General features: G+C 45.9%; 10 protein-coding genes and 1 long non-coding RNA gene across 23 annotated transcripts; 5 read left to right on the forward strand and 6 right to left on the reverse strand.

The window, feature by feature from the left end:
• Positions 1 to 38826: 38826 nt before the first annotated feature.
• On the forward strand, positions 38827 to 54303 carry LOC135385888 (G patch domain-containing protein 4-like). 2 transcript variants are annotated; one of them, XM_064615486.1, is made up of 8 exons: positions 38827 to 39243; positions 39396 to 39469; positions 41038 to 41124; positions 50329 to 50415; positions 50607 to 50701; positions 50875 to 50925; positions 51987 to 52061; positions 54066 to 54153. In XM_064615486.1, exons 1-7 carry the CDS (start codon positions 39177 to 39179, stop codon positions 52042 to 52044), a joined length of 519 nt encoding a protein of 172 aa, XP_064471556.1. In that variant the 5' UTR covers positions 38827 to 39176; the 3' UTR covers positions 52045 to 52061; positions 54066 to 54153. The 2 variants fall into 2 exon arrangements, with proteins under 2 accessions (XP_064471556.1, XP_064471555.1); XM_064615485.1 differs by lacking the exon at positions 51987 to 52061 and having other exon boundaries at positions 38829 to 39243; positions 54066 to 54303.
• Positions 54304 to 58148: 3845 nt separating this feature from the next.
• Positions 58149 to 133948, forward strand: LOC135385890 (atos homolog protein A-like). 4 transcript variants are annotated; one of them, XM_064615488.1, is made up of 14 exons: positions 58149 to 58333; positions 80937 to 81181; positions 82396 to 82470; positions 115220 to 115401; positions 119176 to 119369; positions 119584 to 119709; positions 120570 to 121728; positions 127006 to 127134; positions 127285 to 127355; positions 127614 to 127725; positions 128476 to 128637; positions 128772 to 128831; positions 129705 to 129880; positions 133553 to 133948. In XM_064615488.1, exons 3-14 carry the CDS (start codon positions 82449 to 82451, stop codon positions 133716 to 133718), a joined length of 2559 nt encoding a protein of 852 aa, XP_064471558.1. In that variant the 5' UTR covers positions 58149 to 58333; positions 80937 to 81181; positions 82396 to 82448; the 3' UTR covers positions 133719 to 133948. The 4 variants fall into 4 exon arrangements, with proteins under 4 accessions (XP_064471558.1, XP_064471559.1, XP_064471557.1 ...); XM_064615489.1 differs by lacking the exons at positions 58149 to 58333; positions 80937 to 81181; positions 82396 to 82470 and adding an exon at positions 83424 to 83655; XM_064615487.1 differs by lacking the exons at positions 58149 to 58333; positions 80937 to 81181; positions 82396 to 82470 and adding an exon at positions 112860 to 113038.
• Positions 133949 to 148482: 14534 nt separating this feature from the next.
• LOC135385892 (WD repeat-containing protein 37-like) lies at positions 148483 to 290620 on the forward strand. Of its 2 annotated transcripts, none has more exons than XM_064615496.1 (12): positions 148483 to 148627; positions 148820 to 148968; positions 192609 to 192679; positions 270809 to 270976; positions 277441 to 277629; positions 277697 to 277881; positions 280961 to 281009; positions 281097 to 281279; positions 285831 to 285969; positions 286957 to 287091; positions 287241 to 287352; positions 289379 to 290620. In XM_064615496.1, the coding sequence occupies exons 2-12, from the start codon at positions 148826 to 148828 to the stop codon at positions 289538 to 289540; spliced, it is 1536 nt and encodes a 511-aa protein (XP_064471566.1). In that variant the 5' UTR covers positions 148483 to 148627; positions 148820 to 148825; the 3' UTR covers positions 289541 to 290620. The 2 variants fall into 2 exon arrangements, with proteins under 2 accessions (XP_064471566.1, XP_064471567.1); XM_064615497.1 differs by lacking the exon at positions 148483 to 148627 and adding an exon at positions 148652 to 148734.
• On the reverse strand, positions 159483 to 161942 carry LOC135383918 (uncharacterized). Its single transcript, XM_064613203.1, has 2 exons — positions 161252 to 161942; positions 159483 to 160060 (listed from the first exon to the last, which is right to left on the reverse strand). Exons 1-2 carry the CDS (start codon positions 161631 to 161633, stop codon positions 159828 to 159830), a joined length of 615 nt encoding a protein of 204 aa, XP_064469273.1. The 5' UTR covers positions 161634 to 161942; the 3' UTR covers positions 159483 to 159827.
• A 42-nt stretch (positions 290621 to 290662) lies between the features above and the next one.
• LOC135385891 (tyrosine-protein kinase Fer-like) lies at positions 290663 to 316184 on the reverse strand. Of its 4 annotated transcripts, none has more exons than XM_064615492.1 (18): positions 315958 to 316184; positions 307902 to 308124; positions 301050 to 301223; positions 300878 to 300974; positions 300515 to 300707; positions 299641 to 299778; positions 299460 to 299582; positions 299145 to 299267; positions 297974 to 298145; positions 297750 to 297851; positions 297326 to 297424; positions 296782 to 296982; positions 296516 to 296692; positions 296119 to 296332; positions 293296 to 293419; positions 291921 to 292072; positions 291726 to 291848; positions 290663 to 291115 (listed from the first exon to the last, which is right to left on the reverse strand). In XM_064615492.1, the coding sequence occupies exons 2-18, from the start codon at positions 308112 to 308114 to the stop codon at positions 290976 to 290978; spliced, it is 2565 nt and encodes an 854-aa protein (XP_064471562.1). In that variant the 5' UTR covers positions 308115 to 308124; positions 315958 to 316184; the 3' UTR covers positions 290663 to 290975. The 4 variants fall into 4 exon arrangements, with proteins under 4 accessions (XP_064471562.1, XP_064471563.1, XP_064471565.1 ...); XM_064615493.1 differs by having other exon boundaries at positions 296782 to 296979; positions 315958 to 316183; XM_064615495.1 differs by lacking the exon at positions 297750 to 297851.
• A 4668-nt stretch (positions 316185 to 320852) lies between these two features.
• Positions 320853 to 428706, reverse strand: LOC135383920 (ras-related protein Rab-8A-like). 2 transcript variants are annotated; one of them, XM_064613204.1, is made up of 7 exons: positions 428576 to 428706; positions 405883 to 405943; positions 358975 to 359035; positions 341292 to 341369; positions 337153 to 337242; positions 334304 to 334417; positions 320853 to 322305 (listed from the first exon to the last, which is right to left on the reverse strand). In XM_064613204.1, exons 1-7 carry the CDS (start codon positions 428697 to 428699, stop codon positions 322207 to 322209), a joined length of 627 nt encoding a protein of 208 aa, XP_064469274.1. In that variant the 5' UTR covers positions 428700 to 428706; the 3' UTR covers positions 320853 to 322206. The 2 variants fall into 2 exon arrangements, with proteins under 2 accessions (XP_064469274.1, XP_064469275.1); XM_064613205.1 differs by lacking the exon at positions 334304 to 334417.
• On the forward strand, positions 388747 to 390156 carry LOC135383919 (uncharacterized). Of its 2 annotated transcripts, XR_010420148.1 has the most exons (4): positions 388747 to 388961; positions 389035 to 389121; positions 389903 to 389991; positions 390049 to 390156. It is a non-coding gene; the product is annotated as an uncharacterized LOC135383919 (long non-coding RNA). The 2 variants fall into 2 exon arrangements; XR_010420147.1 differs by having other exon boundaries at positions 389035 to 389991.
• A 9292-nt stretch (positions 428707 to 437998) lies between the features above and the next one.
• On the forward strand, positions 437999 to 443764 carry LOC135383921 (uncharacterized). 3 transcript variants are annotated; one of them, XR_010420150.1, is made up of 4 exons: positions 437999 to 438486; positions 442496 to 442832; positions 442932 to 443097; positions 443690 to 443764. XR_010420150.1 is itself a non-coding variant. In XM_064613206.1 (2 exons), the coding sequence occupies exons 1-2, from the start codon at positions 438112 to 438114 to the stop codon at positions 442778 to 442780; spliced, it is 660 nt and encodes a 219-aa protein (XP_064469276.1). In that variant the 5' UTR covers positions 437999 to 438111; the 3' UTR covers positions 442781 to 442925. The 3 variants fall into 3 exon arrangements, 1 of the variants encoding a protein (XP_064469276.1); XR_010420149.1 differs by lacking the exon at positions 443690 to 443764 and having other exon boundaries at positions 442932 to 443123; XM_064613206.1 differs by lacking the exons at positions 442932 to 443097; positions 443690 to 443764 and having other exon boundaries at positions 442496 to 442925.
• A 1185-nt stretch (positions 443765 to 444949) lies between these two features.
• Positions 444950 to 452798, reverse strand: LOC135385893 (adenosine 5'-monophosphoramidase HINT1-like). Its single transcript, XM_064615498.1, has 3 exons — positions 452580 to 452798; positions 452200 to 452304; positions 444950 to 445196 (listed from the first exon to the last, which is right to left on the reverse strand). The coding sequence occupies exons 1-3, from the start codon at positions 452688 to 452690 to the stop codon at positions 445032 to 445034; spliced, it is 381 nt and encodes a 126-aa protein (XP_064471568.1). The 5' UTR covers positions 452691 to 452798; the 3' UTR covers positions 444950 to 445031.
• A 3759-nt stretch (positions 452799 to 456557) lies between these two features.
• LOC135385894 (uncharacterized) lies at positions 456558 to 472400 on the reverse strand. Its single transcript, XM_064615499.1, has 6 exons — positions 472151 to 472400; positions 470699 to 470795; positions 468681 to 468750; positions 468515 to 468608; positions 465788 to 465943; positions 456558 to 459765 (listed from the first exon to the last, which is right to left on the reverse strand). The coding sequence occupies exons 1-6, from the start codon at positions 472239 to 472241 to the stop codon at positions 459560 to 459562; spliced, it is 714 nt and encodes a 237-aa protein (XP_064471569.1). The 5' UTR covers positions 472242 to 472400; the 3' UTR covers positions 456558 to 459559.
• Positions 472401 to 484764: 12364 nt separating this feature from the next.
• On the reverse strand, positions 484765 to 486582 carry LOC135384927 (uncharacterized). The gene has a single exon (XM_064614109.1). It carries the CDS (start codon positions 486580 to 486582, stop codon positions 484765 to 484767), a length of 1818 nt encoding a protein of 605 aa, XP_064470179.1.
• Positions 486583 to 510018: the final 23436 nt, after the last annotated feature.

Raw genomic sequence — 510018 nt, forward strand, 5'->3', positions numbered from 1 at the left:
ACTCAACTGCGAGCTTTGCGAGCCGTTACACAGTTTTTAAGGGACACCAAGCTGTTAGATGGGCTATGACCCTGTCTGTGGCGTTCGTCGCCGCTTCGCGACATCTCCAGTGGGTGTGGGTGGATGTGTCTGGCATTCCTTTCCTTAGGTGATCTGGGGTAGCCGGCCCTCGTGATGAGAGCTACAATCTTCATTTTTTTTCTTTCTCTCAATCATCATTATCGTTATGATACAATATTCAGTCAGCAGGAGCAAAAAAGTCAACCGAGGAAGCAGAAATACAAAAGTGTGATGCTGGTTCAGGTTCCAGAACGTTCCAGAAAGCTGCATAAGTTCCAGCCTGTCGCCTCCAGCAATCAATTCTTTTTTCTTTTCTTTTTCTTTTGTATTTTTTTTTTCAGGGGAAGAGCCAGGTCTTGTCCCTTCTGTCTCTTTTATATTTTTACTCTTAGAGAAGAATGTGATGCAGTATGAGCTGACATCAAGAAAAAAACATACAATTTATCCGAGCCTACCTGTTTATTGAAGCGATACGATTAAATTAGCTAAAAATATTATATGAAGGAACATTTCTGTTCATCGGTCTATCTTTCAAAGCCAAAATGAAATTAACGTAAATTTCTTTTAAATTCCCAAATTTTTTTCTTTATCACATCACCATCTTTTAAATTGCCTATTTAAATGTGGTGAATGACAACGAACAATGATAATACTTACACGTATTCTCAAGAGCACGTGATTGAGATTACATGTATATGCACGTACTGCGAGTGTATAATTTTTTGTAAAGACGTTTCCACGTGGTAAACGCAGAAACGGTCAAAACCTACTCCACTTCACAACAAAAAAGAAACAACAAGAAGAATAAAGCAGGGAACTTCCCTGCTTACAAGCACATAAGAGAAAAATAATGTTCCCAAAACAAATACTGGTGCTCTTGTCGCATTTAGTGAGCCACAAACACACTAAAATTTTAACCCCTCGGAGGTTCTGTTCTTGTTGCCGCTCTCGAGCATAAACGTACGAAGGAACCCTTCACAAAGAGAGGCTACCAAGACCACGATGTTCGGATGTGCGCAGTAAAAAATTAGCGGTTTCCCTGCTGATAAAGGTCTCCGTGCTGAGTAAAGTGATAGCAACGGTTGAACTGATAAAAAATATTTTTAAATAATAAAATTTTAAATTTTAATTTAAAGAAGAATTTTTCTTCTTTTCTAAAGAAGAAAATTTTAAATTCCGCGTAATGGTTTTCAGGTATCGGTAAAATGTAGGATGGGAACTGCACTGAGTTATGACGTAATGCTAGAGAGGATAACGCGCTGTGGGGTTTCGCGTTAATAAAAACTTTTTTGGCCGCACCATGAACACGTTAAGTAGCACACATAACCATCTTGCAACGTAGTTGCCGGATGTGAAAATGAAGGAACCGCGAGCCCGCAGTTGGACTCTCTATGAGTTTGTAGGTCACACAGCACGGCAAGCGCCCACCTCCCGTCTTCGTGTCCTTTTTGTATTGCCAACTGTAGGATAGGACAAGCGTAAGCTTGCCCACATCACGGTTCAAATATAGTACTGGCCTCGCCCTAAAAACGAAGAGCAGGCATGCACTACATTGTCTCCCTCCACGGTGATCATCAGAACGCCGATCTGAAGGGAGACGGCCGTTTCGAGCTAGTTGGCTCTCATCGGCACAGCCCGTGTCCTTTTAAGGGAACATAAACGAGCTTCCTGCGCGGAACCCGTGGACGCCATGTGACTACTGAAGTTTCGTTCTTTTCATCTTTTTTCTTACAGCGGCCTTGAGGACCTGTGCTCGTACCAGAGTAATATTATTGCATAAAAATAAGATGCTGATATGCTTTGCAGAATCGGTACGTTTTCGGCGTGTCAAGCTCACAATCAACACATAGACGGTGAGTTTTGACGGTGAGACGGTGAGTCCCCCACCCCACCCCACCCCACCCCTCCATTTCACACACAGAGGTCGGGCAGGGTGTCGGGGATCCCGTGTTGTGACGTTGTGACGCAAATTTTTACAGGATTTTCATGTTCACTCGCATGAAACACGCGATTCTTAGGATATCCCTCGAAACGTTCATCTTGAGTGTCAGCTGGATAGACTTACCGGATGGGGCCTGGGCCCCATGGGAAAGTTCCGGGGGTGGGAAGGCTCAGACCCCAAAACCACGCAGCGGCGCCTATATGCACCAACATATGAAGTCCGAGAGCAACCGTTTGTTCATGTCGGCATGTCCACAACACGACGAAGGAAGACGTCGCTCTCCCGCCTTAGCACTCTGCCATAAACGCTGCTGCACCCACGGTTCCCCGGGCGCCATCTATCGTCCGAGCTCAGTTTTCGACGCAGACCACAGGAATTTTTTTTAGGGTTCCGTGTTAGTGCCGCGAAGCATCTGTAGCTATGAGCGGCGTACAGATGTGGACAGATGGGGAGAGGACAGCGGGAAGGAGTGGGAGACAGGGGGTGTTAGTGTGCGTCCTGGGCCGATTTCAGGGAGAACTGCGCCGACATTCGTCTGGAAAGTCTTCGGAAAACCCAGGGAAAACCTCAGACAGCACAGCCGATGGTAGGATTCGAACCCACCACCTCCCAGTCTTCAGCACGACCTTAGCTACCACCAATGAGCGGGACGCCTTAACGCGCTCGGCCATGCCGCTGGTCAGGAATTTCCGAGGAGAGAGTAATTGAGACTGGGGAATTCCAGGGAGAAGTTGAGGCTGGCGCACGAACGGACAAACACGAACGCACAGCCCTTAACACGTGCAAGCATTGAAAGATTGAAAGCAGCCTCAGCTTAGTTAATTTTCATGACATTCACTACATGTCGCCAGCCTAGCTCTACGCATGTATGTGTGCGCGTTTGAGAAAAACATGTAGGAGGAAATGTGACTGGGCGGGTCCTGTCCGTTCGAAAGAGGGCCCCTCGGCAAATCGTGCCACTGTGGCGATATCGGTATCGCACTTCAGCGGCAATCAAGAGGTGTGGGCTCTAGTACCGCCACTGCCTACTTTTGCCTTTCGATATGTCGCGATTGATGTTCGATATTGACGGTTGCCTTTCGATATGAAAGTTCCATACTTGTGCAAAGCGTTACCGTAGTTTAATCTCCTTTAAAGCGTGCTTTGCCTGCCTCACCGTCTTGAAGCAGGAGAAGCCAACTTTACTGGGCACGTGTCCGAAAGGCAGCGTCCGTCAATATACCGGTTGCTATCTGACATCTAAAGCAACGACAGGAAATAAAGCGGTTTTTAGGGCATATGTCCCTGAAAGAGCAAAGGCATGCAAGTATCAGGCCGAACACATCTGTCCCACATGTACGAGAACTGTCGTGTGCGCATGCGATGTAACGGTCTTGTTCTCTACTTTGTGCTTCGTTCACTAGAACTTTTCCTCGAATACCGCATTGACTAAGATTCCTAGATGTCGACTGTCGACGACAAAAGAGACAAATGTCGTCAATAATGATCTCTACACAATCTGGGGCGTGCGAATATTTCTGCCCGATATTTAGCATCTTCCCGAGTTCCGCGGAGCCTCATTATTAGGGTACGGAAATTTCATGTAAAATGCATATTTTTAGAATGTGTTCTAATGAGTATCCTACGTTTCTTCACATTGCCAATCATGACGACACAAATCTACGGTGTTTCATATAGTTGCATATTTCGGCATATTTCTTTCTGATCGTCATGTTGCCGCTCTTTTTTTCTCTCTTTTTTTTTTCCTCTGCGTACAGGGCCGAGCAGAGTGGCCAGAGAAATGGCTTAGCGTCCATTCGTGTTAATTTCAAATTTCTTCCTACTTGCATCAAAGGTTGGAGTCTGGAAACTAGTGCCTTGGAGATGATCGAGGTTGTGCTTGACCAAAATAAGGAACTCAAAAGATCGCAGTTTCTGAGCGACCGTTCTCGAAGGCAATGAACGCCATAACGAAGAGCTGTCTGCACATAGCGCAGATCAGCTAAGTAGCTAGCTAACGAATTTGGCAGAATAATATCCAGAGACAAAGAGCCAACATTTTCGTGGTACATGCCTTTCTTAACTGGCAAAACAGGAAGTTTTCAATCATCCCATGCAGCAATGCGTATGCATGTGTGTGCGTGCGCTTTTTTGAAAACCTGAGTATGACTACGGTGGCATGCTGCAATGACCAATGAGGAATAGCTTAGTGTGCACGCGTTCCAACTTCCAATAAGGAACGCGCAGTTTCATTTGAAGAACGTTGGTTTGGTTTGGTTTTAAGAAAAAAATAAAATGGAGATTTTGGCTTCACTAATGTGAGGTCCGCAACTCCACATCACTTGCACCGGGTACTTAGGTGGAAAACTCCTGGAATGATGATGCCAATGAAGGTGAGCAGGATGATGACGATGATGATGCTGATGACTAGTGGTGGTGGTGATTCCGACAAAAAGCAAGTACACACACATTGAGATGTCACAGAACGCGCAAACACGCAACACGCAAACAGAAGAACGCATTTTAGATAACTTACGTATTTATACAGTTGTAGACTACGCAAACGCTTCTGGAGCAACATTACCGGCATCACAATATTTCTGCAAATTTTGTGCGTATTTAGACGTTTCGCGCCACATGTTTGCACGTATATTTCGTAAATAAAGTTGTGCCCCCCGTTACAGCAAACTTAGCCTTATCAGCATAAATTGACATACAAAGGTTTACATAAGACCGAGGCAGACGCCTTCTAACTGGACGTCGATCTAATGTACTTCGGGAAAGTCACATTCTCTCTGAACTACCGAACCCTAAACAAAGAACTCGGCGACTCGATTCCCGCATCTCCGAGAGCACGCTATCTGACCTCGAGGAAAAGTAAGGAGCTAGAGGTTTTCGTAAGCAAATTCGCGGCATGCAAATGTCGAAGTGCATCCAGACGAGCTTCTTTTCCGAGGCCGTGGCTGCTTTGATCCTGAGCAAGAAGCGTGCGATCCTCTCCACGCACCGAAGAATCTGCCGAAATGACTCGACCAACAACACTACCCGGTTCACTGCAGGAGGAAATGAGTGCGTCCCTCACGAGGTTTCAGTGATGTTGCCGTTGAAGCAGACCTTTGTCTATAGGCACCGATGCGACGAAAATAGACACATCTAGTAGATGTTCCAATGGAACGCAGTTCCTGAGCCAAGTGAGAAAGATGTAAGAATGTTGATCGATTCGTGCCCTTTGGTGTTTTGACATCTGTAGCTGAGCAACACAGAAAAGTAAGATCGGGGAATGGGTAACAACGCCACAGCTACATAACAGGTTGCAATCCGTCGAAGCCAAGGCTTCCTTTATCTGTTTAAGCGATACTTTTATAGGGCAAGCTATCACACTCTAAAAACAGAACTCCACCGAATAGCACGCTGTGTGCCGATCATTGCCACAACTGATAGGGTTATCGCTTTTTATTCGAACAGAGAGAGGGGCGTACGCCTTTTTGTGTGAATTTGGATATATGATAATTCACACAAAAAGGCGTACCCCTTCTCTGTCTTCGAATCAGAAGCCATAACCCCATTAATCGTGGCAATGGTTGGCGCACAGCGTGCTATGCGGTGAAGTTCTGTTTTTAGTGTGCATGTCACGTGGTAGGTCACATGGTGGCACTGTCACGTGACGCCACGTGACAGGGCCTCTACCACCTGATCGCAAGGTCGTTTCAAAACTAGTTCCCCAAAAAAATTTCCGCCAACGATGGTCCTCCAAATGTAACACATTTCAACGCCCTTGGCACCATCCCCATAGCGGCATCCGGCTTTCTTTCTTTTTTTTTTTCCGTAAATATTCATCCAGTATAATCACACTTCTGGTGGCTGCGCGAATCTGCGAGGAATGGGAAACGTTATATGACATGTCACGAAAAAAATAGAATGCATCCATTCTGTGTATGAATATAAATAGGCAAACGGGTCGGACAATTTTCGGGAGGAGCCCCTAGGGAGTCGCGAGGGAAGCCAGAGGCTATTTGCACGGCTACGCCGAGTATATTGAGTATATTGCGTTTCGCTGGACGTTCATATGCGGGGTCGTGTCGTTGGTCATTCATTCATGAACGTTTCCGGGTGTCGAGTAAACGGCGTCTGGGATCGTACGAGGCAGAGCTGAGCAATATGCTGAGCGAATAAAGTTACATTCCCGTGTACTCAACGGCGTAAAACCCGGTAAGTTCTCAATAAAGAGTGTTATTGGACAGTTGGTCGAAGTACTGTACCTGCCGCACTCAAATCAACCAATAACATCCCGAGTCACGTACCCTGCCATTGGTTCCGGTGTGTACGATACATTCACGGTGATGTTACTAATGTCTACCAAAACTGCCTAATACGGACGATATGAGGCGAGGGATACAGTACGCGGCAGTAATGTTGTAAGAAGGGCACCCACTGGCACGAACCATGTCACTACACTCTTAAAACAGAACTTCACCGCATAGCGCACTGTGCACCAATGATTGCAACGAATGATAGGATTCTCCCTTCTGATTCGAGAAGAGAGGAGGGCGTACGCCTTTTTCTGGCAATTATCATATATCCAAATTGCCACAAAGGGGGGGGGGGGGGGTCGAGGTAGCTTGCCGTTGTTGGCCGCACTCAAGTGGGCATCGTCACGACTATAGCCAAAAAAAAGGAAAGTGGGAGAGGGGAGTTGAGGACTTCAAAGTGATGCATAGGCAGGATAACCGATACTGATGGGACGGAGGCCAAGTTGCCACAAAGAGGCGTACGCCCCCATCTCTCCTCGAATCAGGAGCGATAACACCATCATTCGTGGGAATGGTTGGCGCACAGCGTGCTATGCGGTGAAGTTCCGTTTTTAGAGTGTATACAAGGTATATCTAAACTGGTAGCGAAAACTAGCGAAAATACCAAATCAGACCCATCGGCAAGGCCACCAGCAAGAGGCGCGAGCGATCCTGGGTGTTGACAGTAGAGGTACGGTTGTAAACAGAAAAACTTTGCAACATGGGCGTCGCTTGTGTGTGTACTAATAGGTTATTCAGAATTTCAATGTAGAAAAAACTTTCTGTTGCCCCGCTCGTGCACATATACGAGATCATCTACCACTCAGTACATTTCCGTATCCTGCTCCTTTGCGCATGTGTCACAGTTAGAGGTGTTTATCCGTGCGTCTCTGTATCCGTACCGTGTGTCCGTGCATTGTAATACGGAGTTCGTACACTCTTTGGATCAAACAGGAAGCGACGTTCACATCTCCGTGCTGTAGACCAAGATTAACACGTGTGAACAGGTGAATACAATGCATCCCCTGTTGCTGGGCCCGCGAAAAAAAAAAAATTTCGTCATGGGACGAGCGGCCATGATAGTGTGAGTGTTAGCAGGAACCAACTGTGCACCAACGATGTCGTGTTTTGTTGCAATGGACCTATAACGGCCACTCATTGAATAAATGCAAATGTTAGGTGTACGTATAGCTCTGGGTGAGAAATGGGCCTTATGTGAGCCTTCCTAATTTCTGTATGGTCATCACGATGCCTTTTGATTGGAGTTGTCAAAATCTGTGATAACCGTATGTATTTGGAATTGATATGATTCATTAAACCTGATATGCTTTATTTTTCTGTGTTCTTGTCTGGTATTGTTGACTGGGCGCGGAAAAGGGAATACAGAGCAAGTGAAGTGGGCCAATGTAAACGTGCATGGCTAATTATGCACTAATTATTATTCATACTAGTGACGTCATCTCTGACGTCATTTATTTACAATCGTAGTAGTCCGCGCAACGGATGGATGGCGCTGACTGTCTCAATCATGGCGTCATTCTCAAGACACAGGGGTCTATGGGAGTTGCGCTACCTGTTTAAATATACCTTGGTATATACGCTATCGTGGTGGCAGTAACAGGCAAAATTCATCGCCAAAATGGATTTCATGCTGCCGGCAGTAAAAAGAACTACACTCTTAAGAACGAACTTCACCGCATAGCACGCTCCTAGCCAGCCACCTACTCGAATGATATCGCTGTATGCCCTGATTTGTCCAAAACGGTAGGCGTACGCCTTTTTTGTGACACTTATGCTCTTCATAATTGTCACAAAAATGGCGTACACCTCCCGTTTTCAGCAAATCAGGGCAGATAACGATATCATTCGAGATGATGGTTCTCTAGGAGCGTGCTATGCGGTGAAGTTCATTTCTAAGAGTGTAGGCGCGGGTACACTCCAAGTCAAAGAGGATTACATTGGGGAGTAATTACAAGTTCTAGTTCTCTAGATTGCGATTCCTACCCATTCTGCTCCCCTGACCCCGGGATTTACTCACCGACGCTGTAAATAGTCCGTAAACTTAGCGAATACTCTGTCAATGTGGCAGTCTATACGTTAATATGTGCTGTGCGGGAATTTCGTGGGACAATGCAATATAGTTCGGCAAATTTCTGCCTACAGCGTGAGAAACAGTGGTTCTTACTTGACAAATTGTGCCCTAATCTTGTCATGAGATTTTTTGACTTGACGTATAAGTTTAGTTCAAAGTCAGAGTATTGAACTGAATCGAACTGGAAAAAGAAAAATATGGAAAGGTAGGCTCCGTCAGCGTGGGTGCCGGATACTTCATTTGCGCCGCGAAGCAACTGTGGCTATTGGCAGCGTACGGACGTGGTCAGATGGAGAGAGGACAGCAGGAAGGAGTTGGAGACAAGAGGGTTAGTATGCGTCCTGGTCCGACTTCAGGGGGAGCTGTGCCGACATTCGTCTGGTCCGCTGGAAAACCCAGGGAAAACCTCAGACAGGACAGCCGGTGGTATAGGATTCGAACCAGCAATCTCCCAGCAATCTTCCGTACGTCCTTACGTTCATTTATGCACATAGGTCAGGGATTTTCTCAGCACCTCCGCAACCCCTAATGCCCCTAAAAAAACCTTGTATCACCTCCAAAACACCTGCCAGGAAGCCCAAGAATGCTAGAAAAACTGGATGAAGGAAGGGAGTTGCCTCAGAACAGAAACCGCCGATATTTCAAACAGAGAGTGTTCTTCTTCTGGGCACCGTCCTCATCATGTTATTCCGTCCTCATCATGGATGTTACACACACCGTATGGGATCCCACTCCGCCCAAGATGAGGATCCTGCGAAGGTCCCTGGCATAGATTATGTGCTTAGAGGTGCGAGGACACAGCGTGAAATGCAGTTTCCACTGTGCGACACCCATTTAGCCCCGGAATGAACAAGGCTAACATTCCCTACCCCTTAAAACAAGAACAAGAACTAAGGGTTGTGGCAAAAATATGCATCTAGTCCCAAAAAGGATTTTTTAAAATCACACTTCTTTCACTTTCACTTTTAGAATTCACTTTATTTATTTATTTTTATTTTTTATTTTTCTATTTCTTACTTTCTTATTTTTTTGCTGATGATATTGCTATCGACCTAACTGTATCTGAGCGTCGAACACTTTCTGATCTGTTCTCTGTTGCTATTTTTAGAACGCATTTATAGCCCCGTAGAATTCGGGCAAAGAAAACGTGATCTCGCAATGATGCTTCGAGAATTACGATTACTCCCCCGTTTTCTTACATTACACAGTTGATGACCCTTCTCGAAAGGAAGTAACATTTGGAACCTAAGTGCGTTCCACAATAGCAACGGCCGACGTACAGCAATCGATAACGTTATAAATATATGAGAACACGAGAGCTACCCTACCTTCCGCAACGTAAGAGAAACACTTTTTGGCGAGGAAACGAATAAGCTAGTAATAACTAAAACGTGCAGCGGTGCATGATCGATCGCCGTCCAATACACAGAAACGATTGTAAAAGCTTGTTAATGAAGTGAGTGATGGATCTGGCCCGAGCTAATGGAATCCCTAGCGATAATAATGACCGCGTGAGCGAAGATAGTGAATCGAAGGAGTCGCTGGAACGGGCCCGCGCTCCAGAGCAGAGCGGGACAAATGATATACCACCACATGTGCCTGTGTCAGGCGAACGACCGCTGTACTGGCATGACAACAACACTGGTGTATTCTCTCTTTCTTCTGTTTTGGTACATTCACAGTATGAATAGGTAAGGAGGGTTCATTAGCTTGGTATAACGAAAGCCGTTGACACCACCTGCACTGTCATCATTCTTTCTGGTCGTGAACGACGAAAAGTGTGATGTTCATCGATGGCGGTAAAAGTATATTGAAGTAGAATCCCACTCTACTGGGCTTTCTGGTCGTGAGTGTCTCATAGATGAAAACCAGCGTTAGTTTTAACCGAAAAACCAATAAACCTAAGAGATAAACTGATGTTCTGAGGCTGGAACAGTGACAGCTTTTCAGTGACTTTCATCTTTCATCTTTCATCAATAAACCTACGCAATTCTTTTTCCTGCCACTCGACTTTAAGCAAAAGATGCACGTAGGAATGATTATAGATTTACAACAGGTTTTCCCGCTCATTTTAATCCAGTGGTCACACAATTTAATCCAAGCGCTACCCAATTTAATCCAGTGGTCAACCACTGTAATCCATTGGTGACTCAATTTAATCCAAGCTCTACCCAATTTAATCCAACCGCCATCGAATTTAATCCAAACGCTATCCAAATTAATCCACGTGCCCATAGCTGTGCAATGCAGTTTGTCATTGACCGAAATATTCATGCAAATATCAGTATCCAGTCATTACTGGCCTTTTTACGACTATAGGTGATTTAAATGTTGTAAAATGGTCATCCATGACTACTGTCGCTTGATATGGCTTCATGACTATTTCCGTGATTCGTGTCGTATGTCGCCATTCAGTGACAACCCCTGGTTCAAGCAGTGCCATACAGTGCATTATGACTACTGCTCGTCATTAAGACATTTTATTACTCTCTTCATGGTACTTTTCATTCCTCGCCTTTCTGTGACTACCGCTGCTTCAAACACTGTCACGCACTCTATTATGGCTACCGTTGGTCATTATGACATTGCATGACTATTTTTATGATACGTGTGATGGGTCGACTTTATGCGACTACTAGAGAGAGCTTGGCCATTGGGAGGAGCCCAACTTGAAGCGCGCCATGCAACGTCACGTCTGAACGACCTCCCCCGCCTGGCTCTATTGTACCCCCATCGTCACCCAGCCATTTTCATGCTGAGCTTTTGTTTATGATGCAGGGAAGGAAGACACGTGCGTATTTCGTCCTTCGAAAGCCCTTAGTCCTTGAACTCTTTCCATTTGGCAACAAAACCCCCATATCACAAGAGGCTGAGCGTCATAAGCCGGCGATCTCTGTAGCGCCACAAAGCACCTGTCAACCAGGAGGAGGACTGCATCAAAATGGCGCGCACTAGATGGCTGATAAGCGGATTCTGGACGGATTACGCTTGGATAAAGCATTTTTGGGCGGCGCAACGACGGCTCTGACGTCAAAATAGGCTCTACCCACAAGGCGGCAAAAAATCAGAGAATGGCCAAGCTCTCTCTATGAACGGCCCTGATGCACCCCGTTAATCGAAGATGTCCGGTGCGCACCGGTGCAGTATATCGAAGATGCTACGTCGTACACCAATGCCAATCAGCGAAAGATCGCCATCGTAATTTTCGTATCGTACTCCACGTGTTTATGCATTTTCTGTGCAAGTATTGCTAGCTTGCGCAAAGTGGTTCGTGCGCGGGACAAAGCGTTGAAATATTATATTGTGTGCGAATCGTCCACTTCAGGCAAAAGGCCAGTAGTCTGTAAATACTGTGGCACCGTGTACTCCATGTCATAGACAGAATTTATTTGTTCTCGTCGTCGTACCGTATGTTGTGTTTTCCCATTTTTCTGGGGTAAAAAAAATGTGAAAAGGCAGATTTCTCTTTTCCTTTTTTTCTTCGTCATTCATAATGTTCAGAAGGTTTTCGTCTCTGGTCCGTGGCGGTCCTGCGGATATTTTGCTTGTGACTTTCTTCGATTAAGTCTATCTTCCGAAAAGATACCCCAGTTGATGAAATAGCATGTTTCCGTTCGTACTGCTAACTCATATTTCAAACGATGTGTATACTCCTTTTGTTCTTCGTCCTGCATGCCACACAGTTGCTTTTACTCTCGCAATATGTCTTTCGCGATGCTCTCCTTAACCATTCCTGCGCCGAGTGTAACTGTTGAGAAGACATTTGAGGTATGATGCTGCTACGATGGTCGTTGCTACGATAGAATGATCTCATGATTTCAAACAATTGCGTGTTTCACCATTCAAATTCGCGCATTTCCAGCGGCTTCATGAAATAGACGCTGCAAAATTACCTGTAGAGCATTAACCTCTAGAGTAAACTAAATATGAAAATGCAAGCCGCTTACGCAATATAGGCATCCTCCCTTTTCATTGTTCCAGAAACGCGGAAACTTATGCACAAGTGAACCGCGCTCGGGGGTTTCGGGTTCCGAGTTTGCCCTATTGATGAGCGTTGAATACGCCTCTCTACATTGCTGGAATGCTGTCTGCAAGCGTCGCTTTCAGAACGAATTATATCTTTGTTCGATTTATCACTGCAGTGATCCGGTGGCCCAGGATGTTCTTGTCCTGCTGAATTTTACGCCGTATGGGAGCTCGGGAAATAAGCGATGCTAATGACCCTATAGCGTAGATGCAGGCAAGCTGGTGGTCAAACTCCATGGGGTAAAAGCCTGGCTCTGGGCACAAACAGAAGGAAGACACCAACACAAGACTTAATAGGCTGTTGTATTAGTGTCGTCTTTCTCTTTCTGCCCAGATTTAGGCTCTCGCACTAATGACCAAGTTTTGGGGCCTGGCCTTCATTACCACACACAGAATCACAGAATTATTCGAAAGAATGCCTTCCCTGTATACATACATAATGCTTCTTGAAGAAAAAAAGAAGAAGAAGAAAAGGCAGCACGGCGAGTTCGAAAACTGTCCTTGGCTCGCTTCGAGTTGCGCCGGTAAATGTTAGATCGACCCATCGGCTCTGAACCAGGATAACGCATACCAACTTGATGCTCCTCAAAAGGGGCACGCCAAAACCTTCTTGCGGACTGCAAGAGTGATACCCTGCACGTCATTGCACACCCCAGCACATCGCTTTCCGACAGACGCATAAGGGCGCAGAATTTTGGACGCATTCTTTGCGTAATGAGAATGCCTTGGAGGCCTCTATATTGACTTAGGTCCAACTCCGACAGCCACCGATCCTCGTACTACAGTGAAGTACACCTGTTATATGGTGAGCTAGAAGGACTCACCATACCTGTTACTTCAATGCACTCGTCTTCTTTTCTCATCGTCACCTCGTGGCCATCTCTGCTATTGTCATTATGATGACCACAGCTGTGAGGCCAACAACGCGGCAAGCCGCCTCCAACGTCGCCACCACCACCAGTTCGACTCAATAGCTGTATGCATCTGTATCTTGTTAAAGGTCATGGACTCCGCGTACAGCTAAAGGTGCAGCCGCGTACATATGCAAGAAGCGACCAGAGTGTCGCCTTAAAGGGACGGTCGCATCCGGAAACCCGTCTATGAAAACGATATCAATATGTTCGGCATCGGTCAACAGTCTACCTGGCAAATTTTTTCGTTCCAAAAGTGCTTCGATATTAACTGCGAATTTTAAAGATCAGCGCTGCCTCCGCGGCTGCAGAAGCTCCAGTGGCGTGACGTCACTCCGTAAGCGAAAGAGAGAGAGGGCGCCGCACAGAAGAGGAAAGGCGCCGTCCCTACGCCCCCTACCTCCATGAGACACCCGCACAGCCGCGGCATTCCTTTTCTCAAAGGCGTGCCATTCTTGGCCGGTTACAGAATGAAGTCTTCCCTTTTTTCCATAGGGAGAATTCCTGTATACCCTCAATATCTGTCGTCTGCTCCCTTCATTCTGTCGAATAACAGTGAAACTACACCAGTATTTCGGGTGGGATTTGTGATACCGTGGTGGAACGGATGTGACCGTACCTTTATGGTATGGGTACATATGTGCAATTTAACTACAGATAAGCTTCTTTCTGCCCCGCTTAGTGTGGACGTAAGGTTTGCTTTCTGCACGTGGCCTTGGGGGTGAGTTCACCCACTTGTTCTGGCAGCCGCACGACGCCCGAACTCCTGGTTAACGGCGTAAGAAGCACAATGTACTCAAAGTTCATGCGCGTGGGAGTGGTTGGCAGGTGCCTATTAGTGGGAGGTTTCATTTCGCAGAGTGCACCTACATACACAAAATAAAATTTAACTACCCGGTAACCCCGAAGCACTCGTACTTCCAGTATACAGGGCGCTTCTTTTTTTATCCTTTACAGAATTTTTATAAAAAACAATGAGAGCAGCACAGATGTCGTTTTTCCATCGCTAGCGACTCAACGCCCCGTTCGCAGCAGCGTTCCTTCATAAGATATGTGTCGTGGGATCACCGAACGGTTCAACTTGCGGAACTGTGGAGAACACGGAGCACGTGCTGCATGGTCACCTGCCGACGCTTCGACTCTAGTCGGCGAGCACTGAAGAACGCCCTTGCTGAACTTGACAACTGGGGAGCTGGCCAAAGCAGCACCAATAACATGCGCTGTGTGCCCTCCCGAACTACATCAAGGACACTCGTGCAGAAATAATATTTTAAATCATTCAGTGCTCTCACACATCAAGCGTCATGGAACAGCTTGGTCGCACCAGTGCGACCTACGTTTCCATTTTTTTTTTTTTTCTGCTTTTATCCTGTTTTATTCGTTTTTGCTGTGAAGTTTTTGGGCGAGGCGGACATGCTGTCGAAGTGAGTAGGTCTAACACGATGACTAATTACTTAAAATTCATTACTTAACTCATTAATCGACGAATTTTGGGCAAAAGCGAGATAGCATAATAGGAGACAGTCCTCGTTGAAAGCCATTCTATATATTAAAAATCCTGAAACGAGCGCGTGCCGTGATATATCCATCGCTTAAGTACGCTATGCAAATGAGCCGAAACCAGAACAGCGCGCCTCACGATTGCATCACCATCGCCGACGGAGGCCTACCTGGGACGGAAAGCGGTGGTCGTGGTGGTGGTGCCAGTGAAAGGGCTCGCCGTTGTCGGCCTCACAGAGGAGGGCAATGTCACAACAGACACCCTGGGTTAATGTGCGTCCTGGGCCGACTTCTAAGGGAACTGTGCCGACGTATGTCTGAAAGCGTCTGAGGAAAACCCAGGAAAAACCCCAGACAACACAGCCTGCACCAGGATTCGTACCCGGGTACCTCCTAGTCTCGAGTTCGAGACTGGGAGAGGATTGGTTGATCTGACCAGCAGTCAGCACCTACTCCAATCACCTCCATCGCTTCAAAGCACGTGGCCCTCTGACGCGGAATGTGCGCCGTGCTCCCTGCGCTCCTGGTCGACGCAGATTCGGTTTCGACTCATTTGCATATCAAAATTCGGCGATTAATATTTCAACGTACGTGCGCGTTTCAAGATTTTAATGGCCTTCAGCAAGGATTGTCTCCCATTCTGGTATCTCGCTTTTGTATAAAAATCCTCTAATGAAAGAGTTAATTAATGAATTTTAGGTAATTAGTCATCTAGTAGCTACATACTCTCTTCGAGAGGATGTCCCTGGCCATGTAACTGAACTGCAAAAACGACATCTATGCTGCTCTCTTAGCTTTTTTTTATATAAAAAAATGATTTTAAAAAACGCTCTGTAGATTGTGTGTTGCCACGGTAGAGTCGAAAGAACACGCTCATATCCCAGTGATGGCGCAACACTGCTACTTAAAAATCTCCTCGCACTGAGAATTACCTACAAAAAACAAATCAACGGAAGGATCACCGTCTGCGCCTCACCTTTTCCCCCCATCGGAAACAAGAGGCGTAAATTACGCAGGAGCCAAAATATGACCCACTCTATAGGTGTGAGCTGGTCACTTGATGCCCACATCTAATGGCCCCATACCTCCAATTGCCACCCATGACCGGTTCATCCATTTTAGATGTTCCTCGTCTAAGAGCGTCGTTCCCTACGGTGGACCAAACTTTTTGCCAACTCGTCTACGTGTACTGAGCCCGTACCGGCACAAAAGCACGACGGCCTCCTACCGTCTTTTCTTCTTTTCTCTCTCTCTCTCTCTCTCTCTCTCTCTCTCCTCTCTCTCATGGTTTGGCGTGCAGCTGCTCCAACGCCCCATACATGTTGGGATCATCTATAATTCAGCTCTGATCCAGGTACGGGCTCTGTATAGAAAGGACCGGAATTATTATTATTTGATAGCTGATCGTGACGAAGCCGCTTTTTATGAAGGATTCATCGATCCTTCGGGAAGTGTACGAGGGTTGGTCGAGAGGAAAAGAAACTGAGTAGTGCTATGCAAGCGAGCAAACATGTCATTGGGAGCACACGTCTGTTCTCGAGCATCGCAAATAAGAAAGGCCAAAACGGAAAAAGTTTCCGCTTGGCAGGAGCAGAAAAGAAGAGAGTAGATGGAATCGGAATTGACGATGTCTGCTTCAACATGCAAGGTGGCTGTTCAGCTGCATGGGAGAGGTGTGTGTGTGTGTGGGGGGGGGGGGGGGATTCAAGAGCGTAAGATGCAGAAGAATGTTGGATTCCGTGGGCGAGGGAAACAAGGACGCGAATTGATGCGCGTAAGCCATGACCTTGTAGAAATCTTGTTACCTTTTTCGAACACTTCTTCCAGGCATTGACGTGATATTGGCGAGTGATGTGTATTGTGTTGCTAAAAAGAGTAACGTTGTAGTGTATAACGCGACAGTAAAGCTTGGATAGTCTTCGAATAATTTACGCTTGTCTGAGATACTGCAAACAGAAAAAAAAAAAGCACGAGACGGTACGGAGACAAGGGGAAAGGGAGGTACACGGCTTCGCGGCGGAGTAGCTTCATCTGTAAATAAACCTGTAGTAAAATAAGCGAGAAACGTGTGCTACCTATCCTCACCTGCATATTCAGACTTTCCTATATCAAATTTCTCCTTTATACTTTTTTTTCAACCCCAACAATGCCTGCATGGCCGTTTGCGCTAGTATTTACGAGATTTGTTCCATCTCCTCCTGTAGCTATTCTTTGCGCAACCACGGCACACAACTCCATGCCTACTTGTGTCCAGAGCGCTGAGATGTTGACATTAGTGGGCTCGTGTTCATTCTGAAGGCAGATATTTGAAACTTGCTACTCTTCTAAAATACCCACGGCAGTGTTTGACGGATGAATTTACAGGATTTCAATAGGACTCGTACTGCGCCTACAATTGAGAGTACGATTGTGTTGAAAATTTCAGGCGCCCAAAAGGCACTCTGCTTATAAAACCTTTGTTAAAGAGAGACTCCTGGACAATTCGGAATTCTAAAGGTGACTGTGTAAATAAGTTCGATACAGTCTTCAGAAATGAGAAACACAGTTGGTTTGGCGGTCGGGGAAGTTGCCAAAAGAGCTGGGATCGAAACCGAGACTCCTGAAGGCTCCTCCTCTCTCCAGCCTCATGAACCCTGCGTGACGTCATAGGTAGTCTCGTGCGGTGCGGGACGTCGGGTGTATCCGTTTATTAAACTCGCGCGACCCGAGAGTCAGAGTCGTGACGTATGAGAGTCATCGTACGCAATCGACTCTAGCGGCCCACCTCGAAAGAAGAGCCGGTGCGAGTCGGCTCTCGAGCACCGCTAGTGTTGAAGCCTCGAATTTTAGAACGGGAGCTACTGTCACGTGGGCGACGTCATGAGGACGTGCCGCGGCATTTTCGCCCACAAGAGTCGACTCTCTCTACTCTGAAGCTGCTCGAGTCCAATAAACGAACGCAACCCTGGTTTCCGGCGCGCGCTTGGTAACTTCTTCGTGCAACATGAATGACGACTCATCTGCTTCCTCGATTTTGTTGAAAAGTATATACTCCTCAATGGTAGAACAGAACCTACGGAAAGGCGCATGTGAAGAATAACGGTGAGATGAAGCCCAGTGTTGCTGGATCGCTTTTCCGTGGAGGTGCGCCAAATCACACGAAGGAAAATATTCGTTTTCTAATTATCTATGCCGCATAGGGATGAGAAATTGTGTCTACTGAAACATCATACGATATGGATTAATGTCGCACTGTTACTTCAACACGTCTTTGGTGCGGAGTCTCCCGTTAAGGTTAAAGCTAACCGCAATCTTTTGTCAGAACTGCGTGCTCTAGACAGGCCTAATACAGATGGGACTTTGGCGATGACTTCACCAGGCTTAATCGTATATTAATTAATTGCTTATCTTCCAGCCCGCGCACGCGCAACCGAACAATTCAAGTTCGCCTACGATGATTAGTAGTTTGTCACATAAAATGTGAAGTCTCACTGAGGGTTAGATCTGACAACGGAAGGTTCCATACGTAGATGATAACTGATTCGAAAATGTGTCAGTTGTTTCCGGCACTTCGCCAGCATTTTCTCTTCAGTCCGATGCATTTACGCGATGATAATGAAATCGCAGCAAATTCTCCGTTCAATTATAAATTCAAAAGGAAGTAGCTGAAGCGTAAGCTGCGCATAATTCCCGTTGGTAGTTGGTGACTCAAATTCAATATCCAGTCCTGACAGCTATGGGACAACTGCCATTTCCTATGAAATTACCATCTCTCCGTGCGTTAATGTTCGATGGGTAAGGAAATTCGCGGCAGAAGAAAATAGCTGTCTAAAGAAGGAATAAATTGCTCATCACTAAAATGACTTTCGAAATTACATAACGGCGTCGCTGGTGGCGTTGCATGTGACAGGGGAAGAAGGCTTTGTCACTGATTGCAAGGGACATGCCCGAAAGGCCCATTCGGGTACCGAATCACCGTTTGAGCAGATTAGTTTCAGCTTACTCCTGTTCACCTTCTGGATGGCGCAACGGCAGGCAATTGTTCTGAAGAATAGTGACGACTACTTTAACGACTGGAATCGAGCTCCAAAATCGAGTACTGTGAACAGGCCAATCGAAACTATCGAGAGAAATCACTCGACTTTCGAAACAGGAAAGAAAAGAACGTTCCTGGAAGGCGGCTTTATTTCTCACTTGGTGCGTCACTGTCAAGAACATTGCACGTAGAACACGATCCTAAGTTGGTTTAGAAATTAAATTTCTCAATGTACGCTCAAACTGGGTATTGCTGGGCAGTCTGGGTATGTTCCGCAAAGCTGAGCACGAGTTTTCTTCTGTGGATAGGCTCCATTTGTGCTTGGTTACAGGTCGAGTGGTGTATGAGATTCGGCCATACTTTTGACAAATAGCAATAACAACTTTATTTTGTGATTATAATTGAGAAGTTTCATCGCAAGGGGGCGATACTCGACCCCATTGCTGGTGGTAATGTGGCGAAATGGAATAATGAGTCGCCTCACAGTGAGGACCGAGGTCCTATACGGTGTCCGAAAAGGTCAGAAGTGCTTTGAGGGCAGAGCATTGGTGTGCTGGATGTGGCCATCTACCAAGCAACCCTGACAATGTGAGGCGGCTAGAGTCCAGCTGATTAAGAGACCCTGAAAGTGTGGCTCGGTAAGATTTTTAGTGTGTGCAATGGAGAAGGATGTGCTCTAGATCTTCCAGGTCACCGCAGTGACTGAGCAGTGAGAGCAGTGGTTTTCCCAGAAATCAACCTGTGGGGGTACCGAACTTCGAGTAGGGAGGGGGGGTGTATGGTTATGGACACACATTATGGGTACTATGCATCAGTAGCCGAGTTGTAGGCAATATCAGGCTATGTAGGCTATTGGGCAATATCAGAAATTTCAGGGGGTGCTGCAAAAACAGGGGAGTGTACACATCCTAGGGGAGGGGGAGGGAAATCATTGTCTGGGAGGGTTGACTTGTCTCAGGCGGTAACGCCACTTTTTAACGCCACAGTTTTAAAGTCATGAGTCACATCGATGAATTAATGCAGCGTCTTTACGAGAGCTGTTTCGTGGCATCCGGAAAGCGAGCGTTGGATCCCCATGCTTTTGACCTTACGCCTTGCACTTCGGCAAAGACGCAGTCATTTCACAAGCCCATGTTACTTTGGACTTCCGTGGAGACGTTTTCTGACTTGTAGGCATCTCACCAGTTCTTGACGTCCACCAGTCTGCTTGAGCTCCTCTAGCCTGAGTGACTTTATAGCATGAGTGCAGAGATGTGATCTATGGGACGTCATTGCACTACATCGCGTGTGGCCGACTGGATGAACTGCTATCCCCGGCAGTTACGGAGCCCCCGCACGTGTAGTACCTCACTTGCTCTGTGTTCTGTTATGTGTGTGTGTGTGTGTTTCTCATCTCCTTCATCTCCATCGCACTCATATATTAGCCCACATGCATTGAGGTAGGGTATCGCAGTTTATGCAGTGAAGCACCTCATCCCCTCGTCATATATGTAGATGTTGTTGTTGTTGTTTCTGACCTGTATCCATAGTCATGCATGTGTTTCGCTCTTGTGCTGCTTTGATCACGCACACACAGCTGCCCGTTCAAAACTCTGGGGTAGGGCGTAACTCGGGAACAGAACGTCAGACCTACTTATAATGCATCATTAGTACTATACTATAGTGGTTCTTAGAAAGCTCTACATACATTCCCTACAAAACCTATACTTGCGTGTCGCAGGTGCGTCCTGGGGCCCGTCCTGCCGCGACCTCTACTGAGTCGATACTGCTCTCCTTTTGGGCATGCTACCATAAAACCTCCCTATCCTCCATGGTATCAGCTCTACCCAAGACCGAGAACTTGTCAACCTCCAAGCAGCAGTCTCCGTGTCTGTCTGTGGGTCCCTCGAATAACGGAGGCCTACTGCGTCCTCGCAGAAGCTAGGGAACACCCCATTCTCATTCTACGGGACTCAGCCACCTTTCGCGTATACGCCCGCTGTCTGACCCACCGTTCTCATCCTCTTCGTCAGATTGCAGTAAGCAGCCCTACATCCACCTTTGGTACTGCCATTGCCCACCTAACAGAATACAGTATCTCCTTCCCACGTCATCTACTCGTTCCTTTGCTCCAGCAATGTGGACCCTTGAGTGTCCCCTCATTCACCCTATACCATCCCGAGCCTTCTGCGAAAACACGCAGTTAAGGGTGACCCGCATACGACGTTTTCTCGGCGCAAGAACGCCGAGCGCTCGGCATTTTTACGTTCAGCTCCACGAACAATAGCCGTCGAGCGGGCACGCTGACATCTGAGGTGAACAGATCGGAGCGGCGAGCGCAGGAAGCGACGTGTCCGTCTTGACCAATCGCATGCTTGGCCGGAAACGACCGTCTCCACAGCCGCTCAGCTGTGTGGGCATAGACGGTGTGGTCGCGAAGTACGCGCAAGTGGAAGACAGAATGAAGTGGACCAGGCAGAATTGGCTGGAAATGAAAATGAATGCGGACACGGGAGCGACAAAACGCATACCATCCCACTTGCTAGCCATTGTTCGATTGTCGTTTCCCTCTCGCCTAGATATCGCTGCACCCAGTAGAGTGTTCTGGACGGCCTTCTTCAATCCTTCTACCGCAACAGCTGTCGCTTTTAGAGAAGAAGCAGCGATTTTCGCCTTTGGTCCATACTGGGAGACGCGGGAGAACAGCGGACGGAAGCGGAAGTACAAGTAAGAGATTTCCACGTGGTCGGCGCGCCTTGGGGGTTATTGCTTTTGGTTACCAGATATTGTATTTATACCAAGTTATACGGCATGTTTTTCAAGTGATATCTGTCGTGTATGTTATGCCAGCCTATGGGCACCGTGCACTAGCGAGAGGACGCTGCGGTCGCTTGATCGACAGCGCCACCCGTGGCGACTTCGCGCGTAACGGTCTGGTACTGACGCCGTATCGGCGCCTTCGCGTATGTAGCTTTGGTGCGTACGGGTGTTTTCCCGAATTTTATATATCGGCTTTGGGGCTTTGGACTCATTAACCCGTGAGACTACTTGTGTGGAAGTGGTTTGTCACGTAAAATGTATGCGATGGGGAAGCCTTTCGGACGTGGAACATTATGTGTCTATGCACAATGTGTGACACAGTGTGTAGCGCAGACAAGCGTGTAGTATTCGTGGCCCGTATTTACGTGAAGTTAAGTGGATATTTATCCGCAAGGGACTACCAATTATAGACTACACATCAGAGACTAGCTACGTCCAGTACCTGCGCTATGAGGACGGAAATCTCGCACTGAAGAATTCACAATAATACCGTCAACAACAAATTGGAATATACATTACGAAGATAGCGGAAAAAACGTTCTCGTTTCGTTCTTATGCATAATCCGTTAACGTGATGATGCACTGTGAGGATAAGTTCCTTAGTCAAATTATTCCCAATCTTGCATCGCTCAAGTCGGGGGATTCCCTTTTAGCCCTTTGTGCCTGCATTTGATGCACAGTCATAGTAATAAAAATCAATCAGTCAATCAAGATTCAGTTTCATATTCATTTCAGTTCATTCAGTCATTCAAGAATCAAGTTTCAGGATATAAATAAGGCGTGTTTTTGCTTGAAACTGGATATGTAATGATAATTATGTTTTATTAGTGCTAAACAACGACCACAGCGGCCTTTGTATAGGTGAACATAGCACATCAGACACATCGTCGCAAATTGCAACATAGAAGAAGCCAGAAATATCACGCAAAAGAAACACAAAACATAAACTATGCTAAAAAAATAAAAAAAATGTCAATAATTAAGAAGAGACAGTGAAGTTGCTGTTCGACAAACGCATGATTACTTTTGTGTTTGCGTGTGTGTGCGCGGACGAATAGGAAGGAGCAAAGAACCACTTGTAAACCGAGATCACAAGATTTGGCAACGATAATAAGATCATAGGGACAGAATGCACCTACATAAAATGATGACGGCTTGCGAAACGCAGCTCGGGGAGGACAAATAACTCCCTGTGTTCGCATGCAAGCTTTATATTGAAGGAAGACGAGGTCCAAATCCAGTCTTCGCCGACACGCCGCAAAATTAGGATCTGAGTAAAAGAGATAAATACTGTACGACATATGGCAGACACTAATTTTAGCCAAGCTCCACGATGTTCATTGGTCATTCATTGGTGTATTTCGCAACTTTTTCACGTCAGTTGCTGTGCTATAAGTCCGCATCGTGATGCTCAACTGGTCATTGACAAATATACTAAATGCAAGGAATGAGTTCTAAGTTTGAAACAACGGATTTGAGCGGCACGTTCGGTGGATTGCAGTGAAAGAATCTCTCTAATACGTGATCGGCGGGACGATACAGCGAGAAGGACGAAAACTTTACGGCAAGTTGCCTCTCTTTCACAGTAACTTGGTTGTCGTGGCAGATTACCACATAGAATTAGTTTCCATTTTGTCTTCTCCTTTGACTTTCTATGCAGGCAGCTTCAAATCGCTCTTTTCGAACGGCGAAACTAGCACAGCACTGCTAGGCGCTGCTGGCTGGTACCAGGGCATTACGCTGCGTTTCCCCTAGAGGGGCCGCTGCCGTCGATAGAAAACTCTAGCGCACGGTGCCCATAATAGCTCTTACTTATGACGAGAAATGCCGCCAGGGGCCTCGAGTACAAACTTTGCGCCGGCTCCTAGGCTGCGCCGAGAAAACGCCATTTGCGGGTGGGCCCGACGTTTCTCCATCAGGAGTGACGTCACGACCTCAAAGCTCGGCGTACCTGCGTCGAGAAAACGTCGTTGCGGTTCCCGCTTTACTCCTCTTCTAGTCCATCAGCTCGCCATGGCACACATAAACTCTACCTACCCTCACTGTCGGCAAATCTTCACCGATGCCTCTGTGATGCAGGACACGTCGGGGGCAGACTTTTACATCACAGATACAGATCACGAACAAGCCTACACGTTGCCCTACCCCGTGTCTTCTAAAGAGACAGAACTGTATGTCATCCTCGCAGACTTATGGCGAATTCGGGAGGTCATTTCATGGCTACACAGCCCAAAGCTCGGAAATTGCCCGTGCTGGATCACGTGACCGTTGCCACCCGAACATGAGTGCCCGAAATCTAGCGGTTTCTTTTTACCTTGGAACTTCATATTCCCCCATACAATTTCAGAGGCAGGTACCACATGCAAACTATTCAAACTTTAAGCATTTATTTAAGAAATAATTTCTTGATAACCGATTACAAGTGACCATTGTAGAACACTGCTTACAGCAGCTTGTCCGATATTGTGTAAAAAACCTGGCCATTTTATAAATTGGAGCCTGATCAGACCACCTTTCATCACCTCTTGCCACTGGCATTCAAGACGAATGTTGACTTCTGAGAAACAGTTCATGACTAGAGAGAGTCGGTCCCTCGGGTCTAAAAATAGGAAGACATACACAGGTTCTCCCTCATTTTGTATGTTTGCATGCAATTATACATAGCAAACACCTCTTACTCAGATAACAGCATTTCGCAACCAACAAAAACTAGTTGTGCACGACACAACAATACGACAGGATGCGTACGACACAACAAAGCACACACAGACGACAGAACGACACACGACAAACATCTACAACAGACAAGGTTCCGATATACGACAGCCGTGTTGTTTTGTCATATATTTCTGTCGCTTTTTCGGCTTGGATATGTCCAGAGTATATCCATGATAGGCAAGCCTGAGCGATGTGCAAGACACGTAAACAACACAACACGGAGGCTCAGAAACGTGTCTCGTCCATCGTTCAGGCTTGCCTATCATGGAGCTTATCTACCAGCTATAGCCTGCATCTATGTTATTCTATCCATAGTATATCCAGGGAATGTTGTATGAGGGACGAATGTGATGTAAATTTTTGGAGGACAGTAAACGTCTGCAGGACTTGTGTGACATCCACGACGTTTGAGACCAATTTGGTACTTCTCCTGGATATTAGTTGTTTACTGGGTGATATGCACCAGTGCATCCTACACTACCGGCATCACCTTCTCCACCATGACGCCCTTTGCCGTCGTGTATTCCAACTTGCCCACAGCACTCCACATTGGCTACCCTACTGGGTCCCGTTCCCCGGCCTAACCACAGTGTGCGGTCACCACTGCCCTCCTCCGCTTTCTCCAAGCTTCGGACCTTATGAACACCCTGTGATTGCCTGTCAACCATGAGATTGTGTGAAATTGTCTGTGATTGCCTGAATGCCCTGTGGACATTTTGGGTTAGGCCCTATATCCTCCAAATACCCATTTCCACCGACGTCCCAAATCAACCAAAAGCTCATTTCACCCGAAAAAATGTTCGGAGGTTTTGGGCTTTCGGTTGATCTGGGCTCGCGGGTGGCAGTGACCCATATCCCCCAAATGTTCTTTTCATCCGAGCGCCCAGAACCACCGAAAGCGGGATACTTGAAAGCACACGATTCCTCTGTTAGCCAGGCAGTGGAGGAAGGGTGAGCGATTCTTGGGTATGCAAGAATCGAATCCTGCAACTGACTCAGAAGTGAAGTTTGCCAAGGAAAGGTATTATTGGTGTCGATCGCGTTCAAGAAGTGATCCGATCTGAACAGAGAGATATTTTCCATGCGAGTGACTGGGGTCCAGGCACTGTGTAGGTCATCATAGTGGAAAGCGCCCACAGCACAGGTCTCGAAAAAGGTTGCAAAAAGGACCTCCTCCTTTACCGTTCTTTTATGCTTTCTGCTAATACAGTTCAGACGTTCAGAAAACACGCTATTAACCGGCTGAAACAACCCATAGAAAACGCTTGCAAACAGTATGAATGCATGAGAGCAACATATCATCTGAACTGTCAATCTCCTCAGAAGGCGCTTGAGGTTAGGGTGTTTTCCACCGCCCCGCTATATGTTCTAGCCACTGAACATAGCACTCCCACCATGCTCTTTTTCCGTGACTCATGACGCGGACCTCCATGACCTTCCGAAGGCAGTGCTTCTCCCGTCAGCAACATGCATACCAATGAAATTCGTTTTCGGAATATCTCTCCGTTCAGATCACTTCTTGAACGCGATCTCATTTGTACACAACGTGTGACGTGTCGTCTCTATCCACCCAAGCTCAAGCTTCTTTAATATAGATTTCGTGCATCAGCTCTCATTTTTATATCAGTCATCTATGTTACATCTCTAAGAGGAATTATTAGTAAGTAGGGGAACAAAGGAAGCTGTGTAAGTCAACAGGCAGCATACGTCACGCTATAGAACATTTCGAGCACCGGATGAGCAGCAGCCAGGGACCCACAGGACCCCCTCAGGTAAGTTGCAGGAAGTACAGCTCTAAGCAGAGTTATCTGGTACGCCATTCGACTGCCGAATCGGGAAGAGAGACACCCCAGCGGCGCTTAGGAGAAATAAAAGGAAATAATGTTTCCACTGTCCTACTTGTGGCGAATTCGGGTGGTCGTTTTATGGCAACACGGCCTACCGCTCGGAGATTGCTAGGTCGGCTCCGGAGCTGTGTCACGTGACAGTTGCCACCGGAAGACGAGTGCCAGGGATATCAGGATCAGGCTCGCCTCATCCCTTTGAGTCAGGGCAGAGTTCGTACACTTGGATCACGCTAGGGACATCGTGGTCGCCCGTCTTCGTGTTCCATCGTCTTTATAAATCACGTGAACTTCGACGTGCGGGCCAATCAGAGCACTCGCTACCGTTGCAGAGCGGATTGGACGACACCGGATATAGTTGGGCAACCCGCTGCTCGATCGTTTCGGGACCGGACGAAAAAAGTGCTAGCTGGCAAATTCCGGGCGCTCGGAAAGTGCCATACGAACATGCAAGATTGCTTGACTGCTCGGGATCTGGCAAAAAAAAAAGTTGCCACGAAATGACCACCGGATTCGCCATTGTCAGTCGGCCCAGGACGCACACTAACCCCCCTGTCCCCCACTCTTTCCTGCTGTCCTCTCTCCATCTGTCCACGTCTGTACTCCGCTCACAGCCACAGTTGCTTCGCGGCGCTAACACGGAGTCAAAACAAAAAAAAATCGCCATTGTGCTGCGAGGGCATCGCGAGGGTGTCCTTCGCGTGTATCAGTGAGATAAACGAATCGCATCCGTGCGATATCAGCCGGCATACGCTTTCACATAATCGCCGCAAACACAAACAACCACCGCGATGATAACCATAGCTAAGGGCAATGCCGAGTCAAGAGCTCATGGCAAAGCGGATACCCCCACAGCAACAGTGGGACAGTCAGAACACTATTCGCCTTTATTTCTGGTAAGAGCCACTGGGGTTGCTCTCTTCCCGACTTTAGCTTGTTGTGGCGAAGTGGCGTTCCAGTTAACTCTGCTTCGAGCTGTACAGTGGATTCCCGCATAGTCGGGAACCGCAAGCGCGTCCTTTGAAGTATCCCGCTTTCGGTGGTTCTGGGCGCTCGGATGAAAAGAGCATTTGGGGGATATGGGTCACTGCCACCCGCGTGCCCAAATCAACCGAAAGCCGAGAACCTCCGAATATTTTTTCGGAGGAAATGAGCCTTTGGTTGATTTGGGACGTCGGTGGAAATGGGCGTTTGGAGGATATGAGCTGCTACCGACATTTTGGACTGTGTATCATTATCTGTTTTCCTTTATTTCATTTCTTTTATTTTTTTTTTTTGAATAGCAATCCGACCTTTGTCTGGCTGAGCTTTCCTTCCTTCGTTTAATAACCTTTCATATCCCGCCTTATACAGATACTTGGCAAAAATTGGGTTATTTTTATGAAATCAATATGTGTGGTGCATTCTACGTCGCATTCTGCAGGGAAGTACATCAGGAACATTAACAGGAAATATTAACTACACTCGTTACACTGCGCATTTTTAAAGTGCACTTTTTGATTACTGGCTCCACTCGCTTCAAAGTAATAAATGCAATTTAGTTTTATAATGTTTTACTGGCATTGGTCAGAGCAGCAACATGAATATGCGAAAGCTTCCGTTATGCTCTGCTTCTACTTCGGGTACCGCAACGGTATGTTTTTTTATCGTTGTCGCGACGAAGTTTCGGCGCTTGTAGTGTTTCACAATGACATTAGAAATATCTGTTTCGTTCTCACGTGATCTCATTCCCCGTTCCCTTCAGCTACAGGTTCTGCTTCCGCTTCCGATCATCATTTACAGAGAAGCAAGAACGAACACTCGACTCAATCATTTCTCAGTTGCACTAAGAAAATCCTACAGAGAGAGTGAAAGAAGTATAAATAATACAGATCGATAGAACGGTCATTTCAAGATAGAGCCTTGCTGGTTTTATCTCCACTGCCGTACTTCCCAGACGTTGTTCCTTGAACAAATAAACCACGCGGCTAGGTTACACCTGCTCATTTATGTCTTGTTGATCTTGTCGACTGCTGATCTTGGAAACTGCTTTTTTTTTTTTCTGTTGGAGAATGGGTTTCGCTTTAAGTGGAAAGTTTCTCAAACTTCAAAGTGATACTATGGCGGGCCAGCGATACATACGATTCCTTCGTCCACAAATTTACCAGCTTCTTCTTCCGCCAGCCACTAAGGCCCATTGCACACTGCCGTATTTGTCGTCCGTTAAAGAAGCGCAAAGGTACCCCCCCCCCCCTACCAACTTCTTCAAACCGCGCCTTATAAATTCCGTGTCCGAAGGGGCAGTGAGGTCTAAGGATATGGCAGAGGAAGAGGCGTGGAGTAATGCAATATGCCTAATGCTGCGCTTTTCTACGATTCTTTGCAGGGAGGAATGTGTTGCGTCCCGAGTAAAAGTCACGCTTTGCCGCAGCAACGGACCGTTTGAAGATAGCCTAATAATATTGGAAGTTCTTCCAGTTTCCATTCTTGGCAAGCACTTGTTTCCACGCAGCCTTGAGGTGTGTGTACGCTTTTGCACAGTCGTGATTCCACCAAGACGCACAAGGCGAGGTAGTACGTACGCTTCACAACGCAGAAAGGGGGACTGCTCCTGGAGGGTCCTTGCGACGGAGAACAGGGTAAAGAATGTCCAGTCCATCGAAGAAAGGTCATCACAGCTAAGAGAGACTGCAGCTTCTGATCCTGCAGGCAGCGGTTATTGAGGACCTGAAAGGAAGTGTTACGCAAGGCAGAGAAAGGAACCACAAAGTATATGGGAAGGTGGTCGCTGTTGGTAGAGGAATCAATGGCCTTCCATGAAGACAACTTGGACCGGGAAGGGCACAATGAAAGATCAATCGCAAGAGCAGGCCACGGAGAGATGTCGGAGAACCATCGTTAGCCATGTACAAATTCCGCTTACAAACCCCACTCCACAAGTCACGACCACCCGCATCGGTCTTACTACCCCACATAACCTGATGGAAGTTCCAGTCCCCCCCCCCATACACACACACAATCAGATGCCTGTGTGACGACGGAATCAAGAGAGCAATCTGAAAAGAAACCCCCAAGGATGCTAATGTTAAAGAGCACGAGGGCATCACTCAACAAAGGCAAATGTACTCAAGACTTCACACTCTGGCGCCGTGTGTGTGAAGAAAACTGAAGAAGAGTGTAACAACACGGTAGAAACGAGGGCCAACAGACCGCCACCTTTACCAGGCGGCCTGTATAACCGGTAAGAATGAAAGCCATGAAAAGAAGAAGGGCGGTCAGGGGTTAGTAAACCTTGTTGCAGAGGAATCACATCGGGAGAATAAGAAACTAAAGGAGTAAGGTCAGGAAGGGCCGTGAAAACGGAGTAACGATTCCACTGATATTATGCATCACAGAGTGTGGAGTTGACCACGGCATCAACAAGGATGTCGGTGCCCGCATTCGGCAGGGAGAAGCACCGCGCGTAGAAAGAGAAAGAGAGGGGGTTGAAATAATTTCAGAATCTATGTCAGGTGTTGGGCAAATAGAGATAGGCGTACATCCTAAAGGGGATGGAGGCACTGTCGAAGGTGGTGGGAGAACCTGCTCGCCTTCTATATCGGGAGGGCCGTAGCACGAGCAGCGGGAGCAACGCGCGCCACAGTCCTGACCCCGCCCTGCAAAAAAAGCAGACAATGAGGTAAGCAGAGATAGACTAAAGAAATTATATCTCTCAATTTGGCAATAGCATTATCCCCGGCAAAACTAATCATCCGTTCAAGCCTGTCGGAAGCAGGTCAGCATCCTGAGACTTGGCAGCGAAAGAAGTGCCACGACCCTTCAAAACCGAATTGGCGTCGCTACAACAGCAGTGGCAGGAGTCCATAACCTCCAACACATAAACCTCGTGGTCGCTGGAAAAACAGCCTTAACCAGGTGCGCTTCACCACACAAACGTGTTTCAACGGCGAGTCAAGAGGGCAATCGGACTCGTCATGGGGGTCACCGCACCGACGGCAACGCACCCCAAGCCTGCAGTGTTTAGTAACATGCCCGAAGCTGAATGTCTACATTGAAGTGGTCTACGCATAAATGAATCAACGCGAAATATTAGTGACCAGTACTTGATTTCAGAAGGCTGGTTATGGCCAGCAAAAGCAGCAATGACGGTGCCCGTGGGAACACGGTCACCGTTTTCGGATCTGCTGCAGTGATAAGCTTCCACCGCATCGATATGCGAGAAAAGATCAAGGGTCCCTTTGGAAGATAGCAAAATAACTGAATCCCACAGAGCTCTATCGCGGCCTAAGTCGCCAGTCATGTAAACCGTCGCCATTCGATTTCAACGGTCAGTCGACTGGGGCCTTCAGTCTACATATCCGTCTATTTACTCTCAGCTACTCTATCAGCTACTCTCTCTCTCTCTATCAGCTTCTCTCAGCTCTAAGCGCTGTCTTCTTCTTGTTCTTCTTCTTGGTGTGGCACACAACCAGGATAGGCCAAGGATCAATGGGTGGATGTAAGGATGGGATTAGATCAAAGATCAGCTATGGTGAACTATAGTTCAGCTCACTTTGCGCTCCATGCAGATGATTCTTCTTCATCATCTCGAGAGAGAGAGATGGCCGTGAGCCACTGCTTCCAGCAGGCTGATATTTTTTACCATGCACCCGAAAATTCCTGACGATACCTTTTACAAAGCAGTAACCGGCAAAGAATGTAAGGGCATTGAGCAAACAGTGTGGATTACTACGGATAGATCTAGTAGTACCCCTGTCACAGGGCAGATTGAATGGCAATCCCAGCGAATGACATTCCCACCGATATAAATCGTTTGTCTTGCATCGAGCTACACGAAAAAGAGAGAGAGAAAAAAAACAATGTCATTCGCAAATGACGTCAACCTTCTGCAATCAGGTTTGACCTTCAAGGGCTTTTGCCGCTCGACATTGTGAAGGGGCTGGGTTCTTCGCCTGTTTAGCGCTGGAACTGCCATTGCTCATGCAGCGATATTTTTTTAGGACGCATTTTTTTTAATCTTGATGTGACTCATCATGTTCAAATCTTGCTAACATGAATTACCAGTGTTGTCTTCCCTGCTGGTCTGTCTGGTCTGTCTTGCACGTCCTATCCATTCCTATTCAAATGAATTACTCATTTTCTCTTGTGACGAGTTCCATCAGTGACATATGCAGGGTGTTTCACCTAAAGTGACAAAAAAAATCTAACTGGCGACGTACTCGAGGGAGGATTGTGGGACCTTCAGAATTACCTTCTGGGAACTTTTCCCGCCATTTAGGAAGGCTTTGGACAATATTCAATTGAGGGAAATTTATTTTTGTCAATTATATTTTTAAGATTAAAATTTTTATCACTTTATGTGAAACACCCTGTATACTTTACTTCAGGACGACGTTCACCGTGTCTGTCCTCGTTGTTTCTCCGTCGTCATGTCTTCAGTTTCCTTGGGGAGTTGGCCTCGGAAGTGGGTAGCCTTTTGAGGGTACTCACAGTTCTAGCTAAATTCGTTGAAACGTTCTCTAAGCAGTAACAAATAACAAAAACTTTATTTTGAATACAATAAATGCAAGTCCATCACATGGGCGAGTAGCATGGACTATCCACGCTGCTCACGCACGAAGAGGAAGAAATTTCTCCTCGTTGTTTTCTTACAAACAAACCAACACAGAGGAAGAAGTATATACTCCTTTTCCGTGGATCATTTACCGGCTGTACTTTTGCATCGATCCCAAAGCGCACGGATGGATGTAGGTTTAGCAGGAGTACGCTACGGTCATTGTTGCCAGACGATACGTGTGAATACGGAGATTCAATGCAATATCTTCTTTTCAAATTGAAAGGTAGAGCAGGGTTATTAGAATAGTTAGAGCTCCTAGGGCCAACTGTGATGTAAAACAGAAAACTGCATGCGTGCTTTGTTTGTAGATGTCTGGAATACAGCATTTAATATTGAAATGTATTGAATATAATATTGAAATTTATTATTGAACGTTATTAGCAGCATTTAATATTGAAATGTATTGAAAGTTTAATATTGAAAGTTATTAGCAGAGGCACAAATGAATCAGAGGAAATGGGTGTGGCTGAGGTTAGGTTAGGTCTGGTGAACACGTATTCCATGTGTCGAGAGGGCCCATGTAGACTGTGATCCGGCGTGACTGAGGTTAGGTTAGGTCTGGTGAACACGTATTCCATGTGTCGAGAGGGCCCATGTAGACTGTGATCCGGCGTGACTGAGGTTAGGTTAGGTCTGGTGAACACGTATTCCATGTGTCGAGAGGGCCCATGTAGACTGTGATCCGGCGTGACTGAGGTTAGGTTAGGTTAGGTCTGGTGAACACGTATTCCATGTGTCGAGAAGGCCCATGTAGACTGCGATCCGGCGTGACTGAGGTTAGGTTAGGTCTGGTGAACACGTATTCCATGTGTCGAGAGGGCCCATGGAGACTGCGATCCGGCGTGACTGAGGTTAGGTTAGGTCTGGTGAACACGTATTCCATGTGTCGAGAGGGCCCATGGAGACTGCGGTCCGGCGTGACTGAGGTTAGGTTAGGTCTGGTGAACACGTATTCCATGTGTCGAGAGGGCCCATGTAGACTGCGGTCCGGCGTGACTGAGGTTAGGTTAGGTCTGGTGAACACGTATTCCATGTGTCGAGAGGGCCCATGTAGACTGCGGTCCGGCGTGACTGAGGTTAGGTTAGGTCTGGTGAACACGTATTCCATGTGTCGAGAGGGCCCATGTAGACTGCGGTCCGGCGTGACTGAGGTTAGGTTAGGTCTGGTGAACACGTATTCCATGTGTCGAGAGGGCCCATGTAGACTGCGGTCCGGCGTGACTGAGGTTAGGTTAGGTCTGGTGAACACGTATTCCATGTGTCGAGAGGGCCCATGTAGACTGCGATCCGGCGTGACTGAGGTTAGGTTAGGTCTGGTGAACACGTATTCCATGTGTCGAGAGGGCCCATGTAGACTGCGATCCGGCGTGACTGAGGTTAGGTTAGGTCTGGTGAACACGTATTCCATGTGTCGAGAGGGCCCATGTAGACTGCGATCCGGCGTGACTGAGGTTAGGTTAGGTCTGGTGAACACGTATTCCATGTGTCGAGAGGGCCCATGTAGACTGCGATCCGGCGTGACTGAGGTTAGGTTAGGTCTGGTGAACACGTATTCCATGTGTCGAGAGGGCCCATGTAGACTGCGATCCGGCGTGACTGAGGTTAGGTTAGGTCTGGTGAACACGTATTCCATGTGTCGAGAGGGCCCATGTAGACTGCGATCCGGCGTGACTGAGGTTAGGTTAGGTCTGGTGAACACGTATTCCATGTGTCGAGAGGGCCCATGTAGACTGCGATCCGGCGTGACTGAGGTTAGGTTAGGTCTGGTGAACACGTATTCCATGTGTCGAGAGGGCCCATGTAGACTGCGATCCGGCGTGACTGAGGTTAGGTTAGGTCTGGTGAACACGTATTCCATGTGTCGAGAGCGCCAATCGAATGTTCTCAAACCAGGTCCCGATAGTGGTGGACTGGCAAAATTCCGGGTGGTTGCGGCGGCACCGAAAGCGACCGAAAGTGCGCTGGCACGGCTTTGACACTCGTTGGTGGCCACAACGGGGGCACATCATGGTGGTAGGGACCAATCCTTTGTCGTGAATCCATGTCACTGTTTTTTCAGTGCCCGTAAGTATTCGTCCGAGAGTGAAGAGGTTCATTGGGGAACATTTGCGGAGCTTCTCGAGATGTGTCGTCTGCTTTACTGTCGCTATGGTTAGAAATGTTATAAAAGTGTGATTTTCTGTGAAATATTGCTGTTGTTTTGTGTAATATATGTTGATTTAGTGGTTACGATGTAAAATACGTCCCCAAAATACGAAGTTTTTAGATAATAAACTCGAAAATTTGTATACTTTTCCTTTTTTCCCCGATAGTGGCGCTCAAGTAGTGAGGAAGGGGTGAGAAATAGATGCCTGGATTACTGTTGTTTGGTCTGCAACGTCTGCAACGTTGAAGGTTAATTTCGTAGAATAAATTTTAAAAATCCACTTTTTTAAAAGTAATTTTGCCTTGAAAAATATAAGGATTTTACCATCAGCCTCCACGCATGGTGTTTTTGTGGTTTTGTTGCTATTTTTTCTCTCTAGAAGCCGTGGTATCGATGCAAAAGCTTTTCCCATTTACCTGATCATTCCACATATCCCAGCATGCGATACATCAATCTAACATAGGTCTGTATAGCACTGATGGCCTCCCGTGGCCTCCCAAATCTCCCTCCGGTCACGGCCATTTTTGTGTGAGAAAGAAGAAGAAGAGTTCCGGCACAAGCTCACTCGAGGGACGTCGAAGAAGCTGACTCGCCACTTCGAAGAACTGCCGTTGAACTAGTCTGCATTCAACAACCGGTTGTCTCACTGCTTATCAACATGACTGACACCCGAAATGATATCTTAACTTGGCTGGAAAAGTCGCGTATTCTGCAAGAACCTTCCGTATCTGTAGCTGAAGAAACGCTGCCGCGGCCGGTGGACGACATCGCCGCAATTCACACGACAGGGAAACCTAAAGACGTCGCTGCAACGACACTGCCTCTCCCGCCGCCTAAAGAGAAAGAATGGGACAGTTTCGTAACGGATAACAACCGCGACCTCTCCTCAATGGTCAGTTCTGGAACCTGGAGTAACTCCTGCTTGAAAAATCATGCTGCAAAAGAGGTAAACCAAAGCATTTCCTCGAGTGAGGAATCTTTTGTTCGCCTTCGAAGAGGCCCTCGTCTTCCGCCGATAGAGGAAGTGTCAAATCAGGGTCAAGGGTTTTCGAAGAGGGAGACTGCCAAGGCAAATGAACCCCGTGATAAGGCGCGCCATCACGTTGCTGACGGTAGTACCACCGGAGCCAAGCGTGCCAGCAGAATGTCCGATGACATTGCTGCCGTTTCCAATGCAAAGAGGCTGTCAACGACATCAGTCGGTAAGCCACCAGCAGTCCGCAACAAATCGATGTCAACAAATGTCACTACCGAAGATTTGCGGAATATGGACCGGCCGTCGCATGGTCCACGTCCTGCATCCGGAAGTGAGCCTCATACCCAGTCTTCGGATAATCGTTATGCTGTCGCTCCAAAATCTGGTGAGATGGTAGTAACGTACAAGAATCTAGTAAATGATGATCACGAAGCAACATTGAGCGACGTGGCCAACGTAGAGGAGCCAAGTATCGATGTAACCCCTCATGATCGGGAACAAGTAGAAACTGAATTGAAGGACCCAGATAGCAAGCCGGAGGAGTCGAGTTTGAAACCTATTTACGATAAGCCTGAACTGGAACTTCCAAATATCGATAGGAAAATTAAAGATATAATTTACCAAGGAAGATACGATGACGTTTCCGTTCCACCTGCACCGCCCGACATGACTGAAAAGGCAAACACGAAACGGGATCTTGATGAAGCTCAAGTAAACGTTCTAGAAGTCGCGACAACCGACAAGGGACGCGCAGAAATCTTTCAAGTGAGTGAGGCTGTTGCTGCTCCTGTTGGTACTTCCAGTGAAGAAGACTTCGTCAGAAACGCCGAGATGAACAGAAATCAATGGGATGAACACCTCAGAAATGACGTCTTCTTCAGACATGAATTTTATCTCTACCCAGTTGGCCTTCTTCTCTCCGTTGCAATCATGGTTATTATTCTCGTAGCCCTTTTCCCTTCGGGTTCATCATCAGGCGGGCGCCAATTCCTTGAACTAATGGCGAACGCTAGCGAGCGTGCAGCGAGACAATCTGATGCCTGCTCCGCTTCTGCTTGCTCAGCGAACGCAGCATTCCTGGAGGGTTTGCTCTCGTGGGAGTATGGTCCTTGCGATGATTTTTACAAGTTCGTTTGCAGTCGTTGGACGAATCAGTACGCCACGATCAACCAGTCAACAACTGGAACTGTTACATTTGACGACGACTATCACGCTATGATCGAGGATAAAATGCACGCGCTGCTCCTAGATGAGAATAAAAGGCGGACGCTTCTACGTCCTCTTCGCGGTCTCTTCGGAGTTTGCGTTGACGACAAGCATCTGGAAGCGTCGGGCTTGGAGCCACTTTTGCAATTACTTGCCTCTGCATCGCTCGAATGCTTTCCATACACGCCACCTGTACGAAAAGGTGTATCGGTTTGGAAAATATCAGCGAAAGTGCTGAAACTTGTAGGCGCCGCTACGTTTGCCAAAGTTGAGATCACGGAACATCCTGTGACCAAGAGCAAAGATGTCATTAGCTTGAACGTCCCCGACACGTTATCCGCTTCCTACGGAGGTAACATCAACAAGACCATCCTCGCATACTACGACATGATCTACACCGCGGTGAAAATATTAAAGAAAGACTTCGTTCCTCCATCGTACACGATGGATGTCGTCAACTTCGCCTACGAGTTCGAGCGACTGTTCGCGCAAAGTGCTGGAAAACGCAAGTCAACGTTGCATAAACCTTCCGACTACCCAGAGTTTGCAATGTTTCTATCTGAAATTTTCTCCGATAGCTATTCGACACTGTTCCAGAATGGGGGTTCCAACTTCATCTTGCAGCGTCCAGACGACATGTCCAGCTTGTTGGCCTTGGTGAATATGACTGAACTGCACACTGTGATGAACTTCTTGGGGATACGTCTAATTCTGCAAGCGTCTCCGTTCATGCCTCGTACTGATCTGGTTGACATCTACGCGACACTTCTGTACGGAAAGCCGATGGCGTCAGTTCCGCGATGGAAACTTTGCGTCCGAGTTGTGGAGAAAACATTTCAACCAATCTTCCTGATTGCGACTCTGCTATCCTTTCGCGTCCAGAATTTTACGGATGAGATGTTCGACTTTGTAAAGACCATCGTGGATGACGTCATCGTGGAACTACCCCGCGCTGTCCTGTTCAGCAGTAAAGCGGAAACGGCCGTGAGGTATATGATTTTGAATACGCAGTACAGACTTGTGGGACCTCCGTGGGTAGGAAGAAAAGATGCTGTTCTGAGATACCTCCGAAGAATTCCAAAAGTGGTAAAAGAAAGTGGCCTGGTAACCTACATGCTACTCCACGAGCACGCTTTATCTGCCATCTTAGATCAAGGTTCCAAAGGCCGTTGGGCACCGTCGTTTTTCGCTCCAGACTGCTGGATCGATGGCAACCCAAGAACGGTGTACGTTCCAGCTTTGCTTTTCAACCTGTCGATGTCAACAACCGCGTTTGAATTTATCGCTTTCCACCTTCCGCGAGCTGGAGTGAGACTTGGACGTTGCATTACTCGTATGGTACTAGAGGAATTCGAATCCGTGGGAATTTCGAATGAAGGCTCACGAAACGAGACCAATGATTCGTTAGAATGTCTAAGCCGTCAGCTTGGGTCTGAAGTGCCAGTAACCAGGCTCGAAGACTCCATAATGACTCAGGTCATGTACAAGAGGTTCGTCAAAATGATACAGGGCATTGAATATGCGCTTACCCTCCGCCTACCGCGAGGGGATGACCTTAGCCCTGGTAAACAGTTCTTTATATATTCCATGCTGCAGTCCTGCGAGAAACATTCCAGGAGTACAACATCGTTTGAAGGCAGAGTTCATCCTGCAAATGTTCCGTTTCAGAACCATCCAGAATTCCATAAAACGTTCCAGTGCGTGCCTTCTACACCGATGAACCCACCGATGAAGTGTCATCTGTGGAAGAGTTGACATGCAGTGCACATCACGTGACCGCTGATCTATTCAGTTATGTAGCTAATGTGTTGCATGAATACATATTCTTTAGAATATCGCACAACGTAGTGAATGAATTGGACTTTTGCGAGGCAGTGACTGTGGTAGAAAGGGTAAGCTTTAGGTCCAACGATTGGCACCTACAGGATGCACTAGGGAAGAGGTTGGCTGGTCTTGGTGACAACTGCGTAGGAGCGGGCTGCTTAGGGAGATTCAGCCTTCCTCTCGCCCTCGAAGTGTAGTCTGCCAGTAGCAAGCGTGGTACTATCTTGGGAATTCATCAAAGTGCTCAACAGATGACCATTGGCTAGGGACCGATGCATATTCGTCCCAACGCCCTTCCTATCGCTGTTGTACCAGCTCCCTTCGAAGAAAATTCCTGGCTACACTATTGGATTAAAGTTTACTAGATACAGCCAGCAGAAGGAAGGGCCACTTCATTGGCCTACCGAGAGGGGGGGCCGGTATCCTCCTCCCCTGGAGGTCCAAGGTCGCTCGTGAAATTGTCTGCTCTGTAGTCGTAGATCGTCATGATGATTCTCAGATATAATATGAACACCCGGAGCGTCTGTCTCCAGGAAGAGTGTTGGGGTTTGAACGCTTTGGCCCCCCCCCCCCCCCCCGGAATAAATCCTGGGAACTGGGAATTAAGGCACTGTGAAAAGAATACGTATGTGGGCCAATCGATCGAAGTGCACATTATTACATAACTACGCCTTTGTGACCACTCATGAATCTTGCATGTTTTACAAAAGCCGCGCGTCAAACACAAGAGCGGCCGGGCAGGGATGAACTGCCATCTTCGGGCGACGAGCAACGTTATGCGCCTGCCGTCTATGAGCTGCTAGAGCAACCATATATAGTTCATAGTGTTCATGTGTTCATGTGACAGATATGCTGCGGATATGCGGATATTTGAGATTATAGAGACGTCGAGTTTTGATGTTTGACACGCAGGCCACTAGCTTTTGCGGTACGCTGACGTTGCTTTCGCTGTTGACACCGAAACCAAATACAGTCGCGACCAGGATAGTCGCAGCAGTGCTGGTGGTAACGTTATTAAACGTTAATCTCTTCGATTTGAGGATTCGCAATGCAGGAATATAACTCTTCTGTCCTTGCTGGCGCTAGCTGTGCTAGGTCGGGGTACCAGGGCTGTTTTTCGCAGAGCAAACAATGGTCGTCTGTCAACAATGCTTGTTTTCATCACGTGGCGTTACGTCTGAAGACGTCATATTAAGCACGTTTTTCGCTCTTCGGCTGCTTTGCTATTTGCTATCTGCATTGGAAAGTGTGCAATGAGTACTGGATCTACTGGGTACAGCTTTGCTCGAGGGATACTAGAAAAACACGGTTGGAAAGAAGGTGCGCCATACTACTGTTGTTGCATAGAAGCACGCGTTGCCCGTACTGTTTGTGGCTTTCGATGTCTTCTTTTCGTTCCGGCTTCCCGAACTCTTGTGCTGTGTGCTGTGAGTGTTTCTACAAACCTAATATTCTACTGCCATCTTTTCCAGGGCAAGGTCTCGGGAAGGATGAAGATGGCATTGTGGCCCCTATCAGACCAAGTCTAAAGTTCGATACCAGTGGCGTAAGTAATCATCCAGGACATTCGTACAAGTGCAGTTTTCTGACTTTAGACTTTGCTACTTAAAAAAAAAAAAGAAAGAAATGCATCAGTCACACTGCTGTAGTATATCCATAATTGCTGGCATGTATTTCAGTGTATTTGTTTTCTCTGTACAACTTTCGTGCGGTAAGCGTACTGCAGAATCTATCAGTTTCTGGACGTTCCAAATAACAAGCAACTAACCTACAGGTGCAATGAGAACCAACTGCGCGTTATAACGACGTTTCCTACGATTTAGACATGAGACTATCAAGAGCGCTGCACAGGAGAAACTCAAAAGAGGAGCTGCAGGAAAATGAGCATGAAGTCTGTTAGAAAAGGTGGTCGGGAGAATCAGTTGAGGACGATGAAATTCGTTGTTTGGAACATAATTTTGTGTACTATGATTGTGCGTTTTATTTTTATTTTTAAATGCAAAATAACAATAACTTCTGCAATGTGTTCCCATTCAACCTCTCTCTGGGTCTCCCAAAGTTCTGGCACTTCTGATATGCATGAAACATCCTTTGTGTGCATAAGTACATTGCCCCAACAATCTTCTTTATGCAACCCCGCTCTGGTACCCTGAATGGTTTCCTCACCACAATGCTTTTGCATTCAACGCCGAGTCCACGTTTCCATGGCCAAGCTTCGACCCAGTCCACCACACACACATACCTGTCAACACTTGGGTCTTCAACCTGCAGGACTGTGCATTCACATGCATGTGTGTCAAGACATCACACCCAGACTTCTTGATCCACGAGGCTCTCTTAAAATCATGCAACACAACTCCAAGAACGTCATTCGTCGTTTCATCATGTCCGTCCACGTCGAGGCACTCGAGATCTGCTGCAGGACTTGACTGACTTTCTGCGCTGAAGGACCTTCCTTCCTCTACAGCTTTAAATGACTGGACAGATCATCAGCCCCACATGGGTACATTGGGAAAGGGAGAAATCCTTGAAGCAGAGTGTAGAGTAGATCACTCTACCTTCAACACTGTCGCCTCCGCTGGAGAAAATGTAGATCGCACACTGATTCTGACCAAAGACCGGATAGGTGAAGCAGGTTGTTGGGTACTTTCCTGTGTGGTTCCTGGAAGTTCTTGTTGGAATCAGGAAGCTGAAGCATGGATAAGCATGGAAGCACATGAAGCTAAAATGCATGGACTGAAATCTGTCCCCACGATTTTGGTCCAGATAGAGCGGGATCCAGATATGTGAAGCGCGGATAAATGGGGGTCGAGTGTACTTGGTTTAAAGCTTTACTATTCTCGGCAATCAGTCCTGCAGCTCAGGGGTCTCCATATTGTGCGCACTAAGTTCACTACGTACTGTTCCATCCGTAATGCTTCACCACAGAGGAAGGGAACATGGTCTCTCTTATTTTATAATCCGTGTAATAATGTGTGCTTTGGACGCCTGAACGTGATACTTCCAGTATTTTTAAAAAAGCTGTAGAAACTGATGAAAAGATGAGAACTTGAAGTATGGTTCAATAGAATAGTTATACTTTTCCAATCATTTTTTGCGTCTTGTGTATTTCAGCTAGGACACAGAATTGACTTGACGTCGGATTGGTGGTGCAAGGCCTTCAACAATGCTGCCAAGAGCATTGAAGTCCAAGTTTCAGAGGTATTTATGCACAGTTGTAAAGGCACATTAGAGCTGGGAATAGCGGGACAAAAAATTACTAAAAGTGAGACGGGAAGTGCTGAAACATCGGGACACTTTCTGGAACAGCATACCCACCTCTGAATATCTCCAAACTGTTTTTATTACCTTTAAATTATTTAAACTTGTTTCGCATCACCGAAACTGACAGTGTATACTCGTGCGTTGAAGGATATGTTCAGGAATATTTCAAGCGTTTTGCTCAGGCTGTGCCTTTTCTCCATTGACAAAGTATTCAAGTCAGAGAACGATTGCTTCCACTCTGCAGAGACAAGAGGCAAAAATCTGAGTGCTCGTTTTGCATCCAAGTCATAATTACCATTTATGTTCGAGCTTGTGAAAGGGAATGTTGGCATTCACAAGGTGTTTCTGGGAGGTCGTCGTTCGATGCCCACTGGCAAACCGGGAGACTTTGTTCCCTTCGAAAAGCGTCCCGAAGGTCTACCTGTTGCCCCGACTCGCTTACCATATTTACTCGCATAATTTGCGCTTACTGTACTTCTACGGTACTTACTCTACTTACTTTCTCTAGTACTTAAGGTACCTCTTGTTTTTTACTGTTTGCGAAGTTGTGAAGCCACATCCTCTTGAATCTTGTTTCGATCATACCGTCCCTCGTTTAGGTTATTCAGGAACTTCATACGATATCCAGCATCTCACAGATTTCCTGTCTTTTGTTCCGATGCCTTCGTTTTCCCACTCTTTCTAGCGAGTTTTAAGAGACGTCATACTGCCTGTTGTCCTCTGTTAGCACACATGCTTCCTATCATCTTTTTTTTTTTTTTTTTCAACTTTTCCTTGCAGTAGTGGTTTTTGAAGCCAACTGTGCACCGGTGAGACGAAGTGGAGATTTTTTTCGGGCATAGTGTCGTCTTCCTGCGACAAAGCTTTTTTGGAAGTGCGCAATGCTTACACCTCTGTATCTTGAAAATTAAAGCTAATTAGCAATTTTTTAGGATAATTTTTGTTTTCAGTGCCCCAAAATTGTTCAGCTCAGCTGTTTTTATATCCAAACCAACTGGGCTGTAGAGCTATGATATCAACTGGCCCAGATTCATGTTTCAGGTACACATAGTCACTGAATTTGTTGCTGCAATGCCTTACATGTCTAAAGATGACTATCTGTTCTGGTGTATGAAAGTCTGTTCTCTTTTGTCTACTTTTTAATTTGATATGTACTATACATACGTAAGTCTTTAGTTTGTTTGCTATTCCATATGGAACATAGAGGCACATGCGATACATGAAAGAAACTCAGCTGTGCCATTCTAGGCTCTAATGGCAGATAGGTGACATGTGGTACCACTCTTGTAATTATGCTATGCGACAGTCTGACTAGTCAGTAGATGCTACTGGTTTGTAGCTCTTTCCTTACCGCAGGAAAAAAACAACCATTTTTGTGTAGTTCAACAAATTTAGTTTTTGTATAGTTTTGTATCAAATATAGTATCACTTGAAAATACATTGCTGTATGGGAAAATGTAGCTAAATGAATGTCTTTTCAAATGTTATAGGTTTTAGAAAAGAAGCTGTTCATGTATATTTCCAAAATTAATTTCAGAACACACACATAAAAAAAAAAATCTGTGACACCAACAGGAAACTACGCTTTAAGATACGCCCGTATCTCAAACCAAAATATCAATCTAGAAATTCCAAAATATGCAAAATGTAGCAAATTTTCTCAAAAATAGTCTGCAAATATCAACACTCTTGGTCAAGTGGTATGTGAGCTGTAGAAAATATTGTCGACACTCATGCCATACATGCCATTGAGTAATGGAGTTCCTTGAAGGAGTAAAACAGAAATGAATACCATAATTTCTGTAGAAAACATTAGTTTCATGCTCAGCTTTCTCGTCCTCATACCACATTTTGCCATTTCACAGCTTTTCCATTTCTTCCGGTTGGTTCTGAGGCAGGAAGAACGGCAACAGGGCAAATTTTACGTATCCTTATATTCAGGACAAGAATCGCATCATCCAACATGTTCAGAGTCATTATTTGTGTTCTAGTAAAGTAAATCAACCCCAAATATGCTTCAAATGCGAGTATTGCACACTTGCGAAAGAGGTGAGTCGCGTGAACACAACGCCCCGACCAAGGTAAAATCTCCACACTGCCTCCTTGGCGCAGAGCCAGTTTCATAAATCGCCATCGTGAGGAGGAGCAAAACGCAAAACCAAAACTGAATCTGTTGTGTCTATAGTGTCCAGCAGATGTAGCCACTTCGCCATATGTGCTCTAGAGGCTGCGAAGCGCGGCTCGCAAATCATCGATCACCGGTGATCGGCGCTTTACGGGCGTGGTAAAGAAAAAGTTAAACCCACATGTGGGGCTGCTAAACATCAGAGCACCATTGCAACAGTTATCATCCCCATCTCCACTTACACACAGTCTCTGCGACAACTTGGTGCAGAAGCCCAAGATGTGTATGACGGGGAATGGTGACAGTTACAAGGCATTGCTGTAGCCATGTCGTGTAGTATGCACTCTGTTTGGGGGATTCTCCTCTAGGCTTCCTTACAGGCTAACACATTAGGGTGTTCATTGTGTTGATGGGAACTTGTGATGAAATTAACAGGCAAAAATGGGAGAAGTCTAGAAGTCTTTCGGACGGAGTCCGTCCTTCATCTGGTGCGATGCATTGAACACTTGGTAGAGATATTTTTACTCATGTACATCAGAGAAAGGGGACAACGAAGGTGGTGAGGAGGAAATACAAATTCTTATTAGAGAGGACTGAGGGCGCGAAAAAGAAAATACAAAAGAAAGCAATGTACAGTAGGAGCGTTACAGGAGACAAAAAACCGTTGAGAGATCTCAGGTGAGCGAACATCGTAAAGAAGACCCCTGGAAGAAATATTACACTGCTGGGGTTTGAGAAAAGATAAACAATGGCAGCACTCGTGTTTAGCCTGCATTCTAACGTACAGAAGCTGAGAAAAGGCTATCGGTTATTAGGAGTTTTGCAAAAGTGGTACATTCTTAAAATGGGTAAAAAAAAAAAAAGGAAAGGAAAAGTAATAAGCAAAGAAAAATAAAATCTGGAGAAATTGTGACATGGCTGTTGAGAACACAAGGTATATGTACCACCGTTTAAAGACAGAGGGCCCTGGAGATGGTGAAAAAGGGGGGATGCATTATACAATACTAAACGGGATTGCTTCAGGTGGTCAAGTGACCAATACACATGTGGTCTCCTGCAGTAGGTGAAAAACGGGTCAAGAGTTTTTATGTTTAGCAGACAGGGAATGTTTTGGGACCTTCGGGAAAATCGGGGAAACAAGATGATAAAGTGGGCCAGAAAAAACATTGAGACCATGGGGAGTCAAGGAGTGGAATTTAGCAATTAAAAATGACTCTCGTTTTTTGCGTTTGTTGTTGTCAGGAAAGCCCGATTCTAAGATGACGATCTATAAGTGTGTGTTAGTCGTGCTCAGGAAGGTTGAGATGCAAGGAAACAGGGGTTGGTCGCTGATGAACAATGTCTCCTTTGTGTCCGTAAAACCGTTCCCGCATGGAATCAGACGTTTCTCCGACATACTGAACGTGACATTTGGTGCAGAAGATTATGTAGCATACATTATATGAATTACAGTTAAGAGAGTGTTTTATTTTAAAAGTGAAGTTGTTTTTGTAGCTATCAATCTGTGTACATGGAACAATAAATTTGCAGGTCTGGCATCGTGTTTTGCCACATGGAGCACAACTTGGGGGTTGATGGTGAATCTTTGACGATACCAGTAGGTTACGCAAGTTCGTCTGTCGCTTGAAAGCGACCGTGGGTGCCTGCGGGAAAACTTCCTTCAATTTCCTGTCAGCGTGAAGGATATTTAAATGGCAGTTTAGGATTGTTTTACAGTTATTGAGAGATTTATGGAACTGAGTGGTGAAAACTAAGTTTGGGCTTTCTATTCTAGTTTTAGGTGCTAGCAGGACATCTCTTTCCTGTAAGTATGATTTGTCGAGGGCATCACTGACTAGAGGGGAAGGATAACCACGGTTTAGGAAGTCTTTAGTCATGTCGCGTGCATGTGTAGAAAAATCTTCCTGGTCTGAGGCATATACGTTTTAAGCGCAAAAACTGTCCATAAGGTATGTTACTTTTCTGTTTCTGGGGGTGGTAACTGTCAAAATGGAAATACTGGCGTCGATCTGTGGTTTTTTTAAAAAGCTTGGTAACAAGTGAGCCCGATCTAATTGAGACGGCTACGTCTAAGAAGTTAACAGATTGGTGTGAACAGAAGTGACATGAAAATTTACTTGAATGATGCAGCAAGTTAAAATGCTCAAAAAATCATTTTAGAGACGTTTCATCATCAGGCCAGATGATGAATATGTCATCAATGTATCTATAGTATGCTAGGGGACGCATATAAAATGATTCTAGTGCTCTATGTTCAAATTGGCCCATAAAAAGGTTAGCATAATTTGTGGAAACTCGCGAACCCATCGCTGCTCCGTGGATCTGTACATAATGGGTCATACACTTGTGATCTCAGCATTCACGCAAAACCAGCAGTAGGGACGAAAGCAGTGAGAATTACGTCCTCACAATCCAAGTTGAGCTATTTAAAGGAGCATTAAACTGGTATGTAACATGGCCAACAACTGCCGTCATCTTGCAAAGCAGTCCGTGAAAAGCATTCCCACAAAATATTTTTCTCCAAAGTTGGTTCTCCGTGGCGCAATTAATTTGCAAAATCACCCACCCACTCTCTCAAATCACCCCCTCTAGTGTGACGTTTGCGGTAGAGAGCCCTCTCATTCGTTGGTAGGAAAAACCATCTGCTACGAACATTACGAGCTGTTTCTTGTTGATATATGATTGATATCACATTTTCTATAACGAACACTAAGCATATATGCAGCCTGACAAAATAAGGTTGCAATCACAAGAGTAATATATCCGTGGCTTCGTGCAAGCTCAGAACTCACAGTAGCAGAAAGCAAGCGATCACGGCAGTATTGTGGCGCCACCTGTTAGCCACTGAACCAACTAACTAACTGTGCGGTGAAAACTGTCGGAGAGGCTGCACACTGTCGGGAAGCGCTGGGGTATCACTGTACAACGCACAGTTAATTTCGGGCTGCACCACTCGTTCTTCTCGTGGTGTCAGCGGTCCCAAAAAATCGTGGTCATGTCGTTGACAGCCTTCAAATCCTCCGTTTCGGACATCACGCAGCCGGAGAACGTATGGTGTCTCCGAAGCGGTAGCAGACGCTTCGGCCTGCGCAGTGTTGCTCACCTCAATCATGTGATCCAAGGTCCAATGAGGAGCATCCCTACCACTTGCGTCACATAGTGACGCGCGTGGCGGCGCTGATCACATGTCTATTGTGAAGGCGAAGGAGGGTGTTTCGCGCAGTGGAGGTTCAGGGGGCTATTGCAGGCGTTCAAATTTTGCTACGGTTGCACTAATTGTGTGAATTCGGCCACCAAACATTCCATACCGACCAAAAACAGAAACAAAGTTGTGTGCCTCTAGACTGCTCCTCTAAGGGGTTGTCCATTCTATGCAGAGTAGTCATAGGAAAATTGTCAAGCATCTCCTGAGCATTGTGGAGGAGAAATTTATTTAAAGGGGTACAGGGGTAAATTTTCAGACTGAGACGTCTGATGAAAGTGTGTGTGTCAATTTACCGAGCAACACGAAAGGTTTTGGTGCATGCAATTTGTTTCCCTGAAAAAACTTGCATAAACATAGCTCCGCCCCTTCACCCTTAACTCGCCACTCCCGGTGTAACAAGAAGGGGAAGCACGATTCCTGTCACCGATGACGTTACAGAGTCTGCACGTTCTAGTTCGCTGGTCAGTGGATATTAGCGCCCTGTCCCTTTACCGCCGTAAACCAGTTTTGCCAGTTCCCTTGGAGAATTGGGGGTAGAAGGAGCAGCCGAATCATGACTGAGCCAGGAGTGATGCTTTCTCCGAGCCCCGAACAGCCGAGTAGCAGACGACATTTCTCTGAACCAATCGGCGAATGTGGACTCTGTAGAGTCAGCGCGAGGTCAGAGGCAGATCACAGGTTGGCACTGCTCTCCACCACCATTGCCCACGGTCGCTTTTTGTGGCCTACTTTAAATTCAATTTCTGCAATAATTATGACTCTATGGGATGAAGTACTTCTCATGGTGCATCTTACTGGCCTGCTTAACTGCTTTATAGAAAGAAAACAGGGTGTTAAAAGTGACTTTTGTGCTACTTTAAGTCAAACAACAACTTTATTGAAGATGATGAACGGGGAGTTTCATAGCCAGAGGGGATACTCTGCCCCATGGCTGGTGGTGATGTGGGGAATGAAGTAATGAGCCCTTTCACAATAAGGATCAAAGTCTGATTATGTCCAGAAAAGTCAAAAGAGCTTTGAGTGCAGAGCGTTGGTGGGCTGGGTGGTTGGTGGGCTGGGTTGGTGGGTCGGCCAGGGACGAAGCAATTTCGATAGGGAGAAGGCACTTGAGTCTTTTATTTTAGTCGAAAGCTTTTGTTTACTTGTCCATTACTTTAAGTCTGAATGGCATTCAGCAATTGTTTTTGCTTTTTCTAACATATTATTAAAGGGGCACTAAAATGCAAAAACAACTTGCTCTGAAATGAAACTCTGTTTGTTTCCGTTAGTATAATGCAAGTAAAATTAGTGCACACAGCGCTACCGTTTAGAAGAAAAACGCACTGAAAACAGAGCCGTCTTGGCGTTAAGGAATGGGATCCCCAGGAGGCAAAGATTGGTGGCATCCAATGAGACAGCAGGAGAAGCGCGCGCATACCTATTGTGGCCGTGTGGATTTGGAATGGGTCCGATCGTAGTGTTCCGAATACGCGCGGCATGATGCGCACTGCTGCATTTTTCAATAACGATTCACTGAATTGTAGCCCACAACAGTTCTCGCGAATGTTCCACCGGCAACATTTATCTTCACGTTTTTCGGACAGCGACGCTAGTCTGCTTTGCAATGCGCACTATGTTTTTAACCAGGACTGTTCCATGACGTAGCACGTGCGTGCACGCGCAGCATGTGCTAAAAACACAGATGCACGAGCTGAAGCGTCGTTCACTGCTTAGTGCGGAAGCAAGAAAGAGTCTGGTATAATTCCAATTGTAGCTTCGTAACAGAATCAAAGTTTTGAGTTATGATCACAAGGCCATAATTAACATAGCGTGTAACGTAATTTGAAGTGAACATTTTAAATTTTAGTGCCCTTTTAAGATTGCATACAAAAATGAACAGCATCAGCGGCATGGAAGGAATGCTGGGAAGTTTGTCAGATATTGTGTCCAACCCTGTGCTTATCTTGCTTGTAACTCGCCTTCTCATCGTTAGAGGAAGCTGCAACTGAATGGTGGCCACCTTGTGCTGTGTTTGCCTGATGAGGCTTCTGCTAAGGCAGCGTGTCTATAACATAAATGTAGATTGGGCATTGTATTGGAGGATGTGATTTGATGACTCGTATATTTGTGAGTACAACACAAACCCAAAATGTTGGTAGTGTAGTCTGACGCATCTGACAGCCTGAAAATTTTATTGACACGAATATACATATACTGTCACTGCCCATATGAGAGGCCACGTCATCATAATTACCGTAATTTTCATGCGTATTAGCCTCGGCTTATGCACTTTTTTTTTTTCTTCTGACGGGCGCTCTGCGGCTTATCCACCAATGTGGCTTGACTGGTGACTATTTTTCCCTGGTATTATGTCTCTGGAACAGCACCGGCCTCCCAATGCATGAACAATGCGTAACAGGGTTACGTCCACATTCGAGTAGACTGACCCTCCTGGTGCATTCCCCCAAGCAGCTTTAACCAAAGTGATGACAGTGATTTGTGTCTTCTGGAAGTCCACTGACCCGTCGATCCATGAAAAACACACAACAAGGGTGCAATCCGATCTTGGAACTGACCTTCTTTGTTGTACACCATGCCGACCCCGGAGTATGGACCACAGGGTTTATGGTCTTCTCTGTGGTCCTCTAATCTGGTCGCACAAATCAGTCGTGTTGTATTGCCCGCGGCTTATCTTCTAGTTCGGCTTATCTGCCCGAAAATTTTCAAAATGTTCTTAAAACAGGTCCTGCGGATTATAGGCATGAAATTACGGCGTGACATGGGCATTTGTCGGCTTTCCTGCAGCTCAGACGCATGCGTGTCCAGTACTCAGCCCAGAATCCCTTTGAAAAAAAAATAATAATAATAATATAGAAGGTATGCAATACGGTAAAACTATTTAATTTCACGGCCCCAATTTTTTGCGAATTGGACAGAGGGCACACATTTGCAGCTACTAAATTGGGAGGATGCGAAAATTAGCAAGTTGATTGGCCGACATCATGATAAGCTCGAGATTACCCGTAATGCATTTGATAAAAATGATGTTGCACATGCTTGTGCAGCTCAAATGCTTCCTGTTACCAGATACCAACTATGAAGATTTTGTGAGTTCATCATAGTTTTTGAAGTCTCAGATCTTGCTACAAATTTTTGCATGCCCTTAAAATCTGCGGATTGTTCAGTTCTCAAAATTCACGAAAATTAGGAGCTCACGAACATTAGAGGGGTTGAGACACTTTCATAGATGTTACAACATGGACGCATTGTACACAGAGCCAGAGGGGGAAAGAATTATTCCTCTATGTGTCGTACTTAACTAGATACAAGCCCTCAAACGCACTTCCGAGCAAAGCACAGACGTCACAGACCTCAGAGTTGCGTCCATTCCCATTGGAAGACGTAACCACGTGACTTCTAGCATGCTGCCTCACTGGCAGCGGTGAGGTCTGTGATGTCAGAGCCACATGAGTTTCGGTATCCGCGGTGCCCATTTTCTCCGTTTCTACTTTACAGGTCCACATCGGTGCAAAGCACCATTTTTTACGTTTATCTGGGAAAACCTCGGATGACCTGTTGCAACCCCTTTTAAGGGTTGGGTTTTAGAGTATGTGTGCTCTATATTGTATATTAAATGACCCAGTCTGTGTGCTGGTTGTTTAGCCTCTTTATTGTGGCATGAAAATTATACCAGCGACAACATGTGCAGTACCATGAAGCAGTTGCGTATTGAACGTAGCTCTCATGCCGTGAAGCGAATACGAATTGAACAAAGTACTATATACATATCATGCCCGGAGGCAAATTAACTGAAGATTCACATGTTTCATAGGACTGTGTGAAGGTGAAGAAAAATAAGAAAGAACTGAAGAAGGAAAAGAAAACCCCTGCTGTAGGAACATACAATGCATTTGTCAAAGTAGGTACTTTTTGTTGGTACCCTATGAGCCAATGCATGACCTGTGTGCCCATACTTTTGTATGACATTATTGCACTTTACTTGCACAGAAGGGGGCATCTGTCTAGGGACACTTGTATATATTCAGCTCTACAAAGGAAACAAGTGATACCAGGTTGCTTATGAACTGTTTCATACTTTGCTTTGAATAGGCTGGGACACAAACTAGCAGTGGAACATTTGAACCAGAACATATTGGAGAAACACAATCTGATCACGATGAAGATGGAACAACCATGGTGCCAAAGTAAGATTACAGCTTGCTTTTTCCAGTAAGCAGGAGGATGACGATACTAATCTGTGGCATTACACCACGAGACAACTATAGGCATTAGCGACACAACAATAAAGAGGGGGTACACTTGTACTATAATGTGTGACGTGGAATACAATCCTGGCTTTCTCTTTCTGCTTGTGCAGGTTGTCCGATGACGAACTTTTCAAAGCATGCGGAGGGCTGACTGCGCACAGGTTAGTTTGTGGTCACTATGCTGCAGGCTTAGAGCCATGCGTTTTGTGGCAAAACCCATTTTTACCCCTTGATTTTCATCTTTGTCACTTAGGGTGAAACCTGAGAAAACCTGAAAATGAGCTCACCAAAGTGCAAATTAAGCTGCCAATACAGGCACTGCTGTGTTTTATTTTCCACCGGAAAGACTGTTTTCCCACCCAATATCACTGGAACAAAACCCAGCTCCTGCAACAAAGCTCGATTTTTGCCTGTGGTTTCAGAAACCACAAGACCCGAAAACACCGAGGGTCTATTGATAACTCCCTCAAGGTTTGCAGCAGCACGAGACATGTTTGGTTCTTATTCAGAATATGAATCATTGCTAATACCCCTGTCAGATGGGCGCACTTACGGCATTAAATTCTTGCCAGACGGTCAGTCATACGGCCTTTGCGACAAAACTGAGCTGCAAGGGCAACGGAGCTTCTGCACGGAGTTTACAGCGTTCCCCAGAAACTGTCAAAGTCTCATTACCAAACGCCATAAACGAGACGGCACATATTTCCTTCAGTTCGAAATAAAATGTTTTTACGAGACGTAATGTTCTGTGAACTTTTTCGTGCTCAACGCCCTGAGTTTTTCAGGTGAATATCTGCACTTTGCTTCCCATTATATCTCATCAATTCATAGTGATACCCTCGAACCACTGCACTCCATGTCATCTGCATCCAAAACTGTGCGTGCATAGCAAAGCATTGAAATTGCTTCAAAACAAACGTCGTTTGCTGTTTTCCGATTTGGCTAAGTGCGAACCAAATGTTGTTTCCGAGTACTCACAGTGAGAACACGTGTGATTTAACTATGCAACTATGCATTCAACATTCGCAGATGTGTTTATCGGTGTAGACATCATCGGCAAAACACCTTCATGGATACCGTCCTGCAGCCTCCCAGGATTTAAGGCCATATTTCAGTTACGGCCTTTTCTTAATGCCGTTGCCTTAAAGGCCGTTTGTGTGCCTGTCTGACAGAGGTATAAGTTTACCATGATTGTTCATGATGCCCCTTTTTGTCTGTGCAGTGTTGAACAGCTCAAGGACACAACGATTAAAACAGATACTATCATTAGTGGAGAATAGAATCGTGTGCATTCTGGGTAGGTCATGTTCTACGAGACCGTCCCTTTAAATAATTCTGGTGTGCAGTAGAGATTAGTGGCTCATGGCCGCTTTTGAGGAAGTGACATGTTCCTTTATCACAACACACTGCATATTTAGTGGTTTTTGACAAAAAGCAAAATGTTACGGCAGTCAAGACCTTTGCTGTAGGATGAATGGGACAGGATTTTGCGACCTGTTATCTCGAGGGGGGCGATGGTTTTCTTTGACATTTGCACTATTATGTTGTCGTGATGAAACCAGATGCCCAATACTCCTGTTTTTGGCCTTCAATGGCTTCTGTTGTCCACTCTAGCAACTGTTTTATGCTCCTCTCAGGCCCAGTTTCACCAATGTCAATTAATATTTGAACCGAAATTAACGGCCCCTTAACTTGAATTTAACTCTGAACTCTGCTTCATCAAAGGCAATTATTGTCACTGAAGCATTCATCATGTCACCAGCTAACGTTTTTAAGAGAGAATTGAGTGTTGACTTCAAGTTTTAGCAACCCTTGATCTCGGTTTAAAGTTAACCAGCATTGGTGAAACCGGGCCTCAGTTGAGCATTGAGCTCCATAAGTTGACATATGGCAACAGAAACGATAATGGACGCCATTTTCTTGCAAGCACTTTGTGGTCACTTCACTTTCCCATTTGAACCGTCATCTGAGGAAAATATAAACTGTCGAAGGACACTTAGTTTCTAAGCAGAGTTGATAAATCTGGGTTTACTAACCTCGGGTTACGGAATAGCTGCCAAGAGTTCCAACCTCAGTGTTTCGAGATGCCAATTAGTTAGGTGAATTAATAATTGTTTCACTCTATGCAATCATTTCTTCTGTGACCACAGTTGAGACGGAGCCCACTTCTTTCCTCTTACCCTCTACGATGTTCAGCCTCAGAGGTCTCAGTAAATAATTAGAAACTGTAGCATGTGAAGGAGCACCGTCTGGAAAATATAAACTGTTGAAGGGTGCTTGGTGGCTAGTTACTAAATACCTACGAATCTGAATGTCATGCACCATCAATGAGCATGTCATCAGCACCGTCTGTGAAGTTCACTCGTGGATGTTCTCACTTAGGTAACATGACCAGACGTCCCGATTTAGGCAGGACATTGTGATCATGCTCCCGCTGTCCCATCAGCCTACTTGGAGAAACCACCAGCTTTTGGCTGGAACGATCCCCGAATGAAAAAAGAAAAAAAGAGACATGGCAAAACGAGGGTTTTCCTCTTTCACATTGCCCTCTTGTGGCTCACATCTTTCCATGATCTAGCCAAAGGAATATTATGATATGTTCACTAATAAGCCATCCCTATGACAGTATTTCGTGAAAAACAAAAAAAAGAAGATCGTCTGCACGCACTTTGCTCATCAAACTGCCTCCATGGGAGGCGAATGGTCTTGACATATTGATCAATCATTGCGACGCTGACGACAATGCCGAAATGGAAGTTAGTCAATTCGGCAAGTTCTGGTCGAGATTTTCCGTTCCAATCCATACAAGTATGAGAACACAGTAAACTGAATACATTCTGGTAAAAGTGTTTAATATCTAGGCTCAGCAGAAAATTGCAAACTGTATTGACAGTTAACCTCTTCAAATGTACTTCATTTGCTGAGCCTCCCCCCCCCCATGGCCCGCTTTGAGGTTGGAGGAATATGGTCACATTACACTTAGGTCATGTTGAGAGGTGCACGAGAATTGTACCTTAACAGTTTTCTATCCTCAGCTCCATAGTTATGAAGATGTGGGTACACATCGATGCAGATTACCATCTGTTACGTTTATCTGGGATAACTTGGGACAGCCCCCTTAACATGTGAAACAGCTCTACTGCATGGTGAATTTTACTAAAGTTCGTAGGCATCCAGTTCCTTGTGTCTCAAAGCTTTTCTTGTGGCCCTGATATTTGGGCAGCAACAAGTAGGAGTCTTTCGAGTGCTTCGTGAAGTAACTACAAATCTCTGCTCATAGGGTTTCCTTTATTCTGTTTAGGGCTGCCAGACATGGGCTGAAGATGAGTGGAAAACTGAGACGTTTGCAAGAGCAGGACAAAGGAATGCTCCAGCAGTGTGACAATAGCAATGGAGCTGTGACTGGTGTTGGTCAGCTTGAAGTACATAATGAGGAGCAGACAAAATGTAAACGGAAAAGGCACAAAAGGAAAAGAAAGATGTAGTAGTATAGTTCTCTATTTATAGTGCTTTTAAATATATGCTGCAATTTTATTGGCTTTTGGTGTCCTGTATTTTTGTTTTTCGTTTTTTTTTTCACTATCGTTATGCCGAGTGTTTCACGAAGGTCCCCCAGCTGAACAATTTGTAAACAGGTGGTGCTGTCGAAAAGCATTCTTTTCAGTGAGCATCTCTGAGGTATCGGCCAAGAACAGAGCAGTGAGCGGCTCATTTGCATACGCTTATAATTAAATAAAACTCCTAACTGTTGTTGAATGGATGGATCATTTGATCAATGGATGGCGTGCTGGAGTGGTGTAGCGGTTAGCATATCTGAATGGAGATCCAAAGACCCAGGTTCGATTCACAGCGTCAGCACCTCTTTTCCCTGTGCTGGTTGAATTTGTTTAATTTCATTTGGAATGACAGTCAAAGCATTGCAAGTATCAGATGGCAAAGATTCATGACAAAGGACCCCACAAAATCTTGCTTGTGTATGTGTTTTCATATTCCCTGGCCAAAGTGTTTTTCATCATGAATCCTGATCTTCTGAAATCTTAAAATTGTGCAGGGTGTCCCAAAGGGTGTGTTACAGACCAGTGGCATGGCCCAAACGGCACGGTCAATGACTCTTGAATATTTGAATGAATGAGTTTATTGTGCCCAAGAACGGCCGCAAGAGCCTTGGTGTTGGCGCACTATCGAATTACAGTAATGTACATATATACAGCAACACGCATTAATGATATAAAGGAAATGGCAGCAAGGCAATAATCCAAGGCACTAGGAGGTCAAAAGAACATATATACATACAGATGAAAAAACCAGGCAAGGGTAATAGTAATGGTAACGATAACGGAAACGAATTTATTGTCCGGTATTGAATTTGGGTAATGGCTATTCCTGTTGTGCCGTGACATTTGAGTGACTTTGCATTTTTTGTTTTTGTATCTTGATGACTCCTTTCCCTGTAATGCTTTAAATACTACACGAGAGCATCGAAAGAAAGCGCAAATTGGATCTCGAGGGTGCGTCCCTCACTTACCTCGCCCCAGTCCTCATAACTCCATGACATCAACACATGACTATACTCTACCATATAGGATGCCAGCCTATGATTTTTAGTTACTTGTTTTGTACTTTTTTCTTTTCACTGTGGCCATGGCAGTATTATTTACTGTTGAGAACGTCCGCTTACGAATGCGACACTGGATGAAAGTTACGCCCGTCTTGAGTTGCTGGACTCCGAGTGACTGAAGACTGAAAACATGTTCCTACATATATATATATATATATTGTTTTGTTTTTTTTATCTTGCAAGATGTGTGCATCCCACCGATGTGCTGCTTCAATGTGTGTGACACCGAAGCAGCACTTGAGCAAAACAGAGTGCTGATAGAGCCGGACGGGCTGTCCTCCCTCAGCTCTGTAACAGCCGTTCCATTACTGGAAACAGTTACGGAAACGAAGTTGAAAGGCCGGTATCACAAACGGATAACAGAAACGAAAATATAGCAATAACGAAAATGGAAACTGTAACCAAAATATGGCCGTTATCCTTCCCTGGAAAAAACATATGGGGGACATAATAACAAAATGATAAGGAAGAGGCTCCAAAAGCGCAATATTTCAGGCAATATTTGAAAGAGGACAATGAAGAAGAGAAAACAAGGTAACCAGACAACAAGAATGAAGACAGCAGAAACAAATCAGTCGGGTGAGGATGACTGAATTTAAGACAAGCAATGTGTAATGCTGCTTTTAAAGGCAGTATATGAGGAAAAAATATCACATGAGGACGAAAAAGAGTTCACCCAAATTTGACAAAGTGCGAGTGGGTCATAAGGGCAGGTTTTACTTACATAGAAGAACGGTGGATTGCGAAGGGTACCACAAGAATAGCGAAAATTTATGCAGCTTAGCAAGAGTGGGGAATCGACAGTGGAATGTACACATTTGTACAGAAATGTGGCATCAATAATTTGACGCCGCAATGTAAAGTGGAGGAGTTTAAGGTATTTTAACATCTTGAGTTTTCCTTTGATAGCGTTTCAGAATGAGAATTTCGGAAATCAGTGGTACATTTTTCATCAAAATGTGACTAACTGCTGACCTTATGCACCATCTTGTGATTTAGTCCATAGCTCTTACTAGATTGACAAAAAAAGGACATGAGCCCCATGTATAATGGACCATGTCTATCATGACCTGGTTCGAGGAAAAACAAAAACAAAAGGAAGTGGACAAGCTATGCTAAACTGCATTTGGGTTGCTCGTTCATTCTTATCTCCTTGTAATTTTTTTCTGCTTTGGTGGTGAAGTTCTCCATCCTTCTAGTCATGCACAATGACAGAAAAAACATGTCTCTTCTTCACCAGCTCAGCCAAAGCAGTCAGCTTTTTCGACAATTTCCTTGCTGAATAGTTCCATAAAACTGTAAGAAGCTGAAGTAAAAATGCTAGTGTCAGTTGCTACTGACTAGGACATTTCTTACAGGGACAATTTTCCTGTGGCAGTTTATTAATTAGCTTTTTGGGACACCTTATCGATCGTCTACGAAAAGGGACGTGCCAACAACATTATCATGCGTGTGTCATACTGTGCCCCACTCATGACCAGTGATTTATCCAAACCCCCGCTACACCCCCCAATGTTTGGCGACAACCTCACCCCCCCAAACTTCTTTACCTGTGCACTCCATACAAGGTGGACCTTGCTATTTTCCCAATCTTTTGGGGAAAATAGCAAGGTCCCCCATCGTAAAATAGCAACACCCCCTTCTGTGCTTGGGGTTCTGGATAAACCATACTGATTGTAACCAACGTTAGGTGCCAAGCTGCCAACTATTCTGTGTCGCTGTTAACGGGCTACGTTGCTTATCAGACAAGGTAAATATGGCGACAGTTTCTCACAATACCTGTGTCCTAATGTGTTGTACAGATACTTGTAATATGCAGGCATTGCAATAAATGCAGATATGCTGTTTGATACAGGTAAGTCTGTTAAGACTGGGTCTGAGTTAAACTGTCGGTGCACCCTACACTTCCAATGAGATAGTGACAAAAGCAGCACAGCTTGTCCCTATATTTTCTGTCGGCTTCGAATTTCGCGCTGGTTTGAAATGGTTTTGAAATTAATAACCTAAGCTTCTCGCGAAAAGTGCAAGCCAGTTCACTCAGGCCCAGTTTCACAGACGCTGGTTAACTTTGAACCAAGATCAAGGGTCGCTTAGCACTTTCATGCTTTTTGGCAACGTTTATGTAGTTGACGTACTGAATGTTTTAGTGACAATAACTACCCTCGGTGAAGCAGAGTTAGGGTTAGATTCAAGTTGAGGGACCGCATCTCTCTGTTCAAATGTTAATCGGGGTCGGTGAAACCGGGCCTTTTTCCCGCTGGTGAAAAGAAAGCGAATAAAGCAACGGTCAGATCGAGATACCAACATTGAAATCACCGTCCGTTGTCGATACGGTTTCGAAATTGTTCCCGTTTTTATTATTATTGTTATTGGTGAGTCCTACTCGTGTATCATTTGTCCTACGATGCACTTTGATTTCCCCATACTAGTATATACATATATCTTCTCTCTTAAGTTGTTAGACTGCACGACCTAGCAGCTGTCCTCACGACGAGATAGCAAGCGCATAGCATATCCGCTGCATGTTTCGTTGCGTCATCTGAATTCGTTTCGCTTTTGCAAAAATCACGTTGCCGAGTCTTACACGATTTTGTGCTCCCACTTAGTTTACCTTGATAACACAGGTACGCGGTACGCGTGAAACAGCTGATTTCTAGCGCACATGACACATGACGTTGTTGCTACGCGTTGTCGGAGTGGTTGATGCTATTCGCCTCCCATTGGACAGCAGGGCGATATAGTGGCGGCACCTAACGGGGGACGGGGTGTTTTCCGATCAGCTGTCCGCTCAGTTGCAGACAGCTATGTGTTGGTGTAGTTGGATGTGTCGTCTGGTTTTGCGTGACTTACCTGCTCAGGCGTCCTAGATGTTATGAATGATCGTTCCAAGTGTTTGATACGCTTCGACAAGCCTCTTGGACGTTGCTAGTGGAGCATGCAAGTTTCTGATGGTAAGCAAACATCAAATGTAAACGTCGTGCAGGGTCGCCCAGTAAGCCTAAATGTTCAGATACTGGTAGCATCTGCCTAGAATTTTATCTGCTGTAGTGTACACCAGTCCGAATATAATATACGCGTAGCATAGTGCGAACTGTGTAAAGTCGACTGGACTGATGTCATTCTTGGCGTCTTTTGACTGCGTTGTACACGACGATCCACACTGATCGCACCTTTGTTTTGGGAGTGACCCCGTCACACGTCGTGTTTCCTCTAGGTTATTTAACTCATTCTTGGAATAATCTCATGTATGTTCACTTATCCAAACTGGCATAATACATTACGTGCAGAACAGCTCAGTTCACAGGACAGCATACGCATGCATTGTTCCGTACTGCGGCATGAAAAAAACCAAAAGGGGTGCGTTTTTCACTTTCTTCGTCTTTCACAATGTAGTCAGCTGTGAGGGCATTTGGTGTCATCGCATGAGACTTGCTTGGGATGTGACTCATTGTTCGCCGGATATTACGCATATGGTGATCGAGCGCATTGCGGAGTTCACTACCATGTAAATGTTTGGTCAAGTCTCACGAAAGCATTGTTCACGCTTTTTCGTTGTATAACCGTGTAGGGATCTGTGGACCTCAGCACTTCTTTGGTATGCTATTTCTGTTTCACATCTCGCTTCACGACACGCGACTTCAAGGGCGCGTACTGTCGACACCGGCGTGTGAGGTCGTTCTACCAGATTGTAGTTTTTCTTTTCTTGATGCGACGTCAACAGTAGTAGTTAGCGGTCAAGGGTCCTTTCTGTTAGCGCGCGTCAATGGACATTGTTTTCTTGTTTCCTGTTCTTGAAGCCCGAACTTTCTTACCTCTTCAAACGTCTTGTGACACGTGTGCATTGCGTACATGAATGTATGTCAGAAAGTCCTTCATGATGAGATGCAAGTGCAAAAGGAGTTTGGAAACGTTTAGTTGACGCTTTGGACACGTACCGAAACTGTGACCACTCTGTATGCACCTCTCCTACCTGGTATCCCCTCTCACCTGGAAGCATCCGAGCACGCAATATCTGCCAGGGAGAACGCCCATCGTCGCAACTTTATATGGTTGCTTGTGATCCCCAAGCGCCGTTTTCTTTTTATGCGCAGGGGCGTTTTGAGGAGTACCCTGCAGCTAAAGCTTTACAGTGTTTAGAGGGCTCGGCAGGTCGGTGGAGCGTTCGAGGTCGGAAGTAGAACAGCATCAGTGTTTGCGTCCTCAATATGACTAGGACCCTGCGAGAGAAATTACGGGCCTCCGGGGTAGACCTGTCTGGGCCCCACTCCTCACGTTTCGATAACAGATAGTAAGATAGACTGGCGGAGAGCGCTGCTACAGACTTATCCACCAAGTCACAGTAAACAGCATACATCGGCCTAGACTCTGGTGTAGCAACCATCGGGACTTCGGCCGGGTGGGCCCCCGAAGTGGCCCGGGGCTCTCTTCGCTGGCACCGGGTATGGCACCAGATAACCCAAACTTAATTTAATCCCTTAAACCGCCCCCCCCCCCCCCCCGTCACACACTCACGATACACGCTCGTTATGTCTCCCCCCCCCCCCCTTTTTTTATGTCAAAATAAAAAATCGTTTTGCCGAAGTTCCTCTTTTTTGTGTGGTTGCTCCTTACTCCTGGCATTGAGGACAAATTTTGTATTTCGATAATTCTAATTTCAGTTAATTTACACGGGGGATTATGACATTTCCGACGACCGAGGCTAATTTTTAATCATGCCCTGAAACTTTGAAGTGATCGCGACGCTAAAGTGGTATTCTTACGTAGCATGCGTTGCGCTTTTGTCACGTGCATCGACCGGTGCGACGTGGCATCACCGTTTACCCCCTTTTCGTTTCTTTGGGCTCTCCCGAAAAGGTAGCGAGATCGAGCCCGTTATCGAACCAGCTAGTTGGTTCAGGAAGCACGAAATTACCTGCACTGGAGTTATTAGGTTGTTGCAGCATAGTTAACAGGCCGTTTCTCTACTTTGCGGCAACCGTGTCTATCACTGACACACAACACAGGAACGAACGCCATTTCAATGGGCACTAAGGCGGAAACATTTCTCCTCGCTCGATGAAAGATGGCGTTTACCAACAATACAAAAGGAACGGTAGTCATTGGGTGCATCCGGAAAGAACTTGTCCAATCATCGCGGGAGATCGTCTGAGGAGACCAATCAGTCCTCTCCGCACTGCCACGCCTCTTGCAAAGAGGGAAATAGTTTTGAGTAACCCTCTTATGACCGTTAAAGGTACTGTAAAGCAGTAGAGCTGCAATCTCGGAAAATTTATCTACTCGATAGCCTCAGCCCTCAGTACTCTTGCGTCACAATTTTCGTCCCGGTTGCGCTCATAGTTTTTTTTTAGAAAATTAAAATTGAAAATTATTGGCAACACTGTGTCGAAACCGCCACCATCTGCTCATTGCTCGTCAAGTGCGGCGGCAGAACTGCAATGCATGCTGATAACACTGTGTCTAACACAAAAGAATTCAGCTACGTAGTCATCACGAGCAGCAAGCCAGTTGGAAACATATAGATCACTGTTGCTTGACAAATTGGGAATTATTTCCCGCCAGACATCACCCCGAGCAGTTTTACCGCGATTTTGCTGGCAAATAAAAAATATTTAGCGTTCCCTGTCATATGTATAATTTGTCGTGCCGGGTTTACAAGTGTTTACAAGCGACAAACAAATAGATACATTTTTGGATGCAAAAGTATCGCGAATAAATCATATATAATGCGGTTATCCGGTTGTCTAAAATGTTGAGTCAAATTAAGCGTAATCTGGAAGAAAGCAAGAGAGGGATATGCGGCAATCAATTACGTTCGTGGAGTTCTCGCAAGCCTAAGAAATATGCAAGAAAATGCAACGTACAAGTAGTCCTTCAAAAAGGGGCGTGTTAGGGTCATTACCGGGTAGAATAAATAGGGGATGCTAAGGAAACAAGCGATGTGGAATGCAAATTTCTTTGAGAAAGTACATACGGGAGAATACTGCACGCTGCATAAATACCAGATTGACGTGAGCATGACAATAGGAGAAACAGTGAATATGGTAACCTGGACGAGCACATAAAAACGTGTCTGGGATGCATGTTGCCCAAGCTATAGAGAATACCAAGGTTTTAAAAAAAAAGTCTGATAAATGCGATTGAAGCGCATCATATCGAGTTATCGCACCTCCTTGCACATATTCCGTCCAATGGATTAGTTGACGTGGCAAAGTCGGAGAGGAATTGATGAGATTTGTTGTGGATCTGTTGCAAATGCGTCGGTGTACACGCTACTAAAAAGAGTACTTCCTGTTCTTTGGGGAGTAAATGCATTGCCACGAACATTAGTCCCTTTCGGGAGTAAATGCACGAGAGTAAATGAATGTCAGAGGGCGGTCACTGCATTTCACGCTCTATTCTAAAAGTTCCAGGTACATAATTCGTGTTCATGAATGAAAATACTTTCGGTTAAACTGTCAACCGAGATATGTCGAGCGATATAAAATCTTGCGACACCCATAGCACAATTTCGGAAGAAAGAACCTCAATTTTTCCTGTGTGTGGGTGGAAAATTGCTAAGTTAGCTAAGATAGTATATGGCTTATTCCATCAAGTTCGCGAAGAACACACATCTACGTAGACTGTTGCATTCAGGAGACCATTTGCGAACACGCCGTGATTATTTGCAGTCCTAGGGAGTAAATTTAAGGGTTAGGGAACTGTAATAGGGACTGTAATTGGAGTCTAGTGGACGACAAGCTCCAATTACTCTCCGTTTACTACTTTTTTTTCCTTTGAGTCCTACATCAGTCTTTTTCAGATGAGATACACGAGTTTAGACATTAGAGTAGTTCAGATATTTTGACACCGACTTTGTCGGCACATTGTAGTTGGGATCTTAAGGGCACCTCTGATGACCCTATCTTCGTCACAGGGTGTGTACGTGTGTGTTGTTTCGCCTTGTTATATTCTTGCCGCCCAGTGATGGAGCTGCAGTTTAGGTTGCATGCCAACAATGCACGTCATCTACAGCTCCTGGCTCTCATAGCTTTCTGGGCTGCTGGTTTTTTCGTTTCTCCGATAAGCTTGGTATACACTTTGTCTCGACTAACATGCATCAATATCTTTTTTTTAAAGAGACATTGAGCGCTCTACGCCAACGAAACCAACTGAATGTCGTTAGCAGCGCATATCGTGCCAGTATTTTTTGGTTGCGCCTGGAATAGTTAGATAAGACTAATTAATGATTATAATAAAATTTGCTAATCAATAATTAATGTTTGCCGATTAATGATAATTAATTGACTATCTATTAAGATGTCGGTTAAAGGGTTGCGGCGTTAATTGGAAAGCTGTACAGCGCCTTGAGAGGTATCCAAAAGAAGGTGCTTCCATCAAGGTAGGCTCTGTCTGTGCAGTCCGCCTCCATTGCGCTCTTTCACTTGCAGGTGGAACGTCTGAGACAGTTGGCTTACGCGTGTCAACCTAATCCATCTCGGTTTTTCATGGTCTGTGTCGTTTCTGGCAAGCTCTGCCCTTCAAACTTCTTCCTGTTCCTTTGTCTTTGGGATACTTATCTGTTTTTTTTTATGACATCCGTCGTTGTTGCGTCGTTAGACAGCGAATCATCGCTTTTTTTTTCTCTCTCGACCATTCGTTGCCTTCTTCAGTAAACGTGTCATTAGAGCCAGCTCGTGTGGTATATGTTTTACGAAATAATTTCACCAGATCTCGTTCTTTACCATTTTACATGGCCGCATATAGCCGCGATTGGAGAAATCCCGTACAATGAGCATCGCATTGTTCTTACCACCACCAGAACTCTTGAAAGGTTTCTGCTATTAGGAGCTAATCCACGATGAACACATATTAGTACACGCCACAGTAACGAATAAAAATACAATCATTCTTGTACATGAGGTGATGGGGTACCCCATATTTAGCTCCGTGAAGCTCGTTCCAACCCGAAGCGATGTCACATCCATCATAGCACGTGAGATATACGGAAGCTGCGGTCGCTTTCGGTGCTCGCGAGGCGAATTTTCTTCGTAACTACTAAATCATTTGCCCACAGAAATCACATCGTAGGTTCACACCTATGCACCTTATCCCGGTCTTATACGCATACCCCACATAACTCGTGTTAGCTATCACAAACTCATTCGTACAGTGCGTCTTGGGTAATGTTTTCGTGATACCGACGTGACGTCGAAGACTACACGCAGTATACTACAAAGGAAAGTCTGTTTTTGATCTCATTAGAATAATTGAATCCGATGTCTAATTACAGCAAAGACGCAGTGAAGCGCTCCGTGACAAACTTTGCGTTTACGTTAATATAGGTGGTCAGCAGTGTCAAACTCTACTGCATGTCTCCATATGCTACATAATCTTCACGACTGATCTCTGTAATCCCGAAACGTAGGGACATCGTCGCAATCTTTTTCCTTTTACCTCTTCGAAAGATGCGTGGCGTAGGCCTTGTTCACCTCACTTAATCATTATGTCCTTCCTCCTCATGAATATTGTAATTTCCTAATATCTTATGGCCCGTTCGCACGGTGCATCGACGCCATCGGGTATGAGATTTGTAGTCTCGTTGACAAGAATGTAGGCTACGAACAGCGTCTGTGCATCCAATGCAGTCGCTTTGTAGTGGACCACACGAGTGCACGCTAAGTAGACGACGGAAAGATTGTTGCTTGCCGTGTCGTCTTTGGCAGTGCTCCCAATGGAAGAACACGAGACCTTGGAGGGCATCGCTGTATGAAGGATTACCCCCCGCGCCATGGATTGCATATTATAAGTGATGTACTACATGTCATGGCCATGGGTCCTCGTTACTTTCCCCCAAGGTTCGTGCGTTTTGCACTGGTCCCCGATAGGCTGTTCATCACATAAGGATGCCTGTTGGCCCACGCACGCTCACCTTTTTGGTCGAACATTCCAGTACTTTTTTGTACTCCTTGCGAGTGTTAAATGTCCCGTCGTAGGGCACACGTAAATGGTGTGTATGCTACGAAAACGAGGATTCTATCCCTTTCTGTTATTACTCCATTATTCTGTTAGTAATTAGTCGTCTATTGGTTATACTCTCTCTTAGAGGATGCCACCTGGCCGTGTAACGCTAGCTTTTGTTACGAACATCTGTTGGTAATAAGAAACACCTTTTAATAAAATACCCCTATAGTACAGACAGTGTTCTCACACGTCTAACGCGACTTTTCGTTCCACTGGTGTCGCTGGTTCGGAGGCGCATGATGTATCAAACAAGGGAAGCTACCTCTGTTAGAGCGGAGCTGCTGTTTATGCATACAAGATGCTGTTTATGCTTTCTGGATACCATAGGACTTCGATCATATTGTGAAGGGGGCTCATTATGTCATTCCCGCGTCACCACTAGCAATGGGTAGAGCATCGCCCCTGGCGATGAACTCCCATTCATCATCTTGCAATAAAGTTGTTGTTGCTAGCGCACTACCAGCGCTACGCACATAGTTCTTGCAACACTGCAGCAACGTTTTGCTCTGCAATCATTAAGGGAGCACTAAGGTGACTCCCACAATTTTTTTTCTTGGTTTTTGAAAGCGGCGTGTTCTGCAAGGAATAAAATGAGCTCCGGCGAAAATACACACACACCACACACACACAATGTGGCGCACGTGACCTGCTGCGCGCCCCCGCGCGCGAGGGCATGTGTTCCTTACATATTCAAATTTCCTCCACGCTTGGAAAGAGCGAATCGAAGAATAAGGGAAAGGGTAGGGTAACGCGTGACGTAGCCAATTCCCCTGTCACGTGACTCGTGACGTAGTCCAGCGCAGCTCAAGCCGATATGAGCAGCGTGTGAACTGAGAATCAACAAAGAAGAAAGGCGCGGCGAAATACTTCATGGGACGACGTCATGCCAGGAACGTGTCGGCCCTCTTGTGGCGCTGCATTCTACAACGTGTTTTGAAAAATTTGATTTGCGCAGTGACAATACGCCGCACAGCAAAAAATATTTTTTTGCATGGTGAATCCTGATCAGGGGCGGATCCAGAAGGAGGGGGGGGGGGGGGGGGGGGGGGGTCCTGATGCCTCCTTAATTTCTGTGTCACATAGTGTTTGATTGGCCTAGTCTTGTATATCTTGCAGCTGGACAAGCTGGACCTCCCGCTCAGAAAAATCATTGGATCCGCCCCTGCTCCTGATGGACAGCCTGATGAAAGTGTCAAGGTTGCCATTCATGTTAAATCTCTCCTCGTTGCTCCTTTAAGGTCGAAATTGGCGAATTTATTACCAGATCAACGACAACTCCTTCTATGCTATCGTACTGTCGTTGAAAAACCTCCGATTTTGAGTGCTGCATGTCGTCGTGTATCCTTACTGTTATCTGCTGTTTCTCATATATAGCCTGAAAGCACCTTTGATACTCTCGTAATATCCTACTCTATAGTGCAGATAATATTGTGGAATGCAATCCATCTCCCTATACGTCCAAGTTAATGCGGCTTCTGAGCTAGAACGAAAATCTTCCGAAATTTCCATAGTAACTTCTTATCTTCTATAGACTTCGCGCTGGTGCATATGCACAAAATCCATACTTCGGTTCCGGGCCTTGCGCGATTACGTACGTTAATAGCATGCTGTATCTGATCCCTGCATAATACAGACCCTTCCGAACTGGAATGGACCATGATCATCTTCTCTTTCTTTATTTGTGGGCCGTCTCCTTTGAATTGCAAATCGGTTTCCACGCAGCTGGGCAAGGAAGCAAATTGGGCCGCGCATTTATCTATGCACGGCAGAGAAATACGTACGGGTTATGCTAATTCAGTGTTACCGATGTTACTTTGTCTGATTTGCATACCAAACAAAACGTGCGGTGCCGTCATTTCAATTTGCAACTATATGAAAATGGAGCGACGATGCAGGTTGAAAACAAACATTTAAGGTTTAAAAAAATACGTTGTCACTGGCTCTCTCATAATGCTCGGGCCTTCCGTGCAAAATATCTCAATTAAATTCGCAGCCAAGTATTTCTAGTTTCGTCTTATGTTCGCTGCAGTGACGTCACTATCAGCAGCTTCCGGTTCCTGTTCTCCCAATCCAGCCAGCGACTCCAGACGAAATTGTCGTTCCATTTCCCGCGGGATGCGGCCACTCCGTGCACGAACGTAAACATTATTTACGCACGTTTTGTGCATGTCGAGCCAGCAAATGCGAACTCTTAGTACATGGGAAAGTATACGCCATGCAGAAAAGAGACTTTCTCGACAATATTGCTGTACACTTTTCTCACACATGAAAGCAGGGACGTCGGGATGTGTTTCTTCCCTCTCTCTCTCTCTCTCTCTCTCTTTCATGCTTAGGGATTAGGTAGGGAGTGTTGCATTCTTCCTAGTAAGGCAGATATTTTAGGAGATTTGCATGTTCTTTCCAAGTGAGGAAGATCTTGGCATGAGCGTATTCGCTGGCATGAGCGTATTCGCCCCCCCCCCCCTCCCAATTTAAGTACTGCACGTCTCTATCTGATACTGAAACAGAGAAAGGCTGGCCATTGCCTAATCAACCGAGTGCTGTGTGGAGAAGCTGTTTCTGCGTATTTGTAGTCATTCTGCGCTACTTAACTTGGGTTTTGATTTTCTTTAATGCACACACAGAATTAAATAAACATTTTTCACGCATTTTTCTTTAATAACACAAAGTCGGTAATGTACCAATCCTTCAAACTTCAGCTCGTCCCTCCCCTACCTCTTTTCTCTCTCCCTCTTACTCTCGTGAGGGACTTGCGACGCACGTCTATGAAATTACCTGTACAGCTCCGGACGCTTATACTATACGCCGGCATGCGACGAAACGCGCAGTATAGCGTTGTTGGTGCTGCTGATCGACCCATGGAGAGCAGCGTTGGCAACGCGGGAGGCGATACCGCTATGCAGCATAGGGATGGGCATTGTGTGCGCTGGTTTGTCTCGCGGAAGGGTTACACGCCCGTTGCCTTTCACGACGTGATCGCCTGGTCAGATAGGCACGGCGTGGGAGCATCACGATCCGTGGAGGTTGATCGTCTTCATTATCCCCGTCTCCTGGTACGCATAGAGACCTCCCCTGCCGAAATAGCAGTGACGTTGAGACTTATGAAGAAAAAGTGATTATACGTTTGCACTTGTGAGGAAATCCGCAGCCGTTGCACGCGGTGAAGAACCCTACCACTTCCGTTACGTGCCACTTCCGTCGCTATAGTGGAGTTCAGTCTCGTCGTGTTCACGTAGGCTTTCCTGACTGCTCGGAGGCGGATTTCTCATGACACTTCTTCCAAAGTAGCTGTCGGCAGTAATAGTATATATTACTTTATATTGAATACTACTTCCGTAATACTTTTGAGTATATGTATCATAAATACTCATTCTCTGCGTGTATTTGTATTTGAACTATTATGCGCAAAATTCAAGTATTGCATGTACTATGTGGTCAGAAAGGACAGGAAGCGCCATTGGTCGGCTTTGTTTTTTCGTCTTTCTTTTGGCAGTTGTGGACTTCCTTGTACGCGATTTTTGTCGTCCAGCAACCCCAAGTTTTCATTTTAGGCTGTGAATATAACGACCAGTCCCTGAGCAGGATGTAACAGGGTGTATACGATCAGTGAACATAGAGAGGATATGATACCGTAACGGTTGCACCTGAAATGCAGATATGTAACACGCAGTGTTGCTGTGAACCACTGCTGTGTCAGCAACAACAACAACAACAACAAAGTACTACGTATCATACACTAGCGTGCCAAATCAGATAGATCGGCGAGTCACCTTGCGTGCAAATCTACTCCCGTTTATTATTATGCACGTTTGTACCCACATCGCTGTTATAAAAATTATTTACTTATTTTTTTTAATGTTTGTATATCAACTGATGTTGTGGGTGCAATGGATGCTTTGTCCCAGTAGGTTATCACTCAATTACCAGTGTATGAGGCAACAGAGTGGTTGATGTCACACGGTGAATAAGGCGGCACTAAAATAAGGCGTCCTAGCCCGCTGTGGATGAGATGCCCACAACCGTTTGATGACTCGCATCACCATACCTCCGGCACAAAAGCGCGAGATACGAGCATCCGTTGCCAGGCAATCTATGTAATTTGGAGCCGCCATCACAAATGATTACACAACATTATTTCGTCCGAGCGTCAAAAAGGAAATTGCTATAGCCGCATCCTTGGCCATGCTTCCAGACTGCCTACAAAGAAATAGGAAGAAACATAGTGCCAAAAGTCTGTCCTGTTTTCCATTGAGAGAGATGGAGCATCCAAGGGCTTTAACGGTAGAGAGGCGCCGTAGTCTGCCAATCGATGGCTCTCGCTGCAAGTGTAGGAAAAGGACATAATGCTTGCTTCAGACAAGGAACCCGTTCAATATCGTGATTGCAATTAGGGGTGGCGCGAATAATCTCGAACTAAATAGGAGTAATTACGCAGAGCTGTGCATGGATCCGTGCTGCATTGGCAATGTTTATTTCGTACGAACAATACTTTCTCCAATGCTATATAATAGGGTTTATTTGGCGCTTCTAGCGTTTCTGATACGCTCGAGGGAAGAAATGTACGAGGGAAGATATTAGGGGAAGTGGTGTGATGCTAGGCAGAATATTATGCCGCCCCAAAACTTGCAAATACCACACAAAGGCAGGCATGATCGAGGTATAGATAGCTGCTCCATGGACGTGCCTCTTTCAAATAAGGATTAAAAAGCAAGCGAGCTGGTGACATAGGTTCACAACGAAAAAACTAGAAACTCGAGACTTTTTTTTTGTTTTTTTTTTTAGACGAACCGCTGTTTACTCTTATTTGTTTAGAAATGCCAGTATTTTCTGGCGGCGTTGAGAACGAGATGGCACAGACAAGAAAAAAGATCCCTGCACAATAACTGAACTCACTGTGGTTCGTTCTTTGACACGCAGCGGCGCCTACTGCTCTGCGTGGGCCACGAGCTGGCCGCATGCTTTCTGCATTCTGGCGAGACGTTTAAAACGCCTCCGTCAGGGAAATACTACACCAATGACCGAATATTTCTTTTTCCTCCTCCGCGATGACAGAGGCATGAGAGACCAGCGGTAAAAGTGTCCGCTCGTCCGTGTTAGCTCAAGGTCGTGCTGTAGACTAGGAGATGGTTGTGTAGAGGACGGTGGTATTCCTCTGCATGAGCCCTGACCGGCGATGATGGAATGTCCCAGCGGGCAGATGGTCGTGGCCTCACGCTAGGACGGTGCCGGTAGAACTGGCTGGCAAGCGCAGTGGCGCGCGCCAGCAGAGGCAGGTCTTCTTCGTCTTCCACGGGCCGCCACAGTTGGTTCGGATTCTACCACAGGTTGTATGCGGTCTGATGTTTTCTGTGGGTTTTCCGATAGTCTTCCCAGCCGGATGTCTGCACAGTTCCTCCTGCGGTCTGCCCAGGACGCATACTAAGCCCCCACTTCTCCCACTCCTTCCTGTTGTCCTCTCTCGATCTGCCCACGTCTGTACGTTGCGCATAGCCACAGTTGCTTCGCGGCGCTCACAACAGCATAACAAAGCATAAGCCATTCGCATCAGAGACGTTTACGGTGGCAACTGGCAACGTTCGTACGATGTGAATATCATTTGCAATGTTTTCATTCTCGCGATTTGTTCTGACGACGTTGGCGACAACAATAATTGTTGTTGCGGGTGCAACAGAAGTATAGTAATAATAATACTAATAAGAAGAACCACGGAACCGCCATTCCGAACACGGATTTGACGCGTCCCCGACTAAATCAACGATCGGCATTAGTGAGTTCTAGTGCATCGTACGCTATCGTCTTTGCGTACGTAAGGGATAGCGTTGGTGGTTCTGCGCACGCGCAAGACACAGAACTTCGCCCATTGCCCAGAACCACCACGCTATCCCTTACGTACGCAATGGCGACAGCGTACGACGCACTAAAGCTCTCTGTTCTCAGATTTAGCACGTATAGTAGGTGCGAGGCTTCGAAGGACAACCACGAAACAATGCAGCTAGCCAATTTGTGTTGCGCTTTTCACGCGGTCATATATGACAATAACCATCGCGCAATAAATGTTGCTGGATACTTTGTCTGTTCAAGCTGTCATACCGATATGTCTTATCACTCTCTCTACCAAAGAGTTCCGTTGTCATACCCACGGTATACCCCATAAGAATTGCTTTGCACGTACAAATCCCTCTTATTCTGGGCAGTATCTTCTCACGGAGAAAACTTTTCTGAATGAAATACTTTGTCTTTTTAATGAATGTTTCGAATAACCGCATTTGTTCACCAAAATAGCTCGATATTAAAGGAGCATGGAAGGATATGAAAAAAAAATGTCAGGAGGAGTAGACATTCGAACTAGAAGCCCTGGGACACATATTAGTATGCGTCCTGGGCCGACTTCGGGGGGTACTGAGCAGACGTCCGTCTGGAAAGTCTGCCAGAAAACCAAGGGGAAACCTCAGACAGTACAGCCGATTGTTAGGATTCGAGCCCACGACCTCCCCGTCTACAGCACATCCTTGGAGCTACCACCACCAAGTGGGTGCTTTTATCCACGCCGCTGGGGTTTGTGCAGGGTGTCGTAAGGTAATCCAGCTATCTAGCTGCCGTCCTGTAATACAAACTGCCTTCGAATTTCACCTTTTTCGACCTTTTTGGAACGTTTTCTTTCCCCTGTAATATTTCTGCGTGTAATAGAAAATATAGTCCCGCGCAGCTTGATCTTCCTTATCCTTGCGCCAGTCAATTTCAAATCGGGCCAAACCAAGCGGAAGATACAGGTACTTCTAGCAAAAAGTTCTTTTCGGGGAAGGATATGTCCCGCAAAAAACGGTCTTCCTTCGTTTTCACGGTGTACCTGGTCTGGAAGATGGCTCGTTATCCCGAAAGCGAAAGCATGCGTTGATCGTTTTACGAGGCAGAGAAGTATTTCAGTCGATGATGGTAGAAGGTGCGATAGGACACACGGAAGTTAAAGGAGAACAAAGCGAACGCTGTCGGAAGCGGAAGCAGAGATGACGGCTGTCATGTAGAGCAGCGGACGAAGGGCAAGATCAGGGAGGCCTGCTGACCCACATTTTGAATAGAGTCACCGCTGGCTGTTGCTAGGCGGCTGTTTTACGAACCCTCGTAATCGATTCGCCAGAGAGATTGGCCGGCTGATGTAGGGATTGCGGCCAAGGGAGTTCGGAGAGAGTGATGGTTACGCTTCATAAAGTAGGCAAAATGACGTTGGACGCAGCCTGATGACGTAACAGAAACTGGTGGACTAGGAAGGGGATGGAGGGGCCTAGATGCTGAGGAAACGTAGTTACTTTTTTGTTTTACGATATTGTTTTGTGATACTTGTTTGTAGAGTTGGGGGGGGGGGGGGTTGTAGAGGACAGTGAGCATTGTCCTCACTGGGCGAGACCAGGAGGTGTTGATACTCTCTGTCCTTGAAACAATTCTGAAGCTCTGTATTCTTTCTTTCAGGTTCAGACGGCTTTTGTAGGCGTGTTTACACCTTGTCGATTAACAGTGTACTAATAAAGTCCTCCTTTATTTGTCGTTTACAGACTCGCAAAGGTTCCACACGAGATAGATTGTTACGAAAACGATATTTCATAACCTGATGCTCGATCTTTTGTAGATACTCCCCTCTTCCTAGTACCTCACCTAGTACACATGGCATGCTGCTGCGTTACCTGCTTCAGACAGCAACGTTTTGCTATATCAGTCCAAAACAATAATCACTTTTGTTTTAATTTGCGTATCGATTTTTTGCGTCCGGTTTCCGAAGGGTCTTCTGTAATCGTAAAACATCCCCCGTGTTATCCCTTTTTGTCTTCCATTTTATGTGCGCGCAGCTGCAAGGATTCGGGGATGCCGTGCTATTGGCTTTGTTGAACCGTCGAATGCCGCCTGTGGGGTGACCTCAGTGAACTCCTCCCAGCCGTGAAGTTGGTGGAAGCCGTGTGCTTTGTGTCGTTCTCAGTCACCTCTCACATTATGCGGGTCGTAATGAATGGTACGCATGTGAGATTACGGGGAAGTACAAACAATGCGCCGATAATTGCAGCTCCGTTAGCTAGAGTTCTTGCATAGCGGACGCGCTGTAGTTTGCTCCTCTGCTCCAAGTATGTTCCTCGTTTCACTTCCATGGCTCAATTCTCACAGGATGGGCACAAAGCTCAAACCAGTCAGCGATTGAGAAACACGCTTTGAAACCAGAGTTTCCGAAAAACGTCGTTCTCATTGCAATGAAAATATCTTATGAAAGACCTGAGGTATGCATTAGATGATAGCCTTCGACGCCGAGACTGGGAGGTGCCCGGGTTCGAATCCTGGCACCTGTTGTGCTGTCGTTGTGTTTTCCCTGTTTTCCGCAGACGTTGCAGGGCAAATGTCGTCAAAGTTCATCTGCCAGTTGGACGAACACGTCATTCGTCTCTCTTAAACGTTCATCCGACAAGCCGCGCGCAATCTTTCGCTGTCGGCTTTCTTTCCCGCCCCTGACACATAAAATTTTAAGTGTCGATCGCGCGCAGCCACCGTTTATTCGCCGTTCTCTTTTGTGAAGATATTCGACGATATTAGGATCTATTTACTTGCGCTGTTTTTGCTTATGAAATAAAGTTTGAAGGACGCGTTGCGTATTGTGTTAAACACCGGAACAATGGCGCTCCCGACCTCACTTCCTGTCTTCTTATATGTGCTGTGTGATATGCATGTTGGCCTACATGAAATAAAACGATGTCGAAATGCGAGCATTGTTATTCTTCTCTAATATACACGTATTATCTTTTAGATTTTTATTGCTTGAAGCATTTGAAAAAGGCCACGTGTGCTACTTGGAATGACAATGCTGTCGCACTATTCTTTTATTCATTGTAGACATCGCGAAGCAAGTGTGGCTATGAACAGCACGCTGCCAGGAAAGTGTGTCGGAAAGCCCAGGGAAAACCTGAGACAGTATACACCGAATGAAATGATTCGAACCGAGCACCTCCCAGTCTTCAGTTGGCACCAACGAACGAAGGCTGTATTCACTCGACCATGCCGCTGGTTGCCGCACTTGTTAGCACAATCTTAGAACAAAAGAAGAAGAAGAAACAGTCTTTTGGGGGAGTGAACGCAGTCTAGAGGACTAGGGCCCGCTTGCACGAAACAAACTTAGTGTAATACTTAACGAGTTCCCCACTTAGTGTAGTGCCGGAGCCGTAAGTGGCTTGCACGAAACTTTTACAACACTAAAGTGGTGGCGCTCGCTCAGCGCAGTTTAGGACGCTGGCCAAGGGTCCTAGGAGCACCCTAAACTACCGCACTAAAGCTTAGGACTAACATGTCGGCCGCTATGAACCGTGTATCGAAGATTCGTCGTTGGCCCCAACTGTATCTCGCAATACAGTACGCATTTTCCTCGCAATACTAACAACGTCTCATTTTTTTATGCTGTGGGTGCCGTACGTGTTGTGCTTTTCGTTATAGCAACATCTCTCAAAATGATCGCCGCACGCGAAGTGCCTCTCACCGGCAGTGCCGTTGGCGATAAGTTCCCAATCATCGAGCAATTCGAGACATACTTTGGGCCACAGGCTTTATTTTATTTAACGAAAGTACGCAACAAGTGACCTAACGCGTTCTTGCAGCTACAATGATATTACAATACCTTATTTTGGTTGTACAAACTGTTTACGTGCGACGGCAGAAGCAGACGACTTCCCAGAATCCAAACATGCCGTGACGCACGACTTCCTGGGATGAACTCCGGAAGTTCTCTTTCTACCAATGAGTCTCCGAAAACTGCTACTGCTCGTAGCCACGATCCACTTTAGAATACTTGACTTAGGGCGGTCGTCGAAGTGTTCGTGCAAGCCACTTAACCGCAACCCTAAACTTAGAGCACTAACGCGTTAGTGCAACACTTGCCAAGTGTTACACGTAGGATTGTTTCGTGCAAGCGGGCCTAGAACATGCAATTTCTCGACATTTACTCCGTTTCTTAGAGTGCAATGCAGATTAACAGACCGTCGCAAACCCTCCCATTCGCCCTGTCAAAAATTCGAGAGAAACGGGAATTTCCTTTCTCTATTTTCGTCTTTTTTGCGCCTCATGCTCGTCTCACACGGGAAATTGAATGTCATTTCCAGCGAATCGCATTCCCTTACCGAATGAATCGTTTTTGCTCTGGCGCGGACTGCGTAGTTTCGAAGGCCGGGCAGCAGTAAAAGACAACAACATCAAATTTCAAGTAATAAGGAAACGAAGGCTATCGGCCGGTATGTGTTTTACGTGTTCATTTCGAGTAACTACCCTTGTTCCCAGTCTGCTTCTGCGTCCGAGCTTCGTGTCGGCCATATTTATTTGTCGAAAGCTCTTTGCGCCTCTGTATCTGCAGTAATGGCTGAATGCCTATAAACACATTTTTAAAAAAGAAAAAAGCAGACAATGGAAACACGCTTGTACTCCAGTTTGATGCGTTCCTACTTTACGGAGCATCATTGCCATCATTTGCGATTATGTATTCTTTTTTCCCTCTGTGTAGCTCTCTACGCTGCACGAAAGAATGGCACGTGTAACAGTGAATGTCGTCCGCTGGGAATGACATTCAATGTCTCTTGCGTCGGGATTATTAATGTGTCTGTCTCCTTTTTGCTTTTAGATATTCTTTAGGACTGTCTCGTATGTATGAGAGAACACCCTCTTCGCTCCCAGTCACTTTACTGCTGAATTTGTTGCACATTATTACAGACCACTCATTTTAGTGGTTTTTTGTGTTCGTGGTGTTTCGTTTTGTGTTGAAGAAAGGATGACAAAAGGCAACTTCGTCCAATTTTGAGAGTAACGGCTCTACGGCATTTCCTTTGACTTCTTGCACAAATGTATTAACGTGTGCATGTGAGGCGACTCATTACTATTCCATTTCCCCTCAATCCGGCAGTATTGGGGTATAGAGTGTATTGCGCCCGGCGATGAAACTCCCCACTCATCATCATTCAAATAAAGTCGTTGTTTGATTAACGTGCATTTGCCGTAACTACGCTGTGTGCATACATATCATATAGATCAGCCTTGTATCCCGCGATCAGAAGCGATGTGCTGTCGAGCGAAGGGATTAAACGTATATACACAGGGCAGCTTCATTGCGAACACCTGCGGTATTTTCCGCATGTGTTACGCGAAGCTATCGAATCCGTGCTTGCTTGCAGTATAGCATGGGGGCTGTATTTCCGGATTTCATTTTGTGGCCTAGAAAGCCACTGGTAAAACGTGTGTTCCTTTTTAAAACGCGTATGCACCATGACAAATGCGAAAATAGTTTTTGAGAGTTCAAAATAACTTTTCAATGCACAACTATTTTTTGGCTCATTTGATGGATATGTGTCAACACGTGAGCTTCATTCATTCGTAGACGTTTAACCGTCGGTATTGTTTGCGAAAAAAACGCTATGGGGTGAAAACTACAGAAACGTCACCGATTTTAATAAATTGCGTGCCAAATGCTCCCTATTTCATCGAGCGCTTGAAACCCTTTATGAAGCAAGGTATTGTTGCGCCTTGTCTGCCACATACAAGCAGCGCGGTATCCTCGTGAGGCTAGAAACTCAGCATCGACATCATCGGCACGTGATATCTTGTTCTTCGTTCTTCTGAGGACAGGCAGCCGCCAATGTTCATTCCTCTTCCAAAGTTGAAACTCATGCTCTACGTCTCAACCGTGACAATAATGAATCGCGCTCCACTGAGTCTGAAACTCGCTCAACACCCGCCAGCAGCAGCATTTTAATGCAGTTTTACTAAATAGAGACGATTCTATACACAGGAGGTGCCTATAGCTGCAGTTTTATGCACTCCTTACGCCTATAGCTTCGAAGCAACGACAGGCGGAGAAAGCGTGGTTTATGTTCGTCTTGTTGCGAATGAATATAGGAAAGAATTAAAGGTTTAGAAACTACATTGGCAGTAAAGCAACATACGGATTACGAGGGTCGCGCAATATATCTTAGCACCAATTACCGTTTACAAGTATGTCATACGCTGGGCCACCTAGCAAAGTCTATATAAAATGTGTACCTGTACAATTATGGGTATTTACGGAGGTAGTATGTTAGATAATAAAAATACGTCACGAATAAAAACAAACTTTAAAAAAATATTTTCTGCGTAGAATCGTGAATAGTTCTCATAACTGTTTTGTGTTCGTTTCTTCCTGTTTGTTTGATAGTGAAAAATGTAATGCACTTAATCTCTGAAGGTGGCGTATTCCATAACGTATGTGATCTCTGTTATCCGTGCGCCAGTAAAGTGAAGTCAAAGCAAATCAAATCATAGCGTAGGCTGTCAAGAACATTTAGTGGTTTCAAACTTGGGCAGAAATGCTCTAAGAACTGTCACAGTAATATCACGGTCCTTTGATACTCTCATCACTGTGGTAATATTTATTCGCCCTTCAGCGTATGAAGGCACAGTTTTGTGAATAACAAGACGCCCCATTTGCAAAACACCCTTCTGTATGGTGTGAGACTTACACCACTAAAGTGTAAAAAAAAAAAAGTGTATCGCAGAACTGTGCGCTCTTGTTGGTATAAGTCGTAGCGTATCCGTCACAATTGAATCTTTCATGTAGGACCTTGAAATATATTCGTAAAAATCATTACGCAGCATAATTGTTCCGGCACTTAACCCCTTGTATGTGAATTAAAAGGGTGGTTATCAATCAATTAATCCAGGCCACCCTTAGCCTCCACTTGACCTACTACCAAAAAGAAGAAAGGAAACTTCCTTTTCGACCCGCTTTCTCGCTGGCTCATTGCTTCGATCGCTGCGGTATCGTCATGACGTCATTCCGTTCCTCTCTTCTCATTCGCTGCTGCAGACGCGGTGGTCTCGTTCTCTTTTTTGCAGGCTCGATTTCCTCTAGCATCGGACAATTATTTTGTCTTTCCTCAAAGCTGGCACCGAACGAACGTGCAAAGCATGCAGGGGCGGGGAGAGACCTCGCGAACTTCAAATTGGAACAGGGGTATGAGGCGTGTGTGTTTCAGCAATGGGATGTGAAATGGTCGCTATCGCACGGAGTACAACAGACGAGACGTGGTTAGGATTGGTGAAATGACTGCGATGCGTTTAAACGGGTTACCTGGCTGATTACATGGGCCGCCACCGAAATGACGTGTATTACAGTTACGGTTGCATCCGCATTGTGACGTAATAGATCTCTACCCGAGAAACGTTATCATGACGTTAGTAGACAGACTGAAACCGAAACAAATCGGAAGGGGAGGGCTGGGTTCCACGAATGGGCACTTGTTCGCTGCCTCCTATTGAAACGAAAGTAGGACAGAAGGTCGCGTCCCTTTCAGAGCCCATCGTAATCCTCCCAAGACCGTGGTTTTCGGGCGCGACCTTGTTTGCCCTTAGCTTTGAGCGTAGTTCAACTCTACCAAATAGACGAGTTCAGAAAATCCCAGTGCTCTTTGCGCACGCATTGCATCCTGGGCGCTTGCTGAGCGGGGGAACGAAGAATAATCCTTCGCATTTCGCTTTCGCTGACCTTGACACGTCGTGGACAATGGACCGGTAGGGGAGAAATCGGAACAGTTTGGAGGCCACCCGTTTCTTTCGTATTAGTAAACTCCCACAGTTCATAGCGGCGCTAAGCACCCTGGGATTTTCTGAACTCGTCTATTGGTGGCGCTGACGAACACTATGACGTCATTTGTTTACAAACTGGGAGAGGTCTATAGCCGAATCACGCCCGAAGCATTTGGCCACGTCAAAGGGTGCTAAGCAGGAACACGCGTAGTATTTGAGATCTATTTGTATTCATTTTCATTTGAAAGGCCATGTACTCGCACACATATGCACATAAATACCAAACTACAAGTAACAAAATAGAGCAGGGGATGGAGAGGGGGGAAACGCTGTCAAAATCGTTGCACGTTTTTTTACGTTACAGTGCGCGAGTCCTACTACAACAAGTGTCTGTTATGTTTGGTATACATAGAAGACAACTGTACGGTACACGGTAGGCTCGTTCGTGAATGCATACAGACTTGTAGACACGCGTACATCACGATACGACGACCTTATAGAAATAACTGGCGAGTTATGGTTAAGGAATATGGTAGTCGTTGAAAAAGCCAGACCGTGCGGCGGGAATCGAACCGCGCATCTCTCGTTTGCCGTTGATTTCCATTGTGTTCACCATCCTTTATAGTAACCGTATTTTCTCGACTCTTGTTCAACACCAGAACATGTCAACTGCTGAGAACAAAACAAAATTTGAGTAGAGGGCGACTCTTACAATTCAGAGAACGGAAGCAAAATTATATTTTTCAGCATAAACTTTTGTTTTAAAGCATACTTCATTATTTTTACACTTCGATACCAAAAGCTACACTCATCGTCCAAACTACCACAGAGACTATAGTCGTCGTCTCAGTTCTCGTGGTGACTTTGCTGCGTGCTTTGTTCACGATTATAAATCGACCACAACTATGTGTTTTCTGGAGATTTCTGGATTTTTTTTTTTCTGAATATTCCTGAAAAATATGTTCGACATTCGAATAAATGCAGTTTTTACAACAACGTACATGGTTGGACGCAGGTCTCCACGACAGAGACACACCCTGCCTTTGAAGATGTAATAGACTCACCACCGGGTGAGCGAGCGCGCTACAACTATCATGTAATCGGTGTAGTTTTAGCAAATCGTTGGTAAGGTTATCGTTCCTATTGGAACCAGTCGCAGCCGAGTGTGACTCAGAATCTTATCCACTGATTGGTTCCGGTTGATACGGTTCCACGCAAGCCACGTTATCAACGGTTTCCTAAACCTCTCTCTTGCACTATCGCCTTTGCGTACGTAAGGGTAGCTCACTATAGTAAGGGATAGCGTTGGTGGTTCTGCGCACGCGCAAAACATAGAGCTTCGCGCAGAGCGTGGAGACACCACGCTTACGCGCTCCATACGTGCGCAAAGACGATAGCGTACGATGCGCTAAAACTCTCGACTGTGTGAGGTCTTGCGAGAGATACGTCTAGGAGCGGGGCTGCTGGCGAGATATATATATATATCTCGCATGACGCTTCTCATGATGTTGCGCTCTTTTGCCGGAGAAGTCTGTCATAGAAACGAGTTCCCTGTACAAAGGAGGAAGGCAGCTAATGTACGTCAGCTTCTTACAACGTGAGCCATTTGTGTATCAAAATTTTCCTCAGAAGTAATTACAAACGCGTACGGTGACAGATCATTCCTCACTAAAGAAACAAGGAAACTTGACCTGTTCGACATACTGAAAATCATTTGATTTCGCGACTCCAAGTTTTCGTGAATTCGAGCACAGGGCCCATATTCGCGGCCACTAAATTTCGCGAAATCTGGATGCTAGAGTTCGTGGCTTGATTGCTTCTCTTTGTGATACGCCTTACATTGCCTTTAGTATATTTTATTAAAGCAGGGGTTCTCAACCGGTGGGAAATTCCCCCATGAGGGGGGGGGGGGGGGTATCTTGGATTGTCAAGGGGGGAACACCAGATCACATTCGCCTCCAATCGGCTCTTGCGCGCACCCTGCGCACTCGTCAACGGTATGTCATGATGGCTCGCCTGGGTGCGCACAGTACTGGAATGGCTATCTAGCGGTAATGTCGTTCGCGAGAAGCAATACTTTCAAGAAACTCGGAAAGTACCTCGAATTTTTACGCATTTGATAAGTATATAACTCTAGCATTCGTATTCCTCTTGATATGGGTCGAGCTAGATGTTAATGCTGGAGGCAGGTCAAGTATACACCCGCGCAGGGCGAGTTCCAGAGTCCTCAGAGAACAGGGGAGGACTCACTCGGCCTTGAGCTCCACCTTGGAATCCCACGGGGTGATTCCCTACGCCTGTGGGCATCCCCGAAGTATTTTCAAGACAGAAGAAAAATTGGCGACTCCCTGGCCTGGGGTTGCCCGGAAGCCCTGCCTCACCACTAAGTCAAGCTCCGAATTATCTTCCCTGTTTGGCCAAGAGAAAAGGGAAACGCATACTTTGCAGTGGACCACTTGAGTATATCGCTAAAACGTTGCTCCGCTTTCTCTTGCGCGACCATAATATCTTGAGCACTGAATTCACGTTACAAACACAAAAGAAAAATCACCGTCTCCACGTTTTGTCATTGTCATCACGCAGTATGACCTCCGCCGTTGTCACGCCATTAAACATCAAATCAAATTCAACTTTTATGCGTGTATTGCTGGGGAGTTAATATGGGGAGAAGGGGGGGGGGGACGATTTGATGAATGACAAAAGAAGCGCATTGAGCAAAAAAAAAAAAAAAGTTGAGAACTACGCAGTTCAAAACTTCAAATACTTATTAGCCAGTAAGTGTGAAAATAAAGTATGCGATTGTACCATTGTTTCCGAAGTGTGAATTCTTGGTCGAAAATTAGGGCCGCACGAACAATCACGGTTTTGCATGTGTGGACAAACTTGAACGTAACTTGATATCCCCGCTCGCTTGGCGACCACGCACTCTTCAGCTCATCTCTCGTACGTTTCTTCGAAGAACTACATAAGCCATCATTTTGTTTTCAGACGGTTCGGATCAGAGATACACCATGGCGAAGCGATGGAACTGCGAAGAGCAACTGCAGGTGGGGCGAGATCCGGGGCCTTCGGCACCGCTCCTAGCACCTTGATAGGAAGCGTCCTCACTGCTCCTTCAGCGTTCAGCCGCCGAGACGAAGAAAAGAGCATATCTGGGCGCAAGCGCGGGGTGCTGGCTCTGATGTAGAGACAATCTGCTGTCGAAGCCTCCGGAAACAGTTTCGCCGTGACGAGTGAGTGTACACTGTTACGTGAGTCATTTCCTCCTACAGCGTCCATTCTACATATATAGATAGGCGGCTTGGACAAGTTTACGCTATCCATAAAATTTCGCCCGGCGCCCCGCAGTATTCTAGCCGCAGTACCGCCCAAGTCGTCCATTGTAAGATACGCAATAAAGCGTGATGGGTACTGGTCTCCAACGGGGCGCAAGTTACTGCTTTGAGCACTCCGAAATCCCGATCAAATAGCTACCCTTGCCTCTAATGCCCTGGGTGACGTTCGCGCTGTTCAAAGTGCAGGCGGCTGTCTGCTAACTTGGCTAGCACAACCCGCCAGGCTGATGCTATGTGACGGCATTTAAATATTTTATCGCGTGCATCAAATGCGCTTGAATGGGTTGGTTCCAAGAGGAAATCGAAGGCTAAGGCTGGCTCTTAAATTCTTAATATCTCTTCATTGCATAGCAAAAGAAGACAAAAGTATAGAGTGACTCTTTTACTTTTTACTTTCAGTTGCAGTTTGAGGATTGCCACTGATTTCCACTACTCGTGCTCTTCTTTTTTAAAACGAGTGTTTAAAAAATAATAATCAGCAAGCACGTCTAAACGCGGTTGTTCAACGACGTATGATAATATGCAGAATGTGCTAGGGTATAAATTAGGCTTGTTCTCTCTCAGTTCTCTATGGCGAAACAATTTTTGAAACTTATTTTGCGGAGCTAGACCATGTAACTTCCCATTGCTTTCTCGGAAAGCATACGCTAGGCGAAGAAGGGTACTTAATGTAGCGTGCAACAACATGACTAGCATGACTGTGCAAAAAGAAAGGAGGGGAAATCCCCCGCGTGACGTGTCTGCTGTCTCTCGTCTGTTGACCCGGGCCTCGACCGCTCGAATTCCCTCCGCTGTGTCTCCCTCGCCTACAGTGCTTCCCTCTCCGAGGCTCCCTTTGTCCGTGCGCACAACCTTGTTCAACTCCCACGGAGAGAGCAGCATCAGCTGACCGCTTGTCTGCTGTCCACTGTTTGAGGATCAAGACTGACAAGCTCGGCGGTGATATTGCTATGGAGTGCAGCAGGCTGTGCCCAGGGGGTGATGCTGATACCCTTGGTAGATCAAAACGTGTGAAAGTGTTTGGAATGACGTGGTTGTAGAGAAGTTAGATGGCTCTGCGCATCTTGCAGCGAAGAGGAAGTCATTAGAGTGTCTTGCAATCTTGATTGCAGGCTCGTGTGTGCCTGACGACGGTTTGACTTGCGGTGTGGACTGTTAGGAGATCATGCGGCCTACGGTTGACCACGGTAAGTTTCACTGTTTTTATACTTTCGGCTGAGAGCATCTTGTGGTTGAGTGTTTTAATCCTCTGTCAAACATCTCGTAATGTGTGGTGCCAGTGTGGCGTAGTGGTTAGCGCACTGACCGATAGTCCTATAAAGGGTTACATAGATAATTTTCCCGAGTTTGACAATGACGGGCACGACAGGAGCAGAGACTCATGTTCGAAAACCCCACTAAATGACATTTCTGTAAACCTGGCTGGACTGAAGGGGAGATTGTGGAACGCGAAGTTCGTCCGATCTACTGCACGGCGACGTTGAAATACTGTAAACGTAATTTTTATTCGCGATGGTGTTAGTTTTCGCGAATTTCGCGACCGCTCAAAAATCGCGAAAAATTTTAGTCGCGAACACAGCTTGACGTTTATCCCGCTGAAGGAAAGAGCCCCGGAATCGCGAAATTAAATACTCGCGAATACTTCACAAATGACAGATTGCGCGATTCGCGAAAATTAATACATCGCGAATCAAAATAAGTTTACAGTAGTTGTCTACTGAACTAAGCTAGGGCTTGCTACACTGCAGAGTGCTGCATCACCGCACCTACTGCAGTCACTTTGCGCGAATACCTGCACATGTGCAGATGGATTGTGCAACCGAATAGCATCAGTGAAGTGGATGGGCCACCAGCACATCTCACCGCGTAATGTGGCACGATAGCGTCAAAGCAAAGGACCCAAGCAGCACAATGTACAGAAAGTCGAGTGCAATAGGGGTGGACGGTATGTGTCTTATCGATGTTCCTTAGTTTCACGAGTCTGTTCAAGGCCTTCCACCTACCCGTCCACCCCTATTGCACCCGACTTTCAGTACATTTTGCTGCTTGGGGAAATTCCCCATTATCATGACCCTCGTTTCCTCTGACAAGATACTTTCACTCCCCGTGTGCTACGTTTACTAAACCGAGCAAAAAGCGGACACCCACTTTACTGTGTAGAATCGAGCAGCGTGAGCACGCGTCTTTGGCGTCGCCTATCTGTCTGGCGTGAGACGACGTGTTGCAAGTCCTTGAGGAAGCCCGTTGTTGGGGCTGCTCGAGGTCGTCATCGTCATCCTTGCCAGCTGACTGCTGTAGGCTGGCTCCCCGCCAGGTCTCCCCCAAACATGTCCCTGGTCGACCAATCTGGCTTCCCCCGTCCAGCCAAGAAGGTATTTCGCTGCTGTTGCCTAGCAGGAGAGACCCCCCCACGGAACGTAGGTGGGGGACTTTTTTTTTTTTTTTTTTGCCGCTCTTCTCGTGTTTTCCTGCTGTCCGCAAGGATGGGAGCGTTGTATTGGAAGATCGTGTGGGTAGTATTGTCGACCATACATGATGTCCGCTGAGATACATTATCTGTCAAGTGGGATGAAACGTAACCATCACGCAAGTCTATATACGCTATCTAGTTCGTCGAGGCCCTCAAACGATGCACTACCTAGCCATTTCATTAACGGGGTCACAAAGGGTAATGTTCGGCGGGTTTAATGTGGTGGCGTATAACTCGTTCAATCTTGTCCCACTTATCACAGGTGGCCCACGATTATATTTGCTCGTTGCTGGAAAGCAAAGTACGGATTTGCGTTCGCCGATTCTCGACATAACGAATGTTTATACGAAACGGCAAGTAGATGAAACGCATGTGTTTCTCCCTGGACGTGGACACGCTAAGAAACTGCACTTGACGGGACACTGTGCACTCGGTAATACTCCAGCGGAAGATGCACAAAACGCCGTACATTTCTGCTGCCACGTGAGCGCCGATTGTGTCGCGTGCTATTTGTGCGGCACGACACGCCCGATATTCTGGTGCCACGCGATTGCTCAACATAAGACGCAGGGTAACTTCCACCCCGATAACTATTTTTTCTTCTTTTTCTTCCACTAGAATATTCTGTGGTAATGTCGTCGTGTGAATGCACGAAATGCACGCACTTCAATTCCATGTGATGTTGCCGAATAAAAACAATCCTCTGAAGACTGCAATATCCTGCATAAGTATCTCGCGGGAATAACGCCCGGAGCATTTCTCATTGCTTTTTCTCAGCTTCTGCAACCAGTACAAATTTCATTCGCGACAAGCCAGGAAACTCATCTTGCCCGGCTTCCTCCGGTTGATCGATTATACTCAGCCGCATGTGCCCAATGGTAGCGAACGGACCCAAACTCATATACTCGACGCCCACCACCATATCTCGGACAAAAAGCTGCGCATTTACTTTTTTCTTGCTGGAACACGGCAAGCAGAAATAATAGAACGAAGGTTAGGCCACCTTTCCAATATACAGCAATCTCGCAATCGATTGAACGGCTGTTGTATACGGGCTGCAACTTGACTCGAAAGCTTCCAACGTGACATTTACTTGATGTTTCGAAACAGCTCCCTTTTGTGTGCGTGTGTCTCGTTTGGTTTGTCGCTGCGAGATCGAATGACCAATTGTGAGAGAACTCGAAATCATCTGTTCCGTTATATTATCTTTAACGGGAACACGTCGGGGTTAGGTCGGCTGGATGCGATGGAGGTGAACATGACTGTGACGTCACGCTGGCGTACTCCAAGGTTGTGTACACCGCAGCAGTTTAGCAAGGATAGCCTCGCGTCCTGCTTCTTCCGAGGATGCTTCGTCAGCCTTATGTTAAGGAACATAGGCTTCATGATGGGGAGAGCGAGGAAAACAACACGCAACCACACAACATCTTTTGCCTGTTTCTGTTTGCATTTCTTGCTGTTTTGCTTCCACTCCCCATCATGAACCTGTACCAACCAGCCCGTCTTGATACGCTTGGTAATATAACTAAACCTCTTAAGCGTAGGTCGGCACTTTTCTAGAAACTCACTCAACATCACATAATGGTAGGCCACACTCACAGCCCCTCGCATCACAACCCACCGACGTCATAATCCATCATTGGACATCGTCACAACCCATCATTGAACTTCAAATTCCGATCTGGTCACTTGACTTCCAGATCAAGTCACAGCCCATCAAGTCACCATCGCATCGTTCTCCATGATGTGATGGTGAATGATGTCCATGATGGCTATCATGAGTCAAGATACCTAAATCGCTACTTTCGCAGTTTCCTTTCCTTTTGTCATTTTTGGGTAGAGGATATAGCGGCAAGGTGGGTATTTCGACTTTAGACTTTTGCCTTTTCCCATTAGAAGCAAAGTGCAGCGTCTACCCCAACAAAGTACACCTGCCGTGTAAACGTTGGTCCACTTGGAGGTCATCCCGTGGGGAGCCGCCATCCAGTCAGCTGACTGTGTCTACGTCCGTTACCGTGTGGACGGGGCTTGTGTGTTCGTTTCGCTTGAAAGGACCCTGTCTCTAACTTGCCGAGAAGCACTGAAAAGCGGCATCAGTCAAAGACCGTTTTCAAAAGGATGGGGAAATGCTCCCCCTGCTCCTTGTTCGGATGTTCTCCGGCAGTTACCGCTGCATGAGAGGTCCCTGATTTTTCTTGCTTTCCCTTCTTTTTATTTCTTTTTTCCTTCCAGTGGTGTATCGCGGTCATGCGCGCATCGACTGCGGGATTTCAATCTCCAGATCACTCCTATGGTTACGTTGTTTCGCACACGCAGCGTTCGATGTCGCACGCTCGTTGTATTCGCTCGCGTTAAATCCCGGTTCAGATCCTCCTTCACCAAAGCGCGACAGGACTTGGCTGGGACGTTGATATATGTGCCTAGAATTATCGATATCCACCGTCTTTCTTGCGTGCTGCTTTTCGACATTAGTGAGTTTTAGTGCACCGTACGCTATCACTTTTTTCGCGCAGTGCGCAGATCCACGACGCATCCCTTACGCGCTATCCCACGCTATCCCTTCAACTGCGCGTAAGCGGTGGAGGGAGGAAAAGGGTAGCCGGCCCTTCATATACTGGAGAAGGGCCCCTTGATAACGCGGTTCGCCCCGGGGTGGGCCGTGTCTTTGACATGTGCGGGCGATAAAAATGTCGTCGGGGCAGTGTCGCTTGCAGTGCTGTTCGCCTGTTCTGGAAAGATTTTTCTTAAATCCCTTACGTTACGTACGCAAAGTCGATAGCCTCTGATGCACTAGGACTCACTAATAATGCAACATTCGCGCGTTGGTGGCATCTTCAAGGTCATTCTGGAAACTGGGAGGTAGTTGGTTCGAATTCTACCTCCGACTGTGCTGTCTCAGGTTTTCCCTGGGTTGGTCGGCAGACATTTCCAGAGAGGTGTCGTACTTTTTTTCCTGAAATCGACCCAGGACGCATACTAACCCCCTCGGTCTCCCATTTCTTCTTTCTGTCCCCCTCCCCGTGTGTCTGTGCCTGTAACGCTGCTCACAGTTAAAACTGCTTCGCAGTGCTAAGTCTGAATAAAAGGATCGATGTTGTTGCAGAAGGTGAGCTACGGTCCAAAAACATGTTTTTATTGAATTTCATATTATAAACCAGCCTCGCTGAGACTCTGTATAAATGAGGTCAGTGAACATTAAGCGCTTCCAGGAATTTTAAAAAGAACCCGTAAAACTATACATAGATTCGGATACTCCAACAGTACCTGACGTCATTGAGGGTATCTCTGCTAGCAACACCGCGAGCGTCTCCGCTCTTCGCTCAACGTTGGAGCTCTGCCAGCAGCTGTGGAGAAGCAGACGGAAATCTACCTGAAAAGTAACGCTGCCAGAAGCATCGCAGATTGCGCAGTCTACGATGTCGTGCTTCTCAACACTAGAAATTAATTTTATCATACTTCCGCTAGAGGAAAATATTTTTGGAGAATACAGTGGCGAGACAGGTGGACTGCAGCGGTACAAACTCGTTAAGAATCTGAAGACACGAGATCGAGTCCGTGGCACTACTACGGCTATACAAAGCACTCATGGTATTGTTACTAACCACAAAACGATGTAGAGTTTGAACACGTAACGCTATGATGTGGCGACAACTGCGATTTCCTTTGGATCCAACTATTCCACTCGGCGTGACAGTGCAGCGCGAGGCGTACGAGATGGGTCCATTTTGCTGGACGACCCGACCGTAACCCGTTCGGTGCATGTTCAGGCAGCATGAGTGGCTGCCCTCGTCTCTTCTCCACGAATAGAGTTGATTGACCGGTGAAGTACAGGATGAAAGATCACTGTAAATCTCTCTCCTCCTTTGTTTCTTTCAATTCTGCATGCACGGCAAGTTGATATACCTGTTAACAAAGGCTCTGTCATACCTATACTGACCACACCCTTCCGTCTGTTCCATCGGGACTCCTTTCTTCTTTTTTTTCTTCTCGCTGTTTGGCCCCTCAAGTAAGACGTCGAGGATGTCAGGTGGTGGGTAGTGGGGGAATAGAGTTCGGGGTAATGAGACGGATAATGAACTTTATTTGTACGCGTGAGAAACCCTTTGAATGACTCGCCGGTCTCTTGGTTCAGTGGAGCAGCTCGTTTCGTGGAAGAGGCTAGTTTCAGAGCGCCTGTATGAGATAGCCACGGGGTGATTGTTTTTACATAGTTTTTTTTAAATAAATATTTATTCTTTTTAACTGTTACGGGAAGCAGTGACCACATGACTCGTCTTTTTGTGTTTTACATGTGTGTAATAATAGCAAACCCACATGTAAAGTTGACACACACGAACGTCGTGCTACATTTATTTGGTTGTGCCAAATGTTGGCTATATATAGTTATCAAACGTCCCTTCGCATCTTCATACTGATACGTATGACTATGGCCGATCGAGTGATAAATGATAACCGAGGAAAGTTTCCGTGGGCCAGAGTGTGCGTACTATCCCTATCATATGTGTATATTCCGTTCCAGCTGTTTGCGTGTGGTCCAATTCGGCCTTGACTCTGATTCGGCAACAGGATATTACGAGGCATAAGTGCGATAAGTATTCCTCGTTTGCGGCTCTCGTACGATGTGGAACCGAAACATGCTGTGTGCTGACTGTTAAATATGCAATAAGGAAAGACAGAGGGAAATACCATTCGGCTGTGATGGCCACCATTGGCCGGCATTAGATCGTTGCAAGATAGCTTGTCCCGTATGTATTATACGAACGTAAGCGCATATACAGGGTGTTTGCTCTAACGTGTCCACAAATTTTATTTAAAGCGAGCGATAAAAGAGAAACGAGCTATTGAAAAACGAGCTACTTGACTAAGAAACAGGTGCTACTAGTGAAGCAGTACCTGTTTCTTACTCAAGTAGCAGAAAAGCACCACTTGCTTTTCTTTTATCGCTCGCTTTAAATATAATTTCTGGACACGTTAGAGTAAACACCCTGTATAAATATACACTTTCGAGTTGTGTCACGGTGAGCCACTTTGTTCGACGCCAACAGAAATAATACACTGCAGCACACTGTATTCAAAAACATACACTGCACTCCGTAGTTTTGAGTTTGCCGACAACGTTATTCGAATAGGGCGCGTTACGGTCAACTTAGTTGTGTTCTGATTCGGGAGGCACACATAGCTATCTTTAGGGCCGCTAAAACAAGAACAGTTTTCTGCGTAACACCGCCCCCGAAGTCATGTGTTCTCAAGGATGGTCATAAAAAGCTATCGTACTCGTCTTGAGTCGCGCAACTGGCTCTGAGGATGAATGCTTGCGAAACGTGAATTCCGAGAGGTCTCCTGCATCGTTGCGTCATTTTTAGAAGTTTCGCTTTGCGTCGCTAGACGTCATCAGGACTTTCATTTGAGGCCACAGTCGGAAATACACTGATCCCTTTCGAGTTCAGGAGGTGAACATTGCAAACGGTGTCGGAGCAGAAAAAATCCCACGCAGAGGCTTCGCGAAACCACGCCGCAATGAAATGCGGCAGTCGACAACCATCGATTTTGCTGAGCTGGAGTTCCGAGAACGTCGTCGAACTTGTATCGTTCGATCCGTTTCGGCAGTACAGGTGTGTTACGATTGTTTTGTCCCTGATTACGTCAGTGGCGGAGATGCACCGCTGACGCACTCAGTCTCCTTGAGATGCCTGGAGGCCCGAAAATACTCGAGCTCAGATCCCGACTCAGAAACCGTGTTTTGGAGGTGAGCCCGGTTGCCTTTCGAAGAGGGACGTGTGGCACGTGTGCACAACGTGACGTTGTTGCATCATGCGTTCCCAAATCAGGGGTGTCTCATCGAAGAACAATGAGTTAACAATCTAATCAGTTATCGCTGTTTTCTGACGACATGGTGGTAGAAAATTGTATGTTGCTGGGACATTGTTGAACCAAGTTGAGACTTTTGTTTGCTGCGTTAGCTGATTTCCTAACAATTGACTGATCAATACCCTCCCTCTATTGTTGATAATTCCTGGCTTTACGTTGCAAGATAACTATGATCATGACCGACGCCACAGTGGTCAGTCTGCAGCTCCCGGCACATCGTATTTAACGTCCCTCGTGGAAGACGGCGTGTCTGAGCAACTTGTACCACCAAGTTGCTGGAGTCGTTAGCGGGGCTCAAATTCGCAACCGTGGGATCAGTAGGGGGACACGCTGCCAACTGATTTACCGATGCCGGTGGTAACCCATTGTGTCTTTCAGCATATCTACATTGCGTCTTCCAGTGCATTTCAATAAATTCTAGGTAGCCGCACGAAAAATTCACTCTAACTGTGATCCCTTTGAGGTGACTATGGTTGAAAACAGTCATACAAAAATACCTACGCTCGCTTTTGATTGAAAAAGATAAATATATAGTATTTTATTCGACACTAAAATATTCGACAAAATGTTTCCTTATATGACCCCACACGAAACACGTATGCATTCGGTCACGTGCGTTTTGCGTTTCAGTCTAATTTTGAATACTGTCTTACAAATATGCATAACTGGCGCAACGCGTCACACAGGCGAGCCGATGGAGGAACCACACCCGTATCAGCATCACTGACTGTAAACTCTGAGTAAGCCCTTTGTTTTTCGTTCTGCCTCGATTCTTTCAAACGCAATGTCGTTTGACGCAACAGCGACCCTAAATAAAAGCGGGGGAAAACGCGCTGTCTCGCGTCCTCCCACTGGCGTTATGTGGCGTTACATGAGGAGGGGTCGTCGGTGAACGTCGGTCGTTGACGTGGTGGAGCGCCATATTACGGGCCACATGTCGAAAGAGAGAAATGGGTCGAATTCGCAGAAGGGCCTTTTAGTAACGCAGCTGAGTAAAGGGTTGCTGCTGCGGTAATGATGGCGATCGTGTGGGTCGATTCTTACCTGGAACACCTGCGGGCACGGAATAAAGAGAACTACGGCAGTTGCACGGTTGGAGCAGCACTGGCAGTTAATTTAGTCCTTATTTTTCCTTCCTCTCTCGTCGCGCTGTACATGTCGATTAGGATTGCATCGAAAAGAGAACCGAGCGAGGCTTTCTTTTTTGACGTTGGCTTTCACTGCACGCGAGTGTCGGGCGGTAAATGTCGTCTGATCATTCTCCGCCCCCCCCCCCAACACACACACATCGCACTGTACTGTTCGTTGCATGTAGCCTGCTTCAGGAATAATCGTTCAAATTCATGGCATGTGGTCAGGCTGCGTGATGGTGTTTGCAATAAAGGGGCAATATAATTTTTTAATTTATTTTTGCAGTTGCCACTGAAGGACCCTGGGGGAAAAAATTTATGTAGCGTGACGAGGTCCCGGAGCTCTGTCGCACTACAATTCAGATGTAGAGTACTACTTGGACACGTGCTATACGGAAATGATAACGTTGACAAAATATACAATATATACATATAGTACACACATTCATAATACACACGTTCCGAACAGAACATTTGTAAGAACCGAACGAGATAAATAAGTCATTTATACTTGCATCTTAATAAGGATGCAAGTGTTTTGCGGCTGTCGACTATATGTGCAGAATACTGTAGATGTTTCACGACGTAAAACCACAAATTATCATTATCAACATTAACATATATGGTATCCATTACATCATGCACGTCGGCACAGGAGGGAAGCATTCTGACCCCCCCCCCGTACCCCACACCTTCCTGCTGTCCTCTGTCCACGTCTGTACGCCGCTCATAGCCACAGCTGCTTCGCGGCGCTAACACGCAACAAAAAAACTTGTTTTTCTACGTGTCGTACTTGTTGAGAGATAAAAACCCATGAATACCCGCACGCGTCACTCTGACGTCAGAGGAGCGAGAGCTACGACCATTCCCATTGGTTCTCGTAAACACGTGACCTCTCCCGCACTGCCTTACTTTCGGAGACTTCAGCAGTGATGTCGGAGCCACATGAGTTTCGGAATTCGCGGTGCAGATTTTCCACGAGTCTATTACGCCCTTTGCTGCAAAAATTGGAATGCAGGTCCTGCACAGCCGAAAGTAACCGATGGACAAATCGTTACATATATACGGGTAGGGAAGTCTCATATCAATCTCAATCATCTCAATCTTTCGTAGCTCCGTATATCATTCAGAAGCGGTGATTATTGGGCTTTTCTTCTGTGTACGGACCCTTTGCACATGGTGAAATGACTAATCCATATGTTGTCTTCAGTAACTTGGAAGCACAGCGCGCTTCTATATTGAGAGAAACGTAGTAAGGGCACATAAGATCGACATAAGGCAGTCGTCGACTCCTGACTTATGGTAGTCCATCTGTCCAGCCTGAAATACAAGGCTGCTGCCAAATGCATGCTATCTAGGATATAATCACGGCAGCCGTTGTCCTTACTTTGTAAACGGGCAACTTCGCTAATATTCTGCGTTAATAACGGCACTGCGCGTAAGGAACGGATAGGTGATTTAGTACTGTAGGATATAACTGAATCCGATGTAAATCGAGGCTTCTGAAAGGGGTTTATAAAGGGGCAGCTTCTTCACGACAAAATTAACTGGTGTCGCAACGGTACATAAAGTTCACCCTCTCTTCCTGTTATTTCGTCCATCTGTGCAGAACCAGCAATCAAGCGAGCGTGGAACTAAGCATTTGCGTGTAGACGAGAACACGCTTTAATATCCACGATATGTAAAATTTTAAATCGCTGTTGCGCTGATGCTTCAGGTAGGTTTCTAAGCTCCCACAGTCTCGTTTCACGAACCTTCGTAATTACTATACGGTTAACGTGTACTCGGTGGTCTTCAAGACCACCTTACAGCAGCATTGGCTGTGGGTGAAATAACAAATAAGAAAAGGCAAGGCAAGCATTGTTTTTGCTTCAGCAGTTATGAAACTTACAGCCGTACACTGATTCTAGAAGGCAATGATCGTTTCGCCTGTGCCTCACCAATGAGCGGAAATTACAACTTCCGTAATAGTAGTAGATTCGGCTAAATGGCCTGTGACCGCATAGTAAAGGGTATAAGACTGAAGAAGGGTTGTAACTACAACAAACGTTTATGCGGTCTGTTTCCTTAATGAAGAAACAATCTCACTGAAGGTATCGGTGCATTCCCAAGCCGCACGATGTATATACTGCGAGATGGGAGCGCGCATTATATAGTGGTGGGCGGTTAGTTCCTTTACTCTGCTGCGAATTGATGCCCCGCAAATATGAAGCACCGGACAACCTGCTTTATGCCTTTGATTTTCCGGTGGATCGTGCTAGTTGGGCCAGGGTGGGTACTTGCACCTTATCTTTTCGCCACGTGAGCTGCTAATGGTAGTTCTTATGATGATAAGAAGCACCTACCAGCTGCTCCAGTTTATCGACAATTTCCGCGCACTGTACCGTCGATGACATACCCAGCAACGAAACATCCAGAGCCCATTTTGTCGCTGATGGGCCAACGAACGATACGACGTGTCCCTTCCCTCATCTCCCATGTTGGTTTCCCGTTATTGTCGTCGACGAATCGAGTGGGCTCGACGTGTCGTCGTTGTCTGTTTGTAAACACGGCTCACTTAAGAGCGTCAGCTTTAAGCTGATAAGAGATTGCCGGATGGACGCGATAAGTTGGATGGAGAGTCAGCCGAGGTTCTGTTGTTGCTCGCTGTTAGTGATGATGTCCACGTTCTCTCTCGGCACTCTTCCCAAAGATAATCTCAACACGGCGTGGTAACAGTGGCAGCGTTAGAGCATATCTGTTGCCGAGGTATCAATGTCGCCATAGTTACGAACACGATTCAAGTTGTATTCAGAGTCCAACCATGGAGGAGTCTAAACAAAAAGACGCTGAACCTTCCTGTTCTGAAAGCGATAAAAAAAAAAAACAGTGCGAGGGGACAACGAAATGGACAAAGGACGGACAAACACAGCACTGTACTGCCAACCAAAGACTTTTATTCGTGAAACATTCCCCTTTTATAATACAGCAGCCCTCTCCCCTTCCTTCTCCTTCCTTCCTTTGCTGCTCTGGTACAGGCGTAGTTTCTAGCGATTTCATTTAGGGCGATTACTATTCACGGCGTGATTATGCGGAACACGTGTACGGACTTGCAAGTCTGCTTGAATGCCGTAACAAAAGTGTTATTCTTATTACATGTACTTTCTGGTTGAAGGTAGTCGAGCGCCATTGTGGAGCTTATACTATGGGGAGGTACATTCCAGAACGGAGGTATGAAAAACCATATAGGGCCATCTTGTGAATTATACGACGACCTCACTTGTATGTGAGATTGAACACCTGTCACTATCTATAAGCTGCTTAGCTAATCCAGAAAAGGACGTTCAAATTCATTCTGTTTGCCATTTTACATGCAGGTTTCCCGACATTCGTTGGACTTTCCCTACTGCATTTATTGGCCAATTTAAGCCTGTCGTATTTGCATTGAATGACACACGTTTTAACTGTAGCCTGGACCAAAAACTGTGCCCCTTCACCGATTCCCAACTCCCCAACTGCGTAAGAGAGAAAAATAAAAGCACAGTCAAGTCCACGAATGAAGTAGTCAGAACGTGTAACCGCTCGAATTGTATTCTGGCTACTTCCCAGTAACCCCTCAATACCTAACACTAGTACTGATAATCCAGCGCTCAGAAATTGCTTGTCACGACCTTTCCTGAAAGGCAAGTGTCTGGAACCATCGACTGTTACGCGTTTATGTCATGTGCAAACCTTTATCTGGCAGGGTGCCGTATAGTGTTTTTTTTAGATAAAGAACTAACGGCATGTCCAGCCCCGGTCTCTGTTAATGATGTTCGCTTGAGCCACCGCACCTTGGCAAGTGTGTGCGACGGAGATAAAATCGAATGGAGCGGGTTTTGGGAAACGTAATCCGCAAGTTTTGTCTCAATTCAGTTACTCTCACTGTATTGACCCACTTCTATTTGCAAACAAGAGCAGATGTCGCTGCTGTGCAAACGGAATGGGAAACCGCATGGTGTGTACGGCGTATTTGACCTTTCTGTACCGCGTAGCACATCCAAATAGCTGCATCCCTTTGCGGCATGCCTTTAATAGCCACCGAAAAGACCCAGTGACTCGATGATCGCGCGATTTTTGCCCACCAAGCAGGACACCATCGCTGCCGCATCGCTACGACGTCACGCAGTGAAGTGAGTCTGTAGCAGAACAAGACCCGTAAGCTACTGGTGGGGACGTCACAACAACGAAGGCGATGGCTAAGAAATTCAGTTATAAATAATTTGCTGCGAATTCAATTAAAATATATATGCGTTGATTGTGAGCATTGGGTCCGGGCTTCCGTTTGCAACTGACTACTGCAAAAGGTGCCTCACATCGAAATAACTTTCCCCAGAAGTTCAGCCTTACATTTTTGCGCTTATGACTGCAGGATGTGTGAGCGCTACCAGCACGCGTCCATAAAGGTACCTCTGGTCTGTAATTGAAGTTCAGAGCAAGACACACTTCGTTGAGCAGCGGTAACGGAAACCATTACGTTGTCAATAAAACAAAGAATCGTTTCTCTAAAGGTACTCCAGGAAGCCTGCTACAGCATATACTGTACCTCGAGCATATCCCTTTCTGTTTCTCCTTCAAGTATAGTGGTATTCCATGTTCCGCACAATCCACTTCGCGGTTGATCGGTAGCACGGAAGCGCACACTACGTGATGAAGGAAATGAGCAAGTCACGTACCACGTATACTGGACATCATTTCAGTGAAAAGTACGTGAAACAGGAAAAGACGTGTCCTGTTGACAGTGAGCGCACGCGATTAATTCGTCGTGGTTACAGGGGCACCTCCGTGTACGTTTGTTCATTGGAACTGGATTGGTATCACTGTCGTAGCAGAATGAATTCGATATCTTTGGGTATAAACATACATGGAAGCGGGTGGTTGAATAACGCGGATATCCTTGGAAGGGGGCGTGACGTAATAAGGCCTTGAGGGCTCTCTTGAGCGTGTCTTCGGGGTCTTGCGCTATTTATATTTATATACGGGTGTTGTTATTTTCGCTTTCTGTCACTGCACTATTTTCCGTTACTTTGATTTCGAAGACTCAGCCACTGAGTATTGCGACATGCGATAGCACCGCCTTTTTGTTTGTGGCAATTATTTCAAGTACTTTCCGGTGTCTTCTCCCAGCTCAGTCAGCCTCGATACGTTTAGCTCAGGAATTGCGTTTTTACCACTCCGTTTCTTCCGAATTTCGTCTGCGTTCCTATTGTCACATGCCTTGTACACCGTATTAATGCGCAGTTCATTTGTGATGCATTAACCCTACTACGACCCTCATAGTAAATAAAGGACGTATATACCCTGCCTTCTGTGATAAAAATACGTGTTTCGTAAAGTTATTGCATGGCTTACTTCGGTACTCTCCTCTTTGCTAACATTTTTATCTCCTCGTGAACATTACGCGACTTTCCGGGTAATCCCGCCGTTGTTTGCCGCAGTTGAGTCGCGGCAATCTCTTACGTTTCCGAGCAATTTTCAAAGGTGCTCCATCATTTCTCAGACGTAGAAGGGTACGTACAGCGCTGTGACGCTTACTTCCTGGAGAAACGCGTGAAGTGAAGGTGACGGGTGGTGCTGGTGCAATTCACTTCACTTCTCGAAATAGCCTATATCATGCGCGGATTTCAGGTGCGGGTGGATGCTATAATGTCTTGCATCCCTTGGATTTTCATATCCATTGAAGCCAAAATCTCAAAATCGATTGTGGACGTTAGAACCAAGATTTGGTGCCCCTGGGAGGCTAAGTTCCTTCAGTATAGAGATAACTTGATGCGTCGAGATAAGTGATGCGGGTATGGTGCAGCCCGCGCGCTGTCCAATAGATGCGTTCCGATTAGTTTTCTCGAAGCATCAAGTTATCTCTACACTGAACGAACTTAGGCTCCCTGGTCATTGAGGTGCTCCCAACATGGAGACGTCTGCGTTCATTACACGGTTAATGCACTACATCTGCAATCACCCGAAATGCGAGTGCCAAATTTTTAAACATAAACTCTGGTTTTCGTTTTTTGAGGTCCAGAAGTATTGTAAACGTACTTTTATTCGCTTTGTATTAATTTTCGCGAATTTCGCGACTGCTAAACATCGCGAAAAATTGTGCGCGTGAACACAGCTTGATGTTTATGCAGCGAAAGGAAACAGTCCTGGATTCGCGAACATTAATACCTCGCGAATAAGAATACGTTTACAGTATATAGTCGGTAGGAAACAGCAGGCTTGACCGGTAGCCTCTCTGACATTCAAGTCGTCAGTGTTCGTAACCTTTTCGTTGACTCATGAAACGTTTCATACATAATTCGGGGGTTTTATAATTGAATATACCCAAGGCGCTTTGGGTCCTCATAAGGGGTCGTCATCGCGTATGCCCAGCAGCTAAATTGTGTTTTGCGCAATGTGCAGGTTCGTCTCCTTGTTTCTTTAGGGCCCCCAGACTCCTTGAGGATCCTATTCTAAAACTGTTTTAACATCTCTTCACGAATGCCAATCCGTGACGTATAGGTGCGTCGGCTGCTTTTTCTTGCTTGTCTATACAGGGTGTTTCACCTAACGTGATAAAAAATTCTAACTGGCGACGTACTCGCCGTAGGATTGTGGAACTTCTGGCAATTACCTTCTGGGAACTTTTGCCGCCATTTAGGAAGGCTTTGGAAAATTTTAAGTTGAGGGCTTTTTTTTTTTTTTTTTTTTTTTCAATCGAGCCTTGAAAGTTGCCAAGCGGACCTCACTTTCTTTAGAGAAATATGAAGGTGTGGGTTAAAGCGGAATTTTTACTAATTTTTTTCTACTATTTCTGTTGCGATACTGTGCATAGTTTTTGTTGGGTCTGCGGTTATCCGTGGAGGACATCGTATTTCTGTAAAAAAAAAAGTGAGGTTCGCTTGGCAATTTTCAAAGTTCAATTTTAAAAAATAAACTTCCCGCAATTAAAAATTGTCCAAAGCCTTCCTCAATGGTTGCAAAAGTATCCAGAAGGAAATTGCTAAACTTCCTACAATCCTCCGGCGAGTACGTCACCAGTTAGAATTTTTTATCACTTTAGGTGAAACACCCTGTATAGCGTTTCTGTGTTCCTTGTTTCATGAATTCCTGGAATATTCGCGTACAAATTCAATAGTTCCACGCAGTCGACATAACGTGCCTGCCTGTCTTACGAAAGCACATCTGTCTTGCACTGCTGTGATAACAGATCGGGCCAATAACAGTCGCAACCGCCTTCTTATGTAACGTCCTTCCCTACCAAAGTAGACAGCTTGCACGCAGCCATAGGAGAAGGAACCTTATATACTCGTATTATAAAAACACGACGCTGGCCGTTCCTAAAGCGGAGTGGACTGACCGGATTTCGGCAGTGGGCAGGAAAAGGCCCGCCCGTTCCCTTTCTTCTTTTTCGTCTATATTTTCCTGTCCACCGCAATTATTAAGCGTTCCCTCGTCCCACTTTTGCGGTGCTTCCGTGTTCTTTTGTGTACTATTTACGTCACTGTGCACCATGTGACGTCACACATGGATGATGCGTATAGGAACATTGAGAGTAGGTACCCCTAGGAGGTCCGAAACAGTGTTGCACATCTGACAATGGAGAAATGGATCGTTTACCCTTGCCTCGTTCGCGCTTGACCGAGTGTCTTTTCCGGTACTGTAATTTTTAAAGCAATTTCCTTGCTAAGGGGGCGTCCAGTGCAAGGGTGTCCCTTCTCTTCGTCTTATTACTCCATTGTTCCGTTTCTTCCTGGTGGTGTTTCATATTGTAGAACGCGGGGTGGAAACATCAAGTCGACATTATAACGAGAGCAAAAAAAAAAAAAAAATATATACAATGTACCAGGCCAGCAGTCGTGCGGCGATTTTTATTGTGTATCTAAGTGTTTTTGCGCTCTAACTTGTTCGCCTCACCGTCGATCACGAAGTTTTCGTTTGTTTTTTACTTATTCGTGATATCATTGCCTGAGTTGACTTTCGAGCAAGTGTAAACGTTTGCTTTGCTTGATGCGGTGCAACTTTGCACACGTCAGTCGTCGAGCTATGCCATCATTAGGTACGTGCACCTGGAAACAGTGCGCGTTACATGTCCCATTATCTAGGCATTGGACGTTCTATTGTGGTGGTGGTTTAACAATTGTTGGAGTTCGCTCCCTGCTGTGTTATATATTTATCTCGTAGCTCGGAGCACGGTGTCGATGTTGCTTTTGGGCAATCTCCCACGGCGGCGGAAATTTCGTTGCTGCTTTTGTTTTTCGAGAATGAAACTACTCTCGGTTGTCTGTATGCGTACGGGCTTTGTTCTGCCCCGAACTGTCGTTCATTCTGCTGGATTCCGATTCGTCTACGAAAAGTAATGGTTTACGGGAGGATCAGGCTTGGATTTGGAGTCGTTCTTCAACTTCTAAAATTACCGTTGAGTTGTCTCATGTTCGCTTTCGGTACGAAGGTGTCCTGGAAGAATCAACGATATTGATGCGCACGCGGACACTCTCTGCCGCACAAGTAAAGTTCGAGCAAAATAGAAACCCTCGGACAAACATATACAGAGAAGTTGCGCAACGGCGTGTACGCTACAAATAGCAACAGCTTGGCGTAGTAGTGCAGCAGCCATCCCCGGGAAGCAAGCACCCGTCCCCCTAAAAAGGCTCACTTCCGCGGCCCCCGGGGAAGGTTTGTGTAACTGCAGCGTAGTGGAACACACACGAATGCTGCGGTCCAATATTTTGTTCGTGATTGGGGTCACATCGCTGACATCTTCCTCCCGCCTGTTAAAATGGATTGCGTCATTTGTATGTAGTAAGTATGCCTGTACTTCCTTTTTTTAGTAGCTTCAGCTTCAGTAACCGACAAGCCCTGAGGATTGTGTAAGCGCAGTACCGGAACAGAAAATGACATATGTATTACTTTCAAGATATATTATTTTGTTATCGTGGAACTAAGCATATTGCGAAATATAGTGGGAGATTTATGGTGTTCGAGGACCAGCGACAATTCCTGTTTCTGTCATTCCTGGCGATATTGTTTTAGGCTGTTGCTCACCTTCCAAGCGTCGAGCCAAACGAGAATAGCGAAATGCTTGAACAAAACACGAAAATGACATCGAATTCCCTTTGTGGCATATTATGAGCAACAGGTAGGAGGGGAATTCGTGTAGGAGGGGCAGCGTGTATGAAAAATGTAAAATATAATCTATAAATTATCCACAAAAAGCACCTAGAGGTCTCATCCTGTGGGAAAGTCGTTCAATCGCTGCTCGCACAAACCAGTTTTTATACGAAACCCATCGAGTTGTTCTTGCGATGCCCACGTAACATACGTTGGTTTCGCGCGTAATATTTTTTTTGCGATTTGATGTTGTGGTACTTGTTCTATTCTCACGTCGGAATCATTATTAGTGGAAGGAGAAAAGAAAGGCAGCACAGACACACGTTGGCCGTTCGTTTGTCACCTTGTTGTGTGAGCCCATCTCCTTTGGCAGAGACGAGATGACATCTTCATTGAAAACGGCAACAAAGAACAGATCAATTTCGTACCAGAGGACAAGGAGCCCGTTGTTTCGATAAGGGTCTCTCGGCTCTGAACTTTGACGGTATAGACTCGGTGAGCCAGAATAACGTTCCCTCGCTGGATTCAGTTAGACTGCTGTACGCGACCGACTTTTGTCTTAGTGCTTGCGACGCACTTGTCCGAAATCTTCATTTAAAGGTGCAGCAGCCCGTATTAGCTTGGCTGCCCCAGAAGGAGGTGTGCCGTTATTGTCTTTGAGGTTGGGCAGTATGCTGTACGAGGAGTCACCGAAACGGGTGCTGGTGCTCGAAAGTCAGGATCTGAAGCTGGATCTACAAGCTACCGGCGTTTAGCAGGATACCCAAAAAAAAAATTTTGTTGTTGTTGTTGGTATTCGAATTATTAAAAATGCTACGATTCGCTTTCTTTTATGCGAATCCACTATTCGCTATATGACTTCTTTGCAATCAAGAGCACCCGTGTCGAAATGGGAGCAAGCATATATGTATGTGCTGGCGTGTCCCCAAGAGTTGATGTGAAGCGCCTCGATGCACTCGCAGTGTAAGAGTACATCTACGACGCCCGATCGACAACCCCCTTTCTACTAATTTCGTGACGTCCCGGACGATTATTTATTTATTTATTGCGCCCGCGAAGGCTTGGTATGGTTCTTGTTCTGTCCATTCTTGAGCTGCAGTTGACGAAATGCTCCTTTCAGAAGACACTTAGACAAATTAGCACGTAAATAAGTGCGGTAACTTGGCTACTAACTGGTCACTTGTACGCAGGTCATGTTGCGAAAACACACGCCGGAAACGGCGTACTTCGAGCACATTTGCACGTCTGAAATACATATTCGCGTTAACCAAACATGTCAATCGACTGCCCCATCTTTCCCACCTTCTCGTATGACCCCCACTCTGAATGTGCGAACTACATTCTTCGCTGGCGGAGGTAAACCTCCGTGACTGCAGCTCTTCAGTTGTCTCGTGGTGTAGGTATATTTATATTGTGTACACGAGAAAAAGAAAGGAAAAGTATTTATTTAATATATAGACCTTTCTCTAAATATAGTAGCTACAATCTAGATGCGATCGAGCGCGTCCCGAGAACCAGGCCTTATGCCCATCGTCACCTCCACACTCGCGTACACCGATATTGGGTCTCGGTCCCGTTTCCATGCCAAGGTTTCCGGTTAACGGGTCGCGTCGTCGCAGCTACACGCTGTGCCGTTGCGACACTCCTTTTCTCCGCACTATACCTGCAATACAGCGTACGTACGCGCTTGTTCTTCATAGTCGACTTGACTGAGCGTCCTACTTCGTCGTAAGCGTGACGAACGCACGTGCATCCCACCCCTTCTCTGTGTAAAGCGTGACGCGGAAAGGCACACAGTGAGAAAGAGTCATTTGGGAGAACTCTCTCTACCAGTGAGAACTATGGAGAGAGTGTGATGAGGAGCACTTTTCCTTCCGCTACTTATTTTCCCCCTTTGTTACTAAGCTGTTATTGTCAGCGTCATGCTTTGTTTACCTTGCGTGGTAGTTAGGGCGGCATAGTTGAGTGAGAGGTTGGCATTTTCGTGATTGCGGCCCTTTCCCTTTTTTTTTTTTTTTTTTTTTTCAAGACTGAGAGAAGGCCACGGAGATAGCTAAAGTCAGGTTCAACGTAAGAACGACGTCTCGGATGCTAATATATTATTGAAAATAACTCTCGTCAAACGTAAGCATGACCCGAAGGAATGATATGTATAGCGTTTTAAACACTATATTATCTTCCAGCGGTTAAACATGGGGAGAAAAAAACGCACCCGCAATGCCGTTCTTCGCTATAGAGATGTGCGCGAGTGCGGTTATATCCATGGATCCGTGTGACGTCCTCGTTTGCGATAGAAATGTAACGTTTTTAACATTGCAATAGGTAATAGAGCGGATATTGTCGGATACATGGAAATATAACGCATAAAACTGCACGAATACCGCAGTTTATCCGCGAATAAGCAGTACTGTCACTGCCGACGTACCCTAGGTGGAGCCATATAAGTGAGAGCACACAGTGAGTACAAAATGGCATTGAAGTGTGCTGTCCCTTACGTTGCCTTTAGCTGCTACTATTTGACAACCGTGGATGACATGACGTCCACGAGAAAGTCTGTATGCTGAAAAACGTTTCGGTAACGTAACATCTTCGTGATGTAGGTTCCTTTCAACCAAGTGCAATGACCGCAGATGTGCGGATATCGCAGGTATCCGCGCGGACACAATGCACCTATGTCAACTAGTGCGGTTGCAGTCGCAACCGTGGATATCTGCGGATGCAGACGCTATCAGTATTACCCGCGCTCACCTCTAAAGGTAGCATATACCTGGATTAAAAATAATGTAAGATCATACCGTTCCTTGATATCTCTTCAAATAAAGCTCGCCGTGTTGCATATTACCAGCAAAAGAACGGCCTTGCCTGTCAACGTACCAGTAACGCCTCCAGTATTGCAGCTCGGTCTTGAGAGAATCAGCTGTGCGTGTGTAAGCAATGAGGAAGGTCGATTTCCTGTGCTTGGAAGGTCGCACCGTGCAGCCCCGGCACTCAACAACTTCGCCACGTTGAAGGGTGGCATTACGTTAGCGAGCCGCACGCGCGAGTTTTTCGAGGTCGCTCAGCACTTGACTGCGTCCACTTTGTACTGTGCATAGGAAATAGCTGGCCAAGGGCGGGCTAAGAACACGAGGTGTCCGTTCAAGTAAATCGCAATAGCGGGTGTGACGTTTGCAGCAGAAAGGCATTAAAGTGGAAGAACAGAAGAAAAGCCAGCTAAATGTGTTTGAGTGGTAAATTAGTATTGGTGTTATCGCTTTTGAACCGTTCATGAGCAAGTTTTAGTTATTCGGAAGGAGTTCATGTTAACAGTTCAGTTTCTTTCAAGGGGCTGACATCACATTGCAAAGCTTGGATTTGATAACTTCCTCCGTCGTATCGTTTTCGTATGTATTGGCATCCGAGCGGAAGAGCAGTCACACAGACTGGCTCCCTTTAACGTTTCACACGGACTACGCTAGGACTACGTAGATGCCAACTCCTGAGCACGTGATCACTGCATGCAAAGGTATTTATGCTGGACGTCACCATGCAACGATCGAAGACTCGCGGAAGGTTGCGTACGTGACAACGGCACAATCTACATGGCCACCTAGCAGAGAAGCACATACCTACCATCGGTATCTTCAAAGAGGGCCGTCGACGTCTGCCACCGCCTGGCGAAGTGCACAGCTCCCAGCACTGCTTTCCTGCTCGAACGAGCTCTAGCACTACACTACGGATGCGGCCACCCTTGCATTGCTGCGAGCAATGCAATGCAGCGAGCTATCCACACGTGGTATAATAAACCTCGACTGCCAAAAGAAGAAACTGTTTTCTATTGCGATGCGGGACGGTAAGCTGGAAGAGCAACTGGATGGCACTCAACCAAACCCGAGAGACGCCGAACAGGACCACGACTCTGTGCCACACCGTATCTGGCAGAAGGCACTAATGAAAGGCATGTTCCGCAGTGTCATGGCAAGCGCAGAAGGAACAGAAAGGAGAAGCAACTCCGAACCGAGAAAGACGTACGGTCCCGAAGCGGCAAAACATCGTCTGCAAGGCCCATTGTAGCCTAGCTTTGATCCCCGACCAATGTCATTTTAACCGCCATTTTGTCACCATACGGTATCGATCGTGCGTGTTTATTCCTTAAGTTTTAATGCACTCGATTTTCAACGTGGATGAGCTGAGTTAGGGCTGCAAACTTTCGAAGGAGCGATGGTAGCATGCTGGAGTACCGTGCACTCTGGTATGGAGATAGTTCCAACTCTTGTGTATACGCCGCTCGTGTTACGTTATTCATTTTATAATAGCTTCATATTTGTTGTTTCCCTTCTCAAAGTGACATTCGTGCACTTTCTATTAACATTTCTCGGCTATCGTTATCTGATAGTGATTAAACGGCTATAGCGCCAGGTGCGCGATGAAGATCACAGAGCGTGTTAAAGGGAGGGGTAAGTGAGGCTATATGTCAAGACATGTCTACATTGTCTTCCTTTCTGGTTGATAGGTGGAGCACGTACGGTAAGGCTCATCTTACCAGTTGCTGAATGTTTGCTGAATCGTGTAGCATTGAAGGACTTTTCGTTTTGGGTATGGCCGTGCTCCATACAGAGTGACACCTGTTCGCAGTTGCGCTGTGATGTCGTATGTCATCGCACAGTAAATAATATGTTGTAAGAGAACACACCCAGAAGCGCTAATTTTTCACATTTTTTTATCTAATCCACCTGAACTGTTACAACGCAAAACGTTTCGGATTTCCAACTGGCACGATAAATGACATTCTCGAAACGCATTTACAATACCGTCATTCGCGAAATCGCGCTTCAGGTGCAATCGCGATGCTCGCGATATCGATCTGGAACCTAGTTTATGCATTACACATTGCTTTAGACGATACGAGCCATACATGATGCGATAGTCTGCGAACATCTCTAGAAAGGCGAATCGATTATCTCGAGACAACGGACTATACGCTTCTCGTGTCGCCGGGCATCTTGAATATTTGATTGAAGCACATGCCACTTGCATACTAGAAGGTACTGGCACCTGTCTCAAGCTATACACATTTCGATTCCATCGGAAGTACATTGGATTATGTATTATCCGTCTCGGTTCGTACAACTCATTTCCATGCAGTTCCTTCTTCATTTTCCATTCCTTGTCGTCAGGAAACTATTTCGCAAAAATGCCGTCAAGAATCATTCCGTCTCTCCAGACCGCAGATCCTTCTCTCGTGCGTCGTGGGTTGCCCGGTAGTACGACACGGATCACGATACGGGAAGCTGTATGGACTATTAAAGGGGTTGAAACAGGTCATCCAACGTTATCCCAGATAAACGTAAAAGACGGTGCACCAATGTGAACCTGCATTGAAAGTTTAACATTGAAAAGAGTAATAGAAGGGGAGAAAATGAAGATACGCTGAAGAAAGAAACGCTGTCACGTGGTTTGTTTATGACACTTGCCGTGCAAAATATTTGTTAAATTCGCAGCCAGTTATCTATAATAGGACATAGGGGCTCCGGTCGTCTATAATCAGGCCGCTGATTCCACATAAAACTTGATGATTACGTTCTATCATATATTAAAGCGGCTGCGACAGGTCATCTGAGCTTATCTCAGATAAACGTAAAAGACGGCACTTTGCACCGATATGAACCTGCACGTAAAGTTTCACAGCGAAGGAGGTAATAGAAGCGGAGAAAATGGGCTCCGCGAATACCGAAACTCATGCGGCTCTGACATCACATCACAGCGGATGCCGCTGCCAGTGAGGCAGCGCACGAGGAGTCACGTGCTTGCGGCTGCTAATGGGAATGGGCGCACACGTAGAAGAATAATTCTTTTATCTTCAGGATTCTGGCGTGCAGCACAAAGTGTCCATGATGTAATGAACCACAACTATGAAAGTGTCCTAACCCCTTTGACTATAACATAAGCCATGTTGAAAATTGTGTTTTCTTATGCATGTCGTTCGCGGCATGGATTGCGATTGGATGCTTCGTAGCCGCGTGGTAGCTTGCGCCATCTATAGCATAACCTGGTGGTGTTACAAAATGCTGTCACTGTACACGCATGCGGCATAATTGACCACGTGTTGCGTTCTTATGCCACTAGTCATTTACACGGTCATAAGACGTCTTTACTAATTTTGTCTACCTACTGCCTGTGGTAGGCGGCGCCACCCTTTGCCTGTGAAATGGATATAAGATAGACACAAGAGAGATCGGTAACACTTGGTTGAACGAGGCCGTTCATTTGACAGGAGTGCTAATGACAGTTGTTTTTGTTTGGCTTTCTCTCGCGATACTGTCTTAAAATATACTGTCTGTATAATGATACTGTCTGTATAGAACTTGTGGGCAAAAGGATTAAAGCTTCTAGTACAAGGTTCGGATCCAGTAAGACGTACGCGATATCCCGTAATCTTGCGTCTTTCTGATGCTATATCGAAATAGGTATCGTTCGATTTAATCATCTTGAAGTAATGTGGAGCACGACTCGTCTAAGTGCTTGTGAAAATGTATGAGGTGTTCAACGTTGAAAATGAGTCGGCGGGAACTTAGCATAGTAATCGGTGATATAGGTCTGTCACATGGGAGGTGGAGAGTGACATACATAGAAATTATAAGGAGATATTTGTGTAGTGACAACAACAACAACTTTATTGCGAGATGATGAATGGGGAGTTTCATCGCCAGGGACGATACTCTACCCCATTGCTGGTGGTGATGCGGGGAATGAAATAATGAGCCCCTTCACAATAAGGATCGGAGTCCTATGGTATCCAGTGTATGGTGACAACTTCTAATAGTTCGATATACTGCAATTTTAGGTAGTTATTTTTTTGCGCTGGTGTTGTGTATGTCATGATTTTAGCTCTTATGAAATGTCCCACCGTATCCACAATTCTCAATAGTGGAATAGCCTCATGTAGCGACTCGCTGCACATAACGTTGTTTATTATCATTTATTTACTTTTAAAATTAAGATAAATTTGGCACTGAAAACACAACTCGCCAGAGAAGAGCGTTCTATGTTCGATCGTTGACGGATGTATGACAATGCATGGTTTTATTGTGTATGCCCACAATATCCCAGCGTTAAAAATCCCAGATCTCAAAATCCCAAATTGCAAAATTCAAGCTTATAGCTGCGAGGTCTGAGGATGACCGTGTTTCAAAGTAGAATATGGCTGTGCAACGTGCAGGCTTCAATGGCAGAAGGGCAAGGGCGAGCTGGTACATAATTACAACAGCAGGCTTCGCGTGTTTTCGATGTTTATCCGAGTCTTTTTAGCGACGGGTAGGCTTAGCAATGCGGACGTGCTGGAGCAACACGAAACGAAGCGACGTTGCGGAGTTTATGGTCACGTGAGACCCATAGACCTTTCTATAGCCTACCCTCGAACTGTGTTTCCGTACCCTCGGCAACAGGTGGGCTTTTTGTTCTGGGCTGCTACGAACCGTGGTTGCTGCCGTGTTTGGCAGGGGTCGTCGGTTTAAACTCTGCAGTTTTCGATTACGTGAAGTACGGAGTGTAATACGCGTTCAAAACCGTCCGCAACGCATAGTGTTCTCCGTGAGAAGCAGCGTGCGGCAGCCCAGCGGGGGCAAGATGGCGGATACGATTGTAGCAGAGACCCGGGCAGGTTGGTACATAGTTCTATAGGAGACGCGACGCAAAACACTAAAACAACACAGACAAACAGGAAGCAACAGACAAAAAAAAAAGACCTGTGAGATAAAGGCACACAGTTTGGATGAAGGGGAGAGGAGGCAACCAGGCGGGGTGTAGTCCCGTTCTCCAGTTATCTTGATGTAGTTCATTTCATACGTATACTTCATGCAGTAAACAGTGGTTGAAAGTTGCGACATCGTCTGTGTTGCGTCTCCTAGAGGATGGCGGATACCATGGTTTTAGGAAAAGTTTCGTCTATATAGGGTGTTCAAAATTATGCTTTCACTAGCACTTCATACGAGGGTGGTTCCATAAGTTTCCGGCCCGACCAACTTTTAATAGTCATAGAGACGAAACAAGTGTATCACTTTTTGACATAGTCACCCTTAACTTCGATGCACTTTTGACACCTTTCAACCAGCATTCTTATACCCTTGAAAAAATAGTCCGAAGTTTTGTCCGCAAAATGCTGGAAAACTGTCTCTTGCACCTCACTATCGTTTCGAAATCTCCGTCCTCTGACATCCCTCTTCAAGTTTGAGAACAGGAAGTAGTCACTCGGTGCCAAGTCTGGACTGTAGGGTGGGTGGTGGATTTCGTCGAAGCCGCACTCCTTCAGTGCAGCCTTGGCAACAGAAGCCGTGTGGACAGGGGCATTGTCCTGGGGCAACCGGACACCTCGACTCAACCTGCCGCGCCTCTTTTCCTTGATGGCGTCTTGCCGTCGGTGCAGGAGTGAAGCATAATAAGTCGCATTCACTGTGGTGCTCCTCTCTTTGAAGTCGATGAGGATGATCCCGTGACAATCCCAAAATATTGTTGCCATGATCTTCTTTGTGGATTGTGTGACCTTGGCTTTTCTTGGGGGTGCTTCTCCTGGTTAGCGCCATTTCATCGACTCCTTTTTCGAAGGGGGATCATAGTAGAGCACCATAGTCTCATCCCCTGTGACAACTGACTTCAATATTTCTTCTTCGTTCTCTTGACAGAGCTCCAAAAACTCTTTGGCACAGACGACGCGCTGTTGCTTTTGAGCTGACGAGAGAAGTCGTGGCACCCATCTCGCACTGACCTTTTTCATGTGAAGGCCCTCGCCGATGATGCGAAAAACGGTTGTTCTGGAAAGCCCCAGCCTTTCTGAGATTTCCTTCACCTTTAGACGCCTGTCGCTCAGCACTTCCTCCTCGACAAGAGACAAATTTTCTTGTGTCACCACTTCCACTGGACGACCATCGCGTGGATCATCTTCAATGGACTCTCGCCCCAGTCGAAACTGCTTAGCCCAGTTTTTACCGTTGTGTACGACGGAGAGGCTTCCCTGTACACGTTGTCCAGTCGCGCTTTAATTTCTTTAGGCGGAAGTCCCACTTTTATCAAGAATTTTATCACAGCGCGGTACTTGATTTTTTTCATTTTAACTGAAGAGTGCACCCTGGCTGTTTGAAATGCCGCTCTCCAATCGACAAAAGCATGGAGAGGGTTGAGGGTGGTGCTCCGGCCCTCCAACAGATGGCGCCACGCATCCTTAATCGCATTTTCAAATTCGCGCGCATTTTCTACCTCGGGCCGGAAACTTATGGAACCACCCTCGTAAATAGGCGAGCAAAAGAAAATTGGCTGCTACTTTTCTGTTCCTTGAGTAAGAAACAGGTGCTACATAATTAGCAGCATCTATTTCTTACACAAGTAGCGTAAAGTTATCATTCGGCTTCCTGTCATCGCTGTGTTTGCGTAGCGCTCGTGAAAGCTTAATTTTGAACACCCTGTATACCGCTGTTGTGAGACCTTTGACTACAGGTCCCCCGCGCGTGTTCTATAGGCTGCGCCAGCATTAGACTGCTGTGCCTGCCGATTGGGGATTTTGAACGTCTGGGATTTTGAATCTGTGGATTCTTAACAGTGGAATTTCGGAATACCCCCCGTTTTCTTCCCTGCTACCTTCCATCGCTGTCCTCTCTGTAGTCACGCGGCTCCTCGCGCGCGAAGCTTCCTAATTATAGCGCAACGTGGTTCCTGTCAATGGCCACGCCAGCCTGGCTGAGCAGAGTATCTGTTCCGTAATAGATTGCAGCCTCGCAGAAGCATCTCCTTGTGGTCATGCCATCCGCAGTAGCGTGTCTGTATGCTTGTGGGCGTTGTGCTCCCGACCAAATTGAAAATATCCCGTTATGGAAACCGAGCCGTGTTGTGCTCAAGGTGGGAAGCGCTATATTAAGAACTTTTTGTTTACCATGCGCGTTCTTTTACTGGGGTTAGATAAGCACTCCATGCAAATTGAACTGATCCGCGTAAACAGCATGGAGAGGCCGTTTTTTTTTAATTCCGTGTTAGCGCCGCGAAGCAACTGTGGCTATGAGCGGCGTACAGATGTGGACAGATGGAGAGAGGCAGCAGGAAGGAGTGGGGGACAAGGGGTTGGTATGCGTCCTGGGCCGAGGACTTCACGGGGTACTGTGCTGACATTCGTCCTGAAAGTCTTCGGAAAACCCAGGGAAAACCTCAGACAGCGCAGTCGGCAGTAGGATTGGAGCCCACCACCTCCCAGTCTTCAGCACGACCTTCGCTAGCATCAACGGACTAAACCCACTCTGCCATGCCGCTGGTAGAGTCCGTTGTTAGTTCTTGCGAGTCTAAATAAGAACATGCAAGTGCGCGTTGATAGAGGGCGTTTGTAAGTTCTGTAAAAGATTGTACGCGAGAAAAAGTGGCTGGCTGTAATTTGATGGGACGTGTCCGGCTGTTTTGTAAAGCGTTCAATTAACTAATTGCCCAACTGTCTAAATTACCCGTTTTAACCTCAATAATTTGCCTTTTGACTAATTGTGGAGTCTCAGGTGCTGTGCCCCTCACTTTCAGCATTCATGACACGGAGGGGATATCTGGGTCATCACTCGGTGCCCCATTTGTTCTACTGGTCATGGTTCTTGGGATATAGTACGTGTAGGGCAGCGTTCCCCCGTGGAAAAGTAAAGGCTGTCCGCGTGTGATGATGTGTACATTTTCACTTAATCAAGATGAAAACAATCTTTCGGCTCTTCAAATTTGGCATTATTGTTATTTTTTAAAATTCTTTATTTCGAGCGACGTTTCCTAATGAATACTCTTGGGCCCTGCCTTTACCAGGGAAACGCAAGAAAAGCTCACTACAGTTCTCTAGTGACACACCACCGACGTCGCCGCGTTGTGTGTGTGTGTGTGTGTTTTTTTTTTTTGTAACTCATTGGTGCTGTAAGAACACCAGGAAGCACGCACGACCTGGTTGCGCTCATGCTCTATTCTCTCCAAAGAGAGTTGTCTGCTGGACAGTTATAACGAACGAGCAGTTACGATGAATAGTGCCTGTTTAACAGCCACGCATGCACAAAAAAATTAAGAGGAAGTTGCGCTCCCCTAATCAGGGCACATGTGGCCGTATCTTACCCGCACTTAGTTGGTACATGCGGACCTTGGCCGCATGGGGATCCCAAGACGAGGTCAGCCCAGTGACGTAACATGTGAGGAAGAGGTGAGTGAGAAGGGTGTATGACCCACATCGCCTTCTCTTCTCTTCCTGGTTTCCATGGAGCGGTCGATCCAACCCCGCTGATGTTCGGTTTCCCCGCACCGTCTCTGGGCAGGGTTTCCTATATGCGTCACGAGGGGATCATACACCTGCGGGGCTTTGAACTCTTAGTGGGGTTTTTGCTGGGACTTCTTCAGGCACAGGGTTTGCATGTACATACTGAGTGGTGGAGCTCAGGAGTGATTGGATTGTTCTTGCCAGGTTCCATATTTCCAATATTTGCTCGGTCAGTCCAGCATATTAAGGGGTCGAGGTCGTCTTTGCACACTATAATTAGCTATGTACCCTGCATTTTATCTCATCCTATCGACAATCAAATTAGAGACGAGGTTGACCAGGGGCCTTTACAAATATGAAGAGCGCAAGCGCCCGCTTGCGAGTACTTCGAGGAACATTGCGTCTACTCTTCGATGTTTCAAATTCACGAAAATTGATTCGAAACCTTGCTGACCCATCTGTATATACATACGGTGTAATATTTTTTTCTATTATTTCTTTTTTCTGCTGTCTTCCCTTTCTCTCATGCTGCCTTGACGCTCTGCGCGTCACACCTATACCACGAGCGCCTGCCTCACTGAGAAGGCGAGTGGCCTTGATTATCTCGCAGCCAGTGCACTGATGTAGGGCAGCGAGCTGTCAGTCCACCCATCAATATGCGGCACCGCACAAAAGGGATGTCTTTTCCTCTACCCTTCAGCTATTATGTCAAAGAAGCACTGGCCTCTGTCAGCTGTTTGTCCACCTGACGTTGCAAACTTGACTTTATCGAATGCGGATGCCTGTGCGGCGTTTTCCTAGCTGCTGACGGAAGATCTGCCGTGTGTCTCACATGCGTCGTTGCGGGCTTGCTCACGCTGAGCTATATGAACTTGGGCCGACGCTCCGTTCTGATAACTTCTACCTCCGACAGCGTTCCCTGTTATCCGTTCTAAGCTTCTGTATTCACTTTGGCTCGATACTTCTCTCGATCTAAGTCTCCGAGATGCCGTCATTTCGGATACTTGAAATATCTGCCGTCCCGCACGTTGGTGGTAGCCAAGGTCGTGCTGAAGGCTGGGAGGTGGTGGGTTCGAATCCTACCATCCGTTGTGCTGTCTGAGGTTTTCCCTGGGTTTTCCGAAGGCTTTCCAGGCGAATGTCGGCACAGTTCCCCCTGAATTCGGCCCAGGACGCTTCCTAACCCCCCCTTCTGTCCCCCACTCCTTCCTGCTGTCCTCTCTCCATCTGTCCACATCTGTACGCCGCTCATAGCGACAGTTGCTTCGCGGCGCTAACACGGAATCAAAAAAAAAAAGTCTGGAACACAGCCTTCTCCATTGTTCGCACTGCCAGCCTCTAAGGACTATACACTCACAGTGTCTGTAAATCAGCTAGATTCTCGCCCTCTCAGTATGACAAAATTACTTGGTCCATGGTCAAATCCAGCCCAACGCTCTGTCCTGCAAGCACTGCTAACCTTCCCGGGCAGTGTAAGGCTTTATGTCCCATGTGGGGCGTAGATAACTTGTAAGCTACAGAAGTGCGGATGTGAAGAACGTTGCAGAAGGAGGTCTCACGTATACCTTGTACATTTCCGCATGTCTGCATGAGGCACCGCCGCTCTTGGCGCACGGCGAAACAAAGGCGTGGGCTTGCCAGCTGTAGAAGCACGCGCGCGGCTCGTGGTTCTCGTGCTGTGTTCGCGACGAGAGAGGGCGAAAAGCAAATGTGTCAAGAGACGCGCTCGCTCTATCTTCTGCTGCTCAGTAAAACGCACGAGTTAGTTGCGTTGCATCGCTGACGAGCCCTCTTGTTGGAGATACCGCTGATGAAAGCACGCACTCGACTGCCTCTCGTTTATCCTGCGTCATCACTGGATCACCAAGAACCGCTAACGACTGTATTTGTCAAGCAAGCAGCAGTGACCGTACACAGCGTTCAAGCAGATGTCACTCGGCAGCATGCTTCATACCGTGAGTGTGGTGCAAAGCAAGAGCGGGCATTTTGTCTGACATTTATGTCGGTTAGTTAGTTTGTTTATTTGTTTATTTATTATCGCATGTTTCATTTTTCGTCTCCCGACGTTTTACGGCTTCTTTTGCTCTCAGCAACATGTCGTTTCGGAGCTTGCAGTGCGGAGATTTCCCAGCGTACCCTGAGCAAATGCAGAGCATCCGTGTGTACCGTTTGATGATTATTACCGTGTGATAATTACTTTGGCAAAAAACAAGCGAAAAAAACTTTATTTGAATGATGATGATTGGGGAGTTGCCGTTAATGTGGTAAAATGGAATAATGAGTCGCATCATAGTGAAGACGGAAGTCCTACGGTCTACTGGCATAGAAAACAAGCATTCGGCCATTTGTGTTCTTAAAAGCTGGCTGAGCGAAAGCTGTCCTACCCGTGTCTGCTGTCTGACAGGTTTATGAATGGTGAGTGCCTGAAGGATGATAAAAGAGCCCTTCGCACTTTATATACCCAAACCGGGAAAATATAATTTATCTTTCATTGTTTGGAAGGAGTTGGAGAAAGTTCGTATCACCGAAACCTTCAAAAGTTCGGCGACGGAAGTCTGATCGACGCACACATATCGCGTGCAGTCATGTTCTTTTTTGTATACACAAAAATTTGATCACGCATCTATTTGATATACACAAAAAGTACTAGCTAAATAGATGCTCTCAGCCCTCTTGTTTTTTATTTTAAAGGTATAATAACGCAATCTACATAACGCTCGTTCAAGCCACAAGAGGAGTCCTCTGTCGCTGTGATACAAGTTCGAGGAAAAATGCAATTCAACTACGCGTACAGTTTCTCAACACTAATTAAATACGTTAAAAGTAACCGATCTAGTCATAATTGTTCACAGTTCTGGTCGCAGGTGGTAACTAATCACAGCAATCGTGCAGTAGGCTGCACTTAGGTTTACATCGCTTTCGTCGACAACTTGACATTTCTCTTCATAAGTTTTGCATTACAGTATATCTTTTCAGAGGCTGAGGGATTTCTACTGGCAGATGTGGATTATTAACTCCTGATATATTTCTAACGATCTATTTCAGTAATTACGAGACGCGAAGTTAATCTCACTACCTTTGTAGCCGTAACTAAATTAAATTTTTCGAATAATTTATGGAGCTCTGTCCGCTACTCATGAGTGTGGGAGGCAGAGGAATCATATTAACCTAGCCGTGATGCGCACCGGGGACCATCTGGCAGTTGGTCGATATTTCCTTCTTGAATTGTGCCGCGGGTGTCTTTGAGCACGGCGAGGCTCGTAGTCTTCTTTGGGAAGCTCTCATTTATATTGCGCACGGTTCGTGGACATTTGTCGTGACGGGTCGTACACATGTACCGCTGTTATCCCTCAAGAACTGTCGCTCGATGTCCGATAAGGCATATCAGTCGCCCGACTACTTCCGCCTGCGACAGTTCCGTCCCCGTATGAGATGATGAACTTAGAAAGGCACGAGTTAATCGCAGTAGTACAATAGTAATACATGTACTTATTCCGCGTGTGCTTCGGATATTAGTTCCTCGCCTTCGAAAGGAAACGAAGTGCCTCGAACGCCTCGGAACATTGTACAGCTTGGGACAAACGTTTATGGAACACGGCACTCGTGTATTCCTTTATCGGATCGTCCCCGTGGTAGCGAAAAGGAGTGGACAAACTTAAAAACAGTTGTCTCGGTAGCCCTGTCACCTGTATGTAATTTCGTCCTCTCCTGTTCGCGCTACCAAAGGCACACCGACGAAGAAATATGCGAGTGCTGTGTTCCGTGAACTTTTGTCCCAAGCTGTACCACGTACGTGTTTGATTCATAGCAGTTACTTCAATCTTACGCGTAATGCCTTTTCAGCTAGAAGTAGTTTCTAACCATCTATAGGTCCTGTCTTTGTCACATATTACACCTGTGCATTTCCATTGTGTATCGGGTAGCTGTTCTTGTGAAGGTGCCGATAACAGTATTAGGAAGAAGGAAGAATATGAAGGTGATGAAGTTTTGTTTTAATTTGACATGAACGATTGTTCTCTGCGACGCAGAACCGCGTTCATCTAACCGATGATGTCAGCTGCGTGTTCCAGCTGCTATAGACCAATAAGAAACAGCTACACAAGTGCTGCTAGCAGTCATCACAATTATTCTTTCAGGTTTGCATTCGTCTGTGGAAGAGGTTGAGATGGAGCCGTTTGACTTTTTCATCGACTTGGGGAGCCTTGTCCTGGAAGGCCGTGTTCCAGGACTCTCTGGAAAGGGTTACGGAGAGGGTGTCCACTGTCCACCTGCTCTTGTGGGCCAGGCGAGGCATCAGTGCAATCCCGCGCTCCAAGAGGTAAGCTCGTATGCATTTATGTACGCTACTCGTATGCATGCAGTTGCCATGATAAGTGTAGGACGGCTCGACGGTATTACAGCTATAGTTGTTCTGTCTTCTTCACTTTACAATCGGCGGACCAAGCAACTATAAGCCGTCCTTTGACACTCGAATCACTAGGTAGCTACTTTTAGCGACAAGGCTCCAGCAGCTGTAGCTGCGTTACTTCTCTGCAGTGTCAATACAAGAGGTCAGGATGTGCGGCGGTTACACGATGTACCTCGTGCTTCGTTCCGAAATGTTTCCCGATGAAATTGAATCACCTTCCACGAACGGGGTCAGGGAGGAAAACTTTTGAAAAAGAAGCGCTGCTCTTCTCCTTGTGGATTCAACATGAGAAAAGAAGTGGTAATAGCGAGGGAAAATGAAGCGAAAGTAGCGGAGGGAATGGTCGCGTCGAGAACGAGAGATAGAAAGGGAGATAAACTTGCGATCAAAGGAGGTGCTGCTGTAATATCGGTAGGAAAAAATAGAAGATAAGAGAGAATATAAGTGGAAGCGAATATAGTCTTTCTCTACAAAGAAAGGTTGACGCCCGGAGTACTTGTTACCTGCGCGGGTATGTATTTCTCGACCCGCAGACACGGACTTCCAGTTCGCGCCCACACGAGTTTTGGTAGAGCTACCTGGACACGCGGGTCTGCAGCGGAAAGAAGAAAAACACGAAAGCGTTTGAGCACCACTTTACATTTAGCACATGACATGCAGGATGCATTATTGTTGAAAGAGCGGTCATCAGATATCTTTGCGCCAGAAAATCGCAAATCAAACTCAAACTCAAAGAGCGGTCATCGAATTATCATAGAACGCACTGGAAGTTCGGTTCTTTGCGCGTTTATTTCTAAAGATGAGTTCGGGTGCGGGTATACCCGCGGGTACCCGCGCAAGTTTGTTCTTCGCGGGTATACATTTCCATGTCATCGCGGGTTGCGGGTAAGGTGCGTGTAGACCCGCACTGCCTTCGCGGATTACGCGGGTATACCCGCAATACCCGCAGGCGCAAAACCGGCCGCCGGATTTTGGTGCATCACCCGATTTATTGCGAACATTTGGCCCAAAATACTTTCCAAGACGTTCCATATCCAGACCTTCCGTGGTGCGTGAGATGACAGCTTTGTCATTTACTGGCACCGCGTTCTATGTTTACTCTTTGAGAAAGAGCGAGAAGGATGTCACAATTTTTACCAAAATTAATTACTGGCAATTTTTCGGTGGCATTTCTGTCCTTCTCAATGTCTAACTTTGTTGTATGTCACTGCCTCTCTGCCGTCCAGGGTACGCAGTTCGTGCGAGGGGAATAGCACGAAGAGTTCCTCGAACCCTGTCTCATGTACTGCTCGCGACACGGTTGATGAGATCGCCTGTCAGTAATTCTGCAGCCCATATCTCCTTGATTGCCTGTTGTTCCAATATTCTCTTTAAAGGTGGACCATATGCTGCACGTGTTTCTTACTCAAAATCAACGATCTTGCAACACCTGGAGATTTGAGATGCTTTAAATCACGGGGCGCTGATTTCAGGCAACCGTGTCGCAAGCAGTATGTCTCAGTCGCATGTGATGTCGTTCTGCGTACTCGTGTAGCACTGAACAAATGGAATTCATATGAATGTCATTTGTTGGGAATGGCATTCAGTTTCCCCGTGTGACAGGGGTATAAGAGACTCGGAAAGTATGGTTTAGGAAGGTTGGTAGTGTGGGCAATGAAGAATGTGGTAGAGTGTCGTCCCTGGCGATGAAACTCACCATTCATAATATCAAAATAAAGTTGTTGTTGTCACTCTTTGATTATGTTTGCCGCATGGGGCTAATTTTGGCTATCTTCCCACACCACGACTGGTACTCCTCGTTAGTGAGCTGACAACCACGTCAGCAGTCGCCACAGCGTCTGACGCGTTGGAAAAGCGGCTCGCTAACGGGCGGTGTCCCCAGCATCACAGCGGATACGTTTGCGGGTATGCGGGAACGCGTTGGGATGTGCGGATGCGGGTTGCACCAGTGACATTGCTACGGATGCGGGTCGTGCTTCCGCGGGTGCGGTGCGGTTGCGGGTACGAATTTTCCTACCCGCACTCATTTCTATTCATTTCGCGAAAAAGCATGAACGCGGGTATAGCGCGGTAAACGTACGATCCGCAGCGGCAACGCGGGCGCATCCGCCCTTTACTCGCGTCAAGTCACATTTTCTACCCGTAAATCCGAGATTAGTGCGGGTATCCTTGCGAATCTGCGGGTACACACGCACCCGCGCAGACCTTTACTTATAAGTAGAGATGAGTGCGGGTATGAAAATTCGTACCCGCAACCGCACCGCACTTGCGGGAGCACGACCCACATCCGCACACGCAGCAATGTCATTGGTGCAGCCGTAACCGCACATCCTGACGCGTACCCGCATTCCCGCAGACTTACCCGCAGCCCAATGCGTACGCAGGTTTCAGTTATGCCACATGACTGTCACAGCACGAAATGATTGATTGATGCTGGTGACACTGTTTGTTATCGAGCCATTTTTCCAACCGCATCAGACGCTGGCAGCTGCTGACATGGTTGCCAGCTTACTAATGCGAAGCGTATCAATCGTAGTGTCGAAAGATAGCCAAAATTAACCCCATGTGGAAAACATTGGGAAAGAGTGACAACAACAACTGTATTTTGAGATGATGAACGGGGAGTTTCATCGCCAAATGCGAAACCCTACCCCATTCTTCATTGCCCAGACTACCAACCTTTCCCCCCTCCCTCTCACGCACATAGAGTAAGCATTAGAACACGGTGCCGGTAGATGATGAAGGTGTCATCATCTCACACACCACGGAAGGTCTGGATATAGAATAACTTGGAAAGTATTTTGGGCCAAATGTTCGCAATGAATCGGGTCATGCACCAAAAGCTGATGGGCTGGCTTTGCAAGTGCGGGTATTGCGGGTACACCCGCGTAATCCGTGGAAGCAGTGCTGGTCTACCCGCACCTTACCCGCAACCCGCGATGACACGGAAATGTGTACCCGCAGAGAACAAACTTGCGCGGGTACCCGCGGGTATCCGTGGGTATACCCACACCCGTCTTTACCCATAAGGGCAGGTGCTTTACGTGAGATCAGGTTTCGGTTCATTCCAGCGAAAGTGTGACAGCGAAATGGGAGACAATCCTCATTGAAAGCTATCCCATTTTTTTTAAATCCTGAAATGAGCACGCATGATAAAATGTCCATCGCCAAATTTTGTTCTGCAGATGAGCTGAAACGAAACAATGCAGATAAGGAGTGCAGGGAGGACAGCGTGCGTTCCATGTTAGAGGGCCATGTGATTTGGTGTGATGGAGACGATTGTAGTAGTTGCTGGTCTGCTGACCAGATCAACCGCTTTGCGGCCCAGATAAGCATCCGACGGCGAAGGTCAGGTGCTCCTGATGCGCGCAGTTTTGGCTCATTTGCATAACAAAATTCGGATATGGGTATTTCAACGTACATGCTCATTTCAAGATTTTTAACAAATAAGTGGCTTTCAACAAGGATTGTCTCCCATTCTGCTATCTCACTTTTGCCCAAAAGGGTCTAATTAGAGTTAATGATTGAATTTGAGGTAACTAGTCATGTGGCAGTTACATACTCTATTCGAATGGATGTCTGCCTGGCCAGCTCAACTGCAAAAACTGCGTGTAATTTACACTATTCGCTTGTTTTTGCACAAAGGTTTGACGTATGCTCATCTGTTATTCACTTAATTTGCAGTGCCAGAGGTTTGATGCTGTTGTGAAGCACATGACACTCCTTTGGAAGAATGGCATCCCTATGTCTGTGGAAGTGCTACTGTTTCCTGAGTGCTGCAGGGACAACCCTGTGGGAACAGCTGTGGACATGTCATCAGCACCAGACACATCAAACATATTACTAGAGCAGTGGTTTATCCACATGATCCCGAGAAGGTAATTTCTCATTACGATTTGCAGCGTTAGATATGTATTGTGTCCCAGAGTATTGCACCTTGTCTTTTTATGTGCAAATAGTGTAATTTGGTCATGTACTTGCCGGTCAAGCATTTTCACTGTTACAAAATTAGGGCTTATATGTGTTCACCCAAGTAATTTAGTGTTCGAAATTTTCTGCTAATATTTCCTCTTCCATTTCCTGCTTTGCCAGGGTTCCAGATGCCACGATAGCACCCAGGAGTTTGATTCAGGCTGTACGTTCATACCTGCATTTTTCACAAATAAGTGCCTGGTACAGCCAAACAGGAGGAAGAGCACCAAGAAATGTCTACTACAGGTAGGCTGAATTCTGAAGTGCAGGCATGCCTGGCCATAGACCATACTTGCACAGCACTATTAAACCTGTAAACAGAACTGCAAAAGACAGTTCTGCTAAAGGGCAGATCTAAGAGGGATGTCTGGATGTCCTGTCTTCCCCTAATTCCTGTCAACATAGTTCTTCATCTGGTGCTAGGCAGTGTATGTAACATGATGCTCTTGCCTTTCCCCCCTCCCCCCCAGGAAAAAAAGAAAAATCCTGGATCTGCCTCCTGGTTCTGCAGTATGTTGTCGTGTACCATTATTGGCACAACAGAATGTTTCAATTTGAGTAGAAGCATAGATTCCTAAGATATTGCAGTTGACTCGTTACATAGTATTTGAGTCTGGAAACTTAGCTGCTACAATGTACTGCAGGATGCAGCATGCCTTTGGTGCCAAGGCAGGCACGTGTCAAAATGTGCACTTTACGAACCAGTCTTTTGGGTTGACAGATCATCTCAATGCTACAAACTGAATTCCCCAATCATCGTCATAAAATAAAGTTGTTGTTGTTGTTGCTATGGGCTGTAAAAGGAAACAATGAAACTAGCCTCGTACTCTGAAACACACAGTTCATCGATATGGACAGCTGAAACGGCAGGAGACAACACACTAGTTTCACTCCAATAAGAGAGTGGTATGTTAGTGTAGCTTTCTTTTTTTATCTAACAGATGAGCCTAGTCTTTCTGCTCTTATCTTTTAGTGTCAAAAATCAAATTTTTTTTTCAAAGAAGTAAAGCATGTGTGCAAGCAAGTGCCAGTGCATGTCAGGAATAGCAGACACACAGCCATTTTGTCAGATAAAATAACAACTGAACCATTCAAAAAAATTTCAGAATCTCTGTGCCAGGAGAGGCTTTCTCAAGCAAGTTCCACTGCAACCCTCACTTGCACACATTCCCAGTGGCCAGCCTGGGCCGTAATACCTCGATCAAGGTGTCTGTGAAGTCTGCTCCGCGCTGCCCAGGAATACTGCCCATTCTCTCCTGCCCACGGCACTTTGGTGCAGGCGCCCCACACCCCTTTTTCTCCTTTGCGACACAGCAAAGTGTGACAAACATAAAAAAGCTGCCTCCTCCAAAGAGCAATATAGTCAAAGAAGTACAAGATGAGAGACCCGTGTCTCCTCGACAAGCTGGAGACACGAAAAAGAGAGCCAGGAGCGATTCAGGTAGTGACTCTCTGCTCGGCGAGAGCCTTCTCGATCCACCTCAGTCACTGCAGATGTACCCAAAGCGCTACCAGAGTCCATCACGTTGTGGAAGTCCAAGCGTTGAGGCTCCGGAACACCTGATGCTCAGCGTTAAAGGGAAGTCCAGCAGGGAGCCAGAGTTGATGTCATCTGTTAGTCACCAAAGTCGTCCACAGCGGCGACCAGTTGTTGAGCGTTTCTTGAGGAAAAACTGGGAAGGCTCTGAAGTTGGGGGCGCTTCTAAGCAAATTGAAGGGAAGCAGCAGCAGCAGGGTGAAGGCTCCAGAGTGCCTCAACCAGTGTCAAAACCAGTTAGGACTACTTTACCAAGTGTAGAATCTTCAAAAATAGAGCCCATCAAAGAACCTACAAGTGCCTCTGCTCAGGAGAGCAACAATATAGGCCTGAAAAAGTTCAAGGACCTGAGCTTGTTTGACCCAGCAGTCGTTTGTTGCTCCAGACCCTGTGTGAAGCCACAGCAGTGCAAGGATAGAGATGTGCAGAATGGTAATACAGTGTGCAGGGGAAAGGACATTTGTGATTCAAAGAACTTACCTTGTTTGGAAGCATTGAAAGCTGGGTCCTATAGGGCATTTAAGAAACAGTTAGCAGCTACCACAGACGATGTGTCAAGGACAAAAGTTGAAAATGTGAGCAGTGCAACTGAGAAAAGCCATACGAAGCCTCTCAGTCATAGTAAGACCTGGCATGAAGGGCTGTGCAACCTGAGGCTGAAGGATGGAGTTGTGGGCAAGGGCAGTCAGATATTCAACAACCTTATCCACAAGCACAGAGTCAGGCAGGTGGGTAACATGATGGCATTTTTGTTTCTTGACTTTCTTTCATTCTGTATTATCACATGTAATTCGTGCCACATCCGCTGAATACATTTGCATCAATACATTAACTGTTGAAACTGGATAATTGGCTCAAAGATGTCTCTGGGAGAAACATTCATACGACTACATTTTCAACAATGGGATATGCAGGTATTTCATGTGTTGTAAATGGCAAATATCATAAAGCAGTTTGCTCTTCCTTGTTTATATTGCAAACTTTACGCTATAACACCAGAGATATGCTGCAGTAGTAGTTGCAGATTCTACAACATTACATTGTTGTTTTGCATTAAAAACACAAATTTGTCACCTGCACCTCTGAGCTGCACTGACTGACTTTCCAAATGTTTCGTTCAGAGTCCTGTGAACAACTTAATTGTGCTTCAACATGTGGTGCAAACTCGCTTTCTTTCTTTAGCGCGCGTAAATATTGAGCATTATACAGGGTGTTTGACCTAACGTAAAAAAAAATTGTATTAAAAAATCTACTTGTCTGAACACTATGGGTTCAACGATATTTATCTCGGGGGAGATTTTGCCATGACTTATGCGCACTTTTATCAAATTTAATTCATGAGAAATTGAATTTTTCCAACTAAACTTCAAACTTCACTTTTTTTTTTACGGCAACAGAAAGTACACGCCGGATTTACCGCATTCTATTGCAAAATACATTCACTACTACAACGGTAATAGCTGTAGAAAAATTGCAAAAACCGTCATTTCGAGGTGCGCGAATTGCCGGTCGCGGCTCAGATCCCTGAAAGAAGCGATGTGAGGTGGCCATGCACCAGCTGTTTCACTTTCCCTTTTCCAAGCTTCTGCTGATAACCGCAGTATGGTTGCAAGGCAGAGTTATCTGAAAGAAGAGTGAGAAGGAAACAAGAACGGACGGGTGACTGTTTCTTTTTTTTTTCAGCTGCATCTTGCATTAATTTGACGAAGAACTGAGCTCAGTCAACAATTTGTGCACCTTAAAATGATGTCTTTAAAAAAAAATTTCCAGCTATTACCAAAGCGATAGGGACGGTATTTTACAACGCAATGGGGTAGATCTGATATGCGCTTTCTGTTTAAGTAAAAAAATGTGAAGTAGTCTTTCAAATTTCAAATTTTGGAGATCAATTGGGATCAATTGATTAGAATGCTCAGAAGTAATGGCAGAGTCCCCCCCGAAAAAAAAATAGCATTGACCCCATAACGTTCAGACAAGTAGATTTTTTTAATACGATTTTTGATCACGTTAAGTGAAACACCCTGTATGCATTTTATATAGAGCTGTGCGAATAGCAAAATTTCCGTTGCAGATAGTTTACGAGTATTTCACTTGCAACGCAAATCGAATCCAAGTAATTTCTTCAGATGGCAAATCGAATTAGAATAATCAGAAAAGGCCCAATTCGAATAATTTTGAATACCTCATGGTGAAATATTTTGTGGTGTTGTGCTCATTCGATGATGTTCTGCTCCAAACTTGTGAGGCTTTACACCCAGCATAACATATCGTGAGAGAACGGTCCCCCTGTGTTGTGTGTGGTAGACTGCATTAGTGGGATGAACTGCATTGAGAGTTAAGCCTGATTCACACTGCTGCGTTTAGGGTTGTGCTTGTGTGTTACATCCGCTGACAGCGAATCATTGCAATGGAACATCCTTCAGGATGGAACGAAAGTAAACATAAGACGCTGTACGCAGCCGTAAACTCTCTAATGTGAATCAGCCTTTAGTCAACGTGTTCCATGCAGCCTACTTTCTGTGCATCTCCTCATTTCTGTGTTTACATTGTGAATTTCCTGTACTTTTTTTAGAAACTGCACATATTTCCATCTGTTACTGAACATCACTCTGGAAGTTGGGAGTATATTTACTGGAACATGCAGTGCCCAGAGTACAGTGCTGACCATAAGCTCACAGAAGTTGTAGACTATAGACAGAATATTGTAAACAGTGTAAAGCGGGCTTCACCTAACACTGGAGTGTAATGAGGCGAAGCCGACGTGCAGAATGGAGTGGTACACCAAAAGAACAATAGCGGTGACGTGAAGTGGGCTTCACCTAACTCTTGGATGTAATGGATGTATGTGTGCTTGGATGTAGGCGAAGCTCGTTTGCAGAATGGCGATAGCGATATCTTGCTTCAGTACTATTCGAAAAATATTCGAAAATTTCAAATACTGAAAATAGGTTGCGAATAGCATTCGAATAGCATCAGATATTCGTTACACATTCAAAATTTCGAATATTCGCACAGCTGTAATTTTATGTAATCTGCAACCAAGGATCCTCTTTTTGTGTATTTGGTTTTCTCCAGCCTAGCTAGCCCACACAAATTCCAAATTATAATTTTTACCATGTGAGTTTCATTCATGATGCATACATATAGAACCCTTTGCCTGCATAAACCTTTTGCGTATGTCTTTTGTGAAAATGTCCATAGTCATGCACCTATACACATAAAATACAAAAATACGTACAAATGTATACAAAAATAAAATTTAATGTGATTTTTTGGTTCCCTGTTGAACCTAACATAACATTCCTTCCCCTACAGAACATCTTTAAATGTGTGCTGTTGGTGAAGAACGTGGACTTTTTGAACTTCGTTGTCACCTTTATGCAGGGAAATAGTCTATTATACGTCACAAGAGTAGCTTTACCTAAACTGGGGCTGCTTGCTCACTTTTGTAAGTCATACATAAACATTTCTTCTCATACATTGATGATTTGCATATGTCTATACAAACAGCATAGTTTTGGAACAACCTTTTGGTGAATTTTGTTGCCATTGATGGCAAATAATTTGTATCGCACCACTGACAGTAGCACCGAAAGCTGCTTGGCAGCACACGAAGAGCAATAGAATTTGTGCACATCATTTTCTGCAGAAAGATTGGTAATATCAGGTGTTACAGGAATAAACGCAGAATAAAATATGCTGCATTGACATTTTAATTTAATTTAATTGTTATCAGAAAACTGTACAAAATTATTTAGAAATCACCAATTATGGCAACACCAGCTACTAATACTGTTTCGTAATTCTTTTCTTGCTGTTCCACATGACAAGGCCTTTTTGAGCAGCTGAAATATATATATATATATATATATTGTTTTATTTTTCAGTCTTTTACTAGAGAAATTGCTAAGATGCCTCTATTGATATCAACCAGCCATTCCTTTCACCTATGCTTGTAGAAACATAACTTATGGCTATAACATAAGATGTGGCTAAAAATCATTTTCAGCATAAGAATTACTAATTTTCAATATTCAATATCAGAATTTTATTTAGTTTTTGTATATAATGTCATCTCCAGACATATTTATTTCTACATAGTTTTCAGTTTGATTTTAATTTGGCAGGGTGGAGGCAATGATAGCACTTCTTCTGAAACACATCACAGGAGATGAGAAACACAACTCCTAGCTTGTTCTGAGATTGTATCATGCTCCGGGTTTCTTCCATGTTTGTGCGGAACCACGACATTTCCAGTGAAGTGCCATGATCATTCAGATTACAAGCTCTTATATCTGTCACAACTAAGAAGTGATGAGCTTGGTTCAGCTGTTGAATTACGCACTTTAATGGGCAGCACGTTAGAGATGTTTCCATATCTAACGTTTTATTGAACACTACACAGGGATCTCGCAGCCATTCCGTGTTGTTGGTGTCCTCTATATATATATATATATATATATATATATATATATATATATATATATATATACAGGGTGTCCCAGCTAACCGTGAACATATTTTTAAAAAATATATATAACGCTTTTTCCAAGATGAAATCAATTGCAATACAGCATATGCTGAAGGGCACTCCCTAGGAGGGCATTAGCAAAGTCCAAGGACAATGTCTTAATTAACTTTCATTAATTAACGTTTTAATTATAAAAGCTACAAAGTTGTCCCAATGAGAACATCTGTTGCATTTTCTGTTTCCTTTTAATATTTTTCCAGGACGCGAGAGGCGATAGTGTGCTCTTTCTCCCTCTCACATTAGGGGTGAAGGAAAGATGCGTCTTCTAAGAAGTGCAATGAACAAAATAAAGAAAAAAATGGCGTTCCTTCACGAATTTTTTGCGAGCGATCTATCAAACGGATTTTTGTTCTGAAAACGGCTACGATATCAGGTGACCGAAAGGAACAGATGTTCTCATTGGGACAACTTTGTAGCTTTTATAATTAAAAAGTTCATTAATGAAAGTTAATTAAGACATTGCCTTTGGACTTTGCTAATGCCCTCCTAGGGAGTGCCCTTCAGCATATGCTATATTGCAATTGATTTCATCTTGGAAAAAGTGTTATACTATATATTTTTAAAAAATATGTTCACAGTTAGCTGGGACACCCTGTATATATATATATTTTCATTATGCTACTTCTGCAGTGTGAATGCAGGTTTGCTGCAGTATTACAATCTTTAGTTCTTGTGCTGTGTCACCATACTTTCCTTCCCCTTTTTTACAGTACTTTTTCTTCAGTGCGATGCTGGTAGTGGCACATCACAGCAGTTTTCATTCAAGCGATCATGCAGTGCTGAAACTTCCGCGGTGTGTCACTATCAGTGCACCCGTTTACCGTTCTGAACGAGTGAACGAGCCCGCCTTCTCCCGCCGCACACGTGCTAAAAAGAAAGTACACTGCTCACGCATTCCGTAAACTTTTGTCGGGACCAAAACATGCGGGGGTCAAGCATGGGTCTAGTTCACATAAACATGTCGCACACATACGTTATGTGCGAATGAAAATTATAGGGTATCTTTGTTTAAAAGTTTGCCTCTTTTCTTGTAAAATGTGATACAGAAATTATACAGTGATAACAGTGATACAGAAAAAGACAAGATGTGTTACTTATTTGTTGATGGGAGAGGAGTTCAGAAGCACCCTATCGTCGTCCTATTGTGTGTGCTTCCTGGTTTCTGAATCTAAAAGAATTTTGACATATTTCCTAACATCATGTAATACTGCTGTTTGTACTCAATTCATATTACACAATTTCTCTATTTGTGTGGCTTCCTGGTTTCTGAATCTAAAAAAATTTTGCCATATTTCCTAACATCATGTAATACTGCTGTTTGTACTCAATTCATATTACACAATTTCTCTATTTGTGTGGCCACATTTGTTGCATAGCATTGTCTGTCAGTTATGTTTGCCAACTATAATATTAAACTGTATTTTAAGCTTTTGGCAGACTTCAAATTAAAATGCTTATCCTCTGATCCCCGCAGTTGATGTGTCAGACGTGCAGTCATTCCGTGCCAACAGCAGCGGAGCGGGCACAGTTTCGGCGCTCCCTGGACAGTGCTACGAGCATGGTTTTCCACCAGAAAACCGGACTGCCACTTACCTCCAGCCCAGTAAGTGTTTAGAAGATAAGAAATGGCACTCATTGTCTGTGGCATCTCCATGTTCTGACCCGCATCACTGTTTTATTACTATTATTATTATTATTTGCATACGAGCTCACATCTTAGACCTTCCCTGAAAAAATGGGTGTTTACTTGCAGGCTCCACTACGGAAGTCGGGTGCAAGCTTTGACTTTGACAGCACGCTAACGTCAGTGTCGGCTATAAAGAAGTAAATAGGCCTTCCTGTTTTGCTTTTTAGTTAGGATTTGAGAAAGCTCAACATTGTGTCACTGTTGGCATTGTCCACTAGTCCATTTTGCCAGAGGGAACAATGATGACAAATTACATGTCGTGCATAAGTTTTCACACCTTAGGATGGGAAGTGTGTAATGTTAGTTTGTCAACAGGTTATTGGATCAGGAACACATTATTCTGCAGAAAAAGCATAGAGCATGCGTTAGGTATCCGTTCTGCTTCTTTACTGCAGAGCACTGTTTGAGAAAGAGCCAGATGGTATAGAATACCAAAATGCAGAAGATCTCATCAGTTCGAGTGCCCCAGCCTCAATTACAACAAGTAGCCTCGTTGTGAATTTCGAGGTGAGTAATGAGCTGCCACTTTGGGAAAGAAATTATCAAAATACCATTTCCTAAATTTAGTGCAACGATTTAGAATTATACACACATAAGTGCAGTCATGTAAATTTGATCAAAAAGAATATATATATTGTGGGTAATGAATGTTGGCAAGCAAAGCTCATCTATGGTGACTATGATAATATTGACTTATCGACTGAGATGCAAGGAGTTACAGGCATGTTAGAAAAGACAATTTCTGAAGCTGACGTATTCAGATTGTTGTCCAAATGCTGTGTTTGGGAGGGGTGATAGAGTAGAGGTGGTGCATGGATGGGCTTTATGCTGCCCTGCAAACTTTCAAAATGCTAACTAAATTATGACACAATTGTGACTTCAGCTAGTTGCTTCAAGAAGTTGTCTTGTCAGCCATAATATACATTTAGCATGCAGTGGGCATTTGCATTAGTTTGAGTTTCAATTAGATCAGGGCCTGCTTGCAGGAACATTGAGGGGTTACCTCAGTGGTGTCCTCATTAGCTTCGGTAGTGCTTCGGGCACCCTCTGCAGTGCTCAACGCTGCTCTTGCGTAGAGCCCTGCCATAGCCACTGAGGACTGCACTGAGGAATTTCCTCAGCATTGGTGCAAGCGGGCTCTGCTCAACTGATGCCTTGCCCTAACGCAATCAGCCACCTGTTCCTCACACTGACACCCAATTTTGATCCTAACATGACAAGCCAGACCTGACATTTGGCATTCATCTATGTTTGCAGGAATCAGTTTTAAATGGCCGGTTGGAACCGGTCAGCACCGTTCAGGGATTTGTGGCTGAAATCGGAGCCAGTGGCTCCTTCTGTCCTCGACACATCACTCTTCCAGTCACTGTCTTCTTCTATTCACTTCACGACATGGACAAGGTGGTTTCTCCATATCTGGTAAGTTTGATAGGTCAGCATGCATTGTGCAGCAATTTTCTGTCTATCACTACACATTAATTCTCCCTCTGCTGTTCTTTTTCTCTAGTCTTTGCTTTTTATAGTCGCCTTCAAACTCGTATGTTGCATTTCAGGGCCATATCAACCTTGGTATGAAAGGCTACCACGTTCCAAAAGCAGGGACAATCCAAGTGGTAGGTCTCATAAAGTAACATTGCCAATCACAGATGATTTATGAGGGATTGATTTTCTCCAGTTATATTCCCCAAAGCCTGAAGCACAAATGTAGCATTTAGTATTATTTGTGAGTATTACTAGTGATATAAACTTCGATTATATAATTTCTTGTGCTACAAAATTTTTGTGCTGGTGTGGCCCCACCAGAGACAGCGTGTTTCTTTTTTTTCCTTTTGGTTGATGCAGCTTGTGAATTTGTACCTTCCCGTACGTACAATTCAGTGAATTCAAGTGAATCTACATTCCCAAATATCAGATTTTATGCTTACACTTGAATGGCAGGATAAGATCTTAACCTAGATTAGTAATGTGTTCTCCATAACATCTGCACATTAATCACTTCTGTCGAGCATTCAGATAGAACAGATTCACAATAACGTGGAGCAGTAATTTAGTAGTGGATGTTTATTTGTGTTTTTTGCCTTACTACAATTGTGTACTACTTCAAGCTTCAAATATCGCTAGAAGCAACTTTATGGAGAAATCAACTTTATGTTCGTCATTGTCAATGGATATCAAACTTGTAACGTGTGGCATAGACCTAGGGGAAGGGGTCTGGAACCTGACTACCCTCAATTTCTGTTGTCGCATACCCGTACTTCACTTGACCATGGGTAGTGTATGTAGCATGCCGTTCAAAGCTTGGAACCTCCCCCTTCAGTAAAACCCTGGATTCACCTCTGGTAACATCAGGCACTATAAGGTGTTATGCACAAAAATGTCAAGCCCTGTAATACAGTATTTGACCACATATGCTATAACATCCTACCTGTCTGGTGCAGTAGCATGCGTGGTGTAGCCTCAAAGAATGCGCACACATTTTTTTTCAGACACTTTTCAACCCTCATAATACCGTTGTGAAGATGTTCGTGGTGCGATATGACCTGTCAGACATGCCTCCAAACTGCCAGACATTTCTTCGACAACGTACATTGTACATGCCAACAGATGCTTCAGAGCAAAACGTGGAAGCTAGCAAATGGTTGAGGTACCTTATTCACCTCAGGTAAGTTTCGGATTACATTTACCAGCAGAACTTTATGCATGAATGAGTTTATTGTGCCCAAGAACGGCCGCAAGAGCGTTGGTGTTGGCGCACTATCAAATTACAGTAATGTACATATATACAGCAACACACGTTAATGATATAAAGGAAATGGCAGGAAGGCAATAATCCAAGGCACTAGGAGGTTAAAAGAACATACATACAGATGATTAACATATGGGGAACGTAATATAACAAAATGACAATAGGCAAGTGGCACCAAAAGTGCATATTTCAGGCAAGGTCCTGTGGCGATGAGACCATTATTGTCTTAAAGCATGTTCACGATGACCGTTCTACATGTCTGCGAATCATGTTGAAAATCCTTAAAAAGATTGTTCAGCAAATTCAGCATGATTAAGGCCCTCAGTTTTCCGCGATTCCGCGAAATTTTGCGTAATTCCGAATTAATTGCGGAATCCTTCGTTTGGCACAGAATTTCACGGATCCCCTTATTTTTAGGGGTGTGCGGATATTCGAGTTCTCGAATTCGAATCGAATATCAATCAATCGAAGTATTCCATTCACGAATCGAATACCCAATATTCCGGTTTCCGGATATTCGACTATTCGCCGAATACGAACGACACCTCTCGAAAGTGGGCTTCTCCTGACGCTTCCCTGCATGAGGTGAAGCCTGCTCTACAAAATTGAAGTATGCTTTACGAAATTGTCCATGTTGCAGGACAAACACAGACAGATTGTAGTTTAACGTTAGCCCAAGTTTATGGTACATACTTCGCCTGAAGAAGGGGCGGCGTCCCTCACATGTGCAGTTTAGCGGTGGCAGTATGGGATTTTGATTTGGTGTCTGGGAGGTTGCCTTCAAAAAGATAAGACTCTTAAATAATGCCTACAGCCCAGCAACAAAAAAGGGTGCCCTAAAGATGTAACTTCCCCAGGGCATGTATTGCAGACTCCTTCCTATAAAGTCCCTATAAACTCTGCAGATGCTGAAGGATCTTTCAGCAGGTATAAAATGATTGCAGGCGATAGACCGCATCAGAGGAGAGCACAAGATATCATGTATGTAATGCTGAGCCACAACAGTGCTTTGAATCTATAATTTCATAAAATATTTTTTATTCCCACATTATCCAAGAAAATAAAGTGTTTCCCGTTTCAAGCAGCCTTTGACTGCTCGCCACGGAAAATTGCGGAATTTACAAGTCGGTGCCGCGGAATTTTGAATTTGCCGCAGCAGAAAACCGAGGGCCTTAAGCATGATCAATACCAGAGTAACCAGACACGCAAGAAATATTATCTCATGCTCCCTCTTAATTCATGGGGACCGGCCTTGACTGAAATGCCCATGGCATTTGGTTTAGCCATAGGCCATGCAGTGTCTGGCCTTCTCACATGCAAACTTTTGTCGTGAAAACGATTGTGAGGATTGGCTAGTACAGTCGCCGACCGATTTTTGGGACGCGTTCGCGGAACGGCCACGGGCCCCATAGAGTTAATATATAACAACGTCCAAAATTTCGGACGCTGTGCAGCCCCGTCGCTATTTCGGTCTCTGTCCAGCCAGCAAGCGTCCCGAACGGTCGCCAGCTCACCACGTGCATATGACAAACTGCGTATTACTCATTTTTTCCTTACGACCCACTTTAACTGGACCTGGAATAAGGAGTGAAGCTGGTCAAAAGGGAACCATGCCCCCTTTCCACATCGGGAAATGGGCAACCGCTGCACCAATAGCGATCGTGCAAGTTTTGCTGTTTCGCCAAGTGCCCACGTTTCGCTCGTGTGGTTTGTTTGTTTGTTTCTTTAATATGGTTATGAGTGAGGTCTTCGCTCGTGTGGTCCGTTCACTTCATCCCAGATGAAGGAACTGTCATGACGTCGAATCGTCGTCGTCAGTAGAATCTCAATCATACGAATCTCTCCGGACGCCGGAAAATATTCGTATTATCCGAAATTCGCATGACAAGAACTAAACCAACCAAATATAAAAATTTGTGCAAGAAAATGGGCAGTGACTGTACATTTTCCATCACTCTGAGTGAAGGAGGCCTGTGGAAACGCCGAAACGCAGCCGAAATTCGCGAAGGCGCAGCACGTACTGTCCACCCGCGAGTCGCGCGACAGTGCCGTGAAGCGAGCTTCACCTAAAGCACGCAGGCGTTAGGTGATACCGACTTGCGGAATGGTGACGTCTAATGTTGCCAGAAGTTGTTCTGAAATGTTCCCTCCACGTGTTCGGTTAATCGACGTCTTGCCGTCTCCCAGCGCAGCCGTCAAACTCGGAATTAATGAAGGCGATTGCGGTGCTTTCGTCCGTATACAGTGACGGAATATCGCTTTGGGTAAAAGAAGCCGATATAATCAGCCAGAGATGGAAGACTGTCCATCAATGGAGCATCGACAACTTTTTCTGACGTACAATAAAGTTACTGCTTAATAAAGGGGACTATTTAATAAAGTTGACTTTTGAAGCGAAATTCGTTTTTTCGGAGTGCTCGACTTTTGCACCATCCCCGCTCACTCCGAAAAATCAGACGGCGACTGTATTGCGCTTTATGATTGGTTTCTGTCACTGCTCAGTGGAGCTTCAGGTCGCTGTAAGTTGAGTGAGAGAATGAATGCTAGTTTTTCTTGTCCCTTTTACAAGAACACTTAAGTGCCAAAAATCACCACAGATTTCCATGCTTGTTAAGCTACCTAGAAGCAACTGGCCTTACTAAGTTAATATAGCTCAGCATCTCATCAGGGCGTCTGCTGGTTGTGGGTGTGACGGAACCAGGAGAATAAACAACCACCCGTCTGGACATACCTCGAAGTCCTGTGGACAGAGGAGTAATGGCGACTCCCTCGCCTGGGGATGCCCAGAATCCCAACATGGGTAGGGTGGTCCGGGTGAGCTCCTCGCCCCGGAAATGTCTCGAAGTCTTTTTCGACAGAGGAAAATAGGCGACTCCCTCACCAGAGACTTTTTCCCAAAGCTTGTGGACCCTCGCAGTGCGGTGGGCGCCATGGATGCGACAGTTACAGAAGGGAGGCCGGAGAGTATCAGTGGCAGTATATTGCCGTGGCTAAATCCCACATACTTCTCCGTGCCTTGCTTCAAACTTAACAACACACCTATTTTTTCTTAGCACTGTAGTCAAAACAAAAACAGTCACAGCTCCTTTTAAATCAATGACACGTAATATCCTTCTTATTTCAAACCAGCATAGAACATGCAAAACACAGCACAGAGATAAATCATGTGTCTTGGCACTATTTGGCCTTAGTCGCTCTTGTGCCATAAAGCACCAAAACACCAAAGCACCAAAACACCACAGATTTCCATCTCCAAACTTTCCCAGCCTAAATTACTGGAGCAGCCACCACCAACCGGGGCCACCGGGACCAACATCTCTATATTTTTTATTTTCTTTTTAATCTAGCCTAATCTAACCCTATCCATCTCCAAGGACCTTGTAAAGATATGAAAGTTAAAATATTTTTATTGTCATTATCATTATGGTTGTGTCTTTCTTCCTTGGGGTAGAGACTGCTCAACACAGGACTGTGATAATCATGTGATGGGTTAATCATAGGACTAGTTAACAGCACTAACTGGAACACAGGAACAAAATTTATCTCAGTGGCCATCTTTTACCAGTGTTCTGTTTTTGTATTTTGCAGGTTTGCAAGCTCAAAGTCTGGTCGCATTTACTTGCACACGGATATTCGGATCATTGTGTTCAGGAAAAGTGACCTGGACGCCGCAACCATCCATGGTGCACAGCCCTATGAGTTGCGATCTTTCACGCAGTGCCCAGTAAATCCTAAATTTTCTCCATACGAATGAGAGGCTACGAAAAACTGGATGGTGACTCTGTCTGTAATGTAGGAATGTCAGTATATTACAATATTACTGTGCGAAGGCCTTCATTTGCCATCCCAACCAGTTGTTGCAATGACTTGTTCATACATACATAAATATATGATGAGATATATATATATATATATCTATATATACATGTTGTTAATTTATTGCATAGATACCTTCGAATAAACACAAAAAATGTGTAGAAGGAAGTTGCGTCAGACTCTAATTTCATTGCATGGTGCTGGATATCAGAAGGGAAAGGTACAGAGTTCTTGTTGTTCCCAACGAACTTTTGCTAATGTGGATTTCGTAAAAATATACTCGCACGTTAGCCATGGAATAACTGTGCTGTTGTACAAGAGGTTGACCAACGCAAGTGCTTGTGTGCTTTCTAAAAACTCTGTTGGCAGAGTACACCATAACCAATGCGTGGCTTGGCCAACGCATATTTTCGAAAAATGGATGGTGTTGTCACTGATGTGAACATACACCACATGAAATACCTCTTTCCTGAAACCGGATAGAATGGCCAACAGGTGGCTCTGCCAGGGCAAAAAGCAGGATGCACTGGAGAGGGCATGGGACGAGTACAGCTTTACAAGCATGCAAATTCAAACAGGACTGCGTTGAGAAAGGTTAACACCATATCTGTCAGCGTCCGACACCTACCCTGAGCAGAGAATTGAAACCTATTCCTTGAGGGAACGTAGGCACGACATGTGTGAAGTTTACCATTTTTTTCCCCCAAGCCACAACACATATAGACATCCTGTACTATATCAGTTCAGAAGGACCGAAATATAGCATTAAAAAAGTGTAGTCCTGGGTTAGAAATACTAGTTGATTTTTTTGTTTAATTTGGAAGTCAAAGGGACTATCGCAACACATGGGTAGGAAACAGGAGACTGCATGGCACCATTGGATATTCCATTTCGCCAATTTTTGCTGCTGAGCAATGCTCGGGTATCAAATAAACGAGTTTTTTCAATCAGCACAACCTCTGGGAAAACAAACGATGCGTCATCGTGACGCATGATTTAATTCTAGCAATGCGAGGGCTTCGCGGCGCCGCGCTCCCTCATTTTCTCTCTGAGATATGGAGATATCGTCTGCTTCGTGCATGGCGTCTGCTTCGTGCATGGCGTCGTGCGTGGCTTCGTATGTGAAAGAACCTATTTCCTCGAAATTGTTGTGAGCCTCGCTTAATAGTGAAACTGCGACATGAGGCGGAATATGGAAATGCAGCCTGACTCTTATGTTATATCCACGATATGAAATTGATGGGTAGAGATCCCTGATTGTGGGCACAGCACAATCTGGTACCTGCCTTCGGTTACATAAGGTAGCCATAAACCAGGCTTATCCAGGAACTAGGAAAGACAGACGCCTGTGTGAAACAATAATAAAGAAAATAAAGTATTTATTTATTTACTAAGAGCGGTATACGTAAGCCATGTATCAGAAAAACTTTTCTTTTCAGTACAGCAGTTGCGCTCCAAATGAAACAGGCGTGTTCGTATAGAATCACCGGTAAACGTACGTACCAGACGTCTTTGTCACTCTACCTATTCTCAAGTGGTTCAAGAAGACGCATGCTGCGGCCACCGCGACAAAAGATGGGTTCGTAGCGTAAACGAGCAGGAGCTCCGTCCGCAGACACACATCAAATACAGCCGACACCTAGGTGTTCGTCAGGTTCCACTGGGGCACAGAGTCATCTTTCACTTACAAGTGGACAACGGTAAAAACACTTGGCTGAACTGTGCATAATGAGCGATCAGATGTGAAGCTGATCACCGCCTGCACCTTCGCCCGCTACAGGATGGAGTGGCAAAGGGTGTATGGAGTAAGGGTCATCATATAGCACAATTTCATGACTGGTGTACTCCTCAGAATCGCTTGGAAGCGAAGCGACGTCGCCTTCCGATTCCGACATAACCGGCGCTAGCCGGCTAGCTCGCCTTTCCGACGCCCGCTGATCAGCTGTGCGAGAAGACTTGCTCTCATTGGTGCAATTACGCGTGTTCGGGGTTTTTGTGGAGAGGGACTTCCGCAATCCGTCGCCTGCTCTTGCCATGGGCGGAGAGTTTTCAATCCGCCGGAGGGGCTGGGGCACAACGCCCCCCGCGCCCCTTCCTGGCCCAAACGCTTCAGGCAATGGGGTACTTCGGCCCCGCTTAATGCAATGAGGTCGAGCATGAAGTGCGGGCAAGAGTGGAGAATTGGAGGTCGAGAATGAAGCACCATGATTGTTCGGATATCCCTCGTAACGTTCATCTTGAGTGTCAGCTGTGAAGATTTCTCGGAGGGAGCCTGCGCCCCCCTGGAAAAGCTCCGGGGGCTCTGGCCCCCAAGCCCCCCATCCCCACGCCGTCGGCGCATGTGGCCTCTTACGATGTGTTTCATCGGACTGCTCGGTACATACGCAGCCTATTCACTTGCGGCTTTCCCTGCCCTTGTAAGAGATCACCGAGGAATATCATGGTACTGAAGTTTCGGAATCTACCAGGATGGATGCCGTAGTCCCTGTAAGCAACATTGTTGATCGAAAGACGGCGTTGATGGAAGAGTTATGGCGCGAACCTACCACAACATTATGGTCGAGTGGCACACATTCATACGCGCGACCTGGCACCACTGTAAGTTAGCCCTCGAATCCTGGTATGGGGGCAGTTTGAGACGATTCCGTGAGGATTAGCAACAATTCATTTGTTCAAGCAAGTGCGTGCTTGGCGCGAGAAAACTGGTAACAACTTTCAATTCATCTACGCTTGCAGATCTCGAAAGCATTTGGATGTTTAATCACATTATTTGCATGCTCCCGAAGACCGTCACTCTGTCAAACCTTTTAGTCCAATTCTTGGCCTTCAAGGAACTCTTTCACACAGCCAGTGGCCTGAAGCTTATTTGCTCTGGTGCAGTGAGGTGCTGCGGCTATGTGTACATGAGAGAACTGATGTTCTGAGGCTGGAACAACATAGAGAGGACAAATACATACAGCTGGTTAACCTTTTCAGTGACTTCTATCTTTCATCGTTACACTGTGTGTGTGTGCGGAATTGTCTCAAATTGCCCCCATACCAGGATGCGAGACCCAACATACCTACTCGACTGACGCAGGGTCTATCCCCAAACAACACCGAATATCAACTGGATGTACGTATAATGTCCTAACGTTCGTGGTCGGATTCGTCTGTCTGATGGATATCCCTCCGATATCCAGCGTGGATGAAGAAAATAAAGCGCGGAATTGATATCCTCAGGATATCCAGAAACGGACATATGCGGTGATCTATGCCCCAACAACATGTGACAGTCCTAAGGATATCCGATGTACGTCTGAAGCTGGATGTTGGAATATCCCGGGGATAACAAGTTTCGTCCGACATATGTGTACGCTCACAGGTCCAAGTGGAGAAAGGACTCCTCAGGGACCTCCGACAGACATCCAGTATTCTGCGCTGCTTGCCCGTGACATTTTTTTTTCTGTGAGATTCAAGCGTTTGATGTGACATATTTAGTGATGAGAAAAAGGAAGTCACTGAAAAGGTTAGCCAGCTGTAGGACTCGAACCCACATCCTCTGGATTACCGGTCCAGGGCTCTACCAATTGGGCTAAGCTAACACACCTCCACAGCGACTTCCAAGGCTGCGTCATCTGAAGGGACAAACCAAACACTCTCTCACTCGTACACACATTCATACGACGGGATCGACGCATCATTAATTTCTTAGGAACTTGAGGCTTTGTATGTATTTGTCCCTTCTATGTGTTCCAGCCTCAGAACATCAGTTGCCATCATATTTTGTGAAACTATACTTTTTTGCACCGTTAATGTGGATAGACAGTTACTAAGAATTAAGGGACAACATGCCATGACTGAAATCGGATTCAGGAATTTCATCATTTTCGCGACATAACTGACAAGGAAAAGTGACGGTAGCTGTGCGAGTATAATTCCGCTCCCCTGCAGTTATTGTAAGCTACAAGAGCGCCTTTCTTTTTTCGGAAACATCAAAGAACCAGCATAGTGGTGGTTCTTGGAATGTTCGAACTTGGCAAGTGCGCACAACACGTCAGCGAACCGACACAAAGCGAAAAACGAAGGACGAGAGTCGAGAAATTGAGGGGCTCTCCCATTGGAGAAGTCCGCGAAGTGCTGGGCGTAGTATTTACTGTGTTAGCCATTAATTTAATGTAGTCCAACAATGACGTTAGATTAATTAAATTATTCGCATTAGTAATAGAGCATGTATGCTTTAAAATTCAGAATATATTATGCCTGCTTTTTTAGGAGCATTAGCTGGAAGATATGTCCATAAAATGTCCCTCCCTCGTTCGCATAACGTCCCTATCGATATCTTTCGGACGTCTCAGAGGACGTCTTCTTTCTCTCCCTTGAACATGTGTTCGTACATATATTGGACGAAACTCGTTATCTTCAGGATATCCCAACATCCAGCTTCAGACGTACATCGGGTATCCCTAAGACTGCGGTGCGTTGTTGGGTTGGATGTCTGTCGGACGTCAAAGAGGACTCCTTCTTTCTCTCATTTGAACCTGTGAGCGTACATATATCGGACGAAACTTGTTATCCCCAGGATATACCAACATCCAACTTTTGACGTACATCGGATATCCATAGGACAGCCTTATGTTGTTGGGGTCTGATCTGCTTAGCTAAAAACATATCTCCTTTAGCAGTGTTTTTTGCACTTGTTTATACTGCTCGATGAGACCTCGTCTTCCCTGCAACGTACCATCTGTTACTGTATAACATCGCTGCTTCACTTTATGCAGTACTAATCCTATTCTATCCATACAACCGGTTACTTAATTGCGTCTGCACCACTCTGCAGTTTGCAACACTAATCTACCCTAACGTACGCAGACTACGTCCTCGCGTCCTCGTCAGTCAGTTGTATACAGTACTAATCTAACCTGAACCTTTCTCTACTGCTGGCTACACCGTCGCATCTGCACAGTGGCCCGTCTGCAGTGCTAATCTACCCTAACCTATCCCTATCGCAGGCTCCTTCCTCCCGCTCGCGTCGGTCGGTATACAGTACTAATCTAACCCTAACCTCTCCGTACCGCAGGCAACTGCCTCGCGGCTGCGTCAGTCGGTCTTGTACATATTATGTATAGTCTAGCCCTAACCTATACCTACCGCAGGCTTCTTCCTCTCGCGCCCGCGTCAGTCGACGGTATTAGTACTAATCCAGCCATAACGTATCCCTACAGCAGGCTACTTCAGTGCGCCTGCCCCAGTCGTTCGTATGCAGGTGATCTAACACTAACATATCCCTAATGCGGCTACATCCTCGCGTCTTCATTACTTCTGCGTATGGATTACTAATCTAGCCCTCACCTACCCCTACCTCAGGTTAATTCCTCGCGCTCGCGTCTGTCGGTCGCATGTAGTACTAATGTACCCCTAACCAATCCCTACTGTAGGCTATTTCCTCGCGTCAGTCGGTCGTATGCAGCACTAATCTAGCGCTAGCCTATCCTCACTGAAGGGTACTTCCTCGCACCCGAGTCAGTCAGTCCTATGCAATACTAAACTAACCCTAACCTATCCCTGATCCCTGCTACGGCTACATCCTCGCGTCTGCATCAGTCGGCCACATGTAGTACTAATCTAGCCCAAACCTATCCCTGCCGTATCCCATTTTCTCCCGCCTCCGTCAGTCGGTCGTACGCAGTATAACCTAGCCCTAACCTATTTTGCTTGCAGACTACTTCCTGGCGTGGGCATCAGTCGGCAATATGAAGTACTACTCTAACCCTAACGTATCCCTACAGCAGGCAACTTGCTCGCAACCGCATCAATCGGTCCTATGCAGTGCTAATTTAGCCATAACCTATCTTTACCGCAGGCCATTTACTCGCTGCCGCGTCACTCGGTCGTAAGCAGTAATAATCTAACCCTAAACTATCCCTGCCGCAATCTCCTCACACCCGTGTCAGCCGGTCGTATGCAGTATTATTCTAGCCCTACCCTAGCCCTACTGCAGGGTACTTCATCGCACCCGAGTCAGTCGGTCTTCAGCAATACTGATATAACCTTAACCTATCGCTGCTGCGACTACATCCTCGCGTCGGCATCATTCGGTAGCATGGAGTACTAATCTTGCCCTAACCTTGCTCTAACCTATCCCTACCGCATGCTATTTCCTCCCGCCCGCGTCAGTCGGTCGCATTCAACGCTATCCTAGCCCGAACCTATTCTGATTGTAGGCTACTTCCTCAGTCGGCCATATGAACTACTAATATATCCCTACCGCTGGCTACTTCCTCGCGGCCGCGTCAGTCAGTCGTATGCAGCACTAATCTAGCCCTAACGTATCCCTACCGCAGGTTACTTCCTAGCGCCCGCGCCAGTCGGTTGTATGCAGTACAACTCTATCCCTAACGTATCCCTACCGCAGGATACTTCATTGCGCCCGCGGCAGGGTTTAACTGATCTGCTTCGCTAAAAACAGACCTCATTTAGCAGTGTTTTTGCCCTTATTTATACTGCTCGATGAGAGCTCGTCTACCCTGCAACTTACCATCTGTTGTTGTATAATATCACAGCTTCACTTTGTGCCGTACTAATCCTATCCTATCCCTACTACTGGTTACTTCATCACGTCTGCATCAGTCTGCTGTTTGCAGTACTAACCTACCCTAACGAACGCAGGTTACTTCCCCGCACCCGCGTCAGTCGGTCGTATGCAGTAGTAATCTAACCCGATCCCGTTCTGTACTGCCGGCTACACCCTCGCGTCTCCATCAGCCAGTCGTGTGCAGTGCTAATCTATTCCTAACCTATGCCTACCACAAGCTACTTCCTCGTACGCGCGTCAGTCGGTCGTATATGCAGTGCTAATCTATTCCTAACCTATCCCAACCGCAAGCTACTTCCTCGTACCGGCGTCAGTCGGTCGTATATGCAGTACTAATCTAGTCCTAACCTATCCTGACCGCAAGCTACTTCCTCGTACCCGCGTCAGTCGGCCCTATGCAGTACTAATTTATTCCAGATCTATTCCTACCGCAGGCTACTTCTTCGAACGTGCGTCAGTCGGCCGTATGCAGTACTAATCTATTCCTAACCGATCCCTACCGCAAGCTACTTCCTCGCGCCCGTGTTAGCTTGTCGTATGCAGTACTAATCTAGCCCTAGCCTATCCCTACTGAAGGTTACTTCCTCATACCCGCGTCAGTCGGTCTTATGCAGTACTAATCTAGCCCAGAGCAGTAGCGATGGGGGGGGGGGGAGGCGAGAGGGGCAGTCGCCCCGGGCGCACTCGCCAGAGATTGCTCCGAACGGCAGGCCCTGGCAGGTTGGTTGAGTGGGCCAAGCTGCGACATCAACATGCAGTCATCTAATCCACTGATCTTCTGTGTACAGGTTTTATCGCTGCTTGCTGCGCAAGATGCCCTAGCGTTTTTCCCGAAACTCGGGGCCGTACCTGGCTAGCTCGGAGGTTAGTGCTCTGGATGAGCACCCCTAATCAGTGCCTCGTATGCGCTTCAGAGCGTTCTGGAAGGACCCGATGGATGACTTGATGACTGCAACGTGAGGACTCCAGCTGAGCTTCTCGTCCACGGCGATCCCCAGGAAGTGTTGTGTCTTGACTAGAGGAATGTTGTGCCCTCGAAGCTTGATTCCCACCGTCCGGCGATGCTTTCTGTTGAGGATCATGACGCTGGAGTTTTCGGTCCAGATGGAAAGGCCTACGCCCTCGAGATAGTCGGTTACGGCTTCTAATGTTTCTTCCATACTTTTCTTCACCATGCCCATCTTGCAGCCGGTGCACCACAGGGCTATGTCGTCGGCGTAGATGGAAATGGAGACTGGTGGCCTAGCCTTCGGGAGAGATCTCGGCAGGGCTGCCATTGCAATGTTGAAAAGTGTAGGGCTCAAGACGCTGCACTGAGGTAAGCCCCCAACCTCGCAAGGAGCACTAAGGACGCCTCCCAGACGAACTTGCGCCGTTCTGCCAGTGAGTAGATTTGCCACGAAGCGGAGTGTCCTCCCAGTGACACCAGTGCTGTGTAGACAGCTAACAGCGATCGCCGAGCTGACATTATCAAACGCCTGCCTCACGTCCAAAAAGACACTGAACATTGTTAGCCTCCGCTTCTTTGCACTGTCCGCTGCAGATGAGAATTCCAGCACGCTGTCAGCGGCGCTGAGGCCCCTTCTGAAGCCTATCATGTTGCTCGGCAGCAAATTGTTCAGATTCGAGGAACCACTGTACCCTGGCTTGCACTAGACGTTCCATCAATTTAGCCACAGTGGACGTGAGGGAAACAAGGCGGTACGAGGATACTTGAAGCCTTGGTTTCCCATGCTTTAGGATGGGTACGACAACCGCCTGTTTCCAGGAGGTGGGAATGATGCCGGGTTCCCATATGTCATTTAAGTAGCTGAAGAGCCGGGACCTAGCACCATCTGCCATGTTTTTGAGTGCTTGATAGGAAATCCCATCCATTCCTGGAGCGCTGCGACGCCGACACGATTGTAGAGCACATGCGAGTTCCGCCACGGCGAATGGTTGGTCCAAGATGTGTGGATCTTCGGTGATGTAAAGGATATCCTTGGACCGTGGTGGCCTTTTTTATGAGACAGTGCGCAAAGGCTTCAGCCGTTTCTTGTAATGGCATCCCAATCAGCGTTGCTAAGGTTGGGAAGAGAAGCTTCTCTCTGGCCTTTCCAGTCAGAGCGTTGATCGTTTTCCACACCAAAGACCGAGGGGTACGTGGGTTTTGCAGGCGCAGTGGCGCGCGGTAACAGAGTCGCGTCGTCGTCTCCTATGGGCCGCCTCACTTCTTCATGACAATGCAGGGCCTCACACGGCGAATTTCACGGTAGCAACCCTGACCGAAATGCGCTGGGAGGTTTCGCCCCATGCTATACCCCATGCACCTTACAGTCCAGATTTAGCCCCAAGTTGTTTGGGCCCCTTAAAGAGCTCCTTGGAGGAAAGACGCTCCACAGATGAAGCCCCCCAGAAAGACGTCCTGCAGTGGCTACGACAGCAGCCCACGTCTTTCTACGGCCGACAACGGCGAGCCCTTTCACCAGCACCACCAGAGTTGCCACACCGATGGCAGCGGTATCTAGATGCGCACGGTGAATGCTTTGAAAAACTGATGTAGTTTAGTGCTTCCCGAATTTACCATTGTATTTAAAGTAATAAAAGTCTCGGTGAACCTTGACAGGATGGCGTAAATGCAAGCTAGCTGGTGGATAAATTCCATGTCGGTCAACCTTGAACGACCATTGTATTTACTTGCCAACGGCCCTTTCCTGACCAACCCTTGACTTTTCCCAGAACAGTGTTTCCGCTGTTTGCTAAGTTTGTCTCGTCCGATGCTGATATCAGTACGTTAGTGTCGTCTGCATAATGAACCGCGCATTTCTGTCGATTTTTAATGTATAATATAAACAGCAGTGGACCGAATGCTCCCCCGTGGGGCACCCGCACGTATATGCGGTTCACTTGATACCCCCGTTTTTAGATAAATAAATCGTTCAAAAAATTCACATAGAAGCACCTCCTCCCAGTGAACCTTCTCGGTTCAGCAAGAAAGAAGAAAGATTCTAATTAGGCGAAAGAAAGAAAACATTCTCAGATCGGTATCACGCGTCATTAATCATGATTACATCAATTTCCAGTCCTAAAAGATCCATCAGTAGCAACAGATCATACTTTGATTCCATTGATCTAGCATTTAAGTGAAAAAATATTAGTGCAGGTACAGGCCGTACAGCATTATTGAACAAGGAACACTTGATTGACGGCACGTCCTCATACCTTTTCAATGTACAAGGGGGACAAGGGTCGTTCAGGGTTGACCGAGACTTTATTTCTTCCAATACAATGAAAAATTCGAGAAGCACCAAACTACGTTAGTTTTTCAAAGTATTCACCGTGCACATCTAGTCTGGCAACTCTTCGATGCCTTTGGCGTAGAAAGAAGTGGGCTGCTGTCGTAGCCACTGCAGGACATCTTTCTGGAGGGCTTCATCTGTGTGGAAACTCTTTCCTCCAAGGTGCTCTCTAAGGGGCCCAAACAAATCGTAATCGCTTGGGGCTAAGCCTGCTATGTAAGAGGCATGGGGCAAAACCTCACAGCGCATTTCGGCCAGGGTCGCTACAGTCAAATTCGCCGTGTGAGGCTGAGCATTGTCATGAAGAAGAATTATGCTTTCCTCGCGAATTCCGTTTCGCACGGCACCCTTTATCAACGTGAAGCAGTACTGGGCATTAATCGTGACCCCTTGCTCCAAGAAGTCCACATGGATGGCTCCCTGCATGTCTCAGAAGACAGTTCCCATGGACTTCCCAGCAGACGGCTACATCTTGCTTTTCTTTGGCGGAGGGGAAGCCTTATGTCGCCATTCCACGCTGCTGCTTTTTGTCTCTGGGGTTAAATGATGCATCTAGGTTTCATCACATGTGATGATTGACTGCAAAAGTTCGTTCCCCTCGTACTGAAACCGGTTCAGGCAGCTGCTCAGAGACTGCCGTGTGCGCTCCTTACTGGTTACAAGTGCGGTGTCGTGGAACCCATCTTGCCACAGACTTTGCGGGACAGTAATTACACGTGAATGATTGTCATCCACACTGCCGACACCAATATTACGCTGAACTTGCAATGTCCCAAACTGTTACTCGCCGGTTCTCGAGAATGGCTTGCTCAACGCTTGCTGTTCACTCGCATGACTGCAGTCGGACGAACGTGTCATGTGGTTCATTCGTCACAATGTCCCGTCCTTCGCCAAACTGTCTGCCAAACCATTCGCACACCCTTCCCCTTGACATCGTTTGTTCCCCATACTGTGCCCGTAATCTCTACAAAATCTCAGCTGGTTTGATGTTCTCCTTCATAAGGAACTTGATTATGCATCACTGTTCCACAGCTAGACACACAACTCGCCGCCATGATGGCTGCATTTGACCCGAGAAGGATTGCACTTCATACTCCGAAAGTTTTATTCAATTACATTTACTCACTGATTTTTCTCGAGCAAAAGTCTCGGTTAACCTTGGACGACCCTTGTATTTATGATACTGTTAGCAGCAGAAAACACGGAAGCAAAAGCATTTAAATCATCTGCCGTATGCTAAGTACCAGGAGGAATATAGCATCCGTACCCTTCTTAGATGGTGAGATATAGTGCCAGAATGTACGCGGTGAGTCCGCAAACTTTTTCAGCGTTTGGTTGTTTAAAAAACGGTTTCGACGAATGTTATCTGTTAACTGTAGCTGAATTTCACCGATATGCACCGATTGGGGTGGGGGAGCGCCCTTTCGTTAGTCGATTCAGCTGACGTTTCAAGTGAATAACTCTGCGCGTGATCCAAGGATTAATATTGCCAAAGTGCTTTTTCCTCGTGGGAACGTACGACCGCATGCTATGCTTCACGATATCGTTAAATATCATCCACAACCTTACTGTCACATGATGAAGAAACAAAATTAAATCGATCATATATACAACACAAATGATCTATGATACTGACATCATCGGCATTCTCCAACTCATAAGCAGTGGTGAACTCGCTTTTATGGTTGCAGTTTGGAAGCGTATCACACTTAAATAACACAGTACTGTGATTAGAAGATACCCTGGTGGGGCATGCATGCATTGTGCTGCACGCCAGAACATAGATTGAGAAGTTACCCGTCAAAAAGAACTCGTCAGAAGTTAAGTTACCGTGTGAAAAATGTAACTAAGTTAATAACGAAGTTCTTCAGCCTGAAACGTAACTCGCAGTTACTGAGTTACTTAAAAAAAGTACGAGTTACTTCCAAGTTACTTCGGACACAAAATAGCATTACGCAGGTGCAGCGCGCATGAGCAGTTGAGTTAGACCTTGAGTTGCCTGCGGAAGAATGCAACACGCTTAGATCGTTTTCGTTTACGTCCAACAATAGACCTCTCCCTGTTTGTAAACAAATGACGTCATAGTGTTCAACGGCGCCAGAATTGAACTACGCTCGAAGCTACAGGTAAACAAGGTCGCGCACGAAAGCCACGGTCTTGAGGGGATTACGATATGGTTCAGGGACGCGACCCTTGGTCCTGCTTTTCTTTCAATCCCCAACAACACCGAACGTCCTCTGGATGTACGAAGAATGTCCTAACGGATTCGTACGTCCTATGGATATCTGAGGGACATCCGTCGGACGTACGAACTCGTTAGGGCATCATTCGTACATCCAGAGGATATCCGGTGTTGTTGGGGATGGGAGGCAGAGAACAAGTGCCCGTTCGTGGAACCCAGCCCTCTCCTTCCGATTTGTTTCGGTTTCAGTCTGTCTACCAATGTCATGCGTTTCTCTAGTAGAGGTCTGCTCGAACGCTTTGCATCTTACCCCCTGTAGGTGCACAATGGTTCAGCTTCATTTCAATGGCAGCGGTTCTTATTTCCTGAATAAAATACTGTCACTGATTGAATATCACGTTTCATGGCAAAAAAATGTCATGAAGGAACCGGAGAGAAAGCAAGAAAATATGTGGACGTGAGTGAAAAGCGAGTTCAAAGTAACTTCGAACTTAAGTTACGTTGGCAACGTTACCTGAAAAAGGAACGAGTTCCTCTGAAAGTTACCACGGCGCAAAAGTACCGAGTTAAGTTACAAGTTACCAAAAAAAAGGAACTTAGTTACAGTAACGAGTTACTTGTAACGAGTTACCTCGAACTTTGCGCCAGAATATAGAGGAGAAAAAGTTATTCTTCTGCGTGTCGTACTTAGCGAGATACAGGCCATCGAACGCACTCCCGAGCAAAGCGCAGACGTCACAAACCTCAGAGTTGCGTCCATTCCCATAGGCAGCCGTAAGCACGCGACTTCTCCGGGGCTGCCTCACTGGCGGCGGAGAGGTCTGTGACGTCAAAGCCGCATGAGTTTCGGTATCCGCGGTGCCCATTTTCTCCTCGCTGTGAAACTTTCAATGCAGGTTCACACCGGTAAAAAGCACCGTTTTATACGTTTATCTGGGATAACCTGGAGTGACCTATCGCGACCCCTTTAAGCATCATATCAAATACCAATTCCGCGTTAACACAGTATCTGGGTACTAAACAACTTAAACTGTTCCAATCAATTACCATCGAGACACCACATAAGACTACTTCGTGATTTTCTTTGACATGGTGATTCATAAAATCAGCTAGGATTTGCAATACTACTAGCTCAGCACCTGGGGGCCAATAAAGGACTCAAAGAATTACAGAGCCTTTATTTGTGAAAAGCTTACACTGCTTACACCACGCATCTTCACAGTCTACGAGCAGCAAAGGAGAAAAGTGAAGACGCTGCCTTGTTACTATATTGCAACACCTCGTGTAAGCCCATCTTTCCCTGTTACATTGTGCCCATGTGGAAAAATTAATTTTTTTTCAATTAATCAGAGCATTTAGAGACCTCCTTTTCCTACTGTATTACTACCTTCATTGTTTCCTTCATAACATAATTGTAACCAACACTACAGTCTCCTTCGATGACAGTGCGGTATATAAACTCACTGCAAGCATTTTACCAGCTGGCATGTAAAGACTGCAACGTCTTTCTCGCATTGTGAGGAAATGACACTATGCACGGTCCAAATCAACTAGTCCAACTTTCTACGCTAAAGTCCTTCTCGCAACACGAAATGGTGATGAAACATGCATTTTGATTATGTCCTCTAGAGAGCGCAATGGGAGGCTTGGAACGAAAGGAGACTTTATTTTTCAAAACTGACCGGTAACAAAGAGAAAAGCAAATTTCACCCATACTGTTACTGTCGTCACGCAGGGATGGGCATAAATACATTTTTTGAGTATTTAAATATAAATACAAAATACTTTGTTGACAGGGGTATTTAAATACTCTGCATAAATAGTTTTCAACATCAGTATTTAAATACAAAATATAATACTGTATTTAAATACCGTAACTACTACCATAAATACTGTGAGGAAGATGTCATCTGGAATTATAGAAATAATTATGATCATAAGGACAAATCAGCAAGAAAGAATAGCATTTATTTGTTAGATTATCATGGCGATTTTAATATTAGAAATTTCTCGAAGACTGCTTCTTTTAGGCATCTTCTGTTCGGCCGTACAATCAGATTCGCAAAAGAGAACAGCATCTCCACAGGTGCCGATGAACAAATGCTTGTATTAAATTTGACGAAGATTCTTCGTAGAACAATGTAATCGGGTAGTCACGACCGTTGTCCGCAACAACAGCGAAAAACTCGCCATCTAAAATGGTTTGTCGCATGCGCATGCTAGCGCAAACCCGGCATAATTGCGCCCCAAACTCGCCCTTCTTCCCGAAAGGTCAAATGCAGGGCGACGTTAAGATATGAGTCAGTATATTCTGTATTTAAGAGTATTTATAAAGTATTTACAAGAATAAATACCCGAAAATTGGTATTTAAATATAATTATAAATACGTTTTTCAAGTCTGTATTTAAATATAAAATATAAATACATGTATTTATATTTTAAATAGTATTTTAATTACAATGTATTTAAATACTGCCCATCCCTGCTGTCGTGCCAGACACCCGGCTGCATGGCTGCCACTACAGTCACTGTAGCTGCCACTGTGCACAAATACGCAGCGGCGAAGCGCAAGAGCAGACGACGCGCAGACGACGCGATGCATGTGGAGCCACCTGTGCTCCTGAAGTCAAAACAGTATGCAAAACAATTTCTAGCAGCGCCTTCTAGCGGCGCATTTGTTTTGGAGTTTCTATTAACCAACTTGCCTGAATTATCGTTTCGTTGCTGTCTGGCTTCCATGCGCTAAATGAATTATTTGTGAGCACTTTTCAAGCATTCCACAGTTGTCAGTTGCCGGAATTCTTCGATTACGGTAGGTGTGTTGCACAACCAACCATTTGTGGTTTCTCGGCTGCTTGGTGGTTTACACGGTTTACTGTAGACTTTGGGATTATTAACGCAAACAGCTCCTGTGTAAACGTACGTTTTCACTGAAGTGATTGCACGCATGATCTGAAAATTTCGTCGTTCACGTTTGCTTATCGTCATTGCTCCAATTTTGCAGTTAGAAATGCCTCAAGATGCATCAGGCAAGCCGCAGAAGACCAAGGGATTGAGGAATTTTGCTCGTGTTCTGAGCGATAAAGAATCCGATTTACCTTCACCATTCTCAAGAACAGACGATGGAGAGCAGTTACTTCCTTCAGCCTTCAGGTACGTGATGTTTAGCATCTTCAGGTGCATCGAAAGATCGACTGCTATGATTCCAAGACGTTGACCCTCTGACAGTAGTTCACCCAGAATTTCGACCTTCGAGGGTGTTAGGCTCCACAAGGGAGTGTATTTACATGCTTTTGACAAAATATTGTGCAATCCCACAAAATTTTAGTGTGGTCTTCTCCAGATATATATATTCTTTTTTTTTTTTTAGGTGGTCTGGATAAATCACTGCCTTCTAATATGAATGCGTTGAATGCAGGGGTGTTATTTCTGGGAAGGTTCTGTCTGTTCTGTTTCTGGTATGGCGGTAGTAATGGATGCTGTGTGGTGTGTAAAGTCTTCACCCAGTTCTTATTCATTATTTTATCGAATGTTTCTGAGGAATACAATATCACGGAGCATTGCATAAATAGAATGTTAGGTGTTCGTTGACACCATGCCCCTGGTTCCCCTGTAATACGTGGATGTTGGAGTGTGACATTGATCAGGTTTGACACCCTGTTCTATAGTGTGAGCCCACATGAGTCAATTTGAACTAATGTTGAACTGCTGGTACTAGTTGCAGAATTTAGGTGGTAAATACTGATGTCAGATGAAAAGCGCTCAAGAGAAAGACTGCCTGTCACATAATAATCTTAACCGCCTTCCAGTTGAGGAAACGTATTTGACGTAACTAACCAAAACATTAAAATTTGAGTGGGGTGTGCATTAAACTGACCAACATACAAAGTTCTGAGACACACTCTCCGAAATCCAAGCTGCATTATGCAAAGATCAATAAAGAGTACAATAATTTTGTAAGCACAACTTTTTGAAATAGACTTCATACTCTGTATGAGATACAATAAATGATACCTCTAACATGGAATTATCCCTGGTCTGGTTTCACCAACGCGCTTAACATTTTCAACAGAGACCAACGGTCTCTTAACTTGAATTTAACGCTTAACTCTTCTTCACTAGAGGGATTTATTGTCACTAAAACATTCATCACATCATCAAGTAACATTTGTGAAAAAAGAATTGAGCGTTAACGTAAACTTTTAGCAACCCTTCATCTCGGTTCAAAGTAAACCAGCGTTGGTGAAACCAAACCAAAGGCAAAAGTTGAGAGACATGGCACAGGGCGGCCCTATGCTTGTGTAACGTGACATAGGATGGATAATTTCAAATAATTTTATATCACACATAGGGCGAGGCAGTTTCGGAAAGAGTCCAGTTTACCCCGACACCTAACCACACTTCGCCACTTTTGTCTTGGTAGTTGCTTCAAGATGTGACACGTAACCTCAGAACCTTCAAAGTAAAGTTGTACCTCCCTGCAACGCAACGACAGTGCATGTTATCCTTCTTGCACTGCCAGTTACAAAGAGTGTACCTAATCTTCAAATACATGCTGGTTAAGTTAAGAGAACAATGGCATCAGCGAAACATCTGTTATGACAAGTGGGTTCAGAAAATCTGGGGCAATCTTTACAATTGGGGCAAGTGTCGTCCTCTGAAAATCCTGAAGGGAACCATATGTGTTGCCTCATAAATTGGACTTCGACATACGTACAGTTTCTTGTGAGAAAATTCCAGTGCTCAGTGCATGTTTGATATTAGGGAGGCATGAAACTCTTTCTGGTTGTCGTGTACTTTTTGTTTGTCGCACTGCTCCCGCTCTAACAAAGCAAAAACCCTCAATTCCAGCTTCAGAGCAGTTGCAGTCCGCTGGGATGAGAGATAGCGATAATGCTTGACATGTCCAATGGCCTGATACCGTAGCCTCATGTTACTGCACCAGCGATGGTGCTTCAACTAAAAAGGAATATCAGTGAGGCGGGATATCTTTCATGTATTCCTGCATTGGCACAGCATCAATGTGCTTGTTCCTTTCTGAAGATGATATGCAAGAAACTAGCACAATTCAGACCATGCAGAACAATACTTTATGTGCTTTGTAGTATTTTTATTGTGGGTCCAGAATGAGGTTGCCAGTTATTAGTACACATGGGTGTTCTAGGAAGGGAGTTGCCTCAGGACAGAAGCCGCCGATATTTCGAACAGAGACTGTTCTTCTACTGGGCACCGTCCTCATCATTGGCATGGTATTTAAAGGGTTAGGTGTGACGTGTTTAAAGGTTCATGCGAATTGTGGGTCAACAGCCCGGAGGGAAGAAAGGTTCCGTACGGGCTTTTACGGCCGGAGTGAATGGCTGCTTTGTTAGAGTGCGGAGGGGATTATGTGAACGTAGTGATCTAGGCTACAGAGCGGTTACAGAAAAATGGAAGGTTCACGAACACGTGGACGAAACGGGACAACAGGCAAGAATTGGCAAGCATAGCGAAAGATAAGGAGGTTAGTGGTTACGTGGGGAAAATTCCAGAACCAGCAAAGGTTTTTTTTTTTTTGTCGTTTTTTTTTTTTTTTAAGTATTTGTAATGCAAAGTTGTGGCATGCAATAAAGAAAGTAGAAAGCAGTGGCCATGCAGAACATAACAGATGATAATGGAGGTAGAAGGGAAAAGCATATTTTATTTGTGAAGTGTTTCTAGGGTGCCTTGTGATTTGTTGATACCTGACGGGTGAAGAGCGTTGAACTTGTATATGAGATAAGACTCCCTATCACGTCTGTCACGTGTGGATCTAAACCCGGTTTCTAGAATATATAGTTTAATGTTGTCAAAATTGTGACCAGGAACGTTAAAGTGTTCGGCGACTGCTTTGGGGAGTTTATTGGACGTGTCGGTTCTGTGTCCGGTAAGGCGGTTGTTCATTTGTTGGCCGGTTTCACCAATGTATTGCATAGAGCAGTCGCCGCGTTCAATGCAGTATATGACATTGGAGCTTGTGCATGTGAATGCGTGGTTAACGGGGTGGGTGTAATTGCTCGCAGTGCTTTTGATGGAGTTAGCGTGTTGAACGTGCTTGCATGTTTTGCAGCGCGGGAGGTTGCAGGGTCGTGTTCCCGTGTACGGGGTGCTTGTTTTGCTGATTTTGGCATTGACCAAGGAGTCTGCCAGGTTTTTTGCGCGTCGGTATGTCACCTGTATGGGATTTGTGAATATATTGCTAAGTCGGTCACTGCTTTGGAGGAGGGGCTCGTGCTTCTGTAGAATGGCTTTGATGTTTGGAAGTGCGTTGGAATATCTTGTGATGAAGCTTATTTGGCACGCGTCAGGATTTTTTCGGTTTTCCAGAACCTCGTCTCGATCGAGTGTGAGTGCCTTGCGACGGAATTCGGTTAGGAGGGAGTCTGGATAGTCCCTTTGGGCAAGTGTACTGCAGAGTTCGTCAAGCTTCTCAGCGTAATCTGTGTCGTTTGAACAAATTCTGCGTAGTCTTACACTCTGCCCATTAGGAATTCCAACCTTACAGTGACGCGGGTGATGACTCTTGAAGTGAAGGTATTGTTGTTTGTCAGTTGGCTTTTTGTACAGGGTTGTGATGAGGTTGCCGTTGTCTAGTGATATTGTGGTGTCGAGGAAGTTAATTAAGTGAGTTGACTGTTGTGAAGTGAACTTTATGTTGCTATGCGCGGTGTTCAGTAGATCTATGAACTTTTGAAATTCATGTTCCCCGTGTTCCCATATTATCAGTATATCATCGATGTATCGAAGGTACACCGTGGGTTTCAATGAGAGGGCGCTGGGAACTTTGTTTTCTAAGAACCCCATAAAGATATTTGCGTACGTGGGTGCAACAGGTGTGCCCATACTTGTACCGTGTACTTGTAGGTAGTGTTCGCCATTGAACTCGAAGTAGTTCAGTTTAAGGACCAAGTCCATTAGAGCGAGTATGGTTTCCGTGTCTTTTCCGGTGTTTGTTGTAGAAAGGGTATTGCAGAGGGCTGTGATTCCGTCGTTGTGTGGGATGTTGGTATACAGTGATGTCACATCCAGCGTGGCTAGTATTGTGTCCCTACCAAACGTACGAGTGTTGTTTATATCTCTGATTATTCTGAGGAGGTGTGGTGTGTGTTGTACATGCGATGGCAGTGTTGTCGGAATATGGGTAAACCATATTCCGACAACACTGCCATCGCATGTACAAGACACACCCCACCTCCTCAGAATAATCAGAGATATAAACAACACTCGTACGTTTGGTAGGGACACAATACTAGCCACGCTGGATGTGACATCACTGTATACCAACATCCCACACAACGACGGAATCACAGCCCTCTGCAATACCCTTTCTACAACAAACACCAGAAAAGACACGGAAACCATACTCGCTCTAATGGACTTGGTCCTTAAACTGAACTACTTCGAGTTCAATGGCGAACACTACCTACAAGTACACGGTACAAGTATGGGCACACCTGTTGCACCCACGTACGCAAGTATCTTTATGGGGTTCTTAGAAAACAAAGTTCTCAGCGCCCTCTCATTGAAACCCACGGTGTACCTTCGATACATCGATGATATACTGATAATATGGGAACACGGGGAACATGAATTTCAAAAGTTCATAGATCTACTGAACACCGCGCATAGCAACATAAAGTTCACTTCACAACAGTCAACTCACTTAATTAACTTCCTCGACACCACAATATCACTAGACAACGGCAACCTCATCACAACCCTGTACAAAAAGCCAACTGACAAACAACAATACCTTCACTTCAAGAGTCATCACCCGCGTCACTGTAAGGTTGGAATTCCTAATGGGCAGAGTGTAAGACTACGCAGAATTTGTTCAAACGACACAGATTACGCTGAGAAGCTTGACGAACTCTGCAGTACACTTGCCCAAAGGGACTATCCAGACTCCCTCCTAACCGAATTCCGTCGCAAGGCACTCACACTCGATCGAGACGAGGTTCTGGAAAACCGAAAAAATCCTGACGCGTGCCAAATAAGCTTCATCACAAGATATTCCAACGCACTTCCAAACATCAAAGCCATTCTACAGAAGCACGAGCCCCTCCTCCAAAGCAGTGACTGACTTAGCAATATATTCACAAATCCCATACAGGTGACATACCGACGCGCAAAAAACCTGGCAGACTCCTTGGTCAATGCCAAAATCAGCAAAACAAGCACCCCGTACACGGGAACACGACCCTGCAACCTCCCGCGCTGCAAAACATGCAAGCACGTTCAACACGCTAACTCCATCAAAAGCACTGCGAGCAATTACACCCACCCCGTTAACCACGCATTCACATGCACAAGCTCCAATGTCATATACTGCATTGAATGCGGCGACTGCTCTATGCAATACATTGGTGAAACCGGCCAACAAATGAACAACCGCCTTACCGGACACAGAACCGACACGTCCAATAAACTCCCCAAAGCAGTCGCCGAACACTTTAACGTTCCTGGTCACAATTTTGACAACATTAAACTATATATTCTAGAAACCGGGTTTAGATCCACACGTGACAGACGTGATAGGGAGTCTTATCTCATATACAAGTTCAACGCTCTTCACCCGTCAGGTATCAACAAATCACAAGGCACCCTAGAAACACTTCACAAATAAAATATGCTTTTCCCTTCTACCTCCATTATCATCTGTTATGTTCTGCATGGCCACTGCTTTCTACTTTCTTTATTGCATGCCACAACTTTGCATTACAAATACTAAAAAAAAAAACGACAAAAAAAAAAAAAAACCTTTGCTGGTTCTGGAATTTTCCCCACGTAACCACTAACCTCCTTATCTTTCGCTATGCTTGCCAATTCTTGCCTGTTGTCCCGTTTCGTCCACGTGTTCGTGAACCTTCCATTTTTCTGTAACCGCTCTGTAGCCTAGATCACTACGTTCACATAATCCCCTCCGCACTCTAACAAAGCAGCCATTCACAACGGCCGTAAAAGCCCGTACGGAACCTTTCTTCCCTCCGGGCTGTTGACCCACAATTCGCATGAACCTTTAAACACGTCACACCTAACCCTTTAAATACCATGCCAATGATGAGGACGGTGCCCAGTAGAAGAACAGTCTCTGTTCGAAATATCGGCGGCTTCTGTCCTGAGGCAACTCCCTTCCTACATTCTACCGGTTCGCTGGATTTCTACCCATCTACATGGGTGTTCTAGTATTTCAGCTCCACCCTCTTTCTATCCTAAACCTGCACAAACCTTACAATATGACACTTCCTCATCTTCCAATGCAGTAGGCCTGTTCAGGAAAATGAGGTGACTTGTATAGGAACACATTCAACGACTGTCGATGGGTGTACGGTTCGCCGTTAACATTAGAAAAGTTGGGCTGTCACAGCCAGTGACTGATCAAGGAACTGTCCCTCCTATCTAGACAGATGTTCGTGGAGATGAGGATATGTGAAAGCAATATGCATGATTCTCGCTGATGTTCAAAAAGTTGAACCCAATGCTGCTTTGCAGCGTGGGTGTTTGGGCAGCTTGCTCTGTAGAGTTGGTGAAAACTGTCGTGCTAAAGCTGTAAAGCTGTCTTGGTATGAAGCATATTGCTGAAAATAGCTCTCAGACATGACGGAGATCTTAGTCATAGTAGCCACGAAGGTATGCAGAACGGCCCAGGACAAAGTTCAGGAAAATTTTGGCATTCAATTGTCCTGTGGTCTTAGGGGAGCTAAAGCATGTGCAACAAAAATGGCCTACACCATTCCTACAGAGCTGAAGCCTGGGAAAATAGGTCGGTGGCCTCATGTTGCTAATACCGTATTGTGCCTCTGCTGCTCACATGGTGCAACAAAGCGTACTATTTATTGGCACACGCTGCTTTTTCTCATCTTAAATTTTTTAGTGTCAGAGACCATGTGCCAGTGCGAGCACCTTTTCTCTGTTATTGGCTGGTATGAGAGGAACACAACATATGTGCTTCTCAGCAGCATGTGCTTCTCAACAGCATGTGCTTCTCAACAGCATGTGCTTCTCTATCCCATCTTATGCACAGTCTGCGTATTGTGTACTCAGATAGGCCTTCCTGCCAGGTACGACGTATTGGATGGAGCGCGTCTCTCCACTGTCGCTCGCCTTGTGATCTCCTGTCTCAATACAAATATTCACACATCCGAAGTCACTGGCAGCTACAGCAGGTTATTTATTGAACAAAGAGGAGCGTAACAGCCAGGAAGCGGAGCCGGATGTTTGTGTATGTATCCCTTTTTGTTTTTCTTGGTATGCCACGGCTGCAAATACTTCCTGATCCCTCCACCGACCTTCGTTCAGTAAAATGCTTGGTATGTCCAAATCTACCCTGTACCCCGTGCTCCACACGTATTCACATACTTCTAATTGCTTATCCCCACCCTTACTGATATCACGTATCGTATGTGTTCCTTCATCCTCGTAGAAAGCTTTCTCCCATCTTCCGAGATACGACATTTGTGCAAATCTGTGCAATCATGACATGAAACCGCCCCCCCTGGGGGTGACTCAAAAGAGTTTTCAAGGTTCTCTGTGGCTTGCAAGCTGTTCTGATGTTTACCTTAGAGTCACTACTTTACCTCTGCCAGGGTTCGGCTTATCGATATATTTATGGCATTCACATACTCGGGGCATCCCGAGGGCATTCCCTGGTGATGGAGCCGGTATGGGTTCCGAAACGTCGGTTTTAGATTGGTTTTAACCTGTTGTTGCTGCCAGTGTGCATTTTAGTGTGAATAAACACGGACAGCCTTTGCATTTGGACCATCATTAACCAATTGGATGTTGGGAAAAAGAGGCTTTTGTTGTTGTGTGCGTTTTAGCGTGCTTTCATTTTATGACGCAGAGAATAGCCAAACAAAGCATACCTTGTTGTTAACACCTCGATTCTGTGTTTCTCAAGGCGCTCTACAAGTATCTAATTGACGCCTCGGCCCGTAAACCTCTATTTTAGAATAGTTAGCAAAGTAGCATAACCTGATTAATTAGGTACAATGAAAACAATTCTGGCGACTACGAGACATGGCTGCTGACCGCATTCACTTGGTTTCGTTTGCTCAGAGCGGTCTGGCTACTTCAAAATCTTGTCCGTATTAGTCGGGACACCCTGTGCAACTTGGATAGTTTGTCTTGTTATCGTTTGTCACTATCTGCTACCTGTGGAAAGGATCGGTTAATATTCACTGTCCAAGATAGGACAACTTTTCTTTTTTATGAGCTCAGCCAGAAAGTGTATTTTAAAAACAACATCTTTATCATCGTATCAGTGGCGTAATGGAGATCAAGGCAATACACATGGCTACACACGCGTGAATCGCCAATCGCGGGAATCAGTCCGCAATGTGTTTCTGTGGGGGACGTGATTACCTGTACGCGTGATTCCGTCAAAGTGTTCTGGGTGGGTTTACATAAAGACGCCATAGAGGTTATTTTCGGAACCCTTTGATCACCTTTCCAAGAAACCCCTTGGGACCGCTCCGCCCATGACGCGGTGCGTCAAGGACGTCATAATAGCTTTCGTCGCACAAATGCGGGAGGAATGCAGAGAAATATGGGAACGGTGTTGCAGGGACAGCTCCAGTGCATCGTAATGTCAGAATGAGGGGCTATGCTTATTACATATTTGCGCCATTCAACTGCTGCTGTAATCCATTTTTTTTCCCCTAAACTTCAGAAACTCCAGTCAAGGCGGAAGCGTGTGAAGAGAATGAAATGCTATTTCTTTGAACAGGGTCATGTGTGTATAGCTTCGCGGGGGACCGCGAGCTTTCTATGCAAGGCGGAATCAGAAACGATAAACCCTTGCCACTACAGATGAAATGAATTATTTTTACTTTATTTCTTATTAATGCGTAAGCATTAGAAGCCCCATTTCGAAGAGAAGCCGGCGTCGTAGCGGGGTGACCGAGGTGTCCGTCTACAGCGCGGCACGTGACGGAGAGGAGAATAGCGAATCAGGCTGCGCTCCGCAAGGTGATTCGCTGTTCTCCGTCACGTGGAAGCGCGGAGCAACGGCAGCTCGGAGCTTGAGCCGTCGTCAGTTGCGCCTCGTCTCTGTTATAGATCAACCTCACTCAGGGATTTCCCTACACACCCCCCAGGGGGGGTGTACACCCCTGCATTTTTGCAACACCCCCCCCCCCCTGAAACCCCCCTGCATTTTCTCAGGTGACCTCACCCAACTCGGCCACCAACACGTTCTGGTAGAGAGTCCGGCGCAGCGAATTACATCCTGTACTGTCAAACTTGGGCCGTAGGACCACAGTCATGCAGATGATCGTACCATGCATTTGTCCAATCTGTGTGCTAGGTATTCATTGAGCTTCGTTAGACAAGGTGCTAGTCTTTTTTCTTTGTCGGTCGTGTCATTATGCATCTTAATGTATGAATCTGTATTCAATGTACTTTGTTCTAACGTAATAACTAACGTAACGTCACCATTGTGCCACGATTCTTTCCGTGTCTAAGAAAAAGCAGTGAATTTCTGGGGAAATCACGGACCTCACTCAAAGATCTAGCACGCAAAATATAAACGCCATCAGTGAGCATGCGCGCTTCCACGATTTTTTCGAAATATTTCGTATAGTTCCGGATTCTCCACATGGGGCCCGGTGTCTGCTCTCCGTCCTACGTTGGAAGACTGCCACCAGCTGTGGTGGGGAGACGGATATCGACGAGCAATGTTGCCAGGCGCGTGGCAGTTTGCGCTCCGTGTGACGTCATGCTTCTCTCGCGAGTAGGATTTAGTTTTATGAGTACCCCCGTATTACGTGGAGAAACAGTATTTTGGGAGAATATACAATGGGAGACGCGCGGATTGTAAAGACGCGATAGTTGGGTCATTGTCGCACTTGAAAAATGCGCCTCAGAGCAGGCTTGCATACCCACGTTATATCTTGAATACTTAAATATATATCTTAAATACTATATATATATAAATCTTATAATATAATATAATAATATATATAATATAATATAATATATATCTTAAATACTTTTTAGGGTAACATGGTACTGTCTTACAAATATTTTTAAAAGTCAGTATTTAATATCAGTATAATATTTTATGTATATGGAATTATTGTGGTGTGTCGAAGCCAGGGGAGGGGGCCTTGTGTGTACGTGTCTCTCTGTTTGTCCAGTTTTCGCGCGTTTTTTCCTCATTCGTGATGTACCAACTTGCCCACACTATTGCCTTATCTCAGGGGAGGGAAGCGGTGTTTCGTTGTGTCTTAGCGAGCCAGGACGGCTACAAATGTTAATAATTGAAATACACCGTTGATTAAAACACTAGATGTAGTTTCAGGTGGCTTACTCACTTCCGTTGGCTCTTCTTCTGAGCAGAGCATCTGTATCCGCGGAGGAGAGCGAGGAGGAGGGCATGCAACAAGAATATATAGTGGGAAAAGAAGTATACTCAAACGAGAATCGATTTTTATCTACGCTTTGTTTGTATGTATTTGACAAAAAATTCACATATTGTATATTGATAGTATCTTGAAAGGGTCGAGTGGCGTTTTTTGTACGTAGTATTCTGCTCAGATACTTCTTAACGTTGAGTATTCTACTCAGTTAAGTCTTTGCCTGCTACTCAGTAGCTTTCGAATTCCACAGTTTCCATCGACTGGAGAAGAATTTTCACGTTTACTTACGCATCACGTGTAATCACGTTTAATCACGTGTACTCTCCGTTTGTCAGTGAGACAATCGTGTGGTGAAGCGGTAAATTCGGGTGCATAGGACGATAGCACGAAAAAGCGCTTACAGAAAGTCGGCACTATAAACGCTGGCACACTGATAACCGTTCAGTACGCAGCATATTAGTAGAAGGTAGCAGAAACACGTACATAATTTTGACAGCACCACTGGGCGTTACTCTTGCACTCCTCCATACGCTGCATCCGTAACCTCTCGACTCATAACATTTTGACACATGGAGTCTCCCCGTCTTACCAGATGACATGAGCGATAAACTGAAACTGGTCCGATTATTCGCACGGTCATGTCCTCGTAGATGGTGGCACGTCTTCTGGTCGAAGTTTCAGCTTGGAGCAGCGCACGTACTTGCGAAGAACGATGAAGAAAATGATGTGGACCGCGATGGAACAGGCGTGGATGACGTTCACTTGCAGGATACGGAAAGTCGTCGACATGGGGTTGGCGACACTGATCACGGGCACGTTGTCAACCGGTGTTGTGTGGGGCGCTTGATGGGCGAAGTACAGGCCAGCACCTACGCACATAGGAATGTTCTGGTCAGATTTGCAGAACAGTGGTAGCCCTTCCATAATTCTTATGTGTACGGCAACACTTCGAGACAGGTCAACTCGAACAGTTGAGATCTACACAGTCTACAAATCTAAACGCGTCCGTGTCTGGCTTAGGCGATCGCATGACTCCTCTGAGGTAGGGATGGAACGATATCGATATTCTTATCGATTTTATCGATACTTTTAAAATATCGATATTTATCGATAAAAATACCGATATTACACATATATTGATATCTATATATTACACCGATATAGGTATCGGTACACGTGCTGATAAAAATATCAGTAATTCGGCAGCTTGTGCGCGCGAACAGGATGTGACAAAAGGAGCGGATCAATGAGTTTATTAACCAAACTTGTCGGCTTTTTCCCCCTCTCTCCATTTTGATTTGGTTTTGCTTTGGCGGTGAGGAAGAGTTGGGGAGACAATAAAAAAAAAAAAAAAATAGAACGCGATGCCGATATTTCCTGAAAGATATGATGCACGTTAGGGGAAACGTGTGTCTATAGCTTCTAAAAGGTTGTAGATCGTCCGGGGCTGCATTTCGTGTCGGACAACGCGTCCGAATGTGCAGAACAAGTTCACCGAGTGCGCGACGCATGCGGCAGCCGAAACCGAGAATTTCCTGTTGCTGGCGTGACATCACTGAGGTCACAGAGTAGTGCGCCCGCATGCTTCAAACTGTTGCTTGAACGGTGATCATATTGCAAAACACTCGTCGGAGACTGTGTATACTTAGATTATATTTGCATTCTTTTAAAGCAAACACGTAAAAGATTCGCGTCTACAAAACATGAGAATCGATTTCCCCGTCCGTCACCTTTTCATATGCACCACTCTCAATGTGCGGACTACTAACTACCTGAGATACACCTCTGACTGCAGTTCTCAAGGCGCCTCCGAGTGTAGTTTCCTTTTCGGTGGAAGTTGACAGAGGATAAGTTGTGGTTAAAACTTCAAACGAGGGGCCGACATTGTGGTGCAAATTCACATCAAACCGTGTACTTTCACGAGGACATCATTGCCAACAGTCCTTGACAAAGCTTTGTCAAGAACTGTGCACGTGGTTCGGTTGTCTCAGTGGCGTTATCATAATCCAATATGTGTTACGCAGTGTATACGCGAGCGGGCAAGCACAGCGTTCGCTTACCTGTAGGAGTCATAGACGCGGTCGATGCTGTTATCGTTGCGGTGATGTCTTCTTGCACAACCACAAGGGCGCCCTCAACCATAAACATACAACGGAATATTACCGAGACAGCGAATATTACCGCAGCTATCAGTAAAAATCGACGGTCATCCTTAGCAGCTCCGTAGAAGACGAGCACGTAACCCACCATACTGGCGACTACGATGACTATCTTGGTGGCCAATGACCAGGGTCCCAACGCTGCCAAGAATACGTAGCCACGGTTGGGCTGAAGGCGGACAAGCGTCGTTATGGCCAGTGCCAGTTTGCACGCGTCCACTGCGGCACTGGTCACCGACAGGGCTTTGAGGTTGACCACAACATTGCGCAGGTCTAGTGCCATGACAAGGCCGTAGGACTGTCACTTCCTTCGAAGGAATATCGCGGAGGTTCCCAGACAAGTGTCATGAATCATCAGTCTTATCCAGCCCATAAACGGCTTTACCGGAGATCTGCGTCACTGGCAGTTTGACGATCCCACAGTCTTGAGCATGACGACGCCAGATGTCTTCACAGTCGTGGTATTAGACGGAGCTTCGGATGTTTGCATTCGTGCCGTCGGTCAACACAACGCGAAGCTGACGCCGTCCACAAAACTGGAACGCGCTTCAGCCGCTGGTCGTTCAACTTTGTCGTTTTCAGTCTCTTGCTCGAGCGATGTGCCTCGAATAAATAAAGCAGCCGGCACTGATTTGACCATTCGTGGCTTTGAGCGCATTGCTTAAAGAGCGGCGTGGCTCAGTGGTTAGCGTGCTGGCCATGTCACGTCGAGACTGGGAGGTACCCGGGTTTGAATCCCGGTGCCCGCTGTGCTGTCTGGGGTTTTTCCTGGGTTTTCCTCAGACGCTTTCAGACATGTGTCGGCACATTTCCCTTAGAAGTCGGCCCAGGACGCATATTCCCCCAGGGCCGACAACAGTCGCCGCCCTTTCACCAACACCACCCACCGCTTGAGGAACGCTTTCAGACATCTGTTGACCAGCTCGCGTAGTGGTTAGCGTGCTGGCCATGTCATGTCGAGACTGGGAAGTACCCAAGTTCGAATCCCGGTGCCGGCTGTGCTGTATGTGGTTTTTCCCGGGTTTTCCTCAGACGCTGTCAGACATATCTCTGCACAGTTCCCTTACAAGGAAGGACGCACATTCTCCCAGAGCCGTTGACAACGGCCAGACCTTTCACCACCATCATGACTACCACGTTGTGGAATACCGACTCGGTATTCCGGATATTCCGGACCCAGCCTAAGGGTCGGGCTCACTGTTCGGTCCGCCTTGTGACGGGTATCTTGCTCACATCACGTATTAGATGTGAGAGTAGCAAGGTTGTCATCAGATGGAGAGAGGTTCTTCATAAAATAGAGTATAGATATATGGAATTCAAGTGTGGCAAGATGGAGCTGCATTGCCCGCTGTGTTTCTATTTGTGTCATGTGGTGGAGGAGCCGCAAACAAGGCCTTGCTTATGAAACCGTATGCAGCTGATTATGTATTTCCGGGAGTCGCCCTAAACGGTAACATTGCATCTCACAATGGATCTTTTTCACAACGGCCTATGCGCATGGCCTTGAGGCGCCGGACAGGGTTATCTCGGTCTTCACTAGATGGCGCAGTATGGGACGACAGAAGTGGGGACCAGTGGGGAGACAGCACGAACGGCGCGGGCTCCTCGGTCCCACTCCGGACCGGTTTCGGTCCATTGTGCTACCCACGTGGATTTGTTTTTTTTTGGCGCCCGCCGAGCGTGGTTCGCTGGGGAGCCGCTAGGATGTGACGCGTATGTGAAAAAGATCCATTACTCACTTGTTTCTTCACGAGCACATAGTTAAGGAAACAGTTATGTAAGAACGCGCGTCTAGTACCATTACGACTAATAATTTATTAAAATTTTTTGATAGGAGAAATAGGATAGCATATAATGTCACCCTTACGAAAGCAGTCTGGGCGTTCGTGATATGGTACTGATTTTCCCATTAAATACGAAACGTGACCAGGTACTATTTATTTATTTATTTATTTATTTCCATACACCTCAAGGGCCCAGAGGGCATTACAGGTACTAAAGCACTTAAAGGGAGACTCCCCTTCCAAAACGTGTTGAGATAACAGTGTGTCAATCTGTACCGTATGGTATTTCAGTGGATACAATTTATCATCCCCAAGTGGCACAGATAATTAGAAAAAGTAGAAATCCCATGAGTGATTAGGCGCTCCTCCACGGAAAAGCAGTCCAGCAACACTGGGTTTCACCTCACCGGTATTCCTCGTGTACGGCTTTCTGTAGGTTTTGCCTTTACCGCTGGCGAATATTTTAGAGCAAAATTGAGGAAGCAGATGACTGGTGATCCATGTAACACGAAGAAGTTACAAAGCGCGTTCCCGAAAAACAGCCGCTGGCTCGCACGAGTCGACACTACCGGTGACGTCACGGGCGGTACAGGATGTAGGAGAAGGAACCTTCAGAAGTTTCGGTTTCGTTTTGAGCTAACCAGCTCTTTTGGCAACTAACGAGTTCCCGACTGCCAAACCAACGTTATTTCTCATTTCGGAAGAATGTATCGAACTTATTTACACAGCCATTATAATAATTTCGGATTGTCCCGGACTCTCACTGTCATGTGGGCAAGAATTGCGCTTGTCCCACCCTACAATTTGCAGTACAAACATACGCCATTCACTTAAAGAAAAAGAGACTCCGTTCTGTGCATATTGAAAACAGTACCGAGTGAACGTAGGCTATAAAATGGGACGAAGTAAATATAGGAGAGGGAAGAAAGGAGTGAAAGAGTGTTCCATCACCTGCACCACATCTTCCTCCTCTCTTTCAAATTAAGATCCATTGTAATTTGATATTCTCCGGCTTATGGGTGACGATGGGCTCGATATTGTTTCAAACTCTGGGGCTCAAACAACAGATGGCAGACAGAGTTCTTCCCGCAACGCCGACATGAAATTCTGCCCTGGGTTATCGATTGCTCCCTAATATACGTGTTTCACTTTCGTTCTTTGTGTGCCAGGATGTCAGTCGCGAAAGGCAAGCACTCTTCACGTGAAATTCCGTGAATTACTTAATTACGTCCTTGGCTGCAGCGTTAAAAGCTTGGATTTGTTTGCTCAGGGTCCTTTCAACATTAACGAGAACCTGGGCAAAGATATGTGCAAACAACACACGCGCCGTGTCGTACTTGAGAGCAGGCCATTTATGGTTGGTTTTGAGCACACAAACGGCGCGGCTTATCATGTTTGCAAGCAATTTGTTAGCCGCCCACTAACCTAAACATACAAAAATAATTTATTTTGGCATGTTGAGACGCAGTTGTGACTATAGTTGCAGCACAGGAGATCGTGGTATTCTTACTATTGCTCAGTATAATAAACATTAGCTGCATCTTTTTGACATTCTGCCATATCGCTGGTCAGTGCCGGCGACTACGCCCCCCCCCCCCCCTTCCCCCTGGCGAGGTCGCATGAAGGTGCTCCACAGCGACAGAGAAAGAAAATAAAAAATACAAGGGCAGGCGCAAATTTCCCAGTTGTCTCCCGTAAGGTGAACAGTAGACGCCGACCCTGACCCCGGTTTATAGCGCCGCGTTTATTCGATGGCCTCTGGCCATAGGCGGGGAAGTTGCCTTTATTTTGTAGTGCACTACCGTTACTCGCTACTTTTTCAAAAAAGTAACGCGTTACGTTATTCGTTACTGTTGCAGTAGTAGGTAACGCGTTAACGCCGATACTTCTCAGAAGTAATGCCGTTACTTTTGCATTACTTCACCAGTTGTCCTTATAATATGTACCATTTTCAGTTGAATCACATAAGTGCATCCCGCAAATCAATACAAGCAATGTTGGGCACAAACAAGGGTCACGCATGAACACAACTTACATGTACGATTTATTGCAACGAAGAAGTAGTTGATGTTCAAAATTTTCATCTGTGAGCTTCGCCCTTTTGGCTGAGAGGACGCTTAATGACCAGTGAGTGATCCTTGTCAAGATTGATAGAGACGGTGACCTTTTACCTCGCACAGTACAAATCCAAACAGTCGATCCCTTGGTACTTTGTTACTTGCTCAGTGGGTAGGGGCTATTTTTCTGTCGCTTTGGCTCCATTCGTCCGAAAAATAGAAGTGTTAAACAAAGAACCACGCATCTGAACCACGGTAGGTCAATAATCTTCTTTTGCGTTATTCGTGGGTCAAGTTTAGACAGCGAAGCAATGTTCCCGAATACGCAGTAACGCATAACGCCGTTATGCGTTAGTTAGTAAAAATGTAATGACGTTACGTTACTCATTACGTTTCTCCCAAGTGTAATGCGTTACCATATTTCACTACTCGAATGTAACGCGTTACCGGTAACGCACTACTTTGTAACGCGTTACTCCCCACCTATGCCTCTGGCATGGTGCCGACGACGGCGGAGCAAACGCCAACTTGAGTGTCTACGAAGTGTCGAGGAACGCGCCCCTTGGCCTGCTTCCACAAACGCGGAGAAGATTCCTCAGCCATGTTCTCTTGCTTCGGTGGTGCTTCGAGCACGCGACCCTGCTCCTCAACCCTGCTCGTGAAAGCACTGAGGACGCCGCTAAGGAATTTCCTCTACGTTCGTGCTGGCGGGCTCTGATCTTCTGGCGTACTCCTCATCTTGTTCTCCAAGCAAGTCAGCAAAGAGGCTTTCGTGCAAAAGTGAGATGACAGGATGGGACACAGTCCTCGTTGAGAGCCTTGATTTTTTTTTTTTTTAAGTTCTGAAAAGAGCACATTCGTTGAATTATCCATTGCGGAATGGACCTTTTTCACAACGACTTATGCGCATGACCTTGAAGCGCCGGAGAGGGTTATCTCCGTCTACACTAGATGGCGCGGTGTGGGGGTATGGGGACGACATAAATGGGGTCCAGTGGGGAGACCGCACGAAGGGCGCGAGCTCGTCGGTCCCACTCCAGTCCGGTTTTGGTCCTTTGTGCTACTCACGTGGATATGTTTTGGCCCGTTGTGACGTCCCTCGTTTCCGGTGCCCAAGGGGACGGAGCACAAAATTCAAGAATGTAGCGCTATATGTGGGAACGGGTCCTAAGGGCCTGTCGGTCTTGGGCACAAAGCGGTGAAACAAAGGTAATTGGACTAGCAAAGTAGCGCAAAGCGGTTGATCTGGCCAACAGATCAGCACCTATACTCCAATCATCTTCATTGCTCCAAACTCCAAAGCACGCGGTCCTGTGACGTGGAATGAGCGCTGCCCTCCCTGCGCTCCCGATCCACGCGCTTTCGGTTTCGACTCGTTTGATAGCAAAATTCGGCGATGAATATTTCGACGTACGTGCTGGTTTCGGGTTTTTTTTAAGTAAAAGTACTTTTAACGAGGGTTGCCTGCCATTCTGCCATCTTTTCCACGAAACGCCATAATTAAAGGGTTAATTAATGAATTTTATCTAACTATATAGTCATCTACTAGTCGTCATCACATGTTTAGGAAGTTTTCCGTTATGCACTCATTCGGTTCGTTCGGAACATTTTAACCACACGTAGATTTTTTTCCCAGCATTTCAAACATATTTTAATTTAGGTTTTGATGTATGGTACGTACGTATGCACAAGTTCTGTTTAGCGCATCGACGAAGGAACGACTCCTTCCGAAAGCTTGTTTTTTAGTAAAATAAATCATTTGAATGTTTCAGTCTCTTTAAATACTCATCTTATTCGATGGACAAAGTAGGATGTGGCATTGGTGTACACGCGAAAAACGCGTGACTTCCTCGAGTTCGAAGCATCATTTCCTTAAAGATGATGTCCGCGAGGAATCGGAAATTCTAAAGTTAATGTGCTATCCACTTGGAGATGCCTTCCAAGAAGAAAACGCCAACAAAGTTTCCAAAATTCGTTCGTGTTTTTTTTTTTTTTTCATAAAACATCGAATTCGAAGCCAACTGTTGGCTTCCGGTTGAAACGGCCCTTCCTGCATCGCCTCTTCCGGTGACGTCCCTGTCATTACCGGCGAGATTCCCAATCGCTCAGCTGACGGCGTCGCCAGGCTGGTTGCAATCCGATACTTCCGAAAACATGAACGCAGATGCTTCTAGCGACTGTTCGGCAGCAGATTGCGAGTTGGAAGACCGCATTTTGTGACGAACAGCCGGCCTTCATAACCGACTCCGTTCACGTCGGTCCGCACACTGTTGCCTGAATTCAGCCGGGTGCGCGCAGCCGGCTGCAAAATCCGATTGAATTCATTTGCTAATGTTTGCGACTGTTTCTAAACTAAACATTCGGGTTACATGTATTTCAGACACCCACTATTCCGACAAATCCGTTTTTTTGTCCGGGTAGCACCTGAGTTTCTGAAGGGAATGTTTGCCTTTTTGACGACAGTATTCGTATAATGTTACCCCTCTGTTCATAGCCTTATATCGTAGCTTATGCGGTGCCTTTCTTCAACCCAGTGTGCTTCAGGTGCTCATGATGGAGGAAGAGGAAAGGGCTTTGTCGTTCCTTTGTCCTTCAAAGGCTGTTTCGCCGCTGATCCTATTTGTCTGGCGGAAGATCACTGGCGGTCTATGTAGGCGCCAGTGTCTCAAAAGAACAATCGATATCGACTATGGGAGTCGGTGAAGTCCCCAGAAACTGCACGAACGTAGTAGAAAGTTGGTTCAATGGGATTCATAAATTTCTGCTTCAGTGTGCTCTCTTTAAACTCGGAGTATGGGCCGAGCTTTCTATAGTCGCATGCTTCAGTCTTCGAAGTTTTGTCAGGAATACTCAATATCTGCATGCTGTGCTGCTTTTATGTCTGGAATTCGGGGTGAAATCGAGACCTATTGGTGCATTCGGGGGTTATCTGGTTATTATCTCTTTTTCTGTCCCGCAAGCGGCCCGCATTTAAAGGTGCATATATTAGTCAAACATGCATTACTCGCGAATTATAGCCAAGCACTGCATGCTGCAACATTAAATGTGCTCGCCTCACATAGTTTATATTTGCACTCGACGAATATTAACATCAGACGTCCGGGTATCGACTGATACTAAATACGTGATAAGTGACACAACATGGTACGTGACTGGAATTGGGGGAGAAATCGGGTTTAATCCGAAAAAGTCACATCCTACAGTCACACGTAAACATTATCCTCATGTCAGGCATCGGACGTTCCCTGCCGTTGTAAAATAATTCTGGGCATGCAAGCGCACACCTTTGGCGCATAGCGGCATCACGAAGAAAGGAATCTGCTGGTCATGCATAGTAATCTCACACGCGCATGAGATATTCCACTCATTTCACTTTTCCAGATGTTCATTATTAACACCACCAACTAATTGTCTTCTGTAAACGTTCGACAGTCAACCTAACGTCAAGCATAACCAGTCATCAAGTTAAACATTCAACTGTAAACGCTTTGTGTTGCCGGCTCCACATTCGTGGAACCACAATCTTCATATATATATATATATTTTTTTTTCTTTTAAAATCTAATTAATTCATATTTAAAGACAAGCGCTGTGCCCTGTCAGCTTCTTCCTCGATCCTTGTTCTGTTTGCGTTTTTGTTTAGATATGAAATAGCGATAGACGCTTTCGAGCGAAAGCGTCACAATGACTGGGTTGCGCCGTGAAAACGCGTTGCTATCCCTGCATTGCTCGGGCTTATAACGACGCGAGAGCCGTCGTAAAGGCAGGGAGCCACGTAATTACCTCACAACTTACAAGGTTGTAACCTTGATGTGCACCCGGAGTGATCGCCTTTTATGTTTGTCTGAAGCAGAGCAATAAAAGTACCACTGGAGGTGGCCGTGTTTGGCGTTTTAGCGTCCTATATAAATTGCTTCCATTTCGGTGTAAGCGTTTAAGGTGTGGCCTATTGCGGTTTACGGACTGCTTGCTTTGGAGCCAGAACATAGAACACTTAGACATTTGTAGTTAGCAGTTTGTAGATAACACTTTGTAGCTTTTATGATAATTAGCTTTCAAGGGGTACACAGAAAGCCTGCACGCGGAAACTGTGGTCGGGATATATCTCCGTCCACTTGTTGCACGCATTTTGCCTGATAGTTTTGGGGCGCGGACAATTGCTCACCTCATTACAAAATACCGTGGAGCCCACCGTGAGATTTTCATTTCCTCGTGAGGGCCCCATGCAGTTTCTGCTCCTTTGGAACTTACACTGCCATCGAATCCAGTCATTTTTAGCTACCTTTTGTATTCATATCCGATAGTTTTTTTCTGATATCGTTTATTTATATGAAGACTACTTTTATTAAATTCAAGTAAGAACTATGCGTATTAGCCTAATCGTCTTGCAAGAGAACGATATGCTGCCGTTATGACATTTGTGTGTAATACTGTTCCTATCCCTGTGTACCGTGTCCCTGTCCCCTCCTTTCCATCTAAACCAAATTATTGTGTTCCTGTAGCAGTAGGGAGTCATACCGTGATCAGGAAGCACTCTACGCATTTTTTTTCTTCTTCTATCACATCACAAGCACTCTACGAAAACGATACGGTAAAGGTAGCTGTCAAATGAAAGAAGCGTGATGCCGTCCACTTCAAAGGAAGCATGCGATTGGCTTGCCATGATTCCCATCTCTCTCACATAACAACCTACATGTAACTGGGTATGGTGTCGCAACAGCTCGTGTCATCACCATCGCATATCTGTTACTGTTGTTGTTGTATGGTTGAACTGCAAGCGTGAGTTGCTTAAAGGAGCAATTAAGTGACATCTGACGTCGCTCGAAATCCTGCTTCATCTGTCAAGCTGTCCACCAGGAGTCACCATGCAAAATATTTTCGCTCTGCGGTGCCTTATAGCTGTGCAATCGAATTTACAAAAAACAGTCAAAGAAAGCAGCCGCAGATGGCAGACACGATTCTCGCGTGACGTATTGAAACTGTGCCGCTGTACGTCACTGGTCACGTGAGTGGACTAGCATACGTCACGACGCTCTTTTCACGAGGAGAACAGTTTTTCAAAAGTGAGCGGAACAGAGCCCGCGCGCTCGATCTGTGGGTCACCTACGTGCATCGTTCTTTCGCAGGAACTCATTTTATTCGTTGGAGAAAAGTCTGCACCGAAAAACGAAAAAAAAAAAAAATGTGTGTTCCTGTTCTGTTCCACCCCCCAACGTAATGCCTTTTGGCGAGCCGAATCATTTCAGTTTCCTCGGTCTTGTACACAGGCTATGTCGAGTTCCTCGCAAATTGGACAAAATGCAATCTCTGCCTATGGGCGGTAGCGGAGGAGACGGAGCATATCCTGCTGCGTTAGCCACGCTGACAGTGGTCCTGTTCTTACGTCGTTCGGAAATGGTTTGTGATGCAGACGAGTGGAGCAGCAGGTTTAGGGAATACGCGTTCTCGTATACTTTCTCACATACGGAATAGACGACCACACGTGACACTTGTGTGCGTGTCAAAATGACATGACAGATTAAGTGGCACGGTTTTGGCTTCGTTAGGATCAGCGTACCGCAGCACCATTTGTGATGTAATGAATGTGGGTTGTTGTGTGTGGAAGTAACAGGTCTTGTCAGCAGGGTCCAGTCTCTCCTCTGGTTTTCTTGGTCATTCATTCGTCCGTCCATTGAGGTTCTTAATCGTCCATTTGCGCTTCTGTCTGGAGGGAATTTATTTTTGGGCGCCTACTTTATCCAAACAGTCATTCGTCAGAATGAATTACGGATCCTCGTAACGGCATTGCTCCCTCGAGGAGAGAGACTCCCACCTCTCGCGGTTCCTCTCGTACCACTCATATCAACGTAGAGTGAAGGATGGTGGTCTTCGGCCCCGGCGGACTGGAACGGACTTAGTTCCAGGTCGTTGGCCTTTCGAGACGACGTGCTGGAAGCACTCTCTACCTTTATCTTTCTCGAAGAGCCTTTTTCAGAATAAAGCTGCGAGGAGGAAAAAGTTCACGGATCATTGGCATCTATAGGCGAATGATTCGTTACTTTTGCTGTGGTTCACGTTGGTAGTCCCTGTTTCAAGAACGTATAAGTACGCGAAGTGCAGTTTGAGCAAAATCGTCTGAGTTACCGTGGGCTGGCTGCATGAATAATGAGGTTGACGACCAAGTGACCGATGCTGTGACTCCAGTGGTTTTGGGGTTCGGTTCAAGTTCCCGTTCAAGGTTATCGGTTCGGGTTCGGGTTCAGCGCAAGCAAAATAACGGTTTGAACCGATATTAATCGGTTCGAACCGATTTACGTCTGCTACCAAGTTAGAGGTAACCCGTTACTGTGACTAAGTTCCTTTTGTTAGTAACTTGTACTAGGGTTCCGGGTTGTCGGATTATCCCAAAAAATCCGAAAAACATACACTGGTAACATTTTATGCAATTCGGATTAGTCCGAAAACTCCGCTTGGCAGAGGTTTTTTCTGATAACCGTGTTATTGTTCTTGGCCTGCTTTTGTGTCCTGGGTTTCTCCTGACCACGGATACCGGCCCCGCCGCAACATGATAATGGTTTCCGCGACCTAGCGTTTTCGTCGGCGGTCATCGCAACCACTTAAAGATTCACAGCCTGGGTTTTTCTCCAGTCTGTTTCCTTGTCCTACCCGTAACTTAAGCACTAAAATAAGCATCGAACCGAGGTCACACGGAGTGATCTTTTTGGAAGGGCAACTAGTTGCAGTGCTGACGAGAAGATGGGACGCACACGAAAGCTGCCCTGCGACTACGTCAAGGAGTACTCTGATTTCGAGGAGTTCATATCGTCCGGCGATCTCGATGCAGAGGTTGTCGTATCTAAGCACTGCTATAGACCGTTTACAGCAGCCAGTTGCTTCGGGCGCTAATAGATGGCGCCACAGTAGCCGCGCCATTGCTTGCCTTCTGGGAGTGCCTGTGTGCCTTTGCCTATGTGAGTGTTTCCGATCTTTTTTGCCGCTGTGCTACAGTTCTGTACAAAATCTGAAAAAACAGAGGGAAGACTTGTTCCGTGATTGAGTGTACAAACTGTGACAGAGATCTGATCGTGTGGGGCGAAGCTGTTTGTTAAATTTACGAGCCGTCGCTATACAAAGACTGCCCGCGTTCGATGCCTTTTGCAATGAACGGGTTTCCAAAAAGAGAGAAAAACAAGCTGATTCGACAACAGTAGTAGTCGAATCTTTAGAGGAAGGATTTCAAACCGGGAGAGTCAGCGAGGGTAAGTAATGCAGCCCTCAAAGTGGCGCAGCATTTCTGTGTGAGCCCCAAACGCCGCTGCAGGCGTTGGCTGCTGCTTGTGAGAATAAGCTTTCCCCGTAGTAGCAGGGGTCACGTTCCTTGCAGTTGAAGGGTTCCGTGTACATGCCTTGTCAGTGCACGAAGGATTCGTGAGCCCCTTGTTTGTCGCCTCTACAACCTTGATGAGCGGTGTACAAATATGACTGCACCTGCTGCTCAAACCCGCTTTACATGTGCATGTTGCCGCCAAAGTGGGCCCGAAGCGACTCTCTGTACTACACGGTCTTCGCACTGTTTGTGTCGACCTGATGTCGGCCTTTAAAATTCATACATCATCGTTGCACTGGCACAGTACTACACCGATATGGCAGCTGTCAAACAGCTTCGTTCCCTTTGCAAATTCTCTGTAGTTCAGCGTAGGCTTTCCGTATCCCTCTAGCTCGTTGATCATGTGGTTGTATACATCTGAAATCAACACTAAAAGTATGCTACTTCATAAGGACAACATTACAGCCCTTACATGCATATCTTTCTCAGGTCGCTGTACCGTAACTCTTGCGATAAAAAGCAAGAAATCACGATCTCACAATATTGCATTATGAAATTGCCCACAACAAAAGAAGAGGGAAAAAAACCCGCCGAAATATGTAGTAACTCAAGCATAGTGGGGTCGATCGTCTGGGTCGCACGAGGACAGAAATATCACTCTAAATCAAGAAAATGCACTCATCTGACCGTTGAAGCTTGGGCCAAAGCCTCGTGCCATCCTTCCATCCGGAATTCGTTGCAAAAAATTTAAAATCGGAGAAAGCGTCTCTGGGTTGCACCGCCGTACTACGTGCGCCGTGCCAACAGGCAGCCGAAAGAGAAGGCAAGCAGTGGCGCGCAAGGTCACGTGCGCTAAGATGGCGGCGCCCACATAACTCTGCTGTAAACGGTCTATAGCAGTGAGCACAGCACACGCAAAGGGTGCATTTGGAATTGCGGAACACTTCAGTGTGCGTCGCACGAAATGTATTTTTAAGCTTGTGACTCTTTAGTGTCGCGTTTTCGTTGCACAACCGTGCGTGCGTCGTCAAGTTTTCTCAAAATCTCGGATATTAACTGGGCTGTAAGTCATACACTCCGAAAAACTCCGTTCTTCGAAAAACCAATAAACTCCGAAAGACATGCTCCGGTAAAACCACAGGGGTGACACAAACCCGCCATTGTTGTAACTACCCTCAAGCGGGTGCTTTTGGCAAAACTGCCATCTTGTCCTGGTCGCACGTCATAGAAAACGTGATTTTGAGGTCATGTGACTTTGTTTACATATCGTTTTGCCGCTTACCGACATATTTTCGCCGTCATAACACCAAAAGATGAACGTGTTTTGCCAGCGTAAACTATGCGGTGCTTCTTCCGCAACATAGTAGCCCGTTTCAACTTAGTACATCGCATCGGCTCGGTAAGTCTTAACGCGCGGTCGTCATCACATCTTTGGAAGTTGTCAACAATACGAGGCTTTATGTGTAAAACTCCGCGTTTTATTGCGAGATTATCGGATAAAAATAATTACCGTGATCGAAAAACATCCAAAACGTCGTCCAGAAACAATAACCGCATTGTTTACAAACGGTTTGGCCACCGATCACGGGCGCCGCCATCTTTAAGGTCACGTGTACCTTGACGTTTGCTGTGACGTGCGACCAGGACCTGTCCAGGATGCATTGCGTTCGCAAAGCACGCTTTCGTCTACGGAGCAATACATTGGATGCCACCCCTGTGTGGGTAAAGCGCAGAAATATACTCCGAAAACCCGGAACACTACTTGTAACTTAACTCGGTACTTTTACGTCGTGGTAACTTTCAGAGGGACTCGTTTTTTATTTTTTTATTTTTTTTCAGTTTCAGGCAAACTAAGTTACAAGTTAAATTTAATTTTTTTTTTCACTCACGTACACTTATTTTCTTGCTTTCTCTCCGGTTCTTTCATGACATTTTATGCCATAAAACGTGATATTCAATCAATGACAGTATTCTAGTCAGGAAGTAAGAACCGCTGCGGTTGATATGAAGCTGAACCATTGTACGCCCACAGGGACTAAGATGCAAACCGTTCGAATTCTTCGGCATAAACGAAAACGATCTGAGTGTGTTGCACTCCTCCGGAGGCAGCTGAAGGTTGAACTCAACTACTGACGCGCCCAGCACCTGTGTAGTGCTGTTTTGTGTCCGAAGTAACTTAGAAGTAACTCGTTCTTTTTTCTAAGTGGCTCCGTAACTCGAGTTGCATTTCAGGCTGAAGAACTTGGTTATTAACTTAGTTACATTTTTCGTACGGTAACTTAACTCGTAACGAGTTCTTTGTGACGGGTAACTTCTCTATCTATGCTAATCGGTGTACAACATGCGAGAGGTAATATCAGGTTCCGGCGACGGCTTGCTCCTCTTTCCTACATCTTACTACCTCGGCAGAGAACCAGGCAGTTCACAGCGGGTCATCCTTTACTGTACTGAAAAGTGCTGGGAAATGGCGTACAGCATACCATTGAACTCCATTACATAGGCTATTGCCAATTTGCAAAGAAAAAAAAGAAAAAGCGGTCACGTAGTATAGGCAGAAGTATCCCAGTATCCCAGAGTCCCATGCGCAGGCCAGCACGCTGCTACCCGTTGAAAAGAGGGTGAGAGGTCGCTCCTCTGTTTCCTTCCTCCATGCTCTGGACCACACGCCAACCTTTCCCGTGGTCACTAGAGGTCTGCGTTGCTTGTGGATGTCACTGTGAACTATTAAAATTTACGCCGCCTTCACACTGGGATGCTGAATGAAAGGAAGCAGCCGAGGCAACAATACGAAGTGTAGTTGTCGTGTAGTACATCTTTTCTTACACCTCGAGTCACAAAAATGTACAGGGATATCGCGAACCTTTTGGAGGTGAAGCTGTAGGAGGTGTATGGACTCACCAATTAATTTGTCTGCTGTATGAATTCAGCAAGATTCCAAGCGATGCAGGGACTTTATGCGCGGCAGTCGAGTTGGAAGGTATAGGCGTTTTTACCGTCTGGCGAACCGGTTACCGCATCATATTTCTTTTTTTGTTCAGTTCCGGTTCGCTCAAGGGGAGAGGAAAAATGTTTACGGTTCGGTTCGGATACGGTTCGGCAAAAAATAACGGTTTTTTGCGGTTTTCGGTTACGGTTCAGTTCCGGTTTCGACCCCTGATTTAAAGTACGCCGCAAAAACCGACCGTGCGCAACGGTGGCGGAGAGCATGCCGTGCCAGCTTGTGATCTGCCCGCGACCTCGCGCTGACGCTACAGAGTCCGCGTTCGCTCATTGGTTCAGAGAAATGTTGTCTGCTACTCGGCTGTTCGGGGCTCTGAAAAAGGATTGCTCCTGGCTCGGTCAGATTCGGCCGCTCCTTCGATCCCCAATTCTCCGGGGGAACTGGCAAAACTGGTTTACGGCGGCAAAAGGACAGGGCGCTGACCCCCACTGACCAGCGAACCAGAACGCGTGGACCCTGTAACGTCATCGTTGTTTGGCATCATGCTTCTCCTCCTCATTATACCCAGAGTGGCGAGTTAAGGGTGAACGCGCGGAGCTATGTTTATGTGAGTTTCTTTTCTGGGAAAGAAATTGCATACATCAAAACCTTTCGTGCTATTCGGTAAATTGACACACACACTTTCATCAGACGTCTTAACCTAACTTTTTTTTTATGTCCATCTGTAAGCTTGCGGCGAAGCAACATGGGAATGGTGGAAGTTACATCCCTCGTCGACCATGTCTTATCCTGCCTTTGTGTCGACCTGCCATGCACTGACGCTGATGCGCATAGTACAGAGCGAGACCACGCTGCCTGCGCAAACTAACGGCTCAAGCCACATCACTTTGACCCCTCCCTCTACCCTTTCGACCAATCGAAGACAACTCATTGAGTTAAATACATCGTTTCAGTGAATTTGATTAGTTTTGTTTCTTAATCGTCTGTCCCCACATATAACATGTTCTTTTCCTTGTAGAGGCCAGGACGTTGACTCTTGGTCTGCGAACTTTGTAAGAGAACGGATGTCGCAAATCGCGAGTCTTGCACCCTCTATAGTCCAAACATTCGTGCATTTTGAATGCGAATAGTGTCGACTCATCGGTTGAAGGAAGTCAAAAAAGAGGCCTGTCTCGTCTATATGCACGGAAAAGGACAAAACAGCTCCGTGTGCTGCGAGTCCGATGCACAAAGGAGCACCGACGTACTCTGTCTAGACCCATTTCGACTTTTCGAGAAAAAAATAAAATAAGACTCCGGAAGGCTTTACAATGTACAGGCTGTAAAAGATGTGGTCGTGTTTGCGTGCTTTATCAAATCTCTAAGAGGATGGCCCGTCTGTAGTCGGATTATTGTACCGGGATTAGAGCAGGGGAGAAATTATAGCGCCGAGAGATAAGGCATGCCTATAGGAGAAGACTTTACTTCCGATCCTGAAAAGGAAGCGCTCCGAGGAAAAAAAGACTGGCAACATTGTGATTGTGTGACGGGGGGAATAAAAGACAGCGATAAGCCGAAATGGCTGTGAGATGAAACCACAGGGTTGTGTCATCAAAGTGCCAGGAGCTTACTTCTTGGGAGGGAAATATATATATATATATATATATATATATATATATATATATATCGACATTTATTTCTGCAGTGCGTAAAGGGCGTAAAGGCTATTGCATGGAGAACTGGAATGATGTCAACAATTTTCTCGCGGACATCGATAAAATATCGACATTTTTATTGGACGCGTTAGGCGATGCCCATTGTTATTAAAAATCTCAATATTTTTTGCATCTCTGTATACTAGCGTGACGTGTATTGGTGCACGGGAACTCCAATAGGATGTAAAATCTAATCGTAGTACCAAAAGAAAGGGTGTAAAATAGAACCGGTATTTTCGTTTAATAATCGGGGCCATCATCTATACAGGGTGTGGAAAGTCATTACCAAGACGGAATTTTGCTTCGCTATTACTCAAAAAACGCTATGGACCAAATAGCGTATGAGTACATAAGTAACATAAAGTAAGCTTAGTCAGCCTTTACATGTGTGGCGTCATGCAAAGCAAATTACCAAGCTGAATCGTTGGCCACTGTTCCCACTTGCTGATGAGTCCCATGTCAGCGAATGAAATCCTGTAGCGCAATCGTAACGCCACTGTGGTTAGGGCCAAGTAAGATTTGTATGGAAAGGTCTGTGTGTCACAGAGGAGCTAGGCGATTTTAGATATTTATTTATTACTTATTTTTTATATAGCGTGCTCTGGATAGAAAAGAGTCTATCGGTTTATGAGAATCTGTTGTATCGACCTTCGACTTGGGCTACACTGTGTATGTTCTATATTGTGTTTGTGCCACCTGAAGTCCCTGTCATCAAAAACCGCACGGACGGTGTGTGGCTCTACATGGTGATCGTGCATGCGATTTTACACTAATTTGTGAACTGTCTGTAATTCGAAGAATGAAGAAACTGGAATCCGTGTCAAGTACTGCCGACAAACAAACAAAAAGAGACAAACACACACACACACACCTGAAGCTATTTATATTTATTAAGACACAAGCTTTCACTCATCACACTGCATTTCTTCAGATGTGAAGAAATGCAGTCTGCTACATGAAAGCTTGTGTCTTAATAAATGTAAATAGCTTCTGTTGTGTTTTTTGTTGTTGTTATTTTCGTAAACTGCCTGTAACAAATAATTGAGAAGCCTCGTAAACCGTCCTTTGTGATTCAGTCCCCCGTTCATTTTGATGTATTGACGCAGTCTGGTATGAGCCGGCACAGGCAGTCTGATAGGCTGATTACGGTGCACTTCTGTGGTGTGTAGTTTGGTTACATCTTTGGCAAGCGTAAATGGCTCACGTAACACAAGAGATGAAGACGTACGCGAGGCGAGTTTACAGTGAAATCAGGGTAAAAATGAATGGAGACTCGCAAAATGTTTTCCAGACATCGCACCACGGAGGTTGAGGTGGCTTTACCACAGACACATTTTTTGAATGACAATATAAAAAGCGATTCATTTGAAGTGTCGTAGTCGAACGGTTTGCAGCTCAGCCGGCAGAGGAGAGGCGGCGGCCTCGTGGAATGCCCACAAGTGACAAACACACACAAAAAAAAGAAAAGAAAAAGAAAGACAAGATAGCACATGCTTCATTTGCCATCCGAACGTCCTCCGCGTCGTTATCTTACATGAAGGATTTCGAAGTGTGTTTCAGATAGAGTTAGTTGTAGTATAGAATAGTTAGACACAGATACGAGGCAAAGTGAAAACGAAACCGCAGTTTAGCCATAGCAATAATGTGTTGTACGCGGGGTGACTGTTTTGAAAAGTGATAAAGCGCTTTTTATGATGTCTATAATATTATGCATGTAAAAAACAAATTGCGGTTACCTTTTGACTCTGCCTCGTGGTTAGTAGCCCAGAGAGAGAGAGAGAGAACTCCCAGAAAGAAGAGGTAAGAAAGATCGACGGCTGAGAGAAAAATCTGCGACATATTCCGCAAATGCAGCATAGCTGTCTCGCAGTTATCACCTTTTCACGTAGCGCCTGCTCCTCCGCAACTTTTACTCACGTGTACACTCCAGGTACAAGTGTTTCAAGTCGCATATAGGGCTAATCTAGCGCAACACGGTGCCTTCTTTCTCTCGCTTCTTTTCGAGGGCTTCTGTCTTGTTCAGTTTTTCAACCTCTTAGATTCGCTGTCCCCATTTGATCGGCTTAATATCTTCCGATTCCATGACGCTCGAGTGTGCGATAAATTTCACGTTACTCCTCTTTTTAAACTCCTCAAGGACACGGAATCTTCAGACCCATTTCAAAGGCTGAGCAAAAAAAGACTGGGTGGGGAGTGAAACGGCAAAGTTTGATAGAAGCACAGTGTTATAGAGGCTCATTTCGGGCATCTTAAACGGCGGACGAAAATAGCGTGGCTTTGATTACGGTCTTCCTCTATTACAGAGGGTCAAGGACGAGGAGAAATGGGAGATCTTTTCTGCGGGGTCGAAGTAAAATAGCTCGTGAAGAGCGAGATGCTCTCTGCACGACGATGACTCCCGCAGTGCTTTCGGAGAGCAAGAAGAAAGGGAAAATCAATGGTGCTGGTGATGCGCTTTGCAGGGAGGGGACGTGAGGCACTGGATACTTATTTTGCGAGGTGCAGTTTCGAGGAAGGCAGTTCGGATTCATTATCTCATCTGATACATGTACATTGTTAAGAGGATGTAGAGTCAGTCTGACGAAGGCTTTAATAATGACGATCATCGAGAGGGCGTTGACCATGATTCTTCCTCTCGTATATGAGGGCAGAGAGGAGATATCTCATTTATGGTCGTCATCACGGAGAAATTGATCTAAGGTTTATAACGACGGAACGCTTCTTTTCGTGATGTAATTCCAGTTCAGTCTATCTGTATTAGGGTTGTCGCGCCGCGCCGTATTGTGGCGACTATATAGTGACTGTACGATGAGTGTCTTTGATCTGCACGATCCTGTAGAGACGAGTGATGCCCTCGAACCCAACCTGGCATCGTGGGAAACGGCACGCAAACCTCGGACCAAAGAACGTCCTGCTAACCCATCAAAGAAGGAACTGCGTGCTATCAAATTCCTGTACAACGGTCACCACACAGGGATAAGTTAGAGAGCTTGCGGAGATGGCTCGTGTCGTGTAGCATACCGTGACCTCTGTACTTCCCTTGGCCATCAACAGAAATATCATCAGATGTTGCCTGGTGGGTCGCCCATCCGTTTTGCGTCTGCGAACCATGCGTGGTCGTGTCTGAACACTATACCGTACGTTACTGTCGCGCAGTTGCTGGATTGTCTGTACCTTATTTCTCGACCGAGTAAAACTATACTGATATACTGATATGGGGAAAACGCTTGTCCTATATACGCAAGTGTTCGTTGAGCATGTGCGATCATGTATAAATTGTGAACATATCAGATTGGATATTACGCAAGAACCCTATCTGAATGCAGAGTAGCGGGACCAACCTTTTTTGTGACAAGGCTCTCTGCATAATCTTTTTTACGTGTTTCCCTCCACCTATCTGCAGAAGAAAATTGCTGTGTGACCGATACGTTTGACTAGCTAAAACTCGGTTAAACTTTTCATCTGCGGGTCGTTGTTATATCGCGTGAATGACTTGCCTCTTCAGTGCATAATTCCTGTTAATAGCATTGTAGTGTCCCAAACGAGAAATGAGACACAGGCCTGTTCCATTCCAGAACGTTCTAATGATGCACTACAGTGTTCTACCTTACAATGTCCTATACCTTATTCCTTCTCGTTTAAGAGCATCGTATGCACAGGAACAGTCTGCTGCCAGTTGACGTTCCCTGACTATTACCTGTCGTACACGGGTGACAGAGCTCCTTCCCGGCTCCAGTAACGGCAAAAATGAGAGAAAATATTCGACGCGTTGCCATCCCAAGTACATGTCTTGGAAAGGATGTGCTGAGCTGTCGCCATGACGATTGACGAGTATACGTTTCTACTGTTTACGGGGTAAGCGCCGCACTGCCCTGTCTCGAAAGGCTTTATTTGACCAATTAGTGTTGAAGCCCGGGAACACTACAACTTTTCATTTCGTACGTACCAAACCACTGAGTGAGAAAGCTGAACTTACAGGTCCCTAGTTGTCACTAACGGGAAGAGGTGCTCTATCCTGGCGTCTTAAAGTAAGTTACGAGGAGTACCATATAGGAGGAGGATGAGCACTAGACCCTTTAAGTTTCGTATGTGAATAAAAACGAAGTAACATTCGTCGTAGCTCAAGCACATATCGTTACCCGCAACACCACGGATGGCACCAAAATGTCGCAGAATACGAGACTGTCATTGTTGTGTGCTGTCACTGCTTCCGGCTTTAAATACTAAAGTGACCGCAAATTGAGCATACCGAGTGTCACACTAACAACCAAATTATAATTTGGGAGATGTTAAAGGGCACTAAAGTGCGAAAACTTCACCTCGCGGCACAAAAGATGCTGTTACCTTGACAACAACACAGAAGGAACGGGATTGGTCAATTGCAATTTCCGCTCTCCCTCTCCTTCTGAAAAAGGTCGGTAATGCGGAGCATAGCCAACAGTTAGGTAGAGCACGACCTACTAGATTATAACGACCACGTCACAATCAGAAAACCCTATGAGGAGCCTGTCCGCACGACCCGCCAGGGGCGCTACCGATCGGCACAACACGATTGGACGATGGAAATTTGAATTCTGAACGCGCAGAAGCGTGTGTACGACTGCCGTAGCAGACGACAGCGATATCCCCTATGAAAACGCGTAGAATGATGATGATAATTAACCTCAGAATGAAACATCTGTGGAACGTCCACCGCTTGTACAGAAATACTAAGGTAAGCTGAAGTACAAAGTATTGTAGAAGTTGAGGAAGCAATAACTGGGACGATCAGAAGCGCCACCGCTACCTTCCAAAAATGCGGCGCATAGAAGGGGTGCGCCTGACATGGTCGTTATAATCTAGTAGGTCGTGGGGTAGAGTAACCGCGTATATATAATTCACACGAGCAACATTCTCACGGAAGATTCTAGTGGAAGAAAAAGCGAAAACACTGTTCTCAGAGCCGAAGTTCCGTCTCGTGTTACGTTGAGCATTCACACAGTGTCGGAGTATCGGGAATGGCGTGCTGCGCACTTAGCAGACGACACTTAGCAGACGACACCGTCTGCGTCTTTTCCTGTCGTCTGCTACAGAATATCTTGTGGTTGTGTCGCAGGATATCTCCCCACGGTTAGCAGTGTACGTGAAGACACGACGTTGAGCGCTCGCGCTCACGTGACAGCAGAAACCTATGACGTTTTTTGCATCTTCCGCTGCAGTATTCTGGGGAATATGTCTCTCGTGTGAATGGGCGGAAACGCCCCTGGCGACGAAACTCTCTACTCATCATCATTCAAATAAAGTTGCTGTTTCGACAGCATCAAATTCCTATCGTTTACCTTGCGCATCGAATTCCTCCCATTTCGACGCCAGTCTCATCTCGACAATGTACGGGTAGTCACATTGCAGTTGCGAATTCCAATACTACTTTCGCTAATGTGCAGTTCGGTTCTCCGAATGTCCGCAGGCCTGGATAGATTTACTCGGTTGTCGCACCCTCCCCGTGGATTTAGGCCTGGCCTTGGTGTCTTCCGTGGGATTGGATTTGGGAGTGGGAATTATGCGCGCACTGCTAATGGCGTTTCAGCTGTATACGCGTGCCCGCGAGAACCGATTGGGTCAACGCTTGTGGCGTTGATTGCAGTGCTCTTTCATTAGTGGGGAGAGTCAGCCGATGCACACAGGAAGTGTCGCCAAGGTTGTCCAAGTGACTGACGTCGTGGTAATTTGCTGTCAACGAACTGCTGGATGGCTTGGCTTCGAGGTGGAGAGAAACGAGAGAGAGCGTCTCAGTAGAACATCGTTATATCTGGACTCATCGGGTATGCTAGAATGCTGTATTGAGATGTCTCGCGCTTTCTTCCATTCATTTTTTTTTTTTTTTGAAATGACGCATTGCTGTACACAGAACCTGCTTATTGAAATTGCTACACAAAATTTACGAGTAAGTTTGCGTTTTCCATGTCCGAGATGCACATACGAACTTTGAAAATAGAAGAATGGGTGTTACTTTTTCGAAAACTAAAATTGCGTTAAATAGTCGAGCATAATTAATGAATGTTGAGACAACAACGCAGCAGTAAGAGCTTTTGACCAAGGTGCAGTCAGCAGTTGCTGTTGGCTAGAATTGTACGTACTTCCTTATCAACGGTGCTCATATTTTTGTGCTATCGAATTAATCATGTACGGTAATATTCGTAATCCCCGAAAGGGAGACTCCGCACCAAAAACGTGTGGACGTAACAGTGCGACATCAATCCATACCATATGATGTTTCATTGGACAAATTTTCTCATCCCCAGGTGGCAGAAATTTAGAAAACGAATATTTTCCTTTGAGTGATTCAGCGCTCTTCCACGGAAGAGCGGTACAACAACACTGGGCACCACCTGACCGGTATTCTTCACATCCGACTTTCTGTAGGTTCTGTTCCAGCGGTGGAGGGTATACTTTACAACGAAATCGAGGAAGCAAATCACTCGTCATCTATGTCGCTCGAAGAAGTTACCAAGATCGTGCCCGAAACCAAGTAAACAGTCGACGGCCCGCACGAGGCTACCTGTGACGTCACGCAGTGTCCAGGACGCTGGAGAGAGGAGCCTTCAGGAGTTTCGGTTTCGATATAAGCTTCCCAGCTCTTTTGACAACTAACAAGTCCCCGACCGCCAAACCAATTTTCTCATTTCTGAAGAATGTACCGAACTTATTTACACAGTCACTATAAGAATTACGAATTGTCCCGGAGTTTCCCTTTAATAGCCGTTTTCTGACTGGTGCTTCAGTTCTACTGAACCTTGGTGAACGAAAACATTCATGATTGAACCGACGGGAGAGTCAGACGCATTCCGCCTTTAAAGGCGACTTCTCGGCACTACGAGTCATACTGCGGCAGAACCGTCTTTCGAGGACTCCGCTCCGCGTAACTGGGTCAAGAGCGCTTGCCTTGTCACTCAAAAGTGCGCGTTGCAGATGAATGGAAAGTGCCGAGAAGAAGTAAGCAAAAGAAAAAGCATCAGGGCAGAACAGTCAATGACAGCTAAGATTAAAGTTACCGGGGAAAACTCTTCCTTTCTTTCTTTCTGATAGCGAACCAATGGCACGTAGAACGTAATGTAGCGGGAAATTAAGCACCGTTTTAACTATATCCACTAGTCTTTGAACGTTACGTATTGCACATTCCTGGTTAGCTATGCAGCTACTCGGTTACCGATCTTGAAATCATAAAGCACGAACTTGTACTTAGTGGGCACTGACGATCACCAAAATAAGGGCGGGAGTAATGTACCTGGAATTCTTCTAATACTGCGCAAGTTGGCAATTAACGGAATGCCGCCATCAGAAGTCTGCGCTCTTGTTTTCTCGCTTACCAGATATTTTCGTGTTTAGTACCGCAGCGTTAAGAAATCAAGTTGCGCTTACCCTCCCACACACACGAAAAGGAGATTGGGATAGAGAAGAAATCTTACTGGATAAACGCTCTGCATTCCGCACGCATCGGAAACTTTGCATGCCCTTGCATCGCAGACTATCATTTTCGAACGTGTTGATAAGTTTTCGTTGGCACGGGCGCGTTTGAAGCAGCAATACAAGCGAGCGACTTGTTCACTTTCAATATCTTCCTTCCGTTTTCGTCTTTCCCCAAATTACACAAAACGTAATTATTCTGCAGCATTCTTCACTCCCGACATTTTCATCAATCGCAAGTTCATCGCCACGAAATCACACAGCACCTATTAGTACTACTCGCAGAGGTTCCTTCAATGTCTCTAGTACATTTTCTGCCAGGTGTCGTAGACTCTGCCGTAGATCTCGAACGACATTAACCAGCACAGGCGAAAGCTGTTTACATAAATAATATCTTACGTACGGACGGATGATGCATCTAGACCGTGAAGTGTTAGAATGCTTACATAACTTAGTGCCTCGCTGTGCTAGGCCAAGCCTGCATGAAGTTGACCGATTGCTACGACACTGGACGAAATGTTCAGCATATTCGCTATGAAGTTTACGATTCACGATTAGGCCTCAGAATGGCTGAAGGGAAGACCTGAAATTCCCGCGCACATTTATGAATACTTAAACGCTATTATGAAGATGTCGCACGAACGCCGCATGCGTCTCCCACATAGTCAAGCACTCGGAGCTCGCTCGCTCTTTAGCCGACAGTATGACACTTTTTTGACGGGAACGCCGCTCTGGCGGCTTGTAGGTACCTTACGCGTTTCTTCGTGTCCAACTGAATTATTGATCGGAATGGCATCTTGTTCAGCATCAGAGCTTTTACAGCTCATTAGAGGAACAGCGAAATCCTTGGTGCAGATTGTCGCATCGCCCTTTTATCGTATGAGCACTGCAAAGGACGACGGTTAATCCTCAAGCGGGGATCGCAGCCTTCGAGTTTCGATGGTCTTAATGTTCTGCCTGCTATAGCCGTTGCTTGTGGTGCTATGCTTCAAATGGGCATAAGACACATTTTCTTGTTTGTTTCTTCCTGTTCGGCGCGTCAAATGCCGGCGGAAGTCACATGCTCACCCATTGTTGTCAGCAGCAGCAACAACAACAACTTTATTTTCAAGCATTTGTCATTTGTAAGGTTTAAGCTTCATTTGTCCGCATAACAAAATATCGCACCCAAATGTGGGTCGCACTAGGACTTCCCTGAAGTTGGCTCATAACGGATTGTAATGTGCTACGAATCCAATCCAAGTCCAGTCTGCCAGGGCGTTTCACGATCCGTTTAAACCGTTTACACGTTCCACCAGAACAGTAAAAAGCACTCCACACGACTCAACGCCGCCTTCAATCGCTCTATACACTGGGTTTTCGTTCACTTACTCAGATGAATGAGTTTCATCTGAGGAGTTCCATCGCCCCTGGCGATGAAACTCTCACTCAACATTCAAATCAAGTTGTTGTAGTTGCAATATTTGTGATAAACACTAGAGAACTCTGGTGGCAACTGTGGGTCCAATATGGCGACGTCAGTCATTGACCATTTGACGGGTGTTCGCAGATAAGCTTCGGTCGCCTGATATAGCTTATCTCTTTATCCCCCGAATTCTTTCCGCAAAAGCCCACAGAAAAAATCTGAATTTTTTGTTGCTACCTGAGTTATGCCTTAATTAGGCTTCACATCTGCATAGACACCGGGGTTAGAGATGCTCCATGCGGACAAATGCCCCACCGACATTCCGTTTAGTGTTCCAAGTTTCAGCAAAGCACGCTAATACTGCCTTCAACGTAAATGGGATGATGACGTCGTATTCGCGAAGGACATGATACCGTGCGGATGGTAAAGTGCAGTAAGAGAGGAAGGTAAACACAACGATGATCTGGAGGTAGTACGGAATACCAGTTCTCGGCAAGCCTGGCGCTACTAGTTACATACTTCTTCATATTTGCCTTCCCTTTGCCATTCATTCATTCTTTCTGCGATCCAAGCAACGATTCACACGAGGAAAGCCTTTCGTACACAAAGGAAATCCCCGCGTTCACACAACGTCCACGGCTGAAAAGAACGCGAACGCCACCATGTACATACGTAGATATAAGGTACGTTCAATTAGGCCTGCACTGCCTGAACCAGTTCCGGTGCTGCTGCACTCGCTCGTTCGTTTCGCCAGTGCAGCCGAGCGCCCCCTGCACCGTCTCGTTCATTTCAAACCAGTGCACGCCAAGTGTATAGCCGTAGTGTAAGGAAACTCTGCACTCCCGCAGGGGTCAGTTCAACGGTAGTTCAGAGTAATGGCGGCAATGGCAGCAGACGACGCAAGGCAAATAATAGTTGATGTAAGTGCCGGAAGAGACGTTTGAATGCGAAGTCGAAATAACGATTCACTACAGTTTCGGTGTACATTGGTACACGGTTCCTGTCAGTTCGCAGAAGATTCAACGCCATTACGGTTACCAGGTCGTCGAATTCTTTGTCCTCGCTGTCAGAATCCACAAGTTCTATGGCTGTTTGCACAATTGTTGAACAGTTAATTGTGTTCGAAATTAAAACGCAGCAATGCACATGTGATTGAAATGCCACACGCGTTCTTACAATCCGTAGCGGTGTTAAGACTCGCGGAGAGCAGAAGGCCTGCACTAGCGCTGCAGTTCTATATCCGTTTCGCGGCGGCACTATTGTTGCACCGTTGAACTGGAGCTGGCCTAGTGCTGCGCTAGTTCAGAACTGGCCCTGCACCGCCCGGAACTGGTTCACGGAGTGCAAGTCTAATCGAACAGACCTATAGTACAGCAACAGTGTGAGAGGTATGACGCAGTACAGGAAAGTACAAACAAACCAACCGCCACGTCTGCAAAAAGCAACGACAAAGTAACCTAACAAGCCATTACGAAAAAGAAGGAAAGAAATAAAGCTGCGAAGGAAGAGCAAAAGTATCTCCTTTGTTTGTTTTCCCTTCCTCTCTTTCGCAGTTACGGGATTATTCACGCTGGAAGAGCACAGCCTTGACCAAAGTCGTACGTTGGGCTTTCCCTTTACACAACGAGGGCACCGTCACGAGCAATAAAGGGAAGTTCCATTGTGCAAGCGGTTGACGAGATTCTCACTCAGTGCGGAGAGTGTCTCATTCTGGAGATACAACGCATTCCTTTCCTATTTTCTTGAGCTTGCGATGCAAATTTTTCGTAAATCAATAGAAGTGCAGGTGGCAGAGTGAAAGGGCGAGATGGTGGATTAAAAGTGAGTGCTGTGCTGGAAAAATCCTTAATTGAAGCGCACCTAAAATACCAATAATTGGGCGATACATTATGTGTCGATTTCGCCCGCATGATACTTCGCCAAAGTGAGATTTTTGCAACCATATTTCGGCTCCTTCTTTCTATCATATCATATTTCCATATTTCTTCGAAAACAGGATATTTGTGCGCGTTAGTGGGGACAAAGGGAACGACGTGCGTTACAACGAAGCAATAAGAACACGTTACCTATAGGTTACCTAGCCTATGGTTACCTATGGTAGCTGAACTGTGGTTACCTAAGGCCGCTGCGTTATAAGTTTAGTCGTCCTTAGCGCTTCGACAGTATACATAAGGGGCAGACAAAGTGTGTGAAAACGACAACCATTAAATGATGAATTATGATGTCATGGAGGCGTTCCCACGCTTTGGCTGCCGGGCCTTAGTTAACACACGTCATGTGGATTGAATTATTTGATGAGTTAGCGTGCCACGTACATGAAGGTAGCGGGACAAAGACTTGGAGCTCGTCCAGTCTGCTTGTGTCTGCTAAAAAGGTCACAGGTCATCGAAGAGCCAAATACTATTGTGTGGAATTGCACCAAGGTCCGAGAGATTGCATAGAAGCATTGGATATACTGAACGGTACGATGTCGATGGCTTCTATAGTTGACCAGGGTGTCTTCCAACCTGGAAAACCGGGAACCATCAGGGAATCTTGATGCCACTGGAAAAGCCAGGGGATTGTCAGGGAATTTGCCAGAAAGCAGCTGAAGTCGGGGAAAATTGCAGACAAGTGCCATAACGATGCGGAGCGAATCGCGAGCGCAGATCATGGTTGAGCGGCCACGCCGCAGCAACATTTCCACGAGTAGCAGTTCACCAATACGACAAGCTCAGAGGCAGAAAAGTAGGGCAGCCTCACTAATACTCAATAAATGATCTGTTTTATGAGGGACCTGGTATCAAAAGGTAGCAACAGGCACCGAGTTTCCTTTTGCTTTGGCCAGGGAATTCGCGTGAAACAGTCAGTGAAAACATTGAAAAGTAAGGGGATCTTGGAGGTTGCAATTTGGTAGACACCCTGTTGACGCATAAAGATGTGTCGTTACCTCGTGTCGCGTTGGCAGGTCGTGGGGATGTGTTCAGTGGATAGCTGAGACAGTGCAGGTTGCGCACAGCATTGTGTTCCTAGTCTATAAAACTACTCCTTAAAACATACTTTCCGAAACGTAAATCTCATAGTAACGGTGTCATAGTGCACACACTACCGTGCCATGTATGCTGTATGATATATCTAATGGCACTCATGTTCACGCGTACGACATTATCGCGCGCGAGCCATGATGTCAATGCGCATTTCAATGAAATGGTGCGCTAACGTGGGCCATATATTCATAAGGGGGATATATTTATGAAGAAAACAGAAATGAAAGGTTAGCCATGCAAAGAGCCGGCTTGCTATTCCACAGAAAAAAGGAAAAAAAGAATGGAAAAGAAGAATAAGAAAAAGTCTAAAATTAGCAGCTGATAGGAAAGTAGGGCTTCGGGTCGGCAAGTAGGACCATATGGGGGAGTTCAATGCGCCGTGGAGCTTCTTAAAGGGACGGTCTCGTACAGCCGGGACGATTCCGCAACTTAGCCAAAACTAGCTTCACGAGTACCGTACACATACAACCGTCAAAGTTTCATTCGGAATAACCAAGTCGTTTTCGAGGAATTTGTCGAAACGTGCTGTAATAGCAGACGACGAAACGTGCGCTTCTCTCATGCATACGTCACGTATGACGTCGGCCTGCGGGTACGTCGTCGTTGTCATGGTAATTGTAACTTGAACGATTTCTGTGCCCTATCACGGACTTTCCCGCAGGGCGACGTGGCCGTTCTTATTGTTGCCAACACAGATCGCGGCATGCTCTGCAATCTTTATCAATTTAACTCGGTTATTTAATAACTGTTGCGTGTTTTGTCGGGTAAATTCGCAGTATTCCATTTTCAACAAAGGGCAATCGAATTGTACACCTTATGAGAGGGGCAGGGGGTACGAGTTCGTCCCTTTAAAGCACGCACACTTCATTTCTTTTCTGTTTTCATTACATACAGGGTGATCCACCAACCATGATAGAAATTCATAGTAAATAACGTAGGCAACGGAGAGACATGCGGGGAAGGGATTTTTTTTTTTTTTTCTGCCAGGAACATTTGCCACATATTGGTACCGTTTTTATTTCATTTCAGTTGATGGGTATTTAATTTCTTGAATTGAACTTCGAAATTTCCCAAGTCAACCTAACATTTTCTTTGCGGAAAAGTGGTTCCTCGTGGTCATTTTGCTCAGTATAGCACCTGATCAAACACGTAATGCAACGACAGTTGCTGAAATAAATTCGCCGAAAATCCGCGGAGATGAGTCCTTGGCTCCGCCTCTTTTCTGTCGGCTCTAGTTTGAGCGCCAAAGTGCGACGGAAGGAGGTTACATTGACACGCCATACGAGGGGGAGAGGATTGGGATTTATTTCAGCAATTGTCGTCGGCGTTACGGGTCTTATCAGGTGCTATACTGAGTAAAATGACCACGAGGAGCCCATCTCTGCAAAGAAAACGTTAGGTTGACTTGGGAAATTTCGAAGTTCAATTCAAGAAATTAAATTTTCAGCAATTGAAATGAAATAAAAATGGTACCAATGGCAAATGTTCCTGGCAGAAAAAAAAAATTCGTGAGCGCATGTCCCTCCGTTGCCTACGTTATATACAATTAATTTCTATCACGGTTGGTGGACCGCCCTGTATAAGAGCAAGCTTGGCGGGTAAACATCGGGTCCGCTCTAGTAATCCCCGCAAAGGATGACCTGATTCACATAGTAACGTTGACATCGCAAACATTCTCGCTAAGCGGAAGGTGTGTCAAGCCACGCTTAAATTGGGCTCCTCGGCAGTTTCTTACATATGCGTATCTTCCACTCGCCTTAAAACCGTGTCATAAAGGAGGATGGCTAGGGTTTCCTATTTACGATGTCAAACATTTCTTAAATTCGGAGTGAAAAATCGATAGTTATCTCGCTCACCACGAATCTGAGGATTGAGGATTTCGGTGGTTGTATTTTAAACGTGAAAACACTCGGTGAAAACCGCCGAGGAACGAAACTGGCCTGTGTATACAGTGAGCGCAACACTTTATTTGCAATTTTCGTTACAGTACCAACTGCTAAAACCTGAACTTGTCGCACTGATACGTTACGGATAGCGTATGAAGTAAATAAAAATTCGAAATCACGGAGTGGGATGAAATATAGTCTGTCGTACCACCAATCAATCAGTGCAAGTACTACCCTGCTGAACGCAATACGTTTGACCGAGGAACCGTCTAATGCAGGAGGTGTCATTTTTCTTTCTCAGCTAGGCACCCATGTGTCATGATGTTGAATTCGACAGAGTCTGTTGCAGTTGGTATTGGGGGCACGTGTATACCTTGAACTTGGGACTCTTGCGGTTTGTGGCGGAAAAGTGTGTGTGTGTGCGTGTGTTTCACTTTGTTCACTGGACACAGTCGAGCAGAACTATCGCAGCTGTAAACGGAGATAAACGAAGAAACTGGAAGACATGGGAGGATAAGATAACAGATGTATCTTTCTACCCCAGAGCTTTGCTGCCTTCCGGTTTTCTTCGCACGTATGATAGTTGTCACGTTACATGCCGTAAGCTAGTGGCAAATTCCGCTGGTCGTTTTCGTGCAGCGCAATGTAGTGTAGTGCGGCGGTGGAAGTTGAGTGCGGAAACGAAGGGAACGAACCAATAAAACGTGACGCACGTTTCACTGAAGCGACCAGTGCAACATGCGCTCTCAAGCCGGTGTCAAGATTTTCGACGACCTGTATAATTCGCCATTTCTCGGAATGTGTTGGTGCGTGTATTGAAGGTATTGAAGGTCTATACGCTTAACGGTTCTATATGATACTTGGATCGTCCTCAGACAGCTTCAACGTCAGTACGATACAATTCCGAACACTTCTGAAGTGGAATTGACTTTCATTTCGCAGGAATCAATAAATTAATAATGTTGTCGAGCGTAAAGCGGTAAAAGAATCACGACAACAGGCTGTCATACCCCCCCATGCGGCAAAAATCGTTCACGTTCTCAAGACACAGCGATGCTGTCGTCAAGTCAAACGTTACATCCCCTTTCCAGGGTCGCTTCCATGCATCAGTTATTGCCGTCGTTCGTCCCCGGGAGGTTCACTGCGAGCCTCGGGTGTTTACTTTTCCTACTTACGCCTACTCCTTTCCAGGAAGGAAAAAGTGTCTAGCTGCATTCATTAATTCTGCGTCTTTGATCGAGCGAGACTAAAATCCACGGGCGATGAGAGAGGGAGAGAGAGTGAATGGGAACAAAAGTGTACACAGAAAGAGGAGCGAGATTTGATTGGACGACACTCGAGCAGGTACAAGAATCGCGCGCTCCGAATTTTTTTTTTATCGTTGTGGCCTTGAGCGAGCCGTCGGGCCTCCAAGCGGCATGCAGACGGTAGACTCGCCGCCGTGCGGATAGGCTGACTGCGCTGCTCCGCATTCGCTTCCGGGACGCACGCGCGCGCTGCACGCAGTGTCTGTCGTCTGCTTTTGAATGTTTGTGTTCGCGCGTGTGTTGGATTTATTGTGTGACACAGGGTCGTTATGTCGCATACAGTTGATCACCAGCGCAAAATGAGTGGTGGTAACAACGTGGAGTTTTGTGCAAAAAGTGACGCTGCTGGGCGTAAAAGTTTGGTGAATTCTGAGCAACTTGCGTTTGTTTTGACTTTCTTGAATGGCAGGGGACGACTGTACGAGCTGTTTGGACAGATCGAGAAGGAGTTCGAGTCTCTCTACGCGGAGAACCTTTCATGTGAGTACTGCCTGTTTGGTCAACAGCTACTTTATTTTCCTGGAGATTTTTGGGGTGTTCTATTTCGCTGTAGATAGTGTATCAGAATGTCTGATTTGTTGGCAGGCGAATTCGAGGTGTGCGGCCAAAGGTACTCTGCATGAATACGCGGAAAACACCTCGAATGAATAACTCTTTGGGTCTGAGAAAGAGTAATCAAAAGGAACCACGTGTAAAATGTAACTAAGCGACCGCATAGAACGAACCGGGCGTTTTTGCAAACAAACTGACCCTTTGATCAGTTTCGTGGCGTGTGTTGTTCTGTGATGCTCTCTATCTGACATCGATGAGACGGTAACCTTGCACTTCGCGATGAATTGCCGAAGCTGCAATCTTCTCATCGTAATCCCATTAAGACGGCGACGTGATTTTTTTCTTTTTTCCGTCCGGCGCAAAAATATTGGATCATGTTCGTTTCTCTCTCGTCGCTTCGCAGATGTTTTGCTGTTTTTCTTTCTCGCTTCTTGTTTTTCTGTGCCTTTTTTCTGTCCTTGTTTCTGCCGTAATTGATTGTCTACACGGATACGATGTGTAAGATATTAATGAAACCGACGGTTCCTGCAAAATCTGTGATAACGAAAAAAAAAAAAAAAAAGGCGTACGCAAGAGGAGCTTTCTAAGATTTACAGCGAACAGTAACAAGGCCCGAAATTGACCGAATATATACATAAATATTTTGAAATAAATGACTACGGAATAAATTCAAATTTCATCACCAGGGCCGCGTTACTCGCAGTGTAACGCCGTTACATTGCAGTCGTATGCGGAAACACCCGACTCAAATCAAGCCGTATAGGCTATCAGCGTCAGAGAGACGCTAGGCAGTGACGCGTGCGGAGTTATGCTACACTGTGCAACACGTAGAAGCCCGGGAGAAAATTGCGCGAAAATCTCGTAATAGCCGTTGTTCACCGGACAGCCTTGAGGCGTCGATACGTCTTTTCTGTTCTAGTGGAATGATCGATCGATTGATGATGCGTGTTAGCCGACGCGCGTGTGATGCGACACGCTATAAAACGACTATAGTACACTGCCCCGCTACATAAATGAAGTGTTCCGTGTCACGATATTCCCACAGGCCGTGGTGTTATGAACTCCTGATTCGATGTATGAAATGTTGTTGCATTAATTTGATTCGTACTAGACGTTGTGTTTCGATTTCCCCAGGATTGCTGCATGCGCGAAGTGTTTCCCTTCTTGTTCGATTGCACTTTTCATGCGCGTTCGCTATGTGCAACAACAACCGCTTTATTTTCTATACGAAGAACCTGGAGCTGTTAAGGACAAAGGACATAAAGAACACGGGACCGGTTGCGACATTCTGTCCGTTGTCCTTACAGCTCTAGGTTCTTCGTATAGCTATGTACCAACAGGCCCACTCAGCCATCCTAATTGCTTCATTTTCGTCATGGTAATGCGTGTGTTTCATCGCCGGAGGCGATACTCCAACCCCGTGGTCCCCAACCGGGGTTCTGCGAACCTCAGGATTCCGAGCCGCCACCAGTGAAACTTCATGGCGTACCGAGGCCGTCTTCGGCTGGCTGTGGCTTTCCTTCGGTTTCCCACCCTGTCCGACTTCTCGTCGTTGGCTACGGGACTGGCACCGAGGTCGCCGGACGCGGTCGCGGCTGATACTAGTCGTAGAGAGCCAGCAGATGTCATCACCGCTTAACCGACAAACCAACCTCAAAATAATTAGATACTATCATAACAAGTAAATAATAATCAACAGTTCGATATGTTGACGACATCTAGCTTGTCTGCCGCACTTTTCGACAGTTGCGTGTGTACTATTGTGTAGCAGAGGAGGTTCCTCATCTTGGCAAAATCACGGTCTTTCTGGAATACCGAAAGTTGAGAACCCTGGTTTAATCCATTTTTTAATGCGTGTTCTCCAAAGTTTAGAATGTAAAGCGACGTTTTATTTTTTTTTTTTTTTTTTTTTTCCCCTGTGATTTCAGACATGCCTATCGCACATGAGACAATTGATGTTCTGAGGCTGGAACATATAGAAAGGACAAATACATACAAAGCCTCAAGTGCCTAAGAAATTAAAGATGGAAGTCACTGAAGCCTATCGCTATCTGTCACCGATATGCGGAGTTCGGGCATGTAAAATTATCACGTTAAATGTTGCTCGTCAAGTTTTAGCCTCGCGGTGTATTACTTATAGATGGCCGCTGTGGAGAGCATCTCCATAAGGTTTCCAGGATAACCGTGTCCGCAACCGAATAACTTGATTTCCAGCAATGCACATTTGTCACGGTTTTCCGCCTAAGCATGGACGACCAATTCGTCGGGGCATTAATGTCGAATGTCGACGAATTCCAATTTCCACAGCAATAATTATTGAAGATCGTATACATACGCAGTTACATAGCGTGAACGCGGGCAAGCTGGTGCGCAGGGTTCAGGTTTTACTTTTTGCGTCACGTATTATGCAAGAACTACATATCGGATACAGAGCCGTAGCGATAAGGGGGGGGGGGGTCGAACTGCAGGCCCGGTTGGTCGGAAAGTATAAAGCGGGAATGAAGGGAAATTGAATTTACGATCTCGGCACTGCCAATAAGCGTTTTCTTTTCTTTGTTTACAGCTCTTCTGACGGCAGTGAGGGAGGAGAGGTGGCTTTTCACGTTTCCCCTGTCCTGGGCGCAAACTCGCCTCGCTACGGCTCTGCGGATACACCCTATACGCATTTCATTCATTCATTCATTCACACGTTATTTCGCTGCGAAACCTGTACGTACGACACGGGCTAAAATATCGCCGGTTGAGACATCTCCAAGCGAACTGCGCATGTTGTGGTTACCACACGCGCGTGTATTAAACCTCCAAATTTATGGGCAGAACTTCGAACGGAAGCGTCGCCTGTAAAGCTGTTTCTTCCCCATGAATAAGACGAATGAGGCGCAGTGCGCTCTACAGGGCCTACTCTGTAGGAACTCGAAAGGTCTGCGAGCCTGCAGCTCGTTTAACTTGTCTGACTCGAGGAATTTTGAAAGGGGATTTCGTCTGCGTGCGTTCCACCTTACGCGATACGCACAGCAGCCGCATTATGTCGGGAACGCGATTCGTTACGGTCAGGCTGGAGACCGCATTCGCCAACCACGTCCCTCATCCCTGCAGCCACGGCCCGTATTCTTATTCTTCGTTGGCGTTCTTCCACGCAATGCCCCATGGAGTTCATTCTCTGGGCGTAGTGAGTGGGTAACCGACTTATTGACCTTTCAGAATCATCCACGGAATCTAAATACCAGTATTTATAGCTGCTCAACAAACTTTATTTCGATGGAGTGTCTATCAATCCAACAGCACTGGCACGACTCGTATATTTTCAATATTTCGTATTGCAATTGTGGTAGTACATTACTACACACGTTTCTGAGTATCTCTTCTTCCTCGCTCATTTGTAGAGGTGGGCGCGTTTACCCGCAGATATATTCGCGCAGTGTTGCGATTTGTGGGTAAAACCTTTGTTGCTGCAGGTTGCGATTAAAATGCTGGTGTACCCGCAACTGCATCCGTGGGTAGTGCGGATATATCAGCGTCACGCGTCGTTGTTGCGGGTGGCGCATCTGCAAGTATGCTGCGGGCATGCTGGGTGGGTACTTACTTTTTTAACTTACTGTTACTTAGTTTACATACTGACGCTCTATATGAATATGCACTCCCTCCACCTCCAGCAGTCGCCTCACCAAATGCCCAGATGAGATTTTCTCGTTGTTGTGTTTTTAGATTTATAGCGTTACTGGAAGCAGAAGTTAAATGTTCCAGATGTCGAATGAAGTAACTAACATATGGCTGCGATTACATATACGAAACAATTAAAACAATTGAGTAAAATATACATTATGCGTTTCCAGTGCCGTGCGTCTCGGCGCTACCCCACACTGCTGACAGTTCAAATACAAACTCAAAGATACTGATTATTGATTAAGTTCCCGTTTTTTTTTTACTGGATTTAAATTTTACTGAAAATATACGTTTGCGCTGTTTCTGATGTGGGTCTGTGAGGTCAAGGCCCCAAAGCAGTCCCATATACAGGGTGTCCCACCGAAAAAGGGCCAGGGGCTAAAAAAAAGACGGAGTGCTGGACACAAATGGAACCAATTGTACGTGTTTAGCAGTTGTGTGGTCTATCCAAAAATATTTCATCGCCTTTTTCAATTATAAAAGCTACGAAGTTGTCTCAATGAGAACATCTGATCTCTTCGGTCGCCTGATACCAAAGCCGTTTTCAGAACAAAAATACGTTCGATAGATCGTTCACAAAAAATTCGTGAAGGAACACCATTTTTTCTTTATTTTGTTGGTTGCGCATCTCTAGAGGCGCGTCTTTCCTTCACCCCCAAAACGAGACGACGAAAGAGCACACTATCGCCTCTTGCGTCCTGGAAAAAGATTAAAAGAAAACAGAAATAGCAACCCAAGATAAGGGCAGTTGCGATAGTCACCCCATACATTTCTTTTTGTTTTGTCAAGTTAAAACTCATCTTCGACGCATGAGGCGGCACTGTGCTCTTTCACTCTCTCACATTGGGAATGAAGGAAATACGCGTCTTCGAGGATGCGCAATGAACAAAATAAAGAAAAAAATGGTGTTCCTTCACAAATTTTTTGTGAACGATCTATCGGACGGATTTTTGTTCTGAAAACCGCTTTGGTATCAGGCGACCGAAGAGATCAGATGTTCTCATTGAGACAACTTCGTAGCTTTTATAATTGAAAAGTTAGAAAATTAATTACCGCTAATTAATTAACAAGGGGCGATTAAAAAATATTTTTGGATAGACCACACAACTGCTAAACACGTACAATTGGTTCCATTTGTGTCCAGCACTCCGTCATTTTTTTTAGCCCCTGGCCCTTTTTCGGTGGGACACCCTGTATATGCTATAAATAGGGTTCCGCGTTTTCGGTTCTTATTTGTGGGCGGATTCGGCGCACTGTTTTTCATTGTTTATTGATTTTCAATGTTTATTTATTTTAAATGAGTTGGTGTTTTTCGATGTTTTTCCTGGCGAGTACATGGTTTACCCGACAGTTATCGGCGAATAGAAATCATAATGTAATTTCCGCACGTCCCTGATTGAGCATGGCGTTGTTAGTTGCGGTGGCGTTTACGGCCAACGAAAACGTAAACGGACATTTTTCACTACCGTCGAATTTGTGTATGGTTTTCGGATCTGCATCAACAACTTGCTCGGCATGTGCAGCAATTTATTTCTATCACCGTTCCTGGAATGTCCCTATGTATCCGATGTTTTTCGGTTACAACCGAATGAAGGAAAATTTACCCGGCGTATGTTCTCGGTGTTTTTCGATTAAAACCGAAAACGCGGAACCCTAGCTATAAAGTAACATTGATACTGTCGTTGTACGATAAATTTCTCTGTACTACCGTGCCGGTACTATACAGGGTAAACAACGAGAATTGGCCGAGGCAGACCACAATTAGGGACGACACAAACACATAAGCCTCAAACGCCCAGAAATTAACGAATTCAAACGACTCAGGGAAAAGAATGAGAGAGTGAGTGAGTGAGAATGTAAGAGAGAATGGGAATAGCGTGGTTCGTTGTCCACCACCCCTGGTACTTGAGGCAAGAGAAACGGCGTGTTGGTGTGCTGTAGCGGTTAGAATCCTGGTGTCAGCACCTCTTTTCCCTGAGTTGTTTGAATTCGTACTATACAGTGTGTGTGTGTGTTTTTTTTTGTTCTTTTTCTTTCTCGTTCGTTCTTTTTCTTTTTCTTTCGTTCTTTTTCTTTTTCTTTCGTTCTTTTTCTTTTTACATAGACATGAAAAGCTGCGAGGAGAAATCTCTACCCTTTGGGTGCCAGCACGTTAAGTTATGCCCAGTATGTCATGTAATGGGCTTAAACAGAAACGTTGCGAAAGCTGTTGTTGTGATGCACTGTCATGGCGTGCATGATCGGTTGGCCTCGGAAGAAGTCACGTCCATTTAGTCCGTGCCATTTCATGCGCAAACTATAAGCACGTGGTTGAACTCTATGCCGCTCCTGGAATTTACACGAGGCGAACGAGGCCCGTCGCCATGTCATCTTGAGTTAGGAGTCGACCCACCTATGTGGGAAAAAAACGCGGACTTTCTGTGAAATTGCGTTAGGTAGCACTGTGCAAATATTTTGATGTTTGCGAATACCGAATATCGAATAAATGTTTATTCAATTCGAATTTGGAATCGAAGTGATGTCTCTTCCGTATTCAAACGGTTCCGAAACTGCACTCGTAAGTTCGAAAGCTCTAGAAGAGAGGAAGGTATGAAACGAGATGAGTGCTGCTTCAAACGAACGTCCGTATGCATATGTATTAGGTACGTGTGTTGTATAACTATTTCCGGTTCGGTAACGTAACTACCCGATTGGTGCACATAACTGTTGCCTTCCGTTTGACTAGAGACGGCGTGAACAAAAAGTCGGCTGATTGTGCGAATATCCCCATAGAAACAGCGAACGAGTTTTACTTTCACTGCTTCATCATAAGTGTGCCTCCCCCCTCCCCCCCCCAAAAAAAAAGGGGGGGGTATCAGTCTTGCGGTATTCCTTCGAGAACTCAGCCGTGTCGAGGCACCTTCCCGCGGCAAGCTAATGGAGGAGTACTGAGCTTGGTAACAGGAAGGGCGCACATAAACGCGTTCCTCGTTCACACGACCTTGTTGTGTGCTCACCTTCCTGTATCTTGATTTGATTCTCATTTGTCGGAACTAGGTGTTTCGCATTAGGTACATTCCCAGAGGTGCCGCTGGCGGTAAAGGAAGTAAGACGATGTGGCTCCCACATCTAAGGCCCAGCTTGCTTAAAATAGTGTGCAACAGTCGGTATGTGCCTGGTATATGAACCAGTTAATTTTCCTCTTTGATTCCGTGTTAGCACCGCGAAGCAGCTGCGGCTATGAGCGGCGTATAGACGCGTTCAGCTGGAGAGAGGGAGACAGGGTGCTTAGTGTGTCCTGGACCGACTTCCGGGCTACTTTGCAAACATCCGTCTTTAAAGTCTGCCGGAGAACTCAGGGAAAACCGAAGACAGCACTGCCAGTGGTAGGATTCGAACCACCCACCTCTCAGTCTGCAGCACAACCTTCGACTAAGTACCAACAAGCGGATGTTGTGAGCCAGTTAGTGGGCATTAATCTATGCATCGGGACAAGGTAACTCTTACAAGTCAACTTCGCCCACAAATTTAAAGGCGTCCGTGATTGGCCTAGTGGGGGGCCTAGTAGTGCGCCCTCAAGTTTGAAACAGCTGCTCGTACACTGACCGCGCTGCGAAAAACAGTCGTCCAAGACGTACTTCGAGCATATGTGCTTACTTTTAAAGCAAACTTGTAAGATATTCGCGTTAACAACACGTGAATCGGTTTCTCCGTCCGTCTGCCTGCCGTACGCCATCTTCTCCGGTGGCGGAGATACCTGGTGACTGTAGCTAGCATGCTGTCCCTTAGTACAGCAAGACTGATAGAAGGCAGCTTTGCCCTACTGGTACACACCGTCACCGATGACCTTGAAACACGCAATGTCTTCCTGCTTTTCTTTGTTTTTTTATTTTTTTTTTATTTGCGCCTCTAAACGTCGACGCATTCCCAGTGATCACATATTGCTCAGACGTTTATAATTCTTTTTGTGAAGCTCATACTCGTACATTGGTTGTTAGAAGGACCGATTCCGCGGGACATGTGCAAGGCGCTGAGAAATTGCTGGGAAACTGACGCCAAGCTTCAAGCGACCCTCAAAGCAACCAGTGACGCGCGAGAGCGCCTCAATGTATTGGGAGTGTAGTGCACAGTATGCCTCCCGCGCATGCACTGCTGCACACGCGTTTGCACAAACTGAAGATGACAACGTCGCCAAAAGGAAGGAACATGTTTTGTAACACACGTTGTTAACATTGACTGAGGCACTTAGTGTCCCCTTTCCAGTATATGTAGCCTCCTTCCCCAACGCGGCGTGCAACGTACGATCTCTGAGCCCAAGAACTCATTGTTTGCGGAAAAAATAAATAAAAGAAAAACGCTTAGAACGCCATTTGTCTACAACTGTGCGGAAAATTACAAAACAATGGTGTTTCCCATGTTCTTCTTGCTTTTTCCCGACATGCCGCAAAATACATTGCCTTGTCAGGCATGAACGCGATGATTACGTAACCCCACTGGTCGCTGATGCCCGGTGATGGTAAAAACGGTGGCCCAGACGACGTACTCGTTTAGCCAGACGTGATGTTGAAATAAAGGATCGAATCAGCAGGTTTAGGGCTTTAAGGTGGTAAAGGGCCGAATTAGGAGTTCATGGAACATGTCTAGCCGTCGACGATGCCCGATGAACTCCAGGGCTTGCGTGGCTCTCGTTGCTTTTTGCCCGTTGCTCCCACGATGTTGATGATGATGGGTCTGCGGAGGTGATGGGAATGTTGCTGCCGCTCACAGCCAGATACACGGGATCTGCTGTCAGCTACATTAAGAATGTTTGTGACTGCCGCACAACTCGCGTGCTATATATACGTGTGGAGAGATATTGCGTACAAGCGTAAGTTTGTGAAATTAAAACGTAGCCCTTTCTTAGATTGCTTCTCTTCTTTTCCGTTTCGAGCAGTGACAGCTACTGTGAGGTGCCGTGTAATACAGAAGAGGCAATACACTTTTCGCGTCAGGGGAAAGAAGCCATTCGGAGCCAAGGTTTCAGGAATTCTCTACACATTGTTACCTTTTATTCTTTTTGTAGCCAGAAATGCTTTGTTCTCGAAACATATTTCGTTTCTGCTTGGTAGCACCGGATTAGTGCCTTCAGAAAAGAGAGAGAGACGCTTTTTGCGTCGTCTCTCACGTAATTCAATTCAAGGTGCAATAAATGGTGGGCGAGTAATCCGTGACAAAGGTCTTTCCTCACTTTTTGTCACGCCTTTACGTTTCCTTTGAAGTTTTTAAGCTTTATATACCGACCGTCGGAAAGGAACGATACAAACAGCGCGATGGAAGCTGTGTAGGGGTGGCTAGTAAGGACTTATGACGCAGCACCCTTTTTTTCCACACATTTTCAGTGTAAATGTCTTGTTCTACGCACATACATATGTGGTGTAAGTGTCACACTATATAGGAGGATGTTTTGTAAAACGCCCTTCTAGTTTATTAGTTTCTTTCTGGTTTATTTTATTGAGTTCGTTTTGGTTACTTTATGTTCAACTTATATTCCTGCGGAAGAGCAAGTCGACGCACCGTTTGGCTGACCTTTCCGGTTTTCTTCCCTTTCTTTTTCTCTTCTAATAAATATATTACCCCTTTCTCAATGATGTATTCTGCAAACAAACAAAAAAAAAGAAGAAGAAAAAGCGCCTTTTCGTCCCCAATATGCGAAGAAGTGACAGCGATAGCTGTATCGCCTTGGCTCATTGGGGCGCAATGTTTTGGCGTTGTGTTCACCATACACACGTAGACAACTGTTTTAACACTTGCTTGACTCAGAGAGCGACAACAGACCTGATCAGTGAAGTGTGTCGGGAAGGCGAGGCCCTGCAACTCCATGGAAATGTTCTCCCCTTCTATTCGCGGAACGTCAGACTTCTCGTTGTGCTTCACTTTGCGTACGACGACGCTCACGAGCATCAGCGACGCGCTGCGCTTTCCGCTCCCGTTCTTCAGATGGCACTTTGCATGACTGCTCCATGGTGAGGACCATTGGGGTGGCATCCATCTGTATTGCTCCACAGACGAAAAGGTGCTGGGCGAACGCAATGCATTCAGGACAGGTCATGGTCACATGTCACAGCAAACGTAACCGCACACGTGACCTTAATTAAAGATGGCCGCGCCCGTGATGGGCGGCAAAACCGTTTGCAAACAAAGCGTTTGCACTTTCTGTGCGCCGTTTTGACCTTTTTCGATCCCGGTAATTATTTTTACCGATAATCTCGCAGTAAAACGCGCTGTTTTTTATATGGGGGCTCGTACTGTTGACCACTTCCCAAGATGTGATGACGACCTCGCGTTAAGACACATTGAGCCGGCGTGATGTACTTAAACTAAGGAGAAATGGGATACCATGTCGCGGAAGAAGTACCGTATAGCTTACGCTGGCAAAATACGTTCATCTCGACTTTATGCCAACGGGAATATGTCTGCAAGCGCTAAGACGACATGTAAACAAAGTCACAAGACCTCAAAATTACGTTGCCTGTGACGTGTGACCACGACAAGATGGCGGTTTTGCACCCGCATGAGGGTAGTTACAACCATGGCTGGTTTGTTTCACCCCTTTACCAATGGCGACATGCGCACAACGACCGATTTATTTCCCTCTTCCTGCTCCGCGATTGGTGCTGCAGGTGGCGTGATGTGAGCGCTTCAACTGTGCGAGCACACTGCGCTTTGAGATTTTCAGGACTCTGATTCCTGGTCATTCTTGAAATTTAACCTGCGCCCTAGCTGTCGGTAGCCGTTGGTTGTGCGCTGCTTTAGTGACTGTGCTCTTTAGTCTGTTGCTTTAGTAACGGATGACTCATTGATGATGATATAGGATTCGAGACAGCAGACGACTGCAAGACGTCGCGCATTTCTCCCAGTGGCAACGCATATTGGATCTTTGCAGCACTAAATAAAGGGGATGAGCTTTCTCCAACTACTTGGAAGCAGGCACTAAACCTACAAATGTAATAGGCATGTAATGGCGCCTAAAACAGCTTTGCAGAGCTCTGTATTGTCCTCCACGTGTACGTGACATTGCAGGTGCAACTGCAGAAGCAACAACTTGCTGAACCGTTAGCACTAAACTCGAAGTAGTGAGCAATGTGAATTGTGGCTCAGTAGACGCAAAAAAATTCTGCTGGCTTACAAGTTTCGTACTTCTGTATATGGTGCTACTTTGAAATATTATTTAGAACAGAATTTTTTTTTTTTCGAATTATATTCTACGTGTCTGTCGTTGTATTTTCAAGAAAGAGGTTAGACGTTCGGAAGGATCTGCATTTATTAATAACGAGCTGTCGGTGACAGAAATGATGTTATCATTGTTCGATGGTCAAGTCATTTCTTTCACCTCAACTGAGAAGTGCAACTTCCATGCAGGAAAGCTTGTTCCTGAACAACTGAGATACTCCTAAGTGTTTAATCTCTTTAATTATTCAACTTCATGTACTCATGCTTTTTTTATACTAAAAACAACTTTATTTGAATGATTATGCGTTGGGAGTTTCATCGCGTCTTTGTACAGTTTGTCTTTCTGCGTAATATATTTTGATATATTTATGCCTACATATTTGACATATGTATGTATCAGTACCATTTTACATGTTTCGATAAGTGGCGAGTCCTGTTTTTTTTTTTTTTTTCCTTCGGTGGATAGTACAATTACTTTTATTTTTGTTCTTCTTCACTCCATTACGCTTCCGCTTTTACTATATGAACAGTGAGAGCGACGACATAGCACTGCCATCAATCTTTCATGTCACGTAGCCTTAACACAAATGACGTCTGCACCGCACAATCGGGGATAACAAAAACACGTTTCTGTTGTGTTGGCGGACTTCTATTGAAATTCAGCAGCGGCAGACGCATATATCGAAAGTGTCTCGCCCATTCCCGTTTCCGTGCATTAGCGTCGACCTTTTAGCTTTATTTGCATGGATCCCTCACGCCGACGTATACCTGTACGTGTGTGGGCTCGGTGCCCTTCGGAAGCATTCAGTTAAGTTAGCGTCACAAAGTTATAATGTGTGCATGACGACAGGTAGCAGTATCTTTTGTCAGGAATCGCGGCTCGATCATTATGAGGGTTCAGTTCGGGGATCGTGACGACAGGGTGTTTGTGCTATAGGTAGAGGATCCAGCGACTAGCTCACTGCCTCAGGACGAGAACCGCAGATATTTCGAACACAGGTTGGTATTCGATCTGGGTCGAAGTTTAGTTAGGCCCTTGGATCCTTCGGGTTAACATGTTTCTTGTAACGTAAGTGGGACAGCCGGTGCAAGTACGCCGCTCGCGCGTAGCGACAGTAGCGGGAGTAAAAGCATTCACCAAAGGTTGGTAGCCAAGGTCGTGCTGAAGACTGCGAGATGGTGGGTTCGAATCCTACCACCGGCTGCGCTGTGTGAGGTTTTGCCCGGGTTTTTTTCGGCAGACTTTCCAGATAAATGTCGGCAGAGTTCCCCCGGAAGTCGGCCCAGGACGCATACTAATCCCCTTGGCCCCCACTCCTTCCTGATGTCCCCTCTCCATCTCTCCGCGTCTGTACGCCGTTCACAGTCACAGTTGCTTCGCGGCGCTAAGACGGACTCAAGTAAAAAAAAAAAGCCTATTCATCTTCCTTCTTCAATGCCAGTCAATCACAACAGCTAGCACGCACAGTGCCTATTCCTTCCGAAAGGATACTCCAGAGCCGAAATGGTGATTCTCTTCGCCTCACGTAAAAATTCCAGCCTGGAAGTCTTCCTCGCTGTCGATAACTCTAACGTCGAAACAGCAACACAGCCCAAAACTTACGCGGTTGCCTCCATATCCAAGTTCGCCGACCTTGAGGAAAAATCTCATTTGAATACGCTGAGGAACAAAGGGAAATCAGATTAAGTCGGTGATTGGTCACTAGAATGCGAAAGCACGTCCGATCTGTAAAATAGCAGCATGAAGGCCTTTTTCTCAACGACCAGAAGTCGTGCACGAATGCTTTCTTAAGATGGCCAGTTCTTTGGGACGACCTTTTCTCGGCAGCGCATCGTACACCATGGCTAACGACGGTGCCTGCATTTAAGCTAACTACACGGAGGCATTTGCGGCGCTCAGCAGTTTGGGCCCTTGTTTGCGTACGCAGGCTTCATTGGCGTTGGCAAATGGCGCGTCCGCTGCAGCCCCCCGTTGTTTTTGCCGCCGCCGCTGCACGCGCTTTTCTGCCATTTGAATCACACACGTGCTGCTGACGTGCTGGATGTACGTTGCAACGAGCAGCGCCTGCATGTGCATTTTTTTATACGGAATCGACCGTCCCTAGATAAGAAAGTCAAGAAGTTGTCATTCCTCTACAATGGAGTTTCATTCCGCAATGAAACCCCATATCGGCCTGCCCATGCTCTTGATAACAATAATATTCTTTGTCCGATTAATATAAAATCTCAATATTACGCAATAGGCTACCTCATGTTTTGCAGTCGGTCTCTCACTCAAGAAAGCAGTAAAGGCTATAGCACTGTACCATCCGCGTACGTGCAGGTTGCACAAGGTTGTCTGCCGCGCTTATCACCTCAGTCGTGTCTTAAGTCTGATTCTCTTTCGGGGAACTCACACTTTTATCGTGTCGTATCTATAAGTGCCAGGCGATGAAGGGTTTTACCATGTGGCATCTATAAGGGTATTGAGAGCAAATAACCTCACGCGAGCACTCGCGTGGCTTTTTTTTTTTTTTTGCCTTCCTTCGGGGAAACTTCAAACGTCTGGCACACCTGAACTGTGTTGCATCCCAAGCGTTACGTCATTATCTGATATAGCATATATCACACGTGTACAAGCATAATGTATGAACTTCGACAACTTCCGTCTAATGACGAACCGGACTCCGTCAGCCAATCACCTTCCTGGCACGAACAGACCAGATTGGCAGAGAAACCCAGTTACAAAATATCTGGGTTCCAACATTCCTCCCTGCATCGGGCGCTGAACTGAACGCGATAATCATCTCCAACTGCAGCGCGTAGTCCCGCAATCGCGCAAAAAACTGTGCCGCTTTCTCGGCGCTAGCTTTTCAATCACGCCTCGATTTCTAGTTCGCGATCTTTACTCTCGATTTTTACTTCAGCTTTCTTCCTGTATTTGTTTAGCGCAGTGGAGCGACGGAAGGATTGCCCGTTTCGTGATATATGTGTTCGAAAGCATTTTTACAATGTGTGCCGCATTCCTCCGTCGCGCGCTGCTTCGGGTGGAACGGGTGGCTGTTTTCGATTGATGCGTGCGGGATTGTGGTTACGTGCGAAGCGCTCCATTCTTTGCCAGAGAGCGTTGAGTTCCTTTTTTGTTCGTCGAATGATACGTCATTTCTTCTGAGATTCTGGTGCGTGTGAATGGATGTTGCGAGAATGTCCCTTTTATACGCCAGGAATGTTGTTGAATGCGGCTCATGCTTTTGTGCGTCCGGGACAAACGTATTTGTCACTCGCGTTATGAGCGTTTGGTTATGATAACGCGGTGGACTTGCGAACGGTAGGAGAGGACGTCGTCAGAAGCGGGTTTCGAAAACGGAACACTCCATACTGAGGCCTGCAGGAGTAACTTTTTCACGAAAAGTAAGTTGCAGGCTCAGTCCCGCATTGATATGCATAGAAAACAGTGCACGACTTTTTTGTGCTTTCAGCTTCCTGAAACACACTGTAAGACAACTTATAACCATACACAGTATTTTCATGCATTTTATGCGCGTTTCAGTCACAGTCGGGATGCATACTACCTAGTATTGTACTGATAGAAGGACTCGCCTTCTTCACAAGTTCGTGAGGAATGATTTTAAATATTGCACGCATGAACGTCGTAACATGCCTTTCCAGAAAGCAAACATTTGCAACATTCCAAAAGTCAGCGTGATGTGGTAGATAGCGTACATGGCCGAAGCGATAATTAGGAAGTACGGGGGTCGGGTCCTGCCACAGCCTGGCATTTTCGGCGACGCCATGGGCGATGGTGGCTTCAGTGTTGTGCTCGTCGAGTTTTCCTTATTTTTTCTTTTTTTTCTTTCTTTTTTAACTGTAGTCGTTCCGGTTACTTTCCGAAACGTACGTATTCAGAATAACGTACCCGCGGCTTGGCCGAGCGGATAAAAAGCATCCGCTCGTTAGCGTTAGCCAAGGTCGTGGAAGAAGACTGGGAGGTAGTGGGTTCGAATCCTACCATCGGCTGTGCTGTCTGACGTTTTCCCTGAGCTTTCCGGCAGACTTTCCAGACCCCCCTTCTCAGTCCCCCCTCCATCTGTCCACATCTGTACGCCGCTCATAGCCGCAGTTGCTTCGCGGCGCTAACACGGAATTTAAAAAGCAAAAACGTACTCCCCCTCCCCGGTATGGTGTGCGGTGAGTTACATGACTGCTGCCGACGGATTTTGTAGGGGCATAACGGCAAGCTGGAACGTTGCTGAGGTCAGATGATAGAGGCGGTAATAGAAGGTCCCGCGTGGCCGTGGCTGCGATGGCAAGTTGGCAGTGACCAGCTCGCGTGGCGCAGTGGTTAGCACGCTGGCCATGTCACGTCGAGACTGGGAGGTACCCGGGTTCGAATCCCGGTGCCGCCTGTGCTATCTGCGGTTTTACCTGGGTTTTCCTCAGACCTACGCTACGCTACCACTGTTTGCCGTGCGAGAGAGTACACCTTTGCTTTGAAGAAAGATTTCCTCTTGCCTGAGCTACGCAGTTTCTTTGGAGGAGTTCCACCCTCTGTCGGCCATAGAAGACGGGTGTCCAGAATCGCCAGGGCAGAGATGTGGCGTCAGGCTAGGTTTTTTGAGAATTGTCTACGTGCTTCTTGCATGCATCCCGAGGAGCCAATCCCCCGGTCATGTTCACGGTCTAGCACCTGTCCTGTCGTCTCCTCTTTCTGTCCCGTTCCCAGTGCTAGTTCGTCATGCAAGATCAACACCAACACGCCCGGTTTTTCATCTTGATGTTTTTCCTTAGACGCTGTCAGACATATGTCGGCACAGTTCCATTAGAAGTCGGCCCAGGACGCATATTCCCCCAGAGCGTTAGTCATGACGTTGCCGACAACGGCCGACAACGGCAAGCTCTTTGAGCAGTACCACCACCACCACCAAGTTGGCAGTGGTACAAGCCGAAGACGGCTGGCTTGCATGCTTCACTGACCACTTCGTCTTCGTAGTGGTCAGTGGTAGTCACCACAGATTTCTCCTCGGAGTAAGTAGAAATATTTGCGTGCTTGTCCTCGATGTAGATGCATTGTGTGCACCCCACCGAACTCGGTGGCTTTGTTTCCGCTCTCATTTCGAATGTTGCCTTTCTTTTGTTTTACGGGCTGCTCTCACACAAAGGATGGAAAATGGGTGACCCTCGGTGAGCATCCGTTGACACTGGCCCCTTTACGTCGGCACCAACCGTGCTTCCCGTGTATACCTGTGGTTTCCTTATAGCTTTTCGGCCATCAACCTTTGCTGGGACGTTGCACGTTCTATGCAGCTATTCTGGTGCAAGCTTTTGTCGGCACGTGTTGTTTAGAAGATACGTGCATACGTACATTTAAAGAAAATAAAAATGTCCGCGTGATGCCAATACACCTTCAGTCTTCCACGCGTTTAATTTGTGGCATGTTTTCATACGGAGCGCGTTACATCCACACTAATGAAAACCTCAGCGTGGAATCACAGAGATCGCGGCGCGGTAGTGTAGAAGCTATTCTCCTTTTTAGAAATTCTGCCAGGATGGCTTTACGTTACGCTGAATGTCACTTTGGTGCGGAGTGCAAGAGCAGCAAAAGTAGTGACCATGGGCAAAACGTATGTATCGGTGTCTTCACATCGATAACATACATTTTTCATAACTTTGACATTTTCCATGTATATGTTGGATGCTAATCATACTATCCGTCTCTAATGTCTAAATGTCTCTGTAATGTTACTTATTCATTGTGGTCCATCAGGTGCACCCTAACCAAGACGTTCTGTTGTTCGTGGCAGATCATTAAACCGATTTTTTTTTTGTCGGTTCGGTTCTGGTCTAGGCATAATGGTTTGGTTCCGGTTCAGCTCCAGGAAGACACACACATTGGTTCCGAACCGGTTCAAGATGCTCTAAACCGGTTCCGAACCGGTTCATTGCACGAGGTGTATGCCCTAAAATAAACGGTAGGCCTAAAATAAACTTTATTTCACTTCGCATGTCCTAGCAGGCCGCAGGCTAGTCGCAAAGCTGTGGCAAGAAGGCTTAGAAAAACGAAACGATAGAGCGCGGTTGTCCGACGTTGTCTCCATCGATGGCGGGCGTCCAGCTGTGCATTTGTTCTTGTATATGAGACTCGGGTTGTACAAAATGTCGCGTGAACCGGTCACTTTTGGAACAGGTTGGAGTACTTAAGGTTGGTGAGATGAAAAACGGTCAGTCTCGAAATCCAGATGTTTTCAAACCGGTTTTGAATGGGTAATAATTTTTTTTAAAAATCGGTTCGGTTCCTGTTCAGCTCCAAGATGGCAGCGTTTTCGTTTCGGTTCCGGCAAAAAATAACGGTTCTTTCCGGTTTTCTGTTCGAATTCAGTTCGATGCTCTGGTTCGTGAGCACCAGAAAAAAAGAAAAAAAAAAAAAAGAGGAAGAAAACTTCCTCAAACGCATAGAGCAGTAGGGAAGCAGTGTACATTCGAAGTGATTCACGTGGCAGAAAAGAGTTACGTGACATCTGTGAGCTTGCTTAACCGTAGCAGTACTTCTTGGCTCGAGCGACCCACTGCACTACTCGTACGGGCTTTCAATTTATGCCTCGTTGCCGTAATTTCTGAAACAGTTCCGAGGTTCTGCCTAGAGTCACTAAATAAGCTACGCTTCAGAGTATCGACACTGAGCTCCAAGGGCGAGCATGCGCCATCTTGTTTCGGCACCACGCTACCCACACGCACGCGCAATGCGCACTTTAGCGCACGATGCCATCTGTCGTGCGTGGGTGAAATGTTCCTTTCGTTTGCAAGCATGAGTTCGCGGCCTTGAGCTCACCTTGACATCCTCGGGACGCTCTGGTTGACAATACATGGATTATCGCACAACAATCACACACGCTTCTGTATCCCACAGGGAGCATTATGTTAGCCGTCTTTGATCCTCAACTGGGGATGGTACCGGTGTGGTGCGGAAACAAGATGGCGCTCCTGCTCTCCCTTGAACCTCAGTGTCGATACTCTGAAGCGAAGCTTATTCAGTGACTCTAGTTCTGCCCGTTCAACGGCCTTTTACACGTCTTCCATATACGTCATGCAGATTCATCTTCCTATACTAGAGCAGTGTTAACTCTACTACCCTGTCTTACTGTTCAGTTATCGCTGTTCTGTTAGACGTGTCTGTAACACGTTCTGTTAGACGTGTGCACAGTGTAAGAAATGTGATCTCTTGTCTGTGTGCCTCGATCACAGGCTTGTACAAGATAACCAGAAAAATATTTACGTTACTGAGTATACCAAGCAAAAAGTAACTGAGTAGAGTACTAAATACTAAGGCTTGAAGAGTATTTGAGTAGAATACTAAACACAAGTGTAACTCGTTTCTTTCAACATATTATCAAGTTGCACTTTGTGAAATTTACTGTGGAACAAATACAAGAGAAGCGAAGATAAAAGCGGATATCGTTTGGATAATCTCGGTTTCCCGCGATACCTTTTTTGCACATCCTACAATGTATCCTATGTATGTATCCGATAATGGCATACAGCGCCCAACCAAAACAGACGAGGTTAAATATTTTTCTCGATCTTCCTGTCTGTCCAAAAAATAAGTAAAGACTGTATCTTAAAAGAAGCTTACGAAATGTGTACAGGTTACTGTCAAAAAGTATTTCAGTTAACGTACTAAGCACTGCCTTTTAAAAGTATTCGTAACCAACTCACTGCCATAAAGTGTTTAAGTTAAGGCACTACATACTGCGTTTTAAGAGTATTCCTAAGATACCAAGTTACTCCGAAAAGTATTTAAGCTGGAATAACTTGAACAGAGATATTGGTTGCAATCAAACTCGCTACGTCGATGTATCACGCACTATTGTGTGGTATCAAATGCGTTTTCGGGTTAATGACGTATTACTGGAGAGAATCCGTAATGAGCAGCCAGTTAAAACGCGGCATCATATAGAATGGCTTGTATGTATACCTGGTGCTGAAGAGTAACACTGTAGTTACATAGTCATACCGACGCGAGAAATGGAGTTTTATGTGACTTTTATACTTTTACCATAATACCTGGCCCTGTCCCCTGAGAAAGAGCTTTCTTTTACTGTCATACGAGTCACGATCCATACTGCTGTATGGATATTACGACCGTAAATGCCGCCCCAGTATACGATGTATCAGCGGAAAGGGCGATTTCACAAGCGCTCGCTTTCTGTTGGGATGATTGACGGTTGCATGAAGAATCTGCATGTGTCTTTCGCTCGTTAGCGGAAAATTAATTTTGACGTGGTGTTAACATGCACTCAAGACATGCATACATTCCAGGCATACATGTGTGTTTCGCTTCACATAAGAGTATGGACTGATTAGGGTGGTGAGCTTGAAAGCGACATTTGATTAGGTTTGCGTAGGCGACCGTGTAAGTAGTTGGAGCAAGTTTTGTGTAAGGTGCACACTGAATAGCATGCGCCCTGGGCGATGAATACCTCACGTACCCCGACGCCATAGTACCCACGGAGCTTAATATAGCTCTTGTGAAACGAATCCCCACGCATGCCTCAGGGCATCCGTTTGTTTACGGGCTCGTTTGGTTGCCTGGTCACGGATGGCTATTTTTCGGGTGGTCGTAATTAAAGCGGAAGTTTCTAGTCGAGACACGATATTAGATGGCGTTCGTCTACTATGGGCTGAGCTCGTGTCCGTTCCGCAACACAGAGAGGGCTTCCGGCAGTCGACAACCCTGTCAGCTGCGTATTTCCCATCACGTTCATTATGACCAGTGTTCCGGTTTCACTGAACCCAGTAAAGGTACGGGCGCGTGGGAGGGGATGGGAGGAACTCTGACCGCTCGGGGAGAACAACGACCACCAAATTAGAGTGGCGGGACATTGTGGTTGTTGTAAGGGTGGGATTTGATGAGTGCGCGTGTATACATGTACTGCACGGGACAAGTGAGCGGCTTCCCAGCTTTCCGGGATGCTTGACCGAGTGCCGCGTGTTGCTTGCTTTGCCATGAACGTAGAAGGATAACCACCTACATTCATTTTCGTGAAGCCCTTTTAATGGTGGACAAATAGGCGGGGCTAGAAATATCTTGCGGCATGGGTCGAGGAGTTGTTGCCTTATCGTGCTTGTGCACTCGGAGCGCGGATTTCATTGAACACCATTTTCAGGGCCCCAGAAAAATCTTTTTGGGGCATCGGAACGGTGGAATGAACGGAACAGCAATCATGTGGTGACACAGCGGGATAACATCGCCTTACTTTAATGATGGTGACCGGGGTGTTTCATTGCCGCAGGTATTACTCTGCGCCATCGCTCGTGGTAGTTTGGTGAAATATATCGGTGAGCTTTCACAGTGATAATCGGAGTCCTGTACATTGATCACAAAGGGGAGCAGTGACTTGAAGGCAGCTGGTTTATGAGCTGGCATTGGCAAGGGACCAAGCGCTTCTGTTATAGCGAGAGTCTCAGCTGATATAAAGGCTCTGTAAGTGTTGTTCAAAAAGGCTGCTGGTGCGGGCAATGGAGAACGATGCGTTCCAAGTGACCACAGTAACGCCGCTGACACAGCGTGAAAAGAAAGGAAAAGACGGGAATCTTGGAACTGTTGGTCTCCAAGTGGTTCCTGTGGCGAACTCGTCGATACGATGTATTAACTTAGCAAATCAATTATTTCGCAGTTTATTATCCACCAACTTATCTCTCTCGCGTCTTAATTGTGCGCATTTTGCGATACAGTCAGTTGGTATGGGTGAAAAAGTATACCTGTATATAGTTATTCTTCCATTCGTAACCCATCCGGTAATGGCTTTGTCTCAGCCCCGTGTAATGCGATTTCTGGTTTCTCTTCAAAATGCATATTTCTAACAGTGCCTTAGTGAATGCATAGACCCGCTCAATTATACCAGCAACCTCCTGGTATTTATCACTTGCGAGCAGTAGATTTCGTGGCCAATCGTGGCGAATTCAATCTCTCCCTATTTTTTTTTTTTCGCCGATATCGACATCGAGGCCGTGCGCGAGCCTTTGCGGTACCTTTGAAATGCTTTTATTTCGCGGCACTATTCAGTTTATTGTTCACTGGAAGGACACACAGGTCACGAAAGCGCCCTTACTACTTTTCAAGAGCTTGTCAGTAGAAAGCCACACATTTTGGGGACCATGGTGTCGCTAGCGAATTTGAATTTATTTATTTGTTAATAGCCTTATCCCTTTCATGTAGCGGCTCTCTCATAACGCACACACCACACGAACACCACAGCATCTGCACATCCGAACTGCATTGCTACCTGTCATCTTCATGAAACAGTTCATGCAACCTTTTTCAGAACGAAATAGGGGAGGAGATGGCCATACTAGGCTTACAAACCATTCCATAGTTCAGTCGCCTGAACAATAAAACTATGTGAAAGAATCCGCGCGCAGCTGCTATTCCTGCAATACGCTACGACAGTACGTCTCTTCACATGAGAGAACGCAAAGGTTTGAGAAAGCACGTGACAAAGCGTCTGTCCACTCAGAAAGGAGCAACGAAAGCAACAAAAAGGTGGCATTCGCAGACGGGGAGCAACACTAGCTATGGCGAAAAAGATGAAGCAACGTGGTCCTCACGTGTAGTTGTTGCCGTACAGTGCTGGACAAAAGTTTACGGAACACGCTCCGGCGCATTCCTTTGTCAGAGTGGCACGCTGGCAGCGAATGGTAACGTACGGACTTGCAAACATGTGACTGGGTTTCCAGGCGCATGTCTCAATCCGCACGGTCCCATTCGCTGCTAGCGTGTCACTCCGACGAAGGAATGCGCCGGAGTGTCTTCCGTAAACTTTTGTCCAGCGCTGTACCGTGTTTGAGAGCGATCCAATGAGACCATTCTACGTGCACGAGGGGAAAAGGAAAAGCTGAGGGGCTGCGCGAAAGGCTGACCTACTTGCATAGCGTATCGCTCGTTAGGTGATTTGCAGAGGGCACGCTTTTGTGTTAATTGAACAGTATTTATAGAAATAAACAATATCACGCGACAATATCACGTAAAGAGAAGTTATGCGGGCAATTTTCCTTCTGGTAGCAATAGCGACATACTAGAATGGCATACCAGTTTTGGCTCATGAACTTCCATTAGCCGAAAGGCATGCGTCAAAAAGGCATGCTGATGTTCAAGTGGCTTCACGGTATCTACAGATGTCCGTTGGTATTTGCAGAACAGTTTGGTGAAGTTGGCACAATTGCCTGTCATCGTGCAGATTGCGAAGTAGAGTTCATTTGAGTAATACCCCTGTCAAACGGACTGATTTAGTGACACTTTCAACGAGTGACACTTGCGCCCAAACTTCACCTCACCTCACCTCACCTCACCTCACTTCACTTCGGCGTGTTGAGTGCGCATAGTATCGGCAGCAGGATTTGAGGTACAGGTAAAAGGAAAAGGCCCTTGGCAATTACAAGTATTTTCAACAGCGTGCTTATTTGATTTAGGTACGGTGTAACGTTGTGCCGAAAGAAAACGTTATTACTCTCCTTAACAACCTGTGAAAACCTCGCATAAGGCTGGCGATCTGACCACTGCCACATTTGTTGTGGCACATATTTGAGGCCAAATTGTTTAGCATTGGAAGAAGGTTTGCGTTTCTGAATCAAAGGAAACATCGCAGGATTGGGGCGCACGCCTGGAAATCTTGCCACCCCGTTTATTCTCATCTACCGTCATTTCCGTCATAATTTAGTGACGCTTACTTAAGCCGTGCGGCAAGCATGTAGTGAAGTGACATCCGCTTGGGACGAGTGCACTTGACGAAGATGCACTAAATTAGGGTACAAATAAGGATGACAGGGGTATAAGCTTATGTATACTGCTTCTCGTTCATTAGTCAGTAAGTAGGTCAAAACACATATTTTCGATAGTGAGTCGAGTACACCGGTCTGAGGGTACGGTGCGGATGTGTACTCGGAAAGCTGCGCTTACGTCAATGCCTTCGCGTGGTTTTTCCGAGCAGCCCCGACTCGTTTGTGGATACCGATAAGGAACCCGGCAGATGCGTTTAGAGTGCAGAGCGATATACGTAAATGGCTTGTTTATCTGGAAAGCGGAAGCTATGGTTATACATCGGATGGAGGCAGTAGCGGTACCCCGCATCTGTGCAACACTCTGTGGATATGGTGTCGACATTTACCATATAGCGTCCGTAAAAATTAAAGAACGACGAACACAGCCGGTGGCACGATCTTTCACGGCGAGTGATGAATGTATCGCTTTCCCCTGATTCGCTACGGGTCCTTCCAGTCGTCCAACAGTCGCACGCATCCCAGGGCGTCAGTCGTGACGTTGCCCACATCTGTGAGGCCGACAACGGCGAGCCCTTTCACCAGCACCACCACCACCGCCGCACGCACCCTGACTTAATAATAATCATTATTATTATTCTTTTACCGAGGGTTTAGCAGGAAGTACAGACAAAAACTGCTACGATTTTTTCTGTATATGCGCTAAATATACGCTAAGCTATTTCATGTATATGCTGAGGGGCTGGAAAAGAACACCTTGGACACTGCAGGAATTGTACACTGGGTGATTTCCTATAGAGCCAGTAGTTATTTCACTGCAAGATACAGCAAAACTCGCAGCCTATAGTCTGCTTCCTCAGGAAAACGGGATCACCCAAAGACTCTGCTTCGGAGTTTATTTGCTCACTGGACTTTTCACCAATCCTAGCAGTGACCGGTCTGCAACTTATAACTTTAGATAGTCATCATTTCAACATATCATATTACATATCATCTCATCCTGACTGCAACCGGCTCCGTTTGTTTACATTGTTGTTGTTGTAGGAATAATTTATTAAACACCATGACGACACTCATACAGACACACTCGTACAACAGGCGTTCATATAGTATTCACTTCCCCCCACAGATTATGTACAATCTACTACAGTCATTTCGGAGAGTATTTAAAGATGAAAGATGAGATGGGGATGCAATTCATGGAGGTGAACCAATTATTCCTACAGTTCCACGCCTCACAACAAGGGAAGGATAAGATTGCCACCTGTGTAAGAACTCGTCCTCTCCGAAGACGAACAGCTCATGTGGGAGTTCGTTGATGAGAAGGACGCTCACGTTCCTGATTATTGGCATACAAAATGACACTAGCAGACTCTTGCCTCTAAAAGGCTGCAGTACTATAGCGCTTCAAAAATGGGATTGGTATACTAATCTCACGAACGTTGATGTGTGTCGATGCAGACACACATATTGCGGAATCTTCCCATGTGAGTCTTACATTATCTCCATCCGTACGGCTACCGCCTGTGAAAGTAGTTGAGTTCGCTAATCGTCACATCCAAGGATCCCACATACAACCCCCCTGCTCAAGTGTTTGGCAACACTCCATCTTTTCTGTGCTTTCCCTACACTGCCGCTTTCGTTACTTACACGTTAGACGCAGTGACCCCGACACCCCATGCTTGCGACTCTGGATAAACCTATAATAATACTGTTAGAATAAAACTGTGGATAAAACCGTACGCTTCACGTTTCGTTCACGCCAACTCCAAAGCCAGTCATATCGTGCGTTATCCCCATCTTCAAAATAGACCTCTCCCTGTTCACAAACAAATGACGGCAGATGGTACAACAGCGCCACCAACTTGGTAGACTGGAACTATATAGGAAAAAATCTATGTCACGAGAAAGCCACGTTGAAACATAGCTTTTCATACTGTAAGGTTTTTATGCGATTCCTTACATATTATTAGTTGTGTATGGCCTCGTTCTCTTCCATTCTGGCGGTAGCCCTATCTCTTCAGTAGCCCTTTTTAAAGATGGCTACCGGGCTCTACCATGTTCAGCATATTCAGAAGCCTGAAGGGCACGGGTTCCTATCGGAGTGCACGTGGTGTCTCTATACAAAGCAGGCGCGAACTAAAAAGTCGTAATAACAAACCACATTCGGCACAGGATTACAACATTGTCTTTCAGGAAGACGCAACCCTTGGGTGGAGCCTTCTTTTCTTTCCGCAGTGGACTGCGAACGCTAATGCAGACACCAAAGCGACAAAAAACGTGACCTCATTTGTGTGTACCATTAATACAAAGCAGCGGCTCTTGACCTTCGTGAAGCAATACAGCTTTGTGAAACGTCGGTGCTATCTCCGTCCGCGTTGTTTCGGTTTCGCTTTTTTCTACCAACGTCATGATTACGTCACGATGACGTTTCTACAGTAGAGGTCAATTCGGTCCCTGTTGTATACATTGGGATATGTGGATGGCTTTTTCTTGGGATTTTCCTGCGCATTGTTTCCCATTCATAGCGATGAGACGCTCCATCAGTGCTATTTTGAAGTCACCGCGTACATGCTTGGCCTTGAACCAAGTAAACACACCCCGTACCTTGTTTGTACAGTGCGCACCGCACAAGGTCTTCCCATTTGCACGGCTCCAGCGACCGTATCTTCGCGTAGATGCGAGCGCTCACTTGTTTGAGCGCCCGCGCGCGGAGACATTGTAGGGGCGTCATATTTAGATACCGCGCACTCCTTCCCTTGTCCTGCCGCATGCATCATGCAGGGAGCGCTAGGATATGAAATTCCCTCGGGCGAGATGCCGCCCCTGCGAGATAAGCGGACTAACTGCCGTCATTCCACGATCCACCGATCGAGAAAATTACTTTGAGCAAGTTTCACTTCCTCAGACCTCCCCGAAGGCCGTGCGACGGAGAGAGAGTGTCGTGCATGACATCTTCGTGCGGAACTTTCCTTTTTGCCCGCTGTGTTACCGATTTTCGTTCGTGGCGTCTTTCTCTTGCAATGCTTTTACGATGTTAGAGAATATTGTTGGTTGTATTCCTGGGCGAATGAATCGCGTTTATCTCTGCGACACGTTTTCTCGCAAAGCGAAATCATTTCGTCTCGCAGTTTGTGCGGAATGGAATATATTTGATGGGAAATGCTAGCGTTGTTCCGTGATCATATTAGATTCTATTCTAAGTGAAAAATATGGAGATGTTAGTCCCGACGCGATCCGGGCTTGCTACTTGCTTGGCTAAAGTGTCACTGCGGACTAAAAAAAACAAAAAAAAACATATATCTGTTTCGTTTCGTATTTTTCATCAGACTCACTCAAAGACGCAGTACGCGAAATGTGAAAACCGTCGGTGAACATTAGAGGCGCACTGCGAATTTTCCGAAGAACCCGCAAAACTTCATAGTTTCGGATTCTCGAAGAGTAGGTGACGTCACGCGATCTTTAGCGTCTACCTCCTAGCAACAGCGCGCGTCTCCGTTCACGTTCCACGTTGGAAGCCCTGCCTGCCAGCAAGGAGGCTGGAGGCTCTGGTGAGGAGACGGAAGGAAACCGACCTTCGAGGAGCAATGTGGCCAGACACCTGGGCGGATTGGGCTCCTCATGACGTCATACTTCTCAAAACTAGAAATTAATTTTATGTTGTTTCCGCGCCCCCATGGAGAACAGTGTCAGACACGTAGATTGCATCTATCGGCATATAACTTCGGTAGGATTCGGAAGAAATTTAGTCCTGCGTTCAAATTGCTCCCATGGTTATATTATTCAAGATTATTACTTATTGGTAATTTAAATGGAACACGCGCACGCGCAGAAACAAAAGCCTAAGGGACACAACAAGAACGAAAGAAAAGACATACAGGAGCCAAGTGACACAATACCAAGTAAGGAAATGCAAGAAGTATATAGGAGAAGAACGCTATATGCCCCGCTCAGCAACACCTATCTAAAGCCAGCATTCGAACCATGGACCTTGTTCCGTTAATTGCCATCTGTTGCAACGCCTATTGTGTTGGTCGGTGTTTCGCCCCGGTGGAGTGATTGCGTCGAGAGAAAACCGCAGCGCTGGAGGGTAATCCGGGTATCGGTACCAGTAAACACCCTGGGCTATTCAGAGAAAACAACATTTGAGACTTATTTGGCGTCGGGATTTACTTCGGGTTAGTCGACGGCTCCGGTTGACCTTCCTATTCCGATGAACCGAAAGAGTGCTACGAAAATAGACGGGCGAGCGAAATAACCTGCCACTTTCTGTATTCATTCGTCACCTCTGACGCCCGGGCGTTTCGGTTGTTGACTATCGTTCAGTTTGGCTCCTCCCACCTACTTACTTGACGTTATGATTCCGACTGAACCATAAGCGCAACATATGAGAAGCCATCGGGAACGAGGTTGTAACAGAAAGTGACGCCATACCTAGCCGTGAGGCAAGCCGCGCGAACCTAACCTGGACTGAGCCATGTGATCTAACCAGGGGCCCGATCTTCAACTTGTCGTTATCCGATAACGCGCGTTAAATGTATCACTTCAGTCCGTGATTCGCCACCAACTCTGCGCGAGCCCACCAAAGCGGTTTTGGGAGCGCGCGGACTTTTTTATTATAACGACAACGACCGCCGTGTGAAAGTTCAGGATCGGGGTCCAGAAAACCAGAGAGCTGCATTCGATAGCTGACGTGGAAGATAGTCGTCAGGATATACCACCTTCCGCTTGCCTCGCCACTAATCTCGTTTCCGATGGCTACACTGTTGAACTTATGCAATTCCCTACGAATCCTGCGCCTGATGTGCACCGCAGACGTCTAGGGGTGAAAGGTGGCGCTCACGCACAGACGTGCAGAATCACGTGGAAAGTTTTGTTATTTTTATTTTTAAGCGAACGGCGCTATAGGCTTGTGGTGGTCAAGTTTAAGGCGGTGGGATTGAAGCGTTAATTTGATGGCGTTGCTATCTGTATCTTCTTGCAAAATGCAAACAGAATATCCGAAGCACAAGTCCAGCACAAATTGTGCTCTAATTCCACCCATGAACAAAATAATTATACTCTTTGGTGCCCCGATACTTCGAATTAAAAAAACGCCCGACTGGGCTTTCGGTCACCGACAATACTTCCGCTCTCCGTGTTTCGCAATAGAACAGACCCTTGCAGTGCATGCTTTCATTATCGTTACAAGGCATAGTCAAATGTTTTCGCAGGAATGAAGACGATTTTCATCATCCTCGTGTTTAACAACGAGTAACAACTTTATTTAACTGATGATGATTAGGGGAGTTTCATTGTCAGCGGCGGTACCCTGCCCTTATTGCTGGCGGTAATGTTTTGAAACGGAGCACTGAGTCGCCTCACAATGAGGATGAGACAGTAGCGCAAAATTAAAAATTGATTTTTTTTTTTTACTGATTAGATGGGGGGATATCTTTAATGAAGAGAGAGAGAAAAAAAAGGGAAAGGTTGGCCACACTACAGGCTTGTTATTCCCAAAAACAAAGTCGAACAAGAAGAAGAAACACAGAAAACAATAGAAACAACAACTTTTGATATGATGAATGGGAAGTTTCATCGCCAGGTGCGATACCCTGCCCCATTGCTGGTGGTGGTGTGGGGAGTGAAACAGTGACCTCCTTCACAATAAGGGTCGAAGTCCTGTGATGTCCAAAAAGGTGAAAGAGCTTTGAGGGCAGACCATTGGGGGGTTGGGCCATGGACCAAGCAATTTTGATAGAGAGAGGGGTCGAGAGTCCAGCTGATTAAGAGACCAGGAGAGTGCGACTCGGGAAGGTTGGTAGTGCGTGCAATGAAGAGTGTGCTCTAAATCTTCTAGAGCACCGCAGTGACAGCATCTGGGAGGGTCAACTTGTCTCAAGCGGTAACGCCACTAAGCTGTAAAAGCAAAAAAAAAAAAAAAAAAAAAATAGAGAGAAATACAGATGAGTCACGAGAAACTATCATTACGCTTGGAGACAATAGCCAGAGTTTGCTTTTCCTTTCTTGCTTTGCGTTTGCTTTCAGATTCTTGGAGTCTTGGCATATTCGCAAAGATAAGACTGCTTCAAATGTCAATCGGGGTCCACTTCCCGAGGTCTACGAGACGACTGGTTAGGCATTCTTCTTCTTGTTTGCTTGTTTTTACTCATATACATAGATTTCAAGGGACGCACAGCAGTACATCTGTACATAAAAGTTTTCTCAGTTGTCAGATGTGGCCGTTTTCTTTGGTGCTATACTGCGGTTTGCAAATTCTAGGTTGGCAATTTGAACGGAAGAAGTGCAAAGGCGCAGGCGAGCTGGTACATGATAATACGAAGGGAACCCAGAGACAGGGGAAAGAAAACACGAAACACACACGATCTCACGATCTCTGAGATCGTGTGTGTTTCGTGTTTTCTTTCCCCTGTCTCTGGGTTCCCTTCGTATTATGGCAATTTGAGTTAGGTTCGTTTTGCTGCCTGTTGTGACAAGCCTATGAAAGAAATCGATACGCATGATCAACATGCAACGACGTTGCGATTCATGGTTGAGCACCGTAATTTGTTCGCGGGCTTTCTGCGTCCTGCATATACGCCAACTCTTTCTTCCTGGGACAGGAAGAAAGAGTTGGCAATTCGAGCGGAAGAGCGGTAACACACAGTTGAGAAGTGGAGAGAAATGATGGGTCCATTTGTTTCAGCCAAACCTGTGTGTCGCACATGAATGATGCTGATGAAGCAGCTGTGTATCCGGGTCGGACGCTGTGGTCAGGTAAACGCGAAACATCTCATACAATTCCCATGCTGCTGCATTGGAGAGATGGGGTAGTTCCACGAAATACGTCTCATTGAATTCACCGAACGCACCAAGCAGGACTAGCGCAACCGGAGACATGGGTAGGAAATGGTCACGAGAATGCTTGGCATCATTCGACAATCGATTTCACCAATTTTCTCTGCTGAGAAATGTTGGGGTATCAAATAAACGAGTTTTTTTTTTTTTTTTTTCCATCAGCGAAACCTCTGATCACATCATCGTGACGCAGTGAGCTAACAGGACCAATGCGAGGGCGGTGCGCCACTGGCGCCGCTCTTCCATTTTCTCTCGGAGATATCGTCTGCTTTGTACACGGTGTCGGGCATGGCTAGGTGTATGAAAGAAGCTATTTATTTGAAAGTGCTGCGAGTTTCGCTCAGTTGTGTAATTGCAACATGTCGTTGAGTTCGGGAACGCGTTCTATAGTGTTCCTGTCTGCAAAAAAATCGTCTGGGGAGAACCCAGAATTGAAATTTCACGGGCCCAAGGACAGGGACACCAAACGAAAGTGAGAAGCAGCAATCGCCGGCAGGCTTCTTGTCGTGGCAGAAGAATTGCACGTTCGGCAGGTTTGTTCCTCGCATTTTGCCAACGAAGCGTACGTGGAGGCGGACTTATTGCAATTCCGTATGGGTCTGTCAGCGGAAGGACAGGCTAATGCCCGATGCTGTGCCCACATTGTTCTGTGGAGTTCCATGAGCAAATGGACATCACCGACGTGCGGATGAGTAGGTAAGCGAAGTTGCCTGCAGCCATTTTGCACTGGCTTTCTCCGCTAACGACAGCCTGAATGAAACCACCCTTCACTGGCAACCCGGTGTGAGCGGAGGGAATACTACATGCTCCCCGATAGCGTTGGTTATCTCAGATATGTCCGTTCCCGAACGACACATTGCCGCTACGGACACGCATGGCAATAGTGCCCGAGGTTAGACTCACATCACACGTAGAATACCTTCAAGGATGCCCAGCCCCGGACTACTATACTTGAACCATTATTCGCCGCTTCTGGTTTAACGTTCCTCTTGATCACACGTTCCTGTACACCGTGTGATCGGGAAAGCCTCCACACCGAGCTCCACCCCACGTAGATGTGCTATAGTCGCGAAGTATTGGACAGATACGTCGACGGACCTCTTGACCTCAAGGAAGTATTCTCGGTGACTGTCAGGCCGTCTGTCGGCAAGCTGCGTTCCGCAGCTCCTGGGACACGCATCCTTCTAGAAGTCTGGTAGCGAAATCTACTAAGCGTACTGGAGTAGCCTAGAGTCAGAGTAGCCGAACCAATGCAGATGGAGATATATTTTTCCTATATATATATATATATATATATATTTTTTTTTTTTCAAGTCAAACCGATAGAAAAAGTATAGGAGCTGCTCCTGATCCAAAACGTTGCTAATTGTTTTTCCAACCAAAGGCATATCTATCCGACGTGAGCGTTTGGACCACCAGCGAACTTTAGTACTGAATATGGCAGCTAAATACGGTAACTATTGGTTACTTACTATTTACGGATGTTCTTATGACAGCCGGCTGCCAAAGGTCGAAGGACAGTTTGTTTCCGAGGCGTTTGTGTCTTTACGGTTGAGAAGCTGGGCGTTGCGCGATTTCGAACCAATATAGAGGGAAAACAGCTTCGAGTGTCTGCGGTGAGTTTTATGGGTTTGCTGCTCCTGTGGAGGAGTTGATATCTTCGCAGTCTCCGTATACTCCTACACAAACATCGCCGTTATTGTTGGTGCAGCCGGTAATTTCCGCTGGAGACGCCATTTCCTCTTGAGACATGAGATAGCCAGCGCACATTTTACTGTCCGCCTGTCGTTATAGTGCGACTGAAATGAACGTCGTACTTTTTTCAATGGGGTCTTGGAGAACGTTTGGAAAGTCGCGTCGTTTGTTTTTCTAAGAAGGTTGTAAAGCGGTAGAAGCGTGCTTAGCGAGAGCCATACACGGAGAACAAATCGCAATGCATTGTGGGACAGCAGAACGACGAAATCGTGCTATTTGTTGAACTGACGCAGTCTTTTAATTTTACCCCCCCCCCCCCTCCCTGTTCTCTCATAATTAAGAGGCGTGTCTGTATAAATTTCAGTTACAACGCTGTCAAAATTCATAGCGATACCAATACTGATACCAATTAGCGCTACCATATTGGGGGAAAATATACATTTGCAATGAGATCCGCGAATGTAAGATGCATTCTACTGTTTGCCTTTGTCTCTCTAATTTCTCTCTCCTCTTCCTTCATATCATCACACCCTTTTCTAGCTTTGCAACAGGGCCTCCAGGGCCCCCATTTTTGTGATAAGACAGCAGAAACAACTCGATTACAACAGCACGGAGACATTTCATCTGTTCGCCAGAGAACCATAGAGGGACTGGAGCAAGCGCATTGCGGCCATCGAAAGAACAAGTGGAGGGAGAGACCGAAACGAGCCCGTAACGTGATATCGCAACGGACACACGTATTGTGTGACATCTCTCCCTATTTGTAAAATGCGCACACCCCTAGTTCTGGAACGCACTTTGCATTAAAAAAGGTAAAGAAACGGAGCCTAAACAACTTCCCCGTATGCTCTCAATGGCCATGTACTGTAGTCGCAAATTGCAGTGAAGAGTTTGATCTCCTCGAAGACATCCCGTTCTGTCTGCTCGTTACGGTCTTGAGTGACGTCGTTTACTTTGGAAGCGGTTTCTCTCAAGTTTTCGACTTGCAGATTGAAATTGACACATTTTCTTGACGCACCTAATCAGTCAACCACAAAAAAAATAAAAAATAAAAAAAAAATAACGTCGCGTCCCAGTCGAGCAGTGGTCGTTGTCAGGTCTTCTAACAGATACGTGTCAAGTGCGCGGTACTTGCAGCAATACATCATGAATGCCATTTACGGGACGCGAGCAAACTCGATAAAATTCGAGGAGACGAGGATGGCAACAAGAAAAAATGGGGACCTAAGTCGCGGCAGGGTCGGACTGACTACTCCGGTAAACCTAACCTATAGATAGCTAATTACAAGAAAATAAGGTGCAATAAAATAATGAGAAAGAAGGAGAGCGCAGGCGGGAGCTCACGGTTGGCGGGAATCATCAGGGGAAAGCACGTGCGACGCACTTGCATCGTTGCATTGCATCAGTGCATCGCGTACAGTTCAAGAAACGAAAGGGTAATGTTAGTCCTATGGGGTAATTAGATGCATTGCCTTAAACATTGCTCCTTTTCGGGACTACATACGCGGAATTTTTGCGAGACTTTGGGGTTGTTTGCGATGCTGGGGAGTAAATCAGTTGCGTTTTATAGGACTAGAAGCTGCACTTACTCTCCCATTTACTCCTTCTTTACTCCTTTTCTACAGTGGTACGTTTTGGGAACGTTCCGTTGTGGGAATCGTCATACTTTCAACCACACTTACTGAGCATTCGGAGGGCGTTTCTTAACAATTGGACTGCGTAATCTATCCGTATAGATAATTGCCAAAGAAAAAGATTCATTTCCTTTATTGCTTCTTTTGTGCCTCGCGATCGGAAGCGCTGTCCTTCGTTTGTTGTATTTCCGAGGAAACCCATCGGCGTGAGAAGTGCGGGGTGTAAGCACTATCGTATTAGCAATTAACCCCGGAGCCTCGCCTGGAAACGTGAGATTTCTTACAGAAAGCCAAACAAAAGAAATAAAGAGGAAAAAAGGACGTGAGGCGAATGTGCGCTGCGGGTTTCCGTCTTCGTACGTCGTTTCTCGAGGGTGCTTTCATTCTCATTCCTCCTTTCTTCCCTTAATTACCGATTTAAATAGATGCGGCCCACACGTGCTTGGCTGTTGTGCGGCACAACGTCGAAAGTTTAAGGCTTAGCTTGTGGATTATGTGTACAGGGTATATAGTGCTTGTTCCTTCCTAGTGATGTAGGTCTTTCGATCGAAAACCCGTTTTACGACTCGTTACTTCCGTTTCTCTTGATATCGGACTCTAATATTACTACCAGCACGACGGTGCCGTGTTGAGTTCACGTGATTCTGAGTCGTGATTTTCGCACATAGAGCCTAAATGGGATTAGTTGGGAAGCACGGAATATTTGCGGCATCAAAATGTGAAAATGCAGAAGTCAATGATTACAATCATTTTCTGCGCCATCCTTATAAAAATTCGGCAATGATATTGCGTCAAACAGCTCAAAAGCAATTAAGCGACTATAGAAATTACAGACAGTGATTGTAGAGTAACTAGAAAAACTAGTTGCAAAATAAAGTAATACTTTTGCAATGGTAGTACACATTATTTTCTTGCAACCACAAAGACACACATACATTGATCGTCCGCAGCTTCGTTCCGCCAGAAAATTGGAAATTCTATACGTGAAGCAATTCCAGCCTGCTGTCTGTTCCTATGTGAGCTTCTTTTTTTTTTTTTTTCGCACTAGCAAGGTAGGCACTGCAGCCAAGACGCGAGCACAGGCTGACGTGAAAGTTTGTCGAGCGCAACGGGCGTCCCACAATGTCCTCTGACGTCGTAATTGGGTGATTCCATCTCAACTCAGGCAGGGTGGTCCGGACACCATCACCGATTTCCCTTGAAAAAATATATATTGTACCGCAACACGCATACACACAGGAGCAACAAATATTTTGGCTCTGTGTGTTGTGGTCCGCCCGAAAAAAAAAAAAAAAAAACCAAAGAAATTGACTCGGCGACGGAGCTTTCTGACGGAACGACTTTGACATTTTATTCCTCGCCATCGGACGGTCTCAAACTATAGATGTTTTTTTGCACAATATGTCAGGTACAACGACTTTCAGCGTGCGCAAACAGCACCGGTCAATTCTATTTTGATCTTTAATTAAAAATCGCCAAAGTTGCAACAAAGTTCATATTTTGCTCATATTTGTCTTTACGCTGTACTCCTGCTATATACGCCATTGAGGTAGATCAGGTACCGCTGTGTAGGTCGAAGTATGCTCTATAAATTGATGTGAAATTTACATGTCTGTACCTTGCCCACTTTCGTCAAGGCGGTGTAGAGTACAGCAAGGTTTTCAAAAAGTGGGTTTTTTTAACTCTCGTTTCTCAAAAACCCCACCTCCGATTTCCTTCATATTTTGTAGTTATATAGCCCAGGCTATGGCCTACATGTGTTCGCAAAACGGAAGGTTCATTCTCAGCATAACTCTGGATAGCCCGCTACAAACGTGGAGTGCGGAGCAGACGGATGTACACCGCGACCGGGAGAACCACGCTAGATAATGAATAATGTAAAAACCACGAGACTAGGGAACACGAAGGGACAGACACAACATGAACTCGTGTAGCTTCGTGTTCCCTAGTCTCGGGGTTTTTACATTATGCATCATCTTCACCAGCTCGCTTGCTTCCTAGGCATTTTTTCATTGTCACGACAGATAGTTAACAGGATTACTTGCGTCTGCTACTGCCGACGTCTCCGGCTTTGAATGACAGAGTTCAGGATGCAGACCTACCGCAAACCTCATCCTAGCAATATATTTTGAGTCTATCTGACTCGTTTTCCCCACAGTCGGATCTCAATGCCGTTCCCCATGAAGTTCAGCGACGATCTGAGTCGGTGGCTTGTGTTTTCGATATCAACTCCAAGTACAGTATGGATTGCGAGTAACTGTGCTGACTGTGCGGTTCTATGGTATCCATCTTAAGCCAAAATATCAATAGAACGACGCTTTTGCTATTAGAAACAAGTTCCCTAGAAACATACCGGGTCTCAAAGAATGAAGAATGGAAGACAGCGCGAACAGCTGTTGGAATCCAGTCATTCCACGTGTGGACGAAAAACGTGGAAGGAGATGGACGCGTCACTGTCAAGATGTCCAGATTTTCCAAGGAACAACAAGAGAACCTTGCCAGCTTCGTAATCTGTATTATCGTTTTTCTGAACAAAAAAAAAAATATATATATATATATAGATATATAAATAAACCATTTCTTGACGACTAGATGCTTAAAAAGTGTACAGTTCTGTTTTATTGCACGCGATTATTACATTTTGATGATATCACGGTTCGAGGCATCATTCTGCCCGGCATTCCAAACTTATTTCTGATAACAAAGGCGTAGTTCTTTCGATTTTTTTGGCTTGAGAAGGCTACCATAGCACCGTACAGTCAGCACAGTACACGCAATCCATACTGTACTTGGAATTCATGTCGGAAACACAAGACACCGACTCAGAACGTCGCTGAACTTCACGTGAACAGCATTGAGATTCGAATGTGGGAAAAACGAGTCGGAAAGACTCAAAATATATTGCTAGGATGGGATTTGCGGTAGGTCTGCATCCTGAGCTCTGTCACTCCGCACTCCATGTTTGTTGCGGGCTATCCCGAGTTGTGCTGAGAGGGAACCTTCCGATTTGCGAACACGTGTAGGTCATAGCATGGGCTATATAACTACAAAATATGAAGGAAATCGGAGGTGGGTGGGGTTTTTGAGAAACGAGAGTCCAAAAAACCCCATTTTTGAAAAGATAGCTGTACTATACACCGCCTTGACCAAAGTGGGCAAGGTACAGACATGTAAATTTGACATCAATTTAAAGAGCACACTTCGACCTTCACAGCGGTACCTCTATATCTCGATGGCGTACATAGCAGGAGTACAGCGTAAGGACAAATACGAGGAAAATGTGAATTTTGTTGCAACTTTGGCGATTTTTAATTAAAGATAAAAATAGAATTGACCGGTGCTGTTTACACACGCTGAAAGTCGTTGTACTGATATGTTGTGCAAAAAAATTCTATAGTTTGGGACTGTCCGATGGCGAGGAATAAAATGTCAGTCGTTCCGTCAGAAAGCTCCGTCGCCGAGTCAATTTCTTTGGGATTTTTTTTTTTTTTCGGGTCGGCATGTGTGTGCTGCCGAGAATTGTCTCCACGCATAATCCCACGTGGTTTTATTTAAAATAACAATTGCCGCTCAGCGGTTACCTAAGCGGGGCCTATTAGCGCATAGGCCCCTCTGGAAGGGAAATGGTGACGATTCAACAACAACTTTATTGTGAGATAATGAGTGGGGAGTTTCAGTAAATTCGGAACGCTCTTCATGTTGGTGGGGTAAAAAGGTGACCTTTACATGGCAAATTTCCGAGTTCAGTTCGCAAATATTTACATAATTAAGCCAACGTTACGTGACATTCACATCAGGAGGTGGCAAAAACCTAGTAAGAACAAATGCCGTTAACCGCATGATTTTAGGTGGCGAATTTTTTAAAATTAGAATTCAATGATACGTTTTCTGGGACACCCTGTATAACAGAAGTCATTAGCAGCGTAACATCGAGAGGCTTCAGGGTGCGGGATATGCTATGCGGGAGCGCTACGACGTTAATTAACCGTACCGTCTCCTTCCACGGTGTACTAAAACGTCAACAGCGTCATTCTCGCGTATCGTGATATCGTTCCTGATTATCGTACCGGGACGTTGCAAAGTGGTTTACTAGAGAGAGAGAGAAATAGATGATGACGATGGTATGGGGATGACTTCCGCTCATTGAGCAGAATGCTACTAGAACTCACTATTATGGTGCTTCAAAGTGCTAAAAAAATCGCTCCGCTAACTATATTTTTGGAGTAGCATCACTCTGAAGTTCAACCCTATATTCCATGGTTTCCACTGGTCCTTGAAACCCTTGATTACCCTGGAAGTTAAATATGTTGTTTCCAGAGTACGGAAAACCCTGGAATTTTCCACAGACCTTAGAAACCCTTGATTTGCACCTTTTTCTTATTCTCGCAGTGCAAACTCTGATTATCCGCAGTCACAACTGTAGTAATTAATAGCGGAAGCCAGAAGTATACAAGAAATGAACTGTGCCCTTCATTGTATTCATGAGCCTTGACTTCTATTTGGGAGAGCTCAGTCATGTACGTGAACGGAACACTATTGCGTGCCCGCCATGTATTCTGTGTACCATGTGATACATGTATGTATTTCTGTGAAATATTGAAGTCACTGCGATAAACCATGTTTTCCTACCTTGGGCAAGATGACGACCGATCCTTGAAAGACCCTTGAATTCGTGTTCCGAAATTGAGTGGCAACCATGGTATTCGTCAACCCGCCCACAGTCTAATGAGAGAGAGAGAGAGGAAAACAGCAGAAAAATTCCAGCATTCGTCTCCTAGAATGCAATTACTCCACATTTTAGAACCCTAACCCTGATACGTACCCCCTATAGTCGTATTCAACTTAAAGGGGCACTAAAATGCACAAGCAAGTTCACTTCAAATTACCTTGTTAATTTTGATTGTGACAACGCTTCGGCGCTAAGCAGGGAACGTCGTTTCAGCTCGTGTATCGGTGTTTTTAGTCCACGCTGCGCGTGCGCGCGCGTGTCACGCCACACAGCAGTCCCGGCAAAAAACAGTGCGCGTTGCGAAGCGCACTGGCGTCGTTGTCCGAAGGACGTGGAGGTCAATGTTGTTAGTAGAACATTTGCGAGAACTGTTGCGCGATACTATTCAGTGAATCGGCATTGGAAAATGTAGCAGCGCGTATCATGCCGCGCATATACGGAACACTACGATCGGACCCGTTCCAAATCCACGCGCCATACACACCAAACTTTTTTACACCCGTTTGAGTGTAAGGTGGGTGTACCATAACTCACACGCCTTTGAGTGTAAAAGTTTCTAGGTGTAATGAAATACACCTACATCTCGGGGTGTATTTCGCAACACACACACACCTCTGCAAGGGTGTAACATCTACTTAGCGGGTGTGCGGCTTGTTGGTCTGCACTGGTAATTGGACGATACCCTATAACTGAAACTGACTCAATTTTTGCTGTGGCGTAACGTGTGCAGCTTTGGTTCCATAGTGAGTGTATCATGCATATCAGCCAAAGTAAATGCATAACATGAATATGTAAAGCATTGTGTTCTCCCAATATAGCAATTACGAACTGGTGCCATATTGGAACAATATACGGTCTGATATACGGATAAGGTTATACGCGCTTAAATTTAGAGATAAATTTGAAACATCACATAAATGGGATGACGAACCAAAAGCTCACTTAGAAAGTCATTTCCTTTCTAAGAGCAAAACAGATACTATATACATTGCCTGTCTTGCGAGCGTCTGCAAATTCGATGCCCTGCTCGCATTCCAGTCAAAACCAAGGGTGAGATGTCTAAGTTTAATTTGATTATACACATACAAAAAAAAAAAAAAAACACTGAGGGGAGGAATTGCTTGGTGTATCGACTCACCATCAAGACAAGGTTTGTGTTTCTTACTTGTTTTTGTATGAGGGAAAATTAAGAATCAGTGTACACGCCTACACGCCATTCATATTCCATGACAATGTTAAACATTTTACAATGAGGCGAAACACCCTTAAGCCATTGCACCCTTATTACGCCCTTAGTACACTCTTAACACACCAATGTACGAGGGTGGTTCCATAAGTTTCCGGCCCGACCAACTTTTAATAGTCATAGAGACGAAACAACTGTATCACTTTTCGACATAGTCACCCTTAAAGGGGCCGTAAACAGGCCACCAAATATTTCTGAAATAATGATACCCCATGAAAGAACCCAGCTCATAATACCCAAGTATACATTTCGTTCGGCTCATGCCAGCTCATTGACCCGTATAACTGCTTTCAAAGATGAGTAACCAGCGAGCCTCTCTCCACAACGCATACGTCACATGGCTACGTAGCGTTTTGCCGTCCAATCGGGGGGCCGAGCTACGCACATGACGTTTCAAATTACCAGCCAATAAACATACTTCGTTATCAGCTGTGAGCCGGAGAGCTCAGTTTGTTTGTGTGAAACGATGTTTCGCGATCCGTGGTTCCGAAATTCAACGTCATGACATCTTCAACATCTCCGGCTGGCGCAAACGTCAACAGCTGGGCTGCTATCACATGACGCGATTCGAACCCGGGTTCCTCCCAGTCACGACGTGACATGGCCAGCACGCTATCCACTGTACCACGCGAGCTGGTGACGCGATGCCGCGTGGCTCAAACCAAAGTACGGCAGCCCAGTTGTCGGAACCATTCGAAGATGACGAAGATGTTCCATAGTGCACCTACCTAAGATTCCAGAACTGTAGTCCCGGATATTCATTCGCGCTCGTGGTGTGCTCCGTGCTACTGCCCAGAAAACGTAGTGCTCGTATGATACCTAAATTAAACGCATTTCTTTCTCAGTTTGAGGCTGTAACTGTTTAGATTTTGAATAGAAGAGGATTCACGTTCATCTAGTCCCATTCCGCATTTGAAATGAAATCGTACGTAGAACACTCAATCGTAATTGGTGGGGAAAGCGCTACGTCAAAATGACGTAAAGTTGGAGCGCGGGGCGGAGCTAAAATGCGAAAGAGTGCAGTGAATATTTCATCCGTATGCAAGCGCCTTTTGTTTTTGAGCGTTAGTAATTGCAAGGAGTTTTCACTGCATAAGTTCCAATAATATAACACAAAGAGATGTGCACCTTTTGTACCTGTTTACGGCCCCTTTAACTTCGATGCACTTTTGACACCTTTCAACCAGCATTCTTATACCCTTGTAAAAATAGTCTGAAGTTTTGTCCGCAAAATGCTGGAAAACTGCCTCTTAAACCTCACTATCGTTTTGAAATCTCCGTCCTCTGAGATCCCTCTTCAAGTTTGAGAATGGGAAGTAGTCACTCGGTGCCAAGTCTCGACTGTAGGGTGGGTGGTGGATTTCTTCGAAGCCGCACTCCTTCAGTGCAGCCTTGGCAACAGAAGCCGTGTGGACAGGGGCATTGTCCTGGAGCAACCGGACACCTCGACTCAACCTGCCGCGCCTCTTTTCCTTGATGGCGTCTCTTAGTCGGAGCAGGAGTGAAGCATAATAAGTCGCATTCACTGTGGTGTTCCTCTCTTTGAAGTCGATGAGGAGGATCCCGTGACAATCCCAAAATATTGTTGCCATGATCTTCTTTGTGGATTGTCTGACCTTGGCTTTTCTTGGGGGTGCTTCTCCTGGTTTGCGCCATTCCATCGACTCCTTTTTCGAAAGGGGATCATAGTAGAGCACCATAGTCTCATCCCCTGTGACAATTGACTTCAATATTTCTTCTTCGTTCTCTTGACAGAGCTCGAAAAACTCTGACACAGAGGACGCGCTTTTGCTTTTGAACTGACTAGAGAAGTCGTGGCACCCATCTCGCACTGACATTTTTCATGTGAAGGCCCTCGCCGATGATGCGAAAAACGGTTGTTTTGGAAAGCCCCAACCTTTCTGAGATTTCCTTCACCTTCAGACGCCTGTCGCTCAGCACTTCCTCCTCGACAAGAGACAATTTTTCTTGTGTCACCACTTCCACTGGACGACCATCGCGTGGATCATCTTCAATGGACTCTCGCCCCAGTCGAAACTGCTTAGCCCAGTCTTTTACCGTTGTGTACGACGGAGAGGCTTCCCTGTACACGTTGTCCAGTCGCGCTTTAATTTCGTTAGGCGAAAGTCCCTCTTTTGTCAAGAATTTTATCACAGCGCGGTACTCGATTTTTTAACTGAAGAGTGCACCCTGGCTGTTTGAAATGCCGCTCTCTAACCGACAAAAGCACGGAGAGGGTTGAGGGTGGTGCTCCGGCCCTCCAAGAGATGGCGCCACGCGTCCTTAATCGCATTTTCAAATTCGCGCGTATTTTCTACCTCGGGCCGGAAACTTATGGAACCACCCTCGTAGATGTGCACCCAATTCACACCTATCTATGAGAGGATCAGCCTCGTAGGGGTGTAATATGGGTGTGATCTGGGTGTATTGCAAAATACACCTCTTCCACTAACATAGGTGTGAAAAAAAGTTTAGTGTGATGCGCGCGCTTCTCCTGCTGTCTCATTGGGTGCCACCTTTTTGCCTCCTAGAGGTCCCATTCGTTGCCGCCAACGGTGGCTCTGTTTTCATTGCGTTTTTCTTCTAAATGGTAGCGTTGTGAGAACTAATTTTGTTTGAATTGCACTAATTGAAACACCGACTTTCATTTGAGAGTAGGGTGTTTTTGCATTTCAGTGCCCCTTTAAACATGCACCCTCAGTAGGGGAGTGCACTTTCTGCCGAAACGTATTGTCATGCGGCTAGCCTTAGCAGCCGATACTGAAAGAGAGTATGATGGATTTCATTATCTGCTGCAGGGGTGAGCGTGAATTCTCTGTGTCCAGCATAGAAATCTTACGCCATCCATTCTGTGACTCAGTAATCTTTTGAGAACTGACGGACTAGACTTCTTTTCCTTCTTAAGTTGAAGACGACTATAGCTCCGCAAATGGTCCCTAAATTTCGCGTAAACTTCGGTTCATTTAGTCTTGAACGGGACAAATGTTCGTGACAATGCATCTCATCCTCGAACGGTCTTTCATCTTTCATCTAGATCATCTTTCTTTCTTAGAGCACTTATTTGAGTTTGAAAGGGACGGTCGCATTCGTTCCAGTCGATTTCGAAACTATAGTCATTTTGTTCCTCATGGACCACTGACAACGACATCGAAAATCCCACGCGAAATAGTGGCGTACAAGAGAGAAACCGGTAATCCAGAAGATGTGGGTTCGATCCCTACAGCTGGCTAACCTTTTCAGTGACTTTCATCTTTCTTAGTGGCATAGTTCGGCTGTTATTCGACTGAGTATATAAGAGCGGGCGACGGATGTTGAGAGTATGCCGGAATTCCTTCTCTCAAAAAACGAGAAAACGTCACTCCCTGAGAAATAATGAAGGCGGGACCATGAGAAAAGAAATGGCATGGCCGTGCGGGCGTCTCATAGAGTTACGGGGCGTCTGGACGGCGCCTTTCCTCTTCTGAGCGTCTCACTCCTCCGCTTAGGGAGTGACGTCACGCCGCCGGACTTTCTGCGGCCACAGAAGTAACGCTGATCTTTGAAATTGTTATTTAATATCTAAGCACTTTGCGGACGAAAACATTAGCCAGGTAGATTATCGGCCGAAGCCGAACACATAGTGGTATTGTTTTCATAAGCTGCGTTGACACGAATGCGACGAAAAGCGTATCGTATCGAGTTATTGCAACAAATCCTCTCTGACAGTGCCACGTCAACCAGTCCACTTATCGGGATAGGTGCGAGGAGGTGCGATAGCTCGATACGATGCGCTGCTGTCGCATTCATATAACCGCGGCTATAGATGGGTTTCCGGATGCGACCGTCCCTTTAAAGTGCCACTACGGTCTCATTCTCGTGTCTTCAGAATCCTACCAAAGTTCAATCTGAAATCAGTGAAATCTTCTTGTCTCACTTTACATTCCTGCAAAATATTTTGGCTCTACGTGACGCGAAAGCTAAAGAAAATTAATTTTTGTTTTCGAGAACTGTGACGTTATGTTAGGCTCCGACGGAGCGCCCGGTTCTCATCTGGCAACGTTGTTGCCCTTCGCATCTTCCGGGGGGCTCACTTTTTTGCACTCCCTTAGCGGAGCCCCACGTGACATACGTACCCTTCCGCTCCGACCTTCGAGAAAACACAAGAAGGGAGAAGATATCTCTCCCATTTTCCCCTCTTTCGATCAGCGTCACGTGACTTCTCCACCCCGTGACCCTCCCGGACGCCGGCGTCGTTGCTAGGAAACGAGTGCTCTCTCAAGAACATGACATCATTGCAATTTGTGGGCTTATGATTACGTCACCCGCTCCTCGCGTCATCGAAACTTGTGGAGGCTCAACAGATATTCAAAAATTGACACAAGTGCACAGCGTGCGTAAACAGGATTGAAATTTCGCGTATAGAATCCTTGAGGCACGTTCTTTTTATGGACTAAATAAAATAAACGCTGTTTTCCGAGTCCGGAGTGGCATTTTAAATCCGCGCAGCCGAAATTAAACGTCTTGGGCTCCGCGTAAAACACAACACACTCCAATGAAAGGTGGTTGTATCACGTGGCCTGTTTACGGACGGACCGGCTGCTTGAGGGGAAGTCAATAAGGGAGGGGGAGTTCCGGTTGAGCTCGTGCCTGACCGCTCCCATCAGGTAATACTCCCATCCGTACTATATAATTACACGTCGCACACCAACCTCTCCTTCTCTTCCGCTTCTTCTGCTCATCACCAACTGTTCCTTCCCGCGACTTTGAAAGGCAGGTGCGGAATGCATTCTTTGCTAGCAGTGGTATCGCGTATCCTTACGTGGCTAATTGGTATGCATTACTTAGGAGCCCAGTTACGGCGGGAACGCAGGCGAACGCGTTAATTGTTGGGCCGCCAAGTGTAGCGGCGCAACTGGCGATGTTGCATCTGTGTATAGATATGGCTAAGGTCTTCTTTCTGCCTAATGATCATCAAGCAATATAGGAAGGCGGTAAAGCAGCTTTGCTGCGCGTATTTTGCGTGCGCTACTGCGAGAACGTCTGCTACGAATAAATGGCTAACCATGGATTAGACAGTAAGTGTTTCGAGTGCTATTTACTGGTCTCTTTCTGTATGCGTTGGGCGACAGGATCGGAGTGTGGAATTCAGTGAGAACGCGTATGCGACGTGGTGACGTGTGCCATGCAGACGATTACGAAAATAATCTATTGAAGCAGCAAGGGCCGCATTCCAATGGAGAAACCATACGGTACGTGACGAGGCATTTCGTTAAATTAATGCATTATTAATAGTGGATAATATTCTAGAAACAAGACCAGTACAAGTGTGTTTCAAAACGAAGAACAGAAAAAATCGAACGTGAAAAAAAAAAAAAGGACATCCTTAATTGCACGGCCTCATCTTAGAATTACCACTCATGCAATACGGAGTTATCGAAGGGGGGGGGGGATATATATTTATTGAAAGGAAAGGTCTGCCAGTTAATCTGCAAAGGAGTATATCTATGCGTGGTGACTGAATGCTTAAAGTGGGTGAGCCACGAGAGATCACTGGGTGCACCCTACATACAGTTGAGCTATCAGCGCAACCTGCTAGAGTGCTTCCAATCCAGCAGTTGTTCACCTGCGCAGCAGGAAAACCCCTGTTTGGCGTCTTTTACTCTTATTGTTTCTTCCACTTCAGGTCACGCCATGCCCTATGCGTCGTCGGTCTCTCTTGATTGGCCACGAGAAGTGTGACCTTGGCAAACTTTTGTTCGCTCATAATGGAGTACGCGGCAAGGCTCTAATAAGGTGTACAACATGTGTTGTGGCAAAATGGTTGTCTCGTTTTATTTCTGTTTTGTCGTTATAACATAAGCGAGAACTAAGGAACGAATGCGGTCACTTCGCGCTTACGTAACTGCATCTAGTACACGCCAGAAGTGTGAGCACATCTCTTCTGTACAGATGTCAAGTTTGCTTCCTTGTAAGTTCTTAAAGGTGGAAAACGTAGTAGTTAATACGCAAACATACCCGAACGTACAGCTTGGGACAAAACTTCACGGTACATGACACTGGCGCATTTCTTCATCGGAGCGGTCCGCTGCCAGATACCAGGAAGAAATCGAATAAGAACCGGGTGACTGGCTATTCTATCCATCTATCATTCTTTGTGTCTGCTCTTGTTTGCTGCTAGGATGTCACTTCAATGGAGAAATGAGACACCATGGTGTTCCGTAAACTTTTGACCCAAGCTGTACCTGTTTTCTCCCTTGTTCTTTTATCGTCATTTACGGTAGATTGACTGCTGGCGGTAGTTCTTATGTTGATGCGTGCATTTACGAGTGGCTGCAAACGTGCTATTGGATGCATACTGTAAAAAACCCCGAGACTAGGGAACACGAAGGGACAGACACAAACACGAAGTCTCAGTCGAAGTGCTATTGGAGGTCAGCTCGATGCTTCGTACGTAAACTAATGAGATGAACATTGACGTAGTTCGCTAAAATCAGAACAGTCGTCATCCATTATCTAATATTGCACTAGCTGGCTCGAATACACGGTGCCGACAGAAAAGTGTACCCGTGTATCACCTCCCGCCTTTAATTCACAGTCTTTGTTGGTTTGGCATCACCCGACTCCTCCACCCAGCCAGCTCGTGCTGTGCTGATTATTGTACGCTGTTCTTCTGCTCTGCATTGCGAAGGGTTTATCTTTCGTGCGGCTGCAGTGCAAACACAATGATAGGATAAATGAGCATTCTTTTTTCGCCAGTCTGCAAGGGCACCCAAGATGTATGCTGTTCCGTGCAATGGACGTTATCTGCGACGCCTTTTATGTAGGATTCCAGCCATAAAGCACGCTGTCTCCTTTTCGTCAATAGTGCAGGCCTTGCTTAGCTGTATCCTAGAGTTGCGCAATTCCTTCACATTACGCGTCGGCTTTCTCATCAAGCTGACGTGGGATAAAGTAGCGAGGTACATAAATTAGGGATATTTTGTCGATTATGGAACTGCATATTCTCTGTACCTTACCAGGAAGCCTGAAAGCACTGAAGTCCTACATGCTTCGTCGACATATCTTCCTAGAAATCTGCCCCGTGCGTCAACTAACATGAGAAACGAGGAAGCTCCTATTCAATTTTAAGAATTCCGAAGCGGATGCCTAACACCGCCTAAATTAGAGATTGGCTTTTCCCGCATACGCAATTCATTACTTTCTCCTAACGTCACTGTCAAGGCCACAGAAATTGTTAAGACCTTCTTTAGGAGATGTTAGATGACACTTGAGGAGATCGAAAGAAGTGACAGGGCGCTGACAAGCTGGTGCATGATGAGAGAGGCGGTACCCGAGACGGGGAGGGAAGAAGGACGACACAACAAGAATTCAGTTGAGGAGATGTTAGATAACACTGAAAGCGTACCAGCATTACACGCGCTGCATTTGGCCCGAGAGACGGGGAGCATATTTGAGGAAGATGTTTACTGGGAACCCAATTCGATTGCGGAGATGTGTACGAAAAAAAAAAAAAAATAATAATAATAAGAAGAAGGCGGCCACGGGCACAATTTTCGTATATAGATAGGGAGGGCCAGACTGGTGTGTGGCCTAATTGGGATGCTCTCTGTACGGACACAAAGGAACGGGAACAAGGACGGTCATTGAGGACGCACGAGAATCCGCGAGGATGGAATTCCGACGGGGAGCAAAGTTACTCTGGGTTTTTATCCGCGTGTATTGTGCGGGGTGGTTATGGATCACACTTTCGTGACTGAATTGTAATGCGGCTCTTCGTGTCTACGAAGCACCCGTTGGATCTCCGTGATTTATGCGTCTTGGCGGTATATACACCACAATGCGTCGTCGCCCTATCCGTTCTCCTTGTATCTCATAGGGTGTGCTGATTGTGAATAAGCACTCCCTGCTGAATATAGACGCTAGTTTCTGTGTGTGATGGTTAGCTGATTGACGTACGGTTTAAATGGCTATCTCGCACCTTTTGTGTTTTTCATCCTGCTGTTTGGCGCCGGAGGAAATATCCGAGTTCCTTTGTGCTCTCAAGGGCTGACATTCATCTATAAATGTTACCGCGAGGTTCAGGTTGAATTACAAGTAGCCTATATCGAACGCCTACTCAGTGCAATCTCGGTGAGGGTTGTGAACTTTTCATAAAACTTCAATGAAGTCGTCATGCAAAGAGAAGGAAAGAAAATACTGTTCTGGACAGGAAATACAGTAGGGCTGCTTCCGCCGTTATTCTTACCTTACTTCCGGTTTCGCTTTGTATCCTAGTTGACTCCGTCCGCGCTTCCTTTAGCGTACGAACATATTGCCCACTTGTGCCACTTTTCTTTGCTTGCGGTCCGCGTTTATAAACCGTTAACCGCAATTACACACCCACGTAACGCATTATAGTACGGCTTACGCAACATTTTATGTTTCCTTGTCATGCATAAAACATCCCATTCCAGCGAATTCTGTTGCGCACACAAAAGGTGCACAACCATGAAGCTGCACCAGGCGCCAACGTCCGCGTGTGTACGATATCTCTCGAACCGGATGGCGAAATCCGTCCACATCCCCCCCCCGCTATCTATATTGCGGACTCCTCTGAGCTCCGGGTTGAGCACGACGCGGTGCCGTACAGTAATCCCGAGGTGCCCAGAATAGAGTCGAGAAAACAAAAGCCTTCTATATAGTATTGCTGTTCTTTTTCATTCGCAGGGCGTTTCATTGGGTGTGTATATTGACCCGGTGAGACAGCATTCTTTCTATCCTGGGCAATACGTTATTCATCGGTGCGATTGTCGACGTCACAGCTGCTGAATCGGAATGATATGCATTACCGTCGTGGAATCATCGATGGCCAATTTTCGCATGGGGCAAAAGCAATGCAATCGTAGCAATGCGGTTCCTGACGCCAGGCCCAGAAGCGAATTCGTCGTTGCCACTACGTGTTTGTCTGTTTCTGCTAAAGTATTCATCGAGCTTTCTGGGCTAATGTTCGCTAATATTGTATCTGTGCTTGTCCGCCGGATGTGCTTGCCTCGGTTCCTTCCCCATAAGATGTCGCCTGACTCGTTGTGTATGTGCGAGTATGACCGCGTTTCACGTTTGGTGAAATGAAATGAAAAAACGCGGGAGCCTTAGCGTTGTCATCCTCTTCCTAGGTGCACCATTCACCTATTTGGCGACGTCCCCGGTGATTAGGTTTCGTTCGTGTTTGAAGGTGAAGAAGGCTGGGGTCGAACTTGTTCACAGTGTTGGAAACTTACCTTATGCTTGCACCAAAAATGCTGACGGAAAAGCGCCCGGTAGAAAACTATACAGGGTGTTTCACCTAACGTGATAAATTCTAACTGGCAACGTACTCGCCGGAGGATTGTGGGACTTTCGGCAATTACCTTCGGGAAACTTTTGCTTTGGACAAATTTTAATTGCGGGAAATTAATTTTTTCAATTGAACTTCGAAAATTACCAAGCGAACCTCACTTTTTTTTTTTTTTTTTTACAGAAATATGAAGTCCTCCACGGACAACCACAGACCCAACAAAAACTATGCACAGTATCGCAACAGAAATAGTTGGGAAAAAAAATTAGTAAAAATTATGCTTTAGCCCCGCCTGCTCGATTGTCGCAAAGAGCGCACTGAAGATGCGGGGAGAGGAGGAAGTGTTCCCGCCTCTTGTTTTACCTTTCTTTCCCCCGCTTTACCCTTGATGCTGGGGACAACCGTCCTATCACCAAGAAGGCAAATCAAATGAAGGCGGGGACACTTCCTCCTCCTCTAGACTCACATTTCGAGCACGCTTCTTTACAAAAATCAAGCAGGCGGGACTAAAGCGTCATTTTTACTATTTTTTTTCGACTATTTCTGTTGCAATACTGTCCATAGTTTTTGTTGGGTCCGGTTATCCGTGGAGGACTTCGTATTTCTGTAAAAAAAAAAAAGAAAAAAAAGCGAGGCTCGCTTTGCAATTTTCAAAGTTCAATTGACAAAAATAAATTTTCCTCAATGAAAAATTGTCCAAAGCCTTCCTCAATGGCGGCAAATGATTCCAGAAGGTAATTGCCGCAAGTCCAACAATCCTCCGTCGAGTACGTCCCCAGTGAGAATTTTTTTATCACCTTAGGTGAAACACCCTGTATATGCGTATGAGCATATGCATAATGGTTGTTCGGAGGGGGTCTTATTTTTACTGAGTGTAACGAATTGATGCACTTTGCGTGTAAGAAACCTGCCAGCCAGTCGTTTCCACTTGTAATTACAGTACACAGTGCTGCTGAAACCACGTTATGCCATGTTAACGTGCCTGTTAATGCCATGTTATATCGTCCCAGTGACGCGGCCTCTGCAAAGGAGGGAAAGTGGGTTTCGTGCAGTTCTGTTCGTTGTACATGCGCGCCACGCACACGAGAGCGTCATGGATGTCGATCATTTCATGATAATCGAAAACAGATTTCGCGTGAAAGTGCAGCAGTTGTCCTTCACCGTCGGAAAGGCGAAGCCTTTTTCGGTCGCCCGCTCGTGGGAACCACGCGACATATAAATAATGCAAAGATTGAAATCCCTGTGAGCACTTGGTCGTCAACACTATAGGGTTCGGATCCCGAAATCCGGGGATTTTGACATAATTTCGTGTCCGGAAATCCCGGGCTTTCGGGATAACGAATTTCGGATTTCTGGACAATGAATATGCGGTCGTACGAGTGAAAAGGAAAGAACGATGTCTTCGCGACTTTTTGTTTCAAGCGGCCTTCCTTTAAAAAAATATCATTTGCAATCCGAAACCGAACCAACGTAATCGTCGGCACATGGCAAAGACGTTACCTGCTAACTTATGTGAACCACGCAAGCTATAGCAAAGAACAGCCCTCAACTTGCATTAAAACTCCTACGAAATCGTGAGTCTTCGGATCCATAAGGCCGCACAAAGTATCGAATAATCTCCCTTTTTTGTTTTAATCTCCATGAATACGTATGTTTCAAAGGAGAAGAAAAAAGTGAGACAGCCTTTTGAGAAAACGAGATTGGGATGCTCCAGACCAGAACACAACAATTACTATGGATGAGTAAAGGGGGAGAAGAGCAAAACGTACCAGGGGAATACTGTAGAAGTGTTTTTTTAGCGCGGAATTATTTTTCGCGTTTTTCGCGCATTCTTCCAAAATCGCGAATTTAAGTTCCCGCGAATAACTGTGGCCATATGAGGGCGAAAATCGGGCGGTGCTCGACGCTATACAGTGACTACCCTGACCCTTTCTACTCCCTGCAGGGTAGGTAGTTTAAGCAAGCCGCAGAAGATTGTTTTATCCCATCAGGCGAAGTGTAAAGAAATGAAAATTGATCACGCTTTTGTTATGCTCCTACATATAGTCTTAGTCCTACATATAGTCTCCTAGTATATGTCTTCTCGTGTATTGCTAACTGCGAGAAATATGCTCGGGCGCAGCCACAAGATATTCCGTAGCGGGCGAGAAGACACGCATTCCAACGCTAAGTCGGTATTCCTGCACGGTACGAAAGCTAAGAATATGCGGCGAAACTTTTGCCTGGTGAGCAGTGTTTCCTTCTTTTGTGTGTGTGTTTTCTTCCACTAGAATGTTCCGCGGGGATGACAGGAAATGCGCACTGTATCGCTATTTTCGATAGTATGATGGATGTGCAGGTGCTGCGAATAGCTGCAAAATAACCCGTCACGGGATCCCGGGATTCACATTTAGAAATCCTTGGATTGTAAAAACGGCCCGGGATTCCGAACCCCAGTCAACACTACGTGGGCGTATCTGCACTCAAAACACCTTACGTCTCGCATACTCCATCTTCCTATACGCACTTGTCACAACAAGTTGCTCCACAGTATCATCATCCCCCTTCTTTTATTTCTTTGACACAGCGGCACTTGCCACTTCCGCGTGTGTACGAAGCATTGACAACGCTCGTAAACAGCACGGTGACTACGTAGCAGAGGCAAGGTACGAGCTCGTTAACGAAACAAAGACGACGAGCATGGAAGGCTGGCTGACTTCCTTGCTGTTCTGAAAGCATTCACTGAGTGCGTGCGTGTGTGCATCTATATTAAGCTAGCGTGCGTCACGTTATCACCACGAAATAATGCCTCCTACAGAGGCGCGGAAACTTGGGGATATACAAGCAGGCAGAATGTGCTCGTACAATGTAGTCAGCGATCGCGAGTTCCCGAGGTGACAAACTCTCTGAAGCGGAACTGGCTGTCGCAGCCTGTCAGCTCCTGCGTGACTGACCGCTAATTCACTTCACTTTATGTGCGTCTATACGATGGTTGTGTATACTGGCCCCGAGGGGCTCGCAATATTGGAGAAATGGAAATAGCGTGATCTTTGTGCGCATCGCAGCCACTGGTACTAAGGCTCTCACCATTCATGAGGCGTTCGGTTAACTTGAGAGGTTCAGCTGAATCTGCTGTGTCTTGATAGCGATGCGTTGGTTTCTTTCTCAAACTGTGGTGGGCGTCGTCCTTGATAATAATAATAATAGTTTGGAGTGAATTACCAGGTTGCGGCAGGGTACTGCACTCAGCTGGTACCTGGCTAATATGTAAACTCCTCTCTAGCCGGTCAAGATTCCCCGCTGCTTAACCTTGACAAGCTTCGCAGTGCTTCGAGCACGCAGAACACTACCTGTGTAGGGTTCTGTTCTGGAAACCCTTTTAAAAATGATGCAACAGTAAACAGCTGTATGTGACTTCTGCACTACATATTTTTTTTAACACCTTACAGATTTTTTAATAAAAAAAAACTATGAAAGCAGCATTCGATTCAATCACAACTCACAGACGACGGTGGTTCCTCTTCATGGCCACGACCGCTGAAAGTACGTTCGGGATTGGCTTAGACCATTGAAAACACGATGCTCATTGGGTGATTCTTAATTGTTACGTCATGGCGACGAGTAAGCAGGCTTTCTCGATCTAGGTGGTGTTGCTCTAACCCACGTCAACTTCGACATGCCAGGCAATGCGGGCCCATGCCACCCTTGCAGTGCGGATGTGACGACAACGGATATAGTTGGGCAACCCGCTGCTCAGTCGTTTCGAGACCGGGCGAAAAAAGTGCTAGCTGGCAAATTCCGGGCGCTCGGAAAGCGCCAAGCGAACATGCGAGATTGCTTCGCTTTGACCAACCTAACATGACTGCTCGGTATCTGGCAAAAAAAAGTTGCCACGAAATGACCACCCGAATTCGCCATTGAAGTGAATCGCTGGTCGTTACTTTTTATATATATATATATATATATATATCCTGGTTTAGTAGCTTCGGAGCAACTGTAGCTATATGGGCGCCGTACAGACGTCGACAGATGGAGATACAGGAAGGAGTGGGAAATATGGGGGTTAGTATGCGTCCTGGGCCGACTTCAGGGGAAACTGTGCCGACATCCTTCTAGAAGGTCATGCAGAAAACACAGGGAAAATGTTAGACAGCACAGCTGGTGTCCTTTTTCTTTGCTTTCCTTTTCTTTCTTTCTTTTTAGTTCACAATTTCGGTCGTTGTACTGCCGAATAAGTTACACTGGCACGTGTGTGGCAGCGTTACACAGGCCGTTCCAGTACAACGCGCGTAGAAACGGATATCGCACACTCAGAATAGCTGATACGAAAATGAAAATAATTTACGGTAGTAATTTGGGTACTACAGGACCCGAATTATGGCAATCATTTACGCTATCATATGTAGATACATTTATGAAATTAAGTTGAATGAAACGAACCAAAATTAACTGAGGAACTATAAAACTAAAGTGAGCTACGAAACTGTAGCATATATAAGCCAATAGTATACAGTGAACCCTCGTTAATATGACCCCCGATAATCTGGCATACCCGCTTTACGACCATACTCCTGGGGAACAATGCAGTGAAAGATCTGCAAATCCCTCCCGTTAATATGACAGTTCCGCATTATGACCAAAATTTTCGGGAACGACCATGGTCATAATAACGAGGGTTCACTTATAGTAAATAGAAGAAGCATATAGTTCTTAGACGCTTAAGGTGACTTGCAAGTTGCAAGCGTGAGTAACGTTCGTGAAAACCATGTTCATATTAGCTACTCAAAGGAACTACGGATGTATATTTTTGAATAAATGCTGTCCCTTGAGTACACGTATCCCTGAGGTCCTCAGAATAGACCTCAGAATATATATGGTCCACCAACCATGATAGAAATTCATAGTAAAAAACGTAGGCCACGGAGAGACATGCGGTCAAGGGATTTTTTTCTGCCAATAACTTTCGCCACATATTGGTAACATTTTTATTTCATTTCAATTGACGGAAAGTTAATTTCTTGAATTTAACTCCGAAATTTCCCAAGGCAACCTAACTTCTTTTTTTTTTTTTTTTTTTTTGCGGAAATGGGTTCCCTGTGGTCATTTTACTCAGTATAGCACATAATCCCACTCGTAATGCAATGGCAATTGCCGAAATAAATTCGCCGAAAATCCGTGGAAATGAGCCCTTGGCTCCGCCCCTTTTTTGACGGCTCGTAGTTTGAGCATCTGAAGGAACAAAACCTGAAACGATTAGTCGCGCTGCAAATGAGATCCGAGTTTTCCTTCTTCCCTTTATCCGAGTTTTCCTTCTTCCCTTTATCCGAGTTTTCCTTCTTGTGCAGCTTTTTGTCTCTCATTATGCATTCACAAGAGGAACATTGCAGGCATTTCATAATGTCTTCCCGACACGAAGGAAACGTTCCATCGGCACGCTATACGTTTAGAGGGCGCATAATGCGATGTAGCCTGGAACCCTGGAATAGCATGTGGGACAACATTTCGTCCCGCTATTTAGTGCAACATTCGCAACCATCTCATACATTTTGTATGTTCCTCCGACTAAGTTCACCCACGGTGGTCCTACATAAACGTCGCTCCCTTTTTTTCCTTCAACCGTTACTTCGGCCTGTCTCGGAAGGCTCCTTCGAACGCGAAGCATGTATGAGATTTCTTTGCTTTCCTGGTTACTTAAAATAAAGGGAGAACGCAACATCTTTGGCCCGAAATGCCATGCGCTTCCACGATACAGAGTAAAAGAGAGCTCCCTTCTATTGTTGTACGCATTTCCCGCGAAGAACGTAATCTAGTGCAGTTTGATGGATCATGTTCGCGCACGAAATGCATAGGGATGTAATGCGCTCGGAAGGAAGCTGCGACCTTGCGGAGCAACCTTGAAAGATGGACGTATCTGAAAGAGTTTATATCGACTTTAGGTTGCCCTTTATCTTACATATAACAACTTTGATATTGTGGAAAGTAACGGTTCTGGGGCTTGAACACACAAACTGACAAACACTACATACGCCTCAAGGTGTCTTTGTCGTGTTTGTCAATTTCGCTGTTTCCTTCTTGAGAAAGTTGCTTTCATTTTACTTTCAGTTGCTTCATGCCGTACTCCGATGTACGCCCGTACGCATCATGCCTTACGCCGTATGCCGGAAGTACCGCCGGACGAGAGCCGCCCATATTTCGAACAGAGAACTGTTCTTCTCCTTATGGGCACCGTCCTCATCATTGACGTGTTCAGGGTTTATGGGTATAGTAGTTAGTACTTTCATGGTCACCAGATGCCGCTGCCTCGTGCTGTGTTGCATGCATTTTTGTGAGTGTATGAGAAAGCATTTGGGAGAGAACGTGAAGAGAATTTGGTCATGTCACGTTGTTGAATGACGCCCATTTGCATGTCGTCGGTAAGCCCTGCCAGTATAGCGCAATGGCCACTTGACCAGTAATCAGTAGGCTCTGGTTCGGTTTCTGTCGATGTCTGGCTGTTTCGACGGCTGCCGTATTTCGATTTTTCAATATTTGATTTTATGTTTGTCCCTATGCATCGATCATTCATGATGGTCTTTCCTGATAACAAATGGATTGTGGCACCACAAGCACGGTCGATATGCGAGCCAATATTTCATGCTGCTCGGCTCCCCAATGGCGTGTGATGACCGGGAGCAATAATTCCGGCCAAGATTACGCGCACTAATTCATTGCATCTCATCTCTTTCGCGCACGAGCCCGAGGAACGCACTTGCTGCGCCATAATACGGACAGGGTACGGAGGAGCACAAAGGGCTTAAATCTTCTTTTCCTCTCCTGAATTCACAAATAAACTGCGGAAGTCAGTGAACTCCGCCTGCCATTTTTGTACTCCGGGAAGCATCCCTGACTCCGTTTGCTCAAATGTGGTTCTCTCGCCCCCCCCTCTCTCTCTCGCTCTCTTTCGCACTCTCTCTTTGCGTTCTCTATTTCTGAGCGCGCAGGGGTGGAGCTTCTGTGGTTTTGTTTCGAAACCGAAACAACGAGGATTTCTTTTTGTGTATTACACGTATCCTTAACAGGTTTCCCTGAACAACCTGCGTATGAACGTAATATTCCGCAGCAGTGATGTATTCCATCCGCATATTAACGGGGCCGCTCTCAAAAGCGCGAGCCACCAGCGGTTTCTTATTGTTATCATGGGCCGCACGCTGTCATGGAACGCTCAAGTCCGGCTCTTGAACGATCGTGCAGATGCTAGAATGAACGTGCTTCAACACCTTTGCAATAATCGTTGGGTCTCGACGTGCCGCGCTCTGATAGGTCTTCATACACCCCTAATACGACAGATGCTGGAGGATCACATTCCTGTCTTGACTGGCTTGTGTCCCCCAGCTGAAACTACTCTGCAGCGGACCCTGACTGAAAGTGTAAAGGTATGCCTCGGAATCCCAACCGCAACGCCCAACACCTCAGCCGAAGCGAGGGAACCACCCATGCCCACACTTCGAAATGTTGAAGCCCTGCGCTTGCTAGGACTATCCTCCGTCGCACTAACTCTGGCATACATATAGACTCGTAATCCCGCTGCTCCATGAGATTCCGCTCCACAAAGCTTCGCGTATCCCAAGCTGCCCCACATGGATCCTTCGTCAGTCTGATGTTACCGTGGATATACTTGGTATAACGATCATCATACGTATAAAGACATCAAACGCACGCTGGAACATATCACAAGGCATGCAGAAAGGACGATCAAGGTAGTAGTTCACGGATGCATCCAGGGCTCCAGTGTCCATCGTGCCGTGCGCTTATCGCACTAGACGTCTTCTACTGTTGCAGAGCTGTACGCTGTACTGAATACCGTCCAGCACATTGCCAACCAAGAAACACCTGATGACTGGTCACTCCTTTTAGATTCCAAGAGCGGCCTTCGCGCGCTACGCGCACCTGTGGCCTCCAGTGGTCTCATAGTGTACGACATCATACCGTACAATACCGCTGTCATAAAAAGGCACACGATAGAGCTCCAGCAGAAGATCCCCGGTCACATCGGCATTGCTAGGAATGATGCTGCTGACTGAGAAGCACGTGATACTCACTAACGTTGTCCCACCCAAAAGGTGTATTTCAATCCTGAGGTTGCAAAACGTATGTTGTGCGTCAGGCAGCGTCGGTGAGTTCGGGGCCGGTGGTCGAGTTCAGCAGAGCCGACGTCGCTGCTGCACAGAATTGACCCGAACCTTTCTTTCCGAATCCCTCCGCGGATGTCACGGTCGCTCGAAACTTTGCTTCACATGCTCTCACATCAGACTCTCATATGCGACTCAATGTGCCATTGGCCAACGCATTTCTGTCCAATATAGGTGCTCCACATCCGTCGTTGTGTTCCACATGTGGTGTGCGTGAAGATTCGGAACATCTCTATAATGTGCGCGGTTTCACACTGCCCGTTTGCAACTTGAGACATCCCTGGACCGTCAAAGTTCCTAGATCTGGACGGCGTCAAAGGGTCGGCTATAAAGAGACCCTTTCACGTCGTGCGAGTTCATCACCTTCGTTTTTCAACTAGACCTGGAGTAGCTTGTCCCGCGGGACTCGCATCTCCATATTTTTCTGCTACCATCATCACCTGCAGCAGTGTTGCAGAATAATCTTTCTGCACATCAGAACAACAACTTATGTTTGGGAAGTAGAATTGCGAAGTGTGAGTGTCTCAAAATATAAGCATAAACTCAACTTGCTCGGTACTGAAGTTTTCGAATGCTAGTTGATTCCGTAGAACGTAAAGGATGGCCATTAACAATTGAACAGAATATGGCATAAGCGTTCCTATTTTTCTTTTTGTTTGTTTTCACGTGGCATAATAACGGCAAAGGCGATTCAAAGAGAAGCGCACATATGACGTTGTGGTTCTATGAGATATACCAGCCGAAAATTTATTGATGGGCTGGAACCGCGGCCAAACACTTACCATCAGACATACTTCCTAGAGGACTATTTTCGTCATAGGGGGATGCAGTTGTCCTTGTTAGGTAAACGCAGAAATCCTTTTTCTCTGCATTTCCAACCCAATCCCTGGTGCGTAAACACAGATATAATACTGCGCTCGTCCAGAAACTGTGCGTGTGTTGCGGGATGTGCTTGCCTTCTATTTAGAGCGACGTGGGGGCCTCCAGTGAAACATTGTGTCTACGGGGACGCGTGTAGAGCAACATAACTTCCGCGTCTTAACGTAATTAGCGCGACTGCGCGCGATAAGGGGAGCCTTCGACCGTGAACGTGAGTGAACGCGCCTTGATGGAATTGCGGGACAGTTCTGGGAAAAAGAGTTGGGACAGGTTTGCTTTGCTGAGGGCGTCTTGCAAAAAGAGCAGGGAAAGTCCGTGGACGATGGTCCTTTTTAGCGGGTGAATGTGATAGTATGTGTTTCGCGAATTACAGAAGAAAGGGCATCGTACGCCGTTTCTGATGTGCTATGTTCATTAGGGTGTGCCCGTTTTGGATTCGTACACCTTTGTCTTTGGAACTGGCTTAGTAAGGCCAAACTAGTAGTTGTCAAACTTACACAGAAGTCATTTTGACGTAGCATGTAATCACGCGTAACATGAAAAAAAAAAGTAGCGTGACCACGGGGAGCAGACAACTTCGTGTTCCCTCTTTCGCATTTGTTCCCTCAACTACAAACGCGTGCAGTTTATCGACATACAAGAAGGGTATTCTAAAAGCTACTAAGTTCAATATCATATAGCAGCGTTACACAGTGCTTTTCTGCATGGAATTTCTGAGGGGCGCTGGTCTCCTTAACACACTCTGTAGAGCTGAACTCCTCTTGTGACCGTTTTATGCCTTTGTGCACTGACATTATCTAGCCTCAGCTAGCCTAGCATTATCTAGCTTCATGTTATATCGATGACAAGGCCGGAAGTAATATCATTATTCACCTGTCACCCCATCTCCTCATTATTTCATATCTCGTACTAACCAATGCGCCGTGGGGTGCCACAAATTAAGCGATAAATTTCTTCACTCATCAACACGACATGTATTCGTTGTTGTCATCGTGACATATGTGGCAGAAATACCGTAAACGCCGCATCAACATTCCGAATATTTCTCGTTTTACTAGGATACTAGCACGTTAGCATTGTCATTCACGGACACTGTGTACAACGCCCTTGTATACGGGGCCAATACATATAGTAGTACAATACACACAATGCACAGCATGCCTACGAGAAGTTGCGTTATTCTAGCCATTGGCCACACTCCAGCACTTGCGTCAGTTAGAAAGGCTCCGTCCAAATAAGATGCATAATCCCGTACCGAACGCGAGGAGTTTGTCATTTTGTCACCAGACTGCGCTAAAAAAATTCGAAATTTTCATCCATTTACAAGGGCACTCAGAGGGAACCTTTGCCACTTCTCTTTTCGCTTTGTATACTTTCTTGAGCCTAACACAACGCATTGGCGCACAGTGCCTATCTATATTTGCGGATATCCAGTTTACGCACTTGGCTCTTTTTTTAGCAGAGGACACAGCGCGTATCCTGTCTAAAAGCACGCATTGAAATGCTATGACGCAAAGAAAGATAGCGTCACGGATTTGAAAGCGAAAGCTCCGAATGTACTGGTACGATGCGGAAGAAGGGATCGACGTTGGCGATATATCCATTTACATAGCAAAGGAACTTGGCGAAGGAGGTCAGTTTGGTTTTATCGTGCAGCATCCCGGGCTCTGCGCTTATCTGATAAGCGAAGCGTGGTGCGACCGCGTTTCGTGTTGCAACGCCATTCACGATTCTAACCTATATTACCTTGAGCACTGAACAAAAGGGATGTATGGATGAGCGATGAAGAAAGAATGAGAGCACTAGGTTCGTAAAGATATAGTGGTGTTTCTTAACATCTCATATCAACTGTAAGATTAAAATAAGATTGTGTAAGTGTTAGTTGTGAGCAGGGTGTCGGAGCGAACCGAAAACCGAAAAAAAAGCACACACGCTATTTTGGTGCGAACCGGAACGGAATCGAAACCGTATACGTTTTTTTTTTCGCTCAGGAGGGAAACCGAAAAATTTATTTAACGGTTTTCGGTCCAAGAAAAAACTTCGCCGGTTTGGACTACGAATACACTCTAAAAACAGAGCTCCACCGCATAGCACGCTGTGCGCCAACCATTGCCACGAATGATAGGGTTATCGCTTGTAATTCGAGGAGAGAAGGGGGCGTACGTCTTTTTGTGGCAATTTGGATATATGGTAATTGCCACAAAAAGGCGTACGCATCCGTCTCTCTTCGAATCAAAAGCGGTAACCCTATCATTCACGGCAATGATTGGCGCACTACGTGCTATGCGGTGAAGTTCTGTTTTTAGAGTGTAGGCGAATGAAACTGACGTCGTGTGTTCTGAAGTCATGTCATGGATACTTTACGAGGGTTACGGTTACGGTGGGATGTACGTCGGTATACTATGACCCTTAGGCTCCCTTTGTAACGTTTTATCGTTCGCGCGCATATACTTAGAGGTACATGTAACTGGTTGTGACTCTCTACCAATGTGCCGTAGTGTTCGTTATAATTGCATCCGCCCAAACTCTCCTAAACTAAACAGCGACCCAAGGGGGCTGCGTAACGGCTTCTCTATCGGTAATGTCGCGCAACGCGTCCCTTGTTTGAGAGCAGCGAAGTTGAATACATTTACGTATCCGCGAGGGCAAGCGCGTGCGAAGTGGCGCCTCTTTTGTGCACAGGACACGAAGAAAAGAAAACGGAGCCGTCGAGCGCGTTTGTGAGTGAAGGTGTTCCTCGATTTGCGTCGTACTCGTGCGGTGGTGCTTGCTGGCTAGGAAGCAGCAACAGACATTCGGATGGGACGCGATCGCACCAATCCAGCAAGAAAGTACTTTACGTACAAAGAAGTCCGTCTGTATCATGCGCTTCAAGAAAGGAGAAAGCCTATTTGAACAGACAATCACCTACAGGAACCAGGAGCTACCAATTTCACAGCTGCCTATTAATATTAAATACCATGTATGCGGAATAAACGGATTTACATTTTGCAACATTTATTTTTTTTTTCTGGGAAAGGATATGCCAACCAGAAGCGGAACCGGTTAAAACCGGTATGAACCGTTATTTTTTTGCTTCGGAGCAGTACCGGTATCGGATCGTTTATAATAGAACCGGAACGAAAAACGTTTCGGTTCGACACCCTGGTTGTGAGACCAATGATCTCATTTGTTACGCTTTCGAATTTAAGAGTATCACGAGCCGAAGTTATTGACTAAGAACATGAACAATTGAAACGAACAGTCGAGAGGTGCGTGGTTCGATTTCCGCCGCTGTGCGGCTTCCTTGACGTCTGACGTAACGGCCCCTCTGTCAGTTAATACCTGGATGTGGTTTTCGTCTTTATTATTCAAAATGTAATTTCAATAATGTCACGCTTTTGACAGCGAGCAACTCGGGTTTGCATCGATGCAACGATATAGCCACTTTCAATTTGGCAGCTTAAAACGTCCAACTGCAGGGCAACCTCTATGGAGCGAATGTACAGCGAAAAAGCTGCGAACTTCGCTCAGCGTCGGACGCTCTGCGCGAGGCGTCAAAAATGTGAGCGTGCGCCGACCCGCCAGATATTTTCGCCCAGCGTCCGCGATTCCGGAAGCGTCAACTGCGGATGAGCACGAGGCCGGCCAATCAAAGCGCTCTTCCGCTACGAATCTGCGCCAGCTACCCTGCCTTGTCGTCTGCACGTGGTCCTCCGCGCTCGAGAGTCGTCGTCGTCATGCTATGGGGGTGCTGTCGTGAGTGTCGTCTGCTCGCTGTCTCGCCTACTGCACCTTTCCTTTTCCTTTCGCAGTATTGAATATGCCTTTCGGTACATTACTGGGCACACCTTTTTAGATAGTTGTTGGACTTAGCTGCAAAATTTGACATTATGTGCATTTTTCGAGCAAGTAATTTCACTAAGCTTTCACTTTCTACTCCTGCAACATGACATCAGAGCATGACTTTCCGACGCTGTCCGCTGGTTTTTCGTCCCATGGAGCTGGTGCCGGCGAACAACTGGCTGCGGAACGCGCGTGGCAGTCAGCCGCGCAAACTTGGTTGCAAAAAATTCGCTCCATGGAGGTTGGTCTTGATCGCGTCCCGTCATACGCGATTCATAAAGATGACGATTGCACTTCCCAGATGTGAATTTTTGCAAACTAAAGGCTGGTACGCGCAGGGTGTCGAACCGAAACGTTTTTCGTTCCGGTTTTCGTTCCGGTTACATCATAAACGATCCGGTACCGGTTTTGCTCCGGAGCAAAAAAAAAAAAATAATAATAATAATAATAACGGTTCATACCGGTTTTAACCGCTTCCGCTGGACATATTCATCCCCAGAAAAAAAAAAAAAAATCAGCGTTACAAAATGTAAACTCGTTTGTTCCGCATACATGGTATTTAATATTAATAGACAGCTGTGAAATTGGTAGCTCCTGGTTCCTCTAGGTTACTGTCTGTTCAAATAGGCTTTTTCCTTTCTTGAAGCACATGCTACAAACGGACTTGTTTGTCGTGATGTCATACGTAAAGTACTTTCTTGCTGGGTTGGAGCGATCACGTCCCATCCGAATGTCTGTTGCTACTGTCTAGCCAGCGAGCACCACCGCTCCGTTTTATTTTCTTCGTGTCCTGTCCACAAAAGAGTTGCCACTTCGCACGAGCTTGCCCTCGCGTATACGTAAATGTATTCAACTTAGCTGCTCTCAAACAAGGGACGCGTTGCGCGACATTACCGATAGAGAAGCCGTTATGCGGCCCCCTTGGGTCGCTGTTTAGTTGAGGAGAGTTTGGGCGGATGCAATTATAACGAACACTACGGCACATTGCTAGAGAGTGACATGTACCTCTAAGTCTGTGTGCGTGCGCGAACGATAAACCATTACAAAGGGATCCTAAGGGTCATAGTATACCGACATCCGTAACCCTGGTACAGTTCATGACTTCAGAGCACACGACGTCTGTTTCATTCGCCTATCCGTAGTCCAAACCGGGTTTTTTCTTGGACCGAAAACCGTTAAATATATTTTTCGGTTTCCCTCCTGAGCGAAAAAAACGTATACGGTCTCGATTCCGTTCCGGTTCGCACCAAAATAGCGGTTCTTTTCGGTTTTCGGTTCGCTCCGACACCCTGTACGCGTAATGGTGAGTTGACAATCAAGGTTTTGTGTGGACTTTGAAAACTCTTTCTATCCCGCAGCATTTTTTTTTTTTTTTGAAATCGCCTGATGGCAAGTTTTCTTTGTCTTTTTTTATTCAATTTTAGTGTTTGCATTGCGACGCGACGGTGGCTGTAAGTATTATGCGTGTGCGTGGACGGATGAAGAGACGGCAAAAAAGAGGGTTGGGCGACAGGGAAGTTTGTGTGCGTCCAGGTCCGACTTCAGGAAGAGCACTCTGTCTGAAAAGTGGGCTGGAAAACACAGGGAAAGCTACGCACCGTTGCTCCGCCGTCAGACAACAGGCGACCGCCAACGATAGAATGTTTTTCTTCTAATTTTTTCTCCTCGCTTTTACGATAAAATGTTACTCACACTACAGTGGGCTCTTGATAACAGATAAACTTTCATACCGGACACAACAAACGAGCGAGGAGCGAAAAGAACTCGGGGTAAACATTTAACGGGCACTAAAATGCAAAAACAACTTGCTCTCAAATGAAAGTCCGTGTTTCAATCCGTATAATGCAAGCAAAATTATTTCACACAGCGCTAGCGTTTAGAAGAAAACGCAATGAAAATAGCGTCTTTGGCGTCAACGAATAGTGAACCCCCGTTATTATGACCATGGTCGTTCCCGAAAATTTTTGCAGAGGATTTGAGGATTTGATTTTGGGGATTTGCAGAGGTTTCACCTCATTGTTCCCCAGGTGTATGGTCGTAAAGCGCGTATGCCAGATTATCGGGGGTCATATTAACGAGGGTTCACTGTACTATCCCCAGGAGGCAAAGATTGGCGACAGCCAACGAGACAGCATGAGAAGCGCGCGTACGTTTCGTGTGCATGTGGATTTGGAACGGGTCCGATCGTTGTGTTCCGTATATGCGCGGCATGATGCGCACTGCTGCATTTTTCAATAACGATTCACCTGAATTGTAGCCCACAACAATTCTCGCGAATGTTCCACTGACAACATTTACCTTCACGTCCTTCGGACAGCGACGCCAATCCGCTTCGCAACGCGCACTATGTTTTTCACCTGGACTGCTCCATGGCGTGACTGATGGAGTCTGGACTAAAAACACCGATGCACGAGCTGAAACGACGTTCACTGCTTAGCGCCGGAGCAAGAAAGAGTCCGGTATAATTTCGATTGTAGCTCCATAACGGAATCAGTTTTGAATTATGATAAGTACGAAATTAACATAACATGTAACGTAATTTGAAGTATACTTGTTTTTGAATTTTAGTGCCAGGACGTATCTTTATATTTTCGTCAGTTAGAGAGTTGACCAAAGAATGGATCTGTTGGGAAGGCTTGTGACTGGCGATGGCAGTGGACGATGGACTATTGTGGTTTCCGCAGAGATGCGAGGCATCGAGGGAAAAAAAAAAAAAAAAACGAAAGGACTGAAGAAATAAACCCGGTTTCATTCCATTCTTTTCCCCGACGTCGGGAAAATTGCCCAAAATCTGCAGTACTGAAAATTAAAAATATCAAGTTCCGACGAAAACGACGCATATAAATAACGATGCATGCATAAACCATGCAAAACGCCGACAACAGCCACATGTATGATGATGGGATGAGACATTTCACCCTACCTCAGTGCATGTGGGTTAATATTGCCAAATATCAACAGAACATATGTCGCTTTGAGTTAGAAAAAAAAAAAAAAGAAAATGCTATTCCACTTTTTATATGGTGAGCGCTCGTGCTCTTTTAAATCTTTGTTAAGCAATGGTGAGTTTCTCCCTTTTTTATAGCTTCTCTCCTGTTGTTTTCTCTCTCTTTTGTGTGTGTGTGTGTGCGCGTGCGCGCGCGTGCAAGTTCTAGTGAAGCGCTGCGCCAATGGTTGCGCTGACGTAAACTTGTTGTATTTCTCACTTGTGTACTAAATAGATGAATAAGATAACTACAATTTATATTACGCTATGATTTGTTTTCTTGTTCTCTATTGATCGCTTATAAGTCAGAGTTGTACAAGAATGAAAATTTTGTATGTTGCTTTAAATTTCCCAACAACAACAACAAAAAAAAAGAACCCCTTTTCTTTTTCTTTTTTTCAGCAGTTCAAAATTTCTTGGAATTTTGCGTCTCTCGGTTTCCCATTGTTCGCTAGTCACTTATTATTATTATTCTCATTACCGCATTTTACCTCTCCTTTGTGCTGTTTGCCGTTAACGGCGTGACACGTGGACGTGACCCGTTTTACGTGTTGTGGGCTTTGCGAGTGAATACTTACGTTCCCTTTATATTTAGCCATATGACGCCTTTTGTGTTTTCGCGCGGTTCGATAGTCATTCCTGTGATGCGTGCACGCGTCCTGCGCGATGCACTAAACATGCGAATATACACTGCGCTCTATTCCGAAACAGTCTTTGTGTTCGAAGCGACGATCGTTCCACCACTGAGCGCGCTTTGGATAGGATGACAGAATTGCTACCATGGTGCTGTGTGGGCAATGCCACTGGTAAGTCCATGCATTCTGTACATAGGAGCAGCAGAATGTCGATCCGTCTATAAGGACTCTTCTTTCCTGGATAAAGCCCGATATGGACACGTGTGTGTCGACAGTGGAAAGCCTACAATACCACAAGTCGTAGAAAGCAAATTGACACGCGTTTTTCTGGGGCACGTACGTTTACGCAAACGCGCGAACTCGCAACCGCCAACCCCAAGTCACCAAAACTGAGGCCACTTCTGAAGCGCAGCAGTAGATTATGAAAGGACGCCAAACAGTAGCTTCGGCTACTCATGAGAGAAACGATGAGATACGAGCAAGATAACACATTTTGGACCTAAACCGAAGCTAAATAGACGCTGTCACGTCCGTTGTTATTAGAGATGGGAAGAATCCAGAATTTTGCAAATCCGAATCCGAATCCGAATTCAAGGAAGGTTCCGCGAATCAACGAATCTTACGAATCTCTTCTTAGAAAACGAGTTTGGAAAGCCAGAAGAAAAGACACTTCTACTGAAAAGTATTTTGAAGCAGAATATGATATATTTGTTTAATGAAAAAGAAATTAAATAATAGTTCACTTTCAGGAGAAATCATACCCATATACTTCTTCATAAGTGTAATTTACCTATTTAAAATGTTGTTCATCGACTACAGGAAATACATAAATTCTCGAGTCTGAATTGCTTCCATAAACCTAAGCAACAATCGAAAGCAATACCATGCTACTTTTAAACTTGTAATGTAAGAGCTCCTGTCTGGACTTTTCCAGTCCAGAGCAATGTAAACAAACAAACAAGAAAACATCCGCCGACCAATCAGGCTTTCGGCGGACTCGCCGTTTTGGGCAATGTGAATCGGATTCCCGAATCTCGAATCCCTGCCTAAGATTCGCGGATTCGGTTGGCACATCCCTAGTTGCTATGATGTTCGGAGTCGCAGTGCAAAATATTTCAATTAAATTCGCAGCCAGTTATTTATAATTGAGTTTCATAGCCAGCGTTTTCGCTGTCGTCACGTCATTGTCGCTAACTTCCAGTTTCAGCTAAATTTCAGCGCTCCTGTGGACGTGGATTGCAAGCATTCTCACACACGATCACCGAGTAGCAAGAGACGTCTCCTTTGCGTGATATGGGCGTGACGCCAGAACCCTCGCAAAACCTACATGTAGAGCTAAGTAGCCGAGAGTAGGTGCACCACACGTGAAACTGAAACCGGATGTTGAGCATGCCGTTTGTTTTTCTTCTTCTACGACGCTCTGTTGACATCAACACGGTAACGTCCAGTCGAATACAACTCAAACCCGAAAATCAGTCTGGAGTCCCGTTTCAGTTGTTTTTGCGATACTTCACTCTTCCGCGATCTCAGCTCGTTGTTCTTTAGCTTTCTCGCCCCGCACGCAAGTGGGAAAGCGTGGCACCTCAATTCAACAGCCGAAGTCCAATGTGCTCATCTTCAGAGCAACATCATCTACACTGCTCGGTCTTGGACGTTTCTGCAGCATCCAAAGCGGGTCACTGTGGCCGACGTGAGTGACCGCTATGCGGAAACTTGAGGACGCCCCAATCCGTGGTATTCTAGCTGCGGGAACCCAAGTGTTCTTCACGGATGTTTGATATGTTTGGATAATGTACGGGCAAATCCTTTGGCCCCAGTAGTTAATGACATTCTGTAGCTCATTTGAGGTTTTTTTACGAGAAAGCCCATCGCATTGCGTACCAGTGGATGCCGGGCCATGTGGACATTTCCATAGTAATGACGATAAAGAGTCGAGCCAACCTATCGCATCATATTTAACCGATCTTCCATTTTGGCTTTACCTATACTGGCAGAATCGAAACTGAAAAGTCTAGCCATTTGGTGAAAGTAACTGGAAACGGAAGTTTCAGATCCGGAGACGGCGATATTTCAAACATGTGCCGCTTTGCACGTCGGGCGACTTGCGTCACATGTTCATGCTCATGGTTTGTCGTCGCTATCAGCCGAGTGCGAGGTACTGAGGAGCAATGTTCAACAAATTCATCACCCCGCTCTGCGAAACTCGCGGGCCATGGTTCGACGCCGCGCATCACCTGCACGGTCACGCGGCCTAGGACGCATACTAACCCCCCTGTCCCCCACTCCTTGGTGCTGTCCTCTCGCCATCTGTCCACGTCTGTACGCCGCTCATAGCCACAGTTGCATCGCGGCGCTAGCACGCAACTTAAAAAAAAAAAGAAACCTGCCCGGTCACCGCTCCGCCTTCTCAAACTTCTTGACGACGACTGGCTTCAAGACTGAACTCTCTGTAACAAACAAACTGCGAGTTTATCATAATGGTCTCACGAATGCTTGAGGACGCAGTGTGGCAGAGGTCAACCTTCATGGTGGACAAGTCCCACATCATCATCATCATCATCATCATCATCATCATTTGTACACATGCAGTATATGTGTACATCTCAGATGTCAGTGCTCGTATCAAAATTCAGTGACCTTTTCACACACATATACTCGCAGGCGTAGTCCGTGGTCGGTCACCTCCTAAAACGAAAGAACGGCCCAGAGGCCCTTTAATGGAATAGAGGGGGCCGTATGTTATCCCTCCCAGCGTTGTGGAGGCGTGACCTTGACCAAGGGGAAGTTTCCATCGGACAAGCATCACACATCTGTGTGAACGACTGATACACAGCGGGTGCGCGCACTTGATGTCAGCAGCTTTGAAGTGTATATAGGAGCGTCTACGAATGACACTGCAACGCTTTTTATGTTGACCGTTCTCACGTCAGTAGCCTCAAACGGAAGGGCATGTTTGGCAAAGTGATTCCACTTTGAAGGGCCACTGAACTTGCAACCGGTTTGTTAGGCAAGGATGCGAGCCAGCAATACATACTGAGCAGTCAGTCAGGGCGCTCGGCGGGCGGACGTCTCCGAACGCGCTTCAATAAGCAAACCTGCAGCGAATTGCCCGATTTAGTTGGCTTGCGATCGGTGGCTTGGCGTATTGAGCGAGACAACCGAAGAGACGCTGAAAAGGAAGCGCGTCTGGGATTGTCAGAGCAAAGGCAGATGTACTTGTTTCTCTTTCTTTGGCTGTGTGTCTCAATTAATAGGGCTGACTCTGTATTGATGTTCGACGGACGGAATATTAAGCTGCTGAGCACAATAGATTTAAGGGTGACCGTGATGGCGCCTTACATCGACTACAGTCGCTCGGTGTGGCGTAACGTTGGAGTCGGTTAGCACGTGCTCTTTCACTGCACCTCAGCGGCATTTTGAAGACAGTATAGGTATGATATCCTTCGTTAAGAAGATCGAAGAAGACCTCATGAAAAACGTACGAAGCGAGAGTTAATTCGTGGTTGGTTTTCCGAGGTGATAAATTTTGCTTCTCGGACCCTTGAAGCGTGACCATATACCTGACCGTGCACAACATCTGCGTTTAAATTATAATTTACATTGGACGTCTCACCTTCCTTTTCTTGTTCCTTGAGCAGCAGGAGATCAAATTGGTCGTCGTTCTTGTTAGATCTGATTTTTTTTCTTTTTCTTTTTACTTCCAGGGGGGTGCCTTATGTTCGGCCCTATATGCTGCCTTAGCAGTGTCTGGTACTGTGTCGTGAAACATAACATTTTCTTAAAAACCTGTTTCTGTGTCGCATAAAATCTCTTTTCATGGACGGTCTGTGAAAAATGTAACGTAATGTGTAAATGTAATGGACTAGTTTTCTGGTATTCTCGCACACTGCACAGCTGTAATAAGACAATCAACGGGAGCTGTAAATCACCTATCGGACGGTCCCTGTGTGAGATGAACTCATCAATGCTAGAGAGCCTAAATAGCCCTGAAACTGTGTAATCTGACCTGACTGGAAAGAAAGAGATCGGCTGCTGCCAGACGAGACGGCGTTTTGCATCATCAACAAGGCTCCAATTTCCACGAAAGCAGGCGTGTAGTGTTGATCACTCGAGAAGAATAGCGCACTCTTTCTCTTTGTTGACAACAGTTTCTTTTTGGTGTCAGAGCGTGGACCAACAAGTTAGACGTCTACATCGGGGCTCCGTTCCTCATCTACATCGCTCCATGAGGAGAGCTCGGCTGCCTGCAACGTTTCTGGTGCCGTCACTGACAAGGACGAACCGCACGACCGACCAACATGTGTTTCGGACATCTTGTGAAGAGTCGTGCGCGACCTGCGATGTTCAGTATTATATCAACTAATTGAAAGATGTTTAGAACCTAGTCTTCAAGTCGTTTTTCCACTACTCAGCGTGTGCCCGCATTTTGTCTGATTGTTTGTTTGTGGGATGCGAGGAGGCGTGCGTCGCATGTGTACTGTGCGGTTAGCCAATGCCCTGCGTGGGACGAATCTTGCTGGGTGGTTCTCTTTGACGGATGGAAAGTACAGCTGGGGCATCCGAGTGTTTCGTCCGGCTCATCTCTCTCTCTTTCTCTCTCCCTGCGTGTTCCTGCCCAAAAATTGCCCCCTGGTCCTTATGGGGGCGATATGTGTAGGTGATCGAACGGTGTCCTTTAATTTAAAAAAAAAAATATTTTCATGTTCATCTTGTTCAAACCTGCCGAAGCTATTGGATAGTCTTGTCTTGGATAACTTACTTTCCCAATTATACTGCTGTGCGCGGCTCGTTTATTTTCAACTGGTATCCCTTGGCGGCAACAAACCACTGTTATTACCAGCTCCCGTGGCATAGTGGTTAGGGTGAACGCTTTCCACGCAGAAACTGGGAGGTGACGCGGGTTCGAATCCCTGCACCGGCTGGTGCTGTCTGGAGTTTTCCAAGGGGTTTCCGGCAGACTTTGCAGACGAATGTCGATACACGTTTCCCCCTGAAATCGGCCCAGGACGCATACTATCCCCCCCCCTGTCCCTCACACCTTCCTGCTGTCCTCTCTCCATCTGTCCACGTATGTACGCCGCTCATAATCGCAGTTGCTTCGCGGTGCTAACACTGAAAAAACTGTGTTATTATATGAGCTGGTCATTGTTGCCTGTTTCCTTTCTGCGTTCAGGAATCCTTCGGTGGTGCATTACCTTTTTCGCTCCATTCTTCAGAAGGGAAATGGAAGCAGCGCGTGATCGATACCACCCTTTTCACTGCCGTACATGCACGATACGTTGATTTTTCCATTTTGCTCGTCCTCCCCTCTCTTCCACGCCGTCAATAGGGCTCTTACTGGAACTCTGGAACAGGGCATTCTGTCGGCTGACGACGACCGGCTTCTCCTTTCTTCCCTGTGTAGATACAAGATGAATGACGGCCCGTTTAATATGCATTGCGGCGGTGCAAATTCACGTGAGGCTACAATGGATGACCTTGCGGTGTCAGTCTGCCAGAACATTGGAAGCTTTCAGCTGTAAAAGGGTGTTTTTGCGTTTTTCAATTTTTTTTTTTGTCTCTGCCTCTCTCAACTTTTTTTATTGCTATGCGCAGCCACGCTTCGAGGTACAGTGCCCGCTTGTCAGAACGGCCCCGGTTATTGCGGACATCCGGATATAACGTAATCCCACATACTACGTTTGATCAACCTACATTATTAATACGATGAACTTCGTTTTCAACAGCCCCGGTTATAACGGACTATTCGCTACAGTGAACCGAATTTAAATTAAGTTTTGCTTTATTGAAGCAACGGTCGAGGTTTGATGGTGGAGTTCCACTTGACTTGAAGCAAACTGAATCATGTCTATCGAAACATCCCACGCGATGAACGGGGGGTGGGGATATGTTTATTATATAAAAAAATAGGAGGGAAAGGTTAGCCCGCGCTACGGCGGCTTGCTATTCCAGGAAAGAAAGAAAGAAAAAGAGAGAAAATGAACGGATTTATAGCTAAATCAAGCAATTACAGCTAAGTTTCTAACCGGTCGCTTTTATTTTTGTGCTCACAAACCTTTTTGCCAAAATGACTACTTCCAGCTGCTAAATATTTTCGTTTGCTACGTGGCTACTTTTTGGCTGCTTGTTCGAGAGGCATTATCACAAACGGACGTGTTCTCCCTTCTATTCGCTATCAAGCTCGACGTCTGCTTTTTGGGGAGTTTCTTACACCGCCGGGCTCACGCACCACCTTTCATCGATTGGTACGCAACTGGGAGCATTTCTTTTCAATTAATACGACGCTGCGCGATATTAATGGGGCTTTGCAGAGAGAAAAATCCGTTTTGTCTTCCATTGATTTTGGCTCTGTTTTGGGATCGATTTGTGGCCGGCCGATCGCGTGCAGCTGCCAAAGATGGCAGTATACGGACACCGCACACGTTCCTCTCGTAAAGAATCATTCCTCCCTTTCAGTGTTTCCTGCATTGATCTGTCTGCGCGCAATTAAGAACGGTTAAAGAAACAGGTGATCCCCAAGGAGTAAGCGATCGTCGATGTTCCATTTTGCCAGGTACCTCGAGGGTATAGGAAACTCTTTTTCATGATATACCCTCTTACTGAGGCACCAGTGGCTTGGCACAGGTTGCTGAGACACGTTGTCCTCTGCTGGGGACGTCAAATACGGGGTACTGTGTGCTGTTGAGGTCTCTGGCACGTTAAAAGACCCTGAGGTAGGCGAATGGACCAACCAACGTGGTGTCGCCTATCTTCACAGTTTTCTCACGACGAAAACCCCGCCTTATTAATTAGACGTTCTCGTGGCAATACATCACTTCCGCAGCGTCTTCCGCAGCCTACTGCACACGGTACCGTTAGTGACCGACGAGAAACACTCGTGTGAAGTCTGTATATGTTGACATGCCATATAACCGCCGCCACCCATGGTCTTAAAGCTTTCTAGGGCCCACTAGAGAGCTTTCTAGGGCCCACCAGCGTCGACAGCCGCGTAGGTGCGTCCGTAACCGCTGTGGAGAAAGAAGAGAGAAGCCGAGAAGTTACACATGCAAAAAAATTGAGGGCGAATAATGTAATTAATGCGATGCCAATTAGACATTCGTCAGCATTAGACGTTCGTCTTGCTTCTAATTGCTCCTCTTATGCTTGTTTTTTAAATATATACTTTGTCTAGTATTTTGACTAGGGTCCACGATCCATTGGAGAACGTTGCAGGTTAAAGTGCCACACGACATGAGACACAAACTCAGCCGCTCGCGAAGCTCCCGGAGGGGAGGTCTTCGATATTCCCAGTTGCGAAATCCCAGATATCGATATTCACGTTTCGAAAATAAAGAAAGATTAATGACAGTGCATGGGTGATATTTACAGAAACGAAACTACGAAAATCAACGAGAATGCTCCTTTAGATGATATGCCGTGTTTAAAAACACAGTACTACTTAACCATTCAAATTCACGGGTTTTTGGTGTCTGTCCAAGTCGTTTTAACGAACGAAAGCCACGTTTTCTCGTCCGTTAGGCTTAGCAGGGCGGACACGACGGAACAGCATGTTGGTTAGTTTATCATGAGAGAACTGACGTTCTGAGGCTTGAACAACATAGAAGGGACAATCACATACAAGGCCTCAAGTTGCCTAAGAAATCAACGATGAAAGTCACTGAAAAGGTTAGCCAGCTGTAGGACTCGAACCCACATCTTCTGGATTACCGGTCCAGGACTCTACCAATTGAGCTAAGCTAACACGTCTTCTCAGTGACTTCCAGGGTGCGTCATCTGAAGGGACAAACCAGCCACTCTCTCTCACTCATCCTCCTTTCACTCTTACATTTTTGCTCACTCATACACATTCATCCGACGTGATCGACGCAGGCGGCAAATGTTGAACGGTAATCCAGAAGATGTGGGTTCGAATCCTACAGCTGGCTAACCTTTTCAGTGACTTTGATCTTTCATGGTTAGTTTATTATTAGGTTAGACCAAGTTCGGTGTTTTCATTTTCATGTCCAGAATAGTCCAAGTCCGCTTTTGGCAGTTTCCTGCGCGCGGCTGTGCATTTTCTAGTCAGATAACATTTATTTCCAGTAGTTAATTTTGCAACGGGGATTTCGATCACTTTATTTCGAGATACACCCACTCGGAGAATGCACGAGACACGTCTGAACACCTCCATAGACGAGGCGCAACTGACGACGGCTCCAGTTGACGAGTTCCGCGTGACGGAGGAGAGCAATCATCTTGCGGAGCGCAGCCTGATTCGTTCTGCTCCGTCACGTGCTGCGCTGTACACGGACAGCACAGTCACCCCGCTACGACGCCGGCTTTTCTTCAAAACGGGGCTTCTAATGCTAACGCATTCATAAACCAACGACGAAATTCCCACGAGCCCTCAACCGCCTCAACGGCATGACGTTGCTATATAGTGGAGAGCGTGTGCCTCATTTATGCGACACGTTTATGCGGCATGGACACGGCCTCATACACTGCTGCACTTTCGCCATTACTGTCTCGGAACGCTCGTATTGGTGACGGCTGCTTTCCTTTCCACTCATAATTATTCGTACAGCGTCGCGCTGCGAGCGAGTGCTCGACTCTGTGCCTCTATACCTCGCGTGAAAGCATGTTGAACTTGTGTGGATGCGGTGATATGGATAGGCGAGGAAGCGTATCGACTCTGCTTAATTAATCACTGGCCGCCGGCTCAATCTGGAATGGTGAAAGAAAGAGGTCGCCCGTGAAATATATTCGCAAGAATGTCTATCGGGTGCTGTAATGACTTGGAGGATGTGTTGGACCGGGGCTCGATGTTCCAACATGCGGGTTATTCACGCTTGATACGTCGTATGCCCCTGGACAGAAACTTCGTGAAGGCCGGCCATTAAAGTTGAAAGTGGGGCCTTGGGCTGATGGTGGTAACTGTGGAGTATGTGGAGTATGGAGTAAGTCTCTGGTGTTTACATCTTGCGCTCAGTTTCATGCTGCGGCTGTGGTGCCTGGGAGGTGAGGTATGTAAACAATTGGACGACGACGGGAACCCGCTTATTTTTCGCGTTGCCCGCACTAGCGATGAACTACACTTTCTTGCTGGCTCATGTCCAATATTGTGCCCCTTTCAGCTCGTAATGCTGAGGTCTTGAGCAGAGCTGCTGTGACCTGTGATGCCGCCATGCCATAGGACCCAAGTACCCAAAAATGTGCGGGAATTATATATCCTCATTGGTATAGCGCACTTCAACGTGACATGTTCTGTAGCCTGTACATGTAATAGCGGCTGGTCGAGTTCTAATTTGGTTTGACTTGGGAGAAAAATAGGAAGAGTTTAGCCCCGATGCGCATTGCGTAGATAAGGCTTCTTTCTTTTCCTTTTTTTTTTTATTCTTCCATGACTTGCTCCGCGCAGTAAAAATAAATAATATAAGTGAAGGGAAGAGCACGTTTCCGTCGAATCGTTGCGTTTCTCTCAGAGCCTTTCTCCACTAAAGCGCTTGTACCGAAACGGTTTGTGAAGACATTAACACTGCACCCAGTTATCACCGATAGCGACACGCAACCATTGTTCGACCACTTCTGCCGTTCTTCGCAGCACTTCCCAAGAATTGCAGCCCTCATTCGAGCGTGATTCCCTCTGAGCACTACATGTTTTGAAGAACGTAGGCGATGTTTGTGTTTTGTCGGCAGCTGTTCGGTACGCATATATCGACAGAGCCTTGTCTTGTACGGTTTGTTTAACGTCGGCATACGACTGGTTCAGTTTTGTGAAAAGTTGCATTTCGTTTCAGCCAATTGCGCACCTGCCCATATCGTTTTCGATTGTCCACGTTTTAATGCTCTTTAACAACACTGACGCCCCGCAGCGGAAGCCGTTCAATACGCCCCATGTGAATATGTGATTTCGTTGTTTTGGGCAAAGTTGACGTTCCACATGTACGAACTTTATTTTGAAAGTGACGACCCCCTCTTCAGGAACGGAATTAGTGGCTTCGAACTCAAGTCTGTGCTTCTGATTGAGATTCAATAAAGAAATATTTCGACTTTCGTAATTCATTTTCTTTCCCTACGTGCGACACAACGTTGTACAGAAAGCTCAGTCGGTTCACGTATCGAAGTATAGATGAGATCCGTACATGGTTTCTGCCTTTTCTTAGTTGTTAAAACCATGTCACGGAAGGCTACGTGACGCCACACACAGCTCACCGTGTTTACCCGCAAAGTTAAAAGCAAAGGTCCGTGGACTGCTGTTTTCTGCGTAAAGTTGAGGAGCCGCGGAGGAAATCCAGAGATAAACCAGTACAGAGGTTCATTGTGTTGTCTTGAAGGAACGCGTTTCAAAGTCAATATGTTGTAGACAGTCTTTGTAAGACAGTTGACGTCGTCCCAGCCTCGACTCCGCTGTGTCGCAGAAATCGTCGAAAGTCGAATAGGAACAACATTTGCGATATATTAGAAATGTGCTCTCTGTTACCGTCGTGCAGTCACCGCGAGCGCAGTATCTTCCGATGTTTGCGCTGTATTGCCAGCAGCAGTACACGCAGATGAATATGAAATAAATGCAACGGGAGCCGCTGCGACGATCAAATTAGGTCAAATGCAAACAAAAGTAATTCCGCACGCATTTCTGCATGACTTCCGTTTAGGGATTCTTTTCTGGAGCGTATTTACAATTTTGTAGTTGGCAGGGAACGTTTATTTGCATACTGAACGAGATGCAATACGAGAAACGTTTTGCCCAAAACTGTTCCCGCTGCTGCGTATGTTTTCCGAAATGAAAAGAACGGGGCCAGTTGGAAACAATCCCTCTAATGCAACGTGCCACTCGCAACAACATCGCATTTTTCTTTTTCTTTGTTCCGCTTTAACGGCACGATTGACTTGCATAGGGGCAGTTCTTTTTTTTGTGTCCCCTTTCGATAAATGGGACGTCATTTGTATGTGACGCGCGAGTGATGTGCAGTCTAAATCACGCTCTTGAATACGTATTGAGAGCTGAAGTTCGTTGGTACTTTCGGAGAACATCTAAGTGATGTGGTGAGACTTCTTGGGTACTCAGTTGGATTTTTCCTGTGTCCATCATGTGTTGAAACAACAGGGGGAGGTGCGTACGCGCTTGCACGTTCATGACAGGAATGCGACAGAAGAAATGATGTTGAACTTCTGCTGGATATCTGGAGGGTTGTGTGAAGTACAGGGATTAATAGAGTGCAGCACATGCAAGCTACAGGTCTCGGTGAATCAGTTTGCAACGCGTCCGCGTGCGGATCCCAAAATGTTGCAGGATTATACCATTCTCCTGCGTCAAGACTGGGAGGTGAATCGGGTTTTAATCCCGGCATGTGCTGCATGACTGTTTTCCTCGTGTTCTCTTAAGACAGTTTAAAGGAGCATGGTAGGGAGGAGGAGAAATTACGAATAGGAGCACGAGTAGTTCGAGTACAGCCAACCAGGGATCGGAACCGAAACTGAACCCGAACCGAAAACCGGAAAAAAACGTTATTTTCTGACGAACCGAACCGAACCCGAACGACTTTTTTGCTTGTCCTGAGCCGAACCGGAACTGAACCGAAAAAAAATGGATACGGTTACCGGTTCGGGAATCGGTTCAGAGGTGAATTAATTGTACTACTGACCGACCTTTTTTTTTGCTCACCTGAACGGTTATCTCACGCCTTTCTCTTACAATCGTGTACGGTGAGCGTAAGCTTGCTTGCATGTAGCAAAATTACTGCCCGTGGACCGGTTAAACGGGGCCGAAAAAAGTAACTGTTCCAGTCCCTGTAAATGCCCCGACCGCTGACAGTTTTTTTTGTCTGTGTATGTGCGGGGTAGGGGGGGGGGGGTTCTCCCTGAGCCGAACCCGAACCGAACCGATATACTTGAACCGGTTCAGGCTGATAATTTCGGTTCAGCGGAGCTAAACCCGAACCGAACCAATATGCCTGAACGCGAACCGGACCGAAAAAAATACCGGTTCCGATCCCTGCAGCCAACACCTCCTAGACAGCAGAAGGTCTACGCGCTACGTCACTCACGGAGGCCTGCGTAAGCTTTGCGAGCTGCTTCGAGCTTTTCTCTTGTTCGCCCTTTCATTGACCTCATAGCAGCATCAACAGTTGCAACAGCAGGCCTCCCTGTGTGACGTAGGACAGAGGCCTTCTGCTACCTACGAGGCGTTGGTGCAGTGCGCAATCCTGGTGCGCGAGGTAGCATTCAGCCTCGCGTGGTAGAAAGGCTGCTTCCCTCTGCTGCCAGTGTACACGTCATGTCTTCACCCCAATAGTTAGGCGCGCGCCACCTTTTCTACTTTCTTTCTTTCTTTTTGCGATTGTATTTGCGCCTACCCTGCCGCGTCCGACACAGAGCAGTTGACTGTTCGCTCCTACTCCCTCGCCCTAGCAGACGATTCTCGGCAGCCAATAAAAGTGCTCGTTGATCTGACGTCACAACTCGCAATAAGGAGCGGGGAGAGATCGCCGCCGCTGCGAGCGCTCTTGTAAACTAATTTTCTCACGAAATGTGCGTTCCGAAAGGAAATGTTTTGCGTGACAGATCCAGAAGGCAGCATGTTCATATCACGAGGAAAAGAAAAATATACTAGTATGTTCGAGCTGCCATTCGTGCTCCTTTAAGGTGAATGTCGCCACAGTTCCTCGCGAAGTCTACCCAGGACGCACAATGCCTCCTGAGTATCATGCCACCGCGTGGCAGGCGAGCTCCATAAACAACCTGTCGCCAAAAGTTTCGTGACATTGTACGCGTCGCTTGAACATGCCTTCCGCACTGTGTGCTGTCTGCTGATTGTTCTTACGCACGTTAAAGCTGCAGTCCTGACGCAACCCAACGCAAAAAAAATGTAAGAGAACAGGAAATGGAGAAACGCTGTCACGTGGTTTGTTTATGACACTTGCCGTGCAAAATATTTGTTAAATTCACAGCCAGTTATCTATAATAGGACGTAGGGGCTTCGGTCGTCTATAATCAGGCCGCCGATTCCACATAAAACTTGATGATTACGTTCTATCATATATTAAGGCGGCTGCGACAGGTCATTTGAGCGTGCTTACGGCTGCCAATGGGAATGAGCGCAACTCTGAGCTCTGTGACGTCTGCGCTTCTCTCGGGAGTGTGTTCGAGGGCTTGTATGTCGCTAACTACAACACGTAGAAGAATAATTCTTTTTTCTCAGTATTCTGGCATGCAGTACAATGCGTCCATGCTGTAATGAACCACACGTATGAAAGTGTCCCAACCCCTTCAATTAAAACACTCCCCAATCGCTTTTATATGGGTCGCATGTCCTTGTGACGTCCGGTAATATGCGGTAGCTCGTGCTTACGTTACCGTAATACCAAAACCAGATTTGAAGATGCCGTTTGTTTGTCGTGTTTACATAAAAAAACAACGGTCTTGTGGACGAATTTTGCATATGGCATCTGCACGTCACTTACAGTCGAATAAGGCTGTAATCTTAAACTGAGTTGACGTTACCAGCCTGTCCGTTTGAAGGATCTCGATGAGAAAACAAGAAGCGCTCATGTTTGACTTCTTTTTGTGTTTTTCAGTGAAAGAAAAGATCGAGGCCCTGAGCGAACAGCTGGAACGTGAGGCAGCGTTGCCCATTGCAGAGCGACCCTTCACGCACGAGATTGCCGAGTATGGAGACCAGGCGTCCGACAAGGTGGCGCAGGTACCAAAGGCCACAGTCAAGCACAAGCGGGAATCCATCACCGGTGAGATCAATAAAAACAGCTCAACAACACTCAATAAGCTGTGGTGGGTCTGGAGCTATGAGAACCATTCTCCACCGAGAACTCAAAATTTTTGGGAATCTCTTCATGGTCCTTTGAACGCTTCGGAAAACCGTAGTAAATGGATGCTCCAGGAAAAGCGAGAGTAATTCAGTGACTGTGTCCAGCCCATAAAATATAATGAAGATGGGCTGACACTTTCGGCTGCGTTTCAAATGCGTTTCAAATGCAGTGCAAACACGCAATCTGGCTATGAATTGTTAAAGGGACGATAGCATCCTTCATTTTGTTCCTCGTGGACCACTGACCAGGGTATCGAAAACCTCACGCAAAATAGTGTGTATAATTCGACTATTATTCGATGGAATACAGGACAAGAGCCGACGTCGGATGTTAAGAGTATGCCGGAATTTCCTCTCTGGAAATACGAGAAAATGTCACTCTCTAAGAACCAAACAACAACAACATCATTATTTGATGCTTATTGGAGAGTTTCATCGCCACTCGCTCGCGCGTGACCTTGAGAAAAGAAATGCCGACGGCGCCGCCCTCTCACTCCGCCGCTTAGAGAGTGACGTCACGCCGCAGGAGCCTCTGCAGCTGCGGAAGCAGCGGATCTTCAAAATTCGTTTATTCAACATCTAAGCACTTTTCGGACGAAAAAGATAGCCAAGTACATTCTCAATCGATGCCGAACATAGTGGTATCGGTTTCATAGATGGTTTCCCGGATGCGACCGTCACTTTAAAGTGTCACTACGGTCTGAAAATATTTATTTTATTTCGTATTGAAACAGCCGGCAAAACTTCATAGTTTCGGATTCTCCAAGAGTAGGTGATGTCGCCGTTCCCGATCTCCGCTCTGCGACCCACGTTGGAAGACTGCCAATCGACATTCGTGGCAAATTGCCCAGACTATGACGTCATACTTCGGAAAACTAGAAATTAATTTTATGATGCTTCCAGGTCACATACAGAAAGAGAGAGAGAGAGAAAACAATGTGAGACGCGTGGTGTTGCTAGACATACATGACTCACAAACTCAGTAGGATTCTGAAGACACGAGACAGCTAACGGGCGAAGTGTGTATCGCGCACGGTGCGTGGTGCTCTGAGGGCGTTGAACATGATGATGGCAATGTATTTCCAAAGAACACTCCGTGACATCGTTGCAAACACCTTTAGTGCACGTGTGAAATCCACTTGCGGACGTCGTTTTCAAGTGAGTTGACGAAGAAAGGTGACTCAGTTACCTTATGATTGTGCGTCGGTGACAATCCACTCCTTCTGTTTGCTACTCTGTCTTTTCTGTCTCACTCTACATTCACAGAGATGGGTAGAAATCCAGCGAACCGGTAGAGATGTAGGAAGGGAGTTGCCTCAGGACAGAGGCCGCCGATATTTCGAACAGAGACTGTTCTTCTTCTGGGTATTTCTCTCCTTCACATACGCAGCAAAAATAAGGTGCCAAACAAATAACCCTGCGTACAACTGTATTACAGAGACCAGGCACAAACGACTCTTTGAAAACAAAGCCAGTGCAGTCCCACCAATAAGCATGCGTCTAGAACAGGAAGTCCACAGATTGAACTTCAGTGATTTTCAGAATCCGCTATTTAGTGTAGTGGATAGTTCCCCACCGTGGGAGAAGAAAAAGATTCAGTGTAATCTCATGCTGAGAAAGTTCGACAAGAAGGTGATTAACCCACTGATAATAAAACAAGAATTTCTGCAGATCAAAGAGAGGTTTGACAAACATGAGGAGTTCTATACTGACGGCACAAAAGGCATGTGTGCAGTTGCATGTGCTTTTGTTGGAAATACAATTAGGAAACGGCAGAAATTAAATATGCATTCTAGTATCCTTACTGCGGAGTTATACGCAATAAAAATGGTTGTGGATCACATTCAAGAGCATGGAATCCAAAACTCAGTTATATACTCAGACTCGTTGAGCTCACTCCTGGCTATAACATCTGATTAACAAAAAAAAAAAAACAATTATCTAGCGCGACACATCCAAAACGCGACATCCGCGCTTTCAACGACCGGACATACTGTCCAACTCATGTGGGTCCCAAGCCATAGTGGGACAGAAGGAAATGAACTTGCAGATCGTGAAGCTGCACGAGCACTGCATAGTGAACCAACTGAACGGAGGATTTTGTTGCATGACTTCCGAACAGTAGTACGTAGGGTTATACATTCCGATTGGCAAGCTAGATGGAATGAACAAAGCGGAAACAAGCTCTATATGATAAAGCCTGAGCTCATAAACAGAAATTGCGGCATAAGCGCGGACCGCAGAGAAACAGTAGTCCACTGTAGACTGTGCATTGGTCATACGCACCTCACCCATGCACACTTGCTTAAAGGAGAAGACCCACCCATTTGTGAGTTCTGCGGTGAGGTCGTCACAGTTCTTCACCTTCTGTTGATATGTCCTGCATATCAGCAGCTTAGACGAAGACACTTGAAAAAGTTGTACGATTTGTGCATTCCGCTCCACTTGAGGTTACTTGTGGGAGATGAACCACTGGTCGCTTTTAATGCGGTGTTGGCTTTTTTGAAAGACATTAAGCTCCTGCAGTTTATTTAGCAACATAGGTTGCTGGAGCAGGGCTGTAAACCCTCGCCCGAGTGTTCCCCGAAGTCCAGAAGGACAGAGGAATATAGGTGCCTCCCTTGCCGGGGGCACCCTCGGAATCCCTCTGGGTAGAGGGTTCGGTGAGCCCCTCGCCAGATGCACCTCCGAAGTTTCACAATGAAACAGAGGGACATTGGTGACTCCCTCGCCTGGTGGTACATCAAAGCTCCGATGCTTTTCGTTGCGACATGTTATATTCATACACAACCATATACTTTATTAAATACAGATCATCTTCTATGTACATTACACATCACCCCATACTAACTTCGCTGCGACCTGCCCACACGTTTGGCACCATTCGGCCGGTAGCGAGCTGGGTTGTCCTTACCCAGTGTCACAATGATGTGGACTCTGCAGCATGATGAGAACATACACAGTCTCAGATCTGACAATGGGCTTAGGAAATTCATAGTCTCTGATAATGCAAATACCTGACTGAACTGGACCTAATGTGGAGTAACTCAACAAAATTATTCGGCGCAACATGATATCCTTGCGCCAGTAAAGTCAAATCAAATCAAAATCTTCTTCTGGGCCCAGAAGAAGAACAGTCTCTGTTCGAAATATCGGCGGCTTCTGTCCTGAGGCAACTCGGTCCCTTTCTACATTCACAGAGTGTGTCAGACACTTCGCGTCTGAAAGCACGATTTCCGTTCGTATGAGGAACATGTTCTTCCAGTGACACTCCTGTGCATGGTGAATGCCAACATCACTGTATTCTGCGTACCTGCTCTCCCCCCCCCCTCTTTTTAGGCAAATTTCCAACACGACCAAGCCAACTAATTAGGTTGCTCTCTATTACTCTCTCTCTCTCTCTCCCGTGTTCCTGAGCCTAACGCCCATTTAGGGACAAACTGCTATACAGCGATGTCTCAGGTACGTAAAAAGCGAGCAGGATTGAACGATATCGCGCCCAAAAAGTGCGCTGCACGGTAATAAGCGCTCTCATCATCATTAACTAATAATTAAGCTTCGGGCTCTATTAGGATTGTTCTTCCGTTGCCGCCCTGCCCTGTTTACAGCGCACCGCCTTCGTGGGTTCTATATATAGCTCGTTTAAATCACTTTCTCTTTTCTTTCGTATCCATAGTCAGCAAACGCAATTAGGCGTGTTGGTCGGACGTAACCGAAAGTCAGTCTGTCGGCGATGTAAGGGTTCTTAATAATTCGCTGGAGGTACGCTAATCGTTGCTGCCGCCAAAACTGGTGCACGAAAACGTAATAATAAAAGTAGTTTGCGACACACTGAAAGCGAAGAAAGAGGCAACGAAAAGATTCCTTTTTCTTTTTTTTTCTTGTTTTTCATTTTCCTGTATATGGGATCGCGTAATAACCGACCTAAGTTGCTTAACCGAACCCAGGCAGTAAGTGTGCAGATAAAAGCGTTTAGGCTCGCAGCCCACGTAGATCTTCTGTACTGCTACACACTTTTGTGCGTACTGCTGAATATGCACAGGCCTGCTTCTGTCAGTGTTTTCATTCGAGAAGATAAATGTTCGCACTGCTCTTCTTCAAACGCATACATACAATGATGAGCTTTGTCTTGTGCACAGCTCAACAGAAAAAGCAATGATATAAAAACCGAGACCTTCATCGATGACGTATAATGTCAGTATGTCATCCTCCGTTGCTTTATTAACCGCCCATTGTCGAGTGGTTGCGCTAATCACTCCGTTTCTCCGTCCACATTAACTTCAAGGCTACAGAGGAGCGTGAAGGAAGGAGCGGTACATGTTTGTGCTGTCGTTTTTCTAGGCAAAGTGGATTACGCCTGTCATTACAGAGGCCCATTATGTAATGGGCATTCCACAATGAGAACTCCACCCTTTGTGAACTGTGTACAGAAAGTATCCCCCCCTACCAACGAAATATCATGTAGATTCATTTGCGCTTCTCGTTTAAGGGGTTCTTTCTCTTTGTGCAAGAATACAAAATGGTTTGTGACTGCGTTTGGCCGTAATCCAGGGCGTTTATTTTGTACCCGCTGCGATTTATGCGAGTGGGGTAAGGTACGTGTTCTAGCTACATGTGGTAGATTAACGGTTGATGGACAAAGCGTCAACTTTGTCACAAAATACCACGATAAGCATTGATGGCGTATTACTTTTTTTTTCCCCGCCCGCTGGGTCTTCGATTGGGCTGCACTTTTTGAACTGGTGCAAGTAGTGCAACTTCTGCCGTTCAATTCGGCGAAGGTGCCCAGCCTTTGCACTACACTTTCTCATTGGATTCAAAAAAGTGCCGCAGGAGTGCAGCACGAGTGCAGGAAAATGTTGCACCTCCTCTAACCACCGTGCAGCGTTCCGTGCAACTCAGTAGCAGACGACAACATGGCGGTTGCGTAAAAGCACTGAAAAGAAAACTGTAGCTTCACGTTCTGTTTTCAATTTCAGTATCCCTATTCTAATTTTTTAAGCCTTGTGATGAACTTCCGTGTTTTCGCTTTTCCGCGTTAATTTCTTATCCGGTTTCTGAATGTACTTGAAGCTTGAAGTGTGTCGTCTGCCTATTTTGTCACCAAAGCAAACGGTTTTCCATCATGGAATTCACCGCTGAAGTTGCTGGAGTGTTAAAATCTGTTTGGCCTGCGCTCGACGACGATGGAAATGATATTTTCCAACATTTGTGTCTGCGACGTTCTCATAATACAGTGGCACTCGGTTCCTGTCCAACCGCAACTCGCACAACACCTTACACGCCGCGATCACGGTGGACGTTGTCTCTCGTCTTCCTCTTCCTCACTACTGGAGTTCGCGAGCTCAAAGGCGCTGGGCAAAGAGTCGCTCATTGTTGAAAAATTGTCGAAATTAACCTTCAAACGGCGCGCTTCTAACGACGCGCAGCAGACTGCACGGAGCCAACTCTCCTATTCGATTCAGCTTTGGTGCAACTTGCACTGGGGGCTGCACTGACGTACACTTCCGGTCGCTCGCCTTACAATCGCGCCCTGCACTTTTTTCTGAATCGAAGACACTTATTATTCTGAAATCGGGAACCATTCACCCCACGAAAACATGACAACATGAGATGTAATCGTCAGTCTTGATGTCCAGGCGGGGACTGCGAGCAATATAAGCTTTAGAACATGCATGTAACATTCATGAAAGCTGCTACTTGCATGCGTGAGTTATCGTATTGTGCCGAATATACAGCCGTCGTCAGACTCAACCGTGGCCTCCGTTGGCATCCGGGTGGTGGGGGCGCGGCCGGTGGTTGTAAATGCGTTAGCCCAACCGAGTGTGCCGAGTCGCTGTCGTGAGGCAGTGTATATGTACATCAACTCAGTCTACCAGTCTCAAACCTAGAAGCAAACGCTCCGCGGCGCTCCCGTCGGGTTTTATCCAGAATCGCAAACATGAGGGTGGGCTACAAAAATTGGAGGTTTATGTACCTTTACCGACGTCTGTCTATAACTAAAACAACAAAGCCCCCTGTAGGGGTCCCGCAGGAAATATAAGGAGGTGAGCGTCTATAAGTGTATTTTGGGGTGTTGTGGGGACTGGGTAAATCACTGTGGTCGTGGCCTGTGCAGGCCACACTCTTGTGCGTTGCAGTTGAGACTGACGGTTGCTGTGCATGCGATGAATGGGAGACAAATACCTGGTTCACCATGTATCTGCCAGCGGCTAGTCGCATTTATTATTATAATAAATATATATTAAATAATTATATATTAAAATATATTAAAATAATGTTACTCGCATGTAGATCGATGTGATAATGCAGTTAATTTGCACGTGCCTAGAACACTCATTGCAGCAGCATTACATTTCTTTTTCCTTCTTTTTTACTTTTCAGCCAGCCAACTGTCTCAAAAGATAAAGAGCACGTACAAGCTGAAAGCTTCTACGAGCCGCATCGTGTCCAGTTTCAAGACATCTAACTTGGGCTGTCAACTGGCCGTTAGTTACTTCGGGCACCGTGACGGAGTCTGGGAGGTCAGCACCTCTCGGTCAGGACTACCCATTATTGCCACTGCTTCTGCAGGTACGACCTCTGAAAACCATTGACGAAACCTACCAATCTGTTGAACGCTGCTTTGCCTGTCTCCTAGATCACACAGCTAGGCTATGGGATATCCAGACTGGACAGTGCGTACTGCAGTACGCCGGTCACTCGGGGTCTGTCAACTCTGTGAGGTTCCATCCAACACAGGACCTGCTTGTCACGGCTTCAGGCGATCAAACTGCGCACGTGTGGAGGGCAGCTACCTCAGCATCATCTGCTCTGGAGCTTGTCGTGAGTGTTGTCTTTATTAGCACTTGGTGCTGCTATCTCGTTACTAGTAGTATCTCGTTATTTTCTAGTATCTTTACGATTTGAGAAACCTAGCTGACTTTCGTGTGCAGTCACATGGTACCTCAAAGGAATTGAAGTGCAACAGAGGTACAAGCCAATGGGGTCGTAACCACACTAGCAACAGTGCTACATAATCTGCTTATTGTGCGTGCTTACATCAAAATAATACTTTAGGATACAGTGCGATCGTGAAAATTGGATCTCGAAGGGGACCAAACGATTGTTTAAATAAAGCGGAGTTCGAACTAATAGAGTCATTCCGAAGGGGGGGGGGGGGCAGAAGGCACTGCAGCGCATAGGGTAAAGGTGGGGCGAGATGAGACATGGGGCAAGACGCGACATTTTTTGGTCCACGCCGCCTGTCTCAGAGACGCGTTGCTCCATGCGCTTGAAACTTTAGTCATAGGTGGTGCTGGTTTGGAGGGCACCCTTTTCATTCGTATTAGTAAGCTCCCACAATTCAAAGCGGTGCTAAGCAAACTGGAATTTTCTGAATTCGTCTATTCTCCGGGGGAACTGGCAAAACTGGTTTACCGTGGCAAAGGGACAGGGCGCTGACGCTCATTGACCAGCGAACCAGAACGTGCGGACTGTGTAACGTCATCGGTGACATGGCATCATGCTTCTTCCCCTCGTTACACCCCGAGTGGCGAGTTAGGGTGAACGCGTGGAGCTATGTTTATGTGAGTTTTTTCTTTTTTTTTCTTCTGGGAAACAAATTGCAGACATCAAAACCTTTCATGCTATACTGTAAATTGACACACACGCTTTCATCAGACTTCGTAATCTGATTTTTTTATAGCCCTCTGTACCCCTTTAAAACAGCCAAGCTTACTTGTTTTGCTGACCCAATAGAAAGCAGCACCATTCCGTGGCAGATGCATTTGCACGCACCACTACGGTGGTCGTTCAGCACAAGTATCGCCTTTATAAGTATTGATTTTTATAAGCAGTGGTCTTATCAAGATGAGCGTAACACTTGATAAGTAAAGGTGTCACTGATACGCCAGCAGCGCCTCGTCGGCGGACAGTAGGATGCAACCGGGCGATCTCGTTCTAATAAACTCTTGCGTACGTTCATGCGTTCGGACTACCGGCCGTTTCACCCCATTCAAATACATCTAGTTTTGACGGTTGAGCGTTGCGCTAAGCGTTGGTTCTTATTATCCGGAAGTTCGAATTAACGGGATTTCACTGCAAAAGAACAAAACTACAAAATAGCAGAACAATGAATAAACACACCGGCGTTTTCTCCTCATTCGAATACACATAACTTTGACGGGGCCTAAGCGTCAGTTCGAATTATCCGGACGTCTATCTAATCTCGTCTCTATCGTCGTAAACGTCTTATTTAATCATGTATTATCCGGAAGTTTGAATTCATGGGATTGCACTGCAAAATAACAAAACCATGAATAAGCACGTCTTAGACTACCGGGCATTACCCCCATTCAAATACACATAACTTTGACAGGACCTGAGCGTCAGTTCGTATTATCCGGAAGTTCGAATTAAGCTAGTTCGAATTAATGGGATTGCACTGCAAAATAACGAAACCATGAATAAGCACGTCTTAGACTACCGGGCATTACCCCCATTCAAATACACATAACTTTGACAGGACCTGAGCGTCAGTTCGTATTATCCGGAAGTTCGAATTAAGCTAGTTCGAATTAATGGGATTGCACTGCAAAATAATAAAACCATGAATAAGCACGTCTTAGACTACCGGGCATTACCCCCATTCAAATACACATAACTTTGACAGGACCTGAGCGTCAGTTCGTATTATCCGGAAGTTCGAATTAAGCTAGTTCGAATTAATGGGATTGCACTGCAAAATAACGAAACCATCAATAAGCACGTCTTAGACTACTGGGCATTACCCCCATTCAAATACACATAACTTTGACAGGACCTGAGCGTCAGTTCGTATTATCCGGAAGTTCGAATTAAGCTAGTTTGAATTAATGATATTGCACTGCAAAATAACAAAACCATGAATAAGCACGTCTTAGTCTACCGGGCATTACCCCCATTCAAATACACATAACTTTGACAGGACCTGAGCGTCAGTTCGTATTATCCGGAAGTTCGAATTAAGCTAGTTCGAATTAATGGGATTGCACTGCAAAATAACGAAACCATCAATAAGCACGTTTTAGACTACTGGGCATTACCCCCATTCAAATACACATAACTTTGACAGGACCTGAGCGTCAGTTCGTATTATCCGGAAGTTCGAATTAAGCTAGTTCGAATTAATGGGATTGCACTGCAAAATAACAAAACCATGAATAAGCACGTCTTAGACAACCGGCTGTTCCCGTCATTCAAATACACACAAGTTTGACTGGACCTGAGCGTCAGTTCGAATTATCTGGAAGTTCGAATTAAGGTACTTCGAATTAATGGAATTGCACTGCAAAAGAACAAAACTGAAGAATAGCAAAACAATGAATAAGCACATGTTAGACTGCCGGGCGTTTTCCCCTCATTCAAATACACATAACTTTGACGGGGCATAAGCGTCCGTTCGAATTATCCGGACGTACGAATTAAGCTAGTTCGAATTAACTGTATTGCACTGCAAAGTAACAACACCATGAATGAGCACATCTTGAACTACCGCGCGTTTTCCCCCATTCAAATACACATAGCTTTGATGAGACCTGAGCACAAGTTCGAATTATTCGGAAGTTTGAATTAACGGGATTGCACTGCAAAAGAACAGAACTGCAAAGTAACAGAACCATGAATAAGAACGTCTTATCGTGTCTCATGTACATAGTTTGTACAGCTTTTGCATCTATGAGTGCTAGGGGCTCGATCATTTATTCTCAGCATGTATCAGGAAGAGATGGGTGTGCAGAGCAGGCCCTGTTTGGTGCAAGGCACATTGCCCAGTCAGCCTTCGTCCCTGCTTTTCCCTACATTGGGTCCAGTGCAGTTTTGTACTTGTGGGGATCGGAACCTGTGCAATTGTGTATAACTGTTCAAGTCCAAATTTTCTTTTTAGAAATGCCACTCATCTGAGGATGAAGTTGACCTGTCAGAGAAGGAAGATGGTGAGTAGTTTTCCTTTAGCAACTCTGCCCACAGGCACATATTTGTGTTTCTGCATTCAATTAATGTGTTATTTTGTTTCTTACCAGATATAGATTCTTCAAGCAACGTGATTGTGATGAAGAGCCCTCTGACTGAGCTCTCTGGTCACAGCAGCGTAGTGATAGCATCAGACTGGTTGGCTGGTGGAGACCAAGTTATCACAGCTTCGTGGGATAGGACAGCAAATGTCTATGATGTACATACTGGAGAGCTTGTTATTCAGTTAGTAGGTAAGGGTCAGTTCTGTTTCTCCTATGCCCATGCTCAGGCTTTCTTAGTGTGAATATGTCCACCAGTCTCTCCTGGGGTGGGGTTAAAACGGGTTTTTTCTGGCCTTGGTGCTTCAGTTGGAGGCACATATGCTACTGATCCCAAAGTAGTGGGGTCAATCCTGACCGAGGGCACAAGCATTTTGGTGGCAGGGGAGAACTGATGCTTTTATCTTTCATTGGTGGCAGGGTATGAGTTGCTTAAATGTGCCGCCTTCCGCGAGGGATGTTAAATACAGTGTGCCATGTGCTGAGATATCAGAGCACATTAAAGAATCGTCAGGTAGGCAGAATTAATACACAAACCGACCACTGTGGCATCGCTCATGAGCTGCTTTTGCGCCAGAACACACCAATCATCATCATCGCTCATGATCACAGTTCTCCCACAACATAAAGCCAGGACTCATCAACTGTCAAAATGGGTTTTAACAGGTTTAATCCAAAACATAAGGCCTTGTTGATATGTGTTCATGTTGAGCATGGTACTTTCTCACAATGTCTTAACAGGCCACAACATCAGTTATGATATCATCTTCGACACTATCACACTTGTTTAATCTCGTACATGCATACTTATGTATAGTACTATTTGGCATCTGCATTTTGTGTTTCAAAAATCACATTTTGCTGTAGCGGCCCAAAATGCTGTTTGTGCACACTAAACTTTCAAATCATATTTTTCCAACAACATTGCAACCGCATGGTATGAGTTGTCTTCGTATGAGTTGACCTCGTAGGAGTTGTCCCGGTCGGAGTGGTCCCGGTATGAGTTGTCCTGGTATGAGTTGAGTGTGGTATGTGTTGTCTAGTATAAGTTGTCCAGGTATGAGCTGGTTTCCAGGCCAGATCACCCAAAGGTTGTGCTCGACCCCCCTCAGTTTTGCTTCCAAAAATTATTATAGTCTCCTTATTGCAAATAAGGACATTTTCCCGAGTTTTACTGGACAATGTTGAACTGTTGTTGATTTAGGCGGGGTCAAAGTTCGTCAGAATCGCGAAAACTAAGCTACGAAAAAAGTTACCTACTGAGCAGGGTTTTGAGTCTAGGTGGACTTTAGTGACATAAAATGAAAGAGCGTGGCCCTAACATTCTGCCAATATCAAGTTCTTCCCTCGTGTTTCATTTTCGGCCAGCGAAACAGGGCTGCTTTTTGGCGCTATTTCTTACAACTTTGCGCCTTGCTAAGGGCACTTTTCGCACAAGCTGGAAGGGACAAATAAATTCAGCGTGTTCTTTACCTTCCATACTTCAAAATCACATGTTTTGAAGGCTGACCACACAATACTTTTTGCCCCAGTTAATCCCAAATGCCGTACTTTTGGTAAAGTTGGCCATTTTCAACGCTATTTTTGAAAATGAAGCGGTCGGCCGAGAACAATTCAAATAGATGGAGATGACAGATCAATATCTATACTAAAGCATATAAAAAAATTGAAGGTACTTTTTGATAAGGGCGAGAAAATATTTTTTATGTCCCACATGGTTTCTCGAGGGCCGCACGAGACGGCTCCCTGTGCTGTGAGGTGCGCAAACAGATCGCGTGCCTAGGTTTCACAAGCCGCGTCCTGCGGCCGGATATGAGCATTTTCTCATTTTGCCAGCCCTTTTGTTAATCAAATGTGTAGTTTTTATTGTTATCAGTGCATTGGTAAGTATTGTTAGTAGGTGTTTCTCAGAGTCTTTCATTCGCGGCGTTTTAAAGTGGTAGTCATGAGAAACCGACAGCGATGCTTTCACACTCACAAGGAACCATTATGAGCAAACCGTACTATCCCTTCAAATGCGCCTTTCTTATGATTAATAGCAACGCAGATCACGTTGTGAGCGGATAGCTTTTGCTGCATTGTAGCGTCCAAAAACGTGCTCGTACATCCACGTAACCTTTAACACATGGCCTTGAAATTGGCTTAGGAGAGCTCATCCGCGGCTCAGCTGATTAGTGTATGATCGTCTTTCTCACATGTGATGCATGCCGGGTAACCAAAAAGGTTGTGTTATTGCTCCAAGTTTCTTGCTGAAGTCGTTGTGTTGAACAATGGCCAAAGTAGGAACGTCAGCAAATGCGCGCATGCAAAATGAAGGACTGCGGTATGAAAGTGCGTGGCACGCACGGAAACTCCAGTCGGAGCAGCGTTCAAGACCTATCTTTTCGCCATACAGAGGAAATTGTAGTGGTCACTTCTAATGAGATACCCTACCAATGGTCGCCTTTGCTTTTTAACGTTTGAAAAGAAAATGTGAAATAATAATGAAACCGTTGTGCATTCATTTATGTGGGTGCTTTTTTGCTCTTACTTCAAACTGTTACAATCGCGAAAATAAAATATGTAGACAGTCTGAATTGCAAATAAACTGCTTTTATAATTCCAGCCTGCTTGGGTGATCATCATCAGCCAGCTGTTCAGTGTGGATAGATTAGCAAGCACCACATGAACGTCTCGGGCTAGTATGCGGTAGTAGCATAGATGTGACTTAGCTGAATATCATGTCTGTTCTGGTCCTCCATAAGGGATAGGAAAACTCCACCACACGGAAAAACATTATCCGAACCAAGCCTCGCGACCCACCCGTGCGCCGTTCAGCATAACTGTGTAGAGTGGATGGGATAGAAAAATTATTTTCTCGCCCTTATCAAAAAGGACCTTCTCAATTTTTTTATATGCTTTAGTATAGATATTGATCTGTCATCTCCATCTATTTGGATTGTTCTCGGCCGACCGCTTCATTTTAAAAAATGGCGTTGAAAATGGCCAACTTTACCAAAAGTACGGCATTTGGGATTACCTGGGGCAAAAAGTATTGTGTGGTCGGCCTTCAAAACATGTGATTTTGAAGTATGGAAGGTACAGAACACGCTGAATTTATTTGTCCCTTCCAGCTTGTGCGAAAAATTGTAAGAAATAGCGCCAAAAAGCAGCCCTGTTTCGCTGGCCGAAAATGAAACACGAGGGAAGAACTTGAAATTGGCAGAATGTTTGGGCCACGCTCTTTCATTCTATGTCACTAAAGTCCACCTAGACGCAAAACCCTGCCCAGTAGATAACTTTTTTCGTAGCATGGTTTTCGCGATTCTGACGAACTTTGACCCCGCCTAAATCGACAAGAGTTGAACATTGTCCAGTAAAACTCTGGAAAATGTCTTTATTTGCAATAAGGAGTCGTTGATAATTTTTGGAAGCAAAACTGAGGGGGGTCGAGCACAACCTTTGGGTGATTTGGCATGGAATGACCCAGCTGGGTGGTCGCCAAAGTTGACGTTGGTGTGCAACCTTCATAGAAGGCTGTGAAAACGTGAATGATGAACAGTGCTGGGGTAGGCTGAATATGGCAGCAGGAAACAACGTTGTTTCTGCAGTTCGGAATGTTGTGTAAGAAGATTGTCGTGCTATATTGATTAAGTTCTGATGTGTCTGCATCCTGGAACTGGGGCCAGACGCTGAAGCATCGGAACAATTCTGTAAGACCAACTTTCGTCAAATCTTCTGCGTGAAATAAGTGCCACCTCTGCTAAGTGATGTACACAGCAGCAAAGAAGCGGCAATTCAGCTGGAGTTTTTCTAGAAAGGCATCAGAGAAATGCATTCCTTGTCACTGGTAGTGGAATGTGAGTGCACTATTCAACCCCCAAGAAGATATGTCAAAGCATGATCAAAGCACTTTTTTTTTTAAAGCATCTGGTAAAAGTGTTCCAAAAAGAGCTGAGGAAATGCTCTCTGAAGGAAATGTTATGGCAACCATGCTTTGGGACTGCCACGGTCTTTTATTGGTACACTATCGACCCCACAGAAACAACCTGGACTTTTGACTTGCAAAGCTGTGATGCTGCACCTCGCTTGTCCTCGCTTGTCCTCACACGTCTCAGAAGAGAAATTCAAATGGGCTATTTTCTGGTGCTCCTTGTACTCTCCAGATCTTGCCCCATGTAATTTCCACCTCTTCTCCCACTTCAGAGTGTACTTCGTGGCCAGCAGTATGGGAGTGATAATGAAGTGAAATCTGAAGTAGGCTGCACAAACTAGACACGGCATACAGCTGCTGAGCACTAAAAAGACGAAGACATAAGAGGGGCACACAACACATGCACTAACTTTCAACACTTTAATGAAACTTGTCGCATCGGCTGCTTGTCTATTGCGACACGTTTCATTAAAGTGTTCGAAGTTAGCGCATGTGTTGTGTCCCTCTCTTATGTCTTTGTCTTTTTAGCGGTCAGCAGCAATATGGTCTCATACCAACAAGCCCAAATTTCGTCACTCTTACAGCATACAGACAGGGTGTCGAAAAATTAGTAGGGAAGTATCAAAATATTTGGATAAAGAAGGTGTCTATGTAGAAAAGCAATATAGAAACTCTAACATCTAAATACGTCTTTTCTTCTTTTTTTTTATGTTGGAGAATTGTGTTTATTTTTTCCACAACTGGGAAACTTAGTTTTTGGATGACCCTCATGCAGAACCTACCACCAGGACTTGGTGTAATGTTTGCATTGCATTTGCATCCTGTTGTAGGGCATGACCAGGAACTTACCCACACCAGTGCACACCCAATGCAACGGCTGGTAGTAACGTCATCTAAAGACACTACCTTCCGTCTGTGGGACTTCCGAGAAGCTATCCACTCTGTCAGTGTTTTCCAGGGTCATACAGAGTAAGCATTTTGTGATGCACAACAGTCCTTTGCAGTGCAGTCGTTGAACAGTGCAGTTTGTTATAGATGCAGTGAAACATCATTGAACAAATTGTATCTGAAGAAACCATTCAGATTAAAACTGTGTGGCCAATGTGGTCTTCTGAAATACAACCTGTAGTCTAGTCTTCAGTGCAGCACAAATTTCCGTTGCACGAGCCTTTTCTGCCACACTAACGCATATCCTGGGTCATCTTTCCCCGCTTAAACTGAGATGTCAGATGTTGCAATTTTTGTAGGGAATGTTGGCCAGAAAATGAACATATTTCAGCTCACTTGGTCATGTATTCTTGTTTTCTGATGAGCCTATTTTGGAATAACAGTGTGTAAGTAGCTTTTAGAAAACTGAAACTTACCTATGTGTCATTATCAGCAACATTTAAGGGGGAATCACTTCTTCGCAAGACAATAGAGAAAGTTTGTTTGCACATCGCTCAGACACGGCATGAAATATCATCAAAACAGAAGTACTGGCGTGTTCTCCTTGTATTACCCTTGTCAATGACACATTTTGTAGAATTCCAGGGCTATCCATTGATTTGTATTGAGCCCGAATTCGCAAATATTTTAGTGTTGGACACTCTATCGAGATGGCAGCACATGTTCGAGACGCACCAAACTTTAATTTATTAAAAATCAATAGCTCAACCTTGTCCTCTAAAAAATATGTCATTGACTAGAGAAAAGCTAAGAGAACACGCAGTACCAACGTTATGATGATCGTCTAGAATGTTCACGTGTCTTGTGCGAACGAAAATTGCCCATAGATTTCTGAAGAAGTGATTCCGCCTTAAGCTATTTACCATGGCTAGAGTCATGGTACCAATCTCTTTGGGAGCAATAACTTCATAAACATACCTAACGTGCTCATGCAACTAAAAAGTTATTTTTATGTCTTTTACTACAATAGCTTTTCTCCTCATCTAAACCCTTGTACCCTTCTCTCAGGTCTGTTACATCAGCAACATTCACATCAGGAGATAAGGTTGTCTCAGGTAGCGATGATCGTACGGTTAAAGTCTGGGACCTGAAAAACATGCGTTCTCCATTGACGACAATAAGACTAGACTCACCTGTAAACAGGTTTGTGCATATATTAACATTGTACTTTGCTTTGTCCATAATATAATTCAATATATCGGCTTAGATATCCATTGTCTGCTTTCAACGAGTGTGACACATGCTTTTTCAAGTAACTATTTGATTCATATGTCACGTGTTTGTATATACAGATTGGCAGTTTCCAATCAGCACATCATAGCCATTCCGCATGATAATAGACAAGTGAGGTTGTATGACCTTTCTGGAGTCCGGCTTGCACGGCTACCTAGGAATAACAGACAGGTATGTGCCCACGTTGAAAGTTGGTGTTTTAATCAAAATTTGTTCATGTAAAGAACTAGTTTTTGCGTTGTGGAATGAATATACAATTAATCACAAATGATGCAATATGGAAGCCAAAGAGCACAGCTTAATTTGTTACCTCAGTGAACCCGTTTAGTCAAAATTGTGTTAACTCCTGATGTTTGAGCATTAATACTGTTGAGCTCTATTTAGGTAGTTTCTAAAGTCAATGCTTGACAAGCCTGAGCCAGCCCCCCACAGCTCCCATAGCTGGAGATAATTCAGGCTACACTGTGCATGTGTCCAATCCCACTGTGGATTCCTGCTCCTCTATGAACGAGCAGTCTGTCTGCCGGTGTGGCGACATGTTGCTCGGGGGACAGCGTGTCCTGGGCTGACTTCACGGGGAACTGTCCAATGAAAATGAGTTATGATGCCTACCAGTTGGGCAGTCAGGAGCCTCTCCATTTGACTGTCCTTCTGGCCGGTCCTGGCTACCATCTTCTTCTACCGGTTTTCATGCCAGACCAACCTGGCGCTCATTATTCAGTATTCCAAGATAACTACGACAAATTTTGGACAAAATACACATTTATTTGATACATTGTATTGACTCAAAAGTCTGACACATATATTCACCTTGGATACAAAGCTCTGCACATTGCGTTTGTTGACAGACTGCAGTCAAACCAAGTTCGAACTTGCAAAACACACGCGGTCTACTCCTGGAAACGAGCAAGGCTCACATGAGTGTGTGCGATTTCACACGAGCATCTTCTTGTGTTGCTTGCAGTACATCGAAGGGTACAACAAAATGTGAAATGCTTTGTGTCACACCGAATCCTGTCACTGTATTTGCGACTGTCAAATGCGACGGCGCTCGAAAGTGTTCCTCAGGCATCAGCTCACCACACCATTCCAGTTCCGAACGGGATAGACTGTTCATTGGACGATACTTTTATCGGGAAACAGTAGAACATGTGCGGAGTCGCTTTAATGCACGAATAAATCTGCGAACACACTTTTTCTTTGAACACAATCTGGTGCTGTCAACCAACTTCGCCATGACGCTGTGACTCTGCTTGCAGGTGCCAGCAAGGCTGGCTGCTCGCAAAAGAATGCTATTTTGAAACTTTGTCAATCGATCGCTGAGCACGCAATGCCCTTCGGCCAATCGGCATCCAGTTATGATGCCTGACGGCAGTAGTACCACATAGTTATGATGTGGAGACATTTTTTAGGGCCGCGAAGATGGGGAGCTATGGAGGCCTGCCTGAGCTAGGACAAAGATAATATGGACAGTGCCAGAGACAGCTCTTGAACTGTCTTTCATTGCCCATGATGATTATGGGGCATTGGTTTTGGGCTATGTTTGTGGACAGGTGCTTATCATAGAAACAAGTGTGCCTGACAAGGCAAATTCTTGAGCTGTGTGACCAAGCTACAGCTAACATTGCAGGTTTGTTGCAAGGAGATCCCAAACTACTATGTTACAGATCACATGCAGAAAACTACCAGCATGTACATTTCAGAAAATTTAATATTCTTGAAGGCTGCACGGAATAAAAGCCTTGCACTAGTCACCTTTATTCACCCTGCCTTTCTTGACTCTGCCCAAATGCCTACCCAAATACTACTCTTTGTGCCCAAATATGATGTATCTAATTTCATGCATACAAGAAATTTCGACCACAAACAACTTCTGTCACCAACCTCTTTCTGTTTCAGCAATGCAACGTTAGATTTTGGAAAAGCAAACCGCCGTTCTTTGTCTCTATTCTCAGACATTACACAGAATCTCAGACATGTGTGTCTTCTTCCTTCCTTTCTTCTTTTTATTGTGATCCCCCCAGATTATCAACAGTTATGCAGTGGGATGACATGAAGAATGTTGCGAGTAATTTTGACCAATTTCCGCCGCTGTAACATTAATATGCTTCAATTAAAGCCCAGTGGGACACATTCCTAGACCTTCATGGCGTCACCCTACATCCTGTGTGATTATACCACTTGCTTCTATACGCAGGGTCACCGTCGTATGGTGTGTGCGGCAGCTTGGCTAGACTCTGACCAACCTAACCTGAAAGCCAACCTGTTCACCTGCGGCTTTGACCGCACTGCTCTTGGCTGGAATATCAGCTCTCCCTTGAAGGAAGATTTCAAGGCTGGTCTCTTGAAGGCCAATTAAGTGTATCTCAGTGTATCCTAAGTTTGAGTGGTGAGGAGAAGCTCGGGTGTTAAAGTTGTAGGACATATATGCCGGCGTGTCATAAGATTTGGAGCAGCAACGTGTGTTAGGTAGTTCATCTAAACCACTATATAATAGAAACGAACAATGGATAGCTTACAAACACTAGCACTCTGCTACCTGTGCTGCAATTGGTACATTTTCCACTGTTTAATCATGTACCCTGTGCAGTAAGTTTGGCTACATGTGACGAGAACGGATATGGGGTCAGCTGATAGGTACGGTGCTGGACAAAAGTTTACGGAACACGCTCCGGCGCATTCCTTCCCAAAAGTGACACGCTACCAGCGAATGGGACCATGTTGACCTACAGACATGTATCTAGGTAACCCAGTAACCTGTTTGCAAATCTGTATGGTACCGTTCACTGCTGGTGTGTCACTCTGAGGAAGGAGTGCGCCGGAGCTTGTTCCGTAAACTTTTCTCCAGCACTGTACATAAGGAACACAATACATTAGACTGAATATAGAATGTGAAATGCATGACTTACATGCACATTGTGTACAGCTTGAAATACGGCAATAATCGAGGCTGGGTCCTAAGATTGGCAGTGCCACTAAGGAGATGAGATTTAACAAACAGCTGTTCACTAGCCTTTTACATAGGTAATGACTGCTGGTGATTGGAAACTTTTAATGGTGCAATTCATGCAGCATGCTGAACATGCATTGTTCCTAAGAGGCTTAGAAGGATGTGTAAGTACTCACCAACAAATATCCACCTAGAAGTTGCTTTGCAGCCCAATGTTAGATACCTCATAGCAAACTGTCGAGTTGCTATGTGATGTACATATATAACCCTATATGCTACCACTTCACGTACAGGCAGAGCATGCCATTGTGTGGTCTAGTCTTGTAAATAGACAGAATATTTTATCTTAAATCTGTAAGCCACCAGCCATCTAAAAATACAAGTGAAGTATGCTATGCACAAGTTACAATCTTTGCACCTGTTAGTCCATTGTGGTGCTCCCACTGATCTGTTTCTGTCCGACATTAAAAACGGTTACCAACAACATCATTTGGTGTCAGTCGTGGTACAAGTACATGACAAAAAAATACACTTATGTATTAGGCTTTATTATCACATCTTAAAAGTATATGGCACTTCTTATCGGAGATGTCCTGAGAAGCACATGTATAGTTAAAAACTTGAAACACCAGTCAATCAACTCTTAAAGTGGTAAATGCTTACAAAATGTACAGTTGCATCACAATACAATCCCCTTCCAACAGAGTATTTTTGCTTTGACAGCCATCCTTGCATTGACTTAATAATAACTTGTATGTACAGGCATAACTTGAATACAACAAGAGAAATCACTGGGAAGATGTCAAGGCACAATTAGAATTATGGCATATCCTTAAACACACTGTCACAAAGATTTGCTGATATTCACAAGTATGGAGTGGATTTGCTGGAAATTGGGCCTCTTGTCCGGGTTATACTCCCAGCAGCGAAGCATGAGCTCATACGTTCCTTGTGGGGTGTGGTCAGGCGACGGTAATCGGTACCCTAGAGACAAAAGGACAATGAAGTTTGAATACATCATGTGACAAAACATAGTGGAAGTGTCAGAGCTATGAGAACTTGCATTTGTTCCATAAAAGTGGTTAATTTCATAGTGTTAATAATTAGGTAATGCGCTTGGTCTCGCATTTAGGGAATATTTCGTGGATCTTAATTTTGTAGTGTATGTTGCTGTACCATGGACCTTACATGGGTCAGACTGCTATTCTGAGGCTTCGCCAGGTTATCGGGAATCGAGTTGCCTAACTTGTTTCGCTACACTTTATTCTGGCTTCAGTGCCACTGGTGCACGCAGTACACACTGCCCCACTACGAGCTCACGAACGCGAGCAGCAACCAGCTTCAACCCTCAACGCCCGATGTGTGGGGGCACTGGCGAGCACGCACCTCCCTTGCATGGGAACGTCACGCTTACTTTACCGCGGGGAAGTTCAGTACAGGATAAACAGTTTTTGAATATTTGCACGCCTCTACTTTTTGGTATTCTTTTATCATCCTTAAAGTACAATGTACTACAGGTAGAACTTCAGGATATGACTGTCACTTGTTAGGAGTGCTCCTTAAAACGGGGATTAACTTTTGCGAACAGACTTACCAGTATCTATGAGTTCCCGAGCCCTGCTGTTTGACATTCCACAGTACGGAGATGCCCCCATGGAAAATATCTCCCAGGCTAGAATACCATAGCTCCATACGTCGCACATTGATGTGTATTTCCCTGTATGAGGAATATAGTTAGTTTATTACAAACAATTTTGAACAGGTTCCAGTACTGCTTACAGCTGCTTACCAAAATTAAGTGCTTCTGGAGCAGTCCACTTGATAGGAATTTGCTTCATGCCATCTGAGACAATGTACTCCTCCTCTTCTCTTGACATACCAAAGTCTGATATCTTGACAATGTTGCTGTGGCCTACTAAGCAGTTTCTTGCTGCCAGATCCCTGCGGAATAATACAGTGCAATCCCACTGATTCAAAATCTCTTAATTCAAACTGATGCTCACGTCTCGTCAAGGTTATACATATTTTAATGAGAACAAAATACTAGAGAGTTTGAACACATGAACGTGCCCAATGGTTTATTCGAACGAGATTGCCCGACTGCACACCACCCGGCACACTGCAGGCGTGTCAGGTACACATTTACTTATTTAGTGTTAAGTCTACTTATTACATATCGGACCATTACCTATAAAGGCGATACTTGTGCTGGAGGAAAGATGAGCAAGGAATGAATCTCTGAAATGGTGTGCGCAAATGCGACTAGCACTGAACGGTACCACATGCCCGTGGTCAGCAAAGCAATAGGCCTTACTGTTTTGAGGAGAGGCTCGTCGTGTTGACTACATGGCCAGCAACAAAAAAGAGGCATGGATAACAGCTGATATTTTCTCGAATTGGTTTAGTGGGATTTGCAATTGGTTTGCAAACGAATGTGAGCATGTGGTAACAGAACATTTTCTGACGTGATGTTTTCATGCTTGCCTGGAAATAAATATTTTGGAATATGGATGAACCTCGTATATATCCGGCATTGCGTGACTGTGAACGCGTGGCAAGGTTGATTATGATGCAATGCATGAAGCTGTCATTCACAGCGACTCCCTAGTTCAAATTCCGGTTTATTCGAACAAATCATCAGTCCTCTTCGAGCTCGAATGAATGGGATTGCACTGTATAGGGTGCCGTTGGTCAATTACGAGCGGCACAATTTTATGACACTCGCTAAATGAAATGTGAACACTTACATCTTAAAGCCTTAAGTTTTGAAGCTTTGGTTTCACATGTGTCAGTACCTATATCATCTTAAATCATCAAAATACTGAAAGCAGCATAAAAATATATTCATGACCATTTCTGGATTATATGTTGTGTAGTCAGGAAATATAGTTTCAGATTAGTTTGTTAGTTTCGTTCTCTTCATTGCATTAATTTAAATTTTAACTTTTTTAACTTTGAAACAAAAGCTTGAAATCGAAAATGAAGGGACTTCATTTTACCTCAATCAGTGATCATTCCTTGTACATGACTGTACATGTCATTTGCCCAATTTCCCAACCTGATAACCAGATCCCTTGTTAATTTGGGCTCGCCCTTCCTCATAGCATACGTTTAGATCAAGCACTGTCTGCAGCATCAACACGAGAAGTGTATAATGTGCGTACCTGTGAATGCAGTTCTTGCTTTCCAAGTATGCCATGCCAGCAGCCGAGTCAATGCACATATTAAGTAAGTGCTTGGTGTTCAAACGAGGCCCCTGGCTCCTCAAAAATGCAAGTAGTGAACCTCCTGGAGATGACATGTGAAGGTGCTTACTTTACTAAAACCACAAGGGGCATGCACATGACTAGAGCAGTTTGTTCAACAAACTGTGCCAGAGGCCACTCATAACCAACCTACAAATAACACTTTCTCAAATGTGTTCATTATGCTTATGGTTAGTTATCCTCACAATATGATGCTATTACCGCCAGGAAGTGTATTGCTTCGATTGGGAAAGCCAGCCTCATCTGGTACTGGTCGTGCCAGTGTTGAGTATGACAGCACAGTGCAGACCATTTTAAGTAAACATCACAGTATCTGTTAACAAGGAGGATTTCTGGCAAATCAGCACACACCTTTAGCTTCAGAGAATACTGTGTTAGAACCCACCAGTACTGTCCACTGTTTTGTGCATTCATTCTTGCAAAATTTATGGGGTGTTTTTACATAATAAAATATAATAATAAATTAAATAAAAAGAACCAAAAGAAAAATATTCTGCAGTCACTGCTGAAGACACAAAGCACTAGCTACAAGCAATAAGCACAGATAAAAATACATTGTGCAGTTGCTAAACATATGAGCATATGGTTAGTTGACAAATCGGACAAAAAAGACTAACCAAAGTTATTAGTGAAAAGTCTGCCTTTGACCATTGGTCGCTTTGCCATTTTAAGAGTCAGGTTCATTCTAAAGCATTTGTGTGCTGGAACTCTTGGGCTCTGAATTAATGGGGTTAATAATTGACTGCATTTGAGCAAGGCTGAAGTTGCTGCCTCTGAAACAGTTAGGTCGAATATGTGAAGCAAAGAGAATGGCAGCCAGCAGTTGGGCTACGTTTGCTGTTGATGTTTAGTCACACAGCATTCTGTAGCACATACACTCTATGAAATGGAATTATAGCTTGGATTTTCATGTGAATGAATTCACTCTATAAGGTGTTTCACTATAAATAGGGCTTGAGGTTTTCGGGAAATATTTTTTTGGAAAATTAGGGGGGTAAAAATCGGATAGAAAACCTGCAGCGCCCAATTCGTGTGAATTCAGGTGTAAAATTTCTCGAATGATATGATACAGGCAAAAGTCGGGTTTATTAGGCTTATTGTACAGATCACAAATCTAAAAACACAGCAGCTTCCAAACTAAGTAATAATAGAGTCTGGCCCATTTATAACGATATTGACAGGAATGCGAAATCAGATCGTTATATAAGGGTTGTCGTTAAAAACTAGCTTTCGTGGAATCGCAGGTCGGGATCACAAGTAAAACGCCGCTGAACATGTGCGCATTTGTTGTGAGCGCAAAAGCATTTTTTCTAGCTCTAAATTTATACAGCTTTGTGTCGAAAGCTTTTCCAAGGACAACATACCCGCCGATACAACGTGAGGCTCCGTACCTTTTGAGATCAAAGACGTCATCCAGTGCCATAGTCATCATCATTCTCAGTATCAGAACTGCATTGTCCATCAGAACGCGCCTCGCCCACGGCTAATTCGTCGACGCGTGTTTGGGTGCACGGTACTTTGCAACAAGATTTTGCGCGTGCAGCTTTGGGTCGAGAGTCATCAAAACGTATCCCGGAACTGCAGACGCTATCGTGGCATGCGGCAAACTAGAAAAAACTTGAGGGCGAGAGAACGATGGGGACAGGGAACAACCTCCCTTACTTCCCGCGAGCCCCTTCGAAGTCGTGTGCCTTACAACATGCGCATTTAATCCCTGGCAGTCATGCGCAGACAAAGGGACTGCGTCCTCACTTTAATGCTCACGGAGGCTAAGGCTCTTGAAAAGGCTGTCGTAATTTGTTTTCAATGAAGTTAAGTGCAGTGTTGCTTTCCAATTTTCACGCGTTTTCAGGAGAATTCTGATAGATGCAGCAAATGCTTTCGCGACGCTCTCTATATCGATGTCTTGTTTACATGTACTTCAATTGGTGAGCTGATGGGAACCAGCAATTGATTGTAATATCGGAGTTATATCGAAGATGGTAATAAACGGGCTCGACTGTACTGTCTACTACAAAATCAGGAGCGTGTTAAAAGGTCCATGGTAATTCAAACCTGCAAACACTAGTTCAATTTAGATACTTGTTTTCAAAAAGCATTGCACTCATCTTTGCACAGATTGCGCTTTCGTTTCCATGTCAAAGTAGCAGAAAAGAGCGTCTAAGTTCCATTGCGTTCGGTGATTCATTGACAACTATATGCTTACTTTTGCTCCCTATACGTTTCTTTTCACAACTATCATTTACTTTTCGAATGCCCCTTAAGGTGCTTGTCATAAAGTTGGCTGGGCAATGTTTGGGTACTACGTCTGGAAACTCAAGTGCCCGGTCTCCAGCAGTGTTCTTTATGCAGCCCATTATTACAGCACAGGACAAGCTCGCTAGTGAACATATTCAGTGTATGCGTGAACGGGCGCGGGCACGACAGATGCGGTACGCGAAACGCTCGGAGGTCACGTGCTCCTCCATGTGTCTCTGAGCTACGGGGTTTCCTCCTTCCGTCGATGGACCCTCCCTCTCTCCCACTATCGCTGTCATGCGTCGTGGTTCCGGGGCGCGTGACAAACAGCCCCCCTCCCCCTATTTCAGGGAGAAATCGGGTTTAACCTAAATCACTAATTGTGCGATTCGGGGGGTATATTCAGGAAAGAATCAGGTAAAACCCGAAAACCTCAGGCCCTAACTATAAAGCGTCTTCAAGGCAGAAGCGCATAGAGCTTACCGGGCACAAGCTCCATGACGATCATGATGGGCTGCTTCTGAACACATATGCCTATGAACTTAACGATGTTTGGATGATCATACTGCTTCAGTATTCTTCCTTCCTGCAGAAATTTCTTCTTGTGGTCATCTGGGAGGCTAACACGACATGTCTTAACAGCGACCTCTACAGTTTGTGGATGAAGTATGGCCCTGTACACATCTCCAAAGTTTCCCTGCAACAGTAAGAGAGAACAGAGTTTAAGTGATAACATGGCTGGAAAGAAGCTTAGTCCTGAATCTAAAACTGTGACAATGAAAGGTCTTTCGTCTTGTGCCGGTAATAATGGTCTCATAATACCCGTAAAATGTACATGTGCACAGGACATGTGTACATGTTGAACAAGGGGACAACTTACCCTCCCTATCTTTTCCACAAGTTGAACATCATCGTTGTTGAGCTCCCAGCGCTCCCTGAAGATGGGATTTTGTAAGATTGCTCCCGACTTGCTTGTCACAGGCAGTCCCAGGTGATGTTGGTACACAATGAGCTCCTGTACTGTATTGAATGCAGGGCCTTCAAACCTGTACTTGCCCTGAACATCGGAGACAATACTAAATGTAGTCCATTTCAATCCATAAGCTATCCTGTGGAATGATATATATAAGAAGTCTGAAATCTCACGTCTGAAGTAGTCTGCACGATAAAGTGCTTGTGGCCTTGCCAGCAGACGGACAGCACTACTTGTTTCTCCTCATTTCTCATAGTCTCACGCACTAAGTAGTCTCCGTCCTCCACTAACAATCTGACTACCTCTTCTCTTGGAAGGACACCATGAAACCAGTCTTCATCTTGCAGGGATACATTTGGGTTCACTATCATCTGCTATGCAAAAAATAGGACATTTGTGATGTACTAGCAGCACATTTGTAACCTCTCCATTTTTTATACTCTTGACATGAAAATAGAGCCAATACTGACTGCAGAACTGTAAAATGTTTTGGATTGCTGTAGTGTAATTGGAACAAATTCTGTCCTGAACCATTCATATTGTCTACATCAAGTGGTAAAGCAGCGTACCAAAATCAAAATAACGTAACATTAAATACACTCCAGGATCCACATGCCAAGAGCATGCTTTGCTCCTATCTTGGGAAAACTACTTTATAAACATGACTGCTGAGGCATGCCAATACAGTTCTACAAAACCAATCAACGTGGAACTTACACGACTGTAAGGTTGTTGGCCGTTGTTAGTGCTGTCTTCAAACAAGTTATTGGAGTTGATGCATTCCTGCAAGTCCTTGGACTGCTGAATTGGTGTGGCCTGTGGCAAATACACCAGTACTATGGCAACATGCACAAATCTACATGGCACATGAGAATTGCCAGCATAATCAGCCTAACACATGTCGTGCATGAGCAGTTCACCAGAAAGAAAGCTCATGAGCAGTTTGAGAGAATGGGAGCGAGAGTGGGGAGAGTATCAAAAACGGAGAGCTGATATGTTGCACAAGAGTGTTAGTAAAAGAGCATGTCATTATCGTGCAGCGCAGAAAATAGTTTAAATAGCTCTCAAAAAACAAATGTGGTTAGTACATGCATTGTTGCAGTAAATCTCAAGCCCACAGAGTCACAAAACACGTTCTCGCCTGTTTCTTTAGGAAGGGACTTTTTATCTTGTCCACGAAGTGCCTCGCAGCAATTTTGCTGATCATTGTGAAATCCATAATATCTTCATCTTTACAGTGAGGCTGCATCCAAGACAATCACGGTTCTATTAAACACATGGAAATTTGCTGCAACACAGCAATACACCAGCGCCTAAAGTGGTACACCATTGTCGTTCCTGCCTGTCAAAACTTTAAAGCTGTACCGTGTCTCCATTTGTGCCGATATCCAAGTCAAGTCCCCTGGGAATGTCACTGCTGACGGCAGAAAGGGGCTTCATGAGGAGATCCAGTTGACTTTTCAGCCTGAATTCTTGACAAGCCAGTTCTTCTCTTTCTCTCCGCAGGATATCCACAGCACGCTTTTTCACCATAGCCCTGCATGTGCACACCATGTTGTAGACACAGAATGAACAGCATGCATGGTATGCCTTCATGCTATGAAGGACTTTAATTGTTGCATGATGCTTAGCTGTCCTTGCACACCTTTAGAACGAAGTATGACAACAGCTGCAAGTGTCATTGTCTATGGTTGCTAAATCATACTATGTTATAATAATAATAATGATAATAATAATAATGGAGTCAAACTGTCACCGTATCACATGTAGCCATCATGATCTTCATGCATCTTGAGTCTAAGTTTATTTCCAATGTATTATTGCAAGGGGGAAATGGCAATAAGTAAAGTGCTGTGTTGACCACTGTGCACATGATTTGCACGTTGTCTATACAGGGTTTTTTTTTTTTTTTTTGTGTATCATTCAGTGTTTTTTTTAAGCTGTGAGAGCGGCAGTGATGTCATTTTTGTGGGCGGGTTACACGTCCAGGCGGACATCCTGTGGTGAAGTGCATGCAACTACTGGACAACTAATTACGTAAAATTTTTTAATTAACTTTTTAATTAGATCTGTTCAGGAAAATGCTAACAGTATTGGAAGCAATCATTATTTGAATCAACACTCTTTTTTAAAAATTCTGAACGAGCACTTACTTTAATATATAAATTGCCAAAATTTTATTATTATTAAATTGAAATAATTTAAAATAATGACTAGCTCTAATTCTGCTAGCTCACACTTCCCTGAAAACATCTAATTAATGAATTTTTGGTGACTAATCATCTAGTAGTTACATACGATATCTGAAAGGATGTCTCCCTGGCTGCATAACCCACATGTAAAAACTGCATGTCGGTAGCTGTTGTAGTTTTATTATAAAAATTCTGTAAAGGATAATAAAAATGTCATGTATGATAGTACTCAAAAGACCTTCTGAGGCACTTATTGCAGCACGTATTTCTTCCCGCCTATTAGATGCAAGTTCTTGTTCCTTTGAGCTCCTTATGCAATACATATTTATAGACATGAAACTCACGCAGAGCCCAATGCCGGTGTAGTCTTGATCTCAGACACCTCCACCTGGAATTGCCCAATCTGCATATCCTTCTCCTGGATTGCCAGTTGCACCTGTGTTAACTTCTTTTGAATCTCGTCGACTCTGACAATAAGAATGTGTGTAGCATTAAGACACAAAGTGCTAGGAGCAAGCAAAGAACATCTGCATGCATGTACACATTTGCATGATCCAGATACATAATATTGACCTCAGTACAATATGCCAGAAATCCATATGAGGACTGCAGGGCACTCAACTATTGCGTTTACCAATTCTGTTTACAACTTTTCTCACCTTTCTCTTACAACATCGATTGTGAAGTCATCCACAGCGATTTGATCAGCTTTCAGTTTGCCATTGTAGTTGTTGAGCAACGATTCATCATAGTGGAAGTCAATGGACGGAATTGGTTTTGACCTGATGTGCGAGATAAGTTAGCAACTAAATATGCATGTTGAGCTACTGTATCTCTTACTTGTACTTCTCTATGAAGTCTTCATATTCCATTTCGCTTTTGATTGCCTCTATGCTTCCCATTAACCTGGTGTGAATGACTTGGAAAGGTTCCGTACAGAAGCTTGTGCGCAGACAGAAGTCCTTTGTGATGGTTTGCCTGTATGAAACAGCTGCTTCAATTTGCATCACTCACTGCATCCACTTATCTCATGAACTGCTTGCAGTAAAACCATGATGATACAATTTTTGCAGGTGAGCAGACAAAATGTTATCACACTGTTTTGCTCTAAAGGGCAAATAATCAAATTTAATCCAATAAATATTAAATTTTTGAATTTTCTTAAGTTCATTAAGCCCATGTTGGTACACCACATTTTAATTCAACAATGATGATAATTTAAATGACACAGCGTGTCATTTGAAACACGAAACCTAGCGGACTGCACATAGCATATCATTTCTGAAAGGTGAACGACTTGTAGTCGTTCACCTTCACCTTCTTTGTTTGTGAATTAGCAAACCTGAAGAAATCTCCCATTGTAACATCTGGGAAACAGTGTCTTGAGAGCAGTACGAGTTGAGAAAAAAATGTTGTTTCTGCCCTCTGTTGTCTTTGTCTCGTGGGGGGGAAAGAATTGACGTATGACCGAGGAAATCTTATAATCTCATATCATGTTATTGGACTTCACTAATTTGGCTATAATTAAGAACAAGCCAACAGAGAGTATGAAAGGTATGTATGTGAATATCAGATTGCTCTTGTGAAGTACATGGTACAAGATACGTACATGTTCTGATCCATGGGCAGGCAAGGAAAAACAATAGGGCATGTTACATACATACTCATTTGAGTCTTGAGTCCTTTATCTAATTATCTAAGGAACGGTCCATACCAAGTGTCAATGGCTTCTTGAAGGACTGTTTGCTGATACTGAAGCAAGTTTGGAAGCAGTTCTGTACGCAGATGCTTCTCGTAGTTCATGGCCTCGTTCAGGAGCAGAACGTAGTCATTGTGTGTCTGATGGAGTTTCCTGGATGCTTTTATGTACCGGTCTTTTGCTTCTTCAACTTTTCGATTTCCCCTTCCTGCAATATAAATGAGTAGTTCCACACATTAGCACATTAGTAAGGCACATTAGCAGTCAGTGTAGCATCGGTGTCTTGCACTTGTATTTGATAGTACAATCCATCGCTGATTCTTTCACAGATCATAGAGCCATCGAAAACCCTTCATTATGTTTTGATAAGAATGTCACCTTTGACAAACTGGTCCTCATATTTTTCTTTGGCTTGAGTGGCGTTCTCAAGGCACTTCTCGTAGTCTGACGTGCTTTTTAGAACAGCATCTCTGAGCTGTAACGTTATGAACCTTAGGTTAATGGACTAACGAGATAACTGGCAAAAACAGGATAAGAAGCTCACACATACCCTTGTCAGCTCCCCGTGTATTCTTTGGTGTTCGTCCAGATAGACTTTCTTGAGTGCACGCTTCTCCAAGATGAGGCAGCCAAGCATATCAAGTGTATGAGTTGCCAACTGGTCAGCATTTTGCTTGACTAGCTTGCTTATTGCTTCCGTGCTGTCTATGATCGTGTTCCAGGCCTGTATTGCAATCGGTAAAATGTGCAATGAGCATGTCGTCCTGGCAAGAAATGTAAGATGAACCACAGGCTGATGAGGGCACAATTTACAAGTTGTATTGCACCGACTGACAGACCAATGTGCTATTTGCTCACGATTACCTTTTACAAAGTGATTTATGCTGACGCTGCCTGCTACCCACCTGTCCCAAACGCTTAGCAGCATCCCCTCAATTTCCTTGTGCACCGCGTGTAGAGTGTGCACAGGAAAGAAAGGAAATAAGAAACAAGGGGAATGTTACATAAAGCTGTTACTACTTGAGTCTAACAGCCATGTGCCCCCCCCCCCCCCCCCCAACATTTTGCAACACCCCCTGTGTTTGCGATTCCGGCTAAAGTTCGTTCTCCAAACATTGATTCATATTCATAGATATGTTTCCACAGGTAATGTATTCTCCATTTTACCAAATTCCTGGTCAAACGTCAGCGTGAGGAAATGTGGGCGTTCCCTTGGCGCCTGACTTCATTCACTCCTACTGCGGAACTCTGCGTCCCTCTGCAGAGAATACATGTGGGAGAGGGAGCTCACACGTCACGGAAACATCACACGAGCCGATGAGGAGCATAAGTCGGCAAATTCACTCATGATGGCCATCACCGACATCGTTCACCATAACATCACTCAGAATGATGTGATGTTGAGTGATGGGCAATGATGGGATGGGATGTTGAGTTTGATGTTGAATGATGGGCAAGGATGTGATGTTGAGTTTGGTGTTAATGATGGGTATGATGTGATGGTATGTTGCGTGTGATGTTAACTTATGTGTTATGATGTGATGTTGACCCTCCAATGATGTCTCAGGCGTCATGATACAGAGGGTGCTGGCCATTTTAAAGGGCTCCGCTGCCTCCCTTTCCGAATTGTGCGGTCACCTCTGTTACAATCCCAGTGGAATGGCATAACATCAGTTGTTGATAATATGTCTTTGGCACCATGATTAAAGGGGCTTTGCCTGTTTTAAAGGGCTGTGCTGCCGCCTTTTTTTAATTTTGTGGTCACCTCTGTTACAATCCCAGTGGAATGGCATAGCATAAATGGTCGCTAATATGTCTGATACCATGATACCAGGGCGTTACCCCATTTTAAAAGGCTACCTCTGCTGCTGCTTTTTCCGAATTATCACGTTTCTTATGGAGGTGTAGAGGCAAAGTATACACTGCAGCTTCTAGAGCAGTTATAAATTTGTGGGCACGACAGGTGAATCACGTTCCTTTTGTGTATCAGTCAAGGTATCGGCGTCTTTCGTGCCGCAATATTTTTTGCACTTTTTTGCCCATTAAATAAAATGAAACAAAAGTACCAAAAACTCGTGTGCACCGTCCCTCTAAACTGCTTGATGCTGTGGTTGTACCACTGGCACCAATGCGGTAAATAGTAATTCAAATTGCATTGCTCTGCTGTGCTTCAGGTAGAAGTTGAATAAAATTCCTAAGAGCGTGTGCACCGCGCCTTTAAACCGAAATATGCAAACATGCAGGGCCACTGGTGTCGAAGCGTAAATTGTAATTCAAATTGCATTACTCCACTGTGCCTCTGGAAGTAGTTACATAACATTCCTAAAACTGTGTGCGCCGCTCCTCTAAACTGTGATATGCAACATGCAGTGGTTGTACCACTGGCATCAAAGCGTAAATACCAATTCAAACCACATTACTCCGTTGTGCTTCAGGTAGAAATTAAACAAAATTTCTAGAAGCATCTGCACCGTCCCTTTAAACTGCAGTATGCGGGTGGTTGTTCCATTGGCACCAACACGGTAAACAATAATTCAAATTACATTGCTCTGCTGTACTTCTGGTAGAAGTTGAACAAAATTCCTAAGAGCATGTGCAACGCCCCTTTAAACCGCAACATCCAGCGGTTGTATACCACTGACATCAAAGTGTAAATAATAATTCAAATTACATTGCTCCACTGTGCTTCTGGTAGAAGATAAAACTCCTAATCGCGTGTGCACCATCCCTTTAAAGTGCCACTACGGACTAAATCTCGTGTCTTCAGAATCCCACCAAAGTTATGTTACTGAAATCTTCCTGCCTCACTTAACATTCCTGCAGAATACTTTGGCTCTACGTGACGCGAAAGCTAGAGAAATTTAATTTTTATTTTTGAGAACTGTGACGTCATGTTATGCTCCGACAGAGCGCCCGGCTCTCATCTGGCAACGTTGTTGCCCTTCGAGTCCTCCGAGGGGCTCGCTTTTTCCGCTCCGGTAGCGGAGCCCCACGTGACATACCGTCCAACCGCGCCGACCTTGGAGAAAACACAAAGGAGGGAGAAGACATCCCTCCCATTTTCCCATCTTTCGATCAACCTCACATGACTTCTCCACCACGTGACCCTCCCCGGACGCCGGTGTCGCTGCTACGAGTCGAATGCCTTCTCCTGAACATGACATTATTGCAGTTTGTGGGCTTATGATTACGTCACTCGCTCGTTGCGTCATCGAAACTTGTGGAGGCTCAGCAGCTGTTCAAAAATTAACAAAAATTCACAGCGTTCGTAAACAGGATCCTTGAGACGCCTTCTTTTCATGGACTAAATAAAATAAACGCTGTTTTCCGAGTCCGGAGTGGCACTTTAAATCGCAGAATGCAAAATGCAGTGGTACCATTGGCATCAAAGCGTAAACAGTAATTCAAATCACATGGCTCCGCTGTGCTTCTGATGGAAACTAAATAAAATTATCGAAAGCGTGTGTAGTGCGCCTTTGAACTAAATTGCGCCGGAGATTGTAACCAGAGCCGGCGAGAGGGTGGGGCAGCCAGGAATGGCGCCCTGGGGCCCGGGCCACCTCAGGGGCCCGCACGACCCAACGCCTGTCATTCATATAAAGAAGAAATACTTTGACAATGTTATCGAGACGTGAGGAGCGGGCCCGGGGCCCGTAATTTCTCTCGCCGGCCCTGGTTGTAACATTGGCACCAAAGCGGTAAGCAGCAATTCAAATTGCTCTGCTGTGCCTCTTGAAGAAGTTAAATAAAATTTCTAAAAGCGTGTGCACCGCCCCCTTTAAACTGCAATATCCCGGTGGTTGCACCACTGGCACCAAAGCGTGAGCAGTAATTCAAATTACATTGCTCTGCTGTACTTCAGGTAGAAGTTAAATGGAGCTCCTAAAAGCGTGTGAACCGCCCCTTTAAACTGCAATATTATCCAACGGCATCCCCCGCCCTCAATCTCATAATCGGTCTCTGGAATTCAGCTCCTAAGCCTATCATTCAAAATGAAGTTTGATTCAGAGCGGGTTCTGAAGTTGAACTCTGGCCTATGATATGATATGTTAGATAATGGGTAATAATGTTATGGGCTGCGATGTCGAATTATGGGTAATGATGTGATGGACTGTGACGTTGAATGATGAGTTATGATGTGATGGGCTGTGATGCTGATGTTGAATGATGGGTTATGATGTGATGAGCTGTGATGTTGATGTTGAATGATGGGTTATGATGTGATGAGCTGTGATGTTGATGTCGAATGATGGGTTATGATTAGGATTCCGCGTTTTCGGTAACCGAAAAACACCGAAATAAACATGCCGGTAAATTTTTCTTCATTCTGTTTTAGCCGAAGAAAAAAACGAAATCAAATGAATGTCCGAGGGAAGATTAGGGGAATTAATCGCTGCACACGTTAAATGTTACGAAAGAAAAAGCTCTGCCTTCACGATTTAGGTACCACCACCTTGCTGTGAAGCAATAAAGTGTTCCTTGAGTGATGTCTCACAGGGGCTAATGAGGCTCGTGCATATGACGTCACGCGCAGCCTTTGAGCCACGTGACTCGGGAGAACAAACTGCGGGCCGAATGCTGCTGCGTGTGTTTTTACAATATCCCCTCGTAATTTGCACGCATGCCCTCCTACTGTGACTATGCTTTCCCGAGTCACGTCTATGCAGAAGCCTCATTTTGTATTGTTTTTTTTTTTTTTTAGGCTGCGTTGAGGCGCACGGTTTTGAAATTATGGCGCGATTGATATTCGCCCATAAGTGCAGGGTACGCCATGTACACTCCAGGAAAATCACCGAAAAGCGCCGATTTCATGAGAATAAATAAAAACAGAAGAACATACGTCGAATCCGCCCCAAAAGTAAAATCCGAAAAAACGGAAGCATAGTTATGATGTGATGAGCTGTGATGTTGATGTCGAATGATGGGTTATGATTAGAGCCTGATGTTTTAGGGTTTGACCCGATTCTTCCCCGAATTTGCACCCCGAATTGACGGTTGCCTCTTTAGGGTGAAACCCGATTTTTACCCGTCAATTTGCCCTCACGGAGACTTTTGTAGGAATGCGCACTAACTTGTTTGGTAGCAAATACAGTTACATCACCGTTTGTACCAAACGAGTACAGTTAGTTTTAGTAACTGAGCCCGATTTCTCCTTGAATTTAGCATACTGGAAGTTTTTCCACCAAAATTCGCATAAATTTAGAGCACATGTTTATTTTCCGGATTTTTAGCCTCCCGAATTTAGAAAAATATTTCCCGCAAACTTCAGGCTCTAGTTATGTGATGAGCTGTGGTGTTGATTTGGAACGATGGGTTATGATGTAATGGGCTGTGAAGGTGATGTGATGTTATGGGCTGTGGGCACTGCCGGGCATGATGTGATGCTGAATAAATTTTTCGAAAAATGCTGACCTATGATGAGGAGATTCTCGTGTTGCTTCTCCCCTCATAGGGGCGTGTTGTGCATGAATCTACGAAACACTCGCCAAAATGGGAAAATATCTGACGTACGCTGCTCGGTATAAAACTCAATTGCGACGCATTGCTAACGTTACAAAAAGGCAGAGACGTCCGATCTCTTTGGAGTCGAGGCAAGCACTGCTTTATTCTAAAACAACTAACACATTAGACTGAAAGAGGAAAAAAATTGTTCCCACAGTCACCGAGAGATCGCTTTCTGGTCCCCCACACCCGGGTGTCAGGTTTCAGGCTGTGCTATCCTCGGGGGCGCGTATACAAAACACCACAAGCTGGACCATTTCTTGGAACATTTTCACAACGTGCGGGTCCGCTTCCGCCTGTCACGACAAAACACGAATAAACCTGGAAGATGTGTCGATTTGCAGCAAAAGAGCTCGCAGGAGAGTTGTTTGGGGTCAAATACTCTGCTTTGCATATTTATTTCGACGCATGGAACGAACTTGTGCACCGTGGATTCGGGTACACTTGAATTCAATGAAGTTGCGTCGGACAAAGAGTGTGAGGGCGGCCGGTCTTCCTTGTCCCCTGCACTGTGTGTGGAATTGTCTTCAGCTCACTCTTGGATTCACCCGCAACTTACGGATGTTGCGACACTTTGCTATACGTAGTTCATTACATGATGCACGCATTGTACTGCACGCCAGAGTATTGAGGAAAAATGAATCATTTTTGCACGAGCTGTAGTTCACGAGATACAGATCGTTGAACACACGCACGCGTCAACCTCTGACGTCAGAGAAGCGAGAGCTATACGGCCATTGCCATTGGTGCTCGTAAGCATTGTGACCTCTCCCGCGCTACCTCACTGGCAGAAACGCCCGCAGAGATGTCAGAACCGGACGAGTTTCGCGATGCTCGTTTTCTGCGTGTGTATTACTCCCTTTGCTGTAAAACTTGGAACTGCAGGTTCATATCGATGCAACTAATCTTCTTTCACGTTTATATTGCATAACTTGGGACGAAGTGTCCGGATGCTCCAGCTACCTTGCTCGGAGACCTTTTGTTCGCGGGCGACTTGTCCACGATAGTCACTGAAGTGGTGTCGTCAAGTAACCACAAAGGCTAACCAGGTACGAAACTTTACCTTGTCCCACCTATAGTAAATACTTTACCACGAACTAAGCACCAATCACCAGGTAGTGGTGGTGATGGTGGAAGGTCTCGCTGTTGTCGGCCTAACAGGGGTGGGCAACATCACGACTGACGCCCTGGGGAATGTGCGTCATGGGCCGACTTCTAAGGGAACTGTGCCGACACGAGCCTAGACCTGCTCGAGCACTCAACCTGCACGAGCTATCTTCTCCGGTTCACAGCCTTACTTTGCGGATATTGAGTTTGTGTGTATGCGTGTCCAAATACTTTTCTTCCCTATCATAGTGATTGTTCTAGTTCCGTTGTTTTCTCTCTCTCTCTCTAATATGTTGCAAACTGGACTGCAAAGGTAGCACTCTAATGTGTCGTTGAAATAAATCGATTTTCCAATTTTCGGAAACTGTAAAGCGAAGTTTTCAAAACATATCCTCTATAGGTACGGTTCCGCGTTTTCGGTTTTAATCGAAAAACACCGAAAAACATACGCCGGGTAAATTTTCCCTCATTCGGTTTTAACCGAAAAACGCCGAATACAGAGGGACATTCCAAGACATGACAGAGATAGATTGCTGCACGTGACCAGTAAGTTGTTGATGCAGATCAGAAAATCGTACAGAGATACGATGGTTGTGAAAAATGTAAAGGTGTAAATCTACTCCCAATTTGAATTCTTTTTTTTGTGTGTGTGTGTGTGAAAATTGTCAGTTTACTTTTTAGTTAGCCGTACAGAACGCCACCAGAAGAAAGTATCGCGTGCATTACTTGCTCATATTGTAATTACTTGTGCCAAACAACCATAAAAAAGGTAGACGTAGGGAGAAACATTTACCTTGGCAATCAGGCTTCCAGAGAGCTCATCTGCCGTATCGACCTTCGATGCTTGAATGTAGACAGAGTTGAGAGCGACGGAATATTCCCTATCACACTTGACCCTCTGTATAATGCATCGCCGCATGTTTTCCAAAAGCCGGAGCTCAGCATCTTGCACCGAAATGAGTGCGTCATGGGACGTCCATCCCTGCAGCTCTGTGGCAAAGCCCATGGGTGGTCTCCTGTAAGACAAACATGCTTCAGTTTGGTGAACCCTATAGCAGAGAACGCCTAGATGCGGTGGCTTGCGTTCAGCGGTCAGTACCCGTTATTCGTACAAGTTATTTAGCCGGTAATGATCCTAAGCTTTCTCTCCATTTTGTTGTTGCCACACAGTCACGTGCATAGAGATACACGCGAGTAAGTACTGTGCGATTAGAAATTGCGTCTCGCACCAGAGAAAAATGTGCGTGCGACTTGACACGCATTCGATCACAGGAGGACTCACGTAACAAAATGTTCCGAACGTCCCAGTTCACTGTAGGAACGCATCCTCGTCAATTCAGTAGATCGGGAAAAGAGAAAGAGGAGTGGAGGAAAAAACACTTGTTCTTGGTGCATTACGCATAATAAATCCCACATGAACACATCAGTCAAGATAAGCTCACATTCCCTAGATAAGATAACGAACATGACAGGCTAGAGCTGCTCATACTTCATTTCCGTTTCTGCGGGGCCCGCTATATTATTCAGCAATCTCGTATCGCGAACAGCAGACAGTGTTGCGCATCGCTACCCTTGTCTTGCAAATCTCAAAAAACGCGCCTTATCTTTACAATGTCCGCAACGTGACTTCCTTCCCGTGATTTGCGTGAACACACACGAACGCTTATCGATCGCGTGAAAAGCGGAGGTTTCCATTACGTGGGCATACACGAGCGACCCATTGTTTATCCGCAAGCACGAATGGAGGCAGAAGATTGGGGGAGGGAAGAGGGGGTCATTATTGCCGTTACGTATGCAAGAGCTTTCCGTATCATTGTCGACATATTTAAAGCAGAAATATCATAGTCCCCATCCATCCCTGTAGGGTGTTTAGGGGGGTAGGATAAATCACTGCAAGTGACCTTTCTTCTTCACGCGGCGTGCATTTTGAAGAATAATTCTGAGGAAGGAACATATCTATTGGCGTTAAGACGCTAATTGAAAGCATGCCGGATAGACGCTGCCGGATAGACGCTAAATGGCTGCCGGATAGACGCCTGTGGTAGTCTGCTAGTCGGCGGACTCCCAAAGTCACCTGCGCGGAACCTTCCGCGCCAAGCTGCAGCATCTTCTCAGACAAAATATATTTCGTATACGAGTCCATGCAAAGAAAAATCTTCAGATTCTCGTCCGGTACGGGATCCGAGTCGATCCTCCTACTTCCTTTCTTCGGCCGCAAAATACTTTTTTCGCAACACACCTCTCCGCTTGCTCGCTTGCGATCAAGATACTAAATAATAACAGGCGGCGCGCTATCGGCATTTCCGCTAAGCGGATCGTTGGTCCAGCATCCACCTGTATGTATGTACGTTGCTTACAACTAGCTAAGACGATTCTTGCAATATATAGGAGGATTAGAGGAATAACGGAAGAAATGGGGCTTGGGTGTCACTGGAACACTTTCTCGCACCAGACGACGCACGAATTTCGCAAGGAGGAATAGAGTCAGTTTGTCTTCCCTTTCCCAGTTCATATCGCAACTTTTTGCTTATCCTATTTTCTCTTCTTTCTTATTCTGAGCAGGATAAGGGTATAGTCGGCGACACAGAACGTGCTCCAAGTCGATGCCCTTTTTCGATTTGCTAGTCGACTTCGATTCTGCGCACGTCGGCCTTATCGATTGTTTTTTTATCGTTCCTTTTCGTTCTAATTTTCGATAATGATAATTCGTGGCACGTGATCATGAGCGACGCAACAATGGTCGGTCTGCGGATTAATTTTGCCCACCTATGGGTTCTTTACTGTAGTAAACTGTCTCTCGCGGAATACCGTGCCTCCAAGCAGCTTGTTACCCTATACAACCAAGTTGCTGGCGTCCTCGGCCAGGATCGTAGCGTTGAGATCAGTAGTCGGATATGCTACAAAATGCTTCGCCGAGGCCGGTTTTTTGAGTGCACGCGCACCTCTAGGACTTTGTACACCTTACAGGTCCCTGTGCCGACGGCGCGACGTGACATTTAGTATTGCTCCGCATCTTGTTTTATTTATCGCACCGTCTGTCAGTTTACATTATAGAACGCCGTTTATATTATTTCTGCTTTGCGGTGATGTGTGACTGGGCAATTAAGTTTATAAAAGCACAATGGTTGGTATGACGTGGCATTACCGTAGCGATTAGCCTTGATCAGGTCCCGTTCACCGCTGAAATTTCGTCCGCTACGGTACGGCAGACTCCCTACGTCACCGGGTGACGTCAGCGTAACCCGCGGGTTGTTTGAAGAAGGGGGATCTGGAAGGAGTGGCACAGATGAGATTCTTCTCGCGCGTACTACCAGAATGAAAACTTTATGGAGAATACCTTAATTCATTGGTCCTTTAAAATACAGTTGGGGCTCTGTCGTAGAGATTTCATATTCCAATACAGTTCAATGTGAATAAATCGTACTAGACGCGACCTACTTTCTACAACGGAGTTCATAAACACTGTATTTCAAGATTGTCACGAGTTGGTGCCAAGAGACATTGCGGGTACGTGAGTCGTCAGCGGCATCGATATGGGCATCAAGGCGGGATAAATCGAGAGAGGTCCTCGTGAAGACATTCTGCGGCAGACGTGAGGGATCTTGGACCGGACAGGCTGCTACCACAGGACATCTTTAACATCACCCGCTGCAAACGTTTCCTGACCGCTTCAACGTATTTTCCAGGCATAGCTTCAACCGCTGAGCTTCACCGTTTCAAGCCTTGTCGTCTCCATCTTGGTTTCTGTATATCTCCGCAAGGCTCGGAGTCCGCTTTGCCCAGGTTTACCTCCATTAACATCGTTCACCACTCACTGGTATTAAACTCATTTACGTATTGTTCCTGGTCGTGTCACGCTAGTACCTCGATCGTCCCAACCTTCAGTGATGGTCGCTTTGAGCGACCACACCATATAATAACATCACAAAGCTCGTGTGAAATAGTATTACTCTTTCTTCAACCTTTTTCTTTTCGACCTTTTTTGTGGCGGGAAAAACGACCATATCCGCCTGGATCGCACAATGGATGGCGCTCGTTTTGTCACGTCGATGACTGTTGCCGATGCGCCTAATGATGCTCCGAACTTTGCTTCTGCAGCAACGATACGAGTACCAGCGGCATGGCCGCTCGTTGGTGGCAGCCAAGGTCGTGCTGAAGACTGGGAGGTGGTGGGTTCGAATCCTACCACATGGCTCTGCTGTCTGAGGTTTTCCCTGGGTTTTCCCGAAGACCTTCCAGACGAATGTCTGCACAGTTCCCCCTGAAGTCGGCAAAGGACGCATACTAACACCCCTGTCCCCACTCCTTCCTCCCTGTCCTCTCTCCATCTGTCCACATCTGTACGCCGCTCATAGCCACAGTTACTTCGCGCCGCTAACACAAAAGTATACGATCGTATCTTTCAGTTTTTATGTCTTGCGTGCGCTACAAATATGCGAGGAAATAGGACGTCACTGTGTGGTTGTGATATGGGCCGGTACTATTTCCCCCTAGAGCGCTTGCGCGAAAACCTCAAGTTCAGATTGTGAGGCACTCAAAAACAGACCCATGCAAGGAGTGAAATCCGACGCGAGGTTCTGACCGCATGGAAACAAGGGTGGAGCCATCCTGATATCTTTCTCGCGGAACACTGTGCTGCAGAGCGGGAATTTCCCACGCTACAGCTGTCTGGTGTTCTGAAGTTACGAGCCCAATGTTTACACTTCTCACATGACATGGTTCTGAACTTAAAACCATTCGAGACGGTTGAAGGCTACAGTGGTCACGACCCGATCCTGTTCTGTCGTGGCTCGACTGCTACGGCAACCGAGCAAGAAAGTAATTAATCGCAAGTAACCCAGTTACTGTAATTAATTACTTCCAGGATTGCTGTCGATATTATGCAATCGTAGCTGCAACTTAATTACTCCTGCAAGCAATTTGTAATGCACTTGCAGTTTCGTTTCGAATAACTTTGTGTGTAATTTGGGATTCAATTTCATTTCAAAGCTGCAATCATTTGTACAATGCCTGCGATTTCTACTGATTCACGAAAGACAGCCTAACGGCATTGCCCGAGCCTTTTTTTTTATTCCTTATATTAACCACCAGAAGACAACACTGTGTTTGAAACTTTGAATATGTGATTTCCACGGGTCGTATACTTCCGTTTGACAAAATGTATTTCCATAGTTATGTTTAATAAGTAGAGCCCGGGACTTTATGCGCAAACATCTTCCAAAACGTACATGCAAATATGAGGCGCGAAACGTTTATATATGCGAAGAAAAGAAAGGGAAACGGAAACGCGTCCGGGAGTAGCCAGTCCCGAGTGGCTCGAGACTAACATCTCAATTTTTTTCTTTTACAAATCAATCAATCAACCAAATATGCGAAGATATGCGGAAGTATTGTGATGCCGGGAAAGCTATTCCGGAAGCTTTTGCCTACCTTGGAACTCTATCCATTCCGAAATTGTCTAAAAAACGTTCTACAAAAATGAAGGTGCCTTGCTGGCAGTTGGAACGTTTGTTCAGCGTGCACACTCAGACACTCCTCGTTTGTCATTGCAGTATGCCACGATAGCCATACCCAGGTTTTAAAAAATGCACACACATACATTGCACTTTACATTTACATGCCTTTTTACACGGGAGATTAAAAACTTCTGTTTTGCCTGTTAAGAAAGATACATATATGTACCGCGAAAATGTGCACTATGTCGCTGAACTAGCTCGTCTACGCCATGTGCAGACAGCTCTTTGTTGTGCTGTTCGTTGCCTTTGAGAACGGTGCTCATCAGACTGCAATAATTTCATTCCCTTATTTTTATCAAGCACAACTTAAACTCTCGGAGTACTTGTCGCGCATTGTGTTTTCAGAAGTTGGTTCTGGATGCTATAGTGGTGCTTGCCGAACAACAACAAATAGATCATGACTATGGCCTGGGGTGATTCACCGCTGGAGAGCAGTACACTACCCCATTACACGCGAAACATGAGATGTGAGATATGAAAATGAAGTTCTGTGCAAGTACAACACTTGAACTCTCCTCCACTGGCTGCGCTGCCGAATCTACTGATTACGTAGCACGAATCAGCCTAAAAGCAGTATAGTAGATGTATAGCTGGAACACGGGTTTGGGGCTGATGACCCCCCGTTTGAAATTACGTCAGCAGTGGCAAAAGAAATGAATTTCTGATTTGAATTGACTTTACTGGCGCAAGGCAAAATAAAGGAAACGGCAAACGTTAAGAAAATGGGTCAAATGGCGCCGAACTATGACGTTATATGACAACCAGGAAAAAATATGCCGAAATATGCAATCATGTGATATGAATTGTGTCGTTGTGATTGGTAATGTGTGGAGATACGTTAGGATATCCGTTAGGAAGCATTTAAAAAAATATGCATTTTGCATGAACTCGCGGGCCAGGCTGCCGTTCTAGGGTTGAACACTACTATATAATAATTTGATTTCTGCTTTCAATAAATGTTTCCAGGTTTGTACTGCATTTCTCGTGGAAGAAGAATATAGTTGTACAACAAAATTACATATTGAAATATGGAACGAATATAATTCTGTGCGTCTGAATTACTTTCTTTTTTCAGAGATGGCGCAATTGTGACTGTAATATAATTATTTTCGTGAGCATGTTATTGTAATTGTAATTCAGTTACTTATGAAAATGAATTGTTACAGGTCTGCTAAGCACCGATCCAATAAGATAAGATTCCCTTCTCTTTTTTCTTTTACTTCGCAGTAAACATATCCCCCCCCCCTCAATAATAAAAACGAAATTTCTAGATATCCTTGCACATGGCCCAATACTATACTAGCCCCAATGCTGTTGTTTACATCTTCGGTAATGACCCTCTGTGTTTTGAAAACACTGAGGGTCACGTAAACCATTCGGAAAATTGATCAAGCATGTTTAGAGCGATATGTTCGCGCTTAGCGTTAAGTTCACCATGTACCAGTGACCGCCAAGGCCCCACCGAGCGCAAAGTACATTCCCTGAAACCTTTCAAAGTTAATGAGCACAAAAGAAGCACCGTTGAGGCAAACCAGAAAGCCAAACAACAGAAGCGGCTTCCGGTCCTTTTTGTTCCTCTCCTACCTTCTAGTGGGTTTCCATCGTCTGGACCACAATAAACATCCGTTCAGCAAAGTAGTAAAGTAACGCGGGGGACCCGCATGGCAGTCAGTCGGCATAAAGATCTTCCGGTAGGAGCTAGGGCGATGATGTACCACGTTTTTTCGGACACATTTCGGACCCAGAAAGGCAGACTCCGCGAGATGCCGCTCGGAGAGAAGCGCTCAAACATTCGCGTCATTTTAGTTGACTTTTGGAATAAGCCCTCACAAGCATGGTAAGACTTGCACGTGTGGGTGTCCCTATTCTGCTCTGACTGTGTTGCATAATGTACCTCCTTGTGAGATTTGTGAACGTGCAACACAGAACCCCACTGTATACGTCCTCTGTTTTCACGTGTCCCGTGTTTTTGCTGTTGCATCCCTGATTGATGCATCAACGCAGCCTCAGACTGCTGACCTTTATGCATGTCAATGTTGCACACAGAACATAAACATCTCTGCACGAAATTAATTTTGTATGCCTATTTCGAAGAGGAGGGTGTACTGGATCTTCGTTTCTTTCTGGAGTCTCCTAGGAAGTTTTTTTTTTATATGCTTCAGTGTTTGCGCCGATAATTCTTCGTAACTTCTTTCTTCTTTGAACTGATCCTCTCGGGTATTGTGTTTGCCAGATCCAAAGCGGTTTCAGAACGCTTGGAGATACCGTCGCCGAATCCTCGCTTAACGGTATATACTGTCACCTTTCTGAATACACGTACTTTCATCGGCCGACCCCTATCTAATCGTATTATGTCGCTAAAAATACTTTACACTCGTTTCCTTCATAATACCTAGAGGGAAGGGCGATCAAGGTTCATTCCTACTCACTTCAAGGGAAATAGGTTCATTATCTAAACCGGAGCTGAACATATCAAATAGTGACACGCCAAATTGAAGGCCGGCAAATTCTGGTTGTCCTTCCCATTGCCACTGTATTCGCGAAGGCTGGTGCAGCACAACCATGTAATGGTATATCTTTCAAGTTTACGACGGCAAACGTACAACACACAAGAAAGCGAGGGAGGGAATTAAGGGATAGATAAAGCGAGTCGTCATTCCCCTCTCTCGAGCTGTTATCACGTCTGTCTTCGTATTACACTACACAGTATATATATACATATATATTCTTTTTTTTTTTTTTTTTCGAGACAGACATATACCCTCCCCAACCCGGTGGTGAAGTTGTAAATCAGCTCTGGGATAACAATACAGCGCGACTCCATCGTTTTTTTTTTTTCTTATTTATTTCCTTCGTATGTCCCGCTTCGGGAATCGTCAATGTGGTCGCCAGACGCTTTCCACCTTCACGTGCACTTTTTTAAACCGCTCTGAATGAGCCAGCCGGATACCGCCACCGGTGTCGGAAATAAATTACTAATTTTAGACCGACATCCAGCAGTGCCGGCGACCCACGCTCGTTTCTCCCGAAAGGACAGCCAATCGTTCCTTATCCGAAATACTCGGTTGGAACACCAACCTCGATTGGCAAATTATTATTAATATTTAGATTTATCGAACTTTTTCGGGGCTCTTATATTTTCCCTCACCTGGAGCGTTTCTACGACAACCGGCTATTTTCCCTCAAGCTCGAGAAAATCTTACCTTATTCGGCTTTTTATATTATTTTGAGCAGCCTATTAATATATTCCTCTGCGTCCAATAGTAAGCATTACAAAAAGACACAGTCCAGCCCGAACAAACACTACTCGCACCTCCTTCATATAGTACCTACCCGAATTGGCCGGTGCTAAGAGACGAAAAGAGCTTAGACGTATCCAAATTCAACGATGGTGCATAAATCCAACTCGTACATCACCACAAGCACACGTGATTCGTATCATCAATGCCGCATAATCCATATCAGCTATCAATCCAGAGTGCACGATACACACAGCACGCCAGCGTTACTCACAATGACTGACTGAGGAGCAGACGGAGGAACACGGGAATTGTTGGTGAGCAAGAGAGGAGGAGGAGCAAGCGGAGACAGCGCCGCTAGCGGATGTGAGGGAGTTCGCAGCTGCTTTGGAGATAGGAGATAGGAGCATAGGAGGGTGCACACAGTTGTGGAGGCTTTCGGTACTACACCGCTCTGTTCACTTCTTTTGAAGCCAAGGGAGCGGTCGACTGAATGGATTTCACGCGAAATGCGTCTTCAGAGAGTGAGGGAAGAGACAGGTGGGCCCGTGTCAGGTGATCGAGGGGAACGAACGATGTTGTTGTCGGGTTTTTTTTCCTTGGTGAGGACACGGGAAATGTGTCAGTTTGTTTACATGTAGGTCGAAGAGATCAGTGAATATGAAAAGAACTCATAATAATAATAATCGCACTACTTGCACGATTTTCGTTTCTCTTTTTAATCAGATAGTTAAAAACGAAGTTTAAAGGAGACGTCATAATTTACTGAAGCAAGTTTACAGCCTTTGACGAGAAACGCTACGTTTCTGTAGGCCCCAATAACGCACCGCAGTCCTGAGAACATACACTAGATGTCCATAGACGGATATCAGGACTAGGGGATAGTGATTTGATAGTGCATTTGGGAGATGGAAATCCTCCTCCCCCATGCAGAGTCCCCATCCCCATGGAACCCGTTCCGAAATATGTTCCGGGATTCGAAACTCGTTCATGACAGGTGCGACAGATGACTGGTGGCCTTCCGCGGACGTTGCACGGATGTCGCACGTATGAATATTGTCGTTTAAAGCGCGCTCTACTTTTTAGTACGAGTGAAGCAGCGAGTTTCTCTTCATGGATTTTGCTCAAATGGTCTCGCTGCCGGCCAGAAGAGAAACTGAACGAAACTCCAGTTTTGCCACTGCGGGTTGGGTCGCAGCGAAACTGTTCACAAACAATTTGAGTGAAAATGGTTAGCAAAAACTTCCTAAGACAACGCCACAGAATCACCATGATGGTCAGTGCGAATGTTTATTTCTCATCTGCAATTTGATTTGCAATTTAGGCGCCTTTTAATAAGAAATAAGTCTGGAACTCGTGTCTTTTTGGTACGCTACAATGAGCTGTATACTTGACCAAAAGAACCCTTTCTCCTGCACACGATACAGGATCTTTCATATTTACAAACAGACACACAAACAACCATCTCATACTGCATATATCATTTTATAAACCACGTTCAATCTGAAATGCTACGGTACAAAAATGGCAAACAAGAGAGAACTGAAATGTAATTAACCATCGCACACCATGAAGTAACTATAAATAGTTATAAACTGTCACTTTTGAGGAAATGCGTGATTCAAGATCCAGTTTCGATTTATCAGCTACACGCACACACATGCATTGGATGATGATGAGGTGGGCGATTCACCGTCGCTGTGTTCATCGGGTACATCCACTTTGCACATCGCGAATGTTGAACCTTACGCCCGTTAGTCCACGAAATGTACACTGCATATACAGGGTGTTTATTTCTATCCTTTACAGAATATTTATTTAAAAAAAAAACTATGAGAGCAGCACGTATGTCGTTTTTGCAATTGAGTTATGCAGCAGGCGGACACCCTGTGGAAGAGAGTGCGTAACTCCAAGATGACTAATTACCTATAATTAAGTTATTTATTTATTAATTAGGACATTTGGGGCAATAGCGAGATAGCGGAACGGGAGACAATCCTCGTTGAAAGCCATTCTATCTTTTAAAAATCCAAAAAAATAGCGCGTGCCGTAGAATATCCATAGCTGAATTTCGGAATGCAAATGAGCCGATACCGAAAGAGGGCGCCTCAAGAGCGCATCATCAAGGCGACGGAGGCTTATCTGGACCGGAAAGCGGTTTATCTGGCCAGCAGATCGGCACCTACTCCAATCATCTCCATCGCTCCAAATCACGTGGCACTGTGACGTGGAATGAGCGCTGTGCTCCCCGCGGTTTCGGTTTCGGCTCATTTGCATATCAAAATCCGGGGATGGATACTTTAACGCACGTGCGTGTTTCAGGATTTGTTAGACGTGGAATAACTTTCAACGAGGATTGTCTCTGATTCTGGTATCACGCTTTTGCCCCAAATGCCAAAGTTAATTAATGAATGTTAGGTAATTAGTCATCTTGTAGTTGTATACTCGCTTCGAGAGGATGTCCGCCTGGCCGTATAACTCAACAGCAAAAACGACATCTGTCCTGCTCTCGTAGCTTTTTTTTAATAAAAATTCCGTAAAAGCTAAAAATAAACACTCGGTATAATTTTGGATATAGACGCTATGGCGTGAAACGTACATTGATCGGACATTGGGTGATATTGGGGGAGTTATCTCTGTTTCTCTTATCTTCGTTTGACACGATATCTGCGCTCTTCGCCTCCAACTGGCCGGAGGCCATATATTTCACAAAGTATACATTGATACAATAATTGATAACCAAGGTACACCATTATGTGCTAATCAATGTAGCGCCCGCACTAGCTTTCGTATATCGGATCATTCACCGAAACAATCATTCACAGCGAGATAGTGGAAAGATTAAAGGCATAGATCATCATTATTCTCGGTACCGTGCCAATGTCGCGGTCAATTGTCAATTGTCGCGGTCAATTGTCGCGGTCAATACTTAACGCTTCCTTACATTCCTATTCAGTGCCCTCACTCATCGCTAGGGTTCCGCGTTTTCGGTTTTAACCGAAAAACACCGAAAGACATACGCCGGGTAAATTTTCCTTCATTCGGTTTTAATCGAAAAACACCGAAGACAGAGAGACATTCCAGGAACGATGACAGAAATAAATTGCTCCACATGCCCAGCAAGTTCTTGATACAGATAAATAAACCCGGCGGTTGTGAAAAATGTCTGTTACTTTTTCGTTAGTCGAAAAACGCCACCGCAGCGAACAACGCCATGTTGAATGAGCGTCGTGCGGAAATTACATTGTTACAATGAAAAAATGGCTAGGAAGCCAGCGAGCTGGTGAGAGATGATGCATAATGTAAAAACCCCGAGACTAGGGAACACGAAGGGCCAGACACAACACGAAGTCTCAAAAAGAGACTTGAGACTTCGTGTTGTGTCTGTCCCTTCGTGTTCCCTAGTCTCGGGGTTTTTACATTGTACATTGTTATTTCTATTCGCCAATAACTGTCGGGTAAACCATGTACACGCCAGGAAAAAAACTTCGAAAAACATACGCCGAATCCGCCCGAAAATAAAAACCGAAAACTCGGAACCCTGCTCATCGCGGCCTAACGCCCCCCCCCCCCCCCCCTCCCGTTATTTATTTTGTGTGATGGTCAATAAGCATTTGGCAGCCTCCTCTCACGTCAGTTTTTGGCATTCTGTATTCCGTGAACAGACCTTTGCTAATGATATTTCGAGTGAAGTGTTATCGCGTGGATCTCTCGTTCTGGGTTTTCCGCTTTGCGCTGATAGACACCACACAAATGTTCACGTGAATCATGCGTGTGATATATTTCGTGGGTGAACGGCGGGGCCGTAGTACGTGCTTCTCTTCACAAGACATAAGTTCGATAGAAAACATGGTATTGTCGAGTGAATTCTGTTCTCACCTTTCCAAACGATGTGCCAGAGCACGCTTCGCATGAAGGACACAGAAGGGAGCTAGAACGCAGCCTACATGCAGACAAATATTGCATATTTTCCCCAGAGTCCTCAGTATGTACCGCCTGCTACGCCTCGTGTGTATGGATTGGTTAGCCTAGCTTGCTAGTAAAGGAAAGGCGTGGCTGAGTGGTTCGCGTGCTGGCCATGTCACGTCGAGACTGGGAGGTACCCGGGTTCGAATCCGGGTGCCGGTTGTACTGTCTGGTGTTTTTCCTGGAACTTCCTCAGACGCTGTCAGACGTATGTCGGAACGGTTCCCAGGACGCACATTCCCCGATAACGGCGAGCTCTTTCATTAGCACCACTTTACGACAATCACTTTGCTGCCTTTTACCAATTTCGAAGTATGTAGGTATGCACTTTTGCACGATAGTATGCACTTTTGACATTGATGAAAACATACACCCGAGCGTGGGAAAAAGACAGGTGCACAGAACACGGAACGAACAGCACAAAACAAAACGCAAAGAGACGACGGAGGGGGAGAGGAAACGCTTGCTGTTCGAGCGTTGCCTTTCGTTGTTCGTTTTGTGTTTTGTCCGTTCGTCTTTTCCCTCCAAGATCAAGGGAAATGCTGCCAACGTCAAGTATAAACCAGTTTGCTTGCATATTGCTTTTATGTTCGATGCACTCTTCTCGTGCCACTTTTAGTAAATATGCCTTCTGGAGTTAATTGCAAAGCCCCCAACGATAAAAATGGCGGTACGGAATAGAAACGAGACGTTTTGAATTTTTCGTAATTCACTGAAACAAACCTTGAAGCTGAAAATTTGGCACGACCTTTTTGTGCACTCCATGCACCATTGACAAAAACGTCGGCGTCTGCCGTGCCAGCGTTATTTGTTTTAGCAGGGCTGAAGAAATACGGTACTTTATCTTGGTCTTGCGTAACCCTATAGTGCGTACGTTATCTTGAGAAGCCCTGTGCACACACACACACACAGACATCATTAAAAAAACGATGATGAGATGGGGCTGATGCCGGCCATCAGGCTGGTCGCTGATGGAGATGGCAGTTCGGAGGCCCTGCACGTCAACGCACTCAGACCGGCAAGTGCAATCAGCTTCTTTTATTCACAAATTGGCTCCGCTTAAAAGACATGTATACCATATTTCACTTGCAAGTTTATCCGCGAGAATGACAAAATGGCTTGCACTGCATCCGGACTGGAGTATTACAAAAAGGCAGGGCAAAATAAGACACGTTACTTTGCCGTACACAACACGCACCCGCGTGAGTTCTTACACGTATTTGTTTTATTATTATGTACATTTGTAAGTGTGAAAAGTTGGGATATTTATGCGCGTTTGCAAAGAAAACACCACACCGTAAAGAAGTGTAACACGTGGCATATACACTGCGGGTAGAATTGAACACGAAACAAAAATAGGGAGAAGAGTGTGGGATAAAACAGTGTATATTGGCTACACGTGACTCCTCGTGCTTTTCTCCTATACGTCCCATCAGTATTTGTTCAGAAACTGTACCCCGTGCTCCGTACCCCATATTTATACATATTCTTCTGTTTTCCCACCACGTGAGCAATGCACTCGAGGCAGGCATCGTCGATTCAAGTTTGATCAGTACCAGATACACAGCTAAACGTTCACATGTTCTAACATCAAACGGATTTTTGTGTTGTGCACACGTTGCGCTGACATGCAATCAAGGATTGTTAGACCACTCGTTGAAGACATCCGGTATATTGATCTACGGTACTAAACGATTCGTAGCGAAACTAGCTATAGTTCCTTCTTTGTATGGTGAACTCTTCTTCGGCACATTTCTTATTCGTAGTTCATTTGCGGTTTTCCGCAGCACTCGAAACAGCACGGCCGCGCTATGCAACAGAATTATAGAGTATATATAAAAAAATAATAATATTAATAAAACTCAAGTTCAATTTTCCTTTCTACTCCAGGCGACCTTTATGGCCGTGACGTCAGAAGCAGAGACCAATCACAAAGCTCAAGGTGGGATGCGTCATAGCATTCGAAGGCATCGGAGATAACGGTAGAGCTACATGGGGATGCGGTTGCAACAATGCGATGAAGTGGTCTTCTGCTCTGCGTTTTCAAACATTTGCTGAGGCGTACGTGGTGGCCTAGAAATATTTGGAACCTAGTGGATACGGTCTGCAGGATGTGAGAAAAATATTCTGGGACCACACAGTTACTATACCTATAGGAAACGTGACAAAGTATCATACCGTGTCACAGACAGAACCCTGAGCACACAAGGTGAACCAAAATACACAGTCGTCGAGTATAACAGTAGGTAAGCGTGTTGTTTGGAATGCCGCGAGATGTAGAACTTGAAATTTCCAGCATGGCGATATTCGGTGCTGTGCCACACCCACCGTGGCAAAGCGCCGTAGGGTACTGTGACAATTTCCTCTTTTTTATGTCTCAGCAGTTACACCTGTACTGGCCGGATGCTAATTGCTTGTTCTGGTTGAGATCCGCTTTCTCCCACTGCATGCGTTCGAGATCGTCGAACTTGCCGGCCTGTAGAGACAAAACAAAATACGTTAATTAAACGAGAATATTGGCAAACCTACAGCTACAGGTCATTTTTCAAAGCGGAGGCCCGTTAGGTTACAGTTGAAATAGGAAAGTGGCCACAAAACTGCAACTGTGATCCGTACCGCTTCGTTGGGTATTGGATATACGAGGCGTTCAGCGATGCATTTAATCTGTTCAATCTGTATCCTTCTAAAACGAGATTGAGGTCTCGTGCGTGGATGTTGATAAAGCGACGAAGCAGTGAAGCGTAGTAACAGGTAGGGGGAGACCGCTCAGGTGAAACTGTCACAAGCACGTGGAAGACCCGTGTTTAACCACGCAGATATGGGAGTCTGCTTTTGGATCTGTCTACGAACATCAGTGGAGGCGATAGACGATTGACTGAACTTGGTACTTCGTGCTTTGATTTTTTTCGCCAGGTGCTGCCATGAAGATATCTGGTATAAAGTACAAACCCAAGCAGCACAACGTCTCGGCTCAATGTTGGCTCGATATTGGCAACACCGGTCCAATATTGGTCTAATATTACCTATATGCAGCCAATATCGGGCCAATATATTGTGCTGCTTGGGAACAACAAGAAAAACTCTATATTGCGACTCCACCGCGTTGCCAGCGATAATTTGGTGAAAATATAATTATGAGCATCACAGTGTATGTATATGTTCAGAACCGCGTTCCGTGCGTTCAGGCGTTTCCGTTACCGTGAGTATTCATTCCGTCTCCGTTCTTCCGCGCGGATGATGCACCAAGTTACAGCAACAAACAGCTGGCACAAATTATATTACTTGGCTGTAGTGGACGAGGCAATTAAACATTGATGGTCAAACACAACATACGCCTCACAAAGCCCATTATTCAACTTTTCTTCAACTGTCATCGAACAATATTATTTGGTTTTCCCTACTGCTTCAAGCTAATTTTCGCTCACAGGCTTTTTACGCCTTTCTGTCTCTTTGAAAACAATCGGCTCGAAGTTTAAAAAAAAAAAAAACTTCAGATGCATGGGCGAGGTTCTTTGGGATGAAATCTGTCCCAGACAAACTGGCCATTATAAAATATATTACTTCGGCAACTAACGGCTGTCTGAACGAGGGAATCTTCGGTCGTAGTGTCCCACAAACTTGGTACCACACTGCGCCCCTATTGTGCTGCTTTGTGTTTCTTATTGAAGCTATAGCCATACAGGATTCACCAACGTCGACGGCCGTGTATGTCTGTACGTAACAGTTGTGGACAGAGAAGAAGAGAAGGAGAAGGAAGAAGTTGCAACTGCACGAACACGAGAGCCATGCCTGAAGAAAGGACCGAATGGTGGCCCCATAGAGCTAACGCATTTGAACGGGTTTGGCAGAATACCCAAAGATGCAGACAATTTTTATAATTTCCTTAAATTTCTCACACTGTCTCACAATGTCACACATTATTCGTCGGGCGCCTCTTCTTTATATATATATATATATATATATATATATATATATATATAGTGAGCTTAGCGTCGCATAGGAATTCATAGCCCAGACTGTCTGTAGTATCATTTCAGTCTATTCTGTCTTTTCACACATACACTGATTTGGCATGCATTCCCTTTTTCGGGCAACGCCTCCATATGACATATGGGAAATCCCTGTACAAAGTGGCGTCTGCTTTATTTGGGTTACCATTAAATTTTTGTGGGCGGGTCGATGAAAGGGGTGACTCGTCTGTCTCGTGTAAAGGTTTTTCCCAGTACAAGGTGGGCTGAATCGATGGCGACGTCGGGGCAGCCGTAGCTCAACAGATATCGATTTAGTAGGTCGACTGGTGTCCATTCTCTCTGATTACACGCGAGGCGGAAATAACAATTTTCTTCCGTGTGTTTTTCCGTTTGCAACTTGTCGGCAGCAGATGTTTGAGTCAATATGTACCTTGATGATACTACGAGTGAGACCTATTTTCCCGCCTATGAATTTATCTGCTTCTGCAGATTTAATCTCCAGCTAAGTTGAGCGAGGCGAAGGCTCTCTTCTAGCCGCGGCGATATCACCTTCTAACGAACAAACCTAGCGACACTAAAGGGACCTTGAAGCAACTTGTCTTCGTTTCGATTTGACGGATACATGTTTCCGGACACATAACCAAAGCCTTATACCAGTTCTGCAAGCGAATGATTTTCTCTTCAGAGAATTTCAACGAAGCAGCAAAGAAATGCCCGACGCCGTACCACGACCAGCAGCGGTGTGCTCAAACTTGACAGTCTAAAGGGTTACGTTACGTCGCGCATGACGTCGTCGCTCCCCCCATCGTACGCCCGTGTCTGCCATACCCGTGTCAATAACGCCGGTAACGAAGAGAAGCGGAGAAACTTCGTCTCATTGGCGCGACGCTCCTCTCTGCGAGCCGTGTTCGAACTCTACGTAATGACCGCCCCTTGAGCACGCGTCCAGTAGCTAAGAAGGAGGAGGAGAAAGACGAGAGGAAGGAGGAATGTGAAGGAGAAGGTTCGGAACCGATTTCAACCTCGCGTGATTAAGAAACTGCGTATTTTAATCGAGAAAACTTTCTGGTGCGCGATTCATCCCGACAGGAGGAACCGTTTTTAGCAAACAGTTCATGGAGTGTTCACGAAATTTCATAGTCCCTTTAATGTACAGCTTAGGACAAAAGTTTACGGAACACGCCACTGGCGTATTTCTTCATCGGAGCGGCCCACTGCTAGCTATCGGGAAGTGATCGAATAAGAAACGGGTGACCGACTATTCTATCTTGTATCCGACCCTGTTTGCTGCAAGGGTGTCAATGGAGAAATGCGACACTCCAGTGTTCCGTAAACTTTTGTCCCAAGCTGCACCATTGCAGGGCTAGTCAAGCACAGCTCCCGTCAACCTTAATAATAACACTGGAAAAAATTCGGTCTGATTTCCGAGCGCGATAGCAGCCACCCTGGGGGCACTGGGGAATGCTAAATAAACAAAATCCTTGCGTTAAACTAACAGAATAATTTTGTTCAATTAAGATTTCCTCGTGACCCCAAGGGTTGCTGTAATCGCGCTCGGGAACGAGACCATATTTTTTCCAGCATTGAGGTTGACGTGAGCTGTACACGTGGAAGTAAGAATGATAAAATTTTTGCAAATGTTAAATTCGAATTTCTTCCTAACATTTCTTGAGCCACCTCGACCACCCTCTGAGACTCCGTCACGGTGTGCCACTATTATTCGTGTATTCAGAATTAGTAACCGCATGTTTTGATCTGGTTATACGCGCATGTATATCGGGGCAAACCAGGTGCAGAAAATGTGTTCATTCTTCGTGGCCAGAGTAGCCGTTTCACCGTGGGAACGCATGTTATCCTCCACTTAAACGAGAGGTGCAAAATTTGCAAAGCGTGAGATGAGGCAGTGTTCGAAAAATCCACACAGCGGCAGGACTCCAGCCCCCACCTCTTGCCAGTCGAGTGCAGTACCGTCTACGCAACACTCGCATGATATACCGACGACATACAAAACGCAACGTTTGGCGATCAATAGGCACCTCCAGGGACAGTTTTGGGAGCCCCATATTCCGAGGTTTTAAGAGAGTTGTTGCAGTTGAGTTATACGGCCAGACGGACATCCTCTCGAAGAAAGTATGTAACTACTAGATGACTAATTACCTAAAATCCATTATTCAGCTCCTTAATTAGTAAATTTTGGGCAAAAACGAGATAGCAGAATGTGAGACAATTCTCGTTGATAGCGGTTCCATGTTTAAGAAATCCTGAAACGAGCGCGTGCCGCGAAATATCCATAGCAGAGTTTCGCTATGCGAATGAGCCGAAACCAAAACCGCGCGTCTCTGGAGCGCATGGACTCCGCTGACGGAGGCTTATCTGGGCCGAATAGCGGTTGACCTGGCCAGCAGATGATCACCTCCTCGAATCATCTCTATCACTACAATGCACGTGACCCTCTGACGTGGAATGAGCACTGTCCCACCTGCGCTTCGATCGGCGCGGTTTCGGTTTCGTGGCATAGTGGTTAGGATCATCGCCTTCGAAGCCGGGACTGGCAGGTGACGCGGGTTCGAATCCCCGCACCGGCTATGCTGTCTGGGGTCTTCCTTTGGTTTTCCCGTAGACTTCCCAGACGAAAGTCGGCACACTTCCCCCTGAAGTCGGCCCAGGACGCATACTAACCCCCTTGTCCCCCTCTCCTTCCTGCTGTCCTCTCTCCATTTGTCCGCGTCTATACGCCGCGCATAGGCACCGCCGCTTCGCGGCGTTAACATATGGAATAAAATAAATCATTTGCATAGCGATATTCGGCGATGGATATTTCAACACGCGTTTCTGTATTTCGTGAAAATGCTTTCAACAAGGATGGTCTCCCATTCTGCTATCTCACTTTTGCCCGGAATCTTCTAATTAGAGAGTTAATAACGTATTTTGAGTAATTAGTCACCTTGTAGTTACATGCTCCCTTGGACAGGATGTCTGCCTGGCTGTATAACTCAACTGCAAACACGACATCTATCCTGCTGTCATCGCTTTTCTTACTAAGCTATATCTGTAAAGGATATAAAACGAAAAAGAAAAACGCCCGGTATAGCTCACTCCAGCAGTAGGGTGTATCGAAACGACAGAAACTACTAAGAATGAAACGTCACAAAACAATTTTAATCAGTGACGAACTTTCGCGCGGAGTCTCCACTTCATGATGAACTCTGGAGTCTGCACCCAGGGGTATTGGCGGAGTTCTGCCAGGGAAAGGCCAAGGAGCGTCGGTGCTACTGTTATTTTTTAGTGTAAGTTTTGTAACGAACGTATTAGGTTTGTCCAACGGAGTGAAATGTTCGGATGAATCTGCTCAGCGTGTGCCAAGTGTTTGTGAAGTGAAGAGCGAACCTCGTAGTCGAGGGAATCATGAAGGACTCCCGTCGGACCCAAACTTTAAAGTTTGCCGCCTCCGAGGCCGCCTCCCAGTTTGCCGCCTCCCATAAGATAAGAGCCTTTGTTCATTCAATTGTTTTGAGATTGTGTTTAAAGAGTGTGTGGCATTCTTACTACCTTTTGTTTAAGCCTCCTGTGGCATAACTCTTTTTATTTTTTATGTATGTATAGTTTTTTTTTTTTTTCATTTTCGTTCCAGTTGGTTTGCTGAGGGTTAACTTTATAGCATGCCTAGAAGAATCGACATTTTTGTTTTATTTTTGTTGTTGAATCAAAGCTTTCTCAGCGAGTCATTCTATCTCTGTACTGCTCGCCACTCTGTCGTGCAGGCCGAATTTCTCTTAAAATATTGATCCCGAGAGTTTGTGTGTCACACTTCCTAATACCGAGCTCTGTGACAGACCCGGATGATGAAAAATTGATCTGTTCCGGATCACAAAAGGACAGCCCGCATAATGGGAAGCAACGAAAGGAAAATGTAGCCGCTCAGTTAATTCAGTATACGGTGTAGGTCTCGAAATATAGACACTAAATTCCCTAAATGCAACAACATAGTCACGAGGGCTGCCACTCGGGTTAACTCTATAGGGGGCATAGTGGAGCACTTCACTTTGACACAAGCCATCTCTTCCGGCTTACCCTGTCGCATGTCGTGCTATGGTGAGCTGACGTAAATTAAACGACATTGTTTCTTATCTATTTGACGCATGCAAATCTTCCTTTTAGCGAGTTTCTCTTGACACATGACGCGTTGAACCGTTTTCTCACTGTCCTTCAACATCACTGGGCAAGGAGGGCTTTAGCTATATGTCACTTCCGACTGGTATATTTGTTTCGACTACAAAACCACACACAAAGGATGACGTCACAATACGACACATTCTCTGCACGTCTGCATTCCGTCCCTATTACGTGACGGATATGTTCTTGAGCTCCAAATGAAATACGTACTCCAGTTCTTTCTGCAAGACCCATTCAAAAAATTATGACACCATAGGTGATGCAATTCGGACTATGGCTGGCCAGCACGACCGTGGCACATTCTTACGAAGGTCACGTGACAGATTAGACCGCACTCCACCCACTCGCGGCGTATTACGTTCCAAAAGAAGATCAATCATGCTCCGCTCGGCTGGAATTTACTTCTGTGAGATTTTGGATGACATTTATCCGCACTTTGAACGGCTCTGGAGGATTACATGCGCGAACATAGCGGACGATCAACTTTTTTGTTTTCTTTTGTATCACAAGCGTCGTCTGTAAAGCCGATTAAATGAGGCACAGCACGTGTTCTCCTTCCGAAGCAGAGAGATTATATAGAACATAGTCTGCGTGCAGGGGTTCTATGGTGGTCCGTGGCGTTACCGTTGTGCTATGGCGCGAAAGCGAGAGAAATTGAGTTGGGACGGGGGCTGGGGGGCTTTCTTCGTCAGAGAGGATCCACGACGTTTCAGACGTAGAATTTGCTTTGGTGTCTTAGCGAATTAATTCGCTAAAGTAATTACATTAATTTAATTAACCCTACACCAAACCGTATCGTGAAAGCGCTACATAAGTTTTCTTAAGTGCCCGCCAGATAAACGAGAGGAAAAACGTAAATTCTGCGTGGAAAAAATATTCTTACGCTAGGTAACGTGATAATCCTTTTATCGCGTATTTGTCGTTCTAATTAAAGTGTCTCATAAGGTAACGCTCGCGGTTTCGTTTCTCTGTGTCGCTGAAGTGCTTTCTTTCTTTTGCTGGTTCGTAACATTCATTCTACTAGCAGAATTTACTTGTCCAGTAACCTTTCCTGTAACGATCTCGCGAGAGAACGAGAGATCGATAATCCTATCTATGCACTGTGCCGACATCGAACAGTCGTGACACCGAACATCTCGGGTGCTCTTGGAAAACTTCCCTCCAATTTATCTTTATGACGTCGAAGTATGAGAATAATTACTATGATATTGTAACATGAGCCGCAAAAATGATTAATACAACATTTCGAACCAGCTCCCGTGACATAGTGGTTAGTGTGACCGCTTTCCAGGCCAAGACAGGGAGGTGACGCGGGTTCGAATCCCCACACCGGCGGTGTTTTCTGGGGTTTTCCCAGGGTTTTCTGGCAGACCTTCTAGCCGAATGTCGGCGCACTTCGGCTTGAAGTCGGCCCAGGACGTATACGAATCCCCCCTGTCCCCCACTCCTTCCTGCTGTCCTCTCTCCATCTGTCCACGTCTGTACGCAGCTCATAGCCACAGTTGCTTCGCGGTTCTAACATGGAATAAGACATTTTTTTCTTCTTTGTTATCTTCTGGTGGTCAAGTATGTATAAAAAAAGATTCACGGATAATGCCATTCTTATGTTGAGCACGACCGTAGGTACCTAACATAATTTAGCGCGTCCCATCGCGCGATGTAGGCATTCTAATTGTTTGTGAAGTCTATCAGACTATAACGTTATCTGATGTCCTTGCTGAAGGAACGGTGGTGACACTGTTTTATGAAAGGGAACAGAGGTCGACCATCGAAGCAAAGCAAGATGAAAGCCTTCCTATACATACATTGCCCCCTCAGGAATAAAAATTTCGGTTTGCTTAATGTCGGTACCATTACCATCCAACAAAGTGACCCCACGCCGGTAGCACCAGCAATATCCTTATGCTGAACGCTCACGCACTGCTGGGAGTCACGCACGCGAGTCTTCGATTATGCATACATATGGATGCGTCACAGCATAACTGGAAGTATTGCTTGTAAGGTAATTGATACAGCTAACGTATCACCGGCAATGCGGTGAAAAACCCGAGGGAAGACTGCAGTCGTCGCAGTTTAGCAGAACGTTGCTCGGTAACGAATTTGATCTGAATTGTTGACATTGATCGAGCATCGGTAACGGTCCGCGAATGCCTTCTTTACTCACCTCCAGCTTTTAAATACGAAGACAACTTCTCTCAAATTTCCATTAAAAAATTGCAGGACTGTTACCGTTTTGACGAACGGTTCCGTTGCATCCCAGACCTCAGGTCATTAGCTTTTCTTTCTGGTGGCGATTCATAAATGGCTCGGTAAGTTTCCCTCTTTCATGATCATTACGCAGCGGATGGCTCAAAAGAAGTGCCTTCATTAGCGAAAGCAAAACAAAGAATGCATGAATGATGATTTCACGCTCGGTCGTATCGTGTAGGATCTAGGATTTTCTAACGAAAGCAAAAAAAGAAAAAGAAAAAAAGAAGAGGAAACACTTTGCGGGCTTGGTCGTTGCGATCGTTTATACGTTGCTGTGAACAGGAACCGCGGCACATGTGGATTAGAGATTACGCGCAACGCAAACAATACCACCCTCGACTTTGCCATATTTCTTGCTCGTTGAAATTACACACATGGACGGACGACGAAGGACTGCGCTCTTATACGCGAGCTGCGTTAACGTGCAAACGAGAATATTTACGACAAGAACGTTTGAAGACGCAGTGAACGCGTAACGTTCGCTTGGAACCTGGAAGAAACAATGAACTCGTTGAAGTAATATTTTCTTCTGGGGCGTTCACTGAAGCGGAGGCGGTGCGTTAAAGGAATGTTCTATGGGAGACGTGTCGACACGAAGCAGGGGACAAAGACTTTTTCCTGTTCCCTATTTTTTCTTTCTTTACAGTTCATCAAGTCAAGCCTTAAAGGCAGAGTCCGGACATGGCCGCTACTTTTGACCACGAAATTTTACTCACAAATTTTCGTATTTTTCCAGAGGAACAAGAAAAATTGTCCGTGCATGCACATCTGGTTTCGGTTTGGTTTTGGAGCGACGCATGGCATGAGCGGGCATACTTTTGCGGGCGTCATAGAGTGTGGTTCCGAAATAAAGGCGACTAGGGAGGGCCGTTTTCAATATTGAGGGCCGCTGAGATATCATTGACAGCGTTTGGAATAGGTGGTTGTGAACCTTCACAGACCCAGAACCGGAAGCGGAAGACGATGGCGTCACGGAAGATAGGTGGCAGCTAATAAAAGTACGTTATAAATGAGCGGCTGCTAATTTTATTTAAATTATTTATTACAATTATGTATTATCAAATTATTTAGTATGTTGATTTTAAGCGTACCTGGGGACTGACAGCACTTTTGCTGATTTGGTTTTTGTCCGGGCGTCCTCGGCCGACTTCGTAGGAAACTGTGGGGACATTTGCCTTAGTGCGCCTGAGAGTGTAGCCCGCAATTGTCACAGTGAATTCAAAATCGGACTTATATCCTCGCACCCGAAGTTCTTCTACTGCCTTCGATCATGCAAATTCGTTCCTGGAACGACTACCCGTTTTCGCTTTCCATTCCCCTTCTCTTTCAATTTATTTTTTGCATACAGCTACTTCGTGATATGCAGTTAATAAATTTGGCTAGGTCAAAATAAATCAGTTGACGTCGGTACCATTCAACTTTCACAAGGACACGTGCCAAGGGCATTTCTGAATTTAAATTTCGGAAATGGAATTTGTAATTTGCAAATTTTCCAGCGTACTCACTAAAATTGTTGTATCAAAATCTGGTGCTACATACATGAACGCGCTCTCTTCTCGTGGCAAATAGCGCTTTCCGGGGCAGGAGATGGATGCTGCCTCGCCGCGTACTCGAGATTAGTTGAGACGTGCTTCGTCACTCCGCTTACATAGAGACGTAATGAGGGGTCGTTCGTCTTACTATTTACTTCCGTGTAGAAAATCCCGCTCGCTGACACCCAGCGGAAGTTTATTCTAGACTACTGCACATGTCATTATAAGGAGCCCCATCCATTTGCCTCTGGAACTTTACCCAAAATGGGCGGTGCTCAGCCGCGCGTGTAATGAGGGGGCGGCATCGCCTAACTTTCCATATTCTGATGCATAAACAGAAGCCGTTTCCCGACTTGACTCAAGTGCGGGATTTCGCGAGTGTTTAACTGTACAGGACCACTTTCGTACGTAACCGCCATTTCCACGAATTGATGCAACTTTTCCTTTACTCCAAAAGCATTGCATATAAGGACGTGTAGAGATGACTTGAGAGGCTCGCGATGTAGAAAGTCTCCCGCATTCTTTCAGAATAACGTCACTTCGAAAAGTTGCAAGTTGAGTGCTCTCACACAGGTGTTCTTCAGGTTCAAGGACCAGTTTAAACGTATTGTAGACTTGAACGCTGGCGGAAAAGTGTTCCCAAAGTCATGCGAGCAACAACACAAGAGTATGTTTCTAGCAAAACGTGTCGCATGCTTTCTTGTGAGGGTTTCCCAGTTTCACTGGCATTTTTATTTAGTGCCCAACATCCACAAGTGTCATGGCTGCTTCTTGAACACAGTGTCAAAAAATTTCTGCGAGGCCGGAAATGCTTTTTTCCCCCTCTTTCTCTCTCTTCTAGTCATACGCCGGCTCTCACACTGAAATTGTCTATGCAACTGCATTTTTCGTATAACTGCGGGTCACAATAGCAACAATTCAGTTATGAACGATGCTGTCACGATAAAGGTAATTTAGGTCAGCCGATACTGCAGTTCCTGTTTTTCACTTTCTGTAGGCTTCTCGCGAAGTGCATCCGATTCAGTAAAAATAACTGTCTAAACGGTCTAAACGCCTCCGTCTGACGGGACATTTGGAAGCCGTTATTGTGCGCCAAATCGTTGTTATTAGCCGTTCATTAGACCGTTAAATCCTAATCGATGGACTGTAGATGATCGCTCACTACCCGAAAATATCTTTCGTCACGCTAAATCAGGTTAGCTCTGAAAAGGCTAGGAAAATACTGTGACTGCTGCATCCTTTGCACAGGCTTGTACACGTTAAAAGAGAGAGAGGGAGATAGAGCACGAAATCTAAACACCGTTACTCGTTTCCAAGAAAGACAGGAACTAGACAGGGTGTTTGCTCTAACGTGTCCAGAAATTTTATTTAAAGCGAGCGATAAAAGAATAGCAAGTGGTACTTTTCTGCTACTTGAGTAAGACAGGTACAACAACAACAACTTTATTTTCGACCTTGGAGAGTGGGGAGTTTAATCGCCGCAGGCGATACTCTACCCCATTGCTGGTTGGGATGGGGGGAATAAAATAACGAGCCCCTTCACAATAGCGATCGAAGTCCGATGGTGTCCAGAAATGTCAGAAGAGCTTTGAGCGCAGAGCGTTGCTGGGCTGGATTGGGCCAGGGACCAAGCAATTTCGATAGGGAGAAAGGGCGAGAGTCGAGCTGACAAAGAGTCTCGGAGGGTGTGGTTCGGGAAGGTTGCTGGAAAGTTGCAGGTACTGCTTCACTAGTAGCACCTGTTTCTTAGTCAAGTAGCTGAAAAGTAGCCTCGTTTCTCTTTTATCGCTCGCCTTAAATAAAATTTCTGGACACGTTAGAGCAAACACCCTGTATATGTCACTCGTTACATAAAAAACACAGAAAAAAGAAAAGTGGCGTTACTCTTACTAAAATACGAAAGGAATGCGTACCCTTTACACGAAGGTAACGCGTTACTATAACGTTAAAATGATATCCGACAGAACCAAAGTGTAAAACCAATGTGTGTTTTAATTTGACTGGCATTTAACGTCGAATTGCATTTCAGCAATAATAACTGGTGTTCGTAATGAGCCTATCTCGGCGCGTTTCCTCGTGAAAACGTCCGCCACCGCATGGAATGTCGGCATACTGCACAATGTCGTTCATATTGAAATGGAGCGGGGGAAAAAAGAAGAAAAAAAAAAGGAACACAAATTTTTTCTAGCGATATCGGTTACTAGTTAAGTCGTTACCAGAAAAGTAACTCGTTTCTACACTCGAGGGAAAAAAAAGGAGTACTTCTAGTTCTTTTGGGGATTAGATGGAATGCCAAAGCCATTACTCCTTTTCGGGACTAAATGCGTGAAAATGTATGCAAAGTTTAGGGACTATCTGCAGTGCTGGGGAGAAAATTTCAATGGTGCGAAGTTGCAATCTAGGGGTACGAGAAGCTGTAACATTTCCCCCTAATTTATATCCTTTTTCTTATTGATAATAATAATCGTTATTATTCATCTTATATTCATTCTGAAAAAGCTCCTGTAAGTAAGGAGTGACGTAAGTAGAACTCTGCCTTTGCACCTACCCTTTGTTCCCTTTGCTCCCGAATCTTGCGTGCTAATGCAACGAAGGCTTCTTGAATGTTAACGTTCCTCTTACAGCTGCACTCGAAGAAAGGAATGTCGAAGCTTTCCGCCATCTGCGCAAGAAAGAGTTTAATAAATGAGCAGTAAAATACGACCTCGTTGGTTGCAAGTATATTGGTGATGACGGTGGTGAGCCATATGTACGCATTTAACCTCATTGTGAAATATTCGTATGAGTAAGTATCGGCGATCACCACAACATTGTGCGGGAGAAAGAAACAATCATATGTGCGAGAAGGCGTCTCTGGGCATACTTGTGTTACAGACATGATTTTGGTACGGTCCGTTTTGGTCTGTTTTTATGTGACCGTCAGCTGTTGTAAGGTCGCTACTCAGATTTGTTCTCGTCTTGAGATGAACCTCTGTCTGAGCTATAGTTAGCCTAATTACATTTACGACGACCATTACAATGCAGTAACACGGCTGTTGATCTCCGTAGCGGTCGTAACTGTGTTCCGAATTTTGCAAAACAACGAAATGCAATCTGAATAGGGCCAAAAGTGACCGAGAAAGGAGAGCATTCAAAAAGAAGAAAAAAAATTGAAAATAAAAACACGATATACGACCCATTTTTTCTTACGGAGCTTACGCGACAGGAGTATCTCGCAGTGTATTTCAGACGCGAAACACAGCTGAAAGCCATCGGAGGACCCCATGTGAGGTATCAAGTTGCCCCGGTCCGACAGCGACGTGGGGAAAGACACCAAAAATACTGCGGCATTCCGCAGCTTTTTTCGGGGTACGCATTCCTTGCCTTCGATTGATACAGCGTCGGACAGCACAGGAACCGTCGGATGTGAGGCCGCCATTCAGGGATGCCAAACTGCCATTCAATGCCGCACAATCTCGTGCCACACTGACACGAAAAATGACAATGGCATTCGGAGATCGGATCGGATATTTAGGAAGCTCATTCCATACGTCGTTTACTAATGACATTAATCGCCAAAGGGTTGATCCAGCCCACTTAATAAATAAAATATAAGTTCTGCTACCTTAAAAATTGAAACCTATAATAATCAGGGTGTCGAACCGAACGCGAACCGAAATTTTCATGACACTGTTGAACCCGAACCGGAGCAGAACCGGAAATTGTAGTAGCGGTAACCGGTTCGTAACGAAACGGTTCGGACATGAAGTCAGCATAAGAGTTCAAGTGCCTCTCAACCTCCGAACGAGGGCACACTGGTCTTCATATCATGGATTTCGCAAGTTTTCACCTAGCAGTCAGACGAGGACGTATAGTATGTTTCCAGCGTCTTTTTGAACACGTTGAAGCACAGTTGTCCACGTGAGCGCCGCGGCTGAACACGGCCCCACACACGCACTGTGGTGTCCGCTGTTCAGAGAGGCGGCGCCACGCGGACGCTTGTTAAATAGCTCAATACAGATCTATAATACGGTGTCGACAGTTCACACTAAGATGGAGTTCGCACTTCGTGTTCACAACACAGTTGTGTGACTAGTCTCACTCAAGAAGGCTACCAGCAGACGGATTGCCTTTCGTTGATTGCGCGGAGTACAGGAATGGAGTAGGCCAGTTGTGTAGCTCTATAAGACGAATATGTGATTAAGGAAGGGCCTAACATATCCCTTTACACGTGAGCAGTAAAAATTAAACAAGTCAGAAACATCAGAAGTGGAGATGAAGTGTACACAGAACGGTGCCTGTTTGACTGGCCATGATTTGAAAAGTAAATGTGGTTCTGCTTACTGGTAGTGCCGTGACTGATAGGCCGTGACACATTGCCTTTGTGTTGTGGATTAACTGGTACACTGCTGTGAGCTCGGACAAAGCAAGGCTGGCAAACTTATTTTCGACATGCTTCAGTCGTTTCACATCGATTCACGCTGCAAATGCAGTGTGCGGGCAAGTACCATTGTCTATGTAAAATGCTGTCCATCTTATTAGGCTTCCTTTAAGTGTATCTTGCTGGCACTGTGCGTATGAAAGAAAGAGTTCTGGGGAGCAGAAAGTAGCAGGACTACACCGCTTCATCAGCGTGGACGCTATTTGCAAGTGTTCATCCATTTCTCCTTCCTCTCGCTAAAGGGAGTACCTGATTACTAAAAACGTCAATGCAGACAGCAGCAGTAAGTTATTAGCAACGCATTTCCTGATAAAAGCAGTTTTATGGGAGATATAAAACGCATGGGTTGAACCGGTTCGTGCACCGGAACTGAACCGGATCGAAATCGAAGCAACGCGAACCCGAACAGAACCCGTATTTTTTGCGGTTCGACACCCTGCCCATACCGAGGTTGAAAAATGCACGTAGTATTCTGAAATAGTATAATAATACTACTAAGATGATTTCTATGTGGAGCAGTTCTGATATGTTTGAATATCATGGTCGGTTAGCGTAATTGAAAACTGGCACAAGCAATACGGCCGCAATTCAAGTTCTTTTGCTTTTGTCGCTTCCAACAACCCGAGATTTCTTTCGTCAAAATACTTGTGTAACTTGAAATTTACGAAACCACCTTGTGTTGTACAGTAGAAAGGGGTTTTATGCAAAATTGTTACCCGGCGCAGACAACGGCTTAGTGAGAATGTGCATTTCATGGGGGAATAGTAGCGGCGAATTCATTAAGCAGAAAATGTCATTAAGGCAAATGCTATTAAAACTGCTCGTGTGGCACCGCACGAATGACATTAAAACATAACTCAATGTGCAATTAATGTCATTTTTCGTGCACGTGTTGTACGGGTATTCGACCGCCGTAGTTTCATTCTCTTGAAATGTTACGAGTAACAAAATGACTTGATGTAACGAAACGGACATACTTTGGCCCCTCTTTCTTGTTCGATCTGCCTCAGATGCGTTGCGTCACATTTGTTGCCAACCAACACCTTGATCACTTCCGGTGACGCATTCTGAAAAAGCAAACAAGCGACACTTTTATGAAAATTATACCTCCAGAGCCTTGTGCGCGTTGCTAAGGGGGAACAACTTGTTTCTGCAGGTCCTTTATAGGCTTAGGTACATCCGATAACATATTTTCCGAAGCCGGGACGTGGCCATGGAGCCCGATTTTCAACTTGCCGGTGTCCTGAGCGTTCCGCCCACATTTATCACGCGTTATGCACTGCTCATAACGCACGTTACTGTAACGCTTGCTATGTTTCCGGACTGGTGGTCCTGGTTCTCCGTCAGCGAGGCTCGGACCCAAATTATTGCTGAATTGGGTACAGGATTTGAACGTAATTTTTCGCTACGGTTGCAGGGAGAGTATTTTGTGGAGATAGGTAAACCTGCAATGCGAATCTTGATTCAGGGGAAAAAATATAATAATTTTAGCAGTTCGAATGAAGTAATTGACAATTATAACTGGTTTCGACTTTGAACGCTACGCAATCTCTCGACGTAAAAGATCGGTCCATTGATGTACCCACATATACGCGCGTAATACAGTGAACAAAAGTGCTCTGAAGAGGTCCTGCGCGTTATCTAAAGGTGCGCGTAATACGCGGAAATATTTTCATGCAGGTGACGTACAAATACCTAGCCTCTCCCAGGGTGTGCCGGCTTGACGATTTAAAAACTGATGGGGTAGGAAAGTGTTTCAGTGTTTCATCTGAATCACAGCGGAAGGTCTCTCTGAAATCCCGAAGAAGCTATGATGCTATGATTGAGAAGGGACGCGAAACCGAAAGCGAAGAAGAGACTGAAGTAGACTATGACACCGACTCTGTTGCATCGGAGTTTAACGGCTTCAACTAAAGGTGTTTCAAATAAAGCATATGCATATATGATACACCACCTTCGTTTTTTGTGGGGTGCGCGTTATGCATCGAACTTTTTTCAAATTTGGCCCGTTTTTACGGATGCGCGTTATACCCCGGAAAATACGCTAATTCTGACACACAAAGCTATATATCCAAGCTAAGCGGAGAAGAAGAATGTCAATACGGCTCGTCCAGGTTCGTTAATAAACTAAATTAGATCAAAGTCATTGAGCTTGTTTGCTCCACTTAATTCTCTCTCATCAAAAGGGAAAGCCTTCTGGGAAACGAGAGGCCGCACGAACCACGCGGTTATCGGTCTTTTGGGACCTGTCACTCGGGTAACAAACTTCGCTTCACTGACTCAGCGCGACGACATAAATTTTGCGCCAGTAAAATAACAGAGCGCCAATTCCGTTGGGGAGACAAGAGTCCGTAAGTAATGACGTCATTCCGACATGGAATGTCAAACCAATGGACGACCGTGACGGTACAGCTTGGGGTCGTTACAAATTGCCGATCCAGTACAACATCTTTTCTGAAGCCACCACAGAAGAGTACTTTTCTCGTACAGTGTGTGCTCTATTTCTCAGAATAGCTGTAGATAAAAAACTGGCGATTCTGTTGGATTGTTGCTCATAAACTACGGTAACCTCGTAGGACGCTGCCGGAGGCGGTGCAGATCAAGATTAGGACATGCTCTCGGTTTGCTTTGAGTGGAATAAATAGATAAATGTAAGGATCCAATATGCATTTCCAACGCGATTTGTTTATTTTCTTTTTAAATTCCGTGTTAGCGCCGCGAAGCAACTGTGGCTATGGGCGGCGTACAGATGTTGACAGATGGAGAGAGGACAGCAGGAGGGAGTGGAGGACAGGGAGGCTAGTATGCGTACTGGGCCGACGTCAAGGGGAACGGTGCCGACATTCATCTGAAAAGTCTTCGGAAAACCCAGGGAAAACCTCAGACAGCACAGCCGGTGGTTGGATTCGAACCCACCACCTCCCAGTCTTCAGCACGACACTAACGAGCGGGACGCGTTAACCCGCTCGGCCATGCCGCTGTGTGTGTTTTTTTAAGCAACATTTAATGCAATGATGATATGTACAAGAGTGATGCCACGAATATACAACATTTACAGCTTCTCACATCACATAGCGTCATAGCTTCACGAAGAGCAGAGCGACAACATCGGAGAGCGGCAGAGAGATGCAGAACACACACACACACACACACACTCACTCACACTCATTCACTCACTCACTTACTCACTCTCTCACTCACTCTCTCTCTCTCTCTCTGCAGATGCGACGTATACTTATATATGCGTCAAAAATCGACGGACCCTGCTCGCAAAAGATCCAGCCGCTGCCATGCCGCTGCCGCCGCCCAGCCATGCCGCTGGTACACAAATGTGTGATGAGAGAGTGAAAACGATGATGTGAACAGCCCATCCAAACTCATTTATTTTTTATTTTGATGGATGTGTAAAACGCTGCCGACGTAGCTACAACTTTTTGTTTGGCGTTACGGTTTCGTGTTAAATTAATGTCATTAATCTAATTTTAAGAACTAATTAGCTAATGTACCTACTAAAATAAAATACTTAAATTACAAGTAATCGCAGTAACCTCGCGGACCTCTCCGACGGAGAGAATTAACCCACACAAAAGGATACATTTTACAAGCTCTAGTTCACGGAGATGGCCGTCTTCATCACACGTCCAATCAACTCTATAGCGTCGCGACTCAGCAAAGGGGACTGACAAATGGCAGTATCCGACGCATGTAATGCTCGTAAATAGAGACCTCGCTTTACGTGCAATCTAGGGTGCAAAGCATAAACAATAGACAACCTCGTTTCTCAAAGTGCCATAGTATTTACTTTTTCTCGAGCGACTCAGCGGTGTTTTGCCCAGGGTGTCGGAGCTAACCGAAAACCGGAACCGAAAACCGAAAAAAAAACGCTATTTTGGTGCGAACCGGAACGGAATCGAAACCGTATACGTTTTTTTCGCTCAGGAGGGAAACCGGAAAATATATTTAACGGTTTTCGGTCCAAGAAAAAACTTCGTCAGTTTGGAATACGGAAAGGCGAATGAAACAGACGTCGTGTGCTCTGAAGTCATGTCATGGATACTATACGAGAGTTACGGTTACGGCGGAATGTATGTCGGTATACTATGACCCTTAGGCTCCCTTTGTAATGGTTTATCGTTCGCGCACGCACACAGACTTAGAGGTACATGTGACTCTCTAGCAATGTGCCGTAGTGTTCATTTTAATTTGATCCCCGCAAACTCTCCTCAACTAAACAGCGACCTAAGGGGGCTGCGTAGCGGCTTCTTTAACGGTAATGTCGCGCAACGCGTCCCTTGTTTGAGAGCAGCTAAGTTGAATACATTTACGTATACGCGAGGGCAAGCCCGTGCGAAATGGCAACTCTTTTGTGGACAGGACACGAAGAAAATAAAACGGAGCCATCGAGCGCGTTTGTGAGTGAAGGTGTTCCATTTGCGTCGTACTCGTGCGGTGGTGCTTGCTGGCTAGACAGTATCAACAGACATTCGGATAGGACGCGATCGCTCCAATCCAGCAAGAAAGAAAGTACTTTACGTATGACATCACAACAAACAAGTCCGTTTGTAGCATGTGCTTCAAGAAAGGAGAAAGCCCATTTGAACAGACACTAACCTACAGGAACCAGGAGCCACCAATTTCACAGCTGTTTATTAATATTAAATACCATGTATGCGGAAAAAACGGGTTTACATTTTGTAACATTTATTTTTTTATGGGGATGAATATTTCCAGCAGAAGCGGAACCGGTTAAAAACCGGTATGAACCGTTATTTTTTTGCTCCGGAGCAGAACCGGTACCGGATCGTTTATGATGTAACCGGAACGAAAACCGGAACGAAAAACGTTTCGGTTCGACACCCTGGTTTTGCCGATACACAGCTTGTTGGCCAGCGCTTCTATCTCCCGAATAACACACGCGGCGTCTTGCTTGAAGGCCTCTGTTCTTCAGTGCAAAAGCTATGTGGGTATAACGCATCTACTGCTATAAAATCTCCCTCTCGCAACAAGCTCAGAGTATATGCTTACGGTGTAATATGGATCGTTTTCTCTATTTTAGGAGGCAAGCAACTGGAGAAGATAAATGACAGAGATAGCTTTGAAATAAATAGGGGTTTACCTCTTCGACGTTCCTGAACCAGTAGGAAAGGTGGTTGAAGGAATCCATGTTGGTGACATCGTACATTATGAGGATGCCCTGAGGAAAGAAAGAGAGAACAAGAGAACAGATCTCAGAGCGATGTCGGTCTCAATCCACCAACTAATTTCTTGCGTTAGTGAAACTGTTTTTGGCAGATATTTTGCTTATTTATTTTACTTTTTGCATGCATACTTAAGATACATAAAATAGATGAAAATAAACTAAACTGCAGCTGAAGGCGGATGGCAGCCGAAGATGTTTATTGGCTTTCAGCGTATCTGTTTTTTGTCAACTGTTCCGTTTTAGTGCTCTTGTTGCATCTCAAGTGCATCGGTATACGATATGAAACAAACGTACGGATTTCTCGGAATCCCAAAGCAGCCTGCTTTAAGCAACATATTAAACCTCGCGTTCTTACCGCTTGTATACACCTGTGGCAAAGGTTTTTTCACAAAGTTGTAGCAGGTGCTTCAAGCTACCACTCCTTCATAAATATCTCATCCCCCCCCTTTTTTTTTTGCCGGTTCTTTCCAACTGTGCCCAATGTACATTGAACACGGAAGGCTTATGGTCGCCGTAACAGGCTTCCTGTCGTGTTCGGTTATTTATGAGTGACCCGGTATTCGCGGCTATTTTTCGAGCACGAGTTTTTTATAATGCAGTATCCCCAATAAAATATCCAATACAGTCGCATCCGGCATTGCTGGCTTCTTATCACCCCACCTGGTCGTGTAGTCAAGCATCCACATACAGTTTCGTGATGTTGTGATTGCCAGCGGCACACCTGCGATGTTACGTCCTCGTTTAGATACGCAAGAAGAGCGTGCATGCTGTAAAAGTACGTCTGCTACGTGGTCTCCTGCATCTGTAGCACAGGCAGGAGCTACACATATTTCGCTCGTAGGATACGGCTTGAATGCTGCACGCAGGGCAGCACATCTGATGGCCGCAAAACGACATCCAGGACATCGGAGCGTCATCGAGGACATTATTCCGCTATTCTAAACACAAATGTATCCTCTCCTCCGTACGTTTGCTGTACACAAGTTCCGGGACGAAGCTTCGTCCGTGAATTTTACTTTTCTCTCATTAACAGCACGGGGTTTATTATGTCAGGGGACAATGATGATCGTGAGCGGCGCCACAGGTCGCGAATAAGTAACGCACGCCGAAATGTTAGCAGACGACGGGTATGGCACGATATCCCAGCGTTGAATACCCAGGTCTCAAAATCCGCAATACCAAAATCCCGAATTGCAAAATGAAAGCATATATGTGCGAGTTCTGCAACACAAAACGAAGCGACGTTGGTTAGTTCCTGGTCGCGTGAGACCATAGTGTACATATAGGGCTGCAGAGAGACCGGTTAGTTCAAGTTTCTTGGCTACAGGTCCCCGCGCGTGCTAAGCGGTGCTAGCACTAGACCGTGCTGATTTGGGATTTTGAACCTGTGGATTCTTAACTATATCGGATACCCACACGACATGCCGTGTTTAACGCCCCCCGGATTCGAACACGCAACTTTGCTATCATTCAGCGGCCACGTTCGCAGCCGACACACGTTCACATGTCCCACATGTCATGAGGTTCACATCACAGGTAGTCTTAAGTAATGAAGTTGTCATCCTAAGTCGTGGATGATATGTAACCCATCGCTATGCCTTAGCCTGCACTTCGTGGCTTGTGATAACTGAAGTGTGGGACGTAGGTCTTGCACAGGAGTCGCGTATTTCGTCGCTCTGTCTTCAAGTGGAGCTCCTATATATTGACCATTACAGCAGCCCGCCCGTCGGTGGAAGGAATCTGCTTGAAAGCTTGACACATAGACTCTGCATATTGAGATTTTTAATGCAGAATATGAAAATTTGAAGAATTCTGGGCAGACCGCGAGAGAAAATTTTCGCTTTTACGCTTCCGTGAGGACGCATTCTGTGTTGATAATACTAAGAAATATGGGTGTACACGATGTTACGTAAATTTACTCCAAATTATTATATTCACCACTTTCCTCCGACTATGGTGGAAATATATCCGAAACGGCGACAACGACGGGGAACCTCCACTGGCACTCGAGTGCGCGAGACATTAGATCTATATTTTGAGGCACTCGGTCCTTTAACATCCGTTACACACCTTTGAGAATTCATTAAAAGCCTTTAGGATTTATCGCAATCGTTGAATTCATGGTGAGTGATGATATATAGACTCGGTGCCCTGGCCCATGGACAGAATAACGGCGGGCCTTATGCATTTGAAGTCCTTTCATTAAATTGCGGCGCTTGGAGACCACGGTCTCTCGCCCGATATTTTCGGGAGGCCGTGGGTATTAGCCTTCATAACCGATATATTGGAGCTTGGTAACTCCGAGTTAAAAATGGATTCCACGCATAGTGACGCTGGGAATCGGTGTTTGTATGCACCATTTCAGTTATGTAATAGCGTCGGATAATATATGTGGCCGCAAACTTGTGTGCTGAGCAACATAGCCGCACGTCCAGCAGACCGCGTCCGTAACACGCTACGGTCACTGCGCATTCTCCTTCGCTTCGGATGACATTGTTCGGAAGATGCTGTTAGTTTTCGCTGTCCTATTATTCCCCACCAGCCATCGCAATGTTCCAAACAGTATGAATCGACAGCTGCGCAGGAAAGATAGGCTTTGTGAGGTCAAAACGCAGATAGCTTCTTTCTACGAAAACACATGAGAAATCGTGCTTTTTCGGATCTGTAGCAGCTCTAATGTAGGTGTAAAACTCGGGTGTCTGTATGCTGTAATTCAAGGCGAAATAAGGCGAAATTTGCGGATTCAAAATTTTTTGGGACATATTTAAAAAATGCTCAACAATGTACATTGGACGGTACCTACGTAACGCACGAATAGAAAATGCCAGATTGTTTTGTGAACAAATTCGCTTTTGAAGCCTTGTATACCGACTATACGATCTGTCTCGAACGCAACCATGACCATGTGCGCTGCCGGCTGCAGCGTCCCGACTGCCTATACGTGCTGTTGAATCGTGAAGTCGACAGATGACTCGCGAAAAAAATTTTGCGGTTCTTCAGAAAATTTACATGGCTGTTGGACAAAAGCTGGAGTCGTGCTTTACCATAAAAAAATAAGATAAAAAATATCGGACACTAATTTATGCAAAGGATCCACTGGACATATAGCGAGGTGCAGCCCCTATCGTTGCGCTGTACGTACGATGGCTTGGAATCGTTTCCAATTCCGTTACCAATCTGCTAATGTGCCAACACCATGAGAGGCACAGCATATATAATCAGCGTAACAGACGATATGGTAAGACATTCCATAGTGGATGTTATACAGCGGGAATGTTGCCATAATCAAGGGAATGACACCGTACTTGACTTTCCTCTCCTTTTTTCGATCGTATTGTTTTTCACGTTATACCGGGTCAATGTTTACTACTACATAACAGACTCATCTACGGCAACATGGAAGAGAGTTGAACTATATATTATATAGTCGGCTTTCGGTGAGCATGGATTTTCATTATGGCATATTTCGACGTAACATAGGCTGAAGCAGTCTTGGACTTTCTTGCTCTGTCCTTTCAAGAACGCAGTCATCGTCCCTATAAAGTCGCCTCGTCCGTGAAGACGGAAATCATTTGCCCTGAAGCGACGCGTGTACCCAAAAGAAGCAGGGGAGTTGTAGCAACTTCGTTGTTCCGCTTCGGTTACTCCACTTTGCAAAGTCGTAAGTGTTTCCTCCCGCGTCACTTGCCAAGTTCAAGTCCATATGTTCGAAGGAAGTGCCAGGACGAACAGTGCTCCAAGTTCACTGCTCCCGAAGCTGAGTTCATTAGAGGCAGTTTGCAGCTAGTTCTGCCTCTTCGCAATCGGAATTCTTCGTTATACGAATTTCACTTAATTCCCTTCCATTCCGTTCTTTTTCCTTAATAAACATACTCCCCCCTATAGCAATCCGCTACATATGCACAATCAGGAAACCACATTATCAGGACCATCACCACCATGGGTGCGCGTCTAGCCGCGAGCTCGCTGAGCTCTCATTTTCGCCGCAGCATCGACATCATTCATTAGATTGCAGCTCCATTGTAGAGCCTCATTTTCTCTACAAATCTGTTCAATACGTGGATGTACTGGGATGCTTAAGCGCACACGAATCAATGCATTTGCATACTAAGCTTCCTTAGGGCAAATGCAATCGGGGCAGGGAAGAGCAGAACACCTGCACTTCGTAAAACACTGGCAATTTTAACCTGAGCGAAGTTGGTAAAAGGATGGTGGGTAAACATTAAAACTATATTATCTATTGGTGTGAAAAACTACCGGCAGACCTGTCCGCCAACTACAGACAGCGTACGTGTGTAAGGACCATATAGAGGCCACGGTAGTTCAGGGGGGGGGGGGGCGTTCGCAGAATTTGGTGGGGGATGTGACACCCGTAGCTGCAGGTTTCTGGGGCCTTTTTGGTCAGTTTTGGAGGTATTTAGACCTTTTTGGAAGGTATTTTGGGGGCGTTGCAAGATTTTTGGAAGGCTATTAGGGGTGTGTGTGCATGGGGTCGGCTGCGGGAAAATCCCTGCAGCCGCCTGTTTGCATAACCAAGCGCACACCATAACCAAAAAGAGCAGTCCGCGATCAGGCTCACGAGGAGCGTTGCTCCCGATCTCAATGATAACGATACTATAGTCACGCGAACGTCACATTGCGTAAGCCTGCATGCATGCAGCTAGCCGTAGGATGCGGAGCATTTGCTGTTATCCTGCAGAGGCGTCACTTGCTTGCTTCCTTTGTACGGGTTGAGAGTGGCAGCAAATCGCGTGGCTTGCCACTACTACATACCAGCCGTTCATTTCTGAAGAGTGCGCTGCACAGGGTAGACATTCGGTCGTTCAATGCAGAGGATGTTCAAGGGACTGGCAAAGACATGCCGCGCTTTGCGCCATGGTGTGCTTCTTGAAAAATGACAAGTGTTACGGTCGTCTCGTATGAATCACAAGTGTCACAAAATCTCCAGAGAGTGATTACTGACTTGCTTTAGAACGAAGGGTCCTGGAGTACATAACCGCACCAGCGCCTCATTCTCGCCCCGAATTTTTTCCGTTCTCTTTGTCTCCTGCGTAAGCATTCTGAGACCAGAGTCACGGAAAGGTCATTTCAGACTACCATTTGGGACTGAGAATCATCCTAAAGTCACACAGCTAGCTTCAGCAGCGGAATTACATTATCTGAAATGTGCTCTCTGAGACAAGCCAAGTTATACGGACATCGTCAAACATAATGCAGAGGGCAAACTCTCTCTTGTAAAAGCGTCTTATTCACAATTGCACGCAGCTGCGCCAAGTTATGTAAACAGTCCTGTAACGAAAGAACAGCGTCATCAGCCGTGCATGCTCGAGGCCCCTGAATTCATGCTCTTCTTTATCCTACACTATATCTGGCGAGATTCTTAGTCTGCTTGTTTACGACTTCTCCTCGCTGTGCCAGTAGCGTTCCCGTGGTAATGCTGTCTATACATTAGGGGGCGGAAGCCACTGTATAGCATGCAGGGAAGATAAGGAGCTGCCCCATACAAAACGCAGATGTGCAAAGGAAGCCTTTTTGGATAAAGGATTTTCCGTGATTTCATTCGCGTTCTTGGCGTTCTGTTGCGTGGGTGCAGTGTTTTTCCGAGGAGGGGGTAGGGGGTATATGTTTATTCGAGGAAAAAATAGAGAGATTGGCTCGGTTTAACAACCTGTACGACTAATAAACGTCATACAAAGGGAGTAATTACGGCGTAGAAGTGTGCTATGTATAGCGCCGGTGCAGGTCTTGCCTTTGTTATTTTCCATCACGTGGCCTGCCTTAGGGCACGTGTATGGGGGGTATCGTTTATCGAAAGAAAGACACATCGTATTTTGTGCATGTGTGCTTGTATTTTGGATTAAGAGTTGCATTATGTTTTATTTCGTTCACAGAGAAGATGAGGGACCCAGGTGCAAAGGTCGTGAGACTTTTCAGATAGCTAGGTGTGAGGTGCGCCACAAGTAATTTTGTGCATCACACTCTTAAAAATGAACTTCGCCGCATAGCTCCTTCCTACACTCTTAAAACTGAACTTCACCGTATAGCACGCTCCAAGGGAACCATCATCTCGAGTGATACCATTACCTGCCCTGATTTGTTGAAAACGGGAGGCGTACGCCTTTTTTGTGACAATTATGAACAGCATAACTGTCACAAAAAAGGCGCACGCCTCCGGTTTTCATCAAATCAGGGAAGATAACGATATCACTCGAGGTGATGGTTCCCTTGGAGCGTGCTATATGGTGAAGTTCATTTTTAAGAGTGTAGCCAACCATCATCTCGAATGATATCGTTATCTGCCCTGATTTGCAGAGGAAAAGGGGGGGGGGGGGGTAATGCATTACTTTTGAGTAATGAATAATGGTAATGAATTACATTTTGCCAGCAAGTAATGAGTAATGGTAATGCATTACATTTCGACTGAGTAATGCAGGGTGGCATTACTCATTACTTTTGTCGAATGTTCATTGCGCCGCGTGAACATTGGGAACATCCTGGATTTTTCAACCCGCCTTTAACAATGAGCACAGGGCAACAAGGAAAGAGAAAGGCGCAGCCTAGGGAATTCTGCAACAGTTCAACAGTCGGCGGTGTGTGTCACAAGTGTCTACATGATGATATCACCGATTTTCTCCTGTGTGCATTTGGAGTAAGGGATAATCAACGAAATAGAAACATAGCCTCTATGAGGGTAACACGTAACAATAAATGTCTACCAGAGAAACGTCATCATGACGTTGGTAGATAGACCGAAACCGAAACAGGTCGAAAGCGCCCCAGGCACTTGTTCGCTGCCTTCTATTGAAAGAAAAGTCGCATCCCTTTCAGGGACCATCGTAATCCCCTCAAGACCTGGCTCTCCGGCGCGACCTTGTCGCCCCTATCTTCGAGTGTAGTTCAACCAGGGTGTCAGAGCGAACCGAAAACCGGAACCGAAAACCGAAAAAAAACCGCTATTTTGGTGCGAACCGGAACGGAATCGAAACCGTATACGTTATTTTCGCTCAGGAGGGAAACCGAAAAATATATTTAACGGTTTTCGGTCCAAGAAAATACTTCGCCGGTTTAAACTCCGGATAGGCGAATGAAACAGACGCCGTGTGCTCTGAAGTCATGTCATGGATACTATACGAGGGTTACGGTTACGGTAGAATGTATGTCGGTATGACCCTTAGGCTCCCTTTGTTATGGTTTATCGTTCGCGCACGCACACATACTTAGAGGTACATGTGACTCTCTAGCAATGTGCCGTAGTGCTAGTTTTAATTTGATCCCCCCAAACTCTCCTCAACTAAACAGCGACCCAAGGGGGCTGCATAATGGCGTCTTTATCGGTAATGTCGCGCAACGCGTCCCTTGTGTGAGAGCAGCTAAGTTGAATACATTTACGTATACGCGAGGGCAAGCCCGTGCGAAGTGGCAACTCTTTTGTGGACAGGACACGGAGAAAATGAAACGGAGCCGTTGAGCGCTTTCGTGAGTGAAGGTGTTTCTCGATTTGCGTCGTACTCGTGCGGTGGTGCTTGCTGACTAGACAGTAGCAACAGATATTCGGATGGGACGCGATCGCTCCAACCCAGCAAGAAAGTACTTTATGTAAGACATCACGACAAACAAGTCCGTTTGTAAGATGCACTCCAAGAAAGGAGAAAGCCCATTTGAACAGACAGTAACCTACAGGAACCAGGAGCTACCAATTTCACAGCTGTCTATTAATATTAAATACCATGTATGCGGAATAAACGGGTTTACATTTTGTAACATTGATTTTTTTTGTGGGGATGAATATTCCTAGCAGAAGCGGAACCGGTTCAAAAACCGGTATGAACCGTTACTTTTTTGCTCCGGAGCAGAACCGGTACCGGATCGTTTATGATGTAACCGGAACGAAAACCGGAACGAAAAACGTTTCGGTTCGACACCCTGAGTTCAACTCTACCAAACCAGTGGCGCTGTCGAACACTATGACGTCATTTGTTTACAAACAGGGAGAGGTCTATTGCTGTAGTGATTCGCTGTTTTGGTATGGTACCGTGTTAGTTTCTCTTGTGCTGTCAGAGGTAGTTCTTCTGCCAGGACAGAACTGTAGGCTGGGCTTCATCCGCCGGCTCCATAATGCTAGAAAAGGCATCATCTGCAATAAATCCTATCTATAGTTTTTGCCTATCAGACTCGCTTCTGCGGGGATTTAGTGGCACCGATTTGAGGATACTCGGGTTGCTATTGCCTATAGAAAAAAAAAAAAAAAAAAAGCAAGGAAAACACCTATGCATAGCATCTTTGAGGCTTATGCCCTAAACGTAAATGTAATGCCACAGTAACGCCATTACTTCGTTAAAGTAATGGCATTCCTAATGCATTACTAACATCCAAAAAGTAATTTCCTCACCTCTGCTGATTTGTTGAAAACGGAAGGCCTGCGCCTTTTCCGTGTCGCTTATGCTGTTCATAATTGTAACAAAAAAAGGCCTTATGCCTTTCGTTTTCAAAAAATCAGGACAGATAACGATATCATTCGAAATTATTGTTGGCTAGGAGCGTGCTATGCGGTGACGTTCATTCCTTAGAGTGCACAGGGATAACTATATTCGAAACATTATAACGCTGGAGAGGCAAACAAGAAGAAAGGACACACATACACACATACAAGCACAGGTGGAACCTTGCCTTTTGTCCCATCGTCCAATCTTCAACAAAAAACGGACATACACACAACAAGATATCAGAAATCTCTGTGTGTCACGTGTACATCCTTTTCCTCCTCTCTCTTGCTTCGTTCTCATTATTATAACGCTTCATTCGCACGGTAATATCGCAGCTATCGCAATCTCTTCTGCCAATACACCGAAGTCACAAAGGTGCCCAGCATATACCGCCGGCCATCGGACACTAATCTGAAATTGACGAGTTTTCCAAGAGCGCTGAGCATTGCATAGAGTCAAATCATATCATCCCACATGCTTGAGGGTAGTGTCCCGCAGTCAAAGCGGGGAAACACCCCCGCTTCATAATTAAATTGTTGTTGCTGCTTTCTACAGGCCACAAATCTCAATTTGAGGAGTCTTCCAACTGCGCCGAGTATTAGGTACATCGGGTATTGGCCCGTCCCCCATACGTCCCCCATATCAGCAGTACGCTGAGCGTTTGTGATGGCGTATACGCCTCTGACGTCGCATATAGGTACCCAGCATATAGATCTGGCTACTGGACACAAATATTAAATTGAAGAGTTTTCCAAGCGCGCTTAGTATTGCATATAGGGTATTGGCCCATCCTCCACACTTCAATATCAGAAGTGCGCTGAGCGTTTGTGATGGCGTATGCACCTCCTGCTGTTTGAGGTCGCATATAGGTGCCCAGCATATACGGCTGGCCACCGGACACAAATATTAAACTGAGGAGTTTTCCAAGCGCGCTGAGTATTGCACAGGATATTGGCCCACCCTCCAGACTTCAATATCAGAAGTGCGCTGAGCGTTTGTGAGGTCGCATATAGGTGCCCAGCATATACAGCTGGCTACCGGACACAAATATTAAACTGAGGAGTTTTCCAAGCGCGCTGAGTGTTGCACAGGATATTGGCCCACCATCCAGAATTCAATATCAGAAGTGCGCTGAGCGTTTGTGATGGCGTATGCACATCCTGCTGTTTGAGGTCGCATATATAGGTACCCAGCATATACAGCTAGCTACCGGACACAAATATTAAGCTGAGGAGTTTTCCAAGCGCGCTGAGTATTGCACAGGATATTGGCCCACTCTCCAGACTTCAATATCAGAAGTGCGCTGAGCGTTTGTGATGGCGTATGCACCTCCTGCTGTTTGAGGTCGCATATAGGTGCCCAGCATATACGGCTGGCCACTGGACACAAATATTAAACTGAGGAGTTTTCCAAGCGTGCTGAGTATTGCATAGGATATTGGCCCACCCTCCAGACTTCAATATGAGAAGTGCGCTGAGCGTTTGTGATGGCGTATACACCTCTTGCTGTCTGAGGTCGCATATAGGTGCCCAGCATATACAGCTGGCTACCGGACACAAATATTAAACTGAGGAGTTTTCCAAGAGCGCTGAGTGTTGCACAGGATATTGGCCCACCCTCCAGACTTCACTATCAGAAGTGCGCTGAGCGTTTGTGATGGCGTATGCACCTCCTGCTGTTTGAGGTCGCATATATAGGTGCCCAGCATATAAATCTGGCTACTAGACACAAATATGAAACTGAGGAGTTTTCCAAGCGTGCTGAGTATTGCATAGGATATTGGCCCACCCTCCAGACTTCAATATCAGAAGTGCCCTGCGAGTTTGTGATGGCGTATTCACCTCTTGTTGTCTGAGGTCGCATATAGGTGCCCAGCATATACATCTGGCTACTAGACACAAATATGAAATTTAGGAGTTTTTCAAGTGCGCGAGTATGGCATAGGGTATTGGCGCATCCTCCAGACTTCAATATCAGAAGTGCGCTGAGCGTTTGTGATGGCGTATGCACCTCTTGCTGTTTGAGGTCGCATATAGGTGCCGAGCATATACAGCTGGCTTCTGGACACAAATATGAAATTGAAGAGTTTTCCAAGCGCGCTGAGTATGGCATAGGCTATGGGCCCAACCTCCAGACTTCAATATCACAAGTGCAAAGTGCGCTGAGAGTTTGTGATGGCGTATGTACTTCTTGCTGTTTGAGGTCGCATATAGGTGCCCAACAAATACAGCTGGCTTCTGGACACAAATATGAAATTAAGGAGTTTGGCAAGCCCGCTGAGTATAGCATAGGGTATTGGCCCATCCTCCAGACTTCAATATCAGAAGTGCGCTGAGAGTTTGTGATGGCGTATTCACCTCTTGCTGTCTGAGGTCGCGTATAGGTGCCCAGCATATACATCTGGCTACTAGACAAGAATATTAAATTGAGGAGTTTTCCAAGCGTGCTGAGTATTGCATAGGATATTGGCCCACCCTCCAGACTTCAATATCAGAAGTGCGCTCAGCGTTTGTGATGGCGTATGCACCTCTTGCTGTTTGAGGTCGCATATAGGTGCCCAGCATATACAGCTGGCTACTGGACACAAATATGAAATTCAGGAGTTTTCCAAGCGCACTGAGTATGGCATAGGGTATTGGCGCATCCTCCAGACTTCAATATGAGAAGTGCGGTGAGCGTTTGTGATGGCGTATGCACCACTTCCTGTCTGAGGTCGCATTTAGGAGCCCAGCATATACAGCTGACCACTGGACACAAATATGAACTTGAGGAGTTTTCAAAGCGCGCTGAATATTGCCATGGGTATTGGCCCATCCTCCAGACTTGAATATCAGTAGTGCGCTGAGCGTTTGTGGTGGCGTATGCACCACTTGCTGTCTGAGGTCGCATATAGGTGCCCAGCATATACAGCTGACTACCGAACACAAATATGAAATTGAGGAGTTTTCCAAGCGCGCTGAGTATTGCAATGGGTATTGGCCCATCCTCCAGACTTGAATATCAGTAGTGCGCTGAGCGTTTGTGTTGGTGTATGCACCTCTTGGTGTCTGAGGTCACATATAGGTGCCCAGCATTTACAGCTGGCTACTGGGCCCAAATATGAAATTGAGGAGCTTTCCCAAGTGCGCTGAGTATTGCAAAGAGTACTGGCCCATGTCCTTCAGACTTCAACATAAGAAGTGCGCTGAGCGTTTGTGATAACGTTCGACCCCCTTACTGTCCCAGGTCACAAATGTGTCCAGAATACAACTCTGCTCTTTGCTCGAGTACAACCAATATTGGTACCTCAAGTGATGGCCTATAGCTATATAAACTTCTCTCACTAGTGTACAATTGAACGCAAGTTTATTTTAGCTGCATCTATCTGTTTTCTACTTGCTGGTTTTGTTTGTGTCTCAAGGAGACTTATTGTAGATTCGGCATACAAGTTCTTGCACCTTCAATTCCGTCATTTGTACCATATCTCCGAATACGACCATGTCTAAGACGTATTGAAATGCTGTGATAGAATAGAATCATTTCACTGATTTTTTTCTTTTTTTTGAAGCTGCAACCATTTTTTTTTTTACTTTCTTTGCTGTTTCCCAAATTCCCTTTCCAGTGAATACAATCTTTTTCTTTCTCTCTTTATGTACACGTTCTTTCTTTTCTTTACGTGGAGATTGCGTGGACAACAATGCGATTGCAGCACGTTCAGTTATAGACTCCAAACAATATTCGGTCTCGTACTTACCTACGACACAATTTAGCGATGTATCAGAGAAAGACAAATTGGACAGGAACATTAAGTGGCCTGCAGAACAAATTATGTATATTATACTTTGTAGAAGAACCTCAGCCGCAACACAAAGGCCATAGCTTGCATGACAGGCACATTGTTGTGCAAGTCTGCTCTCGACCCTACGTTTATAAGCAATTTGTACGAGCAGAAGTGGTTCCAATTACGATCTTACGGTACGGTTGCTCTGGTTCAGTTGCTATTGTTCTTCCCAGCTGTTGGGTATAACCATCAGTGCTTATGTGGGAGACACACACACATATGACGATGAGATGGGCGATTCACCACCATTGTGGCGGTACACTGCCTCATATTGCTTTTGGGAACAAATGAGAGGGTGGTGGTGACAAAAGTTCTTCGAAAGATCTGTCGCCAGTCCGGTAGAACGCAGAACACTACAAGAACACGAAGGCGAGCATCTCGTGGGTAGCGTTCGGCCACGGTCCGAGAATCTTGGCGAGGTCGAACATCTGTTGGTCAATACGGTCGCAGACCAATTTCCATGAGAGCCCTTGTTGATGGAGCCCACAAGCTAGGATGGTGTGGTGGAGGTCGCCGTGTACTCCACAGGTGGGGCAGAAGGAAGACGAGGTGGAGCCGAGACGGTGTTTGAAGGCAGGTGTAACGGCAACGTTCAGCCTCATGCGATAGAAGAGTGCTGTAAAAGGGCGCGGTAGACGGGGAGGAAGTTTAAGTTTTATGTGGGAGATATTTCAAGTGTCATTGGCTCTAGGCCACAGTGTGTGGTTCCAGTGGATTCCGTGCCGCGTTGGTATCTTGTGGAATACCGTCGCCGTATCCGCGGTCAGGTGTGCCCGTACAGCTGACTCGGTCTGTCACCTCCGCTTCCCTTACACCGTCTGTGTGCCGGCTAGCCATTCGCCGCTAGTGCACAGATAGCTCTCGAACCTTTTTCCAAGACGCCGTGAGGACAAACTCTCTTCTGCGCTCGATTGACCCGACGATGCCTTGTACTCTGCTAGGCTGCTTCCCCAAGGAGGAAGAGTCCTTGCTGCACAGGCTTCAACTGAACGTCATGCGGACTCCACTGCTCCTCTTCAAGATGGGCCACCTCCCATCACCCATCTGCCCCACCTGTCATGTTGAAGGAGACATTGCACATCTGCTGCTCCATTGCGCCGGCTGCCGCTTACACATACCGTCTTCTCCTGCGGTCGCGCACTGCTCGCCTCAAGAACTCGGACTTTTCTTTAGCTACACTGCTAGGCCCCACACAACATAGCGTAATCTGCAAATCAGCAGTCAGCAAAGTGTAATCTCGGCAGTTACTTGTGTAATTAGATAATTATGTTAATAAAATATCCCGAACAGCATAGTGAAGTGACCAGGGCACTTCCTGATTTCCTGCGAGTCTATGGGCTGCTGCAACTCTGACCAATGTCGTGTGTGTATGTGTTCTTCTTCAACTCTTTGTTTTCTTTCTTTTAATTTTTATTAGCTTCTTAGTTTATCTTGGAATGGCAAGCCGCCGTAGCGCGGGCTAATCTTTCCCTTCTCTTTTCGTTTTCTTTGGTAATAAAAATATTACCCCCCCTCCAATTGCGAAATGATTTCACTCGAGAACAACGCCAGCCCCTTTGACATCCACTTGTCTCCAATTTAACTCCATGATGGCGTTATCGTAAAATCCTCAAAGCTACAATGCAGTCTTCGTAATTCTTCTGCAGACACCCCTGTTTTCATTTTCGTAGCACCTGGCTCATTTGCGAACAGCTACAACTCATGAATGCAGAGGAGTGGCAGTTCCTGTTTTTTCTTTTATTCTGTTCCTTTTTGTGACCAACATCTCTGCGTAGTAACATATGCTCGCTCAAAATTCTGCAATATTCCCATTCATTTTGTATACTATTGTTCTGTACATTGTATTGACCGTTCAACCTCGCGAAGATCCTCGGACCGTGGTTGAACGCTGCCCACCAGATGCAAGACCTTCGCCTTCTTGCGGAGTTCTTGCGCTCCACGGGTCTGGTGACGGATCTCTGAAAGTGCTCCCCCCATCACCATCCCCTCATCCGTTCACAATGTGCACTAGGGCAGTGAATCGCCCACCTCATCATCATCCAATGTATGTGTGTGTGTGTTCCGTACATAAAATTATATCCGTTTTCCAATGGAATTGCACCGCGATGCAAGTGTGGATGCGACGGCAACAAATGGAGGTGCAAGATCGGGAGCTGCATGTCGTGGGCTTCAGAGAGGATTTTGCTGGCACTCGTCCGGAAAGTAAAGTAAAAGAAAATAGAAAGAATATCCTACACATCACCGCCTGCATGCAGAGATGGAATTCGAGCCTGCGTCTTTAGCGTGAACACCTGGGCCGGGAGCGCGGCTGGTAAGTGCTCCAGAAATATGATTTCATCAAGATGTTGCGTACATCGCTCATTCGAGCATAATGGTGTAGGGGAATGTCACAAAAAAATATGGACAGAGAGGCTACACGAGGTTTAAAATTCGAGGAACTTGCACGGTTTGAATGCGGAACTTGGCGAGCACACGCCATGGATTCGCCAGCCAGCAACACAGCAGAGCTACTGCTGCGAGAACTATCGAGACTTCAAGCAGGCGAGTATATAGAAGCCACACATTCGTCCGTGATCCAGCCGATATTATGACCACGCTGTAGCGACGGATGGATGATTTATAAGCCGAGATCTAAGCGACTGTGGATTATGGCATCCGGGTCACCACCTCCCACCTATCTTCTTCATCTGCACGCTAGAGCATAATTTACTGCGCACGTGTCAAAACCTTAACCGCATCCACTTTCTTCTGCCCAGCTATTGCTATCTCGAAGGAAGCAGGACCGACGATGTAAAGGTCGAAGCTCAATGTAATTTAACTTACCAAGCGTTATACAACGTGAAAGCAGACCGTCGTCTCTACGAAGCACTCAGAGTACAGCAAAAAATATTTGCTCTGTATGCTAATGTGTTGTGCGGTGCACCAAGAGAGAGAGAGAAATACATGATGACGATGATATGGGGAACCAAATTCTCACCGTACCTGCGACAAATTTTGCTCTCAGAATGTGTCTGCTTCATTGGTAATGCCAAACGGCCAGGTGCACATATGCTAGGCCTAGTGTACGACTCTATAGGTGGCAGCCCGACTTAATTCTCAGTGTAGTGTAATTGCGTTAGATGTTCTGTAGATTAGATTATAAGTAGCCTAGTTGTGGAATTCTGTTGTAGTATTCTTCGTATTGCAAACTGTAGGATGGGACAAGCGTAAGCTTGCCCACATCACACTTCAAAAATTGTTATTAGGCAACCGCCTGGACGGCTGCAGCATTTGTTAGAAAGCAAGGGAAACGAATACGGTATGAACGCATGTATTCCTCACTCGGACGGGAGGACCTCGATATTCCCGGTTGCGAAATCCCCGATCTCAAAATTCACGTTCTCGAAACAAGGAAATTCAAAGAGAATGCTCGATTGCTTCGTAAGATGATGTGCCGTTTAAAAACACGACATCACCATTTAACCACTCAAATTCACGGGTTTTCGATGTCTGTTCAGGTCGTTTTAACGAACGAAAGCCACATTTTAGCGGCCGTTAGGTAGCAGGGCGGGCACGACAGAGTAGCACGTTGGTTAGCTTATTATTAAGTTAGAACACCAACAACACACTTTGCACTGCCTGTTTATCGCTTATGATACGACAAGCTTTCAAGTTTCAATGGATGGTGCATTGAAATACGTGGTATAGTAGCCCAGTTGAATGTGTCGTACTGCTTAACATTCAAATTGTGCTCTGTTATGTGCTCTTGCTAACACGGGGAACACATCACTGCCATTACACAGATGCAGTCACGCGTGCTGGTTTCCGGATTGTTTTCTTCCGGATTGGGGTACTTTTTAGCGTCAGGCATTAAGTTGCGTTATCCTCAGCATATCGTTGCTCCGAGCGAGGAGGAACAACGCAGCCTTGTATTGTTATGTCTAGTATAGTACACGTCTAGTCTATAATGTAGTATAGTCCTCAAGGGTATATTTATAGAACGATACAGGGACTGGTATTAGGAGTTCGAAGACTAGACAATAAAAAAGCACAAAAAATATCGCTGCCGCGGTCCCTTGATCTCGGACACCCTTCCGGTGTATTTTCGTGCGTTGCATTTCTCAGTCAAGCGGTTCTCTAACTAAAAGTTGGAGTCAACCTTGTAATTAGTGCGCTTTATCGTGCAGGGTTCATAGATCAAACTCCCGATAGAACTCCCGACAATGTCGCCCAGAACGCAACATCTTCAATGCACCAAAGTGACAACAGTGAACTATATAGGAGAGTGCGAAATAAATTCGACATCGGCCGTTCGTGACTTCCAGCTAAACTGTCAATTGACAGCTGAGCCGTGCACTGGACCGTTGAAGCCACACGTTGACCTGCCTGCGGTCTTCCGCCTTCTTGGGAACTGTTACTTATCTGTTCGCTAGGCAACATCTCATAACGATAGCACGAGACAGTACAATAGCACTTAACTTGCGGGTCGCAAAGAAAAGCACCAAATTGTATTATGGGGTTAATTGTTTTCTGAATGACGTAATAGAGCGCGCCCACGCCCGGGAATCGGGAGGTACATGAAACCACGCTCCTGCACCTATAATGTTAACCCAAATACTAGGTTTGTCACTCCTGCCCGATCATTTACACCTGGTCGGGGCCGTTCGCACTGGCCGTTCAATAAACAGTTGAACACCGGTTGTATTGGGTAGTATTTATACGACGTAAAGGAAAGATGGGACTACCAATAACATGCTTTCCTTCTTGTGTTCGTTTATTTAAACACGCAACCCAGTTGCAGATGCCTTCGGTGGGACAATACAGAGTCGAAAGTCTGAAACTTTTTGTCTTGCCTTATCGTCTTTCACTCGTAAGCTGTTTGGACTGCTGTAAGGACTGTTTGCCTATATCGTCTGTAGACACAAAGAACTTTGCGGCTTTCCCGAGCGAGCGTTTCTTTACCTCTTGTACAGGTCCAGCTGCGATGTTATCAGAGAAGCGTAATGGTACGTGATTTGTGATGAAATGTGGCCGTGCTCTGTTTTCTAGAATCTAGGTCTCCTATGGAGAAGCTATATAGTACGTCTTACTGAAGGCGTTGCGCTATGGGACTAACGTAGTTGTGCAAGTTTCTTCACGTTTTCAAACCTTGCGCTTTAAGGGCTCTACAAACAGTATGCGTCTGCTTCGCGGAGGAGCGCGATGCATTAGAAAGGGGTGGGAAGGGTACTCGGCTGTTGTTCAGGATATATCCGGTAGTGTATAGTCTGTAATGTAGCACATAACAATCTGGATGGAGTCATGATATCCGCCTTACCATTGCTCCTCTGTAGTAGGCGGTGGTCAGTGTCCTGAAACGTTCTTGGCCCGCTGTGTCCCTGGAAAGAATGAAGCATGAGTCACATGGACATCCAAGGGCTCGAAGGGGGCGTGCCACTTGGCATCATGTTATGCAGCATGTCGGTGTTCAAAGCCACATGAGCCTCTAACGCCAATGACCAATGATATTCAAATAAATCAAGAAAAATGTACTGACGCCAGGACACGAACGAGAGTTAGGTTCGAATCCTGGCGTCAGCTCCTTTTTGCTGACTCATTTGAGTTTCAGTGTTCAATAGTTTGTATCTCGTCGATTGCGACACCTAGAAAAACAATTATTTTTGTCGTCGATAATCCGACTTGCATCACAGAGCATTCAGGACGCTATAAACCATATCTAACAAAGTGACCAGACGTCCGGAATAAGCCTGCACAGATCCCGCTGTCCCACAAGGCTACATTTGGGACGTCATTTTGTCCCGCTTTTTGCCCGCAGCGAACTCCGAACGGAAAAAAGATGGGGCTGCATAGCGGGAGAGCTCCGAACTTTTCTCTTGGTTCTCTCCCGGCTCGCATCTTTCTACGGTCTAACCAATGCAATAATCAGACGTGTTGGCTTTCGAGCCATCCCAGAGTCAATGCTTTGTCTCAAGCAGACTTTGCTCATCAAGCTGGTTCGGTGGGAGCATGCACTTGGTATAAGTACAATGATGAATCATCCCAGGGCTGACGATAATGACGAAATTTAACCACCGCATGTTCAGCGGGTTTTTGTTGAGATTTTTCTTCATATTGGCAAATACTAAGTAGAATATGTTCTGGTTGCTTTCGGGTAAAAACATGTCGTTTACCTCGTTATTATATTTGGTTAGAAAAACGCGGTGGTCCCGGTAACGAACTAAATCCAACGGCACAAGACTTGTGTCGTCCTCATCGCATTGAGTGTTCCTCAAACTCGAAGGAATGTTACCTCTTTCTTTCTACAGTACATCAGCTAGCTTGCACCATGTTAATGTCTTCCTCGTAAAAACCGTATATGCAAACTTAGAATGGACGCTATCGTAATAGTAGCCGACAACTTTCTTCCTCTTCTTTGTTCTTTTTACTTCCATATATTGCTGCATGCATTTCGGAGCTTTGTTCATCGACGAGAGAATGGCGAAACGCGTGTAGCGGAAACTGAACAGATAATGCAGATAATTAACGGCATGCTCCTTCGCGCAATCTCCCGGGGAGAACCAGCTGGTGGTGGTGCCATCTGCTCGCGAGGTGGCTTCTCGCGTTTTGCAGGCGGGCAAGCGTGCGGGGCGTGCTTAGCACGTGCCGAGCAGCAGCTGTCCGACGCCGAGCCACGGGTCCCAATGACAGGGGACGGTCAAGGACGACTGTTACAAGTCGTTAAAGCTCGATCGCCGTGATGACCACCGACATTGAAAAGGGGGAAGGAAGGAAAATGGCTTTCATATCACCCATCAGAAAAAGCCACTTTGCTCAGCCACAGGTGAAAGCTCGTGTGGAGCTAAGGAATGCGGGTTTCCGGGACAGCAACAGATGTTTGTCGCAGTGTGTCACTTCCGTTTCGTTGAATTCCGCTATGGAAATCGGATATAACGCGGAGAACAATATCAGTCACCGCCTTCCTCGCCCATAGTTTTTGCAAAAGTTTGCACTTTGTTTACATTGTATCTCTAGAAATGACGTGCAAATGCTATACGGATATCACGACGGAGTTCGTGTTGGCTGGCACTGTGCTCGTGCGTATTGTGTCAGAGAGCCCGGTGCGTTTAATGCAATGATGAATATATTGGGTTTGTTTTATTCCTCTCAGTGTACGTTACAGCGAAGTGATCGACTTGCTTGCAGCATCGTGCGTCGGAAATCTCTGGCGCACGTTAAAGAACCCCAGGTTGTCGAAATTATCCACACTCTAAGGAAAAAAAAAAGTTGAATTTCGTACCCAAGCTGGTAGAACGACAGCACTTCTACCATTTCAGGCCAATCCACGCGCGCCTTCTTCTCCGCGGGTATAAGCGGCGGTGTCCCTTACTCCTCTCTCCCACGTTTGCTCTAAGCAAAAAAAAAAAAAAAGAAAGAAAGAAAAGGTAGCATTTCCTACCCAAGCTGGTATAACGACAGTTTCTACACTGTAGTTTTTTTTCTACTCTGCAGTTATACCCAAAAGGTAAAATTGGTATGAGTAGAAATATGGTTGCAACACAGCTCTACGGAGATGGGTAGAAAATTCTACATTTTTTTCTTAGAGTGCACAGTCCTACCCTATACGGCACCTGCAGCATGAAGCCGCACAATTGTGGGCGGACTCACCTTACGTGTAAATCTACTCCTAATTATTATTATTAATTATTGTGATTTTGAACGCCAAGAGCATGTTCTTCAGAACTGTTACACCGGTGCACGATGCTAGTCAACGTACAGACTTACGTTACATTATTTTGTGTAAGCTAGAACTTCAATTGCTGAACCGACGCAAAAGCTCTTTTTTTTTTCAACTGATATCCTATTAGAATTCTATCATCAGTTGCCTCGCGACGTAAAGCCATGTATTAGCATCAACCCTGTAATGGCCGATGGCTCGGTGATACCAGGCGGGTCGGCAGCAGCCTTCTACGTGCCTCACGCCCACTGCAGCCGTGGGTTTAAACTCCCGTACGAGACTTCATCCACCAAAACCGAAATGATCGCCATTCATGAAGCCCTGAAGTTCATCTCGGGATCCGTTCCCGCACCATGGACCATCTTTACAGACAGCAAGGCGGCGCTAGAAGTGCTGTCATCATTCTCGACCCCCCTTGTTCAGGACATTGGCGCACTCATCGTTCAGTGCCTCAGCCGTCTCGCCCGCGCGGGCCACAGCGTTTGGCTTCAGTGGGTCCCCGGCCACACAGGCCTCCCCGGCAACACATCCGCCGACGCCGCTGCGAAGCAGGCCCACACCTCTGCACCATAGTTATCGGTCCCGCTATCACCCTCGTCTTGCCGACTCCACATACGCCGCATGTGCGCCCAGCACACTCGCCTCTTCACTGAGAGCGCCGTCCCAGCCTGCACTTTCCTTCATTCCATCGATCCCAAGATGGAGCTCACCATCCCACTGAGCCTCTCTCGAAGGGAGAGCTCACTCCTTCACCGCCTACGACTCAACGTCGCTAAGACCCCATCGCGCTAGTTCCTCGTGGGCAACATAGGTTCCCCACTATGCACGAAATGTGGTGTGGTGGCGGACACTACCCACCTCCTTCCTCACTGCCGCCTTTACTCCTCAGCCAGAGCAGCACTTGAGCAACAGCTCACACACCTCGGCCTGCACCTCACGCTGCGGACCTTACTCGGCCCCGTGCAGCGCGCCCGACAGTGCGTAGTCACCAGACTGCTCCTCCGTTACCTCGCTGCAACCGACCTACTGGTCGCCCTGTGAACCGGACTGTGCCCGCCTGGGTACTCTCTCTCTGTGTTTGTTTTTTTCTTTTTTTGGGAATAGCAAGCCGACACCCTGTCTGGCTGACCTTTCCCTCGTTCCTCTTCTTTCTTATCATTAAACATATCCCCCCCCTGTAATGTCTGGCTGACCTTTCCTTTCTTTTTTCTTAAGAAACATATCCCCCCCCCCCTGTAATGTTCTTGGTTCACTATATTGATGCCCTCACCCCCTCTCTTCCGCCTCTTCTTCGGCTCATCGTCTCCTTCCCACTACAAAACTTGTCAGCAACACTGTACTGAAAATCCTCAATCCACTTTCGGACACTAAATTCTCAAAAGCAAAAAACGGGAACGAATGAAAACGCTAAAGTTTAATATTAACCCGAAGGGAAATATGACACGACCATTTTCTGGTTAGACTTGCAAATGAAGAAGACACTCTGTACGTCATTCCGTTCATTAAAAAAGAAAAGAAAGAAAGAATTTCTCTTTGAAGTAGTAGCCTATGAGTCATCTCCAATGCCAAAAGACCCCTTTAGCTGTGCCGTTGCACGACTGCTGTACTGCGTGGACCGCGAGCGATCACACAGCTAGAGACATGACGGATCGGCTCTTCTCTCGAAGAGCATCACCAATGCCCCGAGCTCAGCAGCTCCGATCTTGTTTCTATAACGCATGTTGGAGCAGCACCACTGCAGTGTCATGCTGTTTTTCCTGATATGGTCCGCGGAGATAAATACGGCCTCTCGTAAGCCTCATCCCTTTCATGCAAAGGGGACATGCTCATATTTCAGTGTCGTCGTTGTCTATCCCTCGTCCGCGAAGATGGGCTTCTGAGTGGTTGCATGTAGTGTTTCCGCTGTCGTGTGATGGAGGAAGACCTTGGACACTGTTTGATGGAATTACTGGAGCTTTTTTTTTTTACGCTGTTGGATGAGAGTGCGTTGCTGTTGTATGTAATGCCCTATGATTAGATATATTCCTGAAAAAGGAAAGAAAAATGGTGGTCTCATTCCGCGTTATAATGCAGTTCTCTGCACTGTGTCACACTCGGGTGCGTACCAACCATCGAATTAAAAGAGCCGCTCATTGACCGCTCATCTCAGTCTCAGTTTCTCGCTCAAGTCTTGCTGCTCTCTGCAGCTTCTCTCAGAATGGGTCATATCGTCTATGCGGGCCGTCTATATCCGATTTTTAACGGCTCTTTCTTTCACTGCCAAAGCGTGTTTTTTCTCATCTCCAGGAGAGTACTTGGTCACGAACACTACACAACCCAGCTGAAGGAAAAGAGCCATCACCTTCTTCATCATCATCTTCTGGGATTTCATACCACATCGGTCACGTTGAAGGTAATCCTATCTACGTATTCTATCTGACAGCACAATTGTTCTAGTACCGTTTCGCCCATAGCACGATTAAAACGCACATGCCAATACATGCATTAGAGTGGTGTAAGCTCTACTTCAATGATGATGATGATGACACGACAGAGACGTGTAGGAGAAAAGCTTTATGCTCAACGATTGTGAAGCCACGGTCACATATCTCCAAAGTGTTATACCATGTAAACGGGACACTAAAAACGTAAGGCACGCGCGTATTCGACTCGGAAGCATCTGCGTGCTTACCTCTCTTGTTGTGCGTCACTTTACCATTCATAGGTCTCAAAGCATATACTTCCAGATATTTGACGAAGTACGGTCATACTTGTGCGATCAAAGCCGCAGGACAACGACGGTTGAAAGGAAATACTGCTGTGGCCCAAGAAATCAATCGTGTGCGAACAGTCAGTTCAACTAACAGAGATGGCCGGCGATTGACGTCTGAATATAAATCAACAGTATAGCCTGGGCACCATTACAGTAAGGGTGTGAAGGAAGCCACATACAACGGCAACTGTTTCTTACCCTTGCCCCGTGGAATTATCGTCCCAAAATTTGCGAATAATTGATCTCGAATGTGGTTAGCAATTCATTCGTTGACTGTTTTTCAGCGTAACTGTTTTTCATTATCTGTTTTTGTAAATATTTACTTGTGGAATAGCAAGCCGGCGACGCTCCGTCTGACTGACCTTTCCTGCTCTCTCTTTTTTGTTCTTTTGTCGTCTAATAAGTATACCGATCTCCCCCCCCCCCCCCTCCGTGTTTTTCGAGACCAGTTGACCGTCAGTATTTTCGCTCTCGTCCAACAAAGAAACAGGTGTTTCAGTGACAGTAACATCGAACTGGGGAACGCTGACAAAGGCATCAGCGAAGGCCAAACACCATACGGAGCTGTTGCTTGGTGAACTATAATAGGCATATCGCACGTGGTGTGTAAATGGACAGTCTTATCGAAATCATGACTCAGAACTTAAACAACATGCTGCGTTCCGTGAATCGATAAGGGGCAGCGACATATTGTGGTTAATGTACATAACGAATAATTGGTGACGGGCAGTCAAACAAACGGGTAAAGGTGAAATCAAATTCTCTTTAGCGGAGTTATTGAGTAGAAAATATTTAACGATGTGTCATACTATATTATATTTCCTAATTCGTGTTGTAAACGCGAGCCCAGTTATTTTTTTTTTTTTTTTTTTGGCATTGCTGCCGTTTCATTGAAAGTCAATATCGTCATTGTATTCGTTTCAATATTGTACGAACTCGTATATTCATTATGCATTATACTTAGATTTTTTTTATTTACCGCGAAGCAACTGTGGATATGACGGCGTACAGATGTGGACAGATGGAGAGAGGACAAGAGGAAGGAGTATGTGACAGGGGCAGGGTTTGTATGCGTCCTGGTCCGACTTCATGAGAAACTGTGCCTACAAAGTGTGCCGGAATGTCCAGGGAAAACCTCAGACAGGAACAGCGGGTGCTAGAGCTCGAACCCACCCTCCCGGTCTTGAGCATGACTTTGGACGTACCACAACGGGAAATGCTATCCATTCGGCCATGCTGCTGATCATTATACGTTCATGGTACACTTTCTCAGCAAGCATTTGGATTTTTAACACAGCTTCTTGTTTTAGTGCACCTGTTCGTCAGCCATTCAAACCAACCATCGTCAGGTGAATGCACAGGTGCTTCCGAGTGCCCAAGCTTGCATAGTGTACAGCACCCGCACTCTCTGGTGACTCTAGTGTCCTACTAAAGATTCGGAGGTCGCGGGATCGAACCCACCAAGGGTCGTTGCCAGCAAGGTGTCCAGAAAAATATTTCAGGGCTGGGGGTGTTCTATGGGGACGTTCGATTACGTGGGGAGGAGGTGTTTCAGTCTTGCAAGTGCACTACCAAAGCTACGATTTTGGAGGGTTGAACCCCTCACCCCCCCCCCTTCCCCGGCTACGCCTATGGTTGTTGTTCTCTCCAGTTTTCTCTGGGTTTTTCCAACATCGTTCCCAAACACGTATGTGCACAATTCCTGGCCAGGTTACTCCAAGCAGCATATTAACCTCGCTGACGACGTCCCAATAAGATCGAACAGCTGTCCAGTGCTGGTATGGCGACGTTTGAGTTATAAACTCTTAATAACACACACACACACACACACAAGACAAGTCGATGTCAATTCAAAATACAACACCACGATTAGTTTGCACAGGCAATTAGCACGTGCAATGAAGCAGGCAACGAGCAGCTTAGAAGAGATTAGATAAGAGGAAGAAACGAAAAATGTGGTGTTATATTAGTCCAGACGGGGCTCAATAGGTGTACTCTGGGAAAATATACACTGCAGACAAAAACTGAAACACATACACAAAAGAAAAAAAAAAACAGCTTGAACAGCAGACCTCACAAAATCCTAAGTCGAGGAAAGTCTATTGAGAATCGTGATGGATCGAGGGACAAAAATAAAAATGAAATAAAATAAAAATGTCGCGATTGTTGAGAATCAGGCTAGTCTTTCTAACATGACCAAGCAGTTGCGCGTTCTTACCAAGAATGCCGAGCAGCAGGTCCTATGTCTTGTATCATCATGTCTTGTCATCAACCTCACTGCATATTATTATTTTTTATTTTTTTCATATTCCCATCCTCTTACCAAGATGTAGTAGGTGAACACCTGCCTATTTGGCGCGCGCTGCCATCGCTCGACAGCAGCATTTCTCGTTTCGCTTCATTTGCGCAACGTGACGCAACAATTCTTCGAAAGGAGTCACTGGGCAACAAGAGCCAGGTAGTCAACAACCAAAACAAACTAAGAGACCTGACACTCTCTTTGCTGTGATTATATGCGCCAGGAGAACCATTTGCACGCCTTCCCAAACTGCAATGTTTTCTTTTTTCCCTACAGCCTCCTTTCGGCGAACGGAAGCTCCGGTATGCCGGTCGTGCACTTGTTTTTGGATGTCCTTCGCGTTGCTTCTAAGTCGTCTCGGGTGGAGGCTTTCTAACAAAATGGCTGGCAGCCCGGGCGTTCATCGTGTGCATCAAGATTTTTGAATGTATATAGGCATTTGATTCCAAGGTCACTAGGACTGTGTTGATTGCACATCACAATAGTTGCGGATGTGTCAAAATATAATTGTTGTTGTTGTTGTTGTAGGACACAATGCAGTAACATTACACTATCGAATTCTTCGAAGACCGAAGGGAACAATGGTGTATTCGATTCGAATTTCGAGTCGATGCCATGATGTATCTAACAAACCGAATACATTCGAGTAGTTCCGAAGCTGTAGCCGTAATCTTGAAAACGCCACAAACGAGGTTTTCGGGAAAGTATAAGTGCTGCATGCTAAGTGCCTCATGCGGATCGAGATCAGTACATATGCGCACATTACGCATGTGCGAGCTGCGGTTTGTATACGTGTATACGTATACTATGCTGTGTACTATGTATACGGTTCGGTTATGCAGGGATGAGAATAGTCCGCAAATCGTTCAGGGATGAGAATACGTAAATGAGATAATAGTTCAACTCATTCATTAGATAGACCCTGCTTGTTCTTTTTTATGCTTCTTGGGGTCGGTTTTTCTGCTTTCTTTTCTATTCACGTGTTCTCGAGTCGCCTGACCCGGCTTTGTCGGGCCTCACATATCCATTTTTTTTTTCAATCGATCAGTCGGTTATACAGGGTGTGTTTTTTTAGCCTTCATATATATATATATATATATGTCTGTAACTCAAACATCGCCATGCCAGTACTGGACAGCTGTTTCGGCCTTCTTGGACCTCATCAGCAGTACGCAGGCAGGGAACGTTTGAGTGGATGGCGTCAGAAGGTCACGTAACACGTGATTCCTCCCGTCAGGGTGAGATAACTCACTCACTGAAAGCCCAGTGCAAAGCCAGTGAAGTATACTTCACTGGCTTTGCACTGGGCTTTCAGTGAGTGAGTTATCTCACCCTGACGGGAGGAATCACGTGTTACGTGACCTTCTGACGCCATCCACTCAAACGTTCCCTGCCTGCGTACTGCTGATGAGGTCCAAGAAGGCCGAAACAGCTGTCCAGTACTGGCATGGCGATGTTTGAGTTACAGACATATGCTATACGTGCAGCCAAAGAGCTCCGGCTATTTTTTTCATTATATATATATATAGATAGATAGGGGAGAAAAGACACCAGAGACTGAAGTAGGGAGTAGGGGAAGTTATTTATTAAGCTGGCATTTAAACTAAGGGTCTGGGGAAGTCTACGTTTCGGCGGAAGCTCCGCCTTCTTCGGGACTGAGACGAAAATCTATGTACAAGGTCTTTTAAAAGGTTACAAAAGTGTCGTCACAGTTGGTACAATTCCACTGCGAGGCAGTCGTCAGTGAGTACCTTTTAAAAGACCTTGTACATAGATTTTCGTCTCAGTCCCGAAGAAGGCGGAGCTTCCGCCGAAACGTAGACTTCCCCAGACCCTTAGTTTAAATGCCAGTTTAATAAATAACTTCCCCTACTCCCTACTTCAGTCTCTGGTGTCTTTTCTCCCCTATCTATATTCAACATCCTGGTCGTTCGAACCTAAATTTTGTAGCGTATATATATATATATATATATTTAACTGTGAGTGCAGTACTGATGCTATTTTTGTGGACAGCTTAAGCGGGAAGACGGCATCCTGTGGGAAAGAGCATGCAAATACTGGTCGACTAATTACCCAAAAATTAATTGATTAACTTTTTAATTAGATGTTTTCGCGAAAATGCGATACAGCAAAATTGGAGGCAATCATTATTTGAACCCACACCCTTTAAAAAAAAATCCCGACACCGATCATGTATTTTGAGATATAAATCGCCAAATTTTGATATGCAAATGAGCGGAAACCAGAACTACGCTAACCATACACTTCTATATATACACCAGTACTTCTACTATAGTAACTTTACGCAAATTACGGTGGACAGTTTCGCATGTCCTTCGAAATAAACAGAGGCATGAATGACAACTGATGGCTCATCTCCTCTCGAGTTTCGTTTCTCCTGATCCCCAGCTATCCGGACTTTTTCGTTCGGAACGGCAAGTGCCGGACAAACGGGGGCCGACTGTACAACCAATGCAACGAAACTCGTAACACCATTAATATTGCGCGCTTGTACTCATTAGTTGTGGATTGTGTTGAGGAGGCCACATGAGTGCATTTTTTTTTTGTAAATCTAGTGTCAGGTGACGTGGGAGTTATGCGGGATCGTGACACGCTGGTAGCAGTTTATTAGGATGCATGTAGTTGGTTGTATGTAATAACTAATAAGTTAACATCGCAATTAATAACCCATCGCCAGCCCTTGTACACTCCGACTTCCGTCTTAGTATGTACCACCTGGTTTTCCACCATATATATTCCTGCCCATCTGTAGTTCTGCAACGGAAAACACTTCATCTCTCTTTCTGTGGCACTCTTCGTTCCGGTACATAAAAAAAATAAAAAATAAAAAAAATAAACGCCCGCTATACACAAAGACATTAAAATTATAACAATATTTATCGAGTTATCTCAACATGTTCAACATTATACAACACGTCCACTACTCATGCCACATGCACTTATCCGTTTATAAAGCGAACCAGAAGCTGCGAAGGCCGCGGAAGGTTGTATTTTTCAATACCGCGCTAATAACTTCGCGTTCGCTGCTATTCAGTTCGGAAACCATTAGGGTCTAACCTTTGTCTCTACAATGCTGAGTGGTCTCTCATCCGTGACGCGAGATTAGCGGAAGTATAAACACATTGGACTTAATTACGTGTATTTATTAATTACGCCTATACTGACTCATTGGAATATTTGGCCCTAAACGAGAATGTGATTCCTTATACCGCAATATATTTTTTTTCGAAGGCCAATGGTGAACTTCTCTCAGTACTCTTATTTGTTGGAAAGGCTCGTCCCTCCGTCGAGTCGGATGTCTCATATCACCAGAAGAGCCACGATAAGCGTGCCATATCCTCACTTAGCCGACGACTGTATCTTTCATCCGCGCAAGAGTACGGACGAACTACGGACCCCGAGCAGTGAAATTACGGTGCTCAATCATCCACTCGACTGACCCCGTCACTTGTCCACTTAGCAACGTGCAATTAGTGAACCGCAAACACAAGGATCCCTCAAAAGGAAGACGGAAGTGCCGTTTACTCGTCAGCAACCCCGCATCCAACCCCCATATATTACATCCGGTCTATATCACCTCTTCACGAGATAATGATGATACAATGTCTCTCCTGCTGTTTGCGGACGTTTAGGAAGTTTGTCTGGGGTCCACGAACTGTCGTGCGTAATGTGTACCAGGATACGCAAATCCTGGTCTTTTTTTGTTCGGCTGACGTGGTTCCTTGACGCAGATGTACGATGCGTGTCCAGGGCGCTAAATTTGTGCTGGCTTCCTGTCTGAATGCTGGTCAAACATCGTCCGAGTAGGACAAATAATATACAGCTGTCGAAACCTCGTAAAAATGACGGCGTTATCGCTGCGTCCGCAAATAAGGGAACGACCAATCCGAAGAGATGACGGGTGGGTTACGCTTGTGGTCACTTTGCCTCCAGTATTTTGCGTCTCAAATGCGGTTCAGTTATTGATTGACTCTTCCTATGGCCTAATTCTGTTGGCGTCGACTCGCGGATTACTTCGGGGCGAGAAAAGCGTCAGCAAAGCAGCACTGAATCAAGTACAGAAAGTACTTGGTATCCAAACCTAGGAAAACGCAATGCTGTCGAAGTACAGAAGCAAGAACAATTGTATTGAATAATATATTGATATAAAAACATGGATACCGCCTATCACATAGCGCCTGTTTCTTATTTTTCCTTTATCACATCACCATCACCATTCCAAGATAATTCAAGATAATGAAGCAAAAGCAATGAGAAATATAGGTGGAGAAAGATGGATCTGACTCTGGAGACAAATTGACTAGCCAAAAGGCTGGCAAAATGTCACAAGTGAGGACCGAACCGCCCATAAACTCAATCCATACACATTGCCCCCCCCCCCCAAGGTTTATCCAGACCCCAACAACCCGCCCGCCCGCAAATGTTTGGCAACACCCCCTTTTCACGTGTACCACTGCACCCCAACCGCACCCCAAATTTTTTGCACCCCCCCCCCCACACACACACACGGTATCTCAAAGAGAGGATATCAGGGCGTGCAGAGCACGCCGCCAGTGGGTGGGAGTCAGACTCCCAAAACCGTGAAAATATTGATGGGACGGCTGTATGAGACGATGACCGTGGGGGCGACTTCGAGCGATAGAGTACCACACACTGCCTAAGAATATGTTCCGTGTCCTAGACCAATCATGTTGAAGTTCCTTCTCTTGGAATAATTCGCCATTGTTCAAAGACCATCATACAATACGGTCGAAACTTTCCAGAAGCACCATGGCGATTCTTGTACTAAGTGAGGGGACTCCAAAATCGAGACCCGACTGCAAATGTCGCATTAGGTGAGTGTTCACAGAAAAAAAGAAAGAAAAGAAAAACTCGTCTACTCGCAATTATATAGGCGGTACCCTTGCCAGCTGCAATAACGTCAACCTGACTGCTCACCTCTGTAAATCTCACTGATACGCAAAAAAAAAAAAAAAAGTAAAAGAAAAGTCGATAAACCTCCATGTCAGCATGAAAGCCCCTATTCCTTTTCAAGGTGCAGTCCTCACCCTTAGTTAGTTCGCAGAAGCGCGTCGTCTCTACCGGTAGACACAAACACACACACGTACACACAGAAAAAAAAAAAAAAAACTATGGCGCAGCCCAGGCGAAAAATCCGGTTTAAATGGAGAGAAAAGGTGAGTCATGTCTGCCCCCTTTCTCCACGAGGCCCCAGACGTTGTCAGCTCCGAGCTAACATCGTAGACGGGAAGGCGCCACGCGAATCGAGTGACTCTTCTCTCCGACATCTATAGCAAGAGGGTTCGTCTACATGGTCGAGCCACAGCGTCTGCTTCACAGAGTAATAACCGCGATGAACAGAATGAGTTTTTGCGGTGATGCGTAAAAGCGAGAGTGGTTTTCTCCAGAAAAAAAAGTATACAAGCAGAAGACGAAACGTAGAATAAATGCCGAATAAACTGTTCGCTACTTCGCAGCATTCTGAGTTTCCCGAATATATATGAGCCGTTTTTGAGCCCGACAACTGCTATTTCGAATATGCCCGGCATGTGGAGCAGGGTTGCGGAATGGGATCACCCATTCCAGTCCAATTCCATTCCGAGGAATGGAGATTTGTGATAATTCCATTCCTTTCAATTCCTCGGAATGAAAAGGTATGGCTAATTCCCACTCCTGGAATGGCTTGGCAACCCCATTCCATTCCCTTAATTCTATCAATAAAAGAAAAGGGACCGGTAAACGTGCTGGGTCGCCCAGCAGTGCTGTAGAGGAGATTGACATTACCCATCACGGAAAAAGCAGAAATACAAGGTTATTTCGCCCTTCACCGGGTGGCACCCATAGACCAGACCGTTCCAATTCCATTCCGCCTGCGAAAAAAATGCCTAATTTCATTCCATTCCTAGGACAGTTTCCACCATTCCATTCCAATTACATTCCGGGCTCTGATAAATCTGGAATGATTCCGGAATCATTCCAACCCCGTAATGGCAACTCCGCAACCCTGATGTGGAGGTGTATCTCGCAGCAGCTCAGGACGAACTGCAGTCACGGACAAACAGCCGGTCGAACAACGACAGAACAGACACAACAACTGTGTCGTATAATTTGGAACGCATGCGCTATGTATAGGGAGGACCTAGATATTCCCAGTCGCGAAATTCCCCGATCTCGAAATTCCGGATCCCGAAACAAGGAAGGAGAATGCTCGATTGCTTCGTAAGATGACATGCCGTGTTTTAAAAACTCGTATTAGCGGACGAAAGCCACATTTTAGGAGCCGTTAGGCTTAGCAGGGCAGACACGATGGAACGCAGCATGTTGGTTAGTTTCTTATTAGGTTAGTCCAGGTTAGTTTCAGTTTGCCGTTGACAGTTTCCCGCGCTCGACTGTGCATTTTATAGTCAGACAATATTTATTTACAGTAGTTTATTTTGCAACGGGAATTTCGATCACTTTAGTTCGAGGTACACTCGCTATAGGCTGTTGCAGTGAAGTTTGCACAGCGCCATTTCGGGCCCAAACGGCCGCGGATCACAACAGTAAGGAGTTCCATCAGCGGGTTTTGCATGGTGTGTCAAACGGTATGGTGCCAAGGAAGCTACAAAACCTGTAGGAAATCAACAGAAAAAGCGGTGCTTCTTGAAAAGCGCGGACAACTCGAAACCGTGTACTTGAAAGTGCCGCGTCGTCTGCTAAACTGGGGAGTGTTGCATGATTTGGGGCGCTGATGTTGCTGCTCACTCGCGCCACCTGGCCCAGAGCAACAGGCCCATATGCGTACACTCTTAGAAATGAGGGGGGGGGGGGGGGGGGGGGGGGGGGGGGTGTCGAGGTAGCTTGCCGTTGTTGGCCGCACTCAAGTGGGCATCTTAGAAATGATGGTGGTGGTGGTGGTGGTGGTGATAGGGCATCTTAGAAATGAACTTCATCACATAGCACGCTCCTAACCAACCATCATCGCGAATGACAGCGTTCTCTCCCTTGCTTTGCTGAGAACGGGGGGCGTACGCCATTTTTGTGGCACTATGCAGTTCATAATTGCCAGACAAATGGCGTTCGCTCCCTGTTTTCACCAAATCAAGGGAGATAACATTGTCATTCGGGATGATTCAGATTCAGAGGTGTGCGTTGAAATCAGTCTATCAGGACCGTGTAATTCATTGCGCGCAACGTTAACCGGTGATTTGGCCTTCGGCCGATAGCTATGGCGAAAGCGAGGGGGCGGGGGGTTCTCTTGTATATTTTTCCCCTTGGGGGGGGGGGGGGCTTTTTTATGTGAGTAGCCGAATTTGTCGTGTGACGAATTCAACCTCTCTCTATTATTTCTTCTTCATCAACACCAGCATTCGGGATGATGGTTGACTAGGTGCGTGTTATGCAGTGAAGCTCCGGCCGTTCCTGGCTGACTCACCTTATGTGTAAACGTATTGCAGTTATTATTATTATTATTATTATTATTATTGTTATTATTAGTGGAAATCTACCCCCAAGTTTTAACAGATTGACTGACTGAGATATGAAAAATATGGAGATGTGAGACATGACAAAGTCGGGTCAGGCTAGTCAGGCTAGAACTCGTGAATAGAAAAGTAAGTGAAAAACCATCCTCAAGATGACAAAGTGGCACAAGAAAAGAAAAGAGAAAGAAGCAAAACCAAACAAACAAACAAAAAGACGAAGCAGGGTACACCTGATGAATGAGTCCAGTAAATGAAATAAGAGTTCAGATGAACGTAAATGAAATACATCAGCGGCCCTCATCACGCTGAGCAATGATGTACTCTACAGACCTTTGACAGAACTTTGCTTTCCATGCACCCATCAGAACAACTAGAACAACAACAACAAAAAAAAAAAAAAGAAAACTTCCTTTTTCATTTCTCCAAGGAGATTACATCTGAAGGCTCTGCTCAGTAGGCAACCAATCTGTCTCTTCCAAATGAATCAGTTCAGGTACGGCATAGACGGCGACAATCAACTCTGCACGTTCTTCCGTGACGCCTTTCGACTTCCTGGTTGCACCGATTTTTCTTTAGCAGATATCGTAGGATCAGTCACAATTTCAAATGCAAATAAGGAGAGATACACCTTTCGCTTGCTTAGTTTAGCCTGTGATGTAACGAATTCTCCCTCGTTTGCATGCACGCAGAGCCATTCAAGGATTCCTTTCTCTGTGCACTGAGGGGGTAAACTAATCTCGAAGCGAGCAGATGTCTCAGTAAGATATGTATGCGGCGATGTGTAGTGATAGAAAGTGATGGGAAGCAAATTGGTAGCCTTTTGATGCGGAATACCGATAGGACTACCAGAACCCATTTCGAAGAAACGACACGCTGCGATACGCTGCGTTGAGCGTATAGGCTGAAATAACAGAATGCTCATGCCATAGCTGACTGCATCAATGAAGCCTGCAGGACGACCACATAGCGCGCTATTTGCAGCCTGAAAGTTCCATGAAGATTCTTCGCCGAAAAGGGATAGCCACTTGATACCGCATATGTCAAATTCTTCATTAATCAAAGGTGTTGACAATTTAATTTTTAACGTAGCATCGTGTGCGTCTTCACGCTAGGATAACCTCCTCAGTCAATCTTTAGACAGCCCCTCTTGTATACAACGCCCAAACGAGAGAATTAACGAACAGAGCAGACAAAGAAAGATGGAAGTCACTTAAAAAGTTAGCCAACTATCTGTTGCCCCACTCGTACACATATTCGAAATCATCTACCACCCGAGTACGTTTCCGTATCCTGCTCCACTGCGCATGTGTAACAGTAGGCTCGTTTGTCCGTGCATCCTTGTATCCGTGCCGTGTGTCCGAGCATTCTAATACGGAGTTCGTATACTTTCTGGATAAAACAGGAAGCGACGTTCACATATCGGAGCTGTAGACCAAGATTAACACTTGTGAACAGATGAGTGCAACGCATCCCCTGTTACTGGCCCCGCGAAGAAGAAGTAGAAGAAGAAACAGAAATGATTTCGTCATGACGAGACCGGCCATGATAGCGTGAGTGCTAGCAGGAATCAGCTGTGCACCAACGATGCCATGTTTTTTTGCAACGGACCCATTATGGCCACTCACTGAAGAAATGCAAAAGGCTAATCGCTACGTGCACGTTTAGCTCTATAATTTAAAAACCCGAGACTAGGGGACAAAAAACGAGAGAGAGAGAGAGAGAGAGAGAGAGAGAGAGAAATACATGATGACGATGATATGGGGATGACTTCCGCTCATTGAGCAGAATGCTACCCCATTGCTATTGGGGGAAAATGAGAGGATGGTGATGAGGATGATGCTGACGACGCTGACAGGGTTTTAGAGAGAGTCGATCAGGCCTGTAGTTTGCAGGAATTTGATGAAGGGTCGCAAGACGGACATCTGCTTTCGTGTGTCCTACGGTCTCAAAATGAGTCTGAGGTCAAGGGGTCGGCTGTCAATCCGCGCAAAGTCGTTTGCCAACAAGTGACGCTCCCTCCGATAAGTGGGACATGCGATGATCACATGGTCCGCGGTCGCTGGCACACCACACTCCGTGCACAAAAAACGACAACACAGACAAGGTCTCAAATTTTGGGACCTTGTCTGTGTTGTCGTTTTTTTTTTGTCCTAGGCTCGGGCTTTTAAGTTATGGATCTATACCACCAGCTCGCAAGCTACCTTTCTATCCTCTCGTTTAGCTCTAGGTGAGAAATTGACCTTAAGTGAAATTTCCTAGTTTATTTGTGGTCATCACGATACCAATCTATTTCGAGTTGTCAAAACCTGCGATAACTGTATGTATTTCGAACTGATATGTGTCATTAAACCTGATATGATTTATTTTTCTCTGTTCTCCCCTGGTATTGTTGCCGGGCGATTATTATGGTTCGGTCAGGAAAAGGCGAATGGAATACAACGCAAACGACGTGCGCGAATGTAAACGCGCAAGGTTAATTATGCACTGCTTATTATTCATGCTGCTGACGTCGTATCTGACGTCATTTATTTATAATCGTTGTAGTCCGCGCAACGGGTGGATGGCACTGACGATCTCTTTCATGGCGCCATTCTGAAGACGCAGGGGCCTATGGGAGTTTGGCTACCTGTCTATATATACGTTGCATGTTTTCTCACCAACACGCATATTCATACGACGGGCAGTTCTAACGACGGGGCGACGCAAGCGGCATATCTGTTGAACACGATGGAAATTGTGTTCTGAGGCTGGAACACACAAGAAAGGATAAGACAGAATTGTTCTTAGGCACTTGAGGCTATGTGTCTTGTTCTTTCTTTTGTATTTAGCTTCAGAACATCCATTTCCATCGTATAGAGCAGACAAAAACTAGTTTGAAACGTCTACTGCCCGTGTGGACATTATGAAACTTTATCGTGACCTTAATCAAGCATATCGAACGCGCAGTCTGCAAGCAGGGTACAAGTCGCAAAGATCTTCCGCGAGTAACGTTCAATACGGTGTGCCGAGATTTCGGCGCGACCCTCAGGCGGGCAAAACGCATTTATCCGCTGATTAACCACTGTGGCGACGCTCATGATGGCAGCTGTCTCGCGACGTAAAGCTCGAATTGTCACTCCCTTATGAAAAAAGTTTTCTAGATTGTATAGAGTTTGTAAACAAGAACATAGAATGACAGCATTAATCCTGAATAGAGAGTGTATACAGCATTGATCTTGCTTCAGTGTGGTTCCTTTCAATAATTGGTGATAGAAACAGATACAAACTGGATAGCAAATTTGAATAGAAGCTGGAAACGATATTTTATAGAAACTAGAAACAATATTAGGTAGGAATTGGAGAGCATATTACAAGTCGTATACAATATGAATAGAATCTCGTTTCATTTGCGATACAGCTTCGACAACTGGTTGACTACGCATTGTTTGTGCCGCCTAGCCGATGGCAGTAGCTCCATAATCTTCTTTTGTATTTCAAAAACCAGGTACATTCCATTTATTTTACCGCCACATCCCACCCACTGCGTGCCATCCCACTCCAAACCGAAAAAAAAAGAAAAGAAAAGGAGAGAAAAACAAACCGAACACTTGCACACGCACAAGCCTGTGACGTGTTTGTAGAGGAACAGATACTGGTAAAACACGCAACGAAATGGCTAGGCCACATGTGGAGCCGTCATAGCTCGAGATGCAACCACACGGGTGAGGAGAGCACGCATAGATTGTTATTTCGGTAGCGAATAACAGTCACTAAAAATATTTCCTCCAACTGGTTAATATATTACTGCATTAAGGACTGTGTTTATTACTCAAATTACTCGAACTAACCCAGCACAATCTCCACACCAAATTAATGTGGTGCTGCACGTTGCACATGCATGGAGCCAGCCCCGTACTATACGATTAGCTACTGCTCTCAGTGAGTTACTCTTGGTTTAAACGATGGTATAGACAGTTGAAATAGGTACAAAAATGGTACTTCCGCCCTGGTTTACCTTTTTTATACATACGCTTTTTATACCTTTTCCTCTGATAGTGTAGAAGCAGCAGTTCGTCAAGTGCAACATTAAAAAGTACTAAACGGTAAATGTTCACGTTGCCTGAAGTGATGAGCCACAATATTGCTATGAGCATTTGTATCTATGTCCATACATGCACAAATCACATGTATTAGTTGTTCTTCAAATGTACAGCAAAAAACAAGTAAAACATGCGCGTAAATAAGACCTTTCGGCGCCTAGTATTAGCTCTATGCAGACTGTATAGAAAATGTATACATTCTAGTTCCTGAATCCTGTATAGAATGTGTATAGAGTTTACCAGTTAAAAACCCTATACAGCTTTTATCTATTTCCTATGCACAAGATTGACACTATGATAGATCGATTATCTATAGGTCCTGTATAGAAACTAGAAAATCATTTTTATTGCCGACTTGCCGGCTGCGTTTTCCCGTTGGCGCAGGGTGCGGGCCACCACCGCTCCTGTGGCTATGGGCGACCAGCACTCGGTGTCGGGATAGCTGGCGATGGTTTTCTCGCCGGTAGCGGGATTTTGAAAACCGTGGGAGTATTACTAGGATTTATATTAAAACGGTTTATTTCGGCACGATTTATTTTGGACGGTTTATTTCGGTCACCACCCGAGGAGAGTCAAGCATAGATTGTTATTTCGGTAGTGAATAACAGTCACTAAAAACATTTCCTCCAACTTTTTAATATATTACTCCATGACTGTGTTTCTTATTCAAATTACTCGAACTAGACTATCACAATCTCCACACCAAATTAATGTGGTGCTGCACGTTGCGCATGCATGGAGCTAGCCCCGTACTATACGATTAGCTACAGCGATCAGTGAGTTACACTGGGTTTAAACGATGGTATAGACAGTTGAAATAGGTACAAAAATGGTACTTCCGCCCTGGTTTACCTGTTTTATACATACGCTTTTTATACATTTTCTCCTGACAGTGTAGAAGCAGCAGTTCGTGCAACACTAAAAAGTACTAAACGGTAAATGTTCACGATGCCTGAAGTGATAAGTCACAATATTGCTATTAGCATTTGTATCCATGTTCATACATGCACATATCACATGTATTAGTTGTTCATCAAATGTACAGCAAAAAACAAGTAACACACGTCCGTAAATAAGATCTTTCGGGGCAGGTAGTATTAGCTCTATAGAGACTGTATAGAAAATGTATACATTCTAGAGTCTGAATCCTGGATAGAAACTGTATAGAGTTTACCAGTTAAAAACCCTATACAGCTTCTATCTATTTCCTATGCACAAGATTGACACTAGACACGATAGATAGATTCTCTATAGGTCCTGTATAGAAACTAGAAAATCATTTTCATAAGGGCTACCAGTTTGAAAGCAACCAATCAATTCCATGCACGCCCCAAATTTATTCCCACGTCGCAACCTCTATAGTAGAATACAGACAAGGACTGTCGGTATAGTCGCCTCTGTATTGGGCTTAGTGGAATATAATAGTACGGCGACAAATAGCTGCAGTCACTTTATAAACTTGACGACGGCAAATAATTGAGGGCAGCTCCCATGAAAAATGCAGGAGGTGTGCGAGGTCATTTCCTTCATTGTAATTCCGTCGATCGTTCTCCTCTGATCCAGACCAAAAGTCTCTCCCCGTCTTGTTTTTTTACTGTTTATTTTTTTTTCTGCGGTGTCGATCACTGATATCACACTAACGCCCAGCGAAAAAGATTACGGAACTGGGATAAAGGTGTCACTATTGATTAACTGACAGTTTAGCCAGCTTCATGCTCCAGAGTTCTTCCTGATAGTGGTGTCTGTTTAATATTTGTACGCTGTCAGGGTAGCTGTCGGACTGCATCTCACTACGTATTCGTAATAGCTGCTATTATTCGATTAAAGCGCTAGGAACAGGTCTGTCGTCTGGAAACGTTTGGTTTTTGCTCCAGTGTTGTTACGGCTGCATTTTACTGGTTGCCGTTTTCCTGTATTTTCTCTTTTTTTTTTCTATCCATTATGTTTCACACATGCACACTCGTTCTCGCAGTACAATTTATTTTACGTAAAGTTCAACACAGACGTGTAATAGAGGTTGGAACTGTCCTGGAGGGCATAGGAAGGGTCGCTAATGCATTTCACATGGAATATGATGCATACAGCAAATGTACCATAAGTTCCCATAGGTACTTCCGCTATTCAGGGTTGTTACTTTTCTTCTGTTAACACGGTTCGGTTAAGAAATGCAGTAACATGAACTATGCTAAAACGTACGTGACAGAATAAACTATAAAAGACTATAAAGCTTAATTACAAACCCATCTTTTCAATTAACACCTGCATCAAACGTGAAAAAACAAACAAACAAAAACATTTGATACACAAATTTACGTGTTGTAAAATGTGCCAGAACGCTTACTGCCAGTCTGTCGTTTCGTTACATCCAGTGAGCATACACACAACAAAGCATACATTGCAACTACATGTGCAACCCCACTACACAATAGAAAATCCGACTGAGATATTACCATAGGGTCAAAACAAAAAGGTTAGAACTTTCTATGCGGTGCGCAATGTAAATATAGTAGCTGACAATGCAGTAGACGGGTGACACATGGCGTTACACATCCGTGGAAAAGTGACCACCATGAGTGCTTGACAGATAGGTTGTCGAGTGATAACGCTATTGCGATTACAAGTACAATTGGAGAGTTCCAGTTATGTGGAAAACGACTGAACTTTGTGAGAACACCTCTTACAACGAGCCTAATTAAAAAATAGAATCAAACAATCAGAAGAAATATTTCGGAGATTTTATTTTACACACACACATACACACACAAAATGTTGAGGGCGTTCGACAGGTTCACGATGTTTTGGGCATTTGGGAATTTACTTTCATGACTTCGACTGGTATGCTGCAGCACTAGTTGGCAGATCTGAAACAGCTGAAGAACGTCTCGCAGACGATGTTGACGGCCGTTGCTTGGTGATCGAGCGTGTGTGAGAGCGTTGTGAACGAAACTTGTGGAGGAGCCGCAGGTGCTGAAGGCAGGTTTACTCTGCAGGTTTTCTGACTCTCTCATGCACAGTTATGCCCCGTATAACGTCAAAACGGTTTCGAAATTTCTTAGGTGTCAGCCGCATAAACAATCGGAGACACGCAAACCCCACGTCAACGACGATGGTATCGACGACAAGTGCGGTGTTCGGTCATTGTCATTCCCATAATTTCGACGTATGGGTGAGATTGTGTTTATTATCACTGACAAAGTATTATCAAGCTGTAACGCGCCCCAGAATGTGATCTACAAACACAGAGTCTTATTGAGAGCTTGTGAGGTTTAAATATCTTCTCTGTATTCTTATTCTTCAAATCTAATCACACGCCTCCAATTTCTTAATCACCGGATTGGCAAACCAACCTTTATGATTGCTGACGGCCTTCCTAGTATTTACCTTTTCCAATGTCCTCAAGTCAAGCAGTGTACCAGGTGAATGTCTGCACAGTTCCCCCCGAAGTCGACCCAGGACACATACTAACCCTCATGTCCCCCACTCCTTCCTGCTGTCCTCTTCCATCTGTCCACGTCTGTACGCCGCTCATAGCCGCAGTTGCTTCGCGGCGCTAACACACACACAAAAGTTTAACCAACAACTTTGTTGTTCCTAATTGGTGTCCCAGGAAATTTTTCCGAACTCTAAAAGCTCCAGAACGAGCGATCTAAATGTTTATCGAGTAGAAAAGGTAGCTAAACACAACTACCTTGACAAAAAGGCACAAAGAAAAGAAAAGACGACACCCGTTTTCGGCATCCGCTTTGCAGGGAATTGCACGATAAGGATGCACACGGCAACTATCACTCTTCTATTCAAAGGTCGTATAACCGTCATTGAATCGCGAAAGAGGCCAAGCAGCGACTCGTCATTGCCGTCGGATAACGAAGATAGAAGTCGCGCCGCAATTTCTCTTTCATTTCGAGTAAACGACAGGAGACATCGGCAACAGTGGGTGGATGCTGCTTCAATAAAGGCGCCGCGAATGCATTCTAAAGCAGGAAGTGCCACCCATTCAGACGGGGAGACGCTTTCGTCGTCATCCGCTTGCATCCGAGACGATGGGCTTTTATCGGGGGATTTTTTTTTTAGCTTACTCACACGTTGGTTTCGTCCTTTTCGAGCGGACGAAATCGCGCTGTGAAATACTTACGCTTACAACGAATTCGGCTGTAGCGAATGCGGATATAGCGAAGCATCGCGCGAGAAGAAGAGGGAATAGAAGTATCGAAGGAAACGGTGTTACCGTGTCGTTTCAATAACAAACTGAAACGCGGGATTGTAGCAATATGTTTTCCTCTTTTCTTACTGTACGGTGACAGTTTGTGACAGCCTTCATTGAGGTCAGAGCATGTCCTCGACGAATGATGCTTATCATGCACTAAGAAGTTCGTGGGGCGTGGCGTTACAGTTTGCGGCGCTATAGAAGTCACGCCGAGGTATGCTTGAATTTGTGTACATGTAACGAGCACGAAAATAACATGCGATGACCTTCCATTGTCACTGCGAGTTGGCAGAAGCTGTTACAATCGAATTCTCTCATAAATGGAACAATCGAAGCCATGTTTTCCAATGTGCTATTATTCTACAAGCGTCTTTGTCACTGGAAAGGCTATCCTATTTGTAACACAATACGCAAAGAAGAAAAGAATCACGAAATGCAACTGTGTTCCGTCTCTGTGAACGATGCATATTCTCCAGCTTTGGTGCATGCTTACGGATAATGTGTTCAAACTCACGACTTCTCGCATGTCCTTCGTCCAGTGGCTACTGGCTTGTCAACACTCTCGAGACATATTGAATTTGGCGAGCGAGTATAGCTTTACCACCATGTGATAACGAATAGATGGTTATGTACCGTTACGCGTACTTGTACATATATTTCGCTTTTGCACGCTCTTGGAAGCTATAATATCGCAAAGAGATAGAATGACCTCGTAAACATACGTTATGCTGCTCTAGTAAGAAAATGAAACACCCCATTTGAAGGGAGGGACGACCTTCCATTGTTCGGCCTTACAAATAGGAGGACTGTATGATCAGTCGTGCCTTTGACATGGTATCGGCCTTTGTGGTTACTGTTAGTAGTAGTATGAGATTGCGATAAGCTTCGCTCATTTTCCGCTATATGGCGCAACATTTGCAGATTTTAGCGCCACCATCACTTACGCGCGCCGGATAGCCGCCCGTCCGCCGTCGCCGGTCATGCATCAGTGCACCTCATGTAGGGTGTCGAACGCAACCGAAAACAACCGTTATTTTTCGTCGGAACCGAACCGCCGCCATCTTGGAGCTGAACCAGAAACATTGAAATTTCATACCTGGGGTCCTTGGACCTTTACTAGTTTTCAACGTTACTGAGAGCTGACTTTTATGGCGTGCTGTTTGTGATGCATAGTAGGAGAAATAACAGCACCATCCGCACGGCCGAGCGGGTTAAGGCGTCCCGCTCATTGGTGGTATAGCCGAGGTCGTGCTCAAGACTGGGAGGTGGTGGGTTCAAATCCTACTACCGGCTGTGTTGTCTGAGGTATTCTTTCCCTTGGTTTTCCGAAGACTTTCCAGACGAATTTCGGCACAGTTCCCCCTGAAGTCGGCCCAGTACGCATACTAACCCCCCTGTCCCCCACTCCTTCCTGCTGTCCTCTCTCCACCTGTCTACTACATCTGTACGCCGCTCATAGCCACAGTTGCTTCGCGGCGCTAACACGGAAGCAAAAAAGAAAAAAAAGAAAGGAAATGATAACAGTTCCAGGAACTGAAGTGAGCCTTGTTACGACCAGGCTGCCACGCCATGTTTGTCACCCTCCAGTCGTTGGTCAGTCATGTTCCTGTCCGCGAGCTTCCCCATTCACCCAAAAGGGGAAGGAGATCAAGGTCGTCTCCCTAGAACTCTCCGCGGCTAGTGACCTTCTTTTGACCCTTTTTGGAGCTTTTCACTTTCACTTGTCACGATGTAAATATATTCCGTTCTTCACTTCACTCACTTTTGCCTCGTCTGGGTTCTGCCTGGGTGCTGGGCCCCTCGACCAAGCTACCGACTGTCGCAAGACTTAACAGCCTGGGACGAGCGTTTTCCGGACTCAAATACGCATCGTCTCCACGAAGAGGCTCACCCGCCACTTTAAATGATGCTTTAAAAGATTTTGCTGCGTTCACTTGCTCGTTGCCTCTCTACTGCATGGAATATCCCATGAAAAAACGGCAAAACAAGGAACCTTTTCTCGTCACTATGATCTATTTTTCGTGCTTCAGGAATCGGCACTTCCTTGAATTGCTTCCAGATGATTGCTTCTCTCGTCCTCCCTCCGCGACTACCGCGCCCCTTAACTGCTCTCTTCCACCGCATGAGGCTCAACGTTGCCTTTACACCTGCCTTTCAACACCGTCTCGGCTCCACCTCGTCTTCCCTCTGCCCCACTTGTGGAGTGCACGGCGACCTCAGCCACGTCATCCTGGCCTGTGGGCAATACCACCACGAGCGTGCCCTAATGGAACTCTCTATGCAACGCATTGACAAGCGGCCGTTCAACCTAGCGAAGGTCCTCGGTCCGTGGTCGAACGCTGCCCACCAGACGCAGGGCCTTCGTCTTCTGGCGGAGTACTTGTGGTCCACCGGTCTGGCGGCGGCTCTTTGAAAGCCCATCATCATCCCTTCATCCTCCCCCAACGCGAAATAGCGCAGTGTATCGCCTCAGCGGCGGTGAATCGCCCACCCCATCACCATCCAATGTATGTGTGTGTGTGTGTTCCAGATGAAGTCATCCGAATATCCGGCGTCTCGTAATCTTTCGTATTCTTGGTGTGGAGCTGATTGGACAGTTCGAAGGATTTTTTGACGGTTGATGTGAAACACGATTTGACAAGTCCTTTCTTGACACCCTTAGGGTCAGATCTTCTGTGTGGCATGCAATTGTTGGTATATAGAGTGAGATCTAAATATCTAATCTTGCCTTCATTTAGTATATATTAATATTTAGATCTCACTCTATATACCTAGAATGGCTTGTGTTGATCGTACAGAACCGCCCCAAACCCCTTCTAAGTGCGTATAGTTCACACCCCAAAGTTGTCAAGGAAGGAGTAGTCAAATAGTTTTTCACATCAGTCATATTCGCTATTATAGAGTGATCGATCAGTGGGAGCAGATGAGAGACTGAGATGATCACCGGTTATGTTTTTTTATTTATTTTATTTTGGTGCCCTCAGGGCATAAGCTTTACAGAGGGGAGTGGGACAAGAAACTAACGGAGAAACGACAGGCACATACAAGGCAATTTCAATCATAACATAACATAAAAAAGAAAAAGAAAAGAAAAAAAACAAAAAACACGCAGACAAGGTGGCCTAACAAAACTAATCATTGACAGAGTAATGAATTGCTGCTGATTTCCTGAAGAGTGTAATGTCAGTTATAGATGATAATGATGATGGCAGTTGGTTCCACTGAAGCGATGTTCTAGGTATGAAGGACTCAGAAAACGTGGATGCACAGCGATGAATACCCACTTGCTGGCTATTATCGACGCGACGCGATATGTAATGAGGTGGGAGAACGAGCGATTCCTTCAACGAAGGGTTGTGGTGATAGATTTTATGAAAGAGGTTCAGGCGACTCAATTTACGGTGCACAGACAGAGGTGGGATATGGAGGCTAGTTTTCATTGATGATACACTTGCGGTGCGATTGTAACTGCCGAGAATGAAACGTGCTGATCGATTCTGAACAGCTTCAATGGCGTGAACGAGCGATTCTTGATAAGGGTTCCAGGTAGCTGCCCCATATTCGAGTTTTGGTCTAATGAGTGTTTTGTACAGTGTTAACTTTAGATGAAGAGGTACTAGATAAAAATTACGTTTGATGTAACCCAGAGTGCGATTGGCACTACTGATAGTGTGTTCAATATGCGTGCGCCAAGATGAGTCCGATGTGATATGAACGCCTAGATATTTATACGATGAAACGTGTTCAAGTATGGTGTTGTTGATGCTGTACTCTGAAATGTTTGAGATTTTGCGGCAAACTCTAAGGTGTTTGCATTTATTAATATTGAGCTCCATACGCCATGTGTTACACCAATCAAGGCCGTTATCTACAGATTGGAGAACGCTGGCGTCGTCACTCTTCGTAATTTCACGATATAGCACCAGTCATCAGCGAACAGTTTTAAGTTTGAACGAAGGCTGTTGGGTAAATCATTAATGTATATGAGAAAAAGAAGTGGGCCCAACACCGAGCCCTGGGGAACACCGGAACGGACTGGGATTAGATTGGAGTCGTAATTGTTAGCCGTTACATATTGGAACCGACCGCTCAAGAAAGACCGAATCCACTCCAGAACCTGGGGATTAATATTGAGGGAGTTGAGCTTATGAAGCAGTAATTGGTGCGAAACCTTGTCGAAGGCGCGTTTAAAACCAAGGAAGATACAATCTATAACTGAGGACCGATCTAACGCTAAGTGGAGGTCGTGAGTAAAACAAGCAAGTTGCGTCTCACAGGAAAATGATTTGCGAAACCCGTGCTGGGAATCGCTGAAAAAAGCATTCTCTTCTAGGTGACGCACTAAATGAGAGTAGATGATATGCTCAAGTACTTTACACGGCACGGATGCTAATGAAATAGGTCTGTAATTATTGGGGGATTGTTTATCGCGTGAGTTGTGTATTGGGATGACTTACCCAACTTCCAGTCAATGGGAACTTTTCCTTCAAGCAATGATTGTTGAAATATTTTAGAGAGAAAAATTGATGAGTAAACAATAGTGCTTTTCAGAAGTTTGGGAGTAATCAAGTGACTGCCCGCACTGGATGACAATGGTAATGAATCGATGATCTTGCCAATTCCCACGTCATCGACAATGATAGGGTCCATGGGCGGTATGCTTCGCATGCTGAGTGGAGGGCATTGTATGTTACAAACTGAGCTGAAGGAGTTAGAAAAAGTCATGTTCAAAATGCCTGCGCATCTCCGGTCAGAGTGTAGGTTGCCAGCTGAATCAAACAAGGACATCTGCAACTTATTCTTAGGGTTTACCGTGTTCCAAAACTTCCTGGGAGTTTCGGCTAGCATGGAGGGTAACTGATTTAAAAAAAAATTGGACTTGGCATTTTTAAGAGCAGCATTATAAGCGTTCAGAGAAGCGGTATATTGTTCCCACTTCTGGGGAGATGACGTTCTTCTGGGTTGACGATAAAGCCGCTTCTTGTTTTTTAGTCGTTTTAAAGTGCGGTTGTACCATGGTGATTCATTTCGTATGCGGATGACGCTTACAGGAATGTGCTTATGTGCTTGCGTTATTTTCGTCTTGAACATCAACCAGTTCGACGCAACCGAGCTATCGATCATCGAAGCCATCTATGAAGCAATCAAGGAAGTTACACAGTTCATCATTGATAGCTGCGAAATTGGCTTTCTTATAGTTACGAATGAGTTTCGTGCGTGTACTATGGGTATGCAAGTGAGTTTGTACAAAGAAATGCAGTAATGAGTGATCACTTAAACCATCGGAATGTACTACAGGTGATGCGAGGTCAGCAGTTGTGGTAAAGACCAAATGAAGAATGTTTGAACTGGTAGCAGTAACGCGAGTCGGGTTCAGAACAATTTGGTTAAAATGGAAATCATCACACAGGCGAACAAAAGCGCAAGCATCACTGAATGATGGGACGCCAGGTGGTTCAACATTCCATAAGATACCTGGATAATTAAAGTCACCAAGAAGAAACACTGGTAGAGACGGAAACCGCGTCGTGACAATATTTAGTGCGTCATGTAGATTGTCAAGAAAGTTATTATCAGACGATGGTGGACGATAACACACGCCGACAATGATTTCCCAAGCAGCAAAATGTACTGAAAGTCGAGTGCAATAGGGGTGGACGGGTAGGTGGAAGGCCTTGAACAGAGTCGTGAAACTAAAGCACATTGATAAAACACATACCGTCCACCCCTATTGCACTCGACTTTCAGTACATTGTGCTGGTTGGGTTTGTTATGATGTGAACCAACTGACACCCAAAGCATCTACAGCGTGGTAGGGACATTAACAACAGCAGATGATAAAGACTCTGATACAGCGATCAGTACTCCGCCACCAACTCTTAATCCTCTGTCGGCTCTATACACAGCAAACACTTTCTCACAATTAAACAGCTCACAATTTGATATTTTGGTTGAGAGCCACGTTTCAGTAAGGACAACTACGTCGGCCTCAGTGGTGTCGATGAATGAGCTGAGTTCATCACGTTTGTTTATTAAGCTTCTAATGTTATTAATTTCTTCATCGTTCCTCAGACGTGTGGAAAATACTATACATTTCTGAAACATCTCATACTTACAAATACGGTGTTTTTCTTTTTTTCTTCACGTGTCGTAATCATTTGTGGTGGCCAAATAAATTATTATTACACGGACAGTGTCGTAATCATGAGAAGTCAATAACCTTTTTATAGGGTGCAATAGGTGAATGGACGTATTATCATCATAATCCAGGATGCAAAAAACAATCTGCAATTAGGCTTTTTGATTGGTTGATTGTATGTAGGTGCGAGTCCCGACAAGGATTCTTTGAATTGTTGTTTTGTTTAATGGTTATTGTTTTCGTAGTGAATGCTATCAGATTCGCGCGAATTCGTGGAACATATCTAGAAGCGATAATGGAGCGAAAAGAATGCAAGGAAGGGTGGTCTGGAAAGGGAAGCACCTTTGGGAAGATAAGTTTCTCTTTCCTGGGCATCTCAGTAACGCAGCGGTTCATTTGAATCAATATGCAACTAATGATAGCAAGATAAATTTAGTCACGTACGATATAAAATTATTTTTAAAAATTTCTTTCTGTTGAACTGAAACTTTAGTACTGTTTCTCAAAAGTCACACTGCACACCTATCACAACCATTTCTTTAAAAGCAACGCGCACGGTCTAGAAGCCATCAGTCGTTCTTGGATTGTGACGCCGTCAGCAGCTTCCGTGGTTCGCTCGACTCTTGATGCGTGGTGAGCACGCACTTTCTAGGCTTTATAGTAAAACCTTATCTATCCTGACCGTACGTCTTTTTGCTTCTTTTAGGAGCCGTTGAGTGTATCTGGTTCCCAATGACGATAAGGCGGATTTTTGTTCTTCAACGTTCACGGGCTGGTAGATGAAGCCTACATGGTGAGCGTGTATTTTTCTTTCGCAGTGGCTGTCTGGGCCTTCCGATTCGGCTCTGCCATAACTGGGCTCAGTTAAGGGTTTGTCAGCGAAGCGTTTATGTTCTTGTAAAGTGTAAAGCTCTTTCGCTGTAGCTAAGCTAGACAGATGAAGATGGCATGCTTCAAGAGGAGCTACGCGCTTTTGTCTTCAAGTAACTTTAGGGTTAGGCTTAACTGAGCTCGCATTCCGTCCGTCACAGAGCAACGGTCACTGTAGTTGCTGACCCAGTTGAGCTTTGACGAAGGGAATGGCCTTTTTTTTTTTTTTTCGTCAACTGAAGAGGAACATCGCGCTTCAGTTCGTAACCCAAATGGGTGTTACGACAAAAGTAAGCTATACTTTCTGTATCCACCTTCGATTCCAATTCCATTGTGGTTAGGGCTAGCTTACGGTCGCGCTGCTAGGTGTGTAATTCGTTGCGAAACTATTTAACACCTGTTGTGTTTCTGCTTGTAGCTTGATCACTTTTCAATAAAATATGCTATGTTTTTGTTTCTGTATTTTCTCATTCCCTCTGACGCAGACATGCGCTAGCTTACTAGTGAGGCAGTAACACTGCGTCATCCCCGTTGTCATTTTACTTTGTCATTTTCTTGTAGTTATGTCTCTTGTATTTGACCACCATTGCAATAAAACCTTGCTGCTTGGGTTGACTGTCTTTTATCAGTCCCTGATAACGCGAACATGCACTAGCTTACTGATTGAGGCAGGTACATTTTGGCTGTCCCCCTTTGCCTTCCAGAACACTCAAGTCATCTGCGGCGCCGCAATCTCTCACCAGGGTGGATGCAAGAAGAGTTCCCGGTCATGACATGCCCACCACTTTATAGAGTATATTTGAGTTTAGCTTAGTTTGCGATGCTGTGTGACTCTTTGCTTTTTCTGCAGGTGCTGTTCCCTGCAGGGTGGAGACGGACATGTGCGCCAGAAGCGTCTCGAAGACTTTCTTGTACTTTCCCTTTCTTGCCATTCCGTCGCGCAATAAATATGTTCCTCTCAGAACTATTCTTTTTCACTTCTTTTCTTGAGACGCGAACAAAACTTAACCAGGTCATCGCTTTAATGTGACGAGGTCCTGAGCCCCCTATGGGCTATGGTGTACTAGAATCTGTCCACCATATTGTGGGTAAAGGGGGTGGGGGCAACAAGTAACCCCTGGATTTTGCTTTCTTTCTGGCGAAGCCTTCACGAAGAGCTCCGGGGATGCTTTGGATCGAAAACCGGCCAATGGACGGCTTAAACGTCTCCTGGTTCCCCCCCTCCCCCTGCATTCACCAACAGTGACTACAAAGATTGCTTTCTAGTTTCGTCCCATGTGACGGGGGAAAGAAATGGCTAGATATAAAAGATTTTGCTGTTGACGGTTTATATTTGATTCCTATTCGGCGATTCCACTTTATAAAATCTGTACCTGTCATGGCTAAAAAGGTTGTGCCACCATGCTCCTGGTGCAGTGGAAATGAATGAGGTGTTGCTGTCGCTAGGTGAAATCAAATTCAACACGGGGCGTATGCTTATAATAATCTATGTGAATGCTGCGGATACCATTTTTAGTCCGTCCAACTCCAACCATCTCTTGAGGCTTGTTAGATTCAAAAGAAAAAAAAAACTGCATTGGCCGGTGACGACGAAGAACGCTGCAGAAACAAATTGCGCGAATGTTTAATTATTTAGCTGTATGGCGTCTGTAAAACGACGAGCATTCAATGAATGGAAGCGATATCGCACAAGTACCTTAACTTTGAATTAGAACCGAGATTCATTAAAAAGAAGACAAAGGCTATAATTCATTCTCATTTGTCCCCTCTGAAGCGGACAGTTGATAAGAGCTGCTTTTCTGAGTATCGGGCTTTATAAGAAGAATTTAATTAGAAATCCACAGCGCTGGGGAAGTTCCTTCCGACAAGCAGTGATAAAATGGCGCATGTGATGCATGACCGTCTGCACATCTATACTGTATGCTGGGTATGCAGGTAAGTAAAATGAACAAAGTATTGGCATTTATTCGGGGTACAATTAATATTTCTTGCGCAGATTGAAACGAGCATTAGGCGACGTATCATAGCAGAGACGGACTTTTAGAAACTAATAATGAAGTTCAGCTGTAACATGTTATACGGACGCTGTCCCCTTCCCCCCCCCCCTTTCCCGAACGGTCTCATTCCATTACCACCACATTTCACAACAAAAAAAAAAAAAAAAAAAGGAAAGAAGAAGCTGATTCATTGAAAAAGGAAACATAACGAGATGTGAGTCAGGCTATTCCAGAACACGTAAACGAGAGAGAAAGAGAGAGAGAAAAAGACGCTGAACTCTATAGCTCTTGAAACTGGATGTGTAACTCTTGAGATTTATCCAACAGAGAACTAAATCCTTTATTAGCTGAACAAGAAAGAATGTGAAACGTAACTTCCCATTGGCTGGTTGGTTTTTGTACCCTGTATTATAATATGATGATATCGCATGAATTCGTCTATTGCGCCCCATGGAAAAGTGATGTCCTTTTGCGAATATGTACTCAGATACTGATATCATTTGCATTTTCCATACTAGGAAGAAGATATTAAAAATATAATTGGTAATTGATGACTCATTGATTTCCGTAGCGAGAAAGCCATAAGGGCAAGAAGATAATAATAATAACAGGTGATCATCTCGATCTTTCATACAATCCTACTGGTCACCCACCGTATAATAAAAACAAAAGTAACAACTCATTGTTCCATTTCAAGGAGGACACGGACGGGAGCGAAATTGAGGAGGCCGTTGCCTTGAAGGCTAAGATGCATCTGGTACCCGATAGGAATTCTATTTGAAATAAATATTTTCTTAAATTCGCAGTAGCACTTTATATGTTTTGAATGTCAGTAGCACTGAAGCTGCGAAATCGGACCCTAAAAAAGAGCGAGTACGTTCTAGTGCAGAGGCCACCACCTCAAATCGAGTTGCAGGCCGCGTCAGCCTTAGACCACATCTTGGAGGGCCGCACAATAAAGAAACGACCGTAATCACCATAAATTACCCTAAAACGCAATGAACTAAAGACATACACAAAGAACAGGAGCAGTGTTCTTACTGAGGAGCCGGAAGGTGCGCGTACAAGTAGTTACTGAAAAACTCCGCTTGACACACCAAAATAAATAAATAAACTGCCTTTCCAAATCGGGTATCGAAAATACCGAAAATGATTGGAGAAAAATATGTACTTCTTCAAAAACGATTATATGACGATGTCCAGAAGCACTGAAATTATCTTCGATTTACACACTGTAGTGTTGTTGCTATTGCAAACAGTTGCAACATGGAAAAAGAAAAATGTGACAGAAAGAGCAAGCTGACTTCAATGACACTGGATGACTTCGGGTTTGCTACTGTAAAACTTACTCGTAAAAAGTTAAAATACAATGGCCCTGGGTACATGACTGCTCTATCTCCATTTATTTTCTCTCTGCATGTCTCTGTTCGTTTCCAACTTCTCGCAGATGACATCCGGAGAGGCAGGCTGCTGCTACGTAGTGCGAGAATTAAGGCCCATTTAATCCCCACATTAGTGAAAGTGCAGCTTACGAACGTGTACGCTATGCAAGTAGGTCAATCTTTCGCGCAGGCCCCTTAGCTTTTCCCTTTCCCCTCGTGCACGTAGAACGGTCTCATTGGATCGCTCTCAAATAAGGTACCACAACAACTGCATGTGAGGTCGACGTTGCTCTACCAGCTCGCGTGGCTCAGTGGTTAGCGTGCTGGCCATGTCACGTCGAGACTAGAAGGTACCCGGGTTCGAATCCCGGTGCCGGCGTTCCCCAGGGCGTCAGTCGTGACGTTGCCCGCGTTGCCCACGGCGAGCCCTTTCACCACCACGTTGCTTCATGTTTTTCACCATAGTGTTGTGATGGTGGTACTGCGCCGTTGTCAGACTAACGCTCTGGGGGATTGCGCGTCCTGGGCCGACTTCTAAGGGATCTGTGCCGACATATATCTGACAGCGTCTGAGGAAAACCCAGGAAAAACCCTGCACATCACAGCCGGCACCAGGATTCCCAGTGCCTCCCAGTCTCGACGTGACATGGCCAGCATGCTAACCACTCGGCCACATGAGCTGGTCCATGGTGTTGTGGCCCGTCTAAGAATGCCCCCTTATTGCTGCCTCCTGAGTCGACAGACGCTTTGTCATGTGCTTCCCCAACCTTTTCTTTCTCTCATGCGCAGAGCCGTACTGTCGTAGCGTTAGCTTGTTGAGGTTTATGAACCACAAGAAGTGCTAAACATGGACAGTAGCAGCACTACGCCGGATAGGGGTAAAAGCAATGCCTGAAAGTCTGGTTTCATTCCCACTTCTTTAGTATTATTTTTATATACCCCAACAGAAGGAAGGTGGCTTCCTTCTGTTGGGTGATCCAGGGAACTGGGGCCCCACAATAGCGTTATAGTGGTACGGATAACGTATTCCGCTTGGGAAGCACGATTCCCCCCAAGCAACATGCCGCCTGCAGGCAGATGTGGTGGTGGTCATGGACGTGATGGTGACAGCCTGCAGGAAGAGTTGCTCGGCAATAGCACGCCACCAACCAACCACTGCGGCTTATCAGAAAACAAGAGGAAGCGAAGCGGGAAAACCTAAAGCAGGCTATTATCCATTTGGGAACGTGAGAACTCAACAGGTACTACTTGAACACTTTCGCGCCCTATATATGCAGGGGCTGACTTTTTCGGGTTAAATGCATTTCCCAAATTGGGGTGGGGGGGGGGGGGTAATCTGGTGTTATTGTGAAATCTGAAATTCGGGGTGAATTCGGGTGATATCACGTTCGGTTTGTTATTATTGTTCTATCTAGCAGCCCAGCGTTGGTCAAACATGCGTTCCTCTTGAATTATTGACCCAAGTGCTACATGTTGTAAAATGAAACGTGCTTAGCATAAATATAGTTGCACTTAAATAATGTTTACAGCGAACACGCGCTAAAAATACTTAATACGTGATTGGAATTCGGGGAGACATCGGGCTTAGCTCGAATTGGTCCGGTACCGTTTTTTTTTATAATTTATTATTTGCATTTTTAGACCCCCAAAATACAAATAAATAAATAAATAAATAAATAAATAAAAACGGTATCGGACCAATTACTACCAATAACCAATTAGGGTTACTCGGGCTGAATCGAGATAAAAAGTCATACCCAACCTATATTCAATCTGACTGGATATTTCGACATGTTTCTATGGATACTATTCGAAGGCTTCGAATTGAATTTGACATGTGTAACGAATATTGGAATATTAATTTCCTAAAAACAAAGTAATCCTGTAACCGTACCAAATGTCATATAAAGAGGAGTTCGTCCGTTACGTATAGTTTGTAGTGCACATGGTATGCCTCAAGTTACCGACTTAGAAATGCAAACTATCTGATATTAAAAGCAGCGGAATAAAAGAAAAGTCGGTTCTCATGAAAGTCAGAATATTTCGACAGGTCACGTAAAACCCTGACACAAACGAAAGGGAGAAGCGTTCTTTCACACATGCATTACAGGACGAAATCTCAACCATTGCTTTTTTGTTATCAATGGGTCACAGCATTCAAATATAAATAATGTATCGAGTATATAACCGTGTGCACACACTATACCGCGGCGGTGGATTAGTCGGTAACGTGTTCGCCTATACTGATTGCGAGGTTACGGGTTCGATCCCGGCCGAAGACGCCAGCAACTTGGTGGCTCGGTACAAGTTGCTTAGACACGCCGCCTTCCGCGAGGCTCGTCGCACGCGTCGCTCATGATCATATTGGTCTCGCGACATAAAGCCACGAATTATTAACACACTATACGTCCGCACACAATCACGCGAGGGTCCTTATAGTTGGGAATTTGTTTCCACACAAGCAAAAATATACTGCCAGGCATCCGCTCCAGAGAATGCCCGGGAAGACCATGGTTCCCGGTACGACAGGTATATTTAACGAGCTGCACCAATTCAGGGGTATGCGTACCCATGATATGAATCAGCCGTGCCCCTAAGACTGGATGCAGTGCACTTGGGTGCTTCGTTGCGTTAAGCGTTACGCACAATTTTATTATCGTAGCATTCTGACTTCAGGCGGCGAAAGCTAGCGCACGAACAGGAAAAACGAGTCCATGGATGCAGATTAATAATGCGTAGTTGAAGCACCCTTGTTCGCTTCACCTTGTGATTATTAGCGACGACGAACACAAGAGAGAATGTCCCTACCGCGACACGGTCACGAAGGGGAAATAAATAATAATGCGGTAAAAATTAAGCGAAATAATCGGGCTATAAGTTAGCGTGCATAACAGCTCGTGCAATAAAGCTTCAGGGAAATTGAAACCGGAGACTCGCCGTCGCGTCGCGTGTTGTGGCACAGCAGCTCCGTCGTTTCCGTCGTTTTATCTGGCATTACCATGTCATCGCTGTAACAGATGTTATACAAACACCGAAGACATGTGACCCACATCGACTGACTTTGACTGCCCGCGGAACCTAACTACCCACTAAGGAATTCTTTACTATGGCACAGCAAGCCGTCTTTTCTGGATGATTTTTCCTGCCAAAATAAAAAGAACTCCCCCCCCCCCCCAAAAAAAAAAGAAAACACCGACTGGGAACAAGTCACTACCACTGCCAGAAGGAGGAGGGTAGTGAAGTTGACCCCACAAAGAGACGCAACAAAGAGAACATCAGCAAAGTAACAATGATTTCACCTTATGCAAGAAAACAACAAAAACAAAACAAAAAACAACGACAACAATGTTTCCAAGGCCATTGGTCCCTTTCGGGACTCAGTGCACGGGAGTTCTGGGGAGTAAATCTCAGAGTCAGGGAACTAAAATGGGGAGCAATTACAATCTAAGGGACTAAAGTCTGCAATTGCTGCCCAACTCGTTCCTTAAAGTGTATATAGGAAGACATTCTATCTTTTCTTTATTCATACGTGGAGAAGTCGACGGAGCACTCGAAACTTGTATTTCGAAATGGAAACTGGCGTTATCAGTTTCGGCGCACGGGTTACTTATTTTTTGCGTACTCTGCAACACTCGACGGCACTTTGCTTTCCGTTTGCTTTATGCTAATAAAATATTTCGTGGGAAGAAGCATGAGATGAAACAGACCGGACGTTTCGTTAACTGTCCTGAGAAGTCGTTAAAAGCTAACAGTCTCGTAGTCTTTATAGTTCCCCATCAGGGAACTGTAATTTAGGAGCGGACCCTTTACACGTGGTATAAAAGTGCTCTTGAGAAAGTAAGGAAAGAGAAAGAGAGACAGGCAGAGAGAAAGACAAAAAGGAGCAAACGCCATTCTTAAAATGTTCGACATACTATTGTTATCGGTTGTTTCTTTGGGCGTTTCATAATATTACTGGTTGTGCTCTAACGACCCAAAGTGGGGTGATTGATGCAAACTTTATGGCGTAGATTTTACTGTAGCTCATGCGCAAGATCCGTTACTTTTTAGAGGGTCGATGGAAAGCGCTGTCTAGCCATCAGAACGTAAAAAGTGCTGTTCAAATGATTCACCCCACTGAGCATCGACTTGACAATTTCTCGCTCTTCGGAAGCAACGTTGGTCTGAAGCGCCGTTGTCCTATCGCCAAATACATTCCAAATTTTACTATTATAATAGCAGGAAGTGCCCTAAATATTGCACGCGAATCGCGAACGGTGCATAGGCCTCGTGGAGCAGATATGCCGCTCATACCTGGGTAAATTACTTCTAACTTGTAATTAAATTACATTACTCATTACTCCAGCTAGAATTTAATTAAATTACGTTACTCATTACTGCAATTGAAATGTAATGAAATTACATTACAATTAGTACGAAAAAGTAATGACATTACAAAGTCATTACTGCGAGCTTAATCGTAACGATGTTGACGATGTGGAAATTCATTGTGGGCGTTGGAATTCTTTTAACTCGCCAGTTGCCAACTCTCTTTCTGCCAAGTTCCAACACAGAACACAGACTCGATTCTTTTGTAAAAAGTCATGAGTAATGTCATTAAAATTACTGCTCAAATGTAATTAAATTACATTACAAATTACATAATGTCAAAAGTAATGCATTACATTACAAATTACCAGAAAAAGTAATTTATTACTGTAATATCATTACAGTAGTGACATTACTACCCAGGTATGATGCCGCTGGATGGAAGGGACATTCGCATTCGCAATCTACACTTGCGGTCTACAGGTAAGCAACTCAAAAATGAACCTGACGAGGTCATTTAATAGTGTTACATTTTCTGCTTTCCAGTCCGTGAGTCAACAGGAAACTTTGAACACCGCGGTACGTACAACGGTTGTTACGTGTCCCGTACAAGCGGTGCCCTCTTTCGCATGATCCGCATATCACGCAGCTTCCAGATGGTCAGCGCAGGGGGTCAGCGCGAAATGTAGAATGCTTCTTCACCGCAGAGCCGGCGTGTTATGTGGCATGTGGCGAAAGTGAATCCAAGTAAAAGTTACAATTTTTCTGTACTTTCCATTTATCGTTAACAGTATCTCGCGGGTAGTTTAAATTCGTAGAAAAAGGATCGCAAAATTCGCGATAATTACTTTGAAGTATTCCAGCTAGGATATATGAAAGAAGGAAGAATTAAAAAAGAAAGTGTCTGTAATCCTCAGAGCGCACAGCCAGTGCAGGCATTCAACCCCGCCAGGTCTCATTTTTCAGCATGACTGTAGAAGAACGTAAAGGGTAAAGTCAAGATCCATTCGGCAAAGGCAACACAAAAATAAAACTTCATTGTGCTATGTTTGTGTTGTCTTCAGCGTGACTTTAGCATTTGGGGGGGAACCAGCTAGAAAGAATAGAGAGACCGCACGTAGTGTATCCAAGTGCGAAACTTGGTTCTTGTTACAGCGTGCAGAACATTGCTTTGCATGAGCTACAGTAAAATCTGCGCCATACAGTTTGCATCAATCACCTCAGTTTGGGTCGTTAGAACACAACCAGTAATATCATGAAACTCCCAAAGAAACAACCGATAACAATAGTGTGTTGGCTGGCATACCAGCTGGCTCGTTGACCAGCCGCCCCGATTCCACGTTCCCTTCTGAACGTAAAATTTCGAGACCATTTGCATTAAGGTAGCACTTCCACCCCGAATTCTATTGGCAGACATTTTATCCTAATACGATCGAAACATACAATAAGATACAAAATGAAAACAGGACATGCATTGCAGCACTGGGACGCGCTTCATACATCGCGGCAAGAATCCCGGGTGACGGCTCTTCGAAGCGGAAGCCATCGACGTCACCGGCTGGGGTCGTCGTCAAAGCTTTAAGACATGACCTTCCAAGCGACCCCTTGGAGCACTCGAGCGACACAGTTATTAATGAAGAGATGACGTCTGCGGGCGACACAGATTCGTCCGACATTGCGGACGGAAATGCTGCTCGGTGGATGCTGGTGTCGCCTCGAAGAGGCCGCAGGCAACGGCATAGCTCGTCATAACACTACCTCCACACCGGCCATACTTTGTCCCCCCTTCTCTTCTGTCTCTCTTCTCTCTTCTGTCTTCTGTCTCTTCTCCCTACCTGTCACTGTTCCTTCCTTACTGATTGTGTGGGCACGGACTGTCTGAGAATGTTCAGCGAACAGTGCATGAGCTAGCTTAGCTGCAGTGGAGTACAAGTCAACTACCATCTTTCAGTGGAATTCGAGGAGTTTGCCGTCTAAGCTCCCCGATTTCCGCCAGTTCGTGTGGCGGCACAAGTTCCCCTTGATATGCATCTCCGAATGCAGGATATCCGAGTCTTTTCGCTTATCTGGCTATACAACGTACGTCTCCAAGCCTGGTGAAGGTCAAAGCTCTGCAGCCCTTTTCGTTCGCTCTGACACACCCGTCATACATAGACCCTTGCAAACGAATGGCAGAGGAGAGTGCGTCAGCTGCACAACTACGAGCGCAAAGGCGGAGAGCTGAACGAAAGGCTAGACGATCGGGGCTGTTTCAAGACATCATAGAAGCCCGGCATGCTGCCAGGGTAGTACAGAAGGAACTAAAGAATGTTGACAGAGAGCGCTGGCGTCAATTCTGCGCAACGCTGTCGCCTTTTACTCGCGCTGCCAGAGTGTGGAGCGTGGCCCGGAGTCTGAGAGAGACCCTCCCGCCCAAAAATCCTTTGGGAGTGCTAGCGCTGTCTCTCATGCGGTCCGAGAACTCTGTTGCGGTGGACTTCTGCAAGATTATATCCGCAAATTCGCAAGCTTCAAACACTGACATATTCCGCGCTTCCACTTCCGAGATACAGGAGGCGATCTCACGAAGAGAACCAGTGGTGAACGAACAGATGGATATGGACTTCACATTGGGTGAATTCAGAGCCGCGGTGTGCCTGTCACGAGTACACTCGACGCCAGGTGGAGACGGAATCTCCTATCGAGCCATCCGAAACCTTAGCGACGGCTGTGTTTCCTGTGTGATCCATGTCTTCAATACATCATGGAGAAGCGGTGAAGTGCCGCAGTCTTGGAAAGATGCCGTAGTAGTCCCGCTGTTAAAGCCTGGAAAGCACCCATCTGACCTGTCATCCTTTCGTCCAGTTAGCCTGACGAGTTGTCTTGGTAAAGTCTTGGAGCGAATGGTCTTGCATAGACTGGAGTGGTGGCTTGAGGGTCATCGTACCTTCCCCGAAGAGATGGCAGGCTTCCGTCGGAACCGTAGCTCCATAGACTCTGTTCTCGATCTCGTCACCACCGTCGAGCAAGCGAGGAGCCAGAAGAAAATAGTCATGGCAGTGTTCCTGGACGTCAAGAGAGCCTACGACACCGTCAGTCATGCCAACGTTCTGCATCTTTTGTTGCAAGCAGGCGTTCCCGACAGAATGTTCTTGTGGCTGGCTGATTTTTTGCGCCACAGAACACTCTCTGTTCGCACAAAAGAAGGAGTCACTTCGAAAGTTGTCTTGACTCAGGGCGTACCACAAGGCAGCGTTTTAAGTCCTATCCTTTTCAACCTTGTAATGGCAGGCCTAAAGTCCTGTATCGCCCCTAAAGTCAATATATCTATCTATGCTGATGACGTCTGCATTTGGACTGTTGGGAAATCGAGGCCTGCAATCCTACGCCGTCTTCAGCATTCCCTGGATAACATCTTGCGGTACCTAACGGAGGCAGGCATGGATATATCAACTGAGAAAACAGCAGTCATGGCTTTTACTCGGAAGCATATGCATCGGTATCAGCTCTTCCTTGGCGATACGCCTCTTAGGCTGGTAGCACACCATAGATTCCTGGGTGTCATCCTAGACTCCAACTTGTCCTGGAAGAAACACATCGATCACCTGGACACAAAGGCACACCGGTGGATTTCCGTCATTCGCCACTTTGCTGGGCCGAAGTGGGGAATGAATGAGAAGTCTCTTCTGGCCATCCACAAAGCCCTAGTCCGAGGGACTCTGCTATATAGCCTACCAGTCTTGCACGGAATTTCACAGACGCAAGAACAACGACTGCGGTGTATTCTAGCACGGAGCTTAAGGGTATGTCTTGGCGTCCCGAGAGCCGCGGAAACGCGGATGGTGATAGCAGAAGCCCGCGAAATACCCATTGAAGTCTTACGGCAGAGGGAGACCATTCGCCATTACTTGCGCCTCAGAGCACACCACCGCCGCCATCCACTAATAGCAAAAGTTTGTCGCCGGAAGCAATGTAACGCATACAACTGTTTCATGGAAGTGAAACCTAAGGTTCCCCCGTTTTCTGCAAGATCAGTGGTGCCCACGACGCCTCCGTGGTCGCTTCCAGTGCCCTCGATCGCACTGTCAATTCCTGGTCTTAATGTCAAACGAAACCAAGTGCCTACATCAGTTCTGAAACAGCTTGCAGCGGATATGATGCACAATCGCTATTCTGACCACACTGCAGTTTTCACTGACGGATCCTCCAGTCATGAATGTTCATCGTCTGCATTTGTTATTCCAACTGACGGTGTGTCACATGGATACCGTCTCTCACACCGCACATCATCAACGTCGGCTGAGTTATATGCTATCCTGTTGTTTCTACGTAAGACGCCCTGTGACGATCCGCGAGCCTGGGTCATCTACTCAGATTCAAAGGCTGCTCTTCAATGTATAGCCAACATGGGAATACGTGGATCGCTCGCCCCAGTTGTCACTGATATCCTCCATCAGGCTCAGCGTCTAAGCGATCACGGTCATCATATATCCCTGCAGTGGGTCCCGGGTCACTGTGGTTTGAGCGGAAACGAAGAAGCCGACAGAGCGGCAACGGCTGCCCAACAGTCTCGGACTGTTGTACCAACGGTGTTATCAAGAGGAGACAGGCGATCACTTCTGAATGAGCTCATTCAGCCACTAGCTCGCCAGCAGTGGAGTCGGGACATCACTGACAGGTCTCTCATGTATTCGGTGGATCCCACTATGTCCTTCTCAGTTCCTGACCGTTTACCACGCTATTTTACGTCCCTCCTGCACAGGCTTCGTCTCAACGTTGCCTTCACTCCCCAATTCAAGTGCCGAATCGGATACTGTGACAGCTGCCTATGCGCCAAATGTGGCGTTGTAGCGAACATCGAGCACGTCCTACTAGAATGTAAGCTCTACGAAACGGAGAGGCGGCAACTCTGTGCTCAGCTGAGTGGTGCTAGCCGACAGACGTTCAACCTGGCTGCAATTCTTGGCCCATGTCAGAGCCATGTCCAACATCGTCGAGGGCTTCTGATGTTCTTGGAGTTCCTCATGGCTACCGGCTTGCTCCAGACGCTGTAGGGTCCTCCCCTGCATCTCAAGGACCATTGGCGCTTCTTTCATATGCTTCTTTCTTGTATAGCGTTGCGCAACCAGAGGACGGGAGTTCGAGTTGTACTTGCACATAACTTCATTTTCATATTTCACATCTCATGCTTCTCGTGTAATGGGGTAGGGTACTGCTCTCAAGCGGTGAATCACCCCAGGTCATAGTCATGATTTAGTTGTTGTTGTTGTTGTCAGCTGCACAGTCCGTTTGGGTTCTATGGACGTCACTGTTTTGTCTCTTTACTTGCCGCCGGCGTCAGCCTTCAACACAGACAGTCTCGAAGAACTACTTCACTCTCTTCCTCCTCCCTACGTGCTCTGCGGGGACTTTAATGCCCACAACGTTATCTGGGGAAGTACGCGCTCTGATGCGAGGGGCTGGCAGTTAGCGTCTCTGTTTACGCGTTTGGATCTGTGCCTCCTCAATGATGGGTCACCAACATTCATTCAGGCAATGCGCCTGCCTTCGTGCTTGGACCTTACGGCAGTGTCCTCATCTATAGCGCGGCGCTTCTCGTGGCAAGTTGGTGCAGAACTCCTTGGCAGCGATCACCTCCCTGTGCGATTAACATTCGTGGTGCGCAGCGCTCCCCACTTACACGCTGCATCAAGAGCTCCGACTCGAACGCCTTTCGGTCCACCCTTGAGTGGGCCTTCAGAGACCAGCAGCTAGAGCATCTGACTTCTTCCTCCTTTGCTGAAGTCGTAACCGATGCGGTGACTCGCACTACAACGGCGCGCCGTGTCCCCATCGCCTTCTCAGCTATTGATGCAGAGTATGAACGGTTGCGTGCTATTCGTCGTCGGGCTGAACGAAAAGCTCGTCGTTCCGGTCTCCCGTGTCACATCGCTGAAGCACGACGCATTCAGAAGGCCATACAGAGACACCTGGCCACCCTTGCAAAAAACCGCTGGCGGCGCTTTGCGAGCTCTTTGTCTCCGCGGACGCCACTTTCCAGAATATGGAGCATCCTCAGGGCACTCTCTACACCTGTTGCTCAACGGCGCCCTTTTCAAGCACTCGCGCTAGCAACCTCACGCTCGGAAATCGACGTTGCAAATGAATACTGTGCCCGTCTAACGACAGCTTCGATGTCGCAGGAATCGTCAGCTCGTGCCATCCCGGTCGTCCTGGAATCCTCGCAGGAGCAATGTCTGGATGTTCCGTTCTCCTTCATGGAGTTGGAGGCTGCCCTAAGGAAATCACCCCCTCACCCCTCTCCTGGACCTGACTGTATTACGTACAAGGCCCTCCAAAATCTACCCCTCCATGGCCGACACGCACTCCTTAAGCTCTACAATAATTGTTGGCGGGATGGTGTTTTCCCAGCAGAATGGAAGAATGCAATGATAGTGCCGCTCCTGAAGCCAGGCAAGTCTCCACACGCCATTGATGCCTTCCGCCCAATTGCCCTCACCAGCTGTGTCGGGAAGGTTATGGAACGGATGGTATCCGTACGATTGAACTGGTATTTTGAGAGCACCCGATTCTTTCCCGAAGCTATGGCTGGTTTCCGGCAAGCACGGTCCGCGATTGACAATGTCATCGATCTCGTCTCCTCCATCCAGCAAGCAAAGTCTGATGGGCTCCTAACGGCCGCTGTCTTCCTGGATGTAGCGAAAGCATACGACAGTGTTCTCCATAATGTTGTAGTCGCGTCTCTTCAAGAAGCTGGTGTGGGTGGCTGTACCCTTACCTGGTTGCAAGCCTTCCTCTCTGACAGGTCTCTGTTCGTACGCACAGCAGATGGTGACAGTGCCAACTACTATGTGCATCGTGGAGTTCCACAGGGGAGCGTCCTCAGCCCGCTCCTGTTTAATGTCATCCTGGCACATCTCCCTTCTCTTCTGCCCAAGCATACCAATATCACGATCTATGCCGATGACATTTGCATATGGACCTCTGCAGCGCGCCGTGATGCCATTCAGCGTCGTCTGCAACATGCCTTAGACCTTCTTGTGGCGCACCTTGCTGACCGTGGGTTGTCGGTCTCGCCGGCTAAGACAGTAGCTATGGCATTCACGCGTCGCTCCTTCACCAAGTACCCCCTACTGCTAGCTGGCTCTAGACTGAACTACGTCTCGCATTATCGGTATCTAGGCATCATCATTGACAGGGGACTGACATGGTCGCGGCAGATCAACTCCCTTTCTGCTAGCGCCCGCATCTACTGTAATGTGCTCCGGCACCTCTGTGGATCCACATGGGGCCCGTCCTGTGCTGACCTCCATCGTGTGGACTGCTCCCTCTTGCTTGGGGTTATGCGCTACAGCCTGCCTGTCCTTTATGGGCTCTCCAACGCTCACGAGCGGGAGCTGCTCAATATTCAAGCCAGAAGTCTCCGTCTCTGTTTGGGAGTGCCAAAGACAACGGAAACCTTCTCTGTTTTGGCGGAGGCACGCGAGCCATCGGTGCTTATTATTCACGATAGTGTCGCCTTACACGCGTACACACGTTATCTTGCCCGCCATCCAGCCCATTGCCTCTGTGACATTGCGCAACGTTATCCCGCATCTGCATTCGGTCAAGCTATTTGCCGTTTACGAAGCAACATCCCCTCAACTTCCGCCCGGACCTCCTTTGCGCCACCCATGTGGACACTTCACTACCCCACTGTACAAACGTCAATTCCGGGCCTTAGGAAAAAGAAGGTTGTGCCAACAGTTGTGGCCTGCCAACTGACCTTGTTCCACATCTACAGTCACCACCGGCATCGTACCCAAATATACACCGATGCTTCAGTCTCTCTAGTTGGGTCGTCTGCTGCCTTCTGCATCCCAGAGGATGGAGCTGAGCACGGCTTCAAGCTCCCTCTTATGTCATCTGCTGAGGCCGAGGCATTCGCACTACTGGCCGCTTTGAGACATGTCTCCTCGTGTGCGCCCAGGGCCTGGTCGGTCCTCACCGACAGTAAAGTGGCTCTGGAGGCGCTGGCCTCTTACTCTGCCGCAGTCATCAGTAACACCTACACTACGATCATCGCCCTGCACTCTGAACTTGTATCACTGGGACACGAAGTGGTGTTCCAATGGATTCCGAGCCATGTCGGAATTTCAGGCAATGATCGTGCTGACGCTCTTGCTCGGCAAGCCCACGACGCTGAGCAACCAACTGTCTTTCCCCTTGCGCACTCTATGTGCCAGCTGAAAATCCGCCGCTTCACTGCCGACCGCACACAGCTCTTTCAGCAAGAAGCTATACGAACCAATGCCTTCCTTAAATCCATTGACCCTTTAATGACATATGCTGTGCCTGGCTGCATCCCGCGCATCGAGGAATCGCTGCTTCATCGGCTGCGGCTGAATGTGGCCCGAACTCCTCTCCTCCTATTTAAGATGAATCAGCACCCATCACCTCTTTGCCCAACGTGCAACGTAGAAGCCGATGTGCCACACATTCTCATTGCCCGCCAGCGGTACGAAGATCACCGATCGAGTCTCCGGCGCCGCCTTGCTCATCTAGGCTACCGAGAGCTTTCCCTCGCGGTGCTACTTGGCCCTACCCAGCACGCTGAAGTCACGTCTGCGCTGACACGATTCCTTCGGGAATCTAAACTCCTGGGCATTCTCTGATGCGTCCTATGCGCAACGATTAGTGAAGGATCTGTTTCTTCTGCATTTTTTGATAATTTTCTGTATCTCAGCTGTTTTCTTTTGTTTGCTTGAAAGCATTAGGGAATAGCTAACCTTTCCCTTTCCTTTTTTCTTACTTTGCATTAAACATATTCCCGCCCCCCCCCCCCCCCCGGGCAAAATAATGGAGCAAAGCGTTCGTTCAGAACAGCACAACGATGTATGGGGCGCGTAGCAGAATGACGAGAGCAAAATGGAAGACTTCAAAATGTGTTTTTTACCGAAGCCAGAAAGCGTTTTCGAAGCGAGTTCGATTACAAGGCGTGGGCATTGATTTTCTCAAAGCGGTAAGCGATTTACTCACCATATTTGTAGTTTGACAGGTGTACCGTCCAGATTGATTATCTTCTGCTTGAAGTCGATGCCTGTGAAGAGAAAAAGAACACGTTAAATTTTCGATTATTTCGGTAGCGGCACAACTGTTCTTTATCGTAACAGCGCAGCTTCGTAAATCGTAATATTTCCCGTCATTCAATTCGACGATTCTTCTTTCCCCACATTGTTTCTTTGCGTTTTCTTTTTTACTGTGAGAGTGTTGATCCAGTGTTGACATGCCTGGGGATGACCTGGGTTCGCATCTCAGCATCGGCTGTGTTGTTGCTGTGAAGTAGGCCCAGGCCAACCTCGAGCAGCATGTCACCATTTTGGCAGCTAAAGGGCTTCGTGGAGAAATGATATTACAACCACAGTCCAATCTCCAACGGGCAATTTTGTGCTCTATGTCTGTTGAACACAAATCTTTTCACTTATGTATTATTCCGAGATAAGTTGATAAAGAAATCTTAAAAAAAATTGAGAAATTGAATTCGGCACCCGACCAATTTCGCAACTCAAACCAAACAAAAAAGAAAAAAAATACCAATAAAATACATAGAGAAATAGAAAGAACAGAAACGCGTCGTAAGACATGCACCCACCAAAACGCAGTCTCGGGGCCACAATTATGTACAAAGCGATAACACGTGCGCAACATCAACGACAGCGCAAAAGCAACAACGAAGATACGGTACAGCGGCAACAATCACAACATGACACACCGACAGTGCGCCGAATCTAATAAACGGATTCCAAAGGACACTGTGCAATAAAATTCACAAGCGTAGTCAGAGCTGCATCCCTCTTGCTGGAGGGCCAAACACTCTAACACCTTTGCAATGTCAAAAGGTCTACCGTCCAGTCGGCCGAGAGCAGCCTTCAATGATGAACGTTGGGTGGCATATCTGTTACAATGGATAAGGATGCGCTCTGTGTCTTCCGCAACGGCGCACGTTAAGCAGTTCGCAGAGTTGGCTCTCCCAATTTTGTGAAGAAACTGACGCCCGTACATGAGGTTGATCGAAATCGATGAACAAGTGACTGCACCCTGCGAGTAAGGCTTTGTTGCACACTGAACTTCAACTGCGGGTCTATTAGGCGAAGAAGACTGGTAGACGAGGAGGAAACAGGGTTGAGCTTGACCATCTACCCACTGTTGCCTGAGGACTGTTCGTGTGACGTATCTCAACAGGTGTGTCGCATCTGCCTTCGAGTATGGCACAAAATATTGCGCGGAGGACATATGCGCCATGTCCGCTGCCTCATGTGCAGCTTCATTGCCGCGAATGCCTGCATGTCCCGGAATCCACTACAGGATGCTGTTGTAGATTCCTGGTAAGTGACGAGGTTCTGGTGTACAATGTTGCGAGACACCCCTTTGTCAAGACAGACAATATGGCCTGGAGACTGGCTGTTGAATCACTGCAAACAATCCCTTGCGCAGGTGGGTCGGATGCGGCCACATATTCCGAGACATATGCGCTCTTTGTTATGTTTCCCATTCAGGGCTACCAATAACTAATACAGAGAGCTATTGAAAAACAGGTACGCTAAAGCAAAGAAAGTATTAAACGGGAAAACTCCGTCGGACAATGGGTACATCTAACAATGTGAGCTTATCCAGTGTGACTTCGTCGTGACCAGGGCCGGCGATAGAGGGGGGGGGGGGGAAGTAAGGCGACCGCCTTGGGCCCCGCGCACGAAGCCCTCAACCAGGGATTACGACTTTTTTAAATATCAAGTATGCACTTAATCGTGCGAAACAGGCCCCGCGATGTGCCTTTGCATGAGGCCCCGCACACCACTAGCACCGGCCCTGGTAGTGACTTACGTCCCCATTTTTTTTCTTCCTCTATCACATTACGTCACAATGCGAGCTAAGAAGGCTTAACTGTCCGCTTATTCTATCCACTTTTTCCGTCGATCAATTTACTGGTCAACGTGCCACACGATATTACAAAACTCCATAAGTGTATATATTTTGTCTTAAACCCCGCCCAGCCCCGTTTGTTGTTGTTGGTGATGTCAACGCACACCATCCCTTGTGGGGTAGCAGAAAGGTTGACACCTGCGGCAAAATCTGAGCGGACGTTATAGAGGATCTGCGACTGCATCTTCTCAATGATGGGTTATCTACGTTCCTCGGCCGGTGTTTTCGGTCAGACTCTCTAGACCTCTTTCTGTGCTCAAAGGATGTATCCAGGTACCTGTCGTAGGCGGTTGGCCTGGACGGTCGGGGAAGTGACCATCTTCCCATTTTCATTGGTTTTCAAAAATTTCTTCAGAAACAACGGCATAAAGTTGTGACGATAACGGATTGGTCAGCCTTTCGCGCCTTGTGTTCCACCAGCACCCGTCCTGACCTCTCAGCAGACGAGATGGCAGGATGCATCGAGGAGGCCCTTCGTTCATCAAGCAAGTATGTTAAAGTCGTTCCTGGACATCTCGGCTCAAACCCTAGGGTTGAGCAGCTGCGGGCATACCGTCGACGCGTCGAGCGCACAGCTCGTCGAACTGGGTTGCTCAAAGACATCCAAGAAGCCCGCCGCGCGTGCAAGGCAGTCACTAAGGAGCTGGCTGCGATTGATCGTAAGCGCTGGAGGCAGTTCTGCGGATCGTTGTCATCTTTTGACAGACCTGCGAGGATCTGGCGAGTGGCGAGAAGTTTAAGCGAACCTCCCACGAACCAGCATCCTTTAGGTGCGCTTGCGCTGTCCTCCTCAAAGTCCGAAGCAGAGGTGGCTCAGGCCTTCTGCAACACCATTGCCGCTCCTTCGAAGGCTGCAAGTACAACGTGGTTTTCTTCACATGTGACTACCTTAGTCGAACGGATTCAAGCTGCGCCCATAGTGACCCGGACATGGATATGGATTTCTCACTGGCCGAGTTCAGAAGCGCGCTGCTGCTGTCTAGGGTTCGGTCCTCCCCTGGGCCGGATAACGTCACCTATAGGGCTCTCCGCAACCTTGACCAGAAATGTGTGAAGTATCTGCTGGAAGTATTTAATAGATCATGGAGGTCAGGGAAAGTACCCGACAGTTGGAAGCGCGCACGTGTTATTCCGCTATTGAAGCCAGGCAAACCACCATCGCAGCTCTCCTCCTTTCGACCAGTGAGCCTGACTAGCTGCCTTGGGAAGTTGATGGAGCGCATGGTACTCGCTAGACTGGAGTGGTGGCTCGAACATCGCCGCGTCTTCCCGGAAGAAATGTCAGGCTTTCGACGGCACAGAGCAGCAATAGACTCGGTACTCGATTTAATCACTTCTGTGGAAGACGCAAAGGTGCGCAAGAAGACTGTGCTGGCTGCCTTTCTCGATGTTAGGCGGGCGTACGATACTGTCAGCCACGCTTCTGTCCTCCATGGCCTTGTTGATGCCGCCCTGCCTCTCAGAGCTCTCTCATGGCTTACTGATTTCCTTCATGGACGGGAACTGTTCGTCCGCACAAGCCAGGGGGATACAGACTTTGTCGAGTTGACCCATGGGGTGCCCCTGGGGAGTGTTCTGAGCCCCATCTTATTTAACATTGTTATGGCTGGCCTTCGAGGTTGCGTCGGTAGGAAAGTGACTATCTCCATCTATGCTGATGACATTTGTATCTGGACCAGCGGTAAATCCCGTCCTGCCCTCCAGCGACGCCTCCAACTCGCTCTCGATGCTATCCAGCAGTACCTGTCACTGGCGGACTTAGACATATCGATGGAAAAGACAGTAGTACTTCCTTTTACAAGGCGGAACATGAGGCCCTTCCAGCTTTCCGTTGCTGGCATACCGTTGAGAGAGAGAGAGAAATACATGATGACGATGATATAGGGATCCATACCGTTGAAGCACGTGTCTCACCATAGGTTCCTCGGTCTCACTGTTGATGCTAGGCTTTCTTGGCGGAGGCATATTGCAAGCTTGGAGATCAAGATCCACCGTTGGATTGCAGTGATCCGTCGCTTGACAGGCATGAGATGGGGCAGTGACACGAGCTCTCTGTTGGCCGTCCACAGGGCTTTGGCTCGAGGGTCCCTCGCGTATGGTTTGCCGGTGCTTAATGGCCTGCCGACATCTTCAGATCATAAGCTGCAGTGCCTCCTGGCGCGAAGCCTTCGTGTGTGCCTCGGCGTCCTCCGAGCAGCAGAGACCCGGGCAGTTATTGCTGAAGCGAGGGACACCCCGCTGGAGGTTCTTCGCTACGGTGAGACCTGCCGACTTTTCCTCCGCCTTTTATCCCATCATCGGCACCCGCTCGCATCGAAGATCTTGAGGCGCAAGCACTGCAATGTCCGCTCGGTGATGACTCAGCTGAAGCCTAGCGTCCCGCGTTTCGTAGTGAAGACAGTGGCTCCCAATGCCCCTCCATGGTCTCTGTCAAGCCCAGTCACCTGCCTAACTGTTCCTGGCCTGCATGGAAGGAAAAGGGATACAGCCTCGTGTGTCGCCAAGCAGCTTACCCTGGGCATGATGAACGACAACTACACGGCGTCAACGTCAGTTTTCACTGACGGGTAGTCTACTCGGGGTGGATCGTCCTCGGCATTTGTCATTCCATCTCAGTCAGTCTCCTGTGGTCACCGTCTTTCTCACAGAACACCGTCTACGTGTGCCGAGCTTTACGCCATTCGATTTGCTATGCAAAAAATATCAGCCAGTCCAGCTCAGTCCTGGGTCGACTTTACAGAGTCAAGACCCGCGCTCCAGTGTGTGGCCAACTTGGGGATACGTAGACTCCTCGGTCCTGTTGTCGTTGACATCCTGCAAGCTTATAAGAAGGCGACCATTGCAGGGCACACTGTAGTATTGCAGTGGATTCCCGGACATGTCGGTATCAGCGGCAACGAAGAAGCAGACAGAGCCGCATTGAACGCCCATCAGCACGCAGCTTTTTCCCCGATAATGATGTCGTCGGGCGACCGAAGACACCTCCTCTCGACACTTACCGGTCCCAAGATGCAGGCTCAGTGGGAACACGACATAGCTCACTCCCTTCTCTCTGATGTAGACCCCACGCTTTCTCTCGTCCTTCCTCCGCGACTACCGCGCCCCTTAACTGCTCTCTTCCACCGCATGAGGCTCAACGTTGCCTTTACACCTGCCTTACAACACCGTCTCGGCTCCACCTCGTCTTCCCTCTGCCCCACTTGTGGAGTGCACGGCGACCTCAGCCACGTCATCCTGGCTTGTGGGCAATACCACCACGAGCGTGCCCTAATGGAAATCTCTATGCAACGCATTGACAAGCGGCCGTTCAACCTAGAGAAGATCCTCGGTCCGTGGCCGAACGCTGCCCACCAGACGCAGGGCCTTCGTCTTCTGGCGGAGTACTTGTGCTCCACCGGTCTGGCAACGGCTCTTTCAAAGCCCCATCATCATCCCTTCATCCTCCCCCAACGCGAAATAGGGCAGTGTACCGCCTCAGCGGCGGTGAATCGCCCACCCCATCACCATCCAATGTATGTGTGTGTGTGTGTCTTAAGCCGTACGTCACAGTTCCCTATGAAGTCGGCCCAGGGCGCACGATCCCCCCCCCCCGAGCAACGTGCCGCCACACCGACAGGCAGATCGCTCGGAAATATAGCACGCCATCCCCATCACCACAACCTGTACATATTTTGACCGTCTGTGCAGGAGATAGATACCCAATAAACACGGAAGATCGCGCCTTTTTTAATCTGCATTTTTCTTTGCAGACAGTAGGGCGGATTCACACCGGCGCGACGTTTTCTTCCGTTCGCTTGTTTATTTATTTGTTTATTTCTCCAACGAAACGGACACGAGAACGGTCACATTCACGTGAATGCGAATGCATCCGTGTATACGAACACTTCGCACCTGCGTCTCTTTTCCTCAAAAGCAGGCCATGCGATGAGGTTCTCGAGACAGATACACGGTCTGTGGAGAAAAACAAAAACAAAAATGACGGATGTGTGAACAACACAACTGTTAACAAGCCGGACACGGAAGAGAAGAACGTTCGTGCCAAGCCACAAGCAGCCCTTAGGTACAGGTCTTATTTCAGAACCTTACCTGTCGCTCATATCGTGGCGCTTCAGAAGCGAAATGGTCGACAAAAGCGAAATGGTGCTGACAAGCTGATGCATTACTGTCTGTACTCATTTGACGACGGTAGCAAGCCTCGAGCTTGAGGGAACGAGAGGACGCACAAATAAGTAGACAGGACGAGGTCCTATCGTACTTCTTTGTGCGTACTCTCGTTCCCTCAAGCTTAAGGCTTGCTACCGTCGTCGAACCTTAACCAGCTCGCTTGCCTGCTCATCCTTATTTAATCAATGTACTCATTTGTCTGTGCTCCTTGTCTCGGGTTTAGTTTGCCGTAGTCGCGCTTCGACAGCGCACGGTTGAAGCGCAACTATGTATTGGTACCACGGTAGTAGTCCGTCACTCATACGAGACGCTTTTAATTAACGTTACTATTCGTAGAAACTTTCGCTTTACGGAGGACGCAGCCATTGTATCGCTCCGCGTGTGCCAATTAGCAGCCAATGAACGTGCTCAAATTCAGAAGGCCAACTGGCGTTCGTTACAGTTTCTTTGATATGCGCATTGTTCGATCTCTTTTGACGACCCTTTGCGCATCTCCTTGAGTCATTTACGGCACCGCACTGAGATAAGAAGCCATATTTTTTTACGAGCTCGGAAGGCGCAGCCACGCGCGATAAACGAACGTGTTCGAGGAGCCCGCGCTGCACTACCGGAAGCGGAAATCGATTGGTATATAAAACTAGGTACATAAGGTGGGCAGACCGTGACGTTACGAGTATAGATCCAACATATGTTTCGTGTTCGTGACCCAGAGGAAATGGTTATGTGCGTGAGAGGGTTGATTTTCTGTTCTCAGATATGCATGTGAGGGAAGACGAGCAAAGAGAGCTCGGGAGAAAGTTATGAATGTCGAATAAGAAGATGGAACCGGAGGATAAATATTTGATGGGGGCTCTGCAATTCTGAAAGTATACGCCCAGCAGGTACAGAGTGGCGTATGAATAATGCTCGTAGAAAAGGTATCCTTCGGAAGACCCTCACCGTGAACAGCGACTGTTCAATTCGGGTCGTGCCAGCATTTTGATTAAATAAATGTTACTTATCGCATAATTTTATTTAAGCACCTAATCGGAATGTCTCCCCTTGAGCACTCCACAGTGGCGTGCGTTATGTGTGCGAATGTTAAAAATTGTATACATGTATTAATTCGCAATAGTGCTGTTCTCTAGTTTCTAGACCATACTTAAAATGGTTCTTCTATCGCTTCCTAAAGAAACCCTGGAAATGGCAAATTCGATGCTTCTACCGCGAAGCTTTACCATTTTCAAGGGGGGGGGGGGTATATGTTTAATAGAAAGCAAAGAGAAAAGAGGAAATGTTAGCCAGGCTGATTCCGCTTGCTATTCCATAAAAAAAGAAACTCAGAAAGAAAGAAGAAGAATCTTCGGTGCCTCTATATAACGGGATAGAAGATCCAATTTTAACTAAGAATGTTCCAATACAGTATATCGCTTCTAGGCGACTTTGATTCACGACGAAGCAACTTTCTTTCGGTCACGCTAAAGGCCACTTGGGGTAAGTGTGCAGCTTCTTCAAAGGCACCAAAAGCACACGAGTGTACTACCACATGTCTGTATCCAACTTCAGGGACAGTAAGGGATTTCAACAGGAAGGTATCACAAGAACGACATACGTATCGCAGTCCCCAGCCTGGACTACCCTAGTAACTACTTCTACTGATCGAACTAATACTAGTAGCGGTTTAGAAACTTGTTTCTTATATGTCTTTCCGGCTTTCCGTAATATGCGCGAGCCTTCTCCGATATAGGGAGAAAACAATGTATTGCGGCATGCGTGGAACACATAAGCAGTTCACGAACAAAATGTAATAATTACCCCCATGCACGTACAGCTTTGTGCACCATGGAAATGATGCTTCGGAGAAGCTCGTTTCCAGTAAAATCCCTTCAGTCATTTCACTGAATTGCTTCCGAGACGTTCCTTTTCGGAGGTTCGATATATCAACAAAGGAGAATAAAACATTGTTAGGGACTTCCAAGGATTGTGCAATGAACCTCATTAGCTCGGCTCCACGTTAATTGCCTTCGTTGTTGAGCTCCATATTTACGCCGAAAGACTTTCACCAACGACCATTGTATGTACTCCAGGGAACGGTGGAGCGCGGTCTTAATGCACTGGTTTCTCGGGATGACCAGCGGTAATTACTCTTTAATAAAACACGTAGCCGAAGCAGCTCGACGACAAGGACAAAGTACACAACAAACACAACTGCGTACTCACTGTGCGGTGCAAATAAATCATGTTTGTCGATCAATAATAAATTCGGCTTCCGTTATCCTTTTCGTCTCGTGTGTCCCTCAAACTCAAGGAAATGTTACCTCTTTCTACAGTACACGAGCTTGCGTGCACCAATCTAATTTGTTCGTAAATAAATCCTGTTGTTTAGCAGTTGTGTTTGTTGTTCTGTCCTTTGTCGTCGAGCGGCTTCAGCTACAGGCGTATGTACCAGCTACCCCGTTTTCACGTGTCCGTCAAATGCCGGTAGTAATAATTTTCATTCCATTACTTTTTCGAAGGAACATATCTGACCGGACCCAGACTCAGAAGACCCAGGTTCCATTCCTGGCGTCAGCACCTTTTCCCTGAGTTACTTGAATTCAATAATTCCTGGACATTGGAGGCTTACGTGCTTGTGTCGTCCATATTTGTGGCCTGCCTCGGCTATTTCTCATTGTTTACGACCATTTACGTGCACCGCGCGTTCCTGCTTCACATTGTATTGACAAAGCTTTTATAGTGAAATACACAGGGAACTGGCAGCTCTCGTACAAGAGCACGGACTTCTCGGGCAAGACCCACGTGCACGTACTGGCGGGTTCGGCAGCCTATGCGAGGAAACGCTCCGCGACGTCGTCATTCATAATTTAATTGTCGCTGTTGTTATTCGAGCAACACACGAGGAAATTTTACATAATAACCACCCGGATAATTTCAACCAACTGCGGTTAATCTCAGAAGATTTATCTACTCGATAGGCCGAGTACTCGTGCGTCACAATTTTCACCCCAACCGCACTCATATCTTTAGAAAATTAAAATCGAAAATTACGGGCAACACTGTGTCGAAGTGGACACCTACTGTGCATTGCCCGTCAACTACGACGGCAAAGCTACATTGCAAGCGGACAACACTGGGTCTAAAACGAAAGAGGTTGGCTACGTGTCAGCTAGATAGTCATCAAGAGTAGAAGTCGCTCAGAGTTGTTTTATCGCAGATTGCGAGCAAATTAAAAATATTAACTACGGCGTCAACACAAACCTGCCTGTCTGCTTTTTTACGGTACCTTTACGTGCGCCGGAAAACTCCGACACACGGCGCCCGATGGAGTACCACTTCATCTAAATTTATGCGCAGGCTGCGACGTCACTCCGCCTGTAGTATTCCGAGTTTGAGTTTGATTATAGAAGAAAAAAAAACGGAAGATATTGAATTCGTCACCTGCCGAATTCTGCTACTCCCACAAATGAGTGAGCGAAAAAGAAAAAAATTGAGAAAATTGGCACCACCAACGTGGAAGCCGGCTACTCCATACCACGTAGACAAGTCAGAAAACATACCAATAGGATGTTGATGTTGATGTTTAAAATACTAGGGATACCAATAGGAAATGTGACATGCTCGGATAACTTCTTTTGCAGGAATCGTAGCCCTATTACGTGATATTGAGAAATTTCCTTCCGATTGTTCGTGTTGGATTCATGTTAGAGAGCTTTATTGTTGGCGCGGCCATAACTCTAAGCTGTATCCGTCGCATCCCCGAGCAACATGACGCCAGGCACGTCCACTCGAGGGGCACGTCCACTCCGTTTATTAGTCAGGAAGTGTCAGCCAGGAAAAGACAGCATTCTGGCTGCGTCCACTCGGCCATATGGTGATGATGATGATGGAACTGCTTGTCATAGTCGGCCACGCTCATGCGGGAAACGTCACGACTATCGCACGCGCGTGGGTGGGGGATCGTGCATCCTGGGCCGACTTCACAGGGAACTGCGCCAACATTTGTCTTAAAACGTCGGAGGAAAACCCAGGGAGAACACCGAGCCAGCGGAGCCAGCGCCCGGAATCGAACCCAGGTCAATATGACAGCACCAAGTACCAACCAAACTAATCACCATTCGTCGCGTCTATGACATTTATAGTATATAATACAGTACACAGGGTGTTTTTTATATCTCCGACAGATTAAAAAAAGAAGAAAACTATGAGAGCTGGATGTATTCCGTTTTTGCAATTGACTTATACGGTCAGTGGGCATCTTCTCGAGGAGACCATGCAAACTACTAGTTGACTAATTAGACTAGAGCGCGGATAAATATGCACTAAAAACTCCCGAAATATGCATGCAACTATGCACTGAACATCGTCGAAATATGTAGTAAAACACATATTTCGAAATATGTAGTAAAAATGTAGGGCTCCTATGTTTTGTAGGGGCCACCATCTCCATATTTTTTTCTTTACTAATTCCAACTCCAACTCCACGTGGTAAAAACCCTCAATATATGCAATGTTTTTCATTGTTCTTGGTACGAAATTAATGCACCGAATGACTATTTAAAAAAGTGAGCATTTTATTAGAGATCACACGGTACATAAAGCCGCCTTCGTTCAGCTGGACACCACAACGAATACTTATACCTAAATCATGGAGCTGAAGACTTTGCGGTCGTGATTGATAAAATAGCGTAAACCCAAGCTAGCTGGTAGAGGAAACCCATGACGAAACAAGCCTGAGCATGGGCAACACTAAAAACAGGTACTCAACTTAAAAGGAAAGAAAAACAAAGCTCAACTTTAAGCTTCGTTGTATTCGTGGGGTATTGGTTGCCCATGGTTGTGGCTCATATGCACCAAATGCTCAAAACCTCCAAACGCCCATGTGCACCGAAAACAAGTTGGTGGTTTTGAGCGTTTGGTGGAAATGAGCAGGAGGGGAGAAGCTGCTCATAAGCACCAAACGCCCAGAACATCCGAATGCTTATATGCACCGAAAGTAGGGCGACCAGACGGGTCTTCCTGACTTCCTCTCCCGCATTTGGAACAAGGTCATAGTGTGAGAAAGATGGAATGAATGGAGACTATCAAGGCCGCTTAATGTGTCAGTTTGAAGTTGATGTAACAGCTTGGTCCTGCTTGTATGTAGCCAGGTCGCCTTCTCGTTTATGGATTTCAATTTGAGCTTTATTTTCATAGACATGGAGGCAGCCTAGGACAAAAGACTTGATTCTAGCGCGAAAGGCACTCGGCTGCCAGTGCTGTAGCAACAAAGACCGTGGCCCCCTCCGAACATATGTCCGGGCTCACTTGGAATGTAGAAGCTGGAGTACGGTATTTATGTAGGGTTCATATTATGCATACATAGGCCTATTTACATGAACATTTACGCAAAACCCTTATTTCGAGCCTTGTTCTTCGCAAGTTGGTTAATCAATGCGTCATAGTCTAAAGATATGATAATCTTGTTTTCGGTTGACTATACAAACTCAGAAAGCCTGACATCCCTTATGGTTGAGCGCAGGATATTCTTGATCGATCAGTTTCATTGTGCTGAAGCTTCTTTCAGCATCAGCGACAGCAACTGGTGTGGTCAGAAAATAGAATGCTGACGCAAATGCAAGGATTCAGGTATATCTCCTGGAGGCTTTCTTGTATGTGTACGTTCAAAATTGCTTGGGGTCTGTTTGTTTGGCGTCCTCTCTTTTCTCAATGGCACAAAACGATATTCCATTATGAGTTCGTTTGCATCAATGCCTACCATTTTTACTTCAAAAATTTTGCTGTGATTCCCCAGTTCAAATTCTCATTGACACTATTCCAAGCTGCTAGCGTTTACAGAAATCCAAACAACTTTTGCCACTCCACGAGTTGGTCGACAAAACAGAAGATATGGCCAGATCAGTGAGAATAAGAAAGAACTGCGATTTGAATGTTCGTTCTCAAGAAAGACGACTCTTACTTGTTTTTTGTTTTTGTTTTTTTGTCACTTTTAGGAGAATGTAGCAGACATTGCAGAATTGCTTTCTGATCTTGTCGCGTTGTCTACACTCCGCAAAATAAAGAGAGGAACAGAAAGAACAGACGCAATTCGTACAACACAAGCGGTGCAGCAAATGGAACCACGTTTATGTTGCTCATTAAATGGCGTGTAGCATTTATTGTTCATTAAGATTAACGTTAATTAAAAAAAATCATGTCTTCCAATTTCGAACAAATTAGGAGGGCGAATGATAGCACTTGATTGACCATGATCCGGTTCATCAAATGTCCACAACGACGCTCCTGTATTTTTGGGCGCACAGAACCGCGCGGGACCATTTTTTCCGCCACGCAACAAGGAACCAATTTTTAAAAAGACCAACTTTTCCGGGACTTTTTTTTTTTCGGAACTCCATCCAACATGCTCTACACATTCTCGCTCTTATAGGTCTTCAATCTTCGGTCTGGAAGATGACTGGATTGGTTCTTTGGATGATTGGTTTTCAACTCATTTCTGTTTTCCCATCGTTTTAGGCATTCAAAAACAACGTTACTTCCTCTTATAAGTAGAACTCGGAAATTTACGCGCTAAAACCACGAAAACAACAACAACATATATATTGTGATGATGAAGTGGGGAGGTTTTCCACTCTAGGAGTGGAACGCTACCCCATAGCTAGGGGTCTAATATGAGTGGTGACAATGATCAGTGATGACGATGAGAGATGACGGGAATAATCGAAGTGGCGATGACGATGCTAGACGTGATCGTGGTGGTGGGAGTGTCCGAGGGCGCTGCTGGGGTCATAGTGAGTCCTTTAGGCCTGTCGCCTCAAAGAAGTCAACCACGTGACGTAAGGCCGCCCTGGAGTCGGCCGCGGTGTCCCAAGGGCCGAGGATGGTCGACAAGTTGAAGGGGCGGCAGCCAAGGGTGGCAAGCTGCGACTGCAGTGTACGCCTCTCGTTGACCTAGGTCCGGCAGCGGAGGAGTATGTGCTCAACGTTGGCAAGTACGCCACACTCGTTGCACATAGGGCTAGCCTCACAGCCTAGCTGGTATCGATAGGACGGAGTGAAGGCCACATTCAGACGTAGCCTGTGGATGAGTGACTTCAGAGGACGAGGAAGCTTTGCAGGCAGTCGGTATGACAGCGTTGGGTCTACATTCCCCAAAGAGGACATAGTTGGAATGTCGTGTTGCCACTGTAGGGTAGACCAGGAATCGGACAAATGCCTGAGGAGGGATCTTCTGTCTCCTCTCGAGAGTATAATGGGCATAGAAGGTCGTTGTTGGTGTGCAGCGGCAGCGGCAGCGTCGGCCTCGTGGTTCCCAGTTATTCCGCAATGCCCTGGAACCCACTGAAAGGCAACGTAGTGGGAGCGATCTTGTAGGGACTTCAGGGCGCACAGGATGTCTATCACCACTGAGGCAAGGGAACCGCGGATGCCCATGTTTTTAATGCACAGGAGAGCTGCTTTGGAGTCTGTGTAAATTACCCAGTGCCGCGGTTCACAGTCTTCCGCATATGTCAAAAATAACAAGATAGCATACAGTTCAGCGGATGTCGATGAGGTACGGTGAGATAGACGACACCCACGTGTAACAGACTGTGATGGAATGGCAAAGGCTGAAGATGAAGTGTCCCTGGTCGACGATCCATCCGTGTATACAGCGGTACTGTTGCGGTATTGAGCCTCGACGAAGTCAAGGGTAAGTTGCCTAAGAATAAAATCAGGATAGTTCTTTTTGTTGTTCTTGAGACCGGGGATGGAGACAGTGACAGACGGCGATGGCAACGTCCATGGAGGCACCTTGGGTGCCGTCTGGTCGACTATGAATTTGGGGATATGAGGTCTGAATGATGTCACAGCAGCATGAACCGTCGCGTTCCGTCTAGCGTGAAGCTTGCGAATCAGAGTGGGACGGTTATGATGGGCACGTAGACGGAGATAGTGGCGCGCAGTTTCCCGAGTACGGAGAACCTCAATGGGGATGTCCCTGGCCTGAGCCACTACTAGACGGGTTTCAGCGCCTCGTGGGACCCCAAGACATACCCGAAGGCTGCGCGCTAGCATGGCTCGAATCCTTTGAATCAGTGTCTGAGGAAGTCCGTGTAGGACGGGAAGGCTGTACATCACTGAGCCACGAACCAGGGCATTGTGCAGCATGAGGAGATCCTTCTCGTCTCGCCCCCATCTCATACCTGCGAAGTGACGAATCACGTTGACCCAGCGTTGGACTTTCTGTTCAATGACGTCTATGTGGCGCTTCCACGACAAATTCCATGATAGAGTCACGCCTAGGAACTTGTGATGTGTCACCTGCTCCAGTGGGCTTCCACCAATATACAGGCGATATCTATGCATGTCTTACCACGAAAACAGACAGGTACTTAGGCCCTCAAAAACACCTAAATAGGCAAGAACTTGCAAAAACAGACACGTTGTAACACATGACAAAACTACTTCTAGTGTACGCTTCACAACGCAGACTTTATATACTGTGGAACTGTAGCGAACGCTACAGAACCATGCGATGGCGCCAGTGCCTGACTGCGACGCCGTGCAGCGCGAAGCCTCCTTCCTGCACCGCTAGTTCAAGCGAACTGGGTGTATCGTTGGTCCTCTAACATATATTCAGTTTAATTTTATTTCAGTTTATTTCTACTGCTCGTTTTTTCTTATGCTTACTCGTTTGTTTGAGCATATATGTAGCCTTAGCCGCTATGGAGTAGACGGCGTTCTGTGTTGATTATATTATCTGTCCATCGGCCACATTTTCTCTTAGACGTTTTGTCAGCCACACTCTACCTCAGTTAGGCGAATTTAATTCACTGTGGTGACGATGAAAGGTCTCGCCGTTGTTGGCCTCACAGAGGTGGGCAACGTCACGACTGACGGCCTGGGGGAATGTGCATCCTGGGCCGACTTCTAAAGGAACTGTGCGGACATATGTCTGAAAGCGTCTGAGGAAAACCCAGGAAAAACCCCAGACAGCACAGCCGGCACTGGGATTCGAACTGAACCGAGAACGTGACATGACCAGCACGCTAACCACTGAGCCACGCGAGCCTCGTTCAGATCACAGTTGTCTCGCGACGTAAGTGCACCAATTAGGAACATGCTGCATGCGCATGAACAGAGAAGTGTGACGGCGGATGTGTTCGTCAGGTTCAAACCCCCATTGACTTGCGATATAACCCCATTGAAACTCACACGTATACGTTCAGCCAAATCACGTGGCCAAATTCAAACTTCACAAACTTCCAAACTGACACATTAAGCGGCCTTGGTAGTCTCAGTTCATTCTACCTTTCTCACCCTAAGGCCCTTGTTCCAAATACGGGAGAGGAAGACCCGTCCTTTGTGGTCGCCCGTCTTTCGGTGCATATGAGCATTCGAATGTTCTGGACGTTTGGTGCTTATGAGCAGCTTCTCCCCTCCTGCTCATAACCTCCAAACGCTCAAAACCACCAACTTTTCTTTTTGGTGCATATGGGCGTTTGGAGGTTTTGAGCGTTTGGAGGTTATGAGCATTTGGTGCCTGTGAGCTACTACGGCAATGGTTCATTTTGGTACATGGTACGTTTGGTGCTTATGAGCAGCTGCTTCCCTCCTGCTCATAACCTCCAAACGCTCAAAACCACCAACTTCTTTTCGGTGCATATGGGCGTTTGGAGGTTTTGAGCGTTTGGAGGTTATGAGCATTTGGTGCTTATGAGCTACTATCATTGCCCATGGTGTTAAGAACCCCACTCATCATAATTTAAATGAAGTTGTTCGATGTGTATATTCGTGCTTTTCGTGTTGCCCATGCTCAGGCTTGTTTCGCCATGGGTTTTCCCCACCAGCTGGCCTGAGTTTACGCTATTTTATCAATAAGGAACGAAAACCCTTCATTTCTATGATTTGTGTGTGCGTAAGCATTCTTTGTTGTGTTCTGCAGAATGAACGCGGCTTGTTTCGTCGTGGCTTTACGTTCGGCACTGCAAAATGCTGAATAAAATGCGAACGCCGCCAGTCTTCGTAAATCTAAACTTGTGAAGGAACTGTCCATGGTAGGTTCAATTTGAAAGTGGGTTCAAACAAGTTGTCGAATATCTATGCATGTGAGAAGCACACGCTATTGAGTCCTGAAGGAAGCTCCTCCATCGTCTTCGAATGAATGTTGCACGGACACCCTCACTCCTGTATAAAATGCGCCAGACGAACTCCCGCAATTACACAACCTGTCATGTGGAAGTCGACATTGATCACCACCTATTATCCTGCAACCGGTACTTCTCAAAAAGACTCATCCTCCAACGCCACTTGCGACAACTAGGCTACCCTAACGTCACTTTGGCCACCGTGCTCGGCCCGGCCCAGCACAACTAGGGGGCGGTTACGATTACTCTCTTGAGCTTTCTTCGTGCCACCGGCCTCTCGACCAGCCTCTAAGGCCCCTTGTGTGTGTGTGTGTGTATTTTCCTTTCTTTCTGTTCTTTTTTCTTGAAGGAATAGCAACCAAGTCGGTAGTAGCTCATATGCACCAAATGCTCAAAACCTCGAAACGCTCATATGCACCGAAAAAAAGTTGGTGGTTTTGAGCGTTTGGTGCAAATGAGCAGGAGGGGAGAACCTGCTCATAAGCACCAAACGTCCAGAACACCCGAATGCTCATATGCACCGAATGGTGGGCGACCACACCAGCTCCGGTGGCGCAGCGGTAACGCGTGCGCTTGGAGACTGGGAGGTCTGCGGTTCGAATCCGCGGGCCGGCTGTGCCGTCTGGGGTTTTTCCTGGGTTTCCCTCAGATGTGTAATAGGCGTATGCCGGCACAGTTCCCCTGAAGTCGGCCCATGGACGCAGCTATCCTCCCACCCTCGGTCTTCCATTTCACCCTTTCCTCTCCTCCTCTCCACCACCTTTCCCTTCCCGAGAAACATGCCGCCGAATCAGGCAGGCAGACATCTCGGGTTCCTCCCAACGACACTCCTCCTCCCCCTCCTCCTCGTGGGCGACCACAAAGGCCGGGTCTTCCTCTCCCGCATTTGGAAGAAGGGCTTAGGGTGAGAGAGGTGAAATGAATGGCGGCTACCAAGGCCTCTTAATATGTCAGTTTGAAGTTTGTGTAACTCGATCCTGCTTGTATGTGGTATGTATTCATTTCCACAAGCTGTTAGGCAGCCTGGGACAAAATGCTTGATTCTAGCTTGAAAGGTCCTCGGCTCCTGCAATATGGTCAATTTTGTAAAAAAAAGAAAAAAGAAAGAAGAAAAAGAAGTCAAAAGTTCGCTGTCAGAAAATACAGATAAATCAGGAATTACTCATTTCATTGGGACTTCATGTTGGATACACAATGTAATATATACTCAACATTGTCAAACAAGCAGTGTCGGTGCATCGGCTCAATCACTGGGGCGCGGACTGTTGCTCCCCACGGAACCACTGAAGCCGGACAATTGTTCACCACCTTTCCACCTATATCGCGATTTTATTTCGCATTTTTATGTGATGTGATTTTATTTTGCCTTTATGGCGCCCATATACTTGCCTTTTTTTTTTCGAACGTCGTTTGCTAGAAAGCCGTTTGATCGAACGCGGGACATTTGGTCGAACACCGTTTGATCGAAACGGCAGCGGTCGTTTGATCGATTATTTTATTGGTTCGCTTGGAGCGTTGATGAAACATAAAAGAAAAAGAAAACAGCAAAAGAAAGCTTCAGTTCTAAATGCTGTTATCCTAAGGAACATTTCACTCTGTGTAATCCGCTTGCTTATAAACACATTCCTCACCCTAATTCACTTTTTCGCATCCAGAAGGCGATCCGATGGCCTGGGTTGTTCACCCTATCCCGTTCGACAGCTAGATAGGTTCTTGCTATTTGACAGATAGTGACTCAATATGGAATACATGCCTTTCACCCCTAGTCCCCCCAACACTTTGTCAAATAATAACTGATGTCACTTGTCAAATAATCAACGTTTTTTGGCAAATAAATAAATAAATAAATGATATTTTGAATGATTTATTCGCGTCGAACGTGGACAAATTTTAAAAATGTATTATTAATGTTTGTATTTAACTGACCATTGGTTTCGAGAAAGAACAGTTTTAGTTTATTTACTACATCACCATTACTTATTTGTTGTGGTTTAGTTTATTTACTTTGCGCCTGCGTGCAAGTGAATCTAAATTTGGCTCTTCCAACATACATGTAACCGAAGAAGTCCTTAGAAACCGAGACAATATAAGCCGGGGAGCAGATCTTTGTACTTTGTCTTTTTTTTTTTTTTTCATTGCGTGGATGTGTAGGTATCTCAGCCTGCAGATGCATACTCTAAACAAGGTTGAAGTAGGGTTTTATATGGCTTTTAATATAATAGCTTTATTTTATACCATGGCGAAATTTCCTTCTTAGCATTCCCAGACTTTGAGTGCCCTTTCGCGCACATATCACTGTCCCATTTCGGATCGTTCCCTTTAAATTTGTCGCCAGCAATGAAAAGAGTGCCCAGAAGAAGCACAGACTATTGGCTCCTCCCAACTTGAGGCCATTTTCTTCAATATGTGTCCTACTGGTTCCCGGGATACTTCCTCATTGTTCGATTCAATTCAATAGTATTTTCCTTTCGGATGGGAGAGAGTAAAAGTGCTCTTCGTGGATGTCAAAGGTCTGCAAATAACCAGTGGTCTCTCCTCTTTAGCTGAAAAAAAAAAAAGCAAGAAACAAACAAAAAGCAGAGGACACTGATTGCCTGCTCCGTATGCTCGAGTCACAAGTTACAGAAAAAGTGTGATGCCCCAGCGGGAGCCCGTAACCCATTCCATAGGATTTCACACCACTTCACCTTGGATAACCCAAATGTTACGTAAACTTCAAACTGACATATTAAGTGGCCTTGGTAGACGCCATTCTTTCCACCTCTCTCACCCTAAGTCCTTCTTCCAAATGCAGGAGAGGAGGACCCGGCCTTTGTGGTCGCCCGCCTTTCGGTGCATATGAGCATTCGGGTGTTCTGGACGTTTGGTGTTTATGAGCAGGTTCTCCCCTCCTGCTCATTTGCACCAAACGCTCAAAACCACCAACTTTTTTTCGGTGCATATGAGCGTTTGGAGGTTTTGAGCGCTTGGAGGTTATGAGCATTTGGTGCATATGAGGCACAACCATATAGGTAGTAGCTAGCAAGTCGTCCTACGCCTGACTAACGTTTCCTCCCTTTTTTTCTTTTTTTTTTCTTCGATAAACATATCCCCCCCCCCCAAATGCTGCGGCGGAACTACGATCTCTGGTCTTTTTCCAGGAAGAGGGATTGCAGTTTCAGCATTTGACGTGAAGGGAAGAAATCTCCTAGAGGAGTTGCACACTTAAGATAACCTACACCATTACCAGCGTCATTCTTATTAAAATTAAGTATACATCGGTAATGCAAATCGCACGGCATTAACAAATATGAAAGTAAATATTGCGAAACAGCAGCAGTGAACAATTGAAGTATCCAGCTATGGTACCTAGAGCTACGTGACACCATCACAATTTATTTTTCTCTCAGTTTGTTTAAAAAATGACCGAAGTTTCCAAATTTATTTGAAAAATTATAGATCTTCTGATGTTTCTACGAAATCGTACTCTGTTCGTTATACGGTCCTGATATAAAATGCACCGCATGCCTAGCTCTCTTTCCGCGAGCGACGAAATTCCTAAATCGCTGGCGATGGCTTTTTCGTGGCCTTTCTACCGCTGCCGATTCGTGACGTGCTTCCACACCAAGCGTAGGAGGGCCGGATGGTTGCTTCGTCTTTTCCACTTTTACTTCACTCGTGTTTGCTTGGCGTGGCATTTGACCAGTGATTACTCGGCAAAATACAAGCGCGTTCAACCGTTTCCACGGAAACCACCAGTCGAAAGCACCTGTGTCAAGGCGTCTCGTGTTTCTGGAAACCGTCTTTGCCAACTGACTTTCTCCTCGTTGCAATACGACCTAATGAGACTCCCACCGAGAAAATATTGACAATTAATCGTGTACCAGGTATGTGTAGAATATTCAAGAATATGCGTGCATACATACGGGTGTATCTTATTTGATACCGCTCGAAGCATGTTTTTATACAGGAATATTTCAAAAACGATTTACACGCTTTAAGCGCTTACTCTACGCTTACGCGCGACGCGCAAGTCAAGTATACTAAGAAAGGATTACGCACAGGTGAAGACCGTATTTAAGTGCAAGAAAGACAAAACTTAACGTAGTAGTGGATGAGGCAATTAAACAAAGAAGAACAAACACGACACGAGCCTCATAACGCCCAGTTGCATACTTCATTTGAATGACGGTAGTTGAAGAAAAAGGCATCAGCAGTGGGATTCGAACCCACACCCTCTGATTGCCGGTCAAAGGGTGAATGCTGAGGGTGAGTGCCTGTCACAGTGTTTCCTAGCGTGACTTGGCACATTGAAGAGAGGGTAGGTAGCATAGTGTAATTGGTAGCATCTCTGACTGGCAATCAGAGGATGTGGGTTCGAATCCCATTGCTGGTGCCTTTTCTTCAACTGCCATGATTCAAACAAAAATCAAGTTTTACGACTGTCATTTATTGAAATAGTACTTACTCGAAAGTATCGCGTAACACCGATCAGCACTTGTTACTCACAAGGCCAAACCCCCCTCAACGGCGAAATATCTCCACGCTTAACACTGACATTGTCTAGAGGATCTTCATTTCACTGAGATCAGTGTTTTCTCACTTAAGGATTCGTGTCGCCGCTAAAGGTTGCCCCTGTATGGGAATATTTGCAAGTTTAGATTAATGTTGTATACATTCTCTGTTGCTAATTGAACGCATGTCCCTCAATGTTGTCCACTATGTTCCACCTCTAGTGTTCTGCTTACTTTATTTCGACACAACGTGTCTAGCGCATTTTAAATACTGTGACTCGTGTGCTACTTACGAAGATAGGAAAGTGGGAAAGCAGCATCCCACACGGACGAAAACAATGAGGACCTGTGCTACCGTCATACGGTCATAGGCACTGTGCACATCCTCCATCCTCCTCTTAACCCTCCTCTTTGGCAGATGTGTTTCCGTCCGTACACAACAGAGAAGGAAGCCACTTTCCCATGCAGGCCGATGATGTGTCGTCAGAGGAACCGCGCCTGACAAACATGCAGCGGCTGTCACGTCCCTGGGACGTTTACAATAGAGCACCCGTGTGCAAGCGAGTGCAGGCTGAACAATACGGGGATATGGGGAAAGCGTCCGTCCACCAAGCACCAAACGCGTTAGGAGGAAAGCGAATTCATTGAAGAACAGTACTTTCTCACGAGTAACAGATAACCGCAACAAAAGTTTGCGACGATGCAATTGCACCCACCATTACTTCCCTTCACTTACCACTATAGAGCTCGTCCGGCACAAAAATAGCGGAAAGCTTATCGGACGGGGTCAGGCAACGCTGGGAACTATATTTTCCGGGCTTGCCCAGTTACGTTGATGAGAAAGTCCGAAAATTTGTCATGACGAATGCAGGCAACACCGTGCTGAATTTCCTTCTGGTATATGACGAATTTTGGAGAATCAAACGCAATTTGTCCGGTAATATCGTCACTCATCAACCTTTCCCTTTACTTTTCTCACTTCTGGTTTTTTCAGTACTTTCAGTACACGCGTGCCCGACAGTTTTTCCACTGCTACGCGACATGCCACCGATACCTGGAACGTTCGAATCGCCTGCTGTTTCTTTTCTTTACTCTTGTTGTCTATCAAACAAGCGCCGAAAAGGTAGCGCAATATCAATAACAATAATAACAAAAACCAAGTTACGCGACTGGGATTTTGATTGACACGCCGTGACAAGTCCCGTCAAATACAGCTGACCGACATACCTTATACAAGAAAGCAAATTATGCCAATAGTATGAGGTCGCGCTGTCAGTCTTAGCTCAATCTTTTTCTCGCATAACACTTTCAAGGTTCGCGCCAACAGTCTTATCCAGCAGCTAGAGTGACAACAAGCCATTTATACGGACTGCACGTACTACCCCACCGTGCTCGACTGGTGGGTCTGACAAAAGAAAAATCGACTGTGCAGGCAGACGACCAGCTGTTGGGTGAAAAGATGCTACAAACTCTCGGTTCTCGTTCCTTCCCAAATTGTACGGCCTTTAAACGTGACAACCATGCGTGCTTTATGCTCTGCGGTGGCTCAATAAAATGCAACAGACCTTTACAGAGGCGTCTCTTTAAGGTCAATATGCCAGTCAGCAACACGTACATTAGGGGGTGTGCGCTCTGTCAGTATGACTCATCGCGGCACCATATGCCGAGACAGTGTCCGGGCCAGTTCTGTGCGGTATTATCAACAGTTTTATGTACCATTTACCAAATGTTCGCGGGTTTACAGCAGCGAGAAGTACCCAGCAGGAAAGTTCTACGAAGAAAAGCTCAGTTCACCAGAAAGCGGGAAGTCTTTTTCAGCCCCACATAGGGACAATATGTTCACACGCTTATTAAACGCAGCACGAACAAATAACAGTCCCAAACGCGCCAGCTGAGCGTTCGGCTATTCCGTGAAGCACTTGAGTTTCATGGGGAAGCACCCTTTACAGATAGAGCGAGAGAGAGAGCGTGCTCCTAACACGAGTAACTCACCGATGGTGGAGATGTAGGTGTCGTAGAAACGTTCGTCGCAGAAACGATGCACAATGCAGGTTTTTCCAACATTGCTATCCCCTAGGACGAGTATTTTGTAGGTGGCCGTGAAGTCCACCGCCATTGCTCGGGCTCTTTGCTGCCCAATGTGCGACTGGCACAGGGACGCCGCGCGGTGGGATCGATGCGAGAAAGGAGGGGGAGTGGGATATGACGTCGGGAGGACTGCGGGAAATGACATCATCGCATTCAGCTGGGTCTTTTTGTTGCACGTGGAGGAGAAAATTTCCGTGAAAGTCCGGAATGTTCGCCGAAAAGGAAACACAAATAGCAGTGACGCGACAGCTGGTGTCCAGGAATGGGCATGAAAGGTTGACATCGCGAAACGTGATGCTATTGGGCGTATTCGGTTTAGCTTCTGCAGCGGCCCACACTCTGTGAGGATTTCCATTCCTTGAGGCATGAGCTTCCCTTTTTCGTTTAATTTCTCTTCTTTTCATTGGAAAGGCCTCTCCACGAACATAGGCATTTTTTTTTAATAGCGTGTAGTACCGAAGACTACATTAGGGAGTGAGGAAAATCAATATCGCCTTCACTGAAGACGAAATGATCGGCGAAAAGCGGAGCTCTGTACATTCATCCTCAATAACGGTAGAACGTAACGGTAACGGTGTAATAGCTATACAGCTCTTGTAATGGAGCAGGTAGCACCCATGGTGGGTTGCTGAAAACTCCAAGGTTTACTTTATTCTACTAATTTACTAACTAACTACCTAACGGTAGCACAATACTGTATCAGAAAACGACGCGCAATCCCTTCACATTTGTGCTATTGCTCAGCAATGGCCGTTCACAAAAGCGAAACTGTAGCTGCCCGTTAAAATCCCGTCAGCTCTGTTATATGCTCAGTACCAAACGTATCTGCACTATCTCGTATTGTGTTGTTGCCAACGGATTGTTTGGATTGCAACGCAGATTGCTTGGACTGCCACATGAAGGCTGTTTCGTATGCCTACGCTTCCTCCGTTCCTTTGGTTAACTGACGCAAACCCTCCTTTTACTTTTTGGTCCCCGTGCATTGAACCAGGACCTCTGCTGCTCCCCGGCCGAACATGCCTGCAGCGCGACCCTGTTGCGTATGGCGTCTGTGGTAGCGTGGTACCAAAGTACTGGGAGCCAAGTCAGCGATAAAAGCGAATGAAGGTAGCTATTTACATATGTACACCAGGTAAGAGATGCAGGAAACCTGTCGGCGATCCCTCCTGTTCATGGTGGGTTGAGACGGTGGTTGGGACGGTGGTGACCCCTGGGTCACCACCGTCAACGCTTATGTATCCTTAGTCGAAGCGGCGTTCCAGTTAACTCTGCTTCGAGCTTTACTCTGCCCTTTTTAAGTAGCCGTTGTAAGTAACCGCAGAAAGACGTTGTCGTAAAAATAAAAATAGACGTAAAATAGAAGTAGACGTACAAATGGAAATATACGTAAAATTAAATATAGACGTAAAATAGACGCAGAATTAGACGTTTCGCAGACGTTGTCGAGGACGCAAGTTTATCCCTCGGTTCTGTGGAACGGAAGAACAGAATTACTTTTCTGCTCTGCTATGTTGTTGCTCGCGATTCGATTGCTAGTGCAGCGTCCTTATACCTGCTGGACATGAACAAACCATTTACTTCAGACTGACGCAAGTGTCTACGGTGTGGGTGCCGCCTCTTTGGTAGAAACACCACGACGTCCTCAATCCGGTAGCTAAGACACTTTTACTCTCGGTCTGAGGGCGTAGACCCACCTGCCGTGGAGCCTCCGCCGTCGGCCCTGTGGGGCAAAGTCCAGACACTCAGCCGACCAAAAGCCGCTGTCGTTACTGTATAGCGGTCAGCGGTAACAGAAGCACAGCTCTCTATGTGGTGTTTCTTCCATTTTGAACACACTCTTGTGTTCCAGAACATGGTACAAGAGCCGTCCTTTGACCTCCATTGCTACATGAACGATCGTCGACCAGCCCTCTGGAACTCCCGCTTCCATCCCAGACCTCTCCGTGGCGGAGACGCAGCAGAAGCTCCAGCATCGTTTCATGCCCGGACCTTGGACGTACGTCACCCCGCTGACCCCCCCCCCCCCCCCCCCGTCCCTTTCCTCCTCCTACCATTTTCCGATGATGAACGCCGGCTGCTATGTCCTACGTGTATAGTACACGGAATCCATCGCTCTACACACCTAATGGGCGCTGCACCGCTGTATGATTGCGCAACACCGAGTCAGTGGAGCGCGCCTTTGGCCACCTTTCGTCGCAGCGTCCTGACCTCCTGGGGGCCAGTTCACACTTGGCGATGCCCGACGCGGCGTCGTGAGCGTGCGGCGGAAGTAGAGGCGCATTTCCGCCGCCCCGTCAGCGCGCACGATTTTCCTGTTCCCACCACAGCGGCATTCCGTCGTCCAAAGCAGACGAAAAATCAGGAGGCGTGGCCTTTCTGTGTCACCTAATTGGTCGCCAGCTGTCGTTCTCGGCGGCTCTCGCCGACGTCGTGAAAGAAGGTCGGCATGGCAGTTTTTTTTTTTTTTTGCTCGACGTCTCTCCTCTCCAGACTCCGGAAATGCGCGTCTATTTCCTATTTCTCACGACGCCGCGTCGGGCGTCGCCAAGTGAGAACTGGCCCTGAGTGAGACGCGCTCCCAGACGCAGCGGACATTTTACAGCGGCAGATGTTAAAGGGAGACTCCGCACCAAAAACATGTTAATGGAACAGTGCGACATCAATCCGTACGGTATTATATTTCAGTGAATTCAATTTCTCGTCCCCAAGTGGCACAGATAATTAGAAAAGGAATAGTTTCCTTTAGCACAATAGCAAGGAATGGCACAACACGCCATAACTTGCAGCTCCCTACGCGGGCATCCCGGCTCCGGGACCTCTTGTTTTGGCTTCGGTGTCCTCGCCAGCACTTTCTTTTACGTGACCAAAACGCGGTCCTCTACCACATTGTCCCAACACTGTTCCAGGATATGTCCGTCGCGACTACTGCGGCTGCTCGGACACATCGCAGTTTTCCTCGCCGCTGTCGTTGCTTCCCTCATCAGAAGAAGTAGGTCTGGACTTCTGTCCAACTGTAGCGGCGGAAGCTGCGGGAACCGCAACATTTCATGCCTAAATGTTTGAACTTCGCGGGGATCTTGAACATATAACGCTCCCGTCGGACGCACATCTGGATATTTCACTGCAGAACTTAAAACTGCCCTTCGTTTGTCCGTAGCGCAGGCTAACCTTTCCCTCTTTTTTTTTTTAATGATAAACATATACCCCCCCCCCCAAAAAAAAAAAGAATCATCCCCTGGTGCAGACGGGATCACTTATTCAGCTCTTCGAAACCTTGGCGCTGAAGGCCTTCGAACCTTGTTATTTATATACAACAGCTCGTGTAGATCTGGCCAGATACCCGCCAGCTGGAAGGAACCTCTGGTGTCCCGTTGCTGAAGCCTTGCAGTCAGCCTCCGTCGCACCCGTCCTCTTTTCGTCCGGTTAGCCTTACCGGTTGTGTTGGCCAGGTGATGGAGCGGATGGTTTTGCACCGGCGCGAATGGTGGCTCGAGAGGAATCACGTTTCCCCTGATGGGATGGCGGGCTTCCGTCGGCACGTAGCTCAGTCGACTCCATCAGTGACTTCTGTTGAAGTCGCCAAGAGCTGCAAGAGGATTGTCGAGGCTGTTTTTCTTGATGCCAAACGTGGCTGTGATACGGTCAGTCATATTTATATTTTGCACACCCTCCTCCGGGCTAGAGTATCTCGCAGACTTTTCATCTGGTTGGCTGACTTCTTGTCTAAATGAACAATTTTCGTCCACACTCGGGACGGTGACACGCAAGAAACAGTTTTGACCCAAGGCGTTTCCCAAGGAAGAGTATTGTAAGTCCCATCCTCTTCAATCTAGTTATGGCGGATCTCAAGGGCTGCGTTCAACGCAAAGTTCAGCTCTCTGTATACGCAGACGATGTTTGTGTTTGGACCACTGGTAAATCAAGACCGGTAATTCAACGTCGCCTTCAAAACTCGTTGGATGCGGTTCGGCATTACTTCTCGAAGGCCGGCATGGACATCTCGGCTTAGAAGACAGAGGTGCTCCCATTCACGCGGAGACGCCTGAGCGCCTTCCCCCTTTCGCTCGGCAATAATATACTGTGTCAAGTGAAGTTTCATAAATTTCTGTTGTTACCTTGGATGCCAATCTCTCGTGGAGAGCCCATATTAGGTCACTGGAAGCGAAAGTTCAACGCTGGATCAACGTCATTTCCCACATCGCTGGCGCTTCATGGGGGATTGATCAGGAGTCGATGATATCCATTAATGGGGCATTGGTTTGGGAACTATTCTGGACAGCCTACCGGTCTCACACGGCATCTCAAGGGAACTTCTGGACAGAGACTTCGGTGTATGTTGGCCAGAAGATTGAGGATCTGCCTCGGTGCATGTACTCCGCACCGCTGAAACGCGCATTGTGGTGGCAGAGGCCCGAGAGCTGCCAGTAGAGGTCTTACGTCTCAGAGAAACTATACGCCATTATCTACGCCTCGTCGCGGAACACCGCCATCACCAGTCGGTCTCGAAGCTCAAAAGGCGGAGGCAGAGCAACATTTCTCGTTGCCTCGCTGTTGTAAAGCCATTGCTACCGGTCTTTGTTGGCAGATCAATCGCCCCCAGGTCCCCTCCGTGGGTGTTTTCGATACCTTCAATCAAGAAGGATCACGTTGCAGCGCCCATGTTGAAGCAACTTGTGCTAGGCATGATGCAGTGCAACTACCCTTCGCACACTGCAGTATTCACAGATGGGTCCACCAACTTACACTGCTCCACTGCTGTCTCTAAAATTCCGACTGTGTCATCGTGCCACGCATACCGTCTCTGGCACCGCACATCATCCACGTCTGCATGTGGGCCACTTCTTACAATGTGCGTTTTTCGCCTGAGAACTGAAAGAAAATGTACGAGTTGGCCGCGGTCCCCAATCACTTCTAAAAGTCGTCTGCTCACGCCGGTGCATTAGCGCGCGCAAAAGCAGACGATTTCTGTATCCCATCACGGACTTTCCCGCAGGGCGACGTAGCCGTTCTTATTGTTGCCAACACAGATCGCGGCATGCTCTGCAATCTTTATTAATTTAATTCGGTTATTTGATAACCGTGACGTGCTTTGTCGGTTAACTTCGCAGTATTCCATTTTCAACAATGGGCAATCGAATGGTACACTTTATGAGAGGGGCAGGGGGTACGAGACCATCCTTTTAAGGGTGTGTCTCGGCGTCCCGAGAGCTGCGGAAACGCGTATGGTGATAGCAGAAGCCCGCGAAATACCCATTGAGTTTGTTATCCCAACGGACCATGTGTCCCATGGATGCCGTCTCTCGCACCACCGCCGCCATCCAATAATAGAAAAAGTTTGTCGCCGGGAGCAAAGTAATCCATACAACTATTTCATGGAAGTGAAACCTAAGGTTCCCCAGTTTTCTGCAAAATGAGCGGTGTCCACGACGCCTTCGTGGTCGCTTCCATTACCATCGATCTCACTGACAATTCCTGGGGGCTTAATCGTTTCACACGTTCAACTTAACGGCACGAGACAGCTGAACGAGTCGTTCAGGCTAACGAAACGAGCGACTTTATCGATGCTTTGCGTGGTCGCAATCTCTGCTCCTCGTGAAGCTTCTTCTTTGTGGTTATTTTGCACGTTGCGAGTGCTCACGTGTTGTGATGTCATCGCATTGAGCGAAGAGCAGGCTGGCAGCGAGGCTGCATCTTCGCTGACCAATAGGACTGTTTCATTTGTTCCGATAGCTCGCATTCTCGTGCTCTCATACATGCTCATTGCGTTGCAATGTTCGTTCCCAGGCTCGTTCGTCATCTTCTTTTTCTTCCCGTCTCAATATATGGCTCGCTAGTCGTGTGAAAATAATTAACAAACATGTACATCACTGTAAGGATAATCGTCGAGCTACACGCAAAAAAAATCTAAATCATTTTCATACCCTGACGATGGTGTCGGGTGAGAATTGTCTTAAGTATGATACGAGAACTAGTGTGTGCTGAGTTCTAGTTCACGTGGGAGTCCGAGACCAGAAAGGAAAGACGTAGTGGTATCAGAAGTATCAAAAGAAGAAAGAGGAGGAGGCCGCCCGTTCTCCTCAACGTGTACACTTATTTCATTAACTTTATGTAACTTTTTCTTCAAGCATGGAAGTACAACGCGCAAACTTACAGTCAGGCTTCATAAACAGTGCGAACAGCATTTCTTCCCGGACGGAACAACTTTACAAAATCTATCTGGTCCAGTTGAAAGGCATCCTGACGCCTAAAATAAAATAAATTCGCAGTGCAACAGTTTTCTAGTGAGCTTGAACAGAACGTCAGTGAACTGTTTTAATTCCATGTTAGCAGCGCGAAGCAAGAGAATGTTATGAAACTATTCAAGACAATCGACCTCAGAAAATCCACAGAATCCTTTGCTATTCCTTTCATTGCTACATCAACACTATGTCCGCAATGTACTATTAAAGAGACACGACTATATGCATCCATTTCGCCTTTGTTGTTCATCACAACACCCGTAGCTATCAAGACGGATTGAAGTACACGGTCACAAGTCCTCACAAACGGTGCGGAGAGCTTTTCTTGGCGGACGGAAGAACTTTACAGAATCTGTCTCGTCCAGTTGAAAGGCATCCTGACGCCATCACGTCCATGGGGCACAGTTCGCTGCTTGTGTGATCGCCCAAGCGAAGAATCACTCCGCCATCTTTCTTGGGCAGCTTCAACGTCAGCGTGTCGTTACGAATAACGAAACGAAGAAACTTATCGACGCCCTGCAGTGGCACAATCCCTGCTCCTCGTTTAGCTTCTTCGTTGAGGCTATCGTGCTCGTAACGAGCCGTTACGTGTTGTGATGTCACCGCCCTGAACCAACTACAGCTGCCAACGAGGCTGTAATCTTGTCGACCAATGAGGTTGTTTAATTTTGTTTGGATTGCTCGCATGGTTTGTCTATGGTTTGTCTATGGCTTGTCGTTGTCACTTCTTCGTCTTCTTTCTCGTCTTCATCTGCATCTTCTCGAGAATATCTGACAGCCCTCATGTAACCACTGGTGTAAATACGATGAAAGGGGGAACATGTCATTTTGTACACAGTCGTGGAGCAATACATGTTCGTTTCTGCAGAAATTCCGTTTCTGCAAATCTCCAAATGAAGATGTTTCACATTCTAACGAGTGGGTAGACCCACTCGTTAGGCAAACGATCTAATTTGATCGTAACTGGACCGAGAGATTACGCCCCTGTCACTTTAACGAAAAAAGCGCGTCATACACCACGTGCTCGAGGTCCCGAGTGCCTCGCGCCTCGTTAGATCATGAGCCATGTAGGCAATGAAGCCTGTGAGCACGTGAACACATTCGTTAGGCAGACGACACCGTCGGTCGTTGCGCGAGCAAGAGATTACGCCTTTGTCCCGTTAACGAAAAAAGCGCGTCACGCGTCACGTGTTCGTGTTAACGAGAGCTCCGCCCCTCGTTGGCTCGCGAACGATGGAAGTGATTAAGCCCCCTGGTCTTAACGTCAAAAGAAACCAAGTGCCTACATCAGTTATGAAACAGCTAGCAGTGGACATGATGAATAGTCGGTATACTGACCACACTGCAGTTTTCACTGACGGATCCACCAGTCATAAATGTTCATCGTCTGCGTTTGTTACCCCAACGGACAATGTGTCGCATGAATACCGCCTCTCACACCGCACATCATCAACGTCGGTTGTGCTATATGCTATCCTGTTGTTTCTACGTAAGACATCGTATCACGCTCCGCGGACTCGTTTACTCCGCGATTACTCGAATTCAAAGGCTCCTCTTCAGCCAACATGGGGATTCGTGGATCTCTCGCCCCAGTCGTCACTGATATCCTCCATCAAGTTCAGCATCTAAGCGATCACTGTCATCATATATCCCTGCAGTGGGTCCCGGGTCACTGTTGTTTGAGCGGAAACGAAGAGGCCGACAGAACGGCAACGGCTGCCCAACAGTCTCTGACGGTTGTACCGATAGTGTTGTCGAGAGGAGGCAGGAGATCACTTCTGACTGAACTCATCCAGCCATTAGCTCGCCAGCAGTGGAGTCGGGACATTACTGACAGGTCTCATGTATTCGGTGGATCCAAATTCGGCAATTCTTGGCCCATGTCAGAGTCATGTGCAACACCGTCGATGTTCTTCTGATGTTTCTGCTCTTGTCTACCGGTTTGCTCCAGACGCTGTAGAGTCATACTGTGTATCTCGCCATTGGAGCTTCTTTCATATATATTTTTCTTCTTCAATTTCCTTTTTGCGGCGTAGCGCAGCCAGTGGAGGACAGCTCAATTGTTGTGCTTGTATACAACCGCACCTCAGTAGTCCTGGTCAATCTCCCTAGCGGATAAGCGCCATCCCGCTTGAGGAGCAAAAACAACAGCCCCCCCAACAACAACTTCAACTTCATTCTCATATCTCACATCTAATGCTTCGCGTGTAACGGGGTAGTGTACTGCGCTTCATGTCATAGTCATGATTGTTGTTGTTGTTTCTTCCCTTTCTCAAGAAACGTCAGCAGGAAGTCATTTTCTGTTATTACACCGAAACATGGAGACGTACCCGTGAAATAGCTACACGTTCGCAGCAAGTCGGAGTGCCATCTGCTACGCGTCCCAATGCGTTGATCAAGTTTCTCAACCAGGAGAACGGCCAGCAGCGCCTCTACAGGACATGCACACCGTCTATACCCTCTATAACTAAGGAGTGACTTTTTCGGGTTAAATGCTTTTCTCAGATTCGGGGGGTAAAAATCGGGCGCTATTTTTAAATCTGTAATTCGGGGAGAAATTGGGCGATAATTGTGCCTTCGGGCGTTTTTGTTTCTCCTCTTGTCTATTAAGTCCTTTCCTAATCTCTCTTTTCTGTTTTTTTCTTTTTTTGCTGGATCGTGACCTTCCAGCGGTAATCCCCGAAGGCATAGATAGTGTTGACACACATGGGTGTATTGCTGGGAACGTAAGTGACCCATTCTTACATGTGTTACACGTGGCGACCTTTATTCGTCTTCAGTGGAAACGTCACTTGAGGATTTCATAGTGACTGGAATTCGGGGAGAAATCGGGTTTAACCCGAATTGGTCGGAGGTAAATTCGGGGGGGAATAATCGGGCGGAATCGGGTTTAACCCGAAAAAGTCACTCCCTATCTAACCGTTTACCACCATTCTCTACTGGCATCCTACGACAACTACTATTCTCGACTATTATCCTCGGGAGATTGAACCCCCGAAACTCTCCTTCTGGCTACGCAACTGATCGCTGTAAAAGTGTCCAAGAGAAGAAGAAGAAGAAGAAAGGCACCTGAGCACGAGAGCAAGAACGCCCTGTGTGGCTGGTGGCCACTGTTCCTAGTGGTGGAAGAAGAAAAAGAAGAGAGCAAGAAGACTCATTTAGAGAGACCACAACGGTGAAGAACCATATACAAAGAACACCATGGGAAACATTGCTGGTGCACTCAAGTATGAGGACGCTAACATTGACATGAAGGAGTTCCTTGTGCAACCCGACACTGTTGGCGATGAAGGTGATACTAATCGCCGGTTGGCCCCCATAGCAGGTGCAGGGGACTCTCCTCACTTGGAACAGAAGAGGCCGGAGTCCTTCTCAGTGCTGGTCCAGGAACTTGTGGCTTCCTCCCCGCAACCTACAGCAACGCAACAGCGGGTTCGGGAAAGGCAGGAAGCGTCTTGTACCTGCCATGTCTTTTCTGAGGAAGCTGCAGAGACGCAGGAAGGGACGGAAGAACTGGGAGACGTGTTGGCTCAAAGTAGGGAGACACTGCCTCCTGGGACACCACCGCAGCAACAGGTAAGGCACAGGGACACAGCACAGCCATGGAGCAGTGCTGTGAGCAGTATTACGGCCGTATCCTTAAACGATCCTAGAGTCGACACCCCATCTCGGCTCCACTGAGTGGAGGAAAGAGCGCTCCTTCATATGAGAAGCCATGAGCCCTCAAGGCAACGCCTACGCTACCACATACACGCGAGGAAAGCTCGAAGGATTTCCTCCGTTCGGGGGCCGTTTCGAGTCAAGGTCGATTTTTGGAGCAAAAACCGGTTTCGGGGAGCAGCTCGAGTGGAGGGCCGGGTCGAGAATCGTTTAAGAATACGGCCCTGCTCAAGTCATTGATGCTGTTGATACAGCTCCCGTGGAAGGAATCCCTTTGCATATTCCACATAATGCATAGGCGCAGCATGACATCTGTGTACTATGTGCCACGCGAAGACATCAATATTTTTGTCACGGACTTCTCGAGAGATTGCGCGTAGTTTGCGAAGAGCGCTTAGAGACAGAGAAATGGAACGGGAAAAATCTGTCCGGCCCACGGAGGCAAGCGAGGCGCGCTGTCCACGCGTGTCAAATCGTGTAACCGCATCAGAATCTTTCCTGGTAAGGTCTATAGGCAGCCCGGGCATGTTTGTAGCGCTCAACGAGCCTTACTTTGTGCAAGATGAGTACTCTGACGAACCCACTGGCACCGCTGATCTAATCCAACCAGTTATTAATGCAGATTTCTCAGCCTCTATTTCACACTTCAAAATTGCGAATATATGATCTGAACTTGCCGAGGAACTAAGCAGAGGTCGGCACTTGTGACTCCCGCTCACCAGTGATTTTCCCCGAGAAATCGACCTCCGACGGGTGCCGACATTCCAAGGGGTGCTGCGTATATGTTTGAGTATATATGTATTGGTAGCGGCCAGACGGGGCTCGATACGGAAACCTCCCCTCGCACTCCCACCCCGCTGATCCTGGGTGCCCCCCCCCCCCCCACACACACGCACATACCTGTGCATACAGATGTAAGATGAAAATCCCCCACCCCACATATATCTACAATTTTTTCTCCTGATTTACACGATATGCGTCTCTCGGCCCGTGAAAGGTACAGGGTATTAGGAGATGGGAGGAAACAACAGAGTCGATGATTCTGAAATGTTTACTGACCACAAAACAGAACTGTAGTGCACGCCAAGCGCTCGCGCTATCGTCCTCTTCCATGTCATTCCTCAACAAGCCCCCGGCCGGCGATATGATGACGCGCCTCCGGTAACGCCACCAGCCCCACCAAACTTCGCTTCCTGCTTTAACCAATAGCCTGCAGACCTTCTGTTGGAAGTTCGACGGCGTCTGAGTCTTGATGAGCATCCTCGCAGTAGGGCAACTGGCATCCGAGTCGTAGAAAGACGTCTCTTGGCCCAGGTTTCCCATACGTCCAGTACGTCCCACACGGTGGACGCACCCGTCAATGCTTTGAAGCCATATCGTAACTGACTGAGTAACGCAAATCCTTGATGTCGACTCCACGGACTACTACTGCAGCTGCGACTATGAGATCGTATACCCGGGATAAGGGCGGCATTGTCTTGTGGACAGATCCGTAGCTGTAGTCATTGGCCACATTCGCTAACAGAATTGACGGCTCACGGTGCTCAGTCACGGGCACTCGATCCTATGGGGTCTCAAGGTTAGGGTGCGAGCTCTGCGGGTTCGGCAGTGCAAAGGAAACTCCTTCTCTACCGTCTGCTTCAGATGTGGCTTCGAGCCTGTGCTTCTTGTACCTACCGTGGTAACTACCCTTGTACCTACGTGGGGACAACGTTACGGTGCGTACTCTACCGATTTCGCCCCGTTGGGACTCTGTCGTTCCCGCGTTGCGTGGGGGACAACATTTTCAGGCGCTCGGACTTCGTCGTTCCCTCGTCCGTACCGCACGTGGGAACCTTTTCACATGCCCTGTCTGAGCGCACGTCATGAAGAGTCTGCTAGCGAGCGCGATCCTGATGTCCGATTTCTGAGAAGCCGTGGATACTGTGTGCCTTGCACGTCGCAGGACGCCACTCTTGAGGAGGTCGTACAGTCCTATCTCACCGAAAGGAGCGGACGGCACACGGAGTTCTGGATCGCTGGCTTCGACGGGCATAGTGTCGTATTTGTCGAGTGCTTGGAGAGATGCTCTTAGAGCTGAGCGATTCCTCACCCTTTGGCAGTGCAGGAGAAATATATATGGGGGTCTCCACGGGCCTGGGATTAGGTCCTGCTCGTGGTACGGGTTCAGTAGCGAAATCTCTTGCCATGTATCGTTCTTGCTGACAGTTGGAGCAGTCCTCTGGAGTGTCAGAATCTTCTCTGGGCGATCCGTCTCCAGAATCTCTGCCGTCCGACCTGCCTCCTACCTCAAAGTCAGCAATAGAGCAGTTCTGACGGTCTTCGTGTATACCACCGCAATCGACGAGAGAAGCAAGGGGAGGAAGGTTCTGTGCAACGAAGCGGTGACCCTTGAAACAGCAATGATGATGGCGTCTTGATGTTCTGAGGCCTCCAGGAACTCCTGTTCAAAGCCATCGTCATTGATTGCCTCCTGAATGGTGACGTCCAGGTCCTTCAGCTTTTTAGACCCTTCTTCCAGCCGATGAACGATGTTCACGATGTAGAGCACCTACTGCATCACCGGTGGCCTGTAGCGCACCTGACTTGGCGATTAGATGGATGATTTCCGAGCGTAGGATGCCACGGGTCTGCCGAAGACATCCATCGGTCACCGATGGTGGCGGTGAGACGACGAGGGCTCAACAAGGGCTCGTTAGGGTTCGTACTCTACCGATTTCGCCCCCGTTGGGACTTCGCCCCGTTCCTGCGTTGCGTGGGGGACAGAAAATTTTCAGGCGTTCGGACTTTGCCGTTCTTTCTTTCCTAACGCACGTAGGAACATCGTTAGGGTGCGTTCTCTGCCGATTTCGCCCCGATGGGACCCTGTCGTTCCTGCGTCGCGTGTTGGGGGATGAGTTTGAAAATTTTCAGGCGTTTGGACTTTGCCGTTCCCTCGTCCCTACCGCATGTGGGGAAATAGTTAAGGCGCGCACTCTGACGCTTTCGCCCCGTTGGGACTCTTGTCGTTCATGCGTCGCGTGGGGGGACTCTGAAAATTTTCAGGTGTTCGGACTTCATTTTCCCGCCGCCGTACTCCTGGAAATCGTCGGCAATTCGTTTCTTTCCATCCACAGCCAGTGCTGGATGAGCTCTCGGCCACTCGCCGGTAATGGAACTATGCCAATTCGTTTTTCCGCACACAGAGCGAGCGCTCGATGCCACACGGCCTAAGCGTCGGCGGCCTCCGCCGTTAGTAGTGCCATCGGCCGACGGCAAATCGTTTTTCCGCATCCAGCGAGGGAGCGGCGAGCCGGTATGAGCCACGCTGGTACGGTGGGCTTTGCGTGCTCGAGAGGTCCCCTTATAGATATACAGGGTGTCCAGGCTAACGTGCAACAGAGTCTAAACAAAATGCGGCGTGCGGCTAATGAAAACTGCAAATATTGTGCAGAATTGCGTGTTCTAATCTCTTGAATTTTTTTATGGTGACGGATCAATTAATTAGGCGCAATTAATTAGTTGTGAATTCGAAAATTGTAAAGATACAGTAACGCCGTTACAGGTATCGTAAAAGCTATCGGAAAAAGTAGCTTAGTTACAGTAACGAGTTACTTGGTAACGAGTTAACACTGCTTTTGAGTGCCTTTTGAGTTTATGGAACACGCTTCGGCGCATTCCTTCCTCAGAGTGACACTGTAGCAGCTATGGGACCGTACGGACTTAGACATGTGCCTAGGTAACCCAGTCATCCGTTTGCAAGTCCGTACGGTACCATTCGCTGCTAGCGCGCCACTCTAAGGAATGCGCCGGAGCGTGTTCCATAAACTTCTGTCCAGCACTGTACAAGCCTGCTCAAGACTAGTCCTTCAGCACACTTCCTACGATACGATTTAGGGTAGTAGACGAAGTACAAACATAATAGTCTTGCTCTTTTTCTGTGAAGTCCACCGTGGTGCTGGATGCGGAGTCACCACGTGCCATCAACCCGGGTCCCAGCCGGTGCACCTTTCTGCTACGTGGTCTCCTGGTGTCCATGGTTGTGCTTCTACTGAGCTCGGGGGTCTTGGTCAGCATAACATGGCGTCTCATCCAGGAGCCCCTGGGCTCGCAACTCGTTCGCAACGCGTCGTCCTTATTGAGGCTCTTGCTCAACGACACCGCACTGCCGGTTGCAAACGGCTCGGACACTTCTGAAGCATCTATTACAGAGACTTTTATGACATTGTAAGGAAGAGAAGCCTGAGGTCATCGCATAATACTCCTCGTCTTTTGTCTCGTAGGTGTGGGTGGTTGACAATATCGCCGATTGTCCCACAGTACACTATTGCACCATAAAATAATGGATAAATCCTATAACATACTTGATTCTCCCGTTCCAGTCCTTGGGCTAGCTTGTATTGAACAGGACGTGCCAAGGGAAATGTACTGACAGCCAAAAGAAAAATGCTCAGTACCTGGCACAGAGGTGTCATTAGCAAACCACATTTGTGTGATCATGTGGTTGTGCTACTCCACAACCCACACCAGATGAATGCCACATCGCAGGTGAACTAAGGTTTTAGCTTTCTAGGGTTGAGGGAGCTTGCTTTGGGATTTTACAAACTTAACACTTAGCCTCTTGTTGAATGCATACCTGATGAAACCATTATTCGTGGCATCCATTCATGTATTAGTAGCTATCGTGATATTAAATGCTGCCACTCTTGTCCAAATGTAGAGAGGCTATGTACGAAGGTGGTTCCATAAGTTTCCGGCCCGAGGTAGAAAACGCGCGCGAATTTGAAAATGCGAGTAAGGACGCGTGGCGCCATGTGTTGGAGGGCCGGAGCACCACCCTCAACCCTCTCCATGCTTTTGTCGGTTGGAGAGCGGCATTTCAAACAGCCAGGGTGCAGTCTTCAGTTAAAATGAAAAAAATCCGAGTACCGCGCTGTGATAAAATTCTTGACAAAAGAGGGACTTTCGCCTAAAGACATTAAAGCGCGACCGGACAACGTGTACAGGGAAGCCTCTCCGTCGTACGCAACGTTAAGACTGGGCTAAGCAGTTTCGACTGGGGCGAGAGTTCATTGAAGATGATCCACGCGATGGTCGTCCAGTGGAAGTTGTGACACAAGAAAATTTGTCTCTTGTCGAGGAGGAAATGCTGAGCGACAGGCGTCTGAAGGTGAAGGAAATCTCAGAAAGGCTGGGGCTTTCCAAAACAACCGTTTTTCGCATCATCGGCGAGGGCCTTCACATGAAAAAGGTCAGTGCGAGATGGGTGCCACGACTTCTCTCGTCAGTTCAAAAGCAACAGCGCGTCGTCTGTGCCAAAGAGTTTTTGGAGCTCTGTCAAGAGAACGAAGAAGAAATATTGAAGTCAATTGTTACAGGGGATGAGACTATGGTGCTCTACAATGATCCCCTTTCGAAAAAGAAGTCGATGGAATGGCGCAAACCAGGAGAAGTACCCCCAAGAAAAGCCAAGTTCACACAATCCACAAAGAAGATCATGGCAACAATATTTTGGGATTGTCACGGGATCCTCCTCATCGACTTCAAAGAGAGGAACACCACAGTCAATGCGACTTATTATGCTTCACTCCTGCACCGACTGCGAGACGCTATCAAGGAAAAGAGGCGCGGCAATTTGAGTCGAGGTGTCCGGTTGCTCCAGGACAATGCCCCTATCCACACGGCTTCTGTTGCCAAGGCTGCACTGAAGGAGTGCGGCTTCGAAGAAATCCACCACCCACCCTACAGTCCAGACTTTGTACCGCGTGACTACTTCCTGTTCTCAAACTTGAAGAGGGTCTCAGAGGACGGAGATTTCAAAACGATAGTGAGGTGCAAGAGGCAGTTTTCCAGCATTTTGCGTACAAAACTTCGGACTATTTTTTCAAGGGTATAAGAATGCTGGTTGAAAGGTGTCAAAAGTGCATCGAAGTTAAGGGTGACTATGTCGAAAAGTGATACACTTGTTTCTACTCTATGACAATTAAAAGTTAGTCGGGCCGGAAACTTATGGAACCACCCTCGTAGTTACATGAGTGCATGTTCATCGTATCAACCGTGCACAGCAAACAGTATGGAAGTTCCATTTCTGAGTTCTTTCGACTGTCTGTCAGGTGAAGCATGTGGTGGTTGTTTGGGCAATGATGTTCAGACCACTGAGAAATGGCCCATCTCAACCTAGTTCTTTCTGTTTAGTAATGGTGTAAAGACATTTCGGAAAGTAACTGTTGAGGTGCGTGGTTCAACGCCTCACACTGTCTGGCTCTTTTTTACTGCTATCTTCCATGTAGACATTTGGTTAGCAAAGAATGCAGATCCTTGGATACCATACTTTGACTACTGCTAGACCTTGCAGAAATGTTAAGAAAGTACTCTTCGCATGTGAAACAATCAACTTAGCATCCATATAACAGCCTTTATTCCATGCACCAAAGGTTCATCCCCTAAAGGTAACCTGGCAAACTTGAACACGAACAATGTCATTAGCCGGGTGGCCACCCCATCTGCCGTCCACCAAGAACATGGATGTGAAGATGGTACACAGACTGGCAACCATGGTGACCATCATTGACTACCAACCGAAAGCCCTTAGCCAGGCCAAGGTCCTTGGCTACCTTCTGAGCCACGTACATCAGATGTCCCAAGATCTGAAATGCAACAACGTGCACTTTTTTTTTTTTTGGCTGCTTCGAAATAGCCTTACCTCAACTTGCCCTCAAAGACATAATGTTAGTCAATATGTGCTCATAGGTCAGAACTACAGGACAGAACTACAATTTCTTCTGCTTCCAACATGCTTTGTAGTAATGTACTGATTGAACTAGTGAAGGACAGAACAACTTATTAAGCAGAAATGTTGAAATGTCCTATACAAAGTTGTGTTTGACTTGAGTTGTACAGACTGTCGTAAATTCATTCAACTTGAGGGAGAATTCGCTCCCCAATGAAACTGGAAAAAAACGCGCTGGATGTAGTGTAATAGACAATGAACAACTTCCCGTCAATCCTTTTCGTTCGAAACAGACATACCATAATTTCACACCTATAAGCAACGGATTATCTGTCAAAATACCTTCCAAGAGGTGGGGTGCAGCTTATCTGACTCAATATTATCCAGGACAGTGGAGAAAACTGCTTGGAAATGTGGCCACTGACAGTAATCCCCGTGCTTTTCTAGGCAACTGACCTTCTTGGGAAGGGTCCGTGGTCCCTAGGATGACTCAGTCACCGGGCCTTTGCCATTCTCAATGGTATGACCTCGTTGCTATGAACCGGTCGCTTACAATAGGCCACAGGCTCAAGTCTGCCATTGGGTGGAATCGACGTGGAAGAACATTTCTACAGATGTGATTCAAGCTGCTTTCCGAAAGTGTTTGACCGATCCAGTCTGCGACGGCGACATCGAGGAACTGTCGTTTTCAGAAAGAAGTGGTTATGAGTTGATGGCGTAATCTTTAATATCGTTGTCTGCGCAATAAAATATATGAATGGAAAATTTTGTGTGGGTCTTTCGACATTGATGAGTTCACATTTATGAGCACATCCGATAGAATAGCTGCGGCTTATCTGCGGTGCGGCTTATAGGTGTGAAATTACGGTATTTTCTGAGTTTTCAGTATCTTCTTGTGGGCATTGGCAGCATGGCCGAGCGCTGGGGGAGGAGCATATTACGGGAGGGGGCGCTCAGCTCGATCCCCGAAAACTGCGGAAAACGGACTGCCCTCTTGACATCACATTTTTCTACCGTGTGCGTTCTGTTCCGTGGAAGAGCCTACTTGCATGGATCTTATTGCTTTCAGGTGCCTACAATAAATCATACTGCTTGAGCTGTGGGGAACAAATGCACGGACATGACAGAGTTCGAAATACACTAACGTTTGCAACAGAAATCAACGAAGCAATGCTTGGAGAGCAAACCATCCCTTTAAGCCTAATATGGACATCCATGATATCAATAGTGTTTTCTAGATGGTCTACTGGTATAGCTGACACACTATGCTGCTTACCATTGCTTACCATTCATAGGCTTCAAATCTGTGTGCACAGGAAGTTTACAGTTGCAGTATTTGTCAATAGCTCTGGGGAACCCACTACATCATTTCAAGGCAGGTGTATTCAAATGGAGTGCCTGTTCCTGCTTTAGTCGATACATCCGTCTTACATTACTAGATAGCGGATTTCCAGGCCTATGCCTTTACGTCAGGAGACGTACAGGTGCTGCCTTTCAATGTTCTAGCACAAATCAGGTCGAAGAGGACCCATTAGTACCCTAATGTTAAGTGCCTTTTTCGAAAATAGGCGGCGATAAGTGCCTAAACGGGTACTTTACTTGCTGCTTCGTGTTTATTTAATAGTTTTCGAGAAAAAAAAAAAAAAAGACAAAAAGTTCGTAAAGCTGAGGCCACACTTTGCCCCGCTTCATCACATAATGCAAGTGTCTCCACCTGTGAGAGAAAGTGAATTCTTTTCCGCCTGCGTTCCTTGCACACGGTGCAAGACCGTGTCTACGGTTGCAGCTGAGCTTAGTGGTGACCAGAGCTGTGTAAGTTACTCACAAAGTGTAATTATGTTACAGTTACAGGACTTTAAAAGTAACTAAGTTACAGGAAAAGTTACTTAGATGAGATGATGTACTTCAGTAACAGTTCCAGTTACTTGTGAAACGTCACTGAGTTACTTCCCTTCCGGTTACTCATGTTCATGGTGACCACATGTAAAACTTTTGAACTATCAAACGTACTACTTGTTGAAAACAAACTTCTGAAACAACCGACATACTCACTCGCTTGGTAGTCGAGCTGATAATGCTGATAAATTTGTCCTTAACAGCAGGACATTTTTTAAGTTCTCATTAGAATCACTCTGTAATGTTCCACCCCAGGACCGAACCTTCACATGGAAATTCGATTGAAGAAGTAACTTTCCTCAGAGTACAAGCTTACCAAAAAAAAAGTAATCAAAATACAGTTGGCTAGTTCCATCTCAAATCGAACAAGTTGGTACATTTGATGTCTCGAATAAACGGGGAAACAAATATATGTTGAAGCCATCGGTGAGTTAGGAGAAATAAACGCTTTCGGAATTCTGTGCGCTGCGCGGTTCGGGAAATAGGAGAGGAGGAAAAAAACTGCCTCTCAGAAGATGATGTCGTTGCGCGAAGGTTTGTGCATCCCCTGCAAGACTATTTTGTGTCGCATTGTAGTGATTTCTGGATCTGGCTTTAGACCACCTAGGGCTCAAGAGGCGCCTGCGTTGGCAGTGGTGTGTCCCCATGTTTATTCGTCTGGAAAACAAATATCAAAGTTGACTCAAAGCATCAGAAAGCACCATATTCACTGCAACTTTCTGGACAATGTACAAAATGGATAAGATTGAGCTTTATGCCATTTGATTTGTCATTGACAGGGCTATCGAATGATATATAATTTGTTGCTCTACTCTATCAGGAACGTAAGCGATAACTCTTTCAGTAGCACCATATCTCCGAAAAATGACGAATTTCGGAAGCCTTTACCTAAAAAACCCCATCACAAAAATTGCCTCGAAAAATTTGATATGTCGTAGATAGTCCCTTAGGCTACACACAGAAGAAATCAAAATTCTGACTTGATCGGTAGGTGCACTGCGAATTTTTTGCCGGCCGTATACACGGAGCCCAATCGAGCAGTGCCACCGTTTCCTGGGGCCACGGGGTCAAATCGAATTTTCCTAACAGACTTTCAACTTCTGTCTTCACATGAAAACTAATTGCTATCAAGCGAAGCCGTTCTGAGCATTTGCGTCCATAACAGTGTTATAATCACTGAATGTAGACCAACCAGATACGCTTGCATTTTTCACCGAACGTCACACATGCATTGCAGGTGCTGAGCCCGTGAAGAATAGAATGCTTTTGCACGTTTCTAAGATGTATACTTGTTCACGGTGATCACATAGAAGCATTTTTGCTGTACACATCACGTCAGAAGAGACGCAGTGACTTCGAACATTCCTTAAAACCTTTTCTTTGCTACGGTCCCGTGACCCCAGATGTCGAAAATCGCACAGAGGAAAGTGTCGTTGTGTACTGTCTTACGCACACACTCAAGGCTGCCTTTCGTGAACCTTGCCGAAACAGCCTGACTGGCACTGTTGACCAACATCCACGATCTTCGGTTCGACACGCTGCAACCATGGGGAGGTCCTAATCGCATTAACTCCCTGGAGACAGCTCGTGCCAAGTTTCGCATCATCCTTGGCTACAGAAGAGCACTGAGTGCCCTTTATATACCGTGTGTAAGACATCTGCATTACTGTGCTGTATCGTTCGTGGCATCACACCTGCCTCGCGTCCACTGAAAAACGCTAGCACATCTGGTTGTTGCACAAACTACATTCAGTGATTTTTGACACTGTCATGAATGCAAACACTCAGAACGACTTCAAATGATAGCAGTTAGTTTTCATAGAAAGACAAAAGCTGAGCTGTTTGAAAAATTCAATTTTGCCCCACGCGAGAGATGGTGCCACCGCTTGATAGCGCTGGCAAGAAATTCACAGTGCGCCTCCCGTTCGTATCCGAATTTTGATTTTTCTTCTGTGTGTAGTCTAAGGGTCTACCTACGACATATCAGATTTTATTTTTGGTGGGGTATTTTAGATAAATGCTTCCGAAATTGTGATTTTTCGGAGGTATGGTGCTACTTAAAGAGGTATTGCTTACGTTCCCGATAGAGTAGAGCATCAAATTATATACCATTCGATAGCCCTATGAATGCCAAATTAAATGCCATAAAGCTCAATCTTATCCGTCTGATACATCGTCCGAAAAGTTGCAGTGAATATGGTGTTTTTGGCGCTTTGAGTCAACTTTGATATTTTTTTCCAGAAAACAAAAGCTGCCACAGCACTGCCAATGCAGGTGCCTCTTGTGCCCTGGGTGCTCTAAATCCAGAACAAGAAATCACTAGAATGCGACAAGAAATAGCCTTGCAGGGGTCGCTCAAACCCGCGTGCAATGACGTCATCTTCTGAGAGGCAGTTTTTTTCCCCCTCTCCTATTTCCCAAACTGCGCAGCCCAGAGAATTCCAAAAGCGTTTATTTCTCCTAACTCATCGATGGCTTCAATATATATATTTTTTTCCCGTTCATTCGAGACATCAAATGTACCGGCTTGTTCGATTTGAGATGGAACTAGCCAGTTGACACACGTTTTAGAAAGTACAGTAGTTGGTTACAGTAATTAGTTACACAAAAAGGAATTAGTTAGTGATTGATTGATTGATTGAGATATAAAAAATATGGAGATGCGAGACTTACAGTAATACAGTTACTTCTAATTAGTTACTTTACAGCTCTGGTCGTGACGCTCCTTCTGTTCCCGACGATATCCCAGGCACGCACCATCCAATCGGTCAACGTCGGGAGGTCATTCTCGGCATGTAGGACAATTCGTAGTAACAAGCGACAGAATTTCACGCCGTAACGCCTTCATACATTAATGCTTGTTTTCTGCTGTCTTCATGCTTGCAATAAGAATACGTGTGCACGGTGCTTGTAGTTCAATTCCAAAATAAAGATTGCCATGCGATCAGAGCGGTTTTGTGGACGCCAAAATCTCCATACTATTTTTCTTCCTATTTCTCTCTCTCGCTGGCAGTGTGGAATCTTTGCAGTGCAATCTAAGAATGACTACAGAAGTTAGGACACAAGCATATTATTTCTGAGCAGCAACTGTCACAGAAGTGCACGCGATAGAGTGGTATGTTACTGTTGAGCTTGGAGGAAGGAAAACTAAGGAGGGAGCACGACCGTTTCTTTCCGAATCACAAAAGTGTAGTGGAAGTGACGACAGATAGTACGCATCATGAGGACGTCATATCGATCAGGTGACTGGAGGCAGCCAATCTGCGGTGAGACTTCGCCACAACTGGGACAAACAAACTGGGGCAGCTGCCGGCGTGGATGGAGTTTTGTGGCGCCTGGCGAGATGCTAGAGAACTGGGAGAGGAGAATTGTTTGTCCCAGTTGCTTCTCCTCACCCAAACTTCCGGAATCGTGCAAAATGACGTCACACTCTCTCCTTATTTTCCTTCCTCCATGCTGTCGAGCAACCAATGCTGACGACATCGCTCGTAATGCTGGTAGCGCAATATTAAGCGTGCCTACTGTGAGAAAATTCGTGCCTTTCTAGGCCGCTTTTAGTGCCTTCGTAGGCGCCTAAAACGCGTTTTTTTGGTGCCTTAAAATCCGCTCTCTATACACAACACAAGGCACGTTACGCTGAAGAGCCCGAAAAGTGGCCCAAGCCTGTGCTTGTATAACTTCTATCGAAAAGTACGGAGAACAAACCTTATTTTGTGCTACGCTGCAACTAGTTGCATACAGAAGTTCGTTCCTGAGTGTTCATAAACATTACATCTGTGCCATGTACAAGGGTTGTTCAAGCTTAACGGAGAATTTTATTTCTTTAAATACAATGTAAAATTCGAGAAGCACCAAACTATGTCACTTTTTCAAAGTATTCACCTTGCGCACCTAGACACCGCTGCCATCGCTGTGGAAACCCTTTGATGCCCTCGTAGCCCCTGCAGGACATCTTTCTGGAGGGCTTCATCTATTTGGACTTTCCTCCAAGGTGCCCAAATATAAGGGGCTCAAACAAATGGTAATCGCTTGGGGCTAAATCTGGGCTGTAAGGGGCATGGGGCAAAACCTCCCAGCACATTTCGGCAAGGGTTGCTACGATCAAATTTGCAGTGTGAGGCCGGGCTTTGTCATGAAGAAAAATCACCCTTCCGGACAACACCTCAGGCCTTCTCTTGCAAATTGCGTTTCACATGGCACCTTTTATCAACGTGCCGTAGTACTGGGAATTAATCGTGACCCCTTGCTCCAAAAAGACCACATGGATGATGCCCAGCATGTCCCAGCAGACGGCTGTGTCTTGCTTTTCTTTGGCGGTGGGGAAGCTTTATGTCGCTATTCCATGCTGCTTCTTTTTGTCTCAGGGGTGAAATAGACCTAGGTTTTTAGGTCTGTGCATCCAAGTTTCATCACGTGTGACGATTGATTGCAAAACTTTGTCCCTGTCGCATTGAAACTTTCAGCAGCTGCTCAGAGACTGCCATGCGTGCTCCTTTCTGGGCACAAGTGAGGTATCGGGGAACCTATCTTGCATAGACTTTGCAGAAGAGTAAGTGCTTATGAATGATTGTCTCCACACTGGCGACACTAATATTACGCTGCGCTGCAATGTTCCGAACTGTTACCTGAACGTTCTCGAGGATGGCTTGCTCAATGCCTGCAATGTTCACTGGCGTGACTGCAGTTGGACGAACGGGCCCATGTAGTGTCCATGTAGTGCCCATGCCAAACTGTCTGCACCATTCGTACACTCTTCCCTTTAACATTGTTTGTTCCCTATACTGTGCTTGTAATCTTTTGCAAAATCTCAGCCGGTTCGACGTTCTCCTTTCCAAGGAACTTTCACTGATTTTTCTCGAGCAAAAGTCTCGGTCAACCTCGAACAACCCTTGTGTTACAGTTCGCAGTGCACTATATTACACGTGTTGCTTGAGTTTCGGCAACACAGGATCCATATACGTAATCTCACAGAAATGCAGGAGTTACACTAACATATCAACCTGCGATGATCAGTAAGTACTTACAGCTTCATCAGCCTTTGATACTACTGAAAGTTGTGGAATAGGCTTTCTTGGAATTACCAAAAAATGGGTCGGTGCTTGGGGGTTTACGTCATGGAAGGCGACACACTGCAAGAGAAGAATGAGTTGCTGACAAAAACAACGATTCAGGAACGCATTATCGAAATGAACAGAATGAATGCAACGACACTTCAGCCCGATGACGGCACCGCATTGAACGTGGGGAGGAACCTAACCTTCACATCTTCGCTAATATCTTTCCGAACTACAGATCTAACCCGATAGTGGGCAATGCCAAAAGAAATAAAACGCAAGCAAGCGGGTGTAGGTTACATTTCCTTGAGAATTTCATTAGGTGGAGATAGTCCATCAGAACGCGTTACCTGGTCATCTTCGTAGATGAATTTTGTTGGTATCTCGCCTCTGACAATCTTTCCGAAAATCGTATCCCCCGTATGGGAGGCTAGCTGGGCTTTCTGTACTTCGCTGGCCATGCTATATGACGGCCATAAACACAACAAGACCGCGAACCGTGCGAACAGCACGACGATAACAAATATGGTGAAAAGCAAACGTCTGCACGACAGCCAGCGCCATCTACCCCAAGAACATCGAGGTTACATGACCATGCATGGTTACATTATGGTGGCTAGATGAATATTTGTCTGGTGTGAGGAGCGGCCGCAGCCTCCTACCCGACGGAGCGGGACTGTTGCGGAAGACGGCCACCAGGCGCGCTGCTCCACGGATGTATGCTAGTTTCTGTGGGCTCTGGCTAGTCCCCAGGCGGAGTTCGTTCGTGCGTGACGTATCAGAGGGTGGGATAAAGACGCTGTCGCGTCTTTGAAGTGCTTTATTTTACCTTATCGTCGGCTCTGCATTGTTTTGTGGAATGGTGAACCTTGAGAAGACATCTAACGCCAGTGTGAAGAAAAAGCAGCGTGCAAAAACGAACAGAGCGCAGACCATCCTTCGTCGTATATGAAAGAATTCAACATGGGTGGCCTACGCTACTGTTCATAAACACTCTTCAAGCTTGTCTTCAAGCTTGAAGATATCTTCACAAGGTTCTTTTCATGCCGTAAAAGGCATGCAGACAGCCTATACTAGAAGTCATGACATCTGCTATGGGCAGTGATGGGCAGTACTTTATGTACCAAGTACCCAAGTAGTACTTTAAGTACATTTCTGTGTACTTGTACTTTACCTTAAGTACATTTTAAACCGTGTACTTTGTATCGTACTTAAAGTACTCTTTTCCGAGTACTTTCTTATCAAGTACTCAAGTACCCAAACTGGACTCCAGACAAAAAGTCACAAAAGAGTATCAAAAATGCACCCTACTAAAAGCGCTAAAATGACAACAAGAAAACGAAAACCCACAGATAGCGCTATTTGTGTGTTTTCGTCTTCTTGCCTTCATTTTAGCGCTGAACAGCCCAGTTGACTGATTACCTCTCAACACGTAACTGCAAATTATGTCATCTGATTAAGTTCATATTCACAGGTTAGCACTTAAGCTAGGACTTCATGGCATTAGAGCATTTGTCAAGAATGCTCGCTAAAGTTTTGCCAAAAAAGCAAGACACATATACTAAACAGTGAAATGCAAAGTGATACAAATTAAATTCACAATGTACTTGATGAATACTTGAAGTACTTTGCCTAGTACTTTGCACATCACTGGCTAGGGGGAGCCTTATGGAAATGTTGGCCGTCAAGCCCATAGTGAGTATTTCACGATGAACATCGTAAAATTCTATGCTGTGATGAGAATGCACTTCCTCGTAAAGAGCATTAACCGTTCTCGCGCAGAGCGGAGCAAAAGCAGAAACTTCCAAAGGAGCCGCGTCTCCAGTGAATACACTTATGTGAGCATTCAGACCCATGTACAAATATTCTTTTTCATTGTGTGAATATGTATGTACATATATATCATGATGAGGGGACGAAACAGGTTATTTCTATTGCTGTGTATAATAAATCTTGTTTTGGCATTGCCAGGTTGAAGTTTCGATATGATCGTGTCTTCACTGACTGATAGGAAACTTTATACACCGAGGAACAAAAAGAAAGATCAACAGGCCTTGTTGTTATGACATTAAAAAAAGAAAACTAAAAGTAAGAATGGACGAAAAAAAAGTAACCTGATAAAAGGAAGAGATATAAAAGTTGAAAAGGGAGGTTGCCATCAGCTTTGTCACGTCCGAGCTACGCATGGGATATACCAAGCTGAGTACCTGATCCGTTGCATGCTTGGATAAGCGATCTTCAATGTGTTTTAAGCTATTCGTTTTCCATTGATATTTACCTCTCACTATTCCATTCCTCCGCAAAACTTCTTGGCCACACGGGCGAAAACGGCCCGTTCAGCAGACGCGCTTCGGGAGCGTTCGGGAGAATCTTCGCATACATCCGTGTTGGCGCGCCACCTGACGGCATCTTCCGCGAACGGGCCGCCTCGGCTGCGGCGCTCCTCACACCAGACAATATTCATCTAGCCACCATAGTTACATGGCGCATCTCTCCTCGCGTTTTTTCTACGTTTATTTCTGCTTTATTTTCTTCAAACTCTTTCAGAACAGACCCATCGCGGTGAGGGCGAGGGAAAAGCCTGGAACAGCCCCCTTACAGCCCCCTCACCAGTGGTTTATCGAGAATTCCAAGTACGGGTGGGGGTAGGGGGTGGGCGGGGGTGTTGTAAAAAATAAGGGGAGAATCATTGCTACAGTTACGTCATAACAGCTGCACGTGTCATTACTGACATGTTTCAAAGGCCAAATTTCAATTATCCCCACTGCAGGGGGTGGGTGCACAGGTAAAAAAGCTAGGGGGTGCTGCCAAACATTTGGGGGAGATGAAGTGGGGGGGTTCTGGATAAATCATAGCCTCACACCATCAAATTGCACACCGTTGCCAGCACACTGCAGAGAAGAGGGCGATGTAGTCCACTCTCCTGGTTGGACAGTATAAAGTGGGAGTGACGGGAATTTGAATTTACAATCTTGACAGTGCAAATGAGCATTTTCTTGTCTTTGTTTACAGAACTTCTGACGGCAGTAAGGGAGCTGGGGGGGCTTCATGTTTACCCTACCCTGGGCGCAAACTCACCTCGGGACGGCTATGATTGCGTACGTCTCTTATGAGTTATGAATTGTATTATTGTGGCCATTTAAGATACAAAGCATTGCACGTTGTTTGTCTCCACATCTATTTGCTTAACTGCTGAACGCACACAGTCTTTCTTGCCTTGTACCTTGTTACAGCGTGAGCGAAATGAATGTGTACGAGATAATAGAGACTGCAACAAATTATCTTACGGGGAATGTCGCAAACGGCCAAAGTGCGTCGAAGAAAGAGCTCGCCTTTTCTTCGCCCTGGCAGATGGCAGTTGTGCCCAATAGATAATTACGTTCATCGTTACCCGTTAGGACTTTGTAACACATTTTGCGACACCCACGCAGCCTGCAGATACATCCTGGTGAAAACCGGAAAAAATACCGGTTCAACTGTTTGGTTACCGGTAACCGGTAATCCTGTAACTGTAACCGAACCTATATTTGTTTCGGTTTCAGTCCCTGTTTTTAACAGTTCAAATTTTCATTCAGGGTGAATTCGTAACAGTGCACATTCTGTAGAGGTACTATTTGTCAATCCGTATTTGACTGTTCGTGAAACCCCAGAGCTGTGATCAGCTCGCACTGAGTGTGACAGGATGAAAACTTCACTTTTCAACAGTTGTAGTTTTACGAAAACCACAGTAGTACAATAAAAGTAAATTCTCCATTGAAGATACATTTGCAAGACTTCTTACTCAAGTTTGCTTCACTTTCACGTTTCGATTAAAATACCAGGAGTCACAAGCTAAAGCAAACAAGAAAGAATGAACTTGAATGTGAACATATTTGACACAGGTGTGTCTGGTTGGGGAGCTAATCGACAGATCTGTCTGTCAAAGAAAGAATAAAGGCTGTCACCTTGGTTCGCCTGAAGGTTTTGTAGCAGTTCTGTTCTTTGACAGGATTTTGTTACAGGTCTGCCAGTATTTTTGCAGCTTGCAGTAAAGAACAACACATCTAAATGATACTGCAATCAGGAAAGATCTAGGACTTTAGCCACAATATTTTTTCTCTGGCAAGTATGAGCAATCTGTGAGCAAGCTTACAATCACCTTGTACCTAGCTTAAAGTAGAAAGCTGCTTTTGCCTTTTTTAGAAAAAATATCTTTGTACCTGACTCAAATGTACATACCACAAAAATATTTTGCATCCACACACTATAAAAAAGCTATTTCTCAAAGTGCCCAGATCAAGCATTCTGTATTTTATAAGGTGTACGATTTAGCAGACAGTATTTTGGAATAACTATGAGATCTTTAATGCATGTGACTGAAAATACAAATAAATGGCCCCATGAGTAAGCAAATATTTTGCATATAAGCCTTATGTAATGGCACATGTGCAGCTTCATTTATGAGAAATTCAGCTGCCTCTCTGCAAAAAATTATACACAGTTTGATTTACAAATATATCCTTATGTTTGCCACAGCTAGTTAAGGTTCTTCTAAGACACTTTTATATATATATTATCTGTACATTTGGCAGTATGGAAAAGAGAAGGGCCCTTTTCTGAAAATGAGACTAACAGCATTTGACAACACATTTGACATTTGAATGACCAGCCAGTCCACCTACTTGACCCACATATGTGAAGCATTGTTAGGTAAGTGTTGTGCATGTTATCTAGTTACTATTTCTGTGATTACATTCACGCCTGAGATACCACCTAACATCTTCGTATGCAGTATATGCTATAATGCATTTTTTTTAGCAAACTGCAGGTAAATTACGTTAAAATGCAGGCATTCAATAAAGTTCAGCAGAAGCTTTAAGTTAATACTAAATGATTTAGAAAAGACAAGAAGAATAAACTACAAAACCTGCCATGAGAGCTGTTGCATGAACTTGAGAATAATATAATTTGTGCCATACACACTTCAAAGGTACAAGATGTATGCTAAAAACTCGCAAACCTTATCAGTGCAAGCTCAATCATGCATGAAGTAGGAGAATATTTCAACTAATATGACCCTAGTGGTTCAACATAATTGTGCATCAAAGTTACAGCTAAAATCTTGCTTTGGATGCAGAAACACGCTGCATTTACATAAGCATCTTGACAACAAAAGTAACATGCTTATCTCATGTGAGCAGCAGAGGTTGTACAATGTGGAACAATGTCGATTTGCTTCTTGCAGCTGCAAGCTAACACATCATGGCATTTTCACAACAAAATAGGCATATGCAATAATGGCACAATAAAAATAACTTCAAGCTCACAAAAAAAGAAAGAAGGAATTTAAGAACAGTTTTAAGGCTGCTTAAACAGTGATGTCTGCAACTGCCGTGCTGAAACAGTTACTAAGGTGCCCATTGCACTTCACTAACTTATGTGTTGTTAGGATCATAGTGTGATACTTTTGCTCTATCGCAATAGCTCTATACACAATCTTCTTTACTCCATGGGGGAAGATCTGACAGTAAATGCTTGTGAATCTGAACTGCCGAAGTTATCAAGATGCAAGAATGCATATGGTGACAGCACAACTTGTAGCAAAATGCAATACTAGATAGATATTTTCAAATCTATAAATTCAACATATTGACATGAGACATGTTACTTGTTAAATTAGAATGCTAAATGCCTGTACCGCATGCATAAGAAAAAGAGTGCTTTCTCACAAGCATGCATTTGATATATTGGTAGGAATGTGTGAAGATTGTGACAGCTAATAATTACACTAATGTTATCACATATGTATAATGTTACTCCCTTATTTCAGTCAGGGGAACATGCTAATGCTACTTTGGTATCTCTCTGCCTAAGTTTCAGCATTTCCCCCATATTTTAACATCAAAGTCGTTTTCACATGTGTTATTACTAGTACTACAATAACAATGAAGCTGTACAAGATAAAATGCCCAAATAGAAAAAAACTGCCTTGCATTGGTGTTGCATCCAGTCATTCAATTGTGCGTCTAAGCCAGAAATGCATTTAAAAAGAATGTTTGTCATCAAATTCAGCAACTGCAGCTCAGACAGGTAAGAGTATGGCATAAAAGTGCACCTGGTAGGCACACTGAGAAAATGTTAATCTATCCAATACATGATGAATGACCTCAGACGCGCTCATGTCATCATGTTACATAGCTTAATGATGGCTGTATCATAACCAAGGTTCCCACGATTGCTGTTAACTCCTATAAGCTGTCTCCAAAACTTCCCTTGACAAAGTGACATTTATGCATCATGCTGGGGCCCATCAATCAAATGTGCATATTTTTCGCACATAATTCTTTATATTTTATCTCATTCAACCTAAGAACAACATGTTGGGTACACTGGAGAACTTTGTAGAAATTTTTGTACCATTTTCTTATTGTAACAATTTGCTCTTATCATACATAAGAGTGACATGAAGGAATGATGTTTCTTTTGTTTTGTATGGCACAAGGGCAACTGTTGGCCAAAGAAAGAAATGAGGTGTTCCACATTACGAACAATACGTGGTCTTCTGTTGGCCAAATAGTACGTAGAAAAAAAAAAAAGCACTAGCAATGCTGTTTTCAGGCTGGAGATGACTCTACGATTCAATTAATACCACAAGTCAGAGGCAGATCTAGATGGAATGTCCGACACTGTTGTCACTCAGTGCTCCACTTGATCTTAGGCAGTGTATGTAGCATACTATCCTATACTGAACCCCTTGCCTCAGAAAAATCCTGTATCCACCCCTGACACAACTGCAGTTAGCAATTAAAAGCTCTGATTTGCATGAATGTGCATTTCATGTCACACAGCCATGCATATTATGATGCATCAAACCCCATCATATTTTTACACATTCTGCAAGACAAGCAGAGCATGGGTGTCATGGGACCTCAGCATTATTATTTCTTGACAACTGCACTCGTAATTTTCCCATGTAAAATGTGGTTGATTGTTGGGATATTTTTCCCAAACATTCCAAAAAGCCCCAAAATAAATGAAAAACTTGTGGCATCATAGACATTTCTAGACCATTCTGACATTGGAAGCTAACAAGTCGAGGAACTCTAATTATAATTGTACCTTGCATACTGAATGATGCAAAAACCTTAAAAGCTTGTTAGAACATGGAAAGTTAAAAAAAGAAAAAGAAAGAAAAGAGTTCACGGTACGTGCGTCCTTGATTTGATTACAACAGTTCCAAAATGTACTGTTGTTTCACTGTACACATGCATGCATGAGTATGCTTGATTTTTCATGCATGTCCACAGCCTCAAATATCAACAGATAAATGGCACGGAAAAGTGAACTCTGCTCAACATGCACACGACGAACTTTCACTGGAACTGAAGCTAGTGAGATCTATCCTACTCCCAGAGTGGCAAGAGCTCGACTGTGTTGTGGTGTGACTGTTTGACTTGCTGGTATATGCCCGATTCTGTGATATGTTCTTATCTGCCGTGGTTTTCTCATCTTGTTGTGCCAGATGTGTGGCAAGGTCACGGAATATCTCCTCGATACCTGTAGGAGAAGGAAAATAAGTTTGTGAATAAAGAGAAATGGCCAACTGCAGTAGTGGTTTGAGGAGACCTTCTCATATTTGTACAACAAACAGAATGCTCCAAGCAGCTTTCATCAGCGTTAGAACTGAAAAAACTACATTGGCGCATTAACAACAAAGAAATCATTTTCTGCAATATTTGCTACAGCAGTAGAGGTTTGGTTATGATTATAGCCTGAAGTTTAACCCGACTCTTCCCCGAATTGAGTTTCGCCAGTACCTGGTTAAACCCGGCTTTCAATTGAAACTTTGAAACTGCCGCTATCGGGCTTATGACTTGCGCAGTCTGGGATTGTTCAGGTTCAGGTTCATCTAACCCCTTTTAAACCAGGGCAGATGTCTTGCGATATCACAGGCAAAAATAAATAAATAAAAAGGTCATTGACCTTTTTATTTCTATAAAAAGGTCTGTGGATGGCATTGTAGGTCTATCATTCCGGTCGGTCTCCGCTTGGTCAGGCTGTCAGACCGGTCTGAGGCTCGGGCTTGTTCCATCCCAAAAGTTACTTTCTTGCACTCTTTTCTCATGCCTCCAGGTGTCGCTTTGTCTACCCCGTGATGTGGTGTGGACTGCTACAGTCGAAGCCTAGTACTGTTGAGGGTGTTTGTGGTTTTGGTCTTGTTGAGTGTATCACCAGGCAAAAAAAGAAAAAAAAGTAAACAAGGTGTTTCACAAAAAATGAGCAAAAGTTATTTTTATAAAAAAAAGGAAGGTTCATCGCACACCAAAAAGACGGACTACATAGTGTCACTAGTGGTGTGAGGACACTCAAACTACTTTTTTTTTTTTGTAAATAATGAATTAGTTAAGTGAAATTAACCAGTTTTTTTTATGATAAGGATTAGAAGGATTAGATGTTAGAGCCAAAATGTCAATAAGAAAGTTGTAGCGGGCGATACAACACGAAACCCGTGAAACACCCTGCTTCATTATCTTCACCTTCTCCTCTTGCAGAGGATGCATTTTGCGGTTTCCGTCTGGAACAGTTCTTGGATGTGTTTTCTTGTTAGTAGTGACCATGTTCGCGCTTGGAAAAGCAGGCTGCTTCTGCGGTCTCCCCCATAGAATTTTTTCCGGTGTGCGTTGGTCCTTGTTTGCTCTGTAGAGATCCATACTTTTCTTCTTCACCATTGCTGTCTGCCATCTCTCTTCTTCAATGTGGTGTATTTCTTTTGATATAATTTTGATCCACTCTGCCTAGTTTTTCGCTTTTTGTTTTACGGTTCCCTTGCTGTAGATTTTGTCTATCTGGGACATTCTCTTCACACACCATGTTTTGGTGTATACCATGTAGTCGCCGACCGAGAACAGCCACAGGCCCCATAACAACGTACAAATCTTTGGATGCCGTACAGCCCCGTCGCTCAATATTTCAGACTCTGTTTGCCCAGCCAGCGATCATCCAGACAGTCGCCAGCTCACCATGTGCGCGTGATGCAATGCGAAGGCCAGGGAACAGCACATTAGTCATTTCTTCCTTGTGACCCACTTTAACTGAACCTTGAATAAGGAGTGAAACAGGGCAAAAGGGAACCATATCCCCTTTTCTACATTGTGTAACCGGCAACCTCTGCACCAATAGCTACCGTGCCCCACAAGTTGCGCTTCCTATATTGGCGACTTGTGTGGTCCGTACACCCCATCTTGTATGCAGGAATTGTCATAACATCGAATCGCCACTGTCAGTAGAATCTCGACCATACAAAACTCTCGTAACACCAGAAAATATTTGTATAATCTGACATTCGTATGAAGAGAACTAAACGAAATATGAAAATTGAGCCAAGAAAATAGGCAGTGGTTGTTCATTTTCCATTACTCTGGGTGAAGGAGGCTTGTCGTAGCCCTCTTGCGTTTTTGTTTTCGCCAATGCTGCGGAAATTAGCGAAGGCCCAGCACAAGCTGGCCGGTTGAGTCATGCGGCAGTCGCGTAACGCGAGCTTCACCTAAAGCACACAGACATTAGATGAAGCCGACTTGTGAAATTGTGTTGCCTAATGTTGCCAGAAGTGTGTTCCCTCCATGTGTTCGGGGTATTGACGGCTTGCCGTCAAACTCGGAACTCCTGAAAGCGATTGCAGTGCTTTTGTCCACATACAGTGACGAAATATTGCTTCAGGAAACAGAAGCCGATGTTATTGGGTGGAGGTTAGAGGTCAGAGGTCTTTTATTTTGTGCAATATGTTGAAATACAGAATAAACAGAACCACAAGGCAAGCCTTTGACGTGGTTCTGGCAGCAATCGGTGCACAAAAAGAAATACAAAGTATCAATACAGAGAAAAGAGGTGAAAGACACCAATCATATAATATAGCACTCGTATGCACTTCAATGAAGTTATTCAAGGAGCAAAAAAGAGGCACCGCCTCTGCTATAGACTTAAGGGTGAAGACATTGCATATCAAAAGAAATACCCTAGGTAAAAAAAGAAAAAAAGAAACTGGGAACAACAGCAAGTTTTTTACCCGAGGTGCACTTGCAATTTACGGCGGAATGAGAGGAATGACGGGGTATCACGGATAACATAGGGAATGCGATTCCATAATATACCTGAGAAGTAATAGAAGGAAAACAATCCAAAATTAGTACGAGGACAAGGCAAAGTTAGCATTAAAGTATCGGTTCTTCAATTGCGTCCATGTATCAGGAGGAACTTGGATTGTATCATACATGAACTTGTTATATTATGAATAATCTTATACAAAAGTAATAAACACTTACATCTGAGTAGAACAAAAATGGGCTTAATGTTGAATAACGAGAAATCATACGTAATTGAGTCACGAGCTGGCACATGTAACATTATGCGCAACACATGTTTTTCTAATACGTAAAGATCACACAGTCGGGAATCACACGTAACACCACAAACTTCGAGGGCATATGTTATGTGGCTTTGGATCAGAGCATGATACACCATCAACAATGTTTGTAGTGGTAGAACAAACTTCAACCGGGAAATAGCAAATAGTCCATTCGTAACCTTTTTACGCACGTGATCTATGTGGAATGACCAGGATAAGTGTGAGTCAATGTGCACCCCCAGGAACTTAGTCACAGCTGCCATTCATAATTCCACACCTCGCAGCAACAGCTTACCATGGTGTAGTCGCAGATTTCTTTGGATTGGATGAAAAATCATGTAGCAGGATTTTTCAACATTAGGCAACAAACGATTGACAGACAGCCAGAGGTCGAAACGATCTAAAACCTGAGCAGCTTTCCCATAAATCTCATTAAGGCACTGACCTTCCAAAAAGATATTAATATCATCAGCATAAAGTGCAATAGTGGATGATAGAAATTTCGGTAGGTCGTTCACGTAAACTAAAAAAAGGAAGGGTCCCAAAATGGATCCCTGGGGAACGCCGCGTGCAACAAACTGTGCCGACGAACGGTATGGACCTAAGGACACTTCCTGAGATCTCCCGTTCAAGAAAGCTGCTTAGTAACCGAAGGGGGCAACCACGTATTCCATAGTAATTAAATTTTTTAAAAAGAATTTGACGGTCAACAAGGTCAAAGTAACTTTTTATCAATGTTGGTTTTAATTTTCTCTATCATATCCACTAAAGCAAGCTCTGTTGACTTCTGTTTTCTAAAACCATATTGGAAGGAAGTCAGCAGATTGTGATCAAGAAAAAACTTTTCTAATCTAAGTAAGATCAGCTTCTCAATTATCTTGCTAAAAACTGAAAGGATCGATACGGGGCGGTAGTTATGAAGTGAAAGCTGGTCCCCCTTTTTGTGAAGTGGTATCACTTAAGCGATCTTTAGTTTCTCTGGGAAGGACCCTTCAGAGAAGACTAAACTTATTAAGTGCGTAAGTGGGGTGATAAGCAAGTGACGAAGTTTCTTCACGGTAAAAGCAGATATATTATCATAACCTACGGCTAATGTGTTATTTAGGCTGATAATAACGGAGTTAACTTCCTCTTGGACCACCGGCAACAGAAAAAAAGATGTAGGGTTGCAGTGTAGACGTAAAATATCAAGTTGGTGTAGTATCGTTTCCAACATTTCCAACATTGATAAAGAAGGAGTTGAACGCTTCCACGATACTTTGTTTATCGTCGACAAGTTTATTATCGCTGCATCTTACCGCTGTTATCAGGGGCCCACGTGCGGTCTTGTTCAGAGCATGGTGAATCGTCTGCCAGGTTTTTTTCATATTGCCCTGTGCTTCGGATATACGTTTATGATAATACAAGATCTTAGCAGAGCGCAGTGTCGAACGAAGTACGTTATTGTACCTATTGAAGCGTTCGCGTAACGTCAAGTTATTCAGAGAATACCGTAGCTTCTTGTAGAGGTTATTCTTTCTTTTGATAGTTTGAAGTAAGGCCTTCGTAACCCAAGGTTTTTTTGATAACATTTCTTTTACTAGGTGCAGCGTGAGAGGTTGCTTGGGAGATCAGGTTGCTAATGGTGTCAATAAACTGGTCGAACTTCTTGTTTACATTTTCATTACCATGTATAAAGTCCCAGCTCGCGTTTCGCGGTAGTTGTTCTAGCGCACTGTAATTGATTGTTCTGGGGATGTGGAGATGGAGGACTGCCTGTCAAGAAAGCATCAACAACTTTTTTCGGCCTGCTAATGCTTTATAAAGTTGACGTTTGAAGCAAAATTTGTTTTTTTTCGACTGCTCGATTATTCGAATTTTTGCGTAATCCCGCTGAGTCCGAAAAATGGGACAGCGACTGTACATAGAATATGGCGTACTTCCTCGTATCTGCTGGAATTCCCCTGACTTTGAAACTGTGTGTTCAGTGGTTCCGTGTGGATGGAAACCACAAGCTGTAGTGGCAGTACGCAGAACGGCAATGAGACAGCAGCTTGCAGCCAGTACACATGCAAAATGGGACATTGCAACGAGACAGCCGGAGACTGCCTAGCAGGATATCCAGACTTCAAAGTGATGAAACACTGACTAGCTGCGACAAGTCTTCAACTTCTTCATCTTCCAGTGGGCCTTCTGTAGCCTCAGCAGGGTTACCAGTGTTACTCAGCTGCAAATACTGTGCTGTCAAAGTGTCACCGGATCCAGAAAAAAAGCAGCACAATCGCCTACGAGAACACAATGTGTCACGTTTCCCTGAATTCAGAATACTGCAAATTTTTGTATGAATTTGGAACAAGTTTCTTTTTTTCCCAATTCTTCCCCAATGAATTCTGAAAAAAAAAAAAAACTGCAGGCTCTAGCCATGATCAATGGCACTCCTGTTTTAGCTGGCAACTGATAGGATTTTGAGCTTGCAATTGTGTTTGCAGGTGTGCGTGCTAAAAAGTCTATGTAGATCTGTTTATGATGAGTTCATGATAATCCATGCTGAGTGATAATTGTCTTGTACGCCCTAGATCTAAAGAAGAAGCTCTTGCTCTATTTTTCACATGATGGAGCAACGCAAAAGAGAACCAACGATGAGCACTTCTTCTGGACACCGACTTTGACACTGAACACTCTTCTGGAAGCTGGACACCTGGATGCTGACTGGTTCCCCTCATCTACATTATAATGAAGCAATGCAAAACACATGAGGAACAGCACTACAACACTAACGTAATGCTGTTTCTGTCTGCCTTCATCTGTTTTGCGTTGTTTCAAGTCAACCACCTGGCATCCTGACCCTGTCCTCCCAGACTGCCTACACATGTTAGCAAAGCCAAGAGCAAGACTATAAAGACCATAGGAATTCCGTCTCACATGACAAGTATTTTGCTTTTTTCATGCTAAATCTTAAGCAGATATAATAATTTCCTTGTCAATCTCAAGGTTTTGCAATTGTATCAGCTACACCTGTCTCCTGTTCACACATGGGCAAAATGTGCAATGAACCCTTACTGCACCAAATATGAGCAACACTATAATTACTGTACCATATTACTGCACTTTAACAGTATTTTCTACATGTATCATTACCTAGTAGTGCTTCTATAGCAAAATTCCGTGTATGAAATATTTCTAAGGCAAAGTGATTACCTTGATTGCCAAGAGCAGAACATTCATAGAAATGAGCATTTATTGACTGTGCATATCTCTGTGCTTCATCCACTGGAACAGCTCGATGAGGAGCAAGGTCACACTTGTTGCCCACTAGACAAATTGCAATGGCTGCTTCCACATTTCGCTTCAATTCTGAAAGTAACGAAGAGGAAGCTTCATGCTGGGGAATAGAGGCAGACTCAACTATACTGAAGAAAGCAAAAGTCTCAAACTTTCCAAGACACTGTGTGAAATTGAATGCTAGGGTTTCTGTGAGAACAGGAGTCGTACCATCCTATTTTCTTATCACTTAATCTTGCCTCTATTAAACTATGTTTGTATAGTTGTATTTGTTAGCAACAGCGTTTGCCTCTGAATGTGCACAAGGGCTATAACGATACACCCGCAAGCTGCTACACGAGAAAAGCATAAAACTTATGGGCTAACTGTTTAGTTTATATTTTGGCCCATACCTGTTTGTAGTTTCATAGTCAGAACTGATGCATTGATTCTCCCTTATATGCTGATTTCAAACAGAAGGCTCGACTGTACAGCTCAGCAAGATACTACATTTGACCTCAGGGTTATAAATAAGGTTCCAGCCTTTCAGGTTTATCAGAAAATAAAATGTCAGGCAGGGCTGTGTCGCGTTGCCCAGCGTTGCCCAGCCGTTGGTTTAAGTGTCTATAATGTATCGGTGTCGTCTTCGCTCGCTATATCCATCAGCTCGGGGATGTTTCTTCTGAGAAAGTGAAGAGGTGCTCATGCTGTAATTAACCGCGAACCGTGCCAACTTTGCGACACTCCCAAAACCGTCTCTCTCGCTCGGCGCCGGACACTGGGTTACCTGTGTGTGGCCCAGAGCCTCCTCTTTCCAACGATATGTGCAATCTGTATCTCCAGCTGCCTCTTGCATGTGTTACAGCCAAGATTTTGAACTTCTAAAATTTTTGCACACTTATCTTAAAGGGGTTGTGACAGGTCACCCCAGGTTATCCTAGACAAATGCAAGTGACAGTTCTTTGCACAGATGCGAGCTTGCATCAAAAGTTTCACAGCAGAGAGCATAATAAAAGCAGAGGATTTGGACACCACGGATACCGAAACTCGCGTGGCTCTGACATCACAGCCCTCGCCACTGCCAGTGAGGCAGCGCACGAGCAGTCACATGCTTACGGCTGGCAATGGGAATGGATGCAACGCTGAGCTATCTGACGCCTGTGCTTTGCTCGGGAGTGTGTTCGGGGGCTTGTATCTCGCTAAATACGACACGTAGAAGGATGATTCTTTTTTCCTCAGTATTCTGGCGTGCAGTACAATGTGCAATGAACCACATCTAAGACACTACCCAACCCCTTTAAGGTTTTCACAAAGAAATATTGTAAAAAGTCCACTTATTGTTACTCAAGTCGATTGATCTCGACAAGCGCTACACAAAGCCACAGTGCTACCACGTCTGGATTGCGAATTAAATTGAACGGAAAGTTCCGTGAGCGCCGGCTTTGATTATGTAATGCTACACGCCCCCCCTCTCCATCTGGAAAGGACACTTTTGAAGCAGAAATTATATTCTTGGCAGGACATAACAACTAGTATTTTGATACTGTTCAACAGCTCAGCATACAAGACTGTACTAGCTATAGGTTCAATTGTGCATCCTTGTATAATATGCCATAGATGCGATTGCATTACGGGTTTCGTTCTCGCAATCCCTTTGAGATATTTTACATATTGTGGTAATAAAAAAATCCTTGAATCCTGAAAGTTGGAAACACGAAACTATACACTGTGATAGGCGGTGCTGTTACTTGGGTTTGTACTTTTTTAAGCCCATTCCACATGTTTTCATTTTACAATGCATTCTTTTGTAGATGCTAACATGTTAATTTTATTAGAAACAACAGGACCATAGAAGAAAGGGAGTTCTGCATCATGGTGCATTGTCCTTGCTATTAAAGCCTGTGATATACGTCGTAAGGCAGCGGGGAATGTTTCAAAATGAACCTGTTGGCATGTGTGTCTTTTCGAGAACGCTGTACAGTGGAAAGATGGATAAGTCAACAAATAATAATAGTTTGTGCTGGCAGAACCGATTGCCTGTGTGTAGGTAAACACAACTTTCACCATCTGTTTCTGTTTCCATTCATGGGTCAGCTGCAAACTGTCCACACTTTTTAACTAGCACTTCACAAGAACACTTGCTAAAGCTTTATGACAATAACAATCCACACATAATAACATCATCACATTTCGTCACCACCAAACACAGCCAATATGGAGTGATACAAACTAAACCTTCAATGTACTTTATCGGTACTTTATATTACTTTGCCTTGTACTCTGCAATTTCCTGTAAATACAATTCTAGTATGGTACTGTGTAAGTGTACTATACTTAAAATACTAATGATGCCAGGTACTCGGTATTTTATTGTAAGTATAATTTTGTGGCACTTTGCCCACTGGTGGAATGCAGTGCATCCTAGCTTCAACACCCCATTTCGTTCAGCAGTGATAGGATGAGGAAAAATGACAGTAACACTCAGGCTCTGTGGGATAATAAATTTATAGATGACCCGTTCCACTGTTCCACAGTGTTTCACATTTCTACTGCAAAAGAAGGGTTCATGACAACATATTTTTATGATTACCGATAAATTTCTTGAGACCTCACCCTGACTGCTGACAATATATGCTGTAAAATTTATAGTCTGCATTCCCTTACCTTGCACCCACAGCTTCACAGCTGCAAAGCTCTCCGCTGATGTTATATCATAAACAACTATTGCTGCATTGGCATTACGATAATAGATTGGAGCCTGCAATATAGGGTAAAAGTTAAAGACAAGCACAGGAGACTGTCAAGTAATGAGACATGAACCTATACATACCATTGCCCTGAACCTCTCTTGCCCAGCTGTATCCCATATTTGTAGCTTGATGCTCATATCCCCAACAGAGCTAGAAAAGGACAAAAGTTTACCTCAAAATTAAAGGATATATGCTACATAATAATGTTGGAACATTAAATCCAAAGCTTCATTCAACTGAGTTCAATGGCTATGTTAGGCGCAGTTTACAGAACTGAAAGAATGGCTAAGAAGCAAGTGAGCTGGTGACGAGAGTACATGACGAGAAAATCCCCACGTTGAGACTTCGTCCATGTGTGTGTCTGTTTCTCGTCTCCCTAGTGTCACTAATCTTTTCATGTCACTACCATCATTGAACACAGCTTGAATGGCACTATGAGAAGGCAGTACCCTCTATTTACGCTTTTTTTTTACCTCTGTTTGATATCGTGGAGAGAATAAGTGGGGTTATTTTTGCTGCAGTCAATTCTCCTTACACCATGTGAAACTGAACCAGTGTGAACTGTTATTCTGCTATTAACTATTTCAACTCTGGAGCTGAACTGGAACTGAACAGTTTCCTTTGAACCACAACAAAAAACGTTTCAATTCAACACCCTGGTCATGTTCACTTGGTCAAAGTGCAGCAATGTCACATGTTCGCGAGCCGCTTTCCGAGCGCCAGAATTTTGCCAGCTAGCACATTTTCGCACGACTTCAATACCGCAGCGGGTTGCCCAATTATATATGATGTCGTCACACTGTGAGGGTGCCAAGGGCCCGCAACGGCCTGCACGTCAAAATTAGCAGGTTCACGTGGGTTAGCAGACGACAAAACCCGAAGACAAGCGAGTGCGATGCGCCTGGCGTGATCCAAGCGACTAAAATAGCTAGATTCCTGATATTAATGTTCTAGTGGCAATGGTCATGCCACGCAGCGCAGGTGCCACATTAGCAATTTCAGGGCACTAGGATATGTTGCCACGAAATTACCACCCGAACTCGCCGTAAAAACTGCTATCATGTGTGCTATCATTCCTTTACTCCATGTATCTTGGAGAGTTGTGTAGTATGAGATGACTACGTTTTCAATGAACATTTGTGACAACAAACAGCTGTGCAAAGCAAGAGGCACAGCAAGACAGTGCTTTGTGAAACAATGAGTTTGCTGTGTCCATCAAATTCTCAGAGGCAAGCGAAACATGCCTGTAATACGTGAGAACTACGTGAAAAATACTAGAAAAATTTCTAGGTCATTCATGAAACAGGAACTATGCACAAAAACTAATATTATCTGTACACTCCACTGTCTCTTTTGCATTGCAGACACTGCCACCTTTGTTCCGTTTCAGAGGAATATGCAATTACAGACTCGAAAATACAGTGTGCTACACTACTGCAGAATTAAAGAAAAATTCTTGTGAATATGTTAATTGTTTTCACAAGATATAATGCACTGTAGAATACTAAGACCGTGTATGCTTGGGTGTATTTGTTCCTCCTCCAGGAACACTAGTATCTGCATCAAATGTTGTACAGCACATTGTCTGCCCACCAAATGTGCAAGTTCTTCAAATACTGGACATAACTACAGCGATCTGTCCTATCTCTGTCTTTTGTTCCTTCGTTGTCGCATTTTGCCAGCTAACTACTTTGAGTATTAGAGGAAACCGAGAGGACCGGAACACAGGACAGACAGATCAAAACTTTAGACACAGCAAATTTTATATAACAGGCAACAAACTTATATGTTCAAAAATTAACAGAGGGGGGTAAGGGGAATAAGAAAAGAGCTCGTCAGCAACCCTTCCCTTCTTCTCCTTGCCCCCTTCGTCGATTTTTGAACATATAAGTTGGTTCCTGTTAAATAAACTTTGCTGTGTCTGAGGATTTGTTTTGTTTGTCCGTGTTCCGTGCCTCTCTGTTTCCTCTAGTATGCTTCGTTACCAGCTTGCCTGCACTCTTTCCCTCCTTTAACTACTTTTTTTTTATCAACAAGTTCTTTGGTACTAACGTGAAGGTAAATAAAACCAGCTGATATTCTGATGAACATGCATTACATTTTTAGTGAATGAAACGAAGCTCCAAGTGTAGGGGACATGTAGGAGGAGAACTTGCGCTCCGAATACCTGGTCACAATGCTGCTTTTTCCCACACCTGAAAAAGGAAAGGGATATGTACTTTGATGGAATGCATAGGTGAGTCAAACTTGCAACAGAATTCCTATCAATGTCAGTCAACAATGCTAGCACTTTAATATTAACTAGTTCTTATGCAATACCACCTCTGTGCAATGCAGCTTCCCTGCAAAACGTGAGCTACGGTAGATAAGTGCTGGTAAGGCAAGCGGTCGCAGTAGGTGAGTTGCAGAAACGTGGGTTCAAGTGGTGCCAATGTCATTTGCTGACCTTCCATCATGTGCCATTCCTTCAGTGTTGTTGGAGGCTTAAGCATACTGTTTATCTTCACTGTTGACTCAGCCCCTGCAGTTTACATTACTATCTGATATTGTTGCCGGCTTTGGTTTGTGTGTGTGTGTGTATGAGCGAGAGGGTGAATGGGAATCTCTAAAGGACGACGTGGGGAGGGCGAACCCCTATCTGCATCTTCCTACACGAGACCCTGACATGCCGACGACATCAAAATTCCAGTGATGTGTGATTAGTATCACACTGTGAATCAGAGTGGTATCTGTCATGTTACTGGCATTTGGAGACGTTTTGTCGACTTCTCCTCTGACATTATCTGCCATACTTTACCTATGCCTTGGTAGATGTTTCCCCAAGAGAAAATCAATCCTATCTCCAAACCAACTGAACTTGATCCTGTTTTCCAGCCTATATATTCGGCTGCTTCTCTTCTCTTGAGTTGCCCCATTATGTGATCTTAGGAGTGGACTTTCCACGATACTACATCAGCAAAGACAGGTTCAATATGGATGGTGCAAAACATCCATTCCGACAACAAAATTAAAAATGTGTGCATTTCTCCCAACAGAACGAAGTTTTATGCCGCACCTTTTCGCAAGGTTAGCACACAGTCTGTTTGGGTAGACGGGGAGTCGCTGTGACCTCTTCTTACGGGCAGGCTTTCAGTGAAAGCGTAAAGCATAGCTTATCTTTAGGACTTCACACAGCCACCTTTCGAACGCCAAATTGTCTTTATCAAGCCTTACAGAACTGCTGACGTTTCCAATGCGTAAGCACTTGGGCAGGGCTAGCCGTATCACTGTTGACACAAAAGGATAACCTTGAATAACTCCATGCATAGTAGGTACAACAAAGCTGGATCTACTTCTGGCCGGTATTGCTGTCTTCCATTTATTTTATCTGCAATGATCTGAAGTATACGCATACCAAATCCCCACTGATGCCATTAAGATAACACCTACGGATGACAGCAAGACGGGTACGCTTTGTCTCCCGAGTGTCACTTGTAATATCTGATGGTTGTCACTATGTAGTCATTAGCAAAGGGTAAAATCAGCAGGTCAGGAACAAAAATCGACAAACCTTGAGATCCAAGAACCACAACTTTTGCTTCTACAGTCTTCATACCACCTCCAACCAACAAAAACGACAAAGCAGAGTTGTCACATATCATATCAAACGCCAAGCCAGAAACTTCGAAAATTACTAATCACAGCGTTGCACAGTTGCACACGAGTGATGACACAAACAGCAAACATAAGTTCCGTGCACAAACTCCGCTTGCATGTGTTATCCAAATCATCCAAATTATCTGAATTTGGATTGGTTTGGATAGGATGGGACGGGATAGGATTCGAAAAGGCTTCACGATTTCACAACCGGCCAACAACCGGCTTATGAGAGGATAGGTTGCCAGCAGTGTCAGTGTTACCGAAGTTTTAGACGTTTTAGCGGGTCTTGAAGGTTTTAGAGAAACGATCTGCCAGAGCGCCTCTGAACGTAACATTCCGCTGGAACGGCTAGAATCTCCAAAATGCGTTGTGTATTTCGTTTTCGTTTTTACGTATATAAACGAATATTCTGCTTTCAAGGGAAGAATTTCAATTTTAGGAAAAAACAAACAAAAACAAATAGCGAATGTTAGGGACTGTGCGACAAACTGGTGGCGCCGCGATGCGGCCTCCGGAGAAAGTACCCTGCGTGATAGCCACCGGGTAGCCATCTTTGTTTACATGTTTTTTTGCCACAGCATCGCTAACTGTGCCAGCACCTAAAAGAACTCTTCATTAGGGACCAGATGCTTAATTCCTCGTGATTTCTACGCTTCCAATACCACCGAGGTCACTAGACTCGCAGCGAATAGGGTTTGTGACGCGCGTTCGGCCATTGCATGAGGTGTGCACAACATGAGCGAATATATTCGATTTCTTTTGTTCTAGTTTCAATGAAACTGAATGAGGACCTGCAAAATGATCAATGATTTACAGTTGCCGGTGAAACGCCGCTGGATACTGTATCACCGTCAAATGCACCGACCAAACGGCAACCTATTTCGAGATAATGATTGAGGTGTTTCATCGCCAGTGCCCAGAGCCGATATTGCTCTCGGTATGACGAGTCTCACAGTGAGAACAGAAGTTCTACGTTGTCTAAAAGGTTTAGTATTTACTCACCGACCATTTCACAGCTGTCGTCCCGCAAGCTTACGGCGGTAGCCGAGGTAAAAACTCATATACTTTCTTCTTTGAGGATCTCTTTAGAGTTATTGTATCTGAAGATACTGGAAAAACTGCAGTACAAGTTCAGGCAATAAGTTGTGACCCCACGTGTTTATTTGTATGGATAAAACGGACGCACGATGTAAATTTCAGTGACGAAGCTATGTGTGTGCAAAGACGACGAAAGGAATACAAGACTCAGTCAAAAACATGATATTACAAATGGCTGGAGTCAGAGGAATACGCGTATATAACCTTCGCTAGCAAGCCATTTTGTGAGGAGTCAAATAACCATCCTCTCGACGTATCACTTACAGGTGTTTTGACCGGGCAGACGCGACTCACGCGAGTGGCTGTTCTCCTTCCGTACTGTTAGATGCATTATAAATACGGTGGTTGCTTCTGTGCATTTTGTCGCCATTCCCTTCGTTCGCGCCCCAGAAAGGTTCCACATTATTTGCACTTCGAAAATTAGCCCTTCTAATTACGGAGGTCGCCACGCAAGCTACGGTTCCACTTGAGAATGCATAGAACGGGCGGCGTGGTATCACGTCGGATACGTCTAAGACCGCCACTGGCGGCGCTGTCGCGACGGAGCAGCGCGCCCCCTGTAGGTGTCTCACGGTCCCCGTCGTCGTGACGTTGGTAGACAAACTGAAATCGAAACAAATCGGAGGGGGAGGGCTGGGTTCCACGAATGGGCACTTGTTCCCTGCCCTCTATTGAAAGAAAAGTAGGATCGAATGTCGCGTCTCTTCCAGGGACAATCGTAATCCCCTCAAGACCGTGACATTCGGGCGCGGCCTTATTCGCCCCTAGCTTCAAGCGTAGTTCAGCTCTACCATATTGATGGCGCTATCGAACACTACGACGTCATTTGTTTACAAACAGGGAGAGGTTTATACTCTCCTTACATGTGGTATGTTTATAAAAGCGATAAAAAATACACACGGCGTACACAACGAATTAGAATTAACAATAGACATTGACGTTTCGGAGCCTATGCAGACCCCCTCATCGGAATGAAGGAGGAGGCGGTTACCCGGTACTATTTATGTCCGGTACTATTTAAACATGTGTCTTCCCGGCGCTTGGTCAGTCTTCATAAGACGTGGTAACAGAAGCGTCACTATGGTCAGCTGCAGCCGGTGCAGCCACCTCGTGCGTCATCCCCCCCCCCCCCCCCAGGTCACTTTCCCTCAACTGTCGCGCAATCTGCCTCCCATGTACCATACATATAATTCGGATGATAATCGCGAGCAAACGAGAATACAGATAGGCGCAGTTTATTTCCTTGGTCATAAATAGGCAAAACCACACACACACACACACAACACACACACAAACATAGCCTTTGTGAACGGAGGAGAACAAATGAAGCAGTGAACTCCGAAAATGTTTCAAGACGTGGTAGGATACCTGGCTAGATACTGTGACAATCAGCAATGCATACAACACTGTCCAAGCACGTGAGAATTGGCGTCTTTGGAGTGACTAGAGGAAAGCGGTGCAATGATGACTATTTCAGGTAAAGTGACTGAACTGATATGCCCAGAAATGACGAGAAATGCACAAGCAACCAGTCAAGGCTGTCCACAAGCATACCCGAAACACATGTGTGATGTTGGCCATAATAATGAGGTAGAAATAACAGCAAATAATATTCTGGTTAATGAAATACTAATAATGACTAGTTACCAAGTTCAAACGCTTTCAGAACGCACTTCCTATGAATGAGATATGAATTGGTATTACACATGTAAAAACAAACAAAAAACAACAAAAACATGCAGAGCCATGGAGAGTGAAAGATTTCACTTGTCACATGGTGACGCATTACAAAGCACCTTGCTTCATGTTACTGTTGTTTTGCGCTGACAAATTTCTGCTGGGCAACTCCAGTAAATAAAATAAAAAAATATTTTCCTAGCCTTGAGGGCTGCAAAGCTGTTGATGACTTCTTCAAAATCCGTGCTCTTTGCCTGTTCGCTTTCGATAGGCTAAATTGCAAGATCCGAAAGCCTGGAATGTCCCATTGTGGATCTCAAATAGTTCTTGATAAGTTTGAGCATTGAAAAGCTCCTCTCACACGAGTCTACAGACACACAGGTTGTGAGGAATAACTGCAGGCCAAATGAAAGGGTTGCAAGAGAATCCACAAAGTCCCACTCGGTGATTAATTTCATGAAGTCCAATGGCCCCCAATGTTTCGCTTCTTCGAGTTCAACGCCTGCCGCTCGAAGGTGTCTTCTCAGCCTAGTAATTTCAGTGTCGAGTGCGCTTTCAGGTATCTCGTCATAGAAGGCTGTGAGCAGAGCCGTAGCGACGAGGGGAGGGGGGCCAGAGGGGCAGCCGCCCCGGGCGCCCTCGCCGGAGAGGGCGCCGAACGGCCGGCTCTGACAGGTTGGTTGGACAGGATAATTCGGGAACGAAGGAAATATGCATGTACGAACTCGGCAGTGCAAATAAGGTTCGTCGTTCCTTTGTTTACAGGGTTTCTGGCGGCAGTCGGAGAGGGAGGGGGGCGCTTCAGAGTTACCCTGACCTGGGCGCAAACTTGCCTCACTACGACTCTGGCTGTGAGTTTCGGTAAGGAACATTTAAGTTCACCCTGAGTTGCACAAACAATTTCGCCTCAAGGGGTACAAACAGGGTAGCAATTTCACGGATCGTTTTTGATCTGCTTTGGAGCTCAGCGTGCAATTTGTCAATGCAGTCCAGCATGGCCCTCTTATTTTCTTCGCAAAGAAAGCACTGCACCTCTCTATTGGTCCCTTGCATCCTCTTCTTTAACTTGACACGTCGCTCTACTGGAATGCCGAGTTCATGTGATTTTATGAACGCCTGTTCAATGGCATTTTCTAAGAAAAGTGTTTTTCCTGAATGACCAGCCTCAGCGTCTCCTGCTTTGTCCACACCTTGTCCAGGGATAGGACCTTTGTCTGAAGGTAGGGTTGTGCCGCGTTGACCTCCTCAGGTACGATAGTGCAAGTGCAAGTACGTAGTGCAAGTAGCACATAAAGGTAAAGTCATAGACAGCTACGAGAAGACACTGCGCCGAACCCCTTGTGTCCAAGTTCTCTTGGGGGTCACAAAGAGCTTCTATAGCCACAACCAGCTCCTCAAAATTCTCCTTGACTGGTTTCACTGCACCATAATGCACGCTCCAGCGTGTCACCGACAGCGTTTTCAAGGACATTCCAGTGTGAGCGATCAACACGTCCCGTCGGTGAGTGGACGCACAGAAGAGAGAATACATTGCCTCAATTATACCAAAAAATGTCGCGCATGATAAGCTCTGAGCGAAGGAGTGTTGACCACAGAGGTTGTCTACGCACCCACTGAAGATAGCTTTTTTTTTTTTTGTTCCAAGCCTTTATAATGGCCTGTACGCCGCCGTGGATAGCAGCCATATTTGCAGCATAGTCGTATCCTTGTGAATGGCACATCGTTACGTGTAGTTCGTCACGTTCTAGGCACTGCGAAATTTCCGAAGCAAGATCAGCAGCTATTTTCCCTTTCAGAGGAAAAAATCTCAAAAATACTTCTTTGACCTCAACTTTGCGGTACCCTGCTTTCACATATCCGACCACTTCTGACAATGTTATCAAACATGATTCAGTAGTACTGCGCCGACTTAATTTCCATCACGAGCTTTTCTTTCATATGCCTCGTAAGAGCACCAATGAACGCGTTCTGGGTTGCAGGAGGCTCAGACCTTCACTCTGCCTGTGCTCTGGTTCAACATCATTATACGTGTTCTTTGGGCACTGGGTCGTACTTCGAAAGCAGCGCAACCATCTGTAGAAAGTTTCCTTTGTTCGGCGATAATTCATCTTCCCAGTGGCCACTGAATGCCAGATTCTGCTTTGAAAGAAATAGCGTTATGTCCAGCACACGGTGCAAGGTGTCTCTCCACTTCTTTTTCCCAGTTTCCACAGATTTCATGCTCGCCGCATCAATGGTTTCGTGCAGCATCAGCCTTGTTTCCAGGGTTCTCCACTGTTCCAGGCAACAGAGGTGCTCCTCGGATCTCTCATGATCTTCCGCTTTCGGGTTGCGTTTCCACCATGTTTGAAACCCAGTCACAAACCTGCATGGATGATGTGTTTGTAGCGTGAACGGCAACAGACACACACACACATAAATGGGATGATGATGTGGCGGGACGGCAACAGAAGCAGTATAGTCGCTCACTGAAACGGGAGTAGACCATCCATGTTCGCTAAGTTATGTGCCCATTTGGCATTACTTTCTAAAACCAGTCAGTGGAGGGCCGACGAAGCTCTCCCTTTGTTTTAGGCCTGACTTTGTTGCTTCACTGAAGGGTCAGTCTTTCTTTTGGAAGGAAGCACTCCCCCTTTGCGTGATTTCAATACGGGAACTATCCGTGAGCGGTATCTTCCAGTAACCCAAGTGGAAACTGCCGATCATCGGCCAGTGGTCGGTTTTTGCTCGGCAAGCGACTTAGTCGGCCACTGCACCTTGGCTAACGTCGGTCTAGTGTCGCCCCTAGTGTTGGTTGGCGAACGACATTGGGCCGAGAACGTGTGCGACGTGCTGCGGGAGTGCTATTGAGGGTTTGGCATAATAAAGGCAGGCCAATGTCAGTCCTGCACTGACACAAACTCGAAAACAACAAAGCTGCTTCTCGAAACCAAAAAAAGAAAAAAAAAGAAAGAAAAGCGGCTACGTCTTTGCAGTCCTCCGAATTCAACGTATCTAAGTAAATTTCTTCCACTTGCAAAATTATCTCTAGACGAGATGAAGGTTACCTTCCGATCGCCCTCGGTAGCTCAGTCGGAGCTAAGATGGCGGGTTCGACTCCGGTTCGGGACAGTAGCAGTATGTGGGCCTTCGAGCAGTTTAGAGTTTAGGTTGCACGATAAAGTGCCCCAGGTGGTAGAAATTACCTGCAGTTCTAAACTCTGGCGTGTGCCGCATCTAGCTACACAAGTGTCGTCTAACCCCCCTTAGTTGTGAGTCCACTTCCAGTGATTAGCAATAGTGACTCAGTATTGTGATAGCCAAAGCGTTTTTTTTTTCCTTATTCTCCTGTAGCGGTTGTACGCCTCTATGACTGACACTGAGGGAATGCAATAGCATGACATCAGAAGCTGCATGGAACCGCTCTGCTATAGGATTAGAGTACTGCTCAACTATGGGGCGTGCTCCTTGTTACAAGTGGTCCATAGTTGGTCCATCGTTGTTGTTAATCGATTAGCCGCCATCTAGACGACTAAGGACCGGTTACTGCCCAGACTTGGTTCTACACTGGCCCTGTGTTGGAGCAAAGTCTTATAGGTTGGTCTGCTACATTGGTCCACGGTTGCTGGTATTAAGTCGGGCCAAGTAAGGCCAATGTCAATCCCCAAGATTAGCCCAAACTTTCTTTCTTTATTTTTATTTTTTTACAAGCACGGCCCAACGACCTTTAGGTCGGAAGAATACGTCGACCCGGCATTTTGCAGACCTTGCTTTTATCCCTTGGGAAGAGACGTCACGTAAGGGTCACGTAAGGTTTCCGAACCTCGTTCCTGTGTTTCCCCACCGGTACTGTCGTTGTCATGAGTGCAGTCAATCTCAGCAGCCTCCACAGCTTCTTCTGCACGTTATGTTATCTGCGGTTCGTGCTCTTCTGCTATATATTGCATGTTTCGGTCAGAATTATCACATGCATGTCGAGTACAGCTGATTTATTCGATGTTCCTTATTATGGGTGCACGGTGTAATTCCACATACAGAAGCATGGCTCCACGCTGGCAAAAACACGGTAAAAGTTCGTGATTCATACTCACGCAGGCACTTATGGCTTCGCCACAGCTTAAAGGAGGTAAGAACTCCTATCTGCCCCAGGCGAAAATCTGGACTGGTCCCAGAATGGTCCCAGTTGAATCTGGACTGGTTCCAGTTGGATGTTTTATGGTCCCGGATAGGTTCCAATTGAATGTGGATGGCCCCAGCTGGATTCCCAAGTGGGGTGGTTGGTTCCACATTGGTGACATCAGTGGTACCACTCTGGTCTCAGATGGTTCCAGAACCACAAAAATTCGACACCCGAAAACTTGCCATCTCTGCAAGCCCGTTTTCGGATTTCATCAGTGGCGGCGCTATCGGCAAGGCCCGAAGACACTCCCACTGCGCATGAAAACAGCATGAGAAAAACAGAAAAAAGGGAGGGCGTGGACCGGCCCAATCACGCATTTTGTCTTTGCAAGCTTATCTGTTCGCAGCCATCAGTTACCGATAAGCACCGACGTCGGATGTTCTGTGCTGTTCCCTGTGTTGTCCTCCCCATACTTTAAGCGGGGCAACTTGAACGAGCGCGCCTTGATGAGCGACGGTTTATCGGGCAGTTTTTACATGTTCTCGGGTGTCAAATTTTTGCGGGAAGATCGTGAAAGATCTTGTAATTGTGACTGAAATGGGGTGTTGTGGCCATGGGCTTCCTAATTAGCGCAAAAAAAGTTACATTTCCTTGGGAAGTTGTTTTAGTTTAACTAAGCTAATTAGACAGGTACACTGATGGAAACCACCTGTTTGGGTGGCAAAAATCTTCACAAGTATGACGCAGAAGGTTTCTAATTTTTATCTCAAGTACATTTTTTTAATAATTAGGGGTCATTCTTAAGTGAAACACCCTGTATATACTTATGCGTGTCACCGCTTCACTTTGTACCTGAAGAAGCGTGGACTTCCACGCGAAAGCTTGTATAAATTAAATTTAAACAAAAATCTTCAGTGTCTGTTTCTGTATTTTGTTTATGTGATCTGCAGGACTTGACTCCCCTCTTCGTATACGCTTCTTCTGGTTCGTATACGCTTCTAAATAATTAGAAGAAAAAAAAAAAGGGAAGAAAAGGTAATTGCAGAAGCTGCAGATGCATTAACCCCACTAACCATAGTTGAAGCGACTGGCGCTGGTCGCTGCGGACGTTGACGGGGTACAAATCCCGGCTGCTACTTGTGGTGGCAACAGCACCGGTAGCAACAGTAGGTGACGTTGCAGATTGTGCATCTGCTTTAGCGTCGCGGCCTCTGTACCTTCGCCATGTTTGGAAGACGATAGCGTATCTGATATGACATGCGGGTCAGGGATCTCTTCTGCTTCTGCCATCGTCTACGCAAGATCGGATCAACATGCGTCCTTGGAGGTTGTCGGGCACACAACACGATGACAAGTGGCATAAAAGACAAAGAGAGAAACGCAGCGCGTGCTGTGGCAAGAAGATCCTAGGATCTTCGAACGCCTTCAATAGCGTCCGAAATATAGATATCGAATTCAGTAGTTTATCCAGAACCGCAAGCTGTAGGGGGGGGGGGGGGGTTGCAAAAAATTTTGCTGTGTGGTTACTTTGTAACAGTTGTACAGCTTGGGACAAAAGTTTACGGAACACCGTGGTGTCGCATTTCTCCACCGGAGCGACATCCTGGTAGCAAACAGCCCCGGACACACATACTGAGAGATGGATAGAATATACGGTCACCCGTTTCTTATTCGATCTCTTCCTGACAGCTAGTAGGGGACTGCTCCGATGAAGAAATACACCAGTGCCGTGTTCCGTAAACTTTTGTCCCAAGCTGTACACAGGAAAACATCTTGGAGGGTGTTGGCAAACATTTGCGGGTGTTGCGGGTTCTGTATGAACCACTGATTGGAATGCAGAGAAACAATTCACCCCCGTAGGCGAGGATATTCAGACGGTCTGCGCGATGTGACGACAGCTGCGCATTGGTTTTTGTTGGTTGGGTGCTCAAATCTTGTGCTCCAAATTCACGTGGTTCCCCTGTCTCGTCATACCCGGATTTGATCGTTCTTCAATTCCCGTCGCTCGATCCCTTCTTCACATTTTGTGGGCACACGGTGAAGAAGACGGAAGTGGCGGTGTCGTGTAGGTCCTCTGCGCTGAAACTGCACTCCTCTAAGCGCTGCACCCGCTGAAGCTATCACTCTAAATATAGATTATGATAAATATCAACATATCTATTTGTGGAGACTCTAGTCCCTTGCTCTATATAAAATCCCTGCCTCTGAATTTCCCTGTGACTCCGTACCTACCAGCGGCATTGCCGAGCGGGTTAAGGCGTCCCGCTCGTTGGAGGTAGCCAAGGTCGTGCAGAAGACTGGGAGGTGGTGGGTTCGAATGTTGCCGCCGGCTGTGCTGTCTGAGGTTTTCCGAAGACTCTCCACACGAACGTCTGCACAGTTCCCCCTGAAGTCGGGCCACGACACATACTAACCCCATGTCCTCCACTCCTTCCTGCTGTCCTCTCTCCATTTTCCAGTGTCCACGTGTGTACACCGCTCACACCATGGTCCCTTCGCGGCGCTAACACGCAACTAAAAAAAAAGCTTGTACCGGTCAAGGTTGTCAGTTTTGAACCTGGACGTTTTACTAATAGATGCGATGGTTGTCCTTGGCATACCAGAGAAGTTCTATAATGCGCCCAGAAGCACGCACTCATCACAAGCATTCCACTTGAAACAGAAACTACTTGTCGCAAAAAAAAGTAAATAAAAAAAATGTAAAGAAAATATTGAAAAGAAGAAGAAGACGAAATCGGGCAACCAACCGCACACCCCCAGTGAAGGTTCAAATATAACTCATTTAATACATGAAGTCAGGATTACACATAGCCGGCTGACCATCAATCTGCACGTCCGTATATCACGGAGTCCACACCCGAAGTCCTCGTTGGCCGCGTCTCTTCTTTCCTCGGTTTCTGTCTCGCATTTCCCTTTCCACATTTACTAATTGCATGGGCATGTATCTTGTAGACACTTCCGACCCAAAGACGACGTTGCCGGTGCCAGGTAGTCGCTGTCGGCGTAGCGGGGCAAAGGGGAAAAGTCCTTGGACGCGGTCTCTGTCGGCGTAGCCGAACAACAGGGAAGAGTCCTTGGACGCGACACCAGTCTCAGTGTAGTCTGTCGTCGTATTGTCCGTCCCACCTGGGGAACTAATTGCACCCACGCTTAGGGGAACCTCGCCGTAACCTAAGGGCAAATGTTCGAGGGATATCCCGGAAGAAAGGGGCTGTCCGAAGGTCGGCTTGACACGTCCATCCCCACTCTGTTGCATAACTTCAACGGGATGCAACACAAAACACAAGGAGAGTTCAGTTCACTATTCACGGAGGCAGACCAGCCCACATAACACATTCACACAATGTATACAGTGCAAGGTTGGCGTTGTCCGCTCGGCGACAACTCACAACAATTTGACAAGCTCGGGAAAGAGAAATAAGCTAATGTACAACCACATAAACCTTTTCCCCAACTGGGCCACTGACACTAACAAGAGGTAACCAGCCGAGATAGTGCGTCAGCGTTGGAATTTTCCTTCCCCTTTTTGTATTCGACTGTTACACTAAACCTTTGCAGTGCGAGCGCCCACCGTGTGAGACGGGCACTGTGCGGGACGCTTAGTGCTAAAAATTTCAAGGGGTTGTGGTCCGTTACCACTACGATTGATGCCCCGTAGAGCCAGGTTTCTAGACGCTGCAGTGCCCAGATGACTGCCTAGGCTTCTCTTTCTATGGTAGCCCATCGAGACTGCGTGGGGGTTAACTTCTTACTTAGGAATGCAATGGGGTTCTCCTTTCCATCATCTCTGCGTTGCGACAGACAAGCCCCAATTGCAAACTCCGATGCGTCGGTGGCCAGGACATACGGCCTCTCTGGATCAGGAGCATATAATGCAGCCGTATCCAGCAGACATTTTTTTTTGTCATCTGAAAAGCGTTTTCTGCGCTTTCATCCCAGGGAATATCCCTCGGGATACGCTTACCCGTGAGGGCTGTCAGCGGCAGGACCATCCGCGCATAGTCCGATATATAGTCGCGATAGTAGTTCGCCAGTCCTAGGAAACTGCGTAGTTCGGTTTTCGTTTTAGGTCTGGGAATGTCCCGTACCGCCTGTATTCGTTCGGGGTCAGGTCGGTGTTTGCCTGATCCCACCACGTGCCCCAGAAAGCAGACTTCATTTTTGGCAAACTTGCATTTGCCAACGTTTACCGTCATGCCCGCCTCGCTAATCGCAGTGAGAACCTTTCCCACATGCACCAGATGTTCCTGCCATGACTCCGAAAAGATGGCCACATCATCTATATAGGCACACGCGTACCTTTGATGCGGTGCGAGGATTGTGTTCATCACACGCTGGAACGTTGCAACGTAGTTGCGCAATCCGAAAGGCATCACCTTCCAGGCGTATTGCCCATGAGGTGTAACAAAAGAACAACAGTCCTGCGCTTGTTCGTCTAGGGGAATCTGCCAGTAGCCTCGGACCATATCAATGACAGATATATATTTGGCTCGGGCCACCTGGTACAGGAGGTCGTTTGCTACGTTCATTGGGAAGGCATCCGGTTCTGTGACACTGTTCAGTTTGCGGTAATCCACGCATAATCTCATACCGCCGTCCCGCTTCGACACACAGACGATTGGGTGAGCGTAGGCGCTCTCAGTGGGATAGACTAGGTCCAGTTCTACCAACTCTTGAACTTGTCGTTCAACTTCCTTTCTCATCGCAACAGGCACCTTATAGGGATACGAGTTTTGCGGTTCCGCGCCATCTCTCAGTTTGATTTTGTGCACGCCGACCTTACATTTGCCTGGTTTCTCGCTGAACACACTGATGTGTCTATTAATTACAAACAATAACTCAGCCCTTTGTTTACCACTAAGGTGTCGCAATGAATCAGCCACTCCCGCGTCTCTCGGGTTGCTCTCATTCGGTGCAGTTGCCACCGCTCCAAAATCGTCATCGTCCTCGAATATGACTCCGACGGTCGCGACACGAGCACGGTATGCTCTAAGTTTGTTTGCGTGAACATTGCGGTGCGTCCCGTCCTGGAGTTCAATTTCATAGGTGTGCGGGCGGAGGCGTTTCACGACCATTGCGGGACCTATCCACCTTTTCAGGAGCTTTCCAGCCTCTTCTGTCTCAAGCCAGAGTACCTGGTCGCCCTCAGCGAACTGCTTATCTTTAGCCCTGAGATTGTAGTGACTCTTGTAGGTGTGTTGCGCAACATTAGAATTGGCTTTTGCCAGCTCGTAAACGTTTGCCAATCGGTCTCGCAACCCCTTCATGAACTCATCTGCCGATTTCCCCAACGAATTCGGAATTGTCCATTCTCCGGACCACGATTTTTCTAGAATGGATAGCGGTCCCACTGGTTGTCTCCCATACATCATTTCGAATGGTGAGATTCCTGTTGTCACGTTCGGCACTTCGCGGTACGCCCATAAAAGATACGGGACATATTTATCCCAATCTCGACCGTGTTCGTGGATTATATGGGAGAGCATAGCTTTGAAGGTGCCGTTCCACCTCTCGACTAGCCCGTTACTTTGTGGGTGGTCGGGGGTGGAGAATCGAGGTGTTGCACCCATTTTGGACACGAATTCAAGGGTCAATTTTGCGGGGAAATTTGTCCCACAGTCTGACGTTATTACTTCCGGCACTCCCAAGCGTTAGAAAATGCCCAGCAAACCCTCACACGTCGCTTTCGCGTTCAATGATCTCAGTAGCACTACCTCCGGCCACCTTGTGCACACATCCACGACGCACAGGGCGTACCGGTGCCCGCGTGCCGAGGATGGGTCAAGTGGTCCAATACAGTCTATGTTCACGATCTGAAATGGCACTTCCGGTCGCGACAACGGCACAATTGGCACCCGGTCCAGTTTCTTAGCTGGAGACCGAATCTGACACTCGTGACACGTTCTGCAGTATTCCTTTACGTCCGCTTTGAGAGTGGGCCAATGAAACGACAACTTAATGCGCTGAAGTGTCTTGCGTTCCCCCAAATGACCGGCAAATGGGGAGTCGTGCGCTACCCGAAGAACTTCTCCGCGTCGCTCTCGCGGTACGACCAATTGTTTGATGGTGCTTCCCGAGAGTGAGTCCCTATGGTACAACAACCCGTCAATCACCATCATCCCGTGCGTTTCCGCGCGACTCTGCTCCCAAGCCTCCCTTAACGTCTCGTCCTGTTCCTGTTGGTTCCGAAAAATTTCGTTTCTCCGCGGTTCTGTTGTGCTGTCTGCAGGAATCTGCGCTGCTCTTACAGCAAACACGTTAACTTCATCCAAGTGAATCTCATATTCATCGCGAGTGTCCGCCACTATAGTTACATCCTCATTCGTCTCGCTCTGCTCAACGTCTACAATCACCCTTTCCCCCTTTAGCTGCTCATATACTCCTGGCGTGATCAGACCGTCTATGCCCTTTTTCAGCTCGTCTGTCAAGGCGCAGAGTATTCCTTGTTGCTGAGATTCGCTAGACACACAAGGGAACCCCTCAACTAACCTTAGTGGGACATATCCCAGTTCGGCTTCGACATCCTCTCCGAACGCTGGACTTAGTTTGATCGTCGAGCCTGCACTTTCAAATTTGGGGATCATCGATTTCCTCAGGATGGTGATTTCTGCACCAGAATCAATGATTGCGGTCAGCGTAGCGTCAGAACTGTTGATTTCTGTGGTTTGCAAGCCTCGAACGTCTACTTTCTGATCGTATGTTTTGACGCCAGAAACGTTCGCGTCGATACAAGGTACTGAAACCCGTGCCACTATGGCGGAATCATTTCGGTGTTGCTGACTGCTCTTGCCGCTAGTTGTCGAACTTTGACTTCGGCGCGGGCAGTTTCTGGCGAAATGACCCAATTCGTTGCATTCATGGCAGCGTTTCCTGTTATGCGGGTTCGACGGTTCCTTTATTCGTCCGCCCTGACATTCCGTACCTGCTAATTCCATATTAGTGGAGCCTGTCTTGCTGGCTCGTACTCCGGCTGCCGCTTTGCATTTCTGGCTTTCCTCATAGTTCTCAGCCAGTTTAACTAGCTCGCAAGGTGGGAGATACTTACCATTTTCATTTAGGACAACATACGCCCTCGCCTCAGGAGTTAAGCACTCCTTTAGTCTATCGGTTACAACGAGCCCCTTGAGCTCTTCGAACTTCGTTACCTCACAGCTTTTGACGTAGTATTCGAAGTAGTTCTCTAACCTCACCCAGAACTGTTCCCATGACTCTTTGACACCCTTTCGCGACGTTACAAACATGCGCCGATACTCCGCCGCCGCCAGCCTCAATCCCTCAAGAATTTTGGTGTTGAGGACGCTATACTTCTTTCGGTCCTCTGCTGACAGACGGTTTAACAATTCTCTGGCTCTTTCGCTCAACAGCGGCAAGACTAACCCCGCGCGCCACTCCTCAGGGACCCCATAGGCCTCTAGAGTCGCCTCTACGTCCTCAAACCATCCGGGCACGAGCGTGTCCTGCGTCGGCATCGAAGCCAATACGCCTCACGGTAGCCATCTTGAATTTACTTACGGACTTGCTACGGCGGGGCGCCACCGTCGCGGTTTCCGTGGATGACCCCGTTAGGGAGAACCGCGCGCGATTCTCCCGACTGGACCCTTTGACCTTGAGTCTCTTCTGTATGCCACCGTACCCGGTGTTTATACGTGTATAGAAGGGAGCATTGTCTGGTAAAAGCCTTTTGAAACTGTCGTGCAAGACGGCGAGTTGATTTTTGGTGCTTTCGTGGTTTGAGTAGCACGGGGGTAGCTGCCGCGCGCGTAGCGTGTGACGAAGACTGTGCAAAATATAATATATTTGAGATCTAAAAAAATATATATCTCAAACGCAAAATGGTCAAACAACCGTCATAAAAAATGGACGCAAATACTAAATAATTGCAGTCAGCTGTGAAGAGTCTGTTCACGTGCCGATCGGTAGCAGTTTTATCTCAATACAGCTTACAGAAACAGGATTTCTTGAAATGAATTATGAAATTACCACTTCTGTTGAAACTAGAAGTTCAACTCACAGTACGCACACAAAATGATAAGAATCAAAGGAATGGCATAACCGAAGTAAAATAGGCTATGTAACCTGTCCGTATTCCGCATAGTAGCGGCCGTGACTAGTAGGTGAAGATAACTTTTTTTTTTTTTTCTATTTGGCTGCGATTCGTGTTATCGCTTTGTGAGATGACGAGAGGTGTGATGTGTAAAGAGGGAAATAAAATGCGGGGGGAAAGCAACAAAATTGACAGGCGAAAATATATTTCAATATATCTAGCGGTATCACATCTCGGGAGGCCCATGACTGTAGAGTTTGTCAATTTAGTAGACGCATCAATTCAATTTGGAATTCGAACATTGAATTCCATATTTGATTAGGAAATGGAATAGGATATACGATTACTCGCTTCGGTGCTCAAAAACCCAAACATTCACACCGTCCTATGTATGGTGCTGCCTGCGGTATCATCTCATATGGCCCAAGTGTGCATAAGGCCCAAGTGACCAGAACGCCCAAATGTTCATAAAACCCGCAAAAAATTTGGGCCTTTTGAGCATTTGGGTCAAATGAGAAGGGCAGGGTAAGGTGTCCAGAAGGCCAAAATATTCATATGGCCCGAATGGTCATATGGCCCGAAAACCAGGAGGGAAGACTAGGAGTGACACAGATACTGTATTTTCTTTGCACATATGCGCAATTAAATGCTGAATGCGACAGAGGAGAAAAAGGTAACTGAACTAAAAATATTAATAAAAGTACTGAAATGAAGAAACAAATTTTCAGGCAAATAAGATATAAATGTGACAAAAAGTAAAATACAAATAAATATTGAATCCTTACAGCGTTCAATATTTCGCTCGGTACAGATTGGTAAGCTGTGTGCCTAATATATTTATTGAACATCTGATTCGTTTGCCGCATTAAAAGCTTTTCAACTTTCGCTTGAATACTGCTATGACGCACAATATGTAGCGCTTTTTCTGCGAAGGTACCCAAGCCGGGCACGGCAGTAGCGTTATGGTGGCTAGATGAAAGTAGCGTAGCCAGAAAAAAAAAAAAAAAAAAATTCTGGAGGGGTTCAGGAGGAAATTTGCATAGGAGAGAAGAGTTTACTCCTCGTTTCTCTCTTCCAGATGCGCTACCAAAGGTACGATTTCGGGAGGAGTCTGAACGTCGCAAACCACGCCTACGCATGGGACCGTTTTTTCCGCTCTAACCCATCGGTGCAATTTTTTCCGAGACCATTTGTACCGTCACCAAATTTTCCGGGGCCATTTTTTCAGTGCCGTTCGACCAAATGGCGCTCTATCAAATAGGCGGACACCTTCGAATTGATTCTGTAACTGAACTCTTTGGAGACTACATTTCACAAGGCGGAAGAAGCGCATTGTTTGTGTTCACGTGAGATGCGCGCTGCAGAAGGAGCATATTCCACTGAGTGACCGAGTTCAATTCTCCAACATGGGCACTGCTTGATGAACATAATAAATCTCAGTCCCGAGCAAAATACCAAGCCGTAGCGATTCTCGGCAAAGTGTGGAATTCCTGCGCAGTCACACCTGAAAAGCAATTTTACAGAAAAATATTTCTCGCATATAACTCGCACTGATAAAAGTACCGCATTTTTCTGTGTACAAGCTCCGTTATATATAAAAAAAAGTTCTCTGAAGAAGTCCTGCGCAGGATGATGACGCGCATATGATGACATTAGATGACGCGCGGGACTTCTTCAGAGAACTTCTTTCAATGTATAACGGCGCTTATACACTGAAAAATACGGTCGAAAAAATACACTGTTAGTCTTCCTTTCTGGTTTTCGGGCCATATGACCATTTGGGCCTTCTGGGCGTTAGGGCCTTCTGGACACCTTATCCTGTCCTGCTCATTTGACCCAAATGCGCAAAAGGCCCAATTTTTTTTCGGGTCTTATGAACATTTGGACGTTTTGGTCACTTGGGCCTTATGCACACTCGGGCCATATGAGATATAACCGCTGCCTGCAGCGTCCATGCCATGTGACGTACACTGTGCAAAAAATGAATTCCTCTCAAATGCAAGATGACGAAACAATCATAATAAAAAAAGACATTGTAGTCAACAGCTTTTTGCTGTGAAGTTGCTTGTTTATGTGTTTTCACCTTTATTTCTATTATTTCAGCTTGAAATAATTTATAAAATTACCCTATGGAACCGAGCAGTCACGGAAATGGCATACTGGCATACACTGCGCACGGAAACTGACCAACATCAATGCCCGTAATACGGAAATGGCATAAACGAAGCAAAAATAGGGAAATTGCGCGTTTTACTCTTAGACCCGTCTGTATTCCGCACGGCAGCCGCGGTGACAGTACCACAATGGACAGTGCTGTAGTCGCTAATCGCTATACATGATTTTCATTAGCTGAGGAGCGGATGTGCTACGTTTCTAACCACTAGCGGAAAAGTAATTTCCGCCACAAAGCTTGGCAGCGGATTCGATGCTGCTACAGCTACTTTGTCGCTATTTCAGTGGGAAAAATGGAAAGAAGTATACCGTATCTCAGGGCGTTCCACTTGGACAAGGCGGAGCCGTGTCTTTAGCCCCACAATCCAACATGATCGGGTGATATGGTGACATTTTTCAATTTCTGCGCCAACCTATTCTGTCTAGAATCCTGGTTTCAGGGCTGGTATCGACGATTTTCGTGCTCATTGCTCCTGATTATAGCAACATGTAGTCAAAATGGGTACGTGTTCGCCACAACGCGAATACATAATTAGTAATTAGGAAGAGTGATATATCACACTATCGTTTAGAAATGAGTAGCGCCGCTTGTAATTGTGCTACTTTTTAGAGGAGTAGCGGGTAGCAGTAGTCCGCCACCTAAATTTGGTACTGGGCGCAGTGATTGCTTTATGTGATGGTAAGACGTGTGTCCTTTCTCAGAGTCAACTCGCTGATTTCGCTACTTTAGTTCAGTCTTTTCCGCCGCGTTAGTTTGCAGTGAAGTGATTGAAGTGATCGTCCTTCTTGCGAGCGAACAGAGGATCCTTCATGTAAACTTCAGAGTTCAGTTCAAGAAATTGGTTGAGTGATCCCGCCATTCCAGTGCGAATATATTTGCATTGAGTGTATTTCTCGATGCTGTTTGATCATCCTAGCTCCGGCGTGACCTGGTTATATCGTACACAACGACGTCGCGACGGGCACTGTTCTGATCACGTGGGCGGTAACGACGAAAGTAACGCGTTCCATCTTTATCTGGTAACGTACCACATTTCGAGTCCAGTTATTCGTAAAGGTAGAAAATTTCTCACACAGTACAGGAATAATTTCAACAGAAAAGTAAGGGGGCCTAAAATAGGACTGAGAAAAATACCTATCAAACCTGCACCCCGCGGGGGACGTAATTGTCAGGGTAGAACAACAACAACACACACCAAAAATAATAATAGTAAACGCTCTTCTTTGCTATCTAAATTTAGCTCGAACAGTAATCCGGAAGCACGAACAGAAACACGAAATATGCAGGAAAGATGGCAGCAACGAAATATGTTGCTTTTGCGAGAGAGTGATTTTCTAGGTAGTCTGATTACAATCCTGGGTGATCGAATACACGACGAAATGGTGCGCATAACGTGACAAAGGCCGAACTTCGGCCAAGAGCATCTGCTCCACCATTCCAGTGTGAATGCTCAGTGGTGTTTGCTTGCAGTGTGTGGGTAACTGGCTGATCTAAGCCAAACTGGCTCCATGCGGTTGGTCCGGCGCTCTTAACTCCTGACTTCAACACATATGAATAAAGAAATCACATGAGGACAACGTGCCCACACTTGCCAATGTGCAGCCCTGCAGTACTACAAAAGGACGATTGGCGACCAGCATAATGGAGAATAATGCAACTCCTCAGCACGAAATTCAGCCAAACGGACACAATATAACCGTACGATCAACAAAAATACAGTACACGCGGCAGGAACCTGCGTATACGGAATCACGCACGGGGCCAACGTTTCGTAAGTCAGGGACGTCAGAGAACAGAGAACCGCTACGTGATCACGTGATCAGCACATAGGAACCTGTGCCATCTCTCGGCAACCTCTTGCAACGCGAAGCTGCCGCTGGTTTCAAACGCGTACGGCAGGTGGCGCTTGTCACCATATTTTCTGCATTTCTGTGTGCGATTTTGAACCACGCTAGTTTATTTATTATTCTTTCATTTGCGATAAAACTTTGGACATCACTCCTGTTGATAATTACCTGCCCGCTGATCATATTTTCAGCCGAGAATAAGTACAGAATAGCTTTTTATGGCAAGTGTAAAAGTAGCGTTTTTTTCTTAAATTTGATAGGCAATAATCAATTAATGACGCTTTACGCGAGAAAAAAAGTTCTTGACTATCCTTTGTATACTGTGCAACGTCACTTTGAAAAAAGATTGACAACGCTATCTCTTTTCGTGTTCGCATCATCCTTGATTGAAAAACACCAAAAATGGAAGATATGGTCGTCCTTCTCGCTTTATAACGCCACAGCTGATCATCACATAAAAAAACGAGTTCTTGGCTTAGCTTGCCCAAAGAACAAGCTTTCCAACGGTACCAACATAATTCACGTAAGTTGCCGAGAAGCCGTGTAACCTTTGAGTGAAAATGACACTTTTCGGGTGATGAGTGGGACCGTAGCCTTAAGTAGGCTCGCATATTTCAGCCTTCGGTCCTCATCATGATCACCGTTTCCCGCTCTGCCTCGGTTTCCCGGGGATGCCGCACTGCCTTGGTTCCTCAAACGCTGTTCCTCTACGGCCAGTCTTTGCCTCTCTAACTCTGCCTCTGCAATCTGTAATTGCAGTTGCACGATTTGCAACCGATCTGGTTCCGATGACACCGAACTATCGCCACCAGGCCCTCCTGCGGCTACCAGCAACCCAGTCTCCATCATCAACTCTGAGCCCTCGCTACCTTTACCGTTACGCAAATTATAACCACTTGTCATATTGTTGCACCGTCACGTAGCGAAAACACCCACCTGCACCCTGAGCTGTGTTCCGTGTTCCTTGTCCAAGTTGACGAATGGGGCGTCCTGGTCCACCCTTGCAGGTCCACCGTTGTAGTGCGATCTCCGGCTGTCAGTATGTCATCGTGCTGCAGATTCCAGTTGCGTGGACATTCGGTGGGTCAGCCGCGCTATCCTGTCGACTGCGCCAGTGAAGGTTCGAATATAACTCATTTAATACATGAAGTCAGGATTACACATAGCCGGCTGACCATCAATCTGCACGTCCGTATATCACGGAGTCCACACCCGAAGTCCTCGTTGGCCGCGTCTCTTCTTTCCTCGGTTTCTGTCTCGCATTTCCCTTTCCACATTTACTAATTGCATGGGCATGTATCTTGTAGACACTTCCGACCCAAAGACGACGTTGCCGGTGCCAGGTAGTCGCTGTCGGCGTAGCGGGGCAAAGGGGAAAAGTCCTTGGACGCGGTCTCTGTCGGCGTAGCCGAACAACAGGGAAGAGTCCTTGGACGCGACACCAGTCTCCGTGTAGTCTGTCGTCGTATTGTCCGTCCCACCTGGGGAACTAATTGCACCCACGCTTAGGGGAACCCCGCCGTAACCTAAGGGCAAATGTTCGAGGGATATCCCGGAAGAAAGGGGCTGTCCGAAGGTCGGCTTGACACCCCCTATGTCCACATTCATGTCCCACGGCTTCTGCTCGAAATATCGTACAAGGAGATGGAGAGCGCTTTTGTTAAATATCCTGATGAGAGAACGCACAAGTAGACACGGACGGACAAGAGAGGACCCTCCCCTGTCTGTACGTGTCTCCTTGTGCGTTATCTCATCACGAGAGGTCGGAGTTGCGGTAAATAAACCATTCCACTAAAATCCGCGAAATTAGATCAAGACACCGCCGAAGCATCCGCTAGCTGCCAAACAAAAATAAACCCCTTCAGATTCTAATTAAATACGCCAGATTTGGCGGATAATCCACTAACTTGGCAAAGAATTCGCAGCACTCGTTAGCGGATGCCATGGCCGGAAAGTCGCCTCTAAAGTGAGAACAAGCGGAAAAAGTCTAGGGGCGGTAAATAAACCATTCCACTAAAATCCGCCAAATTAGGTCAAGACACCACAAAAGCATCTGCTAGCCGCCAAACAAAAATGTACCCCTTCAGATGCTAATTAAATCCGCTAGATTTGTTGGAGAATCCACTAAATTGACAAAGAATTCCCAGCACTCGTTAGCGGATGCCATGGCCGGAAAGTCGCCCCGAAAGTGAGAACAAGCGGATGAAGTCCAGAGGCAAATGTGTCAGCATCCCAGTCAGGTTCGATTAACGCTCTTACAGATAACTTTACCTGAGGCATATGAATGTATATACGAAGCCTGACATCTTTAACGGAAAATCAGAGATTAAGGACAAAAAGAAACCGCCCAGAACACAATAAAGTCTCGTTTCTTCAGATCTTGTATCTTATACGCCGTTAAAGGTTAAATGTGGTGTGCCGTATGTCGAGATTGCGGCACACGTTAAACAACCTTCAGGTGGGCAAAATTAATCCACAGACCCGACCACTGTGGCGTCGCTCATGATCGCAGTTGTTGCGCGACGTAAGGCCTCGAATTATTATTATTATCTTACGCGTGTCTCTCTCGTTCTTATTCTTTTTTTTTTGTTTTCGGTTTTTCGTTATGGAGCTTTGCCGCGAACTCGCTTGCATTGCAACATAAACTGTAGAAGCTGAACGCCCAAGCAATGATCTGATGCAATCATCTGACTTGCAGCTGACGAAAAGTCAGCGATAGTCAGTGGCGGGACTGGTACTCACACCGTGTCTTCATCAACGAGGCATTGGTATTTTCTGACAAGAACGGAATATGTCGACGAGGAAGCGATGTCCGCGTAGTGGAATTCGTAGAACACCTGACCGGCAATGCGAAAGGTGTGGGTTCGAGTCCCGCCACGGACATGCGCCGGCACTCACCGGCTTAGCCGTCTTTCAGTATATTTTAACCATTATGTCTGTAGTGAATACATGACGACCACAGTGAAGGGCAGATACACGCCATGTTCCTTTTTTCTGTTCTACCAGAAGCTTCAGTGTGGTCACTGAGTGTGGTCAGTGTGGTCGGTGGTAGCCAAGGTCGTGCTGAAGACCGGGAGGTGGTGGGTTTGAATCCCATACCACCGGCAGTGCTGTCTGAGGTTTTCCTTGGGTTTTCCGAATACTTTCCAGACGAAAACGGCGGTTCTTTCTGAAGTCGGCCCAGGACGCATACTAACCCCCTGTCCCCCTCTCCTTCCCGCTGTCCTCTCTTCTTCCTCCTTCTGTCGACGTCTCCACTCATCTCTCATCTCTCCACTACACTCATCTCTCGTCTCATCTGTCTGACCCTGTCGCAGCTGCTTGGTGATAGTACGCACGCCGCCCACCCGTCCCCGGACAGCCCGCTGCATCTGAACTTGCCGGTACTGACGTTTTCGGACTAGGCGATCCCAACTCAGCGGAAGACTTCCCCATAGACTTTGACATCTCCCAAACGGTCGCAGGACATCCTACGTAGAGAGCTTCCCTCAGCCCTGGTAAGCCCAGCTGCTTTGTGGCATAGGTCTCAGCCCCCTTTTGTTTCTATGACACAATTCAAGCCGCTGTTTCGGGAGAGGCTCCTTCCTCCAGACTATGTAATTCATATGCGCGAGGAACTTGTTGACCGAACGCAGCATAGTGAGGAGGGACTTTTGGAATACATTCGGGCAATTCAAGAGTTGTACCGGAGAGCTGAAGAGCTGAGAGCTACCGGGAAGGTGGCACGCCTTATCCGCAGAAAGCCACCCTCGGTTCAAGCCACACTTACACGGTTGAAGTTCTTCCTTCTCTGATCTACCCAAGGAAGTTCGCAGCATCCAGGCTGACCACCTAGACCGGAGGAAACTCGCGAGCCAAGTTGTGCATGGGACAGGCCGAGAGCGCTACAGGCTCCGGAACTGCAGGCCCGGGAGGGGGGCATCCGTAGGTCCCTCGTATCGTGCCCTGGATCCTTTTGCGTACGAACAATGGAATCGAGCGAGTTTTGTTGGGGAGACTTCAAACTCAAGACAAACCACGCTAATGGGTATCGTGGACCGCCGGAGAACTGACGCAACGTTCGGTCTGAGGGAACAACCAAAGCCCCAACGGGACCAACGGGGGGAGACCACATTCCTACGGGTGGTGCGGGGAGCACGGGCACACCCGGCAGGACTGCCCGCACCGAACCGTGAACCTTCAGACAAACAAACCAGAAAAATCCTGTACTCTGGATTACGCAATACCATCGTAGGTTGTAGTGGACATCGATCAGAGGCAAGTTACTTCTAATCGTGTTATCTTTTCTGGTAATATAGTGGCCTCGGTCCCGCTAGCGTGCCGAATGCAAGATGACATCCGCAACATTGGACCTTTTATTGTGGCGCGCGTTCTGGGCAAGGACGTTTCAGGTTTGGTGGATACCGGAGTAGCAATTTCCCTGATCGGCTACACCATCCAGAATTGGTGCAAGGAACTAAACATCTCGTTACGAATAACCGGGATTCGCCTGAAGCTCGCCTATGATGCTGTTGTATCAGCCGGCTGCGCTTCTACGCCTTCGCTTGATCGTGCACTGGACGACGGGTCAGACAACGCTTTGTCTACTTGCCTCGACGAGCAGGGGCAACGATCCGCTGACGCGACTTCATTATCCGGATAATGAATAATCTATGGATAATCTCTACTACAGAGCAAAGCCCGACTGGAGATGGCACCCACCTCGTCTGCCCAAGGCGAGTCCGGGATCCTGCTGGTAACACCGATGACTCGATTAGAGCATTGCACGGGCTCGGGCTTACCCGACAACACGGGCTAGCCCGTGGGCCGTGCGCAGGGCCGTACATTGGCAGGCCGACATTGGTCGAGAAACCTAGAATCCTTCGTGCTTGAGCCGGGCCCGGACTAGATGTGTTGCAGTCGGGCGGGTAGCCCTGGCGAGTAAGTCAAAGGAAAATCGGGCTCGGGCCGGGCCGAGCCTGGGCCTAAGAATGCCGACCGTGTAGTGCTCTAGACCTGATGCTGCAAACGTTTGGAGTATCATGACGCTGGACAATCACTGTCCGTTGAACAGCACCATGGAGCAGAATACCAGACAGCTGAAGTTGCAACTAATGTCTTGGATAAGGCCCTGTAAGGATTTCCAGTTACATCGGAGCAGCAACAAATGCTTGCACAAGTATTACTGCGATTTTCCCGGAAAGCCAGGTTTGACCGATGTCCTGGAACACCGGATATAAACCGGCGACGCAAGGCCTTGGATATGCAACCCTCGGGCACTTAGCGTCCACAAACGCAAGCTGCTTGACGCTGCGATGAACGAAATTATATAGACGGGCGCTATGAGAGGCTCGCGCTTGGTGGTGACGCGCCGAAGAAAGACAGAAGTGCAAGGTTGTGCAGGTTGTGCGTGGACTACCGCCGGCTCAGTTGGCCGGAATCAGGGTTATTGGTCAACTAAAATATTATCGTTTCCAATTCTTTTTCGAGTACCTAAAAACTTGACTTTTTGTTTCTGTTTTCGTTTACGTTCTAGACTGTTCTCGACAGCTGTTTCCGTTTATCGTTGCGCCTGTTTGGACATTACTGTTTTATGAGGAGGTATGCACGGCTGTGTATTTGCTACGTTACAATTTCCGCGCACGCCCTACGCTGTTATTATATACTACTACTATACATGTTTTCTGAACTGTCAACAAACGTTTTAAAGGGATAGTTCGCTCCCTAACGAAACGGAAAAATAAATAAATAAACAAATAAAATAAACCCTGCTGGAAGTGTGCAATAGGCAATGAATAACTCCCTGTCAATCCCTTTCGTTCGAAATCGGTGTCTTTTCCGAGTTTTCAGTATATTTTCCTGTGGGCACTGGCAGCGCGGGCGGGTGCCGGGAGAGGAGGCTGCGATCGGCTTGCGTGACGTTTCGTGACATTGCTTCAGGGCTGGCGATAGGAATCCGCATCTCGATGCCAGGGAAACGGGAATGCCCTCTTGTCGTCACACTGTCATCAGACTGACGTCGAGCGCGCGTCGTTTCCAGCAAGAAAGCCTACTTGCGCGGGTCTCGTTCCTTTCAGATCCCTATAATAAATCATACTGCTCGAACTGCCGGAACCCAATGCACGGATCTGATAAAGTTCGGAATACACTACCGTGTGCAAGAGAAATCAACGAATCTATTAGTTAAAATTCCCTCTAACGGGTGGTGGTAGTGGTGATGGAATGGTGGTCAGTTGCAGCCGCAAGCAAGAAAGCAGGCCAGGCCCAGGCGAGGAGACTATATACGATCTTTATTCCATAGCGTTCCCAATCCAAAGACCCTTTCAACCAATATGGCGGTTCCTTATATACTTCCCACTCTCCCACGGGACACCCAGTCACGTGCAAGGAAAATTCCATGAACTGTACATTCGCGACGAACTCCAGGACGCGTCACAGTATAATACAAATATATACATATACGTATGGATGGGCCGGAACACGTGCTGTACGTTTCCCCACATCTGTCACGAGGGCCGTAAATAAGGGAAGACGATACGGCTCTCAGGGAACACTGTCCCGTACTCACAACGGTCGTTATTACGAGTCAAGCAGTACCTCGTCTCGTTTTCTTGTGGGATCAAGCGAGGGCGGCGCCCGCGGAGGGTTCCCGGAATCCGGACCCCGTCGCCGTTGACAGACATATAGGTGGCCCAGGGGATACCAGCCACGCAAGCCAGTGGCACGACCCCTGTTGGTTCCTTTGATCGCTGCAGCTGCAGTCTACCCGGTAGGGCGTCAGAAACTAACACTATTCTTGGGCAGCGAACTATCAAGAAATAACGCTTACCTTGCTTCATTGCCTTGAGTTCCATATACCTTTGTCACTTTTTGTGTCATAATTATAGTACAAAAAGACAAGAAAGCTGTTTTTCCTGACCATTCCTGCTCGTATTTAGGCACGAGCACGGTCAAGCACAATGATCAACAGTTACGGTTTTCTGTGGAGGGGATCCGCGTGAACTACCTCAGCTACCTACTGAGATCTCTTTACCCGTGTGACTCGCACAGTCGATATGTATTTCGTCATAGAGTTAAAGTGATGAGCTATGAACGGGAGAATAATAATAATCATATATATTACATTAATATTAAATTAAAGAGGGTGGAGAAGGCGGATTACGTTCGGTGAATTTGGTTTTCGTTATCCTACCACCCGTTAAGTTTGATTTGGTTTCGGTTCCTGGTAACGGAAACGAAAATAATTTTTGTTTCTGTTTGGAGTTTTGTTTCCTGCTCGTTACCGTTTCCGGTAGCCAACTCTGGCCGGAATTCCCTCTCTGGAAATCGGAGAAAACGTCACTCGGACAAGGCCAATAAGGGAGTGCCCTTTGGCGCGGACAAATCCAATCAGGGAGCGGCCGGAGGGCGTTTGGCGACCGGCGGGCGGGTGGGACGGGACGGCGTCTGTACGTTGCGGAGAGTCTGGGATTGGCTTGTGGAATGTCACTTCTGGGTTAGCATCGGACGTGTTAGTACAGCCAGGAGCCTAACAATGTGTTCCACTTCCACGCGACATGGTCCCGTCAGAACTCACACTGGGTAAGCGAAAGTCGGCATATTTACCGAGGACTTTTCACTTTGTATAGTTTTTTTTATTCGTTACAGAACTTTTGTAAAAGAACAGCAGAGCGATGTAGATGCCGTTTCAGCAAGTGGGTTGTACGGCCAGGCAGACATCTTGTAGAACAGCGTATGCAACTGCTGGAGGACTAATTAGCTAAAACTCATTAATCAACTTACTAATTAGATGTTTTCGGGGAAATGAGGGATAGCAGGATTGGAGCCTCTCATTATTGAAATCTATCGTCCTTATTAAACACCCTGAGAGGCTCTGAAACACTCTGAAACACTCTGAAATATAAATTTCAAAATTTCGCTATGCTAAGGAGGCGAAGCCAAAACTACGCCGTACTCGAGCGCAGAAAGAGCGACAGGCAATCCCGGTGACAGGGCACGTGTTTTGGAGCGATGGAGCTGATTGGAGTAAGCACTAATCTGAGACCGCTCTCCGACTCAGATAAGATGAAGGCCACGTCTTTCTGCGCTCGAAAAGCCCGTAGTTCTAGTTTCGGCTCATTTGCATAGAGAACTTTAACATTTTATATCTCAAAGTACGTTTGCTTCACAGGGTGTATAATAAGGACGGTGGATTTGAAAATTGACTAGCTTCAATTCTGCTATCTCGCGTTTCCCAAAAAACATCTAATTAATAAGTTGATTAATGAATTTTAGCTAATTAGTCGTCCAGTAGTTGCAAGCACTGTCCTACAGGATGTTCGCCTGACCGTATAACCCACTTGCTGAAACGGTATCTATTTTGCCCTCCTAGTTTTTTTTTCGTAAGAATTCTGTAACGAATAAAAAAAGAACACCCTGTATTGTGGTGCGAACGCAAAGCAGACGAGCTCGGAGACAATCGCCTTCGCTGCGCTCCAATTCGTGTGCCTGTCTTACGTCATTATAATGGTACTATCGCTGGCGCTTCCTTAGCTGCAGGAGGAGTGTGTGAATTGTTAAAACTCGTTTATTTAATATGTAAGCTGTTTTCGGAAGAGAAACTTGGCCAAGTAGACTGTGAAGCGGTGCTGAACATTGCCGTATCGGTCTCACGTTTCCGGATGCGATAATCCCTTTAAAACCGCTCTAATGGCGCACCAAGACAGAACGGACTGGACAGATCACTTCCTACTGCACTTCTAGGTGTCCACGCAGCTCTAACACTGGACCTCGGGTGCAGTTCAGCAGATCTAGTGCACGGTTGCGCTCTCGGCCTCCCGGCCGAGTTTCTCATGTTCAGTGACCACACACTCCTGTTCCATCGCAGCTCCTGGATTGCCTATGCTGTGCATTCGAGAACCTTCCCCAGTGCCCAGTCGTACCACGTCTTCACACAAGACCTGTGCTCCGCACGCGACTACTCATGTTTTCCTGCGCACCGACAGCGTCAAAAGGCCCTCTGTCCGCCTTATCCCGGCCCCCATCCAGTTCTCGAGCGATCCAACGGACCTTCCGCATCCCGATCAACAGCAGAGAAGACACGCCGCAAGTGCTGACCATCTCAAGACGGCATTAATCGAAAACCCAGCCACCGAGCCCTGTTTTCACTTGCCACCTATCGACCCTCCCTCAACCGAACCGGCATGACCTTGTTCCAGCTGTCTCTAGAAAGGGTGGGGGTCCCTGTGGTCCCTGTAGCAACACGCTACAAAGGACAAAGAGGTCCTGCACTGCCGTGCGTCACATGGCGCGAGCCTAGTAGTTTTCAACAGAGGAATGCCCACCATGAGCAACCTTTCCCTCCTTTTTTTTATAATAAATATATCCCCCTCCCGCCATGAGCATTCTCTTCCGTCTGTGTCTTGTGACCCCTTGAGAGACATCATTCCCCAATTACGACCATCTACGCTATCTGTGTCGGCGAAGTCAGAGTTCCATGAGCTAGACGTAGAAACGTGCGACGCAGGAGATGGCAATGAAAAAGTTGGAACCTCGTCCCTCTCCATTCGGGGTTCGCCGCAGTCGAAAGCTGGACAAAACGCAGTCCTCTACAAGCAGGCTGGGACAGCGGGAGTGTGGTGCGTAAAAGCGGGACTCATTCCACCTAAATTGGGTCGTCTTGTCACCTTGGGCACACCGGATGTGAGGAAATATTTGAGTTTCACTATGAACAAAAACGGAGTCAGGGAGAGTAGTTTGCTGGTTTCATCCCCGTTCGCAGTGGACTCCGTCGCCTCGCGCTCCTCTTTTGGCTTCGCTGTGGCCTGTTGGGCGGAGAAATGTGCGCAGAAGGCGCGTTTCCTCACCAGGCGCAAAAGAGAGAGTTACGTGATCTGTGATGCACACCATTGCCCCATCGCAACCATTGCAGAGGAGAGTTTGAAATGTTTGAAACATAATTCCCAGTACCCACTTAATGACACCCAACGGGGCGTCGCTTGCAGGTGGTGGTAGTAGACGCACACATCTGGTGTTCTGAGAAGGGAGATGTGAGCCAAAAAGTTGGGCATACCGAACTCTTGCGACAGCGATGTTCTCTTGGCAAATGAGGTGACAATGTCCAAACCACGCTTTGTCGTTTTGTGTATGCTGATTTTCGCCATTGCCGCGGCAGTTTTTTCGCATTAACTTGATTCCCTGACACCGTTATGATTATTTAAAGCGAACGTAAGCTGCAGAAGCACCGACATCAGGGAAATGCACGTAGGATCCACAGAACACACTAAAATAACGTCGGACCGGGGAAATACCCTGAAGCTAGATTTCGGGTTTCAACGTCACTGGCCGGGCTCTTCGCTGGATTGCTGCTTTTCATAATGGTCGGTCTGTTTTCGTGAGAACAGCAAAAGGCGACACGAGTTTGCATACATTGTCAGCAGGGGTACCACAGGGGAGCGTACTCAGTCCTTTACTTTTCAATGCTGTCATGGCTGCCCTGCCTCGTCTCTTGCCCAAAGGGGTATTTGTTAGTCTCTACGCAGATGACATCTGTATATGGTCATCGGGAAAGCAATGGCCTGCTTTACAGCGTCGCCTTCAGACTTCACTTGATCGCGTAGTGCACTTCCTGCTGGAGAGAGGCATGGACTTGTCTTCAGAAAAGACTGTAATGCTGCCTTTTACGCGTCGCCATCTTAAAAGATTTCAGCTACAAATTGGTCATCATCAGGTACGTCGTGTACCACATCACCGCTTTCTCGGCGTTACTCTCGACCGGAGTTTGTCATGGGTAGCGGAGGTGCGCTGTCTAAAAGCAAGAGCTGAGAGTCGTCTTAATGTTCTTCGTTACTTATGCGGTTCCCGGTGGGGCACATCTCCTCGGGCAATGCTCAGCGTTCACCGATCTCTTATAAGTCAGATGGTTGCACATCACATCCCCTTGCTACACAACCTCCCTGTTACCACAGAGAAGGTGTTAGAGTCTATCCTAGCAAAGGGCGTCAAGCTCTGTCTTGGCCTTCCTCGAGCAACGTCAAACGCTTTAGCCATGGCAGAAGCACGGGAACCACCTGTATCAGCTCTCAGGATGCAAGAAACGTTCCGCCACTACGTGCGGTTGGCAACGCGTCACCATCGCCATCCTCAGCTTCGAGCCATTATGAGTCGTCACCACTCTTCTTTTACCCAAGCTATCCAGACACAACGTGGTCTTATTCCGAAACACAAGCCACATGCGTTACCAGATATCCCAACATGGGTCCTGCAGCCTCCTGACGTAAGAACTAGTGTGCCTGGACTCCCGGGAAAGAAGGATATACCAACGCATGTTCTTCGTCAGTTCAGTCTTGAGCTACTAAACAGCTCCGCAGGCAGGATGCACATTTTCACGGATGCCTCTACGACATCATCCGGCTCCTCGTGTGCATTTGTTATCCCGGAGGCGAATATTGAGAGAGCGGTGCGGCTGTCTCACGTCACCTCTGCAACGGCCGCTGAACTTTATGGAGTCCTCTTGGCAATAAGTTTCATCAACTCACAATCTTCAGCTGCTCGCTGGACCATCTATAGCGACTCAAAATGTGCGTTACAGACCCTAGCTACCATGTTTACTACGGGATCTCTGGCGACACCAGCACAAGATGTCTTACACGCACACCATGCAGCAGTTTTAAAAGGTCATGACATCCAAATGCAGTGGATCCCTAGCCACTGTGGCATTGCAGGTAACGAGGCTGTGGACGCTGCTGCACGCCGGGCTCTTCAACTAAGGCGCGCCCAGGCGTTGCCCATTTATTTCACCAAGGGTGACGCGGGGCGAATGCTGAACGAGTTAAAACAAAGAATGTGCAATACCTCCTGGTTAACAGGATCGGCTCGGGATTCGCTTCTGTATAAGGTCGACCCAGGGTTACGCTTTCGAGTACCACCTTCCTTTACGCGACAAACAACAACTGTCCTACATAGGCTACGGCTCAATGTACCGTACAGCGCACGTCTCCTCTTCAAAATCGGAAAGCGAGACTCTCCGAACTGTAGTGAGTGTGGCGTTGTAGAGGATGTAGAACACATCCTTCTCAGGTGTCAGAAGTACGTCGATGCTCGAAGGGCATTAGAGACAAGCCTCTCTCGTTTGGACTCCCGAGCCTTCGACATCACGAAACTATTAGGTCCTCCTTCGTCCGACAAGGCGCTAAGGGCACTTGAAGACTTTTTGCATGCAACTGGGCTTATGGACATCCTATGACACAGTGAATGTGTGATGTGTCCTGTGTGTGCCCCGGTGATTCCGCCACTTTACTCTAACTTGGGCGCAGCTCTTGAACTTTTGACCTACATGTTGAACTCAATTATCATCTCTGTTCGTCTCTGGACATCATCCTTTTGCGTTTTCATCATCTCATCATCAGATTGAACTTTCTGTATTAAGTGTACTGGGGTAGCCAGTTTGACTTCGTCGAAACTTACACCCCCATTTTTTTCTTTATTCACATCACATCACATCACATCACCCTGAAGAGTCTCGTCAACCGTGACTCTCTAAGAGTCTCGTGAACAGTGTCCTGTTTCCGCTGGGATCATGCGTTCCCACTCCCAATTTCAGGAACTGCCACTTTTTCCACTATCACTCTGTGGGCTGGGTTTGCAACCTCCTTTCGTTAGACTGACAGCGACTGCACTCAAAAGGTCGTCGCGCGTTATGCTCGGGTGCTTCGAAAAAGCATGATGTTCGGCTATTTTTTCCGATGGGATAGCTCCTCAATATCGCTATCAATTATCATGAATTTGAGTAAATTCGGCACGCTCTTCACATTCGTGGGGCAAAAAAAGTGACCTTTACTGGGCAAATTTCCGAGTTCAGCTCGCAAATATTTACTTAATTAAACTTACGTTACGTTACATGACATTCACATTAGGATGTGGCAAAAACCTAGTAAGAACAAATGCCGTTGACCGCATGGCTCTAGGTGGCGTATCTATTTATTTTTTCTGGGACGCCCTCTATCTCTGAACAGGCCTTTAGAGTCCTCGCTACGAAAGAATCGCGGCGTGGTCTGTCTGTAGTCACGGAATTGGAGAGAGGCGCTTCGAGGGGAGAGGAGGCGCGCTGCAGAGAGGGAGAGTGCAGCTGGAGCGCGCGCGGAAGTAGGTCACGGGGGAGAGGAGGACCGCGAGGCGCAGTGAGTGGAGCGGGAAGGAGGGATGGAGAGGGCGCGTGAAGAGCGCGCCGCGGCGCGCTGGCAGTGCAGCTGTGGTGGTTAACATGTCTGCGTGGGCGCGACATGGGTTATGGAAGCTGTGTGGAGGAGCGGCGGCGAAAGAGGGTTTTTCAAATTTTTACTCTTCTATTATATGACACACCTTCTGGAGACAAATGATCACAGACACACACACAAAGGGAGTCCCCTGACTTATATAACACTAAGTGTAAGGTAACCAGCGGTATTTTTTTATTGCGTGTTAGCGCAGCAAAGCAACTGTGGCTATGAGCGGCGTACAGACATGGACAGATGGAGAGAGGACTGTAGGCAGGAGAGGGGAACAGGAGGGGGTTAGTATGCATCCTGGGCCAACTTGACGGAGAAACTGTGCCGACATTCGTCTGGAAGGTATTTGGAAAACCCAGGGAAAACCTCAGACATCACAGCCAGTGGTAGGATTCGAACCTACCACCTCCCAGTTTTCAGCACGACTTTGGCTAGCACCAACGAGCAGACGCCCTAGTGCACTCGGCCATGCCACTGGCAAACCAGCGGTACGGACGGACACAAGGGGAGTACAGATTTAGAGGTATTACTGCTGGTTACATTACACATGGTGTACACCGTACACTTAGTGCACCAGCAGGAATATCTCTAAAGCTTTACTCCTCTTGTCGGCATCCTTATCGCTGGTTACCTTACACTTTGTGTAATACTATAAGTGAGGATTTAACTCCCCTAAGGGAGTTCTATACGACTCCCCTTTTTTTGGGGTGTTGTTCCCACCTTGGGTATTTTCCCTATTGAACAAACATCATCAGGAAATCTTGAGGTTACCCCCCAAAATCCTGGGGTCTCCGAGGTTACCCCAGGACAGCTTGGGGTAATGCTGAGGTAACCCCAGGACCTTCTGGGCTTACCTCAAGAGCTTCTGGGTTCTGCCATGAAAATCATCATCAACAACAAAAAATTGTGGGAACAAAACTTTGCTCTCCGTGCATTTCCAGTGGGATATGGCGCTGTGGGCACAGTTATGTCTCCCTACCACTACAGGTGCCACCTGTGCAGAAATCGAAATGAAATCTAGCTCTCCTAGCGGTATAGCTGGACGTAACTGTGGCATGACCACAAAGTTTGCATGGCTAACTTTTTTTATTACGCAGAGTTTGGTCACTACGATTTTTTAAATTCTCATCGCACAAATGCGCCGCCGTGCGCCGCCTGACGTTCGTAAAATAAGCAGGGATCGCAGTACGTGCGTAAATGTGGGACTACTTTTTCTGCACGCACCCTGTACTATATCTTACTCTTTGAATCTTGGTATCGTACCCAACACTTGTTTGTGGCTATATGCACTTCATTTTGAATACTTCAATATGGCTCGGGGTGCAGCTCGAGCAGACAGCTTGCACTTGTCCAGTGAATTGTTTTCAGGACACCGAGTGGGAACTTTGAAAGGAAGAACTTTGGTTGAAACAAGAAACCTGTGTACGAACACAAGATATGTCAAGAGAAGTTCACGAACACCAATCACAGAAGAAAGGTAAGTCACTTCTTTAATGTCGTTCTGTTTACTTTGGTTGTTCTACTTCACTTCCAGCCCATACAAGGTCGTGGCTCAAACTCACTGCAACTTGTACCCTTTTTTCTCCCAGACTGGCAAGGTATCACCAAACACTGATGGTCTCTGTCGCCGATGGAATGCAGCTACTACACTGCTAGGTAGCCATAAAATGTCACGACAAACATAAAATCAGAAAGAGAACCGCTTGCTGAGAACTCAGGTCAGGTGGTGTCGTGCAGGCAAGCGCAATGTAGACCTACGCTGTCGTACGAACGGAAGCGTATCTCCAAACACTGTTGCTGAACACTGCAACAATTCTGGGTTCTTACACATTGGATGAACATGAACAGGAAGAATTCCCTCAGCTCTGCCATGCATAGTTCAATTCGCACAGTCACAATCAAGGTTGTGCAGAAGTCCAGTGTTTTCTATAAGCATCACACGGCTGCTGCACGCAGTAGAAGGACAGTAAGGTGTCATAATTCATAAAAAAAGGATATTGTATTTTAGTGTTCACACTACGTACACGAAATGGTACACATATGGAGACGGAAGAATTCAGTCATATTGCAAATGTGCTACACCAAGTTGATTTTGAATGCAATCCATTATTGAATGATACTACTGGCAGGTCATAGCTTTTCGTACCTGGTCGTGCATGCTTGAGTTGGCTATATTTATGCGTATCCTGTGAAGGAAAGGCCCCCTTGTAGAAACACAAACAAACACTGAGAAAACTAGCCATGGTAAAACGAGGGCCACCGCCTATATTGGGAGCTTAAAGGAGCACTGAGGTGACCCTCCATTTTCTTCCCTCTGGGAAGTGTTCAGTGTTCTGCAACGAATAAAATGAGCTCCTGCGAAAGAACAATGAGCACAGGTCAGAGCGCGCGCAAGGCCATTGTTCTGCACACCTTTCAAACATCCTCTCCTTGTGAGAAGAGCGCATCGCAGAACGAGAGGGTGTCGTGATGTAATGTGGTCCCCGACGCGTGACTCGTGACATACAGCGGTACAGCTCAAGGATGTATAGACGGCCTGAGCCTCTACGTCATCAATTACGTTTCGCCGCCGCGCAGAGCATGCTGGTGGGCACCATCAGCTTTGTCAGCCCATCAGCCGACGGGTTTCGAGCCATGTTAAATGTCACCTCATTTAACGGGACAACTTAATTGCACAAGATGTGCTCGACATTTCTTTCCAGTTCCCCTGGCGTCGTACAGCCCTGCTCATGTTCGCTGAAGTGCTGTACCCTTCCGACAATCAGCGGGTGAAATACAGCGCGAATATGCATGCGCGCAACACTCAGCTGGGAGCGAGTTGCGGAACAACGCTACCCATCTGCTCGTAGTCCTGTTGACTAGAGCGCGGTTGCGTGTTTGTGGAGTCAAGGGAACTTCCACCAGCTCAATGAGCGCTCGCTGGATTAGGCTTTTTATATGATCAAGCGCATTATTAGAACTATGTTACTGTCATGCAATATACTGCACAAGGTAATAACCCTATTTATTTTTTCATTTTATCCAGGAGCCATACAAGTGTGCTTCGCACTTTTATATTTTTAAGTTTGCGCCCACCAGATGTCGTCGTCTCTGGGCTCGTCGCTCGGTCGTCGGGCTCTGTGCGCGGACGAGAGGCACTACGTTTCCACTGCTGCCGGGCAGGCGCTCTCGGAGTGGGGAACGGCGGGTGTGTGTCCACACCGAACGTTTCTTCCTACTCTCCAGGTATACCAACGTGAGTGAGACAAGCGAGACTTTAGCCCGCGCTACCATAGCTCTATGATGAGCAGGTAGCGCGGTTGGCAAGTGGATGGCGCGGCGTAAAATAAACAAGGCGGCCGGAAACGGACCTCATATTCTTCTTTGCTTTGATTTGCTGGTCACTACCGTCTGGCACTCGTCACTCGCAACGAGTGATTGCTTGGAAGATGCCGGAACGCGGACCTCTGGTGACCTGTAAGTAGGGTTGCCACCTGTCCGGATTTCACCCGAACAGTTCGGAAATGCAGGGCTTGCATTTGATGTCCTGGTGAAGGTGTAATCCGCACATGAAATGTTCAGAAATTGGCGAAGTCGGAGTAAAAACCTTATGACTTGAGTTTTTAGTTTGCGTCATCGTCACCAATGATTGAGCGATAGCTAAAATGTGCAATCAAAGCTACGTAGAGCTACATTAAGATACTGTAGACAACCTCTCATACATAATTAGAATCCACCGTACCCAGCGCTCAGCATTCAAGCCTCAAGAATTTGATATGGTTCCTAACAATCCAGTTCATCCAATCCAAGACAGGGCAAAAAATAGAGTGAGGCGTGGCAGTGCCAAACAGTAATAGCTCTCCATAGAACTGAGCAAAATGCAAATTAAATTGGCTCGACCAATAAAAATGCGACGTTATACATTCCAGCCGGCCAATCAGGCGCCTCCCTGCTTGTCTCACCTTTTGGCGCGCCCTGGCTACCGTCAACTACTACTAGTTTTCCACCTAACGCCCAGTTATTTGTCGTCTGAAATAACTAAAGCAATTTTTGGTTAATAAGACATTAAACAGTCGTGTTGATTCAAAATGCTATGTATACAAACCCCGCTACGTCACGCAACTACCGCACCGTAACAAAATCTGAAGTTGCAAAACGGACACGTTCCCTAATTCCCAATAACGAGCGAGCCTCATGAGTGCATACTACTTCGTGATGTGCATCTTATTTCGATCCTTGCGGCGCAACAATAAATTGCAACGAAATGGAGTGCGCCCCCCCCCCCCCCCCCCGCGGTCTTCGGAATTTGACATCGGAAGAGGTGGCAACCCTACCTCTAAGCAACCTTACTGCCGTTACGGGCTCCGTTGCGGGTGCTCACAGAAGGCCGGTCGGGGAAAACGTCTGTTCTGCGCCTCGCTTCGCTCGCACGCGGAGATGACACTTGCCTTACGCCAGACTGCGTTGGTGTGCTCTTAATTCGGTGCACTTAGCGCCACTATAGAAATTTGTTGTCTCATTTGTTGCTCGCAGATAGCTGATAGCACTTTGATACCGTTGTTAAAAAGGACGGCTGTTTCTGCCTAGATTCCAAATGGTGGCGTCCCATGAGTCGTCCCTGTCAATTCCAGGTAACGTTGACACATCTTTAAAGGAGCATGGAAGGCACCTCGAACATGTACTTTTCCACCGCGTGATACTACAATCAGCAACTGTCGCGCAAAATATTTCCTTTCGGAAGCGCGTATTTCCTGAGAAACTAGATTACAAGAGTGCGCGCAAGGACGACGATCTCCCATCGGCGTTCCCAGGACTTTTCCAGGGGGAAGGCAAAAAGCAAACAATAGACGCTAGACAACGGAATAACGACAATGCAAGCCTCTGATATCCAGACGACACAGTGGATAAGCTTCGGATTATTATGGCGACACCTGAGTACAAATCATGCCAACCTGCCAGTAGAGAGCGCATAAATGGCCGTTTTCACATACGCGTCGCATCCTAGTGGCTCTCTGGTGGACCACCTTCGGCGTGTGCCAACACAAACCCACGTGGGTAGCCTAAAGGACCAAAACCGGTCCGGAGTGGGACCGACGAGCTCGCGCGGGTCGTCCGGTTTCCCCACTTCTGTCTGTCGTCCCCATCCAGCACCATCTATTAAACACAAAGATAACCTTGTCCGACACATTCAAGGTCATGCGCTTGCACATGAGCAGTTGTGAAAAAAGGTCCATTTCCACAGGTGATCCATAAGCTTCCGGGGGGGGGGGCGTGTCCCATTACCCCCTCTCGGTACGCCCATGCCATCCCCCAGTTTTTTTTTGCGTGTTGTGACGTCAGATCATCAATTTTTTTTTATTGGCCGCCGAGAATCGTCTGCTAATGCGAGGGAGCGAGGCGACCGGTCGACTGCTCTGTGTCAGACGCGGGATGGGCAGTGCCAAATAGAATGCAAAAAGAAATACGAAAATAAAAAAAGGAGAAAAAAAAAGAACGCGCACCTCACTATTGGGCAAAAGACATGACGTCGCAGATTGGCACCGAGGGAGAATCATTTCTGACCCGCGAAATTTAAAACTCTCTTTCGCATCAGGATTGCGCGCTGCTGCAATACTTTTTGTGCAAATATGTATCCTAGG

This window comes from Ornithodoros turicata, chromosome 2 (genome assembly GCF_037126465.1).
Source record: "Ornithodoros turicata isolate Travis chromosome 2, ASM3712646v1, whole genome shotgun sequence".
In the NCBI taxonomy this organism is placed as follows: Eukaryota; Metazoa; Arthropoda; class Arachnida; order Ixodida; family Argasidae; genus Ornithodoros; species Ornithodoros turicata.

What these genes read in the sequence shown, in the direction of transcription:
- LOC135385890 (XM_064615487.1), top strand. Translation starts at nt 112,894, where the DNA reads ATGAAAGCACGCACTCGACTGCCTCTCGTTTATCCTGCGTCATCACTG. An exon ending in TCAGTGTCGGCTATAAAGAA is followed by an intron (nt 127,356 to 127,613) that starts GTAAATAGGCCT and finishes TCTTTACTGCAG; the next exon opens with AGCACTGTTTGAGAAAGAGC. An exon ending in AGGTGGTTTCTCCATATCTG is followed by an intron (nt 128,638 to 128,771) that starts GTAAGTTTGATA and finishes GTTGCATTTCAG; the next exon opens with GGCCATATCAACCTTGGTAT.
- LOC135385891 (XM_064615492.1), bottom strand. Translation starts at nt 308,114, where the DNA reads ATGGGCTTTGCCACAGAGCTGCAGGGATGGACGTCCCATGACGCACTC. An exon ending in TACACGGGGAGCTGACAAGG is followed by an intron (nt 300,975 to 301,049) that starts GTATGTGTGAGC and finishes ATAACGTTACAG; the next exon opens with CTCAGAGATGCTGTTCTAAA. An exon ending in GCCAACAACCTTACAGTCGT is followed by an intron (nt 296,983 to 297,325) that starts GTAAGTTCCACG and finishes TTTTTTGCATAG; the next exon opens with CAGATGATAGTGAACCCAAA.
- LOC135384927 (XM_064614109.1), bottom strand. Translation starts at nt 486,582, where the DNA reads ATGCCGACGCAGGACACGCTCGTGCCCGGATGGTTTGAGGACGTAGAG.
- LOC135385893 (XM_064615498.1), bottom strand. Translation starts at nt 452,690, where the DNA reads ATGGCCAGCGAAGTACAGAAAGCCCAGCTAGCCTCCCATACGGGGGAT. An exon ending in TCATCTACGAAGATGACCAG is followed by an intron (nt 452,305 to 452,579) that starts GTAACGCGTTCT and finishes CTTCTCTTGCAG; the next exon opens with TGTGTCGCCTTCCATGACGT. An exon ending in TATCAAAGGCTGATGAAGCT is followed by an intron (nt 445,197 to 452,199) that starts GTAAGTACTTAC and finishes GTTGCATTTCAG; the next exon opens with ATCTTGGGACATCTGATGTA.
- LOC135383921 (XM_064613206.1), top strand. Translation starts at nt 438,112, where the DNA reads ATGGGAAACATTGCTGGTGCACTCAAGTATGAGGACGCTAACATTGAC. An exon ending in GGACACCACCGCAGCAACAG is followed by an intron (nt 438,487 to 442,495) that starts GTAAGGCACAGG and finishes TTTTCTGTGAAG; the next exon opens with TCCACCGTGGTGCTGGATGC.
- LOC135383918 (XM_064613203.1), bottom strand. Translation starts at nt 161,633, where the DNA reads ATGGCACTAGACCTGCGCAATGTTGTGGTCAACCTCAAAGCCCTGTCG. An exon ending in CGCGTCTATGACTCCTACAG is followed by an intron (nt 160,061 to 161,251) that starts GTAAGCGAACGC and finishes CTATGTGCGTAG; the next exon opens with GTGCTGGCCTGTACTTCGCC.
- LOC135385892 (XM_064615496.1), top strand. Translation starts at nt 148,826, where the DNA reads ATGCCTCAAGATGCATCAGGCAAGCCGCAGAAGACCAAGGGATTGAGG. An exon ending in TTACTTCCTTCAGCCTTCAG is followed by an intron (nt 148,969 to 192,608) that starts GTACGTGATGTT and finishes CTTGAATGGCAG; the next exon opens with GGGACGACTGTACGAGCTGT. An exon ending in CTACGCGGAGAACCTTTCAT is followed by an intron (nt 192,680 to 270,808) that starts GTGAGTACTGCC and finishes TGTGTTTTTCAG; the next exon opens with TGAAAGAAAAGATCGAGGCC.
- LOC135385888 (XM_064615485.1), top strand. Translation starts at nt 39,177, where the DNA reads ATGAGTACTGGATCTACTGGGTACAGCTTTGCTCGAGGGATACTAGAA. An exon ending in TAAAGTTCGATACCAGTGGC is followed by an intron (nt 39,470 to 41,037) that starts GTAAGTAATCAT and finishes TGTGTATTTCAG; the next exon opens with CTAGGACACAGAATTGACTT. An exon ending in GGAGGGCTGACTGCGCACAG is followed by an intron (nt 50,926 to 54,065) that starts GTTAGTTTGTGG and finishes TATTCTGTTTAG; the next exon opens with GGCTGCCAGACATGGGCTGA.
- LOC135385894 (XM_064615499.1), bottom strand. Translation starts at nt 472,241, where the DNA reads ATGATATGTGACAACTCTGCTTTGTCGTTTTTGTTGGTTGGAGGTGGT. An exon ending in TGTGGTTCTTGGATCTCAAG is followed by an intron (nt 470,796 to 472,150) that starts GTTTGTCGATTT and finishes TTCCTTTTTCAG; the next exon opens with GTGTGGGAAAAAGCAGCATT. An exon ending in AAGAGAGGTTCAGGGCAATG is followed by an intron (nt 468,609 to 468,680) that starts GTATGTATAGGT and finishes CCTATATTGCAG; the next exon opens with GCTCCAATCTATTATCGTAA.
- LOC135383920 (XM_064613204.1), bottom strand. Translation starts at nt 428,699, where the DNA reads ATGGCGGTGGACTTCACGGCCACCTACAAAATACTCGTCCTAGGGGAT. An exon ending in CCTGTCAAACTACAAATATG is followed by an intron (nt 359,036 to 405,882) that starts GTGAGTAAATCG and finishes CATTCTTTCCAG; the next exon opens with GGACACAGCGGGCCAAGAAC. An exon ending in CCTACTACAGAGGAGCAATG is followed by an intron (nt 341,370 to 358,974) that starts GTAAGGCGGATA and finishes TTCTTTCCTCAG; the next exon opens with GGCATCCTCATAATGTACGA.